This window comes from Microcebus murinus, chromosome 8 (assembly GCF_040939455.1).
Source record: "Microcebus murinus isolate Inina chromosome 8, M.murinus_Inina_mat1.0, whole genome shotgun sequence".
In the NCBI taxonomy this organism is placed as follows: domain Eukaryota; kingdom Metazoa; phylum Chordata; class Mammalia; order Primates; family Cheirogaleidae; genus Microcebus; species Microcebus murinus.
Genome location: NC_134111.1, coordinates 64942210 through 65518925, shown reverse-complemented (window position 1 = coordinate 65518925; position 576716 = coordinate 64942210). Strand labels below are relative to the sequence as shown.

At 36.5% G+C, this 576716-nt stretch overlaps 11 protein-coding genes and 1 long non-coding RNA gene across 23 annotated transcripts in view; 4 read left to right on the top strand and 8 right to left on the bottom strand.

Annotated features, from left to right (window-relative positions):
- The window catches only part of MFSD6 (major facilitator superfamily domain containing 6), an 80891-nt gene extending 79483 nt beyond the window's left edge, over positions 1-1408 (bottom strand). For both annotated transcript variants that reach the window (XM_012776885.2, XM_012776887.2), the window contains exon 1: positions 1087-1408. The gene's annotated coding sequence lies outside the window, so the exon portion shown is untranslated. The remainder of the gene's footprint in view (positions 1-1086) is intronic.
- A 32168-nt stretch (positions 1409-33576) lies between these two features.
- INPP1 (inositol polyphosphate-1-phosphatase) lies at positions 33577-67222 on the bottom strand. Of its 4 annotated transcripts, XM_012776893.3 has the most exons (7): positions 59227-59556; positions 44229-44286; positions 43614-43881; positions 41293-41353; positions 38113-38313; positions 36314-36488; positions 33577-34318 (listed from the first exon to the last, which is right to left on the bottom strand). In XM_012776893.3, exons 3-7 carry the CDS (start codon positions 43815-43817, stop codon positions 33760-33762), a joined length of 1200 nt encoding a protein of 399 aa, XP_012632347.1. In that variant the 5' UTR covers positions 43818-43881; positions 44229-44286; positions 59227-59556; the 3' UTR covers positions 33577-33759. The 4 variants fall into 4 exon arrangements, with proteins under 4 accessions (XP_012632347.1, XP_012632346.1, XP_012632342.1 ...); XM_012776892.3 differs by lacking the exons at positions 44229-44286; positions 59227-59556 and adding an exon at positions 66977-67222; XM_012776888.2 differs by lacking the exon at positions 44229-44286.
- An 11939-nt stretch (positions 67223-79161) lies between these two features.
- HIBCH (3-hydroxyisobutyryl-CoA hydrolase) lies at positions 79162-143100 on the top strand. The gene is made up of 14 exons (XM_012776877.3): positions 79162-79413; positions 86149-86191; positions 91988-92128; positions 93993-94077; positions 96962-97042; positions 102088-102140; positions 114338-114416; positions 117680-117825; positions 119440-119526; positions 126327-126385; positions 127090-127171; positions 135190-135309; positions 139657-139690; positions 142761-143100. The coding sequence occupies exons 1-14, from the start codon at positions 79406-79408 to the stop codon at positions 142874-142876; spliced, it is 1134 nt and encodes a 377-aa protein (XP_012632331.1). The 5' UTR covers positions 79162-79405; the 3' UTR covers positions 142877-143100.
- A 4412-nt stretch (positions 143101-147512) lies between these two features.
- On the bottom strand, positions 147513-193222 carry AKAP19 (A-kinase anchoring protein 19). The gene is made up of 2 exons (XM_012776878.3): positions 193108-193222; positions 147513-148046 (listed from the first exon to the last, which is right to left on the bottom strand). Exon 2 carries the CDS (start codon positions 147876-147878, stop codon positions 147576-147578), a length of 303 nt encoding a protein of 100 aa, XP_012632332.1. The 5' UTR covers positions 147879-148046; positions 193108-193222; the 3' UTR covers positions 147513-147575.
- Positions 193223-229776: 36554 nt separating this feature from the next.
- Positions 229777-242355, bottom strand: LOC142872370 (uncharacterized). Its single transcript, XR_012920593.1, has 3 exons — positions 240483-242355; positions 232781-232953; positions 229777-230188 (listed from the first exon to the last, which is right to left on the bottom strand). It is a non-coding gene; the product is annotated as an uncharacterized LOC142872370 (long non-coding RNA).
- Positions 242356-264024: 21669 nt separating this feature from the next.
- MSTN (myostatin) lies at positions 264025-270840 on the top strand. The gene is made up of 3 exons (XM_012776873.3): positions 264025-264658; positions 266452-266825; positions 268882-270840. Exons 1-3 carry the CDS (start codon positions 264286-264288, stop codon positions 269260-269262), a joined length of 1128 nt encoding a protein of 375 aa, XP_012632327.1. The 5' UTR covers positions 264025-264285; the 3' UTR covers positions 269263-270840.
- A 73335-nt stretch (positions 270841-344175) lies between these two features.
- Positions 344176-446570, bottom strand: PMS1 (PMS1 homolog 1, mismatch repair system component). 6 transcript variants are annotated; one of them, XM_012776864.3, is made up of 15 exons: positions 446427-446570; positions 437383-437534; positions 433232-433414; positions 423696-423798; positions 413698-413861; positions 394715-394831; positions 387249-387371; positions 386563-386706; positions 385502-386391; positions 379454-379933; positions 373045-373175; positions 369307-369467; positions 364626-364732; positions 358315-358391; positions 344176-355088 (listed from the first exon to the last, which is right to left on the bottom strand). In XM_012776864.3, exons 2-14 carry the CDS (start codon positions 437512-437514, stop codon positions 358385-358387), a joined length of 2742 nt encoding a protein of 913 aa, XP_012632318.1. In that variant the 5' UTR covers positions 437515-437534; positions 446427-446570; the 3' UTR covers positions 344176-355088; positions 358315-358384. The 6 variants fall into 6 exon arrangements, with proteins under 6 accessions (XP_012632318.1, XP_075861860.1, XP_075861861.1 ...); XM_076005745.1 differs by lacking the exons at positions 344176-355088; positions 358315-358391 and having other exon boundaries at positions 364378-364732; XM_076005746.1 differs by lacking the exons at positions 344176-355088; positions 358315-358391 and having other exon boundaries at positions 364378-364732; positions 446488-446562.
- A 59-nt stretch (positions 446571-446629) lies between these two features.
- Positions 446630-467339, top strand: ORMDL1 (ORMDL sphingolipid biosynthesis regulator 1). Of its 2 annotated transcripts, none has more exons than XM_076005752.1 (4): positions 446630-446759; positions 448788-448968; positions 454787-454938; positions 467252-467339. In XM_076005752.1, exons 2-4 carry the CDS (start codon positions 448795-448797, stop codon positions 467262-467264), a joined length of 339 nt encoding a protein of 112 aa, XP_075861867.1. In that variant the 5' UTR covers positions 446630-446759; positions 448788-448794; the 3' UTR covers positions 467265-467339. The 2 variants fall into 2 exon arrangements, with proteins under 2 accessions (XP_075861867.1, XP_012632329.1); XM_012776875.2 differs by lacking the exon at positions 467252-467339 and adding an exon at positions 458133-459713 and having other exon boundaries at positions 446632-446759.
- On the top strand, positions 459825-477122 carry OSGEPL1 (O-sialoglycoprotein endopeptidase like 1). Its single transcript, XM_012776869.3, has 8 exons — positions 459825-465886; positions 467252-467492; positions 470492-470879; positions 472025-472229; positions 472306-472454; positions 473398-473528; positions 473650-473721; positions 475102-477122. The coding sequence occupies exons 1-8, from the start codon at positions 465763-465765 to the stop codon at positions 475178-475180; spliced, it is 1389 nt and encodes a 462-aa protein (XP_012632323.1). The 5' UTR covers positions 459825-465762; the 3' UTR covers positions 475181-477122.
- Positions 477123-478592: 1470 nt separating this feature from the next.
- On the bottom strand, positions 478593-540554 carry ANKAR (ankyrin and armadillo repeat containing). Its single transcript, XM_076005754.1, has 23 exons — positions 540190-540554; positions 538521-539156; positions 533151-533588; positions 531132-531295; positions 530378-530481; positions 525611-525791; positions 524058-524277; positions 513441-513642; positions 511754-511962; positions 508600-508704; positions 506379-506620; positions 503550-503718; positions 495715-495956; positions 495401-495554; positions 495155-495316; positions 492990-493096; positions 491001-491123; positions 487167-487325; positions 486349-486466; positions 483541-483650; positions 481703-481899; positions 480422-480468; positions 478593-478858 (listed from the first exon to the last, which is right to left on the bottom strand). The coding sequence occupies exons 2-23, from the start codon at positions 539119-539121 to the stop codon at positions 478611-478613; spliced, it is 4302 nt and encodes a 1433-aa protein (XP_075861869.1). The 5' UTR covers positions 539122-539156; positions 540190-540554; the 3' UTR covers positions 478593-478610.
- Positions 540555-544288: 3734 nt separating this feature from the next.
- ASNSD1 (asparagine synthetase domain containing 1) lies at positions 544289-548753 on the bottom strand. The gene is made up of 3 exons (XM_076005750.1): positions 547290-548753; positions 546813-546994; positions 544289-544646 (listed from the first exon to the last, which is right to left on the bottom strand). Exons 1-3 carry the CDS (start codon positions 548751-548753, stop codon positions 544397-544399), a joined length of 1896 nt encoding a protein of 631 aa, XP_075861865.1. The 3' UTR covers positions 544289-544396.
- Positions 546874-553640, bottom strand: ASDURF (ASNSD1 upstream open reading frame). 2 transcript variants are annotated; one of them, XM_076005753.1, is made up of 5 exons: positions 553423-553640; positions 551466-551519; positions 549477-549552; positions 548779-548845; positions 546874-546994 (listed from the first exon to the last, which is right to left on the bottom strand). In XM_076005753.1, the coding sequence occupies exons 1-5, from the start codon at positions 553510-553512 to the stop codon at positions 546991-546993; spliced, it is 291 nt and encodes a 96-aa protein (XP_075861868.1). In that variant the 5' UTR covers positions 553513-553640; the 3' UTR covers positions 546874-546990. The 2 variants fall into 2 exon arrangements, with proteins under 2 accessions (XP_075861868.1, XP_012632311.2); XM_012776857.3 differs by lacking the exon at positions 546874-546994 and having other exon boundaries at positions 548734-548845; positions 553423-553638.
- Positions 553641-576716: the final 23076 nt, after the last annotated feature.

The following is a 576716-nucleotide window of genomic DNA, read 5'->3' as shown; positions in this document are numbered from 1 at the left end:
TCCAACCATCTCCTTTTTTCACGTAAGAAAATTTGGGCTCAGGAAGATGTGACACGCCCAAAGAAACACAACTATTTAGACAACAGTTGGGATTAGAATCTCAACTTTTTAATTTAAGGTTCCTTCATACTACTAATAGGCAAGGTATTATATGTTCCAGTAGCTCTGTGAGGTGCTTATTAAATATTTTTTGGATGAAAAGAAATGTTTGCAGTTGGGAATGTGTGTGGGAGAGTCAAAATGCTCAGTGTACTGGCTTTAAGGATAATTAATCCACCTGTCTGTCCACGTAGGGAAGAGATAAATGAGAGAGAAGGCTGCGTCTGTAATCTTTCACCGTCCTACCTAAATTTACAGGGAAATTACTATATAGGAACTAGGACCCAGAAGGACCAGCACCCCCCCCCCCCGCGTTACTATCTCAAAGGGCTCCAGGGACATGTTAGATTAAGTGGAAGGAAAAAAAAAGGCACGAGGTGGGCTTTTTCTCCTAGGATGGTAGTAGGCAGGGGGAAGAGATTTATTCAATGCACCTGGGGAGGCAGACGTAGTCAATTTCCTCCTCTTGCCACGCAAGTGGCCTCGTCCGTGTCCCTGGGGCGTGTGGAGATTCTCACCTCCCCCTTTCTCCCGGGGATGTTTATCGCACGGGCGACAGTGGGGCCGGCCGAGCAGGGCCTGGACACTGGGGCCCACCCCCACCCCGGGCAGCAGCTGCGGGCGCCGGCTGGGGCTCGGCGGGCAGCGCCTTTGTTTTCCCGACTCCAATTACGTTTGCGGAAGTGCTGCCCGCGCCGGGCACGCCAGGGGCGCGGGCTGCAGCGTCCCCAGCACCCCGCAAAGATGACAGCCCACACAGAAGCCGAGGGGAGGGAGAGCGCCGCGGGCGAGGCCGGGCGCCGAGACACCCACGCGCGCCCTCCCCCGGGCCCCTTCCCGGAGCCCCCTTCCCGACAGCAGGTGTGCGCGGCGGAGGGGCTCCCCGCCCTGCGGCTGCGGCTGCGCCCGTCCCGGCGGGAGGCCAGGGTGGGGCTGCCGGGCCGCCCCCGCCCGGAGGGCCTCTTCCCCGCGCCGGTCGCGACTCACCTGCGGCGTTGGCGGCGCTCAGCTGCGCGGGGCGCGGGCAGACGTCTCCCCGGAGCGCGGAGCGGCGGCTCGGGGCGCCCGGGCGGCGGCTGTCGGGGCGGCGCGCACCATCGCGGGCGGGTCGCTCGCTCGCCGGGGGCTGCGGCGGGCGGGGCGGGGCGCAGCGGAGGGATGCCGGCCGGGTGGGGCGACGGCGAGCGGCTGGCCCGGCGCACCCGCCGGCGCGACCTTCTCTCCTGCCCCTCCTCCTCCTCCTCGGGTCGGGGCCTCACCGTCGCTGCCGCGGGTCACTACCGGCTGGACCCGTTTCAGGGCTGAGCGCCGAGGACGGGCCGCCAGGTGCAGCGCTCCGCCTCCTGCGGCGGCGGCGGCGGCGGATGCGTCGGCTCCCGGCCTGCGCCCGCCCCGGCGGCCCCGGGGGACCCTGGACCCGGCGCTGCTGGGGACGCGCGCTCGGACGGCGAAAGCTCGCGGCGAGGTCCCATCCCTGCCCACCTCTCCGCCCGCCCCCCACGGCTCCCCGCCGAGCCCCTGCACCCCAGGCAAATCCTGCGGGCGGGCGCGGGCGCGGGGCGGGCTGGATGGCCGCCTGGGCTGGGGACTGTAATGACAGCAGTCATTTATTGAGCACTCGCTGAGCGCCAGACACAGTGCCAGGGCTATTGATGCGCTATCTCAGTGTCTCTAGTCTCCGCCTGGATGGACTGTCCTCGGTCGACCTGGGAGACAGGGACGCGGCGAGACTAAAGCAGCCTTTCCTAGGAAGGTGCTACTGGCGCCTTGCTGAACTGTGTGTGTCGCACTAAAAATATAATGAAAGTGGTATTTCTGTCTAAACACGCACAGACGGTGGGGAGAGGAGAGTTGATTGTAAAAAGTATTCACTGAGCCAGTATTTCTATGTGCCTGTGGTGGGCCCTGCGGGGTGCCAGATCCTGTTCCCAGGGAGTTTATGGACTTGCCTGGCAACAAGAGTAGTAATAATGGTGGCTAACATTTATTATGTATGAAGCACTGTTTAAGCCTTGTCATAATCCTATGTGTATAGGTAATGTTATTCCCATTTTACAACTGAAGAAACCGAGGCCCAAAGTTAATGTAACCTATCCAAAGTTACCAAAGGGAGAACAGGCTTCTTTTATCTCCAGGCTTTAGCTCTTAACCATGAAATCATACTGTTGAGAATTTTATGGGCCCTGAAGCCTCGGAATTTAGAGTCCCTCTTTTGGAAAAGTAAAACAATTACAGATACAAAGTTTCTAGGGCCCCTCCCAGAGCCTATGAAGGGTCCCTGAAGCTTAAGTTACATTAGCCTCATATATCCACTTGCAATAGTGACACATAAAAACAAAACTATTAAAGGCAGCGGGCCGGTGGGGTGGCTCACGCCTGTAATCCTAGCACTCTGGGAGGCCTAGACGGGTGGATCGCTCAAGGTCAGGAGTTCGAAACCAGCCTGAGCAAGAGTGAGACACCCCCCCCCATCTCTACTAAAAAATTGAAAGAAATTAATTGGCCAACTAAAAATATATAGAAAAAATTAGCCAGGCATGGTGGCGCATGCCTGTAGTCCCAGCTGCTTGGGAGGCTGAGGCAGGAGGATGGCTTGAGCCCATGAGTTTGAGGTTGCTGTGAACTAGGCTGACGCCACAGCACTCTAGCCCAGTCAACAGAGTGAGACGCTGTCTCAAAAAAACAAAAACAAAAAAACAAAGGCAGTGAATGGTAGCGTTTCAAATGAAAGATGAAGGTGCTGTTGGATTCAGAGAACAGATTCTAGTCTGGTGTGGCTTGGAGACAGCTGCTTCCTCCTGCATTATTTGAACTGAATGGCTCATAAAGTACTCAGTTGCTAAACTGTCATTACTTACTTACCATTCTTCTTATCTGTCCAGCTAGTAAAGGAGCAACTTTTTTTAATAGAAAAAAAAAAAAAAAAGGAAAGGAAAAAAGTGAACAGACTCCAGCTCTAACATGGTTCAAGTTCTCTCCTGCATATGGAAAGAGAGGGAAAAAAGCAGAAAGGAAAAGTTCTTGACCTGCAAAGACAGCTCCATGTTGAAAGTGAAGGCAAATCCACCTGAGAGATGAAAGCTGTCAGTTTGCTTTCAGATGGAACAGGGTACCCTCAAGGGTCAGCATAGAAGAAAATGTTTTGGCCGGGCGCTGTGGCTCACGCCTGTAATCCTAGCTCTTGGGAGGCCGAGGCGGGCGGATTGCTCAAGGTCAGGAGTTCAAAACCAGCCTGAGCAAGAGCGAGACCCCGTCTCTACTATAAATAGAAAGAAATTAATTGGCCAACTGATATATATATAAAAAATTAGCCGGGCATGGTGGCGCATGCCTGTAGTCCCAGCTACTCGGGAGGCTGAGGCAGAAGGATTGCTCGAGCCCAGGAGTTTGAGGTTGCTGTGAGCTAGGCTGACGCCACGGCACTCACTCTAGCCTGGGCAACAAAGCGAGACTCTGTCTCAAAAAAAAAAAAAAAAAATGTTTTAATTGAACTTGGTAGGCAGGAATTTTTTCCTGGCAGCCACATCCCTTTAAATATGGTCAGGTTTTTTTTGTCATTGTTTCAACTCATAACATACTAAATATTATCATGTTTAAATTTCTCTTAATTTTTAAAATACCAGAGAAATCAATTTAACTAAGGAAATGATACAAATATACATAAAGAGAAAGTGATGGGCTACTCCTCCCCCACCTTCTACCCTGTGTGAGCTAACCAGTGGGCGTAGTGTGAGAAATTAGCATCTAAGTACACAGGCAAAATTAAGATGTTGAAATCACATGACTTAACTGAAGCAATTTAAAACGCACAGTAAGAAACCAGGGGAAAGGGCAGATTAACACACTTAGAATAGGGTACAAACAGGTTATATATTTTACAAAATATACATAGGTCTCCTCACCACCACCACCTCAACCTCCTAACCTCTGTTCTGGGCTTCATCATTCTTCCCTGCTGATGGTATAGTTACAAGGACTAGAGTTGAGACTGAAGGGGTGTGGAGAGGTTGGCAGACAGAAGGTGCCTAGAGCCAGAGCCAACTTGCTCGCTCTATCAGGAAACACAGGAGCAAGTAGGCCTGGCTGCTGTTCTAGCTTACCAATTAGCCAGATGAATAGCTGTGGATTATATCGCATTTCTCAGGTAGAGAACAAATGCAGCTTGCATGGGTATCACCAGTGGGTGGTCATTTTAGGACATCCTGAATATTGAATGCCTCATGTGCCTCATGAATATTTACTGTATCAAGAACATTTGCTGCCTTCTGGGTCCTTCCAACCCTTCCTCTCTATGTTCAGCTCATAGATGCACTACTTACTTTATCTCACAAACTACTTGCTTCTACTTTATCTTCCTTACAATATTTGTTTCTTTTATTTTGTTTGGCAGAACTGGTTATTCTTAAATAAGAAAACAAAATAAATTACAGTGAGTAGTAATAATAATAATAACAATAGCAAACACTTATATAAGACTTACCATGTGCCAGGTGTGGCTCAAAGCACTTTCAATATATTTATTTATATATATAAACATACATATATTTAAATAATCCTCACAAAAATCACATACAGGCTGGGCATGGTGGTTTACATCTGTAATCCTAGCACTCTGGGAGGCCGAGGCGAGAGGATTAGTTGAGGTCAGGAGTTCTAGACCAGCCTGAGCAAGAGTTAGACCCCCATCTCTACTAAAAATATAAAAATTAGCCAGGTGTGCACCTGTAGTCCCAGCTACTCGGGAGACTGAGGCAGGAGGATTGCTTGAGCCCAGGAGTTTGAGGTTGCTGTGAGCTAGGCTGATGCCACAGCACTCTACTCAGGGCAATGCAGTGAGACTCTGTCTAAAAAAAACAAAACAAAAAACCAGTCACATACAGGTAGGTACTGTTATTATCCCTTTACAAATAGGAAGTTATTATGCCTTCACCTCTATGCATATAGAGGTGAAACAACTGGACCAAGGTTACACCACTAGAAAATGATAGAATCTGCATTTGAACCTGGGTTGTCTGGCTTCAGAAGGGGTCGCTGTTACTTAACCGTTCCTTCCTCCCTGCCCATTTATTTTTTTATTTTTATTTATTTATTTTTGAGACAGAGTCTCACTTTATTGCCCTGAGTACAGTCCTGTTGTGTCAGCCTAGCTCACAACAACCTCAAACTCCTGGGCTCAAGCAGTCCTCCTGCCTCAGCCTCCCGAGTAGCTGGGACTAGAGGCATGCACCACTATGCCTGGCCAATTTTTCTATATATATTTTTTAGTTGTCCAGCTAATTTCTTTCTATTTTTAATAGAGACAGGGTCTCTTGCTCAGGCTGGTCTCAAACTCCTGAGTGCAAACAATCCACCCGCCTCAGCCTCCCAGAGTGTTGGGATTACAGGTGGGAGCCCCCTCGCCCAGCCTTTCCCTGCCCGTTTAAATACTTATAAGTAGGTATGTTCACATATGGAGGGTTGGGATTTTTATTTTTATGCAAGTGATGTCAACCACTTCTTTACCTGTCAGCAACATGGGACACTGTTGACATCCACTCCTTGAAACTCTGCCGTCCTCTGACTTCTATAACCCACAAGTCTGGTTTTCCTCTTCCTCTCTGGCCACTCCACTTTGTATGATCCACTTGGGTTTGAGGTTTCCTTGGGTTTTGTTCCTTTCTTCTGACTTTCTTTTGTCTGTGAATGTTCCCTCTCACTCCTTGGCTTTAATCACAGAATATTTGAGGATGTCCCCAAATCCCTTTCTGGGGTCAGCTTCTCTCTTGAGTGCCAGATCCATATTGCCAGTTGTCCAGGGAAGTGTCACAGACACCCCGACCTCCGGAGTCCTATGTCAATGCTGCGTTATGTTCCTCCCTTCCCCACTCTTTCTCTGGGGTTCCAAACCACCATCCACTCAGTTGTACAAGGCCCTTATACTCAATGCTCCCTCGTCCCTACCCACATGTATTAGTTTCCTATTGCTGACAAGTCACCACAGACTTAGTGGATTAAAACAACACACAGCATCTTACAATTCTGGAAATCAGAAGTCCAGAATGGGTTTTAGTGAACTAACACCAAGGTGACTACAGGGCTGCATTCCTTCTGTAGACGGCAGAGGGGAAGCCATGTCCTTGACCTTTCCCCCTTCTAGAGACTTCTCACATTCCTTGGCTCACAGCCCCTTCCTCCATCTTCAAATCACACCATTCTCACCTCTGCTGCAGGCCTCACACTGCCTTTCCTGACTCTGAGCCTCCTGTCTACCTCGCATAAGGTCCCTCACTACACAGGGCTCACCCTGATAATCCAGGATAATCTCCTCCTTTCAAGAACCTTAATTTAGGCTGGGTGTGGTGGCTCACACCTGTAATCCTAGCACTATGGAGGCTGAGGCGGGCGGATCACTCAAGGTCAGGAGTTCAAAACTAGCCTGAGCAAGAGCGAGACCCCCATCTCTACTAAAGATAGAAAGAAATTAATTGGCCAACTAAGGATATATAGAAAAAATTAGCCGGGCATGGAGGCGCATGCTTGTAGTCCCAGCTACCCAGGAGGCTGAGGCAGGAGGATCACTTGAGCCCAGGAGTTTGAGGTTGCTGTGAGCGAGGCTGATGCCACGGCACACTAGCTCAGGCAACAGAGTGAGACTCTGTCTCAAAAACAAAACAAAACCTTAATTTAATCACATCTGCAAAGTCCCATTTGCCATGGAAGGCAGCATATTCACAGGTTTCTGGGATTAGGACGTGGACACCTAAACCTAAAGAGGGCATGACTCTATTACACCCAAATGCCAACTCTCTCGAGTCCACCTTTTTAAATATCTCTGGAGTTCATCCTCTTCTCTCCATCCTTGTGCTACCCTAATCCATGAGGTTCTCTCTCCTTTGTGGTCTAACAACCATTTCTCTGCCCTCTCTGCCTCCTGGCCTCTCTGCCTCATTCTCTCATACAATCAATTTTCCATTTTGCAACCAAAGTAATCTTTATTTATTTACTTTTATTTCAGTATATCACAGGGGTACAAATGTTTAGGTTACATATATTGCCTTTGCCCCACCAAAGTAATCTTTAAAAACATCTTACCATGTAATTTCTTTGCAGCCCCATAGGGTGGTACAGCCCCACAGGCACCCTTCTCAATGTCTTGTGCTTTCCAGGTGTGCTACCAGCAGACCTTGCTCCTCTTCTTAAAACCCAGCCAAGGCCCCCTTAATTGTAACAAAGGGATTCAAAAGTCCAGTAGTTAAAAAGGATTATAATTTTTTTCCCTCATATAACAGCAAGTAGGCTGACAGTGTAGCCTGTCATTCACACATGGATTCCATCTCTGGTCCAGGCTCACTGCTTCAAATCTCACCATTATCAGCACATGGGGCGCAGAGAGTATAAGCTCAGTGATTAAGGGAAATGCTAGCATTTGCCCTTGTCCCATCCATTCACATCCCATTGGCTGGAACTTAGTCACATGTCCACACCTGAGTGCAAAGGAGGGAAACACAGCTTTCAGCTGAGCGGCCATATGCCTAGTTAAATTGTGTTATGAAAGAGGAAGAAAGAAGGGATTTGGGGAATCAATTAGCAGTCTTCAACAGAGAGGAAAAGCAGGTGCTATGCAGGAGAAAATGGAGGAGTGTAATTTAGGCTGGATGGAAGGAAGGCCTCTGTGAGGAGGTAACATTGAACTGAGACCTGAAGCATAAGTGGAGATGGCCAGGCAGAGTTCTGAGAAGACCTTTCCCTGCAGAAGGAACAGCTTTGAAGTAAAAAAGAGCTAAGGCTCTTCTGACTGGAGCGGAATGAAAGGTGAGCTAAGGGGAAATGCCAACAACAGGTGTGGTGGAGAAGTAGGCATGAGTTAGGTCAGGCAGAACCCTGTGCGTCCTATTAAACATTGTGAATTTTTAACTTAAATGTAATGCAATCCACGGAAGGATGTTTAAGAGAAAAGATCGCTTTGGCTGCTGCGTGGAGAATGGCAGGGACAGGGCAGAAGCGCACATGAGGCTCAGTTGGAAAGTAACCAGCAGGGAAGAGCGTGGCTAACAGTGGGTGGAGCACAGGGGTGGCCGTGGGGATGGAGAGAAGTGGATGGATCCGAGAGAATTTCTGGAAGTGCGTGAGCATACTTGGTGATGCATTGGGTGTGGGAGGCAAGGGAACGGAGGTGTTAAGAATGACTCACAGGTTTCTGGCTGGAGCAACTGGGGAGATTGTGATAACCTCTCCTGAGAGGGAGGGGACCGTGGGAGGAGCAGGATGGAGGGAAGAAAAGAGGAGGTTACATTTGACTCAGTAAGTTTGAGGTGGCTGTGAGACTCACAGGTGGAGCTGTGAAGTAGGCAATTAAATATGAGTCCAAAGCTCAGAAGAAAGGGCTGGACTTGGCAATCATTGAGATGCTGTTAACAGCCATGGGAATGAATGGGGGATCGGTTAGGGAGAGAATATATTGAGAGAGCCCTGCGAAGGGCCAGTAGTTACCAGCTGGTGTAGGGGGAGAAACCAAGGGGATCAGTCATAGCAGGAGGAGGAAACTCAGGAGGGTGTTGTCACTGAAGGCTAGTTTCTTCAAGCAGGAGGGAGTGGTTTACACTTTTCCTGCCTTCAGATCCCATATAAAATATTATGTCCCCACAGACTGGTCCTGTTGAGACAAAGCCCTCAATGGCTTCATTTACCATGTGCCTTCTCTATCGTGGCATTTATCACATACTGTTGTAATAATTTGTTTAACTTCTGTGCCAGATTGTGAGCTCCTTTAAAGCTAGAGAACAACTCTGTGCTGTTCCACATTCGTATCAGTTAGGACAAACAGTAAGTAGACCCTTGTAACAGCCCACACACCGTGGTTTAAACAAGGTAAAAGTATGTTTCTCCTTTATATAAAAGTTTAGGTTTTAGGTAGATGGCTCAATGGCGCTAGGACTCAGGGAATTTATGCTCTTTTGATCTTATTGTTTTGCCATCATCAATGTAAAGTTTCCATCTTAAAATCCAAAGTGGCTGCTCTAGCTCTAACCATCACATGCGCATTCCAGTCATTGGGAAAGGGGGAAGGGGAAGGCAGAACGTGACCTGAAGGTACAAATAGTCCTTGTTTAAATTCCAGTGGCAGCACTTGGATATATGAACACATCTAACTGCAAGAAAGGTTGAAAAATACAGGTTTCAACTGAGTAGCTGTGTACACAGATAAAAATTCTATTACTATGAAAGGAGAAGAGAACAGCTACTGGGTGCAACTAGCAGTCCTGATAGTTGCCATTGTAACTATCACAAAGCCTGATGGGTGGAATATGCTTGTATAAACATAGAAAAAGGCATGGAAGAAAAAGACATAAACACCAAGCTCTTAATATCAATTACCTCACATGGAAGGAAATGGAAGGGGCATGGGAGGGAGAGTTACAAATATTTGTTGACTAAATGGGAAATAATAAATGAATACATCCAATGATGACAATAGTAATGAGGTTGGCTCCATTCAGCAACCCAATTCCATCCCCCCCTTCTTTCCTCAGTATTGGCTTTGGGGGAAAGTAGGACTTACAAGATGACTTAAGATGTAAATAGGAGGAAAGAAGCCTAGCTTATTTAAATCTTTCATCCTGATACCTTTTTGCTTAATTCTCTTGAGTTTTCCAGGTAGATGATCATATCAAACTACAAATAATGATTCTTTGATCTCCTTTCTGATATTTATATCTATTTTAAAAATCTTATTACATGGACAAAATAATAGTAAGTATTTGGAATGATCAGTAGTTGTCCATAGTCTTATTACCTTCTTTACTGTGAATGCCTCTATCACTTTACCACTGAGTGTGAGGCTGGCTATTGCTTTGACATAGCTATTTTCATTAGATTAATTAAGTATCCATCTATATATGGCTTGATAAGGGTTTTTTAAAACTAATAATAGATGTTTTAATATGATTTCCTTCATGTATTTTCTTTTTTTTTTTTTTTTTTTGAGACAGAGTTTCGCTTTGTTGCGCAGGCTAGAGTGAGTGCCATGGCGTCAGCCTAGCTCACAGCAACCTCAAACTCCTGGGCTCAAGCAATCCTGCTGCCTCACCCTCCCGAGTAGCTGGGACCACAGGCATGCGCCACCATGCCCAGCTAATTTTTTCTATATATATTGGTTGGCCAATTAATTTCTTTCTATTTATAGTAAAGATGGGGTCTCGCTCTTGCTCAGGCTGGTTTCGAACTCCTGAGCTCGAGCAATCTGCCCACCTCGGCCTGCCAGAGTGCTAGGATTACAAGCATGAGCCACTGCCTGGCCTAAAAAAACCTCTTATTCTTAAATAAATTTATACTTACAAAGAAGTTGCAAGGACAAGTCCAGAGAGCTCCCACCTACCCCTCATCCAGCTTCCCCTGATGTTAACATTCCACATAGTACAATTATCAAAACTAAGTAATTAACATTGCTATCAACACCCTAACAAAACCCCAATATAGACCCCTGTTTGTATTTCCCCAGTCTTCCTATCAACATCCTTTGTCTGTTCCAGGAGTTGAAGCCTTTAGAAGGTAATTAGGCCATGAAGACTCCACCCTGTGGATGGGATTAGCACCTTATAAAGGGATTTGAGGGGGGTAAAGTTGCCCCTTCCATGCCCTTTTGCCCTTCTGTCTCCCCCCCCCCGCCCCACGTGAGGAAACAGCATTTGTCCCCTCCACAGGATGCAGGAACAAAGCGCCATCTTGGAAACAGAAAGCAGCACTCACCAGACTCTGAATGCTGGTGCCTTGATCTTGGACTTCCAAGCATCCAGAACTGTCAGAAATACATTTCCATTATTTATAAATTACCCAGTCTCAAGTAGTGAGGTCAGTCATTAAATATGAAATGTCCAATTTCAAATCAAAAGTACAGTTTATTATATCTCAAACAAGAAGCAGTACAATTAATCAAATTATGCACCTAAACTGTCAACACAGTTTGGCCATCTTAATGGTAGCTTGTTTATGCCAGTAGAGAAGAATCCTGGAGAGCAAGTGGTGATGAAATCCTGAAAGGCATTTTCCACAGCTTGTTGAGAATTGAATATTTTTCCTTGCAAGAAGTGGTCCAAAGTCTGGAAAAAGTGGTAGTCAGTTGGTGCAAGGTCTGGTGAATACGGTGGATGACAAGAGTTTCCCAAGTCCAGCTTCTGTAGCCTGAACAGTGTTGTTTTGTTTTTTGCAACATGTGGTCTTCCAAGAAGATTGGCCTGTCTCTATTGCTCAATCTCGGCTGCTTAATCTCAAGCATCCTCATCACTTCTTCCAACTGGTTGCAGTAGACATCTGTTGTAATTGATTGACCAGGTTTCATGAAGCTGTAGTAGGTAATACCGGTGCTAGACCACCAAACACACACCATTAGCTTTTTTGGGTGAATATTCAGTTTTTGACTGTTTATTTGTTTTTGTTTTTTCGAGACAGAGTCTTGCTTTGTTGCCCAGGCTAGAGTGAGTGCCATGGCGTCAGCCTAGCTCACAGCAACCTCAAACTCCTGGGCTCAAGCAATCCTGTTGCCTCAGCCTCCTGAGTAGCTGGGACTACAGGCATGCACCACCATGCCCAGCTAATTATTTCTATATATATTAGTTGGCCAATTAATTTATTTCTATTTATAGTAGACATGGGGTCTCGTTCTTGCTCAGGCTGGTTTAGAACTCCTGACCTCGAGCAATCCACCTGCCGCGGCCTCCCAGAGTGCTAGGATTACAGGTATGAGCCACCGCGCCTGGCCATGGACTGTTTTTCTGCACTTTATCCAGCCATTGTACCAAATGCTTGTGATTATCAAAAAAAATTCCTTTTTCATTACATGTAACAATATGGTGTAGAAATGGTTCACTTTTATGTCTTGACAGCAAAGAAAGGTAAGCTTCAAGATGCTTTCTCTTCTGATGCTTGTTTAATTCATGAGTACCCATCTATCCAGCTTCTTTACTTTGGTCCAATATTGTTCAAATAGTAACATCAAACCTTGCTGCTAATGCATGCATAGGTTGAAATGGATTCACTTCCACTACAGCTTTTAGCTCATCACTATCCACCTTGGTTTCAGGTCCCCCAGATGGCTCATTTTCAAGAGGAAAATCACACAATGAAATGTCTCGAACCATTGACGTTATGTGCGTTCATTACATCCTTTCCAAATACTTTGTTGATATTTTGAGCTGTCTGCACCTCATTGGTTCCACGACGGAATTAATATTAAAAATAACATCAATTTTTTACTTATCCATGGTTTCATAAAAACTGCTCTAAAAATTTTTGAATGATAATCACAAGTCAAACCATGTGTTTGAAAGAATGAGGATGTGCCTTCACAATAAAAAAAATAAAAACAAAAACAAGAAGTGTCAAAGTGATATGTCAGAGATACCAACTGTCAAACTTAGTACCGAAGGAAATCGGACATTCCATACTTAATAGCCTAAATATTTTGTTATAGCTGCACAAATGGACTAAGACAAGTCACTATCTTTCCCTTTATAATCAACAATATTTGAGAAGAGACACTTTGATGCTACACAAATATACTATTTCTCCATAAACTTTTACTCATCAATTTTAGCTTTTAGCATTGACTGGTTATTTTTGTCTGCAGCTATTATTACTGTGGTCATTTAACTGAGATTTTCTTTTCTTTTGTTTTCTTTTTAGAGACAACATCTCATCTTGTCACCCAGGCATGAGTACAGTGGCACGATCATAGCTCACTGCAACCTCCAACTCCTGGGTTCAAGAGATCCTCCCACCTCAGTCTTCCTAAATGCTGAGACTACCAGCATGAACCATAGCGCCCAGTCGAGATTTCCTATTTTCTTCATTCCTTTTATATTTATTAATTGGAAATCTTTTCTACAGAAAAAATTTCCCCTTGTCTCCATTTATTTACTTATTCAATTATTTATATCACTATGAAATCATGGATACGAATTTTATTCTTTGACTTAAAACCCAATACTATAAATTATTTTCTTGCTTAAATTATTCTAGCTTTGTCATGGGGACTTTTTCAGGTTGGCTTCTTTTTTTCTCTCAGGATGCAATTTGGGTATAATTTGTTAATTTCAGCAGAATTTTAAACATACTAACAATAATTTGGCCATGAACTTTATCAAAATATCTTCTAAAATTAATCCTCATATTAGTTACTTCATAAACATGGTTTTTAACTATGGTAAAACACATATAACATAAAATTTGCCATTTTAACCATTTTTACATGTACAGCTGGATAGCACTAAGAATGTTTGCTCTTCAAAATACAATGTTAAAAAATGAAAAGACAAGGCACAGAATGGGAAAAATCATTTTCAAACATATATCCAACAAATGACTTGTATCTAGAATGTATAAAAACTCTCACAACTCAACAGTAATAAAACGACAACCAATTTTTTAAATGAACAAAAGATTTCAAAAGACACTTTACCAAAGAAAACATATTGATGACATATAAGCACATGAAAACATGTTCAATATCATTAGCACAGTGTTTTCAACTGGGTGCAATTTTGCCCCTACATCCCAGAAATATTTGGCAATGTCTGGAGGCATTTTTTCATTTTTACACTTGGGGTGGGAAGAGGATAATACTGGCATATTTTAACTAGAAGCCAGGGATGCTGTTAACTTCCTACGATGTACAGAACAGCTCCCCCCTCCACAGTTATTTGGTCCCATATGTCAATAGTGATGAGGTTGAGTAACCTTCATTAGAGAAATGCAAATCAAAAACACAATGAGGGAACCTGGCAAGGTAGCTGAAATCTGTAATCCTAGCACTTTGGGAGGCCAAGTTTAGAGGATTGCTTGAGGTCAGGAGTTTGAGACCAGCCTGAGCAAGAGCAAGAACCCATCTCTACAAAAAACAGAAAAATTAGCCGGGCATGGTAGTGTGCACCTGTAGTCCCAGCTACTTGGGAGTCTGAGGCAGGAGGATCAGTTGAGCCCAGGAATTTGAGGTTGCTGTGAGCTATGATGATGCCACTGCACTCTACCCTGGGCAACAGAGCAAGATCCTGTCTCAAAAAAAAAGAAGGTATTGCATTGAATCTGTAGATCAGTTTGGGTAGTATAGACATTTTGATGATATTGAGTCTGCCGATCCACGAGCATGGTATGGATTTCCATCTGTTTACATCCTCTGCTATTTCCTTCCTCAGTGTTTCATAGTTCTCCCTGTAGAGGTCTTTTACGTCCTTGGTTAAGTATATTCCTAGGTACTTTAATTTCTTTGTTGCTATTGTGAAGGGAATTGAGTCTTTGATTTGGTTCTCAATTAGATTGTTGTTGGCATATATGAATGCCTCTGATTTCTGTGTATTGATTTTGTATCCTGAGACTTTACTAAATTCATTGATCAGTTCCAGGAGTTTCTTGGTTGAATCTTTGGGGTTTTCTAGATACAATATCATATCATCAGCAAACAGTGAAAGTTTGATCTCTTCTGCCCCTATTTGGATACCTTTGATTCCATTTTCCTGTCTGATTGCCGGGCATCTACCCAAATGATCCAGTGACACTCTACAAAAAAGACACCTGCACGCGAATGTTTATAGCAGCACAATTCATAATTGCAAGGCTGTGGAAACAGCCCAAGTGCCCATCAATCCAAGAATGGATTAATAAAATGTGGTCTATGTATACCATGGAGTACTATTCAGCTCTAAGAAACAACGGTGATATAGCACATCTTATATTTTCCTGGTTAGAGCTGGAACCCATACTACTAAGTGAAGTATCCCAAGAATGGAAAAACAAGCACCAGATATATTCTCCAGCAAACTGGTATTAACTGAGTAGCACCTAAGTGGACATATAGGTACTACAGTAATAGGGTATTGGGCAGGTGGGAGGGGGGCGGGTATATACATACATAATGAGTGAGATGTGCACCATCTGGGGGATGATCATGATAGAGACTCAGACTTTTGGGGGGAGGGGGGAAATGGGCATTTATTGAAACCTTAAAATCTGTACCCCCATAATACGCCGAAATAAAAAAAAAAGAAGAAGAAGAAGAGGAAGAAGAAAAAAAGAACTATATGTGAATGTATGTAGCCACTTGATTTCTAATAGCCAAAAACTGGAAACAATGCAAATGTCCATCAACATGTGAATGGATAAGCAAATTGTGGTATATTCATACAACGGAATACTACTTAGTAATAAAAAGAACAAACTACTGATGCATGCATTAATGAATATACAAACACATGGATGAATATAAAAATAATTCTCTTGAATGAAAGAAGCCGGTCACCTTCCCTCCAGAAAAAAAAAGAGAGAATCTAGTATAATTCCATTTATAAAACTCTAGAAAATGCAATCTAATCTATAGGAGCAGAAACAGATCAGTGGTTGCCTGGCATGGAGGTGGGGGTAGGATAAGGAGGAGAGAGAGAGAAGAATTATAAAGGTGCTTGGGGAAACTTTGGAGGATGATGGGCATGTTCATTATCTTGATTGTAGTAATGGCTTCAGAGGTAAAACTTATCAAATTGTAAACCTTAGGTGAAGTTTATGGTATGTCAAATATAATTTTAATGTAATGTCAAATATAATTATATGGGTGGGTGAGTGGGCTGTGGCTCATGTTCTGTGTTAGTGAGTTCTTTCTTTCCTGGCCACTACTGACTGGAACACATTTTATTTCATAAGCCACACACAATTCTAGTACTGGACTGAAAGGAAATTAGTGCCTCAAAAGATTCTTGACTTGAAGCTGTCTAGCAGGAGTGCTACATATTGCATGCTACCCAAGGACCCAAGATATCATACAGCAAATTAGGACATTTTTCTTCCTTGCTATATTAAGTTGCTATTTATTTTTTATGATGTACTCTCATTACTAAGGATACGTTGTGCATGTCAAGGAGCCAGAAAAATATTGCTACTTAAACTCATCTTCCACAGTCTCACTGAAGCATTCTTCCAGGACTTCTAGCCAATGCAATATGAAAATAAAATATGGGTTTTAAATGTTGGAAAGGAAAAAACAAAATTATATTATTTTTACTGTTTGATTATATACCTAGAAAATTAGGAGACTCAAACTGAGAGATTATTAAAATTAAGAGGTTTTAATAATATGGCAAGCTACCAGATTAATATACAGAATTCAGTATTTCCCAGATAGTATTAAAAAACAAGCAACATAGCATGGAAAAAAAATGACACCATTCAGAATAACAAGAAAATTCTCACTATTCTGGTCACTTCCTCTTAATATTTTCTAGTTTTTCTCTATCCTCAGTGTTATCTTGGCAATCAACTAAAATGTATTTATGACCATTATTTCTTTCTAGAGAACCTATTACCGTGATATCCAAAGTGTCATCGTTTCCTGCAGATTCAGTGTAATTAATGCCCTGGTTTCTACTTCATTTAGCAGATCAGTTGAAAACAACATTCTATATGCTGCAAGCTATGATGGCTTGATCCACTTTACCATTCAGTTGTCTGGGAATTTACTAATGAGTTCATTTACACTTGAATGATCCATCTTCAAACTGGATATTTTTCCAGCATTTAATTCAGGAGGGGCTGTGTAGATAAAACAATATCTTTATAATTGTGGATTTAAGATAAAAACAATAAAGAAGTAAATATTTGTATACTCACTGACTTGTATAACAAATGGAACTTAATTCTTTTGCAGTATGGTATTTTAAAATACATCTCAAATGTATGGAACAATTAAAAATGTTTTGATTATTTAAAGTCAAATAGCATTTATTATTTGAAGACATTCTGACTGTGTATTGTGAGATTCTGAGTCCTGTGGACACTGAGTTCCCTCACTCTGTATAGATTACTGGGACTTCCTAGGTCTGAGAGGCTCATATAAAATAAATGAATGGGGAATTGGTGTCTGTAAGTTCTCATTAGCTAAAAAATTTTAAGATTCTCTATACTGTGTATATAAGTGTTTTCATCTTCTTTTTGTTTTTAAAATATTATGCAGGCCGGGGCACATAAATAGTCTGGGCTCGGTGGCTCATGCCTGTAATCCTAGCACTCTGGGAGGCCGAGGCAGGTAGATTGCTCGAGGTCAGGAGTTCGAAACCAGTCTGAGCAAGAGCAAGATCCTGTCTCTACTATAAATAGAAAGAAATTAATTGTCCAACTAACATATACAGAAAAAATTAGCTGGGCATGGTGGCACATGCCTGTAGTCCCAGCTACTCCGGAGGCTGAGGCAGCAGGATTGCTTGAGCCCAGGAGTTTGAGGTTGCTGTGAGCTAGGCTGACGCCATGGCACTCACTCTAGCCTGGGCAACAAAGCAAGACTCTGTCTCAAAAAATAAATAAATAAAATAAAATAAAATATTATGCAGTAAATAGTCTGGGCTTGGTGGCTCATGCCTGTAATCCTAGCACTCTTGGAGGCTGAGGCGAGTGGATCCTTTGAGCTCAGGAGTTCAAAACCAGACTGAGAAAGAGCATCTCGCCAAAAATAGATAGCGTCCACCAAAAATAGAAAAAATTAGCCGGGCATGGTGGCGCATGCCTGTAGACCCAGCTACTCAGGAGGCTGAGGCAGAAGGATCACTTGAGCCCAGAAGTTTGAGTTTGCTGTGAGCTAGGCTGATGCCACTCTAGCCGGGGCAACAGAGTGAGACTCTGTCTCCAAAAAAAAAAATATCATGCAGTAAATAATGTTTCCCTTTAAAGCAAAAGCCCTAAGGGGTAAACATAAGTTCTTGTGTTGCTATTACTAAAAATTTATAATATCAATATTCTACTATGTATTATTAAAAATGTTATTTGGACTGAAGGTTTCACCAGAAAAAAAAAAAAAAAAAAAATGTTATGATATGGCACATAGAGACTGTAAAAGGAACCATAATTCTATCTGTCTTTACTTAGCTTGATTGAAAGTGGAATCTCTACTAAGTTTAATACTCCTAAAATACAATAGAAATAAAGTTTCCATCCTTAAATACTGTTATCATTTTTATCATTGGTAATAAGTAACAAAATATAAATAATTGAGCAATTATTCAGTTAATATTTATTAGACACTCAAAGTTCTGGCACAGTCCTTATTGAAATGGAGTGATACAGAGCACAGAGAGAACAGGCTATGATATTAAGAGGCTTGCAGTCTCAGCAGAGAAATATGTATATACATATTTAAACATATTTCAGGAATGTATGTTATTTGGCAGAAAGTACATGTTTATGCTCAAGCGATCTCCTTTAAAATATTCTTCCATAATACCACATGCAATACTCCTTTGGAGATAACTAGATATAGGAAACTAACTCGTGTCTTAACATTCATGCCAAATAATTTTTAGTATAGTCATTCATTCATTCATCTACCCATTCATTCATTCAACTAATGTTTACCAAGTGTTTACTTTGTGACTCACACTGTTTAGGTGCTGGGTACACAGCCATGTATAAGGCAGACAAAGTCTCTGTTCTCATCTCATCAAGTTTGTATTCCAAAGGATGTATATAATTTATAACCCAAGTGTTACTTTTTTCTTAACAAAATGTTGTATCTTCTCTTATGTCACTGTTTTCCCTAGTTATAAAAGTAATTATTGGCCGGGCGTGGAGGTGCATGCCTGTAGTCCCAGCTACTCGGGAGGCTGAGGCAGGAGGATCGCTTGAGCCCAGGAGATTGAGGTTGCTGTGAGCTAGGCTGACGCCACCGCACTCACTGTAGCCTGGGCAACAAAGTGAGATTCTGTCTCAAAATAAATAAATAAATAAATAAAAGTAATTATTGCTTATTGGAAACAAACCACAACCATAATAGAGAAAATGAACTTTTTTTAACCCCTTGCCCAGTATACCATGCATAGTTTGGTGTATACACTTAGATTTAAAAAAATATTGTTAAAATTTACAACTGGATCACTCCTCTATAAATTGCTTTTTTCACTTAGCAACACAGTATACCACGTCTGTCTTTTCATACCAATGCATCAAGATCTAACTCTTCTTTTTTATTGGTTGCATAATATACCCTTATATCTAGACTACAATTTATTTCAACCATTCTTCTATTGAAGATCATTGAAGTTATTTCCTGTTTCTCCATTATGATTAGTGCTTTCAGCATTTTGTTGAAAACATTTTTTGCCTAGCCCAAGGTATCTTCTAATTCACTTTATGGGGCTCAGAGACACAGAAAGAGAACTGCTTGCAGCTGTCTCATTGGCCTGGGGGGACAGAAATAGGAGTTTAGGGACAGTGGGCAGATAATATCTGAGAGCTTCAGGTCTCAGAGAAAAGAGGAATGTAAAGCAGTGAGCTTGGCGCTCTGCATTGCAATTTCTTTTCAAGGCTTTTCTAATTCCTAAGATGTACATGCTCAGAGTAAAAGGCTAAGAAACCCAGTAAAAGCAGGCTCAAAATCTAAGGAGAGATTTTGACAGCCTCACCTGTTTTTCTTTCTTCATTTCATTTTCTGTAAGGGGGAAAGGCAGGAAGAAAGCCCTGAATGCCAAGCTAAGCCTAGGAGCTAGTGGAATGAGGGCCTGACTAAATAGGTTACGCAATGCTGGCATTGGAAAGGCCTCTTGTGACTTTCTTACCGATGAAGAGACTGCAGCACTGGGAGTTGTGCCGCACGCACCACCCCATATCATCCAACGCCACCTACCGCAGACTCCATGAAACTACTGCAGATGCCCCAAAGCTCAAAATGCCCCAAATATGCCCATTTGGCTGTGTGTGTATGTGTGTCTTACTCCATGCTGCTATAACAAAATACCCGAGACTAGGTAATTTATAAAGAATAAAACTGTATTTCTCACAGTTCTGAAGGCAGAGAAGTCCAACATCAAGGAATCAGCAGATTTGGTATCCGGAGAAGGCTGTTCTCTGCTTCCAAGATGGCGCTTTGTTGCTGGCTCCTTATACAGCAAAGGTGGAAGGGCAAAAGGGCAAAAATTGCCCAGCTAACTTCCTTGAGCTCTTTTATATGGTCACTAATCCCATTTTAATCACTTCTTAAAAACTCTACCTCTTAATACCATCAGTTCAGGGTTTAGGTCCCAACATATGAACTTTGGAGGGACACACACATTCAAACCACGGCAGTGTGCGAGGGTGGGTCAGAGGCTAGGAGAGGTCTTACCAAAAATGGTGACTTGGAAGTTAGAAGTGTCTACGGAAAAAAGCGAAACTCTGTAAAATAATTTTAAAGAGATTTATTCTGAGCCAAATTTGAGGACCACGACCCGGAGCCACTCCCAAGAAGCCTTGAGCAAGTGGACTCACTGTGGCTTACGGTTTGGTTTTATATACTTCAGGGAGACAGGGGTTACAGACAAAGTAATAAATCAATACCTGGGAGGTATACATTGGTTTGGCCTGAAAAGGTGGGCCATCTCTAAGCAGGAGGTGGGGGTTATAGGTTATAAGGTTTAAAGATTCTTTGCCTTGTAATTGGTTAAAGACATGAAGCTTTGTCTAAAGGCTTGGATGTTTCAAGGTAAGGAGCTGTTACCAGAGATAAGCCACCAGACATAGATTTGTTGTGTAAATTGAGGACCTACAGGTTTGTCTTGCATACCCTTAGGCCTGTTAATGGATTACAAAGGATGTCTCCAAGAAGGGAGGGAGGCATGATGAGGCATGTCTGACCTCCCTCCTCTGGGCAAACAATTTAGTTTTAGGATATTCCATTGGCCATGAAGGGGTCCATTCAATCAGCTGGTGAGGAGGTGAGCCTTAAAATTTTATTTTAGTTCACAAAAGGAAGAGAGGATGTTGGAAGCCAGGAAATGGGGAGAGTGTGAGGAGAAACTCTCCAAGAATGAGAACAGGACCCCAGCGTTTTTTCTCAGGGAAGTATATGGAAGAGAGGACCTACGACCAGAAAATTATATATTAATGCTATAGTAGTCTAACTGCAGGGAGTGGGTGGGGTGTGGCAGGATAGAAAAGATGATTAATTGGAGAACTGTTGAATTTCATGGACCAGCTATACATGAGGTTGGAAATGGCCAGCAGGCAATTAAAAATGTGGGTCTGGAATTTAAAGGACAGATTAGGGGTTTCCCCTATTCCAATCCATGCCTGCCTTCATTCCTTCCTTTTATAAATTTGGGGATCAAACATATAGTCATAGTCAAAGCTATAGAAATAGATGATATTTTTAAGTTAAAAAAATGCAAAAATGATATGATGATTATATGTGATATATAATATGATTCATCATGAAAACTACATGTCATGACAGGAATCCCAGAAAAGGGGTCATATAGATTTTACTTGAATCTGTCTAATGTCTCTAGGATTAACAGTAGTATGCAGTTCATTCCATGACTAAACATTGCAAATCCTTCAAAAGCTTCTTGTACTGAGTTCAAACTTACTTGTCTACAATTTTTCTCATTGATTGTATAACATAAATATTTAAATTTTTTCTACTTTCCACAATAAAATGGTACAATTTAAGGCTCTTACAATTGGCCAACTAATCTCGTCAGAGTATAGTTAGTACTAAAGAAGAGCAATAGAATATTTTTAAAACCTGATCTCCTTTTTTTCCCCATATTAGATTTGAAAGACTGATGCCATCTAGTGTTGGCAAGGATGTGGGACATGAGGAGGTGTCAACTGCTACACCTTTTCTGAAGGACCCCTTGTCAAACAGAGCCCAATTTAAGATGTTCATTTTTTGATCTAGCAATTTCACTTCTAAATATCTATCTTAATAAAATAGAAAAATGTTCAAACATACACATTCACCAAGCATATTCCTTGAGTCTTTTTTTCTTGTAAACTTTGAAATTGAAGTATAACATACTGCAAAATATACAACTTTTATGTATATAGATCAATCTTTACAAAACGAACACTTCTATATATCTGTCATCAAGGCGTAGAACATTACTGGTACCTCAGAACCGGCTCTCCTGCCCTTTCTTAGTCATGACCTTCCTAAAGGTAACTACTACTCTTGACTTTGATGATTGGGTTCCTAGGGAAGCTGATTCTGATATTACTGTGCAGCTGGGACCAATACTTGTGGTAGGAGAGAAGAGAATAGAGGGGGAAGAGGGGAGGGAAAGGAGGGAAACAGAGGCCAAGAAGCATGATTTGCAATTTCAGCAATCTTGCACTAACTCCACAGGGAGCTCTGAAGCTGGGATGGCCCTTCAGGAGCAGAACAAGGGAAAAAAAATAGTTTTCCCATATTAGAGTGAGGGCCTTTATACTCAGCCTGAGGAATAGGGACAGTCTTGGACCAGGCAGCTGTCTTCAGGTGAGGCACCTCCCAAGAAGACCTTCTGAAAGGGGGTCTTGATGGTGCATCCCCTCAGTTCTGCTTGGTTTTGAACATCATGTAAATGGTATCATATATTATGTTCTCTTTTGTGTGTGGCTTCTTTCATTCAACATTATGTATGTAAGATTAACCCATATTATTTCATTCCATTTTAGTATACCATAGTATATTTATTCATTCTACCATAGTTAAGCATTTGCTTAGTTTTCAGATGCTGGCTGCTTTGAATAGTGCTGCTCTGGAAATTCTTGTACATGCCGTTTGATACATATTTACATGCATTTCTGTTGTGTACGTACTGAGAAAACATTCACAGAATAAGCATATGTTCAGCTTTATTGAACACTACCATTTTTTTCTAAAATATTGTATATATTTACATTCACACCAGCCAATAAAAGAGAATGTCAGTTATTTCAAACTCTCAACAATACTTGATATTAAGTTTTAGCTATTCTGGTAGGTGTAGTGGCATCTGCATGTAGTTTTGGTGCATTTTTCTGATGATTAGTGTTGTTGAACACCTTCTCATATGCTTATTGTCACTTGAATACTCTCTTTTGTAAAGGGCCTTGTAGCCATTTTTAAATTGGGCTTTCTGTCTTGTTTTAGCTCCTTTTTACTTCTCCACATTTTCCAGTTCTTTAAGGAGCATAAAAGAAAAGTTAAAACACAATAAAAAGAATGAGTTGTTTAAGCAAGATGGTTTATTTAAAACATGATGATGCAGTTAAAAAGTGACCCATTGGAAGAAGTTAGCCAAGACAAGATCCCAGCCACAATTTGCCTTTAATGCTACCTTCGTGCCTGCTAAAATCTGCTAGAGACACCTGGTGGACAGTGTTGGTAAGTTTACAGCAAGTGTTAGAATGTACTGAATGTGTCAGCTTACTTATCAGGTGAGAAATAAATCACACCCTGGCTCCCTAATCATCTCAATTTTCAAAAAACTAGAAAGAACCTTCAGTTGGGATAAACTTAGCTTGCCAGTGGGCTGGGTTTGGACCTGAGTAATAAATATGACAAAAATGTAGATAGAACAAAAGACAGTAAGGTTCAAAATAGAAATGGGACTGATTAAGGGCTGGCTACATTTGTGGAACTTAGTGCAAAATGAAAATGTGAGGGTCCCTTGTTCAAAAACAGGGAGAAAAGTGTCATTAAAAGTATTGAAGGAGAAAGATTTTTCCTTTCTTCCACACTCTCTTTCATCTTGTCATTTTGTTGTTGTTGTTGTTGTTTGCTGTTTAATGTCATTAAAGGTAAAGAAAAATATCTTGTTCAATACCAATTTTAAATGCAGGTATAAGAGTAGTTAAATCACTTGTGGAATTACCACATTGCTCCTTTGACTTAACTTACAAAACACAAGTTTGAAGGTAGAATATTTAAGAATTTTAATATGGCAATAGCAGATCACTAAAACAAGTATAGTGCCCTTCTGAGGGGAGAGTCTTGTGCAATGGCACAGGTCACAAGCCCATGAAGCTAGCCCATGACTGGTTTGCTTTTTTTTTTTTAGAGACAGAATCTCACTTCGTTGTCCAGGCTAGGCTAGAGTGAGTGCCATGGCGTCAGCCTAGCTCACAGCAACCTCAAACTCCTGGGCTCAAGCAATCCTGCTGCCTCAGCCTCCCGAGTAGCTGGGACTACAGGCATGCGCCACCATGCCCGGCTAATTTTTTCTATATATTATTTGGCCAATTAATTTCTTTCTATTTATAGTAGAGACAGGGTCTCGCTCTTGCTCAGGCTGGTTTCAAACTCCTGACCTGGAGCAATCCGCCCGCCTTGGCCTCCCAGAGTGCTAGGGTTATAGGCGTGAGCCACCGCACCCGGCCTGCTTTTTGTGGGGGGGAGGATAGGAAGAAAACTCTTAATCCTGCATGATCACGGCTCCTTTAGGATTGATTAGGAACATTGAAAATACAATCTAGAAAAGAAAAATCATATTTAGAACTAAAGGCATTTTGTTGGAGCCAGAATTTTGGCTAGCTTGAATAACAGATAGAAACCATAAGCAAATAAAACCTTTTAAGAAAGATGTCTGTGTTCAAAACAGCTACTCCACCAGACCAGTTTCAAATGTCTATTTGCGTGCACACCAGGATTTGAGTTCCCTGCCACTCTAAGGGGACATTTGCGTCACTTAGGTTTGCTTTATAAAAACATGTTTTTCAAACTAACTACCAAGCCAGATACAATTAGAGGTGTTAGCCAATTATGGATGAGAAAGGCTACAACTTGCTGTTTCTACTCTCTTTTTGCATTTAGCACTTAAAAATAAAAGCAAAACGGAGAGACAAGAAGGAAACTGTAGGAAACTTTTGTTTGCTTTTTCCCCCTTTTGGGCAAACAGCAAATGTGCCCATCTGTAACTTTGCCTTTTCTGCCATGGAATGGGTGGTGCCATTTTTGGTACAGCAGCCTGTTTAAGGCTGGTTTAAGCAAAAACACGCTCTGGGCCATGGATGCTGGCCAAGCAGCTGTGCCCAGTTTCTGGGTACCGTGATGAACAAACAGACTCCTCAAGAGGAATGACTAAGCAAGGTGCACAAAGCAGAGACTTAACACAAGTTTGTCTGCATTCTGAGCACTGAACAGAGGAGGAAGGTGTGGTTTGATAGGAGGGGCCAGCAGACCTTGAGGCCAGTTGCCAGGTCAAGAATCTCAGAGATTTCTCACAGGTCTCAGGAGAGAAATAACTGTACTTGAATTTGTCTTTTCTGTCAGTTATGCTTTTGTTGCCAGGAAGTTTCCTTTCCCTGTCATATTGATGAATGCCACTTTTAATTCTTTGGGGGATGATGGATAAATGCATCATAAGTAGATACCGTGTTTCCCGGAAAATAAGACCTACCCATAAAATAAGCCCTAGCAGGATTTCTAAGCATTTGCGCAATATAAACCCTACCCCTAAAATAAGACTTAGTGATGGGCGTGACTACACAGCGTATCTGCACAACCCGTGCATTTCTTGGTATAGCAGTAAAGAAGACGAGCAGCCCTTCTCATCTGCCCCATGAGAGCTCTATTGCTTAACATGAGAGATTGGGGCCAATGGTTCTAAAGGAAATAGAGTTGCAAGAAATTCAGGATGGAATTTGGGGTTTGGAGAGTTATGATGATGTTCCAGAAAAAGACAACTTAACTATATTTGAATAAATGTAGATTGTTGTACTGTACTTAAAAAAATAACACATCCCCTGAAAATAGGCCCTAGGGTGTCTTCTTGAGGAAAAATAAATATAAGACCCTGTCTTATTTTCAGGGAAACATGGTAAGTGAGTGTGGCTAAGGATTGTAGTATGTGGCTATGAATGTCATGAGACTTCAATGATAAGACCGAGGGAGGTGTGATCAGTGGTCAGCCTGCGGCCAAAGCTGGGATAGCTCAGTGGCACTGAGTGATCATCCTCCGATGCCTGTTTCCCATTTTCCAGGGTAAGAAAACTCCTGATTTTTGCCTGGGTACCTGGCTGCTCAGAATGGGACCTACCTTTTCCAGCCTCTCTTATGAGCTGGGTGTAGTCATGTGGCTAGATTCTGGCCAGTGGGATGAAAAATTCTTCTTTGTCTTTTCCTCTGTCTGGCTGCCTGAAATGCAGATGCTGTTGTCACAGTCTGGTGACGGGCGAGCAGTGAGCTGGAAGGAGCATGAGTCCCTGAGGACCCTAGAGGAGAGCCGCCTTTCAGCTACGGACCGTGCTGACCACTCCACTTCTCCTGTGTGAGAGAGAAATCACTTCTATCTTGCTAAGCTATTGCTATTTTGGTATTTCTGCCACACGTAGTTAAATCTAATGCTTACTGATATAGAGTATTACTGTAAAATAATTCTGGCTGGACTTCCTCCAGACAGAAGGACTATCTCAGAAACATTACATCTAGTGCAATTATCTCCTTTTTATACACCTATCATCATAACACAGCAAAAGGCCCTCTGCAGAATATTCATTCGTTGGCACTTCAAGGGGCCAGAAGCCAGAGTAAAAGACTGACAACATATAAAGTACATTAAAGGGCAATGATCTTCAGGCTCAACATAGGAACCAATCTTTTTTTTTTTTTTTTTTTTTTTTTTTTTGAGACAGAGTCTCACTTTGTTACCCAGGCTAGAGTGAGTGCCGTGGCGTCAGCCTAGCTCACAGCAACCTCAAACTCCTGGGCTCAAGCGATTCTGCTGCCTCAGCCTCCCGCGAGTAGCTGGGACTACAGGCATGCACCACCATGCCCGGCTAATTTTTTCTATATATATTAGTTGGCCAATTAATTTCTTTCTGTTTATAGTAGAGACGGGGTCTCGCTCTTGCTCAGGCTGGTTTCGAACTCCTGACCTTGAGCAATCCGCCCGCCTCGGCCTCCCAGAGAGCTAGGATTACAGGCGTGAGCCACCGCGCCCGGCCATAAGAACCAATCTTTAAGGACAGTTGGGCAAGATCTATATCATGTTTCATCTGTGGTTCACTTTGGTCTATTGAAGCAAAGTGGTGGACAAGAATTATCCCATAATCATATATTTTTAGCAGATTTTAAATCAGTTAGTGAAAGTACAGTAATATATGATTGCATGGAAAAGGGAATAAATTGATAGTTATAACATAGAAAATGTAAGAAACAAAAGAACAAAATATAAATGAGTAACTGATAGATAGGACCTAGAAAAAAACTATTAAATATTTACTAATTACTTTTATTAGTGAACTTAGTTCCTTCACAAACTCCTGTTTTATAATATTCGTCAAGTTGCAAGTTAAGCTATTTTATTCCAAAATTTGAAACTATAATTCATTATAAAAATAGAGTTATAGAGATGCCTAACAGTGGAATTCAATGCTGGACAAACAATGGTTAAGTGAAACAGCTGGTTGGCTTGTGACTGAGTACCTTGCCCTGTTGTTAGGAAACAGTTCTTTCACCCTTATTTCTGTTACTTGTTACCTGTTTTAGGCTGTATCTCTTAGTTCAAAGCTTTGTACCCTTGTGTCTGCTCAAGTCTGAAGACAACAAGCCTTCTTACAACTGTATATCAGCCACCAAAGTAATTTATTAAGTACTTTTTTGGGGGGTAATACTTACTAGATAGCAAGGAAAGCAATCCCACCTCCAGACCAGGCGGCCATTACATTGTAACTCACTACACACAGTAACATGTGGCTACGTGTTTAAAACAGAAGGTTCATGAGTTTAAAACAGAAGGTTCATGAAACAGCCTTTGCTGTTACTAAAAATGTTTATTTGGCTCATGACTCTGCTGGTTGTAAAGATTGAGGTTGAGGCCGGGCGCGGTGGCTCACGCCTGTAATCCTAGCCTCTGGGAGGCCGAGGCCGGCGGATTGCTCGAGGTCAGGAGTTAGAAACCAGCCTGAGCAAGAGGGAGACCCCGTCTCTACTATAAATAGAAAGAAATTAATTGGCCAACTAATATATATAGAAAAAATAAGCCGGGCATGGTGGCGCATGCCTGTAGTCCCAGCTACTCGGGAGGCTGAGGCAGGAGGATTGATTGAGCCCAGGAGTTTGAGGTTGCTGTGAGCTAGGCTGACGCCATGACACTCACTCTAGCCTAGGCAACAGAGTGAGACTCTGTCTCAAAAAAAAAAAAAAAAAAAAAAAAAAAGATTGAGGTTGGGCATCTGCACCTGGTGAGGGCCTCAGGCTGCTTGAGCTCATGGCAGAAGGCAAAGCCTAGCAAGAGAGGAGGAAAAATAGAGGAGGAGGTGCCAGGCTTTTTATTTGCAACCAGCTCTCTAGGAGCTAATCCATTCCTCCGAGAACCAATCCAGTCTCGTGAGAGTGAGAACTCATTCATTACTACCTGGAGAATGGCATCAAGCCATTCACGAGGGATCTGCTCTCTTGTGACCCACATACCTCCCAACATTGCCACACTGGGGACCAAATTTCTACATGAGATTTTCTAGGGACAAAAAAACCACATCCAAACCATAGCACATGACATATGAAATTCCCTGCCCTTGTGGAACTAACATTCTGGAGAGGGAGAAAGACAAAATAAATGGTAACTTCTATTAGAAAGCAATATGTGCTATGAGCAAAAAGCAGGGAAGGGGACAGGGTGTGCAGGATGGGGTGGAGAGAATGTGGGTTGCAACAGAGTGGTAAATGAGGATTGTACTGACACAGTGACATTTGAGCAAAGTTTACATGGAGCTGAGGGAGGAAACCATGTCCACATCTGGAGAAAGCTTTGCATTTAGAAAGACTTGCAAGTGCAAATGTCCTGAGGAGAAGGGAGCATGTTCAGGGCACAGCAAGAAAGGCAGTGTGGCTGGAGCAGTGTGAGTGAAATGGAGACTGTCTTGGTTCGTTGGGTGCCATAACAAAACACCATAAACTGGGTAGCTTATAAACAGCAGGAATTTATTCCTCATAGTCCCAGAGGCTGGGAAGTCCAAGATCAAGGTAGATTCAGTGTCTGGTAAGGGCCTGCCTTTTGGATCATAGACTGTGCCTGCTTGCTCTGTCCTGACATGGTGAAAGGGGTGAGGGGTCTCTCTCAGGCCTCCTTTATACAGGCACCAATGCCACTCATAAAGGCTCTACCTTCATGACCTCATCAGCTGCCAAAGGCCCCATCTCCTAACACCATCACCTTGGGGGTTCAGATTTCAACACATAAATCTGGTGGGGGAGGGACACAAACATTTAGGCCATAGCAGACAGTAAAAGCAGATGACCTCCTACTCCATGAGCAAATAGGAAGGGTGTATGGTGGGCCTTATAGGCTGTGTAAGGACTTTGACTTCTACCCTGAGAGAGTTGAGGAACCATTTGGAGGGTTTGAACAAAACAGAGACATGATCTGATGTATGTTTGAAAAGGACCACTCTGGCGTCTATGTTAAGAATGAACAGTATGGAGGCAAGATGGGAGTATACTGCAATAATCCAGGTGAGGCATAAAGAGGGCCTGGGGCAGGGTGAGGTGTACGAGAGTGATGAGGAATGGTTGAATTCTGGATATGTTTTGAAAGTGGAGCCAAGAGGGTTTCCTGAATGATTGAATGTGGGTTGGGAAAGCAAGAGAGGAATAGATGTTGACTTGAATTCCCAGAGACTGCTTTTATTGATGTGCAGTTGAAGCTCTCTTTTTACCACCCTCCACCTAAGTAACCTGGCAGATTAATCCCTCTGTCTATTACTCTCTAAAACTAATGCAAAAGACACCTGAACTTCAGGGCCAAGAGGCTCCTCTCTAGAACACCCCTCCATTACTACCTGCAACTCCTGGTCCCAACAAATGAGTTGTCTGAGTACCAAGAGTTGTTGACTTCTTTCCAAAACTCTACATTACAATTTTACTTTTAATAACTAAATTAATTAAATATAATGTTAGATAATGGAACATGAGCTTAAAAACAAAGAATTGGAGGCTTTGGTAAGTGTCAATAAAAAAGAGTCCTCAAAAAGCATTATTGAATAAGAGACAACTATAATAATAGAGGGAAAAATTATAAAATCCAGAATGATTATATCCTCAGATTGCTTTGCAAAAAAAATTATTTTTTGAGACAGGGTGTTGCTGTGTTACCCAGGCTAGAATGCAGTGGTATCACCATAGCTCACAGCAACCTCAAGCTCCTGAGCTCAAGCAATTCTCCTGCCTCAACCTCCTGAGTAGCTGGGACTACAGGAGCATGCCACCACACGTGGGCTAATTTTTCTATTTTTTTGTAAAGATGGGGTCTGGCTACATTGCTCAGGCCAGTCTCAAACTCCTGGCCTAAAGCCATCGATCCTCCTGCCTCAGCCTCTCAAAGTGCTAGGATTACAGGTGTGAGCCACCATACCTGGACTGCAAATATTTTTAAATTTTTCCTTTAAAGAAATTAAAACTAGAAATCATACCATTTGGTTGTGGCTTAGGCAAGAAAAACAATGCAGACCTATCAATGGATAGATGCTTAAAGGAAGGGCCTTGGCTTTTCTGCAAAGACTGACAATGAGTGTACAGATGTTCACAGAATATATTTGATTCCTTTTTCTCTCCAGCTTTTTTCCTCTCCAACTGAGAAACTGTTCGTATCACCTTGAAGGCGACTGTTTTCATTGCATGTTATTGATAATTTACATACTAAAAATGTTCGTACTGACAGCAAATACTTTTCCTTGAACCATATCCTATTTCTCCATTCTGGTGCATATGGGAGCGAGGGGCCTGGTTTTTCACTTCCTAATGTGTTTTGTGAAGAATAAATTCAATTTATTTACAATTAGACTGTGATAAGAATATACAGCTTGAGAGCCTACAATCACAAAGCACAATGTAGACTTTTTTTTTTTTTTTTTTTTGAGACAGAGTCTCACTTTGTTGCCCAGGCTAGAGTGAGTGCCGTGGTGTCAGCCTAGCTCACAGGAACCTCAAACTCCTGGGCTCAAGCAATCCTTCTGCCTCAGCCATGTAGCTGGTACTACAGGCATGTGCCAACATGCCCGGCTAATTTTTTCTATATATATTAGTTGGCTAATTAATTTATTTCTAGTTATAGTAGAGACGGGGTCTCGCTCTTGGTCAGGCTGGTTTCTAACTCCTGACCTCGAGCAATCCGCCTGCCTCAGCCTCACAATGTAGATTTTTAAAAAACTATCTCTGGCCGGGCACAGTGGCTCACGTCTGTAATCCTAGCACTCTGGGAGGCCGAGGTGGGCGGATCGCTCAAGGTTAGGAGTTCGAAACCAGCTTGAGCAAGAGTGAGACCCCCATCTGTACTAAAAATAGAAAGAAATTAATTGGTCAACTAAAAATATATAGAAAAAATTAGCCGGGCATGGTGGCACATGCCTGTAGTCCCAGCTACTCGGGAGGCTGAGGCAGGAGGATTGCTTGAGCCCAGGAGTTTGAGGTTGCTGTGAGCTAGGCTGAGACCATGGCACCCTTGTCCAGGCAATAGAGTGAGACTCTGTCTCAAAAAAAAAAACAACAACAAAAAACTATCACTATATAAATTAATGAATCTTCTGAATGCAACAAAATATTATTAAAAAATATTGACTTTGTGGATGTACTCCTCAATGTAAAAAAAAAAAGGAAAAAGAATATTGATTAGGAAAATGAAATCAGTATGAAATCAGTATGTAGGAGTGATATCTGCACTGCCATGTTCACTGCAGCATTACTCACAATGGCCAAGATATGGAATCAACCTAAGCATCCATCAGTGATGAATGGATAAAGAAATTATAGTATATACACACAATGGAATACTATTCAGCCATAAAAAAGAACAAATCCTGTCATTTGCAAAAACATGGATAAACCCAAAGGACATTATGTTAAATAAGCCAGGCACAGAAAGACAAATGTCATCTCACTTATATGTGGAATCTAAAAGCATTGAACTCATAGAAGCAGACAGTAAAATGGTGGTTACTAGGAGCTGAGGGATTGGGGGAGTTTTGCAGATTTTGGTCAAAGAACACAAAATTTTAGCTAGACAGGAGGAATAAATTCAAAAGATCTATTGCACAACATGCTGATGTTCCACAGTCAGCAGGTCTATGCAGACCTACCCCCAAATGCTGAGGGAGCTGAAATGCCCAAGAAGGAGGCTGACAAATCCAGTTTCTCGGGAAGAAACTTTTATTAAGGACTTAAGAACAGAAGCCATGTCTTGGGTGACCAAGAGATGGTGGATCCCTGCCCTGTTACCCACCAAAAACAGGGTTTATATACCATAGAGAAAGGGTATATGTGCTTCAGAGGAAATGTGTAGGGCACCTGATAACATCTTGTCCTGACCTAAGGGGCCAAGTAGATAAAATAGAAATCTTAGAGGCATTCCTGGAACTGGGATCAATCAGAAGTCAGTAAGTGGATCAGCATCCATGATGGGTTTAAGCTCTGCTATAGATCATAGTGACTATAGTTAATAACAATGTATGACATACCTGAAAATTGCTAACAGATTTTACATATTCTAACTACACAAAAATAAGGTAATGCATATATTAATTAGCTTGATTTAGCCATTTCATTATGTATACATATTTTAAATAATAAATATACAATATCTTGCCAGGCACGGTGGCTCACTCCTATAATCCTAGCACTGTGGGAGGCTGAGGTGGGCGGATTGCTCGAGGTCAGAAGTTCGAAACCAGCCTGAGCAAAAGTGAGACCCCGTCTCTACTATAACTAGAAAGAAATTAATTGACCAACTAATATATATAGAAAAAAATCAGTCCGGCATGGTGGCGCATGCCTGTAGCCCCACCTACTTGGGAGGCTGAGGCAGCAGGATTGCTTGAGCCCAGGAGTCTGAGGTTGCTGTGAGCTAGGCTGACGCCACGGCACTTAGCCTGGGCAACAAAGCGAGACTCTGTCTCAAAAAAATAAACAAATATACAATTTCGATTTGTCAATTAAAATTTTTTCAAAAATTTAAGGACATTAGGAAAAAAAGTTTGCCTTATTTTCATCCATTTGTAATTGTAGAGAAAGTTACCTGTAGAAACATCCTTTGGCCCCCAGAGGGCGCAGGGCAGAAAGAAGTCCAAGCTGAGGGTTTGCACCCTCCAGTTGGCACCACCTGGTTACCAAGCCTGCTGCAGAGAATAGAAAAAGTGGTCTGTGTCCACCTCAGAAAACATTCATTATGGGGTGTTGGTAGACACAAGGGTTATATTAGTATATATCTAAACCCTACCTCTTATTTTTGTGAAATGTAGTAAATATGCAAAAAATTGCATCACCTTCTGCCTCACCTACAGAAATGGGGTGTCTGTGTGTCTGTCTCTGTTTCTTTGTGTCTGTCTCACTCTGTGTATCTCTGTGTTTGTGTGTCTCACCGTGTCCCTGTCCTTTTCCCTCTGTGTGTGGGTGCCCCTGTCTCTCTCTCTCTCCCTCCCCGTCTCTGCAAAGCAGGGAGCCCACAGTGCCCCAGACTTTCTTTCCCACAAGAAACACAAGAATGCTGTTGAAAGTACACAGACATGGCTAAATTATGCAAACTTGCAGTTCTAAATGTTCTGCCAATAGGCTGTAACTGCAGATTTTCTCTTCAAGACAGGAAACAAAACCCAAGCAACCCCCTTCTTGCATTCTCTTATATTTCAGAGTTATTTCTCTTATCGTTTAGATATTTGGAACAGTTTAATTGAACAGGTTTTTTCCCCCTCTTCAATATTTTACTGAAGTGGTTCAAGGAATACTAATGGCACAATATTTACTGTAAGAATTTCATATATCAATTTAACTGCTGCATGAATATTAATTTATTGCAGTTAACATTATTATGAACACATAATGGAAAAATGCTCCTGAGAGAGGAAGGCGAATGGTACCAGCAATAGGACAAAGCTATCTTCAAAAGACAGAGATAATGGGAAGCAGCTTCACAGTTCAGTTTACATGTATACTGAGGTCGCGTCCAGCTATGTCTGTGTCTCTGCAGGTTCCAGGTTTTGGATGAGGAGACTCAGGAATGTCTCTAGCCGCTTCCTGGATCTGTACGCGATTAGTCCTCCCTTGTTGGCCCAGCGATCCACTCCGGTAGCACCTTTGTTTTCCACGTGGTACACCAACTGTGGCAACTCAAGCCCTGTTTCGGGATTTCTTTCTAAGCATTCTTTCAAGTCTACTATTCCCCCACCCATGGCCCGCAGTATGGCGTGAGCAGCACAGGAGTCCCACTTGAATGTGGTGTCTTCTGAAAAGATGTAAATGTCAACGAGGCCTTGGACAACACATAGGCTCTTGTAACCAGCCCCGGCGGCCCCAAATATGCTATCTCCACACACGCGTGACAGTGCGGCTTTGATAGTCTCCTTTTCGCTTGTACTAATGACTGCTGAGAAATGGGGGGAGAATTCTGCTTCAGAGCTGGTGTTTCCAGGCTGAGTCTCGTGGCCGCTTCTTGCAGAGGTGGCATGCTGCAGCGAGTGGATGTTGGTCCCCATGTAGGAAAGGCCCCAGTAGCACTGTCCTTTCCACCTGTAGAAGGAAGATTTCAGTTGGTGGAGGTGATTATCACATTTGTTTTCTATTATTCATGTTGCTTTCAAACTTAATGATATAAAAAAAATGATATCATAAACACAGTGAGTCTAAATGCCCTTAAGCCTAGTAATAGACATCAAGTAGCTAGTTTATTCCTAGAAGTTACAGGCATGCAGCTACCTGAGTTGTTGCAGAGTCAGGAATGCTTTTAATTTTACCTCATTATCACTTCAATGTAGGCCAGCACTGAAGTATTTGTGGCATTTCCAGCTTCCAGAACTACTGCAAAATGTCATCACTCTTGGCATTTAAAGTTTAATAGGGCAAAACATGAACAGATAAATAGCTCTTTTCAATCTGCAAATCTTTTACAATCCTCATAACAAGATTTTCTTCATTTGGTAACACCTTTTCATTCTTTCATTCACTAGTTTCACTTTGGTTTCTAATACCAAGAGAGATGGATTCATTATTTTTGGCAATAGTAATAGCACCTTCCACTTATCAATGCTTAACTTACTATCTACTGTGTTTCCCCCAAAATAAGACAGGGTCTTATATTTATTTTACCTCAAGAAGACAACGTAGGGCTTATTTTCAGGGGATGTGTTATTTTCCCCTCAAAGCCTCAGCTTGCAGCATGCACAGGATGGCCGGGACCTGACAGGGGGAGCCGACCTTGTTGGTGGGGCTGCTGTACCTTTGCGGTCACCTCTGGGCTAGTAGCTATCATGATGGGGCAGATGAGAAGGGCTGCTCTTCTTTACCGTTCCCTGAGGAAATGCACGGGTTGTGCAGATATGCTGCGTAGCCACGCCCATCACTAGGTCTTATTTTCACAGGTAGAGCTTATATTGCACAAATGCTTAGAAATCCTGCTAGGGCTTATTTTATGGGTAGGTCTTATTTTCGGGGAAACATGGTATGTTGAGTAATTTGTTCTATGTACAGATAAGGAAATAGAGGCTTAGAGAATGCAAATGACTTGTTGCGGCCCACTCAGCTAGTGAGTGGTAGAATCTGCATTCAAACCCAGACAGTCTCAGTCCAGAATCTGCACCTCTAACTACTCAGTTGACTACTTTCATTTCTAGGCCATGATTACATCTGCATGTTGTCCCAGTTCTTTCTAATATCTTAATGATCTTTAAAAGATAACAGAGACCCATTTTTGGTTTGGAAGAGACAGAGGAGAAATATCAAAATTTCAGAGTTGTAAACTTGTGACTATTATAAAGAGCAAATAATTCTTACTCACCTGAAGCAACTCAAAGTTCAATAAAAATATAAAGTCCCATGTAAATGTAAAAATATGACTTATTTCAATAAAAACCTGAAGCTGCTCCTTTCAGCTGGACTCTGCCGTGCCCTAGAGTCAACCCCAAAGCATAGGCCACAGATCAGAGGCACTGGTTCCTGGCCAGCCTCTATTCTCTGTTCAAGAGCCCACGGAAGGGTGAGGAGGGAGGAGGTAGAAAAGGAAGCGATGCTGATGACATTTATAAGCAGTTACGCCCTAATTAGGTTCAAATTCTGGCCATACCTACCAATCTTTTCATTCGATAATTTTCACATTTTGAATTTCTTCTAAAATTACACAAAAGTTCAACTGACTATACAGTGATGACATCTATCTTGTTGCACATGTATTGGAAGACAGTGTTACCACCATTCTATTCATCTGGTTTTGAATGGATTCTAGAAACAGGGAACAGGATTGCTATCTTCCAAATGTAAAACCATGATTTCTCCAAGATAGTATTTCTTTGAAAATTTTTACCAGCCTGTACATGGCCCCAGATAAAATTATGCTACATCCAGGATTGCAAATAGAAAGAAGCTTAATCCCAACATGCAGACTTTTAGTGGGAACACCCCAGTGGATCGAGTCACGGGAATGTCATGTAGTGATTGATAATCCTGACAATAAACAAAGCTGAAGTCATAAGTTCTGAAAACCATAATGTACCAAAACCATCTGTCTTTTACCTGAGGGTGTTTAGGTCTTGTGACACAAAGGGCTGGTTGATGACCCCCATCAGGGGCACCCCTGTTTGTCTGTCGTAGACACCAACTAAAACGGTGACACACTGAAGTCCGCAGGGAAAGATTCCCTGGTTGGACTTGACGTCAGCAAAACCTTTTATATACTGGTAAGTTGAATCTGAAAAATGAAGCAGATGTGTTGGGATTTAGGTAAAGATTATTTGGAAGATAATGATGAATACATCTATGAACTCTGTCCTGTGTCATTTCTCTCTTCTACTAATATGATGACCAATCAGGTTTTACCTTCAGATGTCACTTGTATTGAATTGCTATTTGATCACTTGTATTTCACTTTTAAACTGCTTATATTGCATTTCCTGACTCTGTGAGAACTCTTGAGGGGAGAGGACATGTCTATAGTTCCTGTGGCATCTAGCGTAGCCCCTTGCATATAATAAGCACTCAAATATATGTCACTTGTCAAAAGCATTTAAAAGCTGATAACTCAGGATAACTGGTGGAATTATTTTAGAACTGTTACTAATCAGAGGACCATCACAATGTGAGATGGAAAAGCCTCATTCCAGGAATCTGTCATAGGTACAATGATCTTTTATTATTATTTGACTCCTCAAGTTGGAAGAAAGACAATGATGGCACAAAAGGAAGAAATTAATGGTGCTCCTGTGAAGAAGAGGCAGAGGAGGTAGGTTTCCCCTTAAAATATGTATATGCCAGCAGTTGACTGTCAACATCTAGTAACTTACACACAGTTCAGGATGTGCCTGGCAAAAGATCCAAAGAGCTAGGAAATGGAATCAAGAAACGGCAATGGAAGCAAGAAACAGGAGATCTTTGTCCCTTAGAAACCATAACTGATGCCAATTTACCCTTAAGAAATAAAAGATTTTAGAAATGATTCTTAGGTTCCATATACAATTTTTGGCTGCATGTTACATAATTGTCTGATGACTAAACCCATTTCTATAACATGTTAATGTGCTTGGAGGATGGGAAAGGTTGGGGGGAGTTCGGCATAATGAATGGTCTCATTGTGTTGGGTGGAATATATCAGGGAGGTGGGGACAAGAAAAAGGAGGGAGACTTCTTAAAACTCGTACCCAGGACTTCATATTAATAGCACTATCAAGGATAAGGGATACATTTTTAAAACAATGAGTTATAGGTTATGGTTCTACCACAAAAATGACAAAAAATAATGGAAAGGTTTATCCAGGGCTCAAACTGCTCGTGAGTCACATTCAGCTGTGTTCTGCCTCACCTGTACAGTGTTTTTGATTGTTTGTTTAATTGAATTAGCAGCCAATGGTTAAAAATTGGGATATCATACTTGAAAACCTGGCTTTTGTTTTCTTTTTTAAAAATCTGAAGATCTGGCCTGTACTGCCATATGGCAACGATCTGCTGGAGCTAAGTGCTCTTCAAATAGCCTGTTTGTTCAACTGCTGATAATTGCCATCACCTCACTCTCGTTTATTTACCAGGCTAGCCCCGAAGTCTTTTAAAGATGAGTTAATTCATCTTTTTATATGTGCCTGTATGTATGTACATGTGGTATATATACATATACCTGTTATAGACATGTATATCTATGTACATAGCTATAAGTATATATACATATAACATATACACCTCAATGCTTATCATTTTAAAACTTTACAATTTTAAAAACTTCTAGGAGAGTTAAACTACACTCTCAATTTTTATTTTTCAAAGTAAAAAAAGATTGAGAATATAAGAAGAAATAAATGAAAGCAAACATACCCTCCTATACTTACCAATGGGATCCACCCAAATTCCCAAACTGTCCTGTGGAATGTGGATCTCTATCGAATCCAGAGTTGGGTCAGTAAAGGCAACATCCTGATGAACAACCTTGGCTAATGCTTCAGATGCCAACTTGTTACCATTAAGGACTTTGCTAAGAAGCTCTACTGTTTCTTCCTCTGTTGAACACAGTCTCAAGGTAATCTTTTCCCCTAGAGTAAAGACAAACTAAAAGCCATTATATTTCAAGGGTTTCAGTGGAGAAAGGACAATAAGTGTGTGTGTCGGGGAAGACAACAAAGCTGTGCTCTTAGATTAGGTGACGGCAACATCTCCATGCCAGTGGTTCCTAAGCCTACTGACGGCCAGAATCACCTGGGGGACTTCATAAAAATCAGATGCCCAGTGGCCACTCATGCGCCTAATCTGAATAGTGAGGATGGGTTCCAGGAATCAAAAGACCTCCCCAGAAAAATGTCCACGTGGGCACAATTTTGTATCCAATTCAAGGGATACATAGACCAGTTAAGAATTCCTGAATCATTGATCATTAATCTTTTATTTAGTTATTTTGTCTTTACTTTTTATATATATAGGTCTTCCTGTTCATGCCTGAATATGTTATTGAAAAGAACAGAGGTTTTATGATACTGCTTTTAACTGAAAATTGTTTATGCTAAGTAATAAAAGATGAAGTATACTAATCTTTAAATGTAGTAAAACTCTATGACTCTAGATGATATACATAGAAATAGCTCTCTTCTGTGAGACCTGAGAATGAGAACATAAGCAAAAGTGCTTCTCCAAATTAAACCAGAAGTTACTGAGTCCAGATGATATACCATCTCCCTTCCTCCCTTCTCTTTTGGAGACGAGGGTCCCACTCTGTTGCCCAGACTGGAATGCAGTGGTGTGATCATAGCTCACTGTAGCGTTGAAGTCCTGGGCTCAAGTGATCCTCCCACTCAGCCTCCCTTGTGGGATTACAGGCACGAGCCACTGCACCCAGCCTACCACCACTTTAAACATGCTTCTTAGACCCTTGGTTAGTCTGGTTCCCAGCTCCAAATAGAAGTGAGGGAAGAGGCTGGTAAAAATAGACAAATGAATAGCAACAAAAAATGATGGCAATGAATAAAAAAAACTGTTAAAAATTAAGAAAGCATGGTGCTTTGGGGCTTTTAGATATATAGACAAATACTCCTAGCTATTCTATCTATTCCAGGGTCCAGGTGTCTGCATCACCTGAGAGCTTATTAGAAATTCAAAACCTCCCCACCCCAGACCTACTGAATTTTAACAAGACCCTGAGGTAATTATATGATCACTAAAGTTTGGGAAGCACAGTATGAATCTATTACAATGACGACTGAATCAACATGATATATTCAATTAAATTCAAATTTAATTAGACTGTTAGTGAATAATAATACTAAGAATCTCCACTTAACACCTACTTTGTGCTCAGTAAAAGTCATGGGATCATTCAAAGGAGCAAATCATATCATGTCACTCCTTTGCTTAAAATTTGTGACTTCCCATTACATTTAGAAGGAAATTCAAACTCCTTCCTGTGATCTGGTCCTGCCTGCACTGACATCATACACCATCTCCTCTCTTCTCTCCACAATTCTCTGTCCTTTCAACAAACAGGAAAATGGATTGCCTCATGAATTCTAGATAAATTAAACATTAAAATAGGTGTTTAAATAGTAGTCAAATATAGCGTTATTTGGAGAGAGGGTCTTACTGTCACCCAGGCTGGAGTGCAGTGGCGTTATCATAGTTCACTGCAACCTCAAACTCCTGGGCTCAAGTGATCTTCTTGCCTCAGCCTCCAGAGTAGCTGGAGTCACCATGCCCAACTAATCTATTTCTTATAGAGATGGGAGTCTTGGTCTTGCTCAGGCTGGTTTCGAACTCCTGGCCTCGAGCAATCCTCCTGCCTTGGCCTCTCAGAGTTCTAAGATTAAGGCGAGAGCCACCACACCTGGTCCAAATGTAGGATTTTAAATGTGATTGACACATAAAAAAAATAAGCGACTCTTGTAGGATTTCTTAAATCTTCAAAGGTTTAAATGAGATCGTACTTCTTACTGAATGTCATAGAACTAACATACATAGCCAGTGCACCTTAACATATTGTTGATGAAGGAGATTGAAAAATTCAGTTTGTCTAGAAATTCATTTTTTCTTTGTAAATGTGCCTCCAGATATTGAACTATTTGTTATATGATCAGTGTTTATAGTTCACTATTTTAGTCTTTAACCATTAAACAAACAAAAAATCCAAACTAAAAAAATGTTTCTTTGAAAAGAATCCGATGATTATAAAAGTAGAAAGAAATTAATTGGCCAACTAATATATATAGAAAAAATTAGCCGGGCATGGTGGCACATGCCTGTAGTCCCAGCTACTCGGGAGGCTGAGGCAGAAGGATCGCTTGAGCCCAGGAGTTTGAGGTTGCTGTGAGCTAGGCTGACGCCACGGCACTCACTCTAGCCTGAACAACAGAGTGAGACTCTGTCTCAAAAAAAAAAAAAAAAAAAGTAAGAAAAAGAAAGAATCCGATGGAGATTGTGATTTCTTCTATACCACAAAGGAACATGGAGGTCCATCAAAGGAGAATCTGGCCCACAGGAAACTAAATAAATAAGACAGAAAACTTGGAACTAAAGGGAACCTTTTTTTAGTTCAAGTATTTTACAGAGGTTCTGAGACCCAGGGAAATGATGAGGTAATTTGCTCAAGATCACACAGTGTTTCAGGGCCAGGGCCTGCTCTACACTCTTAGCCAAGGACCATGGGCTCCCCAGGGAGTTCACAAATGGGTTTAGACCTAGGGTCTGAAATCATATGCACAATTGTGTAGATGTACATTTTGGAGCATTGATTAACTTACATCAGATTTCCAAAGGGCCATACAATTTTCCCAAAGGGTAAATCATAAATTCTCTAAATCCACAGATTGATATCTAAAATGATACATGGACTTACTAAGTTATTGTAAGATACCACATTTTTCTATCTAAGTTAAATGGCATGATATTCTGAGGTAGAAATTTAATGAACCTTAACATTCAAATATATTTATATTAAAAGGTTTCCAAACCTTTTATTATATAAATTAGAGATTAGAATACCATATGATAATTAAGTTACAAAAACACATTAAGATTCTTATACTTACCCAAATCATTAGTAAACTCATTGGATTCTTCTCCAAAAATATTTTTTTCCAAGCCTGGAAACTGAATGATTCAGAGAATGACAAAAAATAACAAAACAAAGCCCACACATGTTCAATTCCAAACAGATTCATTTTATATTTCAAATTAAATAGCACAATTAGTTCTGAAATTCTAAAATTTCCAGTTCTAGAAACCAATCCAAGTATAAAAAAAATGAAGTTAGCTTGGTTCAGTGCCTAATTTTCCTGCTCCCTTGCCCCTCTAGAAGGTCCAAATCATAGTGAGTGTCTAGTTTCCTCATGTCCTGTTCAGTTTGCAGAAGTACTTCTAGAAACTTCACCCTTCTACTCAAGGGCCATAGAGCTAGAATGTTTGCAAATGAAATGTTTTAATTTAGGCAACACCCTAGTAGCTTATATGAGTTAATATTGTTGATTAAGTACCTAAAATTTTTACTTGAGCCTGGATAGAAGGATACTATTAGCTTTTGTTTTCATTTTCAGATGTATGTTCCCCCACCTGTTGGAAGTATCATTAGCCGTCAGGCTAGAAAGGTGATATAGAAAAAAGGGAAATATTTTATTTGTTAATAATTTAAGTATCAATATAGAGTGAATAAATGGCGTCAAGTAAGAATTTTCTCATCTCTGTATCATCGGGAAGCTTTTGATACATTTTGCTTCTGATCTTTGTAGTAAAGATAATTTTTCTCAGAATATGTGCTGAATTATGATATGCATGATGTTCTTGGGGAACAAAAGGAAATGCTTCAAATATTTGAACTCAGTCATTTGCAGATGGCCAATAGCTTTAATAACGTCCGTGACCACTTATTTTTTTTTTTCTTTTGTAGGACAGTACAAGTCAACAAAGGCTGGCAACCAGCCCATTCATCAAGGGATGAAGCTCCATCTCTCCAACCTGTTTAAAGACCTGTTCCTGAGGCTATAGGACATAATGGTCATGAAATAAAGATATTTTTATAGTCAAAATGGGATACAATTCATAAATGAACAATTGCTTAAACTTGTTATAATGCTTTGAAGTATTAGCCCATAAAAATTAATGTTGGTACATTTCTAATCCAGTTGCTTAACTATCTTTTGCATTCAACTATATTGATAAGAAAGAAAGAAACAAACTTGCTTCATTTAGTTTATTGGAGCCAGATATTAAACAGTATGAAAAAAGTAAAGTTTGTGGAGATTTCATGATGTCATTTATTCTCTTCTCCTGCTTGTGGTCAAGATTTCACTTAAATGATTCTAGATGATTCCTAGTATTTTGATAATTTCATAGAAAGTATTCTCATATTTTATAATGCTATAATGAAGTTCTATCTTCCCAAATCTAAAAAGAATAACTATTAGATTATCATATAAAAGGCAATATAATAATACAAGGAACAGACTCTAGAGCCATTTTGCCTAAAACTGTGTCTAAAACTGGTCTTACTATTCACTTGCTGTGTAACCTTAGGCAAGTTACTTAACTTCTCTGTGACTCCTTTTTCATCCATTACATTGGAATAACAGTTCTTACATCATAAAATTGTTATAAGAGTTAATATATTTAAAGCCCTTAGAACAGTGCTTAGCACATGGTCAGCATGTATAAGTCCTGTTAGTATTATTATTACTATAACTTAGGAACAGTTTACTTCCTCAGTCAGCTCAAGATACTTAGAATGACAATTAGTTTGTTATAAAGAATGCTTTTCTACTACAATAAAGTGAAACTTTAAGTCTCCAGCCACAATCCCATAACTAAGGCAACTATTATACAAATGACTAAGTCCAAAAGGTATGACTTAATATGCCAAGTTAAAAAAAAAATCAGGTTACAAAACAATATGCTCTCATTTCTGTTGAAATAAATTGTACACATCATGAACATACATACACGTAGAAGGAAAATGTTCTAAAAATATTTAGCAAAACATAGCTGTGGTTTTCTCTAGAGATGAGATTAAGAGGATTATTAGTTTTGCTTATATTCTAGAGAACATTATTTATTAAGAAACTCATGAATGAATGAAAGGTTCTATATAAAAATGTTTATCTCTAGGTATTAGAATTGTGAGTGATTTTTATTTCCCTCTTTGCCTTTCTGTATTGTAAAGACTTTCTGCAATGAACATTTTATTAATATTGTAATTAAAACAAGGCAGAAAAAAACCCCCAAGACATTTATTTGAATCCAAGGTGCTAGTATTCTGAAGGGGTGAGGGGAGTAAAAGGCATGCTTTTTACGGGGGGGAGGGGGGGGGAAGCGACACAGGCAAGTATTTTGCAACTACCTTGGCTGTGACCTTTCTTACCTTGTTCTCCATATTCTGTTTTATAACTTCCTGTACCAGTACATCAGCCAGCGTCTTGAAATCAACTGCAAATTTCTTGTTCTTTTCTCCCTCTTTCTTTTCTTCGATCAGCAGCTGGAAGAGGGCTTCCTGCTGCCTGCACGCCCGGGCAATGTTGGCAGCTTTCTCAGAGACCCGGAGCAGCTCCCGGAGGATATCTGACATTTCTGAACCTTGCTTTTCAGTTGCAGCTGCGAGCAGAATCCGTACCCACGCTCTGGGCTGTCAGCTGAAAAAGTACCAGAATGTGAAAGAGAAAGCAGTTCAGAGTGTGCTGTCAGGGTACCTCCGGCACTGCTAACGACCCATCTGGCAGCCAACCTGGTCAGCATGGTGAACAGCCAGTTAGCATATATCCTATTCCCATCTTCAATGTGGAAGAGAGATATTAAGTTTGAAATGTATTTTTTAAAATCTTAAAAAATTCTTGCACTCTCAAAAATACATTATACAAAGAATTGAATTATCACTGAAATAAGAATCTTGGAAGGAAAATCTACATTATATTTACAAATCCCTAGACAGGTAAGCAGGTAGACATAAACAGACAAGGTAAAGCCAAATTCTTGTAATGACCTTAGAATGGTCATTGTAGGCTTGGCAGCGGTACTGAAATAGTGCACGTTCTGTCACCCTGTGGGAAGAAAAGAGAAGTGGGAGAGAATTTGTGCTACAGTTTTTGGGCAACTTTCTAAAGTACTAAGTACCAGACAAGAAAGCACTGTGAGTCCTGTAAGATCTAAGGCCATTCTTGGGCTGGCAGCACAAGCCGTCTCATAGCCAACTCCTCTGAACCCCATTTTAAAAAGTCCCATTATCTGTGCTGCTCCTCTACTAAGTTTAAATAATAACATGAAGTGAAACATGCAAACTTGTTGAGACTTGAAAAGTTTTGGCTTTTAAAAGTGTTATGCTATCATACCTCGATATATCTATTGGGCCTATGTTGCAATTAGGAGACAAACATTTCTCATTTTTTAATAGTAGCTACCTGTTATTGAAAGCTTGAGTAATTCCCATCTCATTATTGTGAGAATTATGAGCCCTGTTTTATAGTTAAAGAAAGTGAAGATTAGAGTGGTTAAGTAACTACTTCAGGTTACACAAGACTAAACGGCAGGGCGTGGAAATCAGTCATACCCAGTAGCCTGGGCTCTTTACTATGATAATAAACAGTTTCCTTGATTAAAAGAAGTTCCCTTAATGGACTCTAGGAGGCTGAGAATTAGTACAACTATGAAGATGCCAAAGCAATGGAGTTACTTCTGAATTGTCACAGTTGGTTTGTATCAAATTTGCTTAAAAAAAAAAAAAGTTCTTTTCTTCTTAAGATTATGGGTCAAGCTGCTCCCCTGCTCTGTGGACCTGAGCTGTATTTCCTCAACAATGACCACTCTCACCCCACCTGAGCAGCCACTGCTTAGCACACACAGCAACTTCATCAATGGGAAAGAACTATCAGCTGTGAACTGCAGCCCTGTAATTAACAGGTGTACAGATTTTAGGAATTCTCCATAACACAATAATCATGTGTTTCAGTTCCAAAGTTATCCCCAAGTTCGACATTGACCACTCTTGAATGACCTCATCCTCATCCTTGCCTTGAATGATCCAACTTGAGATAATCTGTCTACAGAGAAATTGAGGGCTACATCAGTACAGAATTTCTTTCTCAGGTTTATCAATATCTCTCTCTTAACACTCACGGAAATTATCTTTCAGATGATTTTTTTTTTTTTTTTTTGAGACAGAGTCTCGCTTTGTTGCCCAGGCTAGAGTGAGTGCCGTGGCGTCAGCCTAGCTCACAGCAACCTCAAACTCCTGGGCTCCAGTGATCCTTCTGCCTCAGCCTCCCGGGTAGCTGGGACTACAGGCATGCGCCACCATGCCCGGCTAATTTTTTATATATATATATCAGTTGGCCAATTAATTTCTTTCTATTTATAGTAGAGACGGGGTCTCGCTCTTGCTCAGGCTGGTTTTGAACTCCTGACCTTGAGCAATCCGCCCGCCTCGGCCTCCCAAGAGCTAGGATTACAGGCGTGAGCCACAGCGCCCGGCCTTCAGATGATTTTTAAAAGTAACTTTACATACTCATTCACCTAAGTTAGTTTTATTCAAATATTATACTTTAAATGAAAATTATAGACTTATAATTAGTAAGTTAAGACATTTATCATAATTTAATAGTTTTGACTATTGAAGATTAGTCTTCCTCAGGGTGTTCTCAGAATCACCTGTATCATAATTACACAAGGTACCTACTAAAAAGAGAAATTTCTCTTTTTAGAGAACCCCACCTTAGTGAATCAGAATCTCTGGGGACAAGGCCTAGGCATCTGTATTTTTGTCAGCATCCTAGATGACTTTAAACAGTGAGATTTAATATCTTCTGTTTTCTAGGCTATTTTTCTTTACTACTACGTTGGCAATTTTAGGGGCAGCTGGCACCTGGTGGCAGGTATCTTGGAGGAATCATGGTTCTGCTATCAGTTATTCATGTGCAGAGATAGGCCACAGTTGAAATAATAATAGCTAATATTTATTAGGTACTCACTATATGTTTGGGATCCTTCTAAGCACTTTACATATATTAACTCATTTAATTTTCATACAAACATATCAAGTAGGCACTATTATCTCCATTTCACAGATGAAGAGACTGATGCACAAGGAGGTAATTTGCCCAAAATCACATAGCTAGGAAGTGGCAGGACAAGATTCAAACCTAGGTGAGCTGGCAGAAGCCCATACTGTTGATCAGTAATCTAGCCAATGAATTTTCATAATTGTTAGCTGTTAACATAAGGGAAAAAAATGAGTAACTGCTGGATAATAATCATAAGCACATTATTATAAGGCATATTATATAGCAAAAAATAAACATACACCTAGCTATCTGCCACTAGTTTGATCATTATACATCATTATTTAATCAACTCTTGCTTTCCCTTTTACTCTCAGAAAAACCTTTTCCCCAATTGATCTTCAGCTTCTCTATAAAGTACCCTGCTGGGTGGTAAAAGCTCAAATATTATATTCTACTGATGTCTCCCTTAAATGGCTGTCGTGGCATTGGTGGCCAGGGCCAGGGGAAGGGGGTACATACACTCATGCCTAATGTCTAATTCTTCTGGTTTTAGTTTGTTGTTTAAGATTGAGTGACTTAGGCCAGGTGTGGTGGCTCACGCCTATAATCCTAGCACTTTGAGAGGCAGAGGCGGGTGGATTGTTTGAGCTCAGGAGTTTGAGACAGCCTGAGCAAGAGACCCTGTCTCTACTAAAGATAGAAAGAAATTAGCTGGACAACTAAAAATATATAGAGAAAATTAACCAGGCATGGTGGCACATGCCTGTAGTCCCAGCTACTCAGGAGGCTGAGGCAGACAGATCCCTTGAGCCCAGGAGTTTGAGGTTGCTGTGAACTAGGTTGATGCCATGGCACTCTAGCCAGGACAACAGAGCAAGCAAGACTCTGTCTCAAAAAAAAAAAAAAAAAGACTGAGTGGCTTAAACAATAAAATTTTATTTTCTCACAGTTCTGGAGACTGGGAGTCCAAGACCGAGCTGTTGGCAGGCTTGGTTTCTCCTGAGGCTTTGCTCCTTGGCTTGCAGATGGCCTCTTCCCACTGCGCCCTCACCTGGCCTTTCCTCTGTGGGCAGGAATTTCTGGTGTCTCTCCCTCTTCTTGTAAGAAAACCAGTCAGATTGGATTAGGGCCCGTCTGTATGAGCTCACATAACTTTTAAAGGTCCTATCTCCAAATACAGTTACATTCGAAGGTAGTGAGGTTTAGGGCTTCAACATGTGGTCATTTGGAGAACACAGTCCAGCCCATAACACCTCTCTCAAAAGAGAGGTTTTGGTCATCTTAGCAAATGCAAACACAATCTATTCTTTTGTCATTTGTTCTCTGGCCAAACAGTAAAAATAATGGGATAGGGGTTTCTTCCCCATGTATGTGGTCAATAAGGCATATCTGTGAGGCAACCTTTCCCACTAAGAGCTACTCACTCTAACAGCCAAATAATTAATGATGCAGTGAGCACTGACATAACCTCCCATAAGCTTACTTTTGTAACAACATTATTTCAAGTCACATTTCAGCAAAACAGGCTTAAAAAAGTTTCATTCCTCACCATGTCAGAACAAATGTATGTCTGTACGTTAACATAAAACTATGTTGCCATGTCAGATAGAATTATGGTGTCATTAGCTTTTGTGGGATTTTCTAGTCCAGTTGGAGAAATATTGAAAAAATGGAAGTAGGTCAGATGAAAAAAAGGATCTTAAAACTTTTTTGGAAACCCAAAGCTCTCTACAGAGGTAAAACTCTCATTTCTAGCCATCCTATCATCTCATCAGAAAACCAGATGTTTAAAAATCATATCTATATAATTTACACCTATTTCAGATGTGATAAGCAATATAGTGGAAAAGACAGAGGCTTTGGAATCCCATAGACCTGGGCTCACAACCTAGCTCTGCGACTAATAAGCTGTGTGGCATTAGGCAATTCACTCAGCCTCTCTGAGCCTCTCCTTAGCTGTGACAGGAAGATAATACTTACCTTGCAGTGTGACGTCATGAAGATCAATGAGCTATTTCTGGAAAAGTACCCAGCACAGAGCTTTGCATGTAGTAGATTATAAATGACAGCTACGACTATTAAATACCACCTCACAGAAACCACAGTCACATGCCCTTACTTGAGAAAGTAAGAGGTTGGCAAGTTTATATGGGTCACTGCAACCTTTTCTGAAAACTTACTAGTCCATTAAATCCGAAGCCTGGGAACTACTTGTAATTCTCGGAGTAACCCAGAATAAAGTTCCTTTATGTAGGCCAGATCTGACTGCTTCAGTTTCTGGGCATCTGGGTGGAAACTCTGGCTCTTAGAGTCTGTGAGACTACTCCAGCTTCGTACAGCTTCATAGCAGACCATCTACGAGTGGCCTGGGCGAGCCATTTTCCTGTCTGTATGAGACAGGCATATTTTGTCAGGATAGTTTATGAGGATTCTAAGGCCAGGACTGCCTGTACTTGTGTGAAGAGCCCAGTTGTCTGCAGTGACAGAAGTGTGACGACATAGAGAAGGGCCCTCAACAAAACAGAACCACTCTCCAATAGGCCAGCGAGTCAAAGCATTTGTTGACATTCCCTTCTTGTGGCAGAAAATCCGATACTTCTACAGAGCCCACATTTTTGCCATGGTACATGGACTCCACACCCCCCAACCATTCATATCCTGAATTTGGTCTTTCACTCCTCCTCTGAAGAATGGCAATTTGAAGCTACTGTGTGGTGGCCATGCCCAACAGCTACTGCTGCTGGGGGAAAAGGCCCGGCTTCCATGAAGTACCTGGATGTCTCAGAAGGCGTTTGTTGCGACCTCTTTCAAGGAGGTACAGCTGTCGGAGCCTCTGGGCACACGCTTAGGGGGCAGCCAAGGCTCTATTTGGCTTACACTTGTAGGGAAAACACAGACTTTCCACCTCTCCCTTGCCCACACTTACGGGCTCCCTCAGGGAGAAGTTTAAAGACAGGAGGCTGTCCCGGCAGAAGGGATGGGAAACAGAGGTGGGCTCACACAAAGTATGCAAGAGGGCCCAATTTCTTGTGCCACCTGCTAACCAGTAGCCTCCCCTGACGTCCCTCTGAGATGCTTATCTGCCCACCTGGTTTCCTAGGCCAGAGGGAAACTATACTGCAGGCATTACTAGGGGTCTGCAATACTACCTTTTAGCTCATTGGAAACTAAATTGTCTTTCCATTGTATAAGCTTTGTGTAACTTTCATATATTTGATTGTCAAACATTTCTCAGAATCCATTAAGTATTACAGTTTGGGACTGCCTGTACTTTTTTGGTGTCACTTCACATAAATCTGTGTGATATTCCTGTCATTACTTCATAGGCTCTGATAAGTTTGGCCTTTTGGCAGCTGATTTCCAACTTAGTTACTGGAGGCATCAACTCATTTACTCCCATGCTCCCCAAAGACCATAGATTTGCACCTCCTGGTCCCTCTGGTTACAAGACCTTTATGCCGCTTTCTCTGCCTTGTGCCCACTCACCTGCTCAGAATCAGTTCAAGGGCAAGAAACTTGAATAAGCACTTCATAAGAGGATATTCAAATAGCCAATAAATATATGGAAAGGTAGTCTACTTTATTAGTAATCAGGAAGATGCAACTTAAAATCTCAACAGGATACCACTGCATATCCAGTGAAATAACCAGAATAAAAAGACTGAAAGTTTTAAGTTTTGGTGAGGATACAGAACAAAAGAAACTCCTATACCTTGCTGGCATGAATGAAATTGGTACAACCATTTTGGAAAACTATTTGTTTTCCATACCTTAGTGTATACCTCAGAGGTGTTCAGTAAATGTTGGCTGATGAAGTTCCTCTTAGCTTTGTATATATAGAATTCATCCTTGCCATCTGTTTATTTGGGTTTTATCAGAATTACCCAGGTGCCTTTAGGCACATGGGCCCATATTTATTTATCTAAAAGTCTCCATCTCTTCTGTATTCATTTACAAAAATAAACCAAAGCTGTATCTGAATGACTGGTGACTGAACCACATTTTTTGAGCACCAAATTGAAATACTCTCTCATCTAGAGGTGACTTATCCTTGGCAAGATTAATTTTGTTGATTAAATTGCCCAAAATAGTAAGTTTAATTTGGTTTTGTGAGAAAAGACATTAATGTGGGATACATACACCCATCTATTTAACCCTAACATTTCTCCCTCTGTCCTCCCTAACCTTCAAATACTATTGACACACACAGCATTCTAAACTGGTCAGTCTACCCTAGCTCTATGGAGGCTACTAATGGACCACATTAGTCGACATTTTTGCTCACTTACACTGCTCAGAGCAATAGGCTGCAAAGACATCCCTTGGTCTCAAATATTGTTCTGGTAGCTTCTAAATGGGAGCTTGTGCTAACGCAGTGTTTTCCAAATTAGTAAAATCAAGAATTAATTGGGACACCTACTAAAAATATAGATTTTTGGACTTTTACCCTGGAGGTACTGATTCAGTAGATCTGGGCAGAGAAAAGGGAATGTCGCTCAACTAATTTTTATGCAGCAATTTAAGGAAACACGAGGTGCCACAGTAAGGTCTGCCCTTACTGGTTACTTAGGAGCAGAACAGGAAATCCCATGGCTGCAACTGAGAAGCCTTGTTTGGCTATGAGTCAATTTATATTGCCTTTTTGTAACAAAAATTAAATCCTAGGAAAAAACCACAAGTTGATCTGCATACAAAGTATTCCATGTTAGCATTTCAAAGACTTCCCAGAGCTCATTTGAAAATTATGAAAAAGTATTCCATATTTTAGAAACACTTTATTTTACTATTATTTATTTATTTTTTTTGAGACAGAGTCTCACTTTGTTGCCCAGGCTAGAGTGAGTGCCATGGTGTCAGCCTAGTTCACAGCAACCTCAATCTCCTGGGCTCAAGCCATCCTCCTGCCTCAGCCTCCCAAGTAGCTGGGACTACAGGAATGTGCCACTATGTCCGGCTAATTTTTTGTATATATATTTTTAGTTGGTCAATTAATTTCTTTCTATTTTTAGTAGAGACAGGTCTCGCTCAGGGTGGTTTCAAACTCCTGACCTCGAGCAATCCGCCCGCCTCGGACTCCCAGAATGCTAGGATTACAGGCGTGAGCCACCGAGCCCGGCCTAGAAACACTTTAAAATGGGATAGTGACCCTATTTTACTCTTTCCCATAGTCATGAGTATTTTTACTAAATAAAAACTTTGTTCATTAGATACTTTTAGAACAACCGTGGTGTCACAAATGAAACCTAAAATCAGATAGAATGTATAAAGAAGCAGATTCAGTGTGACTACCTTAACTATATACAAATTTAATGCATAATTCAAGGCAGAAAAAAAAGAGAAATAAGATGTATGGTGTGTAGGAGCAATTTTTTCCAGAAGAATATTATTTATAATTTTGATAACTGTTAATCAGAATCTAGAGTCTCATTAATCTTCAAATCTATTTTGAATGTTTCATTTTAAATGTAACATTTCAATCATTAAAGATTCTCAGGTCAATTTATCTTTCCTTCTGAATCCTTGCAACACTTACTGGCGAAATTAATTCATTTAATACTTACCTTTTTTTTGTCTATATGGGCCTGGAGGGTGTGTGGTAGAAAGAGCTTTTGTTTTAGGCCACAGGAAAGCTGGTTTTTAGGCTCTGCATAGCCAACCAGGTATATAACCTTGGCTATACTACTTAAGCTCTCAGGGGCTTGTTTTCCTCATTTGAGTAAACATAAATAAGGAAAAGAAAAACGGGCAGAGAGATCAGATGGGATGATTTCTATGGCCCATTCCAGTTCAAAACTTATTTTTTAAAAATCTACTTTCCATATAAAAGAGGTCAGGGAATATTAGTTAACCTAGGAAGAAAATCGTTATGCATGCTTGCAATATGGATGAACCTTGTGACATTCTGCTCAGTGAAACAAGCCAGACTGAAAGGACAAATATTGTATGAGTTCACTGATATGAGGTATCCAGAAAAGTCAATCATAGAGGCAGAAAGTAGAACAGTGATTACCAGGGCTTCGAGGAGAAAGTAATATGGACTTGTTGTTTAATGGGTACAGAGTTTTAGTTTGGGATGATGGATAGTGGCAATGTTTGCACAACAATGTGGATGTACTTAATGCCATTGCATTGTACATCTGAAAATGGTTAAAATGGTAAATTCGATGTTATATGTCTTTTACCACAACTTTTTTAAAGTTAAAGGGGAAAAAATTACAAGTTCAAAGGAATGCATATTTCAATATTTTTTGATATTTACCATCTACCTAATAAGGACATAAAAAATATTTGTTGATTGATTTTTTTTAAAAAAAAGGAGGCTGGGATAAGAGTATGAAAATTAGGTTTAAGAAGGGCACTAGGCTGTTTGTCTCGAAGGTGATTTTGCACAGCAATCACACTGGTTTTTTTTTTTATTTTATTTTTTTATTTTTTTGAGACAGAGTCTCACTTTGTTGCCCAGGCTAGAGTGAGTGCCATGGCGTCAGCCTAGCTCACAGCAACCTCAAACTCCTGGGCTCAAGCAATCCTCCTGCCTCAGCCTCCCAAGTAGCTGGGACTACAGGCATGTGCCACCATGCCCGGCTAATTTTTTCTATGTATATTAGTTGGCCAATTAATTTCTTTCTATTTATAGTAGAGACGGGGTCTTGCTCTTGCTCAGGCTGGTTTCGAACTCCTGACCTCGAGCAATCCGCCCACCTCAGCCTCCCAGAGTGCTAGGATTACAGGCGTGAGCCACCGCGCCCGGCCCACACTGGTTTTTAATACAGTTGACCTATAATCAACATGGGTTTGAACTATTTTATAAACAACATGGGTTTGAACTTCATAGGTCCACAATATGTGGATTTTCTCCAACCAAACACAGATGGAAAATACTGTATTTGCATAAGAAAATACTGCATTTGCGTGATGCAAAACCTGCACATAGAGAGGGCCAACTTTTCCTATTACATGGGTTCTGCAAGGCTTGACTGAGGGACTTGAGTACCTGCAAAGGCAGTCTTGGAACTAATCCCCTGCATATATCGAGGACAGCTGTACGTAGATTGTATGCTTATATACAGATGCTCCTCAACTTACGATGGCGATACGTCCTGAAAAACTCACTGTAAGTTTAAAATATTCTAAATCAAAAATGTATTTAATACACCTAACCTACCAAACATCATAGCTTAACCTAGTCTACTTTAAACATGCTCAGAACGCTTACATTAGCCTAGAGTCGGGCAAAATCATCCAACACAAAGGCTATTTTATAATCAAGTGTCGAATATTTCATGTAACTTATTGAACACTATAGTGAAAGTGAAAAACAGAATGGTTGTATGGGGACTGTAAGTACAGTTTCTACTGAATTATCACTTTCTTGCCACCATAAAGCCAAAGAATCCTAAGTGGAACCACGGTAAGTTGAGGACTGTCTGCTTAGTGGTTTGGGTGTAGGTGAAGGGGTTAATGGATATTATGAGGCGGGCCTAAAGCTTCCCACCCGAGTCACTCCTTGGCACACTGTGGTTCTCTCCCCAAGGCTGTAAATATCTTAAGAACACAATACACATTCCATCTCCCATGACACACAGTTGGAGTTCTGTAAGTTGACTGATTTTCATTCCACTAAAGATAAACATGTTTAAAAGGATTTTCTTGCAACAGAATTAATCTGTAAGAAATTATTCATTATGCAAATTTTAGGATTATACCTATTAGAAAACATAATACAAAGGAGTTCTTTACAGAGCTTTCTGGAAGATGGTTATTATTATTTATTTTTGTAATAATAAATACATTACTTGATCTAAAATACATTTACTGTATGTTATAGTATGAAAGTAGAGGTCATAGATCATGTTATATATCATTTTGGCAGACTGGGTTTAGCAGCATATCTCTTTGCATTCCATTAATATTTACTTTTCTACTTTGTAGAAGCAAATGTTCATTTTTAACAGATATTTACAGAATATTAAATAGGGGAATATAGAATACTGAATGTAACATTTGCCTTTAAAGGAACATGAACTGATACAAGAATATTTATAGTACCTTTTACTTAAAGTTCAAAGTACTAAAAAGATATAAATGGCTCATCAAAGCCACACTAATATGTAAATATACTAAATGCACTTGCATTCTCGTGGATCCTGCAACCACAGATAAATGCCTAAGCTGGTTAATATTTATCTTCTTGATCTGATTCTTTATTTTCATTTTCCCCATTCTGTGCTATTTATGAGGCTTATAATCAGTCATATTTTAAAAACAGACCTTGCATTTTTCCCAGATGAAACTGGGATTAAATGTGATTAAATGTGATTCTTGCAAATTCCCAGGAATTAAGTACAGATGTTTTCTTGAACTTGGAAGATCAAATCCTCATTTAAAAAGCTGCAGATAATAAAAAAATATGGCATCAACTTTCAGTTATGTTTTCCACAAGCAATGTTAAAAGAACAATTTTCTTTGGCCATTTGACTTTAGCTCCTTTGATATTAACTGCCACTCTCATTTGCATTCAGGGAAATCTACCATTGTCATTCTATAAAGGAAAGCACAAAGTTAAATGTTTATTGGTAAAATTAGCAAATATTTGAATTAACCTCAACTTAGATAATTAATTTAGGAGATTTTAAATATTTTGTTGATTAAAAATAAAAATAAGTGAACAAATAACTTCCCATCCCCCAAAAGAGGAGGAAGAAAGTAATGGAATGTAAAGAGAAGGAAAGAAAAGGAAAATTGATACTTTCTATTGTGGTAATTCATCTTCACAAATTTTCTATAGAGGTTTAATATATTATTCAGTTAATTTGTTTTAATATTGGGCCATTAAGTATGAAATGTCTGGTTTCCTTGAGTACTAATTTTGACAGTTAATATCTCTGATATTTTCACTTTGACACTTGTTTTATTTTTATTGTGAATGTACGTTCTCATTCTTTCAAATGCATAGTTTTTTTTACATGTGATTATCTTTCAAATTTTTTTAAAGCAATTTTTATGAAACTATGGATAAGTCAAAAATTGGTGTTATTTTTTAATATGAATTCCTTCATGGAACCAATGCTGTGCAGATAGCTCGAAATACCAGCGAAGCGTTTGGGAAGAATGTGGCTAACGAACGCATAGAACATTGATAGTTCCAGAAGTTCTGTTCTGGAGATTTTAATCTTGAAAATGAGCCATGTGGGCAACCTGAACCAAAGTGGATTAACAGTAAGTCAAAGGGTGTAGTGGAAGCGAATCCATCTAAACCTATGCGTGAATTAGGAGCAAGGTTTGACGTTACTATTCCAACAATAATCGATCATTTGAACCAAATTGGCAAAGTAAAAAAACCAGATAGGTGGGTTCCACATGAATTAAATGAGCATCAGAAGAGAAATCATCTCAAAGCTTGCCTTTCTTTGCTGTCATGACATAAAGGCGAACCTGTATTGATACACTGTATTGATACCTGTGATGAAAATGGATTCTTTTTGACAATCGCAAGCATCTCGCACAATGGTTGGATGAAGATGAAGTGCCGAGACACAGTCCAAAACAGAATATTTATTTAAAAAAAGCTAATGGTGTCTGTTTGGTGACTCAGTGCTGGTATTATCCACTACAGCTTCATGAAACCTGGTCAATCCATTACAGTGGATGTCTACTGCAACCAATTGGACAAAATGAGGAGGATGTTTGTGATTAAGCAGCCAAGATTGGTTACTAGAGACAGGCCAATCCTCTTGCAAGACAACAGCTAGACCACATATTGCACAAACAACACTGCTCAAACTATAGAAGCTGGACTTGGAAACTCTCTGTCATTCACTGTATTCACCAGACCTTGCACCAACCGACTACCACTTCTTCCAGTCTTTGGACCACTTCTTACAAGCAAAAATCTTCAATTCTCAACAAGCTGTGGAAAATGCTTTTGCGATTTCATTGCCACTCACTCTCCAGGCTTTTGATGCTGGCATAAACAAGCTGCTGTTAAGATGGCAAAACTGTGTCAATAGTTTAGGCACATAATTTGATTAATTGTACTGCTTCTTGTTTGAGATATAATAAATTATTGTTTGAGATATAATAAATTAAACTTTTGATTTAAAATCAGACATTTAATATTTAATGACCTAATATATAACTGACCATGCTTTATGGCCAAATAAAGTTTTTTTTTCCCTTTTGGATGGGATAGGGAGTCATTTTTTAAAAAGCTATAAATAAGTTATTCAAATTTGCATGCTTGTCTTCTCTATATTTAATCAGGAAAATAGGAGAGGTAACAAATAAATATGAAAAAGAAATTATCAGGCACAAAACTTTATTTTGCTGTAGATTACTAGTTACAGTAATCTGTATTAAACATTCATTAATAAAATGCTCTTATAACATTCAAAAGTTTGAATTAACATTGCATACCGCATAAAAGAGACCAAACATGCAAAAATAGGTTAGCTAAATTCAACCACTTGACTACAAAAGGATACAAAAGTTTCAGATTTCCTAAATGAGTGACATCATCATATTTATAAAATCATAGCTTCTACTTAAGAACATTTTACATACAGGAATCCTAATAGGTTATGTCAGTCAATCATTCCAAAAACAGTCACTTCCCACTTACGTTTCCCAAACATGCATATTTTTTTTGTTTACCCTTTTAAAATTTTATCATTTTTGCCTATTTTAAATATCTCCTTTCCCTTAGAAATTCTGATTCAGTAAGTGTCAAATGGCAACCTGGTTATCTTTTTAGACTACTATTCTTCACCCACCCCAACTTGCCCACTACGTACCTAATTTTAAAAATCAGACAAGTTTGGGAAACACTGCTCAACAAAAATCATGGAGATGGGAAGCAAAGCTTTTATTTCTAAGCTCTAACTAAGCCAAACAAAACATTAACGGAGACAGTTTTATTAACGTCATTACAAGATTCAAAGTATATTAACAAGGACATTTATAAAGACTCCCATTTGGAAAAAGTTCTCATATACACCATCTTCACCTTTCACAAATGACAACATTTGTTTTTAGTAATTACTTTATGTAACATAATTATCCTTAAAGCGATTTCTGTATAACATGAAATAGAATAAGACATTTTCTAATTGTTATCAGAGAAAGAAATTAAAGGGGAAATACCCATGTAATGAATTACTTTTATAACTTTTCTCTCACAGGCCTTGTATGTCAAATAAGAAATTACCTTTTCATTTTTTTCAGAACTACCACAAATATGGCTATCATTAAATCTATAATAAAATATTTCACATTAAAGGGCATGAGTTCAAGCTGCAATTTCCAAGCAAGTGGTGGTTTAGTCCAAAAGATGGAAAAGAAGTAGCAGCTTGTTTCATGCAAAAAATAAAGTGTAACTTTATGCATATTAAATAATCCTCTTCATAACTAAGAACTGATTTCAAAAGTAGTACAAAAATCCACTGAAACTTAAAAATAAAGTAGGCTCCAACTAAGAATGGAAACAAATATCTGAAAAATGAACTCTTCCATTGCCTTTATTTTTTCCTAGATAGTCCCTATATATTTTTTTTTTTTTTTGGAGACAGAGTCTCGCTTTGTTGCCCTGGCTAGAGTGAGTGCCATGGCGTCAGCCTAGCTCACGGCAACCTCAATCTCCTGGGCTCAAGCAATCCTGCTGCCTCAGCCTCCCGAGTAGCTGGGACTACAGGCATGCGCAACCATGCCCGGCTAATTTTTTTTTTTTTGTATATATATATATATTAGTTGGCCAATTAATTTCTTTCTATTTATAGTAGAGATGGGGTCTCGCTCTTGCTCAGGCTGGTTTGGAACTCCCGACCTCGAGCAATCCGCCCACCTCAGCCTCCCAGAGTGCTAGGATTACAGGCGTGAGCCACCACGCCCTGCCAGTCCCTATATTTTAAAAGGCAAGAATGAGATCACTTAACTAATTCATAAGTCAATAGTAGTTCAGGGTTTTGGGTTTGTTTGTTTGTTTTTTTTTTTTCATTATACTATTATCAAGCTGAGCAGGGCTGATCCTTACCAAAGTTTTTGGTTTCAAAGCTAGGAATAACAGTAAAAGGACCCCAAAATCTTTTATTCAACATATGGGATGTACGTAAGTGGCCTGTTCACACAAAATTAATCCACTGTTCTTTCGAAGTAAATACCATCCACACAGTGGGCAAACTTCTGTTTATTTAAGACTTTAAAATTAGCTTTAAAACTGTAAATCTACGAAAAGGGACACCGTGGTTGTTTACAAGTGTTTTTCATAGATGTACTAAATAATCTAAGAATTTCCTTTCACGCTTTTTGTGCCTAACCGTCTATGTGATTCTGCCAAAACCAGGTTAAATATTTTTTCCACCTACTTACTCTGGCCGCACCAACTATTTGCGCACGTCTCCCAAAACCGCCTTTCACGATGCAGAGAGAATTAAGAGCAAGGAGGTAAATATTTTTCTAAATATAGTCCCATCGAGTTTATTTTATACTCATCGAGGAGGTCACTAGGGGTAGCCGGCAGCCATGGACACTCAGAAGCATCTCTGGCAGCCAACGCTGCGACCCAGGGGCGCTTGACAGCTACGCCACCTACCTGTTGAACCCGGGCTACCGCCCCCGACCGCTGTCAGACCAGCTTCGCCGACCTAGCCCTGCTAAGGACTGGGGCTTTTTGGTCTTTGTCTCTTAAGTCGTTCGCTACTCTTTCTTCCCAGCCCGCATTTATTCCCGGTGGCTCCGCAGAGCCCAGGGGGCCGCGCGACAGGCCGGCCGCGGCGCGGATGCCGGGCGGGCCGGGCCGGGGCAGCCGGGCGGCGGGGACGGGGCACCTCCCGGGCCGGGGCGCGGAGGCTCCGAGCCCCGCCGACCCGGACTTACTCACCTACCCCGCGGAACGGCGGGGCGCGCGCCGCCCGCAGCCCGGGGACCCCGATCGGCGGCGGCGGCGGCGCGGGCGCGGGGAGCGGTGGCGTAAGGAGGAAAACGCGTTACCTAAGCCGGGGATGCGGCGCCGAGAAGGAGGCAGCAGCCTTGCCCGCGAGAAACGGAAGAGGCGGAGGAGGAGAGAGGGAGGAGGAGAACGCAGAGGAGGAGGGGAAGGAGCGGCCGGGCCGGGAGGGTGGGAGAGGGGCGCCGGGCGGCCGCCGCAGGCCCGGCGCGAGCGCGGGGGCGGCGAGCCGGCGGAGGGCGCGCGAGGGGAAGGTGAGGCCGGGGCGGCGCGCGGCCTCGCTCGGCACTGGGTGGCGCGGCCCAGCACCCGCCCGGCCGCCGCCCCCTCGTTTCCCTCGGGACCGCGGCGTGGAAACGCGCGGTGACGCCTCGAGGCTCCCGGGGCGGGCGGGGGCACCCACGCCTGCCCGCGCCCGCCACGTCACAGTGGGGCGTGATGTTGGTTAGAGGGGAGGGCCAGGAAGGCGAGGGCCCCAGGGCCACCCCATCCAGCGGTGGCGGTGTTTCCTTGCAGCCGCCCACGGATGCACTTTTAAAATCTTTCTCCTCCATTCATCCGTACTTTGGGGGGATTGTGGTTTGACTGATGGATTGGCAGGTTTGAAGATGGACTTCCTGCTGGTGGCTAGTGGGGTGCTATTGTCCTAATAGAAATGTCAGTGTGCTGGGTGTTCATCAAACCACAGCGGTGGCTCTGGGCACTTGCCTCATAAGGAGTGGGCCTAGGGCCACCTAGACAGGAAGGCATCGTGGGTGGGGAATTCATCTCTCTGCCACCCTCTAAAGTGTGGTACTCAGTGTGCCTTAACAATGGTTTTGAATGGTAGGCGGGAATAGCAATGGGTGGAGATAGGGGAGTGGTGTATAAATTTAAAAAGGGCAACGTAGAGCTTTTGTGCAGAAGGGCCCAAGCGGCCTGGCCCAGCAGGCTGCTGTTATGTGAGTGCCCTGGGCCTTCTGAAGCAGTGCTTCACACCCCTTTTATTTCAGGGCACAGCTAGGAAAGGATAACTTTGGGAGGCCTGAAGTGAGGGTAAACAGAAGAGGCTGCTCCGCCTGCAGGGCTGAGAAAACAAATACTGTATCTGCATACCTGTCACTCCCTCCATGGCTTGTCATTGGGAAGCTATGCTTTAAAGCGCTCATAGGCAGGTTTTCTTATCCACATTTTCCCAAACCACCCAAGACAGCCTCACTGAGCTGTCAAACACTTGGTCCTCAGAGCAGTGAGGAATCAGCAAGACAGGACCCTGGGGAAATAGGCCACTTGTATCACTCCAGAAAATGGTGCTTAAAACTTTACATCTCTCAAAGGGAGCTCATCTTTCTGCTCCCAACCTGCTCCTGTCCTCTCCGAACTTGAGACAACTCTCCCCCCCCCTTCCCCAATTTCACTCAGTCACTAGCAAGTCCGGTTGCTGCTACCTCCTTTCTCACATTCCTCCTCTTAGGGATCTGTAGGGGCTATGGTGCATTAATTATTTTCATAATTGTATCTCTGGTGGCAAACTCAAGAAATAGTTGAAACATGATATTTAGAAATAAAGAAACACCAAAAAAAAAAAAAAAGAAAAGAAAAGAAAAAGAAAGAAAGAAAAAAAGAAAGAAAGAAACACCAGAGTCATAGTTAGAAGGTCAAAGAATTTGGCTCTAGGGCACAGCAGGGAGGGTGGAGCAGGGGATATGAATCTAGTCCATTTTCCTCTTTGCTTCCACAGAGATCATCCTACATCACACATCTCAATGGGTTTCTAGCGTGTTTAAAAGCCTTCATTGGCTCCCAATCGTAATATCAAGGACAAGCACCTAGGCATGGCATTCAAGGCCCATCACCCCCTCCCATCTGTCAACCCTGCCCCTCACACATTACACCCTATTTTACCACACTCATCTAGTTTCCTAAATACACAAAGGGGTTTCATATCTTTGCACCTTTATGCATGTTATTGCTTTTTGCCTGGGGGAGCATTCTCTTGCTGCTGTAACAATAACTCATGGCACTATGCTAAGTGCTTTATGTGATTTTATGGTTAATTCTTATATTAACCCTGTGGCATGTATTACCATTATCTCCATTTTAGAAACAAGAAAACTGAGACTTAGAGAGGTTAAGTAATTTACTCAAATATGTAGGACGTGATGAGGCTAAATTTGAACCCAGCAATCTGACTTCAGGACTAACATATTACCTATATATCCTGTTAAAACCTTTCTCAGGCACTAAATTTGAGCAGGATTAAAAGATTTTTTTTAACTAAACTCATACATTACTGAACTGAACTCTTACATTACTGAGAGGGGCATAAATTGACTTAACGACTCTGGAGGACAATTTGGCAGAATGTAGTAAAACCTTTAAAAACGTTCACACCCTTTGACTCAAAATTACATTTCTGGGAATTTTTATAATACAGAAATACTCAATAACAGGGATTGACCAACATTTTCTATAAAAGGCCGGACAGCAAATACTTTGCACTTGGAAGACCATATATACCTCTGTTGCTTTTCTTGTGTGCATTTTTTTTAAAAAAAACTAAAAAACATAAAATCTTAGATTTGAGGGCTATCTTGAGGCTAGAAAAACAGTCAGTGGCCTGAAATTGGAGGACAATAATGTGTGCAAAGAATAATGGAAAGAACGTTCATCACAGTATGCTTGGTAATGGCCAAAAGAGAAACCAAGCTAAATGTCTGAGAATAGAAATTAGTTACAACCAGATACAAGGAAATACATTTTTAAAGGTTTTAAAATGTTTAAAATGTTGCAGAATGGTATCTATTGGGTGAAGTAGTATTTATGGTTTATTAAGTAGTAAATGCAGTTTATAAAAGAATATCTGTGGTGTGATCCCAAATACAACATAATCATATGTGTATAAATGCATAAAAAAAGATCTGGAAAGAAATAAACATATGGAGATGTTTATAGTGGTCTAGGAGAGAGGGTAGAATTGTAAATTTTTGTGTTTCTTTGTTGTGTGTGTGCGTATGTTTCTTATAATGTGTAGTGTTTTTTTGTTTGTTTGTTTGTTTTTTGAGACAGAGTCTCACTTTGTTGCCCAGGCTAGAGTGAGTGCCATGGCGTCAGCCTAGCTCACAGCAACCTCAAACTCCTGGGCTCAAGCAATCCTGCTGCCTCAGCCTCCCAAGTAGCTGGGACTACAGGCATGCACCACCCACCATGCCCAGCTAATTTTTTGTATATATTTTTAGTTGGTCAATTAATTTCTTTCTATTTTTAGTGGAGACAGGGTCTCTCTCGGGCTGGTTTTGAACTCTTGACCTTGTGCGATCCTCCCACCTTGGCCTCCCAGAATGCTAGGATTACAGGAGTGAGCCACCGCACCTGGCCAATGTGTAGTGTTTTTGTTATAAGTAAAAATATAAGAAACTTTGCTTGGGGGACAACAAAGTGCCTCAGTTATCAATTTGAGAAAATCTCTGAATCCACTCCTTCATGTGACATGGATCACCCTTTGTTCTATACTCCCTGATTGCACAATGGTCTTCTGAGCATGATTATTTATTAATACTTAATTGTAAAAGAGTTAATACCATCATTTAGTTTAAGCTTTCCTTTATTAATAGGCATCTGAGTTCTGGTACACTAATCCCCCCTTATCTGTGGTTTCACTTTCTGCAGTTTCAGATACCCTTGGTCAACCAAGGTCCAAAAAAATTAAATGAAAAATTCCAGAAATAAACAATTCGTAAGTTTTAAATTTCGGGCCATCCTGCTCTGTCTCAGTTGGAGATGTGAATCGTCTGTCTGTCCAGCGTTTCCACACTGTAGATTCTCCTCATCCATTAGTCACCTAATAGCCATCTTGGTCATCAGAGAGATTGTGGCAGTGCTTGTGTTCAAGTGACCCATATTTCACTTAATAATGGCCCCAAAGTGAAAATATAGTGATGCTGGCAATTGGGATATACCAAAGAGAAGCCATAAAGTGCTTTCGCTAAGTGAAATGTAAAAGTTCTTGACTTAAGGAAAGAAAAAAAATCTTATGCTGAAGTTGATAAAATCTACAGTAAGAACAATTCTATCCATGAAATTGTGAAGGAGGAAAAATAAATTCCTGCTACTTTTGCTCTTATATCTTAAACTGCAAAAGTTATGGCCACAGTGCTCGATAACTTTTATTTCAGTGTATTGTTATAATTGTTCTATTTTTAGTTATTGCTGTTAATCTCTTAGTGTGCCTAATTTCTAACTTACACTTTATCATAGGTGTGTATGTATAGGAAAACAGTAGATATAGGGTTCAGTACTCTCATGGTTTCAGACATCAACTAGCGGTCTTGGAATGTGTCCCTCTCAGATAAGGGGGACTACTATATTTCACAATTGTGAGTATGCTGGCTATTCTCCACTTGCTGTCTGTCAGATCCATCTTCTGCCCCTCTGTGCTAAACCCGGGGCCTCAGAAGGTGGAACTTTCACAAACTATTCCCACTGGGATCTCTTGGCAGCTGGCTTCAACCAATGGGTGACACTGGCAGTAGATTGGAAGGTGGAAAAAGAGAAAGTTTAGGGCATATCTTCTCACCTATTTTTCTGCTTCTGGCAGCGTTCTGACATGGCTTTGTCCCTCTAAGACTCCTGCAGGACAGCACCCCCTCCACTGTGCCAGCTTTCACAGGGCTCTGCTAAGGGGATTTCCTCCCCTTATTTCTTCAGGGCTCACCATGCTAATGCCTGGGTACCTCCATGTCTCTTGTCTTTCATCCAACCCTAACCCTAAATCTAACCCTATCTCTGTAAATAGTCCCTTCAGTAAAATCTCTTTGGCTGGAACATCTGAGTGGAAATTGGTTCCTGTTATGACAGACTAATATAATAAGGAACACTGTTGATCATCAGAGAGCACAAATCTTTTATTCCTTATTGCAGTGGGCCCTGGATAGTCTCAGATTTTATATCTGAGATTTTGACTATTTGCAAGGTAATTATAGAGTGATTTACACGTTTCCCAAAGCAGGAATTTGAATTATTAATACTACTGTAAGGCTAGCATTTGGGGACGTAACACTCTGACTATCCTCCACTTCTCCAGTAGTTTTCGAGAAGTAACATGCGGCCATGCATTTTTATTTTATCTATTACATGTACTACAGTGTATTAGTGTTCAAATTTTGATGTTTTCAATGGAATCTTTAAGAAAAAATTCTTTAAGTGAAATGGATGGATTCTAATATATAAATTAGATAAAAGTCACATTGCTCTGGTTGAGGCAGTGTTGGGGAAACCTTCCTATTTTTGAGGCAGACTTCGGAACACCTCTGCAGAACCCCAGGGCTCCTCAGAACACAGTTTGAGAAGGCAGATTTGGAGAGTCCAAGAACCTAGAAGATACACCCTTCATAAATATGAAGTGTTTGTTGTATTTCTTTAGATTAAATTCCTAGAATTACATGGTCAACAATATGATTTCACCAATTGCCCTTCAAGATACGCATTACACATCTCATTACTACATCTATCACCATATACACAACCCCAAAAAATCTCTCCTAACTTCTCATCATAGTTTAAATTGCATTTTTATTATTACTGAAATAATATTTCCTCACAACTCTTAGCCATTTATGATTCCCTTTCTCCTTGGCTACCTTCTTTTTTTTAAGTCATCTCTTCATGTTTGATCATTTCTCAATTCATACAATACATAGTAATTCCTTGTATGATGTTCTGGTCATGCTAATGGACAGAAATCACAAACAATATGTATGCCTGTGCTTTCATGGAGTGCACAGACTAGCAATTGTAGTCTTATTATTTATCTTGTTTCATGAAATTAACAATTGAATTAACCCTTTGTCACAACCTATTGTCACATTTGTTGCAAATACTTTTTCTTTGTTTGCCTTCTAATTTTATGTAACAGTTTTTACTGTTTACAAAATTAAAATTTTTATGTAGTCGAATATATGGATTTTTTTTTTAAAAAAAAAACCTAGAAAATCCATTTTTAAACCAAAGATCAGCTCAGTATTCATTTATATTTCCTCTAATTATTTTACTATTTAATTTTTAAGATTTAAGCCTTTATTGAACAAACATTTCTTTTCCACTAGTCTGTGATGGCTAATGTATCAAGAATTAAGTTCTTACACATAGTTGGCCATATTTCTGGGTCCGCTATTTTATTTCATTCACCCTTCTTTGGATTACTCTGACAAGAGCATAACATTTTAATAATAATAGGGTAATTTCCTACTCAAATTCAAATATTATTTTCAAAATATTCTTAGTATTTATGCTTTCAGATGAAATCTATTTATTATTTTCAAGTGACTTTTTTTTTTTTTTTTTGAGACAGAGTCTCGCTTTGTTGCCCAGGCTAGAGTGAGTGCCCTGGCATCAGCTTAGCTCACAGCAACCTCAGTCTCTTGGGCTCAAGCGATCCTCCTGCCTCAACCTCCTGAGTTGCTGGGACTACAGGCAAGTGCCACCATGCCCGGCTAATTTTATATATATATTAGTTGGCCAATTAATTTCTTTCTATTTATAGTAGAGACGGGGTCTCACTCTTGCTCAGGCTGGTTTCGAACTCCTGACCTGGAGCAATCCGCCTGCCTCGGCCTCCCAGAGTGCTAGGATTACAGGCGTGAGCCACTGCGCCCGGCCTCAAGTGACTTTTTTGTGGTTATAAAAGCAGTGCATTATGAAGAAGAGTTTGTGGAAACTGAGAAATGTGAAAAAGTGTAAAGAAAGAAACAAAACCTACTCTATATGCTGTAACTGTACCATTTTGGGGTGTAACTTTCTGATTTTCTCTGTATGTATATATATTATTTTTACAAGTGTACTAGACATAATTTTTTGAACACTGTTGTTTAATCATCATATATGAACATTTTGTGATGTTATTAAATATTCCTTTGAAATATGATTTTTAATGACATATTAGCCAAGGCCTTTAGAATAAGGGTCCATAATAACAGTGTCAGTAGAAAGCAGTCTCAGCCTTTCTGGACTCAATCATAGCCTTTACTCAATCATATCAATCAAATCAAATTAGCATGAAGTTACCAATTGTCACATGGATCAACATTGTGTGCTTGCTACTGCCCACCTCATAACTTGAAATCAGATACTGGAAACTTGAAATTGGTTTTGACTACAGTTCAGTAGATTATAATGTTTTACAGCATTTGCCACCTATATCTCTTCTGTCAGGCATATGTAAAAATGACTTGACCATAGAATATTATTAATAGGTAGTTAACAAAATGTGGGTGACCCACAACAAGGACCAGATTTGAATTGACTAAGTCATAAACTCTTCCTAGCACCACATTGCACAATGTTATTTTTGTGTTCTTTTAAATCATTAACTAATATAAACCATTTATACCTGCCTTAGAAAAGATTGAATAACTGTCATGAAAGCAAAGCATATCTATGATTTTAAAAAGATTTGGAGAAGGAATCCTTAACATTTATAATAGAATCTTTAAAACTCTTTGAGTTTTTTCTTTCTTTCTTTTTTTTTCTTTTTACCATACAGTGCAAGATTACTAAACTATATAACTAGGAGGAGTAGAATGTGGTATTGAGGGCTACAAGTAGTGGAGACACCAAAATAAAATGATAAATTTCTAGAACAAGTCATAGCAGATAGTCATTTACCAATGCATGGGAATATAGGCTTCTCTCTGTCAAAATGTTACTGGGCCTGAGTTTTTAGTCCTTATTCTGTCATATTCTACACACACACACACACACACACACAGTGTATATTTGTTAAACTTCAAAAAATAGGAATTATCTTTTTTCACTTACCTTTCCACAGAAGTGTTGGTTACTGAATTCTCAGGTGAAAATATGTTAAATGCAAAAGGCTTGAAGTATACAGATCCTTAGGATTTGAGTTCCCCCACCTCAAAGGAATTAAAGGCTAGAATCTGAGAGTAAAAAATTCAGGGAAGGAATATTGGATTGCCTTTCCCTGTGCTCCATCTGGACATTCCTTAGTAAATCGCCAAGCCCAGTCTCTGCTGATTAGGTGTGGAGTTTCTGCTGTTTAGTACAAAGGTTATCCTCTAGAGCGAGCATACTATCAATGAGTCATTTCCTTCAATTCTTAAAATTCCCTGGATAATTTCTTGTTTACTGTAGCTTTCCATGGAAGACTTTAAAATTAACTTAGTGTTGAATCTTCCCTGATACACTTTAGTTTGTAAAATTGTTTTATCGCATACTTTGTTATCTTGAATATTTAATCTTACATCCTGACTGCTTACCCATTTTTGTGTGTTTTCCATGGCAGTAAGTTTGCCTAGCTTTGTTTTTAGAACTGTAAACATTTTGGTAATCTATCTTTTGATATCTTGTGGCAAGTATGAATATACAATAAATTTCACAGGGAACAGTACACTAAAAGTCCTTTTTAATTTCTTAAGCATTAAAAATAGGGCTTTCAGAGGCTTCTTTAAAATGTCCGATACACGGAATCAAATTCTTTTCCTAAACCGCACCCATTCTATCTCCTCCACATCTCATGTTATCAAATCATTCTGGTAAAAACTTAAGCCAACAAGAGACTGGAAAGGCAAGAAAAGACAAAAAGTAGATCTCTTATGTGTTGATTATATTCCCTTTTTTATTTGTTAAATAACTTTTTTCTGTGATATAAGATACCTTATTAGGTAATGTTAGGACATTTTAAACACATTTGGGTGCATACAGTTTGTTGGGACTATACTATTACTCCTAATGGCTCACAATTTAAAAAGAATTTTAGTTTTCAAAATGCCTTCACACATACACACATTGAATATTTGATCCAAAATACATTTCACAAGTCTTTTAATAGAATGTGCTGACACTGAAATGTTTGCTTATTGTGATCAATCTAGAGTTAGATTAATCAAATGAACTGTTATAAATGAAAACATTGAAAAATTAGAAAGAACATAGACTTGACTCCTGGGATTTTTGAACTTACTTCATGTAGTTTTTTTCTTCATACACATCCCCACCATACACATTTTTTCCTTCTTTTACTCTTTCAACAGATCATGAATAAAAGTTAAATGTATTGCTCAATATATACAGTTAAATTGTCTTGGAAATAACAACACATGCAGTCATTAGATGCTTCTGTGACCACCGATGAGCTAAATGAAAGTTGCAGACTGTGGCTTGACACCAATATGGGGAAAGGGAAGCTCATTCCCAGCCACCACTTACTTCTCCACTGCCCTCCTGCTCTCTCCTTCCCCATCCTCTTAGATAGTCTTAGTCTGTGGTTGAATATGGAGGCTGTGATCTCACCATACTCCAGAGTCCAGAGGAGATCAGTGTACAGCAGCAGCTGTTTCTAATTTGTTGTCACTGTTGAAGTCAAAACAAAACTTGGAAAAAAATCTTTGATGTTACCATTTACCACAACTCTTTCATCAGCTGCAAATTATTTCCTAGCTCATCCACTTTGAATCTTAAAAACACATATCAGACATTTCTATATATCAGACATTGCTGTCTTGATTCCACTGTCCTTTTGCCCTAAGTGACTCTTTTGCTCCTAAATATAGGCAGAAATTATATATATTTAAATTAGTTTTACCACCAGCATTGTGGGATGAGTCATTTTTCTTTTTTAATTTAGGATTTGTTTAATAGGATTTTAACTAATTCTATCTAATTTAGCAGTGGTTTCAAAGAAGGAATTTGAAACTAATGCTAAACTAATGCCAAAAACTACTTTCTGAGCATAGTGGCTGAATATCAGAAAACAGAATATCAATATGTACTATTTTCCCTTTCCTTACTTCTTTCTTTATCTTCCATAGGGAAATACAGTATTAAGAATAGTAGAAAGTGTCAGCCAACCAAATACCACAACAATGCAAAAGACTCTAAAAAGGACTCAAAGTTTTCCCGTAAGTGTAGAAAAACATACCATTTTGACATTCATTTGATTTTATTTTCTCCTCCCCAAAAGAAATATCAAATATTAAGGAATCTAATGTTAATCAGAGGGAAGTATATGCATACTATAAAAAAATTTATACTACTTACATATTATTATTGCTATGTTTTAATACACTTGAATAAGTCTAGGGAAACCCAGAAGACTTTAGTAGTCATAATTGTTACAGAGGATCTTGATTATACAATTCCCTGTGGGATTTGCTAACATCATAGAATTTATAAATTGACTTATTAAATTCGGTAGGACAGGTCAATTTGCTCATTTATTCATTTGGGGAGATTTCAGTGGTTGTTTTATTTTATTTATATATTTATTTTGAGACAGAGTCTCACTCTTTGCCTGGGGTAGAGTGCCCTGGCATCAGCCTAGTTCACAGCAACCTCAAACTCCTGGGCTCAAGCAATCCTTCTGCCTCAGTCTCCCGAGTAACTGGGACTACAGGCATGTGCCACTATGCCTGGCTAATTTTTTCTATATATTTTAGTTGGCTAATTAATTTCTTTCTATTTATAGTAGAGACGGGGTCTCACTCTTGCTCAGGCTGGTTTCAAACTTCTGACCTTTCCAGTGGTCATTTTAAATATTTATTGCTAAGCTAAGGTCCTCAAGATTATACTTACATAATATGAATATTTTTTTTTTTTGTATACTTAGACTTACTTTCTTTCTTTCTTTCTTTTTTTTTTTTTTGGTCTTCCCATGCTTTTATTTAATTTTTTTTTTTAATTTCGGCATATTATGGGGGTACAGATTTTAAGGTTTCAATAAATGCCCATTTCCCCCCCTCTCCCTACAAGTCTGAGTCTCCAGCATGACTCTCCCAGATGGTGCACATCTCACTCATTATATATGTATATAGCCTCCCCCCTCCCCCCTGCCCAATACCCTATTACTGCAGTACCTATGTGACCACTTAGGTGCTGTTCAGTTAATACCATTTTGCTGGTGAGTGTATGTGGTGCTTGTTTTTCCATTCTTGGGAAACTTCACTTAATAGTATGGGTTCCAGCTCTAACCAGGAAAATATAAGATGTGCTATGTCACCATTGTTTCTTAGAGCTGAATAGTACTCCATGGTATACATATAGCACATTTTATTAATCCATTCTTGGATTGATGGGCACTTGGGCTGTTTCCACAGCCTTGAAATTATGAATTGTGCTGCTATAAACATTCAAGTGCAGGTGTCTTTTTTGTAGAGTGTCATTGGATCATTTGGATAGATGCCCAGCAATGGGATTGCTGGATCAAATGGTAGATTCACTTGTATCGCTTTAAGGTATCTCCATATTGCTTTCCACAGAGGTTGAACTAGTTTGCAGTCCCACCAGCAGTGTAAGAGTATAGAATTTTTTTATTTCCATCTTGATTTCTTCATTTATGAAGTAATCATTTAGTAGGAGGTTGTTTAATTTCCACGTTTTTGTGTAGAAATGTGAGTTTCTGTTATGGTTGATTTTTACTTTTATTCCACTGTGATCTGAGAAGATACATGGTATGATTTCTATTTTTTTAAAATTTCTTGAGGTTTACTTTGTGTCCTAGGATATGGTCAATCTTAGAGATGTCCCATGAGCTGATGAGAAGAACGTATAGTCAGTGGATTTTGGGTAGAATGTTCTGTTAATGTCAGTCAGACCCAATTGTTCTAGAGTTTTGTTTAAGTCCATTATTTCTTTATTAATTTTCTGTTTGGAGGATCTGTCTCGTGCCATCAGTGGGGTGTTGAAATCTCCGTTGATTATGGAGTTGCTATTAATCCATTTGCTTAGGTCCAGTAAAGTTTGCTTTATGAATCTGGGTGCACCTAAGTTGGGTGCATATATATTTAAAATTGTTATCTCTTCTTGTTGAAGTGTGCCCTTCACCATTATATAATGACCCTCTTTGTCTTTCACTACTTTTATTGGTTTAAAAACTAAATCGGCTGAAATTAGAACTGCCACACCAGCCTTTTGGCTTTCACTTGCTTGGAATACTGATCTCCACCTTTTTACTTTTAGTCTATATGCATCCTTGCAGGTTAGATGTGTTTCCTGAAGACAGCATATACTTGGCCTGTATTTTCTTATCCATTCAGCCAGCCTATATCTCTTGAGTGGAGAGTTTAAGCCATTCACATTTATTGAGAGAACTGATAGGTAAGGTAGATTACTGTTCATTCTGTTGGGTTGGATGTTGTTGCTTTGATTTCTCTCTTGAGCCATTGTAATATTTGGCCTTTAATATCTTTGGGTTTTGGTTGTTTTTATATTCGTGGGTTATTATTATGATGTTCCGTGCGTAACACTGTTTTGAGTACTTCTTGTAGGGCTGGTCTTGTCTTGGTGAATTCTCTGAGACTTTGCTTGTCTGAGAATGTCTTTATTTCTCCTTCATATATGAAGCTTAGTTTTGCAGGGAAAAATATTCTAGGATGGGCATTGTTTTGTTTCAGAAGAGTGAGAATGGGGCCCCAGTCTCTCCTTGCTTGTAAAGTCTCATTAGAGAAATCTGGTGTTATTCGAATTGGCTTTCCCTTGTATGTTACTTGCTTCTTTTGTCTTACAGCTCTTAGAAGGGCCTCTTTAGTTGATATTTTGGTCAGTCTGATGACTGCATGTTGTGATGTCTTCCTGTTTGCATTGAATCTCCCAGGGGTCCTCTGAGCTTCTTGAACTTGTATATTGAGATTTTGAGCAAGGCCTGGGAAATTTTCCTCTATTATATCTTCAAATAGCTTGTCCAACCCTTGGGTGTTGTCCTCTTCCCCTTCTGGTAGCCCTATGACCCTCACATTAGGTGTCTTCACATAATCCCTCAGCTCTTGTAGGCTTTGCTCTTTTCTCTTGTTTCTCTGCTCTATCTCTGTGATGGTTTCATTTAGTTGGAGGGTGTTATCTTCAATCTCTGAGATTCTTTCTTCTGTTTGATCTACCTTGTTCTTGAGACTTTCCACTGCATTTTGTAGTTCCCTGAATTGATTCTTCATTTCCAGGAGTTCGGTTAAACTTTTCTTCATTGTGTCCATTTCTTTTTCCAGATCCTGGAGGCTTTTTGTGGTTTCTTCGTGTTGATTATTGAGTTGTTGTTGCAGCTCAGTGAGTGTTCTTATGATCCACATACGAAATTCCTCTTCTGTCATTTTGGTTGCCTGATTTGGGTTGGTGTCCGTTTCTAGGGGGCTGGTGCTCCTCTTTGGGGGTGTGTTTTCTGTTTGGTTCTTCATATTTCCTGAGTTCTTTCGCTGATTTCTTCCCATGTTGATCAGTTGTTATTTCTTTCCTTTAGGTTATTGTTTCGGTATTCACACACCTTGTTTAGTTTCTGAGGCATTAGGTGGTGTCTGTAGGTGAGATTGGACCACTCCCTGTATACTGAGTCAGTGGGTGCCGTGGAAAGGCTGTGCAAGATGCCGTCCCTGTCAGTAGGTGGCATTTTCTTGGAGGAACAGGCTATGCTGTTGATTTTGTGTCCTGTTATTAGCTCTTGTTCTGGGCGGAGCTGGGTTGGGTAAGCCTGCCCTCAGGCAGTTAACAGGGGTCAAAGTTCTGTTCTCTGCTTCCAGTTTCCAGGAAAAGCTGTCAGGGCAGGGCTGGAATGGTCCCGCTCAGCCAGAAAGTCTGCTTGTGGGGGTGGGGCTGTCTGAGACCCGAAGTCTGGAGCAGGCCTCGCTTCTTTCCACCCTCCCCAACTCTGCAGCTACTCCTGGGCCTCTGCCAGCAGGCCAGGCCACATGCCACCAGGCCTCCCCGGATTGTGATGCTGGCAGGGAGGTTCCCTGCGCAGAAACGCTGCCTGGGCTGGGCAAACAGCCTCCCTTTGGTGGGAGGGTTGCCCTCTAGGACGCTGATCTGCCCCTGGAGGCACACACACCTCAGCGGGCTGTTCACAAATATCCCTTCTGTGCCCCGGGGAATGCTAGACCTCGGTGCACGGGATCTGGTCTGCAGGTCCGACCTCTGGGTCCCAGAGCTCAAACTGTATCCCCACCAGGGAGAGGATTTCCGGTCCCAATTCACCCACAGGGAGCCCAAGCTGTGTCTGTGTCTCTCAGCCTCTGAGTCGGCACCGTTCTCCTGGGAACACCGTGCCAGCAGCACCTGGGAGAGCTGGCAGGTAGGGCGCTCACAGTCTGAGTTCCCCTTAGTCAGCTGTAGGGTCCCCAAAGGGAAGGTCCCGTTCCCTGGAGGTGCCTCCGGCTGGTGGCTGTATTGTCTCTCTGTGTAGCCGCAGGTAGGGTCGTCGGAGGGGAGAAGGAGGCAATATGGCGCCTGCCGTGCGGCTTAGGTCTGTGCACACAGAGGTGCCCCGAGGGATTTGGGAGTCTGGTGCCGTGTCCGCTACAGGCTCACCGCTAGCTGGCCGTGGCCGTCTCTGGACTGGTGTCCGCAGGTCTCTCCACCCGCTGGGGAGCCCACCAGCAGTCCCAAATGCAGGGGAGGGGAAAGGTGATTTATCCACCTACCCTTCCCGCTGGTCTCCGGGCTGCTCCGGGGGTCTCAGCTTCCAGTTTTCCTCTGCAGCCTCCTCCCGTGGAGTCTCCCAGGGTCTCAGATACCCCTCCTTCTGGCCCTCGTCTGCTGTATGCTCGCCTTCTTGCTTCTTTTTTCTAATTTCTGCTAGAATCTGTCTTTTCTGCAGAGACACTCCTTCTGGCGGTGTTTCTCATCTGCCATCTTGATCTTCTCTCCTCTATTTTTAAGTAAAGATGATTTGACATTATTAAACCAAGCATAGGCCTTCTGGCATGCGAGCAGTACTACCAGGGTGCCCTCTCTCCCAAAAGGATCTGGGCCCACTATGAACACATCGGATGGGGTCTTGTGTAGACAGCTGTGGCGAGACAGATGGCAGGTGCCAGGTTGGTTTCTTCAGCAGTACTCCTTTGGGCCTGGCAGTAGGTGGTGGCTATTTACCAATCAGTTTGGAAGTATTTCAATGTCTTAACAATCATATGACCCTACTTATGCATACTTACTGAATATTAGCCTTGCAGAAAGGCTTATTTAACTTGTTTTGGATACTAAGCAAGAGGGAAGGGAAAGAATCCAGGAGATTTCATTACTTAACCTCAGGTACCTCCAAAACCTTGAGATCAGTGAGGCTGCTCATCCATGCCTGTAGTACAAGGAAGAAATGGTAAATCCCTTAAGAGAAGTGCTGTTGGGTCACAGGCCCCACAGAATCCCATCCCATCCATCTTGTGACATATAAGAGAAAGTGTCCATACCCTTTTGGGATTGTAAATTGAGATGTTAAATTGCTGTCTGCAGTCACCAAATCAAGGTCTGTTTTCTATACTGCTTATCTATAATAGTTGAGTGAATCCCTTCTTCTTGGCCTCCAGTTGTATGACCCTGTTCTCCTTGTTGGGGAAGACATCAGGGACTTTATGCAGACAGTCTTCATTCTTTGTATCCTGCGGTTGGCTTTGGCCAAAGGGGTGACCCGAGACCACCATGCTCACAGCCTTGGGGTGGAGACCAAGGAGGTCATTGTAAGTCGGGACCTTGCCCTGGCTTGGCAAAGAACTTTGGCATCAAAATCACTCTTCACACAAAAGGATACTTTGAAAAATTTTGGAAAAATCACAAATGAAAATGTGAAACAAGTGAGTTTCAGCACTTTTCCAAGAGATGTGAAAGAAAGGGGTAGAAGGCTGAGGCTTGAGACTTCCTACTTACCCCATGAGTAAGGAAGCAGGATAGAGTTGGCCAGGTTGCATAGCAGGCTAGAGTGAGGATAAGGCAGGGTCCCAGAGGTTCTTCCAGAAGTGGGCTATTGGGAGAGTCGGAGTAAATAACTCACTCGTTCCTGGCATTGGCAGACATCCTTGATTGGTGGCGTAGCTCTGGAGGGAAGGGGACAGGGCAGGGCAAGTGTGTTGAGGGGTCTCAACCCAACAGTGGTGGGTTTTTTGGCAGCCTCTCCAGGGCCATTCCTTGATTACCAATCATTGCTTTCCAAGGATGGAAAGTAGGAGGGAGTCACTTTTCTGTCATTCAGCCCCTGGTGCTGGCTTCTGAATAATCTCTCATATGTTGTGAGCACTTAATTCAAGGAGCACCTGCATTTTGACAAATAAATTTACAACCTTATTTTTCTACACCAATGCCAGGTATACACTGATTAAAATATAACAGAGTTATTTATGTGCAAAATCTCCTTTGTAATTAGTAGATCAAATTCACAAGTCTGCTTACCTCGCCCCATCGCTAGGTTTTTGAAAGATTCAGACAGAATATAAGATACAATTCCTATCCTCCAGGAATGTACAATTTGTCTGAGAGAGAAAATTAGCATTAAATAAACAATTAGGCAAGAAGTAAGTAATGGACTACTGTTCTGATGAGAACTGTAATTTGAATTCAGGCAGTAAAGCTCAGTATATGTTAGAGTAAAAGATGATTACAAGAAGATAAGGCTGAAGATAAGCCTTCAGGATTAAGACATTTTTAAAGAGGGTAAAAGAAGAATGGCTTTCCTGGTAAAAGGAATTGCATGAGCAAAGGCACAGTTCTGGAAAATCAATATTATGTGCTCAGGGACATCCAGGAGAGATTTGGAAGGCATGAATAAGAGCAGCTAACTTGTAAATAAGGTTGAATAGCTAAGGTAGAGCCCTGTTTCTCTTGCCTCAAAAGTCAGTCAGTTTAATTTATTTTTTTAACAGGATCTTGCTCTGTCATCCAGGCTAGAGTGCAGTGGCCTGATCATAGCTCATTGCAGCCTTGAACCTTGAACCCCTGGACTCAAGCAATCCTCCTGCCTCAGCCTCCTGAGTAGCTGGGACTACAGGTGCGCACCACCATGCATGGCTAATTTTTAAATTTGCTGTAGAGATGGGATCTTGCTGTATTGTTCAGGCTGGTCTCAAACTCCTGGGCTCAAGCAATCCTCCTACCTTGGCCACCCAAAGTTCTGGGATTGCAGGCCTGAGCCACTGCACCTGGCTTATCTGTCTTATTTGATTACAGCCATCCTAGTGTGTATTAAGTCATATTTCATTGTGGTTTTGATTTGTACTTTCCTGATGGCTAATGATATTGAGTGTCTTTTCATATGATTATTGATCATTCGTGTATCTTTTTTTGAGAACTGTATATTCAAATCCATTGCCCACTTTAAAATTGGTTTATTTTAATTGTAATGATTGGTTTATTTTAATAGTAATAATTCTTTACATGTTCTAGATACAAGATCTTTATTAAATTTGTAAAAAAATTTTCTCATTCTGTGATTTGTCTGCCACCAGAACTCTTGTCTAAAAGGCTGTGAACACTTGAAAAAGATCTGGCCGTCTCATATAAAACTAAAAATAGACCTACCCTGTCCTACCATATAAACAAGTAATTCTACTTGTAGGTATTTACCCAAGAGAAAAGAAAACATATGTCTATAAAAGATTTATACAAGAATGTTTGTAGCAGCTTCTTTCCCTGTCTCCACCCTACCCCCTGCCAAGTCCTAACTACTAGACTACCAGGGATATAGCCTCTTTATTCATAATAGCCCCAAACTGGGAAAAGCCCCAGTATCCAAAAAGAAGAGGATGGATCAGCAAACTGGGGTTATTCATACAATGGAATACTACTCAGCAATAAATGGAGTAAACTACTGATAGATACAACCATATGGACGTTTTGTTAAGTGAAAGATACTATACACAAGAAGTACATACTGAATGATTCCATTTTACTTGAAGTTCTAGAAAATGTAAAGCTAATATATGGAAGAAAAAAATCAGTATTGTAGTTGCCTCTGAGGGCTGGTAGGCAAAGAATGACTGGAAAATGGTGAGAGTAAACTTTCTGAAGTGATGACAATGGTTTATATCTTAGAGGAGTTTTGATTACACAGTGGTTCTATACATTTGTCAGACTCACTGAATCTACACTTAAGATTTATGCATTTCATTGCATGTAAATTTCATCTAAAAATATTTAAACAAATATTTAACTCTAGATATTAATATGCATGTGAAATACTTGGGAAGTACACTGATGCCTGTAATTAGAAGTTCACTTAAAAAATAAGATAGTCATAGGATAAAGATGGATGATAAAACAAGATAAAATGTTAATATAGGTAGAATCTGAGTGGTGAGTATATAGGTGTTCACTTTGAAATGCTTATCACTTTGCTATATGTTTGAAAATCTTCAAAATAGAATGTTAAGGGAAAAAAATTTTTTTTTTTTTTTTTTGAGACAGAGTCTCACTTTGTTGCCCAGGCTAGAGTGAGTGCTGTGGTGTCAGCCTAGCTCACAGCAACCTCAAACTCCTGGGCTCAAGCAATCCTCCTGCCTCAGCCTCCCAAGTAGCTGGGACTACAGGCATGTGCCACCATGCCCAGCTAATTTTTTCTATATATGTATTAGTTGGCCAATTAATTTCTTTCTATTTATAGTAGAGAAGAGGTCTCACTCTTGCTCAGGCTGGTTTCGAACTCCTGACCTCGAGCAATCTGCCCGCCTCGGCCTCCCAGTGCTAGGATTACAGGCGTGAGCCACCACACCCGGCCGGGAAAAATTTTTTTAAAGAGCTCCAAGGTTTCTATAGCTGGAGGCCAGACAACTGATGGCATCATTAGCAGAAATAGAGAATTTAGGAACAGGTAGCTGGCTTGGTGGAAGATAGTGGTATAACTGACAGGTCTTGAATGCCTGAGAGGGCCTAAGTAATTTATGCATGTATTTCCATTCATATTTCAATTGATTTTTATAAGTATATCTAGTCTTTGGTCATTAGCATGCCCATTTTCAAATGACAAAACTGATATTCTGAAAAGTTACATATTTGTCCAAGGTCACTAAACTATTAGTGTGCTGGGGCATGACTGATTATATAATTTTGGGGCCTACTGTAAAATGAAAATACAGGGTCCCTTGTTCAAAATTATTAACAGCAGAACATTAAACTAAGAGCAGGGCCCCTCTAAGCATGGGGCATTGTGAGACACAGGTTGCACACACGTGAAGCTAGGGTGACAAGGAAAATTTGAATCTTGAGTCATCTAGCATGAAAGCCCATGCTTTTTCCACCTCTGTCAGATGACCCATTCATTTTTGTGCACGATGAATGAGACATGAGGATGATATCAGATGGTGATGTCAAATGATGTCCTGTAGCTGGTCAATAACTGAATTGCAGGTCATGAGTTCCTTCTGTAATGTCTATTGCTTGTCCTCTGCTCAGTGGACATTTGGGTATATTTAATCTAGGTTAGGAACACAATTTTTGATCCAAGGCCAACTGTATTTCCTTAAATATCCAGGAGCTAAGAATAACTCTTTTAACTTTCCCCTCTCAAAATTCTTCACTGAATTTCTTTTTTCTGATAAATGTGTCAATACTTTAGTGGTGATGAAATGCTTGCTGCTAGATATTTGGTAGATCTGGAAGTAAAGCATCATTAAACTTTGCGCTGGATCCTAGTGGTTGAGTTAAATCTTGGTTTCATTTAAGAGTAAGCTACTTTCCGAATGTAATTATGCTTTTACTGATAACAGTAACTTTTAGTAGTTGTTAAAGACATATTATCTCTTAATCAGACTATTCTTGTCTGTCATTGAGGAAGAATGGAGGATCTACAGCTTTTCCCAAGAAAACTGAAAATGTCCCAATCCCAATATGAAATAAGTACTGCTATACTGGTTTAGGAATAAACTACATCCTGTTATCAACCGTATTTCATCTGTTTGATTCTGAAAGAAAAGAATACTAAGTTTACATTTTTAATTAAAAAATTATTAAAATTCCAGAGAAGTCTTTCACATCAATCCCTGCTACTCAAAGTAGCAAGTCAAGCCTAGCAGGTCAAGTCTGGTTGGCTTTTCCCAAGGTACCCTCTAGAGGGCAATGTCTCTTCCTGCTAATCAGCCCAGGTCTCCTCTCCTCCCTCCTCCCGCCCTGCCTCAGCTCTCTATTCGCCTTCGCCCCGGGCCCCCCCTCCCGGCTCATCTCCCTTCCTCCGCCCTCAGTCCACTTCCTCAAGCTGCGGTCTAAGCCCCGCCCCTAGGCTTCGCACGGCGGAAAAGGCCGCTGGGGGCCGCTCTGGCCCACTGGAGGACTTGTCATCGGTGCCTGGCGGCGTACGGCGGCGGTGGGCGGGTCCGTCGTGAGTTGGTAGCGATCCAGGTGCATCGCCTCAGCTGCTCGGGGACTTGTCATCTGTGCCCAGTAGCGGTGGACGAGTCTGACGTGAGACTGGGGAGCCGTCCCGGTGCCTCGGCTCTGCTGCTTCGTCTCCGGAGTGTTGTGGCGGTGGCGCGGCGGGAGGTGTGGAGGCTCATGGCGAGGTGAGCGAGCGAGCGAGCGGCCGAGGGCAGGCTCCTCAGCTGCACTCGCCCAAGTGGGAAAAGGGTCGGGAGTCGGTACTGCTTGGCCTCAAAGTTTTGAGTCGCCCTTGGAAGCTCAGCTCTCAAACCGGAGCCTAGGCCCGCCCCAAGCCCCCCAGGCCAAGCTCCTTGTTTCTCCTTTTCTGTTTCTGGCATCTACTTTGCAGCAAGAACTTCTTTTTCTGTCACTGAGTCCTCTTATTCAGCCTTGACCCGCACGACTGTCTTTCCTTTTGACCCTGTTTCTTTCCTTTCTTTAAAGTTGGGTACGTACAGTTTGGGGACACACAGGGATTCAATTTACAGCAATTGTGTGGCATGTTTTGTGCGGCTAACAAACACACGTGCTTGCTAATTGTTGCAGCCGCGCTCGTGGTGTGCATTCAGCCTTATGGAACCGCTCCAGCGTTAACACAGGCGACTGCGGCTTTCAGGCTAGTGTTTCAGACATTTAACGCGGGTTGGTGGAGCGTGTTTGAAAACGTTGTTTAACTTTTCAAGTATTACTGCATCTTGAGCTCAATCGAGGAAATCTGGTAGCAACCTTGGGAAATTAGGCTGCATTAGTGTTGAAGCCTACTGTCTGTGACTATGCACTACCAGGTCGCAGCTGTGCCCACTTAGGGGGAACTGTCTTTACTTCCTTGGCAACTTAAATTTCTGGGTTCTTCACATCTTAGAGTTTGCCGTAGGGGTTTCCTGCAAAGGGATGAAAGTATTTATTTGAGTTAAGAAGAGTAGCTACTGTTTCATGGGAAAGTTGTCTCTGGTTGTCTAATGTCTCCGCAGATGTGATTCTCAATAAATATTTTTATACATTGAAGAGTTGCTTTTCTTCTTTTTACATGCCTTAAAATTAGTTGTCCCTGCACCAGCTCATGGTTAGATTTGGTAAATACTAAGAAAATCGCTACATGTAATTATTGCTTGCTACTTTTTTGTTGTTGTCAGCAAATACCAAATTATTTGAAAAACTAATAGAAAAGACATGTTTGTTAACAAGGTTACCTGAAGAAAGAATCTGTCATTTACACGGTTCAGCATGGCTCTATTCCACCCCACATTTCAAGATGCAGACTGTGTAGGTGAGGCCAGGACCACTTTGGGGGCTTTGATCAGAGATTACTTTTCCAGGTCCATCCCTGGAGTGGATGTTACCCAAGAAAGCAGAGACCAAGATCATCTAGCCTAGGACAGCCTAACCCACAGATGTGTAAGGGAACAGGGTGCCACGGAGTATGTTTCTGCAAGGAAGAAAGGCCTCAGGTCATGGTTGACACTGAGGGCAATCTCACCAGCCTGGATTTCACATATTGGGACTCAGTGTACTTCCTGAATACAACAACAGTACTTACTGTTCTAGCCACTGGGAAGCACTGCTGTAAGCATTTCTATTACCCTGTAGCCATCCTGGGCTACTTGGGGTTCTTACTGTTCCTTATGTAAGGACTTTGGAGTCTGAAAGGAGAGCAGACATGAAATAAATACTTAGACTAAAGCAATATTTAGTTAAGAAACTAAGATAAGTTTTAAGATAAGCTTTTAAGAAACTTTAGTAAGTTTCTTAAAAGTACAGTTATGAGAGCCAGATTTAGATAAGGTCACGAAGCCTCTTCAAAGAGGTGGTTCTCTAAGATGTTAGTGGTACCCATTTCCTTTTCTGTCTGCTTTCTACTCTGCTGAACTACATTGTTCTTGCTGTTTGGCTGCTTCTATCTCTTTTACTTCTACTGTTTCTCAGTTGATCAAAGGCTCAATCTTTGATGCTCTGTTATGTTTTTTCTGTGTTAGGAGTCACAAACCCAAATGCAGAGGCCAGGAAGGAAGCTTTGAGTGATGCTGGCTTGATGGCAGCTGTGAGGACTAGTAGGGCACTGGTGAGCTGGAGAGTGTGCTCTGTCTAGAGGAGGCTGCTTCTTAGCCCAGGGTTTCCATAACTACCATTTTTTTGCTGGAAAAGCTGGAAAACTGCATTTTTAGGTGCAATCTCTTGATTTGTTAAATGTTTGTAGTTCTAAAATACTGCTGACTAGAAAACACATTTGTAGATCTAGGCAGCAACTTTCTGGCCGTTAGTTTTCAATTGCAGCTTTCTCATTTATTTCTTATAGGGAGCTGAGAGATTGTTATGCCTCCCTGATTCTATTATATGGGCGTGTGACTTCCTGACATGTCTTTAGTCCAAACTTTTCTTTCAAGCTCCAGTCTCTTCATATTTGTTGTTGAATGTTTCTGCTTATGTCAGTATAAACTACAAAATAATCATATTTCATCCTACAAACCGGCTAGCTGCCTTCCTAGTCTTTTCAATAGTTATATTCTCCTAGCTTTACTGGATTGAAATCTTGAAGTCATTTTTTTTTTTTTTTTTTTTGACAGCAGCCTGTATCTGTATTGAAGTCATTTTTGACATAATTCTCTCCTTTTTCCATTGACTTTTTAACTTCATAACAACTCTCAATAAATCATTCCTTTCAGTTTCCACAGCTGCTGTTCATCATCAGCTCATGCCTGAATTACTTGGCCTCCTGGACTTGATTCTTGCTCTATTCACATCTAACCTCGCCTGCTTCTAGTGTAAATAATCTTCATTAAGCATTACATTCATTATATCATCTTTCTGCTTAAACTGTTTCATGTAGAGTTTTTTTAGTTTTTAATTTTGTGCATCCATGTTTGTTTTATTGGATAATTGCAGTAAGTTCCTAAATGATAAAGTTCTCATCCTTTTAATACAGTTGTTTTTAAATTTTAGAGTGTATTTATCATAATCACCTAGAAGGCTTATAAACATAGATTTCTGGGCCCAGCCCCTACAGTTTATTGTTCAGTAGGTCTTGAGTGGGGCAGAGAATTTATATTTCTAATAAGTTGCCAGAGAGTGCTGATGGTGCTGGTCCAGGGACCACACCTTGCCAAATTGACATCACCTGAAGAAAATAAGCCTGTTAAAGTGAATTAAGAAATTAGTGATTCCAACTTTTTCCTCTAGAATTCTAATAGTTTCATACCTTAGGGTCTAGACAAAGAGTTTATGAAGAAGTCCCCAAAGGCAATCACAGCAGCAACAAAAATAAATAAATGGGACATGATCAAACTACAAAGCTTCTGCACAGCCAAAGAAATAGTCATGAAAGTAAACAGATGACTTACAGAATGGGAGAAAATTTTTGCATCCTATGCATCCGATAAAGGACTGATAACTAGAATATACTTAGAACTCACGAAAATCAGCAAGAAAAAATCAAATAACCCTATTAAAAAGTGGGCAAAGGACTTGAACAGAAACTTTTCTAAAGAAGACAGAAGAATGGCCAACAAACATATGAAAAGATGCTCAACATCTCTAATCATCAGGGAAATGCAAATCAAAACCACAATGAGATATCACTTAACTCCAGTGAGAATGGCCTTTATCAAAAAGTCTCCGAACAATAAATGCTGGTGTGGATGTGGGGAGAGAGAGGAACACTACTACACTGCTGGTGGGACTGCAAACTAGTTCAACCTCTGTGGAAAGCACTATGGAGATACCTTAAAGCGATACAAGTGAATCTACCATTTGATCCAGCAATCCCATTGCTGGGCATCTATCCAAACGATCCAATGACACTCTATAAAAAAGACACCTGCACTCGAATGTTTATAGCAGCACAATTCATAATTACAAGGCTGTGGAAACAGCCCAAGTGCCCATCAATCCAAGAATGGATTAATAAAATGTGGTATATGTATACCATGGAGTACTATTCAGCTCTAAGAAACAATGGTGACATAGCACATCTTATATTTTCCTGGTTAGAGCTGGAACCCATACTATTAAGTGAAGTTTCCCAAGAATGGAAAAACAAGCACCACATATACTCACCAGCAAATTGGTATTAACTGAACAGCACCTAAGTGGACACATAGGTACTGCAGTAATAGGGTATTGGGCAGGTGGGAGGGGGGAGGTGGGAGGGGGGCAGGTATATACATATATAATGAGTGAGATGTGCACCATCTGGGTCATGGTCATGCTGGAGACTCAGACTTGTGGGGGGAGGGGGGGAATGGGCATTTATTGAAACCTTAAAATCTGTACCCCCATAATATGCCGAAATAAAAAAAAAAAAAAAAAAAAGAAGTTAGTGAGATGTGCATACCCTCTTTCTCTCCACCAGGTGGCAATTTTGGAGCCAATAGGAAGGAAAGAGAAGACCATGAATTGAGAATTACTTAGAGACTCCAAATTCTCAAGTACATTTTGAGCTATAAAAGTTAATATGAAATTTTAAATGACAGTTGAATGTGATTTGGAAAAAATTGAAGCAGTATGATTATATAGAATCTGGCAAGGAATCTAGTTGTACTTACATGTATATTTGTGGTATTGGTCCACAGAGTTTTGTGACCTATAAATGCCATGCATAAAGCTTTGCCTTTGCATTTGCTAGGTTTACATTTACTTTCTCTGAGTGAAATATGATTTTATTTTATTTTTTTCTTTCATTTAAGATTCTATCTCATAAACAAACCTGGGACTTGAAGCTAGGTCAGCCTTTCTCTGATGACTCTATGGTGCACGTCTCACTTAAATTGTTACGTAAGACTTGCTTATCTGGTAGCACCCTCTTGAACCTTGAACTGACATTTGGGTACTGGCCTTATTAAGAAATTCAAAGTCATTCTGAATCTAAAGAAATCAGCTCTTACATTTTTTTGATGGTTATAATATCAAAAAAAGACAAAATTGAGTCAAGTTCAAAAAAAATGTTAGGAATGGTGCTTTAGGGCAAGTGTACTTCAAATTTTGAAAGTCTGTATGAAAACTTTTTTTAGAAAATACCCCTAAATAATCTAGGATCTGTCACTTCAGTTTAATTTTTATTAAGTATTGGTTTTATTGAAAACTTCTGCTCTTTGGGATCATTTAGGGGCACTTCAAACAAAATATGCTTGTGTCCTATTTCCAGAGTTTGATTTAATTGGTCTTAGGTGTGATGTGGGCATTGGAATTTTTATAGGAATCCCCAGGTGATTCTTTTCTGCAGACCAGTCTTAGAATCACTGATTTGATAAGAATACTTTACTTGGTGTAAGGCAAATTCAAATTATTGTTGTCCAGGAGTGTGAAGTGTAACTGATTTAAACAAATAAGTGATTTCTCCCTTTTTTGTAGTAGTATTCAATTTGAATGTAATATAAAAGGAAAGTAAATTCTGACAAGTTGGATTACAAAAACTTTTATAAATTCAGTCATCTAAGATGTGATTACAAGTGGTAACAATGGTCATATTACTTTTTTTTTTTATGCCTCAGCTAGGCTATCTTACTCCTCATGTAATCTTATCCTTGAAAAATTAACCAGTTGGCAATTTATTAGTTCCATCACATGTATATTTGCACATGTGCACAGTTCCTATCAGGCTGCTGCTGCTGCTGATTCTAATTTTGGTCTTTTTGCATAGATCTTAAATTTAACTTCTTAAACAAGAAGCATGCATCTCAATATATTCTAACTACAGAATTTTTATATGCATCTGTCACTATATTGTGAGTTTCTCAAGGGCAAGAGCTATATCTTTTTTTGGAACTTTTTTTTTTTAAAAGGGCCCAAAGCATAAAGATACAACTTGATGAATTTTCACAAACCAAACATACCTGAAATTACCAGTACCTGGAACAAGAAACAAGCTATAGCAGCATGCCAGAAGCCACTTTCTTTCCAGTCACAACTTGTCCAGCAGTGTGATGTGTAACTGATTTAAACAAATAAGTGATTTCTCCCTTTTTTGTAGTAGTATTCAATTTGAATATAATATAAAAGGAAATTCTGACAAGTTGGATTACTTTTATAAATTCAGTCATCTAAGATGTGATTACAAGTGGTAATACTATCTTATTACATCTTTACCAAGCCATTTTTTGCTAATTAATAGACTTTATTTTTGGGGGTAGTTTTAAGTTTACACAAAAATTGAGCTGAAAATTTGGGCAGAAAGTTTTGACAAATATTAATATATGATGACATGTATCTACCATTACAGCATCATACCAGTTAGTTTCATTGTCCTAAACATCTCCCGTGTTCCATTAATTCATCCCTCCCTTCCTCTCCCAAACCATGGCAACCACTGATCTTTCTATTGATTTCTGTTGATTTCTTAATTTTCATAATTTCATAATTTTGCCTTTTTCAGGGTATCATACAGTTGAAATAACATAGTATGTAGCCTTTTCAGATTGGCTTCTTCACTTAGTACTATGCATTTAAGTTTCCTCCATGTTTTTTGTGGCATGATTGCTCATTTCTTTTTATGGCTGGGTAATATTCCATTGTATGGTTGTATCAAAGTTAGTTTGTCCTTTATCCATTGAAGATTATCTTGATTACTTACACATTTTGGGAATTAAGAATAAAGCTATAAAATTCGTGTGCAGGTGTTCTTGTGGACGTAAGTGTTCAGCTCATTTGGGTAAATACCAAAGAGTGTATTGCTGGATCACATGATAAGAGTATGTTTAATTTTGTAAGAAACTGCCAAACTGTCTTTCAAGGTGACTGTACCGTTTTGTGTTCCTACCAGCAATGAATGAGAATTAATTTTTTAAAACTTTTCTAATACCTTTTAGAAGAGGTATTTGCAAAAGATGATACAGCATTTGTAAAATTACTCACATTACTATGCTCATTGTATTCTACATTTGTTTCAGGTTTAGTACATTCAGAAGGACTAATATCATACTGCAACATTTGGTAAGTTTTCACTTTGTTTTGCTGGCATTATTAGATTATATGTGTAATTTAAAATGTCATTGTTAAGGAAGTAGAGAAATACTGGGATGGCAGGTTTCTTGGACCTTAGTACAGCATGGTTCTGAACTTTACAGCTTCAAGGCTTGACACACATATCTTGTAGGGGGTGGCATAAGGTTATACTGAAGAGAGTGGATCTTAAAAGAATGTCCAGGCTTAAAGAATGGGTTCATTACTTAATCTTGGGGCAGATTACTTGGTGTCTTGCAGCCTCCCCTATATATATATATAATGAGGATAATAATAGTATCTACCTTAGACTGCTTATAAATGATAAATAAGATAATGCATTAAAAAATCTGGCATACTACATGACATATAATAATTTTATACATGTTAGCTGTTATTGTACTAATGGTATGTGAAAAGTTTAAATGTCCTTACTTTATCAGATTGTAAGGAAGAAATGATTTTTATTCACTTTCATATCCCTTATAGAGCCCGACAAGTACCTTGCACATAACAATAACAAGTCATCTAATATAGTACTTACTATATTACTGAGTACTTGATGTATATTAGCTCAATTCTCATTGCTTTATGGAGAAGATAACACAGATTTCTCCCTTCCAAGTACTAACCAGGCCCAACACTGCTTAGCTTCCGAGATCAGACGAGATCGGGTGCATTCAGGGTGGTATGGACATAGACTATACCACAGATTTCTTATTGGCTTTATAGACTTTATTTAGGACTGTTGCAATAGCTGTAAGTACCACTGCAGTGGGATTTGCAGTAGGGTAGAGAGATTGGGCTCAACTCTAAATACAACAAGGAAAAATAGGAATTTGTAGCATAGAAGGGGGGGTATGTGTGGGTGTGTTACAGAAAGGAAGATTACTAGGAGGTTTACATTAGGTGTAAGGGAGGATTCTTACTAAACCAACCTACCATGTTTCCCTGAAAATAAGACAGGGTCTTATATTTATTTTTCCTCAAGAAGACACCCCAGGGCTTATTTTCAGGGGATGTATTATTTTTTTTAAGGATAGTATAACAATCTACATTTATTCAAATAGAGTTAAGTCGGTCTTCCGTAACATCATCATAACTCTCCAAACCCTGAATTCCATCCGGAATTTCTTGGGACTCTATTTCCTTTAGAACCATTGGCCCCAATCTCTCATGTCAGCAATAGAGCTCTCTTGGGGCAGATGAGAAGGGCTGCTGGTCTTTTTCTTTTTTCTTCTTTTTTTAAGGATCCCTTGGAAGGAAGCAAATGCTCCTTGTCTTTACCACTCCCGGATGAAATGCATGGGTTATGCAGATACGCTGCGTAGCCACGCCTATCACTAGGTCTTATTTTAGGGGTAGGGTTTATATTTCACCAATGCTTAGAAATCCTGCTAGGGCTTATTTTATGGGTAGGTCATATTTTAGGGGAAACAGGGTAATTAGATTCTTGTTGAAGGCAGGCCTGGGCGATGGGACATTATCTGGAACATGGTAGAGAATGAAGAACTTTAACACATTGAGAATGATGAGATAACAAGGGTGAGAGATTCTGGTTAAACTGACTTAGCAGGATTCTTTGTAAAAATTGCACAATGCAGAGATAAACAAACACTAAGGCAGAATTCAAGGTCTAGTTGGAAAGAGAATTCAGAAGAGCCTGACTAGAGTTTGGCAAGGAGAGAATCTTTGCAATCTCCAAGTCGATTAAAGGTTATATTTGGCTATACTTATTTTAAAAAATATTTTTCTGAAAAGTTGCAAAATGACCAAGGTCATATATTGAAATGGATATAATTTCTAAAAACAACGTTAAAATTACTTAAAAATTCTGTGAAAGATCACTGTTTAAAATCTAGAAATAAAGCAAAATATTAAAAGGAGAAAAAGTAACCAATATCCTACTCAAGTCTAATCAGTAAACAGTTTGGTATATTTCCTTCTGATCTTCATCTCGTATATTTGCTATTTTTGACTCTTTTTCACTGAGCATCATATTATGAACCTTTTATTATACACCATTAAATATTAGAACATATTTTCCAATGACTATACATTATATGGTTGTATCATAAGTTAAATCTGATTCATATGTTTTTGATGTTATCAATAATTATACTTTAATCCTTTGAGACACTTGAGTAATCAAGTCTTTATTATGCATATGGTAGAAAAATCAGAAGACTATTGAAAATCAAAGGTGACCCCAAATCAGTTTAGTTATATTTAGTATATATGGTCATTCTTTTTTATCTATGTATTTGTATGTTTTTTTATTTCAGCATATTATGGAAGTACAAATGTTAAGGTTACGTATATTGCCCATGCCCCCTCCTTAAGTCAGAGCTTCAAGCGTGACCATCCCCCAAACATTGCACATCTCACTCATTATGTTTGTATATACCCATCCCCTCCCCCCTCCCACCTGCCCAACACCTGATAAATGTTATTCCTGTGTGTCCACTTAGGTGTTGATATGTTAATACCAATTTGCTGGTGACTACATATGGTGCTTGTTTTTTCATTCTTGAGATACTTCACTTAGTAGAATGGGTTCCAGCTCTATCTAGGAAAATACAAGAGGTGCTATATCACCGTAGTTTCTTAAAGCTGCATAGTACTCCATGGTATACATATACCACATTTTATTAATCCACTCATGTATTGATGGGCACTTGGGGTGTTTCCACAACTTTGCAGTTGTGAATTGTGCTGCTATAAACATTCAAGTGCAGGTGTCTTTTTCATAAAGTGATGTATGTATTTTTAACATAGATTATAATCTATAAATGTTTCACTAGATTTTGGCTTATTTCTTTTTCTTTTTTTTTTTTGAGAACAGGTCTCACTTTGTTGCCCAGGCTAGAGTGAGTGCTGTGGCGTCAGCCTAGCTCACAGCAACCTCAAACTCCTGGGCTCAAGCAATCTTACTGCCTCAGCCTCCCGAGTAGCTGGGACTACAGGCATGCACCACCATGCCCGGCTAATTTTTTCTATATATATATTAGTTGGCCAATTAATTTCTTTCTATTTATAGTAGAGATGTGGTCTCGCTCTTGCTCAGGCTGGTTTTGAACTCCTGACCTCAAGCAATCCGCCCTCCTTGGCCTCCCAGAGTGCTAGGATTACAGGCGTGAACCACCGCGCCGGCCTTGGCTTATTTCTTGAGGATAAGTTTCTAAAATATGATTATTCATTCAAAGTAAGAACATTTTAAGGATTTTTCATACATATGCCATGTTGCTTTCCATTTTACACTTTCCTCTATAAACACACTTTTAAAGCTTCTTCATTTTCAATTATCTGGCCACTATGGTTGTATTTGTTGACATAAAGTATAGTTCCTTATATCCTGGATTATATCTGTATTTTGATCTGTTCTTCTTTAGCTGGTAAGTAAACTTGACTCATGTGTTTTGTCAACATCATGAAAAGTGAAATTAGACATCTGGGAGTCGGGTTTTCTTTTTTGATTTTTGTGTGTAGCTTTCTTGTACCACAGATTTTTTTCTTAGTACCAGTAACGTAAGAAAACTAAAAATGGTTTTCTAAGTCACATAGCTTAGTACCTTTTAAGCCTCTAATCTATCATTCTTTTAAAAAATTACTTAAAATATTGTTTTGAATAGATAGTACATACACAAGGTAAAAACTCAAAAGAGTTCAAGGGGGCGGGGCTATCCTACCTCATTCTTTTAGTTGCCAAGTTTCCCTTCCTGGAAGCAAGATTTTAGCAATTCCTTGAGTATCCACTTAGAGATAGGTAATCTATATAAATTTCAATGTGTCCATGTCCAATACAGAGGGTAGCATAGTAATTACACTGTCTGTACTTGAGATCGTTTGATAACAGTGTGTGGAGAGGTTGCTTAATCATTCTTTTTTTTTTTTTGGAGACAGGGTCTCGCTTTTTCACTCAGGATAGAGTGCAGTGGCATCATCATAGCTCACTGCAACCTTAAACTCCTGGGCACAAGCGATTCTCCTGCCTCAGCCTCCTAAGTAGGTGGGCCTACAGGTGTGTACCACTTGGGGTACACACCTGGCTAATTTATTATTTTTTTGTAGAGGTGGGGTCTTGCTTTTGCTCAGGCCAGTCTCAAACTCCTGACCTTAAGTGATCCTCCTGCCTCAGCTTCTCAAAGTGCTATGATTACAGGCATGAGCCACCACGCCAGGCCTTACTCATTCTTTTTAAGGCTCCATAGCATGCTTTTGCATAAATGACCATAGTTGATTTAACTAGTTTCCCAATGTTAAACATTTAGGTCATTTCCAGTCTCTTGCCATTACAAATAATGTTGCAGTAAATAACCTTTTATGCATTTCATTTTGCCCCATATGTAAGTATAATCTATAGGGTAAATTTCTGAAACAGGCATTACTGTGTCAGAGTGTGTGCTTTAAGTGTGTTGTCAGACTGTTTTTCCTAGGTTCTGTAATAGTTTCTGCTTCCACAGTATGTCTTTTTACTCACACTCTGGATGTCACAGGCTATCAAACTTTTTGATCTTTGTCATATTGGTTAAAAAAAAATCTTACTATAGTTAAGTTGAACTATAGTTGAAAAGATACAACCTTTCTGGTTAATTATCCTTTTAAATGCACATAAATTATTTTTATCTAATTTTAACAAAAATTAACTTCAATGTTAAATATGCAACATGGTTTTATAAAAAGAAACTTTGTGTAAACATGTTGCTTAATGCAGTCAAAAGTCAAAATATGGACTTCTGGGTTTTATTAGATTTTAGCTTATGTGTGCTATTTAGTTTTAATTGACATTCTCCAGTTAAAATTTTCTAATTTAAACTTTCAATTTTATATTACACACTGTTCCCATGTGGGGTTTAAGGTTGTCCTTAGATAAAGGAATGTATTAAGGATGGTGGTGCCACGAGCCTTGATGGCTATGTATAGCAGAGTCCTGGGAAGTTGCTGTATAGTTAAAACCATGTTCTTTACAAGTGTTATATTTAATCAGTACTATATATTTTATGTGAGCAGTGAGACTCAGTGATTGTTATATTTTGCGAGGCCCTAAATCAGTGTGTAGGCAACTTCCTCAGCTATAATGACACTTAAGTCTGTTGTGTTATTTATTTCATTTTTATTTATTTGTATATATTTTTGAGATGGGGTCTTGCTGTGTTGCAAGGGCTAGAGTGCAGTGGCATGATCATGGCCCACTGCAACCTTAGACTCCTGTGCTTAAGTGATCCTCTGGCCTTGATCTCCCAAAGTGGTAGGATTACACAGTCACTGTGCCCAACTAGTCTATTATTTTATAATCTGGCCTGGGACTACTTATCTGCCTACCCTCTCATCACTCATTTCCTCAGCTAGACTTTGTTCCACTCATGTTTAACATCTTAATATTTCCAGATATTCATTGCTTGTGGCTTAGCACATGCTGTTCCTTCTCTCCAGAATATTCTACTACCCTTTTTCTTGGTATACGTCATGGCCCAGCTCAAGTATCAACTTTATTTTCAAATTGTGCATAGATAATATAGAATTATTTGTCTTCTCTCATTCATCTTTACTTTCTCAGCACATCACATAGAACTTGATATACAGTTATTAATTAAAAGATTTAAGAGGTGTGTGTAGTTTGCTTTGGAATTGTCCATCTACAGAATCTAAATAACTTTAGAAACTTTCGTCAGGTATACCTCATTATTTGTTCTTTCAGTTACTAGTAACTTGAAGAATTTGTACCTTTTGCATATGTTGGCTTGTGATAAAAAATTAATTTTATAAAGTTATTCTTTGTTTATACAGAGAATGTCCAAGCACACAGATGCAGCAGGAGACGTACTGTTGGAACGAAAAGGTTGTGCAGGAGTGATAACACTTAACAGGCCAAAGTTCCTAAATGCACTGAATCTTGATATGATTCGACAGATTTATCCACAGCTAAAGGTTTGTAATTTTCCTAAAGCAATTATATGGATCCTTTTAAAAGTATATCATAATAGAACATTTCTGATATTTTCTCCCATAGAATCCCAGGACTCTCTGGGATCTGTGCCCAAGCTCCACTGATTGTTGAGTCCTCATTGCTTTCCCTTCGTGGTTATCCTTGAGCACCCCTGGTGATGGGGAATTCATTGCCTCCCGAGACAGCCCCTTCCACTTTTATATGATTTGCTCTGATTTGGTCACACGTTTCTTTTGTGTTCTGCTACTCTTTCTTTGACCTTTCAACCAGTGATATTGTCTCTGCTTCTTAAGCCATGAGCTGTACAAATCTAATCTGCTTCCACATTACAGCCTTTTTGTTTGAAAACAGCTGTTTTTAAACTGCTTGGCCTGCCCTTTCTTAGAGAAGGCCATAAACTTTTCTAAGTGAACAGCATGGGATGGTAGAAAAAATAGGACAAGTCAGACTGTTTGGTTTGAAGCTTAGATTTCTACTTTATTAACTGTGTAGGCTGGGAAAGTTATTTCCTCAGCTGTGAAATGGGAATGATGCCATTTCATAGGATGGTTATGAAGATTAAGTGGCTGGTAAGTGACTATGTAAGTATTTAATATAGTCTGCCATGTAGGTGTTGAATTAATGCTAGTTTACTCCTGGCCATCAGTTCTTTAACTCTTCCTTTGATGAGTCTATCTTCCATTCTTGTGTTTTTGTTTGGGATACCTTATAGTATGTCCTAAAGTGTGATACATAGAAATAAGCCAAGTTTTGCAGATTTGAGTTGAACCAGAGTGGAAGAAAGTAGAAACTTCCATGTTAGAATAACATTTCTATTAATGCAGTCCACATGGACCTTTTGGACAATCACATCTGTCCAGCTATATCTCTTCCCTGTGCATTCATATATTTATTCTGTAGCAAAGGTTGAGCATCCTTAATCTGTAATGCTCCAAAATCCTAAACTTTTTAAATGCCAACATGATGCTTCAAATGGAATGTTCTACACCTTACCTCATGTGATGAGTCTCAGTCAAAACACAGATGCACAAAATAGTTTATTCAGCCAGCGTCCCCAAAGAAAAAATAAAATTACCTTCAGGCTATGTGTATAAGGTATATAAAAAACATAAAGGAATTTCATGTTTAGATTTGAGTCCCACCCTCAAGGTGTCTCATTATATTTATGGAAATATTCCAAAATTAAAAAATATGTGAAATCTGAAACACTTCTGGTCCAAAGCATTTCTGATAAGGGATATGCAACCTATATAGAATTTTTAGAACCCATGTTTTTCTGTCTTCATTTGGTCCATTGCTCTAGCCTTTCAAATTTCTTTTGGCTCTTGATTCTTTCATCCTAATAACTTATACACTGTCTTCACCAATCCCAAATCACTTGCATATTTGGTCAGTATCCTAAGTGGTTTCACTCTGTTACTTAGAAATTTGTCAGTACGACAGAGAGCCCTGTTATCACCACAGTAGAAACTCTATTCTATTAGCTCTATTAGTAGTTTTGGGTTGTTCTCCAAATTTATAATTTTATGTAACAGTATGAAACCATATTCATCTTGGTCTCAAAGTTATGGCAAAGATTTCAGGAGCTGTCTTGAAATTTGTATCACAAAATATACTAATATAGGAACTTTGTTGAAATAACTTCTGCTTTATCTCTGAAAAGAAAATGAAGTTCATTCAATGAGGAATGGAATGGGATTCATTCTTGATATGCTTTATAAAATGATGTGTGTGTATATATGCACACACATCCATCCATATGTATGTGAATGTGTGTATATGCATATACATATATCTTTAATGAGTTATAATTTGCTTGTACTATCTTCTTTTATATTTGCGTAGAGGTGGGAACAAGATCCTGAAACTTTCCTGATCATTATAAAGGGAACTGGAGGAAAGGCTTTCTGTGCTGGGGGTGATGTCAGAGGTAAAAACTTTCTCTGCCCTTACCTAAATACTTTTTCCCCAGTAGAACTGATAAAATATTGGCAGATTTTTGTAGTAATTTGTAATTGGTTTTACTTTTTAGAATTTTTCATCATAAAGGTAATACATTCTTATAAGAAAGTCACATGCTTAACTTAGAAAAAAATAAAAATTTAAAGACTTTATAGTTAATATTAGAAAATGAGAATAGTGAATTTTTTTCATTACATAGGTGCACTTTTGAAATTTATATATTTTGTGTCTCTCCCTGAGTCACCACAAGCAAAATATCCAGTTATGGTATGTGGGTTGGCTTCATATTTTAGGATAGCTGATGTTTAGCACTTCTGTTCATTACATAACCTCCCACTCCGGCCATGTTGAGTGACATGCCATTCTCCAAATATGACATGCTCTTACATGTTTCATTACTCTTCTAACTATTCATGATTTGAAAGCAACATAAATTCTCCTTATTTTTCCTAGTTGTTCAGGTCTTTACAGTCTCTACACATTTATTAAAGACAAAAGAGAAGAAATGCTTATTCTCAGGATCAAAGTCATGTATTTCTCATTATCACTGCTAGTTGTCCATATTATATATGTATATAATAGTTTATGTATATAATAGTTATATAATACTATATAATAATTATATAGTATACTGAAAACTGTTTTTACATTATGTATTTCATTCCATATGGAATTGGTAGGGTTCAGGGATGGTTTTGTCCCTTTTTTTTCCTTTCTTTTTTTATTTTGTATATGTGTTTTTTTTCTATTAAGACAACAGTTTTTGGTTTGTTCACCAAATGGTTTATCCATTCCTTTATGAATAGGAACCAAGCTTATTCAACACATAATTTCAAATACCTATTAAATTTAAAGTAACTAAATTTTAAAATTGCAGTTTAATGGAAACTTTGATTGCTAAAACTGATGTTAACCAAATCGTTTTTGTATTTATTGTCTTGCCTGCAATGTAAATATTTTAAAAGCATTGTTCTTTGGCCAAGAATTAGCCTTTCCACTAGAGTCAGGCCTATGATCTTGTCAGTTTACAGATGGGCAGACCTTTATCTACTGAGTGTTGTTTCTTCTAACTGTGAGCTATTTCTGCATATAGGCCTAACTTTATATTGATGTTTGGGAATATAGTTATAAATTCTAGAATTATTCTAGTTTACATGTATAAAGCAAAAGATTTCAATTCCAGGACATTTTTTTTTTTTTTTTTTAACGATTATAGTCCAAGACAATGAATGGACATTTAGAAAATTTAAAAAGATTGTGAAGATCATTTAATGTTAATTTGTATGGAATTAATTGATAGAATAAAAATTAGAATAAGATTAGAAGGAAATCTGAGATTTTTGAAGTAAAAGCACTTAATTCCAAAGGTAATACAACTTGCACTTCTTTCCTTTTAGAATTGGTGAGCAGTGATAAGGACTAAATAAAGCATAATGAATAAGGGTCTTTTTTCCCCAGACATATATTAGTGAAAGCCTCAGAATGACAAAAGTAGATCAGATCTTTCTCTTAAAAACCAGGAAAAGAAGTCAACATATGGAACATTTTGAAGGAAGATATGTCACAATTCTAGAGTTAGTCTAAAAATCTATAGTCAATGATTTTTTAAGTTATGTTTTCCCATAAAAGAGGAAACATGTATATATGATACATTTAATTTGTGTTTTAATAGATAACTCTCACAGGACTTAAGGACAGGAAAAACATGAGCTTGCAGTATATGGAAGAAAACTTTGATAGCAATCTTGAGATTTGATTGGAGTAAGAGTATGGTAGGAGATGCAAACTGTGGACAATAGGAGGTTGCAATAGAAATTAAATCATTTGATAGTGTTCATTCAGCAGATATTTACTGAACATTTGTTTGTTAAACCAGGCAGTAGTATGCTGTAGTGAAGTCTTTGAGAAGTTACATTTCCATTGATGTTAATAAGAATGTTATCTCGTTTACCTCTATAGCCTCACCTTTTCCCTTTTGTTGTTAGCTTTTAAAACTACTTGATTCTTGATTTTACTCTTTCTTTCTTGCCTTTGTGCCTTTGTGTAGGGTACTGCTTCCCCTAATAGAAACTTTTCTTCAGTCATTTTCTAGGAAATTTTTACCTACATTTTCAAACTTGGCTTACCTCTTATGTAATTAAAAGAAGGCTTCCCATGTTTCTTGCTTCTATTCTGACAGCAACCCATCCTTGCATAGTGGGCCTAGCACAAAGAGTGTGTTTTAGTAGTGTTTAGAGTGTCTTTTTCATTAGTCTGAACTCAAAGGCAGCCATCTTACATTGCTGTCCTGTTATCTGCAGCACTTAAAACAGTGCATGGCACATAGTAGATGCTCAATAAATATTTCATAGGGGAAATGAATGTGAAAATATTTAACTAGGTGGAATATGCTGTAGCACTACACATGCACACTTGTGCCCACATGTGTACATAATGTATTTTATATTAAGATACCTTACCTAGGGAAAGATATATCTAGCAAATGCTTATTTAGGTGCTAGAGAAAATAGTAAAAAAAAAAAAAAAGCACCTTGTAGCAATATATTAATATAATTTTTAATTTAAGTATAACGTGAGAAGTATTTAAGTATTTTGTGAGAACTATAGAAAGTAAGAATAGGAACTTTTGCCTTGACGCTTTGTTACTGGACTGTGGATCTGTGACTAACTATAATATGTCTGTGGCATGGCAATTTAAAAAGTTTAACAAGCAATTTTAAAGTACTTCCTTCATTTCCTCCCCTCATATTTAATTATCATAATACTTTTAATCTATTTAACTATATTGACTGGAAAATAACTTTTTTTATTTGTAACCCATCCATCCTTCTTCTCTCTCCCTTCCTTTGTAGCAATCGCAGAAGCTAGAAAGACAAAACAGAAGATGCCTCAAGATTTCTTCAGAGAAGAATATATGCTGAACAGTGCCATTGGTATGTGTATTCTGCTGTGAGCTTTGAAAATGGAATCAAGAACTGAGGTGGACAGGATGATTTCTTGAAAATATAATCAATGGGCATTCTTAAACTTTTGTATACTATGTGCCAGGCATAAATAAAGTTGATCAAATTATTCTGACTGCTTATTCCAAAACAATTCACCTTAATATTAGTAGGTTATACTTAACTGCTATTTGCCATAAAATCAACATGAAAATAGTGATTTCTGATTATATGGCTGGCATTTTTGGAGAACAAAAATCTGTATCCTGGTGTTCTATATAAAATTAACTATAGAATTTCCTAAATCTTGGGAATGAAATTTCTTTATATTCAAGGTTCCAGATTTCATTGGAAGTAAAGTAGTACTTACTTTTATCAGGCATGTGTCAAATGTTAAATTGCAGGAAATAACATAATAAATACCTGTGTTCCCTCCAGCCAGAGTTAACAGGCGTCAAGATTTTGTTTTTGCTTGGTGATTTAAAATTTATTTAAAAGAAATATAATACTGCAAGTTTTAAAGTTAGTTCAGTCCATTTTGTTGCTTGCTTAGGGCCATTCCTTTCTCTCCCTGGAAGGAATTGTCATCTCTCCTCAAAATCCATTGTCATTGATTTGTAGTGTATCCTCCTAGACCATATTTTATATTTTTGCTACATATTTATCGACTAAAGTTTTACTTTGTGTTTTGAAAATTTATGTAAATACTATCTGAATGTATGTACCATTCCATAAATTGTTTTTAGTATGGAATGTAACTGTTTATAGTATCCACTATTATGATTGTATCCCACATTACTTATATATTCTACATTAATGGGTATTTTAGGTTTGTTCTAATTTTTACTAATATAGATAGTTGTACCCTTGTAGATGTGCCCTTATTGCCCATGTGCAAAAATTTCTCTAGATATATGTGGAATTGGATGGATCATAGTGTTCATACATCTTTACTTTGTTTCCAAATTCTTCTGTGAAGTATTTAAGACTTTTTTATTTTTATACATCTTTTGTCTCAGCCACTTTTGGACTTCTGATCTTCCATATGAATTTTAGAATTGTTTTGTCTGGTTTCACAAAAAATCCTATTGAGATTTTGATTGGAATGACAATTATGGATTAATTTGGAGGGTATTGACATGCTTGATATTGAGTCTTCTCATTGGCATATCTCTTCATTTATTCGTGTAGACTTAAAAAAAAAACCCACTTCATGGAGTGATAATGTACATACCATAAAATTCACCCATTTCAAGTATACAATTTAATGATTTTTTAGTAAAGTTACCAGGTTGTGCAAACATCGCCATAAATCAGTTTTAGAACATTTTTTTCTTTTAATTTTTATTTAATTTTTTTAGAGACAGGGTCTTGTTCTGTCGTCCAGGCTGGTGTGATCATAGTTCATTGCAGCCTTGAACTCCTGGACTCAAGTGATTCTCCTGCCTCAACTTCCCAAGTAGCTGAGACTACAGGCATGTACCACCATGCCCACCTAATTTTTCTAATAATTATTTTTTTTTAGATATAAGATCTTGCTGTGTTGCCCAACCTGGTCTTGACCTCCTGTCCCTCAAGCAATCCTTCTGCCTTGGCCTTCCAAAGTGCTGGGATTATAGGCATGAACCACTGCATCTGGCCAGTTTTAGAACATTTTGTTCAAGTTGACTTTCTTGTCTTTCCATAATGTCTTATAATTTTCTCCATAAACATCTTTTTAAAATTTTCTTTAGGACTTATACTTAGGTAGCTTCTGGTTTTTATTATTACAGTTAATAATATTATATAATATAATTATATAACATAATAATATTATATAATATTACTATATAATATAATTATATAATATATAATATTATGTAATATATAATATTACAGTTATTGGCTATTTTCCTATTACATTTTCTAATTGACTATTCTGGCATATAGAAATACTTTTGATTTTAATATCTTTTTATAAGGCCAGTTGTGGTGGCTTACACCTATAATCCTAGCACTCTGGGAGGCTGAGGTGGGAGGATCGCTTGAGGTCAGGAGTTTGAGAACAGCCTAAGCAAGAGTGAGACCCCATTTCTACTAAAAATAGAAAAAATTAGCCGGGCATGGTGGTGGATGCCTATAGTCCCAGCTATTTGGGAGGCTGAGGCAGGAGGATGACTTGAGCCCAGGAGTTTGAGGTTGCTGTGAGCTAGGCTAATGCGATGGCACTCTAGCCCAGATGACAGAGTGAGATTCTGTCTCAAAATAAAACAAACCACAAAAAAACCTTTTTATATCCAGTAACCCACTGAAATTTTTTGTTAATTCTATTGGTATTTCTATATGTTTTCTTGGCTCCTCTATTAAATACACAATTCTGTCATCTGCATATAGTTTTTTTCCCAATCTCCTTTCAATCTTTATGACTTGTGATATTCTGTTACAATGTTGAATGATTGTAGTGTAGTCTTGTTACTGATGTCGGTGGGAAAGCTTTTAAAATTGCATACTTGGGTATAAATTGCTGCAGAAATGTTTTACCTAGTTAAAGACGTTACTTCCAAAGTTGTTAGGGGTGTTTTCATTTGTTCAATTTTGGTAGTGGTGGTGGTTATTAGCGCTTGAGCATCCACTTTCTCAGTTTTTTTCTCCCTTTGCTCAGGCAGGGGCAAGCCTACTTATTGAGTTCATGAATCAGCAGATGGAGTTTTTCTAGTCCTGTTTTATAAATGGAGTAGTTCCTTCTAACTTGAGGCCTTATGCAGGCAGCTGAGTATGTAGGATTATATGGCCCAGAGTTATCCTCTACTTGCATCTCTCCCTCTTCCCTCCCTCCCTCCCCCTGCCACCCCTTAGTAATATTTAGCTGTAGCTTCCACTTGGCCATTGACTTTGAGTTTCTTATTTGTTTCTGGTACCTAGAGATTTTCCCTTGGTTGGTTTTGAACTTAGATATACATTTAGAATTTATTTTTTTCTAGAATTTTTGTGTCTTTGAAGTAGGAGTAGGGAAGGGGGAGAACTGTTTCCCATTTTAGCTCAGTGAGCCAGATTGAATAGACATCTATCACTTCTTTAACTCCTAAAATTTCTCATACCAAATTTACTTAGAATGTTTTATTCATTCAGATATTCTACATAACAGCACTGTTCAATAGGACTTTCTGCAGTGATAAAAATATTCTCTCTCTGTGCTGGTCAGTATGAGAGCCACTAGCCACATGTGGCTATTAAGCACTTGAAATATGTCCAGTGTGTTCAAGAAACTGAATTTGAAATTTTATTTAATTATAATTAATTTTAATCATATGGCTAGTGGCTACTATATTAACACAGTTCTGTACTAAATAAAAAGAGATGAGAACTCTTCTAAGCACTTTGAAAAGAGAATTCAGTAAAATGTTAACTTAGAGAAAGCCTCCAAAGTATAATTTCTATATGTTGTAATGACATAGTCAATAAGGAATTTGATAGATTCTGGATTTATGTCCTATGTCAATTAGCATCTAATATTTTATATCTGAAATATGTGTATTTATACCTGAAATGGGGTATATGTATTTATATATCTTTATCCCAATGAATAAATTCCTTTCCATAGTTTCTGGGAAACTACAGATCAAAATTGAGGACAGTGGAAGTCCTTGTGAATGTGAAATTTGAGAGTTGCTTGGTGGCTCGTTGGCTAATTGGAAATACTTACAGAATTGCTAGATGGATATCATATTAACATATGGTATACCCATACCTGATGTTAACATGTGTATAATTCATATATATATATATATATATATATATATATATATATATATATAGTAATGCCCAGTTGAATTGCCAGTTAATTTTCTTTCTTTTTTTTGAGACAAAGTCTCACTCTGTTGCTCCCGCTAGAGTGCTGTGGCATTAGCCTAGCTCACAGCAACCTCAAACTCCTGGGCTCAAGCCATCCTCCTGCCTCAGCCTCCTGAGTTTCTGGGACTACAGGCATGCACCACCATGCTTGGCTAGTTTTTTAAATATATATATTTATAGTTGTCCAGCTAATTTCTATTTTTTTTTTTTTTAGTTGAGACGGGGGGCGGGGGGGGCGGAGGTGTCTCGCTCTTGCTTAGGCTGGTCTCGAACTCCTGACCTTGAGCAATGCTCCCGCCTCAGCCTCCCAGAATGCTAGGATTACAGGCGTGAGCCACCACTCATGGCCAGCCAATTAATTTAATTGATAAAGCTGAGACCAGAATCAAAAATCTTGGTCTTCTGACTTCCAGTCCATACTTTTTCCTGTGTGCTGTACTTTGTTACCAATGGTAGTAAACTGGGGGAACTAAACCTGTTTGTTCAGATTCTTCTTTGTTTCTCTGTATATGTATCCAGACATTTCTTCAGATGTACTTTAAAGAACATATTTGTTTTCTGTACAACTGTGTACATAAACATTGGTAGCTTATAAGGTAGATTTTAATTATGTTTCTTTTTTTTTTGCGACAGAGTCTCGCTTTGTTGCCCAGGCTAGAGTGAATGCTGTGGCGTCAGCCTAGCTCACAGCAACCTCAAACTCCTGGGTTCAAGCAGTCCTGCTGCCTCAGCCTCCTGAGTAGCTGGGACTACAGGCATGCACCACCATGCCCAGCTAATTTTTTCTATATAAATTAGCTGGTCAATTAATTTCTTTATATTTATGGTAGAGATGGGGTCTCGCTCTTGCTCAGGCTGGTTTCTAACTTCTGACCTCGAGCAATCCGCCAGCCTTGGCCGCCCAGAGTGCTAGGATTACAGGTGTGAGCCACCACGCCCGGCCTATGTTTCTTAATAGCTGAATTATATAAGGCTTTCATATGTTTCAAATTGAAGGTAAAGTTGTTAAATACTAGATAATCAGGATTGTTTTTGAATTGACATTTAAAAAATAATCTATTTTACAAGCTATACATTTAGTCCTCTTTGATATTTCTTGCAGAAGTTTTCTAGGGAAAATATAGAGTTTGTATAACACATAATTTTTAGAATAAGTGAATATATTTTAAACATTGCAACTAAAATTACTGCTCTGTTTCTTTTAGGTTCTTGCCAGAAACCTTATGTGGCCCTTATTCATGGAATTACAATGGGTGGGGTAAGTAGACCTTTATTCTGATCATCAATATTTATATGAGTTGTGTTAAAATTAAGTTAATTATTTAACAGATTGAGGTGATGAATGTAATACAATAGAATTCATTGAAACAAAATTGTGTGGATTTGGGATCCTGGCATATTTGGGGCATAATATTTGCTTATAGCACTTTTAGACTATCTCAACCCAAAAGAGTATTTTGTGTTCTTAATTATGCTATATGCTATTTTAACTTTTTGAATTAGCAAGGTTTTTTTAAGCAATGGAAACTGATTGCATTTTTTAAATGTATGTAGAACATTTTTTGTAATTGGAAATAAGTATTGTTGGAAGTAGATTGTTTCCAACAGCTTTAGATGAGAAACTGGATTTTTTTTTCTTACTCTCAGTATTGGGGATTTGGTTGTCTGTTGCACAAAATTTCACCTTAGTGGAACTGTTTGGATTCTTTATGAAATTCTCTGTAACTGCATTTCTATCAGTTGACAAATATTTATTTTGCCTCTGTCCTGTTACAAAGAAGCCTAAAATGTAACTGGCCTTGAACAACTTGATACGAAGATGGAGAAAACATGAAATAGTTACAGAACAATTGATAAATTGTTTGGCAGTGACTGTAACAAAGACAAGGCTTTCAGGAGTGAGGAGTCAGAATGGGTCATCTTATCAGGAAAAGGGCTGCATGGAAAAGATGGTGAATTGCACTGAGCCTAGAAGGATAGTGAAGGGGAGAAAAAGTAATATCTTTTCCTCACCCATTGTAAGGGTCATGGCCAGTGCCAATATAGCAAAAGATAGATCAACAAGAAAAGCATAACAGATTTGTTTAAAGCTTTACATGATATGGGAACCTTCAGAAATGAAGACCCAAAGACCTAGAGAAAACTGTGTATTTTTATGCTTAGGTGTGATGAACAATGGATAGTGATGTAGAAGTATGATTGGACAAAAAGGGTATGATCCAATGGTAATAAACTGGGGGAACTTAAGTAAGCCTGTTCAGATTCTTCTTTGTGTCTCTGTGTATCATTCCTTTCCTCTGTGTATAGTGCTGGGTAGACACTTGTCAAATGAGGGTTTAATGATGTATATTTTTAGGAGAGGTTGGCCAGAGAATTTCTTCATGGCAAGCACTCCCACAGAAAGGTGGGCAAAAGTCAGAGAATGACCTCTAAGGGGCCATATTTTGGGTAGCATGTTCCGAGCTCTGACAATAGGTGTGGCCTAGGTAGGTAGGAAGTAGGAGGCCAAAGGGTGGAATTTCAATAATTCTGCCTGTTCAGTGTTTTAGAAACTTAGTTATTTGGAATATAAGAAGTCCTCCTCTTATTCTAGTAGAACTACCATAAATGAGGCCTGTTTGGCATGGGCTATTGCTTAGATCTTGCACATCATTTTGGAAAAGGATTTCACTAGCAAAGGCAATCTATACCTCTCTGCTTGTTGACAGATATTGAGCGTGGGTTGGTTGTGCTTTATCAAGGAAGTGTTAACATGGGAAAATAAAAGTTCTGTGAAAAAACTACAGAATAAAGGGAAAGGAAATAATCTGAAGCACTGAAGGAAGAGCTGCCCTGTGAGTGTGCAAGACACCAGGAAAAAACGAAAACAAAAAAAAATGGGCATACCCAGTTTGATGTAAAAAACAAATGTAGCCTCAGTAAAACAGGAAAGAAATTCCATAAGGAGCCAGCAGACTCAGATGAAAGGGCTACATGCTTAAAAGGGGAACAGATAACATGAGGAAGGATGACTAGGAGCTAAAATACAATAGCAGAACTGACATATTCCATTCTGAAGGCAATGGATTAGAAAGAGTTGAATTTGATATTACAGATAGTGCAGTTGTATCTCTGGAGGACAAACTTGAGAAGTTCTCACAAGACATTAAAAAAAAACGATTAGAATGAATGTTTTAAGGTAATGACTATGAAAGAAAGATATTGGGAACCTAACAAAGGAATGATACATACTCCATTGAAAATAAATCCAATAGTTGGAACAGAAATGATGGTTACATACAATTGAAGAAAACTTCAAAACCACAAACTTCCAACCTGAGGTATATGTAATTAAAGGGAACACAAAATTTCTGATAATATCACTAAAAAGAGACCTACACCTAGGTAAAAGCTTAGGTAAATTTTTTTTTTTTTTTAACTACAAGCTTTAAGAAAAAAGAAAAAAAGAAAAAAACAACAACAACAAACAACTGCAAGTGTTCAGGCCAAGGGTGAAGGGATGATTAGTGGGTATAGGTTTTATACAAAGGAACATAAATCTGGCTTCATACTTCTGTTATACAAAGTGCCAAAAGTAAATGGGGTGAAAAGTTGTGAAATAGTTAAGACCCTAGAGTTTTTTACCCAATTAAGTTGTCATTTAGTATCAATATAAAAGAAAAATATTCTCAGGAATGAATGGGTTTAGAAAATATATTGCTGACATATCATGGTTGAAAATATTTCAATAAATATCTGGTCTAGTTGACCAAGTGATCACACAAAATTATAACTCAAGACTAGTTTTGATATGAAAGGATTGGTGAACTGCCCCTTGGTATTGTCGGTAGGCAGAACTTCCATCTTTTTATGGAAGCCTGAGAATCATTGCTCTAACATACTGTGTCTGAATGCATTGGCCATATTTTTAGGCACCACCCCCCCCGGCATGTACAGGTTGCTTTAGTATTTCTATACGTTCCTTTATATGTAACAGACAAGGCTCTTCTGTTTATTTCTAAAGAAACAACCTCAGTGAAACAGATCAAAATGATGATGTCTTTAAGTAAAGATGCTGCTGTTGCTTTTTACTGGTCTCTGTTTTCTGTATTATAATTTAAAGCAGGTAAATGACTTTCAAATGAAGATATACTTTATATTAGCCTTTCTTAACCAGAATTCCACCAGAGAATTAAGTGTTAGTGCCCTAAGGCAGTGGTTTTCAAGATACTATCCCTGCAATAGCAGCATTAGAAGCACTTGGGAACTTGTTAAAAATACACATTCTTGGGTCCCACACCAGAGTCAAACTCTAGGGGTAGGGCCCAACAGACTGTTTGAATATGCCCTCCAAGTAATCTGAATCATGTTAAGTTTGAGAACTGTTGCCCTAATGGATTCTCTCCTGTTTCTGTCCTGTGCTTCTAGAATGGTACCAGTTATGTATTATCCTTGGAGAACTGAGAAAATAGTCATATCATTTGCAATGATCTGTGATTCAGATGAGAAACCCCTGAGAAAGTTTGTTTTATAAGCTTCCCTAAAAAAAACAACTTATCTTTTTTCCCATCAGGACTGCTACCTGTATGTATCCTTAAAGACTGAAGTTCCCTCCTTTCTTGACAGTCTAAATCAGGGGTCTTCAAACTTTTTAAACAGGGGGCCAGTTCACTGTCCCTCAGACTGTTGGAGGGATGTACTATAGTTAAAAAACAAACAAACAAAAAACTATGAACAAATTCCTATGCACAGTACACATATCTTATTTTGAAGTAAAAAAACAAACGGGCAAAAACACCGGCATGTGGCCCGCCAGCTGTAGTTTGAGGACGCCTGGTCTAAAATGCTACAGATTGAGTATCCCTTATCCAAAATGCTTGGGACCAGAAGTGTTTCAGATTTCAGATTTTAAAAAATTTTAGAATATTTGAATTACTTAGCAGTTGAGCATCCTAGATAGGAAAATCCAGAATGCTCCAATGAGCATTTCCTTTGAGCATCATGTTGGTGCTTATAAGGGCAAGGACTATCATGCTTTTTTTTTTTTTAAATAGCTTTTTGTTTATAATGGTAATATCTGGAAATGTGGAAGTGAATGTTTATTCCTAGTTACTGATTAACATATTCATATTTTTGAATGATTTAGTTGTCCTTTTTAAGTAATTATAATTAGATCTTTAAAAGCCTTTATAGATACGTCAGCTTTTTTCTCCTATTGGAACTGTCTGAAAACACACTTAGCTTTGTCTCTTAATTTAAAAAAAGTCTTAGATTGCCCAATTTTTGCTTTAGGGATGGCAAAATTTTAATAAGTATATTCATTTTTATGGTGGCAGAGTATGAGTTTGACTACATTCATAGATTTGTTCCATTTTTGTTCAACCATTATCTATGCTTGTCCATGTTAGAATTCTTTATAGTAGATTATAATATATTATTATGAAAGGATTGTTTAATAATAGTCCAGTTAAAAAACAATGACTGTCAGACTAATGATCTGCTCTTGTATGATTATTTTTAATTGAGTTTTTTGTAATTGAGTATTAAAAATGTAGAGATTATTTGAGCCCTAGGATGATATTATCTTACTTTAAGGAAGATACACCTTTGTTTCTGGTAGGTGTTTAGGCTAAGGACATTAAAAATAAGATCATCTCAGTCCAGTCAGGAATAGAGAGGATTTGAAGCTGGGTTTCTTTTTTTTTTTTTTTTGAGACAGAGTCTCACTTTTGTTACCCTGGCTAGAGTGAGTGCCGTGGCATCAGTCTAGCTCACAGCAACTTCAATCTCCTGGGGTCAAGCGATCCTCCTGCCTCAGCCTCCCAAGTAGCTGGGACTACAGGCATGCACCACCATGCCCGGCTAATTTTTTATATATATATTTTTAGTTGGTCAATTAATTTCTTTCTATTTTTAGTAGAGATGGGGTCTCGCTCAGGCTGGTTTCGAACTCCCGACCTCGAACAATCCGCCCGCCTCGGCCTCCCAGAGTGCTAGGATTACAGGCTTGAGCCACCGCGCCCGGCCTGAAGCTGGGTTTTGAATCCACTGTGAATCCAGGCCACCCTGACTCCTAAGGTGTAGCCCTTAGGGGCCCAACTTGGCAAGCCCTAAATTCCAACTTTTGCTCCTTTGGCAAATGGGGCTTAGCTCAATCTGTTGAAAACTCTATTCCACTTTTCATCCTCTTAAGATCAGTAGGGCCAGATTCTGAAAATCATTTTATTGACTATAATCAACTGTAGAAATACACTTTATAAGTACTTGTCTTCTAAAACTCTCAGTTTATAACTGAATATGAGGCTAAATGCAATTACTTAATGAGTTCCATAGCATAAGATATGACACTAGTGATAAAGCTGAGAAACTGTAGGAATAAACCTCTAAGTATCTGAAATAACTCTACTGGTGTGATACTTTCACATGTTTAAAAATGACTCATAAAAAAAATGGAAAGCTCTAAGAGCAGAAATAAATAAAACCACAGTCATAGAAGAAGATTTGAACACGTTTCTTTCAATATAGGTAAAACAGAAACATATTCAGTATGTATACATATATACATATTTTACATGCACATGTGATTTGAATGAACATTATTTAATAAATAATGAACATGTACTCAGTAACTGCAGAATTCATGTTCATTTCATGTGTGCATGGAACATTTACCAAAATTGGGCATAGAGTTAGTCTCTATAGTTCAAAGGATTAATCTTATGGACTATGTTCTCTGGCCTCAATGAAATTAAGTTAGCAATCAATAATAGATAACTGGAAAATCCTGAATGTTTGGAACATAAGCACTACACTTTGTATGACATCATAATGGATTGATCAAAGTAGAAATAAATGAAATTCAAAATAAACAGTAAAGATTATCAAAGCCAAAAGTTTTTATAGGCTAATAAAACTGATAAATCCTTAGTGAGATTGATAAAGATAAAAGCAAAACACATTACAAATTTTGAAATGAAAAAGAGTACATCCTTCTGGAAACCTTTAGCCATTAAAAAGATAAGATGATATTATATATAACTTTATGCTCATATATTTCAAAATATTTATGAAATGGACAAATTCCTACAATGTATCTAAACTGACACAAAAAAATCTTTGTAACTATTAATAAGTAAATCTGTAAAAACCTTTTCACAAAGAAAATTTCAGTCCTACGTGGATACACTTTGTAATTCTTTCAAACATTTAAAGAAGAAATAATATAAATCTTACCCAAACTTTTTCAGACAATAGAATATGAAGGAACATTGCTACTACATTTGATGTGGCCAGCATAATCTTGATATTAAAACCTACAAAGGATGTTACAAGGAAGGAAAACTATAGCCAATCTTCCTTATGAACATAGATGAAGAATCTTTAAAATATTAGCAAACCAAATCTAGTGATAAACTTTAAGGGGTTTATTAAATAAAATAGTCTCCTGATTACTTCTTGCTAGATAACAAACCAAGGGGCTCATTTCAATAAATCGTGTTTTGTCATTTGTGTATCTATGTAGAATAAAATGAATATTATCTCCAACCTCACACTATAAATACTAGAGGGATTGAAGATCTAAATATGAAAGATAATACAGTATAAATATTAATATTTTAGAAGATAATATGGGAAAATATCTTGGGGGTAGGGAGGGATTAAAGAATACACTAAATTCATACTAAATAAAACCAACAGATTGGAATGTATTAAAAACCAACTTCTGTTTATTCCAAGACATCCTTAAGAGAGTGAAAATGAAAGCCACAGACTGAAAAGATATTTGAAATCTATATATCTGACAAATTATATAGAGAATATATAAAGAATTTCTACCAATCAATACAAAAATCCACTAGAAAAATGAGCAAAAGATTAGAACAGACACTTCACAAAGAGGATATCCAGATAGCCAGTAAACACAGAAAAGCATTCAACTACATATATTATCAAGAAAATGCAAACTAAAACCACAATGAAATACTAACACATCCTCCTTAAAATGGCTATAATGTGAAAGACAACTTCAAGTATTGGTGAGGATGTGGAGCAGCAGAGTCATATACTGCTGGTGGAGCTGAAATTGCTACTACCACTTAGGAAAATTGTTTTGATATGTTTTAAACTTGAATGAATTAATACTCTTTTACTTAACAGTTTTACTCCCTGATATATACCCAACCAAAATGTGTACACACATGCACCAAAAGATATGTATAACAATGGTTATTGAATTGTTATTTGTGATAGCTATAAATGGGAAACAACCCAGATAGCTATATACAATAGAATGGATTAACAAATTGTTGCTTATTCATACAAAGAGATGCTATGCAATGAAGAAAAACAAATTATGTCTACACACAAGAACATGAATCAACCTCACAAACATAATGTTGACTGAAAGAAGCCAGATGATAATATATATATTCTATGATTCTATTTATATCTAGATAAAAACCAGAAAAAACACTAATCTTTTGTTAGAGGTCAGGATAGTATTTACTTGAAAGACGGAGGTGTAGTGACTGACAGGGTGCATAAAGGAATTTCTGATCATTTTGATCTGAGTTTACATTTTAAGATAATTCACTGAAACTGCATGCTTACTTTTAATACTTACTACTTGTTACTGTTTATGTGCTTTTAAGTATATATTAGATGTCACTTAAGAAAGTGGAAAAACAAAAGCCAGTGTGGCTTACCAGAATGAAAGTGATGGAAGTGGGCAATGGGAGACCACATGATCAGGAAGGTAGAAAGGGACCAGATCACACAGGACCTTATCAGCCATGATGATAATATTAATAGTTTAATATGATGAGAAGTCACTGGAGAATTTGGGGGCAGGGAAATGACATAAGGTGTTATATGTTTTAATAAGCTTACTTTGACTTCTGTGTAGAGGATAGACTGTGGCAAGAATAAATAGAGCAAGAGAAACTAGAGATGATGGTGACTTCAAGTAGAGTTGTATTGGGGGAGATGATGAAAAGTGGCCCAATTCAGGATGTATTTTGAAGTTAGAGTTAAGATGGTTCATAGCTTAGATTGTGGGCTAAGAAGGAAGGAAGATAATGTGGAGGTGTTTGGCCTGAACAGCTGGGGGAATGGCTGTTTACTGAGATAGGGAAGATAGGGAAGGAGCACATTATGTATAAAGGTTGAGTTATTTAAGACACTCAAATGGAGATGTTAAATAGGCAGCTAGAGTAACAGCTGAGTAGAGAAATTAGGAAAGGAGAAATAATTTAAGTCATTAATGTTATAGATGGTGCTTAAAATCCTGGGGCTGGAAGAGATCACCCAGGGAATGAATGTAGACAGGACAGAGTGTAGGTGAAGTAGAATAGAAGGATGACATCTGATCATTGTGACAGATCAACATTTTGATGTCAGGAACAAGTGAAAGAGCAACTAATGAAATAGAAAACCAGGAAAATATACCTCGTAGCCAAGTAAAGCGTTTCATAAAGTAGCAGTGAGCATTTAACTCTGTCAAATGCTACTGATATATTCATTTAGATAAAAAATGAGATTTGACTGCTGGGTATAGTAGAATATGGGGAGGGTATTTGAGGAGAGTAGGAATTGGAATAAAGTGTTAACATTTGGAGAATGAATCTATAAAAATTAGTTAATATAATAAAACTTGAAGACTTCGAAGCCTTTTTAGTCTAGCAAATGAGTACTAAGAATAATGGTTAAATAAAATATAACATCAAATTTCAGAAGTTAAGGGGGACTTCTTAGAAGCATCCTATAATGGATCCTTTTATGTAAGGTAGAAGAATTAGTTATGAACCTGCCATTGGGTTCTACATCCCATTCAGTATGAATCAGGATTTATATTCCTAGTATCTCCAAGTCAGGTGGCTTGAATATTCTCAGCCTTCACATCTTTATCGAAAGGCTTTAAAATTGGCTCTTAATGCTACTTGTATCATTGGCCAGCTACTCCGAAAGCTTTTCATTAATAACTTTTTACTAAAATCTTGAAGTCTTTTATTTCATTCACTATTATCATCAGCCAAGTCTGAAATATATCGTGTAATACAGGGTAAAGAACTAAATCAATGAGTACAGGATCTATAGTTCGAATGAAAAAATATGGGACTTATAAATTTCTTTCTCTAGAGTTCAGGATGTGGAATGGGCCCTCTATAGAGAAGTTGGTCTGTTACACTGTTCTTTTGTAAAGGAGTGAGGATTCTAGAAGATGCAATGGGAATGGCTGGTCAGGGAGAGCAGTGTTAGGAAGCTGTGTTGGGAGGAAGAGCAGTATTGCAATGAGTGTATACTGGGAGCCAAAGGACTAAAGGGGCTTACATTGATTGTGTGATGCTGAAGCATAATAGAATGTAGGTCTGGTTCTAATTGAAAACCTAGTGAAGAGGCTTTTTTTTTTTTAATTGAAAAGGATGGAGACTCACTCAAATCCACAAAAGAGAATGGGGCAGTTATTAGACAAGTTCAGGGATCAAATGTGAATAGAAGGACAAAACAGCATAGTTTATCTCTCTGAAAATTGGACTGCAGATGTGAATTTAAGGCAAATTAAATTCACCTATTTTTCTTTCTATAGAGATAGAAAAACACCTTTTTATATGTTTTTCTGTCTTGTACAGGCTACAGCTTTCTCAGTTTTTTAGTCCCTACCCCATATAATTTCAGCGTTTACTTGGCTGTCATGTCTTCTGTTGCTCGAATTTCAGATGACCTTTAAGCTTCATTGCCTGTCATCGACTGACAGCTGCCCACTGTGTTTTAGTTTAAATAACTAAGAGTAAGAACCTTATCTAACTCACACCCTCCCCCACCCCCATTATTCCCCAGCCCTCAGTATTCTGGTTAGTCCCAATTGGCTGCCCTTGGGTCCTGTTCCCATTTCTGGTTCAGCTACTGCTGGGCAGAGTGGATTCCTTTAGAGGAAAAAAGTAGTGATTGAACAGGCATTGGCTTTTTCTGGTATGTCTTTCTTACTTTAAAATGTTATGATTAATTCAAATTGTAAAAGCTTGAAATCTTGGAGGAATGACCCAAAGCCCCTGTGCCTAGTAGAATGAGCATGGGAAGAGTGGTAGGAGATAGATAGGTAGGCTGGGCCAGATTATGTAGAGTTTTGCAGGCCATGGAATAGAGCTTGAGTTTTATATATAGACAGTTACATGTTATTACATATATATATCATATAGATGTACACATTTGTTCAAATATTAGCAATACATCGGGGGACAAAAATCTGAAGAGTTACTTACCAAACTGATAATAACTGTGTTACTCTGGGGAGAGACTGACAAAACTAGGATCAGGGTTATTGTCAGACTTTATATGTAAATGTTTAATAAAGGGGAATATAGTCATGTGCTGTTGGTGGAATTCAAAGTTAATTCAAAGAGGTGGGGGCATAACCAGAGGAGTTATAATGGAGGCAGGGTCAGCCAGTGAGGCCTGGAGATCGCCTGCTGGGCAGCTCTAGACTGATCCAGCTCTTCTGAGTCCTAGGGCTCCATAGAACATAGTCTAAAAGAAAGGGTTGGACTAGATTAGCAGTTTCAAAGTTCTTAACAACACATTCCTTAACTTTCAGTTGCAGTGTGATAAGCTAAGAGAACAGAATATAAGGCAAGGGCACTTAAAATAATATATGGAATGATTAATATAACCAGCGTTTTATTTTTATAAGAATTTGTAAGATTTTATGTAGTCTTGAAGTATATATAATTTAATATTGTCTATGTCCTAATTGAATACCTATAACATCATATTTGCTTATACAGAGTATAATTTATAAATGTTGACATCAAAGGATATAGGTAGTGACTGAAGAATTTTATTCATTTTCATGTTTATGGACATGATCTTTTTTTTTTTTTTTTTTGAGACAGAGTCTCACTTTGTTGTCCAGGCTAGAGTGAGTGCCGTGGCGTCAGCCTAGCTCACAGCAACCTCAAACTCCTGGGCTCAAGCGATCCTCCTGCCTCAGCCTCCCGAGTAGCTGGGACTACAGGCATGCGCCACCATGCCCGGCTAATTTTTTTTTTTTTTATATATATATCAGTTGGCCAATTAATTTCTTTCTATTTATAGTAGAGACGGGGTCTCGCTCTTGCTCAGGCTGGTTTTGAACTCCTGACCTTGAGCAATCCGCCCGCCTCGGCCTCCCAAGAGCTAGGATTACAGGCGTGAGCCACAGCGCCCGGCCTGGACATGATCTTTTAAATTTTAAGCTTAGCATGCAGTACATAAAGTTTATAAGAAATTATATGTTTTTCTGAGTATTTTCTATTTTTTTTATTTCATCATATTATGGGGGTACGAACCTGAGTATTTTCTTAATGAAATGCTTAAAAGCTTTAAGAACTTATAAATTGCTGAAATGAGTGTGAAAACACTTTAAGGAGTTGAGGAAATTGTAGTGAAAAATTAAAAGAAGCCAGAAATGAGGCCCTTTCTTTTTAGCTAACATTTATAGAACTTTTAAGAGCTTAACATTGTTCCAGATACTTTAAGTCATTTAATTATCTGATGTCAAAGAGAAACTGGTGAAAAGGGATTAAGAATGAGAACTAAAAGAATCAAATAGAAGTTCTGAATAATGTGAAAAGAAAATAACATAGGAAATGTATGTTACAATGTGAGCAACTGAGCAACTGGGTACTTTGTCATTAGGTGTGTACCTCTCATTTCAACTTATTAAAAAACATCTGGTATTCAGAGATGATTGGTATATTGCTTTCAGTGACATTTAACAAGTCAGAGATGGAGACTTTCAGCCAAATCTTTTCATTTTCTAAAACTTGAGTGTCTAATAACCAATTTTTGAGAGTTTTATAATTGGCCCCGTTAAATGTTATATCTGAGAAAAATGATGTTGCTAATTTTATTTTGTAAAATATGTGAATAAATAAACTGTGTTAATATTCTATTCAAAGCAACTGAAATTTGCTAGAATAGCTTGGTTGTATTTCTTTTCTTTTTTCAAAGAGATGGGGTCTCACTATGTTGCCCAGGCTGGACTCAAACTCTTGGGCTCAAGTGATCCTCCCACCTCAGCTGAGCCTCCCAGGTAGCTGAGACTACAGGCACCTGCCACTGCTCCTGACTTGATTTTGCTCTTTTGATTACACTAACAAGCAACTCTCAGTGTTTCAGAGAAGAGTTATTTTAGAATGCTGTATCTGTTTTGAAATGACAGGGAATTGGGGAAGAGGACCTGAAGCATAACATAGAATACTAATTGGAAATATCTTGGCTAAAACAAATCTACTTTGGATATCAGGGATTCCCATATATTTTTGTCCAGTAAATGTGTCTGAAATGGTATGGTTTAGAACTACCCTCCAGCCTATCTTCTGAAACAAATTCCTATGGAATCTAAAGGCATTTCACTTGCTTTGCAATGTTTGTGAGTGTGTGAATATGTTTTTTTTAAAACATTATATTAAACATTTTTTTTTTGCCTTATTTCTCTAGGGAGTTGGTCTCTCAGTTCATGGGCAATTTCGAGTGGCTACAGAAAAGTCTCTTTTTGCAATGCCAGAAACAGCAATAGGTAAAAAAAAAAAAAAAAAAAAAAAAGCGAAAAAAACACAATGTTTTAATGGTTCCTTTTGGAATCATCTTTTGATGCATTTTAGATTATGCTGGTGAAGGAATTGATGGAATTTTGTGTGAGATACAATAAGAACTTTAAAAAAGAAATTAAACAGGAAGATAACTAAAAGTTTATATTAGCTCAATAATTGTATCTGAAAACACAAACCAAGAATATTAACTGAAGAAACACACTGTAGTAATTTTAGATAAAAGATTATTTAGGTAATATATTCTTGCATTTAGATCTGTGATCATTTTGAGTTAATTTTTGTATATGGTGAGAGATACAGATCAAAGATATAGACCAAAGTTATTATTTTGTATATGGAAATTACAATTATTCCAGCACCATTTGTTGAAAAGACTGTTATTTTGCCACTGAATTGCCTTTGCTCCTTTGTCAGTTGTCTATTTTATGTTGATTTCGGTGCCAATATCACTTCATCTTGATTACTGTTGCTTTATAGTTAGTCTTGAAATCAGGTAGTAGTAATCTTCCAGCTTTGTTCTTTTTTCCCCTCAGGTTCTTTTGGCTATGTCCTTTGTATTTCTATATGAATTTTAGGGTGAGTTTGTCAATGTCAACAAAAAAGCCTCCTGTGATTTTGATTTGGATTGTCTAGAATCTGTAGATCAATTTAGGGAAAATTGACATCCAAACAATATTGAGTCTTCAGATCTGTGAGCAAGGTATATTATAAATTATAATTTAAAAAAATTTTCAGCTCTGATTGTTAGTTACCAGTATAGAAATACAATTGATTTTTGTATTGACCTCATACACTGCAAACTTACCAAGCTCACTTATTAGTGTTAGTTGCTATTTTGTAAATTGCACTAGCATTCCTAAATAGACAATTATGTCATTTACAAATAATGTCAGTTTTACTTTTTCCTTTCTCATCTAGATACGCTTTATTTCTTTCTCTTGCTTATTGCACTGGGTAGAACTCTCAATATTGAATAGAAATGATGAGAGTGGACATTCTTCCCTTGTTCCTGATCTTAAGAGAATGCATTCAGTCTTTCACCAATTAAGTTTGATATTAAGGTGTAGCTTTTTCATAGGTGTCCTTTATCAGAGTAAGGAAGTTTCCTTCCAGTCCCAGATTGCTGAGGGTTTTTTTATTAGGAATGAATTTTGGATTTGTGAAATGTTTTTTTTTTTGCATCTGCTGAGCTGCTAATTTTTTTCTTAGTCTGTTAATGGTGAATTACTCTGATTGGTGTTATGTTTGCTTTACTAAAATTTTATTTGGAATTTTGTATTTGCTTTTTTTTTTTTTTTTTTTTTTTGGAGACAGCATCTTGCTCTGTTGCCTGGGCTAGAGAGCAGTAGTGTCATCATAGCTCAACCTCAAACTCCTGGTTAAACCCACTTCATGGTTGGTGGTCTCTTACCAGGAAAGAATGCTGTGTCTGGACCGTGAGATTGGTTTATATTTAGCCCTTAGGAAAAAAAACCTGATGGCCATTAGCAAGGGAGGGGGTAAAATGAGGCATGTCTGACTTCACATTGTGTCATGGCTGAGAACTGAGTTTTGAGCTTTCTCTGGGGTCCCCTTGGCCAAGAGGGCTTCATTCATTCAGTGGGCGGCTTGGGGTTTTATTTTAGTTCACAGCTTCAATATAGGGATTTTGGAGGGACACAGTTGAGTCCATAACAGGGAGTAATCAGCATATAAAAGCTATCCGAAGTCATAGGACCTAAGGAAAATATACATAGGGAAGAGGAGATAGCCCCATATCAAGCCTAGGCACAGAAAGCAAGAATTCAAGCAAAGGAAGTGGAGCCAGCAAGGGAGACTGGAAAGAAGCAACAATTGAGGCAAGGGGGCAAAGAGAGAATGTAGTGGCCTGGAAGAGAAGAACATATTTCAGGATTGAGGGTGTTTTCACTTGGGCAGAATTCTGCTGATGAATGAGGCAGGCAGGAGTGTGGAATGTTAGGGAACTGAAAGGAGGCCAGAGTGTCTGGAATGAGGTAAGTGAGCAGTAAGAGATGTAAATGAACAAGTGTTTAGGCACCTTGAAGACTTATAGAGGTGTTTGTTTTAATCCAAGAGAAGTAGGCACCCATGGAAGGGTTTTTTTGTTATGTTTACATAAGACTCTGATTAGGATTTGTTTTTTTGAAAAGATCACTTTGGCTATTGTGTGGAGACCCGTTTAGAGGAGGAATCAACAGGTTGTAGTTCCTGGTAGGGATTAAGGGGCAAGGTCTCTGGTGATACCAGAGAAGGTATTGAGGCTGGATGACTGTATCCTTTTTTGAGGTGGGTGATGCTGGAGGAAGATGGTGGGAATGGTGGGACAGGTTGTGAGTCCAACTGGAGACTTAGCTGGCTTGAGATGCTAGGAGATGTTTCTATTAACAGTAGCATGCTGCTTATTCTTTTAAGTCTAGAAACTTTTTGCCAAGTAGAACTGGAAAGAATTTGAGTGCTTGTGTTTTTGTGTTAGCTTCATCAAATGAAGCAACCTTGGAATAGATATACGGATTATAAAACTAGAGTGTTACAATTGTTTAAGGAAACCTTAAACAACAAAAGTAGTATGCTGGCAATTGTTTGTATATATGCTATTTTCAATTGTTACCAGTAGAGAGGGAATTTTAAAAATACTGATGGTTAAGAAAAGTGTAAATGCAAGTGATTTTATTAGGTATAAACTTGTTCATTTAGTAGGACTAAAGGTTATTGCATCAATCTTTAAATATCTTGAATATTAGGTAATTGACTAAATTTGGGAAATTATTTAAATGATACTAATGAATTTTTCCATAATATAATAGCCCATAGGTTATTACGTATGTTTTTTCCCATGCTTATTATTTGGAAAGAATAATAAGCACGGGAAATAATTAATAATCCTGTTTCACAGATTCTTAAAAAGTAAATTAGTGCTAAGAAAATTTAGGTAACATTTTTGAGTACTTCTCACATACAAAACATTGTGTCATCACATACTTTACTGAATTCTATAGAAACAAGACAGGAAGATTTTGAAAAATATCCAAGTTAAGTTAGCACAATTTTTATATAGCACAAAAACAAGTCTATTGTGGTACCGATTGTATTGTATAGTACTTAGGTTAATGATATTTATAGTATAGATTCAGACTCCACAGAGAAATGGTGGTGTGATCTAAAGGTAAAGAGGTTGTATTGGTCTTTCATTTGAATCACTGTTATCTCTTTTTGTTATATTTAATTACAGGATTATTTCCTGATGTGGGTGGAGGTTATTTCTTGCCAAGACTTCAAGGAAAACTTGGTTACTTCCTTGCATTAACAGGATTCAGACTAAAAGGAAGAGATGTGTACAGAGCAGGAATTGCTACACACTTTGTAGATTCTGAAAAGGTAATTGTTTGGATGTGTGTTTTGTGCTGTTGGAATGACAACACAAAATATTGCATGAGGAGGCGCTGGGAGTGGTTGAGACCACAGGCTTTTGGTGGACATGGGTGTGAAATCCTGGATCTATTGCTTCTATCTGTGTGATCTTGGGGAAGGTGCTTAACCCGTCTAATTCTCAATTTCCTCTTACACAAAATGGAGATAATGAATTCTGAATTTGGAGTTATTGTGCCTGGCACCTTCAAGTGAATATTTTTAAATGAATAATTAGAATCTCAGTAATGCCTACTTTAAGTCTAAAAAAAAATCTATATATAAAAAGGCTTTTATTTTATAAAGACATTCTGAAGGGTTTTCTTGGTTGTGCATTTCCCAAGTGCATTTAAAATAATTGCATTTATAAAATATGATCTTGTGACTTTTCTAAAGCATATCTACAGTGGAACACTTGTTACTTTGTCGTCTTTGTTTCAACAGTGTGGCCAATTTTCTTAGCACAGGACAACATAGTGGCAAAGAATATGTAGATAGCTGGAATTTAAATCAATCCTGGCTTGAATTTACCTTCTCTGACCCTGTTTTGCAGTTTTTCCATCTGTAAAAATGGGACGACAGTATTACCAGAGTAGTTGAAACTCCTTGTGTTACATGTAACAGAAAACCCAGTTCAAGGTAGTTTTGCCCCAGATTTCCCAGCAAGAGACCTGGGATTTATTCTGCTTCAGCTGATTTAGCTCACTCTGGCTGGACTGGCTTGTCTCACCTGTGAACCACGTGGATGGGTAGAATATGTCTCTTGGTGGTAGACTGCCATACTCAGGGCCTGTAGAAGATACAAAAATGAGTTAATACACTTTAGGGATGGGGTTAGAGGTGAGTGTAAAATCTCAATAACCATTTGTATCATCTGGCAGAGTAAAGTGTGGTTAAGTGTAAAAATAAAATACAAAGAAAATATTCAGAGTATTGAAAGGAGGAAGAGCTTACCCGTAAAAAAAGGACTAGAAGTTTTTTCATAGTTTGCAGTTCACCTGGCCGTAAGGTGAGTATTATCAGGAAAAGACATTCCAAGTAGAGGAAGCATTTAATGAAACCACAGGGGTAGGAAAGTGTTAGCTATATTTTAGAAACAGTAAAAAGTCCTGTTTGGCTGAGTGTAGGATACACATGTAAGGGATTAGATGGAGAGGTAAGTGGAGCTATATTATATTGTTGTGTTGTGCCTTGACTGCGATAGCCACTGATCATGTATGGCAATTTTAATTAAAATTAATTCAAAATAAAATTTATAACCTGGATCTTTGGTCACAATACCACATTTCAAGTGCTCCATAGCCAGAGGGAAACAAAGGTAAATGTATTTATTTGTCTTCTATCTTTATCCATTCCCGTTGAGGCAACATTTGCTGTGTGGGAATGCCTATGCACCTTCAGTGAATATTTTTTAATGAATAAAAATGTATCAACTTCAGTCAAAATGTCTTTCAGTGACTCAGCTAAAGAGAGAGCATCATGATTTTAAGACGAGGATTCTAAAAAAGAATATGAGATTTTAAAGAAGCTTTCTGTGTTTCTGTGGGGTTTCAAATTTGTTTTCCTTTTTTTTTCCCTCTTTAGTTGAGCATGCTAGAGGAAGATTTGTTAGCCTTGAAATCTCCTTCAAAAGAAAATATTGCAGATGTCTTAGAATCTTACCATACAGAGGTAATCTTGTTAATGTACTAACCTCAGGTTTTAATTCATGGGGAAAGGAAAGTGATTAAAAAATTAGCAGTTGGTGGATGTAAATAAATGTACTGGGGATTTATTTATTATACTTTAAAGCTGGGTGGGAGTATCAGTGTTTCACAATTATTAGGATAGCCACCTAGTAAGATGGCTTCTTTACGGTGCAGCTGCACAGTTGTCTTCCCATTTCAGGGAACTTCAGTACATTGCCTCGTGGTCAGCCCTTGCAAAGGCTTTTTACAACACAGTATGGCATTTCTGTAATGGATGTTCAGTGTTGACACTATTCCTAGAGCTGCTAAAGTGAAACTCTGATATATATCCATTTAATAATAAAGTATATTGTAGCATTTAATTCCTTACGTTGTCTGACTTAAATTTTCTTGCAAGAGCCAAGAATCTTTAAAAACACTGCATGACTTCTAGTTAAACATGATGATTTAAATACATGCTCCCTCCTAAAACTCCACTGAAATTGTAATAAAGGAATAAAAAAAGACATAAATCTGCAATGACAAATAGAACAGATGAGGAGACAGTGGTAGACTTGAGAAGTCAGTATTTTGGAAGCTTGAAATCAGAAAGGTGGGGGCAACTTAGACTAAGAATGCCGAAATCATCTCCTTCAGTGGGGGAAGCCAGTAAAAAGCCAGCCGATTCTTGCTGTAGACTTTTCTAAAGTCACCAAGTCCCTTGGAAAACTGGGGCGTGGAGTAGGGTAGAAAAAAAAAGATTTCTGGTAAGTTTTTATAAACAGCCGTTAGACCTCCAAAAGTTGGTTCTGTACAACCAAGAGCAGATGTCCTCTCATAGTCTGGCAGAAGAGTAGAGGCTTTACTCCTTAGACCAAATCAAATAGGAAACAGGTCTACCTGAGGGCAAGATGGGTGAGATGCTATATTGAAAAGAGGAGAAGCATACTATTAGGTTATTAAGTATGAAATGTCTGATTTCCTTAAGTACTAAGTTTGACAGTTGTTATCTATGACATTTCACTTTGACATTCTTGTTTTATTTTTATTGCGAAGGATCATTCTTGCAAACACATGGTTTGGCTTGTGAGTGTTGTAGTTTTTCTTAAAGCAGTTTTTGTGAAACCATGGATAAGTCAAAAAGTTGTGTTGTTTTCGAGTATGCGTTCTGTCATGGAACCAGTGCAGTGCAGACAGCTCAAAATATCAATGAATTTTTTGGGAAGGATGTGGCTGATGAATGCACAGTATGTTGATGGTTGGAGAAGTTCCATTCTGGTGATTTTAATCTTGAAAATGAGGCATGTGGGTAACCTGAGACCTAGGTGGATAATGATGAACTGAAAACTATAGTGGAAACAAATCCACCTCAACCTACTGTGAATTAGCAAGGTTTGACATTACTATTCCAACAATATTGGACTATTTGAAACAAATTTGCAAGGTAAAGAAGCTGGATAGATGGGTTCCACATGAATTAAACGAGCATTCAGAAGATAAATTGTCTCAAAGTTTGCCTTTCTTTGCTGTCTTGATATAAAGGTAAACCATTTCTACACCATATAATGTGTGACGAAAAATGGATTCTTTTTGACAATTGCAATTGTTTGGCACAATGGTTGGATAAAGATGAAGTGCCAAAGCACAGTCCAAAACCAAATATTTATCCAAAAAAGCTAATGGTGTCTGTGTGGTAGTCCAGTATTGGCATTACCCACTACAGCTTCATGAAACCTGGTCAGTTGATTACAGTGGATGTCTACTGCAACCAATTGGACAAAATGATGAGGATGCTTGCAATTAAGCAGCTGAGTTTGGTCAATTAGAGACGGACCAATCCTCTTGGAAGACCATATGTCACAAAAAACAACGCTGCTCAAACTACAGAAGCTGGAATTAGAAACTCTGTCATCCACCATATTCACCAGAATTTGCACCAATTGACTACCAATTCTTCTAGGTATTCGACCAGTTCTTGCAAGGAAAAAAATCTTCAATTCTCAACAAGCTGTGGAAAATGCCTTTTGCAATTTCATCACCACTTGCTCTCCAGGCTTCTTCGCTGTTGGCATAGACAGGCTACCCTTGAGATGGCTAAAACCTAGTTTAGGTACATAGCTGATTAATTGTACTGCTTCTTGTTTGAGATATAATAAGCTAAACTTTTGGTTTGAAATCAGACATTTCATATTTAATGACCTAAATAAATGGGGAAGACCTCTAGCCCCTTTCCCTAGTTGGCTTACAGAACTGTTGTATACTACCTCATTCCCAAGCAATGCATTGGAAGAAAAAGGAAAAAACCCGTCAGGAAGAACATTCATGGACTTCTTAATAACACACCCAGGAACTTGCCTGATCATCTTATAATGTATCATATAATTGACAGTCCTAGAACTGCAATTTATATTATACACAATGATTACAAATTTTAGTACATCACACAGAATAACATGTTTTGCTGGGCCAAAACAAAAAGGCACTGGAAGGAAGCAGACAATGGAAGGAGGAGGAAAAAAACCCCACAAAAACACCAAGCTATAATTTTTATCTTCAGATAAGAGGAAAACATTTTATCTATGAAACGATGAGAGATGTTGTAAAGAGAAGAATGCAAAGGACAATAACAGGGTATACTCAGAGATTTTTGTGGGTTTAGTTCCAGACCACCACAGTAAAGCTAGTCACACAAATTTTTTGGTTTCCCAGTGCATATAAAAACGTTTTCACTATGCTGTAGTCTATTGAGTGTGTGTAGTCTATTAAGTTGTAATCTCTTTGCTAGTGGATGGTCTTACCTCGATGTAGATGGATGTTGACCCATCAGGGTGGTGGTTGCTGAAGGTTGGGAGTGGCTGTGGTGATTGCTTAAATTAAGACTGTAGTGACGTTTGCCACATCCATTGACTCTTCCTTTCACAAAAGATTTCTCTGGAACGTGTGATGCTGTTTGATAGTATTTTCCCCACAGTAGAATTTCTTTCAAAATTGGAGTCAATCCTCTCAAACCCTGCTGCTGCTTTATCAACTAAATTTATAGAATATTCTAAATCCTTTGTCATTTCAGCAATGTTCACAGCATCTTAAACAGGAGTAGTTTGCATCTCTAGAAACTGCTTTCTTTGCTCATTCATAAGAAGCAATTCCTTACCTGTTCAAGCTTTATCATGAAATTGCAGCAATTCAGTCACATCTCCAGGTTCCACTTCTAATTCTAGTTACCTTGCAGTTTCTACCACATTTGCACTTACTTCCTCCTCTGAAGTCTTGAACTCCTCAATGTCATACATGAGGGTTGGAATCACCTTCTTCCAAACTCCTATTAATGTTGATAGTTAGACCGGCTTCTGTGAATCACAGATGTTCTTAATGGCATCTAGCATGGTGAATCCTTTCCAGGAGGTTTTCACTTTTGTTTTTGCCCAGATCCATTGGAAGAATCACTATCTCTGGCAGCTATATAGCCTTACAAACTATATTTCTTAACTATTAATACTAAGATGTAAAAGTCAAAATTATTCCTTGATCCATGGGCTGAAGAATGGATATTGTGTTATCAGACATGAAAACATCATTGATCTACTTATGTGTCTCCATCAGAGCTTTTGGCTGACTAGGTGCATTGTCAGTGGGCAGTAATATTTTGAAAATAATCTTTTTTTCCTGAGCAATAGTTCTCAACAGTGAGCTTAAAATATTTAGTAAACCATGCTGTCAACAGATGTGCTGTCATCCAGGCTTTATTTGTAGAGCATAGGCAGAGTCGACTTAACATAATTCTTAAAGGCTAGGATTTGCAGAATGGTAAATGAGGGTTGGCTTCAAGTTAGTCACCAGTTACATCATCATCCCCTAACAAGAGAGTCAGCCTGCCCTTTGAAGCTTTGAAGCTGGGCATTGACTTCTCTCTAGCTATGAAAGTCCTAGATGGCATTTTCTTCCAATAGAAGGCTGTTGTGTCTACATTGAAACTCTTGTTATTAGTGTAGCCACCTTCATCAGTGATGTTTTTAGATCTTTTGGATGACTCGTTGCAACTTTTCCATCAGCACTTGCTGCTTCATCTTGCACTTTTATGTTATGGAGATGGATTCTTTTCTTAAATCTCATGACGCAACCTTTGATAGCTTCAAACTTTTCTTCTGGAGCTTCCTTGCCTTTCTCAGCTTTCATAGAATTAAAGAGTTAGGGCCTTGCTCTGGATTAAGCTTTGGCTTGATGAAATGCTGTAGATGGTTAGATGTATCCAGACCACTCAAACTTTCTCCATATTAGCAATAAGGCTGTTTCACTTTCTTATCATTCGTGTATTCACTGCAATAGCACTTTTAATTTCCTTCAAGAACTTTTCTTTGCAGTCACAGCTTGGCTAGCAGGCATTTTTGGCACAGGAGGCCTAGCTTTTTGGCTTCTTTTGGCTTCGGACATGCCTTCCTCACTAAGCTTAATTATTTTTACCTTTTGATTTAAAGTGAGAGACATGTGACTCTTCTTTTTACTTGAACACTTAGAGGTCATTGTAGGGTTATTAATTAGCCTAATACCAATATTGTCATGCCTCAGGGAACAGGGAGGCTCTAGAAAAGTGAGTCAGGGAATGGCCAGTAGGAGAAACAGTCAGAACATTCACAACACTTATCGATTAAGTTCACTGTCTTACATGGGCATGGTTCAGGACATCCTAAAACAATTATTATACAATGATAACATCAAAGATCACTAATCACAGATCACCACAGCAGATACAACAATTATGAAAAGTTTGAAATTTTGCAAGAATTACCAACATGTGACACAGACACAAAGTGAGCACATGCCGTTGGAAAAATGGTGCTGATGGACTTGTGATGCAGGGTTACCACAAATCTTCAGTTTGTAAAAAAAATATATATATATAAAGTGCAGTCTCTGCAAAGTACAATAAACAAAAGTGTAGTAAACAAATTTTGCCTGTAAATTAAAAATTGGAAAGCAAAAATGGAAAAAACCCACAACAAATAGATTAAAATTGATGATCGAGGAAAACTAAGGAGAATAATGAGATGGAAAAGTGAGATAATAGACAACTAGAGGTATTATTCCAGGAGGTCCAATATCTAATCATTAGGAATTCATAATAGAAGATAGAAGGAAGGAAGTGTTTAGAGAAATAGTACAAAAAAAATTACCCAGAACTGAAGAACACGAGTGCGGGTTGACAGGGCCACTGAGTACAGTGAATATGCAGTGCAATATGGTTACAGAGCACATGAGGACTTCATCCCTTTTTATCAGAGCATTTAACAGTCTCATGTTATCGAGCTGGGTACCTATGGGACAGATTGTGGTATGTGGGGGTTGAGGGCCTTATCAAAGAGTTCTGTTAAAAGTGTAGGATTAGTCTATAGGGAAGTCATCTTGGACTCAGTATTTTCTCAGTGATTTCGATGAGACTGTTGACAGCATTTTGATCAAGTTGATTTGAAACTAAGAAAAATAAATTAGGCAAAAGAATATGGATGAAAAAACAATCCTTTGAGTTTAGAGTGATGTTTAATAGTAACAATGTAAAATTTAATAAAGGTAAATGAAAATATTGCACTTCAGTCCAAAGTACTAAATTCATAATTACAGGATGAGGGAGAAACAGCTTACAATGACACAGGTTGGAAAAAAAAAGACAGTTTTTATTGATTGGAGCTCAGTGTATATCAGCTGCATAATAGGCCTGCCTCAGCAATAACCCAGAGTTAGTGCTATTAGTAAAAGTGTTGTATCCATGCAGACAAGGGCACGTGGAACCCTCTCTACTTTTCTATTATCCAGCCACACCTGTAGCTAAGGTATGTGTCCTACACTTGAAGAATGACCTTGATAAACTGGAACTTGTCCATAAGAACAAGTCACCTAGATTGTGAGGGGACACAGAACTGTGTGTGCCATGTGGGAAATGATTAAGGTGAAAGAGATTAACTACAACTATGAACATGAGAGAACTGATTTTTGGTCCAGAATTAAAATAATATCAAAAACCTAATTATCATAGTTGTTCCTGCACCTGTGAGCTTCTTCCTGGGGTACTATTTTCTCACCCCGGAAGTCAGAGCTGCAGGCATACCAGGGATGTAGTGGAAATTACTAGCTCAGATGGACATTGGGGCAGGATGACCTCTCAGGTCTCTTATAGTCCTTAAATGTATAGATAACATTTTGTTTTTTTTTTTTTTTTTTTTTTTTTTTTTTTTTTATTTTTTGAGACAGAGTCTCACTTTGTTGTCCAGGCTAGAGTGAGTGCCGTGGCGTCAGCCTAGCTCACAGCAACCTCAAACTCCTGGGCTCAAGCGATCCTCCTGCCTCAGCCTCCCGAGTAGCTGGGACTACAGGCATGCGCCACCATGCCCGGCTAATTTTTTATATATATATCAGTTGGCCAATTAATTTCTTTCTATTTATAGTAGAGACGGGGTCTCGCTCTTGCTCAGGCTGGTATTGAACTCCTGACCTTGAGCAATCCGCCCGCCTCGGCCTCCCAAGAGCTAGGATTACAGGCGTGAGCCACAGCGCCCGGCCTATAGATAACATTTTAATGATAATGTACCATACATAATGACATATAAATAAAAATACAAGAACACTTTTACACTCCATACTTTTAAGAACTAGAGTACTACATACTGTGAATTTTGAGCATACAACAGTAGTTACTTGAGGCTCGTAGATGTAATTTGGAAGTGATAATCTGTCACAAAGTATCATTAAATATGAAATTTATAATATTTAAAAATTATACTTCAAATTTATTAAAAGACTTTTCTTTTCAAACAGTCCAAGATTGATAAAGACAAGTCTTTTGTACTTGAGGAACACATGGACAAAATAAACAGGTACTTAAAGAGATCTCAATTATATTTACCCCTTTGGAAAGACTATATTACATTGAAATTGCTAACACTGTAATTGCATTATGTTTGATAATGCATAGAATTCTGAGATCAGATAGCATAGTGCTTTTATTTTCACTTACCTCTGAAAGTAGCTTCTTTTCCATTCTTTCTAGGCAAAATAAGTTCATTAAATTTAAGTAATCTACCATGCTAATTCATCTTAGTGCAAAACATCATTTGTTATTTAAGTGGGAGAGGCTAGAAAATAATTGAATTAACTTTTATCTTTGTGAAGTTATCATCTAAGGTCTTATCAAGGTGATCAGCAAAAAGGTTTGTGCAATGATTTTGAGAGATAGAGTAGCTTCAGGAAACAAGAGGAGGAAAACTACTGGAAATTAAGACAGCCATGTCTACATTTTAGAAGCATCAGTTTTTCACAGCTGAAATACTTATTTACGTATAAATACAATAGATGCAAGAAAGCGAAAGAGAAAATTTAGGTTGTATTTTGCATTAGTGAAGGTAGACTGCAAACGCTTACCTAGGGAAGCAATGTTCTATTTCACCATCTTGTAAAATAGATTGGAAAATTCTTCATTATTGAAATGGGGGGTGGGGTAGGCCTGTGTTCAGATTCATTGGTATGTTAGAAATAAGAAATCATTTGCACATTGATGAAATCGTGTTTCCTTTTTTTATAGTTGTTTTTCAGCCAATACCATGGAGCAGATTATTGAAAACTTACGGCAAGATGGTTCATCTTTTGCCCTAGAGCAGTTGAAGGTAATATTGAGCTCCTTTCTGCCCTGAGCATGGTGAAGTCTTGTGACAGGAAAGCCTCTCTGAGGGGTAAGGGTGCTCTGTGGTAGTGACTTAGCCCACTGCATTGTTTTCTTGTTGTCTTTTTTTTCCAAATTCAGGCGAGCTTCAGAAAATAGTTACACTAGCCTTGACCTAAACCCAAGTGCTATGTCTAAATTGTTGAAGGAAAAAGCCAAGCTGGTTTATGTCCTTTGAATGTAGCAGAGAAGGACTTTAGTAAGCATGTTTCATTTCTAAATAGTCCTCCTTGTCCTGTGGGGGAAAGTTTTAGGGACATTTTTATTAGAAGGGTTGAGTCACTAAAGAATAGTCACTTTATGGTATACTGCAATTGTGACATTGATCTATAAATTCTATTTAATATGCAGTAGATCAGCATATGTTTTTTCTAAGCAGGAGGTTTAATAAAAAAGTGATCCTTTTTAAACTAGCAAGAGACTCCATCTGCCACCTTAAGTGAGTCTTAAGCAGTGTTTCTGCATTAGGTACACTTTGATCTTTCTACAGTATAACTCAACTAGTAACAGGAGAAGAAAAGCTATTTTTGTATAAATGTGTGCATACTAGGTATTGATATTCTTGGACATATTGTATGATGATGAAACTTGGAGTATTTCAGACTTCTACACAAAGGAGAGAAAAAGTATGTTTCTTCATACTTTTAAAAGGTGTTTTGGCCTGTCTTTATCTTATAATATTTTTCTATTTATAGATATAATCACAGTATTTCAGTTGTCAGAAAACTTACAAACATTTTAATAAAGTCTTGTGAAGATGAAAACATTTCCCTATTGTTACTGTATTCTTATGGAGGAAATCTCAAATTGTCTCTTAGGATCTTATTTAGTATTAGAATTTTATTAACTTTCAAGGATAGGCATAAATTAGAGTGGGTAGCTCAGCCATGTATTTCCCTAACTCACAAATGTAGATTGTTACTATTAATATTAACTTTTAGGAGTGATTATGTAAATGTAAATTGTTTTGTTTTTCAAGGATTCTGACTTTAAGTTGGTTCTGTTGTTTCCAAAGCAATATAAAAACTAGTGTTCCTATTTTTTTCTCCCAGCAATAGGGCCTAAGTAATTATTCACTTAGCAACTTCATTTGAAAGTATTCATGCAGCATATAACCTTATAGGCAATGTGGTGTCACTTTAAAGCAGTACAGATATGCAACTAACCATATTATTTTAAAACCAATGGCCTACCCTAAAATGGAGGGTTAGGAACTATATAGTCTTTCAATTTTCTTTCCATTCCTCTGGCTATATGGTTATTCTGTATTCAGAGACGAATACTTGACAAACCACAAATCACAGCTGGGATCATGATAAGCACTCTCATTGGAAGGACAGGTTTTCATTTTTATACAGTGGATCTACAGCTCTGGCAAATGAACGTAGCTCCAGATTATTAGTGTCTGCTGGGAACATGATGTGAGGATCGAAACATTCCCACTGAGTCTTCCTCGCAGAGCTTAGGTACAGGGCTGCTTTTAATTATGTCAGCTAGAAACACAGAAAAAATTCTGAAGGAGAAAATAGTTGTTAGTGATTTGTTGAAAGGTTTGCAGATCAAATGTTTGAAAAGATTTTTAAAAAGATTCTAACACTTTTGCCAGTAAGCCTTTGGGATTTCTCCTAGGCCCTGTAGAGCTCTTTGGGGATTCCTGTCTCTTCTGCAGGTCCCCATGATCTAGTCTATGTCTGTGTCCTCTAAGTTGCAACCATCTACTTTATGTCTTAGAGGTTCCTTTCTCTCCAAGATTGTGAGGAAGAACACAATCTGTTCAGTGTATTTGTCAATCATTAAATAAAAACATACAGTGTTTTAAAAATCTTTCTCGATTTTATTTCTGAAATAGTTTTACTGACATATAACTTATATGCTGAAATTTGCTCAGAGACCGCATCTCTACACACGCAAAATAATTTAGCCAGGTGTGCTGGCATGCACCTGTAGTCCCAGCTTCTTGGAAGGCTAAGCTAGGAGGATTGCTTGAGCTCAGGAGTTTGAGGTTACAGTGAGCTATGATCATACCACTGTATTCCAGGCTGGGTGACATAGCAAGACCCTGTCTCTAAAAAACAAAATATCCACATGTACTTAACCATCATATTGGTATTAACTGATCAACACTTAAGTGTACACATGGTAATAACATTCATCGGGTGTCAGGCAGATGGGAGGGGAGTAGGGGGTGGGAATATACACACCTAATGGGTGTGGTGTGCACTGTCTGGGGATAGACAAGCTTGAAGCTCTGACTCAGGTGGGGCAAGGGCAATACACATAACCTAAACATTTGTATCCCCATAATACGCTGAAATAAAAAAAAAATTAAAAAAAGAAAACACTCCTGCTTAAAAAAATAAAAAGCAAAATAAAACTTATAGAACTAGGCACTTAAAATGAGCAAATTTTACCATATAAGTTATATGTCAGTAAAACTATTTAAGAAATAAAATTGATATGCCAAATTATGTTAAAAATAGTTTGCTTTATAGAGGTATGCATTATATTTGCTGAAGATACCCATTATACTACACTATTCATTGCTATTAATAAGAGCAGTTTAATGGCAGTGTTGATGGATACATTGTGCCTTTGGGGCAAGAATACAGTTAACTTTAAGGGGAAAATATATGAATTTATGTAGACAGGAAGAGAAAACAGTTTTCCAGTTCACTAATGGACCTCAGTGACCCCTCAACGCTATTGTGAACATTTAGGATATCGTGTATTGGCAATACTTGCATCTTTACACACTATCTTTTCATTTTATTTAAATTGATAATGCTTTTAGGAAATTACCAGAAAAGTCTTATGATCAGGTTATAAAAGACACTCTTCTTGCACTAGCCCTAAGCCTTTTACTGTAGATAAAAGAAATACGAGTGCCATTTCTTTAAGCAAAGGGCTTTTTGGTCTTTATATGGTAACATGACATTTCAGAATGGTGAAAATACATTAAAAAATGTTTCTGTGAAACTGTACTAATCAGTGAAGTAGACTTTGATTTGTTCTAGTTTAAGTATTTTGTATTGGTTTGTTGTCTAAATACGCCTTGAAAAGATTTATAGATAGAAGTATATAACATATAAGATAATTATTTAGAAAAATATTTACAATTCATAGCAAAACATAAATCTAACTATGACTGATTTAAACTAGTTTAAAAAATCAAAGACCTATTTAATATGCAAGATATAACAGGACTTTTGTTTCCTGGTTTGAAAATAACAGATGATGTGATTTATTAGGTTTAAATTCTTCCTTCAATTTAATTTCATTCAACCCTGAAGGCAGATGCTAAGAGATGTTTCCCATTTAAACAAAAACACAACACAGCTTCAGATCTTTAGTGGCAATATTGTAAGCAACCACAAAATGGTATACTATAGCCTGTATTCAGAGGACAGCAAAATTACACCCATGTTTATTCATCCTACACCTTTATGTATTCCTTTCAGTTAGATAGGGAACAAACCAATTTGTTTCCTTTAATTAGCTTCTTAAGCCCTCATTTCCTGTTCATTGTCTCTCTACTTAATGGAAATCAGTATCAGCACTATTTTTTTTTCTTTTTTTTTATTTAAAAAATTTTAAATATTTATTTCTTTTTTACTTTTTTTTTTTTTGAGACAGAGTCTCACTTTGTTGCCCAGGCTAGAGTGAGTGCCATGGCGTCAGCCTAGCTCACAGCAACCTCAAACTCCTGGGCTCAAGTGATCCTGCTGCCTCAGCCTCCCAGGTAGCTGGGACAACAGGCATGCGCCACCATGCCCGGCTAATTTTTTCTATATGTATTAGTTGGCCAATTAATTTCTTTCTATTTATAGTAGAGACGGGGTCTCGCTCTAGCTCAGGCTGGTTTCGAACTCCTGACCTCGAGCAGAGCAATCCGCCCGCCTCGGCCTCCCAGAGTGCTAGGATTACAGGCGTGAGCTACCTCGCCCAGCCCTTTTTTACTTTTTTTAGTTCTTAATAGAAAGTCTTCAGTAGGAACTATTTTTAATGTATTTTTAAAAAGTAAAATGATTTAAATATATTAATAGATGACTTCTAAACAGAGTTCTATATTAGGGTTCTCCAGAGAAACAAGAGATAAATAAATATATATATATTACATATATAAATAAATAAATAAATAAATATATATAACAATATATAAAATATCTAGGAAGAGATTTATTGTAAGGTATTGGATCAAGCAATTTTGCAGGCTGAGAAGTCCCACAATCTGCTGTCTGCAAGTTGAAGACCCAGCAGAGCTGGTGGTGTAGTTTGAAGGCCTGAGAGATAGAGAGCCAGTTCATCTCTGTGTAGATTCAGCCAGTCTGTGTAGATTCGAGTCTGAGTTTGAAGATGTGAGAAGACTTGATGTCCCAACTCAAAGAGTCAGGCAAAAAGGAGAGGCCTAATCCAGCCTTCCTTCACCTTTTTGTTCTGTTGAAGCCCTCGGCAGATTGGATGATGCCCACCCACACTGGGTAGGGCCATCTGCTTTACTCCGTCCACCGATTCAAAGGCTAATCTTGCCCAGTAGCACCCTCACAGACACACTCAGAAATGACGTTTAGTCAAGTATCTGGGCATCCCATGGCCCAGTCGAGCTTACAAATAAAATTAGCTGTAACAAATTCCTTCTTTGGGGATTAAATCTAACAAGAGCCTAGAGTTTTAGAGAATGTTATAAATAATATCCTGTTTTTATAAAGGGAAAAAACCTTAAAAGATGATTTTTCTAAGATCATACAGCGAATCAAAGGAAGATTTGGTGCTTATCTGTTTAGCCCTTCAGCCACCCTGAGGCCTACTTGGTAGAATTCTTCTAATTGTATCAATAGGTGTATTGAATATGTTTCTAATTGTATCAGTAGGCATGTTGAAAATTGTTTTTCTAGTGACAATGCATGTCATACTATATATTATTGGGTGTTCTGGGAGACTCCTGAAGGGGGGCGGGGGGATGGTAGAGGCAATACGTGAGTTTTCCTTTTATTAGAAATTCCTCAGGACTTGACAAAGCTTGTCAAAAGAAGAGTACCTGGGAGTCTTACCCAAAGGGCAATGATTATAATGCTGATAATATTTGAGTGCAAGGACACTGTCCTGTTTATTATTATCACTCATGAAGTGTCTGTTGCATAATAAATGCTCAGTAATATTGTTGAATTGAGATGAGAATGTGAATCATTTGATAAAGGAAAAAAAGATGTTGGCTCTTGGAAAGCAGGGGGACAACTATCTTCTTTCCCACTAATTATTCTTTAAACAACTACTCTTTCACAGGTCAGATAAATTGGTTAGAACACTGACCAGTGTTTTACAAGAAGTAGAAATATGTTCACTACGTTATGTGGGTACAGAATTATATCAATGTACATTTCTGAGATAGCTGAAGTTTCAAGTCCTAATCATTTATCAAATTTTTCAGACGAGTCTTATGTATTTCCTTTTTAATGATTGAAGCTATATTAAATGTACTCCTTTAACTTTTTCATCTTCCCTTTGATTTCTTCTAACATGTTTCTCATTCTTTGCCAAGGGCCCCATCTGTGCTCTCATTCCGTCCTTTCCTGCCTCTGTTAGGAATTAATTACATCAGTCATCTCCCTCTTTCAGTATCCTCAATTTTACCTTCTTGAGTTAGTGGCACATTTTTTTCTGCCATTATTTTCAAAAAGCTTTCCTCCAAAAAAAATTTAAAAAGCCTTCCCTTGACCCTGTTTTTCTTCAAGCTACCATCCAGACTTTATCTTCCCCTTTGCTATCCAGATTACACAGATAAGTTTTTATTCACTTCTGTTTATCACCTGATGCAGTGTCCTCTTCACTCTTTTTTCTTTTCTACTTTTCAGCTTTGACATTCTTGACTACTTTTATAGCCTTATATGGTAGAAGAAGGTAGGCTTTAGAGTCAGCAGCCTTGGGTTTGGATTCCAGCTCTTTCGCTTTCTCTGTGACCTTGTACACATTTGTATCAGACCTGGTTTCCTCATCTGTAAAGTGGGCATGCCTTGCCCTTTTCCACATTGGGATTAAACACTTTAAAGTACTTCCTTGGGGGCTAAGGGAAATGTGCTCCATAAGTATTCCTTCCCTCCCTTGTTTTGCTTGATTTCTGACACATTGCACTACCCTGTACTGCCATACCATTTATGAGGCAGGTAGTAGTATTACCACTATTGTACAAATGAGGAAACTAAGGGCATTCATGTAGGAGGTGGTGGAGCTGGAATTCCAACCCAGAGCTGTCTGACTCTGGAGTCCCAACTCTGAGCTTCTGTGCTCAATTGTCAGCATACTAAGAGTTGTTGGAAACTGTAAGGATCCTTGGGTGGTCAGTACACCAGTTTCTTCTTATGTGATGTCTGCCTTTGAAAATGTATTTCATGAAAACTCTGAACCAATAGATTTTTAAATGAGGTTTTCGCATTTCTTTGTGTATGTTTGAGACAAGCCCAGATACATGGGCTTAGGGGCCTTTCCTATGAAATTAATTGGTAGCGAATGGAGGAAATATAACAAGAGATAGATTGATTGTTTTGAGAAATCCAGATGGCACATAAAGTGCCAAAGCAAGAAATAGAAACCACAGGCAGGTAACTGTAATGGTAGTGCTGAGGGATGATTGTGAGCTCGCACACCACTGCAGTGAAGAGAGTTACCGCTTCATTGATCTTGCAGACTAGAAAAGTCAGGGTGGCTGTGTCACTCCCTAAAATGTACCTTTTAGCATTGGGAATGAAGTTCTGCCAGGTGTTCACCTGTGATAATATGGGTACTGCTCCTGCTAAGGCAAACTGGCGATTTTTGTCAGCAAAATGGATCTATTAAGGGAGGGGCCTCTTAGCACAATGTGAGACTTCTACAGAGGCGCCATTGTCCCTGTGTCCCCACGGCCTGCAACAAGAAAGGCGAGCAGGATTGTTCTCAAGGGCATTAAGTGGGATAATGTCCATAAAGTACCCAGAGCAGAGAATGAGTTCCCACGAAGAACTGTTTTTTATCACAGCCCTTAATCATTTTTCTTTCCATCTCTTCAGCAGCACTGTGGCTATAGGTAGGATACTAACCTCTGAATTTTTCCTGTATAGTAGTCGTCTAATCTCTGGCAACTGCTAGGTAAGATACTGTCCTGTCCATTCAGTCTGTTCCTTGAATCTGGTTGCCAGACTTAAGGATGCTACAAAGGAATACAGAATCCTGAAGTGGAGAATTGTTTGAACTCAAAGTCTAAACCTTTGAGACCATTCAACAATAAGCCTGAAAACTGCTTTGAATTACAAAGCAAAGGGCAGGCATCAGGTGCACACAGCATGTAATGACCTCTTGTGGCAGCTGTTGACATTACAATCATACACGTGTATTGGAACTAGTGATAACATCTTTACGTTCAAAAGGAGTGGCACATAGCATTGTAGCGAAGGAGGCAAATCTGTAATTCTTATTTTATTAAATGCCATAAAAGAATGCCTCACAGTAACTTCTTTTCTCTCCTTACTTCCAGGGTAAGTAGATTTATTTTTAGGTGAAGACTAGAGTTATGACATTTCTTCTTAGCCACAAATTGGGAATGAAGATGTGTATCACTACTCCTTCACCTTCTTTACATTATAAAACTAAATGTCCTCTGTGAATATGAGTAGCTTATAATATGTGTATTGATTTTATTAATTAGCTAGTTGGGATCATAATTCATGCCAGGCAAACTACAAATGTAGGTTTATTTTATTGCTTAAGTTATAGGGACAGAATTTATTCTGTCTGGTGGAATAATGTTTTTGTAATAGATTAGAAAACTTATTTGTTGCTTTGGCAGAATTAAGTTAAGGTATAATCTTTTATGAGACTTTGGCATATGAAAGTACTATTAAGGGGCATATTTTAATATGATTTATATGGAAATACAGTTTATTATAGACAATAAAGGAGCTGCTGGGCTAAAACTAGTATTTTTCCCTCTAAAAGGTAATTAATAAGATGTCTCCAACCTCTCTAAAGATCACACTAAGGCAACTCATGGAGGGGTCTTCAAAGACCTTGCAGGAAGTATTAACTATGGAGTATCGGCTAAGTCAAGCTTGTATGGTAAGATTTTTTTTAAATTGTCATTGTTAGTTATGAAAGTAGTAAGTGTTCATTGTAGAACATGTAAAATACATTCAATATAAACATGAAAATTAAAAATTTTAATACCTGTACATTTACGAAAACACAACAGGCCAGTTAGCTTTAACTGTGTGGAAATACTGCTACCCAGATTTTTATTAAGCCTTTAGATTAATAAACTTACAGACTAAAGGGAATATTTGTTTAATAACCAGCAGGCAGACATTCCTAATATACTTTTTTTTTTTAGAGACAAAGTTTCTCACTGTCATTGTGTTAGAGTGCCCTGGCATCAGCCTAGCTCACAGCAACCTCAAACTCATGGGCTCAAGTGATCCTCCTACCTCAGCGTCCCGAGTAGCTGGGACTACAGGTGTACACCACCACACCTGGCTAATTTTTTCTATTTTTAATAGAGATGAGGTCTCACTCTTGATCAGATTGATATCGAACTTCTCCTCTCAAGCAGTCCTCCTGCCTCAACCTCCCAGAGTGTTAGGATTACAGGTGTGAGCCACCACATCCAGCCCCCTAATATACTTTAATATACTAATATACCCCCAATATACTTTAATGTCTTGAAATAGTTATTAAGATACTTAAAGCATTTCATCTAATTAGAAATAAAGCTCTAGTTGCAGTGTCTTAAACTTACTCTTATAGGATGTAAATGGCAGCTGAGGTCTGTTGAGTGTTTATTATGTGCACGTACTATGCTAGGCACTCTATGTGCATTCTCTCTGTTAAATCTCACAGTAGCTCTAGAAGGATAGGTACTATGATTGTCTCCATGTTACAGATGAGGACACTGTGGCATAGAGAAGTACCCTTCCTAAGGTCATGCAGCTGTTAAGTGGCAGAGACATGGCGTGTGAAGCCAGGCAGTCTTACTCTAGTGCCAGTGCTCTTGGCCACTCTCCTGCATACCTCACACAGTCAGTCCACAGTTCCCATTGCACTTTTAGTGCATTGCCTAGATTGATTGATTCCTTCCTTCATCCTCTCAGCAGACATGTTAATTATGTACCAGGCACTGTGCTAAATGTTAGGGTTATGTTGTTGAATAAGAAAACGGTCCCGAGACCTGAGTGGGAACCTGGGTGGAAACTGCTTTTATAAAAGGTAAACCCTCCCTCTGTTCTCTGGAAGAAAGCCTTTGTTTTAAACCAAAGGTTATGTCTACTGGTTTGCAAACTACATAATAGAATAGCCTCTTTCTTCTAAATTTCTTTTCAGATAACTTTTGCTCATAAATCTTTTAAAGTTTCTCGTATTTTTTAAGTTTCACAGTAAAATATTGGTTAGAAAAGGAATTTTTTAAAGATAGGCAAGTTTGAAAATAGATAGATTTGGCCCTTCAATCTTACACCTGTAATACCAGCACTTTCAGAGGCTGAAGGGGGAAGGATCCCTTGAGGCCAAGAGTTCAAGATCAGACTATGCAACATACTGAAACCCTGTCTCTACAAAAAATAAAAATAAATAGCCGAGTGTGGTGGCGTGAGCATATATAGTTCCAGGTACTCAGGAGACTGAGGCAGAAGGATTACTTGAGCCCAGGAGTTTGAGGCTGCAGTGAGCTGTAATCGTGCCACACTGCACTCTAGTGTAGGGTAACAGACTGACACCTCATCTTTAAAAAAAAAAAAAAAAGTAAAAAACAAACAAAAAAAAACCAGTGCTTCGTTTTCATGGCGTTTAGTCTACTGAGACTGTAAAGAACAAGTAAACAAAATAAGTATAAAATAATTATAAATTGTGGTAAGTGCTCTAAAGGAAACACACAGGGTTGGTAACAGAAGAGAATGATGCCAGGGACAAGAGGGAGTTGGGAGGCAAAGGGAAGCCTGCTTTAAGTAGGTCGGGGAAGACATCTTTGAGATCTGTGACCTAAAGGAGGAGAAATGAGTATGTTGAAAAAGCTTGTTGGGTTTAATAAGGAGTGATTTTATTTTTCATTTGATTTGATTTGCTTTAAGAAGGAAATTATGGCTGAGTGGAGATAGGGAGGGGTTCAAGAGTAGATGTATCAGCTGGCCCATGGTGACACACACATGTAGTCCCAGCTACTCAGGAGGCTGGGGCAGGAGGATTGCTTGAGCCCAGGAGTTTGAGGATGTAATGAGTATGATGATGTCACTGCACTCTTGCCTGGGCAACAGAGCGAGACCTTGTCTCACAAAATAAAAAACAGTGGATGTACAGACCTGACATGAGCTTACTACAGTGATCTAGGAGTAAAATAGTAGTGGTTTAGACTAGAGTAGCATGCTGGCAATGGAGAGAAATAAATTTGAGATAAATGGAAATAGAATTGATAGGATTTGATGATGGATATGAGGGAGAGAATACGTTTAGGAGTTGGAGCTTAGAGGTATGAGTTAGAGATTAAGTCTGAAAGACACTAGCATCAATTAAAAAAATACCTTGGGAATTTGTTTACTAAAGAAGAGTGCTTACTATGTGCTAGGCACTGTTGGACTGAGAATACATAGGTAAACAAAACACACAAGACCCCTACCCTAATGGAACACTTACTGTATAGTGGAGAAATAGACTGTAAAAAAGATAAATACATAAAATATATAGTATATAATTACAAATACTAAGAACAAATAATCAAGGAGGATGGGATATAGAATGTAGACAGAATGACCAGAGGAGACCTCACTGAGATATTCTTTGAGTGAAGATTTTAAAGAAGTGAGGAAGTAAGCCATGCAAGTGTCTGGAAGAAAAACATCCCAGGCAGAGGGGACCACAGGTACAAAGCTCTGAGGCAGGAATGTGCCCACCTGCGTTAGGAATGGTGAGGAGGCTGTGCAGAGGGGTGGAAAGTGAGAGATGAGGCCAGAGAGAGCAATGTAGGGAAGGGCTGTTGTGCAGAGTGTACAGGGCCATGAAGGGGTCTGTAAGGACTTTCGCTTTTGTCCTGAGTAAAATGGAAAGCCACTGGATGGTTTTGAGCAGAGGAATGCCGTGATCTTCTACTTTAACAGAACTGATCACCAAGGTCATGTGTTGAGCACTGAATGGATAAGATCCCATAGAAAGAAAATGAAAGAGACCAGAGCTGAGCCCCGAAGAGCTTCAACATTTTGTGGTGGGATACAGAAAGAGCAGAGGGAGGGGAAAAAAGGACTGAGAGGTAGGAGAACCAGGAGAATGTGGTGTCACAAAGCAGGAGAGAAATGTTTTGGGGAGGAGAGAGTGATGAACATTGTTGAATACTGCCAAAGTGTCTATAGATGAAGTTAGAAGTGTCCTTTGAACTTGACGACACTGAAGTTGTAGGTGTTGTTGGCAAGCCATTTTAGAGGAGTGGTGGTGGCAGATATTTAAGTGCAGTAAGTTGGAGAGGAAGTGAGAAAATGGGATGTGAAGAAGTAGAGACAATATGTGTACACAACTCCTCTTGAAACAGAAATGGGGTAGATGGTGGGACTGTGGAATCAAGTGAGGTTTCTTTTTTATTTTGTAAGATGGAAAGTACCAGAACATCATTGTAAATGGTTGGGAATGATCCAGTAGAGATTGATAATAATAGTTAACATTTGCCGAACACTTGCTATGTGCCGGACACTGTACTGGGATGTGGATTAAAATAATCTGATGATGTTGATATTGCCATTTCATGTAAGGAAATGGGGGGTTAGCAAAACTACTAGCCCAAGGACACATGGTTACTACGTAGTAGAACGAGGATGTGAATCCAGGCATTTGAACTATAAGCACTCAGCTGCTCAGTTGTATTGTCTACATTGATGATGCCAGGAAAAGGAGGACACGTGGATAATCCCTTGAGGAGGCAAGAGGGGATGGGAATTGGAGAGCAGATGAGGACTGGCCTTTGAAAGGGGAATGATTTCTTCCTCCATAGTCATGAAAGGGAAGACAGGTGTAGTTAGCTGCAGGTGTTTTAGTGGTAGGAAGACAAGACTTTGTATCTTGTAGTAAGAGTAGAGTGTGCTCTAGGGGTAGAGCTTAAGAGGGGAGAAAACAGTTTAAATCATTATCTTTGGGAGTGTGGAAGATATCATGGATTGTTCAGTTTTCCATGCCTGTTTGAGATTTGTGATCATGAATTTTAAATGGAACGAGTCACAATTGTATGATTTTCTGTAGCAAGATTTAGCTGCTCAAATGTAGGCAGAGTACATGTTAGGGTTCAGCTGGTGCTGGGATTTCTGATATCCCACTCTCTGAATGTCATGGTTCAGGTTGTGGCCATGAGAGTGGGAGGCTGAAGTGGGTGGAGGAGAGAGATGATCACCAGGAATAAGAATACCTAGAAATTACTCCCCTTTAATCTCAATTTTCTTTCAGGGAGGTCATGACTTTGGTGAAGGCGTTAGAGCTGGTAAGTGACAAATAGTTGTGTTTCCTTCCTGGCTATTAGGGAAATAGATTTGTGAGCATGTACTATTATTAATTAAAGATGATAAAGGTTGCACATCTCATATCCAAAAATCTGAAATCTTAAACGCTCCAGAATCCAAAAATTTTTGAGTGTTGACATGACACTCAAAGGACATACCCATTGGAGCATAAGTATGATGCAAGTATTCCAAAATCTGAAACACTTCTGGTCCCAAGCATTTTGGACAAGGGATAATCAACCTTATTATTTATTTTTAAATAGTTATTTTATTTATAGTTATTAAATAGTTATAGTTATTAAGTTGTTATTTTTAGTGAAATCAAACCTTTATAAAGTTTGCAAAATTGTGTGTTTTTAAAAAATATTACCATCTGGCATATGAGGCAAGATCAGTCCTTGAAACTACTATTATTTAAAAAAATTCACATACTGTGGCACTGCTCCCTAATTTATATGCTAAGAGGTAATTCTGCTTCTATGATAATTCTGCACCTCTGATAAGTGCAGTGTAAATTTGGGAACTCATCCTGCTACTGAGGCTTTTAAAACATGCATTTATTCCCCTGCAAAAAGCCCTCAAGTCTCCTACCCTTCCTCCCTGTTTTGTCCTGGCCTGGCAAAATCAAGCAATGGTTAAACCCTATTATCCACCTTCTTGCCTGTACTTGAGCAGTTAAACATTGCTGGGGGAAAAACATATGACATAATTAGTAACATTTGCTGATGTTCTTATTAATACTTTCCATTTTTGCTTATTTTCAAAGTCAGAATATTTAGAGAAAGCAAGTGGTTGCTTTTTTCTAGCAAACTTGTAACAAATCCTTTTTATGTGTAACACATATGCCTATATAGAGCTGTTATTTATATATATAAAACAAGTTATTTCCTTCTATATGCACTTTGCATATCTAATTTAATTATGTTTTTATTAATCATATTAATATAGTACAGACTCTGGTTATACTTTTTTGTCTGAATAAAAGGTTACGTTCTCTGAGCTCTAAGCTTTTATGAACACCAATCACATGATATATGAAAAATAAGCACTTAATTCAAACCCTTTTAGAAGACACATGGGGTTGAGTCAGAGGCTGGTTTTACTTGGTTTTATAGAAAAAGTAAAATATGCATTTTTCCCACTAATCTCTGCAAATTCTTGATGCATGCAGATTATAGCCTAGACCTCTAATTTTAGGGAACTTGTATGGGGCTTGGGTTATATTGCTAAAGTATTCATTATATGTTATAACAGTACTTCTTAATAAAGAAAGGTATTGTTTTCAGGTAAGTACTCTCAGTTATTTTAAGGAAAAAGTTAAAACCAAGAAGCACCAAAGTTCTGATTCATAAAGCAAGTGCTTATCATGCTACTTTTTAATGAAGATAAAATATATTGCCTCCTCTTTCAGCATAGCCTGTTTATTCAGAAAGCAATATCCTGTGTAAAACTGTTTAGTGTTCTTACATAATCAAATGTTTGCTATGATTTGCTAATTATAAAAATGTGTTAGCATATCAAATAAAATAAGCTAGCAAATTAGGGAAATAGTTATTAAAAATTCTTACTCTTAACATCTACAGCAAACTACTTCTGGTATAGAAGAAAATGGGCTATTTTAGTAGAGCCTAGATAGTTACCAAATGGAGTTTGAATGGGTATCTTGGGAGACCTTCTGAAAAACTTGAGCTGCCTACATGGCAAGAACTTAAGCTATATCTATTTTAGCTAAAAAAATTTTGTTTGCTTGAAATAAAATAACATAGATTTGATTAATATTCTCTTTTTTTTTTTGCTCTTCATTGGGATCTCAAGGAGGTAGATCGTATTGGCCAGAACACTTAAAGAGGAAGAGATTCTTGTGGAAAGAATGTCCTTTGCTCTTTGTTTATACTGACCAGTGAATATATAAAACTTTCAAATTGGTAGGGATCAGAACATCAGTGTTTAATATCACCACTGAGCCAATACCAGAATCTCATAGTATAGGCAGCCAAACCTTAAAAACCTCCAGTATCACATTTAATTGCATATAAGCTTCCTTCTGCCTACCAAGGCAGTCTTCCTTCCTTGGATTCCATCCTGCTGCTTTTTAACTATTTAGCCTTTGAATGCTAAATTAGATTTTCCTATTTCACTATAGTGTTTGCATATTTAAATATTTCCATTCTTTGCAAGAATTATGTACATTTTAAGCATGGTTGGAAATTTGCTGCTACAACCATACCTTTAAAAAAAAAAGTTTTGAGATAATTGTAGATTCACAGGCAGTTGTAAGAAATAATATAAGAGATCCTGCATACCCCCCACCTCATTTCCAAAATAACATATGTGTAACTACAGTATAGTTTCACAACCAGGAAATGGACGTTGCCCTCCCTGTAATAAGAGAGGTTACAAACTGTCTCAGACTTACAATCCTGTGGGGATACTATGTGGCTGCACTAAGTGATGACTACACTGAAATAGGAGAAATAAAAGGTTTTGTGATGACCTGAAGGTGGTTGACTTTTAAACTCAGAGCTGTCTGAACTGGAGTATTCAGCAGAACCACAATATCCACATTTAATTATGTATAAAGTCCCCTTCTCTCTACCTTAAGTGATTAATTTTCCTGCCATACCCAATGTGTGGAGGAGGATAGGTGGCTCATCTGGGACCTCTGCCCTCTGCTGCCTTCCTTTTAAACCACACCAACTCTGGTGTTAGCTGTTTTGTAACATGGAGGTTTCATTTACGATTTTATTTGAAGAAGAATAAAGAGTTCTAATGTTTCAACTGCTGGATTAGTTAAGTAGGCTTTATTAAAGCTAGATGTGAGGCTTAGAAAGTTAGAAAATATTCACACCAGTCATGAAAAGTATAATGCTATCTATACAAATTCCTTGGGGGTTTAATTTAAAAGAAAAATAGAATATATGCAAAAACTTTGGGTGAAAAAAGTGCTATATAAAAAATATGCCTAGTACAAGGTAGTTTCTGTCAATTCAGTAATTAAAATCTGGTAATACAAGAGAGAAATGTACTGACATCTGTATCTTCTCTTGACAGTTTTAATTGATAAAGACCAGAGTCCAAAGTGGAAACCAGCTGATCTAAAAGGAGTTACTGATGAAGATGTGAATAATCACTTTAAGTCTCTAGGAAGTAGTGATTTGAAGTTTTGAGGTGATTGGCCTTTTCCAGGTATATTTTGGAGCAGTGGTTGGCAAACTACAGCATATGGGCCAAATCTAACTTACTGCCTGTTTTTATATAGCTTGCAAGCTAAGAATGGTTTATGTATTTTAAAATAGTTGGGAAAAGAATCAGAAATTAATATTTTATGATTTGTGAAACTTACATGAAATTTAGATATCAGAGTTCACAAATAAAGCTTTATTAGAACATAGCTATCCTCATGTTTTACATATTATCTGTTGCTACTTTGAATTGAGTAGTTACAACAGAGATTGGATGGCCTACAAAGCCTAAAATATTCACTGTCTGGTTCTTGTCTGAAAGAGTTTGCCAACCCCTATTTTAAAAGATGGGAAAATTCAAAGGTCATTAAAGATTCTCTTGAGTTAGTATATCTAATTGAAATGGGAACTATGTGTGGCTTTTGGTAGTGGTTTATATGTTGATTAAATAAACTTAGGTATAGATTATCAAAAATACGCTGAAAGGTTTTTTGGGGATACTGTGTTAATGCCTCATAGAATTTCCTCCATATATAAGAGTGTATTTTTAAATAGTTGGGTTACTGTAGCAGAAGAGCTCCTTTTATAAACATTAGAAATCTTGGGCAAAGAGAAAAGGTTTTTATGAAGCTATCTCTCTAGTATGATTAACTCATCCTTTGCCTTCATGTAATCAGAATACCTTCTCAGGGTAAAAGTGAAAGCATTATTTCTTGTTATTTGCAACATTTGTTACTCTGGCATAATGAGAAATTAGGAAACTGCCCATCTCTAAGATAGAGACATTCTGCTTTTTGTAATTTACATCAGACTTATGTGTGATAAATTAATTGTACTTACATAATGTGCAAATCAGGGGAAAATATTAATTGAAAAGACTTGTTCAAAATATAGCTTCAATAATTGGTATTGTTGACAAGTGTTTTTTAAAGGTATACAAGAAACTGCAAGATGTTATAGACCCAAAGTTCTAGGTAAGAGTAATTTTTAAAGGTCAGTTAATCATTTATTTTGTAACTTGTTATAGTTTATCCTTCATCTCATACCCCTTAGAAACTAATAAACTTTGGGTTTGTAAGAACAAAAAGCCAACAGAGCTGAAAGATAAATAAAAGATTATTTCCTGTACCCTTCTTATAAAGGAGAAAATTGCATTGCAGCCCAGAAGATATTTGTTTACATTTTCTCAGTTCTTAATCTATTTTACATGAAGCATTTTCCTTCTGAAAAATTCAGGAACAGATCTGGAGTAAAGATGCCATGATATTGAACATGTTTTCATGTATATTCTTAAAACTCCTAAACTGGACCTGAATGATCCAAGAAATTATTTGTATAAATGGATTTTTATTCACTTTCACATTTGTTATCAATGCACAAAATGTGTTTTTTATGTTAAAAGATTTGAAAGTATAATGTGTAATGTTTAAAAGTATTTGCCTTTAGTTAAATAAGAACTCATAGCTAGTTAATTGCAACTGGACTTTTATTGTACAGTTACAAAAAACGTTTTCACAAAAATATTTGGAAAAAATATACCACTTCATAGCTAAGTCCTACAGAGAAAAGAATCTGTTAATAAAACTTGAGTTTTATAAATTAACATGTAGGTAGTACTTCTGAGCCCATTGTGCCATGGAAGACATGTCCTATTTGGTCATTCAAATGTAGAAGGAGGGCATTATGATTAAGCAAACAAAGCATTTGTTAAAACTTTGCTTTTAAATTGCTATTTCTTGACATTACTTACGAAGTATCTGTAACTTTTGATTTTTAAAACTATGTAATACAAAAGTATACTTTCCTCATCTCATAAAATGTCAATGATCTCAAGTAGGATATGAGTATTATGCTACTTTATTCATTCAGTGTGTCTGTTTTTAATACTAATAAGGCAGTTTGACACAAAATATTCCTGTGGGACTAAGATGATAATTGTTTTTTGTCCCCTTCAAAATTGTGCTTTAAGTGCTAACAATCACAGGCAGTTTGTTTGCAAAGAACTGATAAGGCAACTAAAAGTGGAGAATTCTTGGATCAAAGGCATGTAACTGAAATGTAACAACTGCGAAAGGCAGCAGGGAAGCATGTTTGTGGGGTTAGGTAAGTCTCTGTAAATAAGGAATTGGCACTTTTATTTTCTCTGGTAATCTGTTTCCACAGTTGCCACCTGGAGGTTCTTTGTTGTGCTGGTAGAGGGTCACTTGCCCTTACACTAAATGTTCCAAATGTTTGCCTTTCCAGTAGCTAAAAATTCTTTCGGTCTTCTATGCTATGTTTCCTTCCCTCTCAATAGACCTACTTTTTTATTCATAAAAGACCTTTAAAATGAAGTAAACCAATATTTCAATATAAACATATAACAGAAGGCTAATTATCCTATCAAAGATATTCTTATCCATCTTGTCATTAGGTCAAACTATATTGTGATGAGATGACTATCATATATAGTACAAATTTGTTTTTTTAGCTCCCACCTGCCCCCAACTTGGTTTATCTATTAGTTGATTATGCAAGTCTTGTAGTTGCTTGTTCATTCACTGGCATATAGTGCAGCATATATTTCAAAGATAAGTCTCTTGGAAATATTGTACGCAAGATATACTCTATTAAAATATTATTCAGGGGCGCAAGAGTGGGTTCTCAGTGACAAAACTATACTGGCATAGCTGCTGAGAGAGGGTAGCAACAGGGATTAGACTTCTTGCTAGATATGGATCTGCAAGGCATCCCTGTTACACCCATGGGAGCTAAGGGCCCAGGGCAGAGAAGGAACCTGAAGTTGAAATGTTTAGATATAACCAACACCTGCTAGTCACTATCCCTGTGTATACTGACAAATTTAATGGGACCTGCTGCTTTATGTGGCTCTGTGTCCTCACCATAATACTTACTATTCCACATACCTAATTATATCTTTTAAACATAGCAAATAACCTTCCAGCAAATATCCTGACATGAGATATAAAATGAATGAAAAACCACCACATGTAAGCTTTTGTCTGAGGAAACACTCAAAAACCTAAACTTCTCTTCATGACCTGGAAATGTTTTATACTTATGGGAAACTTTGTGCCCTTAGCCTGATGATTTCAGATCCTTATATGAAGAGGAATGGTTGCTTTTCTATAAGTTGCTAGACTGAAAGTACAGTGGGACAGTGTAAATCCTGGGACTAGATAGAATTAAAGTTGAATGATGAGGTGTCCAGCGGCACATCACTCATTTCAAATAACTTTGCTCGTGTAACTTAGGGAATTCACTCTGATGGTGGGTTTCAAAGTATTGCTAAAATTAAAGGTAGCATTCCTACCTGCTTATGATTTCATATACGTATTTATCTCATTAAAAAGGTCAAGCCTTTTTCTGCCTCCTTTTAGATTTCAATAACAATGGTGTATTAATAAAAGGATCTAACATACGGAGGCTTAATTTCCATTTAAACTCAATGTGTAGCAAATCTTGATGAAAAGATTATTCTAGAAGCTCAGTCCCAATTTTCCTACAAGTTATATCTTCCCCACAATTTTTTAAATCACCTATCTTTAATCAATATTTAATCCTTTTAAAAAGTATGTGTGTGTTGCAACAGTAATAAGAAAAAGGAAAGACTTCCCCTTCCCTGAAAGATAGCCAGATTCATCAAACTAGTATGGCAGATGGCTATAAATGTCTTATAGGCATGTATTACCACTAAAAAAAATCATGAATACTCTCCTCGAAAAGAGTGTTCTGTCTTGTAATACAATTATAAATACTCATGCATTATCTGGGCCCATACTCCAGCCCTCTGTATCAGAGGCAGTAAAACTTATATACAGTTAGTACTGATGCCAGGTTTTGCTTTCTACTTTGCAGGTAGGCTGCTTATTTTTAAGATTTACTGGATTGCTGTTTATAAAAGGTACCCATACTTGTTTTCTTTGTATGGTTATATCACTGGGCTTCTTATTAATTCAATGCAATAAATATTAATGTTATGGCTTCTGTAAATCATTATCTTTTTAAGATGGTTTTATATGCAATGTCTTAAGTCATCCAGTAACAGCTGTAGCTGTTTAGGGCCCTGAAGTTCAAGGTTGGTGGTTATGCTTTTCATCTATAAAAATAAATAAATTATTAAAGACAGGGTTCAAGGTGGACCACTTCTACATGGGTTGCTTTCTAATGCTGGATCATTTGTGTTAAGAAGTGGAGATCCTGACACAAATGGTTTTGACAAATGATACCCACTGCTGATCTCTAGGGCTTACGTGCCATTTTCTTGCTAAGGCATTTTGAGAAAACTCTATATCTGGGGTTTTTTTGGGGGTGTGAATTAACAGAAATTTTATTTTAAAGGAGTGTCTTTAGCCATTTGGAACTTGGGGGCACTTATTATTCCTCAGCATTTTCTTTGGTGATATCATTACTGCCTCAGGAAGAAAGTGCTGTGACATACAGCTGATTACCAGGTGCCATAGGACTTCTGTTCAGCCCTTAACCCAAGCCCGGAGAGAAAGTGCTGTCAACATAGAACTGCTTAAAACATATTTCATCTTAGGTATTCTTACACAAGTGATATTATTATCATAGACATGTTTTACAACCAGATGGAGTTATTTGTAGTTATTCACACCAGTTTTTGCTTTTTTTCCATGTATTTAAGCTAGCACCAACTATATATGCATTCAAGAAAGTGTCATCATCCTACAGCATCATCAGGCTCCTCACACTCGATGTATGGGATGTCATAGTACGTGATGTTATTGAATGCCCATTGGTTCAAGGCATCACGCAAGATTTCCTGGGACAGGCGGTGTGCATATTCAAGGATCACAGGATTGATCCCCGAGGGTTGCTGCACTTCTTCTTTGACAGTAATTGAAGAAGGCATCCTAGGTAGAAGTCTCCCTCCTGGCATAAAGCTTTCTCCACTCTCACGCTGCTTCTCATCTTCAAAGGGCGTAGGAAATGGGAAAGTTTGCTTTGATTTCATACAGCCCATGTTACAAAGAGCTTTGACTAATGAAGGAAAGCAGTAGCAATAACTATTTCAGTAGCATCTTTAGAAAGCAAGACAGTTCATCCACGTGATGTTGACCAATGCTTTCCCTCTCCGGGTCACTTCAGTAATCGATGTTTTCTTTCAAAACTCTTCACGTGTAGTGTTTATCTGTCAAGAAAAGGGAGGTTTCATTTTAAAGTTATGGAATGCAAAATAATGTAACAACAGCTTTATCTTATCAATAGAAAAAGATAATCACTCAACAAATAAAGATCTTGAAAACTTTATAAAACTGCAAACAATTAAGCTTTTTCTAGCTTAGATTTATTTATCTATACCAAGGGTCAGCAAATAGCTCTTGGATCAAATTCCAGCAGCCTGTTTTTGTAAATAAAGTTTATTAGAACACAGGCATGCTAATTTGTTTACATACTGTCTGTGGTTGCTTTCATGCTACAGTGGCAGAATTGAATAGTTGTGACAGACCATGTGGCCCACAAAGCTTCTAATATTTACTGTCTGGCCCTTTACAGAAGATGTTTGCTGACCCCTGATCTATACTGCCAAAGGAAATCAGCATATCAAAATTTCCTCCTGTCCCAAACTTCAATTAGAGTCAGGCTTTCTCCCCTGGTATGATATTTACAACTCAAAGAGTAGCAAAAAATGATGGCTTTTACACTAGTGCCAACTCTAAACAACACAGGTTAGACATAGCAAAGGCACCTATTTTTTCTTATGAATTCTCTATGAAAATAAATGAAAAGCTCAGATTAAAATAAGCTTAAAGATTTTTTCCTCCTAAATATCTCATTCTTACCCTTGTTTGGTGTTTGGATGGTAAGTGGGCTACAATGCTTGTGATGTTCCTTCTAACCTTTCCCAAGTGGTGTTGCCACTGAATGAACTTCTCTTAAGAAAGGACTTAAAACAGTATCATGATTTACCATAGTATCTATTTTGTACTATGAGGGATGGTTAAGGGAATTGGACATAGTTAACCTGAAAAATTTACTTAAAAAAGTCAGTGAAATCAGAATATCCTGTATTTTCTGCGATCTTTGGTTTTGCAAAAGCAGCTTTTTCTTAAGTAGTGCCAGATTTGTACTTTCACCCCAAAATAATTTTAAACCCAAACAAAATATGTCAGCAGGTATTTTCAGGCATTGAACCTGAAACAGGCAACGCAAGACTGATTCCTAAGAAGGGACACACAAGATGTTAAATCCCACAATTGATCGTCCTATGGTTCTGCTTGGGGGTATCTTCCAGCATTATCACGGGGAGGTTGAGCGGCAATTCTAAGTTGAAGATGCAGAGGTTTCGGTTACTGAAGCAACTGGAATTTATAAGACAGTTCAAGAGAAAAGAGAACCTTGGGGAGGGAGGCAGAAATTTGCGTGGTACTTGTTTGTGGGGTGGGATGTGCATATGCAGGATAAGGATCTATAAGACCTATATAAGATCTTATATAAGATCTATATATAACCTATATAAGATCTATAAGGATCTATAAGCAAAAAATTACTTGTTCTGAGACTTAGAGTTGAACAGTGATACCAGAAGTTATACAGTATTGGGAATCCTTGGAGTTTCAGCCAGAGTGGAGAAATCTCATTGAACATTTAAGGCTTTTAGTTACTAAGAAATGTGACACCATCCTAGGAGTCGGGAGCATACTTTAGAGCAGGGGTTGGCAAATGTTTTCTTAAAGGGCTAGAGAGCATATAACTTAGGTTTGTGAATCATATTGCTATACACTGAATGTTTATGCCCCCCTCCCCATATGTTGAAATCCCAACCCCAGAGAGCTCCCTTGTCCCCACCATCATGTGAGAACACTGAGAAGCTGGCCATATATGAACCAGGAAGTGGGCTCTCACCAAATATGCCAGTTCCTTCATATTGGACTTCCTAGCCTATAAAACTATGAGAAATAACTTTATGTTGTTTACAAACACCTAGTTTATGGTATTTTGTTACAGTGGCCTGAATGGGCTAAGGCACATATGGTCTACTTCACAACTATTGAGCTCTGATGTTGTAGCACAAAAGTAGCCACAGAAAATATATAAACAAATGGGTGTGACTATATTCCAATAAAATTTCATTTACAAAAACAGCCAGCTAGCCTATGAGCCATATTCTACTAAATTCGAATAGAAATAGTCCCACTCTAAAACAATAAAAGATAACATGATCCAGACTCGCTACAAGGTATTATTCACAATGTCTATAAATCAATAAAAAAACTGCCATATAAAGAAGCAAGAAAATGTGAGCCACAATCAAGAAAAAAAATAGAACTTCAAGGTACCTATTTAAATATACTAGAACATAAAGGAAAAAACAATTATAGTGAACAAATAATGTCAGAGAAATGGAAACTAAAATAAAAATGAAAACCTAGAACTAAAATGTACAATATCTGAAATGAAAAATTGATTGTATGGGTTATTGAATATTACAAATGAAAAGATTCATGAACTTGAATATAAATATAAATCTATAGATTTGCCCAATCTGAAAACTGGGAGAAAAGGTTCTTAAAAATTGAACAGAGGCCGGGCGCTGTGGCTCACGCCTGTAATCCTAGCTCTTGGGAGGCCGAGGCGGGCGGATTGCTCAAGGTCAGGAGTTCAAAACCAGCCTGAGCAAGAGCGAGACCCCGTCTCTACTATAAATAGAAAGAAATTAATTGGCCAACTGATATATATATAAAAAAAAAAAAAATTAGCCGGGCATGGTGGCGCATGCCTGTAGTCCCAGCTACCCGGGAGGCTGAGGCAGGAGGATCGCTTGAGCCCAGGAGTTTGAGGTTGCTGTGAGCTAGGCTGACGCCACGGCACTCACTCTAGCCTGGACAACAAAGTGAGACTCTGTCTCAAAAAAAAAAAAAAAAAAAAAACAAACAAACAAACAAAAAAAAATTGAACAGAGCAACCACTAAAGAGGTAATGCAAGTATGACTTACAATGAGGAATTAGGGAAAAAAAATGGGACAATTAGAAAACAAATAGCAAAATGACTACCTTCCATATAAGAAAATTATTTGAAAAGAAATGGACTAAAAATAACCACTGAAAGGGAGAGATGATCAGACTAGTTAAAAAACAAGATCTAAACCACACAAATATAGTCAACTGATCTTTGGCAAAAGCAATATAATGGAAGAAAGACAGTCTTTTCACTAAATAGTAGTTCTGGAACAACTGAATATCCACATACCAAAAAAAATAGACACAGATCTTAACACCCTTCACAAAAAATAACTCAAAATAGATCACAGACCTATTAATAAATATAAAACACAAAACTATACCACTCCTAGAAAATAACACAGGAGAAAATCTAGATGACCTTGGGTTGGCAATGACCTTTAGATTCTACACCTAAGGCATGATCCATGAAAGAAATAATTAAGTTGGACTTCACTAAAACTTAAGACTTCTGCTCTACATAAGACATGGTCAAAAATATGAGAAGACAAGTGTCAGATGGGGAGGAAATATTGTAAAAGCCTATTTCATAAAAGATAGGCTTTTAACAATAAAAGATTGTTATCTATAGTAGACAAAACTCTGGCCAGCCTAGTTAAAAAATGGGCAAAAGATCTGAAGAAGACATACAGATGGCAAATAAGCATATAGAAAAATGTTCAACATTGTTTCATTAAGGAATCACAAAACAACAGTGATATAATAGCGAAACCTAAAACACAGACACCACCAAATGCTAGTAGAATGTGGAGCAACAGAACTCATTAGTGAAATACAAAAAGGTACAGTCACTTTGGAAGACAGTTTGGTAGTTTCTTACAAAACTAAGTATATTCTTACCATATGATCCAGTAATTGTGCCTCTTGGTATTTACCCAAGTGAATTGAAAACTTACATCCATGCAAAAATCTACGCAGGGATGTCTAGCAGCTTTATTCATAATTGCCAAAACTTAAAAGCAACCACCATGTCCTTCAGTTGGATAAACTGTAGTATATCTATACAATGGGATATTCTTGAGTGTTAGAAAGAAATGAGTTATCAAGCCATGGAAAGAAAGGAGGAATCTTAAATGCATATTACTAAATTAAGTCAGTCTGAAATGGCTACATACTGTATGATGATTACAACCATATGACATTTTGGAAAGGCCAAACTTTGGAGACAGTACAAAGACCAGTGGTTTCCAGGGTTTATGGAGGAAGGTTAGATGAATGGGTGGAACACAGACAATTTTTAGGGCAGGGAGACTATTCTTTGTGATGCTATACTGGTGAATTTATATCATTATACATTTGTCAAAACCCATAGATTATAAAATACAACACCAAGAATGAATGTGGACTAATATGACGTGGACTTTGAGTGATAAAGATGTATCAATGTGGGTTCGCCAGTTGTAACAAACACACCACTCTGGTGTGGGATGTTGGCAGTGGAGATGCCATGTCTGTGCATGCATGCACACGCCTGCTCGCACACACACATCCCATGTGTGTGAGCTCTTTGCACTTCCTGCTCAATTTTTCTGTGAACTTAAAACTGCTCTAAAGTCTATTTTTAAAAAAACATAAACCAACTATATGCTATCTATAAGGGGTACACTTTAAACATAAATGTGTATATAACTAATAACAGCTTCAAAATATATGAAGCACTAAAAACTGACAACCGAAGAGAGAAACCTACAAGCATAGTTGGAAATTTAAACAATACTTTCTCAGTAACTGATAGAATATCCAAAGAAAATAATATACATTTTGAATAATATTATGATCCAACTTGAGTTAATGGACATTTATAAGACACTATACCCACTAACTATAATACATATTATTATCAAGTGCCTATGGAACATTCACCAAGACTGACTGTATGATAGTCTCAACAGATTTCAAAGGCATCAAATCTTACAGAGTATATATTCCAACCCCCCGGAATTAAATTAGAAATAAATGATAGTAAAATATTCAGCAAAGCTCCAGATATTTGGAAACTAAACATATTTCTAAATAACCCATGGGCAAAGAAGACATCACAAGGGAAATTAATAAAAACCACATCAAAATTTTGAAATGCATTGTTAAAACTCAGAAGGAAATTTATAGATTTAAATGTTTGTAACAGAAAGGAAGTAAAGTTTAAACAGTTTATCTAAGCTTTCACTTTAAGAAGCTAAAAAAGAAAAGTAAACCCAAAGTAAGTAGAAGGAAGGAAATATAGATAAGAGTAGAAATTAATGAAGCAAACAGTAGAGAAAATTGATGGAACCAATTCCAGTTCTTTAAAAAGCTCGAATAGACAAATCTCTATACAAAAATAAGAGAAGTCACATAGTTTCATGATATATAAAAGTGGACATTACTACAAATTCTAGATACATTTAAAAGGCTAACAGAGGTGCAGTGGCTCATGCCTATAATCCTAGCACTCTGGGAGGCCAAGGCGGGCGGATTGCTCGAGGTCAGGAGTTCGAAACCAGCCTGAGCAAGAGTGAGACCCCCATCTCTACTATAAATAGAAATTAATTGGCCAACTAAAAATACATAGAAAAAATTAGCCGGGCATGGTGGCACATGCCTGTTGCTCGAGGTCAGAAGTTTGAAACCAGCCTGAGCAAGAGCGAGACCCCCGTCTCTACTATAAATACAAAGAAATTAATTGGCCAACTAAAAATACATAGAAAAAATTAGCCAGGCATGGTGGCACATGCCTGTTGCTCTAGGTCAGAAGTTTGAAACCAGCCTGAGCAAGAGCGAGACCCCCGTCTCTACTATAAATAGAAAGAAATTAATTGGCCAACTAAAAATACATAGAAAAAATTAGCCGGGCATGGTGGCACATGCCTGTAGTCCCAGCTACTCGGGAGGCTGAGGCAGTAGGATTGCTTGAGCCCAGGAGTTTGAGGTTGCTGTGAGCTAGGTTGACCACATGGTATTCACTCTAGCCTGGGCAACAAAGCGAGACTCTGTCTCAAAAAAAAAAAAAAAAAAAAGACTAACAGAGGAATAAATATGAACAACTTTGCCAATACCAGATTCCTAAAACTGGCACAAGAAAAAAGAAAATCTGATAGCTCTATATCAATTAAAGAAATTGAATTTGTGGCCAGGCATGGTGGCTCACGCCTGTAATCCTAGCACTTTGGGAGGCCGAGGTGGGCGGATTGCTTGAGGTCAGGAATTCGAAACCAGCCTGAGCCAAGAGCGAGACCCTGTATCTACTATAAATAGAAAGAAATTAATTGGCTAATATATAGAGAGAAAAATTAGGTGGGCATGGTGGTGCATGCCTGTAGTCCCAGCTACTCGGGAGACTGAGGCAGCAGGATTGCTTGAGCCAAGGAGTTTGAGGTTGCTGTGAGCTAGGCTGACGCCATGGCACTCACTGTAGCCTGGGCAACAAAGCAAGACCCTATCTCAAAAAAAAAAAAAAAAATTGAATTTGTAATTTAAATCTTTCCAAAAAGAAACCTCCAAGGCCCAAATGGCTGCACAATAGAATTCTATCAAACATGTCAGGAAGAAGTAATACCAATCTTACCCAAACTCAGAAAAGAAAGGAAGAAACATTTCCGAAGTCATTATATTATATATGAGGCTGGAATCACCCTGTTACCAAGATCAAAGACAAAGCTCAACTTTACAGGCCAATATCTCTTACGAATATAGACCCAGATATTTTAAATGGCAAATTGAATCCAGCATATTGAATACGGATAATATATCATGACCAAGTGGGATTTATACCAGAAATAAAAGGAATGAGGTATAACATTCAAAAGTGAATAAGTGTAATTCACTATAGTAACATAAAAAAGAGAAAAAACAGATCTCAATAGAAACAGAAAAAGCATTTGATGAAACACCTATTCATGATAAAAATTTTCAAAGTATTCATTGGAGGGCCTTCCTCAAACTAATGTTAACGGTGAAAGACCGAACAATTTTCCCTATGTTAGGAACAAGGCAGTGATGTTGATTCTCATGATTTCTTTGTATAATATTGTTCTGGAGGTCCTACCCAGTGTGAGGAAGGAAGGAGAGGTAAGGAAGAAATACAAAGCATCAAGATTGAGGGAGAAAGAAAACTGCCTTTATTTGCAGATGCCATGATTGTATATGTAGAAAATCCTAAGGATTATATAAAAAAAATTATTAAAGTAATTTTAGCAAGGTTTCACATATAAAAGTTACATACAAAAATCAATTTTATTTCTATACTTAGCAGAAGATTATTGCCATTTGCAATAGCATCAAAAATATAAACACTTAGGGATAAAGTTAAAGTATATGAAAGAAAACTACATTATATATTTCATGTATGTTATACATGAAAAATACAAATTGTTACTAAGTAAAAGTAAAGAACCTAAATAGAGGGATAAACACTGTTCTTGATCTGGAAGACAATATTAAGACAATTCTCCCCAAACTGCTATATACACTCAGCATAATTCCAGCAGGCCTTTTTGTAGACAGTGACAAACTGATTCTAAAATTCCAATCAAAATCCTAGCTGATTATAGATTGTATATGGAAATACAAAGAAACTAGAATAGTCAAAATTTTGAGAAAGAACAAAGTTGGAGTACTCATAAGACTAATTTTAAGAATGACTATCAAACTACAGATATCAGGTGATGCTATATTGACAAAAGGCTAGACACAACAGAACAGAATAGAATCAAGAGAGAATCATACAAATATGGTCAATTAATTTTTGACCAAATGTGCAAAAACAATGCAAAAAGGATAATCTTTTCAACAAATGGCATTGGAACAAGTGGATATTCATATACCCTCCTCCCTCACAAAAAAATCTACCCATACCTTATACTCTATACAAAAATTAACTCAAAAGGATCATAGATCCAAGTGTAAAAATGTAAAACTATAAGATTTGAAGACAGAATATATTCATGACCTTGGGTTAGGCAAAGAGTTCTTATATGTGACACCAAAGCATGAACTATAAAAGCAAAAATTAATAAAGTAGGCCAAATCAAAACTGAAAACTTTTGCTCTGGAAAAAACACAGTTAAAGGAATGAAAAGATAAATGTAAAAAATATTTGCAAACTATCCTATAAATGACTTAAATCTAGAGTATATAAATAACAATCAAAATTCAATAGCAAGAAAACAGCACAGTTTAAAAAATGGACAAAAGATTTAGGCAGACATTTCACCCAATACCACCTATGAATAGCAAATAAAGTAGCAAATGAAAGATGCACAACATCCTAACAGCCATTAGAGAAATGCAAATTAAAACTATAAGATATCTCTATATATCTATTAGAATGGGTGAAGTAAAAATAATATCAAGTACTGGTGAGTATGCAGAGCAACTGCAACTCTTATACTTTGCCAGTGGGAATGCAAAATGACAGACACTTGGGAAAAGAGTTTCATAGTTTCTTATGAAGTTGAAACAACCACTTATATGACCCAGCAATCCTACTCCTATTTACTCGAGAGAAAGGAAAATTTGTGTTCACAAAAAACTTTTATATAAATGTCCATCATAACTTAATAATTGCCAAAAGTTGGAAACAACAATATTGATCAACATGGATAATTCTTAAAGGCATGCAGATTGAAGAGGCTAGTCTCAAAAGGTTATTCTTACTACATAAGTCTATTTATATGACATCCTGGAAAAGGCAAAACTTAAGGGACAGATAACATTAGAGGCTGACGGGTTGGAGGTGTGAGTAGATTGTGACTACAAAGGGGCAGCAGGAGGGAGCTTTTTTTGGGTGATGGAACTGTTCTTTATCCTGATTGTGGTGATAGCTTTAGCAAATCTATACATATATTAAAACTCATAGAACTGTTTACCAAAATAAAGTCAGTTTTACCATATATAAGTTAAAAATAAAAATGATATTTTCAAAAAATGCAATACCATTGCCCACTAAGATTGCTACAATTAAAAAGCTTCATGTTGTTGAGGACATGGAATGCATATATTGCTGGTAGGTGTGTAAAATGGTACAGCCACTTTAAAGAACTGGTTAGCTGTTTCTTATAAAGTTAACCATGTACTTAACCTGTGAACCAGCCATTTTATTTCTAGGTATTTATCTAAGACAAGTGGAAACTTGTCTGTTAAAAAAAAACTTGTACACCAATGTCTATAGCAGCTTTATTTACAATAACCAAAGCTATTTATAGGAACAGCCCATATGCCCATCAGTAGGTGACTGGATAAACAATGAATTGGAGATAGCCTTAAAATGGAATAGTGCTTGACAATAAAAAAATAATTCACTATTGATACATGCAACAACATGGATGAATCTCAAACATGTTGCCCAAAATCCCACAAACATGTTGAGCCAGGGACAAAAGAGATCATATTTATGTGAATTGCAAGATTGGACAATACTAACCCTACAAATTGAAATCCTAATAGTGGTTCCCTTTCAATGGGAGGTGGTAAAGACTTCTTGGAAGGGATCATGAAAGAACTTTCTACATGACGGAAACATTTTATACCTTGATTAGGGTGTTGGTTACATGAGGTATATGTTTTTTAAAATTTGTCAGATTATACCCTTAACGCTATATTTATACCCTATAACACTATGTTATACCCTGTACACTATATTTCACTATAATTTTTACTTTAATAAAATGTACAGCTCAGTTTTGAGAACATTCTGGGACACCTAAATCCAGGGGACTAATGTATTTGTACCTTAAAAAGACTGCCTGTTTCAGTTACACCGAATTTTAAAATCAGTCTAAAATTCCAGCTCTTAAAGGGATTGGGCAGCATGCAGAGCACAGACCAGCTCCCTGTGCTGTATGCCTCCAGTGCTTCGCTGCTGTTTCCTCTGTATGCTGGCCTAAAACCAGCCCAAACCCAGTGGTCATATTCTTCTGGACCTAGAGAAGAGCACACCTACTCCTACCACCAGTTGCCAGTTCAAGGGCTGTCTTTATTTCTCACTTCCTTGAGTGCTTTGATTTACACTGATGGCAATAAAAGAGAAACCGAATTGGAAATTGGATCTGAGAGTCCTTTGTCCTTTATGGTGCTGTTTCTGAACTTGTGAGGGGTGGAGTGGGGAGAGAGATATATAACCTTATCGAAAGAACTAGATTAATAATACTTCATCCCCCCCCCACCCCCACCTTTAGTTTGACGATATTTCTGGATTGTCTATAGGACCTCAAAATACTTAGATAGTAAAATATTTATGCTGTCAATCTTCAACTGGTTTAGCCATAGTGCTTTTATCAATGATAGAAGATGACTGTTCATCAGTTATTTATCACTTCTGCTGACTATATTATGTTTACCACCTCTTCCCAACTAGTAGATAAAATAGCCAGATGGGCCTGGCTATTTCCACTTGCAGAGGAAACTGACCCAGAGAAAGTTGTTATGGCAAGTAAGTATGGACCTCCTGCTGCTACTTCCAGACTCTTCCTGGAATAAGAGTTCCTCCAACGATACTTTCTCCAGTCACAGATCATTTTTTAAGTGTTAAACTTCCTCCTCGTCTTGAATTTATATTAATAGAACCTCCATCCCAACTTTGACTTTGACCTCCATCCCAATTCTTGCCAGTAAAGACCAAGGCAGCTCCTTCCCAGGGTCTCTTATCACTGTCTTGTCATTGCCCCTGTCCTTGACCTGGTCTCTCAACCACCAGCAGGGACATTATGGCCTAGAGCTTTCCCAGACAGGTCTATGGGCACTACTCTAGGACTAGCTGTCAACTCTGGCCTTTGGGTTCTGTCTTGGGTAAAATGACACTGATATATTCATGTCATTAGGTAATCAACTGCTCCACTAACTAGCTGTCTAATGGAATTGTTCCTTACATGCCGAGAGAAGTTGCAGTTACCCTAACAGAATGGGATTAGTAAACTGCCCCACATATTTGTTAATTTGATCAGATTTTAGCTATGTAGTTTGCATCCCAGAGAAGCCGCTTAAGATTTCTAATGAATGAGAAAGGATGATCCTTAAAGTCAGAGCTAAAGGGGAAAAAAAGTTTTGTGTGAAACATCTATTGTTCATAGTAGCAGCTGTTTAAATATTTGTTAGAATCTTAAAAGGCAATTACAGTCCAAGCCTGTATACCACTGAAAAACAAATATGCTTTATATAATTTCAGTATCCCCTAATAACACAGTTGATTCATAAAGAAGAAATAAAGTTTCAACAATGTTAACCATTAATGCAAGTTAATGATTAAGCAGATATATGATTAACCTTAGGAGAGCAGATGTGATCATCTATCCTGAGTTAATTTTTAGTCTGTTATTCATCTGTCAGTGGGAAGTTACTATGGCCATCAGTTGAAGGCATGATACATTAAATGCTGTATGTTAACCAGGAAAAAGTGTTTTGGCTTTCTTGTCATTTTAACTGGCTGATTACAGAAATATAAAATGTTTAAACAAATAAAATTTCTCAAAAATATTTAAATCAGTGTCTTTTATGCCATTAGCATATAATCTCAAGATATATAGAGCTTTTAGTGAGAACATCCCTTAACCATCCAGTCAGTCCATGTTGAGGGAATATGTGTTCAGGACCTATGTCCATAGAATATAAGTGCTTTCAAAATTTACTTAATGAAATAAAATAAAAAAGAGAGAGAAAGACCAAGATGAGAACTTATGCAGGCTATAAGTAGTGTAGATGCCCAGAGAAGGTCTTTAATTTGTTTAATCTTTGCCCTAATAGGTGAGGTGGCCAATTGTTCATGCCACTGCCAGCTAAACATACTAAAATCTAACAGTGCCTTTCCTCCCACCACTCCCTCTCCCTCCCAATGCATAGATACATACATACACATCACATACATACATGAGGAAAAGAAAGCCCCTTTTACATGTTTCAATGTTTGAAGCCTCAAAGCACTAAGTATATAAAGTGCAGCAGGCCACAGGCCTGGCATTTCCCCTAGGAATGGGTCTAGCAACTACTGGGCCTTCTGTTGGGTCCTTCAAAGAGATAATGTGATTTCCTGTAGCCCATTATTTATAGTTCATTTTGGAGCTGTGGTCCTCCATCCTGGGTGCAGTGTCACTAAAAGGAGTAAGCTTTTATGCCAGGGAAGCTTTATATGCCAGGGAAAGTATCACAAAAAGCCTTAACTTGGATATGGGCTAGGCCCAAACACAAAGCTCCAGCAAAAAAGCCCCACAAAACTTCTAAAATCTGCTCTGTAAACAAACAGATTACTAAATCCCTGGAAGTCCATTTTAAACACTAGATTAATACAGGTGGTTTATTTTATTATTGTCCCATTTTATAAGCCTTTACACAGGTTTCTAAGATGCCTTATACCTCGTTATGGCTTAGAATGGGCCCTATCCTGAATTAATGCAACTCTCTATAAAAACCATGTTATAGTCTTTAAAAAAGTCTTGTGTGTGTGTATGTGTGTGTGTGTATAGTATCTTTCAATTTTCAGTGTAGATGCCATTAATAAAAATGCCAATTCATTAAAAACATAACTGAGTTCATTAAAAATATATATAATTGGCTGGGCATGGTGGCTCACACCTATAATGCTAGCACTCTGGGAGGCCAAGGTGGGAGGATTACTTGAGCTCCGGAGTTCCAAACCAGCCTGAACAAGAGCAAGACCCTGTCTCTACTAAAAATAGAAAAATTAGCCAGGTGTCATGCCATACGCCTACAGTCCTAGCTACTTGGGAGGCTAAGGCAGGAGGATAACTTGAGCCTGGGAGTTTGAGGTTGCTGTGAGCTATGACGACACCACTGTACTCTACCTGGGGCAACAAAACAAGACTGTCTCAAAAAAACAAGAACAACAACAAAAATATACGTATAACTGAGTTCCTAATAGCATATTTGTCATTATTTGTTCTCTAATGATACTAAGAGTATACTTTCTTGTAGGGCTTTGTGAAAATTGGACAATAAATGGAGGTCTTTGTACTGGGAATATTGAGAACCACTGACTTGGACTAAATTCATAAGGATCAAATGACACCAGTTGAAATGGACTCAATTTAAATTTAATATTCTTTCTCTTTCACCAAAAAGTAAAAGCTAGGAAATACTGTAAATATGACTTTGGTCAGTCTGAAGGTCACCAAAAGAACACTACTTAGGGTCCCTAGGAACTGAGTGGTTGGTTTCACCCTCAGGCACACAGAACATATACAGTGTGCAGCTGCTCACCAACAGGGCAGCCTCAGGATGATTCTTCGTGTGGTCACACTTGGGGCCAAAATTTCCCAATGGAGAGGCAGAGAAAATAGCATTGATAAATGAAAGGACAATGTTTGAGATTCTAATAAACCTGGGTAAAGCTCTGTGATATAATTTTATCTGTAAACTGGGCTCTACTTCATATAGTCATCATGGAAATTAAGTGAGATTCTCTATGAAAAGCATCTAGAACTGCCTTGGAACGTGGAAGGTGTTCTGTGTTATTGCCTTATTTCTCCAGATTGTCTCCTAAACCTACTAAGATCAAATTATTAATTAAGTGCTTTAATTATTATATCTTAAGATTATAATTAAGGAATGTAGTATAATCTAAGAATGCCAACAGTCATTTCGGATTTTGAGAAGTTAGAATTGGGTGATAGCTTTCTTAAGTCAGATATCAATACTTCATCTCATTTACCAGGACCTCCAGGTGGAATGGGGAAAAAAAAAAAATCAACCAACAAGCAGGCATGTCCCTCAGCCCTTCTGGGCTTTACTTTGGATGCTATGTGGCTTAAGCTGGCCACTCTTATTTATGACTATAAATATGGAACTTCAATCTGTAGCAGTTCCTCTAGCACCATAATATAAATCCTCACAGGAAAATGAAAAGTAACTTCTGACCAACTAGTTAAGAAAACCTGATCTAGAACCTCTCCACACTTTATCACCGTTTGTTAAGGTGGTATTAAGCCCCAAATTCTAACCATCTCCATGAATCACATTTCTTTTGCAAACTCCTGCACATACATATGTAATTTAATCTGCTTTTTAAATCCCATTACTCTTTTATCAGTTTGACTCACAGGCCCCAATTACTGAACTTAAGAGGGTAGGGTAGAAAAGGACTTTTTTTCCTCTCCTGGAAATCCAATTTTAGTCTTTATGTTATGTAGTAAAACCACTCCACGTATTTTAGAACAAGCAGGTGACATAATGGGAGTGTTAAGTGCTATGCACTACATTAAATTCTAGGCAGCAGATGTAATTCTGAGCACTGAAAAGAACCATTACTCTGATGTGGAGACATGGAAGGATAATACAGTGTTCCACTTAGACTCTAGGTCACAGTATCAAAAATTCAGAAAGTTTTGCTATTTAAAGTTTAATAATTCTTTCATGGTACATATACTACACTTCTTTCCATAAGGAGTTATTGTAGGGCTTTTATTCTCTGTGGCTGAGGGTACAGTATTTTGGGGAGAAAAGAGGTACATTTAATTTAAACATTTTTTTAAAGCCCTATTTTTACCCGTTAGACTTTATTTCTCAGTAATCCAAGGAAATTTCCTGTCCCATCAAGTCAGTCTCCTTGTCACACTCATACTCATTTCCTCCTTCTAGCCCCCTCTCAGCTGAAACACAGCACTTCCCCTATCTCCAACCCAGCACCCTTTTCCCACTTCCTTACTTACACCATGGTACTATCTTAAAGGACAGGGGAAGCCCCATCTTCTTCACGCACACTTCCCAGAATATCTCCAACTCTTACTCAGAATCCTCTTTTTGAACTGAGTATTCTATTTAATTTACAAATGCTATCTCCCCAAATGAGATTAGATATTCCTTGAGGGCAGGAGTCGTTTTTTTCTTTTATTATTTTGCACAGAACAGTTCTCTACATCAAAACACTTAATGAATGCTTATTAAAGTTTGGCCATTTATCAAATATCCATGTGTCTGCCATGTGTTGGATGTTGGAATAAAACAGGAAAATTTACATAGTTCTGCCTCTTTCAGGGTGTTTACACGCAAAGGCCACAAACTTGCAGTAGTGTTTGGCCGGTGTTTTTGTTTGGCTAGTGCAGTGTTTAAACTGCTCGGAATTGGAATATCCCTAAGCTGGTCATTCAGTCTAGTCCAAGGTCTGTTACTCCCTTGGGTCTGGCACCCACTCAGCTTCACTAATTTATGTTACCTCCAGCCTTTTGTGAAACACGCTTAATTTTACAACTCTGAATTTATACAGAATAAATTAATTCTTAAAATACAAAGCTCTCCCCTTATCAGATACTGACTAGAGTTATTTACTACTGCCCAAACTTCCAACATTATAATACCATGAGTAGTTTCATTTCTCTACCACCAACTTGGTGCATGTAGTTGACAGTACACTCACTATATGGAAAAGAGGCTCCAGTTACAAAATTCTCAAATCCAAGGGCAGATGGTATATTAATTAATTAGAGAAAGAAAACAGAACTGCTCAGCAACTGTTTCACTTCCTTAAAGGCAAATTATCTCCAAGCTAGAAAGGATAGAAACCTCATTAACAACAAACTAAGGTACAAGAAGAGGTCACTTTATAAGAATCCACATCTTCACATTATGGTGAATTACATTCCAGGGTACCAAGAGAAACTGCAGATGTCAGTAGAGAAATATTCTGACAATCTCCAGAAAAACATGGAGAAGGGTGGAGGTCTCAAGAGGCTAGAGACTCAAAATGTAATTTTTTAACCCCTGATGTTTTTATTTTATTTTTAATATTCAAAACTAAAGGGAAGAATTTGAATTACTAGGCTTTATAGACCAGTAAGTTTGACATCAATCTCTGGCAACATTCAAGACTTAATCACTAAATAGGGAATAATTAGGGGGTAAAAAGATTGGGGATTTCTAGGAACTAGCAGTTCACTAAGAATCATTTAGTTTTAAACTAATGTCATTTAATTTTGTGGTATATCAGGGAATATTCAAAATCTTTATTTTTAGCAAGGCATTTGATTAAAATTTTTCTTGTCCTTATGGAGAAAACTGATCTTTGGACTAGAATCATTTGCTAAATAAGAAAGACAGGGCTGAATCCAGCTAATTCATTCATTTGAGCATTTGAGTAGTTGGCTCTACCGAGGGCCAACTATATTTCCAACCAGTATTATACTTGGCACTTTCATTACCTTGAATTTTAACTACCACCCTGGAAGATAGATGTTACTGACCTCATTTTATTGATATAGAAGTTTCTCAAGGTCACAAAGCTAGTAGATGTCAGGGCCAAACTCAAAAACCAGGCTCCAAAAATCCAGGGCCATTTCTGCTGTGCCACAGGCTTCTATCTAGACGTGCCACCATGAAAGCAAAATGACCTGTCCCATATATTATCAGTGACTTGAATGGTGAATAAACTGAGCAAATGTGCAGGTGACACAAAACCAGAAAGTAGAATTAACATGATGTATGTCACAATCAAGACTAAAACAAATCTAACAAACTGGAAATGGGAGGGAAGCTTTAAGTAATACAAGCCGACAGAACAAAAAAGTTCAGATTCAAGAAATGCTTAATGGCATAATAAAACAATAATGCCTACCTTCACAGTAAAGCATGGGAAGTTGGGGGGGGGGGGTTAGGTTTTTAGTCAACTTTGGTGTGTTTACTACAAAAGCCAATTAAGCAATAGATGATTTTGTGTGAAGATGGGGACTCACTGCACTCCTCACTGTTCTGGTTAGACTGATTTATTGAATTAAATTTTGATCTAAGGACTTTTAGCAAAGAGAAGGGTCTTAGATAAGGAAGGAAACATAAAACTATTATTTATTGAAGATAACATTTACTGACTTCTAGGCACCTATACTAAGTACTTTACGAAGATTATTAATTTAATCCTCACAATAACCCAATTGGTAGGTAAGAGTATATTATTCCCGTTTTACGGACGAGGAAACCAAAGTTCAAGGATCTGAAAGGCTATCAAGAGAAAGAGACAAAAATCTTATTTTTATCACTTTAGACCTTTCATTTAACTATATCTTGGTCATGGACCCTTTTCAGACTCTAAAAAATTTTAGATCTTTTTTGCAGAAAAATCCTGTTTATAATTTCACAAGTTGGAGGGCTACTGGCAAATTGGACTAATGAGAAAGGTATAAGGAAGCAATTGTTTGTTTCGTGTAAACAAGGACTTGCTAACAGAAAGGAGGAATACCTCAAAATGTGAGCTGTCACTGAAGTATTCAATCAAAATGTAGCTGGGTCTTTTAGGAATGTTATATAGGAGATATTAAAATAGAGTGGAGGTCGGTCTATGATTTTAAAGTATCCATTTCCTATAAGATAGCAGGCCTAAATAAGTAATTTTTATAATGTGGGCAAAACAAAGTTAAAAATTGAAGTTATATTTCCAGACCATTCTCCTTGAATATTCAATGTTACTTCCCATCTATTTATGATAGCCATATCAGGTACTTGAAAACAACCCAATCCAAAGGAACAAAGGAACATCCAACTGTTGATCTTGGTGTAATTTATACTTTGTCATAATAAAAGTGATTCCTTATTCCTCTGAATTCTTATCTTAAAATTTCCTGAGATAAATACCATATACACTAGATTCTAAAAAGATGGAGTCTTTGATGAGAACATTTACTAGTTTATAATTTTCTTAACCTACTTCTATTAATATGAAGTTGGAGGTGGGTGTTGGTGGCAGACGAGAGACGTTAAGAGAAACAGCTCCAACTGTTCTGCTTTGCTTTTCACATCCCTTGGCTAATGGCTGAGGATCGAACCTGTCCACTCCGCTTTCTCATTTGCTTTATTTCACCTCAAGATTCAGCCTCCCACAGCTCCAACTAGCACGAGAGCTAATATTTTGCGCAACATATGCCATTCAGAGCACAATTCTGACGGCTTGGCATACAAATAAAATGTTCACGGGCAAATCTTTTACCCGAAAACCTTCATCCACTCTTCAGGTAAGAAGCAGGATGAAACTGCAACTCATAATGAAATACCTTTAATTTGGGGGCGCAGAACAAGATGGACGGAGCAGGCGCTAACTCTTCTCAATCAGGGGGACGGTAGGGCAGCTGGCTGAGAAATGTCTGTTTTAATTAAAGCGTCCTGCAACTCACAGGTTTCTGCCATTGAAAAATCAAAAAGGCACGCCGGCCAGCAAAGACCGACGGACAGACCGCCCCGCCCCAGCCGCCCACTGCCCAGGTGTTCACTTACGCAACGCCTCGCGGCAGCCGCGCGCCCCCCGCCCGTCCCGACGCGCGGCGGCAGCTGGCGCGGGCAGGCCTGGCGGTCCCGGAGCCCGCGGACGGAGCCGGCGCTGCCTGGAGGGGCTGCTGGCGTCAGGGTGGGCCGGCGCTGCGGCCGGGCGAGGGCAGCGCGCCGCCTTCCTGCCGGCGCCCGCGTTAGTCGGGAGGCAGCTTTTGGAGGACGGGGCGTCCTTCGGCGGCGCTCCGGGCTCACGGCCCCTCCTCCCGCCGTCCCCGCCGCGCCAGCAGCGCGCGCCTCGCGGGTTCGCGCCCCGCTCCCGGCCGGCCCGCAGGTGGCAATCAAGGGACGCCGGGCTCCAGGGCGCGCCCTCTGCGGGCTGCACGCGAATTTGGGACGATAGAGAGAGAGGTGCCAGGATCACAGATCACTCGGGCAGGGCGGAACTGGGCTGTGAGAGGGGTAGGTCTAGGCCTTCGTCCTCACGCCCATCCCAATACGCTGCTGCCTCCGCGACGGGAACTAGACCCCAAAAAGTTCAATGGAAGCATAAGCGAGCAAGTCACTTCACTGCCCTGGGTCCTGACCCCTGGCCCCTGGCCCCTCATCTGAGCCACCTGGGCTGCGAACTCTCCTGAGCTAGCTCTGCCCTGGTAAGAGGAGGAGCTGCTCTCCAAGGCCTCCCCACGGGCGGGGCCTGCCTTGGGGACAGCTGGCCGCATGCAGGTGAGCTCCGCAGCCTCCCCGTGCTAAGGGTTCTGGCGCTCCGGGCCAGACTTAGCAGCCAGACCTGCTTTGACCGCAAACCCCACGCTTTGCAGAGTTAGGCCCGGGACTGTGCCCTTCCTAATTAGTTTGCACCACGAGTATACACAGCAAAAGTGCTTGAAGTTCTTAAAACATTTAAGGATACATCCATTTTGTACTTTTCGATCCAAAAATACTCAAGAATATTTTTCAAGCTTGTTTCTCCTTGAAACAACATTTCTAAAGACCATTTTCTCACCCTGTAAAGATTGAACATCACTACCTCAAAACATGGCCATTATTCAGTTACACTTCGCCACACATTCCATGTGATGCCTGCATCTGCCCAGCACGATTCCTAGCAATAGTAAAAGTCCCAAGAGAACTACAAAAGAACCATTATGTTCATTGTGTTCTACAATGGATTAGTCAATGCAAAATTCATGCTTGAAGGGACCTTAGTGATAACTTCGTTTGACTCCTTCTCATTATAGATGAGGCTCAGAGTCCGACTGAAAAAACAAACATGAAAAAGACTGGAACCTAAAAAGCTCACAATCTGTACACTAACATGTGAGACTTCGCTCTCTGAAGGCACAGCATAGTAAGGAATAAACCTAGATTGCAGAGGAATTGAGAAACATAAGATATACAAAATCTAGCTCAGAATCTTTTAGATTTTAAACGAATCAAGCATTCTTATTTTTGACTATGCTAAATTAGCTAAGGTAACTGTTATAAACACAGTAGCCCAGAAATGTAATTTTCCTTCATGCTATTGTGATTAATGGAATTGGAGTGGGTATATTCTGACAGTCATAGACTATGAGTATACTTACATTGATTTGTGCAACAAGTATCAATTTTTAATGCATACAAATTAAACTTAGATAAAACAAATATTAAGCTCTCCATATTTCAGGCATACCATGCTGAATAATTATGCTCAAAGGCAAGGCTCCCCTGTTAGGCCTGATTCTTCACTTATGTCACTTGCTTGCCCTCTACCTTCCCCTGCTTTAAGGCTCCTTAGGAGACTTCTGGGTTCCACACTGAGAGATCCGTGTCAGTCCTTGATGTGCTCTAGGCAGGGGAAACACTTAGAAATATGATGGGTTTTGCTTCCCAATTACCAGGACAGAAGGAAAGACAAAGCAGGTGAGAAATCAGCCTCTGGCTTCCACCAGAAAGAGCAACGCATGTACACACGTGCGTTACTTTCACTCCATTCAAGAACACACCAAGTGTTCTGGGTAGCCTTTGGTCTAGAACAAAGCAGGTGATGGGGGATCTTGGCACACACACTGAGCTGAGCTGTTCCTTCCAGGCCCGGGCTGGACCCTTCCTCCACCACTGTGGGTCTGGGCAAGCCAGCCGGGGAGGCCCAGGTCAGGTCTGGCAGGGTGGCTGAGGGAGGGTGTCTGGGGCCACTGCCACCTGCCCTCATGGGTGCAGGCTGCAAAGAGTGGAGACTGACTACCACCCTTCTGGGGCAGCCCTCTCCCCTCTCTGCAGGGCCTCCCTCAGGACCAGGAGAGTCTGAGCCACTCCTCGATAGCTGGGCCACAAGAAGGGCCTTGGTCTCTCTCCTCAGGACTGCAGGCCGCTCCCTGGTTGAGATGGTGCCATGCTAAGACCTGGAGGGAAGATGCCTTGAGGAAGCGTGGCGCCTTCTGCTGCTGAGTTCCAAAAGGCTGGCTCTCCTCATAGCCACCCCAGCTTACAGCTGGGAGTCAGGGCCAGCATGTCTGCCTTCCTGCCATTCCCTCACCTGGGCTTGAACGTGGATGCAGAGGTGGGAACCCAGAGCTGCTCAAACTGGTGGTGGCAGAGACCTCTACAGTAGGATTTTGAGAGAGTGACGAATACAACTTTTCAAAAGCAAGAAGGAAGTGAGAGAGAGGAGGAAGGCCCCCGGAGATGGCCTGAGGTGAATGTGGTTAGGGTGGGGTTCCTGAACTATGGTTTTCTTTTTGCCAGAAGGTTATAGAAAGTAAAAATAGTAATGAAAAAAATACTGGAATTTGAACATAAATTATCTTACTCCAAAGCCCATGCTGTTGATAGGAAAGAAGTATTGAACTGGATTGAGGATTATATGCCAAATAATAAACTTGCAATTAATAGAATTAAATCTAGACACCCACATACCCTTTGCCCTGTAAAGAATTCCCATTTCTACCCGGAGGCCCATAAAACTTCCACTCATGACAGACCAGAGAGGTAGACAGCAAGCTCCCTTCGCTGGTTCTCTACTTAAACAACAAGCACCTTTAACTTCCATTTTGCTTCAGGCAGGCCGGTCAGACCTTGCACCTCTGGGAGAAGCAAAGGAGGTTATGCCAGCGAGGCAGAAGGAACCTCCTCTCTAAAAGAGCTCTAAGTAGTGAAATGCTGTGACCCTGTCAGAAGGGATCTGGGCCCTGGACTCATTTGTCTGCCACTGGGGCTCTTACTAGCATATCAGAGAATCAAATGTCTCCATTTGCTTTCTGATCATGAAGTGGTGAGGACTGGATAGGTAGACGGAATGATTTGTGCGTGTTCATTTACATGGAGGCTATGGCATACTGTGCACTAGAGAGGGGTATAAAATTACAGAAAAGACTTAGAATAGAAAATGTTGCTTACTATCCACCCACTCCCACCCTCAGAAAATACCTCAGGTTATAAAAAAGAAGCCAAAGCCAAATGGGCAGGTAGAGGAAAATTTAAATATTACCAAGATAAACTACTGAGGAGGCAGAAAAAAATACACTGTGGGTTATGAACCCTGATGGAATAGCACATAGGTATGACCTATGAGAAAACCCGTTTTAATCTCCTCATTTCCCATATAATAGTCCACTGGTCTAAGGAAAAAGAAAACTCTTAGTGGTTATTGGAAAACATGGCTATTTCTTACATATATTCTCACTGATCCAGGTTTTGAGTACTATTTTTTATATAGTCAAACTAAAATGGTCTCTCCAAAACAGTGAACTTAATCTTGTATGTGCTAAGGTTTTATTTGGATTTGGCTGAGAGACCTAGATATCTTCTCTGAGTAGGTGACAGACACATTTTTGTGTCAGGCTTGAGACTAGGGTTTTAGGATGCAAAGCTTTAAAAATCAGAAGCAGAAATGATGTATTGATTCTTTAACACTTTCTGTAGCCCAAAACACCTAAAATGCTTCTTCATGAAGAACTAGCTATGGGTATGAAAATGGTCTTATCCTTTGCTTCTGAGATGACCCTTCTGTGCCACTCCCAGTTGCTCCGATGCCCTAGCAAGCTTCAAATCCTTGTTGCAAACCTTAACCACACTGTGTGGAGACCTTAACCACACCTTAACCACCTCTTTTGTTTAACACTTTCCCAGAATCAAAGAGCAAATCTTCAGATTATCTAACCAGCCAAACAGATGAAAATGTAAATTTACCGGGACGGCTTCTGTTGTTGTCCATTTTGTTCTGCTATCACAGAATATCTGAGAGTGGATAATTTATAAAGAACAGAAATTTAACTTCTGGAGCCTGAAAAGTGCAAGATCAAGGCACCAGCAGGTCCAGCTGTCTGCTAGGGCTGCACCCTCTGCAGGGGAGGGCGGCTGTATGCTCGCGTGCAGAAGAGAGGAAGACGGCACGCTAGCTGGGTGCTGCCTGAAGCCTCTTTTAAAAGGGTCTTAATCCCATTAGTGAGGGAGCAGCCCTAATGGCCTCATCACCTCTTAAAGGCCCTCCCTCTTAATGCTATCACATTGGCAACACCTGAATTTTAAAGGGTACATTCAAACCATAGCAGTTTTCCATTATAATATTTTAAAGTATATCATGCTATGTTTAAAAGTTCTTATGTCCAAACTCAAATTTCTAAATTGTACTTGAGGCCATTCTAGTCTTATTTATCATGTCACTGAAATGAGAAATGATCAATATTATCTTCCTTATGTGAAAGACAAGAGTCAAATTGCCCCTCAAACCTTTTTGTTCCTGAGGAAAAACATTTAATTTTTTCCTCACAGAATTTCTTTTACTCACATTTATCATGCTTCTTTAGACCCATTCTGGTTCTCCAAATGTAATTAAATGTCTCACGACCCAAACTGGGGAAAATTTCCAAATGAGAGTTTAATTAATGCAGAACATTAGAGTATTTTGCAACAATATCTCCAGACCACATATCCAATCTGCTCATTAGATTAACAACTATATAGGTTGTCAACTATACCATCAGTCTGTTCTCATTTGTTTCATTTTTCCGCATAATTCTTCAGCGTACATTTTTGTGTTAAGTTTTGGTCTTGAAGTTACTGATGTACACGTATCAGTAAATAAGCCTCATCATTTCTATATAAGATCTGTCAAAAGATCTGTATTTTACATTAAAATACATTTTGAAGTCTTTAAGTCACCATTAAAAGACACTATATTTCTGTTGTGTAAGTAAATTTAACAATCTTCAAAGAGGTAGAAATGCCTGGAAATGAATGAGCATCTTATTTGTTGTTATTGGTGTTGTCTATTATGGTTACCTATATTTATTCCCCCACCCTGCACATTCTGAGCATCTTGAGGATAGGAACTATGTACTTTATGTATTTTATGACTCATTTCTAGTACCTGGCATATGGAAGGCTTGAAATGTTTGTTCAGTTGAAGATTATTTCTCTGCTTTGGTGCTTTATAGAATTTAATCTCAGTTTAAACAGAGAAAAACACTACTGCTTAGGCCCATGAGATTCAAGCTTCTATAAATCTTCATCTACATTTATTTTAATAACCATTTTTGGCATTAAAATGGGGCCAACATTTTTTTAAATGCAATGTGAATACAAAATATTGTTAAAAATCAGATAAATACTGCAATAACCATTGCTCTGAAATTTACTATTTCAAATGTCATATTGTATTGAATGTTTTGTTTTCCACTTAGCGCATATGTGCCTTTCGATGTGACTCACTTTCCATTGTCTCATTGCCCTGGTTGTTAAAAACAATCTGTCTCAATTTGATGAAAATAGTTCAGCTTCCCTCTGGAATTATGAATTTTCACATTTTTATTAGCTCATAATTTTAAATTAAAGCCAAATATTTGACTAATATAGCTGTGTAACTAAAGACATTAGGATGTTTATTCTAGAGAAGTTAAGAGGAATTAGAATAGATATCTGAGAGGCATTCATACAGATGAGGTACCACACCTATTCTACATTGCTCTGATGGGGAGTATAGTACCAGAACCAGTGGGGAAAAGTCATGGCAGGAAGTTTTGGATTGAATTAAGCGATTACTGTTTATTGGTCATAACTTACAACAGAATGGATTGGTTTGTGAAATAGTGAATTTCCCCTTTAGCCAGAAGTTAGATTATCTGAGATGTTATAATGAAGATTTCTAAAAAGAATAGTAAAATTCCTCCAAAGCCAAGGTTCTATAATCTTAGGAGGAGTTGTTTTTGTAATAGGAATTCATGTGTGCTTGGCCTCTGGACTACATTCATCCCAGCACGATGGGCATCATCTTGATGTCTTACTGCGTGTGCCCTAAAAGGACAGAGTCCTGCTGTGGTCCTTGGCTGAGGAGGCAGTTTTCAATCTTTTTAAGATTTTTCCTTAGAAAGCATATCAACTGCCAAATGTTGAGTAAATTGGTACTCAAAGAAGAATTCTGGCTAATTCAACATAAGACATTGTCTATCTGTGTAGGAATTCTTATGGCTTGTGATATTTCACTCAACTGTTAACTTCACTTGATGGAGTGGAGAGCTACTCTAGCTTAGAGGTAATGATGATAAGTACTATTTATTGAACATCTACCTACTATGTGCCGGTAACCATAATAACCCTTTACATGCTATCTCATTTAATCTTCACAATAATACTATGAGATATGTATAATTTCTGTTTTAAATATGAGGAAATGGAAAAGATAAGGTAACTGTTAATATGTGGTACAGCTTGAATATGAACCAGGTCTGAGTCCAATGCCAATCTTTCTATTATTCTATGTTGCTTTCCAAACTCTCAGCTGTCCTCACAATGGCTTGTTAAGTCTGGCCCTAGTTCTAGGCAGCGGTCCTCCTATCCAACTCCTAATCCCTTAATTCTTATGGGCAGTACTGAAATTTGGAAAGAAGATGAGTTATTTCCAAAACTGGTGATCCTCTGATGGTAGAATATTTGGCTTGAAGAGGGTGATAAAGTAGTTTGAACAATGATATTTTCTATGGCTTATATATTTCTGAACAAGGACTATCCCATGGACTTTATATTTTCCATCTCACAGGCAGTACCTATGTAGAGTCAGCCTCAGAGATAAGGTAATTATAGAGCTATAAGCAAACTAGCCAATAAATGCATAATAGTGGGAGAAGACAGAATATACTATAAAATGCAAATAATAAGGTGTCAATGAGAAGTGGGTGAGTTTTGATCAGGGCCATGAGACAATCATAGCATTTAAATTGTTGAAAGAAGGGAATGAGTGTATATAGCCTATGCTAAAGAACAGGGGTGGCAACGAGCATGGAACACATAGAACACATGTGAACGGAAAGGAAATGAATCTATGAAGAGTATAAGCTAGCAAGACATGGTGCCAAGCTAGGGTGATTTGTTAAGAGAAGTAACAGATACCCACTGAAAGTTCTTAAATTATAAAAATGAAGTAACAAAATTGTTCTTGAATAGATTTAGGATTCATCTGGCAACTGAGCACATGGGTAGAGATTACTGGCACAAACCAGTTGTGCTGCAGAAATCTAGATGAAAAAATATAATGACTTGGCCTACTAAAATGCCTGAAAAAATAAAAAATAATTCAAAGATGTTGTTTTTTTTCCCAGCAATTTATTTTTCCCCCATAAACTTAGTCTACCTGTGGTTATTCTTGCCACCAACTACCAGGATCTGAAGTTCTTAAAACGTAATGGAACCACTGTCCATTGAGTTTAAGTATTTCAAATAACAGGAAATTTCTTCTGGCCAAAAAAAAAAAAAGAAGTGTTGACCAATTATATCTTTATAGAGTGAAGTTGAAGAAAAATGGAATCACCTCAGTTTGCTCAGTAAAGTAAGGCAAGGTTATTAGCTGAGTCTGAGGGAACTAAGAATTTAAGAGAAAGGCTTATATTTTTAGAACTTTTAAAATTTTTACAATGAATATTGAATATATTTGTAATCAGAAGAAATACAAAGTAATTTTCATTTTGAAAAGTTGAATATAAAATATTAGAATCCCTCTAAGAAAACATGATTATTTTAAGGATTCCTTGGATGGGAATTGGCTACCAGTACAGTTTTACCACTTCTTTTGGCCTCATTTTCAGGCAGGCCTTCCTTTACTGTCAGTAAAAATAAACAGCATGAGAAGTTTACTGTGTTTGCCATTTTCCTATTTTATTCGCATTTTGTAATAAAGAATGGAATTATTGGTGCAAGAGGCAATTTATGGATAATCTGTGCTCCAAATAAAAGCAGGTAAGTTGCTTGAAATCCTGTGATTGGCTTCTCAGAGGTCCTCCTAAGAACTAGAATGTACTTTCCAGTTTTGAACTAAGTGACCATCTCAATTTAAAAGGACTATCCTCCAATTAAAGACAGCTACTGGGAGCCTCTAGTGTTCGGACCTTGGACCTTTTCTACATCCTGTAAATCACAGAGAGTGTTAATTAATCACTGTGCTCTCAGTGAAACTGAGAAGGTCAGGCCCTATCTTCCACATCTGTTAGCCTGCCTCATGCTCCTAGTGAGAGAGTCCCTCACGTTCAAACCTCCTCGCCAGCCTGCACTGCAGGAGACAGAAGATAATGCAGGAATGCTGCACTTTTCATGTATTAGGTAGTATCCAAACCTGCTGAACTTTCAATAATTCTAATTGTTCATCTGTAAATTATTTTGGATTTTCTATGTAGACAGTCATGTCCAGTCTGAATAAATGTTTTTTTCTTTCTCATCCTTATAACATTTATTTTTCTTGTTTTTTTTGGTGGCTATAACTGAATACAATAGTGGCATTCTTTTAGTTCCTGATTTTAAAGGGAATGTTCCTATGTTTTACAATGTTTGCTGTAGGATTTGGCAGTTAAAACAGAATCAGATTAAGGAAGCTCCATTCTATTTCTAGTTTTCTAAGCGATTTTTTCATGAATGGGTGATGCATTTTTTTTATTTCATAATATTATGGGGGTACAAATATTGTTAAGGCTACATATACAGCCCTTCCTTCCCCCCACACCGAGTCAGAGCTTCTAGCGCATTCATGGTGATACATTTTTTTTAAATGCTTTTCCATCTTTTGAGATGATCGAATGGCTTCTCAGCTTTGATCTGTTAATGTGATAACTTATATAAATAGATTTTCAAATGCCAAACTGTTTTTTTCATTTCTAGAATAAACCAAACTTGGTTGTAATTTTTTTTTAATATATCGAAAGATTTGGTTTGCATATATATTTTCTTGGTATTTTTGCATTATGTTCATGAATGATATTGGCCTATAATTTTTATTTTCTCCTGTATTGGTATTAATGTTATAATAGTTTTATAAAATGACTTGGAAAGAAAGCTTTCCATTTATTTTAGTCTTTGGAGCAGGTTATATAAGATAGGAACAATATGTTTCACAAAAGTTTACCAGACCGCAGCGGAAAAAAAAAAAAAAAAAAGGATCTGGTAGATCTAAAAAAAAAAATTCTTTCACATATTCAAATTTCATACTTCTTGAGTCAGTTTTGGAAATTTGTATTTTTCCAGAAGATTTCCCATTTTTCCTATGTTTTAAAATCTAACAGCATTAAGTTGTTCATTTTGTGCTCTCATATTTTAAGTAACTGCTTCCGTGTGGGGGTGGGGAACCTGCAGCCTCAAGACCACATGTAGCTGTCTGGATCCCCGAGTGTGGCCCTTTTTTAATAAAAGGATTTGTTCTGTAAAATTTGAATTTAATCCAAAGGCTGAATCCACTCAAGGATCCAGAAGGCCACATGTGGCCTTGAGGCCGGCCACAGATTCACTACCCCTCAAGAAGATATTACTGCATTCTTTCAATTTTTTTCTATGTAATCTTTTCTCTCTAGTTGCTTTAATATTCTTCCTTATATTTAGTTCTTTAAAGTTTTACATGTAGTTATGGATTTCATGTAGCTATTTGTGGACTCGGAAAAGCAAATCCACGAGTTAGACTGGGGAATAAATCCAGAATTTGAAGTACCATTTTGAAGTAGAATGGTACTTTAGTCCTCATTCTGCTAGAACTAGAAGTTGCCATTTATTCTTTGGCACACTCTAGTCTGACTTCTAACCCCATCACTCTAAGATGCCTGTTCTCATAAAAGTCACCAATGTTTTCTGTATTGTCAAATTCAGTGGGCATTTCTTAGTTCATATTTTACTTTTTAGTGTACTCATAAGAGCTAACCAGTCCCTTCTTCCCAAAACACTTACTACTTTTAGCTTATAAGACACTATATTCTTCTGGTTTTCTTCTTATGCCTTTAGCTTCTCCTACTCTTCTGTGCCATCCCTACATAGTGTCATCCTCCAGGGCTTAGTATACGTTTTCTTCTCTTCTTGTTTTACAATATTTCTTCAGGTGAGCTTATCCATTTGCATTGCTTTAATATCATCTTTCTGCCAGTAACTCCCAAACTTAAATCTCTTGCCTTAACCCTTCTTGGATGCCTAACAGACATCTCACACTTAACATGTAAAAACAGAACTCTTGATACCCACTCTCCAAATGTGTTCCTCCTTTGGTCTTCTCCAACTCAATAAATGATAAGTAGTAGCTCAAGTGAGAAACTTAGGGGACATTTTTGGTTTCTTCCATTTATATTTCTACTCGTCCCATTATGTACAGTGCACTAGCTATTACCTAGACTACCTCTCTCCAATCTCATCCCACTAATTCCTTCTCCCACTAAGTCCTAACCACACTTGCCTCTTCACTGCAAGGCCTTCATACTTTCCTCTGTTTTTCCTAGTTTTTCACTTGGCAATCTTCTTCACATCTTTCCTATCTCAGTTCAAATGTCACCTCCTTGTGAGAGACTTTCCTGATTACCTAAAGTAACCTTCTCCCCATAACCAGTTACTCTTTTACATATCATACTGCTTATTTCCTTCATAGCCTTTATCACAATTTGAAGTCACATTATTTGTTTATATTTTACCTTCATTCTATGAAATGTTAGCCCCATGAAAAGAACAACTTTATATAGTGTTTAAGCACTATACTACCAGCGCTTCATATAATAGTACCTGGCATACACTTGGCACTAAAAATACTTCCTGAAAAAATAAATAACAAGATACTTCCACTTCCAATGATAGCAGACTAGTTTGTATTACACCAACTCTCCCACTGAGAACAACTATAAAATTTGGATAGAATGTAAAAAAAAAAAAAAAAGAAAAAAATCACAGTGAAGGTATTCAAGACCTATCAAGGGAGCCAAGACTGAAGGAGCCTACCTAAGTAGAAATGCTGTGAAATGAGTTTGTTTTCATGTGCAGCATGTTCACTTGAGACCTTTGTCAATTTACAAGCAATAGCCAAAAGACTGAGAAGCTGAATAGGGCTTTTAGCCAACTCATGGAGTTTGGGAGAAAAAAAAATTAGTTCGGAACCCAACAAAGTAAAAGGGCCCAAACAAACACCCTTGGCTTTCAGCTGGAACTGCTGAAGGGATACACTCCAAAAATTACCAGAATAAACTAGAAATAAATCAACCCTCACAAAGATTGAAACCCAGTCTCTGATTAGTTCAATCTCATTATGGTAATCTTTCTCTACCTAATAGGCTGTAAAAGCAGAGTCTCAAATTATTGTTCTAATTTGCAATTCATGATGTCTGGCATTCAATTAAAAATTACCACATACACTCTGAAGACAAAAGGCCAAAGACTAAGAGAAAAACAGAAGGATATCCAGATACTGGAGTTTCAGGTACAAATTCTAAAATAACTATTTTTCAATGTTCAAAAAATGGACTATCTCATATAGACTGACTCTATTTAAAAAAAATCAAATGGAAATTTGAGAACCAAAATGTGCAATAACTAAAATGAATAACTCAGATAAGTTGGATGCAGACTAAATATAGTCAACAAGAGGAATAGTGGAGAGGAAGACTGGACAACAGAAAATATCCAGACTAAGTTATGAAATTTTAAAAGGATGGAAAATAATTTAACAATGTAAAAGACATGTGGGACAAGGTGAAAATTTCTATCATATGTAGAATTAGAGTCCCAGAAAAAGAGAGGTAAAATAGAGGATAAGTGATATTTGAATAGATAATGGCCAGAAATTATCTAAAACTAATGAAAGGTGTCAAGCCACAGATTCAAGAGCCACCATGAGACTTAAGCAGGATAAATTAGAATAAGATGACATCTAAGCAGATCATGGTAAAATTGCTGAAAATAAATAGAAAGTCTCAGAGCAGCAGAGGAAAAAGGGACCGTTCTCATCCTGAGTGGAGAAGCAACAGGAGGGTCAGCTGCCTTCCAACAGAACTGATGAAAGCTAAAAGACAAGGAATGACAATATTGAAGGACTAAAAAACCCCTGCCAATGTTAGTATTTTTTAAATGACCCTGCTAGGTAAATATTTCTTAAACAGAACATCAAAATTATATTTATAAAGAAAATATTGATAAATAGTATTAAGTTAAAATTAAGAACTTTTTTACTAAATGATACCATTAAGAGTGGAAAGGCAAACCATATCACAGAAAAAGTCATTTACAATGAAGATATTTTACATAGGACTCATGTATTAATTAAAAAGAACCCCTACAGGAAAAGAACAAATGCCCCCAATTTTTTGAACAAAAGAGAATTATCTAAATGACTAATATATGAAAATGTGCTCAACCTTATTAGTCACTTCAGAAGTGCAAATTAAGACCAACATAAGATATTATAGTCACCAAAACCATGCTTTCATTCAAGGAAATAATCTGATATATGATATTCTTTTTTATTTCAAGCAAGTATGACTAGACTTTTATGTAACTCTAAATGGATTATGGCATCATTAAGAAAATGTCACTGTTATATTAAGCATTAAAAGTTACTTACTCATGTAATTTTTATACTTTATCTGTCTTAGATCTTTCAAACATTTATTATCCCTCATGCTGAAATCATTTTGTAGTAAATATTTAGTATCTGTCTTTAATTTTTCAAAGCTTATCCCTCTTAAAAAAAACAAATAAAGAAAGAGAGCTAATTACATAAAACATTTTCCTTCACATTACTGAGTCACTTGGGGTCAAATACAAAAGTCTAGACATACTTGCATTAAATGAGAAAGAAGTATATCCTAATATTCCAATTTGTTTCCCATTCCATGAGTTAAAACATGAGTTTCATTTAGTCATATTTTGTAAGCATCATAGGAGAAAACAAATCCCTATATCTATCCTTTCTGTACAGGATAAGTTATGCAATTTTCACAAGAACTGTAAGTAAAAGGCCAAGAGACTAATATCTGGGTTTTGCATTTTGATGTGGGGGATTACCAAAGAGAAGCATGGACTGATATGCCTATGACCATGGCTTATAAAAAAAAGTCTTGGAGGCCGAGGCAGGAGGATTGCTTGAGGCTAGGAATTTGTGAGACCAGCCTGAGCAAGAGCAAGACCCCATCTCTATAAAAAATAGAAAAATTAGATGGATGTGGTATTGTATGCTGGTAGTTCTAGCTACTTGGGAGACTGAGGCAGGAAGAGCACTTGAGCCCAGGAGTTTGAGGTTGCTGTGAGCTATGATGACACCACTACACTCTTTCTTGCCTAGGTGACAGAGCAAGACCCTGTCTCCAAAAAAAAAAAAAGTAAAAAAAAAAAAAAAGTCTTTTTCTAAGCCTAATGTCATCCAGGCAGGTAGGAAATAGTAGGAGTAGAGAAAGGAGTAGAGCTTGGGGATTATAGAACAATGTCCAATAGCAGTCCATAAAATGACTATATCATTAACCTACTCTGAGACCATTGAATATGTAGTTGTTTGTAAAGCAACTTAAGAAACAGAAAACAAAAAGATCAAAATAACCTGAAATTGAAGGTCACATCAAAACTAGATTCATGAAAAGCTTAACTGGTTCTTGATTATCCATTTAAAAAAGTTCATGATTATATCTTCAATAATGGAGACGGGAGCAGCCCTGTGTAGTCAGCTGCGGGAGGATCACTTGAGCCCAGTTGTTCAAGGCTAACCCGAGTAACATAGCCAGACGCCTCTCTCAAAATTTTTTTTTAAAAAATATGAACCTACCCTGGCAGTGTAACTGTCTGGATCTAAAGAAATGTTTTAACTCAAAACTGAAACACTGAAAGAAAGTGTTTAATAATGTTTTATTTGCATTGAAATTCTAAACTCATAAAATTACTTCTAGTTTGGCATTGGCAAATTTTAGTTCATAATAGCTTAATGTTTTCAGATACAAAGGCAGCAGTTTCAAAAGTTGAAGAACAGAAATTTAGAAGGGGCCAACAATGGCTCTTAAGAATGAATTGTTGCAACTACAATCTTTTCACATACTTTCTTCATTGACTTTCTTGATATTTTCCTCTGCCATGTATGCCAAAAGTCTGGTTTTGTGAGTCACTGACTTCAACTTTTTTCTAAAGTGATCTCTCCATCTGAGATACTGAATGTTACTGGCAAGCTCTGTTACTTTACATCATGTTGGCTAGAAGAATGTGGTTACAAAGCAGTCATCAGCCAAGGACCTTAGAGACAAGAGAACTTGGAACACAGAGTTTCACAAAACAAAGAGAGCTCAAAGAAATGAGTCCCACTCACAGCCAAATATGACAGAACCACAACACACCAGCCGCTCTACTTCATAGGTTGAAATAGGGCGTGTCCTGAATTCTGTGAAGTAAACCAAAGATCCCCAGTTATTGAGTCTAAACAGTACAGCTCATAATCAGAGAGTGGATATCTTATACTCACAAAAATGCCATTGTTAATAGTGATTTATGTAGAAAGGGAGAGCTTCCATGAACCTCCTAGGAGATCTTGCCCTTAGGTTCCTCCACTGTCACCAGGCCCATGTCCACAAAACACTGAGACAGCTTGGACTGCCTGAGACCCTTAGGCAGTTACAGCACCAGTGTAATTTGTACCCAATTGGGTGGAGGCCAATTACTGCTAATCATAACTTTCATTTATGGGAGAAAGGCAAATGCTTAATTCCAGCTCAGACCCCTGCCTCCTCAAGTTCCCCAGGCCCCTCTCTGTTTCCTCAGCCTTGCTGAGCCCCTATTATCCTGCACTGCAGCCCCTTCCGCTGCAGCCTTTGAATCCTAATCCAATTTTTTTTTTTTTAATTTTCAGCAGTATACAGACAACAAAATCCTAATGCAATTCTTTTTTTTTTTCATTTAAGTATATTATGGGGGTACAAATTTTAAGGTTTTGAATAATGCCCTTGCTCCCCCACCCTCCACAAGTCTGAGCTTCAAGTGTGACCATCCCCCAAATGGTGCACATCTCATTCATTATGTATGTATATACCCGCCCCCTCCTCCCCTCTCCCACCTGCCCAATACCCAATAAATGTAATTCCTATGTGTCCACTTAGGTCCTGATCAGTTAATACCAATTTGCTGATGAGTATATGTGGTGCTTCTTTTTCCATTCTTGGGATACTTCACTTAGTATAATGGGTTCCAGCTCTATTCAGGAAAATACAAGATGTGCTATATCATCATTGTTTCTTAGATCTGAATAGTACTCCATGGTATATATATACCACATTTTATTAATCCACTCATGTATTGATGGGCTCTTGAGTTATTTCCACAACTTTGCAATTGTGAATTGTGCTGCTATAAACATTGGCGTACAGGTGTCTTTTTTGTAGAGTGTCATTTGATCTTTTGGGTAGACGACCCTGTAAACTAGTGCAACCTCTGTGGAAAGCAATATGGAGATACCTTAAATCGATACAAGTAGATATACCATTTGATCCAGCAATCCCACTACTGGGCATCTACCTAATGCAATTCTAATCAACCTCCTACATCCTCATGTTGTCCTAGAAGTCTCTCTGCCTACAGGCCCTAAAAGGAGACTGGCACTCCATGAGGACAGCCCTCCCTGCAGGAGAGCAACAGGGGATTCTCTTGTCCCCTCCACTCTCCAAACATGGGCGTTTCCCCTGCACCTGGGAGGCTCTGCCTTGTGATCATCTCTGCTCTGCCTCATTACTCTTATACTGCGCCTCTTAACTTTGGGACCTGAGTCCACTCTTCCTCTCCACCCTAGTGCCTGCAAAATGCCTAGATGATGAAATCCATGGAGATCAGAATCAAAAAAGATGGCAAACTCCTTTAATGATAATGCAATGTTGTGAATCCCCTCAGGAATTTATCATTTAACAAATAACATTAAAAGTAACATGATTATGGATTGGGTACAGTAAAATTCATTTAAATATATAAATATTTATATACGATTGTAAAGACAAATCTTACTGCTTCCTGTTCAATAGGTGAAACATGTTGTTTAATTCACTTCAGAATTAATGTCAGAAATAGTATGTCACCATTTTAAAAATGAAACTGTTTGAAGGTTCTGCATATACTAAAATGTATATTAAATTTTACTTCTGCTAAAAATCCTTGCTTTTGTGACTTTTAAGTCTTATATGTAATCACTATACCTTCTCTTATTAGCATGAGTTTTTTTTTAAGTTCTAGAGACATGGGAGACATAGTCTTGAGATGAATTTATAGTATTATCATTATTATATCCCCATTAATGTACATTTTCCCACAATGAATATAGTTTCCTTTTCCTCACTCATGCATGTTCATTTTAAAAAATACAATTAAAAAATTAAAAACCAAGGTAAAAATAAAAATTATATAGAATCCACCCATTCCCTCAGGTCATCATGAAAGGTGACCATTTTTTTCATACATGGCTGTATGAGATTATATCCTGTATAATTTTTTTTTACCATGAACAGTAAATTTAGTTTCCCCATTAGGTACCAATGTTAAAAATCTCATGTGTAACCTTCTATAATTTTTTAGAATATAAACATATTCTAGATATATAGCATGCTGTGATATGTGTATGTATGTGTGTGTATACATAGTTTAGGGAGTCATTGTTTTATAATAATGTGATCTTATATACTTCTCTGTATTAAGATTTTCATACTGAACAGTATATTAAACAAATCTCTCCAAGTCAACTGGCATAAAGAGAAAATATAGTGATTCTGTAGTCCTATGTGGCCTTGGGTAAGTTTTTAAAAACTCTCTATGCTTCAGTTTCCTTCCCTGTAAAATTGTTACCACCTACCTCATAAGGTCGTTATGAAGATCAAAAATGGGCGAGCTCAGGGGAAGTGCTTAGTAAGAACCTAATTGATGTATTTTAATGGCTGCATGATACTAATGACATGAGTGTGCTATAATAGAGTACAGTGAGCAATTTGTCTAGTGAGGGACACTCACTGTTTCCAGTCTCCCATTAGTACAAACACTGGTGTAATAAACATAATTGTGTGTGTACCTTACCTAGTCGTGATTTTATTTCCACAGGATAGATTCCTAAGAATGGGATAGGGAAATGTATTTTTAATTTCAATGGATAATTCCAGATTACATTTTTAAAAGGCTGAACCAACATTTCCACATACATGTGAGTACATTTTCCTCAAATCTCTTCAGCAGCAGAAATTTTCACTTTTAATTGTTGCTAATTTAATTGCTATGAAATGATATATCATTGTCATTTTATTTGCATGTCTCTAACTTCCAGCAGGATTGAGTATGATTTCATGTTTATTAGCCATTTGGATTTGCTTTTCTGCAAATCCCATTTGCCCATTGTTTCTTATTGCTTATTTATGTTTCATCCATTTATAAGAACTTTTGTATACTTCAGATCTTCTCTGTCACATGTTTCAAATAATGTCCCCTACTTTATTACTTCTTCTTTTAAAGTTTTTATTGAAGCTTAACATTCATTTCATTTCAATTTACATTAAATCCTTTGCCACACAGGTTTTTAACTTACCAGTATGTGTGTCTTTTACTTTATAGCTTCTTGGTCTTGTCTTGGTTAATCCTGTCTTGCAGGATGTTTGTGTGTACATAAAAACTATTATTTTTTTCTTTTATTTAATCAATCTGGAACTTCTCTTGGTTATTTTTTTTCTAGATTAATGGGCTGTTGGATCAGCCCCATTTTTAAAATAACCTATTTTCCCCTTTTAACTGAAATACCATTTTTTGTTATATATCAAGTGTCTACATGTACGGAGATCTATTTCTGAGTTTTCTATTCTGACTTGCCTTTTTAAAGCCAAAACCAAAGCCAATAAGGAGGTCATGATATGCTTCCATCTGGTGAGGCAAGTCAGTCCTCATTAGTTTTCTCTTTTATATTATTCCATATAACTTTTAAGATCACTTTATCCAATTGTCCCTAAATCCTATTCATATTTAAATTAGAAATGTATTACATGTACTTAATTTTGGGAGAATTCATGTTTTATGATATTAAATATACCTGAAATAGATATTATTTAATGTCCTTATGTAATGTTATTTTTTTAGATGGTCCTTTTAAATTGTTTTTTCTTTTTTATAGCTTGTTAGTATAAAAAAAGTAATTTATTTTTATCTACCCACCTTAGGTCAATTTCAACATTAGTATTCCAATGACCATTCTAAACCTCACTGTTCAAGCTGCCCTCATTCTTTACAGACATCCTTACTTCCTACTTCATTAAAAAAGAAAAAAATTGAGGTTATCAGCTTTCCAGAGTCCTGTCTGTACAATAACCTATGTTCATACCCATTCCTAATACCTTTTACTCCAATCTTAGAAGATAGAATTTGTTTCTTCCTGTTCAAGCCCAGGTTCTGTGGGCCCCAGTCCTTTCAGGACCTTGCCCCCTTCTATTCTGATCTGTTAGTTATTCTGTTAGTTATATTCTATTAATCCTGTCTTCTGCATCTACCACCTCTGTGTCTTCTTTCTTTTCCTCAGTCTATACTCTGTGGTCTGTTAAATTCTTCTTTCTTCTTGTGGAGAGGCTCCTTTAATGACATCTTGACCATATTCTATAACCATTTAGCCATTTTCAAACATCAGAAATATATTATTCTGATTATTAGTTCTTCTACCCTTCTTTGATTTAGGCTAAACCTATGGCTCCATCACATTAGAGTGAGAAGGAAGGGCAAGGGTCTGGCTCTCAGATACCTCCTCACCTTCTCTTTAGCTCTTCTGTAATTGGGGCAAAAGTGGGGGAAAGGAAGAGAGAAAATATCTCCTTCCTTGACTGGGGAAAATGGCGGTCCTCTTGTGTTGGCTGTCCCTGCTTCTGTGGCTAGCACTGAATGGCCATCAATATACTCTGAAGAGCACAGGTTCAAATGCTGGCTTTCGCTTCCAGTGTGTGTATAGTCCTTAAGTAAGCCTTGGCTAAGTGGTGGTTATGTCTGCCCGATGCACATTTCACTCCAGTGGGAGAGCTGCCTACAGGCATAGATCTCTTCTACTCTCCCCAGGTAGCTCTTACACAGGTAGTCTACCTCATAACCTGGAGTAGACACCATTCCCTACCCAGATGGCCACAGTATTTGTAACTTCTCTCTAAGAATGGAGTTTATTTCTCCATTCTCTCTAAGAATGGAGTTTATTTCTTCTATCTAGACTCAGCCTGGTAACTTGTTTTGGCCAGTGGAACATAAGATGTGACCTTTGGGGTTTGTGTGGATGACACAAGTCATATAATACTTATATCATCAAACAAAACTAAGCCCTGTGCTATATACAAGAGACACTCCTAAGACAATGCAATTCAGTATGAGCAAATATGAAGTAAAAGAACCATGAACAGTGATCTTTATACCAGTGCATATAGAAATCAAATCCCAAATCAATTTATAAAAGACTTTTAAATGCTAATTGTGAGAATTCACAAGGAATATAAGTTATGAATATCTGTGTACCAAGTAACATAGGAATAACTTTCATGAAGTAAAAACTATAGAATATACAAGGAGAAACAGACAGAAACATTAAAAAAAGGACACATTGATTTATTTTCTAATCCCAAACAGAGGAAATGGTCAAAAAAAAAAAATCAAGAAATGAGAAGATGAAAATAGTCACAGAAACAAAGGGGATTATGAAGATACTTTGTACAATTCTACGCAAATAAATTTGAAAATCTGAAAGATGAAATGAATAATTTCCCAGGAAAATTAAATCAACCAAAACTCATCCCAGCAGATTTCAAAATTATATAGGGCTCAATTACTATAGAAATTGATAAATTAGGTTACAGAAGCATAAGCATAATTAAAAATACCAAGGTATTGAAAATAACTTCATTTACAAAGTAAAGATTGTGTTCCAAGCACTGTCCTCAGAGAGGTCTTTTAAATGCATACATGAGCTCACACTCTTACTTAAAATCATTGCTTCTCATTGGATTTAAAATGAAAGTAAAACTCCTTAATATGGCCTCCTTATGCAGGTCCCAGAAATGCTGCCCCAGCCTACATCTCTAACCACACTCTGTGACACTCTCTGCCTTCTCACAATGGCTTTCTTTCAGTCTCTGGAATGTGTCAAGCTGCCCTCTGTCTGCAATGCCCTTCCTATCCCTTGCTCCTTTGCCTAATTCTATTTGTCCCCTCCTAACTAAACTTTTCCTCCCAACCACTTCTCTATCTAAATTATACCTCCAATTAAACCTTGGTTAGATTTTTTTAATATCAGATTTTGTAATTATGTATTTACTTGTTTAAAGAAGACTTTATTCCCCCATGATACAACAACTGCATGAGGATAGGAATTATTTTTCTGAATACTTAAAAAAATGATTGGACTTAGTAATCAATAAAGATTTGTAAAAAAAAATGAAGAAATTTAATCCTCATAACAACCTTGCAATGTGATATGCTATCTGTTCTTTTCTGATGTGGAAATTGAGGCTCAGAAAGGTTTGGGAATCTAGCCAGCATCTCAAAATATGGGTCCATATCCAAATCCTATGCTCTTAAATGCTATATTATCTCCCAAAAGAAGAGAGACTTTTTTTTTTTTTTTGAGACAGAGTCTCGCTTTCTTGCCTAGGCTAGAGTGAGTGCCGTGGCGTCAGCCTAGCTCAGCAACCTCAGACTCCTGGGCTCAAGCAATCCTCCTGCCTCAGCCTCCCGAGTAGCTGGGACTACAGGCACGAGCCACCATGCCCGGCTGATTTTTTTTATATTATATATATTAGTTGGCCAATTAATTTCTTTCTATTTTTATGGTAGAGACGGGGTCTCACTCAGGCTGGTTTTGAACTCCTGACTTTGAGCAATCCGCCCACCTCGGCCTCCCAGAGTGCTAGGATTACAGGCGTGAGCCACCACCCGGCCCAAGAAGAGAGACTTTTCATGATAATAAAAGCAGGTGTGGAAGTGGCACAGGGAGCTAAGGAGGGTGACAACCTAACTCCTGGCTCTGGCTTATGAAGTGTGGACAGAGAGCAGGCTCTGTTTGAGGATACTGAAAATGAATAAGGTCCTTGGGGTTTCAACGAAAATAATGATGTGCTAGAATATTCTGTAAGAAGGTTGAGGGTACAGAAGAAGTGGGTTTGCAGAAGATGGAGCTTTCAGAGGATCCAGAGCAATGAGTTAAGAGACTGACAGCAGTAAGAAGATGAGCAGGGAGAGGGAGTGAGAATGCCTGGCAGTTGTGGGGATGAAAGGATGAAAGATGGCTGGCTGAATGCAGCTGCACACTTTGGGAAGTATTGGAGGACTCTGGGAACTAGAAGCTCGAACAGAATTGGAGGGACTGAACTGCTCACGAGCCTCAGGAAGTACTCAACCAGTGTGGGGCTATAGTATCTACTACCATGTTTCCCCGAAAATAAGACAGGGTCTTATATTTAGTTTTCCTCAAGAAGACACCCTAGGGCTTATTTTCAGGGGATGTGTTATTATTTTTAAGTACGGTACAACAATCTACATTTATTCAAATATAGTTAAGTCGTCTTTTTCTGGAACATCATCACAGTAAAATGGCAGCCACAGCTTTCCTTCTTCCCCCTGGGGACACACAATATCTAAAGTGGAGCATCCGGCTCCTCACTTCACTGAGGAGACTTTCCCCTCAAAGCCTCAGCTTGCAGCACGCATAGGATTGTCGGACCTGACAGGGGGAGCCGACCTTGTTGGTGGGGCTGCCTGCACCTTTCTGGTTATCTCTGGAATAGTAGCTGTCACAATGGGGCAGATGAGAAGGGCTGCACTGCGTAGCTACGCCCATCACTAGGTCTTATTTTCTGGCTAGGGCTTATATTGCGCAAATGCTTAGAAATCCTGCTAGGGCTTATTTTATGGGTAGGTCTTATTTTTGGGGAAATACAGTATATATATATTTATATATATATACGTATATATATGTATATATATATGTGTGTATATATATGTATATATATATGTGTATATATGTATATATGTATATATAGTATATACTGCATTCCTCCAATTTATCTGAGCTCTCTACTCACCAGAGAGACTGCATCTCCACTAATATGGCCTATCTGTTCCGCTTCAAGTTCTGGCATGGCCCTTAGATACTCTAGAACCTCCTGCTTCACTGCTGTTAGCTTAGCTATACCCTGCTGCAGGGCCACGGGCAAAGAAAATAAATCATGGTCAGTAGTGGAAGTAGAGGTAGTGACTAAAGCAAAGAGGCCAGGGATAGATTTTTCAGAAGATGAGTTAAAAGTTTATGAAGTATGTTTAATATCACATCTTATACTCTCAGAAGTGGGTATAAATCCAGTTATAGTCCTAGACCACTTAAGAATGTGGCGGGATTTGGACCTAAAAGGAATGGACATGAATGGTGACTTCAGACATTATATTCCTTCATAGTTAAACATCGATATATTTGTTACACTCAGATGGGTAAAAATTAATATTAGGATTATTGTGTCAATCAATAAAAATCAAAATACTTAGTACTGTATTAAGAATTGCTAAGAAAAACATACCTTACAACTGAAATCCAAATAATCCAAAACAGATGTAAAGTGTAGAAATAGGCCAATGGCTCCTGAAAGGCAACAACAGCTGGTTCCTAGCCACTCTTTGCCTAGAAACAGTTGCTAGGCAGTACTAGATTTGCTCACAAATGCACTTTTCACCCAATGATCTGTATTATGATAACACACATGCCACATCCCAATCAGTATTTCTGCTCCTGTTTCCCTTAAAGGCAAGGGTCTCTGGTAAATATTATTTATGATGTCTAATAGTCTCAGAGACAGTGAATTGTGCTAAGCTATTTCCTGGACAAAAAGATAAAGATCTTTGTCTTCTAGGTTTAGGATTACTTTAGAAAGGTCTGAAAGCTACATATTTCATTTGTTCTTAATTTCTTTCAGGCTGAGTATAAATGTTATTCAGGGCAAGAATAATGAAATAATGGAACTCATTCTCTTTCAAGTTCTTTTCTTGGGTTCATGAAAAACCAAGACTGCAAGTCATTTAATTTAACTTCATTTAAAAAATACTTAGTAGACAGATTCTGAGAATTTGAAATATATAAAGGAAACAAAGATACCGTTCCAGAATTTTAAGGTTTTACTTTGTTTTGTATTTTCCTTACTGCTCATCATAAATTTGAGGCTCAAACGTTTATAGATTCTTAACTATTTTCTGCACTAAATTGACATTATTTGGACCAAGTGAAGCTGGTTGCCCAGCTTATTGATAATATGGAGGATATAGTATGATAATTTTATATGTTTGATGCTAGTAATATGCTCAGTAATATAAAAAAGGTAAAAGTATGCTTGGCCCTGATTTGAAGGGAGCGCTTTCTGCTACATCTGACAAATTTATTGGATGTACTATGTTCAATACTTAAAAATGTCTTTTCCTGAAAGCAGCTTTTTCCATATTCTCATTTTTGCCGAAAGCACTACTACATTCCTGGTCCTTCAGACTTAAAATCCTGGAGCCGTGGTTGCCTCTTCCATTGCATATTCTCCAATACCTAATCACCAAATCTTGGTTCTTACTCCTTTTGCTTTCTCTTCTGCTAAGCTGTTCTGCCTGCTAACGCTTTTCTGTATTACTTTATTTTATTTGTCAAAGCAAAGCAAAACAAAACAAAATCACTCCTTATTTCTCACAGTTATAGCTAAATTTTTAGTCTGGAATTAAGAGCATCCAATCTTAGCCCTTCAACTGCCTAATAAGCCTTCGAACTCTGGTTACCTTGTGTCTTCCTCAAAATTCCCGGCACATAGTAGACACCTATATATTTATTTATTCCTGCCTCTCAGTCTATTTCACCTGGAATGCCCTTAATGCTTCTGTCTCTAATCATTCCCAAATTCAGTTATTGCATAAAACTCTTCTAGATGCCTACTTTCTCCATTGGACTTTCCTCAATTCTTCAAACTCACACTAATATTAGAGTGCTCTAAATAGTGTCTTTCAAGCCAGTACATTGGCATCTTCATGTGTTCTAGAATGCTATTCAGTCAAGAATCTTAAATCACAATGAGTTAATTCTTATACCGTGCTTATTCTATACCAAGCACAAATCTAAATATGTTCCATATATTTAATCTAATTATCATAACAACTTCACAAAGTAGATATTATTATAATTCCTATTTTTAAATGAGGAAATTGGGGCACAGAGAATCTATATAATCTGCCCAGGGTCACACAGTAAATGGCTGACTTGGGACAAACTCAGACACACTGGTTTCAGAATCCATGTTCTAAACCAATAATCTTTATTATGGGCTCTTTCCAGTTTTAAAATTCCTCCATATTATCTAGGCCAACCTCATAATTTGACTGAAGAGAAACCAAGGAGAGAGACTGACTCTGTGACCTGCTGGAAGTTACGTAAAGCAGTGCTTCTCAGAGTTTAATATGCATGTAAATCACCTAGGGATACTTTACAATGCAAATTCTAATTCAGTAGGTATAGGATGAATGCTGAGATTCTACATTTATAACAAGCTCTCACATGATACTGATTTTGCTAGTCCACATACCACACCTTGAGTAGCAAGAACAAAGAAATGCTAGCAGAGACCAGAACTCAGGTCTGACTGTGTGCAGTGCATCCAGTGTGGTGGGTAGGAGGGGAAAGTGTCACTGAGATAAGTTACTGGGGAAAAAACCTACCACATTTTCAGTCACCCTAAATTTATTCATGCTGAAATAGATGACAAATCATTTTTAGTGATCCATATATTAAACATGAAAATGTTTAAGATATTTTTGATTTTCAAAGTAGTGACAAATAAGCTGTCCTCCATGAAGATCCTCCATGAAATTTTAAATCCTGAAAGTTTCTGAAAACATTTAAATTATCCTGTAGCTGGGAAGAATTTTTCTATTAGTAATTCTACTTCTGAGAATATATCCTAAATAAATACTCTGAATAAAGTATTTATACATACCGATGCTTATCACTGTTCATAATCATTTATAAACAACTATAAGCAACATCAATATTTAATCACGTATAATAGTAATATAGAAATAGTCAAATGTATCCCTTGGACAAATAGATTAATAGATCTTTTTTTTTTTTTTTTTTTTGAGACAGAGTCTCGCTTTGTTGCCCAGGCTAGAGTGAGTGCCGTGGCGTCAGCCTAGCTCACAGCAACCTCAAACTCCTGGCTCAAGCAATCCTCCTGCCTCAGCCTCCCAAGTAGCTGGGACTACAGGCATTCGCCACCATGCCCGGCTAATTTTTTCTATATAAATTAGCTGGTCAATTAATTTCTTTCTATTTATAGTAGAGACGGGGTCTTGCTCTTGCTCAGGCTGGTTTCGAACTCCTGACCTCGAGCAATCCGCCTGCCTCGGCCTCCCAGAGAGCTAGGATTACAGGCGTGAGCCACCGCGTCCGGCCTGATTAATAGATCTTATGCAGCTCAATTGGAGAAGTTAAAACATAAGCATTTAAAATTAACTTTCCTGAAGAGACTTAATTAACCATTGGTGACGTAGAAATAAGAAATAAGCTTCTTGTTTTAAAATCCATCCTATTTTACTAAGCCACTCAATCATTATCAATTTAAGAATTTTCTGAAATATAAGTAAAACCTTTTATCACTGGCTTCTCTGTAGATGGTTATAAAACAAAATGTGATGGTTATAACTTTATGATATTAAGTAACAAACTAAAAGGTACCTGTGTTCTTCTATGTTCTAAATACATTTTTAAGAGCACTTGATAAGATACCAATAATTGATAAATCTAAGCCAACCAGTTCTATGTTAATTCTTTCCCAATTTGTATAGTTTATTTTATAGCTATATCCAAAAAGCATCATTTAATACAATTATTGATTCCTTGATCCTAGGAGTAATGGCAACTCTAGCAGAGCTCATCTTTAATAGTTAATAAGAGTAGTTTATGTTCTCAAAGAATGAGACCCCCCAGTGTAAGTTTTATTACTCCTTCTATTTACAGTGTCTTCTATTTCTGTTTTTAGCTCATGGATTTCATTTTTTATACTCACTAATTATTCCAAATGTTACAACTTTTTTTAATTGACAAAAAATTGTATATATTTATAGTATACAACATGTGTTTGTTTATATATATATATACACACACATTGTGGAATGGATAAATCAAGATTAAAATGTGCATTACCTCACATATTTATCTGTGATGAAAGCACTTAAAATATACTCTCTTGAGAATTTTCAAGTATACAATTTACTACATATAGACACCACAATGTACAATAAATCTCTTGAACTTGTTTCTCATAACTGAAATTTTGTATCCTTTGACCAACATTTCCCCAATTTTTCTCCCAACCCCAGGCCCCTGGCATCCACCCTTTCACTTTTTGCTTCTCTGAGTTTGACTCTCCTAGATTCCACATCTAAGTGAAATCATGTGGTATTTGTGTTTCTATGCCTGGCTTATTTCACTTAACATAATGTCCTCAAGGTTTATCCAATGTGGTTGCAAAGGGCAGTATTTCCTCCTCTTTTAAGGCAGTGACAGCAGTTTATTTTTAGTCATTTGTGAGAATAGAGAGTAGGAAGATATTTTAGCTTTTTCTATAGCACAGCATGTGGTATCAAGGACCAAATATTAGAACAAAAGATTCTCTTAGCTCCCCTGTCATTCAGGAAATTATAAGAGTTTTAGGAGCTCTGTGCCAGAGTCGGGGGCAGAGACCAATACAAATATCTCTTATTTCACAAAGATCATGTCATATGCAAACAGAGACAATGTAATTTCTTCCCTTCCAAACTAAATGCATTTTTCTTTCTCTTACCTAATTGTTCATGTTAGGACTTCTAGTACCATGTTGAACAGAAGTGGTGAGAGTGGGGATCCTTGTCTGTTTCCTGATCTTAGAGGAAAGGCTTTCAACTTTTCATCACTGAATGTGACACTAGCTGTGGGCCTGTCATAAAGCCTTTGTTGTGTTGAAGTATATTTCTTCAATGCCTAATGTGTAGGCAGTTTTTTTGGTTTGTTTATCTGAAAGGATGCTGCATTTTGTCAAAGGCCTTTTCTGCATCAATTGAGATGATCACATGGTTTTTGTCGTTTATTCTGTTAGTGTGGTGTATCACATTAATTGATTTGTGTGCACTGAAACATCCTTGCATCCCAGGGATAAATCCCACTTGACCATGGCGAATGAGCCTTTTAATATGCTGTTAAAGTCAATTTGCTAGTATTTTGTTGATGACTTTTTCATCAAAGATATTGGCCTATAATTTTTTTTTCTTGTAGTGTCCTTATCTGGCTTTGGTATCAGTGTAATGCTGACCTCATAAAAAGAATTTGGAAGTATTCCCTTCTCTTTAATTTTTTGGAAGAATTTGAGAAGGATTGGCATGTTTGGTAGAATTCAGCAGTGAAGCCATCAGGTCCTGGGCTCTTCCTTGATGGGAGACGTTTTATTATTGACTCAATCTCCTTACTTGTTATTGATCTGTTTAGATTTTCTATTTCCTCATGGTTCAGTCTTGGGAGATTGTATATGTCTAGGAATTTATCTATTTCTGCTAGGTTATCCAATTTGTCATTGTATAATTGCTCATAGAAGTCTCTTATGATTCTTTGTATTTCTGTGGTATCCATTGTAAGGTCTCCTCTTTCATTTCTGATTTTATTTATTTCAGTCATTTCTCTTTGTTTCTTAGTCTAGCAAAAGGCTTGTCAATTGTTTATCTTTTCATAAAAAAAACAACACTTAGTTTTGTTGATCTTTTCTACTGTTTTTTTCTAATCTCTATTTCATTAATTTCTGCTCTGATCTTCATTATTTCCTTCCTTCTACTAATTATGGGCTTAGTTTGTTCTTCCTTTTCTAGTTCCTTGAGATATAACATTAGGTTGTTTATTTGAGATTTCTTTTTTTTAATGTAGGCATTTATTGTTATAAACATCTTTCTTAAAACTGCTTTGGTGCATCTCCTAAGTTTTGGTATGCTATATTTCCACTTTCATTTGTCTCAAGATATTTTTTTTTTGTTGTTATTGAGACAGAGTCTTGCTCTGTCACCCTAGGTAGAGTGCAGTGGTGTCGGCCTAGCTCACCACAACCTCCAACTCCTGGGCTCAAACTATCCTCCCACCTCAGCCTCTCACATAGCTGGGATCATTTCACACCATTGTGGTCAGAAAATATACTTCATATGATTTTAATCTTCCTAAATTTGTTAAGATTTTTGGGGGGACCTCATATATGATATATCCTGGAGAATGTTCTATAAACTTTTTAAGTTACAATACAAAGTTTATTGATAGACTCAGCACACTTAACAATAAGGCACTTACATAGTCATACTTGAAAACCAAAGGGGAAATCTTGGTGAATAAAAAACTGGAAGGAATTTATTAGCAACTGAAAATAGGCTTTGATCAAAAAGGAAAATGGCAGCCTAGAACATATGCAAGAGCCTTTAGGAAACTATTATCAAAAAGTGACAGCAACAAAAAAACCAAGGATGCTCTATGACTGGCCCTGCAACAGGAGTGTTCATCTCCAGGTGAGCATAGTACCTGGAGAGGATTTAGCCATAGGCATCTGGCTGTTTTCTAGATGAAGAGAGAGTAGCCAAGCCCAAATATACAATTAGAGAGGCACACCTTACCATCTCTCTTACTGAGATCTGAAGTGAGTGCAAACCTAGCATTTGCTCCTCTCACTCATCTAAATGGACAGAACAAACAGAGGCACCAGAACATTTAGCAGGGACTATTAATTACAAAGATAAGCTCACCATTAAGAGTCACCAAATATTTGAGAAGTCACCCCCATGTTATAAAAAAGTTACAACCTCAAATAGAAGAAAATACATTTTTGAACACTTGGAACAAGACTTTACTTTAAAGTATTATATCCTTGAATAATAATGGAAAATGTCAATAGCATGAAAAAGAATTAAACAAAATGAATCAGAGATCCTAAAACTGAGAAATTAACTGATTAAAATGATAAAAACTCAAAATAGATGGCTTAAAGAGATTGATGGACATAACAAAAGAACAAATGAGTGAAGTAGAAAATTTGGCTCAGGAACTTAGAACACAAAAGAATAAAGACAGAAAAAGTATAAAAGAAGAGTTGATAGAGTAGAAACTTGATTCAAAAGAACAGAAGTCCATTTAATAGAAATTATAGAAGAAAAAAATAGAATGGAGCAGAACAATACTATTTTCATCTAGTAATTGGCAAGAATTTTAAATACAGCTTTTAAAGAAGGTTAGCATTTAGACAAATCTAGCTCATTCTTTCTATCAAATACATTAGGTCTTTTTTCTCAATATTTCACATTGTCTGTATTCAGAAATAACTGGATATTGCCAATATGTCATGAACTTCTGGTCCTTTGATGCAAATTTAAAATTATTATCTAAGTAAGTATATACCTTTTGCTTTATCTCTTATTCTCAATAGTAGTTTTAAAATTTTCTCTGTGTGACCTGGGATAGGTCACTTAACCTCCCTTGGTTCAGGGAGGACTAGAAGTCTATTCCTGTTGTAACACACTGTATGTTGAGGCCCAGAACCCAACCCTGTCTAAAAGAACAAATATGGGTAGCAGAGGGTCCTGAGAGCCAAGTAGCAGCAAGAGAGAAAACATCCTGGGCTGGATGGGAAGCGATGCCTCATGATAGAGGAGAGGCACTAAGAGGAAGAGGAAAGTCAGAGAAGTCTGAGAAGTCTGTTTCATCAGCTCCATAATCTTATTTAGAGCCAGCTCTTTCCCGGCAGGCCTATCTTTGAGATTATTTGTATAGGTACAAGACTTACATGTTTCCACTTCTTTACTTGTCTGATTTATTTATTTGTTAACATTAGTGCCTCTGTTTTCTTCTCTATTAGATGCTGTACCCCAACAAGGAGAACTAAAATTAGAATATACTATGCACACATGCATACCTGAATTACTTTCTCCCTCATCAAGAAAACCTTTTGTTTTTTAGTATTGTGCTGACACTTTTGGGCTAGTTGTTTTGAAAAAAGAAAAAAATAACCAATTAAAATGGACTGATCTATTTAAAGAACTTAATATAATCCTGGTACATGGCAACTATTTACTTATTTTTAAAAATAAGTATGCTAAGGGCTGGGAGTGATTGTGACTATCAAATGTTTTACAAAGATATTCAGAAAGTTATTTATATTTTGTCTGTGAATGCATTTTAATTACACAAATAATTTATGGGTCCAATTTTCTAATGGAAATCTGCCAGCATAAAAGAGGGAAACATCGCAACATACAGCTGTTCACTGTTGCAACCACATTATTATAGCAAAAATTTAGATCTAATCCAGAAATCCATAAATAAGGGATTAAATTATGTGCCATCATAAAATGGAATGCTCTGAAGCTGTTAAAAAATGAGGTAGATGCACATGTACTGATTTGTACAGAAGCCAAATATATGCCAGTTGAGATATATATGTACTGACTTCTACAGAAACTGAAATGTACGCTAGCTGTAGAAGATTATGCATAACTTAACATATAGTTACGTCATATTAGTGGAAAAAAAAGTCCAAGTTCAGAATCAGAGCTGCTGTATTTCGTAGGCTGTTTTCTGCACAATTCAAGGAGACACTGTTCATAGTCTACTGTGATAATCAACTGAGTGGCATCTCCCAGAGATGTGCAACACAGAAATCCTATGACGACAGCTTGGTATGTCTCCTTCAGGTGGTTATATTATTAGGGGCTTTCACTTTTCTTCTTTATGCGCTTCTACGTTGAAGGTTCTTGTTTGCTTTGTTTTTAGATTATATATCACATGAATTTTATGAGCATACAAGGGGTGTCTGGAAAATATCCAGCCATGCAACCATTCTCGTTATGTTAACAGTGGCTAAATCCATAAATCCAAAAATACAATATGACAAATCCATGTGGGAAGAAAAACAATACATTTATAAAGCATTCATTGAAGACATCCCATAAATCACATGTATTATTTGTGTGTTTCAACTGAACAGACTTAAATGGGTTGTTTTAGTTCACAAGACCAATCCTGGACAGAACCAGCACTGGGACTCAGTGCCACTGCACTCATCCTCCCTCTCCATTGTAGTTCCTATATAAGGACAGCACATTAGCTGAGTAGAGGCTGGACTCCTTCTATGCCTTCTGAAGAGATTTCTGATTAATCCATCTTTGGCCAACCAACCACTTTTGGTTATTACTATGTCTAGTTTCTCTGTACATTCCAACTGGTTTCTTTTCTGACCTCTCAGTAGATTTTTACCAGTTTGATTTGATAAGGATTATGAAAGTCCTATATAATGTTCTCTAAAACCCCAATGCAAATTGCTGTTCCACTTTTCTTTAAGAGACATTAGCACCACTTGAGGAAAAAGACACAAATACTTATTTCATACTAAGAATCATAGATTCTTTCCATATAATATAAATGAGTATTTTCTACACTGTCACCTTCACATTTTCCCCTCTGAGCACCATCCCTGTTATTTCCTTAATATTGTATTATATTGACTTCCTTTGTTTTGCATAAATGCATTTATTTAAGTTTTATATCTGTGAAGTCACAGGTTGATGTGTTTCATTATATTATTTCCAATTCACTGAAAGTAACTGACCATAAAAATAAAACCTCCTTTTACCACATAAAACCATCTCACATGGCATCAGCAGTATATGTGCCATGCTTTGGGAAACATTTTTTAATGCCATGTGGGTCTGTAGGTGGAACAGCTAGAGAAGGGAGGAATAAAAATGATAGGAAACAGGCTGGGCACAGTGGCTCATGCCTGTAATCCTAGCTCTCTGGGAGGCTGAGGCGGGTAGATTGCTCAAGGTCAGAAGTACGAAACCAGCCTGAGCAAGAGCGAGACCCCGTCTCTACTATAAATAGAAAGAAATTAATTGGCCAACTAATATATAGAGAAAAAATTAGCCGGGCATGGTGGCGCATGCCTGTAGTCCCAGCTACTCGGGAGGCTGAGGCAGCAGGATTGCTTGAACCTAGGAGTTTGAGGTTGCTATGAGCTAGGCTGATGCCACGGCACTCACTCTAGCCTGGGCAACAAAGTAAGACTCTGTATATATATATAAAAAAAAATAGGAAACAAAAATGATATTGATATAAATTTACAAAAAATATAACTCAATTTAAAAAATAAGTCCAATGGTAGGAAGCATTGCTCCCTTGGTATGGTTTGACTCAGATTTAGATTTCCACATTATTCATGTTCTAATATAACATTTGAATATAATGTCTTCTTACAGATCTTGAGTGGCTAATAGACTTTATTGTGTTTTTTCACATATATTTTTATTTTGTAGTAGTATAAGAGCTACATTTAGATTGCTCTAAGATTTACCACCTCTCAAATATGCACAAGTATTGAGCTTGTCTAAGATTTATTATCTATAAAGTCATTATTCGCTTCTCCTACATACCATGGATTTATTGTTCTGGTTAGTGATTTGGGGAAATGGGGTTGGAGGAGGAAAGATTATGTGGGTGGAAATGGACTTTCCAAGACCCTAGAAAGCCAGAGTCAGGACACTACTCATAAATATCTGGGCATTCATTCTGTTTTTCTCTCTGAATAAGTTTGTTGCCAAGTTTGGCTTGAGAGCCAACGAGTCCCAGTGTCTTTTCTTTTTTTTTTTCTTTCCCCCCCAATAAGGGCACATATTGCTTAAGCTTTTTCTAAATAGCAATTTATATCCCTGGCATAAAGAGTACAGAACAAAATTAAGCTTCCCAGACCTGGAAAGACTTACCTTGTGTAGTTTGTGTTAACAGCTGTATGTCTGTCTTTGGGGGCTTTGGTGGCCGAAGGAAGCTTCACTGAGATATGCCAAGACATGTGGCCAGCTGGCTGCCACTAAGACTGTATGTCCTTGGCCAAATACATCAGAAACTTGAGGACGATGAGTGTGTATATTTTCTTTCCAGGCATCTATAGTCTATTTAAACTCATGAAGTTAAAAAAAGAGAAAGGGAGCATGATAATTTTTGAACGTAAAATCTATCATTTAAGTGAAAACCACCTACATTTTTTTTTTACTTTTTCCTATCACTCTTCCCTTCCCCAAATCTGTGATTTTGTGAGCCAAGACCTGTTTGTTTTACCTTCCCTTACCTAAAGTCCTAATTCTATAACTTGTACTAATGTCCGCTTAAACAATTAGGTATCCAGGAGTTCTTATTATGGATGATAAGTAAATTAACCACCAACTGAAGATTTGAAGATTTTGTTGTTAAAGAACATAAAATAGAACAGTATTTCTTATATTTCTTTTGTATATATTTAGAATGCCAGGTAAAATAGCTCCTTGAGACCTGAAAATTAAACCCTGTAAGTTTCTCTCGTATGTGAGAATCAGGGCATTATTCAGGGATCAACCTTTTTTTATTTTTTCTAAAGACATTATAAAGGATATTTTCAGATCACTATAGTATTTTATATATATTTACACAATTTTCTGTCAATAAAATTTTTCACTATACAGTGATACTTTCTAGTATACAATGTAGCCTCATTTTCAATATGCTACTTCTGGAATAATTAGTAAATCTGAATTATTAAACATTTTTGTTTTTAAAAGGATTTTAAGGGTTATTAAAAATATCTCATGCCATATATTTTTTATAGCTTTATGCAAATAATTTGTTGCAGATGTATAGCTCTGAGACCTGCCATGCTGTTGTATTAATTTGCCGCCTCCTTCCAAAATCTACTTAAGTGTGCCATGGGGGACAGGATTTGTTTCCCTCAGTATTACACTCACGAATTTATTGAAAGGCATTTTGCTCCATTAACTTTTATTTTAGTAGAAACTCTCTGTAGAGTGCCATGTCATCTACCTTATCTTTGTGGTGAGAGATTCCCAAAAAAACTCAAACTTTTTTTCATAGATGGTATGGTAGGAAAAGAGAAAGCTCTTCAGATAATTTGCTATTCTAGCATTGATTTCTGCATTGATTATAGAGTGGCTGATTTCTTGGTTCACCCATTTACATCAAGTACAAAAACTTATACTTTGTAGAAAGCTGTTTTGAAGACCACAAGAGATCCAAAACAGTTTCATTAGGGTGACACCAGAGACAATCCTCTGAATTATGTAGGCTGCATATGCATTGGGGTTCTCCAGGGAGAGAACCAATAGGACACATACCTAGCCATGCATCGCATAACTATGTTTCAGTCAACGATGGGGCTGCAAATTCGACAATGGCCCCATAAGATTATAATGCAGCTGAACAATTCCTATCGCTTAATGACTATTGTTGCCATTGTAACATCAGTAGCGCAATGGTTATTCACACTTTATGGTGGTGCTGGCATAAACAAACCTACTGCGCTGACTTTTTATGGTTATTTTAGAGCGTACTCCTACTTATAAAAAAATTAACTATAGAATAGCCTAAGGAAAATCCTTCAGGAGGTATTCCAGAAGAAGTCATTGTTATTACAGGAGATGACAGCCCCATGCATGTTACTGCCTCTGAAGACCTACCAGTGGGACAAGATGTGGAGGTGGAAGACAGTGACATTGATGATCCTGACTCTGTGTAGGCTTAGGCTAATGTGTGTATGTCTTAGTTTTTAACAAAAAAAGTTTAAACAATAAAAATAAATACAAAATTTTTAAAATAGGAAAAAGCTTATAGAGTAAGGACATAAAGAAAAAATATTTGGGGACAAGTGTATAATATATTTGTGTTATAAGCTAAGTGTAACTGTAAAAGAGTCAAACATTTTTTTTTAAATTAAAAGTTTATAAAGTAAAAAAGTTACATTAAGTTTATTATTGAAGAAAGGTTTTTTATAAATTTAGTGTAGCTTAAGTGTACAGTGTATATAAAGTCTACAGCAATGTCCAAGGCCTTCACATTCACTCACACTCACTCACTGACTCACTCAGAGCAACTTCCAGTGCTACAAGCTCCATTCATGGGAAGTTCCCTAGACAGGTGTACTTTTTTTGTATTTTATACTGTATTTTTACTATATCTTTTCTACATTTAGATATGTGTAGATACACAAATACTTATTATTGTGTTATAATTGCCCACAGTAGTCAGTACATAACATGCTGCACAGGTTTGACTGTTTCCAATGTTCTCTTGAGGTCCCCAGCTAACTGGATGGTGCCTGGCTACATTGAGGGTGGATCTTCTGCACTTAAATCTGCTCAGACTCACATGCTAATCTCTGGAAACATCCTCACAGACACAACTAAAAATAATGCTTTACCAGATTTCTAGGTATTTCTTAATACAGTCAAGTTGACTCTTAACATTAACCACCAGAGCATCATTTCACCAACAGGGATGGGCATCTTATAGTCAATCCACTGCAGTGAGCCTGGCAATCATGAGCTGTCTGCCTTTGGCAATGCTATGCAGTCATATATTCCCAAACTTAGAGGTAGGTAAATTAGAAAGAATTAAGATATTTTCTGAAAATGCACGTGAATTTAATGTGGAAAACCTGAAGTAGAGAAAGAATTTAAAAACTAACAGTATTACCTTTTGATAATCCCTATGAAAGCACAGAACTGATTTTACTGCATACAGAATAACCAATCTTCACACTTCAATAACGAGCTTTGCCAGGGAAAAAGATTTGGTTGTAAGAAACAAAGTCACAGGTAGTTTTGCAGGTAAAATAAAACTATATAAAGGAAAGTTAATATAAACTAACTAAAAATTAGAGTGCTAGGGGACAAGGATGATTTGACATCAAAAATCAAGAAACATTGATTGAACTAATTTTTAAGTATATGCTTTAAAAGGATTGCTAAGAAATGAGGAACATCAAGATAAGATACAAGTAGATTTTAAAAATCAGATTAAGATAGATAATAATTAAAAGATTCAAATTCTTATACAGAGATATTTCTTGAATATTCTATATTTAGTGTAAGAGAAGTAATCTTCTTAGAAAGAACAAAGCCTGAGTATTACTTTGTCAATAATATTTTCCATATTAATACAATGCATTGTGAAATACTAATCAATAGTATTAATAATAAACATCTGTAAGGAATGTAGTCTACATCAAACTATAAAAAGCCAAACGCTATAATTGAGTCAAAGAATAATAAAAATGTCAAATTTCATGACATTTAGAATAATGTCATATGAAAAATTTACTTGAATCAAAGACGAGTATAATCTGAATTGGTTCAATTACAAAAATAAAAGCAAATAAAAGTCTTTCCTAAAGTGGAACTCATTAAATAAGTAAATAAGTTAGTGCAACTAGTGTGAGAAGATAAGCCATAATGTTCTTCCTCTTTCAAGAGACAAACAGAAGTGAACAGAAACTTCAGACAGAGTGAGTAGAAAGTACTATATAAAATTAACACCTTCAAGGATCTGGTTACAGCCATCCTTTCCTCAATTTTATCCCACCTCCAACATAATCTGAAGGTCAGTTTTCACAAGAAAGGCACAACACACTTCTTCGTGTTCATGCTCACTTTAAATTCAGATGCTCCATTTATCAGTGGCCTAGAATGAACACAGCTACTTTTTTTTCAGTAACAAACTCACCACTAGGTTGCAGTCTTAGCTCAATTGCTTTTTATAATTGAAATCCACTCACAAGCAATTTGCCATTTTAATGGTTAAACGAATTTGACTTCTTTCTTAAGACAAAAGCTGATCCAAGCCATACTCAGTTTACTGATCAGTTCAGTAGCCTGCCTATTCCACAGCAGACACATTGTTTTTTAAGACCATCAAAACTTACAAATTGCCGCTCAAAAAGTTCTCACTCATCAGCAAAGTACATGATCATGCAGTGAAAAAAATCATCCTGTGGGTGTTTTAAACCTCTAGTTTCAATATAGGGCCAACATTTAAGTAATACATACATAACTACTATTCTGTTTGTTTCATTGCTTTTCTTGGGTCCTAAGACCAAGAATTAGCCTGCTGTGCTGATCCCTTTGAAAAATCCACCTCTCTGTAATCATTATAGGTACTTCTACTAGTAGTTCCCCAAATGAGTTTCATGTAATATTTATTCTTTAATCCCCAAAAGCATATTTTAGAGGAATTCAACACTTTTTATTATTAAAGAGAAAACCCAGAAACAGATGAAAATAAAATAAGGGAATGAAACAATAAGCTCTTATTTGCAATGCGTTTGAATACTTTTCTTTTCTAATGGAAGTGCCCATAAATGTAGTAGCATTTCCCTTCTATGAATGGCTCATAAGTTTTGTGGGTTTTGGAGGTTCGAGATAGCTATCAAAATTTTTTCTGTTATCAAGTGCAACGTACACTATCCAGGTGATGGGTACACTAAAAACCCAGGCATCACTACTATACAATTCATCCATGTAACCAAAAAATACTTGTACCCCAAATCTACTGAAATGTTTAAAAATTTTTTTTTTCTGAAGGAAATACTTAGATTTTTAGTTTGGAATGTATTTTGAAAATAATTTCTAACATTAATAAACTAGTCAATTATAATTTTAAAATGTCATACATAATCACACAAACTCTCCCAAATTCCTAAAACATAAAGCAATGGGTAATAGTCACATAAAATAGATAACACTTGAGAAGAGCCCTCATGCCAGATCTCATATTGGTGCTGACATGTACTATTTCATTTAATTTGCCCAACAATCCTGTTGTTAAATTTTTATCATACAGGCACTTTCCACTTTGCATGGTAGTTTGGGACTTTAAAATTAACTTTACAAGCTAAAACTGTGCAAAGAGATCTTAATAATCAATGGCAAAAATTACAATGGTTCTATGACTTTAAAAAAATTTTGTCAAAAAACTCTCTCCAGGGCCGGGCGCGGTGGCTCACGCCTGTAATCCTAGCTCTCTGGGAGGCCGAGACGGGCGGATTGCTCGAGGTCAGGAGTTCAAAACCAGCCTGAGCAAGAGCGAGACCCCGTCTCTACTATAAATACAAAGAAATTAATTGGCCAACTAATATATATAGAAAAAATTAGCCGGGCATGGTGGCTCATGCCTGTAGTCCCAGCTACTTAGGAGGCTGAGGCAGGAGGATTGCTTGAGCCCAGGAGTTTGAGGTTGCTGTGAGCTAGGCTGATGCCACGGCACTCACTCTAGCCTGGGCAACAAGTGAGACTCTGTCTCAAAAAAAAAAAAAAAAAAACCTCTCTCCAACTATTGATTATAAATGCATAAGGAAATTTTAAAATTTGTAAAATAAGTTAGTATTCTGTAATTTAAAGCTTCAAAAACAAAGAATTAAAGTGTTTTATTTCTTTAAAAAATCTTACCAAAAATAGTTTGAGTGGTTCCAGTCTCCTTTTTTCTGTCATATAACTTACAATATAGAGCATGTGTCTTTTCTGAGCCTTGGCAAACTGTTATCCTCCTTTCTAAGTTTGGATCAGCTTACTATATTTTATCCTTTGTGCTTTCAATGTCATGAAATATCTCCAAGACTTCCTTTTACGTGACGTTTTTTTGCCAGCATGACTTCCTCTGAGACACCTTCATCTTTTCCATTATGACTGCTTCCCTCATTTGTGCTCCTCCTACGCTAAGTTCCCCTGGTTATATTATCTAGGGTCTCTCACATGGCAGCAATGTCAACATTCCCAGAGTCTACTACTGTTTCCCCTATAACTCCATTTGTGTTCAATTTGAATTTCATTTCAAGTATTACCACTTTTCATTTCTTTACTGTACTTCATCTTGTTGGCCAATTTCTACTTTGATTATCCATTTTTTTTTTTTTTTCAAAATGCCACATGGGTTTACTACTGGGAGCTAATGAATTAACACAACTATATGTTTTGCTGAGTATGAACTCAAAGACAGATGCACAGTGACTAATCAACAGATTTTTTAAAAAGTGATGTGATTGGTCACTGATCATGTGTGCATTATTATTTACATAGAGATTAAAGGACTAAAGAGCTAGCAACAGTTTCTATTTTATGCAATCACTCACGGTTAATACACCAAGGTAACCAAAATTTGAGCTGTGTTGTTGCAGCACAACATATTTAATTAAACCATGGCACTAAACTGTGTACATTTCAGAACTATGCAAAGTGAGGACTGCCTATACTTGCTTTTTGTATAAGAAAGACTGGAGAGGTTAAGTAATTTTTCCATTTTGCAATGTTATATTGCAAGTAAGGCACTAGGATTCTAGCCTAAATATTTCTAGACTTAAGACTCAGGTCTTAATACTTTTAATTATTTTGATGAGAGTTCCCTTTAAAGATGTGCCTTTTACTTTTCAGTTTAACAAGGTGGCAGTATCTCATATTTTGAGGAATATTTATTAGTCTGTATTTTCCAATTTCCCAAGAAGTTGTTAAGCATTGTGGCAAAGGCCGTGGGCAGGGCAGTTCAAGGAGCATTAAGGAGGCCAATGTGACAGAGGAGGAACATGCGCAGAAATGGAGATGCAGGCGGAGGGAACCGGAGCCCAGGCCATGCAGGATTGCATAGGCCTACCTCAGGACTTTCGCTTTTATTGAGTGAGGAGGGACACCACTGGAAGATTTTGAGCAGAGGATTATGGTTTAGGAGAAATGGAAGAATATCCTTCTCTTTCTCGGGCCTGGTAATTAGTGGGAAGGAGGTTCAGGGGCAGAGGTAGAGAGTGACAGAAACAGATACATGAACCACTTTCTGCTCTCTTGGCTTAGGAAAGAGTGTTCAAGAAGCCAGGGAAACACCAGAGGCAGACGAGCAGCTCTTGTCCGTTCTCTGGAAAGACGTTCCCTCAAGCTGTCCTCACACCAACATGGAGCAGCTGCATCTAGGAAACATGTTGATCAGACAGAGCCTGGTCAGACAGAGGGAGGCTGAGAAGTTTAGCTCTCCTCAGCTACCTTGAATCCTGGGTGGTAGAGAATGGACCCAGAACTTACCCAGGGTCTGGCTGAGAATCCCCTCAAGGTGGCCGTGGCAGAGAAGGTGCCATAAAACAGAACCAGAGGCGGCTGCAGGCTGGGTCTCTCAGGCAGGCCAGTGTGGCAGTCCCAGGCTTCGCAGGGAAGACTTGCTAACTGAAAGTATGGTCCCCACCTGGGCAGTGTCAGCATCACCAACACCTACCAGCTTTCCCCCAAACCTACTTAATCAGAATCTTGTGGTGAGGTGGGGTGAAGCCTAGGAATGTGTGTTTTAATTAGCACTCCAGGTGATCCTTATTCATGTTGAAGTTCAAGAAGCCCTGGTCTACAGCACCAGCTGGAGCTAAAAGGCTGAGTCAGTCAGTGAGTACCACAGGAAGCCTTGCCTGATCCAGAAAGTACCAGCAGCTACTTCAGCGAGCAAGCAAAAAGGAGACAGCAAATGTAGCACACTTGCCGTGGATCCAAGGAACCCATCTTCCCCCCATACCTTCAGATCATACAAACCACACACATCTCTCCTCATATATCTGGCCCTCTTGGGGAAATGAGAGTCTAGATAAAAGACTCAGTATTTTATACAGGAGAACCTGAGCACTACCTAAAAGAACTATTTAAAATATGGGATAGAACTTTAAATTGGATTGGACATTGTTTTTGTTTTGTTTTTCTAAGCAGTGTGGGGCAAGCCAGGGAAGAAGACCAGATCAGCTACGAAGTGAAGAAACTACTAGTTACCTGCACATTTATTGTGTTAGAATTATGTTAACATGCATTGTCAATCTCTAAGAGTGAAAGACTGCGTGTAGCGAATTCCACACTTATTTCAACACAACCCTACTTTTTTTCTTTAAGAATAATGAAAGCTAACTCTATTGTACACTTATTATCTTCCAGAGACTACATTAAGTAAGAATACTTCATAATAACACTATAGAATAACACTAAGGTAGATTCTATTATCATTCCCATGGTAGCAGAGGAGATTTGCAGTAAAGCTCATGAAGCTTAAGTCTCAGGGGTTCTTACTTGCACAGGCCTCTTCCATGGTTCTACATCTAATTTTGTACCTGAAATTTTATATTTTTTTCTCTAAGAAAGCCACTATATTTCAGCTCCACCACACTTTGCCACCCTGCCACCTGCATGAAATAGAAGGTCCATCGTACAGCCTGCCTGGCAAAGAAAAATAACAGGGAGAAAAGATGTGCATCAGCCTCTTGCATTTTGGGGATCAGGAAACCGGAATCTAGGGAGATTAAGTAACTCATTTGAAGTCACACCTTTGATGAGCCTCGTGGGCTGGGACTTGAGCCTTGGCCATCTGACTCCACGCCCTCATACAGTCACTAGGCTATACTGCCTCTCTCCAGCTTGAGGTTATTATTTCCATAGTAGGCTAGTTTTAGAATCCATTTAGTAGACTAGGTAATGGGTCTTGGGGAAAAAAATGTGAATCTGCCTAAATACACCCATAGAAAGTTAAATAGCCACAGAAGAGTTTAAGAATAAAGCAAAACCAGTTCTGGGCCAGATGGCAAACTAAGCCCAGGCTGCCACCTCTTACCTCTGGACAGACCAGAGACAGGTAGAAATTTGTGAAACCCAGTTTAGCAATGAAAATAAACCCTCTGAGTGGTCTTTAAGAATCTGAAGGTAGCTTAAGTCTCTATGTAGAGAGAAAATGGAGGTGAGGGTGGAGGGGAGGGCCAGGGGGCCACAACTTGGATATGGATTGAGGTAGAGAATGTGCTATGGTTTGAATGTGTCCCCCAAAAAGCATGTGTTGGAAATTTAATCCTCAATGCCACAGTGTCAGTATATGGGGCATTTAGGTCATGAGGGCTTCACCCTTGTAAAGTATAACAGGGATTGAGGCTGTGGGTTGCATCTCTCGCTGTCTCACGCGCACTCCCTTGCCCTCTTGCCTTTGGCCATGAGATGATGCAGCAAGGAGGACCTCACCGGATGTAGCCCCTCGATCTTGAACTTATCAGCCTTTTAGAGCCATGAGCCAATAAATTTCTGTTCATTATAAACTACCCAATATTAGGTATTCTGTTATTGTAGGATAACATGGATTTAGAGTGCTAATGACTCTAAGTCCATTTTCCTTTCTCCTCATTTTCCTGTGGGGATCCCAAAACTAGGATCCTATGATCGCAAATGGATGAGTTGTGATCATAGTCAGCCAAACTGGGGCCAGAGTGAGTATATACTTCTATTTAATGTTGAGAGTTTGACCAGGGCTTGAAGGTTTGTACAGAAATTCAAAACAGGGCATTTGGTGTGCACCAACACAAACACATGTATACACTGCACGAGCAGGAACCTCCCAGATCCAGAACATTGCCAATGACACTGATCTCACAGAAATGGAAGGGGTATCAACTGGGGGCAGCCACGTGGAAGAGGGATAGAGCCTGGATCCAGCGGGAGTGGGAAGTCAGAGGAGGCAGTGCCCACAGGTCCCTGACCATTTCCGCCATCCCTCATTCCCTGACCAGGGAAGGAGATCACAAAGAAAGGCATTTGCTCTGAGACACAAACAGTGTCTCTAGTGGAGGGATCAAGAATATCTCAGGGAAAAAGTGGACCCTTGAAAGGAAAAATAGGAAATAATGGAACCCAGATTAAGATACACACACTCTTCTCTCTCCTTCCTTCTCCCTCTCCTCTCCCTGTCCCTTTTTTTCTCTCCTTTACTCTCTCTCTCTCTCACAGACACACTCCCTATGAGAAACATAAGGCGAGGCTTAGGCTTTTGTTCAAGGTAAATGTCACTAATCAAGGCAGTTGATTGTGCCAAGGAATAAAGATGAGCTTCAAGTGAAAAATAATTGGATATCTAAGCTATATGAGCATTTTGAAATAAAGATAACACATTTGAACAAATTACAACAAAAATTTAACAATATCAATAGTTGAGAGAAAATTCTAAAAGTTTCCAGAGTCAAAAAGAAAAGAAAAGCAGGAATTTTTTAAAAGATCACATTAAAAAAATAAGAATGAGGCATTAGACTTTTCAATAGCAATACTAGTTAGGAGAAAATGGAATTATATTTTCAAAGTTTGGAAGGAAAATACATTCACTCTTAAAATCTTTTTTCCCCAGCTTAACTATAATTTAAATATAAGGAGAAATAAATATTTCAGAAAATTTATCATGGCATTCTTTTTGAAATAACTATTACATACCATACTCTAGGAAAAAGAGAGATGACTCCAGGAGCAGGCAGTGAGATATGATAAGTATGAATGAGTAAAAAACTGTAGACTTTATTATTGTCTAAATGAAAAATTATTACAAATAAAACACTTGATCTATATGAATCTGGAATTAAAATGCTAAGTGATACAAATAGGAAATTGGGGTAATAGATGTAGATAAAAGTGTGATAAAAGCCAGTTAAGATTATTGATTTGTTTGGGGGGAAAACAGGTATTTATAAGCTTTAGATATTTCCTCTGGTTTAGTAACTTAGGAATAACCACCCGAAGACTAAAAGTAAATGAGTAACTTCCAAAACAGCAGAAGAACATTGATTATCCAATAGATAGTAGAAAAGGAGAAAAAGAAAAGGAAGAAAGCCTGGTGTCTTATCCCAGTTTCCTTCAGAAAAGAGAGACTGAATCAAGGTCTCCTATGCAGGCAGATTACTCTGGAATGAATCCCAAGGAATAGGAGTAGGGGACTGAGAAGGATGAAACCGGGAAGAAAAGCCAATATAAGGGTGCATTGTCAAGCTGATCACCATGGTCAGCAAGTGGAATTCAATCTACTAGGGACTTGTGAGGAGCCATGTAGAATTCACTTCAGAATTATCTACGAAAGGGATGGAAGAAAGAAATATTTATTCCATAGCTCCTATGCTTCACTGATCAAGGGTTAGTCATGGGGGTTAACTCCTCTGCACTTCTTGGTTTGCCCATATGTCATAATGGTGAGAGGTTCTTGCAGGTGTGCCAAGCAGTGGTAACAGAGCTCTGGAGTAGAAACCAAGAGATCCAAAATACAGTTGAGACAATGTGTTTGTTGTTGGGTTATACCTGTATGTAGGTGGTCACTTCAGCAATGGCTGGACTAAAAAAATGTCCCAAAAGATGGCAATAATAATTGTAATGATAATCATGGTAAATGACCTCAACTCATCAGGTTAGAGAAATGCAGTACTATGTTATTTAAACTTCAAAAAGTGTAAATAAAAATATTAACATACATACACACATATATATCATATATATATCTTGAGTGCCTTTTTTGAGATTCTTGCTGATTCTATTTAGTTGTTGCTCACTCAGTAACTGATATAAATAAATTAAGGACAACATCATGGATAAAATTTCAAAATACTTAGAACGGAATGAAAAGGCTGATCAAGAGAAAAAGGAAGAAAGATGTGAATAAACGATATAGTCAGTAAATAAGTGAAAATAACTAAATGAATGACAAATTTTTTAATTATGAAAGAATAGCACAAATTACTACAACTTAGTAAATTTGAAAAACTGGATGAAACAGAAACAAGTTTTAGGAAAAGATAAAATTTCAAAATTTTCCAAGATGAAAGAAAACTCCAATAGACTAATAGGACCTAAGGAAATAGAACAAGTTATTTAAAAAAAGAAAAACACCTAATACTGGTTGAGTTTAGACTATTTTACAGGTAAGGATCACAAGAAACCCTGAGACTCAATTAGTGAGAAAGCCACTCAATTTATTTTATAATGCTAGGATAGTCTTCATACTAAACCTGATAAAGAGATGAGAAGAAAAGAAAATTATGGGCAATTTCACATATAAACATAGATGAAAAAGTCCTAAAAAATTAACTAAATCTGACATGCTATAAATAATGATATTAATAGTAACAATAACACATTACGATCATGTGGAGTTAATACCAGGAAGGCCAGGTCTAAAGGAGGAAAGCCATATGACCAGCTCAACAGCTGTAGAAAAAGAATTTGATAAAGTTCAACAACTATATATGATAAAAAGCTCTTCAAGAAGCATTCCCTTTACATTTGGCATTCAGGAAGAAGAGAGATACCTATAAGATGAGTAGATACCTACAAGTACACTCTAGGTCCTGGCCAATAAAAGACAAGCCCCAAAGTAAATAAATAAAAAGAAATAGGAAGTAAATATGAAATTAATGTATAAAAATCTGTAGTAGTTCCTCTTTCCGACAATTAGAGAATAAGACATCATTTATGGCAGTAACATAAGCATTAATAAATCATCCTATATAAATCAACAATAAATATATAAGAAAAATATAAAATTCTATAAAGGTTACAAATAAGGCCTGAATAAATGGAGGAATATACCATGTTCTCATGCATAAGTGAGAAGAAAATAATGTATTTTATAATTATAGCAACATGAAGAAATTTAAAAACATAATGTTGAGTGAAATGACAAATTTATATAATATGTATAAAATTTATAAGCAAACACAAAAAACAATGCTATGTTTTTTAGGGTATACACATGCACATTCAGGCATGAACTCTGCTTCTTGATCTATCTATCTATCTATCTATCTATCTATCTATCTATCTATCTATCTATCTATCATCTATCTCATTTTAAGGACAAACATTAAAGACTGAGAGAAGCTTATTACTGCCTGCATAAGTGCCTTAAATGGCAACCTAGCTTGTCCTGAAAGACTTAATCTCTCTAAATACTTAGCTTAGTTTATCTAGGGTTGAAAGAAATGATGCTGGCACATTCTCTAAGTTAGAATGATAATAAAAATCCTCCAAATGCATTCACAGTGTAATATCATACCTCTACTTGGGTTTATTGATGCAATGTCACTTGATGGCTAATGGACACTGGCACTCTGAGGCTCAGTCTTCTACTTGAGATGGTGAACCACTCAGTAATTTGATTACCAGTATTGGGACTCAGCCAAGAGAAGGAATCTGATTTCATTTCTGGGGTGGAAAGAAGCAAAGTAACAGAGAGACACCAACTCAAGTTTTGTTTTGATTTCAAAGTAGGCATTTTGATGAGATATTCAGGTCACCTGGCAGATCCCATTCACCTCTTAGTTTGTAATCTCCTGTGGTTACCAATCTCCCTGCTATGCCCACACATAGACCAGAATTTTCCCTGTGCTCTGAAGAGCTCTCTGCTCTCCTAGAGGCCTAAACTACCACTCTAGTGCAACATTAGAATAACCAATTTCCAATTCTCTACCAATTCCATTTAGAAAGATTAGGAGTCATAAAGAAATTGTTCTGATCTCACACCCTGTCTTTGAGGTTCAAAGAGCTTTGAGGTTAGCAGCTGGGGCTAAGCTGTCCACTTCACATTCGTGGTCTCTTCCTTATGGTAGACTTGTGGTGTGTAACAGACTAAGGATGTTTTCAAATGGTAAACACAGCATCAGTAAGTGCCAGCCTCATTAACAGCTATAAGACATGGCCAGAAGCATTTCATTCCCCAACTTTATCTTTCTAGGTATTACTGATTACTACGACATCATTTTGAGACCAGGCAAATCTATGATAATAAACAGTGATGTTATTTAAGAGATGTAATCATCCTGTATAAGACAAGAAACTAATTGGCTAATTTTTCTTATTATTCTGTTATCTACAACTGTACTTATTCAATAATATCATTATTATTTATTCTCTTTATTGAAACTGATTTCAACTTACATCTGTGTAGAGTCTGGGCTAAATCTAGGATTAGCTATTAGGAAAGGGCCTTTATGGAAGAACATACTTAATTCTCTCCCTGATGTCCAAGGAGGAAAGATAGTATTCCAACAGGATGAAGAGACCACTGTGGATCTGGATCTCTTTATTCTCTGTAAAACTTTGAATATAGTTCATGCCATGGGGATGCTTGCTAGTTTTTGAGATGATTTGCCACCTCACACTGTGGTATTTTGTCTGAAATGTTGTCAATTTTTAAGATAAAGAGAATTTTCAACGTATTACAATATAGTTTTACATTTCTTGGCCAAATGTACCCTCAGTATATGACACTTATGGGAGCAGAACGTACCACTGAGTGGTCCAGACATTCTGATGTTGGACTATTGCATTTCGCTGTGATTTTCTCCAGAGTGAGAGCCAGTGGTCTTCAAAATGTGGTTCCTGGCCCAGCAGCATCAATGTTACCTGGAAACTTTTGAAAAATACAAAGTCTCAGGCCCTACACCAGACTTACTGAATCAGAAGCTCTGGAGCTGAGATTAAGCAATTTCTATTTTATAAATACTCCAGATGATCCTGATACACACAAAAATTTGAAAGCCACTAACTTGTCTAGGCCAATCATACCCTCGAAATGTGGCACTTAGAGTAGCACTTAAGTGAACCAGATTTTCTGATGTTGAGCTATTTCATTTTGTTATATGAGCCCCATTTCCCTCGGACTCATAGGGCAAGTCCACACCCTAAAATTATAGGTCTCTTCAGAAGAAAATGGACAGTCCCATTTCAAGAACTCTAAGAAGAGGCAGATCCTGCTGGGATAGGCAATAGGGCCTTAGGAAGAAGATGCCTTAGTTTTCAGGTGGGTGGGGATTATTTTCTTCTCTCTGGGCCTAGTGATTATTTAGGTTTTTGGATTGGAAGGAAAGGTCTGTTCCTGCTTAAGGACAGAGTGTGCAAGTGGGGAAGAGGCCCCCTCCCTAGAGGCTGGCATATGGTGGAGCAACATGACCAGCCGAGGATCTGCTGGAGTCTGAAGCTCTTGAAAGAGACTGTCTACCTCATGCAGAGGGATCTGTCAGCATAAGCAGCAGCATGCAGGTCTGTGAAGGAAGGAGACTATGAATAGTTCTTGGGGCATCGTTAGAAACAAAGTTGAGAGTAGTACAGGGCTAAAGGCAGATTGATGGCTGCAAGCTTTGTAATGTTTGCGTTTTACCCACAGGCTGGCAAAACCTAGATATGTCATTTACACTTGCTCAAGTGCTTTGTTACTACAAACTCCTTCACCCTCAGTGTGCTGACCTATAATTCTAACTCTTGATTGACTGGTTTTCCTACGTTTCACAATACACCTACCTTTTCCCTTGATTCTGGCATAATATTAATATACGCAAAATCAATGAGATTTGAAAGGCAGAAGACACAATATCACAGTTAAGTCAAGGATGTTACAGAAACATGCTTATTAATACATATTCTTTCTTCATTTCTGCCACTATATTATAAACCAGCACCTATGATGTAACAGAAAGAAAAAAAAGCAGAAATCCCACGTAGGAATTTTAAGAGGGATAGCTAGGTTTTGCCCTTCTGCAGTAAGAATTGGAGAAAGTCCGGCAAATTTCAGTTAGAGTCCCAGCCAACCTATTAGGCCTCTTCGACTTTTCTTTGAAATTTAATATTTAAGGTTTTTTAGAAGAAAATTTTCTTTTCATATATTAAATAAGAGCTTTATGAAATTTTGTTAAGAATTCTACGAAGTTCAGAAAACAAACAAACAGACAGGCAACATAGCCTCTACTACCAGCTCCGTTGCTTGCTTTCTGTTCTTAACTTCTTAGTCTCCCATTCTGTTTCTGATCCCCATAGCCCACTCTTAGACACCTCTTATGCGTTTCTATCCAGGCTGCCAGACTAAGATCTTGTCTGAGACTGTCTCTTACTCATTGCCCCTGAGTCCAGTCACTTCAATCATTTCAGCATTCCTTCTGGGGATTATCCAGATTCTACAGGGAGGGTTTGCCATCGAGGAACCAAGAAGAATTCCCAGCCAAATCACAGAGAATAACTTGTGGTCTTTCCAAACATTTTTACAGGAGATCTTTGATAGTAATAAATTTAACATTCTTTATGTAACTGGAAGTGATTATATTGGTTTATATATCTTTTTGAATTGTCATTATGTAAAATTTGGACAACTTCTCTCCAAATTTGTACATGGAGCAGAAATTGTGTCATCAAAAGGGATTAGGGGCACATGTACTCGATTATCTGTAAAGGCAGCTGGCTTTGTTAACTTGGACAAGTTACTTAATTTCTAGAAGTCCCAGTTTCTTCATCCATAAAATGAAGGCATTGAACTCTGATCTTTAATAATTTTTGAAATCTTGGAAGTCCAAACATAAGACATTTTTGATGCTGTAAAGTTCTATTATTTGATCTGTTCTTCTGCATCACTTCACATTGTCCAGTGCAGTTCCTGTGCACAGAAGAGCAACAAATGTTACTGGATGACCATGTTTCCAAAACTGTGTCCTGGCATGGATTTCTCCAGACACCCACACCTGACTTTGTGTGACTCCAGTCTTTCAGCAGTGCACTTCTGGAACAAGCAGTACTCACGCTGCTGAAGGATGAGGCTGGACATCATCCTGAAATCAAATAGACTCATCTAAATAGCCGGTTCCTATTGGCAAACCAGCCTGATTCCACATTTCTCAAACTAAAACTCCATTTAACTTCCTTCTCCAACTTGAAGTGCTGAGAACAAGTACATGGATGAATGAAAAGACAAAATCAAATAATGAATGAGAAGTTTAATGAAAACTTCTTTTAAATAATTGCCTATTTTGTGCCAGATTTTCTGTTACGTACTTTGAAGATCTTTTAAAACTTACTATCTAACAGCCCAGTGAAGTATTATTGTTCCCATTTTACAGATGAAGACATAGTTTCAGAGAAATTTGGTGGCTTGCCAAAGGTCTCACACCTAGTAAATATCAGAATCAATTAGAAAGCCAGTTCAGTCTGAATGCTCTTTCCATTACATCACTATGCCTCTCACATTTTAGATACAAGTAATACACATTTAATATGAAAATGCAGAAGCATAATAGCACAGACATTTGAGTAAGAAGAACATTGTTCCATATAAAAATGGCCCTTCTCCTCAGTACACCTAGATGTGGCCCGCAGAGTTGCCAAAGGTTACTTGGCTGTCTCTAATTTCAACCCTTCTCTCTCCAGCTTATGTTTCTTGCTGGCAGAATAGCAGGATCTAGGAATAGAATCTCCTCAGTTGGGTGAATTTAAGCTGTTCCTCAGTGATGGTCACTACTTAACATTACCACAATACAAAACACACTTCTTGAGTTGCTGGACAATTGTTTATCCTAAATCCTAATGAGAAAATATGTTTTGGTGAACTATTAGTACTTTTCTTTTTTTAGATTTTGAGACAAAGAATATAGTCAAGGCCAGGTGTGGTGGTTTATGCCTGTAATCCTAGCACTTTGAGATGCTGAGGCTGGAGGAATGCTTGAGGCCAGGAGTTTGAGACCAGCCTGAGCAACATAGTGAGACCCCATCTCTACAAAAAATAGAAAAATTAGCCAGATGTGGTGGTGCATGCCTATAGTCCTGGCTCCTTGGGAGGCTGAGGCAGGAGGATCGCTTGAGCCCAGGAGTTTGAGATTGCAGTAAGCTATGATGATGCCATTGCACTCTAGCCTGGAAAATGGACTGAGACGCTGTCTCAAAAAAACCCCCCAAAACAAAAAAGGAATATAGTCACATAACAGCTTTTGTTGACTCTGTTGAATTTCCTGGATATTTAGGATTATGATTGCTATAACATACCTCAGTTGGACTATGGCTAGGATTTGTACAGACAAGAATTAATCTAGATCAAAGAATTAAAGGCCTCATGGTTGCCAAATTAAGAATCATCTAGGAATCTAGATAATAGGTATAAGGAGAGAAGCCTGAAAGTTTTAAGACTACCAATGGTTAAGAGTGGAAAACGAGAACAGGGAAGTCAGCAGAGGTAGGATAGGGCCAACAGATACTGGACAAGCAGGATTAGGATTATGATGGGTATTTGTACATAATGGCCCAGATGGTTAGAAATGTAGGTAGCAGATTTTCCTAGGGTAAAGACTAGAGCAACTCAGTAAAACTGAATATATTTTATAAGGCTGGGATTATATTTGGAATACATAAACCGGCAACCTCCAGTGACAAAATTTTCAGATATCTTTGAGTCTCAATGCCCTTTAGGTAGCTTAGAATAGGTACCACAGAGGCACACTAGGCCAGTTAGATGTAAGCATAAAAATAAAAATACTGTTAAATCCTATTATAATGTATCTATAATTTCAATTATTATTATGTTTCTTATTATATACCTCATAAATAACAAACATAATATATACACTTGCTCTTTTGCCATAGTTTTAAAAGTGTATAAGTTGGGTGCCAATCTTGTTACACAATATGAATATTGCAAGGAACTTCCTTTTGCCTACTTATGCTTCTTGCATTCATGCCTTTGTACTCAATCCAGTCCTCAGTCATTCATTTATCAGGCACTTATTTCCAGCACTTAATGTGTGTTAGAGATGAATAAAAGGAGGGCCTTGTCCCCAAGGAACTGTGTTTAGTGGGAAAAACAGATTCACAAACACAGATCCCAATACAGATCAGTGCTAGGGCAGAGCCACGTTTGACATTCGCTGGGATTTTAGAGACAGCAGAGACATGTATTACTAGGAAGCCCTGAGGGCCCTGCTGAGATTGGAGACAATGAACTTGCAGTGACATCAACTCTACTGCCAGAGAAAAATCACAAAATACATTAATTCAGGTAAAGAAGCAAAGAAATCGAGTGGATTATTTTAGACCCAGAGATTTGCATGGCTGTAGGATAGGAAAAAAGGGGGGTGATAGTGAGATTTAGGGTACTTTTTAAGAAAGAGCTCAGTCTAAACTAGCAAGGTAAGAAAGAAAGCTAAAAGAGGTCTGGGGAGAGTTTGTAAATTAGAAGAAAACATGAGGAATCAAAGAAATCAGGAGTCTCAATGAGATTTTAAAGCAGGAATTGAGGAAGACAGTGAATTAGCACTGTGGTTCAATAAAGCAATCAGCCAACAATTGGGATATTCATACAATTTATTACTCAAATTAGATGAAGAAGACTGAAAGAGACTACTAATTACTTGAGGCAGCAGGTGTAAGCTCGGATGACCCCAGGTGTATAGCTGCCTTGTCAATATTCCACGTGCTGAACACTGCGCTAGGCACTGTGTATAGTGTGGGAAACAGGCAGGAACAGTGCCTGCCATTATGGGGTTTACCCTCACTCAGCAAAGATGCACACTGAACAGAAATCATAACTGAGATGAGTGTTACTAAAAAGAGAGGTGAAGAAGCCATGGGAGTTCGTAACAGAGGAAGTCAACATCTCAGAGGGCAGCAAAAGGTCCCTTTAGGAAATGACGTTTAAGCTGAGACTACAAAGGTGAGTGGAGTTCAAAATTGAAGAAGCGTGGCATGAGTGTCCAGAGGGACAAAGATTTACTGTGGCCTGAGTTGGAACAGACCATTATGTCTGATTTCTAAATTTCCTAATATGTTTTTTCAAACCCCTGTAGGTTATTTTTTTTATTGTTCTTTCTGTATGGTTTATAATCTTTCCTTCATCCCTTTGAACATTTTAAACACTTTGTAAACATTTCTTTAAGGTTATTCTTTTTTATTATTATTTTATTTATTTTTTTATTACCTCATATTATGGGGGTACAGATATTGTTATGGTTACATATCTTGCCCCTGCCCCCCCTCCCCCACCCCGCTATGCCAGAGCTTCTAGCGTGTCCAGCCTCCAGGTGGTGCGCACGGCACCCACCATGTAAGTACATACCCTTCCCCTCCTCCCCCCTCCACCTGCCCACTTCCCGATTACAGATTTTTTTTTCCAGACATTTTGGTTACAATGTGTGTCTTTGCCTCTCCCTAAAAAGGGATAGAGGTAATCCATTTCCCCCTCTTTCAGGTTATTCTACTCTTTCAAGCCTTGGCTGCTGTTTCATCTGTTGACTCTCACACACAGTTGTTTGTTTTATGATTTTTGACTGAAGAGTTCTCTATGGGGAAGTAGTCCGCAGGTACTGCTCTTTTGTGTCAACTTAAGTAAAAGAATCGAATCCCTTATGTTGATCTCTCAGCTTTAAGTCCCTCCATACAGGCAATGTGATTTCAGACTTCCCATCTGTGCATAGCACAGACCTGGGGTTTTGATTTCTTGCAGGTGATATTTTTTCATTCATGACCCTGGGATACTAATAAAACTTCATGTTGTTTACCTGGGCTGATGGGCAGATTTCCCTTAGACTCCATTTCAAAGTCAGCACAATTCTTTATGACTCCAAGATTTATCTAAATGGCTCAGTTTAAGCTTCCCTCCTGGGGCCTGAAGCCTGTAATCTTCTTCCAGGGCGGTAATTAGAATCAATCCCAGCATTTAAGGCCCATATCTGGTTGCAACAATTCTATGAGCTGTTTAGGTATAAGACTCTGCTGAGCACTCTGGTTTAGAGTTCCTTTTTTAATTCTGATACTTAGGGGACTCTTCGTCTTGATTTAAAACTCAGCTACATACCTAAAGAAGGGTTAGCCATATTTTATTGTGTGTTTAGAGCAGAAGAGTGAAGGATTCTTTCCCATCAGCTCATGTTATAACTTGGTACATTTGAGGAACTGTTTAAAAAACATATTCATTCATAAAAAAATATTTATGGAGAACTTACAATGTTCTATGTACAGGCCTACCTTGTTTTTATTATGTTTAACTTTATTACACTTGAAAGATATTGCCTTTCTTACAAATTGAAGATTTGTGTTAACCCTGTATCAAACAAGTCTATCAGGGCCATTTTCCAATGTGCTCACTTTGTGTCTGTGTGTCACATTTTGAGTAATAGGTAATTCAGACTTTTTCAATATTATTATATCTGTTACGGGGATCTAGGACTAGTGATCTCTAGTGGTCTTTGAAACTACTACTGCAATTGTTTTGGGGGCATCACAGTGAACTTAATTGATGAACATTGTGTGTGTTCTGACTACTTCACTGACTGGCCATTGCCCTGTCTCTCTCCTCCTTCCCAGGCCTCCCTACTCCCTGAGATATAACAATATTGAAATTAAGCCAATTAATAATCCTACAATATCCTCTAAGTGTTCACGTGAGAGGAAGAGTCAAATGTCTCTCACTTTAAATCAAAAGCTACAAATGATTAAGCTTAGTGAGGAAGGCACCTTTAAAGCCAAAAGGCTAAAAGCTAGACCTCTAGGCTAAATGGTTAGTCAAGCTGTGAATACAAAGGAAAAGCTCTTGAAGGATATTAAAAGTGCTGCTCCAGTGAACACACAAATGATGAGAAGGTGAAACAGCCTTATTGCTGCTATGGAGAAGGTTTGAGTGGTCTGGATAGACCAGCCATTCCCTTAAGCCAAAGCCCAATCCAGAGCAAGGCCCTAACTCTCCTCAATTCTATGAAAGCTGAAAAAGGTGAAGAAGCTCCAGAAAAAAATTTCGAAGCTAGCAGGGTTGGTTCATGAAATTTAAGAAAAGAATCCATCTTTATAACCTAAAAGTGCAATGGAGTGCTGATGGAGAAGCTGCAGCAAGTTACCCAGAAGATCTAGATAACATCATTGATGAAGGCGGCTACACTAATAACAGATTTTCAATGTAGACAGAGCAGCCTTCTATTGGAAGAAGGTGCCATCTAGGACTCTCACAGCTAAAGAAAAGAAGTCAATGCCTGGCTTCAAAGCTTCAAAGGGCAGGCTGACTCTCTTGTTAGGGAATGATGCAACTGGTGACTTTAACTTGAAGCCAACACTCATTTACCATTCTGAAAATCCTAGGGCCCTTAAGAATTATGCTAAATCTACTCTGCCTGTGCTCTGGAAATAACCAAAGCTTAGATGACAGCACATCTATTTACAGCATGGTTTACTAAATATTTTAAGCCCACTGTTGAGAACTATTGCTCAGAAAAAAAAGGATTCTTTTCAAAATATTATCGTTCATTGACAATGCACCTAGTCAGCCAAAAGCTCTGATGGAAACACATAAAGAGATCAATGTTATTTTCATGCCTGATAACACAATATCCATTCCTTAGCCCATGGAGCAAGGAGTACTTTTGACTTTTACATCTTAATTTAAGCAATATAGTTTGTAAGGCTATAGCTGCCAGAGACAGTGATTCCTCTGATGGACCTGGGCAAAGAAAATTGCAAACGTCCTGGAAATGATTCACCAAGCTAGAAGCCATTAAGAACATTCATGATTCATGGGAGGAGGTAAAACTATCAATATGAACAGGAGTTTGGAAGAAATTGATTCCAACCCTCATGGATGACTTTGAGGGATAAAAGACTTCAGTGGAGGAAGAAAGTGCAGATGTGGTGGGAATAGTAAGAGAACTAGAATTAGAAATGGAGCCTGGAGATGTGACTGAATTGCTGCACTCTATGTTAAAACTTGAACAGATGCAAAATTGATTCTTATGGATGAGCAAAGAAAGTGGTTTCTGGAGATGGAATCTACTCCTAGCAAAAATGCAGTGAACTTTGCTACAATACAACAAAGGATTTAGAATATACCATAAACTTATTTGATAAAGCAGTGATAGGGTTTAAGAGGACTGACTCCAATTTTGAGCGAAATTCTACTGTAGGTAATATGCTATCAAACAGCATACTCCAGAGAAAATTTTTGTGAAGGGGAGAGTCAATCAATCCAGCAAATTTTACTGTTGTCTTATTTTAAGAAATTGCCACAGCCACTTCAACCTCTGGCAACCACCACCCTGATCAATCAGCAGCCATCAGCACAGAAGCAAAGCCCTTTACCAGCAAAACAATTATGACTCCCTGAAGGCTCAGATGATTGTTAGCATTGTTCAGCAATAAAGCTCTTTTTTTTTTTCTCCCTGAGACAGGGTCCTGCTCTGTCACCCAGGCTAGAGTGCAGCGGCACAATCATAGCTCACTGCAGCCTCAAACTCCTGGGCTCAAGTAATCCCCTTGTCTGAGCCTCCTGAGTAGCTGAGACTACAGTCATGGGCCACCACACCCATCTAATTTTTAAAATTTTTGTAGAGATAGGGTCCTGCTATGTTGCCTAGGGTTGTCTTTGTCTCGACCCTCGGGACCTTCTGTTACTCGTGGGGGCGAGGGGGACCGTGCCTGAAAGAGATGAGCGAGAGAAAGAAACGAGACCAAGCGAATGATTGTCAAGGTCTGCTTTACTTAGATTCTTAGTAGGTTTTATAAGCATACAAAAACAAGGAAGTAGAGGCAAAAAAAATAGAGTGTTGACGATGAGGCTTGGGTCTGGGTTAATCAGCCCCAATCAGCGTCTTATCGGTATCCTGTTTTTGACTGGTTACTCATCTCCAACCTGGCAGGTGGTCGGGAACAATTGCAGTCAGCACACCCTGGAGCATCCCGTGGTCAGCACGTCATGGACTGCATTCTTCTCAGAGCTATAGCTGGAATTTTCCAGGGCGAAGTCCGTGTGTAGGACGAGTCATAGGGGAGTTGAGGGTCTTTGAGGGTCTTTGCCTCTAACAGTCTTGAACTCCTTGCCTCAAGCAAACCTCCTACCCTGGCCTCCCAAAGTGCTGGGATTACAGGTGTGAGCCACCACACCCAGCCAATAAAGTATTTTTTAATTAAGGTATGTACATTGTTTTTTTTTTAGACATAAGGCTGTTGCACATTTAACAGACTACACTATAGTGTAAACAAAAGTTTTATACGCACTGGGAAACCAAAACATGTGGATGACTTGCTTTAATGTGATATTAGCTTTATTGCAGTAGTCTGGAACCAAACCTGAAATATCTCTGAGGTATGCCTGTATTACAGGACTGAAAGTGACAGAAGAGAGGCATGAGATAAGCTTAAAGAGTGAAACAGAGTTGTGCAGGTAATGTTAAAAATCTTGATTTTTCTTCGGAGCAAATAGGTAGCTATTGAAAGATTTTAAGATAAATTTGTATTTTTCAAATGCAGAGGGAAGTAGTATTTGATCTGAAAAAGAGTAGATGTGGGGAGAAATGTGCAATAGTCCAGTGATTGATGGTGGTGGTTTGAACCAAAGAAATGACAGTGAGAATAGATAAAAGTTAATGAACTTAAGAGATATTCAGGTAATTAATTTAATAATACTTGCTTATGGATTGAATTAAGGAAGGGATAAAGATGCATCAAAGTTTACACCCAGGTGCTTGGCTTCAGCACCTGAGTGGGTGTTAACACTGTTTAGCAAGATAGCACAGGGAGCAGGAGGTAATTTGATGGGAAATATCTCAAGTTTGGTTTTGGGCATGTTGAGTTTAAGGCACTAGTGAGACATCCAAATGGAGATATCAACTAAGCAGTAGGCTATAGAGGTTAGGCACTCAGGGCATAATTCTTAGCTGGAAATAAAAAGAAAACTAAAGTTTTTGAAGCAGATGAGATTTCCTGAAGAGTGAGTATAGAGTGAAAGAGGAGAGATGTGACTTGTCTTGAGGAAATCTATCATTTAAGGGGTGGGCAAGAGGAGCCCAGTGGAACAGTAGACAACGGCTGGAGGGAAGTGTTACACCAAGGATGACTTTTTCCCCCTAAGAAGGAGGGACTTGAGAATATTTATTTGCTGGTGGGAGGGACACCAAGACAAAGGCTGAAGTTCCTGTAGAGAGGAAAAACAATTGACAACATGAAGTTCCTGAGAAATTGGAAGAGGATGAGGATTAAGTAGAAGGATTGACCTTTGACAGTGGGGACAACATTGTAACAAGAGGGAAGAAAAAAAGGATGTGCACAGAAACAGGTTTGTAAAGCTGATTTTTGAAAGGTTGTGGTAGTTCTCTGACAGCATGTGATTTTCTCTTTCAAAAACCAATGTCAGTTCATCTGTTCCATATAAAATCTTTGATTATAGAATATCATCTTTGATGATTGCCAGAATTGTGGTAAAAAGGAAATCTGGGTGAAGTGTTACAGCCTTTAATGAAGAGGGAGGTCAGTTGTAAGGGGATGTAGATGACAGCAATGAGGAAGAAGAGAGTCGGGTAGTGAGTCTTTAAGAGCAGGATTTTGCCCTGGGTGGAGAAGCAAGTGCCTAGGCAAACTCATTTGGGAACAATAAGGAAATCTATCACTTGGGTCGATAGGAATCCCAGCCGTTACACTAGAACTTCTTGGAACCAGGACTACTGCCCAATAAGTTCTTCTGAGGAGATAAAAACAACCCTACAAGCTGATCAATCAACAATGATTGATCCTCATAAACACAGAATGTTGCTGTGGGGGGGGGGGGAAGGGAGGAAAATATTTCTCAGTATTAACTGATTTTTGTCCTGGTATTTCTTCCTCCCCCTTTGTGTTTGAACCCTATTCTAATACCTAGGTTGTGCTTACTGCCTCAGGTAAGGATTGTGGCAAGTTGGAAAGCAAAGTGCCTCAAACACTCCCCCTAACTTCTAGTCTGCAAGTAACCTAAGCCATGGAAAGGATGGAAAGGCATGGTAGGCAGAATAACGCCCCATGCAAAGGTGTCCGCGTCCTAACCCACACAACCTGTGAGCATGTTAGGTCACATGACATGGGGGGGAGGATAAGATTGCAGATGAAATTAAGGTTGCTAATAGCTGACCTTAAAATAAGGAGATTATTCTGGATTATCTGGATGAGCCCAATCTAATTAGGAGCGTATCCTGAATGTAGAAGAGGAAGGCAGAAGAGTCGGTATCATTCACCATGAAAAACTCGACTGACCATTGCTGGCTTTGAAGATAGAAGGGGCCCATGAAGCAAGAAATTTAGGCAACCTTTAGAAATTAGAAAAGGCAAGGAAATACATTCTCTCCTGGAGCCTCCAGAGGGAACATGGCTCTGCCAACACCTTGATTTTAGACCAGTGGGACCCTTTCAGATTTTTGAACTCCAGAACTATAAGATAAATTCATGCTGTTTTAAGTCATCAAGTGTGTGATAATATCCTATGGCAGCAATAGAAGACTAATTCAAAAGGAAAAGAAAAAGTTTTGAGAGATGGAAATTTGAGAAGGGCATTTTCATGGTTTGGATGTTAGTGCCCCTCCAAAATTCATCTTAAAACTTAATCCCCAGTGCAACAGTGTTAAGAGGTGGAGCCATTAGGAGGTGATTAAACCATGAGGGCTCCACTCTCGTGGACTAGACTAGCATCCTTTTAAAAGGGCTTGAGGGAGTGAGTTTGGCTGTCTTCTGTCCTTCTGCCACATGAGGATGCCACGAGAAGATGCCATTGATGGAACAGGTCCTTGCTAGATACTGAAACCATCAGCACCTGATGATGGACTTCCCAGCCTCTACAACTGTGAGAAAATAAATTTCTGCTGTTTATAAATCACTCAATCTGCGGTGTTTTGTTATAGCAGTAAATGGACTAAAATAGGAATTATCTGGGAAGAGAAAAGGGCAAGCAATATCAGAGCAGAAGCAATGATAACATGGATATTAGTTAACAGGAAAGAAAAAAGTCCAGCACCCTGCCTTCCAGCCAACATACAGGCAGCCAGCAAACTTCCTGAAATAGGATTATATGATCCATGCTTCATACCTGCTGAAGGTGCAGGGAGACAGCAAGACCCCTAAGGAGAACGGTTGTGTGCTGTGTTAATCAGAGGCACCTGAACCAGCTTCATGAAGAGTTCATTTTATTTTAGCCAATAGCACTTTGGCCCCTTTATTCTAGTGCTATACTAGAATATATTAGTATATATTATTAGTATATATTATACTAGTATATTACTATCATATTATTAGTATATAACATACTAGTATATTACTAGTAATATACTAGTATATTACAAAATATGCTTTTCATCTAATGTGGTAACTTTGTAATGTGTCAATCTGGCTAGCCTGAGATAGTGGTTTTCTTTTCCTGTAAGTTAGGCTTACAGTGATTAGGCCGGGCGACAAAGAGACTCTTGTGGAAGATGAGGAGGGCAGATGGGAAGCTGCAGCCATTTTGAAGCTCAGCTATGCTGTCACTTACTACTGGCTCTCCTCACTGGTGTGAGGCAGCAGCCACTCCCGAAACCGATTCACCTTCCCCTAGATCCTCCTTTGGCTGGACTCCTGAGACAGGCGTGGGTGCTTAGCTCCATGAAGAAAGGCCTGGCTTCTGCAGGCCACCCATGCCACAAAAGGTCAGAGACAAAAGAACTGATGTGGGTTTCAGTCTGTACTGTGGGGTCCATCTCATGCTTGTGGGTTCCAGCTTGTTCTACTTTTCCCCTTCTTTACTTCCATCTTCCCTCACCACTGCCTGCCTTGTGGCCTACAAGCTCCAGCATCAGATATGAATACAACAGCATTACAGAGACTGCTCAGCCAGCTCCCCCAATTATGTAAGGTCAAATCCTTGTGATAAATTCCTCTGTATATGCTGTATATAGTATAACACAATATGGTATAATATAATATAAAAATGTATATATACACTCTGCTCCTCTGAATCCTGAGATTTCATCGTATTTATTCCTGATTGTGTTAGTCCAGTTGGGCTGTTATAACAAAGTACCATAGATTGGGTGGCTTATAAACAACAGAAATTTATTTCTCACAGTTATGGAAGCTGGAAGTCCACAACATGGTGCCAGCACGATCAAGCTCTTGTGAAGGTCCTCTTCCAGGTTGCAGACCACTGTCTTCTCATTGTGTTCACATGTGGTGGAAAAAGACAAGGGAGCTCTCTGGAGTCTCTACTATAAGGGCAATAATTCCAGTCACAAGGTCACTGTTATGACCTAATCACCTCCCAAACGTCCCACCTCCAAATACCATCACACTGGGGAATAGGATTTCAACTTATGAATTTTGGGGGTAAATAAACATTCTTTTCAATTTCTGTGATTTGTAGCAATTATATTTAGTGCTTCTCATGGATTATTATCCTGGGCATTTACTCTTTCAATTTATCCTTCACTTTCTTTGATTGCTATTTTTCTTGAACCAGTAGAATCTGAATGACTTGTATCCAGATAAAGTAATCATTTGTTTCATAAGAAAAGTTATCTATAAAATGCCTCTCTCCACCTCTCCCTTAATATCCTCCCAAAAGCCTTGAAAGGATCATTCAAAATACATAACTTGGATATAACGCTATTATAATGAGGAACCAGCAATCCATGAATAAATTATGAACAGTGACAGAAGGCAAGGCAGTGTTTGTGATTCAGCTCAATAGAATTTGCTGGCAGGAAAACATCCTGTAATAAATCCTTTGATTGCTGGAAAACATGGTTCAAAATAAAAAATCAAGTAATATTGCATATCTAGACAGAAATATAAGAACTGACACTTGTGAACTTAGAACTCTACTCCCTGCCCCTTTTCAAACTTAACTACATGGAAAGAGTAAGGGATTCAGAGTCAGGCCTGGTCCTCACATTCCATAGCTCTATGACTTTGAGTCAGTGCTTTAATTTTTCAAAAGCTCAGTTTTTTTAATCTACAAAATGGCAGTTATAGTATTAGCCTCATAGGATTGCTGAAAAAACTAGAAATAATATGTAAAATTTTTCTCCCACAAAAGGCACTAGGGGAATGCTTAAACTGCATGTTTTCCCTTTGTTAAAACCTTTAAAAGATATTATATCTCTTAAAATGATGTCCTAGAAAATCCCTACAGATGCACATATACCTTTCAGTTGCTTCAGCCCACTCATCTTACTTTCTGTCTGCAAGGCCAGGTTCACCCAGCCTTTTTCTGCAGACTCTGAGGTTGAACTAAAGCAATCCAGGAACTCACCCTCTCCGTCACTGGGAGGAGGGTGGAAGCTCTTGGCAGGGGGAAAGGGCCTTAGAAAAAGCAAGGCCCTAGTCCTTAATCAAAGGGTGCTGCTTTAGTAGCTGTGCCAAGCACTTGGTCACAAGACAGGTGAGGACAAAAAGAGGGCAGGTCTTTCTTGGGTCAAGCTTGGAGAGTAGACTGCTTTCTTCTCTCTGACTGCCTCTGACCATTTTTCTATCTTCTTCTGTAGGTTTTCACAGTTAAGCTACAAGCCAGGAAATTCACAAAGTGAAAATATACTGACAGCTGTGTTTGGAATCTATTAACAACGTTTTAACAATTATACACAGGGCCAGATTTGACCTGGACACTATAGGAATCATATCTCCAAAAGACTGAATGAAAATGAAGAGATCACATAAATAAAAATGATCCAAAAATTAAGTAAATTTATGAATAAGGGAAGATATGAAAACAAAACATGATCCTATTAAAGGCAATAGTTTAAAAATGTATCAGGCCAAGAGTATAAATCTTGACTTCTATAACTTTAAATAAAACTCAATTTCCCCCTATTTCTGCTGTACAGCATCCAACAATGTTTATTTTCTGATTCTGGTCACATATATTACTATTTTAGTTTAGTATTTAATGACTTTTTTTACTGTAAATATTAATCTATTGTCCTGGTACTCATATCTGTACTGTCTATATACTTTCTACCTATGGTTGAAGTTTCTTTAGATGTATGGTCCAGAAGAGCATTATTTTCATGAATACAGACACTATTATATTCCTAAAAATGAAAAATTTACAACAGAATATTTCTAGTATGTTCCTTTTTCTCTGCTTCTAGCAATAAGCTGGAGGTAAGTAAAACTCTAGTCACAAAAGTTGGAATAAGGCAATAGAACTCTGGTTTTAATACCAAGTCCTCTCCTTTGATTAGCTACAAAATCATCCCCATAACAAAGAGATGATATTTTTCACAGACTAGATGGACAATAATTTCTTAAAAGGCTATTGAATTGGCAAGAAATTTGAGGGGAATAGGCACTTTGAATACTTCTGTTAGATTTCTAAATCAATACATCGTTCTGAAGAATAATTTGGAAAAGTGACTCAGATTCTTAAAAAGCCTGGGTGCAGTAGCTCATGCCTGTAATCCCAGTGCTTTGGGAGGCCAAGGCAGGAGGATCACTTGAGGCCAGGAGTTCAAGATCAGCCTGGGGAACATAGTGAGACTCCCATCTCTACAAAAAAACAACAAAATTAGTGTTACCACACTCCAGCTTGGGCAGCAGAGTGTAATCTTTTCTCTAAATAAATAAATAAATGTATTAAAATGTGTGTTTTTAAAAATACATATACATGTATTTATAAAAAGATTTATCATGAAGAATGTGTTTTGAATTGTTATTATAGTAAAAATTTGAGCTGGACATGGTGGCTTATACCTGTAATCCTAGGACTCTGGGAGGCCAAGACAGGAGGATTGCTTGAGGCCAGGAGTTCAAGACCAGCCTGAGCAAGAGTGAGACCCCCATCTCTATAAAAAATAGAAAAATTAGCTTGGCCTGGTGGCATGGGCCTATAGTCCCAGCTCCTAGGGAGACTGAGGGGGAAAGATCACTTGAGCCCAAGAGTTTGAGATTGCAGTGAGCTATGATGACACCACTGTACTTTAGCTCTGGTGACAGAGTGAGACCCTGTCTCAACAACAACAACAACAAAAATTGAAAGAACCTAAATGTCCTACAATAGAATATTAATGTAATAACTTGTCAAATATTAATATGACATAATACCACATGGTCATTAAATAATAAAGTATGTAAAATATTTAATTACTGTGGAAAATATAGTCAATTTTAGTTTATTTACTGAGTAGATAAACCAAAATATTATCAATACTTATTCCTGAATAAAGAAATTTTGGGTGACTTTTAGTTTCTGTCTTTGTGTTTTCTATATTTTATAATTTTTCTATGATGAATATATATTACTTTGTAATTATACTCTTTCAAGTATTAAAAACTATTTTAGAAACCCAGAATTTTAAGCATATGTATAGTTTATGTGTTTATAATTAGAATCATGAAATTTCATAGCTGAAAGAGATCACAGGGATATTCTAGTACAAATTCAAGATCCAAAGTTTGGCCTCTGTAAAGAGACACAATTTACATGAACAATTAGGCTTTTGTAATCACTAAAGTAAATTACATGGCCTCTTTAATTATTAAAATGATTCCATTTGAGCCACTTGTATTTTAATTTTTTTACATAAAAGAGGATAAACTAATAACTTGATAAAATAAATTATCTTTTACTTTAAGAACAGAAGAAACAATATCTTACCTTTATAAGTAGTTGACTCCTTTAACATTTCAGTACAGCGTGAATAAATTCCTTTGAATTGGTATCAGATATCACAGTGTTAGAACTCTTGTGAGATAACAGATTTTCTGAAATGGATTCATATACAAGACATCAAACTGGAAATTTTGGTAATGATATTTTTTCAGTCTTTTAGAATTAAGCTTAAAATGAATTACTGTTTTGGTCTCTGAATGTAGACATGTGCCACTGACAAGTTATATGATTTTCTTGGCATTAAAAGACTTCTTTTTAAGGTAATATATCATTGAACTTCTATAGGCATTTCCTATTCTTGGAAATATTAATATTAAGCAAAGTGTTGACTGGTAAACACTGAAATTCAGTTCTCAAATTGTGTGGGTGGTTCTTCTATGGTTCTTCTATGTGTTAGCAAGTGTACAGTAAAAATACCAAAGTATTTTTATAAGGGTCACACATTCAAAATCAGACTATTCATTTATTACATAAAAATATTTTTTACAACCTACTATGTGCCAGGTAGTGTGCTATATGCTAGGGATATATCTGTAATAAGCCAGAGTCTCTGTCTTTCATGAGCCTATAGAATAGAGTAGATATGAAAAAATAAGCAAGCATTTAGATTATAGTGTGCTAAGTATTAGTACTATGACAGGAGAAGTACTAGAGGTGGGGGGAAGTAGGGTGGAACACTGGTAGAAACTATTTGCAGAACTATTTGGGAGCTACCTTCTACCTCTGCATCACAGCCTCATCTGTACTATGTACCTCCAGCTCTAGCCACAGAAGAGTGGACAAGTGGTATGTACCTTACCCAAGCTAGAACTCAAACTCGACCAGTTAGCTGTGGCAGTTAAATAAGTATGGTTATATAAAATCAGGACTGAAGTAGTTGTTTGAGACTATATATATATATATATATATATATATATTTTTTTTTTTTTTTTCATTTTTAAGTTTTTTTTAGAGATGGGGTCTCACTATATTTCCCAGGCTGGTCTTGAACTCCTGGGCTCAAGTGATCTTCCCACCTCAGCCCCCCAAGTGGCTGGGACTATAGAATGCACCACCACGTCTGCCTGAGGTTATATATAAGTAGAGAAAAGAAGGCTGCTCTGCACGAGTCCAGAGAGGAGAGAGGACTCAATGCGCTGGGGAAGAGTCTGCTCCTAAGGTGGCTCACTGGTGTGCCTGGGGAGGTGGTGCTGGCTATCGACAGGAGGCCACTCTGCAGCACTGCTTGAGGGATAGCAGCTGCATCTCCTGACAGTGGACAATCCAATTAACCAAGGCAGAAGCCGCAATGCCATTTATGACCCAGTCTCAGAAATCATACACCATCATGTTCACCATAGTTGTCACCAGGCCATTCCTGATTCACTGTGGAAGAAGGCTATAGAAGGCTCTCCTCTCTTGTTAACAACTGGAAAGAAAGCCAGTTACCTGCCTAGACTGGGACTGTCACATAGTAATACTGGATTTGGTGGCAGCAGCACTAGTGGCGCCACTGAGAGGGGCACTGTCAATCTCTCTCGAATGGGCAGGCAGGTGTGTATAAGAAGGAAAAGGAAGAATGAGATTAAATTTGCCCAAATTTGAAGATCAATTCAGATAACATCGGGGTACAGAGAGAGTCTATGTAGTCTCAAACAGAAAACCAAAACAAAGAAAAAGCAACTACAACATAAAAGAGACTCAGACTTAGGGCTTGCTAGGACTATAGTGACCCCTGCTGGAGCCTATCTTATTTTTCAAATAAAAACCTAAATAAGGGCTTGTGTGAGGAAAACAAAAATTTTCACAGAATAATTGACTTTGAGAGTTGGGGGAAGCCTTAGAGAACACTTAGCATTACCTCTTTATTTTATAATTGACGAAACAGGCCTTTGGCTTGGAGAGGTCACAAGGTGACTTGCTTTAGGTCACACAGTTGGGATTGCCAGAATATAAAGATACCTGCTTAATTCTTGGGCCTGTTTATGCCAGTGGAGCTTTATGTCACAACAAATAAAAGTATCTATAACACACAGAATTTGAAGGCCAAGCAAAATTTCAGGAATTTACACTGATTTAAAAATATTCACTTGATCTGGTTAACTGGGACTCAATTTTGCTGAAAGAGAATTTCTGATTGATATAAACATGATACTTCTTTTTTCTTTGGCTGTTATGAGTTTATACAAATTTGCATCGGACTCAAATTTATTTTTGGAACGTTAAGTTGTTCTGTTCTTCGCTAGATTACCTATGTTCCCCATCTCTGCTATGTTAATCTTTTTGACATAGTTCTTTGGACTTGAATATGTTTTAATGCCCTTTCTCATAATTTGCCTGTAAAACCTATTGATAATATGCTAAGAAAAAGAACATAAAGGAAATAGTAATGGTTCTTATGCTGGGATTTTCTGGAAAGGCTGACTCTGATTTTTATCCTCTACTCAGTGCTCTGGGATCACCCATTCCTAAATGCTCCCTGATTCTGCACGTTCCTCCCACCAATCAACATTTCTTCTTCTCCACTCCATAAATCATGACCATGGGATTTGGGCACTTATTCTCCTGTCACTGTACTCGAAGGCAAAATCCTGGTTCCTGCTTATATTCTTAGGTACTTATGGAAGCTTTTGCAAAGCCACTTTACTCCTTCCACATTTCAGTTCTGTCTTTAAAATAAGTATAATAATATCAGCTATACTTACTTCACGGTATTTTGGTGAAGATCTCTGCAATTTTTTCCTCTCCAGCCATTCAAGCAGGCTGCCAGATTCTCTTTCTGTTTGTTTGTTTCTGGAATTTTTTGCATGGGGAAAACAAGTTATCTGTGGTTTAAAAAGTCTTCTTATCTTTTCCAGAAAAGATTGTGGTAGGAGCCCTGGAGAAGAGAAGGAGAGGAGGGCTTTAAGTAAAGAGAACAAGATAAGAAGTTTGTTTCATTCTGATTAGGAAGATTACAGAGATTTATTGGCTTCATGACCAATGGGAACACGGTAGAGCCTACTCTGAGGCCGTCCCTGAGGAAGGCAGCAAGACCTTAGGTTGGATGGCTTCATGATGTATCAAAACCTGACCGTCCACTTTGCCTGGCAGACAGACAGACAGAAGTAGAGATCTACATTGACTCATGGGCAAGTGGCTATTTGGCTGAGGAGTCAGGGTCTTAAAAAACAGAATTGGAAGATTGGGTAAAGGAAGGTCTGAGGAAGAGTTTTTGGATGAGCCTCTCACAGTGGGCAGAGTGAGGGTATTTGTGTCCTAAATGAATGCTTACTCTAAGTCATCCACTGTAAAAGAGACTCCTCAAAAATCAAGTAAACAATATGCCTAATCCTGTGGATGTCAGTTAGCTGCCTTCCCTAGCCACCATGGTCCTTGTACAATGGGCTCACAAACGCAGTGGCTCTGGCAACAGAGATGTTGATTATATGTGGGCTTAAGAACACAGGCTTCCCTTCACCAAGGCTAGTCTGGCTACTATCACTGATGAGTGCCCATCTTTACCAACATCAGAAACCAACACTGAGTTCCTAAAAGAGCACTATTCCAGGACCTGCCAGCTACCCAATGGCAGGTGGATTACAGTGGACTTATATAATCATGAAAGAAAAGACAATCTGGATATGGATTTACTTTTTTTGCCTAGCACCACAATCCATGGACTTACAGATTGCTTTGTTCATTGTCTTGGAATTTCATGAAATACTGTTTCTAAGAACCTTCGTTTAAAGAATCAGAATTGAAGAAATGATTTCATGCCCATAGGAAGAAGCTGGCTTGATATTGATAACTTACTTATGTTGCCACTTGTGGGTCTGTCCCACAAGTTATAGTATATTCTCCGAGCCAGCAACTAATATATAATGCTATTTTCTTCCATAGCCAGAATACTTAGAGCCAAGAGCCAAAGTGTAGAACTAGTGATGGCGCCTTCATTATTATTCCTAATGACTTACTCACACAACTTTTGTCTGCAACCCAACGATATCGGGCTCCCAGTTTCCATGGGAGGAATACTTCCTCTAGGAAACACCAGAAGGGTGACTTTGAATGGAAGCTGAGATTGCCACATCATGCACTTTGGTGGCCTTCATGCCACTGAACCAACAAGCAAAGAAAGGGATTACTGTATTGGCTAGAAGGGCAATTAATCTTGATTATAAAGAGGGAAAAAGTGTTGGGACTATAGAGCAGAGGGAGGATTATGTCTGGAAACTAAGGAATTCTCTGGGCAACTCATTACTTCCATATTCATGGTAAAAGTTACTAGAAGATTGGAGCAAACCAAGTGAAGCAAGAACCACTGATGGTTCAGATATTTCAGGAATGAAAGTTTAAGTCACTGTGACTAATAAATAATCACAACTAGCTAAAGTGTTAGCTGGGCAAAGGGAGCACAAGAAGAGGGGTGGAAGAGGGAGCTATAAATACCAACTATAGCCTCATAAGCAGTGCAGAAGTTAGGACTGTAATCATCATGCATATTTTCCAATTTTTCTTGTTTCGCCTTCTTTCCTGAAGTCTTCCAGGATTTGAATCTAATTATGTAATAGGTCTAGGTCTGGAAGCAATGAGAAGTAGTGTGGATTAACCTTGAAGAGATTCATCATCCTCCTACCAATCAACTGCCTCAGGTGAAATTATTACAGGTTATTAGGCAAAGAGAGACAAAGATTATCAGATACAGGAGGAGGAGGAGGATTGCTTCTATAACTACAACTCAGTGAGATATATTATTAATAGTTCAAGGTAGTTTGATTCATAAGAACCTATCCAAATTCTCAGGATCCCACTCTCCCAGTGAATGTACAGAAAGGCTGCACTGTAATGCACAAAGCTGCAGAAGCAAACTTAGGTTTGTTTTGTGGATATTTCAACCCCATGGTACTAGAACTAAGACATTCTTTTATTAAATAGGTAGTCAGGAAACTTTCTGAATCTCCTTGAGCTAAATATATAAACCCCCAAGTTTGTCATTTTCTTTCTGTAAGTTTTCTAGTGCAATCAGAACCACCTCCACAGCTCTCAGCTCATAATTTCTACTATAATATTTGACTGCAATAGCCACTTCATCTTCTAAAGCCTTGCTGTTGAAAGGCACCTGATTACCAGTAATAATGGGTGATTAATTTAAGGAATGTTCTGTCACTGCATAGTACGGACTACCAGGGTCCTATTTTCCATTGACAGTGAGGTTATAACTGATTTTAACACTAATCTACATATGTGTTAGTGTTTGCAATGTGCTCAGACTATGTGGTAGATTGCTCGGGAGGAAGGAGAACAGCAAGGAAAGAAATGGCCTACGAACTCAAATATGCTGGGATCTTATCAATCAGTAGCTAAAAGAGTTTTACTAAACTCTAGAGAGTAAACAGGCTTCTTTGAGTTGCCTCATTCTATATTTGTTAAGCTGTATTAGAGATCAGAGAAACTATTTCTTGGAGTCCCAAGTATTGATCTCATATTTCTCGTAGAAACAAGATTATAAATGATAATTAAGCTTTCATACTAATTCCTCAAAGCCTATTTAACCCCAAAGGTTACTGAAATACCCTGCTATTGTATATAAAGTATTGTAAATTTCTGGCAAAACTGTGAATAGGCTTTAATTGAATAACCAAGAAACCAAATTACCCTCCAGACATTTTCTCTATGGTAAAATATATTTCATGTCTAATACAAGACATTAAAATATCCTTCTCCTTTCCCTCCCACCCAAGTATATATGTCCTGCCCTGGCACCTATGGCTAGAAGGAAATAGTCCTTTCCTGGTCACTTCCCAATAATTCCATGTGGCCTGGCAATAAAGTAACCTCTGAGTAGCTGTAATGAGGAAGGCTGCTGATAGCCTGGGAATGTTCCACAGACAGAGCAGGAGGCAGAAATGGGCTTTAGAGAAAGGTTGACTAGGAGAACTAGAAGAATTTTCTCAAGGTCTTTTCAGTGCATTGTATGCATACTGACTCCCCAACAGGAGGCCACCAGAGGCTCATTCACTCCTCTTTTTCAAGAACACCTTTTACTTCTTCCATAATCAATATCTTACAGAATGTTAAGTAACTTGTCAAGGGCCATTCCATAAGTGTCAAAGCTGAGGTTCCAAGTTAGGTTTATCTTACTCTTGTGTTCCTTCCTCTATGGTCTTCTGTACTTTCTAGGAAAATATAATCACTTTAAAAATTGTCTACAAGTGGCATTTTCCCACCAAGTTATCAGGGTAAATAAAACTGTACTTCCTATTCATTTTAATTTTTGAGAGCAGTGGTCTCAAACCAAACGGCATATTAAAATTACCTGGTCTCTGTCCCAGACCAATTGAATTAGACTTTCCAGGGCTAAGTCTTTGTTTAGATTTCCCCATTTTATTCTAATGTATGCCCAGGGTTGAGAACCACTGGTGTAGTAAAACAGAAAACAATAATAGGCTTTGAAGTCTCAGACCTAGGCTTGAAGCCAAGAATTCCCAACAAATAACTCTGTATCATCCCACTCTTTATCTCCTTTTATTGCCTTTATTTTTATTTATTTATTTATTTAGTCTCTTTCCAGAAGAACCTTTATTACCTTTAAAAGCCAGCTCATTAACAAAGGTCCAACCGAGCTCATATCAAGGTTATTTGCATTTGAGTCTTCCGAGCAGCTGTCCTCATCTTGGCGCAAGTCCACTCTTTAAAATTATATTTTGTGGCTCAGCTTTTTCCTTTAGGTTGACATTTTTGGTGCTGTGAGCAGGATTCAGAGTGACCCTACCTTCCCTGATCATTTGCCAAGTCTTTCTGGACTCAGTGCCTGGCCAGCCAGAACCCCTTGTGTTCTTCTGGGTCCAAGAGCACGTTGAGTGTAAGGGGTGAGTCCTGGATTTGGACCTCCCTACTGTTTGGTTAAGATCTAGACTTTGCTTGAGCTATTATTTCCAACCTTCCCTTTCTAGAACAGAGGTTTCCATCTCTGTCTATGAGCAGGAGATTCAGGTTTCAGGAAGAAAAAAGAAAAAAAAAAACCGACAAGGCCGGGCGCTGTGGCTCACGCCTGTAATCCTAGCTCTTGGGAGGCCGAGGCGGGCGGATTGCTCAAGGTCAGGAGTTCAAAACCAGCCTGAGCAAGAGCGAGACCCCGTCTCTACTATAAATAGAAAGAAATTAATTGGCCAACTGATATATATATAAAAAATTAGCCGGGCATGGTGGCGCATGCCTGTAGTCCCAGCTACCCGGGAGGCTGAGGCAGAAGGATCACTCGAGCCCAGGAGTTTGAGGTTGCTGTGAGCTAGGCTGACGCCACGGCACTCACTCTAGCCTGGGCAACAAAGCGAGACTCTGTCTCAAAAAAAAAACCAAAAATAAAAAAAAAAAAACCGACAAAACCTGCCTTTAGGTCATGGTCAGGCAAAGAACTCTGCGGAGAACTGTCTTCTCTGCCTCTGCCTCATGGCAGGAGGGCTGGGTTATGGTATTGGCAGTCTAGCACTGGTGGTTTCGTTTCTTTTGGCCTAAAATCACATAGCATGATTTTGAAATTTCAGCTGCTTTCTATCACTTGTAATTTTGACTTGAATTTTCATTTGTGACCAATTCCTGTTAGTTTCAAAGTAGAGAGTGCATAAGAGTGTGTCCTCTCACCCTGAAGTTAAAAGACACTTGCTCCCTCTAAACCCAGTGTGTGCTCTAGGTGACTAGAGACTTTATGGAGGTGTCAGGGTGTTTGCTCATGACTTACAGTGGTCTTACAGTGCCTCCCTGCAAGAACAACACCTGCAGGGACTTTGAGCTTGGTTGGTAGGTACACATAAGGTTTGATCAAACAGTACCTTGATCACGCTGCTACCTTGAGGTAATTAGAGATTCTGAGATGCATAAGAGAGAGATTCACAACTCGTGGGTGACACCTTGAGGAATGATGCTCACAAGCAGCACATTTCAGCCCAAGACATATTTCTGGCATACGTCACTTTGGAAAAGTTCCTAAATTATGGGAAATAAAGCTTAAAAATCTGAGCTCTCTTTTAGGGATAACCTCTCTTAGAAGTGCTAGCTGGTTTTATGTACAACACTTATGAGGCATCCTCTTGTAAATATCTAGGAGAATGGGCCCACATAACCCAGGATGGCCATAAGTAGCCATGAACAAAATGAGGGTCTTTTGAAATGCCTAAAATAATTTTACTGCATGCACAATTGGGAAAAACTGGTTTTAGAAACAGACAAATTGAATGAGAGACTTGGCCTTGGGTTTCACAATAGGAAAAGACAAAACCTGAGATCTGGGACCAATGCTCCTTGTATTTAGGAACTATACTTTCCATAAAAGGGTGGCCTGGCAAAAATCTGCCTTCCACCAAAGCAAATTGATGAGAAAATCTGTAGACCTACACCAAGCCTAAGAGCAAAAATTAACGATGATAACAATGACCATGGATTAATGATGACAACTGAGCAAGCCTGAGTTCAAATTTACCCCACCTTTAAGTTAGGGAAATGCCTGTGAAGAAAACCAAAATATTTCTCTCTAAAATACTGAGGACTGTTGAGCTAAAGAAGGTTATAATGCAGGGGGACACTCTGCCTTTCCCTCTGCTTGCCTGATGGCAGGACAGAAATTTATAAAGACGGACGTCATCCTGCCTTCCTCTCTGCCCTTCCCACCTAAAGATAGGACCCTTTACAATTGCTCATCAGCTCAGAGAAAGCAGCACCAGAGGATCAAGGAGCAGACTTTACTCTTCCCGTGATTTACCTTCCTGCATGTTCCTACCTTTTAGAAGCCTGAAAATGTTCTTTTCTTTGTCTTGTCACTACACAGGCTGAAAGTGTTCTATTTTTAGATCCCTAACTCCCAGAGAAAACCCTTTAAAAGCTCAAACTGCCAGCTTGACTTTGCCACGGGATTTGCAAAAAGCACTCTGGCCTTTCTCAGCCCCTTGGAGTTGTAAATCTTACCATGGTTTTGAAATGTTAACATCCAGGAATTAGCTAAGCAGCATTCCAGATGAGATCAGATTTGAAACAGAGTTAAAGTTCTTTAAATCCACCACAAAATTCCTTTCCTCAGTGGATAGCCTTTATCTCAACATTTATAAGAATGTTTCACAGCTTTTTTCCCCCTATTTTACCAAATATCTCTTTTAATTTTCCATTTGGGCTTTTGCATATAAATGGTCAGCTGAAAATATGGCCTGACAGATGTGGGTTGCACCCTATTTACAGCTAGCAAAGCTTTCTGTAAGATGTCCTTGGGAGGGGGTCTGAATCTTGGAAAGGCTGCAAATATTTGCTCCTTCTAGTTAAAGCCACAAAGGGCTTCTTGATTTTGGTCTGATGGTATTTATTTGTGTTGGTTTGAGTCATTCCTTCAGCTATACCTTTGATTTAAAATTTTGGTTTACAAACTGATTTACAGAATCAATGCAATCCACATTAAAATACCAATGTCATTTTTTGCAGATTTAGAAAAAATAATTCTATGCTTCATATGGAACCAGAAAAGAGCCTGAATAGCCAAAACAACCTTAAGCAAAAAGAACAAATTGAGAGGTATCAATTTATCAGTCATCAATCAAAATAGCATGGTACTGGCACAAGAATAGACATAGACCAATGGATCAGAACAGAGAACCCAGATATAAAACCATCCTCATATTGCCATCTGATCTTTCACAAAGCAGACAAAAACATATAATACAATGAGGAAAAGAATCCCTATTAAATAATGGTGCTGGGAAAATTGAATAGCCACCTGTAGAAGACTGAAACAGGATTTGTATCTCTCACCACTCACAAAAATTAATTCACAATGAATAACAGTCTTAAACCTAAAGTGTGAAACTATAAGAATTCTAGAAGAGATGGGAAAAACTGTTCCAGACATTGGACTAGACAAAGAATTTATGAAGATCCCAAAAGCAATCACAGCAACAATAAAAATAAATAAATGGGACCTGATTAAATTAAAAAACCTCTGCACAGCCAAGGAAACAATCAATAGAGCAAATAGACTACAGAATGGGAGAAAATATTCTCACACTATATATCCAATAAAGGGCTAATAACCAGATTCTACAAAGAACTCAAGCAAATCAGCAAGAAAACATAAAAAAACCCCATTAAAAAGTGGGCAAAAGACATGAACAAAAGCTTTTCAAAAGAAGATAGATAGACTAATGGCCAATAAACATATGAAAAAATGCTCAATGTCTCTAATTATCAGGGAAATGCAAATTAAAACCACAATGAGATATCACCTAACTCCAGTGAGAATGGCTTTTATCAAAAAGTCTTCAAACAACAGATGCTGGTGTGAATGGGGAGAGAAAGGAACACTTATAGTATGTTGGTGGGACTGCAAACTAGTTCAACCCTTATGAAAAGGAGTATGGAGATTTCTCAAAGAACCAAAAGTAGACCTACCATTTCATCCAGCAATCCCACTACTGGGTATTTACCTAAAGGAAAAAAGACATTTTATAAGAGACACATTTACTTTAATGTTTATAGCAGCACAATTCATTGCAAAGATGTGGAAACAAACCAAGTGTCATCAGTACATGAGCGGTTTAATAAAATGTGGTATATGTATACCATAGAGTATTAGCCATAAAAAATAATGGTGAACTAATACTTTTTGTAATAACTTGGATGGAACTAGAGACTATTCTCCTAAGTGAAGTATTTCAAGAATGGAAAAACAAACACCACCTGTACTCACTAAATTGGAACTAAATGATCAACACTCATGTGTATGTATGGTAGTAAAATCCAATGGAAATCAAGCAGGTGGGAGAGGGGAGGAGGGGATAGGTAAATTCACACCTAACAGGTACAATGCACACTATCTGGGTGGTGGACACACTTATTTGACTCAAACTGTACAAAAGTAATTCATGTAACCAAAATGTTTGCACTTCCATAATATTCTGAAATAACTATATCAATAAATAAATTGATTAGAAGAAAAAATAAAATTTTGGTTTATATTTAGAATGTGATTGAAACTTTTCATTGTTGTTTTGTTTGTTAGCCTTCTCTCCTAAGCTAAATGAAACCACATACGCAGAATTTAAATACAAACAATTTTGACAACCCAAAATTAGTTGAGGCAAAAATCTCAATCAATGGAGGTTTATTAAGCCAAAGTTGAGAACATGCCTGAGAAAAACACAAACCACAGGCAAATCTGTGACTGCTTTTCTGAAGGGCAATTTGGAAGTTTCAGTATTTAAGGGGAATAGAGCATACAGAAAGAAAAAAAAAGGGGGGGGGTGATGAGTAGTTGAAACAAAATGGTTACATTCTGGTAAGACCCAGGAAAATATGTCTTTTACATAAGATAAGACAAAGGTTAGAAGAGAAAAAGAGAGTGAAAGAAGCATCAATTATGTAGATGTCTCTGAGGAGGCAGAAGAATGGCCTGTATTGTCTCTGTTCTGCACCTGTGAGAATGAACTTGTAATTCATTATTATTGTGGAATTGAACAGACTTTACTTTTAGGAGCTAGAAGTAGCCTGCAGACCTAAAGTTACAACTGGCAAGTCCTTGCTTATGGGAGGCCAGCGAGGAATTTCCTTAATGAATGAATAATGGCCATGACCTGTGGAGTCAGTCCTTCACAATTGCCTGAGGCCTTTATCTTCTCTTTTACATAAAGAGTTGGGGAGGTGATCCTGAGATATTTATTTTTCTTTACAGCTTTAAATAATGATTACCCTAGACCTCTATTAAACAAATGCCCCACCTACAAAACTCTTTCTTGGTGTAAATTTCAGAAAGAAAAAGGCAAGGAACAGGTATGTTTGCTATTTACCTGACTGAAACCTGACACAAAGATTTAAGAGCTCTATAGTCAAAAGTTGACTTAATTAAAAGCTGATATTTAGTTTATATATGTATATATATGTATTTTTTTGTTTTGAGTCATCCCTCTCTCTATAAAAGCACCTTGGTTGATTGAATTTTTCTCTTCTTAAAACCCTGCAAACTGTGTGTACTCCCTATGGTTTTCCTCTTGTTAAAATGATTTTTGCCAAAGATAATGTAAAACTTCATTGGCCTTTTGGAAAACAAGATCATCTCAAACTGGCCCCTATAAGACTTGGTCTTCCATTTAATGTAAAAATGGTTGATAGAAAATTTAACTTAGATGATGGCTAGATTTATCTAATGTCTCATGAAATTTTCCAAATATAAATGTTAGGAATGAATAAATTAAATGGATATATATGGGATAAAAGTTTATAAATTAACTTTTAATAATAGTTATATTTTATCATATATTTACTTAAAAGGATTTCTTAAATCTTTTTGGTATCTATACCTAGAGTCTTGCTAAGCTAAATTAAATGATAAATACTCACTGAATACCTAGATCATTTCCACATAAGATATAATGCTAAGACAGCAATTACTAAATATGAGTTTAAGCTTATATATACTTTTGGCTTCTTAGAAACAAAAGATATCTAGAACTGTTAGTAAATAGGTCCTGTTCCACATTGAAAAATTGTTCCATTAGAAAGCCTATGTTTCTAAAACTTATAAAATATGTATTCATAAATTATTAGTATATGACTGATAGTTAAAAATTATTTACTCATTATCTTGTTTTCATTATGAATTAAGGTCAGTAAGAGTTAAAATTCTCACTAATATATGCTAATTAAGACTAGAGATGATTCAACAAGCAGCTATGTAAATCAATGATGTAACTGAGGTCTCAGTTTTGCCACTCTGCAATGCCATCCCAATTTGGCTTTTGGAGGCTCTTAAAATTCCTCACTAAGACATCTTCTCTTTCCTACATCCCCCAATGTGGGGACATAGGACAGAACCATCCAGGAATGAACCTTCTCAATGACGGTGGACACCTTGACACTCAGACTTTGATCATCAATGCTTCCAGGAAGAAAGATTTTGAAGTCTGATGCACTATCCATTGCACCATGGAGCCACCTAAGAAGAAAGATTTTCATCAAAAAAGGGAAGTGAGAAAGAAAAGAAACTATTTATCTGAGGCATGCAAGCCTCCTCTAAATTATCAGGCCCAGAAATGTATGGGAATGAGACAGCAGTCATGTCCCACTTCCCCCCTTGCACTAAGCAATCATCTCTTAAAGCTATTTGCTATATGGACTGTAGCTACCACAAGTAGCTACACATTGACCTAGCAATGCCACATGCTGGGCACCATACCCCATAGATCTACAGTGTATAGCCAACCACTAATCAATGTTATTTTTGTAAATCTATGAGAATTCCTGGCAAGTAACTTTGTATCATCCCACTCCTTGGCCCCCCTTTTTGCCCTTAAAAGCCTGCTTGTAACAAAGTTGATCAGAATTCATATCCAAGGTTACTTGGGTTGGAGTCTTCTGGGAAGCTGTCCTCATCTCGGCTCAAGTAAACTCTTTAAAATTATATTTTGTGGCTCAGCTTCTTCTCTTAGGTCAATGAGAGAGTAGATTTTAAGTGTTTGCACCACACAAAAAATAAGTATGTGAGGTAATATGTATATTAGACTGGTATAGCCATTCTACAATATATACATATATTGTATAAAACATGTTGTATACCATAAATATATACTATTTTTACTTGTCAAAAAGTTTTGAAAAGTGCTAAAGAAAATTTATGAGGATTAGGGAGAATGTATTTGAACATTTTACATTGTATCTGACATATGGAAGAAACACAATAAGTGATAGCATTAATACTAGAAAACTGCTATAGTGGAAAGAAAGCTTTGGAGTTGAATAGATCTGGTTTCAAATCCCATTTCAACCATTTTTGGCTTTAGATAAGTTAAGAGTTCTGGGTCTTAGTTTCCTAATTTGTATAATGGTTAGAATAATTCCTATCTGAGAGAAGTGCTGTGAGAATTAAATAAAATAGTGTTTGTAAAATATCTGGTACAATACTTTTATTGTTTGTAACCCAGCTACACTTAGTAAAACTGCCATTGAAAACAGTCACAGAATATTCCTTACATTTAGAAATGTTCTATTCTAGATGTGGACATGTATAGGTTCTGTTTTTAGTATAATAAATTTACATAACAGTATAGATTCTATTTCTTCTATTTTTATCACCTCCTGTACCATAGAATAAATCTTAAGATTTGGTGGCCAGGTATCATGGGGAGCTTATTGAAGAGAGGGCAAGAGGAACCTATTGAATCAGTGAGCTGTGTGAACTAAAATAAAATCCTAAGCTCCTCGGCCAACTGAATAGGCTCCCTCTTGGCCACAGGGACCCCAGAAAAACTTTAAAACTGAATTGCCAGCCATGAGGAAGAGAGGTCAGATACACCTTGTTATGCTCCCTCCTTTTTGGAGTTACTCCTTGTAACAATAAGATACTAAATCATTAATAGGACCTAAAACCATGCAAGACAAAGCCACACCCACAGGCCATTAATTTACATAAGAGATCACTTGAGTCTGGCATATGACTGGTGGCTTTTCTCCAATTAACAGACTTCCTTATCTTAGAACAATCCAAGACTTTAGACAAAGCTTTATTTCTTGAACCAATTACAAATCAAAGGATCTCCGAACCCACCTATTAATATAACCTCAAGGCCACTGCTTTGAGATGTCTTGCATTTTTGGGCTGTACCAATGTACAACTTCTATATATTGATTTATGATTTTACATGTAATTCCAGTCTCCATGGATGTATAAAATCAAACTATGACCTGGCCACCTCAAGCACATTTTCTCAGGACCTCTGGAGGCCATGTGCTCTGGGCCTGTGGTCACACGTAGTCAGCTCAGAAGAAACCTCTTTAAATTATTTTATGGAGTTGGGTTTTTTCCCTTAACAGCTGGAAGAGAAATGCAGGCATCTGGACTCCTCCATCTGTATGAAAGTTTAAATTTTTCCCCTGAAGATTTGGTAATTCAAGTCTATAAAACAAACTGATAATAAATCAACAGGAAAAAAGTCATACAAATTTATATTAACATGTATGTGTACACATAGTAGTCATACAAAATATGAAAAACTCACAGAAAGGCAAGATAGTTAATGCTTAAATATCCTCTTCATTGGGGAGAGGGGAGATAGGGGTAGGAGTAAATAATTTTCAGGGGAAATGAATGGGCCCAAAGAACAATGGCCTCCGACCAAGTTTCTCTGGGCTCTGGGGAGAGTGGCATCACAGGTCATGGGAGGGAGAGAAGAGGAAGGGTACTGGGCAAAGGCTGTCTTGTTATGCAGATGAAAATACCATAGGCCCTCTCAGAGCTTCCCTCAGAAAGAACAGATGGTAGCCTGGCTGAGTTAATCTTCCCTAGATCCAGAGAAAGGCTGGCTGCCTATTACACTGACGCAGATTTTTCTACAGATGCAGCTCTCCTTCACCAACGGTAACATTGCAGGGCTATTTCTGTCTGCAGGCCCTCCAAATAGCCATCTCAAAATATGTCAGAAAAGCATTTGGGGATGAAATATTTTTAGTTTCATTTACATCCATGCTATGAGGAAAAGTTGATGCCTGAGCCTGAGCCCCCAGCACAGGTCAAAGTGGCCCAGAATACAAGGGGAAGCCAGGCTAGACTGTCACCGCTGCCTTCATGAAACTGAATCTAGAACAGTCATTAGCAGCTTACATCTCAGTGCTGTCAGTGCTGTAGTAGTAGGGGTTTGCCATCAAGATGGAGTGTGTCAGCAGTGTTAAAACAAACATCCCTGCTCCATCTTGAGAACAAAATCTATAAATAGTAGGTCTGGACATGGCTCACACCAGACCCTTGTATAATTATCTGTCTTCACAGGCTGTGCCTGGCACATAGGGCTAAAGAACCTGGAATAGTGCCTGACATATACAAGGGACTCAATAAGTGTTCCTTGAATTGAACGACCTGTGTCCTCTGCCTGGAATACTTCCTTGACTGGAACTAGATGTTAACATTTATTGGGTCTTACCAAGTGCCTGGCCCTATACTAGGCACTTTATATAGAGATCACCTCATTCACCTGGCAGACTGCTGCCCATCCTTCAAGATCGAGCTCAAATGTCACCTATTCTGTTAAAGCTTCTTGACTCCCTCTGTCCTCTGTGCAAAGTCCTCTGTGCTTTTGCACTGACAGCTTTTTGCTCAGTCTTCAGAAGAGCACTTACCACCTTCTAATTTAACGTATCTGTTTACAAGTCTGTCTCCCCCACTGGACTATGAGGTCATCAGGGGCATCATGTCTTTATTAATTTTTTTTTGTCAATGGTACTTAGTACAGAACAGGACAAAATTAATTTTTAAAACAGTTTTGCAATTTTGCTAACTAAACAAGTCACATTGAATGTCTATTCAAAAAACAACATCCTTCTATATATAAAACCAGCTAATTTTTATATAACTGAGAAAGATGGGCAATTTTAATATAACTGAAGAAGAATGAATTCTATATATCTGCACAGACCAGCTGTGAGAATCGGCACCTTACAGGGAGTGCCTAACATGCTTTCACTAGCACCTACCTTGGAACCAAACTGGTGTTCTCAGGGTATCTAGTTTACCTAGTAACCATCTACCGGCAGGTCTGACAGGCTGCAACAAAGAAAGAGAAGCATGAAAAGATTTGTACACACACACACACATACACACATGTACACACAGCTCATTTTTCACTAAAGCATTATCACTCGAAATCCTTAATTCAAATATAACATGGAAAAATAACAGATTTTTGTGAGGATAAAATGAGGTAATGCATAAGAATTGCCTGATACACTGACTAATTCATCACCAGCTAAAAAAGTGGTAAGTTATGATTTTGTGGTAGTTTTGGGTTCAGTGGCACACACTAGATCTCATTCTATTACCTTCCAGCTTTCTGACTCCTTTCTTCCCAGTAAATGGCATAGAGCAGAGAGCTTAGGGAGAAAAATTCCTTGACTCCCAGGTGTTTGACATGAGCAAGTGGTTGGATGGTGGTGTCACTGAAATGGAGAAGACTGAGTGGGGAGGAGAAGGTTAGTAAATCAAGAGTTCTGCCTTACACATGTTAAATTGGAAATTCCTATGAACTATCCAGATGGGTTGTAAAATAGACGGTTGAACATCAGACTGAACCAAACATGAGACTGAAACAAGCATCAGCATATATTTAATATTAAAAGTCATGGAATTGGATGAAATATCTATGGAGAATGCATGTATATAATGAATGTAACTTTCTTTTTTCATAGTTATCAAATGGATTCTGTTCTAAAATTTGCCTTTCTACTTATATTTTATATTCATCCTTCTATGTTAGTACATATAGATTTACCTAGAGATACTATAATTTATTTAATAATTTCTAATTGTTGGAGATGTAGATTTTTTCCAACTTTCAATATTATAAACTCTACAAATATCTTTGATAGTTTGTGCAAGTTGGTCAGAGGATAAAATCCTAAAAAATAGAATTGCTGGGTCAAATGCAGTGGAATATTTAAAAATTTAAAAAATAGTGCCAAATTTTCCTGCAAAGTGGATAAAAAGTATAATTTACACTACCACTGATAGGGAAAGAGGGGTCTATTTTCCCAGCTTATCCTAACACTTGGAAGAGGAATGGTATTTCACAGATATTTTAATTTTGTTCTTTAGTTAAGACTGAGGTCGAACATCTGTTTATAGGTTTATTAGAAAAATATATATATATAGTCATTTTTCCCTTGGGTTGTTAGCTTTCTTCTTATTCTAAGGGTTCTGGATAAAAGGTAAGAATAAAGTTAGCTTTTTTTTCCTGTCATAGTCTTTCATTCCCTCCTACTTTGTTATGTTTGTATTCTAAGGGGACTTCTTCAGGCCACATTGGATCACCTATTACTATATTTCCCTTCCTACTGTAAACAATTAGAACACAGGACAAAATATAAGAAAATTGTTTTCAGAAATTTGCAACATGAGACTGTGATCCCTAAGAGAGAAGATACAAACGCTGTGAGGCACAGCATTGGCCTAGAGGCAGATTTTCAATCACAGCGCAAGGGTTCTGTAGAAAACTGGCACAGTATAGCAATCTTGCTAAGTCAAGGAAACAGAGATCAATAACTAGGAAGGCTAAGGAGACTGGATATTGTGGGGCAGAGAGCCACAGAAAAGGGAGCTATGAAAAGAAAGTCTGCACAGGGGTCCCCTTGAATCTGAAATAGGTTATAAATAAATAAAGTAAAACTTCATGGGCCAGGCAAAAAACTCCTGGGGAATTGTAAGCTGAACACTTCTTTGAGTTCACAATGGGCTCAAAGTTCTGAGCAGCCAAGTAGAAATACTTGTTGAATACCCAGGGCATTAAAAGACCCTAGAAAGGCTGTACATTAGTAATTGGACTAAATTAGTCCTAGAGTAAAGTCTACCGTAGATAAAAGTCAGCCTCTAGGACATTAAGCTGATCTATAAGTAACAACTATTTGTAAAACAAATTCAATACTCTTTAGGAAGACAAGAAAATTCCATCACTCTATAACATAATATTTACAATTCCCAACAAAAAATTACTAGACTTACAAAATGAGCAAAAAATGTGACTCGCAATGAGGGTAGGTGGGAGGAACAGTCAATAGAAATAGTCAAATAAAAAATAAGACATGATGATGGAGTTTGCAGACAAGGACTTTAAAACAGCCATTATAAATATGCTCAAGGTTTGAAAGGAAAACATTAAAATAATAAGGAAGGAAATGGAAGACATAAAATTGGATTTTCAAGGGATGATATATAATATCTGAAATGAAAAATTCACTTGATGAGATTAATAGACACTTAGACACTGTGGAAAAAATTAATGAAATAGAAGAAATAGCAATGAAGGCTATCAAAACTGGAGCACATTCCTTGTTAATCTCAATGTTTAAAGTAAAAGAAAATATATTTTAAAAAAACTGAAGCACAGAAATAAAAACATACTGGAAAATATGAACAGAGCCTCTGTGACTTGTGGGACAATATTAAGTTGTCTACTGTCATTATAGTCCTAGAAAATAATATATGAATAAATAATGACTAATTTTCTCCCAAATTTAATGAAAACTATAAACCCCAAATCCAAAAAACTCAATGGCTTCCTAGCAGGATTAACTCAAAGAAAGCCACATGAAGGCACATCATAACAGAATTGGTGAGAACCCTTGATAAACAGAAATTCTGAAAAGTAGCCAAAAAGACACACTACATACATACAGGACACTGATAAGAATTACCACTGATTTCTTGTCAGATGCAATACAATCTGAGGGACAATGAAATGACATCTTTAAAGTGCTTAAAGAAAAATATTGATAATATAGAATTCTATATTCAGTGAAAATATTCCTCAAAAATAAAACTGAAATAATGTCTTTTACAGATAAACAAAAGCTGAGAGAATTTGTTATCAACAGTCCTGAAGTCAAAGAAATGTAAAGGATTTTTTTCAGGCTGAAGAAAATATTATTATTATATAGAGAGACTTAAACAGTGGTTCTCAACTGGGGACAGTTTGCCCTCCACGGAACATTTGGCAATGTCTGGAAGACATTTTTGCTGGGCATGACATGGGGGAGAGTTGTTACTGGCATATAATAAATCGAGCCAGGAACGCTGCTAAACATCCTACAGTACGTAGGGTAGCTCCCCACAACAAAGAATCATCCCACCCAAAATGTCAATAGTGCTGTGGTTGAGAAACACTGATCTACCAAGGAAATAAAGAGCACTGGAAATTATAAATACATTTGTAAAAATATGAGGCTTATAGAAAATTGACTGTTCAAGGCAAAAATAATAATGTATTAGGAAATGTATAAGATAGGAAGAGGTAAAATGTATGATAGCAATCACAAAGTGTGGGAGAGGAGAAATAGAAGTATATTGTTTTAGGGTTTTTACATTATCCATGAAGCCGTAAAATATCATTTGAAGGTAGGCTATGATAAATTAAAGATGCATATTATAAACTCTAGAACAACCACTACATAAATAAAACAATCAGGCATAGTGAATAAATCAGTCGTGGAGACAAAATGAAACACTAAAAAAATACTCAATCTGAAAGAATACAGAAAAAGAAGAAAAATGGAACAAAGAACAGATGAGACAAAAATACCAAGACACTAGACTTAAACCAATACATACTGATAAACACATGAAGTGTAAATAATCTAAATACTCCAATCAAAGGCAGAAGGTGCAAGACTGAATAAAATAATAAGATACAACTATATGTGGTCGCAATCCACTTTGAAAATAAAGACACAGACAGGTTGAAAGTAAATTATTGAAAAAATATATAACATACAAACAGTAATCCTAGGAAAGCTGGGAATGGCTATATTAACATCAGACAAAGTAGATTTCAGGACAAAAAATATTACCAGAGATAAAGAGAAAGATTTCATAATGATGAAAAAGTTGCTGTAATTCATCATGAAAGCATAAAAATCATAGATATGTAGGCATCTAATTAACAAAATACATGAAGAAAAAACTGACAGAAGTGAAAAAAAATAGTCAAATTCATCACTATAGTTGGATACTTCAACACTCCTCTCTTAGTAACTGATAGGAACAAGTAGATAGAAAATAAGTAAGGATATACAGAACTTAAACAAACCTACTCAACTGACATCTATAGAATCATACACACAACAACAACAGAATACAAATTCTTTTCAAGTTCTCATAGAACATTCTCCTAGATAGACCTTATGGTGGGTCATAAAAACAGTTTTAATAAATATAAAGTGATTGAAATAATACAGAGTATGTTCTCTGATTATAACACAATTAAATGAGAAATGAGTATCTGGAAAATACCCAAATATTTGAAAATTAAACATACTTCTAAATAACCCGTAGTTCAAAGAAATAATTATAAGAAAAATTAGAAAATATTTTGTATTATATATGACTTTGAAGTTTTCTTTGCCATGTTGGAATTTAAATTTTTTATCTAAACACATTTATTAAGCTACAACAGGAACGATGGATAAACATGACCAGCTAATTTCAAATTTCATTATGGCAAAGAACCTCAAACAAATTCTTGCACATATACATGCTTAGAATGTTTGACACTTACAAACATTCTAAGCATGTATATGTGCATAGTTTTCCTATGTGCTTAGCTCTATTTTTTACCCTTTCTCTCTCTCTTTTTATTCTTCTGTCAATACTGTAACATTTTAAATTACTATACCTTAAATTTTTTCATATCCATTAGTGCTAATCCCCTCTTATTTCTTTTCCTTAATCAAAACTTACCAGGCTACTTTAAAATAATTGTTATATTTAAAAACCTATTGGTATTTTAATTGGAAATTACATTGCATTTATAGACTAAAGAGAATGGGATTTATACAATATTGATTTAAGTCTGCCTATTCAAGAAAAGGGTGTGTCTTTCAATTTAGTATTTGAGTTTTAATATTTTCTTCATATGGAATAGTGGTTCTTTACCCTGGTTATATATTGCAATCACTTGGATGGTTTAAAAAATTATAGAGATCCTCATGCTTCTAATCCTAGCATTCTGGGAGGCCAAGCCAGGAGGATCACTTGAGCTCAGGAGTTTGAGACCAGCCTGAGCAAGAGTGAGACCTCATCTCTACTAAAATTGAAAAATTAGCCTGGTGTGGTGGCGTGTGCCTGTAGTCCCAACTATGCAGGAGGCTGAGGCAAAAGGATCACTTGAGCCCAGGAGTTTGAGGTTGCAGTGAGCTGTGAAGATGCCACAGTAGCCCAGGCAACAGAGGGAGACCCTGTTTCAAAAAAAAAAAAAAAAAAAAAGTATACATATCTAGGGCTCCATCACCAAAGATTTAATTGGTCTAGAGTGAAGCACAGGCATTGTGTATTTAGTAAGAGCTTAACCCCAGCCAGGGTTAAGAACTACTAACACAGGGCCTATATACTTCTAGCTCAGTTCTCCTTTGGTGTTTTTACTTCATTTGGTTTAGTTTTGGATGTTATTTTGCATGGCATCATTTTGTTCATTATATTTCCTGATTACTTTTTATATAAAGAAAATCTGTGCTTGCAAAGTGTATTAATTTTGTAACATGTTACAAACTGAATTTAAATTAAACTGAAATTTTTTCAGTTGATTCTTTACATTTTTTTACAGGCATTAAATTATACCATCTGCAAAAATAATGACAATTTTACTTTTTCTTTTCCTATATTTATGCCTCCTATTCCACTATTTTGTCTATTTGTATTGGCTAATACCTCCACAAAAATAACAAGTAATAGCTGTGACTGAGGGTATCCTTAATATATTTCTGATTTTAATGGGAATATGTATAGTGTTGTATCATTAAATACAATGCTGGTTTATCATTTCCAGAAAATATCCATCTACTTGTATTTTACTGAAAGTTGTTAAATAAGGAATGGTCCTAATTCAAGAGCTAATTTAAATTATGTCAAATAATAGGAATCTATTAAAATTGCCACATTTTCCCCTTCCTTTTACCTATTAATATGTTGAAAGATATTAATAAATTTCAGATATTGAGCCATGCTTGCCCTACAGATAGAATAGGCTTGGTTATTATATGGTTCATTCGCTGTATTGCAGGATTTTATTTGCTAATATTTAATTTAAAATTTTAGATCAATATTCCTTTCTTGCTTTCATTGCAAGGTTTAAACATAATTATTATGGTGGCTAAAATTTTTTTGTGAGCTTTCTATATTTATTTTAATTGTAGTATGGTGGCTTTTATTTTGACAGTAACCCATAGTAAGAAACACAACTTCAAAAGGAGACCTGGCATATCCACTAATACAAAAGTTTCATATAATATTTACCCTTTACTCTGAGTACATGCTATACTATTATTATTCTATTTCAGTAAAAAAATGCTAATCTTAAAACACTATTTTGAAAAATACTGTTCTAATATTATCTGTCTTTTGAGGATTTGGAAGAATCATCTACAGCCTGGTGCTTTTCAGAGAATATTCTACTTTCTTCTTTGGTTGTTTTTTTCCAGAAAATCTATATATCTTAATTTCATACAGGTCTTTAAATTTGTTTGCATAATACCTTTGTAGTAAACTCTTTAATTCTCTCACAGTGTAAGTCATTTATCTTTCTCCTTCCACTTTATAGTATTTGTGCTTTCTCTACATTGATTGGTTAAGCTACGTTAAACTTGTATTTTATTTATTTTTTCTTACTATAAGAAAACATGTCATAGTTTTATATTACCAATTCTATTAATTTGCTGTTTCTGACTCAATTTATAATTTTATCTTTTTACTTTTGTTCTGCTTTATAAGGTTTAATTTACAGTATATTTTATAGTTCATTTTCTAACTTTTTTAGTTAAATAATGTTATTTTCATACTTTCTTCTTTAGTAATACATATTTGAAGCTATGAATACCTGCTAAACACAGCGGTAGTTGTCTTCTACAGGTTTTGGTATGCAATGTTTTAACTGTTATTTTGTACACATTCTGCAATGTCGGTTTTGTTCTTTTGTACCAAAGATTGTTCAAAATAATTTTTATATTTCCAAATAGTAGAAGAGATATTGATTTTTATTTTGGCTATTCATTTTTATTTAATTACACTGTGATCAGAGAATGTGGTTTGGATTATTTCTAATTTTTGGAGTTTACTAAAAGATTTTTTGTTGGCCATTAGAGAGTCGGTTTGGTAAATGTTTCATGGGCTTTTAAAAATAAGACTGATGTTCAGGTATCAGGATATAGAGTTCAATATAAATCTTTTTCATCAATCTCATTAACTTCATTGTTTAAACACTTTATATCCTTACTAACTTTTGCCTACTTGAGCCACAAAGTGAATGAAAGTCTGCTATTACTATTTTGTTTCCTATCATTTCTCCTTTAATTCTGCAGTTTTTTAAAAATTTATTTTTATTATATCATTCAGTGCTTTAAGATGTATGAAACGTATATCCTCTCTGTAGATTGTTTCCTGTACCATCGATAAAATTTCCTTCTTTGATTTGTTTTATACTTTCTGCCTTAAAATTAATCCTGCCTGCAACTAATCATGACCTCAGTTTTCTTTTTGCTAGAATTTTCCTATTATAACTTTTCCTACTTTTTTTCTAGTTTTCTAGTCATTTTGTTCTGTATCTCCTTCTTATGTAAATCATATGCCTCTCCCTTACTTTACAAGTCTAATTTATAAATTTTCAATTTACAAAGATTTATAACACAAATGAATATTAATGATATAAATATTGTTAGGTACTATTTATATCATTGTTATTAGTATTTTAATATTTAATATTTATGAGGTACTTACTCAGTACCAGGTAGTGCTCTTGGCACTCACATTATTATCTCATTTAGTTCTCACAACTTGACTGTTTCCATTTTGCAGATGAGGAAATAAAGGTTAATATTAATAATTTCCCTAGTCAGAGAGCTCATAAGAGACTTCCAGGGTAAAAGTCTTTATTTATTCACGGGTTTTTGAATGGAAAGATTTTATAATCCTGTTCCCAGTCTCCCATCTGCTCTTCACTCCCTGCTCCTAAGTCTCCCATACATATAAATCATTCCAACCACACTCAAGAAACAGTTGGTTTGTCCTACAATCCATATTCCATTCCATAATCTTGTACTTGCTGAAGTGCTGTTTTTAATTGTTACCTTCCCACCACTGGGGTTTGGGGATATGGCAATGTTTGATATAAATACAGTCATGGGTTGCTTAACAATGAATATATAAGTTCTGAGAAATGGGCTTCAGGCAATTTAATTGTTGTGCAACATAGTACTTACACAAACCTAGAGGGTATAGCCTACTACACACCTAGGCTATATGGTACAGCCTATTTACTCCTAGATTCTAGCATGCTCCATACTGAATACTGTAGGTAATTGTAACAAAATTTTAGTATTTTTGTATCTGAACATGTAACATAGAAAAGGTACAGAAAAAGTATTATATAAAAAATAAAAATTATTATACCTATATAGGGCACTTACCATGAATAGAGCTTGCAAGACTGCAAGTTGCTCTAGGTGAGTCAGTGAGAGAGTGGTGAGTGAATTTGAAGGCCTAGAACATTATAGTACAATACTTATAGACTTTATAAATACCATATACTCAGGCTACAACAAGTTAATTTAAAAATTTTTTCTTTCTTCAATAATAAATTAACCTTAGCTTATTATCACATTTTTATTATATAAATTTTTTAATTTTTAAAAATTTTTGGACTCTTTCATAACTCTTGGCTTAAAACATACATCATACAGCTGTACAAAAATATTTTCTTTCTTTATATCCTTATTCTACAAACTTTTTTCTATTTTTAAATCTTTTCATTTTTTTCTTTACTTTTTAGATTTTTTTGTTAAAAACTAAGACATAAATACACACATTAGCTTAGGCCTCCACAAGGTCAGGATCATCAAGACATCACTAGGGAACAGCAATTTTTCAGCTCCATTATAATCTTATGGGACTACTGTCATATATGTGGTCCATCAATGTCATTATATGGCACATGACTGCATATTCAATGCAATTTGATTATGATTACTCATAATCAAACAGTGGATGTTCATAAGGATTTGATGAAATGAAATTCTAAGTAAGGAGTCTTTGCCACACCATACTTTATCAAATGTTTGAATTTCACCTGTTCCTCCCATCAGATTTTCCTCTGAATTTGAATAGGGATAAAAAATATTAGATTTCTATATATTTAAAATTAAGGCAGAAAATTTTATTGTATTACTGAAGGATTTAAATTCATTGTGTCATGTAAAAATATCCAACATTTAACACAGATTTTGAGTATTAATCATAGTAATACCTTACTTGTAGATTTTATTCAGTAAAATTCTGCATGTTACAGAAAAAGAAAAAATATATATAAAACTGAATTCAAGGTTTAAACTGAAGTCCTTCTGACCTTAGAAAAACTGATAGCAGAAGTGATGTAGTTCTTAGAGTTCCCAGCAGGGGCCAGAATGTTCATGTTAAATCTAAATAAATGAAACAATTTTTTACTATAATTCAAAGTTTTATCTATTTTTAAACTAATTAGAAAGCCAAAGATAGAATGCTTTATGGTTAAAGTTATTAGAAACTACTGACTTATTAATTTTAAATTTCAAGAATATAGATATATAATATAAAATATTAAAAAATGAGCTAAACAACGATGTTCTATAACAAAAGATTGGACCCCAATGTCTGAGCAAATGGGCATCCAAAGTACATTTAGTCAGTAGACACTAAAACTCCTATACTAATTGCCAAAAGCAGGTCATTGGGTCTTTCAGTTGCCAAGCCAGAACCAGGGACTGGGTCCAAGAACAAAGGGCACCACTGTGGCATTGACCCAGGAAATTGAGCACTGACCTTATTTGTTAATTTTAGAACATTAAAAAAAATTCTTAACATAAAGAAGTACTTGGTGTTTCAAAAGTATCTCAATGCGAATAAAGTTTTCTTTATTTAATTCTAATTTAAGGCATTTAACCTCTTTTGGGGCCTCAATTTCTGCATCTGTTTATGAGTAGATTGGATATAATAATCTTAAAATCCTTATAGTCCTAAAGTTCAATTTGTTTTCCTTAGGCAAAAAAGCACCATTTTTTTCTGTTTCCAATTCTTGGCATAGTACCTATCATAAGCCAGGTGTTCAATAGGTGTTTAATGAACAAATAAATGAACAAATGAATATATTTTTAAAGGAATCTTTCTAGGAATTTACAAAGGAATTTGGTAATAGAATGCCTCTTTGAAAGCCAATCCTCTGTGAATTATGAAAAACAATGCTTTAGGCAATTCCAAGGAAATAAGAAAACATTTCCTGAACGCTCTTGGAAAGAACTGAATTCTTCTAAGGCTATTACTACTTCCAAGCTACTATCTGAGTAAAAAGAGAGTTAAAATTTTAAAAAATAGTTTGTAGACTTTAACTTTTAAAATCTAAATCTAAATAAAAAAAAAATTTTTTTTTTGATTTGTAGAAACATATTCTATATTGAGTCTCTGTGGGTCCCAAAGTTCCCTAAAAACAAAACCCTGAAAATTACAAGATTTTCTCTTGGGGAGTGGTTGACTATTGGAAAATTTAATTCTTAATAATAGCAAAGGCAAAAATGTTAAAACTAAAGCAATGTCTTTGTCCATCTATATTGTCATCTGCTCTGGAAAAGATGTGCTTGCTCTAAAGTAAATCAAAACATCATGAAGAAAATTGGTCACCACAAATAAAGAAAATAAATTTGCTATTATGCTCGGTTTCTCATTTGTAAATTTTAAAGTTTAACTTCATTGGATTTAGGAAAGAAAGTTTACAGCTTCAGGCAGAAGAGCACACGTAAAGACTGGTATAACGTATATCAGGCAATCTGAGACAAATATTTTTACATGTTATCTCACTGCATATACATTCAACATAAAAAGAAAGAAAACTTAAGTTCAGTAAAAAGGGCTAAATTAGTGGATCAGACTTTTTCCAAACACAAATCATGGCCTTAGGGCAAAGGACTTAAGTGACTCTCCTTATTTGCTATTGATAGAAAAAGAAAATTATTTGAGCTAGGATCTCAAGTTTGAATAATGTAAAGATTTCTTTTAAAGGAAAAAGGAACCCCCCTGAGAAGAGGGAGAAAAAGAAAACTCCCATGAATACTGTATAAAAGTCAACTCTAAGACTTTAGATGGCACTTGATGCCAACTTGATTATAATCAAAAACTCAACAGTAAACACAAATTTGCAGACACTGCAGAACTGAAGACGCTGAAGTAGTACTCAGATGGTGGTTATCTAGATGAGACAGAACATACATAAAGATATAAATTTTATGAAATTACTTGAGGAACTCACAGAGGCTCCTGGGGAGCTAAGAAACTTACTTATCTTGAGAGAGAGTATTCTAGGAAATAGATTGACTTCTGGCTCATTTCCATGGGCTACTCAAAGAATTATGCCTTCTTGGGTTAAACAGAGGTGATAAACTCTACCCCAGTTTTGGGGGAAAGCTTCTTCCTGCTGGTATGAGGGAAAAGCAAGGAGAGAAAGAAGACTGAGAACCTTAATACTTTATAAAAAAAGGAGAAAGAGGAGAAAACTGCAACACTTATAATACGTTCACAGTTCTCCCCACCAGATGAAGGCAAAGCACATTTTTCTGTCCTTGCCTTGCTTAAACACTCTCTCTCTCTCTCTCTCTCTCTCACTGGTCTTTTGAGATTTGTTTTCTACTCCCTGGCTACCTTTGATGCTCATTAAACTTAGTTTGACCTAAATATGAACTTGTGTTAGGTAAGGGTTCTGTCACCTTAAGTAGTTGTGTCATAGCCAGCATGGCAACTCCTTAGCATGGTCCCGTGGTTTCTGTTAAGAGCCATGAGGTGTGAGTAGCCAGAGATCTAGGTAGCCAGAGATCATTAAATGTGAAAGCTGCACTGGGATGCTCAAAGTGCTCAGTGCTCTACCAGAGAACTACTGGAGTGGTCAGAGCACAGGGACCTGCAACACCAATCTCCTCTGCCAGGTTGAGGAAGAGGGAACTCAATAGAAATGCTATGAACCACAGTCAAATTAAACTAAAAACACAACCAGAGTCACTAGGGAAGTCTATAAATATACAAATTTAACCTACTGAAAAATTAGAAAGTTGGCATTTCTGGTATTTAAGGAGATATTTATTCATTTATTGGTTTGATTGTTCAATAAACACCCTGTTGCCATCTAATTATGTGCCAGGTACTGGACCAAGAGCTGAAGAGATAAAAAAGAACAAAATAATTCCCTGTCCTCAAAGAGCTCAGTCTGTTGGGGGATGGAGGGTTAGAGATGGGAGGACAAGTAAGGAAAGAATTAAAACACAAGCATGTGAGAATTGTATTAAAAGACGAGGGCACAATCTATACAATTTAATACTGTATTTGAGTCTGCTATCTTTTTCCAATAGAAAAATGAGGAAGCCAAATTATAACTTTATTTCCATTTTCTGTATTTCAAACCTATGATAAATAGACTAGAGCTCCCATTTTGAGAAAAAGGGATGGGAGAAATTATATTTTGAAGTTTTCTTGGATTAATTCTACCTCTAAAGGACAATGTGATACACGAACTTTATTAATTAGACATTATTATGAGGCATTGCCATGGTATGAATGTTCTCACCTCAACACTGACATGAAGACCATCTGCAAGAAATCCCTCAATACCACTGATTTCAGTCTATATCCTAGAGCTGCAAATGTTCTGCAAATGTCCTCTAGATTGCCTATAAATTTGTAGCTCATGATTATCATAGAATAATATTTTATTTCTGCTCTTGGCAATAATTATGTACTAATGAATAAATATACAATGTTTTAAAAATTACCATATTTAATGTCTCATTAAAAGCCAAAGCACAAGTATTGGGAAGAAGGGACTGAAAGTTAGAGGGGGAAATATTCAATTGAAGTAGGATAACAATTACTACTTTGGGGCCATGGTTTTCAAAGTGTGGTCTGGGAATCCGTTGGGTGGTTCCCAAGACCCTTCCTGAAAGTCTGTGAAATAAAAACTATTTTCATAATAACAACTAAGATTTCTTTTTTGTCTCACTTTCTTTCTTTCCTATGTGTACAATGGAGTTTTCTAGAGACTTTACTATGTGTGAAGTCATAATCATCTGTCAGCAAATTCTGTATGTCTGTATATGCCTCTGTACTAAAACTTTTCAGTTCTAATTTATAATATGTTACATATTGATAGATATGATCCATAAAAGCAAATAATTTTGAGGATCCTAAATAAATTTTAAGAGAGTAAAGGAATCCTGACACCAAAAAGTTTGAAAATTACTGATTTAGGGGGTAAACCTTAACTAAAAGGGCATATCTAATCAAATTTCCTCATATTTTATATGAAGAAACTAGACCATAGGTTTCATGAAGACAGTGATTGTGTCTGGCTCATTGTTTTATCCTCAGAATGTAGTATAGTGCCAGGTACACAATAAGCATTCAAATATTTCATAAACTAATAAATGAATTCATACATACATACATACATTTATAAATGAAGGCTTCACTAATTGACTTATTCAAGGATACATAAAATGTCAGCTGCAAAGCCAGAACTATATTCTAAGTCTCCTGTCTTCTATTCCTATATTATTGCTCCCTAGCTCAAGAATATTTTTGTTGTTTTTAATTTTTGTCTTATAATATATTGAAAGCCTGGGTGATCAGTTATCATCAATGTGGGATGATTACCTTCTCATGATGTTGTGTGACTTGAGCACTACATAGTTTTTTTCTGGCTTTAAGAATAATCAACATGAATTAATGCCAAAGGGATGTTATTATAGGAAAATGGAAGAATGATCAGAAAATATAACTTTCTGTTTTTTCCCCCAAAGCAGTTGAATTTTGCACGATCCATTCATATTCAAATTACTAATCTCCTCCTCCTTTCTTTGGTCATATCATTAAACTTCTGGCAAGTCTTTAGATTAGTGCACTCAGTAGTAGTTTCTGGACTCCAGAAAAAGTAAAACCATAAACAATTTTTTTAAAAATATACTTTTTACCCTCAAAGTTGTTTTGAGACAACTCATGAGTATTTGTAACAGAGATGAGAAAAGTCTGCTTGCCACTGCACTGATGGCTACAGAAAATGGAAGGCCCACAACAGCCCACCAAGTACAAAGAAGAATACAAGTCTTGTGAGGTGCTGCATTGACCACCTAAATTCTGACTCCTGTGAGAAACTGTTTTCAAAGATCACTAACCTAAGACAAGGCCAACAAGGTGAGAAACCAAACTCTCTCAGTCAACAAATAGAAGGAATTCTCTACTCATTCATCCTAGTGACACAGCATCTTCTCTCCTTTGTATATCAGCCAAAACTGGGCCCCTAGCAGTCAGAACACATTGAAGGTTCCTACAGCTGGTGAACCCTTCTGCTCTGAATCACTGCCACTGGAGAAAGAATTAAATTCTTGAAATTTCTTGAGTACTTCTTAACCCATTCAATACTGTCTTCTAGAGAATTTGATTAGATACAGTCAATTCTTGTTATTCATGTTCTATAAAGTGATTGCCAACACTGAATTATTCATTGTTCCTAGGGGAAATATAGGGCTAGGTGAGCCTCTGATCATAACTTTTTCATCAACTAATCAATACATAACCTTGTTTTATGTGTGTTTTAAAGACATATTATTTAATATATATTGTTCATTCGTTAACATTGAACTCACAGCCAACAGCGCTATAACAGATGCCTGAACGAAGCTTATCTAGTATGTGTATTTTTTCACAAGAAAAATTTTTCCCTAAGTACTATCACAGCCTTATGAGAATTGTGGTAAAACATATATAACATAAAATTTATCAGTTAAACCATTTTTAAATGTAGAGTTCAGTGGCATTAATTACATTCACATTGTTGTGCAACCATTATCACTATCCATCTCCAGATGAAACATCTTTCCAAACTGAAACTGTTTCTATCAAATAGTAACTACCCCTCTGCCCTCAACACAGCCCCTGGCAACCACCATTCTACTTCCACCACAACCTTTTTGTGGTTAGCACAGCACTTCAGCACTATGCTTGGGGGCCATTTTTACAAGCAAAATCGACAACATGTCCAACAAGACATGTTCCAGCTCCTTATTTCATTACCTGGAATAAAGTAAACAAAGGTTTTCATTTCACATACAGACAATTCTCATGAGTTCTGTATTTGCATATTTGTCTACTTGCTAAAACATATTTACAAAAATCAGTACTCCTGGCATGTTGCAAAATTGACTGCGAAAAGGGCCCATGTTATAGTCTGAGACCTTAAAGAATAAGGTAGAGGGCTGGGAACCTGTGTGTTAGAAGCCTCAACTTTTTCACTGCTCTGCACATGTCAGGTGAATTGAGGCTTCTGACACACATATTCCCAATTTGCAGTCTATTTAGGGCCACATTTTCACACTTTTGTGCTTTTTGTTGTTGTCTGTATGTGGCAATGACAACCTTTGTTTACTTTATTCCAGGCAATAATAATAAAGAGCTGGAATTTGTCTTGTAACAGGGCTGCCTTAGAAAATTTTACTTGCCTCAGAGGCCTAGAGAGGTAGCCTCTGTGAATTGATAATTAGCAGCTACAACCTGAAGCAGTTCTAGTTCATGTAGAGGATAATTTTAAGCATACTCTCAAACCCCTCTACATAAAACAAAGAGCAAGCACTCAAGTGCTAGTTATCAATTACTTACTATATGACAGGTATATATTCAGCAATTTACATGCATTATTAAATTATATCCCCCCAAAACCCTATGAGGAAATCAAAGATTAGAGAACTTAAGCATTTCATCCATTATCACATAGTTAGAAGTGGCCAAGTTGAGATTTGAACTCGAGTCTATCTGACTCCAGAGCTTGAGTTCTCAACTGCTATGCAATTGTAAGCATATTAAAAAAAAAAGTTTGACATACTCAGATGTGTATAGAAGCATATGTTACAATGATTATAACAGTTCAAAGATTGATACATTGAAAATGAATTTACCAAACAAATAAAACTTTATAAGCCTGATCGAATATTGTCCCATAACAAAGAGTATCTGAAATCCTCAGGGCATCTGGTTTGTGTCTGGTTTTCCTTAATCTTTAATGATGGGCAAATCCAATGCATTATGTAAGGCCATTTATTCTCAAGAGATGTAGATACCTCTTAAGAATTTGATAAAAATGCATTCACTTTTCAGGCTACTGAGCTGCATTTTAGTTCACCGAGGCAGTAAATTAGTGTACAGTGTGCAAAAATGGTAGTGACTTAAAAAATAAATATTTGATATAAGCTACTGCATTCTCTTGAAAAAAAAAGTAATGGATTAAATCTCCTAGGAGTCCTTAGCTTCCCAAAAAGGAGTAGGAGGAGGAAATCTCCTTTGGCCTGGAAATATCTTCTGTTTCTTGCTAGCTATATTTGTTTAGCTCTTTAATAGTTCATTTGATTAGATCTTGTGGCTCCCAAAGCTAAGGTTGAGAGTTTGATCCCTACAGAGGCCACTTAAATTTAGAGAACAAAAAGCTCCATTCTCTGCTCCCAGACCTTACCCCAAATCCCTGCCAGGTGTCTGCCCTCTGGTCAAAATGAAAAACTGGCAAAGGGGTGCAAACATATTACTGTATTAGGAAACAACAAAAGGGTACCCCTCTATAATGCTGCTCTTTCTTTTTTATGTGCTCAAAATATTTTGATATAATTAATAGAGGATAGATACTATACATTTTACTTTTACCACAGAAAATCTGAGGCAAACTATAACAAGTGCTGCAGTGCCAGTCATAAAATCCATTACATTTTTATTCTAAGTTCAGAGATTTTTTTTACTAGCTGACATTGTCCTCTTGGTAACAAACAATAAAGAAATCCATCTTCTGAATGATACTAATCTGCACCTTTAAAATAGGAAATAGCATAATACCAGTCAAAAATTGAGCATAATTTTCATATTAATAAAGGACATTAAACTGTTTAAAAATAATTCCACACACAATATAACATTATGATAAAAATTATTTTCAACATGTGCTAACAATTTTGTCAGGAAAACAAGTTGTTTTAATTATTGATGAAAATCTTTTACAAGTATTACAAGCTTAAATTTTAATTTAGGCCTTCCTAATTTTTATTTTTCTAATTTCTTGACACTAAAAATAATTTAATACAACAAATAAAAATCTTTTTACTTCAAATGCTTGCCCAACCAACACAAAATCATTTTAACTTTTGAAGAAGTAGTATTTCATATTTTAAGTATGAAGTATGAATTAAAACCTACTTAAATTATAGCAAGAGTTTTATAAAGATTAATAAAATTTAAGTACAGTTTATATTGTTAACATAGACTTTAATTTTCAAATGTCACAAATATCTTTTATTATTTGTAGATTTATTTCTTTTATGAAGTAGTCAAATGAATCAGCTCACCCTTGACTGTAACAAAATACTGTTTGGTGACTTGTGACAGACAGGGTTTTAACCTCTGACAGCGAGATTCATTGTGGAGCAAGAGCCAATCATAGATCCTGACGACACTTGTCTCATCTAAGTTGGAATATAAAAAGCCACTTGGAATACAGTATAAAAGATTCACTGCTGTGGCAAGTTGTCTCTCAGACTGTACATGCATTAAAATTTTGCGTGGCATTACTCAAAAGCAAAAGAAAAGCAAAAGGAAGAAATAAGAACAAGGAAAAAGATTGTACTGAATTTTTAAATCATGCAAAAATTGCAAATCTATGTTTATATTTACCTGTTTATGCTGATTGTTGCTGGTCCAGTGGATCTAAATGAGAACAGTGAGCAAAAAGAAAATGTGGAAAAAGAGGGGCTGTGTAATGCATGTACCTGGAGACAGAACACTAAATCTTCAAGAATAGAAGCCATAAAAATTCAAATCCTCAGTAAACTTCGCCTGGAAACAGCTCCTAACATCAGCAAAGATGCTATAAGACAACTTTTACCCAAAGCTCCTCCACTCCGGGAACTGATTGATCAGTACGATGTCCAGAGGGATGACAGCAGTGATGGCTCTTTGGAAGATGATGATTATCATGCTACGACAGAAACAATCATTACTATGCCTACAGAATGTAAGTATCCCTATTAGTGTATATCAACAGTTTTGCTGACTGTTGTTCCAGTGATTATGAGAAACAGATCTATTTTCAGGCTCTTTTTAACAAGCTGTTGGCTTGCATGTAAGTAGAAGGGAAAAGAGTTTCTTTTTTTCAAGATACCATGAGAAATATATTAATGAGACTAAAATCTGCTGCATTGTTTCCTTATAGAGCTAATAAACTAAAAAATAAAATGCTTGCATAGCACTGCTGTTACTTAGTTTAATATGGCAAATATAGCATGCTTATGCTTTCACAGCCTAATATTGCTGAGGCAAGGACTGTGAGACACTATAAGCAATGCTAACACTTACATAGAATTTTGTAATTGCATTTGGTTGTCTAAAATATGTATTAATAATGTTTCTCAGTAATAATAGAGGAAGAAACTTGCTAGATGTTTAAGGTTATTTGAGCACTGCTGAACACCTACAGTAAGAGTGATTTCTGTAATTCAAAACTATCACTCACAAATTAAAATACTTAATTTTGAAAGCTGTTACACTGAAGAGTATGAAAAAAATTTTAATGTATTAGTAAGAGCAATAATGAAGTAAACATAGCATAATGATAATCATGAGCCAAGTATCAGAAAATGCCTAAGAAATAAACATCTCAATTGGGTGGAGTATAGCTCATGAGGTCCTACTTGTACCTTAACTATGGTACTATTGTTAAGAGTACTCGGTTTGCATATTTCTAAGCAGATACATTGCTTAATAACCTTCTAAAATATTTTATTCTTTATAATATGAAGGTCTACTGCCTGTGGCATCAACATTGCTTTTGAAAGATAATATGTTTCATACAATTCCTTTTGCAGTCAGCTCAAAAGAATAGTTTCTCCAGGAAAGGGAGACAGGCACCTTGACAGAGAAGGCATGACAAGGAAGCTTCTGTGCCATATCTGTTATCTTGCTTTAACATAGTACTTTGTACACTCTAAAGAGGACTCAAAACCATTTCAAAATATTATTTCCCTTATTAGATAATTAAGTTACAATGCAACAAATAATTTTCATTTAAGACACTGCTATCAAATAGTCCTGGAGTCGATTTATCTTTTTATAGACAATTTTGGGAAACCAAAAGAAAATAAATTGTTAGTGCTTGTGCTTATACTGACAGACTGGCCCTAAAGACAATACTTCCTAATTTTTGAGACAGTATGAATAGAATATCCAATTTTTTGTGCTAATTACCTGCTTAGTTTTGCTCCTTTAAAAGGCTAGCCCACTGCCAAAACGTAACAGATGTACAATATTTTCTACTAATTCCCGAGGCTCAGTGACTTGCTCAGTGCGTCTTGTCCCCAGGTAATTCAGGCCTGGGGGAAGGGTTCCTTCTTCCAGACTGATTGGTACAGCTGCTCAGTAAGTGTAACTACTCAGATTCCCAAAGAATTCTAAGTGGTTGTTCCTCCACAGTGTTTCTTGTTCTCTTTAATCATCATCATTTTAAAATTTCATTCACTGTTCATTCCTATCTAGAATTTTCCTTTGTCCATAGTTCTTTGGAAGAGGAATAGATTCCTCATCAACAGCTGAAAAAATATATATCTAAAAAAATTCTGAAAAGCTAGGATAATTATTTTCTCTGATATTTTTTCTGAGCTATGAAGTTCTACATAGTATTTCATTTTAAAAGACTGCATATGCATATATTATCCCAATAGAAAAATGCTCAACTATTAATGTGGGGGGGTTGTTCATTTTCTTAATGAGAAATAGTTTCAGCAACTCTTCTCTTTTCTTATTCATTTATAGCTGATTTGCTAATGCAAGTGGATGGAAAACCCAAATGTTGCTTCTTTAAATTTAGCTCTAAAGTACAATACAACAAAGTAGTAAAGGCCCAACTGTGGATATATCTGAGACCCGTCAAGACTCCTACAACAGTGTTTGTACAAATCCTGAGACTCATCAAACCCATGAAAGACGGTACAAGGTATACTGGAATCCGATCTCTGAAACTTGACATGAACCCAGGCACTGGTATTTGGCAGAGCATTGATGTGAAGACAGTGTTGCAAAATTGGCTCAAACAACCTGAATCCAACTTAGGCATTGAAATCAAAGCTTTAGATGAGAATGGTCATGATCTTGCTGTAACCTACCCAGGACCAGGAGAAGATGGGCTGGTAAGTGATAACTGAAAATAACATTCTAACAATCTTATGTTTTTATTCATAATATGAATGGACAATAGTGAAAAATAACTATCAGTTTCCTGTGATCATAAGCCAAGGTATCTTACCCCAATGGGAGCCTTGTACCCAATAAAAGTAGATGTATAATTTCATATCCTATGAAACTCTGCCTTGATATTATTACTTTGCATAAAGATTTAAAAAAACAATTACACCATAGATATTAACTTCTTAAGGAATTCTTTTGAATTGGGAATAAAATAGAAAGTGTTTTCATTGATAGGATATATGATTATATGAATAAAAATATGAACTCCATATAGTGTATGCTAGTATATAACCAACAAATCAAATCATTTTTTCTCCCAGAAGGGTGTCATATGTGTTAAAAATTTTTGGCTTAGTATAAAGCAGATAAAGCAAACTCAAAAATTATAATTAAAATAAAATCTTTTTATTTATAGCAATTAACTAAATGTGATATGTATAGGCTTATATGTTATTAAATGTATTTAAAGTCCTTCATGCTAAATATGTTCATTACTTGCAGGATGTTGATGTACTGATATACATATATATAGACAAATAGATCATTTTGTGGAATATCTCTAATAAAAATTTAATTTACAGGCTAGTTAACCTTTGCCACCTAGCTTATTTCTTAGCATTCTTGTGCAAGAGTTTACTTAGGGAATGCCAACTAATATCAGGCCAAGTAAAATATAATATCCCATATATTATAAAAATTAATAAAAACCATTTTAAAGTCTAGTATAAGTTTAGGGTTACTCTTCTGGCTTACCTAGGCTTGTATTTACTTCTGTTTTCAAAAACTTATCTAATGTGAGCATATCTTTTTATTTCCGTCTATTAACACAATTTACAACAGAAGATTATACTTGCAAACAACAAACATAAGTTATTTTAAACATTTTTAAAGGATCTTACTTATAAAGATTATATAATTAGCAAATCAGATATACTTTAAATACAAACATATTCTTTAAAAGACTATACAATTTTACAAATGATCTTTTTTCTTTAAATATGCTACATTAAATTTTGATGACTCCCAAAATAAAATTATTCTTTTTGACAATCTTAAATAACAATAATTACCAGGTTTATTTACATTTTGATATAGGATAAAAATCACTATCAATTATTTACGAAAGTGTTCCTTTTTATAGGTGGCATCTTAATTATTAAAATCGATAATGTGAAAGGTTTTAAGTACTATTAAAAAAGTGGTTAATATGATGTATTCCTCAGATTTTTCCATATAAAAGAAAACAAAGTCTCAAATGCATTAAAACATTGGGGCAGGGACTGGACTAACAAATTATTATTTAAATATATAAATAGAAATATTTTTCAGTGAAAGAATAAAGAAAATATCATTGTCTCTTCTTCTGAATCTGTCCTTCCCTTATTTAGGCGTTCTCTTTCCAACTCAATATGCATACCACCTCCTACATCAGCCTACCTTCCTTTTTCCTATTACAATCTATATAGTGCTGGGAGGTAGCTATTTTGCTCTGGTTTTAATACCCAAGTTTCTCCAAGCAAAGACTTAGGGAATAGAGGATGGATGAATATACCTGTCCCTCCAGGAGTCATCAGACATATTTAGCCAACATATTTAATCATGAAACATGAAGGAAGCTCACCTCTTTCCTCCCTTTCCCACTTTGTCTTCCTCCCCTCCCTTTCTCTGTTCCTTCTTCCCTACCTTTGTTTCCATAAGTATTTTCAAGACATCTATCATGTGTCAGGCAGTCTGATACTCAAACTTGTAAAAACAAAAATCAAAAAGACTTAGGACTTATCTCAGGGGAGTTTGTATTGCTGTTATATTCTTTTGAGCCATAAGAGGAAAATCAAGCCTAGTGTAAATTAAAATTCTCTAATGCTATGCCTTTCACAAATAAATGTGGTATAAGCAAAATGATTAGATTCTTTCTTTGATAATGACTTCTTAAGGTAGGTAGGAAAGTGTTTCAAAGTCTACATTAATATTATTGCTTATTCTTTTCTTTTCACACAGAATCCCTTTTTAGAGGTCAAGGTAACAGACACACCAAAAAGATCTAGAAGAGATTTTGGTCTTGACTGTGATGAGCACTCAACAGAATCGCGATGCTGCCGTTACCCTTTAACTGTGGATTTTGAAGCTTTTGGGTGGGATTGGATTATTGCACCTAAAAGATATAAGGCCAATTATTGCTCTGGAGAGTGTGAATTTGTATTTTTACAAAAATATCCTCATACTCATCTTGTACATCAAGCAAACCCCAGAGGTTCAGCAGGCCCTTGCTGTACTCCCACAAAGATGTCACCGATTAATATGCTATATTTTAATGGCAAAGAACAAATAATATATGGGAAAATTCCAGCCATGGTAGTAGACCGCTGTGGGTGCTCATGAGATTTATAGTATGTTCATAACTTCCTAAAACATGGAAGGTCTTCCCCTCAATGATTTTGAAACTGTGAAATTATGTACCACGTACTACAGATCTAGATATGCTACAGTCACTAAAGCATAAGCTACAGTATATGAACTAAAAGAGAGACTATATGCAATGGTTGGCATTTAACCATCAAAATAAATCATACAATAAAAATTTTATGATTTCCAGAGTTTTTGAACTAGAAGGAGATCAAATTACATTTATGTTCATATATACTACAACACAGGCAAGGGAATGAAAGCAATTCTCCTTGTGTTCTGATGAATTAAAGGAGTATGCTTTAAAGTCTATTTCTTTACAGGTTCATTTAATATTTACAGAAAAATCTATATATAGTATTGGTAAAATGCAGGATTGTTATACACCATTGTTTGAATCATCCTTAAACACTTGAATTTATATTGTATGATGGCATACTTGGTAAGATAAAATTCCAAAAAATAGGAATGGTACACGATATGCAAGTTTCCATTCCTATTATAATTGGTATAGTATATTAAAAATCCATGCCAATGGTGCTAATACAATAATAGGTGGAATGAATGATGTTATTAGGTTTATCAAATAAAAAACATTCAGTAAAATACTAAGTTTCTCCTTGCTTCAGGTATAATTTCATACACTTCCAAATGGGGAATGAATTTTCTTTAATGAAAGAAGAATCATTTTCCAAGAGGCCAGCTTTCAATTCTGTAGCATACTTGGAGAAACTGCATTATCTTAAAAGGCAGCCAACATTTTTATTAAAATTGCAAAATTACATACTTGAAGTTAAATATTTGAAGAAGTATGTTATTTTTTCTTTGCAAAATTATAACACTGCCTTTGAAACACAGCGGTTTTTATGATAAAATAATGGAAATGACTGATTCTATCAATATTGTATAAAAAGACTTTGAAACAATTGCATTTATATTATATAATATGTATACAATATTGTTTTGTAAATAAGTGTCTCCTTTTTTATTTACTTTGGTATATTTTTACACTAAGGACATTTCAAATTAAGTATTAAGGCACAAAGACATGTTATGTATCACAGAAAAGCAACTGCTTATATTTCAGAGCAAATTAGAAAATTAAATAGTGGTCTTAAAACTCCATATGTTAATGGTTAGATGGTTATATTACAATCATTTTATATTTTTTTACATTACTAACATTCACTTATGGATTTATGATGGCTGTATAATGTGAATGTGAAATTTCAATGGTTTACTGTCATTGTATTCAAATCTCAACGTTCCATTATTTTAATACTTATAAATATTACTAAGAATACCAAAATAATTAACTCCATTATCTGAAGTGAAGAATAATAAACTGATGCTATCTCAGCAAGAACTGTTACTTTTATTTTATAATTTGATAATGAATATATTTCTGCAATTATTCACTTCTATTTTGTAAATTGGGATTTTGTTAATCAAATTATTGTACTTATGACTAAATGAAATTATTTCTTACATCTAATGTGTAGAAATAAATTATATAATAAATTATATTAAAGTGTTTTCACATTTTTTGAAAGATACACAGTTTTTATTATAATGATTAATTCTGGATTTCTGATTTTTACTTTATTATAAAAGTCTAATGGTTTAGTATAAAAGTTTGGTTTTAGGAATTTTAGGTCTACTACTCTAGTTCTCATGAGTGAAATTCTTATTAAATTAGTCCTGGCCAAGTTGTGTTACACATATGAAAGCAAGTGCTAGTTATATCTGTTTCATTTCTCTTTATCTTGACCTGAAAACTATTTATATGTTTTCATAGGTTCAATTTCCAAATGCATTGCAATTGGCAAGGGTGTATGGTCCTAGAGTTACAAGTTCTACTGAGCCTCAGGGATACAAGGAAGCTATGTTTTTTCCTAACACATAATGATACTGGTACATTTATTTGAGCTTTGGGGGCACCAATTTTCAAATTGAATTGCAAAATAATTATAAAGTACCTAGAAATCCTAAAGTGCAATACCATACATAAGTATTTTTGAAGTGATCCCTCCTCTCCACCCCTATCAGTTTATTAACTTAGCTATAAAGCAGTGACTAAGTTTAGTGGGGGAGGTCATTAAAATTCTATGATGTTATGATTCCTAAATAATTTATAATATATATGTAATTTTAATCATTATATTATTCATTTTATAAGAAATAGAAATTTTAATTCAAATATATTATACTTGTTTTTATCATTCATTCTAATAGCACATATTAAAACTATAATATGATAAAAATCCATTTAAAACATTAAATGATCACTTTTTGAAATAAAACATATGAATACTACCAGTAATGTAACTAGGAAATTAAACTATAGGCAATGATATGCAAGTCATGGCTTGCCTGGCATGTGACATACAGTGTTGAAATTTCATTTGCATGGTCATTCAGTTCCAGTTTACACACTGCAAAACATATCAAAGCAAACTATACTATTTTGGTCACCCCTGAGTAAGATGTCAAGCAATGCAAAAATGGTACTAAATTTAGTTCATTCATGTCTAGATGGCATTTTGCGGAGGATGTCTTTGGAAAATGAGCATATTTACATTAGATAACATGCACAGTTTATAGCAAGATTATCTTTGTTGTCATTGAAAACATTAGCTCAAGGAAATATTTAAATATATTCTACTAGGTTACATATCAAAATACTTCAAAAAGTACCACATCCTGTCAAGAACACAGGATGTTCTTGAATGTAAGATTTTACGTATGAGGCTGCCCAATTTATCTGACAGGAATAAAATATATGTATTATGATAGACAACTCTCTAATAAGATAATTTATAAAAGTTGAATATCTCATGTCAATTTTAACATTACACTAAATATTCCTGGTACAGAAATATATAGCTTGGCAATGAAGCAAAGACACACATGCTTAGTTTTCATTGATTCCAATTTTGGATTACTGTAAGAAAGAAAAGTTTTTAACAGTATAATATTATTATTTCTGCTTCATGATAAAGGTGATGTTTTAAATAAACACAAACATATATCTTCCTAAAAATTCATTTTAGTAAAATTTACTTTTATTATATATTTATATACATACACTGTAGGTAAAACATATTTACCAGAATTAATTTATAGAAATTTAAAACTATTCCCAGATTCTGATCCTAAGGAGATCTGTTGGAAATTTCTCTTGAGAAGGGCTAATAGTTATTTAATTAATCTTAAATGTAACTTTAAACCAAAAATGTAAAAATGATTAACCCATTAATTCACCCCTTTAATTTGTTTTCCTAACCATTCAAGGTTACACTATTTAAAAAATTTTTCCTACAAGTGTTATGTTGTTTTTTTCCCTAATGTCTTATGAAGGATCCTATTCAGAACAAAATTTGATTATGCGGTTTTGGCCATAGATCCTCCACAAGATTTTCCCAGATCCGCTCCCACGGACACTAACTCTGACTAAGAAGCCAAATGTCTCTTGGCTCTATTCCCATGGAACTCAGAATTTTGGCATTACCTCTCAACCAGCCCAAAGCAAAACATGTCAATACAAGAAAGTCTCCCTACATGATGTCATCAAATCCTGATAGTGCCGAGATAGAATTCTGAAAGTGAAAATCAAGCATAAAACACCAATTTACTGAGCACACTGAGGTGACTGTGGGAGAAAGTCTAAATTGTTAAATGGAAACAATCAGGCAGTTATTGAGCCAACAGCCTGTCTTTAAGTTCCAAGAATATCTTCCTGAAAAGCTGCATACTTCTCAGGCAACTCAAATAATGCAGTGAATTATATGGCTGCCTGCACCTTAGGTAAAGAATTCTGTTGAGGAACCCAGGTCATTGTGGATACTGAAACAGGCCAGGTGCCTTGGGATATAAATTATAAATATATAAACTGTATATCTATAAATGATATCAAAGAAGAACAGATGAAGGTAGTCCTCCCTACATGTAGATCTGCTTGTCAGCCAGTAAAATTGTCCCAAAGTCTAGAATCTATCAGGACCTGTATCTTACAGTGAATTTAAGTTCCGTATAGCTCCAAAGTCAGACAGAATTCCAAGGAAGTTGCATAGGACTGATGGGATTTGCATCTCCCTATAGGCCAGGGTGCGTTCCTATGACTGAAACAAACTGCTCCGAGTGAGCCCCTCACGGGAGAACTAGCTCTGCAACTGCAGTGCCAACAGAGCACTAGTATAGTGCCAACAGTGCCAACAGAGATGTATAGTTTATAAAAAAGTGAGCCCTATCCAGCTTAACCAGATGTTTGACCAAAGATTTCCTGGTCCTGGAAAGAAATCAGTGTCATTTCAGGGCAGAATTGGTGACAGGAACTGGAATTTGGCCATATATATGTTGACACAGCTTTAACTGGTATTATTACCTGGTTAGTGTGTTTGGCCTTTATATATCCTGTTCAGTTTGGCAAAGGATAAACCACTCATACGATCTTGGACAAGACTCATGAGTATCTACTTACAGGAGAAAAGCACATCATATAGATTTTATGATCTCCGTTTTTAAAATGAGAAAGTTGAAACTCAGGGAGACTCATGACTAATAAGTGAATAAGACAGGTGCATACATGGTGGGAAAAATGAAAATACACATGTAGTGGTACGATTTTTTACAGTCATTAACTCCGATGTGAAAAAATATAACTTTTCAATTTTTATGAAACTTTTACTTGAAGCCCTCTTGTGTTGTTTCACTATTTCTACTTTATAGATACAACATCATTGAGAACCACTCTAACAATGTTTATCATCTCTCTGGACCTCACTTAGAGGATGATGCACAATATGCCTCCAATTCTCAAATGTCTGAACTTAAAGGAGGGACATAATATGTCTCTACTTCTTATATCCAGCTCAGCCTATAAGATAGGGCAGCAAAAAAACCCAATGTCTGAAGTCTCTTCCCCCATCAGCTCATGAGATCTTTACATTCTGGCTGACTATATTTAATAACTGAGCCTAGACTCTTGAACTTAAAAGTTAAATATTTGATACTTTTTTTCTGATTCTCATCTGACAAGTACCCCCAAGATAATCTATTAATAAACCATATTATTAATTCTCACTAATGATAAAAATGTGAATTAAAATTATATGCCATCCTTTTATCTACAAAGGCACTAAATTTGTGTTATCTAGTGTTATTAGCAAGGGTTACCAGAAGTGAACACTTTGGGGTTGGAATGGGGACAATGAATTCAATTAGAAATTACTAGTCTAGGGGAAAAGTGATAAGAGTCTGAATATTAACAGTTAACATTAATTGAGCACTTGCTATATTCTAGACATTGTTCAAAGTATTTTACATGATTATCTCGCTTGCAAAGGTAGGACTATTATTATCAGTATTTATAGGTGAAGAAATTGAAGCACAGAAAGCTAAGTAACTTAATTCAGTTCATATAGCTAGCGAGTAGCAGAACCAAGTGTTAAATGTAGGTAATTTGACTTCAAAAATTCACTCTTATTCACTATTGAGACAGTAGCAACCATGGTAAAAGAATGTATCAAAAGCATGTAAAAGATAGAATGAATAGGACATGGAGAATTAGGAGAGGGAGGAATCTACAGAGAATTCCAGGTGAAGTGGAGGATATTTTAAATGCTTGCAATCCAATTTTTTCCTTCTTGGAAGTTGTTACCCCTCTCCCCTAGTAGACTCTTGGTCATTGAGAGTAAACCATAGGGCTGAAGTTTATTGCCCCTGGAAGGCAAGAAAAAGCTCTATCTAGGATATTGAAATATAATATGATTTTTTTCTGGGTTGGATAAAGAGAGAGAAAAGGAGTGAGAAAGTGAGAGATGATATGGAAGTGTCTATGTTCTCTTTTAAGGGGTCAAACTTTGCTGAAAGAGGTAGGTAGAGTAGAAAAATCCAAACAAATCTAAGAATCAAAGAATATTGGGCGTGGCACCCTGATTCTTGTGTAGTGTGGAGAGTCAGGAAGGTCTAAGATAATTCTTCTTTTTGACATGGTCCTATATCTAATATGGTGCCAGCGTGGTTGAGTAACAATGACTGGGAGGCTGCCGAGACTAAGAGCATCCACATTGGATCTTGACTCCCCAGATGGTTTCTGAGAAAGCATCTAAAAGCTACCATGTATCCAAAAGGGTACAGCTTGTTGAATGGGCTGCTGGATTGGCTACTAGGGTTAGATATGGATGACAGAGCACAGAGACCTCATAACTGGAGACAACAGCACGGTCATCAACAGCAGGTATCAGCACAATGGTTCCAAAGATAAAGTGAAACCAGAAACATATCAGTGGCTACCATTACAAGACACTCAGTCACCAGGGACCCTAGCTACATTAAAGTAGATGTATCAAGAGGAAAGGATAATGCCCTGAGACCAACCAAAATAAACCACCTTGATAAGTAGCCTGTGAGAGCCTTAGATAACCCTTCTGCAAAGCCAGGTGAGCCTCTCTGCTCTAGATGCATCTAGAAAAGCAGAATAGGGGCGGAGGGATAACTTTTTTAAAGTGAGAAATGCTATAAGATAGTAATAATCCAGAAAGCCTAAAACCTCTAATTTATTTTTAATTGCAGTAAAAAAGACATGACATAAAATTTACCATCTTAACCATTTTAAGTGTACATTTCAGTCATGTAAACTATATTCACATTGCTACAGAACAGGTCCCTAGAACTTTTTCATCTTACATAGCTGGAACTGTATATGCATCAAACAACAGCTCCCAATTCTATACCCTCAACTCCACCTGCAGCTCCTGGCAAATACCATTCTACTTTCTGTTTCTATGAATTTGACTAACTTAGATACCTCATATAAATGGAATCATATAGTATTTGTCAAAAAAAACTCTACATTTTTTATCATTAATACAGGTAACTCAGCAAGCTCAAGCATTTTCCATCTTTAGAGGGAGTAGAGTTTTAAAAGCAAGATGAGATCAGTTAAAGAAAATAAGCTACATCTTTTCAGTATCAGTTTGTGATTATTATAATTGAACCCCAGTAGATGTGGGATCACACCATAGATCGAGTATCATCTGCCTCTGGAGCTCGACCCTGGCTCAAAAACAACATGAATATCAGCTGAGCCTTATCTCTTGCAAAGCCAATATGACCCCACATGGTTTCCTTAGTCTTTTAAAATCATTCTTAACTTCCTTAGTGCTAGTTACAGGTACTCCTACCATGGCTATGGAGCCTATTTTCTAAACATGTCCCCAGCCACTGTATTTAGGACTTGAGTTGTCTCTGCATTCCCCCTCTGAAAGTCTCAATGCTTCGAAAATGCAGAGTCCAAGTAAAAGGATACACCTTTCCAAAGTCTGCATAGCATTTTCTTCACAAGTCCTAGCGCTGGCCTCAGATGGACTTGGATTTCTAATCTAAAATTTATATAACACTGTGATGCAGATCTAGGATGTGTCTAAATTCTTGGGTATGCTAGATAGGTTCTGAATGACCATGGCATTTGGTCCAAATAAATATTAGTGTGGGACCATGTCCATCTTCTATCCTGGGTAGTTATGGCAAAGAATCAGATCAAGTTTTAAAAATCCAAAAGAAACCAAGTGTGATTACCCAGTAGGTAGACTTCAAGGATGTCTGATCCCTGGGGGCTGAGCCATTTCAGGTCTCACTGGAACTTTCTTCCAGTTCAAGGAATCATCAACAGCATTGTTATCAAGCAGCTATTTGGCCTTCTCTGAAAATAAAATGAGACCTCAAATTTTTTTGGTTTATTAATTGTGTTGTGCTATAAATTTCAAAGACAGTTTTAATATAAATGGCTTATTTTATAAATTGCCAAAATTTGGTTATTAGCATGGAGTAATTCCTGTCTATTTATATGACAGATTACATAGTGCTTGCACCTTGCTAAAGCAGGCTGTTTACTTGGTCTTTTAGGAGGTTGTTTAGCAGTTTTAATTTAATCTGTTATGCTGAAGGGGTGCACTAGATAGAAATCTAGTATAGGGCCTCATTATGGCACCCAATAAATGGTGATTGCAAGTATTGTTGATGATAATAATATATATGCATATATATTAGGATAATAATAATATATATGAATAATATATTATAATATATAAATATATTCATATATTAGTAATATATGTGAATAATATATATATGAATCTATTCTATACCACACAAAGCAAGAACTAAGTAAAGCACCTTTTATTTTCTAATAAAATTGAAAATATGTCATTGACTTAAATATAGACCCTTTCAAAACTCTGATGACTAACAAAAACACTGCCAAAAATTTGAAACTCTTGACTTAATCAAATTATTTCACTGGGTTAAAGGATAATGTACTAGGATGTCATTGTTTATACTTTCTTTCCAAAATGCTTAATGGCAATGATACTTTTTTAATTAAAAAAATCTATTTTAACTCTACATATAAGGCTTATTTCTTCAGTGGCAGCTTCATTTAACCAGAAAAATAACTGTGCTGTGATGTGCAGTCTTGTAAGATACAGCCTGATTAAAGCTCTGGTTTTCCTAAATTCAAACATGCTGCAAAGATCAAGTCAGCTACACTGTGCTATAGCCACAGCCACATTGTGATTTGGGGGAGCATGTAGTTGGCGGCTGAACTGCAATCTGTCGGAGGGAATGCTATCCAGGATCTTGCCAGCAGTAAGCCGCAAGAAGTCCTGACAGTTGCCTAAGTGAATCTTATTGGTTTGAGTAATAAAAATAACCAAGCACTTTAGATCAAATATTTATTAGTAATTTAAAACTAATTTTACACAAATTTAAAACTAAAAAATTTGGATAGTTTTTCTCAGGGTAAAATTTTGCACTGAAATGTACTGAAGTTTTCACTGACCATGTTATTTGGAAAACAGTTTGGCCATTCATTATAAAAATAAACATACTTATCATGTGATTTAGCAATTCCATGCCTAGGTATTTACCCAAGAGAAATAAATACACATACCCATACTAAAATCTGTTTATCAATGTGCAGAGTTGTTTCACTCATAATAACCCCAAATAGGAACAATCTAAATGTCGGTCACCTGGGGAATGGATAAACTAATTGTGGTGTACCCATAAAATGGAATACAACTGAACAACTAAAAAGAATAAGTTATTTATATATGTAACATGAAGAATGAATATCAAAAGCTCTATTTTAAGTGGAAGAAGCCAGGTAGAAAAGCCTATATACTGTTTGAACCCACTTGTATGACATTTGAGAAAAAGGCAGAACTCTAGGAACAGAAACAAATCAGTGGTTGTCAGGAGGTAAGGAAGGATAAAGCGATTGACTTCAAAGTGGTACAAGGGAAACGTTTGCAGTTATAGAAATATTCTATATCTTGAATATATGTACAACTGTATATGTTTGTCCCAATTCTTCATATTTTACAATTAAAAAGGAACACATTATATTTTATATAAATGAGAACTCAATAAACTTCCTTTTAAAAAAATAATTTGGGGCAGGGACAATGAGTTGGGGAATAGATGAAAAAAGACTGGTCATGGGTTGATAATGATTAAAGGTGGACGAAGGGCCAATGGGGATTCACCAAATGATTCTACTTTTGAATGTTTAAATTTTTCCATAGTTAACAGTTAAAATTTTTTTGCACTGTAGACTGCTAGGTTTATGCCATTTACAGCCCTTCAGCCATCCTGCCATACTCTTCCCTAGAGCACAGTATGAAACGTGTGGAACTACTACACAATTGATCCCCCAAAATGCCCATTAGCTGTTTTTTCAACATATATCCGCAAATTAACAATCATTAAAACTACCTTAAAAGCCATAGTTGATAAAATTATGGTGAGGATTTTAAAAATTGAGTTCATTAGAAACAAAATATTTAAATGGATCTCTGTAGATATTTCTCTAGGTCTTTTAGAGCTTATCTAAGTATGTGACAAAATGTTTATTTAAACATAAGAAAAATGGAAAGAATTAAGCTTTATTTATTCAATCATTCTTTCAATGAATATCTCTAAATGTCTACTGCATATTAAACACACCATAATCTCTCTTTTGAGTATTCCACAAATACATGTCCAACCAGCCACAACACAACTGCTGAGTGTATGGAAAGAAAAATTAATACTGACTAGAGTGGAGAGTGGATATGGGTGAGAGGACTAGAAAAGAATCTACAGATACTTGAAACCTAGAAAGATGTGTTACAAGTTTACTTGGCCAGAAGAGAAGTGTGGATGGGAGGATAGGGAGGAAGGAAAAAAGAAAGAGAGCAGATTCCAGGAAGATAAGACACCATGACCAAAGATATGAAGATAGAGTACCCAGTTTGTTTGGAGAATGTCTAGAATAATTATACAAAAGCAGCAAAGCAAAACTGAATAATTCATTTATAATTAGCCCAATCTGTTACTGTTGTGGCTATGAACTGCTCAGTTTACAAATGCATATTGCTAATGAATTCATGAATTTATTCTATAAATAGATAAACTGGTTTTGTCTCATGGTCACAAGTTACGCCTATAACTCTGGTCAGCTATTCTGCAAGGGCATGTTGATATAGCTAACTCATGTCAGCTATTCTCAAAGGCATGAGGCAAAACTATGGACATATATTTATTGCCTCTATTGGAAAACCAATTTAAACTTCATGTCATCATTATTTCTGCCTACAAAAAGACACATTTAAAATTTGCTCTTTTTAGCTTTTTCTTAGCAATCTGGAAAGATTTGTCTAGAAAAGGAGAATAATTTGATAATTTAAAAATCTATTTAACCAGTAACCAAGGAGCACTACTAAGTTATTCTGTAAGCAGCATAATCATGTTCTTGCTAGAGAGAAGCTAGAGTGTATGCAATTAACACAATTATTATATTATTATTGAAAGTTTGCCTTTTCCCCAGCTCACTAAAATCTTGTTGCTGACATGGTTAGGGATAAATTCATGTACATAGACCTGCATGCCACCATGATCCTTTAGTGAAAAAAAGGTAGTTTTCTCCTCACTGTATAATATCAGTGAGTATCAATCCTTTTCTTTCTCTTTCCCTTCATCTACTACCAACTAGGGAGAGTTGAGTGGACTTCTTTCATTTCTGACTCTTTAGTATATAAAGCAACAATTTTTGAATGAAAAATATCAACTACACTGATAAACAATTCTTTCAGTAATATTTAAGTATGAGTGATGTAAATTCTTATAACATTTAAGAGCCTATTAATACTTCTAAATTAAATTCCAAGAAGAGCATATAGGGGAATGGGTCTATTTACCCTGCAAGTAAATATCAGTAACTTAATGCTTTATATTATTTGATGATTCAAATGATAGACAGAACATTTTGCTAGGAAAAATATCTCAGATGTTATCATAAGAGATGCCACTGTGAGAAATACAGATGGTCAATTTTAGGAGTAATCTAGCAACGGAACAGCCCAAACACACTTTTCTGCTACACAAGCACACTTGAACCTATTTTAAAAGGCACATTAGTCAGGGTGAAAAGAGTTCAGGCCAGTTAGTCCTTGGCACCTCAATCAAGATTGCCAGCATAGTTATCAATTAATGTTGCAGTGGTTTCAGTAATGCACCACACGTGTCAAATAGGAACTATACTGAGTCCACCACTTCAGTTTACACACGATCCTGAACACCTGTCAGGTCGTAATGATTTTCAGTCACTACTGAACCAGGATAAATTTTAACAGGTGACAGGCTTGGGATCAAATTACCAATTCCCTGAAGCATCCAGTCTTCCCAATCCTAAGTATTTTTGGCATGATTTATATGTTCTTTAGCTTTCTTCATAATTTAGAGTTATGTCAATTCTAGTACAATTCCTGAAATGCCTCTAAATTTACAGTTCCTGTAAATGAGAAAACAATGTTTTTTTTTTTCAAGATCTCCTTAACAGAAAACTATAAACGATGGAACATAAAGGAAAAATAATGATGCAAAAGAGTAAGAGAATATTTGGATAATTCACGCCATTATTTTCAATCTTATATATAATCGCCCACAAGGGTAGGATTGATGGATATTTTAAAACACATATAAATAAGATACTAAGAAAACTTCTCAACAATGGTAAACACTGAAGATCAATCTTTTGAAATGGGCATTTAAAATTACAAATTTTGTAATTCTAAAACTACCATATGAACTTCAATCCCTTCCTAGCACATCTTTGGAAAATAAAAAAATAAACTGATCTATCATTTGTCCTACTTACTAAGTGAAGTAATTATTCCTTCCACGACAGTGGAAGTTCAGTCATTTGCCAAGCCCTTTTAAGCATGTTATCATATGGTAAGGCTCAGCAATGCTGTGACTACTATCTTCATTGCTCAAGCTCTCCACTTGACTGGTGATTTGTGGCTGTTTTTCTAAGGTGTTGAAGTTAAGCAACTAGCCTGTGACTTGCTCTTTTCAAACAGAAGTTTAGTGTTTATTAATTTCCAGCAATTTTTCTGATTAATTAAAAAATAACATTCTATGATAATGCTACTAATTTCTATGTTGATTCTAGGATTTATTTTGCACCACTGTTAAATGAAAAGTAAAGTCTTTTAAGAGATCTCTGAGATTTGAAGTAAAATAGTGGTTTTTATTATTGCTTTAATACTTTATAAAATAAAAGCAGGCAATTTTATATTTGTCCATAAATTAGATATAAAATGTTAGCAGTATATGAATCTAAATGTCTGAGAACAGTTGAATTATAAAGATACCATAAACTAATTAGCAAGTGATTCAACACCCTTCATAATCAGACTTTAGCTTTCTTTTCCATCATACTACTGTGTGCTAATTCCACTAGAGTATTCAAAATTTCCAGAAAACGCTGATTATTTCCACACTTTCAAGCTTTTGCTAATGTTGCTCCTTCTGCCTGAAATACCCAACTCCCACCCCCTGGCTGGCAAATCCTCAATTTCTGGCCCTGCACTTCTGTTTTTCAGCAGATGATGACAGCTTTCTATTTCATGGGGAAAAGGGTAGCCATTATACACTATTTGCACAAGTCAGAAAGGTTTGAGTTACCTTTAATGGACCCTCTCCACCTCTCCAAATCTATTATAGTTCATCACTAAGTCTTGTTAATTTGTTTTCTTAAAATCCTACAATGCATATACTTCTTTTCATGTACACTGCAATCTAGCTCATATGCTACCTAGATAATGTCAGATAAGATTAGTTTATTTCTCTGCTTTTACTCCTCTCTATCTTCAAATACATATCCAGAAGGCATCAAACTATCTCTGCAAGGTTGATATAGGAAAACTACGTTCACAAAGTTACATATAGTGGTAATCCAAATTTGGCATATCTCTAGGAGGAGTTTGACAGAAAGCTAAAACCTTCATGAGGAACTGAAAGTAGTTATGAGTAACTGGTTATTGTAAATGAGTGTGGGTTTGAATAAATCCCCCAAACAGAATTGGCTACCTATGACCTAGTTCCATGAATGTATAGATGAGTCCTCCCATGAGACGGTATGGGAGCATGTCAAGGGAGACAACATAGTGAAAAAAATGGGAACAAAGACAGAACTTTGGTGAGCGCCTATATTAAGGGGATAAGAAGAAAAACCAGAAAGCCAGCAGCAACATAAATAGAGCCAAGCAGGTAGTGTGTATGTGCATATGTACATTTATTTTTGTTACAATATAGATTACTTCTGATAGATTCTTGAAGACTAGATAAAAGAATACTAGATTTTTAAAAATATTCTTAGGTAAATCTGGCAATTATGTATGTAAAAGGAGGTGGAAGAGCTATAAAAATGCAGGGACGAGGAGATTACTAACAAAACAAGTACACAATAACACAGACCTGAGGTGATCTCACAGTATAGTATGGAGAACTATGGTTAATATTACTTTATTTAATATATGCATATGTAACATGGAAGATCTTAGAATTCTCAGGAATGTTATGCTGTGAACCTGTTTTTCTGAAGGGTAAACAGACTATCTTTTTTTTTTTTTTTTTGAGATAGAGTCTCGCTTTGTTGCCCAGGCTAGAGCGAGTGCTGTGGCGTCAGCCTAGCTCACAGCAACCTCAAACTCTTGGGCTCAAGCGATCCTCCTGCCTCAGCCTCCCGAGTAGCTGGGACTACAGGCATGTGCCACCATGCCCGGCTAATATTTTCTATATATATTAGTTGGCCAATTAATTTCTTTCTATTTATAGTAGAGACGGGGTCTTGCTCTTGCTCAGGCTGGTTTCGAACTCCTGACCTCGAGCAATCCTCCCGCCTCGGCCTCCCAGAGTGCTAGGATTACAGGCGTGAGCCACCGCGCCCGGTCCAGACTATCTTTTTATGAAATAATTTTTGTGAATTTTCTAGTGCTTATAAAAATAAAACAATAATGAAAAATATAAAGTAGCAAAAATCTAGACTCTCCCATACAGAGCCATCTACTGTTAACATTTGGGTGAACATCCTTCTAGAAATGTATATTCTCTATACATATATACACACACACATATTTCTATGTATATAGACGGGGTCAGAAAACTTAGGTGGCTGCCTGTTTCTGTAAATAAAGTTTTATCAGAACATAGCCATGTTCACTTGTTGACACATTGTCCCTGGCTACTTTTGCACTACAACAAGAGAGTTGAGTAGTATGGCAGCGATTGTATGACTCACAAAACTCAAAATATTTACTACTTAACCATTTACAGCAGGCGTCCTCAAACTAAGGCCCGCGGGCCACATGCAGGTATTTTTTCTCGTTTGTTTTTTAATTCAAAATAAGTTATGTGCAGTGTGCATAGGAATTTGTTCATAGTTTTTTTTTAAACTATAGTCTGGCCCTCCAATGGTCTGAGGGACAGTGAACTGGCCCCCTGTTTAAAAAGTGTGAGGACCCCTGATTTACAACAAATGTTTGTCAACTTCTGATATACAGAATCATTCTACACATGCTGTGTTTTTAACCTGTTTTTTTCACTCAACAATATATCATTAATATTTCTACAGATCAATAACTATTATATCTACTTTATTTTAATGGCTGTATGGGATTTCATTGTATAAAGGGCCCATAGTTTTATAAATCTCCTATCAATGGACATTTAGAGTTCCAATTCTCCTGTGGTATAATCAGTGCTGCCATAAATATCTATACACATACATCTTACCACACTTGATTATCTCCTAAAGATAAATACTTAGATACACAATTGTGGTGTCAGAAGCTCCATATCTTTCACATCTGACACATATTTCCAAACTGCCTTCCAGAATGAACTGAAACAACTTTCTAGAAGTATTCATCTTTCCCTGCTCCCTTGCCAATGCTGAGAATAAGCAAGTATTTTGAGTCTTTTGGGGAAAAGATGATAAATCCACTGTTTCCATCTATATTATTTGATTCTTAAAGAGGCAAAATGCCTTTCAAGATCATTGGTCATTTGTGCTTCTTTCTTTGTGCAATATTGGATTACATTATTTTATATTTACATAATAATGTACTTTGTGTACTTTGCCAATTTTTCTGTTGGAGCATTTCTTAAACTAATTTATAAGTATGCCTTATATTTTAAATAATTCAACAAAAGCTACTGAAGATAAAAAAGCATAGGGAATGTGACTGAGAAGAAAACTGGTATGGTTTCTGCCTTCATAGTGACAATCCAGTGAAAAAAGAAAGTTCATTCTAGCTGACATAAAATGCAAAGATATTTCTTAAATCCAGTGACTTGATTGATAAACATTTAGGAAGAGCAACATTCTAAACAAGTCAAACCAATGCACTTGAAAATTAATCTAATCATGGGAAAATGAGGCTTATCTTTAAAGTTTGTACATTAAGAATCCTACTAACCAAGTTCTTAAAGTTCCTAGAACATTAATGCTAGCTTTCTTTGTGATCAAAATAAGCATTTCTTCATTTTTCTAATGCTTATAACCCTCAAACAACACAGAAAAATATAAAGGAGAAAGTAAAACCCATTGAAATTTTCCGCACAAACATCCTTTTATGTTCATTTTACTTCTCCTCACTAGTTTTTGTACATGCCTCATACCTGAAGCATATGGCATGGAAAGAGGATAATCAAAAAGCTAAGGAAATAAAGGAAAAATAAGGAAAGCCAGGAAATCTGGGAAATCTGTGCAGATAGCAGCAGAATAGAATATAATATCCACACTTTTCCTCTTGAGGTTTCTTCTGAGGTTATAAAAAAACAGGCAGTTTTTTTATAACCTGTTTATAAAAAAACAGGCAGTTTTTTTATAAACTCAGAAGTGAGTTTCATATACAAAATTATATTTCAAAATTTTATAATGCCTTGTGTGACTTTGCAAAGTAAAACAAATAAAAAGGTACCCTAACTTTTAAATTTATGGATCCTGAACAAATATTGTTATGAATGAAAGAATTTAAAGAAATTCTAAACACTTTTTCATTATCATTTCATTATAAAACCCAAGAATATCAAGCTACCATACACAAAATAGTTGCAAAATGTGCAAGGGAAATTGATAATTAAATGCCACTGATGACAGATATTTATATCAAATTCACATAACTGTTCCTAATTATAAATATAGATATACATTCCAGGATTACCCACAAGTATGTACTCCTATTAATACTTATTGCACTTACATATGCACATTGAAAGGAGATATGCCCTTTCACCTTTTATGTACTACTCAGAAATATTAGAGTATCACCAGCTGCCATAAAGGTCACACTGAATTTTGGGTGCTAATTGTGGCAGACTTATGTACATCACTTAATTTAAAAATAAAGATGTCATTTAAAAATCTTCATTCCAATAATTTCTTCTGCTTAAATGGAAACTAAGAGCCTCCTAAGAGGCCATGTATACTTGTACTCCTCCATATATGTAAAATGTGTTTGGTATATACAGCATGTGAAATTTGATAGAGAAATTAGTGAAACCTCCAGTCAAGTCTAGTACATAGTTAGCACGTGATTCCCACCGACTCTATTAAGAGTAGGGCATTGTGCATGCATGCCCCAGGCTTGGATTTGGAACATAATGTGGCATGTGGGGTGAGGGCAAGGGTTAGGGGGCAAGAAATATTACCCTTTTAACAAATGGTGTTGGATATAAAGTCAATGCTAAGGTACATAATCTTTCCAAGTGCCAATTTAAGTGTTTATATTTTAGTACAGGCAATAATAAAGCTGGTCTCAAATTCTAATCATGGAATTTTGGACCTGGATTAGGTTGAAGTTTATATAATAATTGAAATAACAGATGTTGACGAGGATGCACAGAAGAGAACTCTTATATACTGCTTGTGGGAATGTAAATTAATAGAACCTCTATGGAAAATAGTATGGAGATTTCTCAAAGAACTATAAATAGAACTACCATTCAATCCAGCAATCTCACTACTAGATATCTACCCAAAGGAAAAGAAATCAATCTAGCAAAAAGATAAATGCACCTGTATGTTTATTGCAGCACTACTCACAAAAGCAAAGATAAGGAATCAACCTGAATGTCCATCAGCAGATGACTAGATGAAGAGAATGTGGTATACATACACAATGAAATATTATTCAGTTATAAAAAAGAATGAAATCACATCTGCAAAAGACATAGCAACATAGGTGGAACTGGAAGCCACTGTCTTAAATGAAACAAGTCAGACACAGAAAGATAAACATTGCACATTCTCACTCCTAGGTGGAAAGTACATAATGTGTATACATGGACGTAGAAAGTGGAATGATAGACATTGAAGATTCTTTAAGACTTGGAAGGGTGAGTGAATGGGAGGTGGGTGGATGATCAGAAATTACTTAATGAGTACGATGTGTGTTTTTTTGAGTCATGGATACCCTACAAGCCCTGACTTGACCACCATACAATCTATCCATGTAACAAAATTATACTTGTACCCCATATATTTATACAAATAAAGTAATGAAATATAAAGAAATAATTTGTTAATTAAGTTAATGTGTTCATGGAATAATAAATTTAGCCTATTTTTCATTTTGGGGATTATTGGGTTTTTTTTTTTTTGGACAGGTCTCTCTTGTCACTCAGGCTGGAGGTACAGTGGCCTGATCACAGCTTACTGTAACCCAAAACTTTTGACTTACTTTAGCCTCCCAGGTAACCGAGACTATAGGCATATACCCCTACACCCAGCTAATTTTAAAAAATTTTCTGTAGAGACAGGATCTTCCTGTGTTGCCCAGGCTGGTCTTGAACTCCGGGCCTCAGGCGATCCTCCTGTCTCAGCCTCCCAAAATGCTGGGATTACAGGCATAACTTTATGCCTGGCCCATAAAACTTATCCTGTTTTCAAAAACTTCAGTATTTTGACATTAAAAAATTCACTAAGTTATAGCTACACTGTACTAACTCTTCAAAATGCCATTTGCTTTCATATCTTGGTGCCATGGCTCCTGCTTTTTCCTTTTAAGCAAATTTTCCTCCAATCTTCTCGCAGTTTCAAATTGCCTAAAGTACACTCCATTTCCTCCAAGAAGCCATTCCCAAGCCAAATGTATTCTTTCTTTGGCACTCATTTAGCACTTTCCATGCAATAGAGATTCAACAGCTATTCCATTATGCCTCAAGGCATAGTGAGTTATTTATACTTCAGTCTCTTTCATCAGACTGTAAACTAGCTGAAGGCAAGAAATGGTTTTATTAACCTAGGCATTCTGTGAAGTGCTGAGCATACTCAGAATGATCATTTAATTTAATCCAATAATCTTTACTAAGCACCTACTATGTGCAATAGTATGCCAATGTGCCATATACTGTCCATTGACACTCAGCTCCTACACACTCACGCTTCTATATTCTCCCTAGAACCACAGGGACTACCAACTTGGAAATGACATTTCTCAGACCCGATTGCCAACTGGTTAGATTTTATCATTTGGAGGCACTCACATGAGATTAGAAGGCAGAAAGAAGATAGGAGTCATTCTTTTTTGTTTCTTGCAGCTTTAAAGCAGAAGTATAGCCTTCCAGCTCTTACAAGGACAACAGGAGTGTGAGCTCCAGAGCTCTGGTGAATACAACCTTCCCTGTATGTTTCTCCCACTCTTATAACTTTTTAATAATCATGCTATTATATTAAAACGTCCCGTGTTGAAATATCTAACTTGGTTTCTGTTTTCCTAACTGAACCTTAACTGATATAGCCGGATACTAGGGATGCAAAGATTTCATAGTCAGATAGAGTAAGAGACGGCAAACTTTCTCTGTAAAGAGCTACATGGTGAATACTTTAGGCTTTGTAGGCCACGTACTGTCTCTGTCACATAAAGCTGGGGGGTAGGGCAGTGTAGGGGGCAGATTTGGCCTGTGGACATAGCCCATGGGTTATAGTCTCCCCATCCCTGAATTAGAGGAAACAGGCAAATACAAAAATCATTGCAATGCCATGTAGTCATATAGAAAAGATATGCCTAAGGCTGCCTGGGGTAATCATGTTGTACTGACAAAGGAATTGAAGATGTGTTGAATTTTTAAAATTCGCAGATGCTCAACAGTCTAACAAAGCATTCTGGAAACAAAGAAAGCTCAAAGTCATGAGAACATGAGAGGTTAGAGAGTGATTGTCTTGCTTAGGATAAATATAAATGGTTCAGAACTACCATATGAATGAATCTTAAGTCTTTTATGCTTAGTGAAATAGCTCAAAAGGCTATAGACTGTGCAAGTCCATTTACATGACATCCTTTCAAAGACAAAGCTATAGGTACCAAAATCAGATCAGAATTCACCAGAGGTTGGGGATAGAGATAAGGGTTGAGTACAAAGCGATAGCATAAGGTAATTTTTGAGGGTGATGAAATTTTTTCATATCTTGATTACTATTGTGATATATAACTATATACATTTGTCAAAATTTACAGACATATACATCAGAAAGAGTGGGTATACTTTATCATATGTAAATGTTTTTGAACTATATAAAAATAAGCAGTTCATTGTGGACCCATGACATGGGGGATCTGAAGGCAACAAGAGCCAGACTCTGAGGCACCTTGTGTGTTCTAGTTGTAGTCTAGCTGCTTAGAAAGAATCACCCTGGCAGCAGCATAGAGCGTCAATGGAAATGAAGTGAGCTAGAAGCAGGGACATTAAGTTTGGGATTGTCACCCTGAATGGTTATGTGGGAGGTAAAACTGATATATTTTAGTGATCGACATGTGCAAGTTATACTGGAAAGAGTTGTCTAAAGAGAATATACTTCCACCTTGAGCAACTAAATAGACACTGATGCCAAGAGTGGAGATTAAAAATACATAAAAAGGGCTGGGCTCAGTGGCTCACACCTGTAATCCCAGCATTTTGGGAGGCTGAGGCAGGAGGATTGCTTGAGGCCAGGAGTTTGAGACCAGCTATGGGCGACATAGTGCGATCCCATCTCTACAATAAAATTGAAAAATTAGCTGGATGAGGTGGCATGCACCTGTAGTCATAGCAACTCGAGAGACTGAGCCAGGAGGATTGCTTGAGCCTGAGAATTGGAGGCTGCAGCAGTGCCATTGTTCTCTAGCCTGGGTGATGAGAAAAAGATGCTGTCTCCAAAAAAAAACAGGAACAGGTTTCACATCTAATATATAATATAATGAATTTCACTTTTGTGATGTTGAATAAGCAGTGAATATAGAACAACAAGATTAGATATTAGCTATTTAAAGTGATTATAAATATATTTAGAGATAGAGATTTTTCTTTACAACAAGGCAAAAGACACATAGATATGGCATATATCTATGGTTAAAAATAGTGAAGGACTAAATCATTAGGTGTATGTTGGATTAGAACCAACTATATTTTAGAAAATATAGTACTCTTTAGGCTGCTTTGGAGGTTTATAATTGACCCTACAATCAGCCTGAGTGAATTTACATACCCATTGGGGATTCCTAGGACTTCAGCTGTGACCTGAGACCTAGATTGTGTCCTAGGTCCTGAATGAATGATACATATTCATTGGTCTTCAATGACATAATTTTGACTTTGCCTCCATGTACTTTCTCTTAGGACAGGCAACTTGGCTATCCTTAATACAGTTTAACATTACATAGGATTTGTGATCATTCTACATTGCACAGGGTATATGCTCATTTAATATGAGTTTACTTGTCTATTCCCTTATATACAGTGGAATGAACTAGCATCCTGAAAAATGAATGTATACTAGTTCTGCAGATCTCATCTTGTTGGTTTCTTACTCAAAAAAGCTTTTAAGATTCAAGAACATACCAATCAAACTGCTTGATCTAGGCTAACATCCCTAGGAAGCCACATTTATCACGATGCTATTCAGTGACAAAGATTCCAGCACGAGCACCATGGCAGTCAGGATATTGCCCTCCCATGTGGCTACTTCTCCACACATGTCATTTGCATTTGCATACCATCAAATACATTCACTATTGCATCTAGTGCCCCCTGGAGGATACATAGAACTTTATAAGGCAGCATAGGTATAGGAGGTATAGGAAAATTGCTATAAGGAAAAAAATCAATATTTTTCCTCTTACTTTGATGAAGTTTTGATAGTCTCTCAGAAAACATCTAAAAGATGTATTAGTAATTGTAATTCAATTAGAATAATTGTAATTCAATTGCAATTCAACAGTAATTCAATTGTAATTCAAAAGCTATACTAATATAGCTTTATTTCAAACTATTTAAATATAGATCAGGAAATATACATGTATATATTAACTATAGAGGATAGTAATTATTATCTTTTGAGGCTCTTCATGCTCCCAAAGATATCTAAGCAGATTTTCGTTTTCCTTAAATTTCTGGTAAGATAATCATCTTAAAACTAAAGAGATTGTTATATAACAAAAAACTGTGAGTTTTAAAAATTTGACTTTTTAAAATAAAAAGAGAATATTGGAATACAAACAGAGAAGGATATCTTTTAATCACAGTATTTCTCAAGCTTTTCTACCAAAGTATCTCTTAGAGAGAGTGAACAATACCACAAGGATTATTATCTATTCATAAAATTTGTCCAATTCTCATATTTTATCTTAAAATATTATGCAAATTTTGTTTTAATCCATAATATGCTTTATTTGTTTTAGTGTAAAAGTTATGCAATGTTACTGCATTATTTTTTAATAAAATCACTACCTTGGGGAAGATGTTCTCTGCTTATTCTATGAATCTATCACTGCTCTCTCATCTCAGTCTTCACTTTGAGATGAACTGGTTAAGAAAACATGGGATCAACTTCTATAAACACACTATTGCTTATTTTGTAGTTTATAATACAGCATAAGGAAGTAGTCGATATCACATTTGGACAAATATATAATTATCATATATATGTAAAATAAATATAAATGTAAAGTATATATAAATATAAATGAAATATCAACTTGGAAGCATTTCTGTTCAATGATAAATGAAATATCAGGTGGAAAGTATTTGTCCTTTTTGAGCCTTTAGTCAAGAGGAATCAGACCTAGTATTGGCCTGGTATTCTCAATTAAGATAGCACCTCTTCCTTTTCTTTCAGTTCTCTCCCCTCAACCAACTACTCTGTCACCTCACTTATCCTTTTAGTTACCTTGAAGTAGCATAATGAAACAAAAAGCTCCAGATTAGGAGTAAGAAGACAAGTGTAACTGTGGCTCTGGGCTTAGTGTGTGACTTTAATGAACTTAATTTAAAACAATAATAGTAATAGTAATACATTCAAGACTTACTATTCGTTAGACATTGTCCTGGCACTTTATTCACACAAACTGTCATTTTAAAAACAAATCTACAAGCCAAATATTTCCTGTCCTATGAATATACCTCAGAATGGTTTAATAACTTGCCCAAGGTCACCTAGCTAGTAAGCAGCAGGATCTGAATTTTTAAGAATTCCTTTTTTTTTCATGTCATACCTTTTCTGCCTCCTCGCTATTAAAACAAGTTAGTAAGTGTGAAAGTGTGTTATTTAATGCATATAAACCTTATTCCATTTATTTAGAGAATTGGGAAGAGTAATTTGAATCTGTTAAGCTATAAATTAGTTTACTGGTTCATTTATTCCTGGAATATCTAGGTAGGGAGCTTGATTTTCATAGTAATTACTAGGAATTTACCTTATATACATACCTCCCATTTTAAAATGTGTTTTACTGCCAATCCATATGTGACCTTCTGCATGCAAGTCATAATCATGAACAGTACACAGTTCTCTCAATTTGAGAGATAATGCCTGCTATGGTTTGCATATTTGTCTTCTCCAACACTCATGTTGACATTCAATTTCCAATGTGGCAGTATTGAAAGGGATGGGGCCTTTTTTTTTAGAACAAGGGTAAACTGTTATTTAAATTGTGACCTTACATATGGTTTTAAAAAAAATAATTTTTATTTCAAAATGTTAGGGGGTACAAATGTTCTTGTTACATGGATGAATTGTATAATGCTGAAGTCAGGGCTTTTAGTGTGCCCCTTGCCAGAATAATATACATTGTACCCAATAGGTAAGTATTTTTATCCCTCACCTCGTCCACTGTCCCCCCTTTTTAGTTTCCAGTGCCCTTTACTCTACTTTATGACTGCATGTACCCATCATTTAGCTCCCACTTATGAGTGAGAACATGTGGTGTTTGTTTTTCCATTACTGAGTTGACTTAGGATAATGTTCTCCATTTCCATCCAAGTTGCTGCAAATGACATTATTTCATTCCTTTTTATGGAATTGTACAGATAGTGCTTAAGAGTAGTGTGTGTGTGTGTGTGTGTGTGTGTGTGTGTGTGTGTGTGTGTGTGTATCATGTTTTCTTTATCCACTCATCATCAACTGATGGGCACTTAGGTTGATTCCACATCTTTATAATTGTGAATTGTGCTGTGATAAATATCCAGGTACAGGTGTCTTTTTGGTAGAATGACTTCTTTTCCTTTGGATAGACACCCAGTTGTGGAATTGCTGGATCAAATGATAGGTCTACTTTTAGTTCTTTGAGGAATTTACATACTGTTTTTCAATCCCACCAAGAATGTATTTCAACACATTAAAGACCATATATGACAAGCCCACAGCTAACATTTTGCTCAGTGGTGGAAAGTTCAAAGCTTTTCCTCTAAGATCAGGAATAAGACAAATAAACCCACTCTCATCACTTCTATGCAATATAGTACTGAAAATCCTTGCCAGAGCAATTAGACAAGAGAAACAGATAAAAGTCATTCAAATAAGAAAGAAAGAAATGAAGTTGTCATTGTTTACTGAAGACATAATCTTTTATATAGAAACCCCTAAAGGTTACACATATACACGAAAAATATTAAAATTAATAAATACAGTGAAGTTGCAAGATACAAAATCAACACACAAAAATTGGTAGCATTTTAAAATACTATCAACAAATTACCTGTAAAAAAACAAGAAAAATATTTTATGTGCAATAGCATCAAAAAGAATAAAATACCTAGAAATAAATTTAACTGAGGTAAAATATTTATACAATGAAAACTATAAAATTTTGATCAAAAAAACCTGAAGAAGACAAAAATGAATGGAAAGATACATTACATGTTCATGGATTAGAAGAATTAATATTGTTAATATGTCAATACTACCCCAAATTATCTATAAATTCAATACAATATCTATCAAAATTCCAATGTCATTTTATAATGAAGAAAAAGAAATAGGAAAAAAATCCTAAAATTCATATGGAACCAAAGAAAGACACCAAGTAGCTGAGGCAACCTTGAGAAAAAAAGGACAAAGCTGGAAACTTCACACTAGCTGACTCAATCTATATTACATAGCTATAGTAATCCAAACAGCATGGTATTGGCATAAAAACAGACATATAGACTCATGGAACTGGGAGAACCCAGAAACAAATCCATGCATTTGATTTTCAATACAGGTGCCAAGAATATGCAATGGGAAAATGATAGTCTCTTCAAGAAATGGTGTTGGTACAGCCATTAAAAATGTTTAAAAAAAATAAATAAAAAAAAAAAAGAAATGGTGTTGAAAAAACTGGATCTCCATGTGTAGAAAAATGAAATTAGATTCTTATCTCATACCATATAAAAATCAACACAAAATGGATTAAAATGTAACTATAAGACTTGAAACTACAAAACTACTCACAGAAAACATAGGGAGAAAGCTACATGACATTAGTCTGGGCAATAATTGTTTGGATTTTTTTGATTTGACCGGTAAAGCTTTGGTAACAACAACAAAAAATAGACAAATGGAATTCCATCATACTAAAAAAGCTTCTACACAGCAAAGAAAACAATCAATAGAATGAAGGGGAAAACTTCATCTTCTCAACATTTCCTCTCATGACTCCAGTCTGAGCCAACACCGATCTTAAGAGCTTCTAACAACTCTTCCTGTTATACTTCTAGGCCCCTATAATCTATCCCGTACACAGAAGTCAAGACTGATAATGCCATTCCTCTGTTGTCTTCTAGTGGCTGTCCATTTCACTCAAAATGAAAGACAGGCCTTCCATGACCTGGCCTCCTCCTACCCCCATACTTCTCTGACTACTCTTGATGTGTTTCCTCAATTTGCTGTACTCACAGTGGCCTTCTAGCCACTGTGTCAAAATAACAGTTTACTGCTGTTCTCTCTCCCATCTTAGAATATTTGCACTGCAGTTTCCTCTGCCTGGAACCCCCTGACCCCGAGACAACCACATGAGAAATCCCTACCTTATTCAAATTTTGCTCAAGTATCATTTTCTCAACACAGTGTATCCCTATCACCCTGTTTAAAATTGCAATATCCTATGTCACTCTTCCATTTGTTGGAAAGCAAAGCATATTTAAAAAGCCAAAGCAGTAAAATTTACTGGTACTCACTTTTTAAAATGTAACTGAATGTAACAAATATCTGTTGGTGCTACAAAATTTTTCAAGACACAGTAGATAAAACTCACCTGGTGGCATCAATCAATGAAGGATTAGTCAATCCCCTTTGTGTGGAGCCCAGAGTGTGTACCATTGGAGATGTGTGTGCCTTTATTTTGTAAAATGAAAGAAGGGCTGTTATAAACTCATGTGAGTTCTCATTCAAATTAACTTTTAGAAACAGTAGAAAGTGGAGAATATAGAAATTGATTCTTTTAAAATTACTCCACTTTTTGTACTCCTTAGACAGTTTTATATCTCTTGGAGGTATCCTACCCATTTGAAGATTATTGATAAAGTACATTTTGCTCCATTTCTTTCCTGTGATAAAATGTACACTGCTATGGTTATCTTATGTCCTACACTAAATCACTAAAATTTTTCATAGTAAGACCTAGTTCAGAAAATCTACTTGTTAAAATTCTTACATAGGATCTCTTCATAGTGCATGATACCAATGCTGTTCCCTAGAATTTTGCTTCCAACTAGCTTTTATGTGGAGCTGTTCACTGAATTATCCACTTTGAGAAGGAAGTTCTAGTTCTTTGTGTCAGATATTTGACTGTGAGGCTGGGGAGCATTAGCTTAGAAAACATTTCTTATGTTCCAGAAATGGTGTCAAGAGTACTAACTTTATAATTGCATTTCTTGAATATTCTACAGCAGCAGTCCCCAACAATTTGGCACCAGGGACCAGTTTTGTGGAAGACAATTTTTCCATGGACTGGGGTAGGGGAGTAATGAGTTGGGGATGATTCAAGCACATTACATTTATTATACACCTTATTTCTATTATTATACATTATAATATATAATGAAATAATTATACAACTCACCATAATGCATAATCAGTGGGAGCCATGAGCTTGTTTTCCTACAACTAGACGGTCTCATCTCAGGGTGATGAGAGACAGTGACACCAGAAGTGTGTTGCTTATGTCCAGTCTACTCCATAATCTCGTTTTGGTTATTGTCACTGCAGAAAACCCTGCTTCACATAGGATGCAGGAAATGAAAGCAGGCTTTCCAGTGCTTTTGTGGCAATCTCGGGATATTCCACGTTGACTTTAATCCAGAGATTTGAAGTTGTCTCAAACATACTTTTAAGGCCACTGTCATTTGCGATCTCAAGCAGCTAAATCTATTCTAGCACGGACAAAGTCAATTCACCTGGCTTATTCACAAATGGATCACGGATCCATTCCTTCCCAGTTTAGGTGTCTTTTGTGGTTGAGAAGTAATGCTCAAACTCTTGAAAGCTGAGATAGTTGATCATGAACCAGCTGGGAGATAGAAGGCCCTGGCCTAGTCTCTTTCAAAATCTCTGCTAATGTTTGAAACATGTCAAAAATCCCCATGCTCACTCATTGCCCCCATAATTCCAATTTGATTTTGAATGCAACCACTTTATCTGCTGACTTGGACAGTTGTCATTCTCTCCTGAAGTGACAGATTGAGTTCATTGAGCAAGTCACACAAGCAAGTTTTGTGACCCATTCTGTGTCACTGAAATGTGCTGCCAGTGGTGATTGTTTTTCTAAAAGAAATCTCTGGAGTGGCTCTCATAACTCAAAAATTCTGGCCAGTGATCTACCTTTAGATAACCATCTCACTTCTGTGTATAAGAGAAGATACTTGTGTGCTCTGCATCTATTTCCTCACAGAGCTGCGTGAACAGATATGAGTTAAGGGCATGTACTTTAATGTGGTTGATAATTTTAATCACATCCGGCAAAATGTTATTTAGTTCAGGTGACATTTTTCATCTAGCCAGCATTTCTCTATGGAGACAGACACAGTGTGCAAACTCACATTCAGAAGCGACCTCCTTGACCTGAGTAGTAAAACCAGAAAGCTGTCCAGTCATGTCAGATGCTCCTTCCGTGCATATACAGTCATCAAATGACCAATTCAGTTTTACTGACATGTAGTCATTCAAAGACTTGAATAGTTCTGCAGCTGTGGGGTAGGCTAGCAACAAAAGGACACATAACATATCCTCATGCACATCCTTCTGAAAAATATATTGCACAAAAACAAGCATCGTTGCCTTGTTGTCAATATTGGTAGACTCATCAACCTGGATTGCGTACCATGGCGACTCATTAAACTTAACAGTTGTGCCTCAGTATCCTCTGCTATTTCATCAATGCGTCTAGTTATGGTCTTAACTGAAAGAGGAACATGTGCCACCTTTTGAACTGCAGCCTCTCCTAAAAGTTCACAGCAAATGTCCTTAGCAGCAGGCAGGATCAACTCTTCACCAATAGGAAAGGGTTTCTTAGCTTTAGCAACGCAGTTAGCCACTAAGAATGATGCGCTCAGTGCAGACACATTTGACAAAGTGGTGGCCTTCAATAATCGCTTCTGTTTTTTGTGTTCACATTTTTTTTCTTTTGAAAAACTCCAAAGGTTTATCTTTTAATGCAAGGTGCTTGGTCTCCATGTGGGGAAGTAGTTTTGAAGATTTCATGGCTTCATTGGATAGCTTGTTGCCCCATATTATACAAAGTAGGTTTGGATAATGTGAATCACCTGTTGCAATGAACCTGTAATTTAAGTAGGACTCTTGATATTTTCTTGTAAATGTAGCTTTCATTTTGTTGGCAGTCTTAGTGTCTTCTGCTGTCTCAGCACTGGGTCTTTCCTCCTTTTCAAAGAACCTCTCCTGTGATGTTTGTTTTTTTACCCATTTTTGCTAGGGTTAGCTTGTGGGCTTACCAAAACTGGGACTGAGACAGGTGTACAGTGCAGGAAAGAGGAGCAGATAGAAGTGGTAAATAAAATAATGGGTGGAGTAAAATGTGTGGAGTAAAATAATTGTCAGATTCTGACTTAAAGCCTGCCACCAGAAGCAGCTTTACAACTGAAGTAAGATGCTCACTTGCCACTTTAAGGCCTTCCACCTGTTATAGCTTAATTGTCACTTGCCACTCACTGATAGGGTTTTGATATGAATCTGCAAGCAACTGATTTATTATTGTCTCTGTGCAGTCAAACCTCTCTGCTAAGGATAATCTGTATTTGCAGCTACTCCCCAGAGCTAACATCTCCACCTCAGCTCCACCTCAGATCATCAGGCATTAGATTCTCATAAGGAGGAGCGTGCAACCTAGATCCCTCACATGCACAGTCTGCAGTAGGGTTTGTATTCCTATGGGAATCTAATGCCACTGCTGATCAGACAGGAGGCAGAGCTCAGGCAGTGATGCGTGTGATGGGGAGCAGCTGTAAATACAGATGAAGGTTTGCTCACTTGCCCGCTGCTCACTTCCTGGTGTGTGGCCCAGTTCCTAACAGGCCATGGACTGGTACCAGTTCACAGCCTGGGGTTTGGGACCGCAGTTCTACAGTTTTCTGATATAAACTTTTCACAAATTAATCTCTTATTTATTTTATGATAAGTGATAAGAACACTGTGTTATATGTTTGTCTCTCACTGGACATACTGGAATGTTTAAGTGGCCACCTTTGTACTTTTAGTGCTCACTTGCACCTCCACAAGTTTAATCATTAGGTCTGAGGTCCAAGGACAAAAGGTGGTTATAATTGAGTCATCCAAAGGCATGGCCATTGATATTTTGAGGATCTCAAAAGGATGGCTCAATATATCCTGTTTCTAACACTTTCAAAGGTTCTTTGGTTCCTGTACTTATAGAAGTCTAGCTGCTCAACTCTTACTTTGATTCTCTGAGCAAATCAGTATACACTCATAAATCTCTGTTTATTCCTTACATTAGTCAACTCAACAATTTCTGTTGAGTGTTGCCCCAAACTCTCACTATTATTGGACATTATCTCAGATATCTGAAAACAAAATTTTGTCAAAATCCATGCCTGGCTCTAAATAGTATAAACCAAGAGTGTTTCTGTCATGGAAAGAGGACTGTGAGAACCTGTGGTCCCAAAATGGATAAACTGATTTCAAATCTAGATTCATGCCCCATACAGCATCTCATATACCTATACCATAGTATGTCGAAAGAAAGAAAGAAAGAAAGAAAGAAAGAAAGAAAGAAAGAAAGAAAGAAAGAAAGAAAGAAAGAAAGAAAGAAAGAAAGGAAGGAAGGAAGAAAGAAAATTAACTAGTCAGAAATAGAGCAAAATAAAATAAAAATATACTGAGAGAATTCACTGCTACTATGCCTACCTTACAAAAAATACTAAATAAAGCCTTCCAGGTTGAATGGAAGTGACACCAGGCTATAACTCAAATACATAGAGAGAAATAAAGCACATCTTAAGTAATAATTTTGTGTACTAATATATATTTTTTCACACATTATATTCTATGACACAAAGGAATTCTATTCAAAATCAACAAAGAAAGAAATCATTGAAATCCTGAAATACTTGAAAATTTAACAACATATTTCAAAATAACCCAGAAGTCAAAGTAGAAATCCTAGAAGTGTACAAATTACCAAATAACTAAAAACAAGTAGAAAAATCTGAATAGATCTATAAAAAGGATCAATACTGAGTTACTTATTAAAATATTTTTCCATAAAGAAAAGCTCAGTTTCAAATGAGTGGCTTCACTAGTAAAATCTATCAAACATTAAAGAAAAACTAATATTAATTCTTCATAAACTCTTTCAGAAAACAGAGGAGGAAGTAACACTTCTTCACTTATTCTATGAGGCCAGTATTAACCTAATTCCAAACCACATCAAGACATCACAGGAAGAGTAATGACAAATATCCCTTAAATATATTAACATAAACATTTTATCAAATGGAATCCAATAATATATAAAAAGGATTATACACCATGATCAGATAGATTTGGTCTCAAGAATGCAAGATTGGCCAACATTTGAAGATGAATTAATGCAAAACACTATTGCATTTATAGTCAAGGTTGGCTTAATATTTGAAGATGAATTAATGCAATACACTATATTAATAGAATAAAAACCAAAAAGTACCTAGTCATCTCAATAGATGCATCAAAAACATCTTCCAAAATCCAACATCCATTGGGGATTGGGAGTAAAGAATAGGAATGAAGAATTGATCAGGAATAAAGAAAATGTCCTCAATCTGACAAAGGGCATTTACAAAGTATTCATAGCTAACATTATATGTAATAGTGAAAAACTTAAGTGCTTTTATCCTAAAGTAAAATGCAAGGCAAAAATGTCTGCTTTCACCATTTCTATAAACATTGTACTGAAGGTTCTGAAAGCTGGTACAACAGGAAACAAAAAGAAGTTAAAGACATCCAGATTGTTAAGGAAAAAGTAAAATTGTCTTTCCTTCCTTTTCAAAATTCTTTTGGCTATTTTAGATCCTTTGGTTTCTATATAAATTTTAGGATCAGTGTGTTTTTTTCTACCAAAAAAAAAAATGCTGCTAGCATTTTGATAGGGATTGCATTGAATCTGTAGATCAATTTAGAGAGAATAACATCTTGACAAATTTCAGTCTTCAATCCATGAGCATGAACATGAACATGAATCCAATCCATGAACATGAAAAGTCTCTCTAAGCAATTTAGATCTTTAATTTCTCTCAGTAATGTTTTAAAGTTTTTATTCTACAAGGATTGCACTTCTTTTATTAAATTTATTGAGCCACCTTTCTCAATTCATTTAGGATTCCAGTAAGTTATTTTTTATGATTCTTTGAGATTTTCTAGATTCTGAATCAGGGAGCCTTTTCCAGGTAGTGTTCTACCTCTCTTAAAATAATCTCCATATGTTTATCATGATTAAGGGAATACAGGTTTAGAATTGTTATATCTTCCTTCAGAATTGAACCTTTTATGTAGTGACAATTTCTTTCCCCTTTTTTTTGTGTGTGTCAGAGTTTATATTGTCTGACAGAAATATAACTACCTCAATTTCATTTTGGTTATTTGCGTAGTATATTTTTTCTATTCTTTTTTAAATAATTATTTCAAAATATTAGGGGGTACAGTGTTCTTGTTACATGGATGAATTGTATGTTAGGGTTTTAGTGTACCCCCTCACCTGAATAGTGTATATTCTATTGGATAGTTAAGTTTTTTACCCCTCACCCCCCTTCCCAGCTCAAATGAGTGGCTTCACTGGTAAAATCTATCAAACATTAAAGAAAAACTAATATTAATTCTTCATAAACTCTTTCAGAAAACAGAGGAGGAAGTAACACTTCTTCACTTATTCTATGAGGCCAGTATTAAACTAATTCCAAGCCATATCAAGACATCACAAGAAGAGTAATGACAAATATCCCTTAAATATATTAACGCAATATAGTTTAGTTTCCAGTGTCCTTTTAGTTTCCAGTGTTGTTTACACTACTTTATGACCATATGTATCCAACATTTAGCTACCAATTATTAGTGAGAACATGTGGTATTTTTTTCTCCATTGATGAGATACTTCACTTAGGATAATGTTCTCCAGTTCTATACAAGTTGTTGCAAATGATATTATTTAATTCGTTTTTATGGAATAGTACTGAATAGGGCTGAAGAGTATTCCATGGCATATATACCACATTTTCTTTATCCACTCATCAATTGATGGGCACTTAGGTTGATTCCACATCTTTGCAACTGAGAATTGTACTGCGATAAACATTCAGGTACAGGTGTCTTTTATATATAATGACTTCTTTTCCTTTGGGTAAATATCTAGTAGTAGGATTACCAGATCAAATGGTAGGTCTACTTTTAGTTCTTTGAGGAATTTCCATACTGTTTCCATAAAGGTTGTACTAATTTACAGTCCCACCAACAGTGTATGTATTCCTTTTTCACCACATCCATGCCAACATCTTTTGCCTTCTGATTTTTTAATAATGATAATGGCCATTCTGATAGGAGTAAGGTGGCATCTCTATTTTTTTCTGTCCTTTTACTTCTTCTTTATTTATTTAACCTCAGCATATTACAGGGGTACAAAATTTAGGTTATATATACTGTCTTTGCCCCACCCAAGTCAGAGCTTCAAGCATGTCCATCCTCCAGATGGTGCACACCGCACCCATTAGGTGTGAATATACCGATCCCCTCTTCCCCCCTACCATCTGCCTGACACCCAATGAATGTTACTACTATATGTGCATATACTGTTGATCAGTTAATACCAATTTGATGGTGACTACATATGGTGCTTGTTTTTCCATTCTTGTGGTACTTCACTTCAAATGATGGGCTCCAGCTCCATCCAGGATAATATAAGAGGTGCTAGATCACCATTGGTTTTTGTGGCTGAGTAAAACTTCATGGTATATATATACCACATTTTTTTTCATACCACATTTTATTAATCCACCCATATATTGATGGGCACTTGGGTTGTTTCACATCTTTGCAATTGTGAATTGTGCTGCTATAAACATTGTAGTGTAGATGTTTTTCTTTTTTTATAGAATGTTTTTTGTTCCTTTGGGTAGATGACCAGTAATGGAATTGCTGGATCAAATGTTCTACTTATAGCTCTTTGAGGTATCTCCATATTACTTTCCACTGAGGTTGTTCTAGTTTGCAGTCCCATCAGCAGTGTATGAGTGTTCCTCTGTCTCCATATCCATGCCAACATTTATTGTTTTGGGACAAAGAATTTATGAAGAAGTCCTCAAAGGCAATCACAGCAACAACAAAAATAAATAAATGGGACCTGATCAAATTAAAAAGCTTCTGCACAGGAAACTATCACAAGAGCAAACAGACAACCTACAGAATGGGAGAAATATTCATATGCTATGCATCTGATAAAGGGCTGATAACTAGAATCTATAAAGAACTCAAGAAAATCAGCAAGAAAAAAATCAACAACCCTATCAAAAAGTGGGCAAAGGACATGAACAGAAACTTTTCAAAAGAAGACAGACTAATGGCCAACAAACATGAAAAAATGTTCAACATTTCTAATCATCAGGGAAATGCAAATCAAAACCACAATGAGATATTACTTAATACCAGTGAGAATGGCCTTGTTCTTTTACTTCTAATCTATGTTCTTATGAGTTTTAATTCATGAGTTTAGTTCATAATATTTATTGAGATTACTTGTATTTCTTGACTTGTTACTGTCATCTTACTTTGTGTGACTGTCCGGCTTTTCCTTTGCTTCTACTCTTTCTTGTCTTTTTGGGAGAGATTAAGATTTTTCTACTATAAGTCATATACTGTATTTCTATTCTTTCAGAGTTTATCCTTGAGATTTGATCATGCATGTTTAATAAATTCTAAACTTAGACACTGTCATAACTCTGTGAACTGATTAGGGGAAAGACCAAGCTACTCTAACAACGATACAGTAGCTTAACAAAATGTTTAATTCTCTTTCATATAAAAGGACTAAAGTGAGCATTTCAGGTTAATATGATGGTTCTGCTCCATAAGATCACTCAGGGGCCTAGCCTATTTCCAGGTCATTGCACTGCCATCTACTGGCATGTTATCCTCATCTATATGACCAGAGCTGGATCGCTACTTTATACTCCACAGGAAGGGAAAAAAGGGAAAATCCAGTGCAAGCAACTTATGATCTGTCAATGAGGCAGAATTTGCATACAGAATTTCTATCCAATAACAAGGAATTAGTCCCATGGAAATACCCTGCTTATTGGGAAACATAGTCTCTGGCCAGTACCTAGGAAAAAGAGGAGAATAGATGATGTACCTAGGAAGAAGGGGAGTTGATCTTTTGGAGACAAGTAGACATCTGGCCATCCAAATACCCATCCACATTTTTGTCCCACACATAGAAAAGATTCACTAGCTCATTATGGAACATAATCTAATATTCCATGTAGTACAAAGTCCAAGATATCTGGAGGATGCATGATTCTCTTTATTTAGTCCATATGAGGTTCCTCATAGGAGGGAACAATATACTAGTAGACAAGTTATATGAGCCTGATCCCTAATATACAATGATAGAGGACCTTTTGGATAAAGGAAGAAAGGATAAAGGAAGAATGGGAAACACAGAGTGGTCATTGATCCATATACATGATGAAAGTCATGCTGAGCAGGAATTATAAGGAGCACCTTGACCGGGTAAGATAATAGAGAGGGTTTCTTGGTTACATCCTACACCCTAGTCTGGTCTTTTAGGCTTCTGCTGTTGCCTTATAGAGTTTCCTCCTTGTTTATGATCCTCTGTGGCCATATCTGATTTTGGAGAGAACTTAGGGGAAAATGGGAATGGGGGAGGGTAGTCTTTTAATAGTCCACTTCTTTGCAAGTGTAGGTTTGGGAGCCTGAGGATTACTTTAAGGATTGAACAATCACAGCCTTTCACAAGGTCTTACTTATAGATGCTTTGGCAGTATAATTCCCAAAATACTTTAGAAGGCTTATGTTCTATTTATTTCCTATTCATTTATATGCCAGTAACTACATGAAAGTTTAGTGGGGATTTTTGGACAAACTTTCTAAGCCTGCCTTTTCCCCAACTTCTTAGCTCCCTCCCTCTTTCTCATTTTAACCGTGGCTACTTTGAGGCCATCTGAAACAGATTTAGGTTGGAAGGCAATATCCTTAATTAAATCTTTGTTAAGGAATTGTCTTCCTTTATATCAGGACGCTTTAGACAAAGGTTTTGAGCCACAGTCTTATCTCCTGCTATCTTTTATGTTACTAAAAGCAACAAGGAATATGGGTTGGCTGCTCTTGCTGCGTTTAGCAAGGTATTATAAGAAAAAGATGAGCTAAGGCAAAAATATGCCAATTTGCAAGCAGAGAAGTAAGGGGATAGAGAATCCAGAAATTTGAGCCTCACAGGCTGGAAAAGCCAACTGCTTCTGTACCCCAAACGACACAAGAGCTACTGCCTTACTGCTCAGCCCTAAATTTTGCTAAACCAAATGCCCTATATTTTAGGTTTTTGTGATTATAGCACTCCGGTACCAAGGATTGATTTAGTTCAAATTATAGTACTCTAAGAAAGAGATCTAAAAATACAAACTTCAATATTTGAATAACATAAATTTCTAACTCATGTAATAGTCCCAAGATAGATAGTCAGGTTAGCAGTATGGCCCTACTCTACTTAGTCATTCAGGTACCCAAATGATTCTATTCTATGTTTTTTCTTTTCTTTACTTTTTTTTGCTTTACCATCCCCTACAGGGGGGTTTGTATGGTCAAAATTGTCCATGTTCCAAATATCAGAAAGTAGGAAGAAAAGTCCAGGCAAGCAATTTGCTTTTAAGTGAAAAAAGTGAAAGGTGCACACATGACTCCAGCTCACGTTACACTGATGAGAACTCTATATACGGCCATAACTAGTTATATGGAGGCAGAGAACTATGGTCTCTGACTGAATGGGCATTTCTCCAAGAAAGAGGAGAGCTCAGATTTTAGGAGACACCACACCTACAAATTACTGCCCCCCTAAATATACAGCTCTTAGTATATGTTAACTGTGGTCGGCCCCCTTTCAATTGATATATTTTTGCTCAGAATTTTACTTTTACCTTTTTGAATATATCCCAAATTAGATAATATTGTTATTTTTCATATGTAGATGTTTGATTAAATTAACCGATATGCTTGCCAATTTATATGACCTTTTTAATATTGTATTAGTTTTCTATTACTGTATAACAAATTACCACAGGTTTAGTGGCTTAAAACAACACTCACTCATTAGCTCACAGTTCTGTAGGTCGAGAGTATTTTAAATCTGAAATCAAGTTGTCAGTTAGACTGAGTTCTTACCAAGAGGTTCTGGGGAAGAATCTGCTTCCAAGTGCATTTTTTTTTTGTTGGTAGAATTCTGTTCCTTAGGGTTGTATGGTTGAGGTCCCCCTTTTCTTGCCAGCTATCATATAGGGGTTATTGTCAGTTCATAGAAGCCATGCTCAGGTCCTTTCCACATGGCTCCTAAAGGCAATGGATATATGCTTTCCAAGCTATTCAGGGAGTATCTCTCTGACTTTCTCTTCTGCAACCAGAAGATACACATATATACAGAAGATATATAGATGCTCCTCAACTTATTATGGGGTTACATCCTGGTAAACCTATTGTAAATTAAAAATAACCTCTGTCAAAAATGTGTTTAATTTACCTAATCTACCAAACAGCATAGCTTAGCCTAGCCTAGCCTACCTTAAATGTGCTCAGAACACATACACTAGCCTATGGTTGGGCAAAATCATTTACACTAGCCTACGGTTGGGCAAAACCATTTAACACCAAGCCTATTTTATAATAAAGTGTTAATTATCTCATGTAATTTCTTAACCACTACAGTACTAAAAGTGAAAAACAGAATGGTTATATGGGGACTCAAAGTACAATTTCTACTTAATAGGTATCACTTTTATAACATCATAAAGTTGAAAAATTGTACTGCAAACCATCATGAATCAGGAACCATCTGTATGTATGTATGTTCATATCTCTTAATGTTTTGTTCTTTTTTCATATCTCTATAACTTCAAAATATTAGCGTCAAGGTTCCATCTAAACCCTCTTTTATTCTCTATCTATACTCACTCCAATAGTTTTATCCTGTCTCATAGATTTAAATACTATTTATAAATACATGACTATGATAATTAAATTTATAATTTGGATTTCTCTTCTGAGAGCCAGAATTTAGTGAAAACTGCTTATATACTCGGGTGCCTAACAGGCATATGAGACGTCATTTTTAGATAAACATAATTTTCAATAACAGCATTTAATATTTGAAATTGCAACATCAGTCTCAGATGACTTTTTTCTATGAAAGTCCCCTGGATGCCTGGAGCCAAAAGTAGATATTTGAATGAAAGTTGATGGTTATTAAATTGAGTTAGTCTAAAAGGCAACATTCAATTATATTTCAATAATTTAAGCTGAAAAAGGAAAAAATCATTTACTTTGTAAGAGTCATTAAGGCAAAGATAGTGGTCTATGTTATTTCCTATTGTATACCCATCATCCAGCACAATGACTGACATATAGAAGGCACACGATAAATATTTGCTAATTAAATGAATAAACTTGTACCAGCCTCCCAGGCTAATGTTGAAGATTAAATGCTGTAAGTGGAATGAAAAGCAATTCATTAAGGAAGAAAACCAATGGTCAATGAATAAGGGAAAACTAAATCATCAACAAATAAGTGAAAGACTCATGAGTCAATCAACCTTATGAGTGATCAAGAAAATGCAAATTAGAACCATAGAGAGAGATAATTTTAAGCCTACCATAATGACAAACATTTAAATGTCTGATAATACTAAGTGTTGTTGAGGATATATAGAAACAAACTTTTATAGGTTGATGAACATAAATTGCTACAAATACTATGAGAGTACTTTGGCAATAGCCTATGAAAATATGTATATTGTAAACCAGTATTTCCACTCATAAACACCTAACCTAAAGATATTTTTATGTAAGGCATATGTGGAAAAATATTCATACCATATTGTTTTAAATAGCAACATTCTAGCTAAACTAAATGGCTATCAACAAAAAAGAGAATTATTAAATTGAGGAGGTATATTAATACCAGAGAATATTACTCAGCAATGAAAATGAAGTAGTTATATATTTTAATATAAATTTATCTCAAACACAATATTGAGCAAAAAAGGGCAAGTTGTGGCAGAAATACATACACTGTAATATTTGCTTCAAATTTAAAAACATGCAAAATCATACCATATTGCTAAAAGATACATAATTAATAAAAATATTTTTAAAATATGGGAATGATAAATAACAAATATAATATTATGGTCACTTTTGGAGGAATGGTGGAAAAGAATAGAATATAATCCAGAAAATTACATAGAGTTTCAACCCTATTAGTAATGTTTTTATGTCTTAAGTTGAGTAAGTGGATATATAAATATTCCTTATGTTATTGTTTAGTTATCCTTTATCTTATTGATAATTCTGAAAGAGTTCATAATAAAAAAATTTTAGCTATTAAAAATAACTTACTACATATATAAGTCTATAGAAATGAGTACCTAAAACTTACATCAAAATGTTTATAATGCTAATTCAATGAAATTTTGTCATTTTTAATAATGGTGGAGAGGTATCTTAGTCTGTTAAAGCTGCTATAAAAAATGCCATAAACTAGGTAGATTATAAATAACAAAAATTTATTGCTCAAAGTTCTGGAGGCTGAAAAGTCCAAGATCAAGGTGCCAGTAGATTTAGTGTCTCTGAGGGCCTGCTTCTTTTATACAGGTAGTCTTCTCACTATAAACTCACATGGCAGAAGGGACAAGGTAGCTTCCTGGGACCTCTTTTATAAGGGCACTAATCCCATTCATTAGGCTGTGCTCTAATTATGACCTATGCTCTTCCAAAAGGCCCTGCCTCTTAATACTTTCATATTGGGGATTATCTTTCAGCATATGAATTTAGGGGAGATACAAACATTTAAACCATAGCATAGCATGGGCAAGAAAGTAAAAATGTAAATTGGTACTGATTTTATGAAACATTTGCATATGTATTTGTATATGATACATGTGCAATATGTTTCAAAAGCCTTAAGTATATTCATATTCTTTGATGTTGTGCATAACTGTTTGGATAACAGAAAAAAAATCCTATTTGGATATCAGTACTAATTTTTTTCTATAATTTATATTATTTGTATAATAAACTTTCTTAAAAGATTAAAGTTAGAATATATAAAAAAATTGACCCTTCCTGGTGAACTGAATTTTTAAAAATTTAAAAGAAAACTTCCAGATCTGTAAAGAATGATGGCGGTACTTCGATGGGGATTACATTAATCCTGTAGAAAAAACCTCGTATAGCCAAAGCAATCTAAAGTAAAAAGAACAAGCTGGGAGGCATCAGTTTTCCTGACTTCAAGCTGTACTATAAAGGAATAATAGTTAAATCAGCCTGGTACTGGCACAAGAAAAGAAGCATCGATATTTGGAATAGAACTGAGATTCCAGAGATGAAACCATCTGCATATGGTAACCTAATGTTTGATAAAGCAGATAAAAATATACAATGGGGAAAAGAATCTCTCTTCAATAAATGGTGCTGGGAAAACTGGATAGCTACATGCATAAGATTGAATCAGGATCCCTACCTCTCACCTCTCACAAAAATTCACTCAAGATGGATAACAGATTTAAACCTAAGGCATGAAACCTTAAGAATTCTAGAAGAAGATGTTGGGAAAACCCTATCAGACATTGGCCTAGGCAAAGAATTTATGAGGAAGACCCCCAAGGCAATCACTGGAGGATCAAATATAAACAAATGGGATCTGATCAAATTAAGAAGTTTCTGCACTGCCAAGGAAACTATCATTAGAGCTAATAGACAAACCACAGATTGGGAGAAAATATTTGCTCTCTACACTTCTGCTAACGGTCTAATAACAAGAATCTATCTAGAAATCAAAAGAATTAACGAGAAAAAATCAAACAACCCCATCAAGAAATGGGCAACCGAAATGAACAGAAACTTCTCCAAAGAAGACAGAATGGCCTGCAAACATATATAAAAAAAAAAATTTAACATCTATAATCATTAGAGAAATGCAAATCAAAACCACAATGAGATACCACCTAACCCCAGTGAGAATGGCCTATATCAAGAAATCCCAAAACAACAAATCCTGGCGAGTATGTGGAGAGACAGGAACACTCTTACACTGCTGGTGGGACTGCAAATTAGTGCAACCTTTGTGGAAAAGAATTTGGAGATACCTCAAACAGCTAGAGTTAGAAATACCATTTGACCCAGCAATAGCATTGTTAAGTATCTACTCAAAAAAGCATAAGACATTCTATCATAAAGACATCTGCACCCAAATGTTTATGGCAGCACAATTCACTATTGCAAGGACATGGAAACAACCCAAGTGCCCGTCAATTCATGAATGGATAATCAAAATTTGGTATATGTTCACAATGGAATATTACTCAATTCTAAGAAATGACAGTGAGCTAGCGCCACTTATATTATCCGAGATTAAGTTTAAGCCCATTATCCAAAGTGAGGTGACACAAGTTCAGGAAAATGGGCTCCACATGTACTCACCTTCAAATTGGTACAGATTGATTAAAACTATGGTGCTCAAATGGTGGTAGTGTTCACCAGGGATTCAAGGGGGGGCGAGTAGACCCACATCTTAGAGATGTGGTGAGCATTGTGGAGGGGAAGGGTATACGTCTCTAACCCTTCTTAGGGAGAGACAAAGATATGCTTAATGTAACCAAAATGTCAAAAAAACAAAAACAAAAGAACTTTTATTTGGTGGTGGGCAGGTGGGGGGGGAGGGGATGGGTGTATACTTACATAATGAGTGTGATGCGCACCACCTGGAGGATGGACACGCTTGAAGCTCTGACTCAGTGGGGGGGGGGATAAGGGCAATATATATAGCCTTAAGTATATTTGTACCCTCATAATATGATGAAATAAAAAGAATTTAAAAAAATAATAATACAAAAAAAAAAAAAAAAGGAAACCTTCCAATCCCAGGAATGCTCTTACCATAAAAATTTTGGAATGGGGGATTTTGGAGGGGAGCTTTGTATTTGCATAAGTCTCCTTTTTCATTCTTCTACTCTCAACCTTTCTGTACCGTTTTGTTTTAGATGTCTTTATTACACATAGTGCATAGCTGTATTTTGTTTAATCCAACCAATCATTGTTGTTTAACTAGTTAAAAACAGCACTTAATCTGTTCACATTTACTATAACTCAGAAACTGTATCTAGCATCTTATTTTTGATATTTGTCCCAATTGTTCTATATTTCTTTTTCTTTCCTTTCTTATCTAGTTGTGGATTGTGTAAGTAATTTTTATTTACCATTCCGTTCTCCCTTAATCAGTACACTATTGCTTATTCTTTTGGTGCTGGTATTCCATACAACATGCAAACTTATCCAAGTTTTATGTTAATCAAAATCTTTATTTTTTTCCTGAACTACACAGAACATTTGCATCCTCCTTCTAACTTACATGCTATTATGCTCTAATATTTTAATTGAATCTTTTTTCACCACTAAACTTTATTATTACTTTTTTAGACAATGTTCCTTTCTTCTTACATCTCAAACCTTTTATCTGGGATTACTTTGCTTCTTAATGAAGTACATCTGTGAGAATTTCTTTTAGTGAAGTTCTGCTCATGATAATTTCTATTTCAGTCTGATAATTTTTTTATTTCACCTGATTATATTTTTTATCTTTAAGAATCTTTTTATCAGGTATAGAATTCTAGGTTTGTGGTTATTTTCTTTTTATACTCTGATGTGTCTAGGTGTATAAGTTCAGAGAAACAATAGATGTGCAACTAGGAAAACTCAAAATGCAATAGTTCAAAATGACAAACTAGGCTGCCTATTTCAGGTTGACAGGGGTTGTGGTCCACACTGTTATTCAGAAACCCAGGTTCCTCCCATCTTGTCTCTTCGCTGTCCCATGATCAAAACTAGGTCATAGGCACATTCTTGTTTTGGTTTATAGGAAGGAGAAAGAAAATAAAGGTAGCTTGTTTATTTCTTAAGATCCCCAGCTGAAAACATTATATTTGCTCAGAAAAACAGACTCCTTTCAAAATAGACAATTCACCTAGTTATCCAAGAGCTCTGATGGTGATATTTTTATGCTTGATAATACAACATCCATTCTGAGTCCATGGATCTAAGGAGTAATTTTGACTTTCAAGTTTTATTAAGAAATGCATGTCTTAAGTTGCTATATACAGTGATTCCTCTGATGGATCTGGGCAAAGTAAATTAAAAACTTTCTAGAAAAGATTCATCATTCTAGATGCCATTAAGAACATTCATGATTCATGGGAGGAAGTCAAAATTATCAACATTAACAGGAATTTGGAAGAAGTTGATTTCAATCCTTGAAGACTTCACTAGAGGAAATAACTGCAGATGTGGTAGAAATAGTAAGAGAACCAGCATTAGAAGTGGAACCCGAAGATGTGAGTGAATTACCATAATGTCAAGAGAAAACTCGAACATGTGAGGAGTTGCTTCTCGTAGATGAGTACAGAAAGTGGTTTCTAGAGATGGAATCTACTCCTGGTGAACATGCTGTGAGCATTACTGAAATGACAACAAAAGATTCAAGAATATTTCATAAACTTAGATGATAAAGCAGCTGCAGGGTTTGAGGGGATTGACTCCAATTTTGAAAGACCTTCTATTGTGGGTAAAACGCTATCAAACAGCATTGCATGCTCCATAGAAATCTTTTATGAAAGAAGAGTCAATCGATGTGGTACACTTCATTGCTGTTTTATTTTAAGATATTGCCACAGCCACACCAACCCTCAGCTACCACCATCCTGATCGGTCACCAGCCATCCACATTAAGGAAAGACCCTTCACCTGCAAAAAGATTACAATTCACTGAAGGCTCAGATGATCATTAGCATTTTTTAACAATAAAACATTTTTAAATTATAACATGTACATGTTTAGATATAATGCTATTGCACACTTAATAGACCACAGTATAGTATAAACATAACTTTTATATGTACTGGGAAATAAAACAATTTGTGTGTCACTTTATTGTGGTGGTCTAGAACCAAACCCACAATATCTTAAAGGTATGCCTATGCATGGAGTCATATAGTATGTAAACTCAGCATAATTCCATGAAGATTTATCCAAGTTGTTAATATGTACCAATAGTTTGATCCTTTTTATTGCTGATTAGTTTTCCATGGTATGATGTATGAAAGTCTGTTAATCTATACACCCATTGAAGGACAGACATCTGGATTGTTTTGAAAACAATATAAAATGTGGTTTCTTCTACTGTACTATAATGGGTCTAAATTATGTAAAAATACCTAATACACTTAGTAAAGCATCTTACATCATGCTGTGTTGAAATGGTTAAAATGGATTTTTATGTAAAGAGTTAATACAGTTTAGTTTTTAAAATTTACAAATACACGCTCATTGTAAAAGTTCAAACAACATCAAAGTACATATCAAAGTATACTGATTAATAAGTAATTGTCAACCTTTATCCCCCAACCCTAACAACTCTCTTCTCTTCTTAAAGGTAACTGCTGTTAATAGTTTAAGTATACTTTAATTTTGGATGTGGTCAGATCTAAAAGTTTTTCAATTGATTATTTTTAATTTGGGAGGACTCATACTATCTGCTAGTGATAGTTTTGTTTTTTCTTTTCCAATATTAATATTGCTTACATTTCTTCTTTTATCATAATGTTGAAAATGAAGATAATTTTCAATTCCTGCCATTGATGTTTCTAATTTTAATATATTCATATATAGTCATGTGTCACTTAACGACAGGAATATATTCTGAGGAATGCATCATTAAGTGATTTTGTCTTTGTGCAAACATAATACAGTGTACTTACACAAATCTAGATGGTATAACTACTACACATGTAGGCTATATGCTACAGGCTATTGCTCCTAGGCTACAAACCTTTACAACATGTTACAGTATTGAATACTGTAGGTAACTGTAACCAGATGATAAGCATTTGTGTATCTAAACATATCTAAACATAGAAAAGGTACAGTAAAAATAGGATATTATAATCTTATGGGACCACCATCATATATGTAGTCCATCATTGACTGAAAAGTTGTATGTGGCACATTACTGCTTTTTAATATGATTTTCATAGTTTCCATTAGATTGATAAAATTCTTTATGACAAGATTAATGATCATTCATTTATATGAAAATTAACTGCATTTCAAAGTGGTTTTAAATATGCCCTACTTCAGTCTGATATATTAAGATTACAAGGCATCTTAAAATATCAAGAAACTGGGACTAATGAGGTAGATTAAATCTTAATTCTGACCTATTAAATATATAAGCTTTACCGACCTTTAGGTAAGGTGTATATATGATTTTTCCTGGAAACAGGAATGGTGTACCTTTTAGTATTAAAAAAATAATAAAAACTGCTTTCTGACTAGTATGCTAAAGGCAGGCCTATTTAAAGTAAATTTCTGAGACCAATAAACTAGCATACGTGCACTCGTAAACTCTGAAGCTAGTATATATGATAGTGTCTGGCACAATAAATTCAGTCCTTTGGGTAAATACCATACTTTAGCATCCTCTGCCTGCTCCTGGCCCTCTCTACCCTCTTCCTAGAAAATAATCATTAATCTGATTCCATATTGGGGTATGTTTGTACATAAATATGTACATACCCCAATGGGCGTGGGATCCTCCCTTCTTTTCTGTAATGCTGGAATTGGTATGAAGGCATGATTAAAAGGAGTAGAAGGAATATCCTTTGATTCTTCCACTTGTCCTATGTGTTAAACTACCTCTGAAACCTAATGAGGCAGAATTTACACATTTCTGAGTATTGGTTAAAGATAATACTGGTCAAAGACTGGGAAGAACCCTAGTATCAACTTCTAAAATCTGGTATAGGCTAGAGTGTGAAGCTGGGCATTATTTGGAATGGAAAATTAAACAGCCATGAATTTTTTATCTAGTCAGGAGCTGGAATTTATCAATAGTCTCTTACAACTGATTTCAAGAAAAGGATTTCTTTAGACCTGGTATACTTTTATAAAAAATAAATAACAAGGGAGCAGCCACTCAGAGGTGGGGTCAGGGACCTTACTACCCTGACCATACTACCCTCTGGTTAGCCACATGGCAAGTCTCACTCAAGAAAAAGAAAGTTGGCTGTATCAATGCAATCCTTTTTAAAGTGTGTCTCTGCCACAAGTTAACATGGCTTAATTAGTTTAGAAATTTGACTGATTATGATAATTTAGCCTCTTCTTTGGGAAAAGCAAGAATGAATCTTCTCTTCCAAGAGGTAGAGTCACTCTTCTGCTTTATCATAAACTTGGGTCCTAGCTATCATTGGATTAGTCAATGTGAAATAAAAGTGTGAGGAAATCATGCGGGTGGGAGGGTGAGGAGGGGATGGGTGAAATCATACCTAACGGGTACAATGTACACTATCTGGGTGATGGACACACTTACAACTTTGACCCAAGCAGTACAAAAGCAATCCATGTAACTAAAACATTTGTACCCCTGTAACATTCTGAAATTTTTTAAAAAGTGGAAATGACAATAAATATATCCTAATTCTAAGGGAAAAAAAGAAAAAGAAATTAAAGTGTGAGATGGAAGAGGCCAGGGGCAAAGGAAATCTATTAGCTCTTTTCACTCCACCCTCTTTGTTCTTCCTGAGTTGATTTTAGGGTAGGGGAGCTGCCTAATTCACATATTCCACTTTATTTTATCTGGGAACTCTAGCTCTGTATTTGGAATTTCAGATATATAATAATCTAATAATAAAATGAATTTGGATTTCCCACTTGCAGTTGTCTGTTGTATGTATATTCTCTTTCAGGAACCTTATCAGGATGGGTACCTTAGCCAAGGCAAGATTTAGGCATCTGGGTCTCTTGAGCCAACATCTAAACATCAGGTGTCCAATAAACACTAATTATTATCAGATAATGATCAAATATGGTATGTGCCAAAGACAGAAATTAGTGTAAAATCAGTTTGGAACCCAGTGCTGCCAAGGCAAGTTGAAATCTGACTGATCAAAAAACATATTTCATTCACTTTTTTTCATTCCTTTTGCCTTCTGCCTGTAGGCAGAAGTGGCTCACCAGTGTTTTCCTGTGAAAAGAATATGAAAAAAAATTGACATAAATGTTACATTAAAATACTTTCCATTTTATGAAGAAAGCAATGATATCACAACTATTTCTGAGTATGTATTTTTTCATTTCAAATGAATATAACATTATCTACTCAAATAAAAATTATAAATGGATTTTTAAGCTAATGAATCATGAAATAGTTTGTCTAGTTACAAGTGAACCAAATGGTCATATTTATTTTAACACCTGGAAAAAGTCAGGATATGCACAGCTGGCTGTTAGCTTGTCACACATTCCTAAGTTTACAATTACTACTAGTGTTCTCAAACCAAGTCCACTGACAAACAGTTGCAGGTGGCCAAGATATTTTTGTGTAGAAACAGCTTTACTCAGCAAAATCTAGTAATGTATCAATAACAGCATTTACTTTTGGAAATATCAGTATTTAAGAATGGTAATTTCTAAATATTTTCTTAAAATAATTTAAAGCATGCTTAGGACTGCTATAAGAAATTTACAAACACCACTCAAATTTTGGAAAAAAAAAACCCCCAGTAAATAAAAAAACCACTTAAGAATGATGGCAAAGAACAAGTTGATCTGTTAAATACAGACTATTTAGAATATTTCTAATGAAGGAAATACCCACATCCTCATATAATAAAAGTTGGCTATCTAACTCATTCTCTAGAGCACTATTTCTATAGGAAATGCAGCTAGTATCCCAGAGGAGGAGAAAACATATATAATTTTATACAATAATCATTTTCAGCTTTTTAGATTACATAAAAAAATAAATTTCCAAACTAAATTGAAATTTTATTTTATATAATTAGTGTTTAAAAATTTATTAAAATTAGGTAGAAAACAATATTTATAAAGTATATAACATGTAAAGAATAACAAAAAATGAAATTTACATATCACCACCCAGTTTGAAAGAAAAAAATGACATTGTCATTTGTACCCCTTCCCAAACTTATTTCCTTCCCCCCTATCCCTCAGAGGTAACCACTTTCATCAATTTTGTGAATTTCACTTTTAGATTTTCTTTAGGGTTGTACCGCATAAGGTTGCATCCCTACTCAACTTATGATTTACTTTTGAGCATTCTGCAATTTATATTAATGAAATAATACAGTACAGTATATTAAGTATTCTTTGACTTTTATTTTGTTCAACATGGTATTGCTGAGATTCATCCAAATTTTATGATGCAGATGTAATTCATGCATTTTTATTGCTATATAGCATTCCATGATATAAAAGTATCACAATATATTTATCCATTCTACTATTGATGGACATTTAGCTTATTTCCAGTTTTTGTTATTACCCAGTGCTACTACAACAATTTTGCACAACTCTTCTTGTACACCTATGCAAGAGTGCATATATAGGTGTGGAATGTTGGCATCTTCAATATTGAATATATAGATAAAAATTACATATATATGTGTATATATGTGTATATTTATATATACACATATATATGTCATAATCATATGTAATTATGTTACTATATTATATCAAATTATTTTCTGATGTGCTTTTTACCAGTTTATACTCTCGCCAGCAGTATTAAATGTTCTAATGGCTCCATATTCTTGTCAACACTTGCTATTCTCAGACTTTTAAATTCAAGCCAACCTGATAGGTTTACTCATGGTTTTAATTTGCACTTCTCTGATTCCAATGGGGTTGAGTATCTTTTAGATTGTTTATTGGCCACATCAATAACCTCTTGTGAAGGTGCTTGTTCAAGTTTCTTGCCTATTTTCTTATGGAGTTGCCTATATTTTTCTTTACTGATAAGAGTTTTTATATGTTCTAGACATTAATCTTTTGTCAAAATATATGTTGCAAATATAGTTTCAAAGTGGCTTATCTTTTTACCCTTTTTGTCTTTTGATCAACAGGCATTCTTAATTTTAATGTATACTACTTAACTACCTTTTCCTAATTCAAAGCTATTTTTCATAGCTGTTATCATTAAAGATGAAAAATTTTACTATAGGAGTTAAAAAAAACTGTACAATAGAAACTGGGAAAATGTCACAATTGTTTTTATCATATGATATCTTTTTATTAAACTACAGAATTTCACATGAAAAATTGTGGCTGAAACAAATGGCTAGTTACAGGGCTGTTTTCTATGTTTTTGGTGGTACGAAAGGCACAGATTTCTGAAAACTTTTCTGGAACTTCTCACTTTCCTGTAATAAAATATGAGTGAGGACTGGTTACAAAGAACACATTTGCTAGATATAAATTAATAATGGAGCTGATGTCATTTGTTTAGTAAAAGGGATATATATGTATAAGCATAGAAAATTTCTATGTAATGGGAATAAGGGTAGAGGAAAAGAGGGATTTTTTTTTAACTTTGCACAGCCAATAATATGTGAATATTATATCATGAGCAAGGGTTAGCTTTATAATGAAAAACATATCTGATATTCTTCAAGCTGAATTGAAAATTATAAAAATATTAACATGTTTTAATATGTATATAGTGTGAAACCTGCAATTTTATCATAGTGCAGGACAGACTAATTTTGTCACATTTGTATGTAAGATTTGAGAGTCTTATAATTGCTCTTGAAAATATACTAATAAAAATAAATTCTAAGATTTGAGTATTATCAGTTGAAAATGCCTCATTATTTTTAAGAAATTTTTGGATAATCTTTAAATAGACTGTGGATCCTGTTATTTCCTAAATGGAGAGGCAGAATGTATCAGCAGTAGAAGTCATATGTGAATATCTGCTTATATACCCAAATTAAGAACACAAAAATTGTAACTTTTGGTAAAAGCAAGAAAACTAATAAAACAAATGGCTAACAATGACTTAGATCTGATATATATTTGGTATTAGGTTAGTTCTATGTTAATTTTCTGAGTCATCTTAACTTTTAAGATATTTATATTGGATTCCATTTTTAAAAGAGTGAGGATGATTTAGCAAAAATTTTTGGAACTTTTCTTCTTGCTTTATCACATGACGGTATTTAGAATAAATTTTTTTTGTGTCTGTGTATTCTTAAATTGCATTAAGAATTTGCTAGCTCAGGTAAAAGAGAAACTTTCTAGAGGTCAAAAATACTAGAATATATATAAAAATTACGGTAATTCAAACATCAGTAATAAAAACACAAAAGTGTACAATGCCTTGTCTACTTCTGAACAAGGATGCAGAGATCATTTTTGCTGATAAATGAATATTAGAAAAGTCACTGATAGTCAATAAAACTGGAATGCTCCAGATGAATTACTCTGAGATATGCCAACAGATGTCAGGAAAAATTAGTCACTTATGATAAAAATGATGCAAAAATGTGTTACTTGTAACACAGTTTTAAATATACATATATTTATTTAATATTCAAACAGAATGCAATTTAATGTTTATATATTTGTAAGGTTTCTTATATAAACACATCAACAAAACAGAAGAGATATTTGGTCAAATCATGTGTTCTGATCTTTTAATTTTTGAAATATAGTTACCATAAATTTAAGTAACTAGTGAGTATGCATATGTAAATTTATCATAATGCTACTTACAACCAATTGTATAAGGATATAGATATTAAATAATTTTCTTGGTATAAGAAAATAAAATTTAATTAAGTAAGGGAGCCACTTACAGCTTATACCTAACGAGTAAGAAAAAAGACTTGCCGAATGCTCCTTTTGTTTTGAAAAATACCTGATTTGGATTATATATCTTTTCTTCTCTTTCTCTCCCCTTCCCCTTAACAGTGATCTTGAACCTTGATGTTCATTTTACTACTATATCTTTACCTGACTCTCTTGCTCAACATACATCCTCATCTCTTTTAGCCATCACCTTGAATTCTTCTCTAACCCTCTGATAATGTTTTCATTTTGTCAATGTACTTGTGGTTTTCATTCATTCAATGTCATAAATAATAAACAAATAAAGGTACAGCTTGGTATAATAGTTAAGAGTTGGACTCTGAAGCCAGAAGGCTTAAGTTTGTATCTTGCTTCTGCCAGTTGTCAGCCATTAGACCTTGGGAAAGTCACTTAACTTAGGTGCATCAATTTTCTCATCTGCAAAAATGAGGGTATTAATAATACCTATCACACAGATTGTTGAGAGAAATGAATAAATATATGTAAAAATCTCATAACAGTGGTTAACATGTATTAAGAATTATATAAATATCAGTTGCTTTTATTATGATTGTCATTATTTGAGTACCTATATGCCAAGCACTCTACCACATATTCAGATTATATTGGTGAACTAGACAGACGAGGCGTTTGGTAAAACCCTTTTAGATGCAACCTATCCTTAATTTCCCTATCCCAGACTCTTAGGTGGACCCTGGTCAAAATGGCTAGACATCCTATCACATTTAATAGTAGGCACCAAAAATGTTAAACTTAAACCACCAAGGAAAGATGCAATCCCCAGGACTAGCATAGGTAACAAAAGCCACCTGACCATCTATTTCTAATTTCTGTTGATATTACCATAATACTGTCGTTTGTTTTAATGTTAATTCTAGTTCACATTTCCCCCTTTACATCACTATAGTCTACAATTCTAAAGTCCTAAACTGGTGCAACTAAAAGTAACTTATTGATAGAGAAGACCAGTGATTACTATAGTTATATAATAATCAATTAATTAGCCTAAAATAAAAAGGAAATGTCCTCAAACTAAATATTCAAATTATAGATGTAACCAAAAAAAGAGAGTAAAATCTCTTTAAAAGATACATGCATGTAATTATCTTACAGTTGCACATCCTAAGTACAGTAGAAGTATCCTGCTTCAGAATAACCATTAAAACAACTGTAATAGGATATTTTTAGATATTGAAAGGTTGTTCTTTTCACTCGCCATTCATTAATTTTCTTTTACCCATTTCTCTTCATTTATAAATATTGCCTTCAGGTAGGAGAACAGATAAAACCTTAAATAAAAGCTAAATTCTTGGCTTAGAATTCCAAAATAAGATCTTTATAGTATTGCTTTCCTTCCTAAGATCTAGGTACCACTCAAGGAGAAGTATGGTTTTATTTCAGTTCCAAAGGGTCTGATTTAGAAAACTGAAAGCCCAAGCTCTGTGATATACCATTGACCACTTTAGGGCAGGGGAAGAAATAAGCCCCTTTCTTGTGTAGGGTAAGAAAAACTTCTTTCTACCCTCTTAGGTTCTATAGCTAGGCCTGAGAATTAAACTAACATAAGGCAGAGTAACAGGAGAAAAGCAAAAAGTCTTATTTAATATTTTTACATGCATGGGATCCTTTATAAGAAAAATGAAGACCTGAAGAAGCTGTTAGGTCCCAAAACTTACATGCCTTTTAAAACAAAGAATGATAAATTATGGGGATGTGACAAGACAAAGGGGCTTGGGTTAGGGGAAGTAAATTGTGAGACAGAGACTAGGAAATATACGGGAGAAACTAGTGGAAGATAAGGGTTATTTTAGTAGATTTATTTGTATAGATCTATTTCAGTGTCAACTCCCAGTCTCCAGTGTTAAGAATGTTCTTTTCTTCCTCTTTCGGGAAGGGTACTTTTCTCATGCGAAATTGTTATGACTTGCTTTTAGATAAGACCAATGGGGAGGTCAGAAAGTCCTTCCTGCATTTGCTATTTCTCAAATGCTTTCAGCTCAAAATAATTTTTATACCAGAGTGGCATACTTTGAGGTGGCATATTCTGATCATCTACATTTGCAAATGTCATACTAAATACTAAGATAAGATGAATGATTCTCTAACTTTAGACTTTTAGACCTTTGAAGGGTATTTGGGGAAATATTTCATGACAGGGAAATGTAGGTAACAGCTATTAGGTTTATTGTCTCTACTTCCCCATGCCTTAGATTTGGCTTTCAAAGTACTTAAAGCATTTACCAAAGGATTAAAGAGGAGAAAATGGCGTGACAAGGATACTGAAAGAGGAAGACTCAAAGACCTAAGATTTCCTCTATTGAAGTACAGGGAGAAAACCTAATGCCCTACCGAAGAAGTCTGATTTGATCATCATAACAGAATGGCAGAAGACATATGAGATTAACACCTCCAAAGCCACCCCAGCTTCCCCTTATCTCTTGGAAAGTGAAGAAATGATCCAGGAAAGTTCCCAATATCTACTTCCACCCCTGGGGAATGAAAGACAATTGAGAATTAAGTCAGCATACTTGCCAGGGGTTTATTTTAGTGTAGGGTACAGAGCCAAATGGTAAAGGTGGGGAGCTCAAAACGGAGAAGGAAAGAAGGGGCCTAACTAACAGGAGGAAACAGTTGAGCTTCCAATCACTATACCCTGCCCATGATAAGATGATGATGAGGAGGAGGACTACAATGATGATAGTTATAATATAGCAAAAATTTATTTTGAGCTAAGTGCTGTTTAACTAATTTACATGGAATAACTCATTTAATCCTCACGACTCTATAAGATAGACACTATTGCTGTCTCCTATTTTTTTTATTTTTATTTTTATTTATTTTTATTTTTTATTTTTTTTTTGAGACAGAGTCTTTGTTGCCCAGGCTATAGTAAGTGCCGTGGCGTCAGCCTAGCTCACAGCAACCTCAAACTCCTGGGCTCAAGCAATCCTTCTGCCTCAGCCTCCCAAGTAGCTGGGACTACAGGCATGTGCCACCATGCCTGGCTAATTTTTTCTATATATATTAGTTGGCCAATTAGTTTCTTTCTGTTTATAGTAGAGACGGGGTCTCCCTCTTGCTTAGGCTGGTTTCGAACTCCCGACCTCTGAGCAATCCGCCCACCCTGGCCTCCCAGAGTGCTAGGATTACAGGCGTAAGCCACCGCGCCCGGCCACTGTCTCCTATTTTAAAGATGAAGAAACTGATTCAAAGAGAGGTTAAGTAATTTTCCCACAGTTAATTAATGGTATACTTGGATTTTGAATAAGAAAACAAAGAATTATATTGGCCATAACATTTTTGCAGTAGCAAATATAGACAGAAGAAGCTCATACCTAGGCATCAGGTGAGATAAGACACCTCAACAAGAAGAAACCAGGATCAGATACACCTTTCTCAATGCCAGGGCAGTATGTAACTATTCTACTACTCCAGAGTTAGCAAACTTTTTCTGTAAAGGGTCAGGTATTAATATTTTAAATGCCAAAAAGCAAAATTGAAGATTCTCTTACATAGCAAGAGAAAGAAATGTCCACAAATTTTTTGTTGATGAAACTTACTTAATAATTGAGAACTTTTTTGTGGAATAGCTATATAATGAAATACTACCTAATAATAAAAAGGAATGATCTACTGATACATGCAACAGGAATAAATCTCAAAAACATTATTCTAAGTAAAAGAGGCCTCACACAAAAGCTACATACTGTATAAACCCATTTATATGAAATTCTAGAGAATATATCCTAATCAATAGTAATAGAAAGCTGATTATGGTTACCTGGGGCCAGGAGTGACAGAAGGGGTTGTCTGCAAAGGAACTTGAGGAAACTTTGGATGATGGAAATGTTCTGTATCTTGGTTGTAGTAGAGGTTATGCAGGTGTATATGTTTTTCAAAACTTACCGACCTTGGGGAAGCCACCTGACATGTCATGAGGACACTTAAGCAGCCCTGAGGAAAGATTTCCAGTTCCAAAATGGCACTTCTCCCTTTGGGCACTCCTGATGTTTCCTGTGGATTGAAGCAGGGACAGGTCTCCTGCTAGGGACCTGTGATAGTGGCAAAGCTGTCCACCTTGATCTCACATTTTCCACTGTAGAAAATATGAAGGTCTGGATTTTAACAAGATCCTAACCAAATCACATGCATATCAAAGTATGAGAAGCACTGCTTCTTTTTAGTGTTTTTAAAATATAATTCTAGTAAGAAAACAATACATATTACATATCTGAAAGTCTGTGAGCCTTTGGGCATGTGTATTGACAAGTCTAACAGAGTCACTCATATATATGACTTTCAGAAACTTGTTATTGGTATCTAAGACAAACACATAAAACACACAAATAAAATATGAAGACATATACATGTGGATAGTTCTAATTCTTATTTTAAAATTATCTTCTTTGGATATAAAATATTCATTATTTTATAATCTTAGACTATAAAATGATTTTTAAAAATTCCTTGTTTAAGCATTTTCCAAAAGAGCAAATGTAGCACATCTAAAAACTGTTCTGTCTTCTGTACAAGGATGTACCAGTGATTAGTAGAGATTAACAGATGATCATCTTCATGCATGTGATCAACAAGACCAAAAGGTCACCAGGGTTTTAGTTTACCATATGCTACAAAATTCATGTAGCAAACCTATTTGGCATGTGCTTTCAATATTATACACACATTTCAATCAACAAATTAGAAGCTAAAAAAGAAATCACTCCCTTGAATTTCTATTAACATTTGTGCAATAAGTATTAGGAACATGAAGACTTTTTCTTTGTTATGAAAAAAATATGATAAAGACATTTTCAAAATCAGAGAAAACTAATTTATATAATTATTTTAAATATGTTATAAAGAGTAATAAATAACATTCTATTATTAAAATCAGATAGCTGTTCACTTTATAATCATCTCCTATAACTAATTACTGCAACCATTTGGGCCTTCTAGACTACATTTGAAATTAAATTATATTTATGTAACTATTATTTTAGATAAAGAGTTTCACACTTTCACTGATCTGGTCAGTTCTAAGTTACTATTTTAGGCTCTTATTAAAATCTTTAAAATAAAGAAAATGTTTAAATCTCTTTTCCATATTTATTTCATCAATGTGAGCTCAAAAAGAGCAACTTCTCCTTTTCAGACAATCTTTTCCAGAATTTCTTGATTCAGTTTGTATCTTTTTGCACACATGCTAGTTCTAAATATATATCTGAACTCTAAATGACTTCTGTTCATATTAATAGTCCAAAACAAGCTATTTAATCTTCCTTACAACAAGCAACAATATGCCAAAACACTTGCTCTGCATTTTGGTACTTTAATGAAAAGCCCCTATAAACACTGAAAAAATAATTACAAAACAGTCATTCCTTCATTAATATTGTGTTCTCTATTAAATATTTATTTATTATTCACTTTAAGACACATTTGAATTTGTGAAAACATAAGTTATATTCTATACATTCTTTTATAGTCATATAACCTATATGATCTCTAAAAAGAAAAAATTATTAATGATATAAAAACAATAAAAGGGGTTATATTTAAAACTAATGTGTTTCTCTGGGAAATATGAATAGAAGATTATGTAAAATCATATATAAACAGAAATATTAAAAAGGCATTCTTAAAATTCTAGGTTAAATGTAGGCAATTGGAGGACCTATAAGTCATAGTGTAATAAGCCCTGATTTTAAAAATTCAACCATAAATGTTTAACTCTAAAAGATACCCTTTCAAATTTTAATGTAAAAAATGAAAAAAAATAGAAATCATTAATGATGCATGAGCCAGAAAATTAGTTTAGAGTAAAAGCCAATTATAATTATGGAATCTGCATCTGTTCATTACAACTTTGTCAGTTTTCCAGGATATGAGGCTAGGCAGTTTTTACAAATGACGTAAATGGAAATGTGTTTAGAAACGGCTAAACAATGTGTGCAACATGCAAAAAATGTGATGTTACAGCTAAAAAGGAATTCACTCTTCTTCACATTACTATTTATACAGACTCTTCTTGGTTCTATTTCTATGGACATGTTTCTTACTCCATATAATTTTGTCATTAAGACACTGACTCAACATTCTTTGAATGTTTGAAATTTCCACTATTCTTTCTAGTAGAATATGAAACATTTCCTACCAAGGTATATAGAATGGCTTACAAAGAATTTAAATACTTTAGAAAATTGCATTAAATGTCTCTGATAAGTGTCTCTGATAAGTGGCAAATGTTTAGATGAGTGATTTTCTTAAGGCTATTTCTAATTCATGTGCTCGGCTTTTGGGGAAATCAATGGACATACCATATTTAGCTGGGGAGAGGCTATGCAGGTTAGTGAGGAAGAAAATTCATTTTGAGTGTATCAGGGAAACCAAAAATGACAACGGGATACAAAATAATAACAAAGAAATCAGCTTAAAGAAACTTAAGCAGCTTCTCTAAAGATCACATAAGCATTTCCCACAGTCCCTTAGAAATTGATAAAAATGGGTTTATCATTAAGTAAGTTTCAAAAAATGCTAGATATTCTTCCACCTCTAAGACATCCACAGTGTACAATTAACATAGTAAAGGCTCTGTGAGCAAAGCACAGGAAAGAAACCAACCTGATTTTTGTACATGAAATTCCCACCTCTTTTTACAAATTTCAATCCACATAGTTTTACACAGAAGACAAGTTAGAAATACTTTGATAATTAGAGATATTTAGGCAGCAAAATGTTAAAAGTAAAAATGACCCACATGTGAAAAATGACTAAGTTTAAAAGTGATCTAAAAGAATTGAACATACAAGAAATAGGGAGTTGAGCCCTTTCCTGGCTATCATTCATTCAACAAATATTTACTGAGCACTGTGCCGGACATAATGCTAGGCACTAGGTACACAGTTTTAATTTTCTAAGAAATTGTTCCCACCTCTACCTTCACATTCCCTCTCCCCAAAAAGACTAGGAGCCTTTTTGAGAGATATTTCTGTTATATGAATAAACTGCGAATTTCAACCCTAATATAGTGTTAACCTTGTTTCACAAGCAATGACACTAGTAAAGGCTTAACTTAAGCAAGCAAATAACTAAATGCTGATTATATGACAAATTCTTCTCAAAATTGAAAAGTGAATAAATTTTGAATGTATGCCCAAGTTAAACAGTAACAAAGTGATGTTAGTGAAAACACATTGTTCTCAATCATGGGCAGGAGATATAGGATAATCTAAAAGTGGAATATAGGTAACCATATAATGAATAATCTGCTTTTGGGGATCATAATGATGATTCAAGTACTTTAAATACTTTAAGATATTCAGCTGATAAAGAATGACATAACCCATATGGATTGTTTTTTTTTTTTTTTAAGACAGAGTCTCATGATGTCACCCCAGGTACAGTGTAATGGCATCATCATAGCTCATTGCAACCTCAAACTCCTGGGGTCAAGCGATCCTCCTGCCTCAGCCTCCCAAGTAGCTAGGACTATAAGCACATGCCCCAAGGCCTAGCTAGTTGAGACAGTGTCTCACTCAGGCTGGTCTCAAACTTCTGAGCTCAAGCAATCCTTCCGCCTCGGCCTCCCAAAGTGCTGAGATTACAGGCATGAGCCACTGTGCCGGGCCAATATGGCTTTTAATTAAATGTTACAAATACTGTGAATAACCCCTATTTTACCAGGAGACAGGTCTAATCTGAATAAAAACCAGCCTGAAGGGCTCTCACTGGTCAAATCTGGGATAATGTAGCATCAAAATAACTAATGATAGGAATAGAAAGAATCCATGAGTTCCTATCAATAGAAGTAAATAAGGGCGAAGAAAAAGTTCTTTTTTAAAAATAGAATTCCAACTAATAAATGTGGTATAAATGGTAGAATTAGGGGGAAAAATCACCTTTTGGCATGCAATAAAAAGAAAGACTGAGAAGTTATCTCAGACTAGAGGAGACTAAGACATGACAACTAAATACAATAAGGGATTCTGGACCAAAATGAGAACAGTGGGATATTAGGCAAAATTTGGAACAATTTTTTTTCTTTTGCTATGAAAGATATTATTTGGAAAACTGGCAAAATTTAAATAAGGTCTGTAAATTAGTCAATAATATTGTATCAATGTTAATTTCCTGTTTTCCATAGTAGTACAATTATTATATTATGATTATGTAAGATGTTAACATTTCGGGTGAAGGGTATATTATTTTTGTAACTTTAAAAATATCCAAATTAATTCAAAAATTTAAAAAGGAAAAAATCATTCTACAAATCACCTAATAATTATTTCAAGTAAGAGTCATCATCAGTAGATGCTAAAACTAGTGGATGAAAGTATGAGAAACAATATATTCACACAGTCTTAAAGTATCTCCCCACAAGATATTAATTTTAAGGTAGAAAATAGTTTCTACAACTTTACAGTAGAGGAATCTGATAGGTCAATGTTAACATTAACATTGAACAATTGATATAATGGGCCTTCAAATATAATGTACCAAAAAAGACACAATAACATTTCTATAGTATTTTTTCTAAAAATCCAATATCTGAAAATAATCTTGAGGAAACACCAAATTCAAAATGAGGGATAATCTATAAAATAACCAGCCTGTAACTTTTTAAAAATGTTAAGGTCCTGAAAGACAAATTCTGAAAACCATACCAGATTAAAGAAAACTAAAAAGACATGACAACTAAACTTAACATGTGATCATGAAATGGATCCTGAAATAGAAAAATCATTTTTTCTTTGGTATAAAGGATGTTAGTAGGATAACTGGCAAAATTTGAACGTCCAGAACATTATTAATAGAACTTTCTGCAATGATGGAAGTGTCTATATCTGTGCTATCCAATGCAATAGCCACTGGACTGCTGAGTGCTTGAAATGTGACCAGTGTGACTGAGAAACTGAATTTCTAATTTACTTAATTTAATTTAAATTTAAATAGCCAAACGTGGCTAGTTGCAAGCATACTGGATAGCACAGGACTCAGTACTGTATTAATGTTGATTTACTGATTTTGATAATTGTATTGAGACTGCATGAGAGACTGTCCTTATTTTTAGGAAAAACACACCTAAAATTTTAGAGGTGAAGGGATATCATGGGTGCAATTTAAAAACTTTATAAAATGTTCCAGAGAAAAGAATTAAGCAAATATAGTAAAATGTTAATATTTGGAGAATCTGGATGAAGTGCATATAGAATTTTTTGTACTATTTTTGTAACTTTTTTGTAAGTTTACCATTATTTCAAATTTAAAGTTAAAAAGAGAAAAGAATAGTTACATAAAATCAATGTTATTCTAAGACAGCTGTAAATATAAAGATATTAACCAAGTTCCTATTTATCACCATATTTTTTACTTAGTTCTTGACATGTGAGTGTTCAAATGAAATATTAGTTCAATTTTCATTAAAAAAATGAATGTCATAGGGTGACATCTCCTCTGTCACCCTATAAACAAAATATTCACTCTCTGACCAAAAGTGTATAATATGTTAAGCTACTGTAAACTTTTATAGTTTGCAGAGAAGGAAAAAGGGTAGAACTCAGATTTCAGCCTGAGTACTGAATATTAAAAGCAGCAAAGTTATGTGAAAGTTAAGGTGATTGAGGAAAGCATAAAAAACATTTTGTTGTCCATTTCTGAGGAGATGGAACATATACTGTCATTCCCACAGAATAAAAGGAGTGAGACTTAGTGGGTTCATCTTTGGGAAAATAATTGAGAAAAAATGCCTGTATGTTGTGCCTATATGTGATCAAATATCAATGATGAATAATACAAAAGATGAACCAAAAACTTATAAATGAAGAGGAAAAAGCATCTACAGTAATTTCAAATCAGATTTCTCTTTTTCCATATACTACTTAATCCAGTATAATCAGGTCTCCACCATCACATCATGAACCTATTCTCAGAAAGATTTATAAATGTACTTTTCACTGAATCTAATAAATACTCCTTAGTTCTTGACCTATTGATAATGTTTGATAATACACATACTTCCTTCTTGAAATGTTCTTTTCTCCCAGCTTTAATGATGTATACTTTCCTGATTTTCCTCTCTCTGCTCTGCTTCTGGTATCCTTTGCATACTCCTCTTCCTTTATTCATCTCTTTATTGACATTTCTCAAGATTCTGTCCTAGACCATCCTCTCTTCTCATTATACATGCTGTTCTTGGGTAATCTCACCTCTCATTCCTGGCTCCAAAAACCATGTACTGCACACATGAAAATGAATCCAAAGATCACTCTATCCTAAACTGTTCCTGAGATCCATACCCACAAACAGATCTATGAATGCATCCACTTGGATGTCTTTCAGGAACCTCTAACTCATGTCAAAAACTAAGCTTATTATCTCTGATCCCTGTGGCTACTATCTCCCCTCAAACTGCTCTTTTAATAACTGCCACCACCATTTGCTCAAGATACGCACATCATAGCCTTCTTGTACTTAGAACCTGAGATAGTACTTAAATAATATGATCAGGGGCCATCTTAAACAGAGAAATCATCAACAAAAAGCATAAAAATGTGAAAAGCATGGCACTAAATATATTGTAAAAAGGATACTTGTCAACAACATGAGAACTGAAACAAGAAGACAGGGCCTTGTTTGACCTCAGCTGAGAATATGTGCACTGGGGCAACTCAATGTTTTCACTGCACTGTGTATGTCCACAGATGACTGTGAAAGTACAGTGAGTATTAATTTTGGGGTTACAAATTTTAGCAAGAAGGCAAAATTTCAGGTACAGAATTTGCCAACAGGCATCAACTGTTTCTGCTGAATCTACCTACTTCTCTCTTTCTCCTATCTAGTATAGACATCTGTTGTATCTGTTCTGGATTAATACAATAGTTTTCTAAATGGTCTCTTCAAGTCTTGCTCTCTTTGGATGCATTCTGTGACTATCTGGCAGAATTGTTTCTTCTAAAATCTGACATAATTCCTATTCAAAATGTTTCAATGAACAGCCACAGCAAAAGTATGAACACCTTGACAAAAGTTACAATGATCTGATCCTTTCTTGCCTCTCCAACTTCATTTCTTGCTATTACTCTTTCCTCTGCTGAGCTTCAGGCAAACAGAACTTTAAGGTTTCTTTTATTATTGGGCTTTAATATTTGCTATTTCTTCTGCCAAGTTCATTCTTCCATCTTTACCCAGCTAGTTCATTCTAAATCTTCACATTTATACATTAGTGTTACTTCTTTCAGAAACTTTCTGCTATGTACTCACTCAGCATCCTATACCTCCCTTATCTCTCTTAACAATTCATTGTGATTTTATTTTAACTCTCTTTACTGTAATGAATTGTTAGTTCCATGAGGACGGAGGTAACTATCACCCTTGCCCCAGAGCCTAACCTAGTACTGTGTTTCCCCAAAAATAAGACCTACCATAAAATAAGCCCTAGCAAGATTGCTAAGCATTTGCGCAATATGAGCCCTACCCTGAAAGTAAGACCTAGTGATGGGCGTGGCTACGCGGCATATCTGCACAACACATGCATTTCATCGCAGAGTGGTAAAGAAGACGAGCAGCCCTTCTCATCTGCCCCACGACAGCTCTATTGTTTGACAAGAGAGATTGGGGCCAATGGTTCTAAAGGAAATAGAGTCCCAAGAAATTCAGGATGGAATTTGGGGTTTGGAGAGTTATGATGATGTTCCAGGAGAAGACGACTTAACTATATTTGAATAAATGTAGATTGTTGTACCTTACTTAAAAAAAATAACACATCCCCTGAAAATAAGCCCTAGGGTATCTTCTTGAGGAAAAATAAATATAAGAGCCTGTCTTATTTTCAGGGAAACACGGTATTTTGCACATCTAGGTGTTCATAATACCTGTTTAATGTTAGGTGAACAAATGAACAGTTCTCAAAATGTGTGAGAAGGCCGTATATCTGCTCATTTCCTTGACTGCACATGTTCTAATTTTAATGATGTTGTTCTTTTTACTCAAACTAATTCTAGGTCCTACCAGCTCTCTGTTTTTCATTATCAAGTGTTCCCTCACTACGGAAACATTCCCATTAGCACGTACATATGCTCTATTATTGCCCATCTTGAAAATAGGAAGGAAGGATGGAATCCTCTCACAATTCCCCATCCTTCTTGACAATTGCTCATTTCTTTGCTTCTTTTTAAAGAATTTAGGATTTTATTTATTTATTCTTTTATTTCAGTAGATTTTGGGGGTACAAGTGGTTTTCTGTTAAATGGATGAATTGTATAGTGGTGAAGTCAGGGCTTTTAGTGTACCCATCACCCAAATAGTGTACACTGTACCCAAAAGGTAGTTTTTGATCCCACCTCCTCCTCCCACCCTCCCCACTTCTGAGTCTCCCAAGTCCATTATACCACTCTGTATCACCATGTATAGCCATTGTTTAGCTCCCACTTATAAGTAAGTACATGCAGAATCTATTTTTCTGTTCCAGAGATAGTTCATTTAGAATGAGGGCTTCCAGTTCCATTCAAGTTGCTACAAAAAACATTATTTCATTCTTCTTTATGGCTGAGTAGTACTCCATGGTGTATACATATATATCTATATATCTGTATATATCTATCTCACATTTTCTTTATCCACTCATCAGTTGATGGACACTTAGGTTGATTCCATATCTTTGCAATTGTGAACTGTGCTACAATAAACACAGGAGTGCCAGTGACTTTTTGATGTAATGTTTCTTTTCCTTTGGGTAGACAACCAGCAGGAATCTACTCTTAGTACTTTGAGGAATCTCCATACTGTTTTCCATGAAAGTTGTACTAATTTACATTCCCATCAACAGTATATAAATGTTCCTTTTTGCCATATCTGTGCCAACATCTATTATTTTTTCATTTTTTATTTAAGCGGATTTAGGGGGTACAAATGGTTTTTTGTTACATGCATAAATTGCCTAGGGAAGAAGTCTAGGCTTTAATTTATCTGTCACCTAAATAGTGTACATTGTACCTGATAAGTAATTTATCTCTCTCCCACTCTCCCCCTTCTGAGTCTCTAATGTCCATTAAGTCACTCTGTGTGACCAGGCATATTTATTGCTTAGCTTCCACTTACAAGTGAGAACATGCAATATTTGTTTTTTTTGTTCTTGGGTTGCTTCACTTAGGATAATAGCTTCCAATTCCATCTAAGTTGCTGCAAAAGTAGAATGAACAATTTTTGATATCACAACAAAGTGACTATAATCAATAATAAATTAGAGTATACTTTAAAATAACTAAAAGAGTGGAAATGAATGTTCCTAACACAAAGAACATTAGATAAATGACTAAGGTGATGGATACCCCAATTACCCTTATTTGATTAATGTCACATTGTATCCCTGTATCAAACCATCACATATACCCATAAATACACACACCTATTATGTGCCCATAATTAAAAATAAAAATTTTTAAAAGACATTGTTTCATTTTTTTAATGGCTGAGTAGTATTCCATGGTGTGTGTGTGTGTGTGTGTGTGTGTGTGTGTGTGTGTACACACATTTTCTTTATCCATTCCTCAGTTGGGGGGAACTTAGGTTGGTTCCACATCTTTGCAATTGTGAATTATGCTGTGATAAACATACGAGTGCAGGTGTCTTTTTTATAAAATGAACTTTTCCTTTGGGTAGATCTCCAGTAGTGGGATTGCTGGATTGAATGGTAAATCTACTTTTAGTTCTTTGAGAAATCTCCATACTGTTTTCCATAGAGGTTATATTAATTTACATTCCTACCAACAGTGTAGAAGTGTTCCCTTTTCACTGCATCTATGCCAACGTCTGCTGTTTTTTGACTTTTATAATGGGCATTTTCACAGGGGTGAGGTGGTATCTCATTGTGGTTTTAATTTGCATTTCCTTAATAATTAGTGATGTTGAGTATTTTTTCAACATCATTTGTTGGTCATTTGTATATCTTCTTTTGAAAAATGTCTGTTCATGTATTTTGGCCATTTTTAAATGTTTTTTTCTTGATTTGAGTTCCTTGTTTTAGACATTAGTCCTTTGTTAGACATATAGTTTGTGAATATTTTCTCCCATTGTGTAGGTTGTCTATTTACTCTGTTGACTATTTCTTTTGCCGTGAAGAAATCTGCTACTTTAACTAAGTCCCATTTAGTTATTTTTGTTTTTCTTGTATTTGCTTTGAGGTCTTAGTCATAAATTCTTTGCCAAGCCCAATGTTGTTAGAAAAAAAGTCTCCTAGGAGATATCTATAGTTTATGCTTTTTTCCTCACCCCCAACTCTCTCTACAAATCAGCCACAGTTGGGTATCATCATAACTTCATTGAAACTTTTTTTTTTTTTTTACAAACTCACCAATAACTTCCTGTTGTCAAATCCAATGGTCACTTGTCTGTCATCATCATCTTATTGGCCTCTCAGCAGCACTATACACAGTTTACCACTATTTTTTCTGAAATAATTTATTTTCTCAGTTTCATGACATTACATTCTCCTGATTTTTCTTTCCTTGTTGACTTGCTTCTCAGCTTTCTTTGCTTGTCTTCCCCTAACCACCTCTGAAAGGTAGAGCCCCAAAACTAACAATACCAAGAAAAGGTATGGTGCGGTTGGTAAACACGTCTCACACAAAATAGAAATATAAAGCTTCAAACATGGAAAATTGATCATAAGCTTTTTCTCTTCTCTTTGAAAAACTTCACCAAAATGATAAAGAATCATAAAGGTATAAATCCACAAAGATGAGGATCAAGAAAAGAGAGATATCAGTGGATAAGAGATTTCAAATTTCAGGGTAATATAAGAAGATGGAGAGTTGTAGCAACTGACTCAGTACAACAGAGGAGGCCAAAATGTAAGTTACTGTGATGGGAGGCTCTTTAAGAGAAGGAAGAGGTTATGCCCTGAAAATCCTGGAAAGGTTTAACACTTAAAGGTGTCAAGTACCAGAAGGAGGGGATGAGGTGGCGGGCTGCATACTGGGGTCCTAAGTCTTACCCCTTTCTACCACTCAGCCAGGCCATTATTCTTCCATTCCATTTTTTCTCCTGTAGAATATTAGAAATTTACTGTCTGGAGAAATTGAACCATAAATGTTCCAGACATTGGGACACAAGACATAGCAGAAAGTGGGGATGAACTGTTGGGTTTAAAATAGAGGAATTAAGCAAAAATCTATAAATTGAACGGTGGTACCCTCAGGTCTCAAGGCAGGATTACTAGTTATCTACTAGGATATATTTGTCTTTCTTTAATAATAAAACACCCAAGTTTTAGCCAGGCATATCCATACAGATAAAACGGTCCTTTTCAGCTTCACTTGCTGATAGGTATGAGCAGAAACAGCGTACAATTTCCATTTGTGCCTTAAAGAAAAACGACATAATGCCCTCTACTTTTTTCCCTTCCCCTGGCCACTGGTGGGAATGCTAATGTGTTGGCATATTCTAGAACAGCCATCCTAGACCATGAGCTGGAAGTTACATATTGAGGGTGATAGTGCAAGAAAAGAAGTCTAGGAATCTGACGACTTCAAACTGTCAAATCAGTCCTAGACTGATGATCCCATGAAAGAGGAATACATTTTTATTTTTGGCCTTTGGTGTAGTAAACAAATCTATATTCTATTAATAATATAAAATACTGAAAATGGGGTGTTATCAGAACAAAACTGAAAATACGTGGTTGAGCATCATCAGTGGTGAGGGCAGAAATGGTAGGCTAGAAAGTAAATAATCCTGATTAAGACACAGTAACACAATTAGTAAAAACTTTATCTTCCAATAACATGGAAGACAGATTACTGTAGATATAGTGAAATTAGAAAAACTCAGAATGTTGGTGTGTGTTTGCTATCTCTTCCCACAATGTTCCAAAGTCCTGAGAAGGAGGGAGGGAAAGGGAAAAAAGGAGGAAGAAAAAGAGAGGAAGAAGATCTTGGTGGGTCAGGGGGTGGAGGACACAAACACACTCAGGCTAGAGATGACTCCAAAGAGACAACAAAAAGTGGTGCTTTCTCCAGCAGCCTTTTTAAAAATTGAGGTAAAATTGACATAATGTAAAATTAATTACAAAATTTTATTTAATAAATATTTTAAAAAATATAATTTGAATAATGCTTTAGATCCAGCTGGTACGTTATGTTTATGGAACCTTTAACTTTTTTTTTTTTTTCCAGAGACAGGGTCTCACTCTATCACCCAAACTACATTGCAGTGGGGTAATCATAGCTCACTGCAGCTTTGAACTTCTGGCTCAAGTGATACTTCCACCTCAGCCTCCCAAATAGCTAGGACAACAGGTGTGTGCCACCAAGCTTGGCTCATTTTAAATTTTTTTATAGATAGGATCTTGCTATTATTGGTCAGGCTGGACTTGAATTCGTAACCTCAAGTGATCCTCTTGCCTCAGCATCAGCTTCCTGAGTAGCTGGAATTACAGGTGTGAGCCACTACACTTGGCCCATTAACCATTTTTTGTTTATTTATTTAAATATATACAGTGTTAGTTCTACCTATGATTGAGCACCATTAACCATTTTAAAGTGTAAAATTCCGTAACATTTAGTCCATTCTCAATGTTGTGCAATCATCATTTTTAGTTAGTTCCAGACATTTTTATCACTTCTACACCCATTAATAGTCACTCCCCATTTGCTCTTCCCTTCAGCCCCTGGCAATTCTGGTCTGCTTTCTTTCTCTATGAATTAACCTATTTTGGAAGTTTCATATAAAGTAGTTCCCCCTTATTCACGGGGGATACGTTCCAAGACCCCCAGTGGATGCCTGAAACTGCAGATAGTACCAAACCCTACACATGCTAAGTCTTTTTGATCTGAGAGAGGTACCAACTGACTAATGAGTAGGTAGCATATATGGTATGGATATGCTAGAAAAGGGATGGCTCACATCCCAGGTGGGGACAGAGTGGGAAAGCATACTTTATCACACTACTCTGAATGGCACACAATTTAAAACTTAAGAATTATTTCTGAAATTTTTCATTTAATATTTTCAAACTGCAGTTGACTTCAGATAACTGAAACCACAGAAAGTGAAACCATGAATAAGGGGGTGGGGTGTTCTTTGTGGTTCTTTGCAGTTCTTTGAGGAACTATAAGACTGTTTTCCTTAGGAGCAGTTCCATTTCACATTCCCATCAGCAATGTATAAGGATTCCAATTTCTCCACAACCTCACCAACACTTATTTTCCAATTTTTAAATTATATTCATCCTAGTGGGTGTGAAGTGGTATCTTATTGTAGTTTTGATTTCCATTTTGCCAAAGATTAACGATGATCTTCATTTTTTCATATACTTATTGCCCATTTGTATATCTGCTTTGGAGAAATATCTATGCAAGTCCTTTGCTGATTTTTTTTTTTTTTTTTTTTTTTGAGACAGTGTCTCACTTTGTTGTCCAGGCTAGAGTGAGTGCCGTGGCGTCAGCCTAGCTCACAGCAACCTCAAACTCCTGGGCTCCAGTGATCCTTCTGCCTCAGCCTCCCGAGTAGCTGGGACTACAGGCATGTGCCACTATGCCCGGCTAATTTTTTATATATATATATCAGTTGGCCAATTAATTTCTTTCTGTTTTTATAGTAGAGACGGGGTCTCGCTCTTGCTCAGGCTGGTTTTGAACTCCTGACCTTGAGCAATCCGCCCGCCTCGGCCTCCCAAGAGCTAGGATTACAGGCGTGAACCACAGCGCCCGGCCTCCTTTGCTGATTTTTTAATTGGGTTGTGTTTTTGTTGATTTGTAAGAGTTATTTACATTTTCTGGGTACTAGACCCTCATCAGATATATGACTTGCAAATATTTTGTCCTATTATGTAGGTTGTGTTTTCACTTTCTTTAAAGTGTCTTTTCATGCATAAGTCTTTAATTTTGATAAACTATGATTTATTTTTTATTGCTTCTATTTTTGGTGTGAGTTCTAAGAATCCATTGCCAAAGCTAAGGTTATAATTTATCCCTATTGTAAGAATTTTATAGTCTTAGCTCTCACATTTAGATCCTTGATTTATTTTCAGTTAACTCTTGTATGTGGTAATAGTAGGGGTCCAACTTTATTCTTTTGTATGTGGACATACAATTGTTCCAACACCATTTCTTAGATTATTCTTTCTCACTTGAATGGTTTTGTACCCTTGTTAAAAATCAACTGACCGTAGATGTATAGGTTTAATTCTGGCATCTCAATTCTATTAAATTTAGCTATATGTACATTCTTATATCAGTACCACACTGTTGTGATTTACTGTTGCTCTGTAGTAAGATTTGAAATTGAGAAGTTTGAGTCCTCCCATTTTGTTGTTTTTCAAGACTATTTTGGATATTCAGGATCCCTTGTAATTCCATATGAACTTTAGGATCAGTTTTCCATATCAGCAAAATGGTCACTGGGATATGTAGGCATGACATCAAATCTGTAGATTGCTTTTGGTAATGTTGCCATCCTAACAAAAAAATGTGTTCCAACCCATGAACATGGGATGCTATTGCATTTATTTATATCTTTTTTTCTTTCAGTAATGTTTTGTAGTTTTAGTGTACAACTTGTGCTTCCTTGGTTAAATTTATTTCTAATTATTTTATTCTTTTTGATGCTATTGTACATAGAATTGCTTTATTTTTTATCATTCATTGCTAGTGTATGGAAATACAACTGATTATTATGTAATCTTAGACCTGCAATATTGCTGAATGTATTAGCTCTGACAGGTTTTTTTGTGTGTGGATTATTTAGAATTTTCTATATAGAACATATCATCTGGAGAACAGAAAGAATTTTCATTTTCCTTTCTAATTTGAATGCCCTCTATTTCTTTTTCTTGCCTCATTGCTTTGACTAGAACTTACACTACAATGTTAAACAGAAATAGTAAAAGCAGGCATCTTTGTCTTGTTCCTGATCTTACGGGTAAGACTTTTAATCTTTTTCCATTGAATATAAGGTTAGCTCTGGGTTTTTCATAAATGCCTGTATCTTGTTGAGCCAGTTCCCTTCCATTCCTAGTTTTTTATTTTTAAATTGAAATGGTATTGGATTTTGTCAAAAACTTTTCCTGAATCAGTTGAGATGATCATGTGGGTTTTTCTCCCTTGATTCTACTAATATGGTGTATTACATTACCTAATTTTATATACTGAGTCACCCTTGCATTCCTTAGATAAATCCCCCTTGGTCATGATGTATAGTCCTCTCACTGTGCTGCTGGATTCAGTTTGCTAGTATTTTGATGAGAAATTTTGCCTAAGATTTTCTTTTGATGTCTTTTTCTGCCTTTGGTATCAGGGTAAGGCTGGCCTCAGAGAAAGAGTTGGAAAATGTTCCCCCCTCTTCTGATTTGGACGTGTTTGAAGATTGGTATTTCTTTAAATGTTTGATAGAATTCCTCTGTGAAGCCCCCTGGTTCTGTGCTTTCCTTTGTTGGGAGGTTTTTTTAATATAAATTCAATTTCTTGTTACAAGTGTTTTCAGATTTGCTATTTCTTCTTGAGTAAGTTTTGGTAGTGTTTCTAGGAATTTGTCTATTTCATCTAGGTTATCTAAATTGCTGGTGTACAATTATTTTTAGTATTCTCTTATAATTCTTTTAAATGTAAGGTTGGTAGTAATGTTCCTTCAGTTCTGATTTTAGTAATTTGAGTTTTCTTCTTTTCTGGGTTATTCTAGCTAAAGGTTTGTCAATTTTATTATGTTTTCAAAGAAATAACTTTTGGTTTTGTTTAGTCTATTGTTTTTATATTCTCTATTTCATTTTTATCTCTGCTCTAATTTTTATTATTTCCTTCCTTCTGCTAGCATTAGCTTTAACTTGCTTTTCTTTTCTAGTTTCTAAAGGTGTAAAGTTATGTTATTGATTTGGGATCTTTCTCCTTTTTTTAATGTATGCATTTACGGTTCCTAGCATCTTCCTATACTTGGGCCAAAGTAGCAGCAAGACTAGTGTTTCCAATGGCTCAGGTTAGCTGAGGAAGAGAATTAGAAAAGCAGAGAAGCCTGAAATAAAAGACCAGAGTTTTTCTATAAAACCCAGAGACTTTTGGCTATGGCTTCTTGCACTAGAATCAACTAAACTGGAAGCCTAAGATTTGAGAGAATTTTTTAAAAAGAAGCCACATAACTAATTTATAAGTGTCTATTTAACCCCTAAAGTAAACTATGGGCACCCAAAAATGTGCCACCAGAAAATGGGCTCCAAAGCTGTGCATTCCATGGAGGAGAGCATACGCTTCAGCTTGTACTTCAGACCTGGCCAAGGACAAGAACCTTCTAGCTAGCAAAACCAGGGATCATAGATGACAATTGAAAAGGAAATTCCTCCCAAAGAGCAGAGCCAGGCAGGAGGAAAAAGGAGATGAATGAGGTTATTCCATATGTGGGAAGTAGCTGCAAAATTACTCAAAGAAATAAAAATTGAAAATTCCCCAAATTTGGCAAAAGATATAAACTTATGAATTCAAGAAGCTTAGTGGATTCCAAATGGGATAAACCCCAAGAAATACCCATACCAAGATACATTGTAGTCAAACTTCTGAAAACTATCAAAGAAAAAAATCTTATTAAAATTTTTTTTTTTTTTTTTTTTAGAGATAAGGTCTTGCTCTTTCACCCAGGCTGGAGTGTAGTAGTGTGTTCATAGCTCAGTGCAGCCTTGAACTCCTGGGCTCAAGCAATCCTCCTTCCTCAACCTCCAGAGCACCTGGGACTACAGACATGGCCCACCATGCCTGGCTAATTTTTTAAAAAATTATTTATTGTAGAGACAAGGTCTTGCTATGTTGCCCAGGCTGGCCTCAAACTCTTAACCTCAAGTGATCCTCCTGCCTCAGCCTCCCAAAGTGCTGAGACTGATTACAGGTGTGAGCCACAGTATCCAGCCAAAATTGATTAATCTCTAGCAAGTGTGACAAAGGAAAAACAGAAAGGGGACACAAATCACGAAAATAGGGAATGAAACAGAGATTATACTATAGGCCCTGCAGGATAATAAGAGAATATTATAAAGAACCCTACAGACATAAATGTGACAACTGGATGAAATCAAGCAATTCTTCAAAAAACACAAAAAACCCTAACTTATCCAATATGAAATAGATAACTTGAAGAGCCCTATCATTATTAAGAAAAATGAATGCATCATCTAAAACATTCCCAACAAAAGAAATCTTCCATTCAAGGTCAGGAGTTTGAAACCAGCCTGAGCAAGAGCGAGACCCTGTCTCTACTAAAAATAGAAAGAAATTAATTGGCCAACTAAAAATATATAGAAAATTAGCCAGGCATGGTGGCACATGCCTGTAGTCCCAACTACTCAGGAGGCTGAGGCAGAAGGATTGCTTGAGCCCAGGAGTTTGAGCTTGCTGTGAGCTAGGCTGACACCATGGCACTCTAGCCAGGGCAACAGAGTGAGACTCTGTCTCGTCTCAAAAAAAGAAAAAAAAGAAATCTCCAGGCCCAGATTGATTCACAGAATTCTACCATACATTTAAAGAATTAAGATTACACACAATTTTCTCCAGGAAACAGAAGAGAATGGAATACTTTGCAGTTCATTATATGAAGCTAGTAAAACCCTGACATCAAAACAAAGACAGTATTAAAAAAAAGTATAAAAGTATTAAAACTGTAGATTAATATCCCTCTTGAATATAGATGTAAGAATCCTTAACAAAATATTAAAGAAATAGAATTCAGCAATCTAAAAAATGACCAAATGGGGCTTATTCAAGGGATGCCAGGCTGGTTCAATATTTGAAAATCAACTGACATACTCCATTATTAACAGGATAAAGAAAAATCACATGATCATATCAATCTATGCATAAAAAGCATCTGATAAAATTCAGCACCCACTCATGATTTAAAAAAAAAACTCATAAAAATAGAAATAAAAAGAACTTCTTTAACTTGGTAGAGTATCCACTAAAACCTACCACCAACATTAGTTAATAGTGAAACTGAATGCTTTCTCCCTAAGATAGGGCACAAGGAAAGGATGTCCTCTCTAAACCACTTCTATTCAACACAGTACTAAAAGTTAAAGCCAGTGCAAAAAGACAGGGAAAAGAAATAAAATGTATAGAGACTGAAAAGAAAGAAAACTCCCCCTATTTGCAGATGATACACCTATGTGAAAAAGTCCAAGGAATCTATAAAAAACTCCGAGAATATCTGAGTTCAACAAGTTTGCAGGATATGAGATAAACACACAAAATCTATTGTATTTGGATACTCTAAAAATAAACATGTGAACACTAAAATGTAAAAATATCCTTTACAATCATTCAAGAAAAATGAAGTATTTAGCTATAAATCTAAAATAAATGACTTGCATGCTGAAAACTACAAAATGAAGATGAAAGAAATCAAAGCTCTAAATAAATGGAGAAATATACTGTGTTGAAAGATTGATAAACTAATCATATTAAAGATTTAAATTCTTCCTAAGTTGATATACAGGATTTATTCAATTCCTATCAATATCTGAGCAAGAACTTTTGTAGATATAGATGAGATTATTCTAAAATTTATATGAAAGGTAAAAGAGCTAGAATACCTAAAAACAATTTTGAAAATAAAATAGAATGGAAAGAAGCAGTCTATCTAATTTCAAGACATTATATAGTAATCAATATTTTATGATATTGGCAGAGAGTTACTATAGATAGAATGGGACACGACAGATAACTACAAAACAACCTACACAAATAAGTCCAACTGATTTTTCACTAATGTACAAAAGCAATTCAATAAAGGAAAGGCAACATTTTCAACAAATGGTGCTAGATCATCTGGCATCCATAGCCCCAAAAAGGAAAATAAAAAGAAAGAAAGAAATAAAAAGAACCTGAACCTAAGATTCACATATTATACAAAAATTAACTCTAAATTGATCATGAACTGAAGTGTGTAAGATGTAAAACTAAAATCTTTAGTACTGTGAAAGAAACCAGATTTTACACTGTTTGGGGAACAAGCCAGATGTCCTTCAATGGATGAATGGTTAGGCAAACTGTGACACATCCATACCATGGAACACTACTCAGGAATAAAAAAGAACAAACTATACATGTGGCAACCTGGATGATTATCCAGAGAATTATACTAAGTTAAAAAAAATGCTAATCTCAAAAGGTTGCACAAAGTATAATTTCACTTATATAACATTCTTAAAATGACAAAATTATAGAAATATAGTGGCAATTATAGAAGTATAATATAAGAGATTTTGTGGTGACAGAAATGTCCTGTATTTTGACTGTTAATATTAATGTCATGGCTGTGATATTGTACTGTAGCTTTGCAGTATGTCACTACTGAGAGTAACTGAGCAGAGGGTATGTGGGAGCTACTAGATAATTATGAAATGTCTGATTTCCTTAAGTACTAAGTTTGACAGTTGATATCTCTGACATTTCACTTTGACACTTCTTGTTTTATTTTTATTATGAAGGTACATCCTCAGTCTTTTAAATGTACATTTTGGCTCATGATTATTTCTCTATTTTTTTAGAGCAATTTTTATGAAACCATGGATAAGTCCAAAACTTGTGTTATTTTTGAATAGGAGTTCCATTGCAGGACCAATGTGGTGCAAACAGCTTGAAATATCAATGAAGTGTTTGGGAAGGATGTGGATAATGAACGCACAGTACATCAATGGTGTGAGAAGTTCCATTCTGGTGATTTTGATCTTGAAAATAAGCTATGTGGGCGACCTAAGACCAAGGTGGATAATTATGAACTGAAAGCTGTAGTGGAAGTGAATCCATCTCAACCTACATGTGAATTAGCAGAAAGGTTACTATTTCAACAATATTGGACCATTTGAAACAAATCAGCAAGGTAAAGAAGCTGGATAGATAGGTACCACATGAATTAAAAAAGCAAAAAAAGAGAAATCATGTCCAAGCTTGTCTTTCTTTGCTGTCATGACATAAGGGTGAACCAAATAGATTCTTTTTGACATTCTCAAGTGTTTGGCACAATGGTTGGATAAAGATGAAGTGCCAAAACACAGTCCAAAACCGATTATTCATCAAAAAAAGCTAATGGTCTCTGGTGGTCCAGAGCTGGTATTATCCACTATAACTTCATGAAACCTGGTCAATCAATTACAGCAGATGTCTATTGCAACCAATTGAATGAAATGATGAGAATGCTTGTGATTAAGCAGCCAAGATTGATCAAAAGAGACAGGCCAATCCTCTTGCAAGACAATGCTCAACAACATGTCCCACAAACAACACTGCTCAAACTACAGAAGCTGAACTTGGAAACTCTCAGTCATCCACTATAATTACCAGACCTTGCACCAACTGACTACCACTTCTTCCAGGCTTTGGACCACTTCTTGCAAGGGAAAATATTCAATTCTCAACAAGCTGTGGAAAACACCTTTCATGATTTCATGGCCATTCACTCTTTAGGCTTCTTTGCTGCTGGCATAAATAAGTTATTGTTAAAATGGCAAAGCTGTGTTGACAGTTTAGGCACATCCTTCAATTGTACTGCTTCTTGTTTGAAATACAACAAACTACACTTGATTTGAAATTGGACATTTCATATTTAATGAACAAAATATTTACAGGTGCATGTAAATCTACAATTATCTCAAAAGAAAAAGTTTCATTTTTTGGTTTTTTTTTAGACAGAGTCTTGCTTTGTTGCCCAGGCTAGAGTGAGTGCCATGGTGTCAGCCTAGCTCACAGCAACCTCAAACTCCTGTGGTCAAGCAATCCTTCTGCCTCAGCCTCCCGAGTAGCTGGGACTACAGGCATGCGCCACCACGCCCAGCTAATTTTTTCTATATATATTAGTTGGCCAATTAATTTCTTTCTATTTATAGTAGAGAAGGGGTCTTGCTCTTGCACAGTCTGGTTTCGAACTCCTGACCTCAAGCAATCCGCCCGCCTTGGCCTCCCAGAGTGCTAGGATTACAGGCATGAGCCACTGCGCCCGGCCGAAAAAGTTTCATTTTTAAAAAGTCTTCATGTAAAATAAAAACAAGAGCCAAATAATTATTTGTGCCTAGGGAAGCGCTATACTACATACTATAAAATGGTAATTTCATTGTTTATCTTATAGTATATTGGGTAACTGGTTTTGATGGAGACACTAATAAAAATAATTTAAATAAAACAGTAGTGTTGAATACCTATAGTACAGCTAATTAAATTTAGAAAATATATTTCTTTTTTCATTTTAAAATCTGGCAATATAAAAAATGACATTTCATGTTATTACATGCAAATAAAATGCATCTATTCTTATAATATTTCACACTATTTACATCCAAGAACATTTTGCCTCTTAAGAACTACCTTATAATACTTCTACTATATTAAATTTCCTCCAGCAATACCTCATGACATTGCTGATCCTAGTTAATCTTATAAGCATTCACATCAGTGTCAAGGGAAACTACACTGAAGTAACCATCTGGTAGAAACTGAAATGTTAAAACCCCTTACAAAATGATTAGTTGGACACTTTAAATTTGCAGGGGGTTTTTTTTGTGTGTGGGTTTTGTTTTTAGAAAAAAAAATCAAATACACACAAACATTTGCTAGCTGTGATCTTGGCCAATTTACTTAATATCTTTGAGTCTCAGTTTTTTGATACATAAAATGAAGATTTGTCCTATGACAAATGAAAAAATAAACTATGAATACTGCATTCATAGTTTACTGTAGTTGGTAATAATACCTGACAGTTGGTATTACTGTAGTTGGTAATAATACCTGACAGAAGACAGTCATTTAATAAAAATAAGTTTCAATGTTAACTGATATTTCTAGGTTAAGGCATAAAAAAATAATGTAACATCATGCTGCTCTTTAAAATCTCTGTTAAAGCAAGGAAAGGTTATTTTGGGGAAGAGGAACAGATAGATTGTTGGCATTGTCTCCACAAAGTAGCACAATTAGAGTAAAATCATAAAGTGTGTATGAAAAACATTTGTAGTGTAGATTGCATCACAATACCTGTGCTTTGGGGCACTCCTGATGGTGCTGAAGGACACTGACATTGTGTGAGGGGATACCAAGAACTGGAGCGCTCTCCATTTTTATGCATATTTTAATTTTCTTTATAGGAAAGTTGCCTAAATAATAATCACACTGAGGGTGCACAAAGTGGCTTTTAAAAAGGACAGTATCAAAGTTTACTTTGCACATAATTTCCCCTTGGTATAATGTTGATATCAGATACTAAAGGCAGGCAAGAGAACAAGAGGCTTGAGAGTGAAAATGCCTGGGTTTAAATCCAGGCTCCACTACTTCCTACCTGTAAGATCTTGGTCAATTTACTATATGTTTCTAAGCTTGAATTTTCTTATCTACAAAATAGGACAAGAATATTATAATACAAATAAAGTTCTTCACACAATATCTTTCATATATTAAAAAACACAATAAATGTTAGTTATTAGTAATAACCTTAGCTAATAAAACTGCACCTCAAGCTTAAGTATAAACATGATAATTATGAAAGCAGTATTTTAAATATCTTCTTGGACAATGTGAAATATAAGGATTACAATTAAACTGCAAAAGGGTTATTATAATTGCAATAACTTTCATAATCATTATTCTAAGAAAGTGTTATGCACACTGGTTCATAAATACTTGATGAAAAACCATAATGTCTTATTTAGTTCACTGATGGTGGTTTTCATGTATAAAATTAAACAAGATTGTTGTATACAATGATCATCTTCATATTTATGAACGAGAAAAATAAATACATTTAAAAATTATTTATCCTACCAAGAACATTAGTCAATTCAGACACATTTAATATGAATTTTACAAACATGAATTTTTGTCCATATTATTCAAATAATTTATCTTTAGATATCAATTTATAATAAATAAAATAAATTATAAAGCACTTTAAGAATAGAAATTAGATCTCCAAATATTAAAATATTTGGGCCTGGGAAGGAGAAATTAACTAAGAAATTCTATAATTGTAAGTAACAGCTGCACAGTCAATATTTAATCACTATATTGTGAGACAGTTCAGTAGTGGAAGACAGGATTAACATATTGCTTTAAAACATTCCATTACTTTCTGCATCTGTTTACTGATAATAAAAGACACAGCTGTTCTAAACGAAACACACTAACAGGTGTAAAGTGCCAATTTGGCATTTTACATAAAAGTTACTCCTCATTTCCTTTTGGAATACTCTAAAACCTACTCTACACACAGCTACTAATAACTTAAAGGGTTTTTTTCAAATTAATTTGGATTATTCTAGTCATTAAGGAAAAGATATACTTCTTCCTCCATGAATTCAAGATTATTTTTAAACAAGTACACATCCTGAACTAATTATAATTACTCCAGATGTTTTCCATAAAAATGGTCACACATTTGAACAGCGTTTCTTTAGCAACTGTTCTATATCAAATTTACTGCAAAAAGCATCAAAATTATGCGGTAACACTGTATCAAATTCACTGTTTAGTTAATCCACAAATGATAATGAAGTTTGAGCTAACAACTTATTGTGACTACTGCACCAGCTAATCTGTAGCCATATGTACCATATCCAAGGGTACCAGCAGGAAATTCAATATTTTTATAATAAATTCTCAATAACCACTTACCTAACCCCAAATATGCAAATTTGGGGGTTACTTTTCTAAATGTAATACATTACAATCAACTTAAAGTGTACTGGGCAAAGGAACTGACTCCATTCTAGTAATTTAATAAATTCAGATAACTAATTTTTTAGTTTATAAATTATAGCAGTGACATTACAAATTATAAGATCAGTGTCTTGAAACATTAAAGAATTGATAAGAAAGAGCACTGTGAAATATTTTAATTTGGTCATTACATTTATTTTTAATATATAAAACTTGGAGAGGAAGTTAAGAGAGACTATTGAAAGAGTCCAAAGTATTCAGTCACTTTCTTTTCTTTTCCTAAAATAAAGACATTTTCAAATTAGCTTTACAAAAAGAGGTTCATTAACATGTACATTTAAAGAGTCCTTGAGACTATGTCTATATTTTGGATATATACATGAGGAAAAACACATAAAGTATAAACATTTTGCTTATTTAACATTAACAAATCATTCCTATCTTCTCCCAACAGTTCCTTTCCCTCTTTAATGCAGATATAAATGATTTTAAATTCAAATAAAATACTCTTAAGCCTTACAGTACAGTTTCCTCAGCCAAATAATTATGTTACAATAGTTCTTCTGGTCCTTCTGGAACACAATTAAGATAAATGAAAATTCTATTAGTTTGCTGCTTAAGTTTTAAAAAGAAACATGGGAAATAATTTTTCACATCAGAGGAAGAAAAAGAAAAATACTAATTTTAATGTGGAATTTAATAAAGCTTAAGTCTGCCTAACGTGGTAAAATTTTGACATTACCTTAAAACATATTATGGATGTGATTGTCTGATTCATAAATTATCCAAAGTATATATAGTGATAAAACAAATCACGTAATATATAAATTCATGAATTGTTTATACAGACTTCATAAAATCCTCAGCCTTCAGAAATGTAATGTACTATATGTAACCATTTATTCAAACTATCTTAATCTTTACCATATTTACTTATAACAGTATAAGTTAGAATGTTTCTCTATCAAGAAAAAAAGTTTATTACATGTAATTAGGTACATGCTGTGATGTACCAACTTACAAAAAGTATAATGTACATTCTAAAGGATTTTTAAGCTATTTCCACGTAGGATTATATTAAATTGTTCAATTGTTGCTGTAACTGAATATACATGTATATTCTAGTCATTATATATTTATTTTGTATTCTTATCATGCTTATAAGGAAGAATAAATCAACCAATTTGTATTATTAAACAATTGAGATAATTACAGAAGAAAAACTAGTAGAAAGAAACCAACAGAGGTTCCTTTAGAAAACTGAGATTTTTAAACAATGCTTGCTAAAGCAATTAACTCAATTAATTCAAAGAAAATAAGGCAAAATGGCAAGCAAGAGATATTTAATAAAATAAACTGTTAATTCATTAAAGACAGTAAGAATGACAGTTCAATGGTTTTAAAAAATCAGTCTTCAAAGAAATTATAGGGTGGATGTTTCTAGTAACTAAAATTTTTTCTTTACTAAATTTTTCTAATTCATATTACATATATTAAATTTAGTCAAATTTCTAGATTAAACTCTTGAATATTTTTCTAGCACACATAAATATGATCAGAATCATGAGATAGAACCTAGCATAGTGTTTTACATTACACAGAACTTTAGTGGCTACTGCAGTCCACCTAACAATCAAATAATGAAATACAGCTATAGCTTAAACAACTTTAGGAAGGTAAGAAATGAATAAGTTCTCTAAATCTCTCTCAAAAATTCAATAATCTTACTGCATGTACCTCCTACTTCAATCACAAAAACTGACATACTTCCTCCAAAAATTAGTAACAAATACATAATTATAACAATATGTTCAAATGGGTTTTAATAAAATGTAAGAGTAGCAAACCTCAGCTTTTTTTGTCCTATAAAGTTTCTTCAGAAATACCAAAGTATTGCTTGTAATTTCTACAACCAAATATGGTTATCCATCTGGTAAATTTAGAGGATATTAATTAGTAAGTCTAAATAGTCTCCTTTCCTTCCCCCTTCTAGTATGCAACAGTTTTTCAGATGGAGAAAATTTTTCTTCATATACATTCTCTAGTTTCCAATTATTCAAATAAATTTTTGCATCAATATGTAAATCTACAGGGAGTAATAATACATAGGCAACTTCCTTTAGGAAGATTAAGTTTAACTTAAATCCATGGAATGAATTTTGCCTCTTCTTTACAAGTGAACAATGCTTAAAAAGGAAATAAAGCACCACATATACTCACCATCAAATTGGTATTAACTGATCAACACTTAAGTGCATATATGGTAATACTATTCATTGGTGTAGGCCAGATGGGGAGGGGTGCGTACTGCACCTAATGGGTACAGTACGCACCATCTGGGGGATGGACATTCTTGAAGCTCTGACTTGGGTGGGGCAAAGGCAATGTATGTCACTTAAACATTTGTACCCCCAAAATATGCTGAAATAAAAAAAATAAAAATAAATAAAAGGAAATAGACACTGAGGTATAGCTTATGTCAAATAATATCCAATCTCTAATACAAGCAATAAGTTACAAAATAGTGCTTATAAATACCTTTTAAAAAGATACATTTACATATGCTACATATCATCTTGTTTTATAAGCTAAAACAAAAGTTGTGTCACTGTGTTCATGAAGAACTGAAACAAGTGACTTTTATTGATACCATATTAGCAATTTAATTTCTAATTTACTAATTATCGGTAAAGAAAATTTGGTTATGCTTCCACTCAGTGAGAAGGGAGAATGAGAGAGACAGGAGATAGTAAGAGAGAGAATGGATCTTGGAATAATTTTTTTTTTGCCATTTCTGCACACATTCAAAATTTTTATGATAGTACAGTAGATCAGCAAAGTGTAGTTCTGCATGGAGCTATTATTAGTTTATATTGAGATTGGCCTAATCATATTCACTCTCAGGAAAGTACTGAGGTAAGTGCAATATTATTTCTATCTGTGAATCAAGACTTTTGTGATATTGTCAAACCAAAACAAAAGACTCAAAATAAATAAATACAGTGTACCACAATGCTGCTATAAGGCTGCAACTGTTAATTATTTCCTATCAAACTAGTTCCTAAAAACACCCTTCCTTTACTAAGGGAATTTCTTTATAAAAAGTAGATATTATAAATTATGACTTTTATGCAAATAGAGCTTTTAATATTTGTTTTAAAGTAATTTAAAATAAACTTTTCACTTGGTTATGCAGATTAATTTATTTAGCAATTTCATAATACAAAGGTAAATGTATGCCCCCATCCATTTCAACTGATAAATTACTGAATAAAATTTAGGTCATAAAACTAAACTCAGATTATGTCCAATTACAGATGATGTTATACACAGGAAGTTAATCCAAGCATAAAATTAAAGCAAAACATATTTCTTTATTATAGACACATGACCTGTGTTACAGAAATCATTTTTATACTTAAAAAACCACATTGACACATGCAACTTATTATCACTGTTGAAACCAGCAGTTATTCATCAAACTGGTTGAGGCATATAGAAAACACAGAAATAACCATTAATAAAAATATCAATCCAATTTTCTTGTACAGTAAATATTACAGCTTACCATATCAGTGTTGACTTCTTTGGCTAAGAATAAAAAATAATTCAGAAGTCTTAGAAGAATAAATTTAAAAAATAACTAGATATGGCTAAACTGATCTGACAGGAAGAAAAAAATAACTAAAGCTACAATAATTTGCTAATGCAACATAAAAAGATATTAACTGTGACATCAAAAACATAAAATGTGAGGGCGAAGGAGAAGTAAAAGCATAGAGTTTTTGTACACAATGGAAGTTATCAGAAAATAGACTGTTATAACTATAAGGTGTTTCATGCAAACTCATTGTAACCACAAAGAATCTAAAGTAGATACACAAAAGATAAAGAGAAAAGAATCAAAGCAAAGCACTACAGAAAATCAACAAATCACAAAGGAAGACAGCAAGACGAAGAAAAAAAATAAGGAATCTACAAATAGCTAGAAAACAATTAATAAGGTAGAAATGGTAAGTCCTTACCTATTGATAATTATCTTGAATGTAAATGAATAAAATTCTCCAATCTAAAGATATAGTGTGGCTGAATAAATTAAAAAAAAAATACCCAACTATAAGCTGCCTACAATACAGACTCACTTTAGGTTTGAGGATACACATAGACTGAAAGTCAAGAGATGGAAAAAAGATGTTTCATGCTAATGGTTACCAAAAGAAAGCAGGGTGGCAATTATTATATCAGACAAAAAGACATTAAGGAAAAAATTGTAAAAAGAGACAAAGAGGGTCATTATGTAATGATAAAGGTAGAAATTCATTAATGGAATATAGCAATTATAAATACATATACACTCAACATCAGAGCACCTTAATATATAAGGTAAATATTAATAGTTCTAAAGGGATAAACAGCTATATGATAATAGTGGGAGACCTCAATACCCAACTTTTAACAATGGATAGATCATCCAGAATTGAAAAGTATGGTTTCAAATGCCTGACATGTCACTAACCAGCTGTTTCTTAGACTAATTTCTCTTAAATATCAATTTCCTAACTTCTAAAATAAGGATAATATTATTGTCCTAACAGAATGACTTGAAGAAGATTATATGTAAGAGTACAATTAGCATACTTCCTAACATATCAAAAGATTGATAAACATCTATTTAAACAAATACGAATATCTGACAGATTGAGAATTCATCTTTAAGTAAAATGCAAAGACTCACCAGGAATACTGAATTAAAAAAGATGTGAAAAATGTTATTCATTCTTTCACCTTATTCAGTCTTGTCTGCAATATAATTCAAATTAGAGAAAAATATATCACTTTACAATTAATGTAAAGGCAAACCAAATTTCTACCTTCCTTCCTTGGGGCATCTTTTTGTCTAAAATCCTAATATTGAAAGAAATTTTCAAATTTTACTGTAAAATTATCTTCCTAAAGCTAAGTGTAAATGCTAAACAGGAATTCTCAAGCCTCTTTTTGTGACAATATGTGATTAAAGCTCAGTTTCCTGAAGGGAGGAGGCAAAGCAAAATGGCCAAATAGAACCCTCCAGTCATCATTCCTCCTGCAAGAACACCAAATTGAAGAACTATCCACATAACAAAGCACCTTCATAAGAACCAAAAATTAGGTCAGCAACCACAGTACCTGGTTTTAACATTGTATCAAAGAAAGAGGGTGGGAAAGACAGTCTTGCACTACCTACGCCACCCCTTCCCTCATCCCCTGGCAGAGCTATATGGACAGAATCTATGTGCTTTGGGGAGGGGGAGGGATTGTGGGACTTTGCATTAGAATTCAGTGCTGCCCTGTCACTGTGGAACACAACACGGGGAAGAATTCTACCCACACCCACACAGGAAGTATCGAGACCAGCCCTGGCCAGAGGGGAATTCTCTTCAGCAGTGGTAGGAAACTGAGTTCCAGCTATCTCCACCACTGGCTGACTAAAAGGGTCTGGGGCCCAGAATAAATTTGAAAGGCAGGCAGCCACAAAGACTCCAGTCCTTGGGCAAGTCCTAGAGCTGTGCTGGTTTCAGAGTTAGTGGACTAGGGGTACACGTGACCTGTGAAATACGAGCTACATTAGCCAAGGGAGTGCCTGTGTCACCCCTCCCCCAACTCCAGCCAGTACAGCTCAGTGACAGACTCCTTTTGCTTGGGGGTAGGAAAGGGAAGATGATTACAGAGAACCTAGTCTTGCAACTTGGGTACCAGCTCAGCCACAATAAAATAAAGTATGAAGTAGATTCCTGAAGCCCCTGATTTCAGGCCTTAATTCCTGGATGGTATTTCTAGACCTACCCTGGTCCAGAAGGTAATCTACTACCCTGAAGAGAAGGACCCAGTCCTGGCAAGATTCACCACCTGGCGATTAAAGATCCCTTGGGCTTGGAATAAACATCAATGGTACCCAGGCCATAGTTGCCATAAGCTTTGGGCGGGACCCTAGTACTTTGCTGGCTTCAGGTTGATACAACACAGTCCCAACTGTAGTGTCCATAGGAGTACCTGCATCCTCCTACCCCAACTCCAGGCAGCCCAGCATGGAGAGTGAGACTCCTTCTGTTTTAGGGGAAAGTGAAGGAAGAGTACAAGAGAGTTTGCTTGGTAATCCAGGGAATTCTCCTGTATCTAACCCAAGCTCACCATGGTGGTATGACCAGGAGGCTGCAAAAGTTGCAGTGTTATTGGCCTTGAGGCTCCCCCTAGTGCTGATATGGCTGCGGTGATAAAAGACTTAAACATCACAACACTCAATTCCCTTTGACTACCTGGAAAATCTTCCCAAGAAGGATGGGTACAATCAAGTCCTGACTGGAAAGATGAGAATAGATACCTAACTCTTCAATGCCCAGACACTGATGAACATCCATAAGCATCAAGGACATCCAGAAAAACATGACCTCACCAAATGAACTAAATAAGGCACCAGTAACCAATCCCAGAGTGATGGAGATACACAACCTTTCAGACAGAGAATTCAAAATAGCTGTTTTGAGGTGAACTTCAAGACAACATAGAAAAGGAATTCAGAATCCTATAGGAAAAATTTAACAAAGAGATTGAAATAATTTTTTAAATGACCTTCAACATAGAAAAGGAATTCAGAATCCTATAGGAAAACTTTAACAAAGAAATTGAAATAATTTTTTAAAATCAAGCAGAAATTCTAGAGATGAAAATGCAACTGATGAACTAAAAAATACATCATAGTCTCCCAACAGCAGAATTGATCAAGTGGAAGAAAGAATTAGTGAGCTTGAAGGCAAGCTATGTGAAAATACACAGAAGAGAAAAAAGAATGAGGAAGAATGAAGCACGCCTACAAGATCTAGAAAATGGTCTCAAGAGCAAATCTAAGCATTACTGGCCTTGAAGAAAAGGAGAGATTGTAGTATAAAGTTTATTCAGAGAAATAACAGAGAACTTTCTAAACCTAGAGAAAGATATCAATATTCAGGTACAAGAAGGTCATAGAAAACCAAGCAGATTTAACTCAAATATGACTACCGTTAGGCATTAAGTAATCAAATTCCCAAAAGTCATAGATAAAGAAAGGATCCTAACAGCAGAAAGAGAAAAGAAACAAGTAACATATAAATGTGGTTCAATACATCTGGCAGCAGACTTCTTACTGGAAACCTTACAGGCCAGGAGAATGGCATGACATATTCAAAGTGATGAAGGAAAAGTACTTTAATCCTAGCACATTACATCCTGCAAAAATATCCTTCAAACATGAAGGAGAAATAAAGACTCTCCCAGACAAAAAAGCTGACAGGCTGGTAGATAACAGATGAGAAAGCGCAACAGTGAAATGAAGGAACACACACACGTGCACATATACACATACATACACACTGGGCCATAGAAAAAAGGATTTTAAAATTATTACAGAAAAAGGTTTGACTCCACCATCAAAGACTCTCAAGGAGACCATGGATCAAGAAAGAGTAGAGGCTGCAAAACCATTTATTATCCCATTTCTGACATATAGTCACCAATTATCTCAATGAAATAATAATGTGGTAGTTTAGGAAACACATGAGTTAATAATTTCCAAGAAATTTATATGAAGGGAAGAAGATCACATAAGGGGAATACAAAACAGAATTAAATGATACACATGAAAGTACTTTGTAAACTGCTGAGATCTATACCAATGATACTATCTCCAATCTATAAAAATTGTGTGAGGTTAGCCCAGAATGAGAACTGACTTATAAAACATACTTGAGGCAATGAAATAAACCTTTAAAATATGCTTAAAGCAATAAGATGAGCAAAAAAAGGCCCATTTGTTACAAATGATATGTAACTCTCAGGAAGCTGATAGAGACAAAATAGTACAGATAAAGTTCTATTTTGCTTCCTTTTTCTTGCTATGTAGAAAAACTCAGATGATTCCGAAATATAAATCTATATGCCTTATGCCTTATATTTTTAAAAAAGTTAGAAATCTAAAAGAAATTCTTATATTTCAATGACATACCATGTACTTCTTTTGAACTACCATCTTCGCTTATAGTTTCTGTTTCTTCTTCCTTCGGGGAAAATAAAAAATGTAACATTAAGACCAGTCTTACATGTAGGTGAGAGTAGGCAGTTTTTTCCAAATGGCAAAAATACATCCTTATATTGCCCAAAACTCCATCCATTAGAGGTCAATTCAGGGTAACTAATTCCTTTTAAAATCTAAATATTCCATTCATTCATATTATAGTTTTCCCCCTTTATGACAGAATGGATCTTTTTATTATTTATATTGATATATATTACTTCTATCTAATTCCTTTTCCTTTAACGCTTAACTAAGATCAACCAAATTAAGGGAAAGGGAGGTATAATTGGTGGTTAGAAAAGAGACAACAAACAAACAATCTGGAAATATTTAGACCCCTATGGAATGCAGGAGAAAGTATAGAGACAGCAGCACTAAGTACAAGGAACCTAGAGAGCCATGACACAAAGGAGGATAACAAAATACATGTTTTTTTGCCTAGGCAAATATCAGAATACTTGCTGTTATGAAAGTCAAGATAAAATAAAATAAATTTAAAGCATCTTTGTGTCTACACATGCCATAAACTCAACATTTTTGTTAAGTGCAGTCTTTGTCATCCTCTAAATCACTAACACATTTTACTGGCAAATATCAGAACTAGAAAATGGGGAAAAATATATGCTTTAAAATTTTACTTTCAATTTTAAGTTTAGAAATAACATATTTTTATACCTCAAGAATGTCAAATTCTTCAAGTTCTTCTAAAGAAACTTCTTCTATGTTTAAAGGACAAAATGAACATGAGATGACTAAAGCACTTAGACATAACATAAATGGAATTTTAGCAGTATAATTTATCTGACCTTTCTCTATTCTTATTCATCCTAATTCATCTTAAATATGATTTAAAAATAATATTCCCAATGTATTGTTCTGATTGTTTTACTTTCCTATTTAAAAACTTTTAGCTGTTCTTACCAAAGTTGAAAATCTTAATAGCCTGATATTCAAGTCCTCTCAAGATTTGGTCCCCAGTGAACTTTTAATCTTATTTCCCATAACTCTCTTCCCTTGGAGAGCATGGAAAGTAAGACCAACATTGGTCTGTTAATATCTGCAGACTTGGAATTGAAGGAAGAAAGAGCTAAATAGAATGTTATCATTCAAATATGCAAATATTTATAGATTGCCTTCTGGGTTAGTGACTATGCTAGGTGATAAAGATAAACAGAGGTGAAACTATGTAAGAAGAAATAAGTTTTTAAATAGCACTAAAATCATTCTTTATGAAAGAAGTAGTGCTCAAGGGAGAGCACCTTAAGAAACTATTGTAGGGAGCAATATCTAGATAAACCATGGCATGAAACAAAGTTAAAGAATATTAATTGCTTTCTCACTCATAGTTTGATTGCATGAGTAAGGTGAGAAAGGAAAATCCTCGTGATTATGTTGCAGAGCAACAGATCTGTAAACAATCCTCAAAAGTACTCTTATCCTCAATCTCAAATGCATGACTCAAATATAAATACAAGAACATTTTAATAAAAAAGCTACATGAGTAAATTTAATTATAAAAACCCAAGACTATAATATCATTTGTATGAAAATTTCAGATGAATCTGCAACCCCTATACTGATCATTTTCTAGAGACCAAAAAGACATTTCAGTAATAAAACTCAAATTAGCATAATGTAAAAGTTCTATTTATCTATATCTGCATAACAAACTATCCCCAAATGAACTAGTCAAACAACTCTTTCATGGTTCTAGGGGCAGATCAGTTCATTTCGGTGGTTTTCACTTGGGCTATCTCATAGAGTTGTAATCAGATGGCAGCTGAGAGTTATTTGAAGGCGTTTTTTACTCAATGTCTGGCACCTGAGCTGAGATGGCTGGAATAACTGGGAATAGTTCAAGCATCTCTTTCTCCACATAGCCTCTTTCCCTGGCTAGCTTGTGCCTTCTCACATAATGGCAGACCCCAGGTAGACTGACTTCTTACAAGGTGATTGGCAACCATTTCAAGATAGCCAGGAAAGTTGCAAGGCTTCCATGACTAAAACTTCGAAGTTGTATAGCATCACTTCTTCTATAATGTAATGGGCAAAGTAACCATAAACTAGTTCAGATTCAACTGAGTGGAGGAATAGATTCCACCAGAAAAGGGAGAATGTCTGTGTGTACAAAAAGAGAAGAAATGATGGTGGAGGCAGCTACCTCAGTAACATTTTTCAGAATATATAAATCTGACTTCTTAAATAAATAATGTCCTGTAAAAACCATAAACCTGACTTTCCAAAGAGAAGATCATAAACAGCTTCATAAATCTGATTATTTTATTTTCAGTGTATATTTGCATTAAAAATGTATGTGTATTCTATTTTGAAAACCTAGCATTTGGCCACAGGATTATGTGCACTCTTGTTAACCCAAGTGTGATCATTGAACCAGCAACATCAGCATCACCTGGAAACTTCTCAGAAATGTAGACTATCACACCCTACCCTCAGACCTACTGAATCAGACAAGCCCAGAGAGATTGATATGCACACTAAAGTAGAGAGGTGCTGACTTAGGCCATATTCATATACTGGTATAGAGTATACTCAAATTTGTAATTTGTAATACTCAAATTTGAAGAAACCTACAAAACATGAAGTACTCTCCTTCCAATTCTGGGGGCAGAGAAGGATTGTATAACACATTTTATTTTGTTTTTAAGCGGGTGAATGGCTAAAACTTGATTGCTCCAATAAAATGTCTGACAATTTAAAAATTACACGTGTTAGGGAGAAATCTTGTTTTTACCTGGGATCATGCCTATAATCTAAGCACTTTGGGAAGTTGAGGCAGGAGGATCACTTGAGGGCAGGATTTTGAGACCAGCATGGTCAACATTAAGATCTCATCTCTACAAAAAATTAGCCAGGCATGGTGGCACACATCTCTAGTCCCAGTTACTTGGGAGACTGAGGCAGAAAGATCGCTTTAGCCTAGGTGTTCAAGGTTGCAGTGAGCTATGATGATGCCACTGCACTGTAGCCCAGGCAACAGAGCATGACCCTGGGAGAAAGGGAGAAAGGGAGGGAGGGAGGGAGGAAGAAAGGAAGGAAGAAAGGGAAGAAGGGAGGGAGGGAGCAGTACAGCATCACTGTCTTGCAATTTAACTTGTAATTTACTAATGTCTCAAGATAAAATAAAAGCAAATTTAAAAACAAAAATGCCCTTTTTAAAGAAATAATGAAAATTATCTTGTGAAACATACCATTTTCTTCCAAAAATATATTCATTCCATTCACAATTTCTCCTGTTTCTTCTTAACGTGTCATTCATTTCTATGATCTAAATTATAAAACATGATTAAAATACAAGAAAGTTCTTAAATGTAAAGTAAGTTCAATATTAAAGATTATATTAAATTGCGAATCATTACTTTGTCTTATTAAGCATCTGGATGTAAATCTTACCTAGAAAATTATATTTGAATATTTAAGTCCTTTATAAATAAAAACTATTTTCAGTTAAGGAACAACTAGCAACTTTAGGTTGGCTTCAAAAAGACCTCAGATACAAGCACAGATTAAAATTATTATTACATAACATGGTCCTCAATATCCATTAAAACTTAAAAATGTCTTTTGGAGGCTGGGCGTGGTGGCTCATGCCTGTAATCCTAGCACTCTGAGAGGCCCAGGTGGGAGGACTGCTTGAGCTCAGGGGTTTGAGACCAGCCTGAGCAAGAGCGAGACTGTCTCTATCATAAACAGAAATTAGCCAAGCAACAAAAATTGAAAAAGTTAGCCGGGCATGGTGGCGCATGATTGTAGTCCCAGCTACTTGGGAGGCTGAGGCAGGAGGACGGCTTGAGCCCAGGAGTTTGAGGTTGCTGTGTGCTATGCTGATGCCACAGCACTCTAGCCTGGGCAACACAGTGAGACTGTATCTCAAAAAAAAAAAAAAAAAAAAAGACTTTTGGACTCAATAACCAAGAATGATGCCAAAGTGATCTTCCTTAAAGCAAATTCTGCTCTGTAGTGAAAAGTATTATGAGATTATCTGGTGCGTTTGATAGTAAAACAGAAACTGATACGGCACCAGGCTAAACACTAAAAGAGGAGAGATTTTTAAACCCAATTAGATTTTCCTAGTTTGTGTGGAACACAAAAAAGGTTAGAGGAAATCATACTGACTTCCTAGTATAGAATGGGAAAGTAAATAAGACTCTTATCTAGTAATCTGCTATCATCATGAATTAGCCAAAGTGGAGAAGATACCTCTTTTCTACTTTAATTTTATTATGGCATCATACTATATAATCTAAACTGAAAACCCTGAAAAGTGGGAAGGCCTCAACAAGTCTTGAATCAACTTTCTCTATTTGTTACCACAGTTTTAATCCCTTTTTGTTTGGATCATACGAATTTGTCTGAATTTTTAAGTAGCCTCATAACTTGCTCTGCTTTTATAACTTGGCTAAAGTGTTCTTTATCTTATTGGGTACTTCTCAGCTTAAAAATGTTAATGGCCTCTTACAGTGCTTAAGAAAAAATTTCCCAAATCCTTAAAGGCCTATGAGACCCTTATGATCAAGGTACTGCCTACATTCTAATTCGATCTTCATTTACTCTATTACCTGAACTCACCAATAAATTAGCACATGCTATTCCTTTTGCCTCAAAGGTTCTTTTTTTCCTTCTCCTAGATAATACCTTATCAACTTTTAAGATTCAGTTCACTTGTTTCTTCCATAGATTTCTCCAAGTTGGGAGTGGGTACTCCTCTATGCTTCCATATTACATACTATCCCTATCATAACACTTATAATATTACGATTATTTTGTCTTTTAGAGGGTAAGGAATGCCCTCTATATTCTCTGTTTAGTACTGAGTGTGATGACAAATGTCACTGAATAAGCAAAGAAATATATAACTAATGTAGAGATGAAAGAGTTTGTTACAGTGATTTCATGTCCAAATAGAGCAGGGTGGAAGAAATCTATCCCCCACCTCAATTAATTTAAAAGGTTTTATGAAAAAGCTAGTTCAGAGACATTTAAATACTATTAATGTAGACATAATTAAGTGAAAAGAGGTCATTCCAGATTCTGCTAATGCAAATTCAAGACAAAAAGGAAGAAACAAAATTACAAAATGTTAGAAATGATTGTGCACTTGGATATCAAGTTCAGAACTTTATTTCAGAGATGAAGAAAGGGATGTCCATAACACCATAGGTCTTCTAAGTCCTAGATTGTTTTTTGTTTACCAAGGTAGCAGATTTCAGTGAAAGTCAGTAGGAAATAAAGACTTAAAGAAATGGACTTGAGGGCTGGATGCCGTGGCTCACACCTGTAATCCTAGCACTTAGGGAGGCCGAAGCAGGAGGCCAGGAGATTTAGACTAGTCTGAGTAAGAGCAAGACCTTGTCTCTACAATTTTCCATCCTACCCTAGACTCAGGGAATAAAAACCTGTGGGCACACTGCCTAGCAATCAGTGTTTTAATAAGCTCCTAGGTGATTATGATGCATATTCAAATTTGATAACCACTGGTACAGGATTTTAAAAGCTAGAGAAAAGATTATTACATTAACTTGTAGTGCTTTCAGGAGAAATAAAAAATGTGATCAAATCAAGTTAGCAGAGAAAACTGCCTCAGGCGGCAGTGTTGAGTCCAATGGTGTGTTGCTAGTATTACTGAGAACAATGAAGGCGGATTTGGAGACAAAAATTTAAGTTTAGGTGAGAGTAACCAAAAGATCTAGAATAAGGTTAACAGTTAACTCTTGATTATTCATGTTTATGAAGGGATTAACTGACAATCTCAAGTCATTTTGTCATTTGGCTTTGCAGTAAAACTTGATTTCTTTTTTCAGTATTTACCTTTGTTTTGTTTATAATAATATGAACATTTGGAGTGAAACCAGCAGAGTACTAGATTAGCTGTGTGCACACTGGTGAATCATTTAACCACTCTAGGTTTCTTTTTCCCATCTGCAAAATTGGTTGGGTCATCCGAAGATTCTTTTTAGCCACTATGAATCCATGAACACTGGCTTGCCCAAAATGCTCCAACTCCAAGAACAAGTCTAGTTCATTTAAACATTTTAATATCATTACTGGTATTTTAATTTCCCTAGCAATTTCAATTAAGTCGGTCATCAACATTTGTGTGCCCTATATGTATTATTTCCTTTACATTAAGTATTATGAAGAGTTAAATCTATTTTTGGTTTTCAGTATAGACCCTAACCCCAGTTTATCCAGCGGTTCCTGCTTCCCCCTTTTACCTCTCAAAACGACTGGAGGAAGCTTGCAAAAACATAATGAAAATAAAAATAAATAGATGAGTTAAGTGGTTGGATGGGAAAAAGTTAGCCAATAGTAATTTACATCATGCGTTAAGAAATGTGGGCTGTGGTGTGGTGAATCGCAATTCCTGCAAACTGAGCCACAAAATCTGGATAAAATCACAGAGAATCAAATAGCCAATGAAAGTAATAAAAGTCTGTCCATCTGAATGCAGGCCTAACATCTTTTATGTTAAATATTTAAAACCTCATAGGCCCGGCTGGATCATAAATGGCTCCCTTCTCAGCAAAACGTCTAGCGGAGGGATTTGCAGGCCTCACTTCCCTACGGCTTTGGAGTCACCCCTGTGGCTCCAGCTCAGTCTAGGATACTAAGCAACACCTCTGGGTCTCAAGAGCCACTTTGAGGGATTAACAATTTGTGAGTCCACCTCCTCCTGGCCAACGCCTCCAACAACCCAGCCTAAAGAGGAGGAAAATGGGTAACTTGAAGTGAGGCTTTCCTTTCTCTTCAGGTCTCGTCTCGCCCTTAACTCCCAGGGTTGGCCTGCCAGCCCGCAGCTGCCGCTACCTCCATCCCGGGACCGTTACCTCCTTCTCTGTCGCCACGGCCTGCTCCGGCCGGTTTTGTCCCGGTGGTGCTGGGGCTGCCGAAAAGGGCTGGGCGGGTCCGGGAGGGCGGCGTGTGCGTCGCGCGTGGCTTTAGCGTCAGCCTCCTGCGCCAGGGCAGCCTGCGGGGCGACGCGTGGTCCTCGACCCAACCTGCGCTTCCTAGAAGAGGCACAGGTTGGGTGGAGGACCGACTTACCCCCTCCGCTGATGTTAGAAAAACGTTGCTTTACTCGAAAAAGCATTTGTTAAAGTGCCACAAAGTGTTTTATACTACCCCACCACCTACACTTTGTTGACCCAAATAACTCTTTAGGGCCTGTTTCTCCGGGCAGGTGGTATAATGGTGGGTTAGGAACACCAGCTCTGGGATTAGACTCAATAGGACCTGCAATTCTAAGTTTTTGGTGACGATTAAATGAGATCAAGCAAGGTAAGTGCTTAGCCTATCTAGCAAATAGGCGGTAAATAACTGCTGCCTTTACTAGCAACCAGATTTGGCAGAATTCAGCACTGGCAAGAAAAAAAAATGCGTTTCTCTATAAGGCCAATACAGATTATACTGGCAAATAAATGAGTCCCCAATTTTGCTTAGGGCTGATGTAAATATATGATGCAAATTTCATCACCCTCTGTATCTCTGTAAGCTCTTTCCTTAATTTACCCAATTAGAAAGATTTCCCAGAGAGGGTCCCCACATTTATAAAAGTGGTAACAAGAGGTAAGGAGCAGTTATTTTTGTAACCGCCAGACCAGGACCAGCCTTATCTGGCCATACTGTTGATAACAGAATGTCCAGTTATTTTGCAGGCACAGAGCTAAGAAGTTGCAAATTATGCAGCCAGAGCATGTGCAGGAAAATTCAACCTCAAATAATAACACCTGGAACTAAAGTTTTGCCCACTCCCCCAACTAAAAAATGGGACATGGCTGGAACCAAGCAACAGAATACTTTCAAAAGGGAAGGGTCCATTGTCTAGGAATGTCTGGTGATAAGACTCCTCCCCATGCCTTATCATAAAGTCTTGAAGTTCTTCTAATCAAAAGCTGCCCTGCCAACTCTTCCATATAACCTGTCCTCCCTAGCCCATAAAGCTTGCCCCAAACCCCAGACTAGGGAGACAGATCTGGGTTTGTCTGTTTCCAGGAGACAGAGTGCCTCCTATCTCCTTGCTGGTTGACTCTATACAGCTTATCTTTTCCCAAAACCTGGTGCCACAGTATTGGCTTCTATGTGCATCAGACAGCAAGCCCATTGCTTAGTAACATTTTGGTTCCTGGGAAACAGAATGACATTGGCAGGAAAGGCCAGGATACAGGTAGAATTCCAGGTATCACAATTTGTACCTCTTAACACAAGGATCTTACCAATTAAAAGAGGATCTTCGAGAATTACTGGAGATGGTGTGGAGACACTGTATCCAGAGTAACATATCTTACTTTACACAAGAAATAGATTCAGTAAAAATCATGTTTCAGTGGGGTATGGTGGCATGGGCCTTTAATCCCAGCTACTTAGGAGGCTGAGGGGAGAGGATCTCAAGAGCCCAGGAGTTCAAAACCAGCCTGGGCAACATAGTAAGAAAGGCCCTGATTTCAAAAGAAAAAAAAAAAATCATGTTTCAACTTTTGTAAATTTTTTGGTACACTGTGGGACCTGTTTTTTTAAGGGGCACATGTACACTAATCTTCACCTAAATTTTGTTAAAAGTTTAGTTTTCCCCATATTCTTTGTCAAAATTTGTCCCCAAACTCCAATAATTACTATATAAGAAAGAAACAACATCATCTAAGCTGTTACCCCCAATATGAAGGTAAATGGCAGGATTTGTGAGGTTACGTTTTTTCTTCTCTTGACTTCATGTTATCACTTTCTCCCACTCAATCTCTGCATCCTACTTTTTTTTTTTTTTTTTGAGACAGAGTCTCACTTTGTTGCCCAGGCTAGAGTGAGTGCCGTGGCGTCAGCCTGGCTCACAGCAACCTCAATCTCCAGGGCTCAGCGATCCTACTGCCTCAGCCTCCCGAGTAGCTGGGACTACAGGCATGCGCCACCATGCCCGGCTAATTTTTTTGTATATATATTTTTAGTTGGTCAATTAATTTGTTTCTATTTTTGGTAGAGACGGGGTCTCGCTCAGGCTGGTTTCGAACTCCTGACCTTGAGCAATCCGCCCGCCTCAGCCTCCCAAAGTGCTAGGATTACAGGCGTGAGCCACCGCGCCCGGCCTCTGCATCCTACTTTAAACAAAATTGACAATATTTGTCTGATATGCTAGTCTGCGTGACATTTGACTTCTCCCTGAACAGGGCTGACCTAGTAAATTTACCACTCAAGAATACTACCTATCTTCCCATTTGGAGTCTACAACTAATAATTATCATGAAGGCTGGTTCTTGAGAATAAAATGAATTAATAGTCTCTTAGTTTATTTAAGTTTTCTATAATTTTTGAAACATTTTAATATACAAATAAGCCAGTGAATCCTCATTTATAAAATGACCATTTGACACATGATAATACAAAGATGGTTTAAAAATTGACTCATTTTTTTGTGACCAATTCAATTTCAATAGTAACTAATCTTCTTAAACATAATCATGTAGTTTCTGGAAGATGGGTTAAATGATGGAAAAATGGGCGACCATGAACACACCCTTTGATTTCATTTCCAAATTGGTGCTTCATTCTGTAAATAATGTCTTGGATGTCCTCTTTTGATAAGTGCATGGGTAATTGTCTAGATAGACGCACTGCTTCTCCCTGTGAAAAGAAAGTCATACATGTTACTGTGATACCCTGAAGCAGAAAACATGTTATCCTGGCAAGAAGACAGAAAATTGATTGTATTTATTCTTATTAATTCAATCAACAAATATTTATTAGGCACCAACTATGTTGTAGATTCTAAGGATAAGGTGGTAAGAAAACAAGACCCTCAGCTCTTATAAAATTTACATTCTAGTGCAGAGAAACAAAAAATAGATAAAAAGACAAAGAATTTTTTTGTGAATAAATAATGCACAAAATTAAACTGGGCAACATGACAGAGTGATTGTATGGTTCAAAAAAGTTTAATTGAGATGGTTTTAAGTTTCTTTTTAAGTAAGGAACCATAATGCAAAGATCATTAGGAAAGAAAAGTATTTCAGGCAGAGAGAACAGAAAGAATCAAATATTCAGTGTGGGTGCAACTCTTAAAGGGAAGAGAGAAACAAGATAAGGGAGTTAGGTGGTAGCCAGATCATCCTCTAGGACAGGGTGAGTAATTGGGGTTTTAATCTGAATGCACAGGCAAGTAACCAGAGAGTCTTTAAGCAAAAGCCTGACATTAGTTTCACATTTTTTTTTTTTTGAGACAGAGTCTCGCTTTGTTGCCCAGGCTAGAGTGAGTGCCATGGCGTCAGCCTAGCTCACAGCACCTCAAACTCCTGGGCTCAAGCAATCCTCCTGCCTCAGCCTCCCGAGTAGCTGGGACTACAGGCACGAGCCACCATGCCCGGCTAATTTTATATATATATATATTAGTTGGCCAATTAATTTCTTTCTATTTTTACAGTAGAGACGGGGTCTCGCTCAGGCTGGTTTTGAACTCCTGACCTTGAGCAATCCGCCCGCCTCGGCCTCCCAGAGTGCTAGGATTACAAGCGTGAGCCACCGCGCCTGGCCTTGTTTCACATTTTAAAACAATCAGTTTGCTGTGAAGTATGGTTTGAGGCAAGCAGGTCAAGAGAAGCAAGGGGCCGGGTGTGGTGGCTCATGCCTGTAATCCTAGCACTCTGGGAGGCCCAGGTGGCCCAGGATCGTTTGAGCTCAAGGAAGAGTTTGGGACCAGCCTGAGCAAGAGTGAGATCCTGTCTCTACTAAAAATATAGAAAGAAATTAGCTGGACAACTAAAAATACACAGAAAAAATTAATCAGGCATAGTGGCGCATGCCTGTAGTTCCAGCTACCCGGGAGGCTGAGGCAGTAGAATTGCCTGAGCCCAGGAGTTTGAGGTTGCTGTGAGCTAGGCTGACGCCACGGCACTCTAGCCTGGGCAACAAAGTGAGACTCTGTCACAAAAACCAAAAAAACAACAACAAAAAAGAAGCAAGGAGTCTTGTTGATAACCACTGCAGTCCTGGTCAGAAGCTTTGAATAGAGTGATAGTAGCCAAGATGGAGGGAGGTATGAAAATTCCTGATACAAGAAGACTTCATGATGGATTAAATTGGTTATGAGGGATGAAGGATCAAGGATAATGTCCATATTTTTGGTATGGTAATGCTGTTTCCTGAGACAGGGAGAACTCAGGTTTTCAAGATAGTAGTGTTCACAAAACTGGCTTCTTTTAAGGTTTTCTTTTTTAAATTGCTGTACTTCAAAGATCTTGAATCCTAATATTATTCTCTTTAACCACCTATCCATTTCATTTTCTTTCCAACCATCCTACTCCTTTATTCCACCTAAGCCTGTTCTTTTTCTTTACTTTCACCTTTTCTTTCTCCAATCACATATTATTCTTCTGACCCACAAGCACCCTTCTGTCATTTTTCCCTAGTTAAGGTGGGAACAGTGAATGTGACATTAGGGATACTAGCTTTAGCAACCTGCATTCATTTTAGATTCCTACTAGAATCTAATTTGTCTTTACATCTCTGTAGGACCTAACATGGTTTCTTTTCTATAATGTGTTCAAATTTCCCTCACTCACCTTCCTCTTGTTCTTCCACTATATCCAGTTTACTAATCCCTACCCTTGGATAAATTCTACTGAGCACTACTGGAGATTCAGGAAACTATTCTAGCTGGAACCAATAGAAATGTTAGCTCTTTTGAGCCCTCAGTGACACCTGGAAATCATCTTAATCCTCTCTAATCAACCTTCTCTTATAGTACCTACAGCTCTCAATTTCAGATCTTTGCTACTGTACTCAAATTGCCAATGTCTTCCCAGCCTCGTCACTCTCAGCACAACTTCTGTTTCACCATATAAATCAAGACATGATTTCTCTCAAATTTACCTAAAAATATTATTTTCACTTTTCTTCCCCTCTTCTGCTCTTGATTCAGAGACAGTTTCTCCTTTCTAAAACTTACATCCTTATGCCATCTTCCCTCCTCCTTTTTTTTGGAACATTTGCTCTGCAATCTTTCATTGTCAGTCTTTTCCATCAATTCAATACAAACATGGTAAACATACTCTTTCCTTTTTTTCACTACCATGTGACTTGCTGTCTACTTTTTCACCACTACTCCACTCTTTAACTATTGGTAAATGTCTTCCATCCCTACTACAGTTAACCCTTGAACATAAGTTTTACTGCACTATGCAGTGCTCCCCAACCTTTTTGGCACCAGGGACCAGTTTCATGGAAGACAATGTTTCCACAGATGGGGTGTAGGGGAGCAAGGGGAATGGTTTTGGGATGATTCAAGTACATTACATTTATTGTGCAGTCAAACCCCTCTTCTAATAATAATCTGTATTTGCAGCTGCTCCCCAGCACTAGCATCACCGCCTCAGCTCCACCTCAGCTCCACCTCAGATCATCAGGCATTAGATTCTCATAAGGAGCGCACAACCTAGATCCCCTGCATGCACAGTTTATAGTAGGCTTCATGCTCCTATGAGAATCTAATGCTTATGTGATGATACAAGCGATGGGGAGCAGCTGTAAATACAGATGAAGGTTTGTTCGCTCGCCCGCTGCTCACCTCCTGCTGTGTGGTCGGTTCCTAACAGGCCATGGGCCAATATTGGTCTGAGGCCCAGGGACTGGCCACCGCGGCATTCATACATAGACTTTTTTCAACCAATTCTGGCTGAAAATACAGTATCATGGGATGCAAAACTCACATAATATGGAGAGTTGACTTTTTGTATGTTTGGGTTCCACAGGGCCAACTGCAGGACTCGAGCATTTGGTCCTGGAACCAATCCCCCAAGTACACCAAAGGACACCTGCACTCTGCCATCATGGCTCTCTTCAAGATTACCACTGCCATCTAGCTGCCATACCTGATACTCTTCTAGCAACTATTACCCTGTACAGAACATGATACCGTTTATCTTTAAATTTCTTTTCTTTCCTGACTTTTCTTGATTTTTTAATCTACCTTTCTATTGGTTCTCCTTTCACTCTCCTTTCTATCTTACTCATTCAGCTTGATCTTAAATGGAAGCAAGCATCCCTGTGGTTCTGATACAGGTTCTCTCCTTTTTCTAGACCATTTTCCTTAACAATCACATCTACTATTACCTTAATATAAAGGAGGGGCAGTATTGGCAAAGAAAAAAAAAACAAATTTAAAGCCAGTCCCAACCACTTTTTTATGTTATTTCTGAAATTTTATTTCTTCCCACATGGTTCTTCAGTACACAAAACACTACCTATAATGCCCTTGACCTTTACTTAACTTCATGCTAACTCCTTTAAAGTCTCCAGAAACTATTAAGTATTGAGTTGTCCCCACAATAGGCTGAGAATTTCCATACAACAAAGCTCCTAAAAGATTCACAGAACTCTACTGAATACATTCTTCAGAAGGGGTAACAAGTGAACTTTCCTATTAAGGAAGTCTTACCTTCAGAATACAGCAGGCATACCATGTATTGTAAACAAAAAAGGCTCATTTTAAAAAAGGGAGTATTAGAGTTCAGGTTTATTTTTAAAATAGTATCAGACAACTTTGAGGGATATATAGAACCACAAATATAGAGGCAATCACTATTGTTTTCCTGCCACTAACCTATACTTGGACATTTTAAAGTCTATAATCTTCCTCAATCCTTTTATTATTATTTTTTTTTATTTTTTACTTAGATTGGCTACATCTGTGGAACCTTTTATTATTTTTAAATTTATTCTTTTAAACCACTGTTACATTTCTCATTTGTGGTGAATATTGTTAAGAAAACAAAAATTTCCATTTATTCAATGATTTAGATCTTTCCTTTTCCCTCTCTTGTTTTGCTCTCGAAGCGATCAAGGCTTAGAATCATATTACAATTCTTTTTAGACAAGTAGATGGCATAAAGGTGGAACAACTGTGAATCCCTTCTAAGGGTATTATTTATGGAAATTAAAAAAGAAAGAACTTCATCAAAAATGTTTCATCCATAAAGCTCTTCCTGAATATGTAACAATGTTATGGTAAGAATCCAGATAAATTTTACCAAAACCAGTCTATATGTGAAACTTTTAATCTTCTTTTCTTTTTTTAATAGTGTTCCGTCTTGCAAACAAATAATAAACTTCATAACACCTGTTTTACTATTTTGAAACCACTATTTTTTTAAGAAACAAATATCTTAAAATCTAGCCAACCTACATAAATTAATAATGCATACCTCTAAATAACTTATCACTTTTCGAGGTCTACATTCAAAAACTTCTTTTGCATTTTTGTTTAATATAGCATTAAGAATTTCTTTTAAATCCATTACTCCATAGAATGGGAGACAGTTAGCCATTCCTTCTATTTCCAAGTAGTTTTCAGTAATGGAAACTCCTGAAATAAAAAATAAAAATATAGTTTAGTATAAATTATATTCCAGAACATGTCCATTAAAAACAAAATCACTGTTAAAGCATTTAGTGAACCTTCATTAGAATTTAATATAGTCAGGACAAAGTTTTGTTTCTTAGAGAACAAATAGTAATCTCCCATAGGATTTCACATTAAGTCATAAGTGCTCATTGACACCACATGTGCTTTATATAATTTCATTTAATCTCAGATATTGCTGGTCTGCTCCTTACATTTGTTTAGAACATTTCTTACTTTGGAGAGAAAATAGAGTCCCATGATATTTATTAAAATATAACTGGTTTAAGTGTTTTAACAACTGCTGCTCTTCAAATTCTATCTTACTGTTTTAATATCTAATTTAAAGGCCTGAATTATTTTTGTGATGATTTTAACTTATAAATTATAAAAATAGTCACATAGTAAGTTATTTATATATTCCTAATTTGAGGAAATAAAATATTAATGTTTGTTTAAAATATTTTACTAGGACAATGTTTAAAAAACCGACATTTTATTAAACTACTTTCAACAATTTAGTAATTAAAATAAAACTAAAAACTAGCTACAGAATTGGACATTTAACTGGGTACATAATCCATAACAGCATATATTTCAAAGCATCAGATTTGGCTTTAAAATACATGATTTTGGAAAACAGCAGAGATTTGTCTTCTTGGGCTGTATCTGTGTAACAGTGTTCTTAGTACTTTAAGTCCATATAATTCTACTTAGAAGAAAAAGAGATGATCCAATTTTGAGTAGTAGCTATCAATGGATTAATTTAAAAAATGTGATGCAACTTGAAGAGTTTCAGATCCTGAGACTTCAATAATCCAATCTCTTACCTGTTCCCAGTTACAAAATAGTTCCTTTAGCTAGATGGCAGATGTAATGGTGGTAGACCACAGAGCAGATATCCTAATATTTTTCCCAGGAAATAACTGGAGAATAATATATGATGACATATCATCAAGCATTAAGGGATGAGATACAGAATTCAATGAAGGGAGGTGAAATCAGTTTTAGCAACTGAGGGAGCTTACATGGGACTCAAAACAGTGTATATAGACAGGCAAAGAGGAAGTAGTAGACTATTCTGGTTCACAACTCATTTACATATTTATATAGATAATAAATTTCCAAAAATATCAGTCTAAGAGAATTTTCACTATTACTACTTCTAAATCTTCTATATAATATGATTAGACTGAAAAGACTAATACTAGCTACATTTGCCCTGGAAAATTATACACATTTCACAGAATTACTAGTGGGGAAATGGGCAAAAAGTATTTGGCAACAAATAAGGAAACTGAGCAATATTTTAATCTGTTTCCAAAATTCAAATATGGAAAACTTAGAGACACTATGAACTATGCAACAATAAACTTTCAAAAAGTTTCAATAAAATTCTGTAAAATGCTTCCCAATTTTCAGTGAAACTACGTCAATGAATAAATAGTATGACAAGTTTTCACTTCCTAAAATATGAAATTCTTATTGAAGCAGGACAGAAAGCTATTCACATTAAAAAGCAAAGTTCTTAGGGTCATACTGAGAATCGTTTTCCTCAAGGTCAGATGTATTCTTTCTCTCTTTCAAATGCTTTTATCCTTATCCAAAGATGTTTTGTGACAACTGGCAAAGTTAGTACAATACAATAATATTCTCACTAAAAGAGAGAGAATAGAACTTAATTAAAAAATGAAAAGACAAAAAATGAAGAAGGAAAGCATAAATGTCTTTAACTTGATCTGCTATTGACAAGGGAAATAATAATGATGATAATCTCAGTGAAGTTAATTCCAATCAAATCAAGTCAGTTTGTAGATGATTGTTTTAATCATTTTTGTATCTTTGTTGTCATGCAAAGTATCTGGCATTCAATAAGATTTAAAAAGTACTATCTACAAGCTAAGAGCTGAAAGCATTTGTCAGACATAAATTTACGGGTAGTTCAAAAATAAACATGTTTTTGGAACATTCAAGACAGTTATCCTGATTATTAAAAAAAAACTGCTATGATAACATCTTTCATGAAGAAAATGGCACCTGCCACTACCACCAAATAACTAATTAGAAAAACAGATTAAGAATAAAATACCTTCTACACATGTGTACACACACACACTTTGCTTCACACTTAAATTCAAAAAGATGCCAGGGACCCTAAGCAAGAAAGATTTCTAGGACTAAAAGAAATGACTGTGAGTCAGTTCAGGTCCTGAAGTAGGGTCTGGAGGATGTGAAGAAAAGAGGATATTTGAGCATCTACCATTGCCAAATACTACACTCATCGATATATTTGTTACCTTGGGTAGTGTTCACAACTAGTTTGTGAAGTAAATATCCCAATTTTAATAGGAAGGCAAATGTAACAAATTAGTTAAGGGCTAGGCACTAAAGGCAGATTGCCTAGGTTCAAATCCTGATTCTACTACAAACTATGTTCCCTTGAGCAAACTTAACCTTTTGGCCCTTGATTTTTTCATTTGTAAAATGGGGACAGTCATAGAACCTGTAGGGGCATTAGGGAGATTAAATTAATACATTGAATAATTAGAATAGTGCCCTGCACACAATATTCAATAATTGTTAGCTGTTATCAATGAGGAAACAGGCCAACTGACTTTCCCCAAAACACAGTATTTTTAAATGGCAGTGTTGAGATTTGGACACTCTCTAGCCCAAGTCTAAATATCTGGAATTGAGGTGGGAGGTAAAAAGTTTAGTGTATCCTTAAAACTTCAAAAATCAAGTAAAATTAGTTTAAGTTTAGTACACCAAAGCATGCTTTTGTACATTGTTTTTACTTTTGGTTAAACTCTGTTTTTCTACACTTGGGGCATGAGAAGCTTAGAGGCAGGTGGTGGGACAGTGGAGTCCTTCCTCATGGTGCCACTGCGCCCTATGACACCAGAGGAAGCCAAGACAGAAGGCAGTTCAGTAAGGAAACTACAAAAGAACAAGTGGGGATAGCCAGGAGAACTGGAGTCTCCTAAGCCAGGTGGGTTTTCTTTTTATTCTCTCCACCCAATGAATTTCCACACTAAGTAAAGAGGGTTATCAGTCTTCTCGCAGAGACATGAAATCAAATTATTCACTCTCCAAATAGTAAGACTGCTGATGTTACATGTCTACTTTGGCAAAACAAATAAATGCTTTTAAAAAAGGAAAGATGTCCATTTCTGTTAGGCCATTCCAGCATCCCACATATTTATTTTGGTTTAATCATCTAAAGGAGTACTTTAATAATTTAAACAAAGCAGGCAGTTTGATTATTATATCAAAGAATGACAAAAATTATAAAACTACCTGTTTAGTTATGAAAATACAGAAGTGCAAAGCATTGGATCGAACAAATTTGCTTGTTTCAGGCAGAAGTGATCTTTTTGAAATAGGTCTGTTTCCATACAGCCAACACTGTATTTGTAGTGAGACCAAAATATACAATGATATCTGAAGTTATGAAACCCAACTATAACTATAACTCAACTATAACAAGACTCAAGACTTATTTTTCCAATTCAGGAAATATTAAACCACATTATCATACCTGGTATCAATTTTATCTTGAAACCATTTGCTGTAAGACGAGGATCAGACAGGTAGGCTGATTCACTGAATCTCTGGTCATCTGTTGTCATTTTACATAAAATCTCTAAATAATGAGATCCATTTAAAAGACTGAAAAAGAAATTATGGCCCTTTAACTTATTAAATATGCAAAATGAAATGAGGACTTATGAAAAAAAGTTAACCTAAGGGCTTTTTTTTTGGGGGGGGGACGACAACAGGGTCTCACTCTGTTGCCCAGGCTAGAATGCAGTGGCGTCATTATAGCTCACTACAACCTCAAACTCCTGGGCTCAAATGATCCTCCTACCTTGGCCTCCCAAAGTGCTGGGATTACAGGTACGAGCCACTGCGCCCGGTTACCAAGGGGCCTTTTTAAAGTGTTATAATCATTAACCAAAATATGAAGGTCTAAGTAGCCCTGTGAGAAACTACTTTTTTACATTTCTGTTAATATTTTATTAGAGACCTACTACATACAGTATATTAATAGGAGAAATAGAAATAAAAAATAATTTCTATCTTCTAAAATGTTACAAACTCAATGTGAAATAAATGGCTCTTTCTAAATATAATACAAATGAAAACTATAAATAATGCCATTTTATACCTTTAAAACATACACAACAACACACTATCAAGTTACTCAAGTGGTCCTGCTGAAAATCCTGCTGAATTTTCAACTATTATTCAGGGTTTCTCCAATAACAAAAAGATAAATATATATCTTTTTCTCCCAGGAACTTATACATTAATCAATTTAGAGCTTGGGAAAGCTACCTTCAGTCTATGGAAGGCATGGCATCTTTGTTGAAGGTGGCACATAAAATGATTCTGAGTGGTGTGAAATTTTGAGGAAGCCAAAGATTGCCTACAAATCAACCTCACATATTGGTTTTAGGCTTTGTCAGGGTGCCATATAACAAGATAGTCATTGTGAAAAGCTGTCTTTTGGGACTGACATGTGAATGGTTACCATTTTCCCATTCATTTGATTAATATTTGGGTGCCTACCACACAATTTATATTGTTTTAGGTATACAAGGCATTGTTCTATGTTTCAATACAGGATGCTATACTATTTTATCATAGCCCTTTGTACCTTGAAAAGTAAATGAATAGATGGTATCTTTGCTTATCAGTTCTAAATGGCTGAAGACTCCACTGGCTGTGGGAGCCCAGGTTTCAGAGAAGACAGCTTTGGTTATATATCTAACATGCAATGTCTTGCCTAACCAACATTCTGGAAATCAATCTGAGAGCTGGTGGTGATGATGATAATGATATAGTATAGCAATTAACGATGCAGGCTCCATAGTTAGATTGTCTGGATTGTAATCTTGGCTCTACTGCTTATTTACTGGCTGTGGGAGCCTACATAAATTGCTTAACCATTCTGTGTTTTAGTTTCAGCTATAAAATATGGATGATATCTGCCTCATAAGATTGCTGTGAAGATCATAAAAAGACTTACCAAAGTTCCTATCATATAGTAAATGCTCAATCAACATTAGCCATTATTTTTTTTTTATTATTATAGCCCTTCCTTTTTATTTTGTAGATAACTAAATTACTCCATTCAGAGGTAAGCTACCCAAACAGAATCAGAATTCTGGTGAGAAAACCGAGCCCAACCTATAATTACTCTGTCAACATTGTGGGATAATTATTCTGACTCAGTTTTGAAAAACTTACATCATTAACTGTGATGGGGATGCCACATTTCAAAAGAAGGCGGAAAAACAATTTTGAATTAAATTTTCTTCATTTATACTCAAAAGATTTATTTTCAGGCTAGCATGGGCCCCAAATAATTCTGTTTTTGCATTTGTTTTTGAATAACACATAGAAAAATATTTTTTAAAGTCTATAATTTGGACAAGCATAAAGATTTTTGAAATTTAAATGAAAGTTTACAAATTCAGAAAAGCAATCAAGTCTAAAAATTCAGATGTGCCCCAGCTATATTTGAGGTCTGAAGAAAGAGAACGTGTTATCAGGCTTTTAAGTTGTTTTATTTTTTTTTTTTTTTTTTTTTTTTTTTTTTTTTTTGAGACAGAGTCTCACTTTGTTGCCCAGGCTAGAGTGAGTGCCGTGGCGTCAGCCTGGCTCACAGCAACCTCAATCTCCGGGGCTCAGCGATCCTCCTGCCTCAGCCTCTCGAGTAGCTGGGACTACAGGCATGCGCCACCATGCCCGGCTAATTTTTTGTATATATATTTTTAGTTGGTCAATTAATTTATTTCTATTTTTGGTAGAGACGGGGTCTCGCTCAGGCTGGTTTCGAACTCCTGACCTTGAGCAATCCGCCAGCCTCGGCCTCCCAAAGTGCTAGGATTACAGGCGTGAGCCACCGCGCCCGGCCTTTTAAGTTGTTTTAATACAGTCAAAAGGACTGGGTGCGGTGGCTCATGCCTGTAATCCCAGCACTCTGGGAGGCCGAGGCGGGGCGAATTGCTCAAGGTCAGGAGTTCGAAACCAGCCTGAGCAAGAGTGAGACTCCATCTCTACTTAAAAATAGAAAGAAATTAATTGGCCAACTAAAAATATATATAAAAATCATTAGCTGGGCATGGTGGCGCATGCCTATAGGGAGGCTGAGGCAGAAGGATCGCTTGGGCCCAGGAGTTTGAGGTTGCTGTGAGCTAGGCTGATGCCACGGCACTCTAGCCCGGGGAACACAGTGAGACTCTGTCTCAAAAAAAAAAAAAAAAAGAAAAAAGAAAAAATATACAGTCAAAGGCATTGTTTCCTAATTCTGCCTCTGACAGTTTCCTAAGCCAATCATAAGAGAATACTACAAAAGATACTGGATTTTAGTTAATGTGATTGCTGTTGCCTTATTTATAAAGACAGATTTAACAGATTTTTTTTGTGGTCTGGCTGTATTTTTTTTTCCTTCTGGTGGCACTGTATTTAACAAGAGTTTTAGTACATTTTATAAATGATTTCTGCTTTACTCTTGAAAATTCTGAAACAGAGTTATGTTATGATGTGTCCTAAAGTATAAATATTTAAATTTCAGGTTTTTATCTCCTTTATTATCTGATTCTCTTCTACCCAGGTCAGACTAAAAAAGAGGTATAAAAAAGAGAAATGTTAATAGGTTAGTCATTAGTTATTTTTTTTTAATCATATAGGATAGGGAAAGGAAATACCCCATTTTACAACCAATAATAAAATTACTTCAGGCACAGAATCAATGCAATTCCCATCAAAATACCACCAGCATTCTTTACAGATCTAGAAAAAATAATCCTTTGCTTGGTATGGAACCAGAGAAAACCACACATAGCCAAAGCAATCTTAAGTAAAAAGAACAAACTGGGAGGGATCAGTCTTCCTGACTTCAAGCTGTACTATAAGGAAATAATAGTAAAATCTGCCTGGTACTGGCACAAGAACAGAAACAATCGATATCTGGAATAGATCTGAGACTCCAGAGATCAAACCATCTGTATATAGTAACCTAATCTTTGATAAAGCAGACAAAAATGTACTATGGGGAAAAGATTCTCTCTTCAATAAATAGTGCTGGGAAAACTGGTTAGCAATATGCAGAAGAGCAAATCAGGACCCCAACCTCTCACCCCTCACAAACATTCACTCAAGATGGATAACAGACCTAAACCTAAGACATGAAACTTTAAGAACCCTAGAAGAAGATGTTGGGAAAACCCTATCAGATATTGGTCTAGGCAAAGAATTTATGAAGAAGACCCCCAAGGCAATCACCACTACAGCAAAAATAAACAAATGGGATCTGATCAAATTAAAAAGTTTCTGCACTGCCAAGGAAACGATCATTAGAACAAATAGACAACCCACAGATTGGGATATAATATTCGCTCTCTACACTTCGGATAAAGGTCTAATAACAAGAATCTATCTAGAACTTAAAAGAATAAACAAGAAAAAATCAAACAACCCCATCAAGAAATGGGCAATGGAAATGAACAGAAACTTCTCCAAAGAAGACAGAATAATGGCCTGCAAACATATAAAAAAATGTTCAACATCTCTAATTATTAGAGAAATGCAAATCAAAACCACAATGAGATACCACCTAACCCCAGTGAGAATGGCCTGTATCAGGAAATCCCAAAACAACAAATGCTGGCGAGGATGTGGAGAGACAGGAACGCTCTTACACTGCTGGTGGGACTGCAAATTAGTGCAACCTTTGTGGAAAAGAATTTGGAGATATTTCAAACAGCTAGAATTAGAAATACCATTCGACCCAGCAATAGCATTGTTGGGCATCTATCCAAAAGAACATAAGTCACTCTATTATAAAGACATCTGCACCTGAATGTTTATGGCAGCACAATTCACTATTGCACGGTCATGGAAACTACCCAAGTGCCCGTCAATTCATGAATGGATAACTAAAATGTGGTATATGCTCACAATGGAATATTACTCAATCCTAAGAAACGACAGTGAACAAGCACCGTTTATGCTATCTTGGATTAAGCTTAAGCCTGTGATACAAAGCGAGATGGCACAAGACCTGGAAAATGGGCTACACATCTACTCACCATCAAATTGGTACTGACAGACTAAAACTACAGTGCTCAAAAAATTGTAGTGTTCAACAGGGATGGGGGGGATCTTAAGGATGTGATGAACATTGTAGGGGGGAAAGGATTACCTCTATCCCTTTTTAGGGAGAGGCAAAGAAACACACTGTAACCAAAATGTCTAAAAAAAAAAAAAAATTGGCCGGGCACGGTAGCTCACGCCTGTAATCCTAGCACTCTGGGAGGCCGAGGCGGGCGGATTGCTCGAGGTCAGGAGTTCGAAACCAGCCTGAGCAAGAGCAAGACCCCGTCTCTACTATAAATAAGGCCGGGCGCGGTGGCTCACGCCTGTAATCTTAGCACTCTGGGAGGCCGAGGCGGGCGGATTGCTCAAGGTCAGGAGTTCAAAACCAGCCTGAGCGAGACCCCGTCTCTACCATAAAAATAGAAAGAAATTAATTGGCCAACTAATTATATATATATGAAAAAATCAGCCGGGCATGGTGGCTTGTGCCTGTAGTCCCAGCTACTCGGGAGGCTGAGGCAGGAGGATCGCTTGAGCCCAGGAGTTTGAGGTTGCTGTGAGCTAGGCTGATGCCACGGCACTCACTCTAGCCTAGGCAAGAAAGCGAGACTCTGCCTCAAAAAAAAAAAAAAAATTGTTAATGGGAAGTGAACAGGTGGAAGAGGGGAGAAGGGGAAGGGTACGCATTTTCATGGTGGGTGCAGGGCGCACCACTTGGAGACTGGACACGCTTGAAGCTCTGGCAGAGCGAGGTGGGGAGGGGGGGCAGGGGCAAGATATGTAACCCTAACAATATTTGTACCCACAGAATTTGAGATAAAAAAAAATAATAATAAAATATTACTTCAGGCAACAATAATCAATGAATGTTTGAAACCATTTGGTGGAAAGGCTGATGGGGAACTTTAAGGTGGAAGATCAGGCTGTCATCAGTTGAACGTAGTGATAGATGCCTTTTGATGTGATGAAATATGAAGTACACAAGCCCGCCTATTAAACAGTCTTACCAGAGAGTAAAATCCAAATCTATTCAATCCTCCTGAGCTAACTTCCAATTAAACATGGGAGAGAGAAAAACTAGTTAAATACCACCACAAGAAAGCAAATAGACATATATAGACAATGGAACACTCCTCCGAACAAGAGACTCTGTGTCTATAATAAGTCAATAGTGTACTTCTAAGAGACATAACCAAATGTAATCTGTGGATTTTGTTTAGGTACAAATTAAATTTAAAAATTATTAAAAAAAGAACAACAGAAAAAAAAACATTTTGAGACAATGAGGATCAATTCCACAGAGTTATTATTGTGTAAGGTATAATATAAGAAAGGCACTGTGGTTAGGTACGAAAATAGCCATTTTTTGAGACAGAGAGATACTGAAAGATATAGGAGGGGGAATTGTTCTAAACTACTTAAGAAAATAGTGTGTATATATGGTATATAAAAGGACAGATAAAACAAATATGGCAAAATCTTGATAATGCTGATAAAGGTGGGTTCACTGCTATAATTCTATTTTAGTTTGTGTTTGAAATATTAAAACAAAGGGTGCACAACAGAAGAAAGTCATAGCAATCTAACTTTGAAATGAAGGAAGTCACTAATCTTCAGGAGATAGCTTGATATTTATTAAATGCAGAAATGAACTATCAAGAATATTCAAAAATTATTTATAAACAATTCTATTAAAGATCAGAAATCAAATTTAAAAAGATTTCTTTAAATAAAAACCACTTATCCCTACTAGGAAATACTTCCCACTTTTTACCTTCAATTTCTAAACTAGTATGAATAAATGTTTTTAGAGTTTAAAAAATTGTATTACTTCATCATACCTCTCTGTTAATATAATTGGCTTTTCCAGTGGCTCCGCAGGAATTTTATGATTCTCAAGAAGTCTCTTAAATAGCAGGGCTTCTTCTACTCTATATGGATTTAATAACATTACCTCTGTTTTGGATGTAAGTAGCCATGCATCAGGAAACCTGAGATTGTGGATCAAGCAAAGTTCATCCTTCTCTTCTAGGTCTAATTTCTTTTGTTTCTGAAAATTTATTTTTAAGTTTTTCATAGAAAAGGGGATCTGTATAATTTTAATATTTTGACTTTTTTTTTCAATTTGGGACTGAAAAAGTTCATCAAGTTTTGGCTGATTAGATAATGAGGCTTTCAACTTGTACTTCTGTGCCAGATTCCATGAGCTGGTTTTTATCTTTTTTCTGCCATCTTTAAATGTTATCTGTGACTCTTGTTCAATGGCTCTCTTCATTTGACCATTGTATCGTTCCAAGTCTTTGGCAGCCTTCTCTTCGTATCTAAGAACAGAGATAAAATAGAGCTCATGAGGTCATAATCACAAATATATTAATCATCTGAAGTAAATTTTATACAAAATAAAGAGCTGGTAATCCAAATCTATCAATGACAAAGAAAGTTGCATTGGACTAACACTCCTGCATATAACTACTATAAACTCTGAACAAAATATAAAAATCAACTATTTAAAACAGGCATTGTAGAACAGCCCAAAGCAGGCTGAAATTGGAATGGATTGAACCCCTTAAAAAAAGGGATCAACATTTATACAACTTTGATCCAGAGGGTAGTCTCCAGCACTGCAGGGGAGAGGGTGGCCAGAACTCAATCAGAAAGTTGCAGTCATGTTAGCCTGAGTCATCAGAACACAGAGCTACTTGTTTCCAGAACAACCGGAAAGAAAGAAAATCCCAGAAAATCCCATATGTGGGAACCTAGAGGAAAACAACCGTTAGAAGGCCAAATGAGCTGAACAGAGATTTCAGCTGCTACTCATTGCAGAGGAAACAGAGTATGGAGTTTGAATTCCACAACATTTCATGGCTTGGTAAGCACTCAAGGCTTTCTCAAAGGAAAAAAAAAAAAAAGAATGGAGCAGGGCAACATCTTAAAGTAAAAAAAAAATATGCCCTGCAACTAAGAAGTTGCCCTAAAACTAAGGACAAAATTGGAATGGTCTCTCCCTAACAAGGTATAAAACAAAGCCTCCATAAGCTCAAGGTAATCTGTTAGTAATTTAAATGCCTGGTAGAACAAAAATCAATACTTTTCGCAAGAAGATAACAGAATCCAGAGTTTTAAATATATCATATGCAATGCCTATTATACAATCAACAGTTACCACTCAAGCAGGAAAATGTGAATCATGGTCAACAGAAAAAGTGGTCAGCAGAAGCCAACCTCAAGATGACCCAAATGTTAGAGTTAGGCAAAAGAAATTAAAAATAGGTTTTTATAAACGTTTATGGTCATAAAAGATGATTATGATGAAAGAAAAAGGGGAGTCTCAATAGAGAAATGGAAATTATAAAAAAGAATGAAATGGAAGTGGAAATTCTAGAACTAAAAAATACAATGAATATTTCCAAATATTCACTGGATAGGCTTAACAGCAGATCAGATAGCAAAACAAAAGGGTCAGTAAAGTTGAAGACAGATGAACCGAAAAGTGACTGAAGAAGACTGAAAAAGCACCTCAGGCTAACGAACCCAAAATTTGATTGTATTCTGCAAAAATGTCCTTCAAAATGAAGATGAAATAGACATTTTCAGAAAAAAGATGAGAATTTGTTGCCAGTTTATTTACATTATTAAGGAATGACATCAAATACAAGTGGAATTATAAGGTCTTTATATTTTATGCAAGATGGTACACTATTACTCTAAGTAGACTATGATAAATTTAGAATGCACCATAATGTAATCACTAAAGCAAAAAATAATGAAAAGCCAATAGAGGAGTTAAAATGAGACATTAAAACAAAATAGAGATGAACTAATAGAAAACAAATAGGAAAATGGCAGACCCAAACCCAACCTATCAATTATTATAATACATGGACTACTAAATATTTCAATTGAAAAGCAAAGATGGTCAGAATGAACTTAAAAAGTAACAACCAACTTTATGTGTAAGAGTTACACTTTAAATATAAAGACACAGATACTGTAAGAGAATGAAAGAAGATACATTATGCAATTAGTAGGTATAAGAAAGCCAGACTGGCTATATAAGATGAAGTATATTTCAAGACAAGAATACTGGAGATAAAGAGGAACATTCCATATTGATAAATGGGCCTAATAATCACAAATGTGTATGTTCCATATTAACAAAGCTTTGAATTAAAGCAAAAGCTTATAGATCTAAAAGTAGAAATCCAGAATCATAGATTTCAAAATCCCTCCCTCAGTAACTGACAGAACCAGACCAAAAAAAAAAAAAAAATCAGTAAAGTTATTGATGATTTTAGCTACACTATCAACTACTTCTACTTCACTGACATTTTAGAACACTACCATCTAGCAATCGCAAAATCCTGATTCCTTTTAAGTGAACCGAAAACATTTGTCAAGATAGACAATATGCTGGGTCTTAATTCTCAATACATTTCTAAAGATTGAAATCTAATTTAGTATTTTCTCTGTCCATGACAAAATTCAATTTGAAATAATATAGAAAAGCTCAATAGTTGGAAACTAAAACAACATAATTTCATTATTAAAATTAATAGCCCCAAACTGGAAACTGAACAAACACATTTTGGTATACTTATACAACTGAATATTACTTATCAATTAAAAAATGAACTATCAGATTCAACACACGGATGAGTCACAAAAACACTTTATTGAGGAGAAGAAGTGAGATATGAAAGAGTATATATCATATGACTTTATATATATGAAGTTCAAGTACTGGCAAAGCCAAGCTAGTGTAATAGAAATCAAAACTGTGGTTGCCTATGGAGACTAGCTGGGAGGTGACACTGAGAGGCCTTTCTGGGATGATGGAAATGATCTATACTTTGTTTGGGGTGGTGTTTCTATTGGTGCACACATTTATGAAAATGCATCAAACTACACTGTTAAGATCTTTGCCTTTCACATTAGGTAAATTTTACCCAATTAAAAAAACCAGTTAAGAAAATGTTAAGGCATAAGTACTCAGAAAAAGAGAGAATGAAAAATGACTTAAAGAGTTAATTTCAGATCTGAAGAGTTCCTTACATATTTGCTGTAACAACAACATGGAGCATATAAACAATTCCCTGAACACTAGAAAAGAAAATTTACATATATTAATACCCTTAGTAAGTAGATACTAGTAAAATTATAAAGCTACTACAATAATCACAAAGTAAAAAACATAATTTACAATGTTTTCATAGCTAAAGATACATTTTTTTCAGTTACTAGTCTCATTTTAGAGTCATCAATGAAAAAAATACATTCAAATCAACCGAACACACCCAAACCATTTAAGTTAACTCAATTTCAAAGGTACAAGATAATGGATGTTTCAAAAATTATACTAGGTAAAAAGTTAAGAGGTTCTTTTGTCAACAATGAGTAAAATGAAACTTCTAGGGCCAAAAAAAGTCTAGCACAGTGGTTATGTCAACCCTTTACTAAATATTGAAATGCCTGGGTCTTACCCTCAGAGTTTCTAATTCTCTGAGTCTAGGCTACGTGGAGGTTGGGCAGCTCTGTTTTTAAAGAGTTCCACAGATGATGCCAGTATATACCCAGAATTGTAAACTACTGCTATGTGTTAAGCACAGTATAGTGAGTGGTTAAGAGCACAGCTAGCCTGCTTCTGCCACTTAGTAAGTAGCTGTGTAAATCTATGCAAATTATTTAATTTTTCTGTGCCTAAGTATGCTCACCTATAATATAAGATAATATATGGGTAATCTATATCTACTACATAGTTTTGTTATGAGGAATAAAATAAGTTAAAATGTGTCAAGTACTCAGAATAGTGCTGGGCACACAGCAAATAGTGATAATGTTTGCTGTCATTATTTTCTATCACAAAACACAAATCTTATAATGAATTGGGCATACAACTGACTAAGAACTGGTAATTAAATATCCTTGCTAAAATATTTTTCAGTTTTAAATTTGGGACTAGAGAATTAGGGTTATTTCTAGTCTCCTACTCTTAAGAAACTGGCTGAATTCTATTACATGCATAAAATACTTTCGAGAAGAAACTTGGATATATTAAGAAATAAAAATGATATTGGGAGAACTGCAGTAAATGTTAAAAGGGGCACTCAAGACAAAAGGCAACAGCATGGCACGTAGTGTGTACTCAATACATGTTTGTTGAATGTAGAAATGCTGGCTGGATAAGAATGTTAAAAACAAACAAAAAACCCTTGTTTCATTGTCAACTAGATTAAAAAATGCTTCCTTTGGTTGCTTACTATGCCATGTGAAATTATTCACAATTTTTAAAATTATTTTCTCCCAATTCTACTTGGAATCTGGATTAGAAGTTAGAACTTAGAAGTTCTGGATTAGCTATATAAAACACATAATTTTAATAGTTTACTTTCAACAGGCACTAGAAATAAATATCTTAGACATTCAAATTCAAGACTTTTCCTGTGCAGTGGAAAATGACTTCAAGACAGAGGTCACCATTTGTAATTAATTATAATGTGCAAATTTCCATACACGGTACTAATCTTTTGATTTACACAATAAGTTAATTTAATTAGCTCCTTGGGAAATATAAAAAGTTATGTCCAAAGGAATATTACGTAAATATTAAGTAAAAACAGGTGCTTCCTTTATGCTTAATTTCATTAGGGGGTTGATATTAATCCTGATTTGACCAGTAGTCAATTCAAATGCTGTTTTTGTGACTAAACATTACATTTAATTATATAGTTTGCTTATCATTTTCAATAATACCCCAACTGCAATGATATTCTTAGTTATTTTAAGTAGAAATAGCCACTGCATAGCTACTGCAAATGAAAGTTCAAGTTAACACCACTCGACTGAGACCTCACTGGCAAGGCACATGGCCTAAATCTGGATTCTAATTCACTAAAGGAGAGAAAAAAGGAAGAAAAAAAAATCCAGAAAGGAAGAACTAATATATGAAAGTACGCCCCCTACTCTAAATAAAGTCTGTTTCAAGCTCTGAGATAGAATTTTAACAGCTGGAAAACCCTGAATCTAGTCCTTATTCAAATTCTTTGTTACTGCCCACAGAAACTTTCATAATCTGGTCCTTGCCGTCTCCATTTGTCATTACTGTGTTTCTTCACATTCTATTCCTGTTATAGAGGGAATTTTTTATTTCCTCAATAACACCATGTTCTTTCTAGCTTCTGGGGCTTCTCACATGCTATTCCTCCTACCTAGACAATTCCCTAAGACCTTCTTGGTTAATTCTATTCAAGGAAGCATTTCCTGTCTCACAGATGAGATTAAACACAACTGTTAAATGTTCTCATAACATAACTCCCTTATGTATCTTAGAACTCATCAGGTTCTATGATTACTTCTTGTTTAACTGAATCTCCCTCACTAGTCTACACTATTTAGTAGTAGAAAGTAAATTGAATTTGCAATGATGATACATTTTTTGGTACTGTGTTACATATTTTGGAGATCAATTTTAAAAAGGGAAGAGTCAAGATATTAAAAACACCATAGTTATAATTGTTCTAATACAAAAGCTTAAAAAAAGTTCTACCATAGAAAAATTCTTAAACATAAAAAAAAGAAATAGAAGAAAATGGTGTTTTAAATGGAGAAGATGAATGGAAAACTTTAAGAACAAATTTAATAAATCAGAAAGCAGTTAAGACTTGTACCAAACAAAAAACAAAAACCCCCCCTTCAAGAAACTCCCAAAACAAAAAACCTAAATTAACAACCAAAAAAAACCAATACCAAAACAGGTACTCTAGCCAAGCCAAAGGCATTTTCCATTCTGCTTTTCCATAAATAAGAAGTTTTAAAAAATTATTTTAACCAGTGAGTCATATAGAATGGAAATAGCTGAACATTCAGGTCACACGCAAGCTCTGGAAACTTACTTCAGTTTTTCCTCTTCACTCAATGTCTTCCACAGTTCTTCAATTTGTACTGCTGCATCCTCTAAACTGGTCTTAGGATTTTCTGTGAGAAATTTAGCACGATAATCTTGAACAAAAAGGGTACTCGCCGACATGGGTTTCTTGATTATTTTATTGCTAATTAAATCATAAGCTGTAAGTTGTCCAGATTTGTTATCTATTACATTTGATTTTTTGTTACAGGGACCTTCACTGAGATTCTTTTGTTCAGGGCTTGGATGATTATTACTTACTTTACATGCTAAACCTTTTTGAGGCCCTAAAATTTTCACAGGTTCAATATTCTCTCCCATTGAATTTTTAAGTACATTTCCCTTGCTCCAATCATCAGCACACATTTCCAAAGACTTTTCAACAAGAACTCCTTCTTCCTCATTTTCCCTGCTTTCATCTATATCGTCTTTATTGCCATTTTCTGATGGAGTGTGCTTAACAGAACCTATGGCATAAGTTTCACTATGTTCCCTTTGGGTGTTCTCCCATGATAAATCACTTGCTGAAATTTCTCGAGATGCATTTCTAGTATTCTTATCAATGCTAGAATCTTCACTATTAAAATGACCATCACAATGGTCACTAACACTTATCTGGTGATTTAAATAATCATCAGTATTTTTTTCAGATTCATCATTACGCACATCATTTTGGAAAGGAATGGGTGAAGTATCAACATTTGGATAATTATTTCCAGATGATTCCATTTTATTAAAAAGCACATCTGTTTCTGCTGTTTTACTACAAACAATGTCAGCTGAGGAAACATCTGTTTTATTATTTTCACAAGTATTTGTACTAGGTAGTGGTCCATAACAAGTTGTCATCAGGTTTTCAAGAGCAATTAAAACAGATTCCTAAAAATACAAATTAACAAATGTTAGGGGAAATTATGAAAATAATAGGCAAGATTTAAAATAATATTATAATAATAATAAAAGAAAAATATAAAGCAAATCGTTTTTATATGAAAACAGGAATGCATGTTTATAAATAGCATAATATAAAAATTATCTGAAAATGATTACCTTATTCTGTAATAATACTTGACTTTTATCTGGTGTTAAATTTATATCCACATCAGTTGTAGGAACATCAATTTTCAGAAAGAAAATGGGATACAAACGAGTAGATTCCTTTAGGCACTTCAGATTGTAATAATGTCGGATTAACTAGAATTAAATGTAATAAATAAAAGACAAAAATAATATATGTAAATAAAGATAGCATTGCCAACTTTAAAAGACCACCAAAAAGCAGATTCGACTGAGAAACTGAGTAGACATAACTGCTTATAAGGAAAGGCAATATCTATGTAGTGATACTCATTTGGAGGTCTTAAACCTAAACAAAGCACAAGCATTCATAAGTAGTACAAATATCCAATACAACTGGCTTCATGATTAAAAATCATAGTGTCACTGAAGTTCTAAAGGCCTGAGGTTCAATTCAAAACTCTTCCTGGCTACATGACCTAAGAATTGTTTCCTCACTATAAATGGGGCTAGTAATGCTTCAAAGAATTGTTGTGAAGAGTAAATGAGACATCATATGTAAAATTCCTAGCACAATGTTTTAATAAATGATAATGTATCCCTTTTTATTTTTCTTATTTTAGAGCAAATTCTTAGAAATAGTCTTTTTTTACAATTTGACAAATAAAGCTAGTTTTAAATTTCTGATCTAAATGATACTTTTTTCTAAAAGAGATTACCTTTAATATGTCTTTTTGATGTACTGGTCGACTGTTTATAAAGATGAAACTCCTTTCTGGGGTTGAAAGACTTGTTAAAGAGTGGTCTGCATCATGCTTTGGAAGAAATCCACTTAGATAAATCTATAATTATAATAAATAGTTACAGAATATGACAAAGTTAAAGAGCCATATACTTTCTGATTACCAGGTTGAAAGCATTAATTTTATTTATTTATTTGTTTATTTTGAGACAGGGTCTTGCTCTATTACCTGGCCTAGAGTTCAGTGACATCATCACAGCTTGCTACAACCTCAAACTCCTGGGCTCAAGCGATCCTCCTGAGTAGCTGGGACTATGGGTGTGTGCCGCCATGCTCGGCTAATTTTTCTATTTTTTTTTTTGGTAGAGATGGGTCTCACCGTGTTGCTCAGGCTGGTCTCGAACTCATGCCTCAAGCAATCTCCTGCCTTAGCCTCCCAAAGTGCTAGGATTACAGGCCTGAGCCATCATGCCCAGCTTCAGCATTAACTTTAAATAAAATACTAAAGTATGTTAAAGTGGTGTTCTATGCCTCTAACTCTCTTTTTGCAACTCTAAGGAAAAATAGGCATTTATAAAATCTTTATGAATAGTTATACTTTCATATATATGACTGTCAGGGGACATACTCTGTTCAACCATATCTTCTTTTGTCTTTAAAATTTCCTTACTCACACTGTTACTTTTCTCTGGCTGTCCTTTTCTCCTTAACCATGTTTTCGTATAAAGACTGTTTCTATATTTATTCTGAGTGTGCTACAAAGCCAATCTTACTGGGTTTTCATTTCTGAGTTTAAAAAAATATATATTTTACTCTTTGAATTAACTTTCTCAGGGCTAAATACTGATTGCACTGCTGTACTTTATTTTCATTTTTTTAAAAAACTGATTATTTATATGATATCTTTCTTTATTTTACAAATGGATGAAGAGAAAGAAGAAAATGAAGAAGGACATTAGAAAAGAAGACCAGAGAGAAGAGAGCAATTGAAGGGATAGAAGGCAGGGAACATGCTCCTAGTTTTACAATTAACACAGTTAACACAATACAGCAAAGTGTTAAGAATAGGACAGAGCTAGATTGACAAAGTTTGAACCCCAGTTCCACTACTAGCTATATGATTTTGGTTATTTAAAATATAGGCCTAATATCTCTTATCAGAAGCAACTGAAACAAGATGTGTTATTAATCTTTCAAGAAACACTAACAGTAAAATTTTAGCTTAGGTTTAAAAAAAGCAAGCAAGTTAGTGGGGGTATTATTTTTAGTTAAGCAGAAACCACGAGGCTCCGTATCAGCATAGCTTGTAGACTGCTACCTATGTCTATGGTTATCCCTGCCCTTGGAAGTAAGTGTTTAAGGAGATGCACTACTAATTTTAGAACACTAAGTGCATTATTGTCACAGTGCCAGATTGTGCCAATTTGAAAAAATAAATTAATAAATCTGGATAATGCACTACAAAATACTTACTTAATTAACTGCAAAACTTTACAGCATTTATAAATGGTTATATTATTTACCAGGTAACATGAGACCCTTTTTTTAAAGCACCTGCCGGCCATCAGGCAGAGCCTACTTAGCCTCTGAAAGACTTACTGGGTTTGTGGATTAAAAAAAAGTCTACCCTGAATAGGACAAGAATAAAGAATAAAATGAAGAAGAAATTGTATAATACTGCTAGAGTTCCTTTCACACTGTCTTGGTTGGCCATGGAATAATTACTATGACTTCCAGATACTGAACTTTAAAAATGATTTAGCATAATCTTAAAAACTAACAAACTATGTTTAAGTTAAATAGAAAAGTAAAATAAAACAGCGAAGTCTTATAAAAATCAAACTAACTCATGGAAAAAGAACATAAGACACCAAATAAGTGCAACAAAATTAAAAATTAGATAGACTTTACAAGATTCTGTACCCCAGTATTCCTCAATCTAAAAAGCAAAACAAAAATCAAAGGCAAAATACAAATACTTCTCCCCTGAATGCTTCTCAACTACGGGCCTTCCTCTCTTCTTCCTTTCATCTCCAGCTCTCTATAAACAGGCTTCTACCTCAAAGGCCAGCTCCAAAGGATACTACTCAGTCCTCTTATTTGACTCTCTGTAGCCCCTGACACCAATAACAACTCTCTCCTTTGGGAGGCAGTCAGTCCACTGTAGGAATCTGTTTCAATCTTCTCTTTTGGTCTTTCTGCTTCCCCTAGGACATTTCCTCTTTAATCTGGTTTGATTTCCTTCCTTCTCCTTAGCCCCTATAAATGATGACAGTCCCCTCAATACTACCATAAGGCCTTTTTTACTTTCTAATTACTCTCCCTGAGTAATTTTATTCCTATTTGTAGTTTCAACAACTACCCATATGCCAGTGTTGTTAAAATATAGACATATATTAATAGCTTCTATTTCTTTCACGCCCAGATGCTTACTATCTTCAACTGGCTGAATATAAAAGATTGAGAATATAAAAATATTCTCAATCTCACTATATTCAAACCTTAATAAAACAAGTAGGAAGGAGCCCACTTTCTACCCTGCTGTCCAAAGGGCTCCTCTTGTTATTCTTTTGCCATGATAAAGAGCCCCGCCATCTACCCAGTCTGTCAAACCATCTCCTCTTCTCTACTCTGATTATACTGATGTAATCTTGACTGGTTTTGTAACACTAATTTTCTCTTCTTTCAGCAAACCTCCATAACATCACAAAGTTACATTTCTAAAGTGATAATTTAAGTACATCTGGTCAGGATAACAGAACAAGCTCATGTAGAAATTCCCTTTTCCTCCATCCCAACTGAAATACATAGCCGCGACAGATAAACTCAATTTTAAAAAAAATTTCAAAAGACCTAACCACATAAAAGTAAGACAAACAAAGATGCTGTGATTGCAAAACATATAACAGGGAGTGATGGCTAAAGTCAAAAGCTCTATGTGCTCTAGGATCAGAAACAAGATGTGTCAGCTGGAAATTAAATTCTGGTATGGAAATAAGAACAGAAAACAACCCATACAAGGTAGGGAATTGAAATCACTCTTTCCATTTAAAATAGGAGGTTCATATAGCACCTCCCCTCCAAAAAAGATATTTAAAAATATTGTGACCAGTGTCTGGAGATGACTGCCAGGGTCACAAGAAAGTACAGAGACATCTCCAAAACCAAGAATAAGGCTAAGCCAAGCTGGCTAGGAAAAGGGGTCTGTAAAATCTTGGCAGGACGAGAGGCACCTGGTTTTGAATTGAGTTTGTGGAGGCGGATATCTGCAATGGAGGGGAAGGTAAGGAGTGGAAAAAGAAAGCAACAAAAACAATAAGCCTGCATTTAAGATGATTTTGCAAATTAAAATTTCAAAGCATATAAAATTACAGAAGATGAGAGAATTTTGTGTCAGGAAAATAGAAATGATAGCGCAATATGAAAAAGCTTTGAAATTAGTATGTATAACATGCTTTTTAAAAAATAAATAGCATCTATTAAAAAAAGAAGAAAAATAAAATTGTCAACTTTAAATCAAATTTAGAAGAATATGAAAATAAACAAATTCTGAATTCTGGAAACAAAATATATAGTTTTGGGAATAAAAATAAGCCAGTACTGAGGAATTCACTCAGAACTTAGCATGAAATAATGCAGAGATAAAAATACCCAAGAGAAGACAGATGTCAAGAACGATAACTTGAGATGCTTCATAAAGCCAACAAAGCCACACTGGGAAATGCTTAACAAAAGCCACCAGAGCAGTGGCCCAGTTGAGACCACTACCATGATTGTTCCCACATAGGGTCCCTGTAGATTAAAAAAAAAAAAAAAAAGAACGTTCACATTATAGGAAGACATACATAAAGATTCTCTACACCCAAGGTTCCTAATGGCCAACGGATCTGTCACCCCAGTCCAGTGAAGGGGGCCTTGGTGGCAAAGTTGCACAACTTAAAGGTATGTAATGAGAGTAGAAGTGAGGTTAGTGGGGACAACCACTAGCAGTTAGAAAACAAGATTGCTTTTGGCCAGGAATAAGAAGGGGCTCAAAGAAACTCAGATATAGGACAAGTCTTCAATCTTACAAGCCCAGAAAGCATGGAATGGTGATGGGTAGCTGGTGGCAACATAAATAAAACACATGTCTAGACATACAGTGCAAGAACAGAAGAGGAATTTGGTTAGATGATCATTCTAAATCATTAATTGAGTTCAAGCTCTCATCTAAGACTAATAAATTGATAATCAATAATTAAGAACTCAATACTGCAAAGAGAATGTACCAGGGGAACCAGTAGCAGAAGATATTTCAACAAACAATGAAAAAAGAGAAGAGTAGAACAGAGAAGCCAACTGCCTAGCAGAACTCCAGAGAGCCTTTGGACTTAAAGTCAGCAGATAACAACAAAGAAAAGGACTCTTCTAGAGCTGTGAATCTTTCAAGGTACAATTTTCAGCATAAGTTATATGTCTCTCAGAAATAAATATTAAACTATGCTTCTATCTTAGAAGTTGTGGAATATGATGACAATAGCTTAAAATGGCACGATGATATCTTGAAATATGCTTGCTTGTATCTTGTAGGTTCTTTTATAAAAATAAAGTTGATGGTTGAAAAAATTCTTTGGCCAGGCAAAGTGTAATCCTAACACTCTGGGAGGTAAAGCAGGGAGGATAGCTTGAGCTCAGGAATTTAAGACCCTGTCTCTACAAAAAAAAAAAATAGAAAAATTAGTTGGGTGTGGTGGTGCGCCCCTGTAGTACCAGCTACTCAGGAGGCTGAGGTAGGAGGATCACTTGAGCCCAGGAGTTTGAGGTTGCAGTGAGCTATGATGATGCCACTGTACTCTAGCCAGGGTGTCAGAGAAAGACTCTGTCTAAAAAAAGAAGCTAAGTCAATCAGATATGGTTATCTACATGCAAAAAAGTCTTTTCTATAAAGAAACCTAATAAAGACAACATGTCATGAACTAATTACAATTAACCTAACTTTATGCTAGAAGGAAAAAAATAAAGAAAAAGAGGGAATAGAGAGAGAGGAAATGAATTTCCTGAGAACAAGTAGGGCAGCAAGTAAGTGCACAATGCAGAGTAAGCCTCCACCCCACTATGACACTTATAATTCTCCCATACTCCAGGAGCAGGACTAGGATCTCGATTACTCAATTCTCAAGTGGAACCTGCGAGTCAATAAGTGCAGCCACAAACACCATATTCCCAATTAGATTTCCTATTCACAGGGAAAGACATGGAGAGAATTAGAGGCTTGGAGGAAAAAGACCTCATAAACAGAACAAAACTGAACTCCTAAGAAATAAAAATTATTTAAGAAACAAATAATTTTAAAACAAAGGCAATGTATAGAGAGACTCAAGGTCATGTATCCATAAAACAATAAGAAGTTATGAAAAAGCAATAAAATAAACTCATACTCTTGGAGATTAAACATAACTTCAAAATAAAAAAAGTTAATAGATGGATTAAAAGACAAAGTGAAAACTCTCAAAACTTACAGAAAAAGGAAAAGATGAAAAACTTGAGAAAAAACAATAATACAAAAATAAAAGTAGGTCCTAATCAACAATAGACAGTTTAATTAAAAAAAAAAAAAAAAAAAAAAAAAGATGAGGCCAGGCACCGTGGCTCTTGCCTGTAATCACTCTGGAAGGCCAAGGCAGGAGGATCGCTTGAGGTCAGGATTTCAAGACCAGTGTGAGCAAGAGCAAGACCCCCTGTCTCTACTAAAAATAGAAAAAATTAGCCAGGCATGGTGGCATGTGCCTGTAGTCCCAGCTACTTGAGAAGCTGAGGCAGGAGTATTGCTTGAGCCCAGGAGTTTGAGGTTGCTGTGAGATAGGCTGACGCCACAGCACTCTAGGTCAGGTGACACAGCAAGATTCTGTCTCAACCCCCCCCCATTATCAAAGTGATAATGGCCAGAAGTATATAACAGAGCTAAGAAAGAAACAAGTCTTCAGATTCAAAGGTACACATCAAGTGTTCAGCATGATAAACAAATCAATCAAAACAGACACAAACCTAGATACATCCTTGTAAAATTTAAGAACAAAAATGAAGGAAAGATCCTAAAGAACTTTCAGAAAGAAAAAAACATATATCAGGGAAAGCCAAGAATTGGAATGCATTAATCTTCCCACCAGCAAAAATGGATTGTCAAAAATACCCACTAGTCTTCAAAGTTCTAAAGAAAAATTATCTTCAGTCTGTAAGTCTACATCTACCAGACTATCAACAAGACAAAGTACAAAATGAAGTCATTCTCAAAGGTGAAAATTTATGTCTCATGTCTCCTGTCTGTGAAAGTTACTTAAAGATGTACCTCAGAGAAAGGAGTGTGAATTCCAAGAAAGAGGAAGGCATGGAATATAAGAAATAATGGAAACCACCAGTATTCCCATGAAAGAAATCCCAGAGTGAGAGTTGTGTAGAAGGTCTAATATACAATTAAATAAGTGGGTTCTAAGAACAAAGACTTCAAAGATGGAACTGTCAACCTAAGAAAGCTGATCCAAAAAAAAAAAAAGGAATGGAATAGACTACCAGAATAGCTAGAATGACTAAAAAAGTTGGATTTTATTGCTGATATAATGAAGAAAACGTTTTTACCTAAAAAAAAAAAAAAAAAAGGACGGGGGGGAAAAAAACTTTTGGAAACCCCAGAAAAAGGAAAAAAACCCTAAAACCCTACAAAAAATAGTTCATGTATAAAGCAAAGAAAAACATGATAAATTTTGAGTCATTGAAGGGAATACAAGAAAGGAGATTCTATTTAATCAGGACATTAGGCATAGAGACATCACACTGGATCCTTAGGAAATGAAATCCTAGCACAATACTGAGCTTTGCAATAAAGATTACTTATAGTCATAGTAATGTACACTCCATAAAAGTTTTCCACTTTCAGAGTCAATCTTCAGACAAAAGATGTAAGATTTTAAAAATGGTTATTACATAAGAAAATATATTAAGGTTGATAATATAAAAGTACTGTTGACAAGATTGAAAGAGGAAATAGCAAGAAAGAGGAAGAGGGGGAGTGTTAACTTCATCCAGTATTACAGAAAGTCTAAAAGCACTATGTAAAGCTGACTGAGCAAGAAAAGACAGTAGGGGTACATATTTAGGATGGGGAAGGGAAAAAAGGGATAAGCAAGCTCAACTCTTTTTCTTTCATTCATAGTAGAACGTAAATAGATAAGATTCTAAATTGAAAAATATATTTTAAAAAAATCAATGTAAGCAACGCACAGAAAAGATAAAAAGGGAAGCAGGGCTGTAGGAGGAGGTTTAACATAAGCTCTGTATTTTCTTATCTTATATACATATTTGATAAAAATGTTAGAAAAACCTGTTACCATCCCAACCCACCCAAAGGAGAAATATTTTAACAGCTTCATTAGCAAATCAGAATGATTAAAGAACATTTTTGTGGTATACCTGAGATTCTTCAGAGTGATACTGAAAAGATTCCATATTGCCCATAACGGCAGTCCCCAGAACTGACATGAGAGCCATCTTGTGATCCGATACTCTAGTTTTCTGCCAAATAACTGCCTACGGACAAAATGACACAGACAGCTTTTAACACAATTTACATTTACTAAACTGAAGAACCCACAGTATTTTACTTCTTTATTTAGCATTCATTCTCAGCTTAAATTTTCAATATCATTTAGAAGAGTTTCATAGGCTATACAGTCTGACAGAATAAACTCTGCTCCTGAATTTTAGAAGCTGTACAGGTTGCAGAGTACAATGTACTTAATGTCTCTTTACCTCAGTTTTCTCCTCTTTACAAGATGACCATTTCTTTCTTAGAGTTGTTGGAAGATGAAATTACATGATGTAGACAAGCACACAGGCCAGTGCCTGGCATAAAACAATTTCATTAAATATTAATTCTCTTCCCTCTAAATTCTAAACTTCAGAATACATACTTCTGTGTATGTTTAAAATTAAATTGTTACTCCAAGTAAAGTATTACTATTTTATTGAGGATGAACAGCTATGCTATAGGATTTTTGTAAACAGGTATAAAAATTTTTAAAAAAGCATGCTCTTTAAAATCACCTTTTAATTATCTTTTATAGAGAGAGAACTCACAAAACAATAACTAAATCTCATAAACATAAAAGCTGAATAACAAGCTTAGATTTTTTTCACTGCATATATGTAGTATGCTAAATTAAGGGAATCATGGTCCAGAAAGACTGGACCAAAGTTTGGCTGTGAAGTACATAATCAGCTTTAGTATACTGTAATTTTTTCAGTTAACAAGGTCCAATTATAGTCAAATCCCTTGAGAAATCATCAGTACAAATACAAGTCATTCATTCAACAAATATTCACTCTGTACCTCCTGAATCCTAAGGAAAATGTGCAAGAGGCTGAGGAAAAACATTAATATCAACAATAGTCAAAGTGCAGGCAAAGGAACCAAGAGGAACTAAAAAGGATGGCCACAGAGGTAAGAAGAGCAGCAGGAGAGTGTGGTACACAGAACAAGAAAGTTTTTAAAGAAAGAAGCAATCATGTGTGTTCAATGTCAAGCAAGAGCAAGGTAAGAACAAAGAGATGGCTTCTGGATTTAGCATTCAGGAGGGTGAGAACACTTCCAGCAGTAAATGGAGCCACATTTCAGTTATCTGGATAGTGACTATGGAGAGGATATTTTAAAAAGTGAACCTAGACAGCTCTTTCAGAAAGTCTGGCTGTGAAGTGCAAGCAGATAGGGGAAAAAGTGGAGGCAGGAATACAACATACTTGACCAGGAAGTAGGAAGGGGTACACTAACAAGGAGGTTTACAGACCCAGTGGCTAAAGGGCGGGGAAAGTCCCTCTTTGTATAGCAATGTAGAAAGGTGGTCCTTTGTCAAAAGTGAAGACAGTGATGTAAATATTTAAGGATTGTAGAGAAGATTTAAAATAGCTGTCCCTTGTTGGATACTGGTAAAAAACAAAAAAAAACAATAGAACTGCCAGGGAACACCCAGTAGAGGTGATCTTTCATTGTCTATATTGTTCAGAAAAGTCCAAAATGATAGTACTTGCATCAAAAAAGGGAATTCTCAGTGAACCAGCTGATAAAGCTGAGCAATAAAATTCTGCTTCCCATTCCACATGTGTGAAGTTGCTTTGGGCCATTTTGAGAAGCAATGAAGTTGGTGTACTCCTGGGAGATTCTATAGTTGTCTCTGTAAAGTCTAAAAAAGGCAGAAGTCTTTTAGAAAAGAGTGACAGAGGAGACTGGACCCAAGGATTCTGGCCAAAGGAATTCTTTAACAATAACCAGGAACTAACTAGGAGAAGTACTAATCGTATTATGTATAATAAAACGAAAGGTGAAGTAAACAGAGTGACGTTGTTCCCTAATCGGCACAATGGGAACTGCCGATGTGTTCTCCTGGACAAGGCCGCAATAATTATTGACACTGCTTGCTGATCTGTGTCATCTGCAAACCACATTGTCTTTAGAATCACAAAGAGGAACGTATTTGGGAAAACAGAGATAGTATAACTACTACTTAATAAATATTTAGCGTAATAGTAAGACCTTTTATCTATTCCCAGAGTTTAATTGGTAACAGTCAGATAGGAGCTACAAATTTATGAAGAACTGACTACTTGTTAGGTACCACTGTTTATTTTCACAACCATTTCAGGTAGGTATTATTATCTCGTTTTACAAATGAGGAAACTGAAGCTCAAGGAAATTGATTCGCCCAAAGAAACACAAATAGGTCATAACTTTTACTGAGGACATGCAAAATGGATGTTCTCATTCACAAAATATTCCTATAGGTAACCTGAGGACTGTGTGCAATTCCTGGTACACTAGCTGTAATGCTACTGCTTTCTCTTCCACTTGCAAAGGTTCAGTGGAAGGCAAGTCAGTGAAAGTGACATTTACAGGATTATTGCTCTAGTTTTATTTTATCTTTATTTTTTAGAGATAGGGTCTTGCTACATTGCTCAGGCTGGACTCAAACTCTTGGGCTGTAGTGATCCGCCTGCCTTAGCCTACCGAGTATAATAGCTAGGACTACAGGGGCGGGCCACCATGTCCAGCTTAGTTTTGGTTTTGTTGTAAGATAAACCACTTGCAAACTTTGGTACTTTGTTAACATTAACACACTGTGGCTTGGAATCACTGGGCTAGATAACAGAACCAGCATGCTGGTAAGAGGGAAAGAGAAGCCAGGGACAGACTAAAAGGATATGAAATAGACTTGATGTGACTTTGTAACCTTCCGGATGTGAAGAATCACAAATGTGATTCTTATCCAGATAAACTCAGAAGAGGTTTGGTGGCAGGAAGGGGATGAGTTCAGCTTGTTCAATGTTGCGTCCCTGGTACCAAGAACAGTATCAGACACCCAGTAAGGCCCATTAAACATTTATTAAAGTAATAAGCAAACAAATACATTTTTCTGGGGAAAAACAACCCCCATAGAGTTAAAAACTAGCTCTTTGTTTTTAAAGACTAAGACTGATGGTTGTCATGCCACTACATATGTTAAAAATTATAGTCTTTCTCTACTACTTTACTTTAGGAAACTCAAAACAATCTTTGCTTTTCTTTCTTTTTAATATAATAGTTTTTATCTTGGCTGGGGTAGGAAAAAATAATAACAGTTTTATTGAGGTATAATTCATACACCATACAATTCATCCATTTTAAGTTTACAATTCAATGGTTTTTAGTATATTTACAGAGCCGTGCAACCACCAGCACAATCTAACCTCCGAACAATTTTATCACTCCAAAAAGAAATCCCATACCTATTAGTAGTGACTCCTCATTCCCCTGCAATCATTAATCTACTTTCTCTCCTATTAATATAAAGTTTGCCCACTTTGGGTATTTCATCTAAATGAAATCATACAATACAGTCTTTTGTAACTAGCTTCTTTCACCCAGCATCAGATTTTCAAGGTTTATTCATATTATATCAGTACTTCATTTTTTTTAACCTTTTTTTTTTTTTTGGAGGCAGAGTTTTGCTCTGTCACCCAGGTTAGAATGCAGTGGTGTCATCATAGCTCACTGCAACCTCAAACTCCTGGGCTCAAGTGATCTTCCTGCCTCAGCCTCCCAAGTAGCTGGGACTATAGGTGCATACCACCACAACTGGCTAATTTTGTTTTTTGTTTTTTTTTTTTGTAGAGACAAGGTCTCACTATGGTGCTCAGGCTAGTCTGGAACTCCTGGCCCCAAGCAATCCTCCTGCCTTGGCCTCCCAAATGCTGAACTTACAGGAACTCATAGGTGTGAGCCATTGCGCCCACCTCTCGTTCCTTTTAAATGGCTAAGATATACATGTATAGATATACATTTGAGTTATCCTTTCATCAGCTGATGGACATTTTTGTTTCCACTTTTTGTCTACTATGAATGATGCTGCTATAAATAATCACATACAAGTTTTTGTGTGAACATTAAGTTTTCATTTCTATTGGATAAATACCTAGGAGTGGAACTACTGGGTCACATGGTAACTCTGTTTAATTTTTTTAAGGAACTGCCTGACTATAGTCTTTGTGTGCCTATGCACTTAAGCCTGTAAAAGAAGGCAAAGAAATGCTGGCTTCTGCTATTATAGCCATTGTTTTAAGCAAACCAATAGCTAGTGATTTCAGGAACAATATTCAAAATAACAAAGTATATAAGGTTCTGAATAATCTGCAACTATATGGGAATGAAATGTCCCCTCCTTCATACTTCCCATCAGAAGTTCCTTACAATGAGGAATAGTTAAGCAATAAAAATTTATTCATAAATTGTACCTCTTTAAAGCAATACTAGCTCTCTGATATTGACACATATCTAAAATAAGGCAGTAAAAAAAAAAAACTTTTAAAATTCCTGTACTGAATATAGTTATAAAGCCTGTGATATCACTAATGTAAACAATATTGTTTATTTTAGTTTATATTAGAGTGATGCCTTAGTTACAGATATAAATCTTAGTTGCTGATTAACGCAAGGATGCTATTTCACTGCCTGACCTGCTGAGTAGTTAGTAGATCACTTCAGGAAATGGGTTCTAGAAAAGCTGTGAAACCTGAGAACTATGCAATGTGATTTTATTTCAAAGTAAACACTGCTAAGAGTCTGGGAGCATTATTTCACACTAGGCAATTATTGCATCAGATCAAGGGGGCTAATTTATGAGCATTTTCTAAACTAGTTACACTTGTGCTAACAATAAATGATAAAAAGGTCTGCCAACAAGTAAAATCTTCACTATTAGGCAATTAGGACTCATTTGCAAAACAAGATTCATCATCAAAGAACTAAACTATAAAAAGTGATGAAATTGGGAATCCAGAAGAAACTGAATTGTTTAATTACATTTTCTTTAGAAAATAGCTTTTAGTTTGCTTTCTCCATCATTTCATTAATTCTATATTATTTTCAAAAACAGGTTTTCTTTTCACTTGAAGTTTTTCATAAATCTTGCTCTTAGGCCAAAAGCTTAACATGTGCTAAAAATACACACAAACCTCCATATGTTTTCTATCTAGGTCACACAAAGTTGGAGCATCTAGATGTGCCAAGAATCTGACTCTAGTCAGTATGATGACAGTGCAAAAACACCTCAATCAAAAATATATTATTACAAACACACCATCTCAGGTTTGATTGAACTTAGCCAAATATATCTTTCCCTTATTCCTACCTACATGGTATATATCCTTTGAAGAAAATGAAGTTAGATGAGAATACTCACTATTTAATTTTTAAACCTCACTGTAAAGGAAATTTGCGATAGAGAAAAGTAGGTTCACACAGATGATGTACAATTAATTGAAAAATGCAATGCTAAGGTTGCCTCAGCAAAGACAATTCTTAGAATATGAAATAGAGAACATAATATTACCCTAGAATGCAACCAAATTTTTCTGGAACATTATATGCATAGATGTACTAAACTCACAATTTCTTAAAAGTCAGACGTTTTAACTACTTCCAACACCTTAAGAGTTAATATAATTAGATCTTCATCTACTGCTATGGACTCCTGGGTGTGTAATTGTACTGAATCTGGTTCAGAAAAGGGCAGGGGTACAAACACAATATAAAAAAGGGCAATTTTTTTCCCACACTGGCAATATGGTAATAACATTAGCTATAGCAGCTTACGAGTAAGACATTGCTAATGCAGTATAAAATTATGGATTATTCTATCACAATATCAATACTATTGTTAAAAGAACAATTCACATTCTACTAACATAATAAACATTAATATGATTTGATTATTGCTAACCAGTCCCAGACTTTCAAAAATGATTTTATCTTGGTAAAATTTACTCAGCACAATTCTAAGTTCTAAATCTTTTATATTTACTATTACTCTACTTAAATATTTCTTATTTTATTCTTACATTCTTTTTCTGCAATAGAACTTGCATAATTATTTTTCCTGAGAGTTACACAGAAATTGATAACAGACATTTTATCTAAGGAAGGGGTGGTTTATAGAAGCTAGGCAGATAAGAGACAAGGATGAAAGTAACTTTTTCATTCTACCTTTTCACACTTTTTAGTTTTGAACCATATAATGGTAGGAGCTTTAAAAAAATTAAATAAAAATTTAAAGGTACACAGTTAATCCTTGCATATATTTTATATATATGTTTTTTTTTTTTTTTGAGATAGGGTCTTGCTGTCACCCAGACTACAGTGCAGTAGTGTCATCATAGCTTATTGTAACCTCAAACTTCTGGGCTCAAGGGATCCACCAACTTCAGCCTCTCAAGTAGCTGGGACTATAGGCATGTGCTAATTTTTCTATTTTTTGTAGAGATAGGGTCTCGCTCTTGCTCAGGCTAGTCTGGATCTCCTGGGCTTAAGTGACCTTCCCACCTCAGCCTCCCAAAGTGCTAGGATTACAGGTCTAAGATACTGTGCCCTGGCCTTTTGCATTACTTTCAAAGGGAGACTGTAGAGATACATTTCTTTGCAGTCTTTAAAAACAAGAAAGATTACTTCCAGGTAGGCACAGTGGCTCATGCCTGTAATTCTAGCACTCTAGGAGGCCGAGGTGGGCAGATCGCTCAAGGTCAGGAGTTGGAAACCAGCCTGAGCAAGAGCGAGACCCCATCACTACTGAAAATTAGAAAGGAATTAATTGGCCAACTAAAAAAATATAGGAAAAAAAATTAGCTGGGCATGGTGGTGCATGCCTGTAGTCTCAGCTACTTGGGAGGCTGAGGCAGGAGGATCGCTTGAGCTCAGGAGTCTGAGGTTGCTGTGAGCTAGGCTGACGCCATGGTACTCTAACCCCGGCAACTCAAAAAAAAAAAAAAAAGATTACTTCCAATTGACAGGTAAACAAAACCTATCTTAGCTATATCAGAAATGTTTTTCTTGTCTAGATCCTCTTATCCATGCCCTGTGCAAATGCCCATACAACTAAATCAGCTTCCACAGTCTTACATAAATACTAAACATAATTTGATGCATCCTCCAACTGCCATGAGAATTATTTTGTTACTCTTACTGAAATTCATTTGGTTCCCTTTTGACCATTTTGTAAGAAGTCCACAAACCCATGTAAGGTACACAAGATCCTCTGAATCTGGCCCCAAGCAACCTTTCCAGCCTCATCTCCTCTCTTCTTAGACCAGCTTTCTCTGACATCTGATGACTTCTTGACATTGCACATACTGTTCTCCCTGCTTTGAATGCCTCTGCCCACCTAGCCTTTCTCAAGAACCAGTTTCAAGTCCAACTCCTCTAATAATCCTTTTTGAATCTAAACAGATGTTAAGAATATTCACAACATTAACAACAGCAAATTTCGAAACCAGCCTGAGCAAGAGCGAGACCCCGTCTCTACTAAAAATAGAAAGAAATTAATTGGCCAACTAATATATATAGAAAAAATTAGCCAGGCATGGTGGCGCATGCCTGTAGTCCCAGCTACTCGGGAGGCTGAGGCAGGAGGATTGCTTGAGCCCAGGAGTTTGAGGTTGCTGTAAAGCTAGGCTGATGCTATGGCACTCACTCCAGCCTGGACAACAAAGCGAGACTCTGTCTCAAAAACAAAAACAAAAAATCAATAGCAATTAAAGTTTACTGAGTACTTATGTAGCAGGCACTGTGCTAAAAATGTTTACTCTCACTCAAAAACTTTACTCTGTAAGGTAGGTACTATTATTCCATTTTAAAGATGAAGAAGAAATTGAGCCGTGAACAGGTAATGTAAGCCAGTTAGTATGAATACATAAGGTCGAAATTTGAAACTATGCTTGTCTAACTCTAGAGTCTGTTTTCTTGATATGTAGTTCAGTAAGTCTTTCGTAAGGATCAAAAGAAAGCTGTGGTGGTCTCCGAAAGTCCTATAGTAATAATTTTTTCATAATTAAAAATATTGAGGATTTGAAGCACTTTCTAAATATAGCAGATAAAGGAAAATTTAATCTTGTAATACTAAGGCAACTGCTAATTCCTACCACGTTCAATTTCATAGAAACAGTTATTTGCAAACCAAGCTGCTATTGGTATATAATAATACAGTATTTGATTACAACACCTTGTCTATTACATTTTGTTTTTCATGAAACCTTTCTTCTCTGGACTTGCTCTTAGTTCTTTATAACTCATGCAAAATGAGGCTACTCCAACAGTCTCTTCTGCATTCCAACTCCATCCTCCACATGGTTCTTCAGTTGTTCTTCAGATTAAGACCAAGTCCATACTCCTATCAGCTAGTTCTCTGGTACTTACTTACCTGATGGTATTTCCTTTCCCATACTTTCTATTTTGTTCAGGCAAATGTTCCAACAATTTGGTTCTTTATTCTTCCATTTCTGACCCTTTTTCTTTTTTTTTTTTTAAACAAGCAACAAATTTTAAGGCTAACAAATTATATCCAGCCTAGAGTTGATTAGTTTTTCTCTCTAAATTGACTAGTTAACAACTCTCTATTGGTGTGGTAACAATTTAAAAGTTTTGTGTCTAGCACCTTTTTTTGGAGTGAAATAAAAATCATGTCAGTGTAATTCATGAAGGTAGCTATGTATTAAAGGAGAAAGTCAGATGCCCATATCCAAGGGATTTAAAAAAGAATGTAGTTATTATCATTTTCCTAGGCACATAAGTTAAGTGCATCAGGTATCTTCAAATATTTTCCGTTCTTTATGTTCTACATGCAGCCAGTCAACTAGTCCCATTGATTCTTCCTTATAATAGCTATCACAGATACTTTTGCTTTCCATGCCCAATGTGTTTATCCTAATTCAGGCCTTACAGCCTAGAATTTTTTAACAGCTTCCTAACTCCTCCCTGTAGACTACTTCCAACTGTCAGAGGTAGCATCTTGATCAAGTCATTTGCCTATTCAAAAGGTTTTAATGGCACCCAATTTAAAAAAGAAATTCAGTCTAGCATTTAAGAATCTTTACAATATAGTCTCAAATTATCTTTCTGGTCTTATCTTCCTCTATTCCCTTATATAAAATACCAATTTATCTAAATCAACTTATTCACTGCCTCTAATGTGCTCTCCACTTTCCTGTCTTGTATGTTTATAGTATTTCTCTACTTAGAACAATTTTGATCCATTTATCCACATTTCCAAATTCTAGTGTAATAGACTCACCCTATGACCCACATGGGGGTCCTAGATAAGATCATGTTTACAGATTGTCCCTACTCTACTGAATTAATAACACACACTTGCCAAGTGGCCAAACTCAGCCCTCCCTCTTTTGTGATTTTTTAGAAATCTCTCAACCAAAAGAGAAGGAAAGTATACTGAGTATGAGAAAGGATACTTGCTGCTTTGCCATCTTTCTGTGGTAGTCACAGACATGGTGAAAAGTAGGTGTATTTTGTAAATACAGTAGTTATATTCTAGATATATTTTAAAGGTAGACCTATAGAATTTACTCTTGAATCAGCTTACAGCATTAGAAAATCAGTAGCCAACAATAACCCTAAAGGCTTTTGGTTAGCCAACTGGAAAAACAAGAGTTTTTGTATACAGATGGGGAAGGATACAGAAAGAACAAGAGTCAGGGAGGGAAGATACGAACCTCAGTTTGTAACATGTTAAATATAAGGAGCCTATTAATAGATATAAAAAAAGAGATACTGGGGTGGTAGCTGGATCCATGAGTCTGGAGTTCAGGGAAGAATTACAGAATAGAGATAAAATTTAGGAGTTGTCAATATATAACTAGTATCTAGTCATGACACTCAGTAAGCACACCAAGAAAATGAATAAAAATACAGAAAATAGAGTAAGTTCCATAACTGAGTCCTGGGACACTAAATGTTTAGAAGTTAGGGAAATACGGTAGAACTAGGAGACTGATAACAAATGCCCAGGAAGGCAGAAAGAAAAATAAGAGGGTGTTTTGACCAAGAAGCCAAGTGAAAAAGTGTTTCAAAGATGGGGATATCAATTATACCAAATGCTAAGATATGGACTGGGAAATATCACTGGATTTAGAAATTTGGAGGTCAACAGTGACCTTGATAAGAGAATTTTTGGTGGAACAGTAGGGAGTAAAAGCCTGACTAAAATGGGTTCAAGAGAGAATGGGAGGAGAGTAACTGGAGAAAATGGATACAGACAACTATTTCAAGAAGCTTTGCCTAAGTGGAAGAATTGGCCTTTCCTAGGATTATGGAGAGTATATCTACTATAACAGAAGGGAGGGCTGACTGGGCACAACTGCAGACAGGTGGATAGCTTGCGGAAGCTCTTAATTGTCTCACTACACTAGGAAGTAGGATCTTCAGGTAAGAGTGAAGATGGGGGAAAAGGTATTGGATGCATGAAGAAAACAGACATGAAAGAGTCATTTAGGACCTTGCCACTCAGTGTGGTCCATGGACCAGCAACAATTGCATCTCCTGAAGGCTTGTTGGAAATGCAGAATCTCAGGCTCTCCCTGATCTACTGAATCAGAATCTGCATTTTCAACAGGATCCCCCAGTGATCTGTATGCACATTAAAGTTTACTTAAAGCACTGATAAAGGAAACCAAGAGAGAAAATGGACTCGAGAAACAGTACAGCTACCAGGCAGCATGAAGATTAACCATCATTAATTTAAAGTGGTACTAATCAGCATAGGTGTGTGTTTTCTTCCACACCCCTACGGCTGTACTGGTTAAGTACTGAGAAAATGAAGAGATGGATTCAACCAGGATTTGGTTGTCAAACAAGTACAGTTAAGTGAGAAAGCAGCATGAAACTGAGAGAATTTCTAAGGGAAGGATGATAATGATGGACCATAGACTTTATGCAGAGGAAAGACAGAACTAATGACATCAAGGGACAAGACACAGTTAAAAGGCAGCAGAATCAATAAATCACAGGTCCAAAAGAGTCTGAGATTGTTGGAATAAGACAGACAGGAAGTGGTGGTTAGAGATGGAATACTTAACAAGAAAATTACAGAGTATATATGCAGATTTGGCAGTCACAAGGTCAATGGTATAGCCACAGGAATAAATGACTTAGGTAGGGTGGAGAATGAGATCCCTGAAGGAGAGGAGGTAAAAGATCTGAGAAGCTAGGAAGGGCTATCTATGTAGACCAGGGGTCCTCAAACTTTTTAAACAGGGGGCCTGTTCACTGTCCCTCAGACCGTTGGAGGGTGCGCACTGTGGGCCCAGGACGAGTTGGCTGCTAAGCAGGACAGGCAGCAGCGGCAAAAACACGCGGTGAGCCAGATAAATGTCCTGGGTGGGCGGCATGTGGCCGAAGGCCGTAGTTTGAGGACGTCTGATAGACAGTGATATCACTGAACTGATAGTGATCTTGGAAGCTAAAGACATGAGATTCAAAGCTGAATGGAGTCTTTACAGAGGGGTAAAAATGGTCTGGAAGTAGCAATGAGACACAGTGATGGGAGGAATAGATGAGAGAAATCAGTCCCCACCAGAAAAAGCTGTAAGGGATACAAGGTCATACGGTTTGGATGTTTGGCGCCTCCAAATCTCATGCTCAAATCTGATCCCCAGTGTTAGAGGGGGGGCCTGGTGGGAGGTGTTAGGGGCATAGGGGTGGGTCCCTCATGAATGGCTTGGTGCTCTCCCTGCAATAATAAGTTCTCCCTTTATTAGTTCACAGGAGAGCTGGTTGCTTAAGGAGTCTGGCACAACCTCCTCTATCTCTTGCTTCTTCTCTCACCATGTGACACACTTGTTCCCCCTTTGCCTTTTGCCTTGATTGCAAGCTCCCTGAGACCCTCACCAGAAGTGTACAGCCTGCAGAACCATGCCAAACAAACCTTTTTCCTTTATAAATTACCCAGCCTCAGGCATTTCCTTTATAGCTATGTAAAACAGACTAACACACAGGGAGAGCAAGATTTCTGCTAGAGCAAGAAGGTGATCAAAGGAAAGACTAAGGACAGGGGAAACTTTACTTATGACTGACCATCTGACCATGAAATGGGTGTGTTTCAGGAGATGGGGATGTGTGAAAAATAGAGTTAGAAATGGCAATGATTTGTATAAGAGTCCAGGGTGATAAGAGATGATTTGAGAGACCCAGGGCTTGTGTTGGCTAACATAAATAGGAATAAAAATATAGTGAGATTAGTCCTGATGGCCCCAAAGCAGTTATAAGATTCTGACTTTTAAGGAGAAGGCTGGAGAGGTTTTGCCAGGATTATGGAGCTCTGGGAATCCCATATAACACCTGCAGAAAGAAGCACGGAGGAGAGAGGGGTGGTCTTGTTCTGAGAGCAAAGGCTCCCTACTGATCCCTATTAATGGACATCTACATGGAGGTGGTCTTACTCCCCACCGCTCTGGACTCTCATCTGACCACTATTAATGAAAGCCTAGGAAGAAATTGTACTTTCTGTCCATTATCAGAGAATTTCTCTCACTCTTATGAATTTTTGTCAAAGATTCTATTGTGCCTCTCCTGCCTCACCATCTCATATTTAGTATAGAATTGAATCCCAATTGTGAAGAGCATTTTTTATTTCCCTAAGTCTAGGCATTAATCAAATCAGGGGTGTGACTAAATTCTCTTAAATATTTCACAACAGCTAAAATGATGTGGTTTTTTGTTTTGTTTTTTTGAGACAGGTTCTTGTTCTGTCCCCCAGGCTACAGTGCAGTGGCATCATAATAGCTCACTGCAACTTCAAATTTCTGGGCTCAGGCAATCCTCCTCTGCCTCAGCCTCCCAAATAGCTGGGACTACAGGCATGCACCACCACACCTGGCCAACTTTTCTATTTTTTGTAGAGAGGGGGTCTTGCTCTTGCTCAGGCTGGTCTCAAACTCCTGGCTTCAAGAAATCCACCTACCTCAGCTTCCTGAGTGCTAGGCTTACTGGTATAAGCTACCGCACCTGGCATGAAATGATATTTTATCTGCTCAGAGCAAGTAAGAACTTTTGTGATAGGGTAAACTGTCAGCTCCTTCAGAGCATAAGCCATCACATAACCCTTCCAAAGCACCTATTCAAGGCTCTGCATCTAGTAGGTGTGAGGGAGCAATAGTAATAGAGAATGAATACTATATTAAAAATAAAGAGATCTGAACTGTAGTTCATCCTCTACTATATTTAACATTCAAGTTACTGGACAATCCATTCAAACTCGTGGGGTTACATAAAGATAAAACAGGAGGTGGACAGCATTAAAAACACTATTTGCTAAAAGATTTGGGGCAGGACAAGAAAGATTTTCAGTGTTCCTTCCAGATGTAAAGATTTAGGTATCCTACTACCTTCCATTTTTTTTTCAGAGATGCATTTGTACTGCTTTACAATTCACAGTGACTTGAACTGTTTACCAATCAGTGAATTCTATAATCAAGTGTTTAGAACATGCTTTTTAACTATGTTTTTTAATCATTGTGACTCAGTGCAAGGAGTTTACATACACGAGTTGAAAAGCTATATCTGAGAATGTTTCTTTAGGGATGCATTGAGAGATGCCTTATGGCAGTGAACTGAACTGTTTACCAGTGAACTCTGTAATCGAGTGTTCAGAACTTTTTAATTTAATCGTTTTATTTATAATTGACACAAAATAACTGCACATATTTATGGGATACAATATAATATTTCAATGCATATATATATATATATAATGATGAAATCAGGGTAATTACCCTATCCATCATTTTAAACATTTATCATTTCTTTGTGGCGACAACATTTACAATGTCTTCTAGCTATCTTGAAATATACATTGTTACTTGCTATAGTCACCCTACTAAGTCACAGAACACAAAAACACTCTCCTTATCTAACTGTAACTTTGTACCCATTGAACAACCTCTCCTGCTCCTCTTTCTCTGTGGTCTGGTAACCACTATAATATACTCCACTTCTATGAAATCAACTTTTTAAGATTCCACTTATAAGTGAGATCATGTGGTATTTGTCTTTCTGTGCTTGGCTTATTTTACTTAACATAATATTCTACAGGTTCATCCATTTTGCCACAAATGACAGGATTTCACTGTTTTATGGCTGGATAGTATTCCATTGTTTGTGTGTGTGTACAAGCGTATATATTCTTTTTTCTTGTGTCAAAGAGACATCTACACACCCATGTTTACTCTATCTCCCCATTATTTTACAATTTGATACATGAATCATCTTAGCAGAAATTCTAAGTGACAGATATGTGAAATTCCAATTTTATAAGAAGGAAATGAAAGTGCTCAAGATATATGTAGACATTCTGAACAATCAAAGAGTTTTAGAGTTGGAAAGGGCCTTAGAGATCATTTGATCAACTTTCCCTGGCCTAATCTCAAAAAGCTAGATTTGTGCAGGATTCCCTACCAGGTACTTTAGATTGGAAGAAAATCTACAGTGTTGGAATAGAGAAATGTGTTAGGATAAATAAGTATATGACATATATTTGGCTAGAGGATTGGTAAAGAAATAATTATGTGCCTGTATTTCACTAAGTTAGTAGAAACAAAATACATGAATCGATAGCTCTTAGAGACTGTCCCTGTCAAAAGTGTTTCCCTCCCATTGTCCCACCCAGGCAAAGTCTTTTTATATTTCCTGATTAGTTCTAATGAAGACATTTCAGTGCTTCATGTCCAAGAAAAAAAATAGACTACACTAGTATTTATGAATACAAGTGAAAATATACCCTGTAAAAATCTAAGAGGTCACTGGAGAATTCAAAGATGCATTTTATTAATAAATATAATGAAAAAGGTCTGAGAGAGGCCTGAGAGTTTAAAACTGGTGCTTCATACATTTACATATTTTGACTTTAGCACTAATTCATTTAATATTCCATGCAATGCTATGTAATGAGTATTAAGGGGAATATAGATAAGTTACATGCAGCCCTCCTTGCTATAAGAGGCTGTTGAATAAGGGAGACAGAATGCAAATCACTTTCAATAAAGTAAAAATGATATAATAGAAATATATGAAAAATGCTATGGGAACAGTTGAAGAACAACTAAGTCTTGCTGGGGGATGGAAGACTTCAGAGACTCCTGTAATAGTGAGGTTAAACATGAAAATCAGAAATCAACTATACTAAAATTTGACTTATATCTGTCTTTTTTCTATAATTCACAGAATTTAGGTGAAAAAGAAATTAATATAACAAAGAAGAAAACATGAGAAACATTTAAAAATTTATCACTAATTTGCAAGTAGTAAAAATTAAAAAATAAAATAAAATAAAAAACCTCCCAAACAAAAAAAACTATGCTTAGCCCCAAGCTAATTTTAAAGTATATCTGAAAGGAAATCCACCTTTGTTAATTAAAAACACAACAACAACAACAACAACAAAAAACCGCAACTAAGCTTTCCAGATTGGCACTGGAAGAATAATTTCTTTATAACGAAGGGGCATTTGAGCCACAGTCCTGAACTACAAGCTCTCTTTGATTATACTGCCTACACAACCCTGGCTGGGGTTGAGGGACAGGGTGGTGACCCTTTAACATTGGCCTAATAGTGGCAGAAGACTTTTCCTTGATTCCCCATAGCAAAGCTGAAACAAACCTGGGACATTCAAAACAACTTGAGTAAAAGGTAAAGAAAGATAAAATGAACAGAGAGAATACGATAATGTAGAGGATACAGATTATTACGCATCACTTCAGTTTATAATCCAAATTTTCAGCCACCACCACAAAAGAGTACCCTCCTAGAGACTCAGGAAAACATGTGAAGAGAAGGAGCCATCACACTCACTATCAAATCTCCACAGCCAGTGTTCTAGGTTTCTTTTCCTGGCTAAAGCTCTGCCTCTTCCCAGACTAAGTGAAATGAGAGATATTCAACCCTCAAGAGTTGCGTCATCATTCTTACAAAGCTCAAAAATAACAAAGACCAAAAAACACACAAAAAAATTGATCTCAAAAAGCCTTAATACTCATGTGACATGTACAACAGGAGTAGACCTTATTTGAAATCACACATTTAACACTATGTTCTGAACTAGTGGTCTACAAAATTATTCAGGTTCATATAAAATAGTTAAGAATACTAAATTGGTTTCACATATTAGCACATTGAGAAAAACTTCAAATTCTGAGAAATAACTACTTTATAAATGAAAATATATACAGCAGGTTCTCACAGGGATTCTGTTATTACAACCAAAGCTGCAAACTGCAGTGCTTGTCTAAGCAATGGCTCTAGTAATTCTCCAAATATTATCTACTTTAAATAAACTCACTGAATCCACTTGTAAATTATTTCCCTTTGGCTGTGTCATTATTCAGTATGCTTTCAAGGAACATGGTGATGAAAGAAGAAAAATACCTCTTTCTAACATAACCATACTGGCAAGAACATCAACATTATCAGTATTCAAAGAATGTCTTGGCAGGTTAAACCTTCATAAAAAGAAGAAACACTATCTAATCCAAGTTATCAAAATAGCAATAGTACTTCTCATATTATGTGCAATACGATTGTTTGTTTCTAATGCAGAAGACAAAAAATAAAGACACCAATGTTGTCATATCTAGATTTTAAGCAAAGCAAAAAAAATTCTTTATAAAAGCACACAAAGAATGATGAAAGTAGGCATGTTTAAAAGAAAAAGGCTAAGAGCAGAGTAGGACTCAATGTTCAAAGAGATTTATAATAACATGTCAATACTATCTTGGGAGGCTAAAACAATGTAAACAATGTATTTTAACATTTTTGAGGTATAACAGCAATATTAAGAAATAAAAAAGTACAAAAATAATCTGTAGTAAGAGAAAAATGCTTAAAAATAGCTTGTTCTAATTCAGTCCATGATATCCCTGTGTAAGAATAGCTAATACTTAATTTTACTAAAAGACTTTCGATAATCTTATATGACTTTCATGGTATAATACCTCAGCATACTCTCCAGGATTTGAATTGCATCTGAAATTACTGAAAACTATAGAGGAACCTGTGTTTGCTCAACATGCGCACTGATATAGTGTCCTCCAAAAACGATAAAATGCAGCATGTTTCAAAACACTGCTTTCCACTCACAAAAGAAAATGTCTACCTTGATAATCTTACATTGGTTGTTTAGAAGATATATGTTTGACTTTAAATGAATAAGAACAACTGTCATATCATCTCAGATATTTTTGATATACTCATTTTCATTAATCTTAAAACAAGATTAAGAAATAATCTTGTGTTCAACTATTCTACTTTTTGACTCAAAACTTTTCTCTTTAGTGATACTTGTTTTTCTGTTACAAATATATAATTCCTATTTCTCTTCATATTTTACCCTTTTCATCTGTTTTCCCTTCCTAATTATGTCTCTTCTGCCTGTGGTCTTTTCTGGGGGATAATTCAACTTTTTGTTACTAAATGTCCTCTGGATCAAGTGGCCATGGGTTATTTTTATTAGCAGGATGAGCCTCTATCCATCAACATCCTAAGGAATCACAGCAGGATAGAGCTGGAAGGAATCTCAAGGTATCATCTAGTTGAGCTCTATGCCAGCAGGAATAGGTGGCTGACTGTTCTTAATCTTTTTCTTTCTTCTTTTTTTAAAAAATGACCAGATTTTGATCATAAGTAGTCTACCATGGCTTGGTTTAATAAAAACTCTTCTTGATAGTAAGTAAAAAGACATGGAGTAGACAGAAAATTGGAACAAAAAGGATTCTGACCTCAGCATTATTACTTACTGTAAAATATAAAGCATTTCTTTAATTGTTCTGAGCTTTAAGTTCCCCATACAAATAGAGATAATGCTGTCTACCTCACAAAGTTATTGTTAAGTGCTCTGAAACCTAGGAAAGAACTACATAAAGCAGTATTAAGATGGGAAGAAAACACAGTAGAGTGTAAAGAACCTGTATTCCACAGGCATACTAAGTTTCAAATCCCATCTCAACAATTTACTAGTTGTACAACAATGAGCAAAGTATTAAAAGTTTCTGAGTTCCGTTCAGATGACAATTGCAAAATTGATATAATGTCTACCACACTTGGTTGTTGCTATGAGGATTACAGGAGACTGACAGATATACCCAGCACAGGTCCTGGCATTGCGTAGGCCCTCAATACATGTTAATTTGGGATTTGCTTTCCTTTCATTAAATATCTCAAAGATGCCCAACTGAAATTTCATGAAAAACAGAATTATCAGAAAATAAGTAAACCTTTCTTTCCCCTAAGATTCACCAAGCAACAGATGAATTCCTTCCCTTATCAGCCCTGCTTTGAAAAACGGAAAGAAACAAGCTAGAGTTTACTTTAAAAAGCAAACTCTTCCAAAAAAGAAACAATTTAGAATAGAAAGAGAAAATTGTCACTAAATTGTGAAATCTTTAGAAGAAAAGAGTAAGTCTTACTCATCTTCATATTTTCAGAATTTATCATAGCACCTGGTAAAAGGAAGCACTCAATCCATTTTTTGGATGAAAAAGTCTATTGGGGGAAACACTGATTTTAGAGATTAAGAAATGAAAGGTTCAATCAGATTTTATTGGGCAACAAATTAAAGATACTCTTTACATAATAAAGATAAAACTAAACAAATGTGGGCTAAATTTTTGAAAAAAGAGCCTTTACATATTATCTTTGGGCTACTATGGCAAAATACTATAAACTGGGTAGCTTATAAACAACAGAAATTTATTTCTCGCAATTCTGGAGGCTGAGAAGTCCAAGATCAAGGCACCAGCAGATTCAAGGTCTGGTGAGGTCCCACTTTCTGGTTCATAGATGGCACTTTTCACTGTGTGGTGACCTCCTTGCATGGTGGAAGAGGGAAGGCAGCTCTCTGGAGCCCTCATGATTTAATCACCTTCCAAAGGCCCCCATGTCTTAATACCATCCCATTGGTGATTAGGTTTTCAACAAATAAATTCTGTGGCAGGACACAAACATTCGGTCCAATAGTCCATATCTAACTGATTTAGATAAAATATACTTTCTTTTATTATATTACATACCAAAAAAACTTATAAAGTATAATGCTTACCTTGTTATGTACAAAAACAATCCTCAAGTCAGGTTTAAGGACACCATAGCTTATGAGCAGATCCTGGACCTTTTTAATTTCATCTTTACATTTTTTAGCAGTTGAGTAAAATTGCTTTCTTACAGGTAAATTCTTAAATAATTTTAAAGCAGTTACAGTTGTACCTGTTGGCAGATAAGAGGAAAGCATTTTCAGATTTGGAAGAAACTTCACAAATTTTCAAATCCATACGCAATTAGTAATTAAGCCCTTCTATCACTGAAGGCCAGTCCTCCTCCACCTCTGGGAACCCAAAGAAGGCTCAACTTTGCAAACTATTCTGATTCCTTACTAGATTCTTTCATTTGTAACAAGATTGACCTGTGAAGTATGATCTCTTCTATGTTGTCTAAACAAACATCATCTTATTTCTATCACTGCAGAGAAACATAGGCTCACCAGAATACCATAAGAAATCTGCTGGTGTTCAAACCACCTAGGGATGATGTTTATTCTTTACTTTAAAATATAATATATAGATGGTATAAGACTACACACCATATGTGATAATATTATTCCACTAAAAATTCTTACCAGAAATAATATTTGGTAACCTGGTTTAATTTACCTCATCTTCAACAAATAGTCAAAAACATAGTATAATCTAACAAGATAATTTTTTTAACTTGTGAATTAATTTAAGTAAAAAGTTGAATAAAGGTATAAAAACTATACTGCTTTACTATTAGGTTAATAAATAGTTTTTATTTAAAAAAATAAAAATAAATAAAACCACCACCACACGAAATTAGAACAAAATGTTTGCCATGGCTACATAGAATAGGTCTGTGTTTTTAAAACACTGAAGAACTTCTAAAACCACTACTCACTAGCTAATCTCAGACTTACTAAACCAATCTCCTTACGTGGTTCTAATATACAGTCGGAGTTGAGAACCACTGTTTTGAGAAGCAAAAAAAACATCAAATTAGTGTAGGGTTCCTCAATCTTGGCACTATTGACATTTGACAAGACAATTTGTTGTGGAGGCTGTCCTGTGCATTGTAGGATGTTTAGTAGCATCTCTGGCCTCTCACACACTAGATGCCAGTAGTACCCTCCCCAGCTGTAACAATCAAATGTCTCCAGATATTGCCAAATGTACCCTGGGGGACAAAGTTGTCCATGGTTGAGAACCACTGACTGAGTGTACAGCAACTAGCATCTTTTTTCTTTTTAAATAAAATAAAAAGATAGAATAGACTAAACTACAAGAGAAAATAGAGTGCATCACAAATGTTAGGCTACACAGTTCCATGAAATTTTTGTTTTGATTAGATTTATGTGAACTGGGTGCTACGTGAAATGTATTTATTACTGTGAATCAGAGTCAAAAAGCCTAAAATTTGCTATAATAGGTCAATCATTGTCCTACTCTTATAACACAGGGCAAAAACACAGAAATGGCAATTATAAGGGAAATACAGGACTCAGAATCTCTAGCATAAAATCATGAGTTCCAAGAGAAGACAAAGAAACAAATAGAGATGTAATTAAATAAATAATAGAATAAAATTTTCTTGAATGCTTATTTCAAGAGCTTACTTCATTATAAGGAGGAATATTTAAAAAACAAAAAAGAAAGAAACCACATCCACTAGAATCCTAAATTTTAAGGACAGGAAAAAATTTTATCAACTGTCAGACAAAAAGTACAAGTTTCTTACAAGACAAACATCAAGTTCTTAACCTATTACACTAGAAGATGGACAATTTATAAACTATTAAGTGGAAATTAAGAAACCTACACCCAGTTAAGGCAGGTATACGGGCAAGATGAAGACATTTTAGGACTTGCAAGGGTTTGGCAATATACAACTCAAGTATTAATATATCTGATGAAAATAATAAAAAGATGAACTCTAAGCAAATGATAATTACATCAAAATAGAGATTTTATGATCAAAGAAGATAGAAAATAAATTTGGTGAGCAAAGAATCTTAAAAGCTTAAAGTACACAGAAGATGGTAATATGAGTGGGCTTAGCAACATAACTGTTAAATATGGATTCATGAAATGAAAGACATACAATACAGAGAAAGCCTAACAGTAGCTTGTAACTCAATGTTTTAAACTACTATGAGGGCTGGGCTTGGTAGCTCACATTTGTAATCCCAGCACTTTGGGAGGCCAAGGCAGAAGGACTGATTGAGGCCAGGAGTTAGAGAGCAGCCTGGGCAACATAGCAAAACTCCATCTCTAGAAAAAAGAAAAAAAACCTGGCTGGGTGTGATGGCATGCACCTGTAGTCCTAGCTGCTTGGGAGGCTGAGCCAGGAAGATCGCTTGAGCCCAGGAGTTGGAGGTTGCAGTGAGCTGTGATCATGCTACTGTGCTCCAGCCTGGGAGACAGAGCGAGACACTGTATCTTAAAAAACAAAAACCAAAAAAATTCTATTATTAGCTACACTGGTTAACTGGAGAAAAGAGATGGGAATGAAGAGGTATAAAGCTTAAAGGGCCCTACATAACCTGGCCCATGGCTATCTCCCGCTTACCAATGTCTTTCATTTTGCTCTTCTATAATATCAGACTTGTTTCCACCTCAGGGCCTATGCATATGTTCTCACCCTACTCCCACCCTCTGCATGGCTAACTCCTTTATCAACCTTCAAATCTCAGCCTAAGTATCCTATCTATCCCATCCTAGACCATCCCTAAGAGCCCTATCAAAGACAGCTACTTCCAAATTGAAACTATGTTTTATCTCTTCATAGAAATTGTTACTACTTGAAAAAACTTTCCTCTGCCTCCCCTTTTAAAATATGGTAAGTTTGAGGGCAAAAGATTATCTATCATGTTTACTATTATATCCCTAGCACCTGAAACAATGACAAATACTCTGTAGGCACTTAAAAAAAATGTAAAATGAATGAAAGCATTGCAGGAAGAAAATAAGAGAAATAGGTAAGAAGTATGTATTTATTTGGACTGTTTCATTATTTATGGAACCTTTGTAATTTTTGAAAGGGAATTTTCTAAAGAAAAAAAAACAAGATTAGGAGAAAAAATATCTTTGTAGAAAAGACTAAAGGAAAAGCTATACTCCTACTATGCTCACACTCATGTTTTTCTGCCTCTTTTTCTTGATTTAGTGCTTCATTAGCATATTACATTACTAACAAATTTTGGGTCTTTTTTGGTCTTCCTCTATTTTTAGGTAGGGTATTTCCTTGGCCTAATTGTACACATCACTTCCACAGATAGGATTAAATTCCTTGGAACACCATGGTATTCTTTGCTACTCACATTTTGGTGCTACTATTTTTTGTCATAAGAAAATAAAAAGGCCACTGCCAAGGTTTAGAGCAAATGTTGACAAAGATCAAGGAGTGCATGTATTTAGCGATCAGAGCAGGTATGCATTCTGCCTCCCCTGCTACAAGGGAGGACACACTCAGATCAGAATTCATACCACAACCTAGTCACAGAGACCTCTTATGCCTTCTTCTTATTGCATTTTGTTCTCTCTAGATATTTCCTCCATTCTCACAGCTTCAACTACTATCCACACACAAAAGACTGTTTTCATGAAAGCTATAAAAAGCAAGATACCTTTATGAATCTCTAAAAAAGAAAAACACTTCCAATGAAATCATGATACAATGCCTTAACAGCACCTGACTGACACAGGAAATGGTTCTCCTAGCCCCTTACTGCTTTGAAATCTATCTACCTCCATGAATATAGCAATTCCCTCTGGTGTCTTCAATTTCAATGCTTTCCATGTGATAGCCAGCCATTCTTTTGCACTTAACAACTTTATCTACTTGTGGCTATTTTCCCTTTTAAGTTTCATAAAGCACTTGTTTGTTGCAATAAAATATGAAATTGTTTTTTTTCCTTCAATTAGCACATGAATTATCAATATTGCACAAAACTCAACTGATTTAACAATAAGAACATCCATGACTGTTGTCTGTCCAAAAAGAAATCTGGGAGTCCATTAATTATAAGCCACAATTTGTTTTCAGAAACATCAAAATGTGACAAGATGTGCAACTTAGAATTGATTAATTCAATTGATTAATTAATTAATTTCTGATAGTCTGGTGGTTAGGGGGAAAAAATTAATAGACATATATCTGAGACCTAAGCACTCTTTTATGTACAGATGCTGACTCAATATCCCCCCCCCCAGATATCCCCAAGCCACTTTAAATCAACCAGACTTGAACTCATTACCTTCCTCCTTGAGTCTGATACTACATCAACAATTTCCAATGGCAGTTACTCCAGATTTAATTGATTTTCCCCTTTGCCTCTTACTGTAATACTGTATAACTCACATAGGCCTATCTATTCTATCCTAAAAATCTCTCTCAGATCTATGTCAAGTCCCTTCCTTACACTCAAACCTTAGTAGTTCAAGATAACAACTCTTACAGAAAGACACAATTTATGGTAGGAATTATGATGTCCTATCAGTTAATTTTGTAAATAGCATGATACCAATCCTCTGCCTAAAAACGTTTCAATGTCTCACTGTTGAGGTAAGGTACAAACTCCTTAGCATGATATAAAAGGGCCTTCATAATCTAACACCCAAGCTTCCATTTTCTAAACTAAGTTTTCTGCTTCAACTACTCTCAAATCCTCTCATTGAACTCTGCCATGCCATTCTTACTATTCCATTTTATTTACTTTATTGGCTTTTTAGCTATACTTCTTTGTATTACTTTTAGTGGTTACTCTACAGATTATAATATACACTCTTAAATTATCAATCTACTTTGATTACTATGAAATGAATTACTTTACAGTGTAACAATCTTACAATAGCATAATTCCATTTATTCTCCTGCCTTTTAAAATATATTTGTCATGCATTTTATTTCCACATTATAAATGCCCCAAAATATTGTTTTTGTAAAATAAATTTCTTAAAAATTTAGTCTTTTAATTTTTTCCCACACATTTTCCAATGCTATTCTCTCCTTATTGCAGATTCAGGTTGCTATCTGGAAGCATTACCCTTCAGCTTAAAAATCTTCCTTTAGTATTTCTCGTAGTACTTGTCTGTTGGTGACATATTCTCTCAGTTTTATTTGTATTACATTGCCTTCATTTTGTTCTAATTCTTTAAAGGACATCTTTGCTGGTAATAAAATTCTAGGTTGACATTTTTTGTTTAAATGCTTAAAAGATGTCATTCCATTTTCTTTGGGCTTCTATGTTTCTGATGAGAAGTCAGCCATCATTCTTGTTCTCCTGAATTCAATATATTTTTCCTCTTACTGGTTTAGTATTTTCTCTGGTTTTCAGTAATTTAATGATGATGTGTTTACCTGTGGTTCTGTCTGTATTTATTTCACCTGGGGTTCATTTTGTTCCTTGAGTCCATGGCTTTATGTCTCTCAACAATTTTGGAAAATTCTCTTGTCAGATTTATTGTTCTGCTTCAGTCTTTCTCTTTCCTGTCTTTCTGGGATTCCAGTCACATGTATGTTAGACTGTTTAATGTTGTCTCACAGATCTCTGATGCTCTCTTCTCTTTTTTTCATGCTATTTTTTCCCTGTGCTTCAGTTTACATCATTTCTATTGACCTCCCTTCAAATTCACAAATCTTTTCTTCTGCTATGTCCAGTTTGCTATTAAGCCCATCCAACGAATGCTTTAGATATAGTACTTTTTTTGTTCTAGAATTTTCAATTGGCTTTTTGTTTCCATTTCTCTGCTGAGATTCTCCAGCTTCACACTGATTTTGACCACTTTCCCTTCTAAATTCTTTAACATTATTGTTTTTAAAGTTTTCATCTTTTAAATCAAACATCTGGGTTATCTTTGAGTTTGCTTCCACTATTTTTTTCTCTTGATTATAGATTCCATTTTCCTTTCTTTGTGTCTCTCCAAACTTTTTTTGCCATTTTTGTGTAGAAAAGAAAAATAGATGCTGAAGAAGATATTCTTTCCTAGAGAAAGTGCTTTGTTTCCTGTTAAGCAGCTAGAATGAAGAAAAGATTTTTAAACCTAATTAGGAGCTTATCTGAGTTGTGGCTGAATTTCCCCTTTAGTTCCAGTTCACCTCTAGTTTCAAAAATGTTTTGAGGATGGAATCCGATCTCTTCCTCTAGTAAGGCTTTAAGATCTTTCTTTCTCTAGCTCAGTCCCAACTTTCTTCATCACTGAAGTCCTGATGAGATTCAGTGCATGGTGGCAGTCTAGGTCTGTTTGAGGCTCCTATATCCCAATCTGTCATGTCAGGCTCCATGTGGCTATTAGAAGTTCAGCTAGTTTCTTCTACTGTCATAAAAGATCTCTTATCTATAGCAGGCCTGCTCCTTTGTCCACCAATGCCTCCATACTCTGTAAATAGTCCCAGGAATGCAAGTGGCCACTGGTCACTTCTTTACCAGGAAGGGGTAGTCTCTCTTGAATTTAGTTCATTTAAACTTCTCTGTGACACAGTTCTTCAGTGAGTTTACAGAAGAACACAACTTTTTAAAATTGTTTTTTCCCCCTTATTGCTACACAAAGAACAATGGTCTTTTGAAATCTTCTATATCTATCATTCTTCTCTTGCTGAAATGTTATACTCATTCCTTCTTACCTATCATCTTCACACTCCTACCATCTTCAAACTCAAATGTCATCTTTTGTGAAAAACTTGTTAACCTCTCTCTAGGCAGTTGGTGGCTTCATTTTATTGTCATTATTTATTTATTCAATCTGTGTTCCCCACTACTGAGTTCCTAGATGACAAATATAATGGCATCCACTATAGCTGTGGACCAACAGAAGGCAAAAATCAAGAGGGAAAAATACAAATGTGTATATAAAAGTAAAAAAAGTCATCTGTTTACTTTTAAATATATGTTATGCGTCAAAGACCATACTCTATCTAATCTACATATTGATAAATTATTGCTTTGGCACCTAAAAATATTCTCTCAAAGTAAATTGAGAATTAGTAATAAGATGAGAATTACATGTTTGAATAAAACAGTGGTGGAAAAGACTTTTCTGATTCCAAATGAAATGTGTATCCTTAAAAATAAAAGTACCAAGTAATATTAGTCAATAGGGAGGAGGCCTCATTATACTATCATATTTTACAAGACGAGGGCTCAGCTCTCTAACTTTAGCACATTCTACAAACACCAGAATTAAAATGCAGTCTTGTGATATGCTCCGTGTTATATTTTTACATGACCCTATGTTATGCCATTTATAAAGACAGCTATTTATATACCTAACATAAAGGTATGGTTCCTTGACTGTATCAGAAAGCTTTCTTAAACTATTTAATGAAAAAAAGTTCCATTCTTAAATTTAGATGAAAAGGTCTTTTAAGACATGCACAATCACCAATAGCAAGCATTTTCAAAGAACATGATGCTCTACTCTAATAACAGAGTAGGGAAAGGAAATACCTTGATCAGAGAAATTTAAATATACTACTTTTGATATCTGAGAAATTTCTAGGTCAGAAGTACTAGGAGGCATTAAAAGGATTTGTCCAGGAGGGTAAATCAATTTAGAAAACTTAATACATATTATCTTGGGTAAAGAGAAGTGACAACAGAAAAAGATATGACAAAAGCAAACAATGTAGTCAGTGTTCTTGGTAAAGAATTTAAAAGCTGGAAACTTATTTCTTTTTAGTTTCGAAAAATGTTTTAAAATGGAAGTGAACAGAAGATAACGGCAATTAAAACAACATACTGTTAAACACATAAATCATTTGAAATGTTTAAATTAATCCATTAAAAAAACCCACACCTAGAAAAACCATAGCTGGAATTTCCAGTAAACTTTTTAAACACTTTAAAATGTTTTTTAAATGGGCAACAAATTTTCCAATGCCTAAATAAAATTTTGTTGTAAGCTGTTTCTACATTTACAATTATGCTATCTATAGGTGACATCCTATCAGATGAGATGAAGATGAACTGCAAAGCAAGGATGTTCACACCACAGCAGAAATTAATCCAAGAACTCTAAATGTACAGGTATAAATTAGGATAGTTGAACTGTAGTTTTATCTTACACAGAAAATATTTAAATGGAAGCTGAATGACAGCTGGTGAAATGTGAGTCTGTGATTCAATCACTCAAAAACTATCAACACTAAAGCAATATAAACGTAAAAGCCTTTTGAAAGTGTTTATAGATTTCTATAATATGTCCATCTAGAGCAATTTAAAATTAAGACTTTAATTTTTTGTTTTCCTAACCAATCAACAGTAATTAGATGAAACAAGTGAGTTATGTAAGGTTAATTACTAGTTTTATAACTACTAATCTCCTAAGTATGTTGCTTCTTAAGATAAAAGGAATATGCTAAAGAAATAAGTTTCATTCATTGACTACAGAAATTTTTTAATATGTATACCTGTTCTCATTTCCTAAAGGTAGAAGGCTGAAGTCAGCAGGAAAAGAAAAATCAACCAGTGAAAGGGCAAAGATCAGATGGATTCCATATCTCAGGATTGTTATTTCATAGTTCCCATGGAGATGAATAAAGAAAAGCATGAGAAGTATGAGTGATGCAGAGCCACTGGCCATCCAGATTAGACTGCTTACTACTAAGATAAAAATAAATACTTTTAAGTTTTATAAGGCGACTAGATTACTTCAAAGTAGTCTACTGGAGAGCTACTCAAATACCTCCTAATGGTTTCCTAATTTGAATTCCTAAGAACTGAGCTCAGAGTATTTCTGGAGAGGGTTTGTCCTAACCTTCAATACGTAGTAAAAAGGATTACAATCTATTATTTTTAATTAAAATATACACAATTTTTATTATTATACATCAAATTAAATAGCTATTAGACTTGAATTCATTTTCATTAACTGAACAAATGAGAAAAAACTGAGTGTTTTCTTAGGAGTTTCTATTAACTCTTTCCCCTAGGTGGATACAAAAATATTAATCCCCAATGGGCAAAAGTAACGAGTAACAAAGCTAAGGATTTATAAAATAAGAAAAAGAGTGAGAGAATCTGGCATCAGTATTAAGATAACAGAAAATAACTTCAATGAAGACAAAAGTCATTTGGAAAAAAATCCAGTAACATTAAACCTGGAAGGAGAAACCACAGAAAATACGTGGCGGATACTTTGATAAATTACAGTGAGAGACCACAAAATTAAACATGAATATATGATACAAACTGGAGGAGGAGAAGGCTAAACAAAAAACTCAAAAAAGCCTTTTTGAGACCTAATAATTCTTTTGAACATGATTTTAAAGAGACCATACCTTTAAAATTCTTTTAATCATCCTATTATCACAAATTAGTGTGAAAAAGATTAAAGGAGATATGTGAAACTCAAGCCTAAAGAGATATTTTTTCCCTACAGAAGTAGTTTTTAGAAAAACTTAAAAATGTAAGATGCCAATTAAAATGTAATAAAATTACATAAAAGGATATAAAACACCATTAACTAAATAACAAGCAGCAAGAATAATTAATATATTTATTTGCTTCAAAATAATATGGAAAGGGAAGAAAGAGGTAAGGGTATTGGAGAAAGAACTTTAGCAATGAGTTGATAATTGCTGAAAGTGAGTGAAGAGTACACTATCCTATCTATTTGTGCATATGTTTGAAGTTTTCCATAAATAAATATATTTTAAATTATTTAACCATAATATTAATATCTTCATGATATGGTTTATTACCATTGTTACGTTTGAGGTGTTTCAATAAAATAGTATACTTCATATATGAAGATACTGGTGATGCAGCACAAGTAAAATGAATACTCTTACTGTTTTTATAGAAAAGCAACTTGTCCACTGAGTTGTTCACAGTCTCTCACATCAGACAGTTGAGAACAACTCTAAATATTTAAGAGACTGATGACTAGAGTAAAGGCTGAATGTTCACCTGGAATTTAATTAGCCTTTATCAGATTCAAGCCCAAACCAATACATATAAATTTGAGGAGTAACACTTTTTTAAAACAAATAAGCCAAAAAATAAAGAAGGCTACAAAGCTACTCTCTTACCTTGACCTAGATGTGAAGGTTTTTGAGAAAGTATGTGACCACTGCCATCTAAAACATATTGGGTGCTAAAATTATCAGCAGCCGTTCTTGTTGTAATTAAAACCTGGAGGGAAAAAAAAAAACCCTCTAATAAAATTATCATTTTAGATATTCCATGGGTTCATTATCAAATTAGATTTAAATAATTATCACATAATATGTTTAGTTAATATTATAAACAGTTTTACTTGGTAAATTCTTATATCTACTTCTTTTGTAATATTCCTTAGTTACACTAATAGCAAGAGGCCAGCTTGTATTTTTCCTGTTGCAATTACTGCTTTTTATTTCAAGTATTTTAATTAAAACACTCATACACAAACCAGTATACTTGAAATGGCTATATATATTATATATATATATATATATCATATGACATATGTGTAAAAGCAAATACTTCAACTGTATTAGGGGAGCTTGCTTTTTAACAGACTGTTTTCCATAAATTTGATGGCAAATGAATAATCCTTCGGTAAAGTAATCATTCCCTCCCCTTTGTATATTCTGTGTAAAAACTGCACTTCTGTATTTCAAGTTTATGGTTCAAAAAAATAAAATTTAAATCATACATATATATATTCATGGACAAATTTTTCTTAAAACTAGGCTTTAAACTCATTGTTTAAGTGTGAAATTTTTATTGATTAAAAAACTTTAGCATTAAAATGTGTAAGCATAAGAAGAGATTTCATTCAGCATGCAAATACTTCTTCAGATATTAGTCATAGAAATATAAATTTAAAGTGCCTGTACTCTTCTGAGTAATGCTCATCCTTAGCTTTCTATTTACCTACCTCATGAGATGAGTCAGAAAGTAGAATAATAATAAAATATACCTTTGTTAGAAAAAAACCCAAAGGTGAGGAATGGGGATACTGGCAAAGAAAACAAGGTGAACTGGGAAGAAGACAGCCTCCTCACACATCTGGTGATCAACGACGACCCAAAATTGACAATAATCTTTCTTGGCCATCCTTCTGCTCAGGAGCTGGAACTCTTCTGGAGTCAGCTGGGTCTACATTTGATGGTTCTGTCACCCTGTCCTAACCAAGTAGATTTATTGTAGGCCACAGGGCTATCTGGAGCAAGTGGGTCCCATGCAGGGAATATCAGAACCACCACAAAAAAAAAATATGTATATATATATATATATATGTATATATATATATATATATATATATATATATATATATATATATATATATATGGCTTCTCTATCTCACAATACTGGTAGAATCTGTGAGATTCTGAGAATGAAGTCCATAAAACCCTTACTACGGGTATCGTATCAAGCTATTTCTGTGGTAACTATCCCCCAACAAAAAAAGTACCTAAAACAGACAAGTTGTGAGCCTCTGTGTACTCTTCAGTGATTTTTCTATTTCTTCCAAAATACATTCTATGGTTCAGAGCTTTATATTATAGGACAGAAATTGCTAAAGATTTTCTTTCCTGTGTTTAATCACTCCATGATTGTACCTTTAAAAATAATTCTACTTTTAACCAACTGCTTCCCCAAATGCCAAGGTCAACTGAATTCTATTTCTATTTTCCAAAGAGCTAGCCACCTAAAGTTGGTGTCACTGAGCAAAGACAGCCCTGGAACTCTGAGTTCCAGTACTAACTCTGTCAGTAGCTTTTAGATGGTCCTGAATAAATGATTACACTATCACCTTTAAGGGGAGGGTGATGATAAGATGAAGATAATGCTAATACTTTATAAGGTTACATGGGATTTTGCTTTAACCACTTCAAAGCATTTTCTAAAATATTAACTTGCTCATGCTTTTAACATATTAGTGAATAATATACTTCAGCCTAGATGAATAAACTGAAGTGCTAAAAAGTAAAATAGGACCGTAGTGTTCATAATATAATATTTATGATAAAGTAAAAAAAATAGAACATAGTATTATTTTTCAATACTAAACATTTTTTTAAATTACAATTTGTAGGGTACTATGAAAATTTATTTGGATAGGAAATGTTTTATAATTCACGGCTAAAGACAGTGAAGGATAAAACAAGCACATAAGCATGTTTCACAAATTCATGAAATACAGTGTGTTCCTCAGAGGAAGGAAAGGAATTGTATTTCAAGAGCTCATTTCATCATATGACCCTGCATCCTAGGCAAGAAACCTTTTTTTGGACCAGGCACAGGTTCAGAAGACGTTTAGCTGTGCAGCAGCTAGCATTTAAACCTGCAATAACTCCACCATCAGGAGCATCTCTGTTATTACAAACTATTAGTGGTAGTTCTTACTACAGACATTGAGGAATCATAGCAATGAGAGAATCTAGTAGTGTCAAGAGAAGAAAAAACAAAAACCAGTATTTTAAACAGAGAAGTTTTAGAAGTTCTTAGAGGGCCTTAGAAGTCAAGTTAGCTATCAGTTATGAAAAACCTACTCTCTAGACTAGTTACTGAGTTTCAAGACATTATATAATGAAATTAAAATTACATAAAAACATTGAAACTTTAGGTAAACACAGTTTTTCTTCAACGTTTAGATACTAGGTAATTATCATAAATCTTTTTCGGTATTTGGCGTATTTTTGGCTGACTTTTGGGTGAAATATGCTTGGATGACTGAAATTTATTTTTCTTTCTGTGTATGCCTGCCTGTGCATAGCTATACACTAAAGTACTCTGACTTAGAACCTGCCCAGATACCTACTATGGAAAGACTAGTAACAGGGAGATCTTGGCCCTGGCTTTTTGACTTTCAACAGAGTTCTATTAACCTATGAGGAAGCTGTATTTAGGAACCAAATATTCCAAGTGCTTAAAAAATTTCTGAGCCTATTCTGACTAAAGCTCTACCACGATGGCTATAAAGGATATAGGAAGTACCCCACACTGTAGAAAAGGAGTCAGGAATCACTTGGCTTAGAACCATCAGAATGATGATAGGAGCTTCTCCTGACCATCTTACAGCTATGTGGGCCCACAAATAACAGAGTTCCAACTTTCACCTTCAGAATAGAATGACTTAGCTTCTTATTCTGCTCCTCTAAGCCATGGAGACTTAATGTGATGTAAAACAAAAACAAACCTACAGATCCTGTATTACCTCATCACAAAATTATGTACAGCTAACCCTTGAACAATAGGAGGGCTAAATTGCATGAGTCCACTTATACATGGATTTTTTTTTTTCCTGCCTGTGCCACCCCCGGGACAGCAAGACCAACCCTCCTCTTCCACAGTCTACTTAATGTGAAAACAACAAGTATAAAAACTTTTATGATGATCCACTGCCACTTAATGAATAGCAAATACATTTTCTCTTATGATTTTCTTAACATTTTCTTTTCTTTAGCTTACCTTTATAATAATAATACAGTATATAATATACAAAATATGTGTTAATTGTTTATGTTAGCAGTAAGGCTTCTGGTCAACCATACGCTATTAGTATTTAAGTTTTTAGGGAATCAGAAGTTACATGCAGATTTTTTAGTGCATTGGAGGTCTGTACCCCTTACCCTGATACTGTTCAAGGGTCAACTGTATGTGAATTTGATAGGTTAGAATAATACCCAGCACACTGTGACCACTTAAAAAATGTTAAATGAATGAATCAATAAATATGAATGCTATGAAGAGGAAGGCTGGCAAACTCTTCTAATTCTTCTGAGGGAAAAAATGAACTTATGATACAGAATGAAGAACTTTGGTGCAAATCAGGAATTTACCTATGAATGGCTGTTAAATTTTATAAAGGATTTCCCAAAACTATGGAGGAGTCTGCATGAACTTTGGATGTTGATATGAAATACTCCCTACAGAAGGGAACAAGCAAGTGTGATAATTTCATCACATGTGTGATACAGCTGAACACTACTTTTTCCCATTCATTCAACTCTAAAGCAGAAATAACTTTCATCTGTATGGCACAAGACACTATTTAAGATACTTTAACATGTATTATTTTACTTGACCTTCAAATCATTATTCTCATTTATAGATTTTAAAAAATGACTCTCAGAAAAGTCAACCTGTTTTACACCTTAGGCTAGGTCTCTTATTCAAACACTTGGGCTTTAGAATTAGGCTTCTGACACCTAGCTCAGACTTTCAGTTTAAAAAACAAAATTGTTCTGTATTTCTCCTAAAACCAAGGTATAATTTAGCCTCCGTTTAAAATCCAGTTCAAAAAGCTTAAATGAGTTTCTTAAACATTTCCTATGCATGAAAAAGACCATTTATAACGCATATACAAAATAACTGAAGGTGACAAAAACTCAAAATTATTACTTTACAAGCAATAAATGTTAAGAGAAGTGACACTTGCTGATATAACCATTTATAAAGAAAACCATTACCAATTTATGTTAGTGTACTGATATATTCATCGTAGATTATGAAAGCAGTAATTCTATTTTAAATATCAATAGTTTACTCTGTATACATAAAAAGAATGCTTTACTCCTTTGGACTGTTTAAGGTTGGAAGTTATTTTATAATTGATAAAGTAGGAAAACTGCCCATCCTTTTCTAGTATATAAATAAATATAGAATTAGATGTATTTTAGATTCCTCCTGTCAATTTTGCTGAAAGTCTAGCTTAATTTATCTTTTTATAACTAAAATGACGAACATCTTTAAAATAACCTAATGAAATGTTGAAAATTGGAGCTTTGGGTGATGGTTGTTTGATAGTACAACAGAACTAATTCCCAACTACATATTATCAAGCTGTTGAGCCTTGGATGGTTTACAACAGTATGACTTTTAAAATAATCTGCATCAGTTTGGTAAAGAAAATAAATCACTAATTTTTATTATGTAACTGTAAATCTCTACCCAAAAATTTCAAAATAAACCAGAGCCTTGAAAATAAATAAGGAACTTCTATATATGTAACCTCAATTCTTTCTTGAGCGCTGAAGAATATTCAAGTTTAAAAAGTGAACTTTTTCCCCCCAAAAGTACTCATTAAGCCTTACTGAACAAACATTTATTTTTAAATGTAATTAACTTCAACAAACATATATTAGTTTGTTTTTCTGAAATACTATTCACAGTCCTCCCATATAAGTTTTAATTTAACTACTCCTAACAATTTATCTATTGAGCTTACCACTGCAGGCCTGGGTATATTTATTATTTTAATATGGAGGTATTTTTAAACTTAAAAATACCTTTCTAACCATGCTGGGGAGAACTCAGTACTGAAAGGCATGAAATTACAACTGAATTCTTGGCTTTGTCTTGGACAAACTGTATTCTTGAATAGGTCACAAATTTCATGTTCCATTTACTGCACTGTGCACAGTTCCTCTGAAATAGACTACCTAGCACAGCACCCAGAATAGAGCAGACAATGAAGTATTAGTTGATTACCTATTAGAGATTATGTTTTGAGGCTGGGGTAAGAAGACCTGGCATTTGGCTTCACAAGACCCCAGTTTTCCTTAACAGTAATATGAAGAGACTGAACCACAGAAGACTTGCATTGTAGGTTGGCTTACCAGTGAAGCAGACTCCCAAACTGAAGATTAGCAAACAAGAAATTTATTGATGAGTACTCTGGGATGATCACCTGTGGGGACAGGGAAGCCTTGCCCTGAATTGGGTGGGCCTGGGCCTTTATAACTCTCATTAGCCAGTTACTGGATGCAGGTTACCCTGCATGACCTGGTAAGGGAACTCTCTTCAGCTGAGGTAAGGCCAGTCTCTGGGGGCCCAGTCACCGATACTCTTGGAAGATGGGGGACGAGTGCCCAGTCCTGAAGGAGGGATCTGGGCGATACACCAGGGTCCACTACTACCACCAGAATCCCTTCCAGTTCTATATTTCCTTTAGCTTCCAGGTACAATCAATCCTAAATTATCCTCAAAAACTGTGATAAAATAATACATGCTGTAGGATTCTATTTATATCAAGTTCAAGAACATGTAAGACTAATCTACATTGCTTGAGGTCAGAATAGCAGTTACTTTTGAGGAGCACTGACTTGGGAGGGTATGAGAGAACTTTCTGGGGTGCTGATAATGATCTGTATTTTGATCTGGGGCATATATATGTGTACAAATTCATTGTGCTCTGTGTGTGTGTGTGTGTGTGTGTATGTGTGTGTGGTTTTCCAAAGATTCCCAAAGATTTACAAGAATGGGGATTCAATAAAATAGTCCATTAATATTTTCTAAGATAAAAAAATGCCTGACATTGCAATGTGTAAATTGCAAACATAACTTTTTAAGCTTATATTTTTCCATTATTGTGATACTTTGGTAATTCTTTTATAATTTTGATGAGCAAAATTATTTTAACTATTTTATACTCCAGGCCATTTGAACGATGCAAAAATAAATGACAAGATTATAAACTTGCCTATTAAGTGGGTTTAAGTAATCAAATAAAGAAACTAGAGTGACCAATGGACAAAGACTTGCAAAACTGCCACCTAGAACCAGAACTGCAATGAAAATTTGGATAAATCATACAGTTCATGTATAACATATTTATAAAGACTAAGTATAGTGCTGCCACCTAGCAGACAAAGCTGATTATAACCAACTTCAGCTCTGAAAGGTTATAAACATCTCGTAGAAAACACAGAAATGCCAAATTATCTCTTTTCTGATAATCTACAAAAAAAGCTTAAAGGCTATTTGCCAACAGCTAAAAAACATATCAAATACTTAAGTTCTACAACAAAAAATATAAATTCCAAAATAGCCACTGAGAACTTTAACAACACTACAAGTACTGAGGGGTTCAGAGGTTCCCTACTGCAAACTCCATTACGTTTTAAAAACAGACACTCTGTATGAGATCCAGGGCTACAGGTTCCCATATACAGTCTCTGGGTAGAAAGATGGGTAATGTCCAGTTGTACCTCCAGTCGCTCTTCCTCAAAATCTATCTGGAGGCTCAGAAAACTCTAAATAAAATAAATAAGCAAGACAGAGAAGCACATGGTGTGCTAGATAGAGGATTATGGATAGAGGTTTTAAGAGTGCACTTAATGATTCCTCCTTCAATGGAATCTGAGCATACAGATTCTAACAAGCAAGAGCCCCTAGTCCTCTATGTTCCAACAGCAAAAACCTCCCATTTAAACTTCATCACCCCCACAATTTTTCCAGCCTACATAGGACATCACCTACAGAGCCCCAAAGTAAAAGAGTGGGTGAATACAGATGGTCCCCAATTTACAACAATTCAACTTATGATTTTTTTGACTTTGCACTGGAGTGAAAGCAAAATGCATTCAATAGGAAGCAGTGGGATACTCCTGCAACGTTGGGCAGTGGAAGTGAGCCACAGCTCCCAGTTGGCCATACCATCATGAGGATAACCAACGGATACTCTACAGTGTACAGTGTTGCCAAATGATTTTGCCCAACTGTAGGCTAACAGAAATGTTCTAAGCATGTTTAAGGGAGGTTAGAGTAAGTTATGTGGTTTGGTAGGTCAATGTATTAAATGCATTTTCGACTTACAGTGGGTTTATTGGGATTTAACCCCATTGTAAGTCAAGGTGCATGTGGACCTAAGACCCTATCTTCAAAAAATGGAAAAAACACACACTGTGCCAACACTTCAAAAACAGAATTGCTGAGGGAAGACCACAACGAGCCTGGAGAATACATCACTGCTGGGGAGACTAGGCTACTAAACAGATGTCCAAAGACCAGAAAAAGAGATAGTAACATTATCTCAGGCCCATGCCATTTTTCCTGGACAATAGGCATGAACTCCTATCATTTTACGGCACCTGAACATTCTCACCTAAATAGGGTCTGTCAGCCTAAGCTCAAATGATGGATTACACATGGCCACTGGGTAAACGTCAATAGTTAAAGAGACCCTCACAATCACCCTGTCATTCACTGTCACACAGATACTATTACACAATCAAAGAGCCCAACACCCACATAGTAATAGTATAGCACAAAGGAACTAGTATAGAATCATATAATCATACACAACTGGGATACATGTAAATGAAGAGATCTAGGTTCTAGATGAGCTTTGCCATAAACTAGTTACCTGGGACAGGCAGTGTAGTATAATTGGTATTATGCAATTGAGTGTGCCAGGTACCAAACTCATGGGTTTATAGACATTGAAAGTACCTAACCAGCAGTTAGAAGAGTAAAGTTCTTGGACCCAATCTGCCCCTAATTAGCTAAGGTTTAAACCAAGTCAATTCACATCTCTAGAGCATAACTGCATTATCTGTATTGACTAGTGTGATATTTCCAAAGTGTGTTCCACAGAATAGAAAAAAAAAAACACTGATATGCTTCTCAATACAAGTGTTTCATAGTCAAGTAGGTATAGGTAAATATATCTACTATAAGTCACCGACCTTGAGATTTACAATGTGCTTTAGGAAAGGCTTTAAGAAGCGCTACAGTTACGTATCTGTTTAGTTTTTTTGCTATATTTTTTCCAAGCCAATGGGCCACTAAGCCACCTGTTCCTCTAATAAATATCAACACTGCAAAACAGACTTTGCTGCCCTTCAAAAAATTAAATCTAGAGTTGCCATATGACACAGAAAGTCTACTTCTGGGTATATAACCAAAAGAATTGAAAGTGGGGACTCAAATAGATATTTGTACACCAATGTTCACAGCAACATTATTTACAACACCCAAAACGTGCAAGCAACCCAAGTATCCATAGCTGGATGAAAGTGTAAATAAAATGTGGTATACACAATGAAGTATTATTCAGCCTTAAAAACAAAATTCTTACACATGCTACAACAAGGATGAACTTTGTAGATAGTATGCTAAGTGAAATAGGACAGACATGAACAAATATGATTTGTTCTTTCCAAATATATGATTCCACTTATATGAGGTACTTACAATAGTCAAATTCATGGAGACAAAGTAGAACAGTGGTTACTGGGGGATAGAGGGTAAAGGGAATTGGAATTTAGTGTTTAATGGGTACATAGTTGCATTTTGGGATGCTGAAAAATTCTGGAGATTGATAATGGTGATGGATGCATAAAAATGTGAATGTACTTAATGCCACTGCCACTGAAATGTACACTTAATAATGGTTAAAATGGGCCAGGTGTGGTGGTTCATGCCTGTAATTACAGCACTTTGGGATTCCATGGCAGGAAGATTGCTTGAGGCCAGAAGTTTGAGATCAGCCTGGGTAACATAGCAAGATCCGTCTCCACAAAAAATTTCAATAAAATAGCTGAGCATAGTGGTGCTCACCAGTAGTTATAGCTACTTGGGAGGCTGAGGCAGGAGGATGGCTTCAGCCCAGGAGTTTGAGGCTGCAGTGAGCTACGGTCATGGCACTGCACTCCAGCCTGAGTGACAGTGAGACCATCTCAAAAAGCGAAACCGAAATAAATAAATATGGTTAAAACAGTAAATTTTATGTTATACATGTTTTACTATAATAAATTTAAAAACATACTTCACCATATACTGAACTATTTCTCTTAATTCTAGTATTTTGTGATTATGAAATCACTACTATAACCAATATAAATTACCTTACCTCAGCTACACAACAAATTGATCCCAAGGCTTCTCCACGAAAACCGTAAGTTGTCAAGTTTTCAAGATCTTCATGACTACTTATTTTTGAGGTGTAGTACTTCACTGCCATTACAGGTGCATCAACAGCCTTGATACCCTCACCATTATCTCGTACCTCAATTTTATCAAATCCATAGTTTTCCTATAAAATGTTAAAAAACACAGTATATAAAAACATTAAGCTGTTATCACATTTAGAAGCAAAAAAAACCACAAAAGAAACAATTTTGCCATTTATTTACCTCATATGGAAGCATAACATTATGGAAATAAGAGTTTAAAATCGTTAGCTCTATTAACTCCTAGTTATGTTCCTAGCAAGTTCCTTATTTTCTTTGGGCTCAGATTCAATTGTAAAATAAGGAGGTCAGTCCTTTTAATTGTTTCACTATAATGAGCATTTATGATAATTTGTTTAAATTTGACTAAAAAATTTTTTTCCAAATTATATATTCCTTTCATATATATAAGCTCCTAAAAGAAACAAAACAAAACCCTATCACCAATAAAACAAATCTTTTCTAACAACCAAGACTCTAGCAATTATTATTCAACCTGATTTTTAATACTTTTTCTCTTGTTGCTTTCATAAAAAACTTTAAATATTTACTACATAACTTTCTAAATTTCTTTCTGCAAATAATCACGTAATAGGAAACTGCTGAGAAATACCTAATTTGGCAATTCCAGTGACTTTTAATTCAAAAGTCAAGAAAAATTTTTTAAAAACTAAACTTATATTTTACTTTTACATTCTAATACTAAAAATATGCATACATAATAAAAACAAAATCTAAATTCCTATAGTGATCACTTTCTATGAATACCATATCCTAAATTTGGTAGGCAACTTCTATCATAAGACTGATTCCATGAAGCTTTATACATATGACCACAGATGCAAGTTACAAAGGGGAAAAAAAACTTCCTAAAATCATAATGACTATAGTATTTAAAATAATACATCAGGCCAGGCATGGTGGCTCATGCCTGTAATTCTAGCACCCTGGGAGGCTGAGGCAGGAGGATCATTTCAGCTCAAGACAGAATAGCCTGAGCAAAGAGTGACACCTCATCTCTACTAAAAATAGAAAAAAATTAGCCCAGTGTGGTGGCATACGCCTGTAGTCCCAGCTACTTGGGAGGGTGAGGCAGAAGAATGGCTTGAGCTAGGGTTGTTGTCATGAGCTAGGGTGATGTTAAGCTAGGGCGATGCCATGGCACTTTAGCCCGGCAACAGAGCAAGACTCTGTCTCAAAAAAAACAAATAAATAAAACTGCTCTAAAAAAAAGAAAAAATAATAATAATACCACATCTTTTTAATAACCTAAAATTGTATACTACTACAAATGTCAGTATTTTTTGAATAAATAAGATATACAAAGCATTGGAAGAAAACATCTAAGATTTAGTTCCTCAAATTCTCTCAATCTAAAATTAAGACATTCTATGAATAAATTGCTTCATTTTATAGAAAAATCATTCAATACAGAAATGCAAATCTTGTGACATAAATAAGAACTCTAGGCATCTGAGTAAAATCAGAACATAAAGATCTGTTTAACTATTTAAAATTGTATTATCATGTTTAATAAATTATAAAAACATACCTAGTCAGGATACCTATTATTACATAAAACAACAAAACACTTGTGGTGTTTGCTTTAAAATTCTACAAAGCAGTTATCAGTCAGGTTAAAACGTTTTATTTAGTCTTATAGGAAGACTTCTGTTGATTTTGCAACACTATTTTACAAAACAATGTTTTACTTCCAGAGACTTATTAAGAACAAGATATACAGCTGCTTGTCTAAGATTCTTAGGGGAAATCTGTTGGACAGAACTATCTAAACCTATTCAATTATTACTAGTTGTACTCTGATCAGACTGAACTATAAGAAATGCCTAAAAAACATACATTGTCTTTCTTTGGGTTTACTTTTCAGGTTTATAAAGCTTAAAGTATATTATTTAAAAACAAAATACAGATTTGATATAGAAAAGCACTTATCAAAGTGTGTTCTCTAAGGTAGCAGCATCAGTTTTAATTAGAAACTTATTAGAAATGCACATTCTCAGGCCCAGCCTAGAATCCAAAGTTCTAGGAGTTGGGCCCAGTGACTGTTTTCACAAATGCTCTAAGTTATCTGTTGCAGCCAAACATTATGAGAACCACTGACATAGAGGAAAGGTCTTGAATGGGTTTTGCAGTCTGAGAGTCCTGGATTCTAAGCTCAGTACCACTACTTACTAATTATGGGGCTTTGGGCAAGTTCTCAGAACAATAACTATTTCTAAAATAGGTACAGTAGTAAAAACACAAAGTTTTTATAAGAAGTGCATGGTATTTTATTTATACATATAAATATTTATATGGAGAGAGAGATCTCACAGAATCTGATAGATAAGAAAAGTTTAGGTCCCTTTCCTACAAAGATATTCCAATCAGCATTACTCTAATTCCATAATACTAGAAATAATATAAATATCTGATAATTAGAAGACTTTAAAAAATATATTCTTATATTCAATCAAAAAAATTTATTCGGCCCGGCGCGGTGGCTCATGCCTGTAATTCTAGCTCTCTGGGAGGCCGACGTGGGTGGATTGCTCAAGGTCAGGAGTTCAAAACCATCCTGAGCAAGAGCGAGAAGGGTCTCTACTATAAATAGAAAGAAATTAATTGGCCAACTGATATATATAGAAAAAATTAGCCGGGCATGGTGGCGGATGCCTGTAGTCGCAGCTACTCGGGAGGCTGAGGCAGGAGGATCGCTTGAGCCCAGGAGTTTGAGGTTGCTGTGAGCTAGGCTGACACGATGGCACTCACTCTAGCCTGGACAACAAAGCGAGACTCTGTCTCAAAAAAAAAAAAAAAAAAAAAAAAAAAATTTTATTCACCTTCCTGGTATGTACTAGGTACTGGCCAGGTATGGAGGACACAAAAATAAATAAAATATAGACCTTACATCTATGAGCTAGCAATTTAGAACAGAGGAAACAGATATGCAAATTAACTGCAATAAATCATGATTGAGTGTTGTAAGTCATATTAACTAAAATGATTTAGCTGGGAACAGTAGCTCATGTCTATAATCCCAGTGATTCAGGAGGCTGAGGCAAGAGGATTGCTTGAGGCCAGGAATTCAAGACCAACCTGAACAACATAACTAAGACCCCATCTCTCAAAAATACTTTGGCTGTGCATAGTTTGTAGTCCCACCTACTTGAGAGGCTAAGGAAGAGCATGGCTGAGTTCAGGAGTTCAAGGCTACAGTGAGCTATTATCACACCACTGCACTGCAGCCTAGGTGATAGAGTAAGACCCATACCTCTTGGGGGAAAAAAAAAAGATTTTGTACAAAACACTAAAATTTAAAAATGTGGAAACTATGAAGTAACAGAGAAATGGTTTAGAAATAAGATTAAGTGGAAAAAATAAAATACAAAGGAGAATATTTAAAACAAGTAAATATGGGCCGGGTGCGGTGGCTCACGCCTGTAATCCTAGCACTCTGGGAGGCCGAGGAGGGCGGATTGCTCGAGGTCAGGAGTTCGAAACCAGCCTGAGCAAGAGCGAGACCCCGTCTCTACTATAAATAGAAAGAAATTAATTGGCCAACTAATATATATAGAAAACATTAGCCGGGCATCGTGGCGCAAGCCTGTAGTCCCAGCTACTCAGGAGGCTGAGGCAACAGGATTGCTTGAGCCCAGGAGTTTGAGGTTGCTGTGAGTTAGGCTGATGCCACGGCACTCACTCTAGCCTGGGCAACAAAGCGAGACTCTGTCTCAAAAAAAATAAAAAAAAAAAACAAAATAAAACAAGTAAATATGAATAACCAAGGACAACCATTTGGAGTACATACAGACTTTGATGTTTTAGGTGACGAAGTCCTAAAGAACATGTTTGCTTCCATAATTTTCTTTAGTTTTACTATAATGTTGATGTAAATTAAAATGTTTTTAACAATTTACTCTTAAGACAAATGGTCCAAGGTCCTAAGAATAATTTGCTGATATGCAGAAGAAAAACAAAGGTTTAAGGAGAAAACATCTGTCCAATCCTTTTTTGCTTTAAAAGTATTTGGCTTCTCAAGAATACTCACTAGTTTAACATCTATGCTTGTGGCACCAGCATCCAAGGAGTTTTCAATGAGCTCTTTTACAACACTGACCACTGAAGTGATGATCTGAGAACTTGAAAGGAGGCGGACTGTTGCTGCAGGCAACTGTTTCATTCTAGCTGTTAGCAGAATAACTAGAAGATAAAAATACAAGTTGTAAAAATAAGAATTGTTAAACAAATCCTGACTAACAGAAACAACAGCAATAATAATGATGTAATAATAGCTCATATTCCTTAAGCCTTACTGTACACCTGACTCTGCTCTAGATACAGTATCTAATCATTTATTTCTTACCAATACCCTTTGGAATAGGTGCCATTATCACCTTCATTTTATAAGACTGCGGCACAGAGAAGTTAGAAAATTTGTCCAAGGTCATCCAGTTATTAAGAGGCAGACCTAAGACTTAAATATAGGGAAGTCATTCAATACTTTCTTTGTTGATGTGTGATCTAATTATCTCTTACAAATAAAAATAACCAAAACTGATTTTTAAAGAAAGCCATAACAACATAAGGAGGAGAAAACTGGTTTTTTTTAAACCAGAACCAGAGCTTACAAACTCTTTTTCTAATTTCTCTCAGGGTTTTTGTTAGGCTTTAACTGCTATCTACAATTCTGAGTTTTCTCTGAAACTTCAATCCTGCATTTCCAACTGCCTGCTGAAATCACTACCTCAAACTCAAAATGTCAGCTCTCCCAACCCCATGACATTATTATCACCATAACCCATTCACCCTGACTCAAATCTTATCAACTCCTAAATCCCATCAATTCTTCTCTCAGTATCTCTCATATTTAGTTCCTCCTTTTTATCCTCCCCCCATTAACAGTTCAAGCTCTTAGTGTTATACATATAATTTCCTAATTAGCCTCCATGATTCTTGACCCTTGGTCACCCAGTCTATACCACCCATTAATTAAAATGATGATTACAACAAAAAGAACATTTATTAAATATCTAGTATGCTAGACACTGTGCTAAGCACTTCATATGTGAGATTGCATTTAAAACGTGAACCCAGGCCGGGCACGGTGGTTCCACGCCTGTAATCCTAGCTCTCTGGGAGGCTGAGGCAGGCGGATCATTTGAGTCCAGGAGTTCGAAACTAACCTGAGCAAAAGCGAGACCCCATCTCTACTATAAATAGGAAGAAATTAATTGGCCAACTAACATATATAGAAAAAAAAAATTAGCCGGGCATGGTGGCGCATGTCTATAGTCCCAGCTACTCGGGGAGGCTGAGGCAGGAGGATCGCTTGAGCCCAGGAGTTTGAGGTTGCTGTGAGCTAGCACTCACTCTAGCCTGGGCAACAAAGCGAGACTCTGTCTCAAAAAAAAAAAAAACAACAACAACAACAAAAAAAAAACTTGAACCCATAAAAAGTAGTTACTATGGGTTGGGCACCATGGCTCACACCTATAATCCTAGCACTTTGGAAGGCCAAGGCAGGAGGGTCACTTGAAACTAGGAATTTAAGACCAGCCTGGGCAATATCAAGACCTTATCTTGGCCGGGCATTGTGGCTCACGCCTGTAATCCTAGCACTCTGGGAGGCCCAGGCGGGAGGATCGCTCAAGGTCAGGAGTTCAAGACCAGCCTGAGCAAGAGTAAGACACTGTCTCTACTAAAAACAGAAAGAAATTAGCTGGACAACTAAAACTATATAGAAAAAATTAGCTGGGCATGGTGGCACCTGCCTGTAGTCCCAGCTACTTGGGAGGCTGAGGCATGAGGATCGCTTGAGCCCAGGAGTTTGAGGTTGCTGTGAGCTAGCCTGACACCACAGCACTGTAGCCCAGGCAACAGAGCAAGACTCTATCTAAAACAAAACAAAACCTTATCTCTACAAAAAAAATTAAAAATTAGCTAGGCATGAGTCCCAGCTACTCCAGAGGCTGAGGCAGGAGGATTGCATGAGGCCAGGAGCTGGAGGCTGCACTGAGCTATGATGATGTCACTGTACTATAGCCTGGGCAACAGAGAAAGACCCTATTTCAAAAACAAAACAAAAAAAGTAGGGACTATGAATAAAAATTATAATTTATAATTATTATGATCATTTAAAAGGTTAAAAAAACCTGAATGATGAAGTAACTGGGCCCAGGTACTTCTCATTAGAGATTTTTATCTCAGTCGTTATTTCCTTAAATGTCTGTGCCAACTATGTCTTTGTCCAAACTCATCACAGTAGATCACTAAAAGCATGCACATTAGAATCATGGAAACAAGCATGCTGTAAAAATATTTCTCAAAAACATTCAGTTGATAAATTACACTATGGTAATAACTGAATAATGATAAGAAACAGTAGTGCTATAATGACTGTAATGCATGATGTTAGGCAGGGAATGACCAGGAGGTGCTATCACCTTAGGATACAGATAATGACAGTCTCACTTAAGTGTCATTAGTCGTCCATATGTTTTGATGATTATGTATTTTTCAATCATTGAGGTCTTCTGGAGTTAGAATATCTAGACCCTAGAATTAATGTTAATCTGAACTAGCCAGATACCAGACATGTCAGATAACTATCCTTTACATTCATTATTCTGCCTAAAACAACATTTTAATCATGTGGTTCCCTAATGCCAACAGATAAAGCTCAAATCTCTAAACTGGCACTCAAGGTCCTTTATATGCTAGATCCGACCTGTAGATCCAAAATCTCCAAGCAAATAATTATTTTAAGGCTGGAAAACTTTGTACAAACAAACAAATCTCAACTGGAAATTCCATATGTAAAACATGCAAGGAGTGGACCTGCATCTGCCTTAATGCCTAACTTCAGAAGGGATTACTAAAAATAAACACTAGCTTCACAACATGCAATTCTTCCCTACAGTGAAAATTTTCTTGGACAAAGAAATGGGGGCAGGGAGGACCCTAAGTACTTCCATTATTTACCATGACTAGTTATATGCTCACATGATGACTCAATCCTGTGGAATCTAGGTCCAGACAAAATAGCAATGCCCAAAACAAACAAAACCAAAAGGTGTCAAATTAGGATTCTCTCTCAAGCAACAGAAGACAAAGTCATGTAAAATAAGATTCAGCAATTAGTAGGAAATGGAGTATTGACATTGTAACAATTACGAAGGAACTTAAGGAACCCATTTCCGAGGTCAACATATTGCACTCTGAGAGTGTTAACTGGTCACAATTCATAAATATAGCATAATTATATTTTGCTATACATAAGGCAAAGCTGATTGGCACAGTGAAAAAGCATAACAGATCAGAGTCTATAAAACAGGTCTTGGGGTTCATCTTTATTACACATAAAATGAAGTAAATCACTCAATTCCTCTGTAAAATCAACTCTATCTGTAAAAATGGACTACTATATCACTGGTTTACTGTAAGGATCAAATAAAGTATATATAAAATGTTCTATAAATGGTAAAACTATAAAATGCACAGTACCATGATAAGAGATCATTATGTAAAAGAATGCTGAGAATTCTTTTTTAATACAGTTACCCTCTACCTATATATTTGATTTAGTTTGGGGATACCCAGTTTTAAAGAGAGTAGCTGTCAACCACTACCTTTCAATGGCTTTTGTGCCTCTCAAGGGCTGGCAGCCTTTCCTACTCCCAGTCAGGTAATGCTGTTCCACTGTCATAAAAGTCACACAAATTAGTGCTGTCACAAGCATAAGGTACCTTTCACAATCTTCTGAAGCTTCAGAAGGACCTCAGGCCTAAGGGCAGGGCTGGAGAAACTGTGGCCTCCTAGGTCCTTATGTGTGGCCTTTTAACTGAATCCAACTTTTACAAAACAAATTCATTTATTTTTATTAATATATTTTTGCTAGTCTTTTATAATTTTAAAATGAATGCATTTAAAATACCAAAGAATAAAATAAGTTTCAACAAAGTAATCCTCCCAGATTGACTGGCACATTAGACTCATTAGAACATTAGTATGCTGTAAGGGCTAACTTAGCAGTTGCTACACTCATGATTTAGTTGTAACTTCCCCCATCTGACTGGCATGACTACCACCTGAGGCTGCTTGGCGAGAGTTTATGGGGGTCAAGTACACCAGTCTGTTATCAGTTTTTGGACAATTATGCACTGTTTCTGTTTGAAATGGAATTTATGAATAGCTGCACAGCTCAACAGTATTTTTTTATTCTGTCTACTTAACAGCCCACCATGTCAAAGAAGACCAAGAGAATGCTGAAGGAAGAAAACAGATTATTTAATGAAGACTTGGAATTGCAATATTATCTTCTTTCTGTAAAGATAAGATGATCTGCTTGCTTCGTGATACTGAAATATCAACATTAAAGAAATTCAATGCTCATCGGCATTACAACACTCACAAGGACCACAAATATTTTAAATTAAAGGGAGAGGCATGAAAGATTATATTACAGAAATTAAAAGATAAAAAGCAAAAAAGCAGCAATAAGACCTGAAAATAAATGCCACTGAAGCAACTGCCTCTTTCAAGGAGAACATAACTGATTGGCAGCATGAATTAACACAACTTAACACAACTTTATGCAATACTTTGAAAGGAAAATATATACTATTCTATTGCTTTGGATGAATCAACTGATACTACTGACTCAGGGCAGTTTTTATACTTCATTCAGGTCATAATAGAAAATTTTCTTTGCTACAAAGAGTTACTCACTTTGGGCACTCTTGTGAACAGAACACGTATCTTTGACAACTTTCAAGATAAATGTCATGAAATTGGACAGAATTTGGTAAATTTAGTGACTGTATGTACAGATGGTGCAACTTCCATGATAGGAAAACATGAAGGGTTTATTGCACAGATTTAAAAAGAAGTATTAACAGATACAGATGCTCTCATTTCTTTTCATTGTACATAGTATCAGCAAAATCTGTGCTAGAGCTATTTTAAGTGATGCTTTGCAACAAGTTATAAGTACTGTTAACTATATTTGTGCAAATGCAACACAGCTTCCTCAGTTTTATAATATGCTAAAGTTGAGTGATGAAGTATGGATTTGCCATATCATTCTAAAAGTGCTTTGGCTGTTGCAGGAACAGGTGTTAGGCAAAATTTCATCTCTGTGAGAAAACAGTTAAATTTTATGAAGAACAGAATCAGCAATGTGAATTATTGAAAGAAGATTTCAACAGGAATATAGCATGTGTGTGTGAAATGTCAAATCAAAATGACTTGAACATTTCTTTGCAAGGTAAAACTAAGTCTATATACCATATGTGGCAAAAAATCCAAGCATTTTGAAAAAACCTATCTTTTCTCAAAATACTTCTTCAAAAGGCAATTTCAGACGAACATTTTCCCCAATGAGCAAAGGTCATTGATGAGCAGGACATATGTGCATCATTTGAAGAATACACAACTGTTATAGACCTATCAATTGTAAAATACAATGAAAGATTCATTGACTTTGAGAATCATGACATCACACTCAAATTAGCATTTCCTAGTTGCTATCACCAAGGCACCTAAAGAACTACAGATGGGATTGATTGAGCTCTCAATAGACGACATTTTAAAGTCATTGTTTGATGCTAAGAAAGATACAATTGAAATATGAAAAAATGCTTCCTTGCTTTTCAACCACATGCTGCTGCCAATCTACACTCTCCTACCTAACCCAAATCAAGACGCCCTTAAGGTCACAAATGACTGAACCCTATCTAGAGGATCACCTGAAACTGCAAACCTCCATGCTGCAACCAAATATACAAATACTTTCCAACAAAAAGTAGACATAATGAAGACATTAAAAGGTTAACTTTAAAATTAACAAGTAGTTTTCATTTTCTGAAATTCTTAAGTACACAGTGGTTACAGTTTTACAAAATAATGTATATTTTTAAGTATATCTAATTGAAGTTTCTTAAATTTGGCCTTATTTGATAACAGCTAATTAATGCAGCCTTCCAACATGAAAAGGTTACCCACCTGTGCCTAAGGGTATAGATCTCCACTGTCCAATATGGTAGCCACTAGCCACATGTAGCCACTGAGCATGTGAAATGTGGGTAGTCCAAATTTAGATGTGCTAACACACACTGGATTTCAAACTCAGCATTAAAACATATAAAATCTTATTAATTTTTATATTGATTATAGGATAAAATGATATGTAATATTTGGGATAGATTAGGGAATATAAAATGCATTATTAAAATTAACCTTTTTTTACCTTTTTCAATATGACTACTAGAAAACTTAAAATTATATATGTGATTTATGTTACAATTCTATTGGACAGTGCTGGCTAGGGTAGTGGTTAAAAGAGCAGGCTCTGAAATCACACTACTTCAGTTTTATACTGTTACACTAATAGCTATGTAACACTGAAGAAATTAAACTCTAAAAATCACCTAATCTATGAATCTATGAATAGATTGAATCAATGAATCTATGAATCACCTAATCTATATCGTACAGTTGTGAATTTGGGGGGGGTCACAAACATTTAGACCATAGCAGTTAAGAGAGAAGAAACATGGTATGACACTGAAGGAAGAAGAGTATGGGAAGGGATGCAGACATTTTAGGAAATCAGAAGACACAGTGGGGTGGAGTCCATAAGGTATCACAGAGTTTATGCAATGAATTGCCATGATCTTAGTAAACTAGAAGGTTAAGAAATACGGAGATGAAATTAAAGATTTGAAAACAGAGATTTTGGAAGAGGCATCGTAGGGAATGAGGAATGAGACAAAGGTGATGATATTAGGAAGACTGCCCAGAAGGCTGAGGTGAGGCTAGGTTAATACCCCAACGTTTTGTCGATCAGTGTTTTTCTTAGATTGTTAGAATTCTCAAACTAAGGTAGAAGCATTTCATGAATTTTATTGAAGGGCCACTCAAAATAATTTTATCAGCACCTTTCTTGTGTCAATGTAAACTTTAGAAAAAGTGTCCTCCTTCCCAGCAAGTCACCACTGCCTTAACTCCTTTCCTTTATATACTTAATTTTAACTGGTCTCCATTTTATCCCCTAGTTCACCTGTGTCTCATAATTTTTACTGGACTCCAGGGCCTTATTTCCACCTATCTTCTAAATATCATCATTTAGATGACTGAAGACAACCTAAACTTAACATGCCCCAAATTGACTTCAGAATCTTTTTCTAATTAGCTTTCTTTTTTTGTACATGCACATTCTGCTTAAGTAATAATTAACTTTCTTCCTATATTTCTTGTTTGATAATATAAGTAACAGCTAACATAAGAACTTTGTATACATCATCCCATTTAATCCTCACAACAACCCTATGTATTACTATCATTCCTCTATCATAAATGGAATTTAAAGGCATGATAACTTGCTCAAGATCCTAAAACTATTAAGTGGCAGATGCATACCATGGCATGTCTGACTCCATGCCCTGAACACTTTCCACCCAAGCACACAAAGCAAAATTAGAAACCCTGAAGTCATCCTAGAAATTTTCCCCACTCATTATGCCACCCAGTTCTATCTATCTTACTACTGACATATTTCCTAAACTAGTCCTCTCTCCTCTTTGTGCTGCCTCTGCTCAGCCCCTCAATCTTTCTCCCCTGAACTACTGCAATAATTACCTAATTGATATTTTAACCTCAACCTCAACCACTTACATGGTTCTTTCTATAATTTAAGTTTCAGCATGTTGCTACCCTACTCAAAATTTTTGTAAAGGATTCCAACTGCTAACCAGATTAAGTCCTAACTCCCTAGCAACTGGATTTCTGCTTTTCTTTCAAATCTCATCCCATCATTCCCTAAACATGCACTAGGCCAGTCATACTATACAATTTGTTTCTCTTAATGAGGTGGTGCTCACTCCTCCCTTAGCTCACAAGGTTCTCTCTCTCGCCAGGCTGAATTCTAACCATCCTTTCACATCATCTCCTCAAGGAAACCTGCTCCAACCTCTTTCCCTTCAGCACCCAACCGATTAGGCATCCCTTCCACTGTATTCCCATAGCACCTTTTCCTTATTCCTAATCCAAAACTCATCACAGGTTATTCTATTTGTTTGTCTGTCCTTCTCAATCAGAGCTCTTTGAGGACAGGGGTTTTATATTAATCACACATCCATAACGTAACCCCTGGAATATAGCATTCTACTAAACATATACCAAACGACCTCTTTTGAAAAGTGAAGGGTGGATATCAGGCTTACAAGTCACAGCACAGAACGTCTGAGAAAGTTAGGATAGCCAGTCTTCCATTTTTGCTGAGAAGGAAATGGAACACTTCTGAAAGACTGCTGATGACCTGGAAAGTCAGTTAAGGACAACAGGTGCACCTAAAATATATATAATCAAAGAACTCGCAGACTTTAGGGAGAACACACACACAAAATAATTTATTTAAACAATAAATTAAATTAATTGTTTTCATAGAACAGAAATGCAAGATATATAAAGATGTATAAGAACATCCCCTTAAATCTGTTTCAAAATGTTGTTGAAAGTTATTTCAGCAATAAAAAAATCATAAACTTTGTGCACTGCCAAGGTAAAAGAAATTTCAAAGATGATTCCAAAAAATCTAATCAAGACTATTCTTCTCCATCCTCAAGTAAGATTTATGGAATCCATATTTCCTCATAACGTAATACAGATACGTGTCTTCCTCGTATGGATAAAACCAGAATGATACTAGCAAAAATCGTGATTAACTTAAGAGTTTACTTGCACCCTTTGTATGATGCCACAACATCCCATACTATAAAACGCCACACTCACAAGAAGAGTTACAGTTGTCATGGGTTAAGTTTTCTGCCTGGAAAACAAATCAGAAGTCGTTCACCCAGAAGGGTCTAAGGAACCGGCTGCAACAAAGGTCACACGGACCACTAAGAAGCCCTGACCTGCTCCGAGAACGCTGTCCACGTGAGCGCGCCCGCGAGCCCGCTCCGTCCGCTTCCTACTCTGTGCGGAGGCGCCCCTGGCGTCGGCGGCGCTCGTGCTCGGACCCGGGCAAATTTAGGGAAGTCCTCGAGCCCTTGAGAATGTAAGAATAAAAGCCCGTTAGCCACACGACACTACCTTCTTGCTCGCGCGACGCACGCAATGACCATCCAGTAGCGGCGAGCACCCAGCAGCCCACCTGGAGCCCAGGCCGAGTCTCACGGGCCTCCCAGCGCGCGCGCGCACAGCACAGCGGACACCGGGCGCGCGGCGCTTAGTCCCGCCTTGCCCGGGAGGAACGTGGGATTGGCGCTGCTCCCAGCCAATCCCCTGGCAGCGAGTTTGCCTCCGAAGGCTTCCGCAAGCGGCGCAGCGCTGGGGCGGACCATTGGCATTCGGGGCGTGGGGATACGCTGTCGTAGCCGCCGGGCTGGTCCTGCTCGGTGCCGGCGGCCGGGAGTGGGTCGGCGGGTAAGTGGACACAAACGCGGAGGGCACGAACACGGAAGGGTTGTACTGCTGCCTTAGTCGACAACGAGCTGCTGGCGCGCCAGGGTCGTTCTGAGGGGATACGGTGGGCTCGGGCTGCATCGGCGGCGCCCGGTCTGTCTGTGCGGGGCAAGTGGCCTCAGAGGCTCGCCCCCCAGTCCTCGTTGCGGTGCCACGGCCCTGGCGGGCTGTGCAGCTGGGCGAAGAAAGGGGCGGGTGGGGGAGGCGCTGCGGCGGTGGCAGCCCCGGTTTTTGCTGAGTTTCCACTGGCCCGGAGCTCGGGCTGCTGGGGGAGACTGTCCTAAGGGGGCCGGTGCGAGCCGCGGTCCACACAGGCACCGGCGAGGGCAGAGCCCAGAGCCTCTTCTCTGTCTGTGGAGTCACTATTTGCCGGAAGCGGCGCGGCAGACCTGCCTGGAGAAAGGTTTTCGGGTTGGAGGAGGACCTGTACCACACCAGCTTTGCCTTCCAGCCGAGATGTAAATTTTAGGCCTCTGTCGAACGTTTTTTCCCATCTCATGGAAAGTGGGAAGACTATCTTAAGTGGTGGCATGTTCTAGGTATAACTTGTAACAGTTAAAAATAATATGTGATAAACGATAGATGTTTACAGTAGAAGAAATATTCTTACGTGTAAATTTGAGACTTTTGATTCATCTTTCATCACCGTAAGGCTTTATTCCTGTTCCAGAGATCCTTAGATGGTGAAGAGGACATTATATGCGGAAACCCCACGCGGATGGGGTTATGAGAAATTACTCTGTGCTCAGTCTGTAATGGAACAAATTAACATATTTTATATCAGAGCTGTTCCAAATATAATCTATCCCCGTTTCCCTCCTCCCCGGGATGATAGGTATTCTTTAACACAGTTTTGTTTTAAGGGATACTTAGACCCAAGTAAACACCATTATTAAAATAACTGGGAACTATTATCAGTTCTTCCTTTGGTGTTCATCTTGAATGTAAAAGGGGAAGAGAAAAACTTTTTTAAAAGAAAGAAAACTAAAGTTTTAGGGGAGTTAACTAGAGAAATATTCGGAAGACTCATTGCTTTAACCTAGTTGTATCACAAAATTGAGAAACATTATCCCTTGACCATGTAAATTTTACACCAGATTATGTCAGTGGCTTGTTCCTTGTTCCTCCCAGCGTCAGTATTCAAAAAAATGATTTGAACTGTGATCACTCTCTGCCTACAATATTAACTTAAAGAGTCTGGCTACTTGACTGACTGGCTGGGTCAGTTCTGCTTTTTTTTTTTTTTTTTTAATATTAGATGATTCTTCTGGTAAATTTAGCTCCGGGCTTGTCACTTTGCTCTCATGATATAAGAAAATATAGGTTTTCTCTTTCAGTTTTGAGTTTTCCTGTCCATTATTTCATTTAGTAAAACTAACATGCTAGAAGACAAGCTTTAGGAAAACGTTTTTAACTATCTTTTCAGAGAGAACTGTAAAAATAAGTCTCGTTTATCTTACCATAAAGTCAAAAGTTGGCCAGGTGTGGTGGCTCATGCCTGTAATCCTAGCACTCTGGGAGGCTGAGGCAGGAGGATCACTCAAGGTTAGGAGTTCAAAACCAGCCTGAGCAAGAGTGAGACCCTGTCTCTACTAAAAATAGAAAGAAATTAATTGGCCAACTAAACATATATAGAAAAAAAAAATTAGCCGGGCATGGTGGCGCAGGCCTGTAGTCCCAGCTACTGGGGAGGCTGAGGCAGGAGGATCGCTTGAGCCCAGGAGTTTGAGGTTGCTGTGAGCTAGGCTGACACCATGGCACTCTAGCCTGGGCAACAGAGTGAGACTCTGCCTCGAAAATTTTAAAAAAAGAGTCAAAAGTTGAGGATTCTTCATCAGCATCTGCAAGTAGCATATTTTGGTGGTGTATGTGTTCTATTTCAGAATAACTAGGAAAAAAATAATCCTCGTAACACTTTGTCATGTCAGAATTAGGGGTATTTGATTTGCCAGTTAATCAGTGTTGATTCATTTCATTACTTCCCTACAGAGCAAACATGAATGTTGGAGTTGCCCACAGTGAGGTGAATCCAAATACCCGTGTAATGAACAGCCGGGGTATGTGGCTGACATACGCGTTGGGAGTTGGCTTGCTTCATATTGTCTTACTCAGCATTCCCTTCTTCAGTGTTCCTGTTGCTTGGACCTTAACAAATATTATACATAATCTGGTAAGAATATCACCTATACTAAACACTTAAAAGCTTAAGACTTAATGGTTGCCAGAAGTGAAGGGATGGAGAGTTATTATTTAATGGTTACAGAGTTTCAGTTTTGCAAGATGAAAAAAGTTATGGACATGGATGGTAGTGGTGGTGGTTGCACAACAGTGTGAATGTACTCAATACTACTAAATTGTACATTTAAAAATGGTTAATGGTAAATTTTATGATATATGTATGTTAAGGTTTTATGATATTAAAAACATGACTTTGTTTTAATAGCTTTATTTAGATGTGTAATTTACAACCTTGATATAAAAAAAAGAAAATAATGCAAAAATATTAAAAAGAAAGATCTAACTCACATACTATAAAATTCACCCATTTAAAGTGTATAGTTCAGTGGTTTTTAGTATAAAAGACTTATTTTGAGGAATTCTAGTCTGGGATATGATTTTATTTCTTCCATCACACTTTATTTCAACATTGGGCCTAAGTAAGACTTTTTTTCATTGTTATAAAATCTATAAAATACTACGTCATTTTAGTAAAAATTACAAGAAGTCTAATGAAAATCTTTGGTTTCAATCCTTGTTAAATCTTTCTAAATTGTATATGTATACTTTCTTATTTTAGTATAGAAATTTTGAGCTTAATCATCTTCTGTGATTCAGGATCTTATAGTGCTTTAGCTGCTTCTGGTTGACTATCACTCTCCTGTATTAGCTGTATTACATTAGCTTTACAAAGTATCAGAGGTTCCATTGACTCTATGGACCATATTATGCAGCCCTTGAAATTGCTTGTTACAAAAATAAAACACACAGCAATCCTGATAATGATTTTTTTTCCTTGTCTTTAATAGCATATTAAAAGTAGAATGAAAAGGGAGAAATCCAATTAGTTGAGAATTTTTTTTGTCCCTTGCCACATCTGTATGAAGATTTAAAATTTTAATTGAATCCAAAGTAACTATATTTGTTTAAAGATAACAAAAAAAAAGAACGTAGAGCATTAAGACAAAAAAATGTAGGAGAAATAGATTTTTAAAAATTAATACTTATATCTTCTGGAGTGTATTTGATGTTGGCTTGAGGACAAGGATGATGTGCTAGTGGAAATGATAAATAAATGTCCATTTAGTCCATTTTATATGATAGATTCTGTAAACAATGTATGTTTTTCACTAATGACTTCTCTGAAATACTTGACATTAAGCATCTCCCTTTTATTGAAAGTTTTCCTTTGGCCTCTATGGGATCATTTTCTCCTGGATACATTTCTGATCTTTCTTTCTCTTTCTTTCCTCTTGCAGGGTCTTCCTTCTCTTTTCCTCTCTTAAATTTTGCTGTCCCCAAGGTTCTTTTCTTCATCTCTATTTATGCTATATATTCTACCTAGGTCACTTCATCTACCCATATTTGCAGTTTCTACCTGTAGAATAAAGGTACTTGTATCTATAGCACAAGATTACCTTGTACCTTAAACCAGATAAGTATAAGTGGAACTCATCTTATTTCTGATCAGTTCCTTACCACCCACAGTGTGCTCCTCTGACTTCATTCCTAATCTTTTCTAAAGGCCAAGCGAGACAACTGTATGTCAGTGGTAAAGTGATTAATGTATAGGTTGAGCATCCCTAATCTGAAAACCCCAAATTAGAAATGCTCCAAAATTTTGGAATTTTTTGAGTACCAACACGGTGCCACAAGTGGAAAATTCTACACTTGACCTCATGTGATAGGTTGCAGTCAAAACTTTGTTTCATGCACAAAATTACTAAAAATATTGTATAAAATTACAGTCAGGCTATGTTTATAAGGTGTATATAAAACATAAATGAATTCTGTGTTTAGACTTGGGTCCCATCCCCAAGATATTTTATTATGTTGATGCAGATATTCCAAAATCTGAAAAAATGCAAAATCTGAAACACTTCTGGTCCTAAGCATTTCAGATAAAGGTTACTCAACCAGTAATGTAGAGTCCAAACTGAGACTGTTTTTTAAAGTAAAAGGTAGCTCCGATAATAATTACTCAAAGAGAATAGGTGTGAATCAGAACCATCCTATGAAAACTAGAATATATGTATGGTCACCCTAATCTTAGGGATAACTTCTCTTTTTCCTTTATACTCCATAGATCTATTTGGTCAAAGCACTGTTCTACTGTATTAATATCAACTTGGTTCCCATACCCTCATTTTTTTTCTTCACATGGATTATTCCAATAAATCAAATGGTCTTCTTGATGCTCCTCTACTCTACACTCCTCCATTCCAGCCTGGCAGAGTGATATTTTAAAAATGCATGTTTGCTCAATTCATGTGCTAAGTCCTTCAATGATTATTCATTGCATTCACTGTAAAATTCCAAGTTTTACAGCATATAAGACCAGTTGAAAATAGTGTAGAGGCAATAAAGGGACTCCATCTTATCTCAACCATCTCTAAACACAGTCAATGCTCTAGCCATAAAGAAAATCATTTTGCTCTCACCTTTTTATTTTGGCTTAAGCTTTTCTACTATTTTAATAACCCTCCCTCCCCCGCTCTGCCTGATTCCTACTTGCCCAGCAAAACTCTACTCAAGTATCACCTCCTTTAGGAATCTATACAACTCCCTTGCTACATTCTTTCATCATGTGTTTATCATTGTTTTATAATTAGCAATTTATCTTACTATTTTTTAATTTCTATATCTCTAAAAACATATCAAAAAGTCTGCTGAATAAATTAGTCTTTTCCCTTCTCCAGCGGCATATGTATTAAATGTATTTTAAAAGTCCTACCCTGCTTTGCAACCCCCCACGTTTTAAAGTTGGTTGACCCAAGATTGAGGCACAGTGTATTACCATAGACAAATTTATAGGTAATTGACACCATGCAGGAAAGCAAACTTTGAATTTATTATTATTTGATTTTTTTTCATTAGTTCACCACACTAAACGCCTAACTAATCAGCCATAGATGTAGCAATTATATGACTCCAAATTTGTTTCCTTTAAAGATAGCCTATGTTAAACCAATTAAAAATGTAAAATACATACCGAATGCTTTTCAATATAGGAAAACAGACCTAATTGTTAGACCTGGTTAGACAAATATACTATATTTGCCTTTTTGAACCATACAATAGAAACCTACAGTGACTTTTTTTTTTTTTTTTTTTTTACTCATTGCTGCAGTTTACTCTTAGAGGTATTAATGTTTCACAAGATTCTTAGCTTAGCTTTAAAAATGAGTGAGAATGTTCTTCAATTTGCTTCAGTAAATATTTATTAAGGACTACCCATGAGGTACATACTTTCTTTTCCTAATTCTTTTGATGTGGGAATAATCATCTCTACATCACTAACATTTTTATATGGAGACTACTTAACAAACAATACTGGAGTAAAAGATATGGTCAAATAAGATTTTATTCTTTTTCACTGAAAAGGATATATAAAATAAACTGATTGAATATTATATTCTAAACACTAGTAAGTGCATGTGGTTTTGTGGTTTGAAAGAAATAGAGGATTCTTCTTTCTTTCTTTTTTTTTTTTTTTTTTTTTTTTTTGAGACAGAGTCTTACTCTGTTGCCCAGGCTAGAGTGCCGTGGCATCAGCCTAGCTCACAGCAACCTCAAACTCCTGGGCTCAAGCAGTCCTTCTGCCTCAGCCTCCCAAGTAGCTGGGACTACAGGCATATGCTACTATGTCCGAGTAATTTGGTGTGTGTATATGTGTATATATATTCAATATATATATTGAAAATGTTTATTTTCAATTTAATGGAAACGAATTAGCTGGGCAACTAAAAAAATATATATATAAAAAATATATATATATTAATATATATAATAATAATATATATTATTTTTTAGTTGCCCAGCTAATTTAATTTGGCTAATTTAGCTAATTTTAGTTGGGCAACTAAAAAAAAAATATATATATATTATTTTTTAGTTGCCCAGCTAATTTGTTTCCATTTTTTTTAGTAGAGATGGGATCTCATTCTTGCTCAGGCTCGTCTCAAACTCCTGAGCTCAAACGATCCTCCCACCTCGGCCTCCCAGAGTGCTAGGATTACAGGCATGAGCCACCATACCCAGCCATTCTTCTCTTAGATTCTAACACATATGTGGTCTAGAATAGAGGGTCTTAACTTTGAGGGATCATATGCTCCTGAGCATTTGAAAACATATACTTTCTGTTTCATAGTTCCCTTTAAAGCCTATGTGAAATGGTTTCCCGGGGTGCTTACAGAATAAACACTCCTTAGTTTAATGTCATCCTTCAACATACCTAGTACTTACTCTGTACCAGCCGTTATTCCTGAGGTATTTAGGCTAATGGAAAAACTAACATGCAAACAACTCTAACATAATATACTGCACTATAATAGTATTTTCAGTAAAATTCTATGCAACCACATAGGAGGCTAATTAAATTACTACTGAGGAGAGTTTCACTAAGGAATTGTCATTTGAGCTGAACCTTCAAGAATGAGATTGTTGACAGGGTGGTATCAAGGCTTTTGCCCCAGCAACAAAGAACCTTTCTCTCCTCTGCATTTGCTGAGTACTCTGATTATACCTTTGATAGCAATTTCTGCCCTACCTTCTAACTGTTTGTGAATATCTTTTTTTTTTCTTACCATCTCTTAGAGGATTGAATTTTTTTCAAGGTACTAGGTATATCTGTTTTTCAGTTTCATATGTGTATACATGTCCTGTGTCTTGTACATACCATCCATTTATTAAATGTTTCATGAGTTAAATCCAACTGACCATGAGTCCTTTCTTTCATAGCTTAGATATTGTAGCTCAATAACTTTTGAATTGGCTATTAATAATAACTAGGAAGTAGACTAAGCTTTGAAAGGAAGGGCTCTCTTAACTAAGTATAACATAAAATTTCAAGTCACTAATTGTTCTATTTTTCTTTATTATTATTAAAAGTTAAGGTAGAAAAAAATGACATTACATGGTGGCTTCTACAAGGAAAAACTGTTTCATGGTAATATTTAGGCTTTCTGCTGTTACCAGTACCTCAAACAGTGATCCTGAATGAAGTACTACCTATCAATCTAAATGGGCATCATAATCACAAGGAAACCAAATCTAATGTTTATTGTTTTTTTCCTAACCACAAAATTAGGTACTTAAACATACCATGTAACGAAATGGCTTTTAGTAATGTTTTTTACTTTTATTTTTAAAAACCGACTTCAGGAGAAACACTATTGTGGCACAATGGTGATTTTAAAAGTGAATTGAGTCAAATGTTACACCTATTATATCAGATTGTCTTTGTTGCTTTGGAATAGAACTATTGAGGCAAAGGCAATCTTAAATATTTAAAAACCGTTTTCCCTAATAGATTTTATTTATTTGATTATTTTGTTACCAGTTTATGTGTCTTTATCATTTTATAAGTATTATCAGATTTACTAATGACACTCTAGAGAAAAATTTCCTACACACTGGGGAGAAAGGTAGTCCTTTTCCCTAATGGGAAAGGTATTAGAAAATCTAAATGCAATGATGTGAAGTTACCCTGATGATACTGTTTGTTTATTTTCAGTTTAATGAAAAGAGATGAAAACAGGTTACTTGTGGTTGACCTTTTACTGATTTTCACCAAATATTTATATGCCCCAAAAAGCTTTATTTTGTCATAAAAAACTGACTACAGCCTTTCACTGTTATGTGAAAGCTTAAAACTTGAGCTGTTAAATCATACACTCTGTCACAAACAGCCTGCAACTACCTTAATGCTTAATGACAAAGACTAATTTTGTATTTGATATTGATTATATACCCCCTTGCTTGTTTTCCAGGGCATGTATGTATTTTTGCATGCAGTGAAAGGAACACCTTTTGAAACTCCAGACCAGGGTAAAGCAAGGCTCCTAACCCACTGGGAACAACTGGATTATGGAGTACAGTTTACATCTTCACGGAAGTTTTTCACAATTTCTCCAATAATTCTGTAAGTGGTAGAAATTCTTAGGTATGAAGAGGATTGGGTAAAAAGAAGATGTCCTTTTATCAGATTGAATTGGAATTAGAAATAATATTTTGTTGAAAACTTTTATCAATAAATAGCTACCTCAGGTAAAGTACAGGTACTTAGATAACAAACCAATTTTCACTTCAGTCACTGTATAAGGCGATGACATTTCATGCTCATCAGTGTGCCCAGACATTCTAGGATGTACAGGTCAGATATATTCCAGCTCCTGTCCTTAAGTTTCTTATAAGAAAACTAAACATAATCATATGCTGTATTGCACTATCAGATTAATCTCCCTAAATAATAGTTTAGATGATCAGAAGAATTTCATTGGCTAGCCAATCCTATTCAGATGTTCAGCTCCTTGAGAGGAAGAGTATGCTTTTGAAAAAGAGAGGTCAGGCTTTCATTATAGAACAGACCTGAGTTGAGTCTTGTATATATTATTCAGCCAGCTTGGTTTGCTTATATATAAAATTCTAGCTAATGATACCTATTTCAGTCCTGGTACTATAAAAAAATAAAGGAGATAATATCTATCTGTACAGCATCTAACCTTGTAACTGGTGTCTGATTTCCTCCTATTACTTGATATTCAGGATCCTCCAGAAAATGGTTCCTACCTCATTTTCCCTTTACATGAATATTTTATCCCCATCTAACTCCTACCAGATCAAGCTCTTCTAAGCAGCATTTCTTGAATGTTTCATTTGTAGTCCCACTTGTATGCCTTTGTTCAAATCATAGCTCCTACCTGAAATGCCTCTGCCTTTATTTTTTCCAGCTTTACTGAGGTATAATTGACAAATAAAAATTGTATATATACTTTGTTTTATTTCTCCAAAGAATTTATAAGTATATAGATTGTTTTGAATCCCACATGCAGTGCAGTGGCCTGCACATAGTAGATGTATTTCACATATATGTTAACATTCTGTACCACATAGCTCATACGTAATTTTTTTGTCCATGATAGAATCAGTACAGCCTTTATTAGCAGAGAAGAGTTCTTGGAGGTGTTGGAAATCCTTAAGCTAGAACTTAAGGGACAGTAGGTTTTGGATAGATATTTAAGTAAAGGAAGGTATTTTCAAGTGAAAGGAATAAACTAATGATAAAGTAATGGGCTTCTTTTTCCTTGTATTTATAGCACTTTGAAGAAATTTTGAATTGAGTTAGTCCCATATAAAATTAACCTCAAAGAAAATGTCTGTAGTCTAACAAAAATAAATGTGATAACAAAAAATATTGGCTATTCAGATGGCCCTAAGTTTAGTTTTTGGTTTAACTACTTTTAAGTTCTGTGAGTTTTGGCCATTTCTTAAAAGCCTCAGTTTTCTCATCTATAAAATGTTGATGATTGCATTATAATACATGAAAAGGCCTGACATTCTGAATTTTCAGTAAGCCATCAAAAAAGGTCAACTAAGATGTATGTGTATAAGGTCCATATTTCTCCAAATGTATTTTTGACCAACAGGTGTGATTTCAAATATTTTGATTAGATTCCCTATGTAATTGAAGAAACAGCTTTAAAGCCATCTATATAGCATTGATATGTTTCAAAGTACTTTCAGATTTTCTTATTTAATCATCATTTGTCAGGTTGAGACATGGAAAGTTATCCCAGATTTTTAGATAAAGAAACAGACTCATATACATTGTTTTGCTCAAGATCTTGCAGATAGCTGGAGTCAAGAGCCAAGATTAAACCCTAAGCTTTTATCTTCTAATACAGGTCTCTTCCCAATATATCCATTGGCAAATAAATGTATAAATGTTATCACTCTGATTCCCACTTGGGTTTTGCATACCATTGGAGGGTTGTCTAAGTTTTTGAAAGAGTCAAGTGATTTTCATATAATCTACACACACAATTTGTTTTTATTAAAAGACAAAATGGACATACAATATAGTAAGAACTCATTCTAAAATTTATTTCCAATTTATCAGTTTATATTTTAAACCTGTAATGGTGATGGGAAATCAAATGAGCTTATTACTAAGTGCAAGTAATATCCTATTTGTTCAGTAAAGGAAGTATGAAAACAGTCTTCAAGTATATGAAAGCAGGAAGAAGTTAAAGATTAAAGAATATGGTTTACTCAAGAAAGAATTTTCTGATCATAGTTTTGTGAAATAGGTGGAAGATTATAGAATTTCTTAATCTAGATTGTTATGAAAATGATACATACGGTTCTCTATGATGTTTTCAGTCATACTTTGAAAGTAGCTATTCTTTTATAACCATATTACACGAGATATTTATTTCCTTATGAGAAACTAATGACAGTAGTTAGAAGAAAGACTATAAGAATACTTTTCTTGTGTACTATGAAAGTTACTAAACACCCATATGGAAACTAATTTTAGTTATGACCAAGTAAGATATGTTTTCTTCTTTACATCCTATCTATATTAGGATATTCTTTGAGTAACCAGATAATATGTCTGCACTTTGATATACCCTTGGGTAAAACTGGGCATTCTGGACTTGGTGATTTATGGTTTTAAAGGTGGTTTAGGCTTGTTAAATTCTCAGATGCTGGATGTCTGAATACATACACGTACTTAGTAATAGCAAAACAGCTGGACTTTTACAACAGTCTCTTTCAAGTTACCAGTGAAACTGGTTTTAGACATGCTCAGCTACAGTATGAAAATGTGAACATTAAAAGGGCAACCAAGTATTTGTTTCTTTCAAAGATATGAACTGTACTTATACATTAAAAGTCCATTTTTCAAAGCTTTACAGTAGTAGTTCTTGTGAGTTACAAAACCCTTTGAGAATAAGATGGATGGATGCTTTGGATCCAGATCTTCTCTTCAGAAACATGCACAGAAATGCAAAACTACACCTGAAATTTCAGAGGGCATATGAACCCTAGTTTGAATGCCTTTTACTTTAAAAGATGCTAGGTAGCTAATGCTTTCTATTAAATGTATTTATATAATTACAGAAATGCTAAATGCATATCTCCATTAAACAGATTTTTAAATCCCAAATCAAGCTTGAGGCCAAACTGTTTCTTTTACTTTAATGCTCAAAAATGGTTTTACTTTTAGGTATTTAAGTTTCAGTGGCCTTTTTTTCTACCTTTAAAAATTTTTTAATTCTAAGTAATTTTATTTTTGGATGTTTTATGTATTTTTAACTTTTATCTCTGCAGATATTTTCTCGCAAGTTTCTATACGAAGTATGATACAACTCACTTCATCCTAAACACAGCTTCTCTCCTGAGTGTGCTAATTCCCAAAATGCCACAACTACATGGTGTTCGGATCTTTGGAATTAATAAGTATTGAAATGTTTTGAAACTGGACACAATTTTCTTATAGCTACTGAGTTTCCTATAAGGAAGGAATAGTTAGTAAACTGCACTGTTTCTGTGATAATGTGAAATGAGAGGTATTTACATTGGAGGGCCTGTTGGGTTCTTCATATGCTGTTTTGAGGTGCAGATTTCTATTAAAAGATGCCTCTGTTTAATGTATCTGGTATATTTCTGAAGAGAGGCTTTATAAGCAGGCTGGGCAGGCCCAGCTTATAAGTAAATGGCAACACAGTGAGGGTGTAGTAGATGAATTCAAGGAAATAAGAGATTTGTAAGAAACCAGGACCAGCTTAACTTATAATAAATGGCCATTATGTTAGGAAAAGAAAATTTCCAATCATTCAGTCACAGTCAGTTTAAGCAAACTTACATGTAAATCAGAATCATCTCTTTATAAGCTTATTAAAGATTGTTTTTATTACCATATGTACTCCTCTTGTTTTGCATAAGAGAAGATACACCCTTGTTTTATGCAAGCTAGTTCCTACTTATGAGTGGTACTTTTTGGTTTTGCTGGCTCAATATTGTGTGTTGATAGGTAAAGTCATTTTTATATTTATTACGTTATGGAGTTCATGAAGGTCCACCTTTGTGACTGATTGGTGATAGAAGATAGCCAGGTATCTCACAGGCAGCCTCTGAGTCAGCATTCTAATTTTGAGACAAAGTGGGTTTTACTGCTTTTCTAGACACAAGGCTGCTAGACCAATTAAGAAAATAATTCATTTCAAGCAGTTAAAGTATATGGTAATTTAAAGTGTCTGCTTATTTGGTTGAGCAATTTAATTGGTAAAGTCTGTCATTTTTTTAGAAAAGGAAATATAAAACGGACAACTGTATAGCCAGCCTGTGGTCTGGCAGAAGCTGTTTCTCTAGCAATAGTACCAAACTAAGTAATGGAGTCTTTTTTAGCAGGACTGTAGTAAAAGATAACATTCTCTTTTCTTAGTCTGCCTGCTCTCAACCCCCATATTTTGCCCTTAATATTTTGCTTTTAAATACATGAGTCTTAGTGTAGATAACCCAAAATGATAACTATTTCCAGAGCACCAACCATACTGAATTCTTGTGACTTAGGAAAGCTTCCTATCGTTGCTAACATTAATTGTAAGAAATAACTATATGCTACTTTGAGAAGTAAACATGTCAAAAAAACAAAGTTCTGATATGGAATGAAATTGAAATTGAATAATTCAGTAACATAAAATTGAGTGAAAAGAGTTATAGACCAACTTAAAAATCAGTTTGTGTCAATAAACTGACTTTTGGGGGTAATGATCATTGTTTTGTATTTCAAAAGTATTGAGTTTAGAAATCAGTTGTATGACACAGCCTTTGTATGTTTGTCTTTTCTCATGTATTTTTAAATAACCAGTAATCTATACTTTAATAAAATTTTTCCTTTGTGTAAGATTATTTCGAAAGTTCTCCAAATTCAGTCATTAAAATTACATTGACATTTTTCAAGTTTATTCTTAAGCAACTGAATTTGGTAACAAAATTAAGGTAACAAAAAATATTCCTTTGTTTTTCTTCATTTTAAAGTTTAATTATCTCAAAAGGCTTACATTCATTTTACATACCTCAGGATAGAAGTCTTCCTCTGTTACAGGCTTTCTTCCTCATTTTCCCTTCTTTCTCCTTTCAATGTTTTAAAAATATTACTCAATAGATATTTGAGAGCCAGCGCTGTTGTGGGTATTATTTTTGGTATATCCAAACAAGACAAACCAACTCCCTCCCCTTAGGTGCTTCCATTCTAGTTGGAGGACAAATAATAAATGAATAAACAAATACTTTTTATGTAGTGATAAATGCAATGGAAAAAAATTAAGCAGGGAAGTGAGCAGGGGAGCCTGCCTCAGACAGGTCTTCCTGAAGATCCTATCTGAGGTGACATTTAAACACAGACCTTGCTGATGTGAATGAGCAAGCAGCGCAAAGATCTTGGGAAAGAGCATTTCCAGTAGAGGTAATGACATATTAAGGCTCTTGGGCAGGAATGAGGCATGTTTGAGGAAGAAAAACACAGCTACTCAGGCTGGAAAGGAGTAAGCAAGGAGGAAGAGTATGGTAGCAAATGAGGTCCGAGAAGTAGATAGAGACCAGATCATAAAAGAGATTTATAGATCAAGGTAGCAAGCAGATTTTTTTCTAAGTGTGACAAATCCATTGGAGAGTTTTATGCAGGAGATTGATTAAAGGAACCTTACTTTTTTTTAAAGGTCACTGACTAATGTTGAGAATAAACTGTAAAGGAATAAAAAGCAGGAAGAAAATTGGGAAGCTACTGTAGGCAAGAAGCAAAACTAGGGAAGTTGCAAATAAAGTGGTGAGGAGTGGTCTGATTTGGGGTGTACTTTGCAAACAACTCCTATTTTTTGGCCGTACCACCTAGGTGAATGGTTGTGCTAAATGTAGAAACTGTAGTCATTTTCACAGGTTTGTACAGTTTTAAAAAAATGCTGTGGGGTTTTTTAAAAAACAAAATCTGACTATTATTTAGAACAAAATCAATTGTCATGCCATGATAGTTGCTGACTTCAAATCAAGAGACATACTTACAATTTTTAAGTAGTCATGAGCTCAAAAATGCCACTAATTTTAGCATTCTTTAGTGGATCTTTCCTGCAGCAATTAGTACTTTGTAGTTCTAATGATGATTTCCTTCATTCTTCTACATTTATTTATTGGAATCTTTTGTAAGGAAGATTTGTCCTTTTCCTCCTATTTATTTATTTATTCAATCACTTATATTATGGACTCATGGATATTTTATTCTTTCGGTTATCCTTTATCGTCATTTGTTGCTCAAATTGCCTTTCAGCTTTGACCATCAAGAGCTCTTTCAAGTTAGCTCCTGTGTCCTTTTGATGTGCCTCATCCTTTTTTTTTTTAAAAATTTTTATGGTATTATTAAACCATAAAGGTTCTAAGGGACTAACAGCCTTTCCTTAAATATCCGTGTGAATTATAGCTTTGTAAAGCTATATGATGCTAAGAATTAAAAAAGCCCTTGGGGACCATGTAAATTCAACTCCCAACCAGAGCTTGAATCTTTATATTAACCACCACCCTTCCATTCAATTCTGTTTTAATAATAATAGAGGAGGACTTATAATTTATAAAACACCATATTCCATTTTTGTAATGGAATTTATAATTTATATGAGTCAAAATGTAATCCTTATTCTATGTATCTCTGAACTATTTAAAGATATCAACAGCACTGAATAAACATTACTAGAGCCTTCACCTTTCCATATGACATGGTCTCAAATTTCTCCCACTATCCTGGTAATTCTCTAAATTTCAGTTTATTATTTATTATATAGCACTAGAGCCAAATATAAGAGGTAATAAGATATGCTGTGACTAGAACAGTACCATTTCCCCTTTTTTGAGATTGTTTTTGTTTTTTTTAATGTAGCCTAATATCACTTTAGCTATTTTGACAGCCATGTATCACTGATTGACTTTATGGTCACTAAAACCTCAAGTCTTCAACATATAGTACCATTAAATGATGACTTCCCCTTCATATATTAAGTTTTTGTTTGTTTGTTTGTTTCTTATTTTGAGAAGTAGGGTCTTGCACTGTTACCCAGGCTGGAGTGCAGTGGCTGGATCATAACTCACTGCAGCCTTGAACTCCTGACCTCAAGCAATCCTCCCACTTCAGCCTCCCAAGTAGCTAGGACTATAGGTGTATGCCATGACCAGCTCATACTTATTAAATGGATTTATTAAACCAAAGTCTGAGACTTCTTATTCTTCCTTTAGAACTCCTTCTTAGTTAGATTTGAGCCTATTGATTCATCTTGCTAAAGTTGAATCCTGATTGTCATGCAATGTTTCTCTTAAATTGTGTCTCCTATATTAATATATGTTGCCAGTAAGTGTGACCCCAAAATACCCTCATGCTGGTCATGAAGAAGACAAATGTAGCAACCTAGTATAGACCAGTGCAGTTCAATAGTCTAACAGCATAGATAGAAAAGAGTAATTCCCAAGATAATAACATGGATAGTATGTTGATGTGGGAAATGTGAATAGGTTCAGTACTGGGAAGACAGGTGTAGGCAAAACACCCTCAATGGAAGTTTGGAACAGTGTTGGGCAAGGAAAGAGAAGATGAGTAGGAGAATGGCAGAGAGAAACTCTCCTTCATTTTGTCTGGTGTCAAAAAGAAAAAAATGAGATGTTTCATTTTTATTTTACTCCCTAATTTCAGTTCCAGTTAAAAATAATTCAGCAGTTTGTTATATGTGGCTTAAAATTTTTCATTAGCTACAAATAGAGAAGAATTATTAAATTTAGAACACTGCATATCTTAAGAATACAGGACACAAGGAGCTTCAGCTGTATTGGGTGATGTTTTTGCTCTTAAGTCAGATGCTGGGCTCACAGAAGTTTATATTCTTGATACTTTTAAATCTGAAATATTTCATAATTAGAGAAATAGTAAAAATATATTTGGATTTTATGTTTGGCATAGTAGTGTAATTTATTTCATTCAAATTCCTGATAAAAAATGGTTATGGAAGTGACTTTCCTATATCTCTAAAGTTCTATATTATTTCCAGTTTAGCAGATAAGCCAAGCTTATCACTGTGGCTCTTCAGTCTAATTATATATGTTGATAAAAATAAATTCAAAGACGAGGGTTATAGTAAAGAAGTAAACCACATCAACACTGTAGAATGAACTCTTCAAAATACAAAATCTGAAAGGAATTTTGTATACAGATTTTTACTGATTTTCCAGTTATGCAGTTATAAATTCACAATCCTATCTTGAAAAACTTCCAGATTTTTCACATATTCTGTTTTTATGATGACTATATTATTAAAAAGATAAACATATTATTGTCTTCATTTTATAATTTTTAAAATGGGAACAGAGAAGTCAGATGATTTATTTGCTATTACCAGGAAAATATGGTGATCCTTTGAAACATTTGTCCCTCCTATGAATTCTCATCAAACTATATGCTTCTATCATGGCACTTAACAGTCAGTCATAGGGAGTATATGGGAACAACAAAGATTCACCTTCTCCCTTTCCTGCTAAACCCACAGATGTATCCCACATACTTGAAAAATAAGGAAATAAGACCCTGAGTATAGAGATTCCTCAAAAATCAAACTTATATGATCCAACAATTCCACTTCTGGGTATATATCCAAAAGAAGTGAAAGCAGGATCTTGGACAGATACTAATAGTTATACACCCATGTTCACAGCAGTATTATTCACATTAGCTAGAAGATGGAAGCAACCCAAGTATACATTGAAGGATGCATGGATAAACAAAATGTGGTATATACATACAGTGGAATATTATTCAGGTCTCAAAAGGAAGACTATTGAGGTACAGGTTACAACATGGATGAATTTTGAAGACATTATGATATGTGAATTAAGCCAGTCACAAAATGGCAAATACATGATCTCACATGAAGTAACCAGAGTAATTGATTCATAAAGACAAGTGGAATGGTGGTTGCCAGGGGCTGAGGCAGAGGAGGCAAGAGGGTTTATTGTCAGTGGGTACAGAATTTCAGTTTGGGAAGATGAAAACGTTCTGGAACTAGATGATAGTGGTATTTGCACAGCAATGTGAATGTACTTAGTGCTTTTGAACTTTAAAATGGTTAAAATGGCATATTTTGTTATGTGTGTTCTACCACAATAAGAAAACATCATCTAAAAGTTAAACATTCAGCAAACAAAAAGCAAAAACATCTTCCAAAGGTAAGATTTGATTGACAGTATTAACACTAATAAAAGAATGTTCTACACCAAAATACATAGCAAAAAAAATTTAAAATGAGAAAGGAAAAATGACAGTGTATTTAACATGAAAAATGTAAAACAGTGTGTGATTCAAGTGGAAAGGGAAGCATTAGGCTTGAAACATTAGCCATTAAGTAAAAGTACCAAACTCATTTCTATTGCCTCTATTCCATATTTACCAAGCAATCTTCTGATTATAATTTAGATTTGGCCTTCATTGTAATTTGACCAACATGAAGATAATGATCAGCACACTCAACTATCCTAGCCCCCCCCCATTGTTGCATTTCTTGTAAATTATTACATTAGTATTGATTATTACCATGAATATGCATCATTTACATCACGTGTAAATGATTTACACATCACTTTAGCAATTTGTGGTGTGTGACTCAGTACCCCAGAAATCAAGTCACTTTTAGACCTGATAAACAAATTTCAAGCCTATAAAAGAATCATATGTTGAAACAAATAATCACACCATGGGCCTGCCAGATTATAGATACATCTGCGACAAGTCAGGCAGCCTTCCCCAAGCAGCTCCCTCTCTTCAGTGCACACTTTCCATTCATATTTCCATAATTCTGTACTGCCTATTGTCTTCTGCCACTAGACTCTAAGATCCTTGAGGACAGAGAATGGATCTTAATCTCTTAATCCACAACAATCAAGTTCTTAGCACAATCGAAAGAACCCAATAAATTGTGATAAACGAAAATGAAATCTAATAGGACATAGTTAGGAAATAAATATTGAAAATAAGATTCTTGAACATTTTTTCTGAAGGTTACAAATGGAAATTAAAATTATTGTTACACATAAATGCAGTTTTTGAAAAACATTAAGTTCCAACTAAAAAAATTCAACATTCTGGTAATTATGAATTTATCTGTATATATCCTTAGACTTACTTCCCAACATGTGATTTACTCATCTTTTATACCCAGAGCTTCACACCATGCAAAGCACAGCTATATATCCCAGTCCTGTCCAAACTTGGTTACTAAAACCTGAAAGTCTAGCAGGGGAGAATAAAGATTCTTAGATGAATCTATTCAAACAATGATGGTTAACCAATAAAAGAAAAAAGAAAAAGACTAAAGGAGGGGCAGGAATAAGACTACATACTATGCTGAAGGTTGCGTGCAGATAGGATTTTTTTAAGGTAAGTGAATATTTACCACGGCTTCCTTTTTTTTTGTATTACAAAAATACAAAAATAAGGTAGCCCCAGTTTACGCTTCGTGAAGCGGAAGTAACTGTTTAGACTGTCCGACAGGAAGCACTTCCATTCTCTGGTACAGACTGTTAGGGGCGTTGCTTGTTTCCACCGTATTTGATGAAAGTAATGGGTATCGCAGCCTACACCTTTAGATTTGATGATAGTTCATAGTTCCCACAAAATGGAATGACGAACAGTCTACTCCATCCTTTTCTCACAGTGGCAACCAAATTCTAGCCAAAGGCAAAAAAACCTTTTTTTTTTTAATGTAGCGTAGTGTTTGTAACGATCTGTGTAGTCAGACAAACCTGCATTTGGACTCCGCTGGATCAGTCACTAGCTGCGTGACCTTGTAGAAGTCTTTTTACCTACAAAGCTGGGAGAAATGGATGGGCGCACACTGCGTCTGGATCAAAGACACCTTTAAGCTTTTGTTTACTAAAAATGCCGCCCTCTGGGAATAGCAGCCGATCCCGCAGTAGGGGCACTGACAGTGTTGATGACATCACTTCCGGGGCGCCAGGTTCGGGCTTTCCAGTGCTGGAGGAAGGGCAGTCGCCTGTCCTAGGTAGGGTACGCAGGCGAGTACTAGTTACGTGCTGTTCGCGAGGAAGGTGGGTGAAATTGCTCACCTCTTTCCCCTTCTTGGACCGAAAGGGACTTGCTTAGCACAGTCTGCCTTACTCGGTTTTAGTTAATGCAAATCTATTTTCTCTCGGCTGCGTGTTCCTGGTGCCCCGCAGCTGCCCTCTGTGAATAGGTCGCTCATCTCTACCCTGGCTTCCCTGTGTCCCAGTTCCAGTATTATTTGCTCTTGTTTTGAACTCCCGATGTCCATTCGTGTGGTAGGGAAAGGACCTACATTAACATCCAGGAAATTTTAGGACGGACAGATTTGAGCAGCGGTTCCCAACCTTTTGACACCAGGGACTGGTTTCTTGGTGGACAGTTTTCCACGGAGGAGGGGGTGGTGGGTGCGGGGAGGCGGAACTCGGCAGTGATGCGCGGGGTGGGGAGCGGCTCTGAATACAGGTGAAACTTCGCTGGTCCGTCCGTTTCATGGAAGACTATTTTTCCATAGAGGGAGGAGGCGGCAGAACTCCGCGGCCGAGTCCCTAAAAGGGTGCAGACCAGTACCAGTCCTTGGTCCTGGGGTTGGGGACCACAGGGTTTGAGGGCATGAAATTAGGTACTTAAGTGTGAAAATACTAGGATGCCTTAGTAATGGACTGCCATTATTTTGGAGAAAAAAGGATTTGGGAAGAACTTTGTTATAAAATCTGCGGCAAAAAGTGGGGATTGTAATTAAGGATAATGTAGGTGTTAGGTTGCTGTTGTTTTCGTTGAAATAAGTTTCTTTTAAAATGAGCTTTATGAGAATACTAATGTGTCTGAACCAGAAGACTAAATTTGGTGTGTGTGTATGTGTCTATGAGAACTCTTGGTTTTGAACCAAATGATTACATTTTATATTGAAAGATGTTTTTAGGAAATAGAATGCATTAACTGTGTTTTTATCTGTTCCATTTGCCTTTGTTTTTCTAAAAAACATTTTGTCTTAATTTTAGCTATCAAAAAATAAATAGCACTTCTCAGAGAACTGTCCATGCAATTATCGTACTGTAATATTAGCTGTTTTATAAATAATAATAATAAGTTTGGTAAGAATGGCATGAAAGTAATAATACTAAAAATTGTATGTCTGATGCCTCTTTTCCCCCTTGCAGAGCATTATATTCATTTATACTATTATTTATAGTCCCATGTTGCTACAGCCTTTACAAAATTTTGGTAACTTTTACAAACTTTCCTATGATTCTATAAAACTGTTTATTGAAGTATAAACCAGACTTTCAGAATTTTGATCAATTGAATGGGTTAGTGGCTGATGTCAGTTCCAAATAATATGTTTGTTTCTGTAATTCTTTTCCAGAAATTACCTATAGAGTAAGTATGCTAATATTGAATAAGACAGCAGGAGTTTTTTCTAAACCATCAAAAAGGAAAGTTTATGAATTTTTAAGAAGTTTTAATATTTATCCTGGAACACTATTTCTTCATAAACTAGTATTGGGAATTGAAACCAGTTGTGATGATACAGCAGCTGCTGTGGTGGATGAAACTGGAAATGTATTGGGAGAAGCAATGCATTCCCAAACTGAAGTTCATTTAAAGTAAGTAGACATTATCTTATTTGTTTTTGCTTTTTTTTGGAAAAAGTAAAATGAAATAATTCTTCTGTAGTTAGCTTATATAAAAGTTAATTTTTAGAAGCTAATTTCTTATTCCTTTGTGCAAAAGCTTCTAATAATTGCTATAGAAAATCTCAAACACTTCATCCTGGCTTTTAAGGCTCTTCACAATAACGTCCCAACCTTAGCTAATCCTGTTGCCAAAAAGAAACTAAGCTTATTCCCAGTTTCAGTATTTCTTGATGATTTTCCTTCAGTAATGCTTTTTCTTCTTTTCTCCACTTGTATGTTTATTTATTTATTTATTTTTATTTTACTGGGGAGTTGTCTGGGCCTTACAATCCACTTGTATGTTTAATGGTCTCAACTGAAGCCCTAGGAAAACTGTGTTAATCGCTGAGAAAAAATCCTACCCACATTTATACATATAACTTGTGTTGATACTTAAAGAATAATACACTGTTGTATTAAGGCATAGACTGGTCTAACGATTATAAACTCAGATGTTTGCAGAGGACCACCAGGCAGGTTATATAAATAAATGGATAAGATACAAATTTAATTTAATTAAAGCCTGCTAACAGATGTAGCTTTACAATGAAGATGCTCACTTGCCACTTTAAAGCCTGCCACCTGTTGTGGCTTATCACTTGCCACGCCACTCATTGATAGGATTTTGATATGAGTCTGCAAGCAATTGATTTATTGTGGTCTCTGTGCAGTCAAACCTCTCTGCTACTGGTAATCTACATTTGCAGCCACTCCCCAGAGCTAGCATCACCGTCTCAGCTCCACCTCAGATCATCAGGCATCACATTCTCATAAGGAGCACACAACCTAGATCCCTTGGATACACAATTTACACCAGGGTTCATGCACCTATGAGAATCTAATGCTTCCACTGATCTTACAGGAAGCAGAGTTTATGCGGTTATGTGAGCAATTGGGGTTGGTGATAAAGACAGATGAAGCTTCACTGGCCTGTCCGCCACTGACCTCTTTCTGTGCTGCCCATTTCCTAACAGGCCACGGACCAGTACTGGTCCACAGTCCAGGGGTTGGGGACCAAAGCTTTTGTGTACTCTCTGGCAACACAACATAGGATGGACTCCAAGGATCAAAGGATGTAGCTAGGGAAGTACAATTAGAAAATTGTTGAATAGACTGAGATAATGAGGACTTTTTAAACTTGACAGTGGCAATGGGAGTGGTGATAAATGTAGAGAGTGAGAAAAAGAAAAGATGTAGAGGTGAACTTTGAAACCCAAGTGATGGCCAAGCGCAGTGGCTCATGCCTGTAATCTTAGCACTCTGGGAAGTGCAGGTGGGTGGATCGCTCAAGGGCAGGAGTTCAAAACCAGCCTGAGTAACAGTGAGACCCCTCTCTACTAAAAATAGAAAGAAATTAATTGGCCAACTAAAAATATATAGAAAACATTAGCTGGGCATGGTGGCACATGCCTGTAGTCCCAGCTACTTGAGAGGCTGAGGCAGAAGAATTGCTTGAGCCCAGGAGTTTGAGATTGCTGTGAACTAGACCAGTGCCATGACACTGTAGCCCAGGCAGCAGAGTGAGACTCTATCTCAAAAAGAAAGAAAGAAAGAAAGAAAGAAAGAAGGAAGGAAAGGAAAGGAAAGGAAAGGAAAGGAAAGGGAAAGGGAAAGGGAAAGGGAAAGGGAAAGGGAAAGGGAAAGGGAAAGGGAAAGGGAAAGGGAAAGGGAAAGGGAAAGGGAAAGGGAAAGGGAAAGGGAAAGGGAAAGGGAAAGGGAAAGGGAAAGGGAAAGGGAAAGGGAAAGGGAAAGGGAAAGGGAAAGGGAAAGGGAAAGGGAAAGGGAAAGGGAAAGGGAAAGGAACCCAAGTAATTATGAGGTTATTTGATGCCACTAACAGAGATGAAGAATAAGAGAAAAAGTAGCTTTGAAGAATTAAGGAAAATTGTATAACATGGATGTGTTGAAATAAGATAATTTCTTTTATAACTCCCTCATTGCCTGAAACAAAATGTATTTTAACTATTAAGCAAATATTCATCAAATGCACCTACTGAGGATTTTTATTTCTATGTGTAGCATTAGCAGGTCTTACAGCATCAAATATTTGAAGATGACTAGCATTGTCTTTTGCAGACCCTATTTTATTGCTCTGCTTTTCAGATCGTGTATTAGTTACATGCTAGCAAATTTGTTGCTAGCAAATTTGCCTCCTAATTCTTTACTCTTTACATTTAGAGTGTCTATCTACTACTATCCTACATAGACCAAAAATCGAAATTATTAACTCTGAACACCAGATTCCCAAACTTTATTTCAGGATTGCAAGCTATGTACTGTCCTGCTGTGACCTTAAGTGCAGTGTTTAAAAATAAACTCTTCTTTATAAAACTGTCTTCATGTTTCTCTCTGTTAGTATTTTCTTTTCTCCCAGTTATTCCAACTGAATATCTGGATCATCTTTGATGTTTTAGTTCCCCTGTCCTCTTATATCCAGTTAATTAGTTACTACAGTTTTCAAGGCTCCTCTGTCCTTTGTTTCCATTCCCACAATCACTGAAAGCTATAATCACTTTAAACAAATACCTTTGCAATAATCTCTTTAAAAATCTCCCTGTTTGCAGGGAGATTAATTTTCCTAAAATACAATTTTATGCTGTTCTTCTCTTCTTCAAGACTTCTTTAAAGTACTTTGTAAGACTATTTTGGTGATTTCATTCATCAACAAATAAATCCATGGGAGTTTGTTGTGCATGAATTTGAAAAGTCAGAAGCATTATTCCCTTAATCACTGCATATTGAGTTATAGTGTGCTACATTATAAGGCACACAATTTTGAAGCACACAAAATTTGAAAATGCTTGACTTGATATTTTTAGGTATATAATGATTAATTTGAAAACATGTCTTCAGCTATAACATATGTTATTTTTCTTCCTTTGTTTTGACAATCATAAAATTATAAAAAGATGTCTTTTTATTTCTTTCAGAACAGGTGGGATTATTCCTCCAGTTGCTCAACAGCTTCACAGAGAAAATATTCAACGAATAGTGCAAGAAGCTCTATCTGTCAGTAGAATCTCTCCAAGTGAACTCTCAGCAATTGCAACTACCATAAAACCAGGACTTGCTTTAAGCCTGGGAGTAGGCTTATCATTTAGCTTACAGCTGGTAGACCAGTTAAAAAAGCCATTCATACCCATTCATCATATGGAGGCTCATGCACTTACTATTAGGTTGACCAATAAAGTAGAATTTCCTTTTTTAGTTCTTTTGATTTCTGGAGGTCACTGTCTATTGGCATTAGTTCGAGGAGTTTCAGATTTTCTGCTTCTTGGAAAATCTTTGGACATAGCACCAGGTGACATGCTTGACAAGGTAATTAAGAATTAATTTCTCCATTATTTTTTTATTATGGTTTCTGTTTCAGTTAAATAGCAATAGATGTGCTACTACCATTCATCTTAATATTTCTGAATGTTATCTTATTAGACTGAACAAATTTATGGTTAGAGAAAATGAAAATAGTATACCATTTTATAATTCTTTCTTACCCTTTCATGATAACTGGTAAGAGGTTTACATTAATATATAAAGGGTCAAATAGTTGGCAGATGCAGTTATGTATTTAGTCAAATAATATATGTGAAAGAAAATGTTTTGTAAACTATAATGTACTACAAAAATATAAATTAAGAGGATATATAAAGATTAATATAAGGACATTAAAGATGCACAAGGCTCTATGATTAAGTCACACAATTGCTGACACCACAAACAAGTAGATTCCTTTCTGAATACAATGGAGCCTACTGCCATATACCAAAAAAATACAGGCCGGGCATGGTGGCTCATGCCTGTAACCCTAACACTCTGGGAGGCCCAGGCAGGTGGATCGTTCAAGGTTAGGAGTTTGAAACCAGCCTGACCAACAGTGAGACTCCTTCTCTACTAAAAATAGAAAGAAATTAATTGGCCAACTAAAAATATGTAGAAAAAATTGACCAGGCATGATAGCACATGCCTGTAGTCCTAGCTACTCGGGAGGCTGAGACAGAAGGATTGCTTGAGCCCAGGAGTTTGAGGTTGCTGTGAGCTAGGCTGACCTGACAACCACAGCACTCTAGCCTAGGAAAGAGTGTGAGACTCTGTCTCAAAAAATAAATAAATAAATAAATACAGCTTCCAATTAATGAAATGATAGGAAGAAAGAATGGAGCAGATTCTTATTTTTGAAGTTTATCATTAGGCAGTCATCATCAATTTCAAACCTATTTTCTAATCCCAATAGAAGAGCAAAAGTAGACATGGGGGCAGCAATTGGCCACTATTGATTAGGTCACCATAAGGAGCAGGATTGTCTGGTTAAGTGATATTGGCTATAGTCGATATTTGTCAAAGTATAGCATGTTTTATTCATTCAGGGCGGTTTTTTTTAGTAATAATTTATTTCCTTTGTATCTTTTGGTTTCAAAGTGCATAATTTTATAACTTGTTTTAAAACATATTTTTGTTTTTGATAGGTAGCAAGAAGACTTTCTTTAATAAGACATCCAGAGTGCTCTACCATGAGTGGTGGGAAAGCTATAGAACATTTGGCCAAGCAAGGAAATAGATTTCATTTTGATATCAAACCTCCCATGCAACGTGCTAAAAATTGTGATTTTTCTTTTTCTGGACTTCAACATGTTATTGATAAAACAATAATGCAAAAGGAAAAAGAGGAAGGTATATTTCTAATAAGTAAAGTTGGGCAGATAAATATTCCTGGATTGTGCCTAAAAGTGCCTGCTCATTTCTGCAGGTATTGAGAAAGGGCAGATCTTGTCTTCAGCTGCAGACATTGCAGCTGCAGTACAGCACACAACAGCATGCCACCTTGCAAAAAGAACACATCGAGCTATTCTGTTTTGCAAGCAGAGAAACTTGTTATCTCAAAGTAATGCAGTACTGGTAAGTTTTATCATCTCATTTGATAGTAATAGTAACACTTTGTAGTATGTTACTTTTTCCCCAAAACATTATCTGACCTTGTGTTTAGGATGAACAGGTCTTTAGACAATATGAAATCATGCAGAATAGAAAAGACTAACAGCCATTTCTTGTACAGGTGTGGCAGCTTTATAGGACATCTGTATAGCTTGTGTGGCAAAAAAGTCCAAGACCACATCCTCTGGTTGAATTTAATAGAGAGTTTATAAAAAAGAAACTAAATGTAATAACTATCACTATTTTTAGAAAATTAGGTGGATTTCCTTCATCCTTTGATGAAATCCTTTTAATTGTGCTTAAAAGCCTTGATAAACTTCCTGTGTAACTGTATCTTAAGTTTTATTTTTTTGAAAATTTTAAGTGGGAAAATGTTTAAATGATGACACAATTCACAAAATAGAATTTTACATGAATATTAAAGACAACAGTTTTTTAAGAGTTATATAGTAAAATGAACAAATACTTGTAAGTAAAAACTGCAGGTTCTAGGCCAAGTGTGGTATCTCACTCCTGTAATCCTAGCACTTTGGGAGACTGAGGTGGGAGGATCACTTGAGGCCAGGAGTTCAAGACTATCCTGGGCAACATAGCAAGACCTCATCTCTATAAAAAAATAAGTTTCTAAAATACTGGTATACTATGATTTTAATTATATTAAATATTCAGAAAAAAGGTTGGAAGAAAATATACAAAAATGCTAGTAGTAATTGTATGTTGATATTAAAATTGTTGGTGATTTTTTCTTCTCTAAATTTTTATTAGATATATCACTTGCCTATTACCGACCTCAAAATGTGATAGTTTATTATTGTATAATGCTGATGTTTTCCCCCAGATTTAGTGAATAACTTGGTTAATATCCACATGCTATGGTTGTTGATTTTGATCTTATCAATTCCTTCAGGTCGTATCTGGAGGTGTTGCAAGTAACTTATATATCCGCAAAGCTCTGGAAATTGTAACAAATGCGACACAATGCACTTTGTTGTGTCCTCCTCCCAGACTGTGCACTGATAATGGCATTATGATTGCATGGTAAGCCACAGGATTTATGTGTTTCACTCATAATTATGTAAATATTAATTGCCATTTCATCATACTAAATCTGCCTTTAAATCTTGAAGCTATTGATTTTATTTTAATTATTCTTATTTAGGAACGGTATTGAAAGATTACGAGCTGGCTTGGGCATTTTACACAACATAGAAGGTGTCCGCTATGAACCAAAGTATGTGGTACCCTTCATTATCTTTATGCAAGTTACATTATAAAAGTCAAAACCTGGATTTTGCTTTTATATATGAGGTTTTCATTGACATTGTGGTGATACTTGAAGGAAAGTTACATTGATTTCTTTCATGAACCTAGTTGAAGTTGATACCTTGTAAGAAATATTTTTGCTACAGTATCAAATTAATTTTGACAAATCATAAGTGAGTTAGAAAGAGGCCACGGGTAGAAGGTGATGAATTCCATCCTCTGGGACCAGAATAGAAACCATGTCCATACCCTGGACTTTTGGAATGTCAAGGAGATACCAGGACCAGCTGATATGCTGGGAAATTTAAGGAAAACATGAAGAAAGCATTTTAGTGTGATAGTAGGTTGTGATTATGCTCCTACATGAGCAGCTAAGAATTGGCCAAAAGATAGCTGTTTCCTGTAAGCCTTATTTCCTCTCCCAAATCAAAGTTTCAAGGAATAGCACAGTTTTCCAATTTATTATTAAGTTCTGGTCTAAATTAATTCTGGACTACTAAAGGACAATTGTGTTTCATAGTCTAACATAACTCTATTTTGAACATTGTTTCATTTGATGTTTTAAAACTTGTCAGCATTATAGTCCATAACTATACACTTTGCCACATGAACCACAGACTATTAATGCTGATCATGAACAAACAGAGTTGAGTCAGTAATGTCAGAAGAAATTCCTTTGATAGCCTAGCTTCAAATAAGAGTATATATCATCTAATCCAGTTGTGCCCACTTGTGGCAGTGTTAAGGCTGAATAATAGCTTTTCCCAGGTTGGAGTGCAGTCAAAGCTTTATCTTGGGGAATAAGGTAGAAAAGCAGAAATCTAAAGCAAAAATTATTTACTGAAGAGGAACAGAAAAAGAATGTAGGAGCTATAACCTATCTGGCCAGTACTGGTGAAGGAAAGTAGGAAAGGGGCAAGCTAGCTTTTGAAACCTCAAGAAGACCTATAGAAGCCTGGGTAATTTCTAAAATGTGAATGGACACAGGTTTGATTTTAGCTGTGTGGTAAGAGTGTTTTTACCTTTTTAAGCTTATTAGAAAATTATAAGATATTTTTTGTTATTTTTTATTTCATTTTAAGTTTTTAACTTATAGTATATGAGAGCAGTAGAACTATTTCTTTCAAAAACATCTCAAAATTTAGATTTCTTATAAAACTAGCTTTCATTATCCTGGCCTGAGGTCCCACTATATTTGTATATATTTAAGAATTGTCACTATATATGATAAATTATAGATTAGATACTTACACCATTTGTCAGAATTCTAAGCAAATAGTCTGTAGAACTAGTGATGGATAATGAAGCAAATATTTGAAATAATATGATTTGTCTAATTGTGATGCAGATGTCCTCTTGGAGTAGATATATCAAAAGAAGTTGGAGAAGCTGCCATAAAAGTTCCACGATTAAAAATGAAGATATGATTTTTGCTTTTCATAAAATCCCTAAAGGTAGTATTAATGTTAAAATTAAGTTTTGATTTTTTTTGTGTATCAAATTGTGGAAGATATATAGTATTAATTATTCATCAAGACTGTCTTTTGTTATTTCTCTGCTTATGTTTGATGTTTAACCTACCACCTGCATTCTGAGATGCTATAATACGTTATAGTCTTACAAGGGAGCATAGTTTTTGTACTATCAAAAACCAAAGTAAAACATTTTGTGGTGAAAGGATGGACTGATGCTGGTGGCTAGAAAGAAAAACCTTGGAAGAAGTACAGTGATTCTGCTGAATACTGGCCCCATATCTTATAGGCCTAGATCTTTCTCCTCTTTCTCAAATCAGGATAGGAGAAGCTATTTTTTGACTCCTAGTGAAACAAGAGCATGACTTCTGTAATGATAGAGCAATTTTAGAAAGGTAGCCAAATCAGTGTTGTATCAAACCAGAGAATTCCAAACTAAAACAAAAGCTAACTTTCTATAACAAAATATATGTTATTAATTTTCAAATTTGTGTTATTAGGTATCCTCTCTGGAATAAATGGGATGTCTAGATATTTTTTAAGATCCATCTAATTTGAGATTTAAAAAATTTGACGTGAATAGTCCCTCAAGTATATATTGTACTCTTTAGTTTACCACATACATTCACATACATTACTTTATGAGTTGTATTTAATCAGATGAACATAAATGAAATGAAAAAGTAGGGAGCTTTTTGAATAATTTTTTTTAATCTGAAAGTTTTTACTGCAGATATCATAAATTTATCACTTTATTTCTGCCTAGATTAAAATAACTGAATGTACTGTCCTTTGAATATAAGGACGATGCTACTGATTGTTTAATGTCCTTTGAGAGATTTTACCAGCAAAGGTTTATATTACATCATCTACTGGACCAGGGTGTTAACTTTCTAATCAGTGACTTACATTATTGAGAAACTTGGGGTTAAGGATAAAAATATAGAATGGGAAACACTTCTTATTTTAATTCTACCTTAAGGTGATTTCCCTTTTGGGACGTTTCATTGGTAATTCTTTTTTAGGATTGTGGTCATAGAGTATTACTTTATGATCAGCCATTTTATCCTAGAAATAGAAATTGTATATGAGGGATCATATGGAAATAGTCAATATTTGTTAAGCTTTGCCTTTTTTTTTTTTTTTTTGAGACAGAGTCTTGCTCTATTACCGTGGGTAGAGTGTACTAGCATCATCATAGCTCACTTCAACTTCCAACTCCAGGGCTCAAGCGATCGTATTGTCTCAGCCTCCTGAGTAGCTGGGACTACAGGTGTGCACCATGAAGCCCAGCTAATTTTTCTAATTTTAGTAGAGACAGTGTCTCGCTCTTGCTCAGGCTGGTCTCAAACTTCTGAGCTCAAGTGATCCTCTTACCTTGGCCTCGCAGAATGCTAGGGTTACAGGCGTGAGCCTCCATACCTGGCCAGCTTTGCATTTTTAATGTTAAATTGCTATATAGGTTTGATAGAATTGGTTAGTACATATCATTTAAAAGAAACTATTAATATTAGATTGTGAATTCACATTTTACATTTGGATTTTCATTCTGTATCTGTGAATCTGAATTCACAGAGAAGTGGTGTAATTATTTCCTGTGGCTTTTATAATCAGTGTACATATAAACTATGGAAGAAAATTTATCAAAATTTTTCCCATTGTCACAAATATTATAAAATAGGGAGAGCTATGATCTAAGTTTTTAAAATTTCAAAGTGTAAAAATTGTTCCAGGTTTTATAATCACACATGTCAAAATTGAGTTGATGATATAAATAAGGGAACCTACAGATAAAGAAAATCAGCAAGTTCTAGAACCTTCCATACCTAGGCCTTTCAGTATTTAACCATAAGGTAGGTAAAAGGAAAGAAGGAAGGGAAGGGGGGGGAGAGAGAGAGAGTAAGAAGGTAAAGAAAAGTAAGGGAGAACACTGAACTCTATATTGGTAAACATATGTGCCAAAGTTATCTTAAAGTACACTAGGAGGCAGGTAAATTGTTGAAATCCTCTGTATCTTGAGGAACATTTTCAGAAGCTTAATATTAATATTTCCATTAATATGAATTCTTATCCTTAATGGTACTGAGTAAGTGACATAGTTTCTCATCATTTGAATTATATATCCCTTCCTTGTATAAAATATGCCATTTTCCCTTTGTATTTCCTATATTTTAGTCTATCCTACAGAAAGTTGTGACTCAAAGGAATAAAAATAATTTAGAATTAAATTTGAAAATTAAAGAGAACTCTTACTTTGCAGTGGTTAAGAACACAGGGTATGGACTGACAGAAAGTCTTAAGAACATGTAGTTACCATCATTACTGTTATGTTAAGGTATGTCAGGGAAAATAACTGTTAATACGTATGTTCAATGCTTACTGCAGTCCAGGTAGAGAATGGATTATAGCAAGACCCTCGGACTATATGGAGGCAATTGAGCAAAGTGGATGAAGAAAAAGCAGGGCTTTAAAGAACACAAAGGAACCTAGCTTACTTTTGTATAACATCTCTCTGCAGCTATAAACTAGGAGAAGCAGACATACACAAAAACTTGGAACATATTGAAAACAGTGTTCTTTGAGCAAAGACATCAATCATATGATTCTAAGCCATAAAGAATATTATCCATCCAGCTGTGAACCAAAGACATTCTCTATAAATATGGAAGGCTAGGTGTAGTGGCTCAGGCATGGTAACCCCAGCTACTTGGGAGGCTGAGGCAGGGGATCACTTGAGGCCAGGAGTTTGAGATCACCCTGGGTAACATAGCAAGACCCTATCTCTAAAATAATAAATAAATAGAAAGAAAGAGAAGAAAGAAGAAGGGAAAGGAAGAGGAAACAGGGAAAGGGAAAAGGGAAAGAGAAAGCGATAATACTTGTAGCCACATCTTTTAGCCATACTTATGTACTTTGATGGGCAATGATTTCAGATTTTATTTTTAAATAAAATATTATAAGGATACACAGTTCAGGTTTTGGAAGCCTCGTGCATTTGTAATATATATTATGAAATATCTTGAAGTATTACAGTGAGTGTTAACATGTGGGCCACTTTGAATCAGACCACTTTAGCTCAGCGTACCAACTTAAAAATGTTTCTAACTCTTGAGATACATACACATACGCACAAACACACACTAGTTATACCATACATGTCAGCTGATAAATTTTAGTAGGTTTAAGTGCAGACATTGTATTACAGAAATCCTACTTTTTTTTGAAACCATAACTCTGACCTGATTAAACTCTAGTAGATATATAAAGGAAAATCTATTTAGGATCAATATCAAGAACTTCCATTCAAAAAGACTGAACATTTCCGTATATTTTACTATAATTAAAAGAAATTTTTAAAAGATTGCTCAGGACTAAAATGCTTTTATTAGCCTTCCGCAGGTTCTGAGTTGACTTTCTGTACATGCTTCCCAAGTTGGTCCAAACACACTATTCTTGGTCTTGATACATTTATGATATCCGATGTAATTGCAGATGAAAAAGAAAAAATATTTTGGGAGACCTTGGTCTTTTTCGTTACTCTGAAGCGTCCCATTAAGTTAGTTCTAGGAGGCAATAAAGTCAAAGAATCTCTTGGTTGAATTTTAGATTTTGATTTTCCTCGGTGTTCTTTCCCTAAAAATTAAAGAGCTGCAATTAAATATCTCTTAAGCCTAAGAGCCTAGGTATAGTCTCATTACTTCCAGTTCTGTATAGTTATATTTTATTTTCTTTTTGTTTTTGAGGTAGAGTCTCACTCTGTTGCCCTGGCTAGGGTGTAGTGGCATCCTCATAGCACACTACAACCTTACAACCTCAAAACTCCTGGGTTCAAGCAATCCTCCTGCCTCAGCCTCCCAAGTAGCTGGGACTACAGGCACATGCCGCTGTGCCCAGCTAACTTTTCTGTTTTTAGTACAGACGGTCTCGGTCTTGCTCAGGCTGGTCTCAAACTCCTGACCTCTAAGCGATCCTCTTGCCTTAGCCTCCCAGAGTGTTAGGATTACCAATATGAGCCACTGTGCCCGGCCTCTATATTCTTTACATAACTAAAACATAGTAAGAGAACAGATCAGTCAGAGACCAAAAATATATGGGGACCACTATGATTTGCTAACTTTGTATTATGTGCTAATAAAAGAACAAATGCTAACTACTTTAAACATCCTTTTGTAAAATAAAGGATATTTTAACACCAAAATAAAGTGTAAAGGGCATTATCTCAAAATGATGGACTTCATATTTAATGAAATTACTTTTATCACAAACTCACTATATTGTCCTTATTTTTTCTTACGTTACCATAAATCTGCAAAAACCTTATCAGACCATTACTGGTACACAGATCGTTGTTTAGAAACCAGTATTTAAGTGAAGAAGAGTGAGACTGAGTTTATTCTTTGATATAAATTACTTACATGAAAGAAGCTATACAAAAAATGGATATTCTTCTGTCCATGATATTCAGAAATACAGCCTCCCCATATAACTAACTTCCCTTAGGTGTTCCCTGAATAAATGAAGTTCTTTCCTCTCCTTTTACTGACTCACTATTCTCTCCCTTTCTATTTGTGACCCCAGCAAACTAATCTTTATTTCTGAATGGTTCTATCCTTGATTTTGATAACATACCAAGTAAGACCGATTTGGATCCTGCCCTAAGCATGTATGAACAAGCACAAAGCATATACATGAAATTAATAAGTTATTTTATTCCCCATTATATGTCTGATAGGAAGGGATAAGTAACATTATAAGATCTGGACCCTGATCTCTGCAGACCTAGTCCACTCAAATGTCATCTACCAAGTATGTACAAAACTGTACAGAGTATCAATGGAAACAATGTAGTCTTTGCCCTAAGAAGTTATAGGTAGACAAATTGTACAAGAAACAATAACAAGACCATAATTTAAGTTATACTTATGTTTTGTTTAATGTCATTTCTATGCTCATAGCTTGAGAAAAAGCAAAGAGAGATCTCTGTCAAATGATATTAGTAGGGAAGACCTTAAAAGAAATGATTAACATGGATTTGTAAATAGGAAGATATTTAGGTATACAGAATTACGAAAGAAACGTTTAGAGTTAAACCTTTTTTTTGGTAGCCTCTATGTTTTGAATTTTTCGAGAAGGAACAAAGAATTATGAAGTGTCAGTGCTAGAAGTTACTGCAGCAATAAAAGAAAAATAAATTACCTTTTTTAAAGACAGGAATTATGGATGGTCCTCCATTCTTCTCCAGACTAAAAGGAAAACATTTTTTTATCAAATAATAAAATAAATGAAGATATAGTTCATCCAGAAAAAATATGTGATGAAATATATGAAGACTTATTCCAGGTACCATGTTCAATGCCTGATGGGCTAATTTATATATGTTACCGGTATTAACTATGCATGCTACCTGTAGGTATTTTATATTTAGTCACTCATTTACCTCAAACATTTGGACCATTAAATCTGCTTGCAATGAACAGGGGAAGCTTTATGGAAGAAGAGATACTTCGGCTGGGTTTTGAAGAAAATAGTTCTGAAAAAGGGACATCTTTTTCTAATTTCCACAAAGTTGCAATATGGGCTACTGACTATGTGAAATGCTACTTATATTATTTATCCTAAATTAATTTTTTGAGCCAACAAAAAAATATTTAACATTGCCAATTATAACAATTATAATTTAGGTTCCCTGGCTTATTATATAAAATTAGGTAAATCAATTTTCAGTTTTTCAAAGAATTATTAAAATGGCTCTAAAGATGTACTTATTCTCTATACTTAAAATTGTTTTATGTAACCAGGATACACTACTGGATCCTGTTCCATTATCCAGTTAATAATATATCTTGAGTAGTTGTATTTCCTATATATGAATATCCCTACTTGCAAAGAAGACTTTTAATTCACATACATCTACAGAAAAAGAGAAAATATGTCCATAGTAAAGAGATTCTCCTCTCCTTCATTTTTTCAGAGACTTAAGTTCATCTTGAAACTGTAATATTGAGGCAAAAATCCTCTGAGTAAATGCCTGGCAAACTTCACCATAACTCTAACCACTGGGTCTGATTTTCCACTTTAGGAGTTTAGTCTTGCTTTGGATCAAGTCCAGAAGACCCATTTGATGCTAAAGTCATGTTGGTGTTTCTGTTGTCTCAGAACTCTCAAATGTACCCCTAGTCTACTAAAAAATGGCTTCCTGGATCAGATGTGGAGGCAACAAGTCTTCCAAAAACTTTTTTAAAGTGTGAATAATTCTGGCCAGATAGTTGTGTTCTTGTCTGCACCTACAAGACTAGTCCTGAGGTGAAATTAAAACAGGCTTTGGCAATGGACATTTAGAATGAAGTTCATCCTGCAGTATATAAGAGATAAATTTTCATATCAAAGATAGTTTTCATTGTGTGATCTTTCTTAAACTTCCTTAAAATTCCTCTATCAATAATTTCACTGCTGCAACTTTAAATGTAGGCACGATACCTTAAGGAAGGAAGTCCCACTGTTTGTTGGATTTGAAATTCCTTTAAAAATGCTGGGTTAATACTTGCATCTCTGCTGATATTATTTGTTAAACGAAGGAACTGATTAGGTTTATTCCTGCATTCCTTCAATAGGATGCGGAAAGCATTTGCATTGTAACTTAAGTAGCCAAGAGCACAGGAGCAAGCTGCTCGAACCTAAATGAAGAAGGGAAAACAATTATTTCTTAACTAATATGCTTTGTTCTTAAAATGTCTAAACCCAGTGTTCTAATTAGCTACTTCACAGGAAATTCTCCGTAGATATGTATGTAAACTGATGAGAATCTATGGATAGAAGCATAGTCATATTTTTAGAGGGCTGTCAACTGCCATTGATTTCTAGTGGCTGTTCTCAATCTTAACTGCATTTTAGAATCATCAGGAATGTAAAAAAAAAAAAACAAAAAAAACGAAAACACCAACTAATTCAAAATCTCTTGGTAGAAAATTGGGGCATTTGTCTTTTTTTTTAAGTATGACAGTTGATTCTAATGTGCAGCCAGAGTAAGAACCTTTGAGTTTGAACTGAGGCAGTGGAATGCAACCTTGGTTGTGCATTGGAATTACCTGGATAACTTTAACAATTCTGCCTGGGTTCTACCCCTAGAAACTATTGTTTAATTATTTTGCGGTATAGCCTAGCATTGAGAATTTTCCAAAACCGCTCAGGTGTTTGTAATAGGAAACCAGGAAAGAAACTTTAGGATAACAAGTAGGCTAAAAATAGCCACTTAGGAAAGCAACTCAGTTTTCCACTGGTAAAAACGAAAAATACAACTGTCAGGCCACAGGACTCTAACGTAGTGCTCTCCTTGAAAGAAGTAACCTTTGCCTGTGACCCTGAAGTAATTAGAGGTTGTTCATATGATTAATTAAAATATACTGCTAGGTAGTTGTTAGGGAATCTGATAGTTGGTAGCATAAAAAATTTCATAAAACAAACAATCCAGGCAGGCCCATGCAAAGTATCAGGAAGTTAACATACTGGTCTTTACATTGGTATCTGGCTTCTCCCTTGAAAACCCTGGACCTGAGTTCAGCTGTTGTAAATTTGTTAAAAATGCAAATTCCAGGGCCCAACTGAGATGTATCAGAAACTCTGGAAATGGGGCTGAGCAATCTAACAAGCCCCCCAGGTGACTCTGATACACCCTAAAGTTGGGTGTATTAACACTGCTTTACACCTTAGGGGAAAAAAGTGCGGGAACAGAGGCAAACCACTGCTATGGCCAGCATGGCCTCTTTCACACACCCTCACTTCTAAGCCTGCTTGGCAGATAAGGAAAACTATTGTGTGGATTCTACTTTCATTCATTCCAAATTATAGAAATAACTTGGTGAGATCACAAAGTCACCAGTGTTTGTTAGATAAAGTATAAACATTTTAATTATAAATTTCCGTATTGTCAATGTACAAATTTGTAGATTGAATCTTAATTCCAGCGTTAAGATGGCTGTTATTCCATAAGGTTTTTATTTTTTAATTTGGAGACTAATTTGAACAGATATTTCTTTTTAAATATTTAATTATAATTGGTTTATACTGTTTTTGTAATTAAAATCCTAATTTTGTCTTAGAGTTCAAACAAAGGTACACCTTTTATGGGAATCAGAATTTTGGATAGCAGATATGACTAATTAGTACTAGAAAAATCATCAAATTTTAAGTTAGTAACATGAGCTATAACATAGCCAATCAGTAGAGAAATGGGCATATTTCTCTTGAGCCCACAGAGTGATGGGCAGATTATATTTTTTAATGTATTCAATTTTAGAGCTAGTTTTCTTTTGTTTTACCTCTTCTCTTCCTGAGTACAAATGGTAGCAGAGACGTTGGATTGTTCCTAATGTGGTAAATGCTTCTGGAATACCACCTCTAGATCGAGCCAAGCTAGCTATTAAATTCCCTATAAATTAAACAAGAAAGACGCTTGTGTTATTTAACTGATATAAGCTGATCTGTTTGTACATAGCATTAGAAAAGGTTTGCACCACAAAACATCTCTGTTAAGCAGCGCTGAGAAAAGGCATGTATATGTAAACTTTCTTCAAAATTTTGTTTGTTTTTCTGTCACAAACAGTAAAAGTTATATAGGTTTATGTAAGAGTGGGAAAATATGAAAATTAGAGATTTTATTCCTCCCATGGCTTCAGAATATATTTTAAGGTTTTCAGAGTTTTTTTTTTTTTTAAAATGACTATTACCAATAATAATTAAATTACCATAAGAAAATATAATGTGTCCTTTTTGCAGTTCAAATGGCTTTAAGAGCTTAATGGCATTTTAAAATTAAGGAATGCATTACTTATTAAAGTTTAAAATCATTGAATTTCTTATAAAAAGAAATGTTTTGGTGTTAAAATAATAAAATGTGCTAATAATTAAAACAAAGTGCAGATACCAACTTAATGGTATTTCATTCATAGTCATGTTTAAAGATATAAATGTTTTTATATTTGTGTGTGGATACTTCATTGAAATATGAACTGAGTTTTTGTTCTTGTATTTTGTTCTGGCCTCCACTGTAAGCCAAGAAATTCTTTGTGTTTATTGCCTCAGAATGGGGAGGACTGGATTATATTGTCTAAAGCAAAAGTTGTCTAAAGGTAAACTCTATTTAAAGTTAAAAAGATGCCTTTGAAGATGGGAAGTTAAAAATGGAAAACAAATGGAAGAAGCAGAAAACCTAAAACTGAGAAGAAAAGTAAGATTTATAGTTCTCAAAGGAGTAGAAGCAAGAATTTTGGAGAATACCTAAGTGGAAAACTGAACCACTTGGCAACAGAAATCCCAGTCTTGCAAAACTTCTGTGCCTTTGGAGCCTCTTCTGGAAACCATGTTGACTTGGATACTGAGCACATCAATTATTTCATAATATACCTGAGGCCTGAATGTCAGGCTTTACCCAAGATACCCCAGACATGCATAAGACTCTGGTGATGAAGTACAGGGAAAGTCTAGTCATTTTTAAGATTCAATTCTCCCCAACCTGTAGAAATTAATTTAATATTTGAAAGCTAGTATAATGTGACATTTGTTTGACACAATAGCTTGTGGATTAAAATTTAAACCCCCTACAGTTGTTTTTCAGAGTCACAGAATTACTATGACACTGAATAATGTTATTTCCATGAAAATATATTTAATAACTTAAACATTTTTTTCTACCTAGTTTCCATCAGAAAGTTTTCCTTTGCTTCATTTTTTCTTACTTAGCATGCAAATTATACTCCATAAAAATATAATTCTTTGGCAGCAAGTGAAGTTTCCTTCAGTGATTTTTTTAGTTAGAAAAAAACCCCAAATACCTTATTTATTTATTTTGTCATTTATTTATATTTGTTATTTATTTTGCATATGACTGTCATTCTTTTTTTTTTTTGAGACAGAGTCTCACTCTGTTGCCCAGGCTAGAGTGCCATGGTGTCAGTCTAGCTCACAGCAACCTCAAACTCCTGGGCTCAGGCAATCCTCCTGCCTTAGCCTCCTGAGTAGCTGGGACTACAGGCATGTGCCACCATGCCCGGCTAATTTTTTCTATATATTTTTAGTTAGCCAATTAATTTCTTTCTATTTTTTTAGTAGAGACGGGGTCTTGCTCTTGCTCAGGCTGGTTTCAAACTCCTGACCTTGATCGATCCATCCGCCTTGGCCTCCCAGAGTGCTAGGAGTACAGGCATGAGCCACAACACCTGGCCAACAGTCATTCTGACACTATTTTATGTCACTTTGAGAGTGCTATGTCATGTCAATCAAGTATTGTTATTTTAAGGAGGGGGGACAAGGTCTTGCTCTGTTGCCCAACCTAGAGTACTGTAGGTCATCATAGTTCCCTACAACCTCAAACTCCTGGACTCAAGCAATCCTCCTGCCTCAGCCTCCTGAGTAGCTGGGATTACAGGTACACACCACCACATCTACCTCATTTTTCTATTTTTTTGTAGAGATGGAGTCACACTATGTTGCTAAGGCTGGTCTCAGAACTCCTGGGCTCAAACAATCCTCCTGCCTCAGCTCTCAAAGTGCTAGGATTATAAGTGTGAGCCACTGCACCTGGCCTAAATATTATTGATTACCTATTATGTGTAACCTGGTGGGTTAGGTCTGGAGTAGATGCAGTTACACAATTAGTATTAAGTGTGTCAAGAACTCTTGGGCCATTTTGCTTTGGTATGTTGCATAGCAATGTAGAGAACTCTTAAATATTAGCAAAATGTACACACTTGAACAAAAGGAAACCAGACAGAGGTATATCAATGTAAATCTGCCACTACTATTATAAATCAGGGTATAAATTTTGTTGTTGGCAGTTCATAGCTGAATTCTCATTTTATATCGTGGAAAAAGTAATTAGGAGTTTGAAAAAGTACTTAGGAAAGCAAAAATGTCTGTGTTCAGAGTTACTCTGCTCCTATTCTGGTGCAGAGTAGAGGCCTGTTGTTGCATGGAGACTTACCATGGAGTGGCATATAGATAAATATGAGTTCATTCTTCAAACTGTGTGACAGGGTATCAGGTGTATTATTTTATTGTTGCTTAGATTACAAAAAAACTTTTTGAAAATAGTTTTATGTGGCTACAATTAGCTTCTAGTCATTTCTTACCTGTCAAGACAATCGTAGAGGTATGAACTGAATACAGACTATCAACTAAAATAGTAACACCTCTTGCAAACAAAGTAATATGGTCCACATCTATAATGACTTTAGCTAATACAATAATCTAAAAACAAAAAAAAGCATAGAATCATTAAACATTTTCTACTCAGCTTTTCTAATTAAGCTTTTATGATTTTTTAAAAATATTTCTTAGGAGGATAAAGGGGGTGTTTGGTGGGATTCAACAGAAGCAGCAAGTGGTGGTGGGAGGAGTTAGAGTACTTATTCCTATCTGGTCATAGCAGTGACCATAGTAGCCATATTATTCTTCCTATAATGTCTGCCACTTCTGCATCCCCAGAAATGTGGGTTCATAGAAACTACTTCTTCTAAAGGGCACAGGATAGAAAATGAAGGGAGAATAAGACTAAGAACCCAGATACATACAGTTTTTACAAGGATGAAGAATCAGTATGATCAACGAAAGATTTGCAGTTAGAAAACCTGTCTTGAATGCTAGTATGTTTCTCTACCTATTTCTTTATAATATGGGTGTGATAAAATACTACTACCTCCCTGTCAACCTCACAGGACTGTTCAGATGAGGTGTAAAGGCAAAAATGCCTTGAAACTTGTACAATTCTATATAAATGAAGAAATCCTCATCGATAATGGAGTTTTTATGAGGTAGGAGGGGCTAGTGTGCAAAGTACTAAATTTTTAAAAATCAGTAAACATTTTTCTGGACAGCCCTCTAATTTTTAACTTTCAAGTTATCACTAAAATGACATATTCATTTGAATTGTTAACCTCTGATTTTATACCTGAAATGCTGCCATTGCCTTCTCAGTTTCAATTCTTGATGCAAGGAAAGGTTCAAAAATAGATATGGTCATTGTTCCCCTTTCCAACATTAAATATTGTTGAAAGCGATTATTGAAGGCAAAAAGGGATAATGCATAGCCTGCTCTTAAGCAAATATCCTAGAAATAGAAACATGCATTATCTTTAACTTACTTCATTTATCATGATACTCAGCATAATAGACTTTGAATCAGTGCCCATTAAAATATATTGCATTCTTATCACTGGGGGTTGTAAAATATGTCATTATTGGGGAAAATAGATTAACAGAGAATTACCCCAGACTATTATTGAACAGATACAATAGAGACTAGGTTATAATGGCAGATAGAAGAAAAACCATTTTAATTTTCAAGGAGAATGTTAGATTACTGATTATGCACATGAATACCTAAATGGTAAGAGGAAATGCAATAATTTTATTAACCATCAACTTTTTGTTTTATCATATTTTCAACATTTGAAAGTAGAGTTGATAAATCAAAACTTCCTTTGTATAGCATGCTATCTATTGCATTCATGCATTGTGGAATTGTCTATTATCATCTCTAAAAATAAGCTCACTTATAAAATTCTATCGTACTGTGTTCTAAGGAGGAACAGGAGAAAGCAATTTACTTTTTTGATAATATTTTTTCACTTGCTGAGCCTGAAAAAATCATATTTTAACATTCTGAGGATGGGCAAACAGCAAAAGCCAATTTCTCCCTTAGTCTGCTTGCCAAAGCTGTGTAAGTATGGTAGATCTTCCAGAAAGACCCAAAAGATAAAATCTACTAAATTTTAATATTAAAAATAATTTAATTATATTAATATTATTATGCTATTTGAATACACATACAGAGAGAACTCATTAGTCTTACTAAATTTTCCTCTGCCACATTAATCATTATATTAAAATGTTATATATACATATTGAAATATAGATAAAATGATATGATGCTTGAGATTTGCTTCAAAAGTAATATGGAGGAGTGAGTGAGTAGATATATAGATGAAGTAAGATTGAGTATGTATAAGTTAATAATTGCTGAAGCTGGGTCATGGGGATATTTAAGTTCATTATGCTACTCTCTTCTATATATATTTGAAATTTTCCATAATAAAATTACATACACACACACAAAGTATTTACCCAGCTATAGGCAAGAAGGTATTAGGTATAGTCAAAGGAATAGGGAACTAGGTCTCAGTCATGGGCAAAGGGTAGATTAATAACAGATAGCAGAATAGAACCTTGAGTCAAGTAGGAAAGAAGGGCATTGGGAAATGAGCCAAAGGGGCATGCCTTGGGTATCAAGGTCCAATAGAGGGAAGTGAGAGAACCATTTCCACTTCTTTTCCATGTAGGTTTTGCTCCTACATTATCACTGTGGAAGTCTACAGTAAATAATTTAAAGTGCCTGGTTATGTTTCAAAATGAATTCTACACCTTGACTATTCTACCATGACAGTATCAGTTGCAGGATAATGCCAAGTTGGCTATTCCCAGTCCAGAGGACTAAAACTTAATCCATGAGGACAGATATTTTTCCATACTTTTTTTCTTGAATATCAACTGTCTTATACTCTTTACTTCATATATCCTTGCATTTACCTACCTCTGAGGTGGTTATACCCATTGGTTGCCTATTTTCACTTTATGAATGGGAGAATAGTATCTGTCATTTATGCTCACTAACATCTATTCAAAAGTACATTTATAGGCCGGGCGCGGTGGCTCACGCCTGTAATCCTAGCTCTTGGGAGGCCGAGGCGGGCGGATTGCTCAAGGTCAGGAGTTCAAAACCAGCCTGAGCAAGAGCGAGACCCCGTCTCTACTATAAATAGAAAGAAATTAATTGGCCAACTGATATATATATAAAAAATTAGCCGGGCATGGTGGCTCATGCCTGTAGTCCCAGCTACTCGGGAGGCTGAGGCAGAAGGATCGCTCGAGCCCAGGAGTTTGAGGTTGCTGTGAGCTAGGCTGACGCCACGGCACTCACTCTAGCCTGGACAACAAAGCGAGACTCTGTCTAAAAAAAAAAAAAAACATTTATAATTAATTAGGTCATATATTGTAATTAATTTTAAAAGAGTAGGCTAACAGTAAAATACTAAGACTAATTTTATGTGGCTTTGAAAATCATTATCATCAGTCTATTTCACATATTGTTCTAATTTTATAGCATGCAAATAACTAAATTATAATTTTAAAATTAACACATAATTATTTGATCTCCATGTAAACAAGATCAATGGGGCTACAAGTTTTAAGAATCTGGGTTAAGTGACTTAATCTTTTTTTTTTTTTTGAGACAGAGTCTCGCTTTGTTGCCCAGGCTAGAGTGAGTGCCATGGTGTCAGCCTAGCTCACAGCAACCTCAATCTCCTGGCTCAAGCAATCCTCCTGCCTCAGCCTCCCAAGTAGCTGGGACTACAGGCATTCGCCACCATGCCCGGCTAATTTTTTGTATATATATATTAGTTGGCCAATTAATTTCTTTCTATTTATAGTAGAGACGGGGTCTCGCTCTTGCTCAGGCTGGTTTCGAACTCCTGACCTCGAGCAATCCGCCCGCCTCGGCCTCCCAGAGAGCTAGGATTACAGGCGTGAGCCACCGCGCCCGGCCAAGTGACTTAATCTTTATTGCACTCCTGTCATTATCCATAAGGTAGCTATTCATCCAGTGACCTATTTAGTTACTGAACATCTCTCCCTTCCCACTAATTTATATTACAGGTCTGTGTAATCTGATATCTCCCACTATAGGTTTAATTAAGGACCACATTAGTTCAGTACTTTCTCTAAAGCCCTCAGAGTACTATGGGGCAGGTAGTTTTGAGATAAACTTAATATAGTATAAGAAACACTAGAAAACTTTTAATTCCACATTGTGATGATTCTTAGAATTAAAAACTTTGACCAAGAGCAGATCAGTCCTTTGGTTTATCCTTACACCTAGTTCTCTAAGATCCACTATATCTGTAGAACTGATGCACAAGGATATATTTATTATGAGCCAAATGTAGGGTCCAGAGGGTGAAACAGGTGGTAACAGACTGGGAGGGAAGGGAGAATGCTTGAAAGTAGAATGTGTAGTAGAAGAAAAGGGAGAAAAAGAGTGTACATGAGGAATCGGGTAATGGAAGTGAAATGTGGGGGGAACAGAGTAGAGGGTAAGATGGCTTAGAGTCAGACATTAATTTAGTTTCCTCACCCTATTATTAATATTTCCCATAATTTTATAGCAGTACTTCTTTCTTTTTGTGTCCCACAGTGGAGTAAAATGTGATATTAAAAAAAACAACACAACTTCCATCTCACTTCTACCTCCAACTTTCTTTTGTCCTTCTAAAATCTCAGAGAACTGAGAGAGACACTCACTGATGGCAGTTTTTTTCTCTGATGGCTAAATGCACTATAGACATTGGGTCCTGTTTTTCTAGGGTAGTGCTATTGAAAGTGTGGCCCGTGGACCAGTGACAGTCCACAAAATCATTGACAATGGAAGAAAAGAAATTGAGAATAAACATTTAAAAGAAACCTCAGTTTAATCCAGGACAGAAGAGATTTGGTTTTTTTGGCTCATCACCAAGCATTAAAATTGCTGTACTTCAAAGATGAAATGTGACAACTCTGAAAACTATGAAGCTGTATTATCACATATGAATTAATAAAGAGATTTGTTACATTTCTTTTCTTAAATACATTTGAATATTGCCATGAAAAAGACTTGATGATAATTTGATGATGTGGTCTAAAAACCATTTTCTTCTAAATGAGCTTGAATATTTTGTAAAAGTGTTACCTTATCTTTTGAGTGAAGAAGATAAAGAACATCAGCGTACTCAAATCCTTCATTTTCATGTAAGTCTTTCTGAAACAAATCATTCCGTAGAACAATGCACGCCAAGGAAAATGCCACTTCAACCTAAATATGTGGTTTTCAGAAATCAATTTATTTTTCATTCATGCTTTATTCAAATGACATATTTCATTATACAAACATTTATATAGAATACACTGTGGAAGAATACTATAAAATCTGCTAAAATATCCACTGGTTCCAGTTCTCTGGCTAGTATTTAAAAAGTGGCACTTACAACTTCTGGAGGAATGACCCTCATAATTTTAAACAGCTGGGAAAATAATACAGGGAAAATATCCTTCCTCACTGTGTGCAGGGACAACCACAGAGTTCCATTTGAGGGCACTGGGGAAGCCAACTAGGGCCAGCAGGGCATGTAAGGAGATATTATCCTAGGTGCATAATTGTATCCTTTTGTGAATTTTTGTGTGTGTGTGGCATGGGTTAAAAGCTGCTTGGAACTCCTTGTTAGCTACTCACTCCACTGAGTTGTAAAGCTTTAATGCAATATCTATTAATTAGAGCAAAGCTTTGGGAAGTAGTACTGAGCAGTAGTTTTTTTCCTTCATCTAGTTCTGGAGTCATTTAATGAATATTCTGAAGCCTATTAGGAAGATGAACCTTGTATATTATTGGGACTCAACAGATAAGTTTTTAAAGTGCTTTAAACACTTTAAAGTCCTTTTCCAACAGATAAGTTTTAAAGCACTTTTTAAAGTGCTGTCCTATGCATTTCGATTAAAAATGTTATGAATTGAAAAAGCATGATTATTGAATTATTGCAATTTTGTCCATTCTATAATGGACAAAATATTTTATCTTGAGGAAAAGTATTGAAATGTATTTATGTTCTAAATAAACACAAATATGTTCTAAAATGTATTTATGTTCCAACAAGTTTCAAAGCTCACTGAAAATGTATACCAAAATATAGATGGATGCAATTTTGAAATAGTTTTGCCATGAAAATGCCTATTTTAAAATAAATATGTATTTGAATATGGTATTTTTCCATAGTCTTGTGGAATTTACTTATACTTTAAGTCAGTGTAGTTTTTATTTATAATTTAATCCAAAAGATTGCTAGCATATGCACCTTCTTTTTGTTTTCCTAATCAACTCCTGCAATAAAATAATCTCTTTCATTGCCATAAAGGCTACATAACTTAAGACATATTTTCTGATAACAAACACATTTGTTAAAAGAAACAATGTTGTTTATTTACATATTTTCCTCCTATGTTATTTCAATCTCCTCAACTCCAACAGAGCCTATACCAAATTTTGAGGAGAAAATGTATTTTTTGCTATTATAATTTCCTGCCTGGCCAGCTATATAGATGTCTTGAATTTCTAAAGCCTTGGTAAAAGGTTTGAATAGCTGTGAAAGTCATTTTATTAAAGGCATTTTATTAGAAGTAAATGGAAGAGTGAATGACTTCTTCAACAACTCACAAGAATTCTTCATAATGTCCAGCCTTGAGAAAATGGCCGGCCAACAGAGGCTGCTTGGTGGAAGGTAGGGCTGCTTTGCTGGTGTAGCACTGATAAGATTCACGTATATTTGAGAATATTGCCACATAAGTCACAGATCCCCATCATCCCCACCCAATTTTAGCAATCAGTATCTAAGGAGCTAGGGAAGAAGTTCTGTGAATGATCAAATATCCGTGAATAAAATATCTGAGGAAAAATTTATTTGAAGAGTAAAGATATAAGATTTTCTTATTTGAAGAAATCGTATTTTAATAAAATTCACTACTTATGGTTTGTAGCCATGTTTTTTTGTTTAAAACTTCTAGGATTTTGTTTAAAAGGTTAAAATTTTTTATGCTTGTGAACTTTTATAAAGATAGAAATTATTCTTTAAAATGATATTTCTGTTAATTTTTACTGTATCAGAAAAAAATTATAAACCTTTATATGTACCTTAATGTTAGGAGAAGGGTGATTTCTTAGTAGTTGGATAAGTACTGGAAAGGCATTTTCCTCTACAATGAACTGTTGACTAACAGGATTGCTTGTATGAGCTACACCTGTTAAGAGTCCACATGTCAATGAAGTAATATTTTTTTCCATATTATAAATGCTAACATCAAATATAGCTTGATATTTTTGGTTGATAAAGTGTCCTAAGGTAATACGGTTAGTAAATTACATAAGAAAATGCTATATCGACACTATTTTAATAGTCCTGAATTAATTTTTTAAAAGGCAAAAGTGAATAAACATGGAGAATTTTTATTAATGGTTTTGTAATAGTTGCAAAGTGAAGAAATTAGAAATGCTATACTATTATGGAATAATAATTATTGAAGAAATATGTGCTAAGTACTCAAATTTAGTTACTATTGTTTTCTATAAAAAGTTTATTTTCTATAAAGATGACTAGAATAAATTACCAAGTTAAAATTTCTAGATTTTTTAAAGTTTCACATGCTAAAAAGGTAATCTTACTATCTCCCTTTATAACATGCTACTTTAAATTATAGGCCTAATCTGAACAGAGAAACTCAAGTCATCTCTTTCTAGTAAACATGCACAATTTTAATTCTGTCCTTTTGCCAATAAATGTCACAAAACATACAGTAGGTTTATATACTTAAATATAAATACAAGATTGGCCTCTCTGTGAAAAATAAAGAGAAGTCACCTACATATTGTATAAGTAAATTTTAAGGAAGGGAAAGTAGAAGGAAAAAGAACACTTTTGTTTCTTCCCCCCCCCCCACTGATGTGGACAGACTTGAACTAATGAGAAGAAATTGATGGTGTGTGTGTGTGTGTATGTCAACCTTGAATATATATTATTATTTACTAGAACTTTAGAAATCCCTGTAATTTATATCATAGTCTCTGGCTAAAAAAAGAAACATTATCCTCTCTGACTGATTGTCTTGGAGTAGTTAATGAATTTTTGCAAGTAGCTTTTTGCAAGCAAGGAGAAAAAAAAATTGGAACCAATTTCTATACACTTCATTAAAGCTGGACTATTTTTGAGGAAATACAATGAACAGGCGTCCTCAAACTACATGCCGCCCACCAAGGACATTTATCCTGCCCGCCGGGTGTTTTTGCTGCTGCTGCCTGTCCTGCTTAGCAGCCGACTCTTCCCCCGGCCCACAGTGCGCACTCTCCAAAGGTCTGAGGGACAGTGAACTGGTCCCCTGTTTAAAAAGTTTGAGGACCCCTGAAGAAATAAAGATCTCTTTTTCCCTCTTGTCTGCAAGAAGCAGTCTACAGTCAGTACCCTGCATTCATGAAAGTCAGCAAAGAATCCAAATTTTAATTTTTTGGTAGGTCAGTCACTGACAATTTCACATTTTTCAGGTATTCCAAAATGTCAATCCCTTTGCAATGAAAGGCCACTTTATATAAACAAAGAATCATTATGGAAAGAGACTGTAATTGTGCCAGGTGTGGTGGTACATGTGTGTAATCCTAACACTCTGGGAAGCCAAGGTGGGAAGATCACTTGAAGTCAGGAGTTTAAGACCAACCTGAGCAAAAGCTAGACCCCATCTCTACTAAAAATAGGAAAAATTAGCTGGGCATGGTGGTGTGCACCTGTAGTCCCAGCTACTCCAGAGGCTGAGGCAGGAGGATCGTTTGAGACCAGGAGTTCGAGCTTGCGGTGAGCTATGATCACGCCACTGTATTCTAGCTGGGGTGACAAGTTAGACTCTGTCTCAAAACAAAAACAAAAAAATGGAATTGAAAAAAATGTGCCCCAGCATTAGAAATCCTTCTATATTTTTAAAAACATAGTCCTTGTGATTCAAAAGAGAAACTGTATTTCTCTTAAACGTGAAAAATGAGATTTCTTTCAGTCAAAATAGCCAAGACTTACTGTCCTTATTTTCCTTTACAGTCATAGTTCAAGAGCAAGACCAACATAAAATTTTTAACTACACCACTTTTATTAACCAAAGTCTTGGAGAAATTTTTAAAAATTAATCATAGCATTTTATAGATTAAATATTGTTCAGGGCTCCAACAGTGGGGATAGAGAGGAAAAGATTAATTTCTACTTCTCTACCCAAGTCTGTTCTTTTCTTACAGATATTTAAAAAATGGAGATTAAGTGTACAAACCAATACAAATGGATCCCACTGCTCTGATGACACTGAGAAGTGTGCCTTCAGCTACCTTACTTATTCTTAGTAAGCGAACCAATGGTGCAATTCCATTCCCTTCACATATTTGATTTTGATGCATCCTGCTGTCCTTACTTAGAGCTATGACAGCTTCACCTCCTGGTAAAGAAAAGCAAAAAACATTTATGATATTCCAGCACCCTGTTCTGTATTGTTCAGATTTAGGTATAGAAAATAACTTACCAACATACTGCATTTTAGCTGATGGTGACAAAAGCATATTTATTATAAAGTTGTATCCAATCTGTTCTGCCATGTACTTTTGTTGTTTCAGTGTTTGCCCTGCCAAGGCCCAAAGTGCTACAGCTCCTTGTTCCTTAACATCTATTTGAAATGCCTATTTAAAAAAATATTTCATTTGTTCAGTGAGCATGTATCAAACACTTTAGGAATGTATACTTTATAAAATCTTTATTCCAGAATTTATTTTATATTCATTTAAAATTCAAAATGGAATGTCATCTAAGAAAAATGACCAGTAATCATAAAATTCCTACCTTTAGGAGTTTTAAAAGATACTTGGTTAATGATTTTTCCAGAAATGCTTTCTGTATAAGAGGGTTGCCACTTGCCAGTGATTCTACAGCCATTGCACCTTTCATTTGGACATTAAGTTGATTCCCTTTAAAAAGAGCCACCAGAGGAGGAATCCCTCCTTCCATAGCTATAGCATTCTGAATTTCCTTATTGGCACGCCCAACCTCAGCAATTGTAGCAGAAGATACAGCTTTCAACACATCTTCAAATGAATTCAAGAACAAGTTAAATAAATCTTTAAAAAAGTAACAATATCAAAGTGCAGCATATCATTAGTTTCTCCTATTATAAAATTAAATTTAGAGAAAGTTTATAGAAAATTTAGAAAATGAAAAATAGAAAAAAGAAATAAAACTGTCCAGATTCACCTAAACCCCATCAAATTTTTGGTTTAATCTCTTCTATTTCTTATGAAGACAGATAGATTTAGGTACTTATAGACATGGTTAATATTGTTTTACTTTAAACAGTATCATTTTATTTACCATTAAAACATTTTCTCATTCTTTATGAACATCATTGTCTTCTAAATATTCCATTAGTGGGTGGGTATATCACATTTCTTTAGCTATTCACATTTTCAAAATAGATGTTGTTTCCAACTTTACACTGTATTTTTAAACAATTCCAGGAGAAATCTTTTTGGCATATGAGGTATTTCTTTCTTATTTTTTCCCCCTTAGCATAGAATTCCAGGAATTACTAGAACTACTCAGTATATCTTAGGAAATTGCATTTCAAAAATGATGATAGCATCTTACTTTTCTATAATCAGAGTTTTAAAGAGTATCAATGTTACTATGGTTTTTTGGGTTTTTTTTGAGTATAGGTATTATCATTAAAAATAATACATAGGCCAGGCATGGTAACTCATGCCTGTAATCTTAGGACTTTGTGAGACCAAGGCTGGCTTACTAAGGCCAGGAGTTCAAGACCAGCCTGGGCAACATAGACCCCATCTCTACAAAAAATGGGGGAAAAAAATTAGCTGGGTATGGTAGTGTGCTATGCAAGAAGCTGAGACAGGAGGATTGCTTGAGCCCAGGAATTCTAGGTTACAGTGATCTATGATCGTTCCACTGCACTCCAGCCTGGGCTAAAAAAAATAAAATAAACTTTGCTAATTTGATAAGCAAAAAATGGTGTCTCATTTAATTTTGTATTTTTGACTGCTGTTGAGTCTAAACATTGTCCTATATGCTTATTAACCAGTTGTACTTGGATTTTTTTTAACTTATAGAAAAGCTGTATGAATAAGTCACAGAACTCCTGGATACTTTTATGTGGATTTGTAAATTTTTAATATATTACAATATTGATTTTTATCTATCTATAGTTTAATTTTGTAAATTTGAGATTATGTTGCATACATATGTCATGACCCTTCATCTTCATAATCTCCATAATACTCCAGTGTGTATTTACTAAGAATAAGCATATCCTCTTAACTATAGGGCAGTTAGTAGAGATGCAAGACTTTTATCTGATCATATTGTGTCAGTTGTCACAATAATGTCCTTTATCACACTTACTTTCTTCCAGGATCCAGAGCAGGATCATGTATTGCATTTAGTTGTCTCTTTGGTCTTCTATAATCTGGAACAATTCCTTAGTGTTGTTTTGTTATTGTTGTTGTTGGAGTGTGTGTGTGTGTTTTGTCTTTTATGACATAGGCATTTTTAATGAATAATGAGTCATTTATTTTAGAGAATGTTTTTTAATGTGGGTTATTTTTATGTTTCCTCATAATTCAGGATATGCGCCTCCATCCAGAATATTTAAAATGTGACATTATGTTCTTTTAGGTATCTCTTATATAGAGTTAAATGATGTCCATCTATCTTTCATTGGTGATCTTAATTTTGATCATCCAGTTTCTCTACTATATGATTGCTATTTTCTCCCTTGCAACTAATAAGGAACAAAACACTTTAAGCCCATGTAGATATTTTGCTACTTATCAAAATTTGCCACCAAGATTTAGCAACCATTTATATTTTTTGCCTAAACCAATCTTTAATATGTTTGCAAAATATTAATTTTCCAGTTTTATTCCTTTCACATTTAACAGTTGGCATTTTACTATAAGAGTCTCCTTATTCTCTATTTATGTGTTTCTTTGTTTATACAGTTATTATCAGGATGAGGTCATAGATTTCTTTCTTATTCAGTGAGTTATAACCCATTAATCTCCTTATATTGATGCTCTAATTGTCTAAGATTTGTCCAGTGGCAGTCCCTTTAAGAAGTGTCCCTGTATTCTTTAGATATGCCTCCATCTTTTTTCTTTCTTTCTTTCTTTTTTTTTTTTTAAGAGACAGGGTCTTGCTGTGTTGCGCAGGGTGGAGTGCAGGGGTGCGATCATAGCTCACAGCAGCCTCAAACTCCTAGGCTCAGGGGATCCTCTTGCCTCAGCCACCCAAGTAGCTGGGATTACAGGTGCATACCACTATGCCAGGCTAACTTTTAAAAAATTTTTTTGTAAAGACAGAGTCTCACTATGCTGCCCAGGTTGTTCTTGAACTCCTGCCCTCAAGCAATCCTCCTGCCTTGGCCTCTCAAAGTGCTGGGATTATAGGCGTGAGCCACTGCACTAGACCTACCATCTTTTTTTGAAAGCATTTTCTTACTTTCTGTCACAATATAGTGATCCTGATTCACTACATACCTTCTGTGCCCCTGCCCTGGAATCAACTGTTTCTCCAAGAGGCTCTGGTTCCTTTTAATGAAGGATTGTATTTAGAAACTGATATTTGGGTGCTAGGTGTGCTCATTACTACTGGAGTATCATTGCTTTATATACATATTCATTTCCAATTCCAGTCTAACCCCAGAGGGGTTGCCATCCCTCATTCTGCACATTTCTTTTCACAGTAAGAAACCCAATAATTTTGACACATTTATTTACTTGTTCAGTCCTACAATACTTGTAACACTGGTTCAGAGTTCTTCTATCCATATCACTATGAAATACAAACCCACTAAAAAGAATTCACGATCTGTTAGGAGTTTGTTTTGTTTTTACCCCTAGAAAGAAGGTATATAGTTAAAGCACTGTATTCATTTTCTTATCCTTTTAAATCGCGTTATGTAATTTATTTGAAATGCAATTGTGTTTCAGTTTTGGTTTTCCCCCAGACTTGTAGATTTAATTTTTATTATGCAGAATATCAATATATTTCCAAAAGCAAAACTGTACAGAAACATATTTTATTGTTTTTTTATTTTTTTTTTTTTTGAGACAGAGTCTCGCTTTGTTGCCTAGGCTAGAGTTAGTGCCGTGGCGTCAGCCTAGCTCACAGCAACCTCAAACTCCTGGGCTCAAGCAATCCTCCTGCCTCAGCCTCCCGAGTAGCTGGGACTACAGACATGGGCCACCACGCTCGGCTAATTTTTTCTATATATATTTTTAGTTGGCCAATTAATTTCTTTCTATTTTTATAGTAGAGACAGAGTCTCACTCTTGCTCAGGCTGGTTTTGAACTCCTGACCTTGAGCAATCCACCAGCCTCGGCCTCCCAGAGTGCTAGGATTACAGGCATGAGCCACCGCGCCCAGCCCAGAAACATATTTTAGAACACACGCAGCTGACCAATATCCTTCAGACAGTCTATAATCTAGCATTTTGTTCTTTCATATACTGTTAAGATTAATTACCTCTCTATTAAGGCCTTATTGTTCATATCAATTTATATATCTACTTTGTATCAATATATAGCAAATATATTAACTTTTTTTTTTTTTTTTTTGAGACAGAGTCTCACTTTGTTGCCCAGGCTAGAGTGAGTGAGTGCCGTGGCGTCAGCCTGGCTCACAGCAATCTCAAACTCTTGGGCTCAAGCAATCCTTCTGCCTCAGCCTCCCAAGTAGCTGGGACTACAGGCATGTGCCACCACGCCCGGCTAATTTTTTCTATATATATTAGTTAGCCAATTAATTTCTTTCTATTTATAGTAGAGACGAGGTCTCGCTCTTGCTCAGGTTGGTTTTGAACTCTTGAGCTCAAGCAATCTGCCCGCCTCGGCCTCCCAGAGAGCTAGGATTACAGGTGTGAGCCACCGCGCCCGGCCATATATTAACTTTTTTATTGTCACTATTTTCATTTGATCAGCTAATCATTTATTTATTCAACAAGTATTTATTGAGTAGCTACTATGTGCAGACAGACACTGTCCTAGCCACTGGGGATATGATAAAGAACCAACAAAACAAGGTCCTTGACCTTGTGGAGCAAAATAAAAGGCCAGAGTAAATGACATAGCAATAAGTCTAATATTACTTGAGAGTAACATAAGAGGAAAAAAAAGAGTGATAGGAAGGTCATTTCCTCTTGAAGTAGAGAAGTTGGGAGGCCTTATAGGCTATGCTACAAATGTAGACCTTACCTCATTTATAAAGAGTCATTAAGTAATTTAAAGGAGACGATATAATCAGCTTTGCATTTTAGATAGGTCACTCTAGTAACACTTGGGATGTTAACCCTAATATATTAATAAAATTAAGAGAGTGTGGGGAAAGCCATGCCTTCTCTTACCCAATGTTCCTGCATCAGTAGAAACTCTCCCTCCCGCCTCTAACTCAGAAATGGTAAGAATAAAAATTTACCTCTTATTCATTCTTCCCCATGAGAGGAAGAGTGAGTTACATAATTTCTTAGTTTGAAGAATGAGTCATTGCAAATGCATGGCTTAGGTTCTTTTGGGTGTTTTTTGCTGTTTCCTCAAAGGAAGATTTCCAGCAATAAAGCTAAAGTTTCGATCTCTATTTGATTCTTGTGTCTATTTCTCAATTGGACCCAAATTCTAAAAGGAGAAAGATGTCTGTCTTTAGCTCTTCAGTAATCCAAACTAGCTCTAAAGCTCAGGGGAGAGGTCAGGGATGTGGATGGAGAACTGGGAAGAACAGATTATTACTCCAGCAAAGTTGTTAGGGATAAATAAGATTGTTACAGAAGAGTATGCTGTGTGAAAGAAGCAACAGGACAAGAATGGAAGCTTGAGGAATTCCAACTTGTAAGAGTTGGGTAGAGAAAGACTAATGGTGAAGGTAGCCTTTATATAAAACTTTTAGGGTCATAATTCCAAAGTTTTCAGATTTGAAAAGGTAATGAGAATATATATATTACAGAATGTCTCAGGTGGCCTAGAGAAAACACATTTCTGCAGTGAAATGTGTGAACAATCATTCTAAGAAAGATAATGAGGTGACCTTTAAGTTTTTCAGATAGCTTGAAGTTAATAAAAAACATTTTGTATGCTTTTGTTACATATTTCAGTTTCTATGGTGTCTATCACATAGGCTTTTGTTAATAACACAGAACAGGACAGTTATGTGCTATATAATATTGGAAGCATTGTGGGAATGAACATATGTATGCATACACACATGTATATATGTATGTAAGAGTGTGAATATAAGCAGCTAAAGATGGGTAAAGCAAAAGCCTGAAACAAACCAAACTTAGCTAAGGTGGTCTTAAGGAATCTCTGGAGATAGAGGTTCAAACTAAGAAGATGTTAGCAAATCTATGGTCTCAATAAACTGTATGTGAACCTACTTTGGAATCATTTAATTTAATATATAAAACCTTAGAGTAGTTGAGAATGGTTAAGAAGATAATTGGAATTAATAATATTCCTTTGTGATGCCCTACAACTTAACAACTCAGGTAACATCCAAGAGGAGTATTGTTAAAGCATTAAAGTTACATAGGGGTCTTAACTAAAGAGTAAAACTTATTTCAAGCCAGGCATAGTGGCTCACACCTGTAATCCCAGCACTTTGGAAGGCTGACGCAGGAAGATTGCTTGAGGCCAGGAGTTTGCGTCCAGCCTAGACAACATAGTGAGACTCTGTCTCTACAAAAAATTTAAAAATTAGTTGGGTATGGTGATGTACACCTGTAGTCCAGCTACTTGGGAGGCTGAGGCAGGAGGATCGCTTGAGCTCAGGAGTTTGAAGCTACAGTGAACTGTGATCACACCACTGCACTACAGTCTGGGCACCAGAGCAAGACACTGTCTTGGAAACAAAAATTTATTTCAAAATTATTTATCTTTCTTGGAGATTAAGGATAATATAGTTTACAATGTAGGAAAAATTACTTTTATTAATATTTAGGTTTCAGATAAGGTAAGAGCCCAAAAGAAATTATTCTAGTAATTTATTTCTATAGCTTTCTTTCATGAACTGATTTATCATTTGTTTATTCAAATTGCTAGTTACAATTTATGCTTTGTTCTAGCATCTAGAGTTAGGAGAACAGAAATAGAAAGGGAAGACCTAGACCTTATCATTATATTTTAATTGAGATCAAACACAAAAAACGATAAAAAATAATTATAAACAAGTAAAAATTATATGGCTAAATATACATAAAAGTTAATCCTCTCTGATAGCACTTTTAAATAATAAGGTATAGCATAGTTAATGATGGAGGAAAATTTGAACACCTTAAGGAATAACAATAAAATAGGAAATAGGAAAAAGGAATAACAAAATAGGGAAAAGGAATAACAATGAAAGGGGAGGGCTTTCAAATGATTTCACTACATGATAGAGTTCTTAGAAGATGACACTTGCTTTACTTTGAAATTTTAAAGTAAGAGAGAGTCCTCTGTAACATTCGCCTTATCCTTCCCCTTGACTTACACTTTAACCAATGTCTCTATCCTGTATTTATTCCTGCTGAACTGCAACAGAAAGATGATAAAGTGAGCAGGGGAAAAAAAAGGGACAGGTTTTTCATAATTTTTTCTTTCCCCAAATTTGGGGAAAATCATAGATTTGAAGCTTACACTGTTTTGTATGCTATCTGGAATGAGGTTATGCTTACAGAACCTAAGAAACCATTTGCAAGAGCTGAAGAAACAGCCTCATAGCTTCTGATGTTCTTGGTACTGAGATGCACTTTATAAACTGATGATTGACTGATTGCTTCCTGATGACTTTGAATTTTTATATCAAATATCTAACAGCAACTCTGAAGTCCTTGTTGTAACTTGCAAAACAGCTACCAATGATCAATATGTGTATTACCGTGTTTCCCCCAAAATAAGACAGGGTCTTATTTTTATTTTTCCTCAAGAAGACACCCTAGGGCTTATTTTCAGGGGATGCATTATTTTTTTTAAGTACGGTACAACAATCTACATTTATTCAAATATAGTTAAGTCATCTTCTTCTGGAACATCATCATAACTCTCCAAAACCCGAATTCCATCCTGAATTTCTTGCGACTCTATTTCCTTTAGAACCATTGGCCCCAATCTCTCATGTGGAGCAATAGAGCTCTCGTGGGGCAGATGAGAAGGGCTGCTCATCTTCTTTACTGCTCCGAGAGGAAATGCACGGGTTGTGCAGATACGCTGCGTAGCCACGCCCATCACTAGGTCTTATTTTCAGGGTAGGGCTTATATTGCGCAAATGCTTAGAAATCCTGCTAGGGCTTATTTTATGGGTAGGTCTTATTTTCGGGGAAACACGGTATTCACACAAGAAGATATCTACTCCCCTGGGCATATAATCTGCATTATTTCATTATCCATGCCAATATTTCTATTGATAAACATATCTAATTAAACATTTTTTTAAAATCTGTTTTTGAGAGTCAATTCTTTTTATAAACCCAGCAGTTTAAATTTAAGTGTTTAAGATATTTGGGTTATATTACATATATCTAGATCTATTTGAAGACAAATTCAGGACATCTATTTATATAGGACAAGTCCAAACCCATGTTTGCTTCACTTAATATATCTGATCATTATAAAATAATACAGAGATAGAGGCTCACCTGAATCAGAACTCAGAAATCTGACAAGATGTTGGATGCCTTTATGGTCTCTCACTGCTCTTTGATTGTTTTCATTTCCTATACATAATACCCGTATACAGTTCATTACATTTATTAGCACATTTTCTATGTCTAACTTCAAGAGCTTTATCAGACCTGGTATTCCATTCTAAGAATAAATCAAAAAAGTAATTACATTTTAATTTATCTAAGATAAATTCAATCTTTATTTAGAAACACACATCTATAATCTTTCTTGCTGTAAATATCTGCTTATTTAGAATAACCTATAATCAAATGTGTCTACTGATAGGACACATTAAGTAACAGTTAATACAACTTTGAGCAAATCTTTTGCTTTAACATTAAAGTAAGCATTCAATGAATATATATATAATATATATATATATTTATTATTATTATTATTTTTTTGGGGGGGAGAGAGTCTCACTCAGTCGCCCCAGCTAGAGGGCAGCGGCATGATCATAGCTCACAACAACAAAGTCCTGGGCTCAAGCAATCCTCCTGCCTCAGCCTTTTGAGTGGCTAGGACTACAGGTGAGTGCCACAATGACTGTCTAGTTTTTCTGTTTTTAGTGGAGACAGGGTGTCACTCTTGCTCAGGCTGGTTTTGAACTCCAGAGATCAAGCAATCCTCCCCCCTTCGCCTCCCAGAGTGCTAGGATTACAGGCAGAAACCACTCCATTGGTACAATAAATATATTTTAAAATAGTCTCCTGTACACCAAAATAATGGCCCTACATGATATGGCCCACCATTACACAGCTGAGTGTCTCCTGCTTCTCTCATGCTATTCCTTGAATCTGCCAGGCATACTCCCACTTCATTTACTGTGCATTTATTTCTTCTGCCTAGAATGCCCTTCCCAACAGACATATGAAAAACACTCCCTCATCTACTTCAGGACTGTACTCAAATGCCTACTTCTTAGTAAAGTATTTTTCACCAGGCTCCCTCTCGCCCCTTTCCCTGCTTTATTTTTTTCCAAACACCAATTCTCATCTTTGGCTTATTTGTTTTGTTTATTGTCTTCTTGTCCCCAACTTGAATAAAAGCTCCATAGAAGCTGGAATTGTGTCTGTTTTGTCCAGTGCTATAACCCCAGCATATAGAATAGTATCTGCCATATAATAAACTCTCAACAAATATTTTTTGTATGAATGGACTGAAGTGATGCTACAGAAAAAAACATTTAAAGATGTGGATTCAAGAAAGCATTCCCAAACCAAAATAATATGTTGAAAAGGTACACCAAGTCCCAGGAAAAATGGGTAACTAACATTGATGTGTAAGTCCTTGACATCAAAGATAAAGAAAAAAAATAGATAGAAAATACTGATCATACAGTATAAGAGTTAAAGAACAATAAAAAACAAAAGCAATACTATGATAGAACTAAAATTAAACATGCATGTCAATATCTATAAATTAGGCCAGGTGCGGTTGCTCACGCCTGTAATCCTAGCACTGTGGGAGGCCAAGGCGGGCGGATCATTTGAGCTCAGGAGTTTGAGACCAGCCTGAACAAGAGTGAGACCCCATCTCTACTAAAAAAAAACAGGAAGAAATTAGCTGAACAACTAAAAGTATATATGTAAAAAAAATTAGCTGGGCATGGTGGCACATGCCTGTAGTCCCAGCAACCCAGGAGGCTGAGGCAGTAGGATCATATGAGCCCAGGAGTTTGAGGTTGCTGTGATCTAGACTGACACCACTGTACTCTAGGGCAACAGAGTGAGATTCTGTATCAAAAAAAAAAAAAAATCTATAAATTAACTAACTCAGTGAAAAAGTTAATGACAAAGTAAAAACTAAATATACTGCATACAAGTAACATATTTATCCTAACTCTGACTAATTATCAGAATCACTGAACATTATTAGGTCTAAATGAATAAGACTGACTAACTGTGGATGTAGCCCTGGGTGTGTGTATATTTCTAATATATTCTCCAAATGATGGATAACAAATACAACTGAAATGACTCAGAAAAGTTAAAAAGGATGAGCAAAGGCAAATTAAATAATAGAACACAAAACAGAGTTTACAAACATATTAATAATTTTGGACAAGGTAGATTCAAGGTAAAAGTATTAAACTTCACCAAAAAAGGTACATTTTACAGTGTTAAAGGATTTAATCCATAATGAAGAAGCATTACCTAAAAAAAACTATTTAAAAAATCTTCATTAGCCAGGTACTGTGGTATGCACCTGTAATCCCAGCTACTTGGGAGACTAAGGTGAGATTATTTGAGCCCAGAAGTTTGATACCAGCCTGGGCAACATAGTAAGATCCCATCATAAGAAAAGAAAAACACAAATAAATAAAACCACCTCATTTATAAATATCTATTAAAAGATCTTAAATAAAACATTAGTATATGTTTATATACTATATGTTATATAATAAGGAAGATTTTTGAGAAAATACAGCATGGCAAAGATTACTTGGTATTCATGAAAAAAATTTTCTTCTAATACTTTCTGGTACACAATTAGAAATTTCTCAGCCAGAATAGAAATAGCCAGAATGGTAGTGTTTCTTGTAGAATTTTCTTGTAAACAGCAAGAAACAATCAAAATATACTAACATATGAAAAATACTCCCTCCTCATCTATTTCAAGACTACACTCAAATGCCAACTTCTTAGTGCAGTATTTTTCATCAGGCTCCCTCTTTCTCCCCTTTCCCTGCTTTATTCTTCTATGAGAGTATTGCCACTGTATGGTAACATGGACCTTTATCTAGTTTCCATATGAGGGAATTACTCAGTCAAAAATGATGTTCTATGAAAAGGACTTACAGATTTGGCAATAACATTCTTTTTTTCACATTGAGCAATATCATATAAAATGACAGCACAGCGAGAGTGTAGTTCAGGTTCATCATAATCCAGTAGATTGATCAGAGCTGGAATGCCTCCTGCCTCTACCAAAGCATACACTACACTTGTGTGGGTTGAAATATTACTCAATAACCCAACTGTTTTGCACTGTAATTTTATTTTGGAAATTTTTAATAGATTGATTAAGGCAGGAATGGTCCCTGTAAGGAAAAGACAAAAACAGCATGAATTATTTGTAACCATTTGTAGTAAATTTATCATGACAATATTTAAATAATGTTTATGGGCACTGCAATATAAATAATTAGCAAATAATTCTTATTTAAATTTTTTTCTTTTTCTCTGCTTGACATGCTACAGATGGCAAATAATTCTATAAAATGTTTATAAAATTATCATTTGAAACTATATAAATAAACTTTCTGATTGGTCTAAAGTATAGGCAGCTCTCATTGTTCATACATTTGGTTTTCACACAGCACACAAGCATACATTTTATATTAGTAACCCTAAGCCATCTTTGAAACACTACATTTTGGCTTAAAATCAGTGATAAATAAATTATTTAAGCTACCACATGGTAGAGTTCAATTTTGGTTATTGCATCAACTTTGGATGGCAGTGCTTGTGCAATTATTTGAGCATTTTATTATGTTTTATCCTCATTGTATATGAGCAAGTAAAAAAAGTGCTGGATCTAGTAAAATGCAACATTAGCCTCATTAATTACAATTGGTTCAAACATGGAAATCATTGGGCATGGTGAAAATAGAAAATTTGGCTTCAGTTGGATGCTTGTTATACTTGTATCAATTCAATGTGAAATAAAAAGAGAGCACATTATAGAACATATACAAAATGCTAGAAAATATAATGGGTATAATTAGGGTATGATTTATTTAACTATCAGAAATGAAACATCCTTCATGACTTGTTTAAGTCTGTACTTCACTTTTTGGACATAGAGCTTTTCGTACATATTTTTAGGAACACATTAGGGGACCATATACAATGAAATACATTTTTATTTATTTCTTGAATATTTATGGAACATCTCATGTGTGCTCAATATCCACATTAGGGGATTGGCTACGATATTGGACATTTTCAGATATAGTGGTCCCCAACCTTTCTGGCACCAGGGACCAGTTTCATGGAAGACAAGTTTTCCACGGATGGTAGATGAGGGGCCCAGGGAGGTGAGGCCCATGGGGGTAGGCAGAGCTCAGGCAATGATGTGTGGACCTGTTTTCCTAACAAGCCATAGACCAGTACCAGGCCGTGGCCTGGGGGTTGTAGACTGCAGTGATAGAAGATTATCATCATTTCAGAAAGTTATATTCAACAGTGCTATTCTCAAAACAACCATATGAGGTAGAATCATTGTATTAATGAGGAAAAAGAGGCTAAGCAATCAGCCTAAGCTCTAAATGCAGAGCTAGTATTAATAACACACCAGGCCTGATACTAAATCTGCTTTGAAATTTTAATTTCAAAAATAAATAGTACAAATACAAATACAAAATAGGACCAATTTCTAAATGAAAGTAAATATAAGAGTACTATGGTAAAGTAATTTAAAATCAGTTTTTAAGTTTGCAAACTTTTATATATTTTTTTTTTTTTTTTGAGACAGAGTCTCGCTTTGTTGCCCAGGCTAGAGTGAGTGCCATGGCGTCAGCCTAGCTCACAGCAACCTCAAACTCCTGGGCTCAAGCAATCCTCCTGCCTCAGCCTCCCGAGTAGCTGGGACTACAGGCATGCGCCACCATGCCTGGCTAATTTTTTCTATATATATTAGTTGGCCAATTAATTTGTTTCTATTTATAGTAGAGACAGGGTCTCGCTCTTGCTCAGGCTGGTTTTGAACTCCTGACCTCGAGCAATCCGCCCGCCTCGGCCTCCCAGAGTGCTAGGATTACAGGCGTGAGCCACCGTGCCCGGCCTAGGTTTGCAAACTTTTAGAGAAATAGAATTTATATAGCTTTTTGATACTGTGCAGCTTCCATGTGAAAAACAAAATGTATAGTTGACAAGTAAAGGAAGTGACCTTAGAAAAAGAAACTTAAAATCAACTAAAAAGTTTCCTCTACAACTAAAAATATATTTTAAATTATTACCTTAAATATAATACAGCTTACATGAAATAGCCTAAGAGAAAGACAGATTTTTACATCACCTGCATCCAAAATGTATTTCCAGTATTGATCATTTGCTAAGCAAATTACTTCCAAGGACATGACTGCCATCATCCTTCGTTTATAGCTTTCACACTGCAACATTTCTGGTAAGTATTCAACAGAAAAACACAAGCTGTAATTTACACAAAAGGCAGTGGGATAATTGATTCTGTTTTTGTATGGGTCAAGTGAAACCAAGGGTTGAGGTTACTACCATCACTACGAACTGCATGCATTAAATTCCATTTTGTACATTGTCCTGTGTGAGGTGCTGAACAGATTATATATGCTCATGATCTTTGAGGTTTATAATATATATAATTAGTGGGGAAAAATTCCTGAAACTCTATCTTTGGTCTGAATGGCTTAGATTGGCTGGTCACAGAGTTTAAATTCACTTGGAAAATAGTATATCTCTCTCTTGCCTAAAATCAGCTGTTAAATAAAAATCGAGTATGGGTTTTTAAGAATGGCAAAGTAAACTACATTACCATCAGTAAAAATTTAATATTCATTAAATTAGATATGAGGCTTTATACCTTTTCTGAATAGGAAGAAGATACTTTTAAAAAATCTTGAATGAACTTGTACTCCAGAAAGAAGATAATACAAATATACATGCTTCTAAACAATGTCTATGGTGCGAGAACAAACACATAGCTATATCTTTTCCTCATCTCTTTAGCCACTCCATTACCAAATCTGTCCTGATTCTACCTTGACTAGATCACTCCATGGAGCTCTCTTAAAATTGACATACAGTACTTAGAATATATTCCCAGTACTTAATAAATTCTAAGATCAGGTATTGAGCCAGTTTGAAACCAAATATTCAGACTTCTTGGATCAGTAGAATAGAGTTGAAAATCTTAACGTGTATCTTATCCCATCCCAAAATGAGTTGTTGGGTACCTTACCAGAATCCAGGTAAAGTAAAAAAAAAAAGAAAAAAGTAAAATGAACAATAAACATACAAATATTATTCACAGCTGAGCACTGTAGCATACTATAATTGTGTCTCATTTCTTTATTTTTTTTCCTGGAGGTAATAAGCTCTTTATTTTACAGTAGTCCCTCCTTGTCCATAGGGGATATATTCCCCCAGTGGATGCTTGGAACTGCAGATAGTACTGAACTCTGTATGTATTAATACTATATTTTTTCCTATATAGATGCTCCTTGACTTATGATGGGATTATATCCTGAGAAACCCATCATAAGTTGAAAATATTATTGATTGAAAATGCATTTAATACACCTAACCTGCCAAACAGCATAGCTTAGCCTAGCCCACCTTAAAAGTACTCAGAACACTTTGTCCTTCAGTTGGGCAAAATCATCTAACACAAAGCCTATTTTAGAGTAGAGTGAACATCTCATGTAATTTACTGAATACTGTACTGACAGTGAAAAACAGAATGGTTAAATGGGGACTCGAAGTATAGTTTCTACTGAATGTGTATCACTTTCAAACCATTGTAAAGTCAAAACTGTAAGTCAAACCAGACCATCTGCCTTCTGAACATCCATACCTATAATAAGGTTTAATTTATAAATTAGAAATAGTAAGAGATTAACAATAATAATAAAATGGAATTATAATAATATACTAATAAAAGTGAATGTGCTCTCTCTCTCTTCCTTTTCCCCTCTCTTTCTTCCTTCCTCCCTCCCTTCTTCAAGGTGTCTTATTGTACTGTATTGTAGGTAACTGAAACCATGAAAAAACCGTGGATAAGGAGGGACTACAGTCTTTCATCTGCTTAGTTTGCATACTTATTGGTAATTCCTCCCTTCTTTTTCCTGTAGGCCGGGTGCACAGTTCCATTCTGGAACTTCCCCTTGCTATCCTCCAGGAACCTCCCCTTACTTTTTCTTGGGTCAAACTCCCAGTTTTCTAGGTCTCTCTCCCTTCTCTTTGTTGGGAAGAAGTTCAGCCTTGGCATCTTTCGGTCTTTCCTGGTTGGACTCTGAGGAGAGTACTCCTGACTGGCACTGTCAGTTCTCAAGCCTTTTGAGGATTTCACAAGGACTCACTCCTTGTGAGTCCAAGGAGTTCTGAGTTTTCCCACCATTGGTTTGGGATGGTTTTCTCTGGTCTGCTAAGTCCTAAGACTTGCCTATCTGTTTCCATCTTCTAATATTTTATTGCTGTTGTCTCTTTTCTTGTTTTCCTTTGAATGCTCATCTGCTGCTGGTAGTATTATTATTATTTAATCTCTGTAATTTTAGTTAGGTCTTGGGAGAGAGTAAAATTAGATGTGTACATTCAATTGGCCTAGTAACCCCTCCCCTTATTTCTAGCTAGACTGAATACAAATTTGAAAAAAAAAAAATCTCAAAAGGATTTTTTACAAAACATTTATCAAAATATAAGAAAACATTTTACCGAATTTATCTCTAAAATTAAGAGACAAGGAATAAATTGGAAGGAACCTTTAAAATTTCCTCTCCCCTTTTTTTTTTTTTAGTTTTTGAATTCAAATTCACTTTTTTTTTTTTTTTTGAGACAGAGTCTCGCTTTCTTGCCCAGGCTAGAGTGAGTGCCGTGGCGTCAGCCTAGCTCACAGCAACCTCACACTCCTGGGCTCAAGAGATCCTCCTGCCTCAGCCTCCCGAGTAGCTGGGACTACAGGCATGCACCACCATGCCCGGCTGATTTTTATATTATATATATTAGTTGGCCAATTAATTTCTTTCTATTTTTATGGTAGAGACGGGGTCTTGCTCAGGCTGGTTTTGAACTCCTGACCTTGAGCAATCCGCCCGCCTCGGCCTCCCAGAGTGCTAGGATTACAGGCGTGAGCCACCGCGCCCGGCCTTCAAATTCACTTTTTTGATGGAGGAGAAGATGGTTGAATTTTTGGAGAAAATTAGAAAATAAAAATAAATATAATTGTGTAAAAGATAGCCTGTTTGAGAAGAAGTTTGATTTTAACTTAGAAATAAAACTACCTTTGCACACATAAAAATACAGCTCTTTATTACTTGTATTTCTATTTCTGGTTTTAACTCATAAAATGTTTATTTCATTATTCTTTAATGTTTAAAATATGATGCATGTATTATTTTACTTGCTCTATTTCAGAGTATCAATAATTAAACCAGATAATAATCAAAACATTACAAAGACAGTATGTGTTCTGTACTTACCTACCAAAGTTTTCCAAACTGGGAGTTCAGGAATATTTAACTCTATTATATGCTTGAGAATCTCTGTGTGAAAGGTTAACACTGATAAATGGATTATATTATTTCCTTTATTATCTGTTTTTCTCCAGTCAGCACCAAGAGAAAACAGGTACTGAATAGTGTCCAGTGCTCCTGAAGTGGCAGCGAGTAACAGCGGAGTACACTGATTCCTAAAAATCAAGGAACATATTATAATAATTGAGCACACTATAATGTCAAATTTACATTTTGTAAAACTGTTCAAATTGCTATTGGAGGAAGTCTTATTTACACCACCACCTTCTTTTATATATTCTCATCTTCTATATTCCACGTAAAAATAGGTTTACTCCCTTGCCTTGCTGTCTTTAGTATTAGTCCCTGCCCTCCTTCCCAGCTTAATTATCATGCCTTATAATTTTTTGGAAGTTGATAATGCACAAAGTTCTTAGAATACACTACCCTATCTTATTCTTACAACAATGATATGAGTAAAGGAAAAAGTAAGGCAAGTATTTTCAACCCATTTTACAAATGATGAAACTGAGGCTCAGGCAGTGATCGAATGCATGTTTTCACATTTCACATCCAATTTTCAAATTCCAGCTTCCTTATTGTTGCAGAAACTAATAGTTTTTGTCAAAAACCTACTATTTTCTTTTTAAATAGTGAAGATCTTTTGATTGGGCATATAACTATCCAGCTCAAGATTATAGTTCCCAGCTTCCCCTATAGACAGGTGTGGCCACACAACCAAGTTTGGCCAATGGGATGTTTGTTAGTGGAAGTTACATGGGCAACTCCCTAAAGAGAAAGAAATGTGCCAATACTTCTTTTCTCTCTTCTCATGGTTAGAATGCAGCAATGATTAAAAAAAAAAAAAAAAAAAAAAGCAAGAGTTACCATTTTGTACCATAATATGGAAGCCACATGTTAAGGAACAACAAGAGGAAGCCAGTATCCCTCAAACTGTCAGACTGTTGTGCTAGCCCTAGACCACTGAATAATAATGGACAAGTTATTTGAAGACTTAGAAAAACTTGAATGAAATTATGCCTAAATTAGGTTGAGAGATTCAAAATAATAACCTGGTCTTTAGATTTCTAGCCAAGAGTGAGTATACCTCTACCCTAAAGGCTGGTCCTCAGCTAAACTGTGAAACAAAAGATTGTCTGTGATCTTTTAAATTTTAAGTTTTTTTTTTTTTCCCTTTTCATGTATTTTGCTTCCAGATACCACCAGATATTTCTCCTGTTATCCAAAGTCTATCCACCTTGGTCTGGAGCCATAGGGCTGCCTCCTGGTTGCGGAGAGTCCAATTTAGAGCAACTTTCTCCTCCCTAACCCTCAGGCTTCTTCCAGGGCACTAAGTAATTAAAGCAATTAACCTGATAAACTAATCTGTGGAGCCATATTGGGACAAGGTTAGGAAAAACTCCCTAGGGATTACTCCTTATTCTTCCAGAAAACAGGAATAGGTTGATAGAAGCTCTCATCTTTATAAATTCTAAAGATAAGAGGTAGGTGAAGGCAGTTACCGGAAAGAAAAGCAGAATAAGCTTTATATACCTTTCAAATCACCCATACCAACCATGCCTTTTGGTGTCAGTGTGTGGGACAAGCCATGAAAAGCAGAAATTTATATTCTTATAAATGCTGAATAACTCACTCAGCTGTTGCCTCAGCTTCTAGCAAACTGGGATCCTTCCTATAGAGAGCAATAACGATGCAGATGTTGTCATAGAAAGCGGCAAAGTGAATTGGCATCCAGCCTCTTTTTTCAGAAAGCGTGTAGTCAGCTTTGTAAGAGAGTAGACAGACGGTTGTTTCTAATGAGCAAGCCTGTGCGGCCAAGTGTAGAGGTGTTGGACCTAGAATAGATGGACAGTTACTTCAGTGGTCAAAGAACTGACATTCTTAAAAAATATGCCTTTTTGGTCCCCAACCACAGAGTTTGGTATTGTATGATATAAAATCCCCAAAATATCACTAAAAAGGATTAATTTAGGCAATCTTATATTTCTTTATTTAACTTGGGATATCTGACCATTAAAAATCCACACTACTTTATAAGCAAAGAAGAAGAAATAATATTGAAAATATTAAATATTTGAACATTTAAGTCAATGTGTAAAATAGTCTTGTGATAAAAGATTTCTTGCTTAAATTATTTTTCACTTTATTAAAATGTTTTGTAGTAAAAGATAGGATCCTTTGAAATTGAAAAAAAATGTTCACAAAAGGCCCCCTTGCCACTAAATCCAGTGGGCATTTTTCAATTTTCATCTTACTTGCTACTCAACAGTATTTTACACCACTTCCTCCTATTTAAAATAGATTCTGCTCTTACCTTTTGTGACATCACACTCCCAATTTTTATGCTACCTTGCTGGCTACTCCTTTGAGACTTTCTCACTGTCCTGATACCCAAATGAGCCTTACAGCTCTATCTTGGGCCTTTTTCTCTTCTCAGTGACTTCACTTACCATCTATAAATTGATGGCCTCCCAGGATTATGTCTCTAGATCTGATTTCTTCTCTGATCTCCAAATCTACACTTCAGACTTACTGTACTCAAAATTGAATTCCTATCTTCCCCTCCAAGCCTAGTCCTCTTTCATTGCTCTCTAAATCAGTAAAAGGTATGATTCAGCCAGCTCTACAAACCTGGAAGACTCCTTGGCACCCTCCTCTCATTTCTATCTCTATACTCAGTCCATTGCCAAGTCTAAATATCTCTGGAATCTCTCTCTACTGCCACCATCACCTTAATCCAAGCCATAATTGCTTCCAATTGATATCCCCGCCTTATCTTGCCCTTACTCAATCCATTTTTTTCAAAATGTAAATCTGATCTTTTCATCTCCTTAAAACTCTTAAGTGGCATCTCAAGGCCATTTGATTATGAAGAACAGTGACAGGATCCACCAGCTCCAACTTAACTTAGATGACCAGTTACAAATATCTTCCTTGCCCACCAGCCTCGAAAAAACATATGTTCCTTATTCTCTTCATGCTGGCTTTCTTCTAGCCCCCCAAATCACATATCTTTGCCTGCCCAGTAAAGTATTGGTTGATGCCTGTCAACCTGGCATAATTACTAATAGTGTCCCTTTCACTTTCAAGTCTCCCCGATTTGGATGATGAATTGTCTGGTCACCCTGTGCTGTTCCTGCTCTCTGATACCTGCTTTCTCCTAAACGGCTCTTCTCTTACCAGGATATAGTTAAGTCTTATTCATTCCTCAGCTTAAATGGTATTTCCTCAGTGAAGCACTGTTTTCATTAAATCTCTCTCAAATCAGAAACTTCCAATGGTCTCCTGCCTGCCCTAGTAGTCCAACCTTTATATTATATTATAGCCTTTGATAATTTATAAAATCTGACCCAAATCTATTTATTTAAAATTATTGCTTAGCCTTCCAGTTTCTCGCTTGGCATGTAAAGAGCTTAGAAGTCACTACTTCATCCTAAGAAGTAAAAAGCTGAACTAACTAAAAAAATCAACAATGTTTCTTAGATTCATCAGAGAAGCGAGGTCACAGGGCAACTGATGTCCTCAAAATTGGAGAGACAGATTGAGAAAACCCTAACTTACTAGATCAGAAACCCACAAGCAGAAACTTCTTCAAGAACCAGTACTAGGGTAGGAAAACCTTAACCATAATTGATAAATTGCTGAAACCTCAGTGTGGATAAATATGAGAGTTAAAAACTCTAGAAGGAACCATCATGGGGCAGGGTGCTGCTTTCATGTGTTTTATTGCCCAGAGTTCTATCAGGTCCTCACAGTGAATATCGGAGAAAAATTCCCTCGTGCTTCCAGCAGGGGGAGGGAAAAAAAGAATCATTTTGAAATATTCCACAGCATTCTTTTCTTAACAAGGCCTGCCCTCAGAAGAAACTATTTTACTACCTAACTTGCTGGGGTTTTAACAGAGGCTAACCTACCTAGAGAAAGGAAATAACCAACTCCATCCCCCTCTAGCCAACCTGCTCCACCTAAGGGACAGGGCCCGGGACTGAGAAACATTGGTGAAGTTCAAGGTTCAGGGGCACAGGCTCTCTTAATCATGAGACTACAGAATGCTTCCTTCCCCAGACCTTACCGCTACATTACTATTACCTATTTACTGCAATTCCTTTTAGCCAGTACATCATATCCAGCTATCAAGAAAATTACAAGGCATATTAAAAAGGAAAAGACTCAGTTTGAAGAGACAGAGCAAGCATCAGAAACAGACATGGCAGAGATGTTGGAATGATCAGACAGGGAATTTAAAACAACTATGATTAATATACTAGGGATTCTAATTGGTAAAGTAGATAGCATGCAAGAACAGATGGGCAATGGAAGCAGGAAGAGGGAAATCCTAAGAAAGAACCAAAAAGCAATGCTAGAGATAAAAAAAAAAAAAAAAGCTCTAAAAGAAATAAAGAATGCTTTTGATGGGCTTATAAGTAGACTGGAAACAGCTAAGGAAAAAATCTCTGAGCTTGAAGATATATTAATATCAATAGAAAGATCCCAAACTTAAGAGCAAAGAGCACAAAGAGTGAAAACAAAAACAAAAGAATAGTAGAAGAGAGAAATGAACAGATGAAATATGTGAAACAAAATGAGAATGCCCCAAATTAATGTCACTGAGGAAAAAAAATAAAATGTTAACCTCCCCAAATGACTGACTGGACCCCCTCTTGGCTAAGGGAATCCCAGAGAAATCTTAAAACTGAGTTCCTGGCCATGATGGGATGAGAGGTCAGATATGCCTCATTATACCTCCTCCTTCACCAACAGCTCTCAGAAACCAATGTTGTGATTGTTCCTCCCTTTTTGTGGTTTTCATGTGACAACTGACTAACATTCCTTCATGATAAGAGAACACCAACCATGAAGTAGTTGACCAGTCTACAGAGGCTATGCAGAGGGGATTTTTGTACCCTCTGCTTCACCTTTTGAAGTTAGAAGGTTGAAAACTCCACCCTTGGACCATGTTAGTGCCTCCATTTTTTGTACATATGACCCATGAAGGGGCATCAAGCTCAACTGAGTATGCACATGTTTCTCCTTTCATAAATATTCATGACTGCTCTTATAGTTTGTTGAATGTGTATATTTGACCACCCTACCCAGCATAAATTCCTGTTCCTACTGCCTTTTCCTTAAAGTACACTCTCTCTGCTTCTGCCTGAGGCTATTGCTTCCCAGCCTGTAAGATGGCCAGCCTGTAGGCTACAACACTTTATGAGAAGAACCAATTAACTAATATCAGAAATGAAAGAGGGAACAACTTTCATAGATTATGTCCATAGATTTTATGGACATAAAAAGGATAAAGGAATATTATGAACTCTATGCACACAAATTTGATAACCTAAGATGACCTGGACCAATTCCTTGAGAGACACAATCTACCAAAATTCACAAAAGAAGAAATAGACAATCCCTATTGGGGGCTTATATATATATATTTAAATTTAAATCAATAATTAATAACCTTCTAAAACAAAAAGCATCAGACCCAGATGGGTTCACTGGTAAAATCTACCAAATATTTAAGAAATTATAGTAATTCTCTACAATCTTTTCCAGAAGACAAAAGCAGAGAGAATTCTTCATAACTCATTTTATGATACCAGAATTATCTTAATATCTAACCCAGACAAAAAATTACAAGAAAACTATAGATTAATATGTCTCATGGATGTAGATATAAAAATCCTCAACAAAATATTAGCAAATTGAATCTAACAATACATAAAAAGAATTATCCACCAGGACCAAGTGGGATTTATTCCAGATATGCAAGGCTGGTTCAACATTCAAAATTCAATTAATATAATCCATCACATTAATAGGCTTAAGAAAAATCACATGCAGAAATAATAGATGCAGAAAAAGCATTTGACAAAATCCAACACCCATTCATGATAAAAATGTTCATCAAACAAGGAATAGAGGGGAACTTTCTCAACTTGATAAAGATCATCTACAAAAAACCTATAACTAACATCATCATACCAAATGGTGCAAAATTCAAAGCTTTCCCTAATGGGATCAGAATAAGGTAAATAGGTCAACTCTTTGCACTGCTTTTCAACATTGTACTGAAAGTCAAAAACCATCTTTCTTGTTTTGAATGTTTTTTCCTCTCCAAAAAATCAAGTGTTGGAAAATTAATCCCCAATGCAACAGTATTGGAAGAGGGACCTTTTGGGAGGTGTTTAGGTCATGAAGGCTCATGGATGGATTAATGCCACTTATAAGAAGGGTTTGCAGGAGTGGATTCACTCTCTCTCCTGCCCTTCTACCTTCTGCCATGTGAGGATACAGTAAGAAGGCCCACACTAGATGCTGGTGCCTTGATCTAGGACCTCCCAGTCTCCAGAACTGTGAGAGAATGAATTTCTGTTCTTCATAAATTATACAGTCTATGGTTTTAATTTTACTGGCACAAAACTAAGATAATATCTAATGCAATAAGACAATAAAAGACATACAGATTGGTAAGGAAGAAATAAAATTGTTTTTATTTGTAGATAACATGATCATCTATATAGGAAATCCAAAAAAACCAACAAAAAAATTAATAAGTGATTATAGCAAGTTTGAAGGATACAGATTAGTATACAAAAGTCAATTGCTTTTCTATATACCAGTAATGAACAAATATAATTTGAACTTAAAAACATTGCCATTTATATTAGCACCCCATGCCCAAAGAAATAATTAGGTCTAAATCTAACATAGTATGTATAACATATATGTAAAGAAAACTATAAAATTCTGATGAAAGTCATCAAAGAATACCTAAATAAATGGGAGATGTTCCATGTTTATGGATAGAAAGACTAAATATTGTCAAGATGTCAGTTCTTCCCAATTCAAATTATACATTCAATGTAATCCCAATCAAAATTCCAGCAAGTTATCTTGTGGATATTAACAAACTAATTCTAAAGTTTCTATGAAGATGCAAAAGACTCAGAACAACAAATTTAATATTAAAGGAAAACAAAGTTGAAGAACTGATACTACCTGACTTCAAGACTTACTGTAAAGCTATAGTAGTCAAGATAGTAAGAAACTGGTGAAATAATAGACAAATGGAACAGATTACAAAGCCCTGAAACAGCCCCATATAAATATAGTCAACTGATTTTTGACAAAGGAACAAAGGTAATACAATGGAGCAAAGATGGTCTTTTCAACAAATGATGCTGGAACAACTGGACATCTACAGGCAAATAAAAGTGAATCTAGACAAAGACCTTACACCCTCCACAAAAATTAACTCAAAATGGATCACAGACCTAAATGTAAAATACAAAACCATTATACTCCTAAAAGATAACATAGGAGAAAGTCTGGATGACCTTGAGTTTGGCAATGATTTTTAGATATAACACCAAAGCTTTCATCCCTTAAAAAAATAATTGATAAACTGGACTTCATTAAAATTAAAAACTTCTGTTCTGCAGAACAATGCCAAGAGAATGAAAAGATAAGCCACAAACTGGAAGAAAATATTTGCAAAATACGTATCTGATTAAGGACTGTTATCTAAAGTATACAAAGAACTCTTAAAACACAACAATAAGAAGATGAACAGCAATTTAAAAATGGGCAAAAGATCTGAACTAACATCTCACCAAAGAGGATATACAGATGGGAAGTAAGCATATGAAAAGATGTTCAACATCACACATCATTAGAGAATTGCAAATTAAAATAATTTTGGTAGCTTCTTAAAAAACTAAACATACTTTAGCATATGATCCAGTAATCATACTCCTTGGTATTTATTCAAAGGATACGAAAATTTATGTCTGCAAATAAAACTTTCACATGGATGTTTATAGCAGCTTTATTCATAACTGCTAAAATTTGGAAGCAATCAAGATGTCCTTCAATAGGTAAATGGTTAAATAACCTGTGGTACCTCCAGACAATGGAATATTATTCAGTACTAAAAAGAAATGACACATCAAGCCATGAGAAGACGTGGAGGCAATTTAAATGCATATTACTAAGTGAAAGGAGCCAGTTTGAAAAGGCTACATACTATATGACTCCAACTATATGACATTCTGAAAAAGGCAAACTTATGGCGGCATTAAAAAGGTCAGTTGCCAGGGGTTGGGGGGAGAGAGAGATGAATAGGTGGAGCAAAGAGGATTTTTAGGGCAGCAAAACTATTATATATGCTACTACAATGGTGGATACATGTCTTTAAGCATTTGTCAAAACCCATAGAATCCATAACACCAAGAATGAACTCTCAGGTAAACTGTGGATGATAATGTGTCAACACAGGTTCATCAATTTTAATAACTGTTCCACCTTGGTGGAGGAGGCTATACATGTATGGGAGCAGAGGTTATATGGGAACTCACTCTACTTTCAGCACAGTTTCACTGTGAACCTAAAACTACGTAAAAAATAAAGTTTATTCATTTAAAAGAAAAAGCCACATACACAAAAAAACTATTTAGTTTTCTTCAGTAGGAACTTTCTGCCCTTAGCAGGCTAAATCCTAGTCATCATCAGCAGGCCTCAGTGTTATTTGCAGACTCTAGGTCTTTGCTCTTACTGTTCCATTTGGCAGAAATGCCATCTTCCTTTCTTTTTCCTTACCTAAATACTATCCCAACTTCAGGATCTAACTTAAGTCTGACTTCTTCACAAGGCCTTTGGAGTCTCTCCAGCATATGGCCAAAACATGTCAAGGGGAAGCTGAGTTTAGCTATGATTATGTTTGTGAGAGAGAGACAGACAGACAGATAAGTAGGTAAAGGTGTGTGTCAGCACATGCACAGTCAGGAGTGACAGTAGGGCATGCCAGATCAGGGCTGGAGCCTTGAAAATCTGCTGAGTGTTGAGGGATCAAGTTAGCCATGAGTTTTAAATGGAGCAGAATCAGGCTAGCACTCTTTAAAAGAGTGAGCAGGCCTGGCAGGGAGGGTGGGAACATGGGTGGTCAGACAGGAAGATGGACAAAAGTATGGTCAGTAAGTTGAGTCTGAAACAGAAAGACAAGAGAGGGGTGAGTTAAGAGTTGAACCAAAATCATTTGAAATGGCAAAAATTCCATCTAGCCAGGCAAGCCACGTGGTCACAGTCTGTAACATTTAGCTTGTTAGTGAGATTTCTGAGTAGTTCCAACTAATGCTGGTTCATCACAATCGATGAAAAGCAATTATCTGCCTTCAGTTGGAAAAACATATCAAAATTACCTGAAGAGTTTTTTAAAAATCACATCAGGATTCCCACTGATACCTCTTCCTCTCCTATCTAACGTCTTCCAAAAAATATTTAACCTAGGGGCAGGAATACCATTCTTCTATCCCTCTCTTACTACTTTTAAGTGTACTTACTAGAAAGGCAGAACCTTGGCTCCCACCACAGTCCCCCTGAATCAGAATGTGCATTTTAACAAGATCCTGGGGTGATTCCTACATACAACAAAGAATGATCCATCCCACAACGTCAATAGTAGTGAGGATAAGAAATGCTGCCCTAAGGTATGCTAGAATCAGAAAAGTTCTGGAGGGTTTTATATAGTCTGAAAAAACTACTCTCTGATTAAGAATCCTAGTCTAAGGAGAATATGCTCTCCTGGGACCTGAAAGCCACATTTATCTCCCTTCTCTCTGAATTTCCATAGTACAGGAATGCATATTAATTAATACCAATGGCTACCAAATGTTACCCTGCATTCAACTGCCACACAATCACTCAGCAAATATTTCCTGAGCACCTATGAAGTCCACGCATTATTTGGGGGTGGGGGAGGGAGAGAGATAGGGAACTGTGGCTAACAAAATAGACCATATTCTTATCCTTTATGGAACTTATATTCAAGTGAGGCAAACACAGTAAATAAATAAATATTATATAAGGTAGCCATAAGTGATACTTAGGAAAAGAAAAAGAGATAGCGAGAGAGCGCAATGCAGGAGGGACACTCCTGTTACTCAACTGGAAATTTCTACAGGGCAGCTGGGCCAGGTAAGCTTCTTTTTTCCCCTCTGGGTCCACTCACGTCCTTTTACCACACTGCTTCTTACCCCTGAAGATTTAACAACCCCTGTTCTCTGGCCTCTTGTCAGTATCTGTCACAGGAGAACCGTGACAGATTAGAAGAGGGGGAAGAGTGAGGTCAGGTCCCCTTTCTGAGGTCATCTCAGGTTTGCTTTCCTCCATTGACAAAGTCTGCCAGGTTGAATAACTACATCCCCGCTCCGCCAGCCAATTCAGAATTTTGTAAGTAGTTTCTTTAAAAATAAACCCTCTCTGCATTATCTTTTATAGAATATGACGGATAGCCTCCTACATATACATATAGAAAGTGTAACCTCTTAAAATTTTTCTGTTTTTCTCCATATCCAATATTTACGTCAAATCTATTACCTCAGTCAAAAATGACTCGTTTCTCAGACCTCATAGATTGTTACTGCCACTAGATGGCAGCATATCTAAATTATATTATTAATAACTGCTTTTTTTTAATGTATGAAAACCACTTTCGGGCCTGACTTTATGACAGCATATATCACAGTTAACAAACAGTGGGGGACCCCAAGAGTTAAGATATACAGATTGTTAAGGAATAAAAGAATAAGAGGAGGAATATCAATAAATTAATCATGGGTAGGAAAAATTTATACTTCAAAATGAATACAAAACAACATTATGCAACATTCTCATGTGACAGCATTTTGGAAATTATATACTACAAGAAAAGTTTTAAGATATGTAATGATCTTTTAAAATGCACCAAGTATTTTACTTATGTCTTACCATTTCTTTCTTTTTTCATGTCCACTTTGGATGGCTCTTTTAAAAGGAAATACACATAGAAGCATGATTATTAATATGTAGCAGTTTTCTACATTAGTCAAAAAAACTCATATGAATAAGATCGAAATGACTATATTTAGCTATAGATGGCAAGATTACATCAAACAGTATTAAGCCATATTTAATATAGTCAAGCCATCTGGGCATGTCGTGTGCACCTGACAATGCATAAGAGCAGACCTGGAAACTCTGCCTCTCAAGTGGCTGGTCAAAACTCACAGGTAGGACAATTTTTTGTTGGTTAAACAATAGCACTGCCAGTAGAGTTACACATTTTCCATACTTCAAAGTATACCCAATGTCAGCAAATGGGAAATCCAAGCAGTCAGAGGATGAATGAAAGACTTTAATTTACTGAAGACTTTTTCACACTAAAGAAGGCTTAAAGATAATTTACCTTTAAATAATAGGCTACCCATTGCATTTAAATGTGACTGAATTGCGCCTTATTTTATATTATTATTTTGTAGGCTCATTTGATATCAAATGTTTTAATTGAGTAACAAAGAATTTCAATATCAAAACATTTCAGTTATACTCATAGAGTAGAGAGTTTACTGGTATTCAGGATTAAAGCACAACATTTTGTTTTGGTATCTGCAAAAATTTAACATAGCTTATTAAGACAGCTGACCTCATTGAAATACAAAATTGCCATTTCTTATTGCCAATGTTGTATTGGCTATTCCTGACAATTTAACTCTATTTCCCTTCTCAGTTATGGAGGACCACCAACTTTATTATTTTTTTATACTAGTTAAGCTTATTTCAATAAATATAAAATATGCATGCATATTTAATAATCAGCAAAAATGTCTTTTTAAAGTTTACACTAGCTTAGCCTTAAAGGGGCTATTAATCCTAAAAAGGGTTATTATAAAAAATTTTTATTATTAAATATCATTTAAATATATATAATATGAAGAAACTATTCCCTGTTTCAGAACCCTGAGATAAGGAAGGGCTGTACTCCTGGGATATAACAATCATATGTATCCCTCTTCTGTGGATTTCTGTAGTGTATCAGTATATATTAATTATGTCAGTACTTATCAAATAATATCCTACATTTACCTATCCATGCATTCACTCAACAAATATTTTCTGAGCAATTACCAAGCCAGGCTTCCTCTGGACATCAAGACATTATGGCAAATAAAGCAAACAAAATCTTTGTCCTCTTTTAGAGCTTATATTCAAAGAGGGAGACACAAGAAGCAAATATAATACTACATAAGCTAGGAATAAGTAATACTTAGAAAACTGAAAGGAGCCCTTCTTAGATAAATGAAACAAAAACTTCAACTTTGCTCTGATTAACAATACCAAGTTTTAACCTTGCTCTAAAATCAACATGTATTCTTAATGCTGAATAAGGTGTAGGTAAAAGAAAAACATTTTAGGTTGAAAAACTTTATGGTACCTTGGTTGAACATAATATAGCGTCTTTGGTTGACATTGAAGTTAGCTTTGCACAGTTGACATATGATAGAAACTCTGTTGTGAAGAGCAGCATGATGGAAAATAGTATAACCTGCTTCATCTGAAACATTGATTGTCGAGCTTGAGGTTTTACGACTAAATGTATGGAAAACAGCAGTTAATCCTCTTTCAACTGCAGACTTCATACCAAATGGGATACTCTAAAATTATTAAGAAGACCAGAATTAGTTTTTCAAAATACACTTAAAGTTTGGTTTAAGGGAAAAAAAGGACATAAAATATATTAACAGTATCATGATTATTGGTCAATTTTAGTAGAATTTTCATAAGATCTAGGTAGAAAGTTTCTCACTGGGTAATGATTAAAGTTGTTAGAGCTATTACACAAATAAACACTGAGAATTTTAAAAAATAATTTTAGGAAGTTTTCTTCTTGTTATCTTTTTTCCTAAAATAAAAGCATATGGAGGTCATTGGGCTCTTTCTGTTTTCAACCTAACTTAGATGATTAGAAACTTGAAATATATAGCTAAAGAAATGCAGTTTGTCTTCAAAATGGAAAGATAAAAATGTCACAGTCTTCTTTTAGACATTCTGACTACTTAATATTTAAAAAGTAAACTAACAAAATTATTAATGTTTTAAATTTGTAGACATTAAAAAAATAAATAGAAATTAAATACTAATTTAACCTTTGAAGTTAATGAGCTTAATTGATCAGTTCCAGAAGCTATAAATCAAGGCTTGTTGAAACAGGGGTAGAGATTTCATTCAGGGGTTAGTTTTAATTCCCAGGACTGAAGCCTCACTCTGCCATTTACTATATGATGTGAGAAAGATCCTTAACTCTCTATACCTCAAACTTCTCATTTGTATAACAGGAATGATAATAATAGATTCAGTACCTTAAAATAGTTTATTGATTTATAATATTGCCTAACATACAAAATAAGCAATCAAAATGTGGGGCATGGTGGCTCATGCCTGTAATTCTAGCACTTTGGGAAGACAAAGCAGGAGGATCACTTAAGGTGAGGAGTTTGAGAGCAGTCTTGGGCAGTAGTGAGACCCCATTTCTACAAAATAATTTAAAAATTAGCTAGGGATGGTGGTGTGTGCCAGAAGTCTCAGTCTTTGGGAGATTGAGGCAGGAGGATTGCTTGAGCCCAGGAGTTTGAGGTTGTAGTGTGCTATGATCACTCCACTTGCACACTAGCCTAGGTAATGGAGTGAGACCCTATCTCAAAAAACAAACACACACACACATATACACACACAACAACAAATAAGCAATCAGTTAATATGAGCCATTATTAAGATTAATCACAATCCAGTTCATTAACAGGTTGTTTTATACTATGCTGGAAATTTATAATCCAGAATTGTATAGCCTTTCTGCTACTAAAATGTAGAAATTTTATTTCATATTGAAGACTTCATTATTTATCTGTACAATAAAAATCTGTTTGAGACATATCCTTATTAATAATACATGACTTTTTATGTTAAATTATGTGGTAGTCATTGAAATACCTTGCATTTCATAGATTTTTTGAAACCAAATTTTTTCTTAAATTGTTCATGTAATTGAGCATCTGTTAGTGGAAGTCTTTTAACTCTCAGGTTGTTCATTATTTCATTTATGGCTCCCCACCACTGTGTCTTATATAGTTGCTGATAGAAAATTTCAAGTTCAAAATTGATCACATAGTAGCTATAAAAATAAAGAAAAAAAAGATGTTTTTCTAACTTTAAAGTGATTTGCCACTTTTTTTCCTCTATGCTGACAAAACATGATTTTTCTATGACAATTAAATACAAAATAGTTTAAGTTGTACCTGATTATAAATATATTAATAACATGGTTATGAACTGTTATTAATCAAGTCTTTATATAATGGATATCTTCTCTGTATTGGCCCTTTGACTGACTCTGTCCTTTCCATGCCAGAGATCTGGAGTGCTGCCTAACAGTCACTGGAAACTCTAACTCTGGCTGCAGGAGTTCTAGGTCGTCTGTCTGCATACCCACCTCTTACTCTTTTAGGCTAATGATATCCACATTTGCTTTCTCGGGGGTTTGTCTTGAGTCTGACCTGGAATGATGATTTGTATAATGGCTCCTTGACTTTTACTCATTGTAGCAGTGGACTAGAGAAACCCCCAACCCACCAGGTCCCTGGGACATAGGCGGGGCTTGTAAGGGCTCTGTCCTCTATCACTCCAGAGTGGAAAAGTGGCAAAATTCTGAGTTACTGTTCCCTGGGGTTGCTTACCATCACAGGTAAAGGGAAATGGTACCCTTCCTCCACTCCCCACAAGGTGCCTTTCCCCAGGCCCAGATTTCAATAGTGAGTACCTCAGCTTCTGACCCTACCTCTGACAGTAGGAAGCCTCTTAATGTTAACTGTGTTTCTCCTCTAATGTAACCATTAATTGCTGTAAATACTGTATTTCTGTCAATGGTCTCCCCTACTATGGCTCTTCACTGAAGCTCAGGGACTATCAGTTTTCCTAAGAGTGTAGACAAATTTGTTCCATTATACTAATTTCTGGGTAAGTTAGTGACTCTATGCTAAGGAAATTGTGTCCATAAGCTAAGGGGGAATCTCTGGGCCCCAAGGGTCAGTTACAGGAAGGTCTTAGGGAAATACTGTTATGAATTAGCCAGAGGCTAATACTCTTTTCTATGACCTTTACCCCAACCCCAATTTCCTGAATATAATAGACCTCGGTGTAGGAGAGAAGTATGTTTGAGGACCTGCTCACATTTATTTGTGGGTATCATATTTCCTATCTACTACCCTCTTCCCTCTAAAAGGAAACTAGACCACAGGATATAAACTATAAATACAAAGGCTGCCTTGACCCACAACTCACAGGTATAGTGCCAGACCAAAAGGTGGGGCTTGTCACTTGTCTATAGGTCCCAACTTGTGGAGGTGCCACCTTCATCAATAAGGACTTGCCTAGATGACTAGACTCCAGCCTCCAAAATCAAGGAGCAGATGTCCTGAAGCCTACTTGGATTTGAAGACTTTGGGTGGTCTTCAAATCACAATGGTGATAGGCTCAAGGACCTTAATGAGCTAGATAGATCAGACCTGGATGCTTGATTCCTACTGGATGACTAAACTTGATTTTTAGAAGAAAACAGCTCACCTTTCCTTGGTATTGCACACACTGATAAGAGCGGACATCACAAACCCCAAAGTGGATACCCCAAGTCCCCAAAGATTTCCTTCATTGATCTAGGTATGAAAAATCACACTGAGGCTAGAATGTCCTTTGGTTTTTGGCTGGCCCAGCTCTATATCATCCTGCTCTAGAATTCTAGTGCCAGGAACCTGTATTTCATGCACTCTCCAGGGCACCAACTCTGCTGTGATTGCTATGGGAACAGGAGCTGCTGACTACCTTGGAGGCCTGGTACTTAGTGATGTACTCTTAGACCACTGCTCAAGCAATGGTCTTATACAGACTTATACACTCGACAAATAGTAAAGGAAGGTAGATTGTTTTCTGCTAGAAATTCAGTTTAGTCATTCAAGACAAATTAAGAATCTAGAACCTGCAGGAGGCTATCCTATTCTAGAAACTGGAGAGGCAAGAGATGATGAAAGTCACTGTACTCTAAGAAAGTCTCTGACCAGAAAATTTTGTAACTTCCAGGGTAGGATGCACAACTTTGCACAATAGACCAGCACTGGCCCACACAGAGATGATTACTGGAAGCACAGTCAGCACTCTGAGGTTAGTAGCTGTGTATTTCATTCAGGGAGCCCTTGTCTAGGTACTGCAGAGCGACAACTACTATTCTGATTCAAAACCTTGAGTAAGGTCATCAGCAGGGACTTTAGGGAAGCCTTGTGTTTAAAATAACTCCCTCCGTATTCTTCTGCCTGACAATCTGCACCTTGCGTAGGGGGCTATGGTGAGGAGCTTCTTAATACTACACTTTCCTGACATACCTGTCACATATTTAGTTAATTTCTGACCTGCTTCCCAATATCCACAACAGCATCATGATTCTGGTATGTTCTCCCCATTTTAGAACCAGTATCAATTCATCTATTTGCTCTAGTAATTGTCATTTTAATAATTCATGAGTTCTGCTTTTATGGACTGCCAAATCACTGGGTATATCACTGTGGTCTGTATTTTTTTTTTAATTCTGATATAGTAGGAGAACCCAACCTGAGCCTAAAATGAGTCTAGAATTTAGATGTTTCTGGGCATGACTGGAGGGTCAATGAGGCAGGTTTTATTTTTATAAGGGACCAACAGTCTCCTAGGAAATAAACCATGCTGAGGAAAGAGCATCAGGAAATATGAGCTTAGTCCAATAACAATGCCCCTAAAACCCAAGGAAAGGGGAGATTTTGAGATGGCATGTTTCTAATCATTCAGATTATTCTCTAGTCCAGCACCAGCATAGGATGATCCTTACATTATGGAAAAGAACTACAAGCAAAATGACTGAAAGACTGTTTTTGCACCAACTTATTAAGGTTTCAAGGCAGCACTACTTTTTAACTGATAAAAGTGGGAAATGAATTATCCTTCCTTGATTGGATTAGCTTCAACATTTCTCATTGTTGATGCATGCCTCTTCCAGGCATCAGAAAGAGCCAGCTCCAGAGGTGACACCAGCTCCACGACCAGAAGCAGCATTGTCAGAGACGTTATTACTCTACTTGTGGTTTTTACTTTTATTCCTTGCTGTCGGGGTGTGAGAAACAAGCTTATGTTGGTTTTGAACACTTGCAAATTCACATCTATCTACCTCCCATTCACCAACATGATGACCAAATGTTGCGTATTAGTTCAAAACTAAAGAAACAATAATTCCACTATTATATCCTATTTGCAACAACATGATTGGATCCTTTACAGTGCAATGGCAGTGTGTTTATACCAACCATACTCTTTCACTCACAACAACCCCTCATCAAGTACAGCTTTTATCCCAGCTGCTTCCCTGCATTCCTGGGATCACTGGTGCCCCAGAAGCCTGACAGAACCTGGAGAATGAAGGTTTATGCGGAGGTGTCTCCAGGGCACTATTTAGCTTGGCAAGGATTGTGCGTGGAGTATGTGAACAGGCACTGGGTCTCTGGGTGACAGAGTTCCTCCTTCAGAGAGATGCACACCACCTGTCCATTCCAGAGGCGTGAGATCTGCTACTTGGTTCCTTTCAAGATCATGGAGGTCATTAACCACACGGTCTTTGACTTTAGCTTTAGTATTATATGTGCTACCAGGGAGTATTCAATAGAAAGATCCACCTTTCATCCTTTATCCTGCTACTTGCTCTGCCTTATTTCTCTTACTCTCCTCACTGCCATGCATCTTGAACAAAATTTATAATCTCATCTTTACTTTTTTACCACTCATTAACTTTCCCTCACTTTACCCTTCAACTCACTGCAAATAGCCTAACATTTAACCAAAACTCCACTAAATTCTCTTACCAAGTTACAGCCAAAGTTGGAAGGGTCTCTTCAATCTTAATTGCCTTGGCCTTTTTCTCTGTTGCATTTGATGCTTTTAACGATTTCCATATTCTTAAAATTCTCCCCATTTAGCTTCTATGCTATCATGCTCTCTTGGTCCTCCTCTACCTGTATCATCCCTCTCCGTCTCCTTTGCTCTCTCTCTCCCCTCTGTCTTGCCCTACCTCCTTTAAAAGTTACTAGTCTCCAGAGTTTCAGACTTGGTCCTGTCCTCTCAACTACTTCCAAGCCTTGAAAACAAACAAACATGGAAAATCTTCCTATTTACTTTAAAATCTCTACCTCTAATCCAAATGTTTCCTCTGAGCTCTATTTCTTAATATTTCCAAACTTCGGCATCCAAGATGTAAAATCCAAGAATACAACATATAAAAAACAGAAAATAATGGGAGAAACATATCCTCTAAAAAAATGACAAGCATAACAAGACCTGGGAGAAAAGGATCTTAAATACTATTTCTTATGGAAATGAAGTGGTGTGTGCTGAGTCCCTGCTTTCAGTTTGACTCCATAGGATTTAATACTCATCTCCATACATATTTAACCACTGTGTTATCAGAACTAATCACAAACTCTAAGGATTATTTCACAGACTGTACATGAAGTAATAACTATAATGTTTAATATTTTGTTGAGTCAGTATGTCATTTATGGGGGTTATTATTGTTCTGGGATCTCCATTCATAAGGTTTTAAATTGGCCTTTTCATTTTGACAGTTTCTTTGTTCTCTACTACCTTCCAACAAGTTATGGCTAGTATGATTAATTACTGAAAGTTTCTTACCTTTTTCCCTTAAACTCCATGACTGGTATTGAGTAATATTCCTTGTATCCCGAATCTTCTACACATTTATTGGCAGCACAATTTCGTATTTTTTCTAAATTGTTCTAAAATATGAGTTATATTACTAAAAACTTATCTTTAAACAAATCTAAACAATTATAAGACTTCTTTTATATGAAATTTTACCCACGTAATGATAGATTTTAAATACAATATCCCAGAAAATCCTGATAGTAACTGTATGTATCCAACCCCTATTTTGAGAATGAGAGAAAAAAAGCACATGAGGAAAAATATATGATATACAGAAGGTAGAAAAGCAATGACAATTGAAATGTAGAATGTTTATAGTAAATTTCAGGTGAAGAATTACTGTTCCGAAACTTTAGAGGTTCTCTGTTCTAATATTAATCTTTAAGGAAAATGAAAGAGTATGTAGTGAGTGTCCACAGATTTTTACTATACTCTTTGGTTAACTATTCTAGGGCAAATATCATCCATTAGAAAATCTATAAATTCTGTGAGGATGATACTTATTTATCATTTTATTTCTGACATCCAACACAGTACCTTACATATAGTTGTACTTAATTCATGTATGTTAAAATAATATATGAAAAAACTAGTGAATTGTGAGAATAATAATTTGAAGGTCTGCCCAGTGCCTGTACCAACAGAGGCTCATTCTGGTTGGAGAATAGAATAAAAGAGTTGTGAAATAACAAATCATCTCAGAAATGATAATAATTTAAACCTTAAAATCTTCCAAAGCATTCTCAATTGAAGAGGTGCTGATATCAAATTCAATTCCTCCATGAACATGAAAATATTTATTCTCTTTGTAGTGAAAATGCTGGCATTTAAAATCTCGTCCATAAATAAATGGAGGCAATTCTCGTTCTGTCTTGACCTTGTCATCTCCAAAAATGAAAACAAACTTTTAGTTAAAAGGTAAACAGCACATGTACAATCATATTTTGAGGATCTAAATTCTCATTCATGTAAACAAAGTTAGAAAATTCCACATGGAATTATAATCTGGGTAATTATAGTCCTTAAAATTATGTATGCTGTTAATGTATATAAACACACTAAAATATATGTGTAACATACAGTTTGGGTATTTTCTGTAGTTTCACTGTACAGATATTTCAAAAGTATAGTTAAAACATTATTCTACTTTTTTTTTGAGACAGAGTCTTGCTACATCACCCTGGTTGGAGTACAGTGGCATTGGCCTAGCTCACAGCAACCTCAAACTCCTGGGCTCAAGAGATCCTCCTGCCTCAGCCTCCCAAGTAGCTGGGACTACAGGTGCACACCACCATGTCAGGCTAATTTTTTCTATTTTTAGTAGAGATGGGGGTCTCACTTTTTTCTCAGGCTGGTCTCTAACTCCCAAGCTCAAGAGATTCCCCCAACTTGGCCTCCCAGAGTGGGGGGAGTAGGATTACAGATGTGAACCACTGCGACTGGCCCAAAACAATATTCTACTAATTGATTTTTATGAGTAAGCTCAAGACTAATACCTTACTGCCAATTATCAGAAAAGACTTGAAACTCTGGGTCTTGGAGAAACTTTGGTGAAATTAAAAAAAACAAAAAAACTTACCTTAGCTAGTTTAGGTAAAAAGAGACACTATAAATAAATAGATAAGCATTTGTCACATAACAAAAATAACCAGCCCATATTTCAGGAAAGTAATGAAAGCACATATAACTTATTTAAAAAATTGTCTCAAATCCTAGCAAGGTTTAAAATTATTCAATATTTTTACTGGTTGGTAGAATATGGTTTCATCAATATAAGGCACATAATATATTTTAAGAAATATAAAACGTAGAAAAAAGTATAGAGATAATATATACCCCGATCTTACCACCTAGAATTAATATTTAATTGTATTTGCTTCCAATAATTTAAGTAATAATACATTACAGATATAGCTAATGTTCTCTTTAAGCAAGGTCCTCCCTGTTCTACACATGGTCCCTACCACCCAAGAAACAAGCACTGTCATGATTCCATTTTTCATAGCTCACATATATGGATCATCTTCACCATCTGAATTCTTATGGTATAAATTTTCACTAAATGATTTAAAAAATTTCCACTGAAAATTTGCCATCTGAATAGAAAGCCCCATTATAATAAGCCTACATGCTTGGACAGCAAAGAAAGTGTATAAATTGTGTGCTAATCTGGTAGGATTAAGAGTTTACACTGAAGTCTTATCAAATTCCATATAAGCATGGCCCTATTCAGCTATTCTCTTTCCTTGTTCTGTTTATTACAGTGCCAATACAACCCTCATTTAATTATTATAGTTTTAATATGTTTCAATATCTTTTTCAGAAATGTAAGCCCATTCACTATTCTTTGTTATTCCATATTAATTTTAGAATCAATGTGTTACATAAACTTTAATGAAAAACACAACAGGGATTTTGAACAGAAGTGCACTGAATTTATAAAGTAATTTGGATGAGATATATTCACAGTGTTGTCCCATCAAGAGGAGGGCATATTTTCCTACTCACTCAGAACTTATTTTAAGCCTTTTAGGAGCCCTTATAAATGATATAAATGTATACAAAGTACTATGTACATATACCAAGTTTTAATTACATTGGAGACACTGAATTTTGTTTTTTCTGACAGGTTACACACTTAGGTTACTACCTAGACCCACATACTAGAAACAATATTGAATTTAAATATATGTTGAATATATACTCATGTTTTATATATGACTTTTGGTGATACTCCTACCTGAAAAAGGTGGAAGCAGACTATTTAAATGTGGAACTTTCATTTTCTTTTTTAAACTCAGTAGAAATGGAATCAGAAAACATATTAACTTTAGATATCCTATCCCTCTTCTTATTTCATTTTTCTTTTCAAAGTGTTTTTGAATGATCTTTTTTTGAAGATATAATCTTTGCTGTAGTCTCTGGTAGGTACAAATGTCAAGATAATCCTGATTACATTTTATAGCATTAGTAAGCCAATAGGCTGTTTCAAATATAAAGACATTTTCATACTGTTGAATTTGTGTGGTACTGAATGTCATCTTTAGCATAATATTTTCAGCATATTTCATAAATACATCTTTTTCTTCAGGGCTATTGGGATCATATGTTGGATCTTCATTCATATCTTCATCATAAATTCCATTAAAGTCTGGATCCTTTGTAATATCAATCAAACCTTCACAGTAAAAAAGAAAGATTTTAGATAGTGAAAATTTCATAGTTGGCTTCTGCATAAATATAGAAGATTGAACACAGAGTTTCATCTTGAAATTCTACTAACATGACAGCAAAGAAATAATGGGATGCCAATAAAATTGTGTAAGCTAAAGAGCAGGCAAATGAGTGGATTATTAAGCAGATTGAAGAAAGATGGGAGCTTGTGGAATTTAAAAGAATAGATTTCAGGAGCTTGTGGAATTTAAAAGAATAGATTTCCATTCTATTTGGAGGAAAGAAACATAATACCATGGATACACACATCTTTGATCAAGAAAAATATGGAAGAACTCTAAGAAAACATGATCTCGCCTGGGCATGGTGGCTCATGTCTATAATCTTAGCACTTTGGGAGGCTGAGATTGGAGAACAGCTTGATGCCAGGAGTTCGAGACTAACCTGGGCAATATATCAATATCCCTTCTCTACAAAAAATAAATTAAAAAAAATTACTTTGGGAGGCCATCGCAGGAGCATGCTTGAGGCCAGGAGTTTGAGACCAGCCTAAGCATGAGCAAAATTCCATCTCTACAAAAAATTGAAAAATTAGCCAGACATGGTGGCACATGCCTGTAGTCTTAAGTTACTCAGGAGGCTGAGGTAGGATGATTGCTTGAGCCCAGGAGTTTGAGGCTGCAGTGATCTATGCTCTCATCACTGCACCCAGCCTGGGCAACAAAGCAAGATCCCTATCTGAAAAGGAAAAAAAAGAAAAAAGAAAACGTGATCTCTTTTTAAGCAGGGAATCAGTTTCTCACTTGGGCCAAAAGTATAACTTGCTTTTTTAGGCCCAATATTATAAATCTCTTCTTTTTGGTGATAAGAGAAGCTAGAAGCTAGACATGCACAATAAACTAGAACCTACCTGCTAGGTAATCATGATTTGACATATAAAAATTTGATTTTACTCTATACAAAATGACAAATTTTCCTAAGCTACATTTCCTTGCCATTTATGATGAAATTAAGGACTTTCTTGTCAAATTGTCTTTTTAAGAAGTTACATCTACAATGTTACATTTAATTTAGACTTGAGAAAACTCCTTGGGGTCATGAAACTTGACTGTAGAAAATGTAGAGTATGCAATACAGGACTTTTTATTTTTTTGTTTCATTTTATTTTTTTAAGCAAAGCTCTTAGCTTGAAAGCTTGGGCTTTTTAAATGGCCACTATAATTCACCTCCCTTTGGCAAAAAAAAAAATAAATAAATAAGATAAATCATAAAGAGGATTATGAAGAAATTAGAGGGCTTTTGACAGTTTAAGACAGTCTAAATATAAGCCAGAGGATTGTTGATACCACTAAAACTTTGTGGCTTGGGGCAAGTGGGAGCCAATCAGTTCTCACCACAGAACCACAGGAAGGCTTAGAAACTGGAAGCATCACGTGGAGGCGGTGAAGGCCAGGTTGTGGCATAAGAATGGGGGTGGGGGAGGAGGGAGGATTGGTTCAAAGTCTGATAAAGGTGCCTTTAGATGTCTAGATCTTCTTCCCCAGAGAGCACAGCTCCTCCCCTATTCCTCACTAAAGGGGCTAGAAAGCACAGCTGAGGCCAGGAGAAGAAGTTGTGCTGATAGCAATGGTTAAATGAGAATCTGAGTCCTTAACTGGGAGATCCACTTACCTTTCTCCTCCACTGGGCCCAGACACATTGCCCTCCCTCCAAGCAGGGCAGTATCCTTACAGATATAACCGAGGGAAACATGAGGGTTTCCTCCTCATCACCCTATAGTGTGGTCTACCAGTCAGTAAGCCCTCCCTGCTCCTGCCTCACTCCTAAATGAGAGCAAGCCACAAGGATGCCAGACAGGTGAACAGAGCCTCAGGTGGAAGACAGACACTGGAACAACTGGGATGGAGGTGGGAGGCTGAGGGAACAATCAGTTCCAATGATTCAATAATCCATTTTTATAGAGAGGAGTTCATTATTTCTGTTCAGAAGTCTGGGATTAAATGATAATATTACTAAGTACATGGAAAACCTGGCTATTTCTTTTTTTTTAAATGACACAATTATTCATGCCATGAAAAATAAAGTTAATAAAGAATGAACTATGATCATAGTATATTACATAAATCAGTTGGGAAGAATATGTACAAAGTCATGATAAAGTAAATAATGAAAAAGGATTGAATAAAAAATTGGATAAAACTAAATTTGGAGGATGAGGAAGGGAAATAGAATGTTCCATTGCTTTGCCTTCTATGCTAATTTCTTTTAATGTCATCTCCTGCCCTGCTTTTGCTCCTGAACTCCAGTTTATTTCTAAATGCCTAATAAATACCTTTCCTGGAATGTTATGGCAGCACTCCAAAACTAAATTCATCTTTTCTCTTTCACCAAATCTGCTCTTCTTTTATTCCCTGTCTCAGTTAATGGTGCTATTTATCTATCAGTCTCTCCAACTACAGACCTGAGAGTATTCTTCAGTTCCCTTTCTTTTACATTCTGTTGTTAACCATTTAATTTTGACATGTATTGAAAGTTTACTATGTGCTAAGCACTGTATAAGGTGCTGAGAATTTTAAAAAAAAAAACAAAAAAGACAATTTTCTGTGCTCTCAAAGAGGACCTTACCGTCTAATAACAAAGGTAGAGATGTAGCCAGTAATTTCAATACAAAATACAAGGTATTTTCTGTGCGAAGTACAGTGGGCACTGTACAGTCCTAATAGAGGAGGCAGTGTCTGAATCAAGCGTCAAAAAATGAGTAGCAATAACCTGGGGAAGAATGTGGAAGAGTGTGGTAGGTGGGCAGGGAGAAGGCATTCCAGATAGAGGACAGGGAATGAACAGAGGCCTAAAAAAAATAACCGTGTTTCATATTACTAGCTTGTGATACTATTAATATTAATAAATGAGGTCCCATCATTTTTTTAGTATTGCAATTAAAAGTTTCCCACCCATTTTGCTATCATGAGTCTTTTTCTTCTTTCATTCTGTTCCCCCAAACCTCCTGTAAAGAGCCCCAGAATCCATAAATTAGATCAAGGGATCCACCCTAATTAAAATCCCTTCTCAAAAAACTGGATAATATGACCAGATTTTTGGTGTGCTCTATTCTCTACTACTGTTGCTACTGTTTTTTCAGAATGGTGTTGCTGGTGGTCTTGTACAATGCAAAGTTGTCTGAGAAGTAAATGTTAACTTGGCCAACATTGATTGCCAGCAGTTTGCCCTCCCCGAAAAGGAGCTGGCCTCCTGCAGTTCCTTGGAAATCCACTGCAGCACATTGTTTAAGGCAATTACATGCTCAGTTGCAAGGTTTGAATCCAGTTTCCCAGTTATACCAAGAGAGGAGCTGCTGTTTTCCCAAATGGGAATGATAATGTAGCAATTTATGAAGCTAGCTTGCCATCAGACAGCTGCAACTGCAAGGCTTGGACACCAGCTCTCTGATCACTCCAGTGGAGAGGTGGTCTGTCCCTAACCTCAAACACTAAGCTTGGAGGAGAGGGCTGTGGTCAAGTTCCCATGAGTCACACTGTGTATGAGACACCTTTTGTTCCCTACCTTTCATCCTTTCAGATGTTTTTAGACTGTAGTTGTTACGTCAACTAACTCCATACAGATTTAACCTGACTGCACCTTGCCTTAGATGCACCACATGACTCTTATTTGCCCTGTAGCTTCTCTGCCACCACTGTGTTGGACTTGTGATGGAACTCTTCCAGCTATTCTGATGTGTGAACAAGTCTGAAAGTGTGAGGGAATGAACCCCCCATGCAACCTCTGACCAAGGGGGGACAGGAAGCAGTGGATAAGGATATGCTCACCTCTCTTCCATCCTGTCTTAATACATTTGGGCTCCTATAACAAAATAGCATAGACTGGGTAGCTTATTTATTTTTTAAGAAAACATATTTTCATTTTTTTCTTTTTTTAACAGATACTTTGCCCAAAGGCCAGCCCCTCCACTGTGGACTACACCTCTTTGGTATGATGGACCAAATGTTTCACCTGACAATTTCATTGAGGTGTGAGTTGATACAGGCACTTCATATGGTCCCTTCCACTTCTCTGTTTCCAACTGGGGCAGGGACCTGAAACAGGCAAACTCATGTACAGTGGTTAGCACCTTACCCACTCATTTGACATATGGTTTTACTCTATTCCCTTTTACTTATGGTTATATTACCATACTTAACTCGGGGTGCTAGGAAAGGTCTCTCATAAACTGTTCTTTTAGGGGCTTAACTTAAGCCTGCTTCTAAAGGGCTATCCTTATCCAAGCGGCAACACCCTATCTCACTTTGGATGGGTTTCTTGTATCAACTGCAAGATGTGTGTAATTTCCATTCTAGGTGTAGGTCTTTGCTTACTTGTTGGGTTACCTCTGCTACAAAGGAGGGTCCATTATCATTCTTGTGAAATGTCCAGGGCTCTGCAGAGTGTGCTCCTGGGTCCTGTTGACAATGGGGTGCCTGTGGACACCCTTGCTGGAGGTGGACACCCTGCTGACCCATCTCTATAGCTGTCTGTCCACAGCATCTGTCACCGCATGTTATTCTCTATATGCTCAGCCTCTTTTCCTCTTTCTCCTATAATGGAAGTTTCCATCTAGATATCTGAATCTAAAGAGGGCTCATTGTTTCCTTACCTGTTTGGCACATGTCTATTTGAAATGATGGCTCACCAGTCCCACCTCGTCTCCAGTGAGAGCCTCAGGTAAATTTATAAAAAGGAAGGAAAAGCAAATCCAATTTTTGTCAGGATTATCAAGGCTCTAACACTGTAGGAAACATTACCCACTCCTGCTGATCCTTAACCTCCATGGAGCTCAGATCTTCACAAGGCTCCTGGCATCATCTTGATCACAGATAAATTACCTTTAAATTAACAAAAATGGCTTCTAATAACAATAACTAAGAAGTGTTAAATCTCTTACCTGCTGAACTAAACTCTGTAAAAACATCTTTACTTGTTTGAGGTTTCCCATCTGGGTCAATGTCCATGATGGTACGCCACAATTCTGAGAATCTAGCTCGTTTTTCTCTGGGCATGTATATTCCATGCCATAGTGCTTTCAGCATGTAGTCAACATTGATCAGAATTTGTCCAATTCTGGTATCATAATAAGCTGGAGGTAATTGACAAGAAGAACTCTGATCATAATTAGCTTCCAAACTGATTGAAGGGATTTGATTTAAGCAGTAAATTCCAACAGCCAACTCTCTTATGATCTGATGGACTTCTCTGTAGTCTAAGAGGGCAGCAGGGTCCACAGGCATTAGCAGTATTGCAGTGGAGAAGCCTACATTATTCATTTGACTCATAATTCCACATGGGAGGTCTAGTTGAGACTGAACATCCTCTTTGGTAGACAACCAGCTAACCAGTGCAGTAGTTAGTAACTCTTGTACTTCACTCCGATCATATCTTTCAAAAAAAGCAAAAGCATTTCTCTGAACTGATAAATTTTCCAGGTAGGTCTCTTCATCTTGAATTTGATCATATTTAGTTAATCCTTTTTTGGGAAATCTTAACATTCCTAATTAAATCTAGTATGTCCTTTTTGAAGTTTCTGCAATGAATAAAAAGGGAAAGATGATCAATAAATTTTGGCATGGCAATGAAACTGAATTTTTCTAGAAATAAATAGGTACCTTTTATCTTTATAAGGTTAATTGTTTTATAGTCAACCATTACATTTTCAATCTCAAACTAGTTGCAACATAAGAAAGCTGAAATTTGAATTAAAATTGTAAAACCTTTAACATTAATCATTGCTCTGCTTCCTGGCCAATTAATTTCTTTCTATTTATAGTAGAGATGGGGTCTCGCTCTTGCTCAGGCTGGTCTTGAACTCCTGACCTTGAGCGATCCGCCCTCCTTGGCCTTCCAGAGTGCTAGGATTACAGGGGTGAGCCACAGCGCCCAGCCATGTTCTGCTTTTCAAAGAAAGTCAAAATATACTAAGAAGTCTGTGAAAAAGAAATGTTATTTATTTATTTATGTATTTTTTGGAGACAGAGTCTTGCTTTGTTGCTTGGTCTAGAGTGCAGTGGCCTCATCATAGCTCGCTCACTGCAGCCTCAAACTCCTGACCTCAAGCAATCCTCCCACCTCCGCCTCCCAAAGTGCTGGGATTATAGGTGTGAGCCACCGAACCAGGCCCGTCAGGCTATTATACATAATAGTTTTACTGATTTAATTTAATTGGTTTCATTATTCAGTTCTCAAAATTTAACCTGCATCAAAATCACCCGGGGCTTGTTAAAAGACAAATTGTTGCATCCTACCCCAGAGTTTCTGATTCAGGCAGCTGGAATACGGCCAGAGAATTTGCCTTTTTGTAAAGTTACAGGTGATGCTGATGCTGCTAGTTTGGGCACCACACTTGAGAACCCGGATGAGCGAGGCAGGCATTGTTATGCCCACTTTACAGCCGCAGAAATGGAGAGTAGGGAGGTTACAGCACATGCCTGAGGTCTCACACCTTTCGGAACCAGAACCCAGGCCTGTCCATACTCAAGCTCAAGACCTATGTCAGCTAGCAGCTCACGTCCACCGCGGCGCGGGAAAGGAGAAAGAACAAGGAAAAAGAAGGAACCTACTTTAAAACGACTGTTTTCTAGTCCAGGAGAGGGAAACTGCGTCCACGCTGTTCCAGTCGTATTCCCAGGAGCCGGGGACAGTTGTCACCGCCTTGGTTGGCCTCTCGCTGGGCCTTGAACCTGCCTTCAGGACGCCCGGGCGGGTGAGGGCGGGGAGACGCTCGGGCAGGATCTGCCAGGAGCTTTCAGGCCTTTTCGCCCCACCGTGGCCGCGGGGCCCTCCTGGGAACCCCCGGCCTCGCTGGCTGACTCCCGCCGCCACGCAGGCGCGGGTCGAAGCCGTTGGTCCCCGGGCCCCTGGGGAGGCCGCGCGGCTGCTAGTGAGGGGGAGCCCGCGGGCGGACGCTGGGAACCCCAGGGCTTCCGGCGGCCGCAGCGCCTCCTGCAGGCGTCGCGCCTCCGCCGCAGCTCAGATTCCTCCCCGACCCGGCTCTGGACAGCAGTCCAGCCTCATGCTCCGGGCACTGTGCTACTCTGCTTTAAAACAAAACGACAACAAATGAGAGTAGCAGGGGCGAAAGCGCCAGGCTTTGAGGTAGTCTCGAGGTGGAATCTCACCTCCATCATCGTTCTTTCATTCAACAAACGTGTATGGAATACCTATTATGAGCCAGGCACTGTGCTAAGGGGCTGGGGACTCTAGAAAGCAGGGCAGACACAAAATCCCAAGGAGCTTACAGGTATATTTAGGAATGTGACGAATATAAGATGCAGTAAGAGCATATGAATGAAAATAAAGCTAGACCAGGGTGGGGAAAGGCTGCTCTGAGGAAATGGCCTTTTAAACCGAGCCTGGAAGATGAAAAAGAGCTATCCAAGTAAAGAATTGGAGAAGTAGCTTTTCAGGGACATAGAAGAGCAAGTGAGGAAGAATTGAAGTGAAAAAAATGAAATTTTTGAGAACCCAAACAAAATCTTACACAGAGAACAAGAAAGACGTGGAAGAGGCTATTAGAAGTAGGTGAGGGATAGAGCATGCAGGCTGCTTAGTTAATGATTTTGGAAAGATTAGGCTAGGGTGGTGGAAGTGGAGATGAGGGCTGTGGATGGATTTGAGAAATAATGAGGTATAGCTATCGGTAATAGATCCAACGGAGAGGTGTTGAAAAACGTGGTGTCAAAGTGACATCGAAATTTCTGTCTGGAACAACAGGATGGATGTCAGGGCAAGATTACTAGTTCAGTTGTGGTACCTGTGAGAGAAATAGAGATGTCAGATATGCCTTATATAAATAGTTCCGGGCTAAGTATGGCAGCTGGGGTCAGATGTATAAACTTTGGCAGGCTCATGGCAATGGAAGCCGAGGAAGTGGTTGAAATTACCAAGGAAGAGCATACAGAATGAGAAGAATTGAGATGAGAACCAAGGATTAGAAACCCAAAAAATTTAACATTTAAAGGTCAGGTAGAGGTAGAGAGAGTGGAGTCAGCACAGAAGACAATGAAAGAACAGCTATGAAGGCAGGAGGAAAACCAAATTGGTCAGAGAAGCCAAGAGAAGTGTGTCAAAAGTAAAGAATGGCCAACTTTGTTGGATGCTGCTGGTAGGTCAGGTGAGATAAGAACTAAAATTCTTGCACTGAATTTAGCAATATGGAAATTCTTGGTGACTGAGGCAGAATTTCTCTTCCACCAACCATGTCATTATTTCAGCTACTATGGAAGTAGTGAATATTAATAAGCTTATGAAAGTTACATCAGAGCAAAGGGATGTCAAAACATCACTACCTTTTTTTTTTGTCTAGAGTCTCGCTCTATTGCCCAGGCTAGAGTGCCGTGGCATCAGACTAGCTCATAGCAACCTCAAACTCCTGGGCTCAAGCAATCCTTTTGCCTCAGCCTCCCAAGTAGCTAAGCCTACATGCATGTGACACCATGCCCAGCTAAGTTTTTCTATATATTTTTAGTTGGCCAGATAATTTCTATTTTTAATAGAGATGGGGTCTCCCTCTTGTTCAGGCTGGTCTAGAACTTCTGACCTTAAGGGATCTTCCCACCAAGGCCTCCCAGAGTGCTAAGATTACAGGCATGAGCCACCACGTCCGGCCACTACCTTTTTAAAAAGAGAATTGCATGTTTGTACTTATGAAGTATGAGCCATATATAAATTCTTACAAAGTTTTTCTTATTCCCCAGGAAACCAAATGATTTGTTCTATGTTTCTTAAATCTTGGGAAAGAATTGTCTTTTTATTTAAGGATTAACACAGAACTTCCTCCTAGAGCTAATGAGATTAATTAGCAAGGTTGTAAATGCCTAAGTTCTCTGGTGTCACATGCTTGTGGATGCACGTGCACACACACACCATCCTGGTGGAGCAAATGACCTGGAAATTCCTTACACAAGTTGTTGATTAAATTAACACATGTAAATCTCATACAGTAGTGCCTGGCAATGAGAGTATATAAGTCATAATTTTTACCAATGAACTATATTGTTATTATAACAATCATTATATTCAATTCTAAGCTGTATGGCAAACCTCTTAAGTTCATCTACTAATATAAGCAATGTCAACTTAATGCTCAGGACCACATAAATACTTGAAGTTGTCTGCCTACAGATAGATGAAAGCTATGCAGTATCTAAATACTGCAGTATCTAGACAGTATCTAAATCTGACTTGCACATTACATTTTAGAGGGTTAAATATAGGGCACGTGAAAGCCTTTGACTGGCTTCTGACCGGTTGATCAGCATCCTAAAAATTCTGTTTTACTACGATTAAAAGAATCAAAGTGTGGCCAGATCCAGAAAGCGTATCTGCCCTAATTGGGGATCAATCCCAGTGATGCTGGTTAACAGTTGAGTAATGCGGGTCAAAGTCAGGTTGGAGTGGAATTGCATGAATAGATAAAAATATGGAGAGAATGAGTGTGGATGGAAGGCAAGAGATGCTAAGTAGAGTAAGATGTAGGACCAAGAATGCTCATTTAAAATTAGCACAGACTAGCTTTAAAAAAATGACAAGAAGGATCCATCAGAGAGGAAGAGGCTGAAGACACTGGAGAGAGTAAAGTATGTTTCCTGAAAGGCAAGAACAGTTGTGATACAGAGAACTGGCAGAGGCACAGCTTTTTGATGGGTAGATGGTTACTTTCCCCTATCAATAATAGCAAGAAAGAAGAAAAGGATGGGTGCACTTACAGGTGAGTTAGGTGTTGGGAGATAGCAGGGGAGCACAAGAAAAGACCATGTAAGGACACAGAGAGAAGGTGGCCACCTGCAAGCCAAAGAGAGAGGTCTCAAAAGAAACCAACCCAGCTGACATTTTGATCTGGGACTTCTAGCCTCCAGACTGTGAGAAATAAATGTGTCTAAGGTGGAAGAAAAGCCATATATAAGTGGACCCAAACAGTTCAAACCTGTATTGTTCAAGGGTCAACTGTAGTCTTTAAAAGTTCTTAGAGCAGGGAAAACAAGCTGCCTAAAGAAATGTAACAGAAGTACTAAGTATTGCCCAGGAATGTGAGTCTCAAGCAAATTATTTAGTTGTGAACCTTAGTTTTTTCAACTCTTAAACAGGGCCCTATTTGAACCATGGTTCCTGATGACAAGAGCAAACCAAGTTATTTCCACAAGTTATTTCCAGAGGTGGCTACCATAGAGTTATTCTGGGAAGAAAAACTGTTCCTCTTCACTCACACACGGTACTTCTGACACCAGATGTGTGCTTTTTCCCCACACCAAGCAATTCTCCAACTCTCTGAATACCAGCTGGGTGTCCTACAATTTAATTCAATCTGACTCTATCTTCCCTAGGGGCTCAGTCCCACAAGACTACCCCCACTTCAGAAGCCAATCCATGTCTGGGCTTCTTATGCTTCTGACAAGCCAGCTAAAAATTGGAGGTTCCCACAATAATTTGCTGTAATTGCTTACAGAACTCAGACACTTTACTTATTGGTGACTAGCCCCATCTTGAGGCTCTCTAGAGATCTCAATCTAAGCCACTTTATTAGCATAATAAACCCAGGGGTGATCAAAGGGGTTCATTACCAATAACAAAAGACACTCCAATCATTCAGGAAACTGTCTTGGTTTTAGCAGCTCTGTGACAGAAAAAGTAAAAATTCACCTAAATGAACTTTAAAACCACTACATTAATAAACAGCAGAGTATTTTATTTTTATGTAACTATCATTCAGTATTATTACATTATGAAATCATATTACGATTTAATCTACTTTTCAATAGATAGGTTTTCTCAGGAAATGACTTGGAGCCTTTCACATTTATCAGATGCCTTTTCATTATTCTTTTCTATTTTTGCAATTCTTGATCCAAATTGCATGGCCCGTTTTGGCAGAAGAGCAGAGGCAGTAAGACCAAGTTCCACAGCTGCAAGGCGTAAAATTAGTTTTTCACCAATTCCACGGGGTAAAGTCAAGTTTGCCTTTTCCCAAACTGGTAGGGAATTTAGAAAGGAGACAACATTTTCATCCAGGAAAGGAAATCTAAAATAAATAGATAATATAACTACTATGTAAAAATAAAATCTATGTTATAATTTTTACACAATTCTATAGCTAAAATTTAATCATATTAGAAAAGTGTTTCATGACACACGACTAATTTTAATATATATGCTAAAAACGTCTAAGTCTCAATAAATAAATTAGGCCTATGATGTCAAAAAATAATTTCAAATTGTTTCACAAGGAATCGTTGGGGAGGCTTTGAAAACAAGAATGATCTTAACTATTCAATCTGTCTGATCTTTATCATGTCTAAAGAAATGATACTTTAGGGATATGAAACCAATATAGAAGGGCTCCACAATCCTGAACTCGTGAAACACTTATGTTAAAACTTCATGGTATCAAAATTGTTTTAATTACATTTAAGCTTATTAAATGCTAACATAATCATTTACCAGAACAAAATATTTCTGCCCTTTTGGCTTCCCCAATTTCTATAAAATTCTGTTCTTTTTGTTTAAAATACTTTAACACCCACCCCCCACATCAATTCCTCAAAATGCAATACAGTTATACCAATTTTTCCATTTTATTACATTTTATTCTAGCTTGAGTAGAGAGAATGGAGAGAGTAAAGAATTAACCGTAAAAGCAATTTTAAATAGAGAATCTAATCAATAGATTACTGTTAATATGTAATGTCAAGATACTTAATACTTTCATATGGGGCCTTTAGAAGTGCTTTTTAGTAGATAAAATAAATTCCCTTCTCTCTGACCTAGCTGAAATGATAGACTGAATTTCTTTCTCTTTCACTGTCTCCCATTCTATCTCCCTCTTTTTCTCTCTTACATCCTTCAAAGGGCAAACAGTTTATAGACTTTATATTGTGGTATTAGTTATCTCTTTATAATGAAATCTTGAAAATTATGACAGAATAATGTCATAGTAGTCAAAATTTTACATGCATCAGGACTGGAAACATAAGAATGACAGCTGTCTAAAGGCAACCATGAGTCATGGAAAGAGGAAAAGACTGAAGTAGAGAAAAGAAACAACAAAGTTTCAGAGAGAAAGAGTAGGTGTAGTATGATGTTTCAATTTTCATGAAGTTTACTTAGATTTTCTATTCTTGCATAGTTATAGTTTTGTAATAAACTACCACTTAATAAATTAGACTTCTTGAACAGATTTTTTTTCTCTTTATAACTAAATGTTACATCTTCCTTTATCCTTAATGCTTTAGAAAGTTTTATTTAAGTACTGCACGCGTTTACTACCATCAGAAATATGATGTTAAGTAGAAATAAATCCTTGAGACTAAAAAAGAATACATAAATGAAAGTTCCTCGATCTCTGGTGAAGGTTTTACACAATCTGCAACATATGACTAAACTGTGTTCTAAAACCATATAGCAGAGGGAAATCCAGTACTAGGACCACCACTCATATCAGTACACATACAGAAATAGCTATAGAGACAAAGTGAGGTTCTACAACATTGGAGGAGACCACACATTTTAAACAAAACAAAACCCTTTAATTATCTTCCCTTAGTATTTCACTATCTCAGTTTTTTTTTTTTTTTTGGAGACAGAGTCTCACTTTGTTGCCCAGGCTAGAGTGCTGTGGCATCAGCCTAGCTCAAAGCAACCTCAAACTCCTGGGCTCAAGCCATCCTTCTGCCTCAGCCTCCTGAGTAGCTGGGACTACAGGCATGTGCCACCATGCCCGGCTAATTTTTTCTATATATATTAGTTGGCCAATTAATTTCTTTCTATTTATAGCAGAGATAGGGTCTCACTCTTGCTCAGGCTGGTTTTGAACTGCTGACCTCGAGCAATCCGCCCACCTCGGCTTCTCAGAGTGCTAGGATTACAGGCGTGAGCCACTGCGCCTGGCCTTCAGTTTTACTTTTATAGTCTTTTTCATTGCATTCAAAAATAAATCATGTTACTGTTGTCACTTTTGAAAATTATTGAAAAGACATTTCTCAGAGAATGAATTCTGGAAAACAATTGCTCCCTGCCTCCTCCCAGCTTTGCTTCTAACTGTCTGAGTTTAATATAAAGCTAAGCTATTACTGCTGCTCCTGTTACTCATTTGAATAGTCTCCAAAGAAAAGAGGAGCTTAAAAGTCTCCATTTACAATCTGCTGGTTTTACAAAAATACCCTAACAACACTCAAATAGTTAGAATTACCTTGCTTCTTTTCCATGATCACCAATAACTCTGTCATCACGACCAAGATTTCTAGAAGAAATTCGACCCAGTTCCATCATGATTTCCTTATTCAATCCTTCTAGCCCATGTGTCTGAAAGCGGATTCGATGACGAGAATAACCTGCCAATTGCTCATCTGCACCAATTCCAGTGAGAACTACCTATAAAGTGTAAAAAGATCCATATAAAAATGTTATTGACTATACATTAAAGAAAATAACTAAGATAAAAGAAAAGCTTAAACAATTGTAACCCTGAAGATAACACTTTTGGAGAAATACCACCAGATAAAGTCACAAAATAGTAAAATACGCCCAATTCTTAAGAAGTCATAAGCCTTATGTTACAGTTTAAATACAACTACAATATACTATATTCTAGTAACCAAAATGCTAAAAGCCTTAAGGGTCAAACTAGGTCTCAGAAATTCTTATGAGCAGAAATACTGTGCCATACCTTTGCACTGCTCTGATATGATTTCACTTCATCCTGGGTCACTAACCAACCAATTCCTCTAGAAGCAAACCAGACTGCACAGCCAATGCTATCATCCAAAACTGTATCCAAGGGCTGAATTAAGTGACATATTTGAGTTCTTCTTAATTTCTGCAGTTCTTCCAGAGAAACATTGATTTCAACAAAATTCCAAATTCGGGAAGGGTTAATAACTTGTAGTTCTTTTAGTCCTGCTCTTCCTGTAATTCGATCTGGTACACTGAATTGTTTATCAGGACTGGCACCATCAGTGGCAGCAACATTTTTAGAGAATTCTTCAAAAGGTAAGTCATAATGATTTTTCTGTTTACTCCTTTTTTTGTTAAAGCTAGTTGGTATGGTCTTTTCTCCAGTCATGAAAGCTACATTAAGAAGATCAATTGGTTCGTCTAAGGGAATATGACGGTCAGCAAGGGTTGCAATAACCATGGAATCGATGCCCCCAGAAAACAAGATTGCAACATTTGCTTTCCTTTCACAAGTTTGCAAAACTTCACTTGGTGCCAAGTTTTCATCCCTAGGTAAACACAAGACACGTCTCTTGACTGCAACACTCAGGACATCAATAAACTGCTGAACTACTTCCTTCGTGTGTCCATCAGCAAGAAAGACCTGAAGTGTCTCTCTTGTAGTTGGGATGCTGGAAATATTACTCCAGTGAGTCTCTAATGGAGCTTGTGGCAACAACATATTTAAAGGGATAATAGGTTTTTCAAGATATAGTTTAGTTTCATTTGCTACCACTGATACAAATGCTGGTAAGTCTGCTGATATCTGAGTCAGGCTATTAACACATTCTTCAACAACATTCTCCCTAGAAATATATTTCCAAGGATACAATTTTAATACCACACATCTGGAAATGGTGGGAGACTTAAGATCAATTCTGAAAACTCCAGACGATGGAACTTCTTGCCAATGATTTGCCACTCCTGATGTTTGGGCACCAACTGAAGAGAGGCAGAAACTCTTGCCCAAATTACTAAAATGCCAAAGCAAGCTGCGGCGACCAAAAAAATCCCTACCAAACCATAAATAATGAGTGGATGCTTGATAATATATAAAAGACCAAGGACCTTGGACTTTTGAGAAGAGTGACAAAATGTCAGATTCATTCTTACAAGAAGAAAGATAATTAAACATAATTTGAGTATCATTCTCTTCAGCTTCAACCTTTATTCCACTAAAGACTTCTCCATTCCATAGGAACACATTGCCTCTTTCATCTTCCAGGGGCTGGGCAGTCAAAACACCTCTCAAGTGAAGGACGTGGCCAGAAAATAAACACTGGTAGTTAACGTCAGACTTTAACAGTTGTCTACTACTATTGGGTCCCCGTCGCTTTAGATTATAGAGTAAATCCTCTTTTAAATCTTTACTGAAATTATCAATGGAAAAGCTTACAGAACAACAAATGCCACACATTGTTACGTGATGTAAGGCTGATTACTTCTTGATTTTGGTCTTCTCTGAGTTTTCTATTTCTTGGTATTCTTTTTTCAGTTCATCTAATGTGTCTGTGGTAGGGAGGGAGAAGAAATGTTAAATGAAAATTTTTGGACTTTTAACTGGTACTTCATAGGGCAATACAGGCCATTTGTTGAGATCAAACTATGAGTACATGCTGTATTAGTGCCAATATCAATTTATAATAGATTACTAATAAAGACTCTTTTACAAAAATAGTTTCTGTTTGCTGAGTGCTCATTTTGGCTCAGGTACTTGGCTAAGCAAGTACCATCTTATTTAAATCCTAAAAGATGCTGGATGCTCAACGTATTTCACCCAAAGTCACAAAGATATAAAGTGGTAATGGTTTTTCATACTTAGATCTGTCTGAAACTGTAAAGCACAGGTTAATATAATAAAATTTGCTTTCTAACACATCTTATGATATATATATATATATTTTAAACTATAGAATCTTCTTTTGAAGGCTAACTTTAAGAACAGCAAACCACTGCCTGATACCTTAGATATAGATTTTAACGTTTAGATACAGACAGTATAATTTGGGTACCACTATGAAGTTCCACAGAAAGCCATCAAAAGACTTTCTGTGTCTTTCCATATAAGATACCCAAACCCTGCCCTTCACCTCCCCCCACCCCAACCCACCACCACCCTAAGAACAAAAAACCCACTTACTTTTGCTTTGAGAAAGCATTTCTGTTCGGTCTGCAAGAAAGAATATGTTGCTGTTCTGTTGCTGCTTGTATACTTTCTGCAAAACATAATGTAGGATAATTCAAAACTTGATCTTAAAAAGTAGAGATGTCAAACCCTTAACACTATTATCACTTAGTCTTGAACTTCAGTAATATGTATTCAGTACATTACTTCTAGCAAATACAGATAAACAAAAAAACAAACAAAAATCATTATCCTACCGCTCAGAAATTGCTACCAATAACACTGAGGTGAAACTCTATTTTCTCTGCATGTACCATAATGCCATTTTTATATTAAAAAAAGGCTCCTATTATGCCTACAGGTTTATGATTTGCTTCTATTAATAAACAATATATTGTTATCAATAAGTTTTTTTTTTTACAACACTGCTGTATAGGTAAAACATATTAGAGTTTATTTGCTCAGTCTTCAAGTTTTAGGTGTCAACCAACTCTTAATAATCAATGTTGTGATGAATATCTTCATAAATAAATTTTTGTGCACTCCCATGATTCTTTCCTAAGTATCAATTACTATAAGTATCAATTACTACAAATGGAACTAATAGGTCAAAGTGCTACACAGTTTTAAGGCACTGATACTTTTGCCAATTTGCCCACCAGAAAGTTTGTATTAATTATGTCTTAACTTCTAATATTCTATAAGTGACAATATCAGAAATGTCTAACCTGCCAGTTATCAAGTGACCTTTTTTGGGGGGGGGGGCACGGAGTCTCGCTCTGTTGCCCTGGCTAGATTACAGTGGCATCATCATAGCTCATTGCAACCTCAAACTCCTGGGCTCAACAATTCTCCTGCGTCAGCCTCCAGAATAGCTGGGACTACAGGCGTGTATCACTGCAACTGGCTAACTTTTCTAATTTTAGTAAAGACAGGGTCTCGCTCTTGCTCAGGCTGGTCTCAAACTCCTGAGCTCAAGCAATCCTGCCTTGGCTTCCCAGAATACTAGGAATACAGGCATGAGCTACCTCACCTGGCCACCAAGTGATCTTTAAAATTAAAGAGTTCAAAATAATTTCTTCCTAAACTTTAAAATGCAATTTTTGATAGTATATCTATACATGAAACAGTGGCTTCTCTGTTTATGAATACATAAATGGAAATGGCATTAAATAACCATGTTAAGCATTTAGAATATTTATGTAAAAATTTGGTGGGGAAAGGAAATAACTTATCCTTTTTCAATTATCTATATTCATTTAAAGGAATAATTTCCTCTCTTCTCAATATATTTAAAAGTTCATTTATTTCAAAAGAAAAAAGCAAATTCAAATATAAAATAAATATCATTAATGATTACAGCTCTACGATACCAAAGTACAATTAGTACAATTCTTATAATTTTTTTTTTATTTCAGCATATTATGGAAGTATAAATGTTTAGGTTATGTGTGTTGCCCTTGCCCCCCTCTCCCTACCCAGTCAGAGGTTCAAGTGTGTCCATTCCCCAGATGGTGTGCATGGCACTCATTATGTATGTATATACCCATCCCCTCCTCCCTCATCTGCCCAATGCCCGATACATGTTATTCCTATATGTGCAATTAGGTGTTGATCAGTGAAACCAATTTGCTGGTGAGTACGTGTGGTGCTTATTTTTCCATTTTTGGGATAGTTCACTTAGTAGAATGGGTTCCAGCTCTATCCAGGAAAACACAAGAGGTGCTGTATCACCACTGTTTCTTACAGCTGAATAGTACTCCATGGTATACATATACCACATTTTATTAATCCACTCATGTATTGATGGGCACTTGGGTTGTTTCCACATCTTTGCAATTGTGAATTGTGCTGCTATAAACATTCAAGTGCAGATGTCTTTTTTATAGAATGTCTTTTTTTCTTTTGGGTAGATGCCTAGTACAATTCTCATAACTTTAATATATAGTTAATATAAATGACCAAACCTCCCACATACTATTCAGAATTCCTCTAATAACTCACCCTATTCTTCTTCAGGTTAGACAGCTCATCCACAACAATTTTTTGTTCTTTTATCTATTAAAATAAAGAAAAACTCCTTTAAGTGCTTGTTTTAAAATTAGAGAGGGACTATTATGTACTGATTGTCCAAATGGGCAGACTGTGAACATACAGATTCTTTTCAACAGCAGTCTATGTGGGGGTGTAAGTGAGGAAAAGCTGGAAAAGAAAACAGTGATTAGATTTGCCAAGCGTTAGGCAACCCATTGAGCCCAGACTAGGGGTTTGGTGTTTATGCCCAGCATTCATACCAAGGACCACAGTTACTAAACAAAGTTTATACCTTTTATTAAAAACAGACACTGTGTACCAGAAGTAATAGCAGTCTTTCAATTAATTATTTTAAGTTGTGCTTTAGCTTAAAAAGGGAAATGGAATGAGGGGCAGGCTACTTCCCACACCGCCCCCCCCCAATTACCAGTGCTTTTCATGATTTATGTATTAAAGGGTGCAGCCAGACATTTGGATCAAGGAAGTAGTATTAAAGCCATACCTGTGGCAGAAAGCCCTACCATTGTTCATCTTTGCATTTCTCCTCTTTGAATCTCCTAGCACTGTTGAAACAGGTTTCATTTTTTATTTGTGGGAGAGGGGTCAACTAAGTGAAAACCAAGTTTCTGTTTAACCCTTTTCAGTAAGTGTAGTTATTTCATGAACATGAATGATTACACAGTATCAACAGTGTCTCTAAATGCAGGTTTTATACTCTCTGTGGTACTTCGCACACCTCAGGGATCTGCTATGAGTATGTATAAGTGGTGTGCTGTGGTTGTAATCAGAGTGGGCTGTGTGTATTGTGAAAATTTAGTCCCACCCCCCCATCCCCATGAGCTTGCACCTTTACTCAGTTGGCACAGTTGTTGTAATGGACTAGATAATGTTGAATTCCAAAGCCACATTTGTAAAGTCTCCCTGAGACTTATGTTTATACACAGTGCTTTCCCATTCATTTTAAGAAGTGCAGATACACATTTTACTTTACATCAAAGAAGGAAACTGCTAGATAATGTTGAATTCCAAGGCCAAATTTGTAAAATCTCCCTGAGACTTGTTTATATACAGTGCTTTCCCATTCATTTTAGGAAGCGCAGATACACATTTCACTTTACATCAAAGAAGGAAACTGCGATACAGGAAGATTAAAAAGACTTGCTCAAGATGTCACTTTGAGTTTAGGACAGAACCAAAGTAGAATCTAGGGTATGAAATACCTGAAAGGCTATAACCATTCTCCTCCACGCCCTCCCCCCCATATATTTTTAAAGATTTTGTTTGTTTATGACAGCTAAGACTAATATTATATTGACTCCCTGTATTCCCCCTTTTGGTAGAGTGACAATCAGATGTGTGTTTTAGGGCCATCGCTCTGGTTAAAGTGGAGAGATGATTAGAAGAAGGTAACAGGCAGATGAGGAGAGATCTATTAGGAAGCCCTTGCGGGGGGCGGGGCTCCGATGGCAGATGATGGGGGCTTGCTTGGGTGGTCAGAGTGTACACAGTGATAAGGGGACATGTTTGAAATGAGCTTAAAGGTACGAATGACAGGCCTTCGTGATGGACGTCAAGGGTGGCTCCTGGAGTTGCTGGCATGGAGAATTTCCGCGGCAGAACAGATTTGGGGTTGGCGGTATTTCTAAAAGTCTAAAAAGAGTAGGGAGGAAAAACCCAACCAAAACTCCGCCCCACTGCCACAGGTGTCTACCCTCGGGGCCAATTTCAGAGTTTCCCTTATCACAATAACTTTTAGATAAGGGAAGGGTTAACTGTGGCTGCCAAATGCTAAGAGTAAAAAGAGCAAAGCAGCAGGTTAAAGCCCAGCCCGGGTCGGGCCCGCCACGCTGACCAGGCACACCGCCTGCAGGATCTAGCGGCGCCCGGTCTCGAGCCCGGGGGTCTTCTCGTCGCGTCCCACGCTCACCTTGTTGCTTAGATCCTCTTTGTATGGGGTCGACTCGTCGGTGGAAACCAGCACAGCGCTGTCCTCCGGGTGCGTTGCCCGGCTGGGCATCTCCACCAAGCGCAAGACGAGCAGGCAGCAAAGCTCTCCTGAAATCCCAACAACCTCCTTCCCTGGCGACGGCGCGTGCGCACTACCAGGGGCTCCTTCCTCTCCCTTTCCCCTCCCAGGATTCCCACCAATAGCAACGGCAAGCTCACTCGAACGCCTGCGCAGTCCGGGTCTGGTGTGGGAGCAATGTTGCGCCTGCGCACAGCTACTTAGGGAAGCAAGAGTGCAAATGAAGCAGCATGGTTGCAAAATCTGGGAGGTTCCTGAACTGTCCCCTAGCGGATCGGATGTAGAAACGCACTGGTCGTTTCTTCACGCTCTCGCATCTAATTTACTACAAGTTATGTGCGTCCTCCCTCTAGTGGTAAATATAAGGTATAGTAGTAGCTCAGTAGAAATACCACTTCATATTTATCTAGGCAAAGATATGAAGCTGAGGCATAGATTTAAGAGATACAATGTTAGCAACTGAACTAACAGAACTGTATAGACTTGGTAAGTTGTTGTTAACTTTGGTTAGGGTTGCCAAATAAAATACAGTGTTATATGAATTGTAATATGAATTTCAGATGAACGAATAGATTTTTAGTACAAATTAATATTTGTCCCATGCAATATTTGCAATATTTCATTCTTGTGGAAGAAAATGACTAAATTTTGGAAATAGGCAAAATATATTACTAAATGTTCTTTTAGTGCTGCTACAGGTTTGACTTTATTTTCACTGTTTGGCTGTTTTACAATTCTGTAGGGGCAAAGGTTAACTGGTAGATTTTTGTCTGGTAGATATGAAAATAATTTCTGTTTGGTGGACCAGATACACCCACATGTTATGAATTATTGTTCTGTAAGACATTAATCAGTTTTGTATCTAGCACTGTGATCCTATCCTAGCATTTATTTATTAATATATGCCTAGCTTCTCAAATACTCCTTTAATTGGTTTTGACACCTTGCCAGATCCCTCATTAATTAATGAGTTGAATAAAACTTTGACATGTTCATTTTATGTTGGGGACATAATTTTACATTTGTCTCTAATATGGGAAGATTATTCTCTAATATTGGAAATCTTGAGGCTCCATGGAGATGCCCAAGTGGACTCAAGTGATGAAGCCAAGGAGTATGACTAAAGATATGTATACTTCATGGGTTGTTTAAGCCCAGGTGTGTCTTTTATTGACTCTTAGAGTAAATACCAAGTGGTTATATTCTTTTCTTTTTCTTAATTTTTTAAAAGTTTGGTTTTGTTTCTTATTTGTTCATTCCTGATAAGTTATTTCACATTGGTAGCAGCAATGACTGGAAGTTAGGTATTATTGGTCTAAACATTTGGTGACATCTGTTGGTTGATGGACATCTAGTCTCTATTAGAAGAGAGGTGACAGAGAATCCCGTTTGTTAGTCTTTTTGTTTGTCTTTTGTGAACCCAGATTAGTTAAGAGTTTTGTGCCTACTTGGGAGGAGAACAGCTATTTGAGATCTGGGATAGTGAGTTTTTGTATTTCTGTGTTTACTTTTTTTTTTTTAAAGCTAAAGAACTTGTAAAGCATTATCTATGTTTACTTTTGATTTGAGATTGAGGTTGTAAAACTGAAGCTATAAACTGTCTATGTGTGTGTCTATAATTTAGAACAAGTTTTATATCTCATTGCATGAATGTAAAATATTTTCCTACTTCTGGAGGGCATTAGTAAATTCCATTATAGTGTCTCTTAAATTAAAGGACCTATGTTCTGACTGGTTTATAGGGATAAACAAGTACTTGTGTAAATTCCCAAATTTAAAATAGCCCAGAATTTCTAATACTTTGACTGTGTTAGATTTTTAAGAAAAAAAGTTCTTATAAAATTGCTAGCTCAGAAACACTTTAAGAATCAAATCCAAGTTTAGGAAAAAGAGAGTTCTAACATGAGGTACCACTTTGGTTTGTTGTTTGTTTGTTTTTTCTTCTATCCTCCCCTCCTCAAGTATCACTTTGTTCCAGAATATGAAAGAGCACAGTGAAAAACAAAACTTGAGGAAGTATAGCAAGTTGGAGAAGGTTTGATGAAAGTGAATTTTATTTGTCTTGGTTTATAATATCTGGCTCTGAAAAACAAGCTATGAAATATGTTAACATTTTGGCAAAATCCATTCAGTTTTGAAGCCTTATTTTCAAGATAACTATTTGTAAAAGATCTTTACCACAAACTATTACGTTGATGAAAAACTAAAGTTAGGCATTTTCTCTTTTAACTCACCTCCTGGATCCATTTCCCAAAACCTATTAATATATCCCCTGGCAAATTGAATGCCATTTTAACTAGTGTTTAGAGATGGTAGTGAGGCTTATCTGTAAAGCTAAAGAGACTGAGTATCCCATTGTATTAATCTTCTTTCTACCCTACCTTCAAGTGCAGTGTCTGGCAGAGTGGTAGCTCTGATTGATGTTTGAGTTGACTGACTAGCAATCATATCCATATTGAGTAGGCAGAAACACTGCTGATTGGCCTATAGCTGTTCACGTCCTTTTGGAAGTGGGCTGTTGCTTGTGACTCTGCCTGGTTCTGATGTTTTTGTTTATTCACAGGGGCCACCCAAGATGACACAATACTAAACAAAATGGTGATAATCATTTTAGTATGGTACTCAACTGTTTTCAAAGTTCTCTTGCATTTTATCTTATTTTTTTTTTCGTGTTTATTCACTTGCTGCTATTTCCCCCCTGAGCTACTGTATCTCCTGCATTTCCTGAAGTCATGTTTTAGGGTTAGCTGGTATCATTTGTTATGCCTGACTGGCTCAGGACCGCCTATCTGCAGCCCACTATACAGCTAGCTAGGCTGTTCTTCCTTTGTTCATAACCTATTGCTGTTATGTATGCTAATTAATAGGATAATTTCATGTTTATTAATGCTATTTATAGTCTTTCTCTAATGCTACATTCTTACTATATTTTATTCTGTTTGACAATACATAGTTTACTGACCATTTTATGAAAGTGATGTGTTTAATTAGCCTGGGTTCTGAGATTTTGAGTATATAGTCCCCAACTACTGTTCTTCCCAGCTTTCTCAGCATCCTGTAACACAGATTTGTTTCTAGCCACGTAAGTCTCCTTCCTGGCTCTCTCAAATGAGGTATGGTATAGTGCTGTGGTTCCCAAATACCAGTCAGTAGGTAGAAGCCCTTCTTATATATAAAATTGCCTGAAAGTCTTGTTCAGATACATTACAGATTCCTCAGTCCTTTTCCAAGATTTACTGAGTTATATCTTTGGGGATGGTATATAGTTGTTTGCTGCACAGTACAGTGTTTCCCATTTACTCTATAAGAAAACTGGGTTTGAATCTTGGGCTCCTACATTTATTAGGTGTGTGACTTTGCATCAGTTATTAACCTCTCAAGCCCCAGTTTCTTAATCTGTAAAATAGCAGTAAGGGTTGCCTGCCACAACCCTTTTTATGAGGATGAATGAATTAACATTTGTAAAGTGTTCATTAACAGCTTCAGGCACATGGTAAGCTCTATATAAGTGTGTATTGAATAGATAAATCAGAAGTTGTCCCAGATAATTTTGACACAAACAAGGTTTATGAACCAATGGAATGGAAATAACAGACTCTAAACTGTTTGGCATGCTTCTTACTGACGACATGTCTTCTTTTCCAGTGATTCTTAACAGGACTAGGGGGTTCCCTAGCTGTTGCTTTCAAAAATATACGAACGCATTTTGGGTTGTCACAATGATTAGATGGTTCTGTTAACTGTGACAGAGTAGGGAAAAAAACTGGAAGCCACTTAAAGGAGACACGCTGAGCCACAGATAATTGCTTTAAGGTATAGTTTTTAAAGTTAAAATTTATATTTTTAAATTAACATGTAATAGCATTTTATGAAATTTTAAACAGCTTTTTTACATTGGTTATTCAGTTTAGAACTTTAAAATTCTAATTCAGTGTATTAAATCTTCTTTCTAACCTACCTTCAAGTGCAGTGTCTGGCAGAATGGTAGCTTTGGTTGATGTTTGAATTAACTGACTAGCAATCATGTCCATATTGAGTAGGCAGAAACACTGCTGATTGGCCTATAGCTGTTGCCCAGGCATGGTGGGTAATCCTAGCACTTTGGGAGGCTGAGCTGGGAGGATTATTGGAGGCCAGGAGTTCAAAACCAGCCTGGGCAACACAGTGAGATCCTGTCTCTACAAAAAAGTAAAAACATTAGCCAGGTGTAATGGCATGCTCCTGTAGTCCCAGCTACTTGGGAGGCTGAGGTAGGAGGATCGCTTGAGCCTGGGAGTTTAAGGTTACAGTGAGCTATAATCGCAGTACTGCATTCCAGCCTGGGTGACAGAGTGAGACTCAGTCTCTAAAAATATTAAATTAAATTAAGAAACATGCCCACGTGGATATAATCATATTTAAATTATGAATATGATAAAAGTGTTATGAAAGTAATTTTGTTTTTCATTTAGAACTCAAGGAAAATTCCCCAGATGTTAAAAATGATAAAACTTAAGCTTACTTGATACTACTGCCTAGAAAAATGTCTGGCACCTATTAGACATTCAAATGTTTGTTGAATTCAATTAAAATCAGATTTGCAGCCATTGAAAACCATTTCACAATTTTGTTCATTGAACTCTCCAAGATAAAATGTCAATAAGCAAATAAATAGTCCTGGGCACAGGTATCATCTTCTGTACTAATAAGCTAAGTGACCTTGGGCAAATCATTACATCCTTTGGCATTATTGATCTATGACCAATACACTCTCAGCTAGGACATGTGATTCACTCTTTTTTTGGTAGGTCAATGAATTTCTTTACCTATCAGTAGTAGGTGAGCTTAGGAACATATTATAAAGGCTAAAATATTAGCTAACCAATGAAAACCTTATATGAGGTAGGTCCTATTATTCTGGAACAGAATAGAAGTATTGTGAGTCAAAAATGTGAGCCATATATTTAATATAAAACTTTCTAGTACCCACATTAAAAAAGTAAATGGAGACAGGTAAGACAAATTTCAATAATATATTTTACTTAACTCAATATATCTAATACATTATCATTTCACTGTGTAATCAATATAAAAATTGAGATATTTTATGTTTTTTTCATATTATTTCAAAATCTGTTGTGTAGTTTACACTTAGAGCACATGTCACTTCAGACTCACTATATTTCAAGGGCTCAATCACCACATGTATCAGTGGCTAACTGCATTGGTCAATACAGTTCAAGGCCTGCTGACATAACAAAATAATACAAAAGAGTGTCTGCCATTACTGTGTAAAATCTAATACGGTAGCCAAATAAACCTTGGGAAGATTCTCAAGCATATCAGTGGAATAGAAGTTTCCATTTCTTGATTTGTGAAATGAGTGAGTTGGGTAAGATGATTTATGAGGGCTCTTCCATTTCTGATACGTATGCTGGCTTCTGTCAAAGTGTTTCGTGTAAGATGAGTCACTCAACGTAGTATGAGGTGTGCAGATTTTACATGTATGCCCATCTCATTCCATAAAGGCTTTGAGGCAGAAACTGTATAAAGAAGGAAAAATGGAAGAGAAAAAAGGAAAGGAGGGAGGGAAGATAAAAGGAATAAAGAGAGGGAAGGAAGAGTAGAGGGAAGGAATGTGGGAAGATAGAGAAAGGAAGGAAAAAGGATAATTAGAGAAGGATCAAACTTCAAAAATGTCAACCTTCTTAGGATAATTGGTAATTATTTGTGGTATCAAGTGAACTTTCAAACAGAAGCCTTAGCTATTGAATGCAGTGCTCTTTTAAGGTACAAAGTACATTTTCAAAACAGGCCATGTCCCAAGAACCCCTTAGACTGTGGACTGACTTATGTGTGGTACAAGTCTAGCAGACTTTGAGTTTTGTGATCACAGCTCTGTAAACTGTAAAGTTCACATCACCATGAGAATGCCCAAACATAAGATCTGCAATTTCCTCCCTGGATTGTCCTTGTTCAGTGATTTTTAAAAGTATGATGTCAAGGTAAATATATTTCAACTTATAAATTTTATTTTTAAGGTTTAAGTGGAATCTCTTAGTGGCTCAAGAGATGCTCTCTGTTAAAGCCTACTTTAATGAACAAAATGGTGGCTAGTTTACTTTTAGATGAATTTCTAGTTTTGGGTTGAATTAGGAGATATACCGCTGCAGGATAGAACAGAGGAGGTTACCTACTCTGATCAATAATAGGGATTTTCAGTGTAGTTTTCGTGTTAGTTGAACTGAAATTCTGGTCTGTGCTGGCATGTGCTTGTTGGACTGTGAGCCACTTGAGCACAGTGACTAGGTACACAGGTGTACAGGTACAACCCCAGCACCTTCCATAGCAGGTGATTTCATCCATCTCTAATGACTTCTGTTGTCATCTATATGCTGACAACTCTTAATCTGTAAGTTGAATTCAGGTCTCTCTTCTGAATTCCAGAATCATTTTACTCAAGGCCTCTACTTGGTTGACTCACAGGTGTTTCATACTCAGTGTGTCCCAGAGTGAACTCCTCATTTTTCCACTGACCTTGCTCCTTCTCCAACGTGCTGTTCACTCTGCGCCAACACACACTCTTAACTCTGATTCATTTATCAGGTTTCACCCTACATGTCACTTCCTCCTACAAGCCTTTCCTGAATAGAGTAGGTGAAGTCTCCCTTTATGTATTCTTATGATCTCTGTATTTCTTTGTGATTCTTATCACATTTGTAATACTGACACTGTTGATCTCTCCATGTGGGCTTGGATTGTGTTTCTCATGTATTGCTATATCCTTAGTAACTATCACAGGGGCTAAAAGATAGCAGACATTCAACGATAAATATTAGTTGAAATACTGAAAAAATGGACAAACATACCCCTATTTTTGATTTAATTAGCCACTGTGTTGTTGCTATTCATATGTCTTTAGGCCTATAGATTTTAAAAGACTTTATTATATTCCTGAATATTTTTGCATGTATTAATGACTCATAAAAATAATTTAGAATTATTCAACCTCTTTCCTACATAAACATCAAATATCTAACAAAGATGATATTGAAAAAAATGGAATAAAAAGACTATGTATATATTTCACATATGGCATGAAATAAAGGTTAAATTGACACAAACACTTGAAAAATAGTAGATTTATTAAATCAAAGCGTTATTTCAGAGCTGGAAGGCATCTTGAAAATCACCAGTTCACTTTATTTTAATCTCAGTTGCACAACAGAATCACTTGGATCAATTAAATTAGAATCCCTAGGAGTAGTATGTTCTAAAAGCTAATGAAGTGATTCTAGTGGGTATCTGTGAAAGAGAACTACTGATCTGGTCTAACCCTCCCTTTTTCTATAAATGAAAAAATTGAAGTTCAGAGTACTAAGGTGACTTGTTCAAGGAACGCAGCTAGTTTCTATCTTAGTGGTTCATTAGTAGAACATATTTCCTTATATTAATAGCTAGAAAAATGGAAATTGATAAGGAGGAATTCTGCCAAGCTCCTCAATTCAATGATTTATTTTTCTAGGATGCCTAATTTCTGATTGGCAATTGAACCTGAGTATCTCATCAGATCAGTTGGTAAAATATTACTCAGTAGCTTAGATCAGTGTTTCTTCAACTGATCTCATCATAAGAATCACTTGGGATGTTTGTTAATCTTTCCAATTCCTAGGTTTTTATCTTGTATATTCTGATGCAGTAGTGGGGAGCAAGGCCCAAGAATTAGAATATTTAATAAGCACACAAGTGATCTTATCCTCAGTTACGTTTGGGAATCATCAGTTTAGATGATCTCATAATTTCCATTTCCAGAGATGCCAGTAAAGAGGTAATAAAGAGCAACCTCAGCATGATGATTTGGATTTACTCCAAGGAAGAATGTCAGTGTCAAAGACTGTGATGCAGAAGTAAGTCAAGGTGTGCTGATAAGAAAAGGAGACGAGGAGTCTTGAAAGCTAAGGGCCAGTAAACCACCCAGGATAGAAATGAGTTGGCAAAAAGCAGGTGTGCTGGTGATAGTGTTTCCAAGTAGCAGTGAACATGAGGTGACCTCATATTGGGTGGAACCCCAGACATAAAGATAAGATCAGGAGTGCACATTTCTCTGAAGCATTCCCTCTATTCCTACCGCAGCATGAGAATTTTATGGAGTCCATTTGTAAGGGCTGAGGACCTTCTCTAGGTATGGCCCGTAAGTGTGAGATATGATCCCAGCATGCGGAATCATGATCCAGTTGAGCAAACATGAAACTCCAGCAGATACTAGAGAGTTAAAATTGAGATGCTAGGTGATATGGGATAGAGATAGACTGTCAGGGCTATGAACCCCTTTAAATAGAAAGGCCTTATGAGGCTGTAGTAGTCAGATAATATTTTGTGGAGGGGCTTCAGCTGAGGTAGGCCTGAAAGAGTGGCCAGGATTTTGACAGAGAGGCACAGGAAAGGGAAGGCATTGACAAACAAGGAAGCCATAGGTCAACGGCCTCAGAGGAGCAGTGTTCATCCCGGCAAATCTGTGGGGCAGTGAGGAGTGTGGCCAGGAGAAGGAGAGACAGCATGACAAGGGGCAGAGAGAGATAGCATTTGAAGGGATTTGAATTTCAATTAGTGAACTTTAAATGTGGTGCTTCACTAAATGAAGATTTCTTAGTATATTTCCAGTAGGGCAGTAACTTGGTGAATTTAACTACTATAGAAGATTGGTCTGGCAGAGGATGCTGAATAAACTGGAGGATCATTGCAACATTCTGGACATGGGCTCTTGTGAGGGCTAGGGATAAGGTAGAGTTCATGGGAACAAAAAAGAGAAGCTGAGTGGAAGAGCCCTCCATATTACTTGGTGAGGCACTTGGCAGAGAAATTAAGGGAGAGGGAGGAATTAAAGGAGAACCATATACAGTTTAAGTTCACATTCCCGAGTGTATTTTTAGAATAATGCCATTTTTTCTTGTTTACGCACTCTACGTGGGATTTACCAAAACTCTGTTGTTCTGCTTGGAAATATTGTGGCTCATGGGTTATGGGCATAGGTGAGCATTCTTGAGATCATCTCACAACTCTGTAGAGATGAAGTTTGTCTTTAATATTATCTTCCAAGGGTCCTCCTGTGACCTCTGCCTACAGGTAGTGCCTTTGTGAGAAGCCAAAGGAGAGGCATGAAGATTAAATATCACCTACGTTACAGAGGTGGTAATACACAGTCAAGACCACAGACTCAACTAAACCTAGGAAGGTTAGTAACAGCTCTGAGTTGCCATTTTCTTACCTATAAAATAGAGACAATACATACCATCGACAAATTTGTCAGATTGTTTTGAGGAATCAGTACAGTATTTGTAAAGAGCGAGCTCAGTTTAGTACAGTGGCTCTCAACCAGGGATGGTTTTGCTCCCCAGCCCTGGTCGTCATAATTGAGGAGGTGCTACTGATATCTGGTGGGTAGAGATTAGGGATGTGCTAAACCTCTTACAATGCACAGTACAGACCCCCCACAACAAAGAATTATCTGACCCCAAATGTCAATTGTGCTAAGGTTGAGAAGCCCTGGTGTAGTGCCTAACACAGAGTAGGTACTCAGAAATAGCTATAATTTTTAGAGCTCTTAATATGTGTAATACTAAGTATGTAGCATTTATTTTCTTCTTGAATACTTTTCAAAGTATGGTGGAAGGTAGTTATTTTATTGGGCCTACTTTATCAGTGAAGAAACTGGGAGTCTGAAAAGTTAAGCAACTCTGCTAAGGATAAAGAGCTGGTACCTATAGAAAGCTGTTTTCTAACCACCGTGCTATATTGCTTGTTGGTAGGTATTATTGTTATTATTACTGTTATGTAAAGGGCATGTAAATTTCGGGGTCCATTCACTAATTCAACAAATTGAGTGCCTATGCGTCAAGTCTGTTCTAGGTACGTAAGACAGACTGATAGTGAACTGCTGTAAACAAGACTGAGCTTATGTTAATTATTGATAAATTAAGCTTCTTGTATCTTCCCCTTTTCTGAATATGGACAAGCCAAACTAAAGACTTCTTGCAGCTATCATTCTAATAAGAAATTTCTGAGTGGTAGCTGTAGTAGAAACAGTGGTACTGGATGGAGCAAGATGTTAGAGTTTCTATTCTCCCTGAGATTCTTGCTCAAATGCTATTATTGTTACAAATTGTAAAAACTGTCTACCACTACTGACTTCCAATCTATGTTGCAATTTCAGTTGAAAGCATTGAGAGCTTTTGCACTCTCAAGCTGGGTGGTATTCTGGAACAACTGTATTAGTTATGCTACTTGGGAAAATAAAGTCTTTGGTTTTTCAGCACTTGTATTTGGCATTACAAATGAAGCCTAAAGTTTTACTATTTTCAGGATATCCAAATCTAGCTGTGATTATTTGTTAGGGAATATTATTGGGAATTTCTAACATGATTTTTATACTCCTAATGATAATATTTCACCCCAATTTATTTCATTTATTTATAAAAGGTTTTCATGTAAGCAATTGGAGTAGTCTCAAAGCACTTAACACTCATTGATGTTAATCTAGGTACTACTATACTTTGGGAGAATGTAGAAGAATAACAAAATTCTTAAAAAACTTAGACCTAGGTAAACAGACAAAATATAAACAAACAGAGCTACTTGAGAACAATTGTGAAACAATTCACTACCCTATACAAAATAAAATAAAGATGACTTAGCCTCTTACATGCAACAGTGATACTGAAAGAGAAAATGTGTCGGGTAATAAAGGGTCCAGATGTATGGAGAGTGGCCCCATGGGATGGACGTAGGACCTACCAAGTCCTGGGTGATAATATGCTGGAGGATGGTCACTGGAGTACAGTGGTTAGGGGCTTAGACTGTGGAGCCAGACTAACTGGACCAAATCCTGGCTCAGTGCTTACTAGAAGTGTGACCTAGGGCAAGTGACTTCCATCCTCTATGCTTTTGTCTTCTTATTTGTAAAATGAGGATAAATCATAGTAGCTGCTTCACAGGGTTGTTATTCAATGCTTAAAATTCAGGCAATCTGTCTCTAATAGTTGGGATCTAAACCCCCAACCTACAGCAGCCTAGAATTGTCATTAGTATTATTGTTGTAGTTGTTATCATGTAATAACCTGAGTGATCATGGAGACACTAAAGATAAGAGATCATCCGAGGTTGTTACAGGAACAAATGATGAGAACCTTTCATTAAGGTAGTGACTATAAGAGGAAGGATTAAAGTGAATAAACAGGGCAGAGGATCAAATACCAAAGACATTACATGACACAAATACAGAAGATAAGTGAATATTGAGGGTGAAGTATAGAGGATGAAATAAAAGATAACAGGGTTGTCAGCCCAGGTACTCATAAGTTGAGTGATGCCAATGAAAATAACGTAGGAGTTCCCATTTCAGAATGCTGTTTGTGGCCTCCAAGTGGAGGATTTTCCAAGTTCTTAGTGATTGTTGGGAAAAGAATTTCAGGACATACCACATAAGCCAAGCAAGCAACAGTTTTGTGTTTTTTTTTTTTAATTAAAAGCAAAAGTACACTCTCAGAGAGAGCAGGCATGCTCAAAAAAGAGCATCTGCACCAGGAGGAAGTAATTTTTGATCTTTTGAATTCTTACTAATTTAGGGGAGGATATTCAAGACTAAGGGGTTGACTTTTACTAAGAATTTGGGTAGTAATTTCTAGATTGTGTTCCTTTCCATTTCCATACTTTATATAGTTGTCTTGGAACTGTCATGGTGATTTTAAGGGCGGAGAAATTTTAAAACCACAACGTAAATGATATTGTCATTAGCCAGATTCATGTAAGGGGACAGAGGTAGCTGACAAGCAGGTTATTAGCCCCTCTAGTTAGCTCCCCTCTTTTTGAAGGTTGTTTGCTTTAACACCTGCACCCAGTCTTCAAGCCCCTGTATCCAGTCTCAGCCCTGCCTCCTACTCTCCTGCTTTAACGATGGGGAAATAATAAGCTCATCTCATCTTTTGAAGTGTTATGCAGGTTGAATATCCCTTATTGAAAATGTTGGAAGCTTCTCAGGAACACTTTGAGGCTTTAAAACAAATTCTAAAAGTTGTGATCTGGGGAAAGGTAAAGAGAAAGATTTACATTTTCTTTCTGGGCTCTTTTCAGGTGTTTGTGAAAACAGAGTCCCAGCAGGTTGCCTGCTAGTTTGGGGTCCCAGAAACTAGTTGTTTTAAAAGAATTTATTACAGTGGTTGTTCTGGCCCAGTTGCTCTACTCCCCCTGAAAATAACCCTCTATAAAACCCAAGGCTCTCCCCTTCCTGGCGTGGATGCTCTTGTCAGCCTCCATTCATTTGCACCCAGATACTCAAACAAACAGCATTTTGCCACCAAAAAATAAAATAAAATAAAATAAAATAATTTTGGGGACCACAAGTGTTTTGGATTTCAGAGTTTTTGGATTTTAGAGCATTTGCATATACATAATGAGATATCTTGGGGATGGGACCCAAGTCTAAACATGCAATTCATTTGTGTTTCATATATGCCTTATACACCTTATACATATATATGTTATACATAGCCTGCAGATAATTTTATATAATATTTTAAATAATTTTGTGCATGCAACAAAGTTTGTGTACATTGAACCATCAGAAAGCAAAGGTGTCAGGTATAGAATTTTCCATTTTTGATATCATTTTTGGCACTCATAGTGTTTTGGATTTTAGAGTATTTCAGATTTCAAATTTTTTAGGGATACTTAACTTGTATTTGTATATCAATGTTAAATCTCAAGGAAGGTAACCCACAGACCATCAAAATATGGTTAGTAAGAAGGTGGAGGCTGGGTGTGGTGGCTCACACCTGTAATCCTAGCACTTTGGGAGGCTGAGGCCGGAGGATTGCTTGAGGTCAGGAGTTCAAGACCAGCCTGAGCAAGAACGAGACCCTGTCTCTACTAAAAATAGAAACAAATTAGCCAAACAACTAAAAATATATACAAAAAATTAGCCAGGCATGGTGGTGCATGCCTATAGTCTCAACTACTTGGGAGGCTGAGGCAGAAGGATTGCTTGAGCCTAGGAGTTTGAGGTTGCTTTGAGCTAGGCTGATGCCATGGCATTCTAGCCTGGGCAACAAAGTGAGACTCTGTCTCAAAAAAAAAAAAAAAAAAAAAAAAAGAAGCTGGGGACAGAAGTAAAGATTTGCTTTTGCACCACATTTCTTTTGTGTCCCTGGAATGAAGTAGATAAATTTGAAGTTATTGCTACTCTCACCATATTCTTAACATATATTATGGAGTCTGGATGACAAGTTAAGCTTAGGTGTTATCATTTAGAATATGTTCACATTTTCGGATTCTGCTTTGATGTATTTTTTGATTTTTAAATTACCCTAGCCTGGCATGCATTGCTAAAATGTTACAAAGGTTGGTTATTTCTTGTTAAGTAGCTGGGTGATTCTTTCCAAAGTCATCACCTATTTTATCAGCAATAATACTTTAATGCTTGTTAATAATTCATCCAAATGTTTCTCAGATTGTGTATGATGTTTATTATCACCTAATTGTTTTAGCAGAGTTCAAATTGCTACTGATCAAATGTGGAACATGAAAGCCCAGCCCTTCCCTTTTCTCAAGCTTGATATTTCCCTTAGTTCAGAGTACAATGTCTTACAATTCTTTTTAGAAGTTGTGCATTCTTAGCGATTGACTAGTGAAGCAATCATATCTACCTAATAGCCCATCATAACTTTCAATGTCATTATAGTAACTTATAAAACACATTATAATTTTTTGAGGTAAAAGGATTAAAGTTTTTCAACTTTGGTACTATAGATATTTAGGGCCAGATAATTATTTGTTGTGGGGGCTGTCCTGTGCTTTATAGGATGTTTAGCAGGGTCCCTGGCCTCTACCCACTAGATGCCAGTAGCAGCCCCATCCTTCAAGTTATAACAACTAAAAATGGCCCCAGACATTGCTAAATGTCCCCTAGGGGGCAAAATCATCCCCAGTTAAAACCACTGTCTTAAGTTCTTCCACTTACTTATTCACATTTCTAGTTTTGAAATGTGAATGTAAATCTTTAATGTCATATGAAATAGAGCATACCACATACATGTTCTACCACCAAGGATTTCAGAGAGCCTTGCTTTTTAGATAAGTGATGTGACTGATTTAGATTTGTGTGCTTTTACAATGTGAGCCATATTACCCGAAATGCAGAATAGTACATATAGGAAAAAGTACTCTGGAGATTTGTTTTCTTGTCTTTTCTCTGACAATATGTCGCTGAATGTTCTTAAGCAAGTATTTAAAATATATTCAACATTCATTCAACCAAGACTTATTAAGTAACTCATATGTGCCTGGCACTGTTGCTACCCACTGAGGGTACAAAGATGAATAAAATGGTCTCTATCATCAAAGAACTCTCAGTCAACTGGAGAAGCCAGACAATGAAATAGTTACACTACAATGTATTAATAATAAATATTGTGACAAGGAATAGAAATATGGGAGCTGAGAGGAAAGAGTAACTTTATCTGAGGAAATCAGGGAAGGCTTTTCAGAGCAAACAAAGCTGAAATAGATTCTTAAGATGAGTAGGAATTTACCATGCACAGAAAGAGAACAAGGACTCCAGCAAAGGGAACAGCCACTGCAGAGGCTCAGAGACATAACTTTTAGGCATGATTTAGGAATAGGGGAGGTGTGAGGTGGTGGTTGGAGAGGAGGCTGGGAAAGTGGGCAAGGCCTAGTTGCTGCAGGTCTTGAATGCCCAGCTAAGATCTCTGAACAGTTTTTCCTATGGGGCCATGAGAAGCCCTCGAAGGATTTGTAGGTGAAAGTACCCTATTCTCTGTTTCAGGAATAGCGTACCCAATTGCAGCTTTATTTAGTGGGTACCTGGAACTGACTTCAGATATTGAGATGTTTGTCTTGTAATTGTGTTTTCTATTCACTATATGGGTATGCGTATGTGTTCAATTAAAAAGAAAAATGAGTACCCATAATGATAAAATCCGTGTGCTACCTGTGCGGGGCAAATAGAGCCACACAAAAATCTCAAGAAGCCTGAAATTTACTAGAAAAGGAATCCTGGTATCTCATAGAACCTCTGTACATAGTGAGGAGGCATCAAACAGAGGAAAGGATGGTTAATTCCGTCTGAGACAGTAAGGGAGTCCAGGAAGGCTTCACAAGACTTTGATGGCATTTGTCAGTGGGTAAAAAGCTAGATGATGCCACCTTCATGGAATACTCTCTCTGGGGACAGTATTTCTAGGAACAGCAAGCTCAGTTTAGTACAGTGGCTCTCAACCAGGGATGGTTTTGCTCCCCAGTCGTGGTCATCATAATTGAGGAGATGCTACTGATATCTGGTGGGTAGAGATTAGGGATGTGCTAAACCTCTTACAATGCACAGTACAGACCCCCCACAACAAGGAATTATCTGGCCCCAAATGTCAATTGTGCTAAGGTTGAGAAGCCCTGGTGTAGTGCCTAACACAGAGTAGGTGGTCAGAAATAGCTATAATTTTTAGAGCATTTAATATGTGTAATACTAAGTGTGTAGCATTTATTTTCTCCTTGAATACTTTCTAAAGTATGGTAGAGGGTAGATACTTTTATTGGGCCTACTTTACAGGTGAAGAAACTGGAGGTCTGAAAAGTTAAGTAACTCTGCCAAGGATAAAGAGCTGGTACATCTATTCAGGCTCTCAAAATGTCTATTTCATTAATTTTGGTTTTTATCTTTTATTAATTTTGTTTATTATCTTCCTCCTATAAAATGTAATCTCCACGTGGCAGGAATTTATATCTATTTTGTCCATTATTACTAATATATCCCTAGTGCCTATCAGAAGACCTGGCATATAGTGGATTTCAATAAATGTTTGTTGAATAAATGAATATAATTTTATAATTACTTATTTTGGATTTACCTAGAATTTAGTTAAGTTCACCATATCATTATCTGTTAATGGATTTTTTTGTTTTTATGGAATAGTTGAATACTCTTGGAAATAAATGGCTTTGTTTTCTTCAGTTTTATTCCATATTTCTCAAAAGAGGTGAGTTATTTCATTTTTTTCTCCCTGGATTCAAACTTAAAAATTCAAAGTTCATAGATAATTTTATGACTGACTAATGTAGTACAATTTTTTAAATTGAAGCAGTGAAACTCATTTTAGAAATTTCAAGACCATTAAATTGTTTTGAACTACATATTTTCAGTGTTTATAAGTATTCAATCTCAGTAACAAGAGTGTACTTTCAATAGGTCAAAATGTATTGAATCAGTTTGAGAACACATTGAGGGTTAATGTGTATTTATTTCACCTCTGTGGAAATACTTGATATGTTTCTTTTAGTTTCTTCTCTCTCTCCTTCCCTTTTTTCTTTCTTCCTTCATTAACTGTATTTTAATGGAATAATGTTTAAGCTAATGATTCAAGCAGAAGAAATTTATTTTTGCTGTAAAGAGGTAGAAATTAAAACCAAATTGACTTCATTATCTGTGTGTTGCTTTAAATTGAGAAAATATATTTGGTATAGTGGGGGAAAGTGTTGGTGCTGATTTGGTCAGCTGTTGTCAGGGAAAGGGCATCACATGGTCCCTGGGATTCATCTTTCCTACAGGGGCTGTGGTAGGAAGTGTGTGTTCATGGGAGGGGTGGGTGGGCAAAGAGTGGGAAGGGGTCAGCTATACAGATACCTGTGTAGTGCCTACTGTAGTAACTACTAACCTTGAATAGTGAAAGACCACGTTTTCCTTCTGAAAGCATTAAAAACATTTTTAAAAAGTCATCAAGATGAACAGCTAAAGGTTTTTTTTTTCATTTGGAAGCTGATATTCTGTTCATACAGTCTTTTCACTGTTTCCTAGTATTTGTGTTTCGCTTATGTAGTGTACTCCTAGTCATGAAAACTAAATTTCAGAATTTTTTTCTTTTTTCTTTTTTGGCTAAGATCCCTACTGAGGAGAAGGGAAGATAATATTTTGTTTTCTACTTGATATTTAAGAAAAAGTCCAGATTCAAAGCAAGAAGTTGCTTTTATTCTTTTCTCTTAAAGATCAGCAAACTTGTCAAATGTTTTACATCATGAGAACTAGAGTCAGCTCCCTGTTGTCTCAGAGTAAGAATGTGTTTTGGAATCCTGTTTGATTCTGTTTATTTTCACTGTCTTTTTTCTACTTCCATCTCTTCCTCCCTGCCCCTGCTCCTTGATGCTGTTTAGCAGCTTGTGTTTCATGTTAGCATTTTGATTCCTTTTCAAGTTCCAATTAAAAAACAAAATAAAACAAACAATAGGAGTAAAATGGATGATTCTCTGGAATAAAAATTGAGCTCTTCCCAGCTAACAGGCAGATAGATTCAAATGACCACAGGTTTTTGTTTTTTCCCAGTTCTCCATATTTATGTTGGAGATATAGTCTGTGTCCAGAAGGCATGTCTTGCTCGGTGAGGAAGACTACTTTTAAACTAGCATGCCTTCTAAATTCCTGGGCAGAATAAAAATATGAGACAGATGCAGTGCTTCCTATAGATTCATTCATCCCACAAGTAAATGCTGGTTAGCTTTTACTTTTGTGTTACACTAGGTGCTGGGAATATAATAGTGAACAAGTATACAGCTGTCTTTGCCTCAAGTAGCACATGATGTAGTTAGAGAGGCAGAGAAGTGAATAGGAAATTACCTTCAGAAGTGATAACTTCTGTGACATGGAGAGTGCAGTTTGCTATGGAGTACACATGCGGAGCATCAAACCAGATAGGGCGTTGGGTGGACGGGGATTGGTCAGGGAAGGCTTATGGGAAGTCTAAAGATGAGACTGGAAGAAATGCAAATTAATTAGGCAAAGGGTGAAAGAGTGGGTATAAAAAGAAGGAAGATAAAGGAATTTACTCACAATTGCCATAAATGGAAATCAATGCAGTTTCTCAGTTTCTGGTTGATATTTACTGATGAGCTACTTTCATGTTGGACTACCTGCTACCCAAAGCCACAAAGTTGGATGAACAACAAGTACTTTTTCACGAAAAGGGTCATGTAAGGGATGGCCAATCTTTACCTGGGCAAGTCACAGCTTTTACCATTCAGTCATTAGAGGTTCCTTTTAGAGGCTCAATATGCTTTTCCAGAAATCCGCAAGCCTAGCATGACAGTGAACACTCTTCCATGAAGGCACCTTGGCCAGAGCTCTGGGAGCACATGAAAATGAGCTCATTCATGTCCAAAATGTAGAGATTTCCCCACCCTTTATTTAAATAAGTAATACCTGCTTACTTTATTCAAAAGGTTGATAAAGACAAACAAGAAGAAGAAATTAAAAATCATTCACCATCCCACTCCCCTAAATTAAAGTCTATTAACTTTTTCGTATACTTATTTGCAGTTTTTTATTTTCTATATGCATTCATTTTTGTGTGTATTTTTTTCATTAAAAATTTATATATGCCTATCTCTAAAAATGTGGAAAATACAGAATAGTAGTAAGAAAAAATTGACTGAAAGTTCCATCACTCAAAGACAATCAATTTTGGTATTTTTCTTTTCCATCTTTAGATATAGGCAGAGTTTCTTAGACATTTATTTTTTGCCTATTGAAATCTATTTATTTGCACTTCTGAATTTTGCATCTAAAATGAAAATGGAAACATTTTTTATAATAGCTTTCTTAAAATACAATTCACATACCATAAAATTCACTGTTTAAAGCATACAATTTGATTGTTTTTATTATATTCAAAGAGTTGTACAACAATCATCAAATCTTATTTTAGAACATTTCCATTACCCCAACACAACATACCATACCCATTAGCAGTAATTCATGTTTCCACCCAAGTCCCACAGCCTTAGGCAGCCCCTAATCTACTTCATATCCCTATGGATTTGTCCATTCTGGACAAATTTCATATAAATAGAATTTTACATAAATGGAATCACACAATAAGTGGGCTTTTGTGACTGACTTCACTCACTTAGCATAATGTTTTCATGATTCATCCATGTTATAGCATGTATCAGTACTGCATTTCTTTTCTTTTTTTTTTTAGACAGAGTCTCACTTTGTTGCCCAGGCTAGAGTGAGTGCCATGGCGTCAGCCTAGCTCACAGCAACCTCAAACTCCTGGGCTCAAGCAATCCTTCTGCCTCAGCCTCCCTAGTAGCTGGGACTACAGGCATGCGCCACCATGCCTGGCTAATTTTTTCCATATATATTAGTTGGTCAATTAATTTCTTTCTATTTATAGTAGAGACGGGGTCTCGCTCTTGCTCAGGCTGGTTTCGAACTTCTGACCTCAAGCAATCCACCCGCCTCAGCCTCCCAGAGTGCTAGGATTACAGGCATGAGCCACTGTGTCCTGCCTGTGCTCCATTTCTTATTTACAAATAATATGGTATTGTATGGGTATACCGTATTTTAGCTACCTATAAGTTTATGAACATTTGATTATTTCTACTGTTTGGCTCTTATGAATAATGCTACTATGAAGATTCAGGTACAAGTTTTTATGTGGACATTTTTTAAAGGGGAACCTTTTAAAGAGGATTTCCTTAGAGGATTATTCTAATGATGGCAGATAAAATGCTAAAATGTAGCTGTTTTATTTGAAGCCTCATCTAGATGCTTCCATTTTCTTTCATTATAAGTAAAATAATGTAAAAGGTATAACAACATTAAAACATCAACTCCCTATAATGTGTTGGCCAGAGCCACTCCACCCGCAAGCTGCCAGCCCATTCATGCATTTTCACTGGCCTTCTATAAGGTGTAGGGTATAGGGCTTGGTATCCTGTAACTCTAGGGAGCCTCATTTCTATTGTATTCCTTATCAGTGTGACCTATACAAAATGAACAATTACCCCTGGAATTGAGCAACTCTGTGAGCCTTAGGTATGGACATAAAATTTATTTCAAAATTTTATTTTAAAAATCAATATTCAGCAAATGAGTTTTGTCCTCCTGTTTTCTTATGTGGGATGGATTCTGGGAAGGAGAAACAGTGGTAGAAGCTGAATAAGAGTGCGAGAAGCCCTCCTTTACTAGCCCCCTGTGTTTTAAAATCCTGTCTGCTTCATCTCCTACGCATCTTGAGAGATAAGCAAAAATCTGGGGACCAGGGATGATTTTTTTTCTTTTTCTTTTTCTTTTTTTTCCCAGTGGTGACCAGCTCACAGGTATGATTTTGAATAATTCCTTAGAGCAGTCATTCAGTCCTTGGTTAGGTGTCCTTGGTCTATTCATGGCAAAAATCTCCAGATGGGCAGTCACATCCCTTGAGTTATCTAGTGCTAGATTTTTCACTTGTTAGGTAACGCAGCCTCTCTGAACTTTAAGTTGTGAGGCTGAGATAAAATGGGATGTACAGTATTATTTTGTATTATTAAGAGTTAAAATTAATCTTGCCAGTCTGTAGGCTTTGTAAGACTTGCCTTCTCTGTAAAAGATAAAGGTTGCTATTCTAGACCCATGAATTGGGAGCTTGGGTAGAGTGATGAGACTGGAGTGGAGACAGAATGAACCACATGGCCTGAACTACTCATGCCAGGCCTGAAGTTTAGAAAGGGCACATCAGCTGGCTCAAGGGGCTGCTCTCACTTTACCTTTCATTGGTCCCCTCAGAGCACCTTTGCCTCCTTCTTTGCAGCCATATCCTTTTGATATCTTTTTTGCCTGCACATACTCCCCTTGGAAGTCTGTGGCTTTAAGCCAGATGACAAAGAGCAAAGGAGTCCAAGGGACAAACAGATAGTCAAAAGTGGGGAAAGATAAGGAACCACTTGGTATCTTTGACTACTTTGGATTTTCCTGTCCCTTCTCACTGTTTGCATGAAAATTTTTCTGGTCTGACCCACTATAGAGTGAGGCTTTCTTGGAGTGAGTATGGGAGCATGGAGAGGAGGTGGGACAAGCCAACCCAGGTCAGGAGTCAATTTTACGTATCAAGCTTAAAATCTAGGTCATATTCCAATAGTGGAAAATGACCTGAGTATTACATGAAAGTATATAAAATTGCTTGTCTTTGTCTTCTTTTCCTTCCTGGTCTTGTTCTCCTTTCTCTTTGGCTTCCTTCTGACATAGAGAGGAAAAGGAAACAACAGATATTTCTTTACCATTTTTGTTCTACCCTGGTTATATGGAATCCTATAATCAGGTAGTCAAGGTTATTACATAGAGACTCATATACCAGTACCTCTCACACCGAATTCTTTTTACCTTCTGTGAGTGAGAGAGGAAGGGAAGGTCTGTAACCTGCTAATAGGGCTATTGGGAAAGAGGCACTTTTCTTTTAATCTGGGTGAGTGAACAAGACCCAGCAAACCCCTGTTGCCTACTCCCTTGGCTACATACCACTGCGCTAGCCGGGTGTATGCCACTCCCTCTCAACCTCCGGTCACCTCTGAGAAGCCAAAGCAGGCACTCAAGAAGGGCTGAACATGACTCCTTCCTTCCTCTAAGTTCAAACTTCACAACTCCCTAAACAAATTCTCCAAATACAGTAGAGATGGAAGATAGCACTTGGTTATTAGGGGAATGAATAAATATATTTGGAAAGAATAAATACCCTTGCTTACAAGAACAGAGAGCAGAGGCCATCTTCTTCAGAGGATCTGGTAGCATGTGGCAAATTACTTTTGTCTAATTGTACAGAAACATTTCTTTAATGGAAATTTCCCTCCACAGAAGAGGTGGAAGACTTTCTTGCTGACTAACTCTAAAGACAGGGTCTGGGACAGTGGAGAGGATGGCCTGAGGAAACTGACCTCTTTAGCTCATGCTAACAGGGCCTGATTGGGGTACAGGCTCCCTGGGGCTCCTGGAATGGGGATGACCTGGACACAGTGTCTGGTTCTTGCATCTAACAATTCTGTGCTGATATCCAGAGACATGTAAATGAAATATAATTCTTTTATACTACTGGATCATGTTCTGAATGGCAAAAGAAAAAACAAACTAAAACTAGAAACCAAACAAAACACAAAAACAGAAAACAACAAAACAGAAAACCTTCATGGACTTTACTGTATAAATTGCCAAGATTTTAATAGAGACAATAGATAAAATATTATATCAATGTTAAATTTATTATAGTTCATGTATACTGTGTGTATCTTCTTTTTTTAAATAATACTGAAACTGTAGTATTCAGGGGTTTGGAGGGACAGGGCGATATGCAGCCTACCCTTAAATATTTCAAAATAGTATCTATCTCTATCTATCTGGCTATAGAGGGAAACAGAGTATAAATGAGCAAGAGAGTCCAAGGGACAAATGCTTAAGAGAGTACAAATCTATGTACTAAGTATATATTAATGCAGCTGTTCTTTTGGTTCAATATTATTCCCAAATTCAAACACTGACTCATCAAGAGGCATGTGTTATCTTTTATCATTTTAGTTTTTAGTATTAAAAATTTCAAACTTACACAAAATCAACCTAAGTGTTCACCCAATGGATACAGACAAAGTGGTGTGTGTGTGTGTGTGTGTGTGTGTGTGTGTGTATAAAATTGGCCACTACATGGCCATAAAAAATGAAATAGTCATTTTCAACAACATGGATGGAACTGGGGGTCATTATATTAAGTGAAATAAGTCAGGCACAGAAAGACAAATATTGCATGTTCCTCTCACATGTGGGAGCTAAAAAAGTTGATCTCGTGGAGGTAGAGAGTACAATGATAGATACCAGAGTCTGGAAAGGGAGTGTAGGTGTGTGTGGAGGGGGTGAATGAAGAGGTTGGTTAATGGGTAGAAATATACAGTTAGATAGAAGGAAAAGTTCTAATGTTCAATAGCAGAGTAGGGTGGCTATAGTTAATAACAAGTATTTTATATTTCAAAATAGCTAAAAGAGAGGACTTGAAATGTTCCCAACACATAGAAATGATAAGTACTCAAGGTGTTGGCTACTCTAAATACCCACTGTATAATAGTAGTATGCAATGATTATTATATATTCACGCATGTAGCAAAATAGCATATATAGCCCATAAATATGTACAGATATTAAGTATCAACAAAAAAAGAGAGTTCTTGGTTAAATTATCAAAGGTTAACAATGATATATTTTGTAAATACCTATACTTTCCTGTCCCTTGAACATGCCAGGCTCTTTCCTGCCTTAGACCTTTTCATTTGCTATTCCTGGCACATGAAACCCTGCTTCACTGGCTCATCACAGGCTGGCTTCTTCAATTTCAGCTTAAATGTTATGTGCCAATAAAGGCATC

What these genes read in the sequence shown, in the direction of transcription:
- INPP1 (XM_012776892.3), bottom strand. Translation starts at nt 43,817, where the DNA reads ATGTCAGATATCCTCCGGGAGCTGCTCCGGGTCTCTGAGAAAGCTGCC. An exon ending in AACAGAATATGGAGAACAAG is followed by an intron (nt 41,354 to 43,613) that starts GTAAGAAAGGTC and finishes TGAATCATTCAG; the next exon opens with TTTCCAGGCTTGGAAAAAAA. An exon ending in TGAGTTTACTAATGATTTGG is followed by an intron (nt 38,314 to 41,292) that starts GTAAGTATAAGA and finishes TCTTTACTCTAG; the next exon opens with GGGAAAAGATTACCTTGAGA.
- HIBCH (XM_012776877.3), top strand. An exon ending in AGATTTATCCACAGCTAAAG is followed by an intron (nt 92,129 to 93,992) that starts GTTTGTAATTTT and finishes ATATTTGCGTAG; the next exon opens with AGGTGGGAACAAGATCCTGA. An exon ending in GGCTAAGTCAAGCTTGTATG is followed by an intron (nt 135,310 to 139,656) that starts GTAAGATTTTTT and finishes ATTTTCTTTCAG; the next exon opens with GGAGGTCATGACTTTGGTGA.
- AKAP19 (XM_012776878.3), bottom strand. Translation starts at nt 147,878, where the DNA reads ATGGGCTGTATGAAATCAAAGCAAACTTTCCCATTTCCTACGCCCTTT.
- MSTN (XM_012776873.3), top strand. Translation starts at nt 264,286, where the DNA reads ATGCAAAAATTGCAAATCTATGTTTATATTTACCTGTTTATGCTGATT. An exon ending in CATTACTATGCCTACAGAAT is followed by an intron (nt 264,659 to 266,451) that starts GTAAGTATCCCT and finishes ATTCATTTATAG; the next exon opens with CTGATTTGCTAATGCAAGTG. An exon ending in GACCAGGAGAAGATGGGCTG is followed by an intron (nt 266,826 to 268,881) that starts GTAAGTGATAAC and finishes CTTTTCACACAG; the next exon opens with AATCCCTTTTTAGAGGTCAA.
- PMS1 (XM_076005745.1), bottom strand. Translation starts at nt 437,514, where the DNA reads ATGAAACAGTTGCCTGCAGCAACAGTCCGCCTCCTTTCAAGTTCTCAG. An exon ending in CAAGCATAGATGTTAAACTA is followed by an intron (nt 433,415 to 437,382) that starts GTGAGTATTCTT and finishes AACATTTTATAG; the next exon opens with GAAAACTATGGATTTGATAA. An exon ending in AAGTATTATTACAGAATAAG is followed by an intron (nt 386,392 to 386,562) that starts GTAATCATTTTC and finishes TTGTATTTTTAG; the next exon opens with GAATCTGTTTTAATTGCTCT.
- ORMDL1 (XM_012776875.2), top strand. Translation starts at nt 448,795, where the DNA reads ATGAATGTTGGAGTTGCCCACAGTGAGGTGAATCCAAATACCCGTGTA. An exon ending in CAAATATTATACATAATCTG is followed by an intron (nt 448,969 to 454,786) that starts GTAAGAATATCA and finishes CTTGTTTTCCAG; the next exon opens with GGCATGTATGTATTTTTGCA. An exon ending in ACAATTTCTCCAATAATTCT is followed by an intron (nt 454,939 to 458,132) that starts GTAAGTGGTAGA and finishes TTATCTCTGCAG; the next exon opens with ATATTTTCTCGCAAGTTTCT.
- OSGEPL1 (XM_012776869.3), top strand. Translation starts at nt 465,763, where the DNA reads ATGCCGCCCTCTGGGAATAGCAGCCGATCCCGCAGTAGGGGCACTGAC. An exon ending in CAAACTGAAGTTCATTTAAA is followed by an intron (nt 467,493 to 470,491) that starts GTAAGTAGACAT and finishes TATTTCTTTCAG; the next exon opens with AACAGGTGGGATTATTCCTC. An exon ending in CTCAAAGTAATGCAGTACTG is followed by an intron (nt 472,455 to 473,397) that starts GTAAGTTTTATC and finishes CAATTCCTTCAG; the next exon opens with GTCGTATCTGGAGGTGTTGC.
- ANKAR (XM_076005754.1), bottom strand. Translation starts at nt 539,121, where the DNA reads ATGTTAAGATTTCCCAAAAAAGGATTAACTAAATATGATCAAATTCAA. An exon ending in ATTTCTGAGTTCTGATTCAG is followed by an intron (nt 495,957 to 503,549) that starts GTGAGCCTCTAT and finishes ATTCATTTGAAG; the next exon opens with ATGTGTTGAAAGCTGTATCT. An exon ending in AGCTAAAATGCAGTATGTTG is followed by an intron (nt 495,317 to 495,400) that starts GTAAGTTATTTT and finishes TTTCTTTACCAG; the next exon opens with GAGGTGAAGCTGTCATAGCT.
- ASNSD1 (XM_076005750.1), bottom strand. Translation starts at nt 548,753, where the DNA reads ATGTGTGGCATTTGTTGTTCTGTAAGCTTTTCCATTGATAATTTCAGT. An exon ending in CATATCAGAGCAGTGCAAAG is followed by an intron (nt 546,995 to 547,289) that starts GTATGGCACAGT and finishes TACACTTTATAG; the next exon opens with GTAGTTCTCACTGGAATTGG. An exon ending in GATCATGGAAAAGAAGCAAG is followed by an intron (nt 544,647 to 546,812) that starts GTAATTCTAACT and finishes TATTTATTTTAG; the next exon opens with ATTTCCTTTCCTGGATGAAA.
- ASDURF (XM_076005753.1), bottom strand. Translation starts at nt 553,512, where the DNA reads ATGCCCAGCCGGGCAACGCACCCGGAGGACAGCGCTGTGCTGGTTTCC. An exon ending in CTAACCTGAAGAAGAATAGG is followed by an intron (nt 549,553 to 551,465) that starts GTGAGTTATTAG and finishes TATGTTTTGCAG; the next exon opens with AAAGTATACAAGCAGCAACA. An exon ending in AATGCTTTCTCAAAGCAAAA is followed by an intron (nt 548,846 to 549,476) that starts GTAAGTGGGTTT and finishes TCCCTACCACAG; the next exon opens with ACACATTAGATGAACTGAAA.